The sequence below is a fragment of the Maniola jurtina genome, chromosome 4, assembly GCF_905333055.1.
Source record: "Maniola jurtina chromosome 4, ilManJurt1.1, whole genome shotgun sequence".
NCBI classification, from domain to species: Eukaryota; Metazoa; Arthropoda; class Insecta; order Lepidoptera; family Nymphalidae; genus Maniola; species Maniola jurtina.
Genome location: NC_060032.1, coordinates 2,933,018 through 3,419,330, shown reverse-complemented (window position 1 = coordinate 3,419,330; position 486,313 = coordinate 2,933,018). Strand labels below are relative to the sequence as shown.

Sequence of the window (486,313 nt, the reverse complement as noted above, 5' to 3'; positions counted from 1 at the left end):
ACGCCAATAACCATTTACCTTATTTTGTAATTTTATTGATTTAGTATTTTTCAAACCCCTAAAATATACCTTGCAAAATTAGGGTCTATGCTCCTACCTACGACGCGGCATTGACCCCGAGTGACCGAAAAAAAACTTCCAAATCGGTCCAGGGGTCTTTGAGTAATCGAGGAACATACATAAAAAATATTTAAAAATTAAAAAAAATATTCCGACGAATTGAGAACCTCCTCCTTTTTTTGAAGTCGGTTAAAAATGCCTCACGTGTATCCTTGTAGTTTTAGAACGAAACCGTACGCGCTCGACATACGAAACAATATGTTTTATTTATTCAGAGCCCTAGGTCACGGTAATGTATAGATAATATTACCGTGCCTAGGTGTCGCAGTTTGGTTCTGACAGCAATCACTGCTAAGCTTCCAACGGATTTATGTGCTAAAAAGAGATTCGTTTTATTTGAATTTCTCTTGTCGATTCTACATTTCGGAGATTCGTCCCGAATTTAGTTTGTATTGGGTCAACCTTTGCTCTTTCTTGTTAAGTATAGATAGGATTTTGATAGCTTTCAAATGTTAAAAAAAAAACTAAATTAAAATCGGTTCCCTAGTTTAGGCACTACGATGCCACAGACAGCTACACAGATACACACGTCAAACTTATAACACCCCTCTTTTTGGGTCGGGAGTTAAAAATGTAACGGGGGCTTATAAATAAAAACTTTTTGTATATTATTTGTATACTATTATATATTTGTATAACTTTTTGTATACTATTTTCATAGTTACAAATGGCGGCCCATTAGAGACCGACAACTACTAAATATAGAAATAGAACTTACCCGCCCTTGGACTTGAATAATAAAATAGAATATTTAAAGTACCATCTGACCTTGCTCGGCAATTCAGACAGTTCTTTATAGTTTCATTGTAGTCTGTGATTAAGAGGGGTCTCTCCGTCACTCGCTTCATACAAACGTAGTTCCAATTTCATTTGAATATTAAGCAACCAAAGTCCATGAAATTTTGCAGACATATTCTAGAAACTAATATCTATGTCTGTGGTTTTCCAGATTTCTGTTAAAATATTCGGTTTCAAAGTTACGCGGTCTTAAAAATTTACATACTAATCTTTGAGCTCCTGTAATTTTAAAACCACTTATTTTTAGAAAAATCTAAAACACCACAGACACAGATATTAGTTTCTAGAATATGTCTGCAAAATTTCATGGACTTTGGTTGCTTAATATTCAAATGAAATTGGAACTACGATTGTATGACGCGAGTGACGGAGAGAGCCCTGTTAATGATGATTAATTATTCATTATAGATGGAACTTTGAGGCCGTATTGTAATTATATCTAACTAGTTGATGATGATTTAGGTTTTTTATAAACCCCAAAGGTACTCTTTGATTTTCCGGCATTAAAAGTTGTCTATGTCAGTTCCTGCGATGCAAGCACCTCTGTACCAAATTTCATATAAATCAGTTAAATTAAATGCATGGGCTTTTAAGAATCCCGTGGGAACTCTATGATTTGCCGGGATGAAAAGTAGGCTATGTCCTTCCCCGGGATGTAAGCTAACTCTGTAGCTTTCATCAAAATTGTTGTGCCGTGAAAATCTAGCAGACAGACAGACAGGCTTTCCCATTTATAATATTAGTACGGATACTAGCAGATACCCGGCGTGTGCTACTACGTTAAAAAAAGAATGTGGTGATATTTAATTTGTAAAAAACGCACATGACTCTGAAAAGCTAGAGGTGAACCCCCAATCTTCCAAACAGGAGACGGACGTCCTAACCACTAAGCTATCACGGCTCTTTATGTATTACGGTCATATTATTACAATGTTTACACAAACCGCAACTCGCAAGCATTGTTACACTCTAATGGGCATAAAACGAGGTGCCGAAGTTTATGTTATGGACTGAGAGCCCATGAGGGCCAGACCTTCGTCATTTTATAAAAGCTGAAAGTTTCTATGTGCATTGTTCCCAACACATGGATGAACGATCAGAGATTATGACTTTGGACTATCGTGGCTATGGTAGATAACAGGTAAATAAGGTGTAGGTATAAAATCTTCAGTCAAAGTATAAATTAGTGTGATATTAGAAATACCGTCAGCATTGCCAGATACTTAGGTTGAGATCTATAGAGTGCACTCTGACTTAAGACAGTTAAAACGAGACAGGTATATCCCCCTCATAAACCAGTCAGGTTTATGTGGGGGATATACCTGTTTCGTTTTAACTGTCTTAAGTCAGAGTTTTTTTTTTCGTTTTAACTCAATCTTAGGTCTGAGCAAATTCGAAGTGCACTTTATAGATGCCTTAATATCGTGGCAACCTTTCCACTATAATAAAAGCCACGATGATCCAAAACTTCGTAGTCGCTGATCGTTTCTCCTTGTGTTGGGGACAATGCGTAAAGAAACTTTCAGCTTTTATAAAATAACGAAGGTTTGGCTCTCACAGCCTCTTTCTCTATTAAACTCTAATGGGCATAAAACGAGCTACCGAAGTTTATATTATGTTGGTAAACGATGCGAACGCTTATATAAACCCTAATATTCACGGAGAAAATTTTTAACAACCAACTTTCCCTTTACCCCAAATTTAGGATAACAAATTTTATTATTGTATACGAAAATGTTCGTATAATTAATGCTGCGACTTCGTCTGCATGCATATAGGTTTTTTAATCCCACGGGAACTCTTTGATTTTCCGGCATGAATTGGCTACTGCAAAATATATTCTTTATACGAAACTGGTTATAAAACTCTACGCGGCCGAAGCGTTTTTATCTACGGCCAATGACGTTCGTCAAAACTAATCGTGACTGTTTTTATTCCAGTCTAAAATAGTTTTATCTGGATAACTGTTTTACCTGTAACATAATATGTACACGACGATTGATCCAAGTTGCCTTTACGTTTCAATCTTGCCTATATCGCGCTGCCTATTGGAAGAAAGGCCTATTCGAGTGCACTTACTTGAAAGCTTAAAAGCGTAATGTTTCAATCCGAAGTGGATTCCGCTTCGTACGCTTTTCAATGAAAAGCTATTTATTTGAAATACGAGTTACCTTGTTCCAGTTATTTTTATTGCAGGTTTCCGACACTTCATCCACGTGGTAAGAATTTTAGGACTGTCCGTTGGTGCAGACGTCTGCCCTTTTTAACCCCCGACCTAAAAAGAGGGGTTTTATAAGTTTGACGTGTGTATCTGTGTATCTGTCTGTGGCATCGTAGCTCCTAAACTAATGAGCCGATTTTAATTTAGTTTTTTTTTGGCTGGATCGAAAGTGTTCTTAGCTATAATCCAAAAAAATCGGCTCAGCCGTTTGAAAGTTATCAGCTCTTTTCTAGTTACTGTAACCTTCACTTGTCGGGGGTGTTATAAATTTTTAATGTACACTTGTTAATTAACAAGGTAGCTATATCTAAACTTATCTTTTTCTCTTTTCTCTGCAATTTTTCAGCTTTTTGAGGAGCTATGCCGCCATTAAAAAGCTATCCAATTTTCGTTTGTGTTTTTTAATCACAATTTATTTGAAAATACATTTTGACTCGTAAATTTCAAGCCGTTAAGTTCCAAGAATGGGCAATAAAAGATCTTTTATTTTGTAGTTTACGGTTATATCCGGATTTATGATGGCACCTATTAAAATATCCTTTCTTATTTCTCGACCCAAAAGATATTAATTTTTGGTAACATCGGGCGTATTATTTTGTATAAGCTAGATTACAAAATTTCTAAAAATGTTTTCAGTGGGAGTCTGCAATAAGTAATTTATAACGTGGGGAAAAATTCGGGAACCAAACCCAGGACCCAGCCAGGTATCAAATCCAGGATCTGTAATGAGACTGTAATTCTACTGCTGTCATCAAAGTTACTTAAGAGTTTTATGGTACTATTCCGACGTCATTTCTTTGGGGGAAAAGGAACGACGATTAATTCCTCTAATTAGCTTCGACCTACAAAAAAGTTTAGTAATTTGTAATTGCCTGGAAAATTCAACAAAAGTTTTTCAGGATTGGAAGGGACAACAAATGCAAGGAACACTTTGAATTTGGTAATTAAGGTTTCTTTTTTAAACTATTTTCTTTATTTTATTATTATTTGAAAAAACACACATACTTTCTTATACTCAACGGTATACATAAAATTGATATTTAGATCAAAAACCTACACAAGACTTTTTAAAACCACCTTGAATGAATTAGTTTTATTTGAGAAACTGGATGAACAAACATAAGTTTTAAAATATACACGCACAGAATGCTGAGTAGTTACCTACCATTAAGTACTGCTTCAAAAAACAATAGGTAGGTAAGGAATCATCACAATTTTCAGAAGGGATGGAAGAATAGTTTTTTTAATAAACTCCTACTTATATCTACTCTACACTCATATTTAAAACTCGTGCCAATAAACTCCCTTTCTCTCAGTACACTTTATAAGTGAGAAAAATGATTAACGCCGCCTATTTTCGATTCATTTCTTGATTAATAGCAGAGTAATGTTATACTTACGCTACAATGTATCTAAGAATACAATACAACCAACACACATCAGCAGGGCTAGAACAGACATCATAAACAAACCCATTACTCATCTGCCTTTATTACAATTGAGTCGTGAAATATAGCGTTTCAGAAATATAACGCCTTTTTTATGAGCCATTGTCCATAAAGAAGAAAATATTATCTTATTCTCTTGATATATTCCTGATTATTAACCCGGGCTTACTAAATAAAGTCAAACTAAGTACTAGCTTTTACAGAATTCTGTAATGACCATACCTGGTGGGGCATAAACGCAGGATGCGGGACGCGATGCGGGAGCGTCCACGAGTCAAATCCTATTAGTGCACACCTACGCGACTGTTGTAATAGTCACGTATGCCTAAGTATGCAAGGTGCCATTGTAGTCTGTTCACTAACATAGTGTCGCTACACCTGCAGCCGCACTTATTATTTTCCTTTTATTTTTTTATCACTAGCTGATGTGATTTAAGTTTTTCGAAATCATGTGGGATCACTTTGATTTTCTGGAATAAAAAGTAGCCTATATGCTAATCCAGGATATTATCAATCTCCATTCCGAATTTCAGCCAAATCCGTCCAGTGGTTTTTGCGTGAAGGAGTAACAAACATACACACACATAGACACAAACTTTCGCCTTTATAATATTTTACTGTGTTTGTTGAATAAATGTTTTCTATTCTAATAATCAAATAGAATACTTATTCTTATGGTTATTGTAATGAAATACGTATATAAATAATAAACAAAAATTAGGTAGCAACACTATGTTAGTATGAACAGACTTTAAATACCGTGGCAGGCTACCACCGCACGACTGACGTTCCCGCTTCGAAATCCCTTTGGTCGCAAGTGTGGACGATGCTTTAAGCCAAGTTACTAGTTTCTACAGAATTTTACATTTTGTAATCCGTTTTAAAGAGAAAAGACAAAACAAATTCAACTGTACAGCAAAACAAGTTTGCAGTGTTACAATACGAAAAAAAATTGCACCAAGATGCCGAAACCGAACACAATCGAATCCCATTTCAACCGGATAATGTGTATTCCTTTTTCCGCTTGAAAGCCGAGAGACCGTGGAAAATTTTATCAGGTGCTTTATATATGAAAATTTATATGTTCGAAAGTTGTAGCTGATTCGTTGTAGGATCTAAGCAAGTTGACTTACGTACACGCATTTTGGTTAATGTTACATTAGGTAATTATATTACAATCTTATTACAATTTTTTAGTCCTTATTTTTTAGTCGTAGCTTCTATAAATGTAATATGTAGTATCCAATTGTCAGCTCGATTTCTGGCCGAAGTTGAAGGTTAAATAATATATTAAACATCCTAGACTACTTTCCGTCCCAGAAAATTAAAAGTTTTCCACTGCATCGCTGGCCATAACATTCAAATCCGAAAATACCCAAGAGGACACTGCACAACGCTCGGTAAGTACAAGCTATGAAATGCAAGCATGTAGCCTTACATTTTAGGTTATTTTAGATAGGTTGAATTTTCGAAAGAACATGATGGTTAGAACGTTAGAGGACGAGTGTAAAGAACAACAAGTGTAGGTTACAATAATAACTAGAAAAGAGCCGATAACTTTCAAACGGCTGAACCAATTTTCAAAAAAAAAAGTAAATTAAAATCGGTTTATTAGTTTAGGAACTACGATGCCACAGACAGGTACACAGATATACAGATACACACATTAAACTTATTTTTGGGTCGGGGTTAAAAAGAGTTCCTAATACAAGGAACGGGAGGCTGAAGCATTTTTGTTGAAGTCTCAAATGGGTGAATCAAATTTCTAGAACGTGCAATTATAACATTCTATTGCCGATATATTTTTTAGCTTTTATAAAAAACTTTTACACTACATAACTAGCTCTTTGCTGCGATCTGATCTGCATTGGCGTGCAAATCATAGAGGTATTAAAGCACTGCTTGCTCTTACCCTTGTTGAAATAGTTCAATGCAAATTTTTCACTATGACCTACCATTAAATAGATACCTAACTAGCTGATACTACAAAGGGAGGATATCATATTATATCCAGAGGTTCGACGAAGGTGTCTAGACAGAGTAATCGTGTAGTAAGTGTATGATAAAGGGGCGACCCAAACTGGCTTTCGTTGTTGGGCCCTATGTTGAACGGTCGTCGTTGTCGTCATTTACTAAGAGATCACACTCGTCAGCCCACTGTGTCTCTCTTTATACTGTGCTAACTGACTATATCTTCGAACTCTGTGCACGCTACTGACGGTTGTAAGTGACGATGCAACCTTAGATGGGATTGGATCAACCAGGTAGGAGTAAAGAAGATTTTAAAAGCCCTATAGTAAATTATGGTGATAGCCTAGTGGTTAAAATATTGATCTTCTATAAGGGATGTCGAGGGTTTGATCCCGGGCACGCAGTTCTAACTTTTCGCTGTTATGTGCTTTTTAAGTAATTAAATATCACTTGCTTTAATGGTGAGGGAAAAATCGCAAGGAGACCTCCATAATGTACTCATAAAGGTATGTGAAGTTTGCCAATCTGCACTGGGTCAGCGTGGCAGACTATACCTAAACCCTTCTCATTCTAAAGGAAGACCCCGTTCTCAGTAGTTGACCGGTAATGGATTGTGATAATACTAAAAGTGAAGAGTAGAATGGGATTCGGAAGGAATCTGATGTAAAATGTGTCAGACGAGGAATGATTCACCTAGCAAAATACGTAGCATCATATTAAGAACGAAACTAGCTCGAACATTGCTTTTAAAAACTTTACGCTTACGTTTTACGATCTTTTGTTCTCTACCAAACAACTTTGTTTCAAATTAATTTGATCTCTTCTATAAAAATAACTTTACAATGTACGTGTTTCTATTTATTCATACAATCACAATCACACTAATATTATAAAGGCGAAAGTTTGTATGTGTGTGTGTGTGTGTGTGTGTGTGTATGTTTGTTACTCCTTCACGCAAAAACCACTGGACGGATTTGGCTGAAATTCAGAATGGAGATAGATAATATCCTGGATTAGCACATAGGCTACCTTTTATCCCGGAAAATCAAAGAGTTCCCACGGGATTTCAAAAAACCTAAATTCACGCGGGCGAAGTCGCGAGCATCGGCTAGTCTAATATATAACAAGTATAAATTAAAAATTTATAACACCCCCAACAAGTGAAGGTTACAGTAACAAGAAAAGAGCTGATAACTTTCAAACGGCTGAACCGATTTTCTTGGATTATAGCTAAGAACACAATCAAGCCACCTTTTAAACAAAAAAAAAAAACTAAATTAGAATCGGTTTATTAGTTTAGGAGCTACGATGTCACAGACATACACAGATACACACGTCAAACTTATAACACCCCTCTTTTTAGGTCGGGGGTTAAAAAGGAAAGCTGACTGACTGATGACGCACATCTATAAATCCACATCTCAAACTATTGGACACATCGGTCTGAAATTTGCCATGCTGTTAGCTATTATGACATAGACATCCGTAAAGGGTTTTTGAAAATTCAACCCCAAAAGAGGTAAAATGTGGGGTTGAAATTATTTGTGTAGTCCAACCAGATGACGAAGCTGAAGTGGCAATGAGCAGGGCACATAGTTCGAAAAATCGATAGACATTGGGGTCCCAAGGTGCTTGAATAGTGACCTCGCACTGGAAAGTGCAGCGTTGGAAGACCCCCGCTAGGTGGGCGACATCAGGCGAGTCGCAAAGAGCCGCTGGATTCAGGCGGCGCAAATTCGTGGCATGTGAAAGTCCCTACAAGAGACGCATGTCCAGCGGTGGACATCTGTCTCTTTTTTTTTTTTTTTTTATTTATTATTACACCAACAACTTCCATACAAATAAGACAAAAAAATTTACAAAAATAATGTAGAGGCATGCAGCCTCTTTTAAGACCGGCAGCTGCGAAGAAAGCAACACACTTTGCAGCTGTCAGTTAGAGAACACAATTTGAATTCGGAGCGATTCAAATATCTTGCTGGCCTGGACGAACCCCGGGCAGCGAATTCAACCAATTCACTTCTGATTATCAAGACCGAAACACCTCGTTTTTCTACCACAGTTTTAATTGTAACCCAAGCACTTATTGTAAATACAGCCCAAGTAATACAAGTTAATATGTAGCGGTATCTTTATTTATCAAGTTATCTATCATACGCTGCATGGCTGCTACATATTCTGGTGACCCACGACAAGAGCACGTAAGCATATACATATTCTGGTGACCGCCGAAAGGAACACGCAAGCATGTGGGCTACATATTCTGGTGACCGCCGAGAAGAACACGCAAACATATGGGTATTGCTGCCATAATAGTTGGCTCGCTACAACTGAACCTTTGAACCCTTTGAACCCGACGCGCTGGTTCATACATGCCTCGTGAGGACATATCCGAGGCGCCCTGAGGAGGATCCAGGTTCTATAAAAACATTACTTTGTTCTTCTGTGCTGCAAAACATTCGAATAATTATTTATTATTATTGTGTCATTTATTTTTCATTTTTTTTTGGTGAAAGACATTTTGGAGTGACAATTGACTTTTTAAATTTTAAAATCCTTATAAGAACTCTTCTATCTACACGCATAAAAAAAAATAGAGACATTAAGTGACTTTGAACTTTCAAAATCTGAAAAATGAATATTTGTAAACATTTAATATTTATTCCACTCGTACCAGTCGTACGGTTCGCTTCCTCGTACCCTATCATGCCGCTTAGCAAATAATTTATTATTTTTTTTTTATTTTCTCTTCTTTTTCACTCCGTAGGGGGGTGATGTAGAGGCATGCAGCCTCTTTTAAGACCGGCAGCTGCGAAGAAAGCAACACACTTTGCAGCTGTCAGTTAGAGAACACAATTTGAATTCGGAGCGATTCAAATATCTTGCTGGCCTGGACGAACCCCGGGCAGCGAATTCAACCAATTCACTTCTGATTATCAAGACCGAAACACCTCGTTTTTCTACCACAGTTTTAATTGTAACCCAAGCACTTATTGTAAATACAGCCCAAGTAATACAAGTTAATATGTAGCGGTATCTTTATTTATCAAGTTATCTATCATACGCTGCATGGCTGCTACATAAATAACATCAGTATGGTTGTCAATTACAGGTGTATAGTTACTTTATAATAAAACTAATCTAACACTAACCTAAAGTACAAATTCTTAATATATGTATATATTTTTAAAACAATGGAAAGTTAAACTAAAAAAAAAACACAAAAATATCCACTATCAATGATCACTAATTAAAACTATTCTCTTTTTAAATTTGTTTAATTTGTCGTGAAAAATGTCCACATCACTAGCGCCTGACACACATACGTCATTATAGCATTTAAGCATGCGAGGAACAGGTGAGTAGCTACACGATAAGGTCCGATTATATGAAACATGAAAGAGACGTTTTTCGCGTATTCTTACATCAAGGCGAGGAATTTTTATTTTTATTTGTTCCAAAATGTCCGAGCACCAGAGCTGTCCATTTAGGATTTTGTGCAGTACACATAGGTCAAGTTTATACCTACGATCAACCAGACTGTTCATTCTAAAAAGTTTTAGCCTCTCTTCATATGTGCTGCGTTTAGGAACACGGATGTTTTTATATGATAGATAACGGGTAAATGATCGCTGTATCCGTTCTATTCTAGATTTGTGACAGTCATGGTAAGGGTTCCATATTACACTAGCATACTCCAAAGTGCTCCTTACATAGGCATTAAATGATAATGGCTCTTGTTAAGTGGGCGACATCAGGCGAGTCGCAAGGAGCCGCTGGATTCAGGCGGCGCAAGACTGTAGCATGTGGAAGTCCCTGCAAGAGACCTGTGTCCAGCAGAGAACGTCTATCGGATGATGACGCGGATGAAGTCACGGGCGTAAGCTAGTACTAACTAAGATGTTTAAAATCACGTATTCTGGTCATGAATGTACCTGCATTCTTGTTTAGGACGTGTTACGCTTCGCCTTATTTGTATTCTTGGAAGAAAAGCTCATTTGCATTGAACTTTACATAACAACATCTAACTCGCACTTCGTAAATCTATCTGTACATTTCTGTGATCCATTGAGGACTAAGAGCCCGTGAGGGCAGACCTTCGTTCTTTTATAAACGCTGAAATTTTCTATGCGTATTGTCCCGAACACAGGGAGAAACGAAAAAACCAGCCATGTGTGAGTCAGACTCGCGCACCGAGGGTTCCGTACTCGGGTATTTTTCTGACATTTTGTACAATAAATCAAAAACTAGGGTAATATAATATAAATAAAAATCTGTTTTAGAATGTACAGATATAGTCCTTTCATATGATACCCCACTAGGTACAGTTATCTTACTTTGAAAATTGAAACACATCTTTATTTTATTTTTAATGATGTATCCACAAATTCACGGTTTTCGGATGTTTTCCTTTACTTGTGCTATAAAACCTATCTACATGTCAAATTTCATGATTCTAGGTCAACGGGAAGTACCCTATAGGTTTTCTAGACAGACTCGACAGACGGACAGTGATCCTATAAGGGTTCCGTTTTCCTTTTGACGTACGGAACCCTAAAAATAACTTCTTTAAATCTTTCTCCCAGCCAACTTTTTTTTATAAACTAGGTACCGTCCGATACAGGTAGGACCTTACAAGCTCATATAAATTCCCTACAAAAGTTGTGATATACCTCTGCAGGTTCAAATAAAAAGCTCTATTTGTCACCCGTCAAGTAGGTGTTATCAAATCTCTGGAAAGTTCGCGAACACCGGAGTAATTCGCGCAATAAATTCATATCAAGAGGGAAGTTGTCCTGAATTTATATTGTAAGTGCCAGCGTTGAAGTTGAGAAAAATACAAGAAATGAAAAATTAAGAAAAATACAACGTACTCACCTACTGTTGTTAAATAACTTAGTGCAAGAACTGCATTTTCTCGGAATCAATACTCCACACAATCAAGTTATTCTATCGTGATCAACAGGAAAAGTAAATAAAAAAATGTAATGATCACATAAGTTTTTAGCGAGTAGCATGGCTACGGAACCCTACATTATGCGTGTTCTAACACCCACTTGACCAGTTTTGTATTCGATGGCAAGTTAGCCATTGTCTACGAGCTAGATGGGCAATTGAAATTCCTCAATTCCAGGCAATTTAGTCAATTATGACGTCACGACCACATGAAGCAATTTACTGCAATACCTAAAAATTTCAGCAATTTCATGCATCCTCCAGATTGATCCATACGTGTCACCGAGCAACAATTGCTTAAAAATTGCCCTTGTAAGAATACCTCTTGGGAGTATAATAGTGAGGGGAAGAATACCTTTTCTAAATCCATGGGGAAGGAATGACAGCTTTATTAAACCCATCGATAGTACCTGACAGGTTGAGATGGCAACTCTCTAACTTGCTGTGGGTGAGAGCAGGTGACGTGCGGGTGTGCGGGACGTTCCCCCGCCTCATACCCCGATTGCCCACTCAACCTGTCGCGTACTATACCTACCTCTAATCACTTTCTACGCGTCATCATATAATAGCGTCATAACAGACCAGAATTAAGTTAATTTGAAAATATGTACACTTACAGAATTTAAATCATAATATTTTCCACGATAAATTCCCATAAAGAGGAAAGTAGTTCCGAATTTATATTCTAATGCAGTCAGCATTAAAGTTGGCAAGTGAAAAGTTAAGAGTAAAATGCAATTTATTGTTGCAAACGTTGCTTTGGAGCCCAGTGAAGCAAAGCGTGGTTAATATCTGAATATTTTGTACGAAAATATTATATTTTATATAATTTAAAATTTTACTATCAATTCGGCGCTATTCTTAGCTTAGAAACGTAAAATTATCTTTGAAAGTATATAACATAATTATATATTATATAATTTTCAACTATGATATTGTTATTGACAGTAACCAAAGTAATGACCAGCACAGACCGAAAGCAGCGAGTGGAGATAAGGCGCGAAGAATGCTGGTGAGTAGAGTCGCAACGCGACGAGTGGTGGTCAGTGGAGGCGTGGGACGCATGCCGGTTGGCTAAAACCCTGGCTAGACCGTTGTAACCAAGCCCACCGGTCATCGGTCTCCACCGGCGGTTTACAACAGTGTAAACAAAAATTCGTTTGACCATCATCAAGCGTCCCACCGAGTTGATATAGTCTGCCGAAGATTTAATGCATGTTTATAGGCAGAAGTTGGCTGGCTCCTCGTGCGGCCGCGCACCACAGTACACTTACACGTTGCCCCACGGTTTTGGGACACGCGCCGTGGTCATAGATAGGTATATCAAAGTAAATAGCTGTATTTAAACTGATAAAAAATTAATGCCGTGCCTAGGTGACACTGGAGTGTTGTCTCCTCTCCATCTCACTCCGTCGGTGGGCCTAAAAATAAGAGCAACCAGTAGAGAAAACTTATAATTATTACTTACCTTCAAAAGTCAATTATTATTTTTAGCATCGTATAGGTACGACACCACAAGTGTAAATTAAAAATTTACAACACCCCCGACAAGTTAAGGTTACAGTAACTAGAAAAGAGCTGATAACTTTCAAACGGCTGAACCGATTTTCTTGGATTATAGCTAAGAACACTCTCGATCAAGCCGCCTTTCAAACAAAAAAAAAATTAAATTAAAATCGGTTCATTAGTTTAGGAGCCACAGATAGATACAGAGATACACACGTCGAACTTATAACACCCCTCTTTTTGGGTCGGGGGTTAAAAAGTAAACAACTTAAAACGTTGCGAGTGCTTTTTGGCAGACGCGGGCGGGTCATAAAATTCACGCGAAAAGAATTAGAAAGCGTGTAGTTGTACATTAAACAAAATATAATACTATGAATAAGTATATATTCCCTTACAGCCGTAATAACGTTATGTTCATATCACTTTTCTCTTTCATACTACATTAGGAAGAATAATATACATTAGTGTGACACACGACTCATAAACGAACACATTACTCAAACTGTCTTTCATCATAAATTGTGATAAATATAATATAGTTTGAGAGCAGGAGTAGTTTTGGTACATAGATAATTATATCATTTTTTATTGAAAATATTAAAATAAGCTAGTATTATAAAGTTATAGTGAATTTCACGACTAGGTATATTATTTAGCCAAAGATAAATAAAGGTAAAACTTAAATGCACACCTATTATAATGTACACAAGAAACAAAGCCTGCTTTTTCGAAATTCTTACGGGATAGGGAATTAGGTATATTTTCGCTAGTCGCTAGTTGACAGTTAAAATCTTATGGGTTCACGTCTGCAGTCATACTTTATACCGACTTACTGCTTGGATTAGGTACGAACAAGTGTAAATTAAAAACTTATAACACCCCCGACAAGTGAAGGTTACAGTAACTAGAAAAGAGCTGATAACTTTCAAACGGCCGAACCGATTTTCTTGGATTATAGCTAAGAACACTGTCGATCAAGCCACCTTTCAAACAAAAAAAACTAAATTAAAATCGGTTCATTCGTTTAGGCGCTACGATGCCACAGACAGATACACAGATACACAGATACACACGTCAAACTTATAACACCCCTCTTTTTGGGTCGGGGGTTAATAAAAAAGTAACTACAGTATCAACAGGGAATAAGAACGGAAGGAAACAGCGAGCGCGCGTGTGGATAGAGGAAATTAAAAGGGCATCGAATGACGTCTGGGAATATTCCGCGACAGAAATATATTGAGGAAATTATGTTAGTGGGTGTTGATAAGTGAAAATCCAGTACTGTGTACCTACAAGTCATAAATAGTTATTTGTGTAATAAGGGATTTTGCGCTATGTTGAATTCAGAGCGTAGGACTCTATAATAGAATAACGAGCGCAGCGACGTATTGAATATACCCACGCCATTTTTAACCTCCGACCCAAAAAGAGGGGTGTTATAAGTTTGACGTGTGTATCTGTGTATCTGTGTGTCTGTGTATCTGTGTATCTGTCTGTGGCATCGTAGCGCCTAAACGAATGAACCGATTTTAATTTAGTTTTTTTTGTTTGAAAGGTGGCTTGATCGAGAGTGTTCTTAGCTATAATCTAAAAAAATTGGTTCAGCCGTTTAAGAGTTATCAGCTCTTTTCTAGTTTTCTTGTTGAAAAGAAGGTTAGATAACCGTTAGGTTCTTAATATTATGTCAATAGACAAATGTCAAGCTGTCAAGATGGACGTTGCCTAAATACATAATTATTTATTTGAAAATGATGTTTTGGAAAACTCAAATACTTTGGATCGTCGGGGGTGTTATAAATTTTTAATTTACACTTGTACATCAGTACATTTTAGTCCCAAGTGACATACATTATTTTTAATCACTAGGTACCTATAAGAAAAAATAAGGCATATAAACAGCTTTCTACCAGCTTTGTACCATCGTACCGCCAGGTATCGTCAAGGTCTGCATCCATACGTAGTCGAAATTCCTCGAACACGTACGAAGCGATTTGCTTCCTCTTTTCTTATCCGAACCGCTAGGATATGGAACGCCCTTCCGGTATCAGTTTTCCCTTCCACCTATAATATGGGTACCTTCAAGTCAAGATTGAATAGACAACTTCTCGGCAAGCGCGCTCCATCTTAGGCTGCATCATCACTTGCTAGCAGGTCTGATTGCAGCCAAGCGCTAGTCTATATAATTTTAAAAAACATCAAACGCAGTTAAACGGATAGGTCGTGAAAAACTAACAGATATACAGACCGACACATTCGCATTTATAATATTAGGATGAAAATATGGATTAAAATTATTCATTTTGTCCATCAACTCATGGCCGTCCCTCGTACAAGAGTTATAAATGCTTAAACACGTTAATATTATTTACCGCGACAAGCTCGAAACGTCGAAATGGTCCAAAATAAATTCAATTCCGGCGTCCAGCGACAGACACGCTTAATTTAGCCTACACACAGCTGTGCCCGTATTCATTTCATTTCATTTATTCATTTGTTATCATGTAGATTAAAATGTCTTAACATCAAAATAAGCAACAGATTTTTTTTGTTGGAAGCGGGCTATCCTATTTGGTTCTTAGGGGGCATTGTATGGGAACGCTTAATAGTTTTGAAGGCTGGTAGATGAGTAACCATGGTTGAACTTTGCCACCAGACCAGATCAGGGTCAATTTAGAAATTATAAATTTACAAACTGCCCCTGCTGTCGAATCGAATTCTGGATTTTCAACTAATAACATTAGTTCATACATCCTCAATTCAAAAATGAGTTAAGCTGTAGAAGGAACTTAAACAAATAAAAAACAAACAGACATACTCTTGGATTTACAATATCAGTATGAATAGCACCGCTGGAAATCGAGAACGCTTTCCAATAATGATTCATTATTATAGCAATAAGATCTTAAATTGATTTTCTGAGAGTAAAAAATGACCTAATTTTTTCGAGAACCGTTATTCGATTTCTAATAAGGGGAAAATAACCAAACGATTTCGAATGGTATGAGTATGTACCCAAATTGTCTTGTTAAGTAGATACTATAATATAAGATCGCGTGGATTTAGGTTTTTAAAAATCTCTGTAATTTTTCAGGTTATAAAGTAGCCTATGCCACTCTAGGTATCTTTAAAAAATCAAGTCGATCCGTCAAGTCTATAGCTATCTTATTTATATGAGCACATAGGTAACTTGCATCCCCGAAACTTTTTATCCTGGAAAATCAAAAAGTTTCTACGGGATTTTCAAAACCTAAATTAACGCGGACGAAGCGGCGGGCATCATCTAGGTATTAGGTATATTTACCAGGATAAATTATTCAAATTATTTAAAGTACCTAATAAAATTGCTATAGACAGGCAGCTCGTGACCCATACCTAGATATATTATTTATTATTACCTACCCTCATTTCATTTAGATTTTTCTTTTGAAATGTTCCTTCAATTTGCCAATTTGGCGTAATTTCCATGTAATTTCTGATTTCGCATTGAATGCAATTACTATTTTATCAAAGGCAAAGTAAACCACAGTGGAAGTTTCAGATGATATTCCGTTCAAAATTAGAACTTCCTCCAAACGCTAAACTTGTAAAATCAACACCAATTATAACCGTCGGAATTGGCAAAACGACGCAGCATCCGGGAATTGAACTATCGATATTACATTCTATTTAACAATTTCGACCATCGAAAGGAGTACAATTGTACCTACTTTGAATAAATGATTTTGACTTTGACTTTTGATATTTTAGAGTTTAGATAAATATTGAGCCATGCAGTATTAGAATAGAATCCATTCGAATATATTATTATTTTAAAGACGAAAGTGTGTTTAGTGTATGTTTATATGCTAGCTTTTCACGGCCCATCCGTTTGACCGATTTTGAAGAAAGGTAAGATATAGAGATACCTAGCTTATATCCCGCGTACGCACATAGGCTACTTTTTATACCGGAAAATCTGAGACCCTTGAGGATTTTTAAAAACCTTAATCCACATCCAAATTGAAGCCATGGGTATTCAAAAAGAGGGGTGTTATAAGTTTGACGTGTGTATTTGTGTATCTGTCTGTGGCATCGTAGCTCCTAAACTAATGAACCGATTTTAATTTAGTTTTTTTTTTGTTTGAACGGTGGCTTGATCAAGAGTGTTCTTAGCTACAATCCAAGAAAATCGGTTCAGCCGTTTGAAAAGTTATCAGCTCTTTTCTAGTTACTGTAACCTTCACTTGTCCCCGGTGTTATAAATTTTTAATTTACACTTGTAGCTAGAAGTTGTTCATTTATGAAAAGCATTCGAGATCGGAATCAAGAGGAAACTTTGCGATCGGTACAACCTGATTGTACAATTTAATTAAACACTTCGTTGTCTTTATGCTACAGTGTAACAAGATAGGCATTACAATAGGCTGTTTGACTAATTTTTGGAAGTGTAAACTGTGAACTTGTTTACTAGTGACGTCACACGTATAATTAGTAATCAGCGCCATTACACAAATGTCGGTTTTGACGCGGTCTTCTTAATACAGTAGATCTTCCGAAGGTAGTAGAACTTTGAATGCGATCTCATCTGGTGTTAAGTGGTGATACAGTCTTAGATGGAAGCGGACTAACTTAGAAGGTGTATGGCAATTTCACTAAACCCATACCCCTTATTGATTTCATTGGTTTTATTGGTTTAACATGCTCATTTTGTTATACTGTGGTATAATGAATAACCAATAGTTGGCAAGATGATCAATAGCAATCATAAATTACATAGATACCGATAAGACTAATGACGTAACACATGGAATTCACATGACGTTTTACGCTACGTAAAATCGGTAGGAACAGCATTCCGAACCAGTGGTAGATTATTTTGACGATTCAAAAGCACTTGTAAAAGTTTCATTGAATAAAAATAATTTGATTTTTTTTGAATTTTGAATTTTAAAATGCTTTTCGTTTTAGATGAAAATTCTATTAATTTATAGGTACCCCAATTTGACTTTTTAGTTCTTTTGGTACAAAACTTTAAATGAAACCATTTTAGCAGTTACGGTGGCTTAATATCCACAATTATTTAATTAGAACTTTGGATTCAGGCAAAAAGGCTTGCATTCACAAAGGGAACAAAAACGGAATCCTTGTCTAAAGACCGCGAAATAATTTTAATCTTGGCTCTTCCACTAGGCGACCGTGCCCGCTTTTTGACTAATTAAAATATCAAAGATCTTTATCTTCTACAGAAAATTATTTACATTCTCAAGTAATTTATGCAATTATACAATAGGTTATTGGACTGTAGTAATGAAGTGATGTGATGTTTGTATAGCGGTAGTTTATGTTGCTAAAATTCATTATTAAAGAAAATTATTTAAAATAATTTAGATTTTTCGACGAAACATATTTTTCGTTTACGCCTTGTGACATTATTGATCGCTTTCTGTACATTAATTATCTTAATTATGTTAAAAATTTCGAAAAATCTAAATTGTTTTTAAATTTTTTCTTTAATAGTAATCAATTCTAGGCCCATAGACTACCGCTATGCCAAACATCACCTCTTTTTATTAATACAGTCTAAGACCCTATTAAACTAATTATTATAGCTATACAATTGAATAAAGTTATACTAATCACCACGAGAGACCTGTGTGGATCGCTAACTCAGTTCCTAAGATTGAATGATAGCCATCGAGCTCATTTCTTAATCCATTGAAGATTTTGTACGAAAAAATATTTTAATATCACCCAGAGAAGCAGCAAACCAACCAAAACCAACCAACCTCGGTGGCTATCATTCATTGTTAGACACTGAGTAATTAGCGAATCACCCCTGTTGTGAATAACGAGTCGGCGATGGTTTGATCATATTGATGATGATTAGCTGCCAAAAGCTGGGGCAAAATGCTTTTAACAAATGAGGAGAATTCCTTTTACAAACTTTTTCAAAAAGATTTCACCAAATCCTTGAATTCACAGGGGAGTGTAAGACTGAAAAATAAGGGGTTTCCGCCCACGTATACTCGCCATATTTCTCTCTCGAGATAAAGATCCGTATGTTGTGTCAGAAGCCACAGCTTCCGCGCCAAGCATTTTTAGCTGACTGTGGCCAAGTTCAAAAGGAGGGTTATGTTTTTGACCTGTATTTATGTCCATTCCTATGTCCGCCCATAACATCTCAACGGCTTAACCGATTTTGATAAATAATACATCATTCGATTCAAATGTATCGATATCAAAAGATAGAGGAGTGTAAATACACCGAGCGACAGAAAAATAATTTGTTATATCTATCGCTATCTATCGGCAGGTCGCGGGTAGTAGTCGGGTTTTAGAATTGTTTAACTTTATCTTGTTCCTCTTTCATTTGATATCCCACTTGATACTTGCAAAAAAAAAAATTTGAGCCCCTCACCTTTTTGCATATAACATCCGTCGGGTCGATTTCTTTCATACAAAATATAGCCTATGTACAACTTCATTCATCAAAATCAGCTCAGTAGTTTAGGCGCTACGATGGTTCACACATAGCTACAAACCTATGCACATACATACATTCATAGACTGCTAAACTCATAACCCTTCCTTTTGATTTTGCCGTAGTCGGGTGAAAATTAATCTCCGAAATGTATGTACGCGAACGAACGACTGCACAAAATTGGTCAAGTAAATTTTTTTTGTAGTGTTTGTAATTGTTTAGGAGAAGGTTTTTATAAAAGATATTTTTTTGGAAAATCCACGGGAAATGACAGTTCCCGCGGGACTGTGTAGTTTGGACGCATTATAACAAGTGTAAATTAAAAATTTATAACACCCCCGACAAGTGAAGGTTACAGTAACTAGAAAAGAACTGATAACTTTCAAACGGCTGAAACGATTTTCTTGGATTATAGCTAAGAACACTCTCGATCAAGCCACCTTTCAAACAAAAAAAACTAAATTAAAATCGGTTCATTAGTTTAGGCGCTACGGTGCCACAGACAGATACACAGATACACAGACACATAGATACACAGATACACACGTCAAACTTATAACACCTCTCTTTTTGGGTCGGGGGTTAATAAATATGAGGTTTTTGACATCGCTCATAAAATCGCCTGCGGGCTGTAATCGTTATGATTGCTTGGGAAAAATACAAGAAATAATTTCGTTCTTATTGAGTTATTTTTGTGTTAATTTTTTTTTTTTTTCGATATATAGTCTACAATAAGAAATTAGGTGCCTGCAGGGATTAATTTACTTCTATTTCTGTATATTTTATTGGTTATTATAGGTTGACATATATTTTTTGTTGGTTAAAATGAAATGAAATTATTTTATGTTATGCCACTTATCACAACTATCTACCACCAGTTTGGAAAGCACATTCTACTGAGATGAGCTAGTAGGAAACTCAGCAGCTTATTCAAAGAGATTTGATATCAACCAAAACACAGGAGGTCAATATATTCATACAAGTTTTTAGTTCAGTAACCAAAAGACCTCGAGCATCTCATCAAAACAGAAAAGTTATATTTGCGTTTTAATAATTTTAAAGTATGCTCTCAGAATATACTCACAATTCGAATTTGCATATAAATCGCCATCGTATGGCCCCGGTGTTAAGGGACGGGGCACCAATTAAAACTTTAACGCGAAATGGCACCAATTCGTTAATTCTTACTAATCTAAGAAATGAAATCAGAAATTCACAAAAGTTACGAAAAATTTAGCACGTTTTTAAATATCATTTTTTTTCAAGTTATCAAACGTGACACTGAAATCAAAGGTTACATTAATTTATCGTGGAGCTACTTAACGATCAGATAGTTCATAGATTTTGCGGGGAAAAAACGTACGGAAAACCGTGGCGGGCGCTATATTTAAGTTCACTTTATATATTATGTTATTTACAGACTAGCTTCATCGTAACATGTAGAAAGGAGTTTTCTTCACCACTCGCGACTCGCTCAGATGCTAGCTTACATAGTAAATAAGACGTATTCTTTGTGAATTACTACAGCACTTTCTTAAGTAGGTACTCAAGTAAACTTAAATATTTAGTGATATTTTGCGTTATACGTTTCTTGTACGAGTAAACTGTGGTTTTGTTTGTATAGTGATTAAGTTTACACTTAAATTATAAGTAACCCTGGCGCGCTCCCCAGTGCTTTCCATACACCCGTACTGAATCATGATTTGAATATTAATTAAACAAACTCAATATTAAGTAAACACTTTCTAGAAACAAACATCTGTGTCTTCCAGATTTCCGTAAAAATGTGAAGGAAAGTAAAGCGTTAGCCTGTTCCCCCACTAGGTGCGAAGGCGACATTAATAGCTCGTTCACACAGGCTGCGTAAGCGTTGCGTAAGCGTAGACGTAGCGCGTACCATTGCGTTGTAATGTATGGAACTGTATGAAACATGGCGCACCGCTTGCGTAAAGCGTGGACGTATGCGTAACCTCGTGCGTGGACGTATGTGTGTGTTAGGGGTTTACGAGCGTCACTACGCACGTATCACGTGTACGCCTTTAATTGGTGTGAATCGGCCTTAAACAAGTGGCAAGGAGCCGCTAAATTCAGGCGCATACAAGATGTATAGGTCTCTTGTATGGACAATGGATGTCTATCGGTTGACGATGATGATATAATAGGTAACATAATAAAATCAGACCTACATGTCACTTTGAAAGTTTTAAACAGAACAGGAAAGGGACACATGCGTCCCATGAGTTAAACCTTAACACGCGACCATTATGTTCGTGGATTTCAAGCATTTCGAAACACCAAATAGGAATAAAAGTAATCAGAACGCGAATTTACATGTAAATCGCTTTCTCGTAGTTTCGAAATGATGAGGGATGGGCCGGCAATTAAACTTTGACACACGACGGTAATATCACACCCCCGACATTCTATACAGGCGAACTGGCTTAATTACCCATTACTACTACCGGAACACCGGCCTGTCTGCACACGATTTGTGTGTGGGTTACGGTAGGGCTGAGGTCTGAGCGAAGCCAATCGAACGGGACGAGGACAAAGCTACATAAGTACATACCTACTCCACATAAGTGAATCGATTTAATTACCTATTACTAAAGGGGTCCAGTTTAAGAAGTTAGTTCTAGTATCGATTAGTTTGTGAGTTATAGTCGATACTAGAACTAACTTCTTAAACTGGACCCTTTCAAGTAAAATTTTTTATATAAACCTGTGGGGATGATACTGCAATTGCCGCAATTAAAGTGCCATGAGCCTACGTTGTCGTATTAGTTTACAAATTGCGAAAAACCAAGTAAAATTTAAATTTCGCGGGCAATGTCTAAGAAAAGTCAAAGTACGTTCTATAGGTACTTAGATCTAACCCTTTTTTAAAAACATCATGATCAAACTGCATGCCTACACATACAGTTTCCACACGTTATTTTCTATCATAGTTAAAAAAATGAAATTTAATTGCTTAAAATGAACATGACTTAATACGAAATGATGCAATTATCTCACAGAAATTCTTTTTTCTTAGTACAAACATACCCAAGTTCATAAAGGAACGTCAGCCGGACGAAAAATTAACGTTAATTAAGCTTTGTCTCAAAGGACGCTGGTAAAAAACCGTAACGAGCATAAATCTTTCTTACTTTTCGCGATCCTGTAAGGTATTTACCTACTTTGTGGTGATTCGAGTAAGTAAAAGTATGAAGTTTTGTACCTACTTACTCACTTTATTCGGAACGGTAAATACCTCGGCAGCCCGGCTAGCATGGGCAGTAGATAAAAATTATATCCCCCGATTATATCCATTGATTTCTTTGACATCAGTGGATATAATCGGGGGATATAATTTTTATCTACTGCCCATGCTAGCCGGGCAGAAACGACATTCCACACCAGTGGCAAATAATAATTAATTATTTTGACGATTTAAAAGCACGTGTAAAAGTTTATTTGAATAAAAATTAATTCTATTCTATTCTGCTCGATTTTGTCAAGTGATTTTTTTTTTCTTTCTATGAATATTTTTTTAAACAAGTGTAAATTAAAAATTTAAAACACCCGGACAAGTGAAGGTTACAATAACTAGAAAAGAGCTGATAACTTTCAAACGGCTGAACTGATTTTCTTGGATTATAGCTAAAAACACTCTCGATCAAGCCAGCTTTCAAACAAAAAAAAAAACTAAATTGAAATCGGTTCATTAGTTTAGGAGCTACGACGCCACAGACAGATACACAAATACTCAGATTGCTATAATGAACATAAAAAAGTATCCAAAAGACATTTTTTACATAATAACAGTGTCTGTCCATAGCAAATCAAAGTTTCGCCAATAAAGATGAAACTCTGGCCGTAGATTTCAACATTGTCGAATTACCATTTATCTCAAAGTTTTTTTTTTCTTTCGTCGATGTGAAAAAGTTACAGATAAATGGATTTTCTATTAAAAGTAACGTAGGGAACTGTGTCAGGAATACATGACTTGTCGTATCCAACTTTGAGTAAAAACCAGGATAAAAGGGAAGATAGAACTCTTATAACGAAAGTTTAATTCGATCAATACAATAATATTATGGTCAATACTATCGATATATTTTTATAAGGAATGCTTTGAAGTAACGGGTATTATTTAGACCGCATGGATATATGGTATGCTTGAACACTACGTTTAAACCTACCATGGATTTATAGAGGATAAAAATTAAGGAATAATTTATTTCAGTACTTTTTGCGTGAAAGAGTAACAAACTTAATACACATCCCATACATATTGTAAATACCCAAATAGTTCCTACTGAGAATCGAACCAAGGACTCCAGACCACAGCGCTCCTACCTACTGCTCCGGTGAGGTTTTTTTTAACCACCGACCCAAAAAGAGGGGTGTTATAAGTTTGACGTGTGTATCTGTGTATCGGTGTATCTGTGTATCTGTGTGTCTGGGGCATCGTAGCTCCTAAACTAATGAACCGATTTTAATTTAGTTTTTTTTGTTTGAAAGGTGGCTTGATCGAGAGTGTTCTTAGCTGTAATTCAATAAAATCGGTTCAGCCCTTTGAAAGTTATCAGCTCTCTTCTAGTTACTGTAACCTTCACTTGTCGGGGGTGTGTTATAAATTTTTAATTTACACTTGTTAAATACTGATTTTTAACAGCTGCTGATTCCGAGCTAGGTACCATAATTTTTCTTTCCCACCTCATTTTGAATTCCGATAAGAAATAATCTATTTACTGGTTGAAATGAAATATCAATCAATTATTCAAAATATTTCACGTTCCGGCCGAATTTTTTCCGAGTTTTCATCATCGTAGGGTGGAAAAGGTGAATAATTTATGTATTTACATCCAACCCTTTCAACCCACGATCCCTGATCGACTGATGATATTGAAATGAATTTTGTAAACTTTTGTTGGAAGCGAATTGGAGGACGAAACCATAGATAGCACTTCAGGCTCCAGCTGAAAAATAAAATCAAAGCAATGTTAGAAAATAAGTGATAGTTTGTTAATATTTTATAATTAAGTATTTATTATTTTAAGTATGTAGATAATCTTAATTGGGTCCCATCCCAGGGACGGACATAGGCTACTTTTATCCCGGAAAATCAAAGAATTCCCACGGGATTCCTAAACACCTATCCGCTTAACCGATTTGTATGAAATTTGGTACCCAGGTAGCTTGCGTCCCTGTAATTGACATAGGCATTTTATCCCGGAAAATCAAACAGTTACCACGGGATCTTTAAGAACCTAAACCCACGCAGAGGAAGTCGCGGGCATCCTCTAGTTTTGTATAAATTTAATTGAATTTGTATTTGTGTAACCTGGGGAGACAAATTATTAGGCGACTGTTTTCATCAATCACAACCCATACCTACCTATTATAAATGCGAAAGTGTGTTTATTTGTTTATTTTTCCTTCAATCACACCGCAACAAAGCAACTATTTGACGTGATTTTTCACATGGATATAGTTGATGACTTCATCTGTATGGGATTATGTAACAGAGAGAGCCCTATGTAACCTCTTTCCGTGGATTATAAGTAGTTAAGGGATCGCAATCATTCGTGCCTTTTCGAATGCGTTTGTGCGAACGGAACCCTAAAAATTAACTCGTAGTATACATAGAAGTCATTGGTCCCGGATAAACATGCAACGGGGGTACATGTAAACATGGTACAGCTGAGCAAAATCATCTCTATATTTCATAAGACCCAACATTCTGTCGGTTTATACGCCATCGCGTTCTGGCAACAAATGTTTTGCGTGAAAATAAAGTGAGATGAAATATTTTCTCGGGTGAATTTATTTATGGACCTTCTCGCATGGATCGTGTGTAGATTTAGGGAGTGTTATTATACACAAGGGTTCATTTTACTGGAGTCAGGAATTTCTATCAACGTCTTCCTATCTTATGACGTAAGTCATAAAATACCAAAGTATCTTAAAAAACGATATAATATTTCCTGTATTATGAAAAATATCTGTAGTTTGTACCTATAATAAAAAAATGAACAATCACGTTTGTCTGTGCACAATGCCATAGTCCAAATCTATCAGTTGTACAAACTATCGTCGCCGTCGTCAACCAATGGGCGTCCACTGTTGAACAGAAACATAAATAAAATAGAAACAGATCTTTTTCAAAAACTACATTATCTCAGAGAGATGTTATCACATTAAAAGTAGGTAAATCCCGTGAAATTGTACCCTAACCTCACGATTTATAACATATAAAAATCCAAATACAATAACAATAAAAATATATAATATGGCGTCTGAAACTCTATTGGAATATTTTATATGCGGCCATAACATACATTACCATTTTATTCTAAGTGGGCATAATAAAGAGATCTTCTTATTATTCAAATAATGGACAATCGATGTTTTCTGTTTGCCCTTGTCTCAAGTGTTTGCGAACTCGACCCTATTGGGCACTAAAAGTAAAACACAAAAGCTTATTTTTTTATTGTATTTCTGACCCCAAAACTTATTTTATTGTGTCTGCGCATTAGCGTGGAGTTGTTTGTTTTGCTTTTATTTACAAGTTAAGTTAAGTATATAAAATATTATAATTAGGTCAACTCATTTTTTTCCGCGTGGATTTAGGTTTTTAAAGATCTCGTGGGTACAATTTGGTTTACCGGGAATTTTTTTTAATGTATTTTAGAGCAACACGAACAAAACTCCTCTTAAAAATATATTCAGACCGCAAAATAGGGCTATTTTTTACAAAGCAATAAATTTCATCGCAAAATGCGGCAAGCAAAAGTGAATAGTCGGTATTATATTTTTACATTTTTAGAGTTCCGTACCTCAAAAGGAAAAACGGAACCCTTATTGGATGGGGCGCCAGCCAGGTAACCTCCCAGTGTGCCTGGATGCTGCTGGTCCCTTTTGGATGCGTCCGAGGGGAAGAGCAGTGTTCGGGCCGGTGCGCCCCGGTAACATGGCTAATAATTTCTCTTCGGAGATATTGTTGGCTATGGCTAATGACCTGGCAGGGGGGGAGGTTTCTCCGCGTGTCCCTCTGACTAGCAGAGGGCACAGTGGATGAAGCGGAGGATGGGACGCGGGCGACGTGCGCGTCCCAAGGTCGGGGGACGCACTTCGTTGGTGCGTCCCGGAGGTGCGTCGATGGGGACCGAGCAGGTCCCCGGTGGAGGGTCTGCCTTAGCAGACGTCGCTGGCTGGGTCGCGGTTGTTTGCTTCGGCCGTTCCCGTGACCCAGTCGCCAGGCGACGCGCAGTAGCGCCGCTGGGGTTTAGTGGGTATTCCGGTCGCCTCTCGGCCGGCGAGTCCCACATACCCTCCCTCCGGGGGGGATGCGTAAATGCATTCCCCAGCGTCAACAAAAAAAAAAAAAAAAAAAACCCTTATTGGATCACTTTGTTGTCTGTCTGTCTATCCGTCCGTCGTGTCTGTCAAGAAAACCTATAGGATACTTCCCGTTGACCTAGAATCATGAAATTTGGCAGGTAGATAGGTCTTATAGCACAAGTACAGGAATAAATTTGAAAACCGCAAATATTTTGTGGTTACATCATTAAAAAAAATTAAAATGTGTTTCAATTTTCAAAGTAAGATACCAAGTGGGGTATCATAGGAAAGGTCTTTCATAATAGTTTTAAATTTATCGTGCAAAATGTTGGAAAAAATACCCAAGTACGGAACCCTCAGTGCGCGAGTCTGACTCGCACTTGGTTGGTTTTTAATAACTGCTGCGCAAGGACTGGGCCTTTGAATTCAGCCGTTTCAGTTTATATAGCATTTGCATAATACTGGTACACACATACAACAATAGCAGTTTATTACTGCGTACAATTTTACGACTTACTACAATGCAGTAATAAAACTGACTCTAATTTAGCCTTCTGCTTGTTTTGTTACTACCTTTGTCGAAATGTTGAAACGTTGCGAAAATTTTATGTAGGTATAATTTTATTTATAAAACAAGGAATAGTTTCTTCCAGTCCGTTAGATTGTCTGTTCGTCCATACATTTGTATGTCTGTCCGTCTGTCTTTGTGGTACAGTTATTTAAAAAAACTACGTTGCCTAGTACAGTTATAGGGTTTCATTGTAAGACAAGGAACTAATAGTTTCTTTCAGTCCGTTCGTTTGTCTGTTCATTTTGTCCGTTTGTCTGTCTGTCACAGTCATTTCAAAAATGAACTATAGGAGCTGTAAAAGCTTATAAATGGTTAAATTGAGTGAGTGGATTTGGCAGAATTTAATAAACCTCATGGTTGATAGGTATTCGAATATAAGGCACATAATGCCTATTGCTCTACAAGACTGAGTGGCATAGTTCACATATTCAAGATGATGTGTGGTATTTCGGTATACAATAATCGACATTCCTCGATCAGTGACGGTGATAGTGATCAATATCTGAATTTGCAGATTTTACAGAAGGGTTTGAAATTAATTTGCACTCCATTTATCCATTACTAGCTGACCCAACTTCCTGAGGCTGGCTTCGGTCGTGTGGAATTTCTAAACATTCTTTCTATTTCTAAAGTGAACATGATAAAAGTAGCTAATGCCCGGTATGCGTTGCAATGTGACTCGCGCAATGCTATTGTACGTTGAAGTCAGAAACGTTCCCGCAAGTGCAAACAACAACTGACACCCATATATTGACTACATAGCTTGCGTTTTATAAATCACACCCATCATTTTTTCTGTGATCGCACACATCGATGCGTTTGCTATGAAAATGGGCTATAATTTAAATCAAATCTTCAGGAGGTAGTAGTAGGCTATAAATAAAACACGTTTCATATTGAGTTACACGCATTATTTTATTCAACAGAGGCGTACGACAAGCCCGAGATCATAAAGAGTATCACCTGGCTAGTTTCAGTCTCTCAATTTGGCCCATCGTAAATTATTTGCGGTCTCCACAGCTGTGACATGGGTCTGAAATCCTTGTACAATCGTCTAACAAAGAGATATTGGCTCAACCAAATACAATCTCTATGTACCACCAAATAAGGATTATTATCCTCACGCAAGAATTACAAATGTGTCTATACTTTTAACATGTACTTACGTTGAATTAGCTTTGTTGAAAATTGTCACCCCAAGTCGTCACACTGAAGAATGGTTGAAAGTCAAAATGGTTCAATTTGGGATAGACGGACAGGTTTTGTGCTAACCTGAAATGTCTTTTTTATCATTAGATAAAAGATAGATAGAGGGAAAAATTTATGGACATGTTTTTTTTTTACTTGAGAAAAATAAATTATCGTCTAACTAATGCCCTAGACTTCATCCGCGTAGACTTAATTTTTCAAAAATTTCGTAGGAATTCTTTGATATTCCGGGATAAAATGTAACCTATGTCACTTTCCAGATCTTTAATAATACCTACATACCTACCCATGCAAAATGTCACGTCGATCCGTTGCTCCGCTGTGCGTGATTCAAAGACAAACCAACAACCTACAATAAGTGTTAATTTATTGGGGGCACGTAGTGTCCCAGTGGTGGGTCTGCTGCGGCGGACATCCGCTGGCGGAGTAACAAGATGTTGTCGGTCTCTTGTGCTCCTTCATCGTAATGGTAATTAGTCGGTAGGAGTCCGACATAACCACTTTGCTCCCACATGGCCGGTTGTATCCATAACGGATTTTCCTTACGAAAAACAAAAAAAGGTATAAGCTACGTCCATTCAAATTTCAGCTAAATCGGTTCAGTCATTGTAGAGTAAAGGAGTGACACACATCCAAAATTTTGCATAGTGATTGATACCTTATATTAGTACTTATAGATATGAAAATTACGAAAAAAGTAAATTAAAATAAAGCAATCAATTTAAAAGTTTTGTTTTTTCAAATAAGAAAACGAAATTGTTTTATATCGAACAAAAGCTAGCAATAATGCTTCAACTATAACAATTTTGCACCTCGTTAAAAACTATGGACGGGTATATAAGTATTTTTTAAATTGTTTAGCAAGGAAACATTTTATAAAGAAAACACGGTTTAACAGGAAAACAGAAGTGGAATATTCATACGACGCTACCGGGAAATCCTCCATTGTTGTGTTAACTATTATGCACTTTACTGAAGCTTAAGTGGAAATTGCGGGCTTTGCTATCGATAACAGGGTTTAAATTGATAATAACCACGATACAGAGAACAGTGCTATAGCCTATACAATATAGAGACTACAGCACAGAATCCTACTAATATTATAAACGCGAAAGTTTGTATGTGTGTTTGTATGTATGTTGTTGGATGGATGTTTGTTACTCTTTCACGCAAAAACTACGGGACGGATTTGCTGGGATATACATTATACCCTGTATTAACGAATAGGCTTTACGTTTTATCCTGGAAAATCAATGAGTTCCCACGGGATTTTTAAAAACCTATATCTGCGGGAACGAAGTCGCGGGCATCAGCTAGTATTAACCATTACGTAAACCTACTAACGTAAAGAAACGACACTCATTCCCCATTGCCAAGATTCAAGACGTCTTGGTTTTCTTGACAGACAGACAGACGGACAGACAACAAAGTGATCCTATAAGTGTTCCGTTTTTCCTTTTGAGGTACGGAACTCTGAGAACAATTTTAAAACCAAGTGCCCTAGTAAAAATAATATTGTTATATACCTTGTTATATACCAACAAAATTCCATTCTGCTGCACACGCGATAGCTAACAAATCTCTTCAGGTTATTGAACAAATAGCACACCTCAATAAATCCTAGCAAATCGCGAGCAAACTTCCATTTTTCATACACGCGAACGTCAGTTGTTTTGTCAGAAACAAGATGGCACGAGATAAAATTCGTGTTAGGGCACTGATATACTAAATTCAAGACATACAGTCTACAGTCAGCTTATGCTATTTCGCTGCAATATTTATACCCTGGTATCTCTTTAATTGACATTTTTTTTTGATTTATTAGATGAATGGTGTAATGGTGTTAATTAATCACTTAAACTACAAAGGTTTCAAACGCACCTTGGTCTGAGAAGAAGCCCACGACAACTCAGTAGAGTATACTTCCAATAAAAATAATTTTTCAATGAGTGCCTAGTATTATTTACGCAGCGCGCCAACTAAAAGGTCGAGGTACAATATTTCCTGCCGGGTACATGTAACTTTGTGGTGGCGCCTACACGTCTACATTCCTTACCTACGCTCTTTGGTTTCATATCAATGGTTACATAATATGTAGTACTTATGGGTAGCATTTGTTTTGTGTTGGAAGTGAAATATTTCAATAAAAACACGTCCCCAAACGCAACACACAATCAACTAATGGGTGAGCTCTTTCATAAATAAATAATAGTTTCTGTCGCGATCATTTTTCATTCGGAAAGGGTCAAAGATCGCACAAGGCAGCTCAACTCATTTTGTTGAACTGCCTCTTGCGATCCAACCCGAAACCTCCAGACCGCAAAGGTGGCGGATATTACCCGAAACACGAAACAATTTTCGCGAGGAAATTCAGTCATGGATACCACCGGCCACAGGGTAGCACAGTGGTTATGTCAGACTCCTACCGACTAAAAACCTCACCAAGTTCCACCCCATCGCTGACGGCGGAGTACAAGGGACCGACAACGCCTCAATCCCAGCACTGGGACACTACGTGCCCCCAAAAACCGTTAGAGGCATGCTGGAACCACAGCACGCCAACCAACTCGAGGACCACACTGTAAACGACGGACCGCCCCGTGTCTATCATTCACAGGTCCTCCCGAGGGCTAGGACTCCCGGGGAGGGCAATACCCTCTCTACGTTCCCCATCTTCATAAATCAAGATGGTGGCTATCAGCCCATGCACGGTTTACGTAAATAACTTTATTGGGAAGTCTAACCTCCAGACAATAACAGGCCATCCATGTCTTCCAGGCCATCCAACGGAGATCCGCTGTTGAATATCATGTTGGGTGTCCTGATGTTGGGTGTCCTGATGTTGGATGTTCTCTAGTATGCTATCACCTTTATTCAATCCCATCTGGGTCAGCCTGTCAAGGTGATAGTTATTACACAGGATCGTCTGATCTTATCAAAGGGTTACGAATAAACGAGTAGAGCAGTGCTCAGATTTCAAAGATAACATTTTTTTCTTCACTTCTTTGGAATTTCGAGACGCGAAAGAATCGTATATCTTTCTGCGTCGTAATTCTCTTTGCTGAAGGTCACTGGTGAAGTCCTTTTATTTGTCAAATAATAGTAGGGATTTTCTTAACATTTTTCTGTAAGGTTTCAGATAAGTAAGTGTGTAAATAAATCTCGTAATCTCGATTATAACACTAAATTAGGTTGTCGATTTTATCCATACTTCCATACTAATGTAAATACTACTAATTCAAAAGTATGTCTGTATGTCTGCTAGGTTTTCACCTGACGTTTAGTTCAGAGGTAACTTGCATACCGGGGATACATTTTATTTTATTCCGGAAAATCAAAGTCTAAATCAAAAATACCTACGGGATTTGTGAAAACCTAAAACCTAAAAAACTTTTACCGCACGCATGTAGAGGGTCTTATTTAGTTCATCTGCAAATAATAAAAAACTGACTGACTGACTGTCATATTAACAAACACAGCTGAGGCTAGAGAGCATTTCTCCATCAGACGGGTCATGTAATCATCCTAATGTAAAACACAAAAGTCTGTTATAGACTTTGAAATAGACTTGCAACGAATAGTATATTCGGCAGTATACCGAATACCGAATATTCGGCGAGGCCCCTGACCGAATAGCCGAATATTAGGCAAAAGTATTCGGCTGGATTTTAGCGCCAAAAACTTGTACAGACGTGATTGTTTCGCGCTCCTTGGTTTTGTTCTAATGTACCTACTCATCGCTCGCGCGCCCGCTGTTGCTCTATTACCACAATAATTCAAATACATAGAATCCTCCATTTTTCCAATCCAGAAGATGATTATGTACCTGTGTTATGCACCAATGACTACTTAAATGATTATAACAGAAATGAAAATATGAATATATACGTAATCAATCGATTTTAATTTTTCATTTTACCAATTATTTCTCTATGACAAAATATATTATTTAAGTATTCGGTATTCGGCCAAATATAATAAAAGCAGCCGAATAGGCCGAATACCGAATAGTAACCGAATATTCGTTGCAAGTCTACTTTGAAACCATCCAAGCGATGTGCCCCAAAACTGTTTCTTTAGCAAGGAAATAATACGAAGATAGTAATTTTAGATCAATAAAACAATGCAATAGGCCATCGATTTTAGAACTGCCCTGAGCAATAGGCACATTCTTTTTTTAGCGTAATAGCAGACGCAGGGTTCAGATATTTATACCTACTAATAAATAAAATTGAAGAGTCGTGTCTGTTTCAAAGGGCTTATCTTCGGAACGGCTAAACCTATTTTGACGGGACTTTCAGACGACAGACAAGTAGAGGATTAACCAAGGAGTAACATAGGCTACTTTTTTAACCGACTTTGAAAAATAGAGTTGTGTTTTTCTACGTATGTACAATGATATCTCTGAGATTTCTGAACCGATTTGCGTAATTTTTTTTTAAATCGTTAGGGGAACTTTGCGACATTGTTCCATAAAAAAATTGGATTCCAACTCCTCAATCCTGATGCTGCAGGGGATCTGACCAATTACGCGGGCAAAGCTGCGGGCATCATCTAGTCAGTAATAACTTGGACTGACAAATGGGTGGATTCATTGAGCAACATTTTCTACAACACTTCAATAGCTCCTAAAAAGCCATTTCTTACCTTCGGCAATATAATGAACTCCTACTTAGCCCCTTAAATATCCATTTGGCTTTCCTGCAACCTACTTTCCTTCCAAATTAAGGTTCTTTCAGGACATTTGTATGCTAACTTCTAGTCGCAATTGCGTTCTCAGGGAGTTATCACTCGATTGATTTTTTCCAATGCTTTACTCTGTTAAGGTTAGTCTAGACTATGGGTACCAGCCAGGCAACCTCCTCGTGTGCCCGAGTGTTGCAGGTAGCAGCAGCGCTTGGGCCGGTGTACCCTGGTAACATGGTTAACGATTTCTCTTCATGGGATATTGTTAGCCATGGCTAATTGACCTGGCGGGGAGGGGGTGTTGTCCGCGCGTCCCTCTGAGTATCCCTAGCAGAGGGCGCAGTGGACGCACCCATGGGGCATAGCCCCAGGAGCGGAGGGTGTGGCTGTGTTGGGTGGCTGGTGATGGGGTTTCATCACCCATCCAGTCACTAGCTGCCCCACCGGTCTCTCGCCTGTCCGGTTTGGTGACGGGCGAGGGAGATGTTGAGGATAGGGAACGTGGAAAGGGTATCGCCCTTCCCGCGAACCCTAGCCCTCGAGAGGACCTGTGGGTGGTAGACACGAGGTGGTCCGTCGCTCACAGTGTGGTCCTCGGGTTGGTTGGCGTGCTGTGGTTCCGGCATGCCTCTAACTAGGCGTTTGGGGGCACGTAGTGTCCCAGTGGTGGGTCTGCTACGGCGGACATCCGCTGGCGGAGTAACGAGGTGTTTCCGGTCCCTTGTGCTCCGTCATTAGCGGTGGGATGGAACTTCGTGAGGTTTTTAGTCGGTAGGAGTCCGACATAACCACCGTGCTCCCCCGTGGTCGGTGGTATCCATGATGGATTTTCCTCACGAGAAAAAAAAAAAAAAAGACTATGGGAATTGTGAATTGAATTAAATCCACACTTTCAACATCAATATCATTATCATAATATAATCAACTTTTCGCTGGCCCATGGAGCTCGGGTCTCCAATCAGAATGAATGCACAATACTTTTAAACAGTACCTGGAGAAGAATGCATTGATGTTTCCTTTGGCGTTTCAAATGTTCATGAGCGGTGATAATCACTTAACTCAGGTGACCCGCCTGCTCGTTTGCTCACTATTAATATAAATATGGTTAACTTTGAAACTCTATCAAACAGTGGTTATTGCATACTAGAGGATGCCCGCGGCTTCGCCCGCGTGGAATTCCGGTTTTTTAAAATCCCGTTGGAACTCTTTGATTTTCCGGGATAAAAGTAACCTATGTCCTTCCCCGGGCTGTATCCTATGTCTGTACCAAATTTTATTAAAATCGGTTCAGCGGTTGGGCCGTGAAAACGTAGCAGACAGACAGACAGACAGACGCACTTTCGCATTTATAATATTAGTATGGATTCATTACTTCGCCAACTATCACATTAATTTTTAACAATGTCGTTTGTTATCCAAATCTTCGTCTCATGTGTTATCCTGACATAATGGAATATGTCGAGAATATAATGCGGTGTTCAAATACATTGTACACCCACCCTTACGGAGGTTGGAACTCGATTATGCGTAGACACCTGCTTCCAGGTACGTGTCGTCATTCCCCTCTATCATATAAATTCAATTGATTAAAACTACAAAATATTATATAGCAAATGAAACAAGTGTAAATTAAAAATTTATAACACCCCCCACAAGTGAAGGTTACTACAGTAACTAGAAACGAGCTGATAACTTTCAAACGGCTGAACCAATTTTCATCGATTATAGCTAAGAACATTCTTGATCAAGCCACCTTTCAAACAAAATAAACTAAATTAAAATCGGTTCATTAGTTTAGGAGCTACGATGCCACAGACAGATACACAGATACACAGATACACACGTCAAACTTATAACACCCCTCTTTTTGGGTCGGGGGTTAAAAAGCACAGTTTTTGGTTCTATACGATTCAATTTACGAACTAACTTTGAAACTCGTTTGTTTCTATGTAAATAAGACCTAACTTAAGTAATATTAATCCAAAGTAAACATGTGGTTAGAGCTAATATAACTTAAACTTGACAGATTTTCTTTGAATGGCAAATAGTTGAATCAGTCTTGAAATGAGTGAGACTTTGAGTTTGAAACAGATAATTACTTAGAAAATTATGTTTTTGTTGATAACGTGTAGGATGTGAGTAGGCAGCCCAAGTTTTGGAAGCGTAAATGATAATAATATTAACATATGAGAATTTAATATACCATTAAATAAATAAATAAATAAATAAATTATTTCTCCGAACTATAGGTAAATTGTGAATTGAACCATTCTCCTTCTCGGTACAATCAACCTTCTTGGAATTTGCTAAAAGCTTATGTGATGCCCACGACATCGTCTCTTTGATTTTTCGGTAAAAAAAAAAAACGATTATCTGTATCTGAGATCTAGCTATTTCTGTACCAAATGGATGACACCCGAGACTTCACTCGATATGAATAATTAGATTTATTTTAATCGCGAGGGAACTTTAATTTTCCGGAAAATAATAGCCTATGTCTGTTTTTGGGATACTTAGGTATCTTTATACCAAACGTCAAAATCGATTAAGGGAAAGTCCGACAGACACATTCCCTTGCGCATCACACTAATATTATAAAGGCGAAAGTTTGTGTGTGTGTGTGTGTGTGTGTGTGTGTGTGTGTGTGTTTGTGTGTGATTTGGTTGAAATGCAGAATGGAGATAGATAATATCCTGGATTAGCATATAGGCTACTTTTTATCCCGGAAAATCAAAGAGTTCCCACGGGATTTCGAAAAACCTAAATCCACGTGGACGAAGTCGCAGGCGTCAGCTGGTTTATAATATTTTCGCCAAGACACTAATATTTTGTATCATGCATAAATTTTAAGATCTAACTCGCCATTTTAGCTATAATATGTGTCATAGGTAGGTATGCCGTATGCGATACATAACAATGAATCACAGGTATACCTACTGTTAATACACGTTATGCTTCACAGAATCTAATCGACGGATTGCTCGGATCTACGTCCCGAAATAGTACAGTTCAATTCAACATGCATCAATGCATTTGTATGCTTGAACTGAATTCTATGTAATACCTACCAGAGTGAACTAACCTACTGTGACAAGAGATCATTCCAAATGTGTATCTGTCTGTGGCATCGTAGCTCCTAAACGAATAAACCGATTTAAATTTAGTTTTTTTGTTGAGGTGACTTGATCGAGAGTGTTCTTAGCTATAATCCAAGAAAATCGGTTTAGCCGTTTGAAAGTTATCAGCTCTTTTTCTAGTTTTCTTAAAGAGATTTTTGTGTCGGGGGTTTTAAATTTTAAGTTATTTATTTATTAAACTAGCGGCACGCTATGATGGCCGGTTTGACGTTTGTCCGCTCATGAAGTTCCGTATTAATTGATAACGACTTTGAAGGAAATAATTGTATTACTTTATTGACGATAGTGATGTGCAGAGATTCATAAATTTTATCGAATGTAGTTTTAGGTTTAGGACTCAAAATTTATTTATTAAATTGATTTCTTAAATGTATACAAGTGTAGAAAAATCAGTTTGCACCATTTAAGGGGTGAATGTACTTGTGAATATGAACAATTTTCACTATGTGGACAAACCTCTGAAATCGCAAAAAAATATCAATAAATTTTTAAAAATGGAATCTAATACGATCGTCACATAGGATCGCTGGCTAGCACAACTACTACCTCCGGCAAACTCGCGTCAATGCTCAATGCAAAACAAAGCAGTTTCGAATTGACGTTGCTTCGAAAAGTATAAACTGTCAGTGCAATGCGATTGTGATATAGTTTTGACCTGGCTTTGGATTTCAAATATTGATACTGCATTACTGTTGACCCTTGCTCGTTAATTTGGACTCTGTTCAAGCCCTTTGTTGTGGATTTCGTCGATATGACCGAACGTACGCAGAGAACTGTTCTAAATAGTCAGACACGTGAGTTCGTAATACGCCTTCGTAACTATTTCGATCGTGAAGCTCAAAATGGAGGGCCAATTTTACCTATAACGTCAGTGGTTGAACGCGTAGCTGATGCGCTTAATATTGGACAACGAACTGTTAGACGGATAACTAAAAAAAAATATGGCGAGACTGGCACAGAAGAAAATAAACTTCACACACCAAAAAAGAGAAAACGAGCAAAACCAGTCGTAGGCATCGATAGCTTTGATGCCGATGCTATCCGAAGACATGTTTACGGCTACTATTTACAGAAGGAGTATCCAACAAGAAAAAAGTTGGTGCATTCACTGAAGGAAGCTGGATTATTCTTCGGTGGGGAAAGTTCTTTAACGAAGATTTTGAAGACCATTGGATTTCGATACAAAAAATGTAACAAACGCAAAATATTGATGGAAAGATTTGATATAGCGATGGCAAGGTATACTTTTTTACGGCAAGTGAAAGAAATCAAAAATTGGCAAAATGTTGTGTTCTTGGATGAAACATGGCTTAATGCTAACCATACTGTAGGCCGTTCTTGGAACGATGACACAGCAGCATCTACTTCCAAAGTTCCTGTAGGAAAAGGATCGCGACTTATAATTTGTCACGCCGGAACCATCAACGGGTTTGTCGAAGGTTCTCTCATGGCTTTTGCGTCAAAAACCACTGGAGACTATCATGAAGACATGAATGGAGAAAAGTTTACTGAATGGTTTACCTCAATGTTGTGTAGCCTCCCTGAACCATCTATTATAATTATGGACAACGCCCCATACCACTCGATGCAAATTGACAAGCCACCTGCCCAATCCCAAAAGAAAGCTGATATCGTCGCATGGCTTCGTAAAAATGGCGTAGATGCAAACATGAATATGTTAAAAGCGGAATTAGTACGTCTTTTAAAAGAAAACAAACCAACCAAGATCCGATACGTCATTGACGAAATAGCATTAGAACATGGGCACAGAGTTATACGGTTACCGCCTTACCATTGTGAGTATAATGCGATTGAGTTGGTGTGGGCTCAAATTAAGGGATATGCTGCAAGACACAATACAGAACCCCCATTTACCACAAAAAAAATGCTAAAATTATTAGAAGAAGCTTGTGAATATGTGACTAAAGGAGACTGGGAAAAGGTTGTGAATAGAACTGTTAAATTAATAAGGGAAGATTATGAAAGAGATGTGAAAATAGATAATATTATAGAAAACGAACATATAATTATTAATGTATGTGATGATAGCAGTGACGACAGTGAAAATAGTAGTATGGACGAATCTGATTAATTATGGCCTTTTGTGGCACCTTTTTTGGTATCTTTTGTATTCATATGTTTCTTGTGTGCATATAAAGTATGTATATTCATTTTCGTTCAAATATTCAGTTCGTTCAAATAAATTAAATAAACATATACATTTTTGTTTTATTAAACCTATTTAATCAGGTACAAAAACAAAACTTAATTGTTTTTTGTTCGAGAATAAATTGGCATTCCACATCACTATTGTAATGTGTCAAACCGGCCATCATAGCATGCCGCTAGTGTAGATATAGATTTATTCAATGTGCTCTTGTTTAAAGAATTCCATTCTAATTGAAACTCATTAATTATACAAAAGTTTTCTCTTTCTGAATTCAACACCTATTGATATTTTACTCTCACAAATATAGCTAAAACGTATTTTGTCTTTATTTTTATGAACTTGGAGTGTTATTGAGCTGTGAAGTGCCCTTTAGATATATTTACTGAGGTTCAAGAGGCTGCTTACTGCAACTTATAGACAACACATCTTAACATTTTCTGTACGCACTTCGTCAATATACTCGACATTTTTTTCGGGAGATGGGTTTCTTATCTATTTGGTTTAGTTAGTGAAAGCTGAGATTTTAAATAAATAAATTCAAGTTTTCCTATTGGACGTAAATTCCTTCATTTGAAATTTAATGGTTATAACACTCACATACGAAAGGAAAAATGAAAGTAATATACGCAACGAAGTTTAGAAATTATAAGTGAAAACTCGGATAAATACAGATCGTGACTTAGGTACTTTTATACTATCACACTAATATTATAAAGGAGAAAGTTTGTATGTGTGTGTGTGTGTGTGTGTGTGTGTGTGTGTGTGTGTATGTTTGTTACTCCTTCACGCAAAAACTACTGGACGGATTTGGCTGAAAAAAAATTGGAATGGAGATAGATTATACCCTGGATTAGCACATAGGCTACTTTTTATCCCGGAAAATCAAAGAGTTCCCACGGGAATTTTAAAAAACCTACATCCACGCGAACGAAGTCGCGGGTATCAGCTAGTTCTGTTATATTATTCAGCGCCCGCTAACTTTAGCATTACAAACTGATAAAATCAATAGATCATAATATTATATTCTGGACACATTGTCTCCCATTCCTAATACAAAATCCATTTATCCGCAACTTTCTTACATCGAGAGAGGAAAAAACTGGTCAAGTGCTTGTCAGCACGTATAAGGTAGGGTTCTGTAGCCATGATAAATGCTAAAAATCGGTCATTAATTCTTAAGAAGGACTTTTGTTTTTTTAAAAAGTGTCAAAGAAACCAAATAAACAGTTTTTCTTTCTTCTTTCTTTCTTTTCTTTCTAATATTGATTTTAAAATACTTATTTAATGAGGTATCATTACAGAGAATATAAAAAAAAATTAAGTGAAGGCCATACCTGCGCGTCATGAACGCGGGATGTGGGATTCGATGCGGGGGCATCCACGACGCGAAACTATCTATTTTTTTTTAATCTGATACAAGCCCTTGACTTCAATCTCACCTGGTGGTAAGTGATGATGCAGTCTAGATGAAAGTGGACTAACCTGGATGGGGTAGGGCAGTTTTCATTAAACCTATATATTCCTTCTGTTTAGGTATACACGGTATCGTACTGGAACGCTAAATCGCTTGACGGCACGGCTTTGCCGGTAGGGTGGTAACTAGGCACGGCCAAAGCCTCCCACCAGACCAGACCAGAAATCACAAATTCCAAACTCTTGCTGGTAATCGAACCCGGGACTTCCCACTATAAGGCCACAGCATTTACCACTGCGCGATCGTAATCTATACGTGAAGTACACACCTACGCGACTGCTGCAGTTGCGTTGGTGTGCATGGCGCCGTTAATATCATGGGAGGCGACCGCCGCGTGGCTGACGTTCCCGCTTCGTAGTTGCTTTGGTCGCGCAGGTTTGGACGATTCTTTGTCCTTTTTAACTTCACAGCTCCTATACCTACTATACCTACTAATAATTATAAATACGAAGGTGTGTCTGTCTGTCTGTCTATCTATCTCTATGTATGTCTGTCTGCCTGTCTGCTACCTTTTCACAGCCCAACAGTTTAACCGATTCTGACGAAATTTGGTACAGGGTTAGCTTATATCCCGGGGACGGACATAGGCTACTTTTTATCCCGGAAAATTAAAGAGTTCCCACGGGATTTCCAGAAACCCATCCGCTTAACCGATTCGAATGAAAGGTACTGAGGTAGCTTGCGTCCCTGTAATTGACATAGGCAACTTTTTATCCCGGAAAATCCAACAGTTCCCACGGGATCTTTAAAAACCTAAATCCATGCGGACGAAGTTGCGGGCATCCTCTATTTTGAAAATTGCTGTGACACACAGATGAATTGGACGAAACTACATATAAGGATTACTTGTCATATTACGGAACCCTCAAACTCCTCCGTAGAGAATTGGTAAGTCGACAGCGCTTGAAAATATACGACCCAAGTTTCGCCTTTATTGGCATAACTTCGTTTTGCTTTAATCCTTTACTTGCTCGTATTTACAAGAAAATCTCTTGAACGAAGTTTTGTAAGCTGTTAATGGCTGCCGTGCGTGACACAATATTCTGAAGAGCAGTTTGTTTTTATGCTTCTTCTTTATAGTTGGAGTTTATTTTCTTTTTACTATGTTATGTCGTTCGTGTTATGTCGTACCGAACCTTATTGCAGGATAGAGCTGCAGACTATATTTATTTGGCAAAAGAAAGCCATTCGATCAATCCATACTAATATTATAAATGCGAAAGTGTGTCTGTCTGTCTGTCTGCTACGTTTTCACTGCCCAACCGCTGAACCGATTTTGATGAAATTTGGTACAGCCATGGGCTACATCCCGGGGAAGGACATAGGCTACTTTTTATCCCGGAAAATCAAAGAGTTCCTACGGGATTTAAAAAACCGAAATCCAGGCGGGCGAAGCCGCGGGCATCCTCTAGTTGATAATAAAAAGAGTACCTTTCCTGTCGGCTTTTCCTGTGGTAGAGCTTAACATACGATACACCAGATGTTGAATGTATTTAACTCTGTTAAGATACATTATTATCAAGCAAGATAATATAATTTAGTGCCTAATCTATCAAGTGTCCACTTGGTACGAACACTTCAATAAACAACAATCAAAACAACTTTTATTTTAGTTTGTAGTACTAAGTCCGGAAGGAGCAAAACCAATTTTCTGCTTTCCAGTTATTTTGTTTTTAACCCCCGACCCAAATAGAGGGGTGTCATAAGTTTGACGTGTGTGTCTGTGTATCTGTGTTGGTGTATCAGCTGTCTGTGGCATCGTAGCTTCTAAACGAATAAACCGATTTTAGTTTTTTTGTTTGAAAGGTGGCTTGATCGAGAGTGTTCTTAGCTATAATCCAAGAAAATCGGTTCAACCGTTTGAAAGTTATTTACTTTTTAGAGAATTTTGTGTCGGGGATTTTTTAAGTTTGAATTTATAAAGAATGACATCGCCATTAACAATGTTATTATAATATTGAATAGCACAATATTTACTTTCGTTCAGAAAGCTGTTATAGTGTTTTCTCAAGTGTTTATTTTAACATTGAACGTCGCCAGTGTCTGTGACTCCGTGTTTTATTTGTCTCATATTTCTTGAGAACTCTCGGAGAGTTTTAATCTTTGACCGCTTTCAAGAAGTCTACTTTTGTTTATCTTCCACGTTTACAAAATCAATAGTGCTTATTAAAAAATGAACTTGCACGTGTTTTGTGCTATTTGGTATATAAATAAATACATACTCACTAGTTACGAAGGTCACGAGGAGGACAATGAACATCTGGAGTTCATACTCTACATATTATTACGTCTAATGTGTAAAAAATGCCTTTTGGACTTCGAGTGTGTTGGCGTTTGCTGGCGCGCGTGCGGTGCATTTTTGGAGTGTTTTTTTTTTGTTAAAAGTGGGCAGTTTTTGTGTTTTTCTGGTGTTTTTGATGGTGAAACTGACTGGGAAGCGCTCTAAAGGGGCGCCGCGCGTGTGTCGGCGAGCGCCGGCACAGACGAAGTCCATACTTACATAGTTTCCCTAACTTGTAAATAACTACAAACTTGACATTGGCTAATCTGTGTAAAGCCAAACGAGAGAAAAAAAAATGCCTTCTTACGCGCCATTTTAACTTTAAGTATGTGTCAAATGTCATGGGAAAAGTACGATTTTAGTCCTTACTTTAAGCCCTAATTCACACGAGCGTTAAAAAAGCGTTGCGTTAAAACCCGGCGTTGCGCTGAAAATACAACAGTGCGCGATAAAAAAGCGTTGACATGTGAACAGATACGTCTTGGGAATGCATTTGATCTATCTGAACGCTTTATTAACGGACGTCAAAAAGCTTTCGTACGAATAGGCCTTAAAAGTTAGTTAAGTAAAGCTAAGTTGTTTTTGTGTCAAAAACAGACTTCCCAAACATGGCGCGTGAGAAGTCATTTTGTATGGACTATAATGGTGGCTCTGTCAAATAAATTCTGTGCCTTTGTTAGTCTTATCTTTGATACTGCTATGGAAAAGATAGGATTAAGGGAAATTGCCCATCGCGACTTTTTGTAAAAAGGTCGCGATGGGCGATTGTTCGGTCGTTATCGCCACTGTTCCGTGTATGATTTGAGATTCTTCTATAAACTCTATGGCTATTAAATAGGCTAGACCTTCAGGTGACAGTAGCCAATGTATGCCTATCCTTAGTTCTTTACACGTGTCTACTGTCTATATAAGTATAATGAACATTGTTTGAAACACAAAGGCCAAGCCTGAATGGAAACTGTATCCTATTCACTATTTCGCCTCAGCACGTGATGTTTTGTTAATTGTTTGGGTGATTAGTGGGATGTTTCAAATAGTTTATTTTGTTTAGCATAAGGTGCGGTTGCTACACATGGGTAGCTTAGCCCAGCCAGGTGGTAGAATCAAATTTATTATGCCTGATTCCCACGGTGCGTGATTGTGCGGATCAACGACCATCTTTCTTTCTTTCTTATCTCTGGTTGGTTTCCTTTCCGCACTTAAACGTTTCCATCTGTTGTGCGTGCGTTGCCCCTTCCCACCAGCAATCCAAGCTCGCTCCAGAATTCTAGTAGACCGCCCAGGTTGCCGAGGGCTTCATGAAGTGAGATTTGGGATCCCAAATGGCGCTCTTGTTGTTCTGCCGTGCCCGTGCACTCCAGGAGCACGTGCATCGGTGTTTCATCGACCTCTATGCAGACCCTACACAGAGGACTGTTGGTGACACCTATAACGAGGTTCCAACGACCATGCTACGTACCACGCAAAAGGCTCGGACGACAACGTGTTTGCGCTACCACGGTTGATACTCTGCCCACGGTGCGTCGAAGCGGGCTGGTCTTGGGATATCACGCACCGTGGGAAGCCGGTATTATTTAGATAAATGTTGGATAAAAAAACCACTTGGCCTGCCCGCATTTAAGCTTTATTTACGCCAGAGCAGCAAAATGCGACATTGCGGCATGCTATAGGGCCGATAACGCACATGATTGTACAATGTACATTGTAGAAGAAAACCGGTCAAGTGGAAATTGGACTCAAACATGAAGTTCCGATCGTATTATATTTATTTATTTATTCATATTATATCGGGTTCGGGTCGATGTTTCCACAAGACAACCACGTCATATCGAAAACAATTATGAGGTCAAGGTCCTGTGAATACACATTGATTTACCGGGATAAATGACCTTTGTCACTCTCCAGGTTTTTAACCCCCGACCCAAAAACAGGGATGTTATAAGTTTGAATTGTGTATCTGTGCATCTGTCTGTGGCACCGTAGCTCCTAAGCTAATTAACAGATTTTAATTTAGTTTTTTTTTTGTATGAAAGGTGGCTTGATCGAGAGTGTTCTTAGCTTTAATCCAAGAAAAACCGAAGTCGGTTCAGCCGTTTGAAAGTTATCAGCTCTTTCCTAGTTACTGTAACCTTAACTTGTCGAGGGCGTTATAAATTTTTAATTTACACTTGTTAACTCGGTGATTCTCAAATTTGGCGCAAATCACATATCAGGTCAAATAAAAAAATAATGAATGAAGTTACAGATGAGAATTGCATTACAAAAGAACTCTTGTATATTCAGCTACGGGTGCCCCAAAAATCAAAATTGTAACTACAAAGGTTACTTCAGAAATAATATTTTTGATATTAAAAACTCACCTCCTTCTGCGGGTAAAACAGGAGTCTCAGGAAAAATCGCTATGATTTTCAAAGAAGACGGTTTTAAACGAGCTCGAGTTTTTCACATATTATTATATACATCCTGAGAAGCAATTAAAATGCATTTTTACACGTACGAATCATTTAATTACGTCATAAAAAAATAACAAATGTTTGGCACAGAAAAAAAGTCATTGCCTGCAACTGAGATGGCACCTCCAAAATATCCTTCTAGTATACATATTGCCTTCCGTTCTCCCCTGCCCCGTACTAAGCCATAATCAGTCTATAGCTATACCCATGCTTAAAAATCATCTCGATCCATTTCTCCGTTGCGAAATGATTGAAGGCTAAACCAAAGAACCAACAAACATACATACTTTTACATTTATAATATGGGTGGTGATTAATGAAAATATTAAAGCGAAAGGTGGATATAATTACGAACTTATTATTATGCATTATCACGAATATCCCCTCGTTTTTGTTTTTTTATGTCATTAATGGCTTCAAGTTCCGGTGGTGCCTACTTAGGCACGTTTCAAGCCGACTTCAAGTTAAATAAAAAATGGAACCCAACACGGAAGTTGTAACGATGTAATCCATCTTCTACTTACGTAAGTACCTCCTCACCTTGCGTCTTGTGGCTTTTATTTTGTTTTATTATTATTGTACTTTTTGTTTTGTATGTATATGTATAATTTGTATGTATATCTGTATGTAGGTAAGTGTATTCTTAACCATTTCTTGGTCATTATATCCTATGCAACCTGGTTGCCTCATGCCTGGCAGATCGCTTCAAAGCGAAAAGCAGTAAATTATTATCGCGCCTTGCACTGGAAATCACATCGTTGGAAGAAGCAAGTGAGAGAAAGAAAGAAAGAAAAAACCGGCCAAGTGCGAGTCAGACTCGCGCACTGAGGGCTCCGTATTCGGGTATTTTTTCCAACATTTTGCACGATAAATCAAAAACTATTATACTTAAAAATTAATAAGAATATACAAGTAAAGCCCTTTCATATGATACCCCACTTGGTATATTTATCTTACTTTGAAAATTGAAACACATTTTAATTTTTTTTAATGATGTAACCACAAATTCGCAGTTTACAGATTTATTCATGTACTTGTGCTATAATAACTACCTACCTACCAAATTTCATAATTCTAGGTTAACGGAAAGTACCCTATAGGTTTCTTGACAGACAGACACATAGACAGACAACAGAGTGATCCTATAAGGGTTCCGTTTTTCCTTTTGAGGTACGGAACCCTAAAAACTTTTATTTTTGAAATCGAGTGCTATATTTTAACCCCGGACCCCCTAAATAGGAGGCCGAAGTCTTAACCACTAGGCTATCACCATTTCTTCTATTGTTCATATGGAAATATAAAGGGTCCATGAAATTTAGTCGTAAGGGCAACATTAAGATTTCCAATAAAGTAAACTCAGCAATTTTGGGGCCGGCTCACGCTTAAATTTCGAAGGTTTTGCATTATCATGAAAATGCTATTGGGTCTTACTGTGAGCGTCATAAATATAAATTGACTCGGAAATCAAAGATATTTTTTATAAGTCACAGAACGACATGGCAATATTCATTACGCAGTGAATGAGCCAATTGGCATCTTATGCCTGTAGTGACCTTGACTGTAAGTTATTGCATAAACAAAATAATTGAGTCTGAAGTGGCTGGTCAATACAATATGAATGGATGAAGCCTATTATTATTATGATTATGATTATCGAAATTGTTGGTATTTTAGTCTTTCTATAATTGTGTATTTTAACTATTAGTGGAAGACCATCCACCAACTAGAGCTGTTCAATGGCATAGCCACGTCATTTTCATTGGCACGTTCAGTAGCATTTCGTGGCATTTATCATTTATATGATCTTTTAATTGTGGTGAGGGTTTTCACTCGAAATGATACTATCAAGTCACAAGAATCTGGAAACTTTAGAATATCTATACTAATAAATAAAATTGGAGTGTCTGTCTGTAATTTCGAAATAACTACCACATATTAAGGTCATATGGTTATTTGAACGATACCATAACTGAATCACACGTTTTTAAAATTTTTGTCTGTCTGTCTGTCTGTCTGTCTGTCTGTCTGTCTGTTTGAAAAGGCTAATCTTCGGAACGGCTACACCGATTTTAACGGGATTTTCACATACAAGTAGAGGATTGACCAGGGTGTATTGACTTTCAAGAAGGGAGTTGTGTTTTTGTACCTATGTACATCGAAATCTCCGAGATTTCTGAACCGATTTGCGTCATTTCTTTTTTAATCGATAGAGGAACTTTGCGACATTGTTTCATAAAAAATTTGGATTGAACTCCTCAATCCTGATGCTGCAGGGGATCTGACCAATCCACGCGGGCGAAGCTGCGGGCATCAGCTAGTATTTCATATTATTGTTACGTTCACAGTAGGTACCTACTCTACTATTTGGTTAAATCTCTTTGGATTCTAAGACTTGAAAAACATGTTTCTGTCCGTTTGTAATGTATTCGTATATCCCGTCCTTTTACTTTTATTTCGTTGAAGATTAAAGGAGTTCCCTTTGGACAGGGATTAAGCTAAGTGATCTTTTTGAAAGGTCCTAAAAGGCTAAAATATAGGTAGAGGATTATTTCTAAAATGGCAAATCTCTAATCAACTCGTAAAATTGTATCGGAAACCTTAAATAACGGTTTTGCAAAAACAAAAAAAACATACGTGCCAAATTGAAACCTTCTCCTTTTTGGAAATCGGTTAAAAAGAGTAGGTAAGTACATACAACCTAATAACCTAGGTGCGTATTACTAAAAATAAATTAAACTTTAGTCTTTTTCCATAAAAAGCACACGTTCTAGGAGCCATTTGCATACCTTTCAGCCTGATGAGCTCGTCCAGCAGTTTTGCGCTGTGCATGCTTAACAGGGCTCTCTCTCCGTCACTGACTCCATACAATTGTAGTTTCAATTTCATTTGAATACGAAGCAACCAAAGTCCATGAAATTTTGCAGACATATTCTAGAAACTAATATCTGTGTCTGTGGTGTTTTAGGTTTTTCTAAAAATATGTAGTTTTAAAATTACAGGGGCTCAAAGATTTGTATGTGATTTTTTACGACCGCGTAACTTTGAAACCGAATATTTTAACAGAAATCTGGAAAACCACAGGCATAGATATTAGTTTTCTTGAATATGTTTGCAAAATTTCATGGACTTTGGTAGCTTAATATTCAAATGAAATTGGAACTACGTTTGTATGGAGCGAGTGACGGAGAGACCCCTCTTAATCTGCTTCAAACCTCAAGATTCGATTTAGTATCAAGGTAAATTATTATTATGGTTAACTATGTATCAACAAGTAGAACCTTCACAGTTAGTTGTAAGCTCATAAATTTCGGTTATGTTGCGACACAGTTCCTAAATGGTCGTATTGTTTACTAAAAGTTTAGTTTACTATCCCCTTGTAACTTTGGGTTTACGACTTTCTATATGAGTAGATAAACTGAGAAGTTGGCACGCAAATGAAATAGGTACTAACCTAAATCATTACCAAGTGTAAATTAAAAATTTATAACACCCCCGACAAGTGAAGGTTACAGTAACTAGAAAAGAGCTGATAACTTTCAAATGGCTAAACTGATTTTCTTGGATTATAGCCAAGAAAACTCTCGATTAAGCCACCTTTCAAACAAAAAAAATTAAATTAAAATTGGTTTATTAGTTTAGGAGCTACGATGCCTAGGCAGCTACACAGATACACACGTCAAACTTATAACACTCTTTTTTTTTTGATTTTTTGCTATTATCCGCTACAAGCTTTTTAACGGATTATACAGCAAATAAAGATTTTGAGTTTTTGTATATCATGGACTTCCGCAAAGTAACGCCTACTTCTATACAATAAAATATTGTAAATAAATGCTACATCATTTGGTCCGTGAGATGTAGAGACTTAAATAGGTCTAATAAATATAGCAATAATAATGTATGATAAAGGTGCCCACGCATTCGCTGAACTGCAACTGAACTGCGCGTCGCGTCAGCGCCCCGCACGATATTCTCTCCAGCCGCGACGCGCGTACGTCACTGTCGCGCGTCGCGGCGCTGACGCGACGCGCATTTCTGTTGCAGTTCAGTTCAAGTGCGTGGGCACCTTAAGACTTCTATTGCTATGTTGTTCAGCAGCTACTATTCACTACTATGTATTCAACCCACGTTTAAAATAACATGTAAAGGTGACCGTATAAAACGTTAGCCGTGATAGCCAAGTGGTTAAGATGACAATCCTCTACTCGGGAGGTCAGGAATTCAGTTCCGGACACGCACCTCTAATTTTTTTGAGTTATGTGCGTTTTAAAGCAATTAAATATCACTTGCTTTAACAGACGAAACCTGCAGGCCTGAGAGTTCTCCATAATGTGGGAACGTTATAGAGACACAGAAGCCCCTTTCATTATGAGAAAAGACTCGTGCTCAGTGATGAGCGGGTGATGGGTTGATGATGATAATGGTAAAACGATATTTTATGCAATCAACGTAAGAATCGCCAGATCTGCAAAAGCTCGCAATGCATGATTTAATAGTAACAAGTGTAAATTAAAAACCGACAAGTGAAGTTCGTCAAACTTATAACACCCCGCTTTTTGGGTCGGGGGTTAAAATGCGTGTATTATCAACTGCAAGATATGAATGCTTTGGGCGCATTAAAGTATGTCAGCGTTGAAGTAAAACCTTGAAGAAAGTGAAATAAGCAAAGTGAGTGCATTTTTAGTACTGAAGACTGTGCCCAGCATCTTTTTCAGTTCTGGTGGCTCTTGATCAACCTCCGGCCGTATGCGATCTCCTTTATACGACTTCTACTCCTACATCTTTTCAAAAAGGTCACAAAGTTCAAATAAGCAGCTAAGTTATCCCACACAATTTGACGTTATGTACGTGTGGGTTTATATTTATCATAGAATTTGAGCCAAGTGATCGTGACATGCGGGAGGGCACTTGGGAGTGTCGCCTACACTTGCTTATTTTGTCTTGTCGGGCTGGTGCCCGCAACTTCATCGGCATGGATTTAGGGTTTTTAAGAACTTGGAAAAAATAGAAAATTAAAAATTTATAACACCCCCGACAAGTGAAGGTTACAGTAACTAGAAAAAAGCTGATAATTTTCAAACGGCTGAACCGATTTTCTTCGATTACAGCTCACACTCTCGTTCAAGCCACCTTTCAAACAAAAAAACTAAATTAAAATCGGTCCATATGATTAGGAGCTACGATGCCACAGACAGATACCTACACACGTCAAACTTATAGCATCCCTCTTTTTGGGTCGGGCGTTTTACAGTTTGAGAACGCACAAATGTCCTAAAATTACTCTGTTAATAAAAAATAGGATACCTCGGAAAGTCATGTGATTAATGGAAAGGGGTCACACCCCTCAACAATGTAAATTACACACACACACACACACAAGCAGACAGACAAGCAGCAATATAAAACCCGCGGAACATTGCTAGAATATCACTGTAAAAGTGTCCACCATTGTGAAAAGCAATATGAAACCACTCCACAAAGTCCGCCGTCCGGAATACACGTGTAGAGAGCCTGTCGCGGGGGCGGAATTGCCGCGACTCTGCCATTAATTTTTTATCCGGAAATTGAATTCCGCTGGTCATCTTTGAGGGAATGGTAAAAATTTAACGATCCATTCCTCCATACTAATGTTATAAATGCGAAATTAAGTCTGTCTGAGTGTCATAATATTTGTCTGTTACTTTTCCAGGCACATCCTCTTTACCCACTTTGACGAAGTTTGGAATTTAATTGGAAATTGGAAATTTGGAATTTAGGCACATCAACTAACAAATAACACACAGCAAAATATTATAAAATAATATTTAGAATAACTTATTGTGCTATAAAATAGTTTAAGAACTTAGATTGAATAAATGAAGCTTGAATCTTGAATCTTGGTACAGACAGAGTAGTTTGCACCCTGGAGACAGACATAGGCTACTTTTCATACCGAAAAATCTAATAATTCCAACACGAAGTCCACGTGGTCAAGCACAGAACCCTCAGTACAAGATTTTACTTCTCACCAATTTTGGTAGTATTCAACAGCCAAAACAAAATAATGTCAAAGTAAAATGGAGCTAAGGTCTCTTGATTTAAAGTCAAAAATTCAGTACCGTTAATTTTAATTTCACAAGGTTTCCGCTTGGAGCGCTGGTTGTAAATATATTTTCAAACTTGAACATTAAAACAAGGAGGTTAAGAGCCTTTTTACTGTAACACTAAAGTGTTTGACTCTCAAACTATCAACGTTGGTGAGAATAAAACCATGTACTAAGGGTACAGATTGGCCGCCGTGGCCAAAAGTCGTAGAAGGACATCATATTGATCCAAGAAATTGTTTTCGCACGTACTTGCTTTGTTATTCTTCGCAGTTTATTTTGTCTGACAAGATAAAGTTGAAAACTAAAACCCTATTGCGATCGTCTTAATAAACGCAGAAATATTATAGTATATTTTAATGTTGTTGTAGATTTATATTTATGAACTCAGAATTTTCTCCTCTCTCAATAGCAATAAACAAAATTTGGAGACCCCCACTTTTTTTTCATGTAACATCCGTTAGGTCAATTTTTATCGTATCAAATGTAGCCTATGTCACCCGGACCTTTAAGACGAATCGATTGACACCTCATTCATCAAAATCGGCTCAGTAGTTTAGGCGCTACAGTGGAACACACAGAATCTGGATACAAACATACCCACATCCATACATACATCCATAGACTGCTAAAATCATAACCTTCCTTTTGGCTTTGCCGCAGTCGGGTAAAAAACAGAACCACGGTGTGGGTAGTTAAAAACAAAATTTTACTTTGTTCAACCTACTCACAATACTAAAAATATCTAAATTATTCCATTAGCCCGTAAAATTCTCTTAAAGGAACCTTTTAAAATGCATTATCGCTATCACAACAAAAACGGCAGACGGAAGGTTGTTCCAGCAATTTATTGCTTTTTTCTAATAGACTAGCGGAACGGATGGACGGAGCGCTCGAGAAAAATCGTATAATTTCTATTTATTTTAATTAAGTTTATTTGCACAAGAAGATTGCAACAATAAAGAAAAAATGGTCAGGGAAGCACTTGTCTCTATAAGAGATCTCTACCAGTGACCCTTGGCAGTGCGAGAGTTTGTAAGGGAACAGAATAAGTAGTTATCAACAAAGATAGAAAGTGTTTATGAAAAAAGCTTAATAGATATTATGTTATATTATTGATATACATATTATAGTGATATATTTGTATGTTAAAATAGGAGGGAAAAACATTACTTACTACACAAATAACCTTTCTGTTAGTTGCGAATCTAAATGTCGATCTAACACAATGAAAAATACTTCAAAGCCCGTGTAAAATTGTTACAATCCAAACAAAAATTTAATGACAATGCAAAATTTACATTGAAAAGGCTTATGAATATTAAATAACAAGAGCGTATAAATCTCCCATTTTGCAAATGGCAAGACACCTATCTATTTGATTTTTTTTAATGATTTCTACCTATAAATCTATATATTATATTACTAATAAATAAAATTGAAGTGTCGGGTCTGTTTGAACGGGCTAATCTTCGGAATAGCTAAACCTATTTTGACGAAACTTTCACAGACAAGTAGAGGATTAACCAAGGAGTAACATAGACGACTTTTTTAACCAACTTTGGAAAATGGAGTTGTGTTTTTCTACCTATGTACACTGATATCTCTTTGATTTCTGAACCGATTTGCGTAATTTTTTTAATTGCTAAGGGAACTTTGGGACATTGTTCCATAAAAAAATTGGATTCCAACTCTTCAATCCTCATGCTGCAGGGGATGTGACCAATCCACGCGGGCGAAACTGCGGGCATCATCTAGTCCTAAATATATGTGAATCTGGTGACACACTAGGCCGTACTTCAAGTATTATTAATCCCTTTGAACGAAACTTTCACATAACTATGATAGAACTTAACGTATCTACAGGTAGGTTAGTTAATTTTACATTTAAAAGTTAGTCATAGTACTCTCAATTCATCTCCTACTTTCAATTAATCTCCATACAATTTAATCTTGAAGTTTTTGTGTATCTGTTTCCATGCTACAACATGACCCAGCCGTAATTATTGTGAATTATCTTTAACTTACTTAGAAACTACCCACAAAATGTCTATGTCTATAATTTCCTTTGCTCTATGTTTTTGGGTTATTTAATTTACGCCCGCAATGCTTCATTCATTCAACGTAATTATAGGTACAGCGGTATCTAATTATACCTTTACAAGTACACTAACCAAATAATAATATGTTTCGGTACATGTTTGATTAAATAACAAGTATAACATTTAACTAAATATATAACAGACGCTGTTTATTCTTTCCACCCATAATCCAGCTAATTGTTAGTTAACAATAATTATGTGCCACAGCCTAGTAAAATATATAAACCACAAATATACAAACAAGCTTTCCTTAATTAACTCAAGTCTGGGTGTCTACTGGCAGTCTACTAGTAGGTAATTCACAAAATAAGATACTATTTGGGAAACTAATTAAAGTTCCAAAACTATAATCTTGCTTCTACTATTAATTTATAACACCGCCGACAGGTGAAGGTTACAGTAAATAGAAAAGAGCTGATAACTTTCAAACAGTTGAACCGATTTTCTTGGATTATAGCTAAGAACACTCTCGATCAAGCCACCTTTCAAACAAAAAAAAAACTAAATTAATTTAGTTTTTTTTAATCGGTTCATTACGATGCCACAGACAGATACACAAATATACAGATACACACGTCAAACTTATAACACCCCTCTTTTTGGGTCGGGGGTTAAAAACCACTACGTACTTGTATTATGTTAAGCCATCTATTTAACTTTTCTATATTTTTTTTATAGTGAGTGACTTCAAAAGCTCTAAAAAGTACAAAATAATTTTTAAATTATGTACCTCAAACTAATTCACTGTATCCGATGCCCAAAAATCAAAACTTATTTATATTTTAGGTAAACAAATAAATAAAAAAATCCGACGAATTGAGAACTTTCTCCTTTTTTGGAAGTCGGTTAAAAAAAGAGATTACAGACACAGATAAGTGGGAAAATTAAAGTGAGTTTTGCTTGTGTCGGTGGGACAATACATGCAAGATAAGTTGAATAAAAATGTGACTAGCACGCCTGTGGATTGCGGAGTGTTCCATTTGAATTTATCTTAATGGCTTTTTACCAAAAAGTACAGTACTTAACATTTGTTGTCAAATATTTAAATTTCTGTGAAAATAATTAGTAAGTATTATTTTCTGTGGTGTACACTTTTCCACGAATAAGAACAATATACGAGATCGAAAAAAGAACTTATTTAGAAACGATGTAGGTATTATCACAAAAACACTTTGTATTATGTTTATCAATAGAAGAGAATAAAATAGAAAATGTTTGTTTTTAAATACTCAGTCTTCTATAAAGCTCTTTCATCAGCAGAAAAATTGACGGTTGCTATGATGATCATTGATTTGATCATCATGCGTTGATTGTTATTAACCGACTTCCAAAAAAGGAGGAGGTTCTCAATTCGTCGGGATCTTTTTTTTTTTTTTTTTTTTTTTTTTTTTTATGTATGTTCCCCGATTACTCAAAGACCCCTGGACCGATTTGGAAATTTTTTTTTTGTTTGAAAGGGTATACTGTGCAGGTGGTCCCATATAAATTTGGTGAAGATCTGATGAATATCTTCGGAGATGGAGAACAGAACTCCTCAATGGATAAGAGCAAATTGCTCGCGATCACTGTAATAGCTTAGTAAACAGTAGGGTTTTAACTGGGCATAGCATATTATAGTACAGTGGGGCCACTAAAAATTGTGAAATAAAAAATTTTCAAAAGAAAAATAAAACCGACTTCAAAAACCAAAAACACTAAAAAGTAGAAAATAATTTTTGTTTAGCTACACATGTAATGTATCTAGGTATGAAGTCGGGCGAGCTTCACTCTTGGATTTCTAATTTTGTTTTAATATGCTCGCTCGACTTCATACCTAGGTACATTACATGTGTAGCTAAACAAAAATTATTTTCTACTTTTTAGTGTTTTTGGTTTTTGAAGTCGGTTTTATTTTTCTTTTGAAAATTTTTTATTTCATCTGTCAACGCGAAAATACAGAAAGAAAACTCAGTGTAAACTTTGTGCACCTGAACACCCTTTTTGCTCTTTAACTTCCCAGGATAAAAAGTAGTTGACCTTCCCAAGCTGCATGCAAGCTATCTCTAATAGTCAATATCGTTAAATTAAATTAAAGGCATGAACCGTGAAAAGGTGACAAACAGACATACAGACAGACACACTTTTGAATTTACAATACATTTAAAGTAAATATGGATATGGATGAGGATACAGCTGCTCGATTACGGCAAAAGTGACAGCTACAGTGTGACGGTTGCAATCAACTCTGATTGGCCAGTACGTGCCGATACTCACTGATTATTTATTAGCTACAATGCATTGTTACAACAAGAATATCTATCGTAAATGTAGCCAATCACAACAATTGCAATTGTGATAATGACTGATGCAGGTTTCCCGAAACTGACTTGCTGAACTTAATAAACTGTGTCAACAGACCAATGAGGGTATTTTAATTAAATTATACAATCAGATTTGGCCGATCGTTGAGTTTGCCCGTGATCTCGGTTTGCGGCTGCTTTGTTCATAATTGAACAACTTCTTGATAAATCTAAGTATCGATGATTAGGTAAGCGATTTAACTGGGCTCTCTCCGTCACTAGTTTCATACAATCGTAGTTCCAATTTCATTTGAATATTAAGCAACCAAAGTGCATGGAAGTTTGCAGTCATATTCTAGAAACTAATATCTGTGTCTGTGGTGTTTTAGATTTTTCTAAAAATATGTAGTTTTAAAATTACAGGGGCTCAAAGATTTGTATGAAAATTTTTAAGACCGCGTAACTTTGAAACCGAATATTTTAACAGAAATCTGGAAAACCACAGACATAGATATTAGTTTCTAGAATATGTCAGCAAAATTTCATGGACTTTGGTTGCTTAAGAGGAAAACCATCTCGAATGACTTAGACGATTTCACCTTCAAACTAGCAATTTTGACATGTCATGACCCTCTATTGACAATTAATCAAGCAGACATTTCAATCTGCGAAATTTACGCGGACTTTTAGTATTTTGACGTAGGAGGGTAAAAGATCCAGTACATGAACGAATAAGGATTACCCTGACTTTGACCTAAAATTAAGATATATGAGAATTGTTCTATATATAATTTTTATTTTTTGTGTATCTGTACACAGTATATCAAAAAATCAAATAAAATGCGTGGTATTAATTATTATAAATTATTTTATTTAACAAAAGGATAAATTGCCAGTAAATGAACTGGGAATTTCAGTGAATGAACGAACTCTATCTAGTGCATAAACTCTCGATTCCTATTAATAAATTCTTAAGTATATTTTCGGCTTGGAATTTAAAAAAAATTGTCAGATTTTCAGTTTTTGACTTATTGTATATTTTTTTCTACATTTTGCGCGATAAATCAAAAACTCTTTTACATAATAATAATAAATAAAACCTGTTTTAGAATGTATAATAGAGCCCTTTCATATGATATTATCCCCTTTGGTATAGTTATCTTAGTTTGAAAGTCACCTAAATTTTCTGGAAAACAGTCCAAATGACTACAGAGAAAATGAAACTTAACGCCCTTGTTGCATCCAAGTCGCTGGAAGTGCAACATCAGCTACTGAATGTGTTAAGAGTAGTGAGAATAATATACCGTAACACAAGTGTCTGATGTTATCAGATTTGTTCCTTTGAGCCGAGAAGCCACATGTTCTGATGCTTTTTAGACAATCTAAGATCTCTCATTAAGTGATCCAAATAATTTTGATTGAATGGTCTAAGTTGAGATGTAAAAAAGTCACTACATCGTCACTACCTTCTGAAAGTTCTTGAAATGGTAGATTAGAGGTACTGGGTTGGGGCTGAGGTACAGATTTATCACCAGAAGTCAGAATCGTTCAAATTGCAGACTGCAAGTTACAATAGTGCCGCTTGGAACAATTTTTTTGCTGTTTCTTCTGGTAATATTCACAACGCAGAAATAATAATCATCATGGTGTTTATTTTGGTAACAGTTTCTTATTTCGTGATCCCAGGGAGCTCTAAATATCGATTTTGAACGAAATCGGTCAATTAACAAAGAATTTCAAAATGGCGTCGACTTTTTTAAATTTTGGTAACAGTTTCTTATTTTGTGATCCCAGGGAGCTCTAAATATCGATTTTGAACGAAATCGGTCAATTAACAAAGAATTTCAAAATGGCGTCGACTTTTTTAAATTTTGGTAACAGTTTCTTATTTTGTGATCGCAGGGAGCTCTAAATATCGATTTTGAACGAAATCGGTCAATTAACAAAGAATTTCAAAATGGCGTCGACTTTTTTAAATTTTGGTAACAGTTTCTTATTTTGTGATCGCAGAGAGCTCTAAATATCGATTTTGAACGAAATCGGTCAATTAACAAAGAATTTCAAAATGGCGTCGACTTTTTTAAATTTTGGTAACAGTTTCTTATTTCGTGATCCCAGGGAGCTCTAAATATCGATTTTGAACGAAATCGGTCAATTAACAAAGAATTTCAAAATGGCGTCGACTTTTTTAAATTTTGGTAACAGTTTCTTATTTCGTGATCCCAGGGAGCTCTAAATATCGATTTTGAACGAAATCGGTCAATTAACGAAGAATTTCAAAATGGCGTCGACTTTTTTAAATTTTGGTAACAGTTTCTTATTTTGTGATCCCAGGGAGCTCTAAATATCGATTTTGAACGAAATCGGTCAATTAACAAAGAATTTCAAAATGGCGTCGACTTTTTTAAATTTTGGTAACAGTTTCTTATTTTGTGATCCCAGGGAGCTCTAAATATCGATTTTGAACGAAATCGGTCAATTAACAAAGAATTTCAAAATGGCGTCGACTTTTTTAAATTTTGGTAACAGTTTCTTATTTTGTGATCCCAGGGAGCTCTAAATATCGATTTTGAACGAAATCGGTCAATTAACAAAGAATTTCAAAATGGCGTCGACTTTTTTAAATTTTGGTAACAGTTTCTTATTTTGTGATCCCCAGGGAGCTCTAAATATCGATTTTGAACGAAATCGGTCAATTAACAAAGAATTTCAAAATGGCGTCGATTTTTTTAAATTTTGGTAACAATTTCCTGTTTTGTGATCCTAGGGATCCTCAGATATTGATTTTGAACAAAATCTATGACAGTTCAAGAAAATAGATTTTAAACACTATTTAAATTATTATCATTAACATTAAATTAAATGAAAACACGACGCGCGACGTGTACTGCAGCCCCTGAGCTTGAGCACAGGCCGAGCCGGTATAAACCGATTTCTCTCCGTACGCGACGTAGCGCCTGTGCTCACGCACACACGCGCCTCAAGCTTGTAGTAGTGTACCTATCGTAGCGCGCTTGTATGAAGCTTTGACTCTGTTCGCTACTCATGTGGTTATACAACGCAATACCACACTCACAAACACTCGTACAAACATACAGACAAGTATATACTCACACACACTCACACACACACATGGACGCACGCACACGCACTTTTGAACGGTTTGAACGGAACACGGTTTTGAAATTGAAATTGAAAAAAGTGTAAGAATTTGTAAGAAAATATTTAAAAAAGGTATATCAGCCGGTTTTTTATTCCAGCTCTTAATACATGTAAAAACGTCCAATCTGTTCATTTACTCGAGCCTTTACCCTAGTACCTAATTATATCGACCGCCCCATATCAAAACAAAGTAAATGTCATTTTTCCGAAAATCGTTTTATGTCATAAGCCTAACTTTCATAGTATGTCCCGTTGTATTGTAAGGACACCCACATTAAAGTAAAATTAAAAGCTAGTAAGTCGCTTTGACCATTTTAAAACATAGTAAGTCTATGAACTGGCTAGGTTTTTATAGATTAATGCGCCTTACTAAGTTTTTAAAAGGAATTAGATTAAATAAAATAAATATCACCCATTATCTAAATACCATGTCAAAACAGTAAATACTTAATAATGCATTAAAACTTAAAAGTAAGATAGGAAAAGTCAATGACCTCTACATGTCAACTGTTAAATATGGTTTGCAAGGGAAATACTTTGCATACTTACGTAATGTTTTTAGGGTTCCATATCTCAAAAGGAAACACGGGACCCTTATAGGATCACTTTGTTGTCTGTCTTTCTGTCCGTCTGTCCGTCTGTCGTGTCTGTCAAGAAAACCGATAGGGTATTTCCCGTTAACCTAGAATTATGGGCAGGTAGATAGGTCTCAACTCTCATAGCCCAAGTAAAGGAATAAATCCGAGAACAAATTTCGTGATTCTTGATCAACGGGAAGTACTGTATAGGTTTTCTTGACGGACGGACGGACAAATGGACAGACAGCAAAGTGGTCCTTTAAGAGCTCCGTTTTTCATTTTGAGGTACAGAACCCTAAAAAAGAAAATGATGCACATGTAATGAATAAATGTGTTGGCCAGTCTTCACACTAAAATATTTAAACCCCTTTAATTTAAAAACTGTCATAGCCTAGTGGTTAGAACGTCCGCCTCCTAATCGAAGGTCGGGGGTTCGATCCCGGAATCACGCACTACTAACTTTTCAGTTATGTGCGTTTTAAGCAATTTAATATCACTTGCTTTAACGGCGAAGGAAAACATCGTGAGGAAACCTACATACCTGCAAGTTTTCCATGTTCTCAAAGGTGTGTGAAGTATGCCATTCCGCATTGGACCAGAAAGAACTACGGCCTAAACTTCTTTTGAATTTAAACCACTTACTAGGTTTTGATCTGAGAAAGAAATTTGACATTAATTGACAAAATTGAGAGACCTAAGCTTGTATAAGAACACAGAAGTGTCATAATTCGTGTTCACTTTGCCTAACGTCTCTCAGAGAGCAGAGAGAGATTTAAACTGTTTCTTATAATCACTGGCCATATTTCAAATGCGAAAGTGTGTTTGTTGGTTTAATATTCAATCACGCTGCAACGGAGCAAGTCGACGTGGTTTTTTGCATGGATACATTTAAAGACCTTGAGAGTGACATCTCTCTCCGCATCGTATTCTTTATTGCTGAGGGTTGTGATCTCTTTCCATTATTCCTACATCTAATGGTAGGTTTTCTTGGGATAATAATGTGGTGGGTTCAAAGAGCCTACGGAACTCGACTAGAAAAACGAGATTTTGACACTTAGGTTTAACGGTTATGAATTAGTTATTAATATCAGTGATAAAATTGATTAGGGCTGTCAGGTAAAATGACATTTATCTCGGAAAATCAAAGAGTGTCCACGAGATTTTATTCCAAGTTTGCGCTACTAACTACATATATTATGAAGAGGAAAGGTTTGTTTGTTTGTTATCGATAAACTCTGAAACTACTGAACTACTTGCACTAAAGACATAATCATCAACATCAACCGACAGACGTCCACCGTGAACATAGATCTTTAATAGGGTCTTCCAAATGCTACGGGTTTGCGCCGCCTGAATCTTTGCGCTTGCGCTTGACGACAATCATGCTTTAAAGAAAGCAATGATGAGGTCCAAGTTGGAGCACGCTTACCTAGAAGATGCCTATTCACTCTTGGCTTGCAGGTATCTAAGGTATATATGGCAGGAAACACGGCCGCCGAAATGGCGTTCCAACCTTTAGGCTCTCCCCATTGCCCGCAGCATGAATCTGAGCTTTCTTATGAGACCCATGGTTATATTATGTACATATAATATCTCATAAGAAAGCTCTAACACACAATCCAGCTAAGTAAGTCCAATTTCGAAAAAAGCTAGCTAGCCGACAAATCTAACTCAGGCAGCCTTCGGGAACCTTCGAGATGTCTCTGTCCAAAATTCCTCAATGCTTGAAGAACAGTCTTTGAATAGTGCATATTGTCAGTGATGAAATATGGATCCGAAATATAGGTCTTTTTTTTTGTACACAGGAAATGCCTGACGCATACCCCTCCGTCATGTGGGGCTTGCACCAAACTTGCACTACTACGAAATCCATTTCGGAACACGGCACCCGGAACGAGGCGCGCTATCTCCTAACATAGGTATAATACCTATTTAGAACACTTACTATCTGTCATCATAATCTATGACAACCTCCGAGTATTTACCTGGTAAAACCGTAACTTTAGAATAAAATTTAGTATATAAGCAGGCTTCATTTAGAAATGAAAAAATCCCTATTTTATTTTTCAACGATTATAAACACAACTTTCATTCAAAAATAATAAGCTTAAATTCATTTTAAATAATATTTTGCGACGAAATGACGCGCACAGTCCTTCCGCCATGACAGTCCAGTGGACACTGAATTCCATAGAGCGCCTGCAAGAAAATAAATAGCACAGGAAGTTTTTTGGTTAGTTTTAGATTATTTAAGAAACGAAAAACATTTAGTATAAAACTAACAGTTAAAATTGATTGCTAAACCTAAACATATCATTTTCTGGAGGTCGGCTTCAAAGTATCAAGATGTTAAAGAAAACTTTTACAGAACAAGTTGCGAACAGCAATGTTTTCAACTTGGTTTTTTTTTTTATTGGGATAATGTATACTAAATAAAAAGAGGCCCTTATAATCTTCACAAACTGAAGTTTTTAATTGCATGTATTTAATAGCTGTTAATGCTTTAGAAAAATAAACAATTTACTTCAAAGTACAGCATTTTTGCGATTTGTCAAATAGCAATTACCTTAATATTCAAATGAAATTGGAACTACGATTGTATGAAACGAGTGACGGAGAGAGCCCTCATAACGATGCGGTTTTGGAACACCCAACTCCGTACAAACTTTGTAAGCAACTCTGTATGTATTCAGTTAGCTAATAGTTGGAAATTAATCTTATAGGTAGAGGCATAGGTATTAGTGGTTTAGGTAGTAAAGGGCCTGACAAGAAAGCCAAAAAGGACTTGGCGAGTGATGAAGAGAGCTCAGAATAGCTTTACGTGATCAAAACAATCATGAGAAAAATCTGTAAAAAATCAGAGTAGGTAACAAATTCAAATTCAAATTCAAAATATTTTTATTCAATTAGACTTTTACAAGTTCTTTTGAATCGTCAAAAGCATCTACCACTGGTTCGGAATGCCTTTCCTACCGAGAAGAACCAGCAAGAAACTCGGCGGTTGCTCTTTTCAAAGATTTGATATACAATATTATGCCATGTATAAAAGCAATTGAAGTCCTGCGCATTGCTGGAGCGAATTGCAGGTCAAATCCACGCTTTTTTATCATTTACATAATCTTCGATAGTATAATATGCTTTTCTCAGGAGCATATTTTTAATAGATTTTTTGAACCTGTGTAAAGGCAAGTCCAAAATTGGCTGAGGAATTTTGTTATAAAAGATTATACCCATTCCCACAAATGACTTTTGGGACAAACAGTGTGGCGACAGGTGGAAATGGCAATCGGGGTGGGGATGCACCGCACATCCGCGCAACCCCAGCGCGGGATCACCCTCCGCCTCATATTCCGATTGCTATGTTAACATGTCGCGCACTAGCCCAGTAATTTGGTCGTCAAAAAGGGGCTTATCTGGAAAGTTTTCCGGGAGCTATGCAAATTGGTGGTTTTATAGATTTCGACGTGCTCTTTCCGAATTTTCATTTTGCCACCTCGTAACTTTTTTCTGACTCATTTTACGATAAAAATGTTAACAATTTTCATCGTAAAATGAGTCGGAAAAAAGTTATCGTCAAAAAACTGTTTTTGGACACCATTTTTCCAAGATGGCGGCGCGAGCGGCAAAGATACGAGGTGGCAATATGAAAATTCGGAAAGAGCACGTCGAAATCTATAAAACCACTAATTTGCATAACTCCCGGAAAACTTTCCATCTCAAATTACCAAATGACTGGGCTTATACTATATTGGTTGTAAAGCGAGAGAGAGGCACTGATGTCACGCGTGTCTCACTCGATTGATTTCGTTTAGATCTCAGCCTTACTATTACCCATACACATAGATCGTGTGCGGACAGGCTGATGTTCGGGTAGTAGTAATTGGTAATTAAGTCAGTTCGCTTCTATGGCAGGTGGAGGGTGTGCTCAAATGGTTACCAAGTCTGCTAATAATTCCACATTTATTTTTACACTGAGCAGAATAAAAAAAAAAGATGTCTTTTTCATTGACAAGCGGAAAGTTTTCATTTAAACGTGCCGCTACTGCCAATGATACTTAATTTTGCCGAAAAGGATAGGAAAGCTCATGAATTCTTAAGTATTTTGGTACATTGGATGACATCTGAAGGAAATGTAACTTTTTAGATGTTGGTCGGACGCTTTGATGTCAATATTGAATTATACCTATTTTTTTTCTTCTATATAATTTCCTCATGTAAAGGTTTTGTCTGCGTGGAATGGTACCAAGAATATTATACATAATATACTGGTTGCAGTCACCCACTGAACAGTACATATGGTTGATGCTTTGCGGAAAAAATGAGCCAATTACTTATATACATAAGTATGGGAAGTATGGGTATTGTTTGTTAAATATTTATTATTCTCGATATACACTACACTGGTACTTGTATTTTTATGCATTCATGCTCCATAATTTAGAGATGGGTCATTTTACAGGGTATCATGTGAAAAAAACACAACATGAAAGTAGGTACCTAATACCTGTGAAAAATCACGAAGCAATCCATACTAATATTATAAATGCGAAAGTGTGTCTGTCTGTCTGTCTGTCTGTCTGTCTGTCTGTCTGTCTGTCTGTCTGCTACGCTTTCACGGCTCAACCGCTGTACCGATTTTAATGAAATTTTGTACAGACTTAGGATACATTCCGGGGAAGGACATAGGTTACTTTTTATCCCGGAAAAACAAACAGTTCCTGCGGGATTCCTAAGTACTCATCCGCTTGATTGATTCGTATGAAATTTGGTACCGAGGTAGCTTGCGTCCCTGTGATTGACATAGGCAACTTTTCATCCCGGAAAATCAAACAGTTCCCACGGGATCTTTACAAACCTAAATCCACGCGGATGAAGTCGCGGGCATCCTCTACTCGTAGTAATATATTATAATTTTGAAAATTAATTGCAGTCATTATTAAGAGGAACTGTATTTTCATCAAGTGAAGCCAAGGGTGAAGGCACTATGTGCCTATAAGAAGGCACCGTTGCTGAGAAAATTGAACAACGGAAGGAGACAAGAAACGTTGCGACAAGATGCCGGTGCAACGCGACGTAGAGAAAGGAAATTAAAAGGCAAGTGAATGTCGTTTGAGAATATTGTGCAACGGTATTAAAAACATTCTTATAAAGATATAGTTAAAAAAGGGCTGTTAACTAAAGCGTATCTTAAGCTTTTCTTGTGAGCGGAATTTAATAATCCTCTAGTATGGCCTCGCAAGCTTAGACATAAAGCAAGCAACGCAAGCATACAGTAATGTAGGTACTATAACTTGATTAGAAAGTTAAGGTTGAAATCTATAGACCGCGCTTTGACTTTGCTTAGACTTAAGTTTCAGCTAAAACGAGACAGATTTATGCCAGCGGTATAACGCTGTCTCGTTTTAACAGTGTCTTAAGTCTGAGCAAAGTCAAAGTTCGCTCTATAGATCTCAGCCTAAGAGTCACTCAGCGAGCGATACACGTTGGGAAAACCATGCTCGGAGTATCATCTCCCTAGTAAAATGAGAAATGAGGAGATCCGTAATGAAATCTATGGCAATGTAGTCGCAGGCATCGTCTATTAACATATGAAACAGACTCAGTAAAATACTCACGAAGTCTACGAACGCAAAGCATAACTGTTGAAAACAGCAAAGTTGTTCCAACATTTGAAACGCTGGGCCGCATGATCGAATTTAGAATCCAGTAGATTTGTATTCCGTGTTCCACTTAGTATTCAAATCGAAGAATACTGGATTTACATTTGCGCGCACACTACAGGCTTTGAAGAATTGCTGCCATTTTACATTATTTCAGAAAGACTTCACTGAAGCAAAATAAATTTCGGAGAAATTTGTAACACACATTGCAATGTTAGCGCAGTTTCTAGAAGAGTTTTACGATTTTTACCCAGATAGAACGGGGGGTAGGTATTATAGTGATAAGTAAGAGAATTTTCGTCAAAAACTACTACGGTGATTATAATTTATTTTTTGCTTTACAAAAAAAACTTCGCAGATCAAGGATTTATGGTGCTTTTCTTTGTTTTCTCGATCAAAAAGATCTTTCTCAAAACTATTGGGCGCATTTTGATGAGGTCTTTGCATGTCCACCTGCTAGCAAGTGTTTTCATGCTATAGTAGGTAAGTAGGTACTGTACGTAAAGCGTGACTCAAAAAAAGTTTTGGTTTGTGCTCTTGAGTTATATCTTGTTCAACAGTTATTACAAAATCGTTTTACAGTTTCTTGGAGTTTAAGAAACCACCACACGACGAAACTACCAAACTACCAAAGCTTTAAACAACTAGCATGGCTACGGAACCTGCGTGTTCTTACTCGCCTTTGACCATTTTTTCTCTCGTATTCATTTGTTAGAAGATTTCATATAATTTCTACGAAAAATAAATATTGTTTAGACTTTTTGTAAAATTTCCTTTGAAACAACTAACAAGCTCTTTTAATGAACCAGTTCATTAATACTTCTACTTCTGTTTTACCATTTGGCCAAGAAACTTTCGTTCGCTACTAAAATAAAAATAAAACACTGTGTGGAGTTCGCACGTTCGGTAAAAATGAAACCTTCAGAAAACTATACTAATAGAGAATGAAACCAATACAGAGTATTAGGATTATTGTAGGTTTAAATTATTTTGCTCTAGCGAACTGGCTCGTCTTCGCAAGGGTAGCTTATTTTAATTTTCATAGGGATCTCTAATTTTTTTGAAATAAAATATACCCTATGTCACTCAAGTATAATGTAGCTTTCTACTGATGAAAGAATTTTTCAAATCGGTTCAGTAGTTCCAGAGATTACCCCCTGCAAACAAACTTACAAAACTTACCTGTTTATAGTATTAGTATAGAAGTATGGACTAAACAATATTATTAAACAGACTCCAAGTTTTTAATTGCAACATTAATGATACGAGAGGCTATGCTAGGCTATGTGGATTTAAACCTAACTGTACGTTTAGGTACATAGCGATAAATTACCCAGGCAATGCCGTCGCTTTCCAATTTTATTTATGAGGGCTGTAAATTTCACAGGAACGTTAAATTTGGCTGTTGAACAATTGCGTGAGAATTGGTTTCTGTGTCTACTCGTAATCGAAGTCTGTGTGGCCTAAACTATACGGAGAAATGATAATGGTGCATCTCTACCATCTAGTGAAGACTTCAAGCCCGGGTAGGCTACATTAGGGCCGGCTCATTTTGAGCGCAAAGGATCAGCCTGGCTGTCCAACGTAGAAATGCAGTCAGTATTCTTTGCACCATTCCATGCAGGCATGATTTGTAAGTATTTAGATAAGGCTAGCTTTAAGTTGTTGGTTTGTCCTTCAGTCACGTCGCAAGGGAGCAACGGATCCACGTGATTTTTCGCACGGATATGGTTAAAGATCTGAAGAATGATAGCCTCAATAGTTCAACGGTTATAGGAGCGGACTGAAATCCGAAAGGTCGGCGGTTCAAATCCCACCCGTTGCACTATTGTCGTACCCACTCCACGCACAAGCTTTACGCTTAGTTGGAGGGGAATGAGAATGTTAGCCATGATTAAAAAATGACTAATATTCTTTTAAATGATATAAAAAAAATGACGTAATTAATCACGCAAGCTACTTACGTGAGTAAAACTTACAGATGTACCAAATCGCGGCTTAAACAATTAGTAAAGTTAAAAATATAAGTAACTAGAGGATGCCAGCGGCCTCGCCCGCGTGGATTTCGGTTTTTTAAAATCCCTAAGGAACTCTTTGATTTTCCGGGATAAAAATAGCCTATGTCCTTCCCCGGGATGTATCCCAAGTCTGTACCTTTCATTAAAATCGGTTCAGCGGTTGGGCCGTGAAAACGTAGCAGACAGACAGACAGAGAGACAGAAAAACAGACACACTTTCGCATTTATAATATTAAGTAGTATGGATTATTCGAAGTTTCTCGTGGAAAAATTTTTAGCTACTATCGACTGTTACTAAAGATAGAAATAGATGTTAATTTCCTCGACCGTGAACTTGAGCAATAATAGAACACTTACGCCGTTGTAACCTTAATTAGTTCTTTTTGTGTTTTTGTTTCAAGAACGTCTAGAAAGTGGGTAAAGTAGCCACACTAATCTTTTGATGAAATCTTAATTCAATTTAGGAAACAAGCTTTCCTTAATTAACCTAAGTCTGGGTGTCTACTGGCAGTCTACTAGTAGGTAATTCACAAAATAAGATACTATTTGGGAAACTAATTAAAGTTCCAAAACTATAAATCAAATCAAATCAAATTTCTTTATTGGGAATATGGTTTATATAAGAATATAATCTTGCTTCTACTACTACTCTTAACAAGTGTAAATTAATAACAAAATTTATAACACGTGAAGGTTACAGTAACTAGAAATGAGCTGATAACTTTTAAACGTCTGAACCGATTTTCTTGGATTATAGCAGAAAACACTTTCGATCAAGCCACCTTTTAAACAAAAGCAAACTAAATTAAAATCGGTTCATTAGTTTAGGAGCTATGACGCCACAGACAGATACACAGATACTCAGATACACACGCCAAACTTATGACACCCCTCTTTTTGGGTCAGGGGATAAAAATACCGCAAGGGGCTAATGGTTCTTAACACCTAGTACTATTACTTATAACAATATATTCTGTGCATATACTTACCTGATTATAAATTCTATATTTTTGAAATCTGGACTAAAAGGCATTTTTTTCGAAATATTTACCAGATTTTATTAGAAACATAAAGTAAAGTAGCATATAAAAAAAGCTGATGTTTCATTTGTAATTAATTGCAAACTTTGGATAAATTCGCGGCTTCTTGCAGTATCTTACCAGTTATTACTACCACCTGTCTTCGTTTTTGCGTTCTAATAACACCCTGTATATAACCCACTTGAATTCGGGTAATGAATAGGCCCCAAGTGCTGTGCAAACTCACTCACATTAAGGTGTGACTCCAGGAGATTTTCCTTTATTAACTGAGTTCATTGTATTGTTTATTGTTTTTGTTTTCGTTATTTTCTTCGGAATTTCGCTGTCGATTGTGCTCGAGTAAAGTCCTTATTATTCTTGGGAATTCTTATGTTGCTATAGAGCGCACTTTATTTTGCTTAGACTTAAGTTTTAGTTAAAACGAGACAGATTTATGCCAGCGGTATAACGCTGTCTCGTTTTAACAGTAAAGTCAAAGTGCTCTCCATAGATCTCAGCCTCAGGTAGATTCCCTGGATAAACATGTGTAAATTAAAAATTTATAACACCCCCCGACAAGTGAAGGTTCAGTAACTAGAAAAGATCTGATAACTTTCAAACGGCAGAACCGATTTTCTTGGATTATAGCTAAGAATCAAGCCACCTTTCAAACAAAAAAATCTAAATTAAAATTGGTTCATTAATTTAAGAGCAACGATGCCTAAGACATACACAGATACACACGCCAAACTCATAACACCCCTCTTTTGGGTCGGGGGTTAAAAATAGCCTGAGTCCGTTTCGGAGATGGAAACTATCACTGTATCAAACGTCAAAATCAGCTAAACAGATATACGTGCCTTAAAAAACTGACAGACAGACATACTTTTACATTCATAATAATACTAACTGATGACCACGACTTTTTCCGCGTGGTTTTAGTATTTAAAAATCCTGCGAGAACTCTTTGTTTTTTGAGAGAAGAAGTAACCGTACCTAGCATAATGTACCTATGTCTATCGGATGATACAGATATAGTTTACCAACGTCATAATCAGTGAAAAGAATGGGCCGTGAAAAGGTAGCAGACAGACCGACACACTTTCGAATTTATTGAAAGTTATGGTAGGTATATAATAAGACTTCGGCTTCTTACTTGGGGGGGTCCTCTGAGTTTTCGGAGTTATATTGTGCGTTTTATACTATTAACTTCAACGGTTAAGGAAAACATCGTAAGGAAACCACATGCCTCAGAATTTTCCATAAAGATCTCCAAAGTGTGTGAAGTCTGCTAATTCACACTGTTCCAGCGTGGTGGAGTGAAACCTTAACTCTTCTCCTGACGAATAAATTTAACGGTTCAACGGTTTTGTGGTTTTTAGTCGTTCGTCGCATACGGCCATAACATTTTCGGTGTAGTTGTAGGGTAGGGAGCTGGAATGTTTAATTGCTTGCATAATTATAATAAACATTGATATTGAATCTGCTTGGTTAATTAGATTCATTGCCAGTAACGAAGTGCTCTACCTGTGTATACATTATAATGTTGTGGAATCCAATTAATTTGGTACATGCCATAACTAGTGTGGTTAGTTATAATTAATTATTCATGCAGTAGTACAATCCGCAATTGCGACTCTTAGGTTCAATTATTATTACCTGTTTTTAAACATGTTCCAGAAGCGCGTATTATTTAAATATTTTTGACAAGATATTATACTTACTCTCGGATCTGCTTTCGCGGAACACAGATCACGACATACAGAGACTTATCGAGTTAACACCGGCCAAGTGCGAGTCAGACTCGCGCACTGAGGGTCCCGAACTCGGATATTTTGCACGATAAATCAAATACTATCATGCAAAAAAAAAACTGTTTTAGAATGCACTGCAGGTAAAGGCCCTTTCATATGATACTTGGTATAGTTATCTTACTTCGAAAATTTGAACATCCTAATTTATTTGTATAAGTACAGATTATAATTTGTTTTTGTGATGTTACAACACATTCAATGTTTTCGGATTTTTCCCTTTACTTGTGCTATAAGGCCTACACCTGCCTGCCAAATTTCATTATTCTAGGTCAACGGGAAGTAACCTATGGGTATTTTCTTGACAGACACGACAGACGGACAGACAGACAACAAAGTGATCCTATAAGGGTTCCGTTTTTCCTTTTGAGGTACGGAACCCAAAAAAATCTTATCGGCAAAATAAATTGATTGATTACAAAGTTAGTTGGATTCCAAATTGTCCTACTAAAGATATAAAACGAAAATATTGAGACCTGTAAAGTAGGTATATAGACGCGTTCAGCTGCCTTACATAAGCCCTGATGGCTGATCGAATTTAGATTTGATTTTGATTTATGGTCAATAACGTAGCAAGCCGTCCTGGCGCCGTATGGCAAAAAGGTAAAAGGCAAAATTGTGAAGTAGATCCTGATTAGGTACTCTAATATTTGACAGGCGTAAGCTTTTTATTTTCTATGCATAATGTCCTGGAAATGGACTAATTTCATGTGGAAAATCAAAGAGATTTTGAAAAACATAAGCCCACGCAGACAGTTAAAACAAGCAATTAAGTGCTTAAAACGCACATAACTGAAAAGCTAGAGGTGCGTGCCCGGGATCGAACCCCCGACTTCCGATTAGGAGTCGGACGTCCTAACCACTAGGCTATCATAGCTTCATTAGGTTCCGGTGGTCATTTACCACGAAATAACAGGCGTCGGACTACTGTCTCACTTCACACTGAGGTAAAGTATTGAGTATACTTAACTGCCGTAAGAGATGGCGTAGCTTAGTAGTTAGAGCGTCGGGTGCGAACCCAGAAACGCAGGTTAGATTCCTGCCGATTGCGCAGTGTTCAATATGTATTTAAATATTATTTAGAAATTTTCTTGAAGTGTAGGTAAAAACACTATGAAAAAATAATAAAAACATACTGTGGTAAAGGTCTACATACATTGTAGACCTTTACCAGGTACATTTAATTGACAGACTACAAGTTTTTACACTGTAAACTGAACTTTACAAGTAGGTAGCTTGTAGCAGAGTGAACTACTTGTATTGAGTGCAAAGTTGGCGTGCAGCATACCACGCAAACTTAAGTTCACTAGCCGAGTTTGTAATGAGTTTTACACGATTTAACATTACCTATACCGGATGCTTCCACTTATTGGAAATCTAATTAACTAATACTTTAATCTAAAAATTCATAGTACTTTAGATTAAATAACTCTTAGATTAATTACGTTACATTAAAGTCATACAGCCTTTCAGCCAGATATTCAGCCAGGGCCTTGAACCGGGTGGCGCCCCGGAACTATCAACTTAATCTTGCAACGCCTGGCCGATGAAAGACGATTAACTAGAGAGATAAAAATGATATTATGTCGCACAGATTGTGCTTGGGCTGCTGGAAAGACTGCTGTTTGGTCATAAAACATAGTCTTAATAGAGTTCATCTTTTTTGTTTCCAAAAGGTTTATAAGTCAATTTTACGCTGAGAGAATTTCAATTTACTTTGATATAAATTTGGTAGTTCGCACAATTGGTTTTGGCTTGATAATAGCATTTTATTTTCTATAAATAGACCGTACACCCACATGACATCATTTTGCTGTATTGTTGTGATTCATGAAAATAATAACGAATGAATTACACTTTATTTTATACAAAGAATCATCAGCAACAACCGATAACAACAACAGACACACAAAAGCGAACCGATATTAAATAGGTACAATGGATGATTACGGCTTTATCACTTAAAACTAACAAACAAATTTAATTATAATAATGGAGAATTGTAAGGCTTAATGGTAACAGAGTAGTTATATAAGTCTTTTTAAGTACCAATATGAGTAATAATATGTCTGATCCATACTATTATATTATAAATGTCCATAATATTATAAATGCGAAAGTGTGTCTGTCTGTCTGTCTGTCTGTGTCTCCCTCCTACGTTTTCACGGCCCAACCGCTAAACCGATTTTAATGAAATTTGGTACAGACTTGGAATACATTCCGGGGAAGGACATAGGCTACTTTTTATCCCGGAAAATCAAAGGGTTCCCATGGGATTTAAAAAAATCAAAATCCACGCGGGTGAAGCCGCGGGCATCCCCTAGTATTATTATGATTTTAAATAACTTCTGCTTCTGGACTGAAGCGGACCTGGTATTAACGTCAATAGTACATCACTTCGATTTGCCGTAGACATAGTCGTTTTAGCAGAGACTCTGAAAAACAAATCCTCAGTCTTGTGGAAGACACACCTAGTAGGTACCTAGTAGTACCTTTACACTTTTGCGTGAGATTTTAACCAATCTTATCTACAAAGCAGCTTACCAAGAAGCCCGCCTTAAAAGAAGCTCGGTCACGGAATAAAATTAAATTAAACAATTTACTCAGTCGATTCTTTGAGCGATAAAATGCCCGAATTCCGCTAACACAAACTCATTTCGGGAATCCGTTTGCATTGCATGTAAAACATTCCTCGTTTCGCGTTTCAGAAAATTCTCGGCATAATCGAGGCCTTAGTGCTAGATCACACTAGCGATCAGATAGTACGACTAAAAATTTAAAGGTTTTTTACCATCATTCCTCATACGACTGGCTAAGGTTTAGAATACTCTTCCACGATTTGTGTTTGTTACCAATAACAATCCGGTTATCTTTAAAACAAGAGTGAATAGGCATCTTCTAGGTAAACGCATCCCATCTTAGGCCACATCATCACATTCTATCAGGTGTGATTGTGGTCAAGCGCTTGCCTATAATAATGAATAAAAAAAATTACTGTACTTACCTAACAATGGGTGTTATTTAGGTATACCTAACTCAGCATGTCTGATGGATACTTAAACCCTTTTTACATAGATAGATATATATGAATTAATTAAATAGACAGTCCCATGTTTTTTTTGGATCTAACTCCTTAAGTCTGATGCTGCAGGGTTTCTACCCGCCTAAGTCATGAAAATTCATGAACTGTTAATGGTTACTGGACATTGTAAGTACAATGTCTTTACAATGGTGATTTGATATTGTAGGTACCAAGCAACGATTTCATGAACTTCTGAGCCGTGGGAATTTAGAAAATGTTGATAGTATTTTACTTATGTAATTCGTATACTCTATCATGTTTTAAAGTAATTGATTACAAAAACAAAAAGTCTCTAGTGTATTCAAACACTTTCACTTTGTAAATATTTTGTCGCTAGTTTTATTCAGTGGTCCTGTTTTTATTTTAATTGACTGATTATTTCGAATAGAACGGCAGGTTTCTCTTATAATTTTTTTCGGTTTTCACTGTGTATTTCAATTCTTTGTTATCAACGAACATTGAAAAATAAGGTACCTAAATAGTAGTTAAGTAAAGTTATACAATTATCGTATATCAATGTTTTTTGAAAAGAAATTAAATAAAATTTATTCGTTACATTTGTTAGTTTGTTAGTTTGTATTTAGAGGGTAATGGTAGATATTATAACATAGCACAAAGGTCGGACAGTGCCGAATACATAAATTAAACGGTGTCCGGGTTTGGTGTCATCTCCGTAATTTATGATGTCTGTGTCCTTTAATAAGCTTTAGGCGAATTCTCCATTAGGCAAATGAACTAGCGTTGGTCGAAAGTGGCATGGCCGTATAGGAAAACCCAGATTGCGGTCGCGCTGGACTAAAACGTCGCTCGTTCGGATCACTAGGTTTAGTCAAATTCGGAAATACTGCTAACTTACAAGCCATAGTTAAAATATCGGTCAAGTGCGAGTCGGACTCAAACAGGAGGGGTTCCGTACTATCGTTTTTTTTAATTTACATAGCGGCAATTTTGAATTTTTAGTATTTGTTGTTATAGCGGCAATAGAAATAGACATTTCGTGAAAATTTCAGGTCTCTATCTACGAGTATTATGGTTCACGAGATACCTACAGCCCGCTGACAGAGAGATGGATAGACGGATGGACGGACAGATGGACGGACAGAGGAGTCTTAGTAATAGCGTCCCGTTGGAACCTTTCTGGAACCCTTAAAAATATAACTGTCCGGCGCGGTGTCCGGATCCGAACGGAATCTTTTGAGAGATTCATAGCTACTCTTTAGAAGCTATAGCTGCTAAAAAGCTGACTCAGGCAATAATGACTACTAGTTACGCTATACACAACTAGCAGTTGCTGTCACCTTTACATTTAAAATCGGAATGGCTCAATCTCTGAGTGAAATCTTACTCACAAATCGCCGTATTTTGCACTATTTCGTCGTGTACAGGACTACGTGGTACGTATATTTATTTCTGGTTACTTTCTTTTCTTTAGAAAGCCGTGTGGTGCCTGGGCAATTAAGCTACTGCTTGCTAAAAGGTCGACTAAAGTTTCCACATTAATTTCCCTCCTTGTTCTAGACCACGCTTAAAGTGCCTCTAATAGTTTCGCTTAAGCGATGTCCATCCTTTACACTTTGCACGTTTAATTTCATGTCACATAGTTTTAGTTGGACTAGTTCAGTTTCATGCAGTTAATTCTGCTTGACCCGGTGGCTTATTGTTCGGAGATTAAATACATGCTGTAGAGATAAGCACTTTATTATTTTCATTAAGATAATCCATACTTCCATACTAATATTATAAAATAGAGGATGCCCGCGACTTCGTCCACGTGGATTTATATTTTTATAGATCCAGTGGGAACTGTACGATTTCTATTTCGATTACAGGGACGCAAGCTACTTTGGAACCTTTCATACAAATCGCTTAAGTGGATGGGTCTTTAGGAATCCCACGGGAACTCTTTGATATTCCGGGGTAAAAAGTCGCCTATGTCCGTCCCCGGGATATAAGCTAACCCTGTACCAAATTTTGTTAGAATCGGTTACACTGTTGGGCCGTGAAAAGGTAGCAGACAGACAGACACGCTTTCGCATAAGCTTGGATGACAATCGTCAAGTGCAAGCCTATCTCGCAGTTAAAAAAATTACGATCTCATCCGATTTTGAGAAACGGAACACGAAGGTACGGAAATTGAAGTTTACGCAGCATAGGTTTACAAAAAATGTCAGGTGCGCGTCAGAATACGCAGAAAGGGTCCCGTAGACTGTACCCATGCTATTTGCTGAAAACTGTGCAAAAAGAAAGAAAAAAAAAATGCATTTATTTTTTGTTAGTGCCACAGATGAAAACAAAGCATTTGTATGAACCATAATGTCTTGAATCATATGCGTTATTCATCATTATTTATTCATTCTACTTTATTTATCAAGGGGTAGCTTTTTTCCAGAAACGATCTAAGAAACCTAATATTTTTTTTGAAATACCTATTTAACTAAGTATTTTTAGAGGGGAAAATCATAATTATTTTCCACTCAAACTTTTCTTGTACCCGTCATGCTTTTTCAAAACTTGAATTTCCCTTATGGTGGGTAAAAAGGTAATAAGTATCTATAAATGTAGTAAATTTCAATTTTACAGCTTGTACCTATATTTTTTTAAAAAAACGGCCGTGACACACATGGACAGACGGACAGACGGACTCTAAGGGTTTTTTAGTTTAACTGCGGAACCCTGAAAATCAATCAAAAAATTAGATTTTTTAAGGGAGCTGGAAATTTAAAGTCCTAAAAGCGCCACAGTTTGAAAAAGTTCAGCTGAAAATTCGTATAGATGCCTATAGGACTTTTCAGTGGAACTTTCTTTCGGGCGATTAATCATTCTAATGAAACAACTTAAACACAAAGCCACTCTTTAAACAAAATAAAAAGGCTCATTATCATGATTACGCCAACTTTATCAAAGGGACTGCTTTTAAACTTTCACATTTGTTATCAACTCTGCGAGTACCTAACGCGAAAGTTATGTTTGCTTGGATGCTTAAAAACGCCTTTTAAAGTCAATGAACTCTTTAAAAATGTCTTATACTTATATGTAAATAAAATGATAAACAAGATGTCTGTGCCAAATTCATCAAAATCGGTTAAACCGATGAGCAGTGAAAAGCTAGCTGACAAATAGACACACACTTTCGAATTTATAATACTAGTATGGATATAGAATCTAAAAATGAATTAATATGGTTTAATCAAAGTTTCACCGCACAAAATGACCATAAACGCGTAATGGTCGGCTTTACGAGCCGGCGAAATTTGATTTTATCGTCAACCTATCACGTAGTAAAACCATCTTTCGATTAACATTGCGAACTTTATTTTTTTTTTATGTATCTCCCTCTTGGTCTAGTGGTGAGTTTATTCAGCTGTGGATCAGCTCGTCCTGAGTTCCGAGTCTCGTGGCAGACTTAAAGTTCTAAAATTCTCAGTAGCAGCTCCATGTAACATGTTACACCCCCATGTCTTGGCGAACACGTTAAGGTGGATGCAACGGGTCTAACCGCGAAATTCAAATTAAATTTGGTTTTTCGCGATTTGTAAACTAATACCACAAAGTAGGCTTATGGCACTTTAATTGCGCCAATGGAAGTATCATCCTCACAGGTTTATATAAAAATTTTTACTTGAAAGGGTCCAGTTTAAGAAATTAGCTCTAGTATCGACTATAGAGCTAATTTCTTAAACTGGATCCACGGGAAGTACCCTATAGGTTTTCTTGACAGACACGACGGACGACGGACGGACGGACGACGGACGGACGGACAGACAGACAGACAGACAACAAAGTGATCCTATAAGGGTTCCGATTTTCCTTTTGAGTATTACCTACCTTATTAATTCACCAGTAAGTAAGAAATTGGGATATTTTATCAAACTAACGCCATCTATACGTAACAGTTGATGCAAACACGCATTTCCAAGAATTAAACCTTCAAATATGGAACAACAACCTTAAAACCAGGAAAGCAACTTCAAACTAGTAGGTATAGGTAAGCTTGGTAAAGATGTCACTATACAGACATCTTCATCATTACCGACCTATTTCCCCAATACAACAATTCTAATAATTATATTTTAACAACGAATCCCCGGGACTTCGTCCGTCAAGACTTAAATTTTCGAAAACCCGAAGGAACTCTTTGACTTTTAGGAATGTAAATTAACCTACCTTACTACTTAATCTAAGTCGTGGTCATTATCTAGTACAAATCGAGTCGTCGACTAACGGTCGCACGTAACACACGCACGTTAAGCGATCACATACATAATTCCAATAGTACCTACTTAGTACCCACCTGCAATGCAGTCTAAGTGTGATGTGTGTAAAAGAACGATTACAAAATCACTACCGGGATTAGAATGCAGTAAGTGTGACAGAGTTGTGCATCTTAACACCAGATGCAGTGGTCTGACTGGTAAGCAAATCGCCGCCCTCAAAGCGGCCACCAGCTTAGAGTGGACTTGCCTTGAATGCCAGCGGGAGTCACCAAGACGCAATTCATCAATCATTATGCCGGAAGAAGACGACGAAGACGACAACACACCTGTCCAAATTGACGCAAAGAAGCTGTTGAGCAACATCTCCAAGGAAGTTGAAAAGGCGATTAACAGGACTCTCTCCGTCACTTACTCCATACAATCGTAGTTCCCATTTCATTTGAATATTAAGCAACCAAAGTCCATGAAATTTTGCAGACATAGTCTAGAAACTAATATCTGTGTCTGTGGTGTTTTAGATTTTTCTAATAATATGTAGTTTTAAAATTACAGGGGCTCAAAGATTTGTATTTTTCTTTAAAAAAAGGCCCAACTTTGTGCTCGTTTTTCTAGACAATGGAGCAATTTAATGAAATTTGGAAAAACCACAGACCTAGAAAATTTAATGAATATTATGTAGTAAAAAAATTATCGTTATATATTTTATATTGTTATAATTGTGTGGGAACTACGAAAACCAGAAATTACACCCAGAAATCTTGAAAATTTCGTGCTGTCTCGATTTGTGCAAGCGGGGTGGTGAAGTGCGGGGGACGACACGTGAAACTGACAGAAACTGACAGTCTAAACACACGGGCCACATTTAGACTGCACCCAACTCCAAACTTGTCGATAGGTCTAACTAAATACACTGGTACATTTCAACTTGCGTTAGACGTATGCGTTACCTACTCAGACGTTGCCTGTAGATAAAAATATGTCTCATGTTTGCTGGCAATAGCGCATGCATCAAACCCTGCAAGTTGCACCTATTCCTCACGCAATACGCAATTCCTCACGCAATACGCACAGCTTTAATATTATAATTTTTGACAATGTATACTATATGTAATGCCATATCACAGGTCACTCTCTGATTTATTGCTAACAATTTACTTCCAAATGCAAAGAAATCTAAGTGTGTTGAATTCACACTGCCCAATACCAGGACCTTAAATGACATAAGTTCATTGATAAATAATCATATTATGTTGAAAATAAAGGAGAACCCCGTGTTTCTCGGTATAATGTTAGATGCAAAGCTTCTATGGAACACCCACATATCAACACTTGATGGTAAACTCAGCTCTGCTGCTTACACTGTTAGAAAAATTCGACAGGTACTGACGTGGAAACTGCAAAAATTGTATATTTTGCCTATTTTCACTGTATTATGTCTTACGGACTCTTGCTATGAGATAAAGCGGTAGATATTGAAAAAAAAATGTATTACAGAAAAGGACAGGACGTGCAATTTATAATTTAAAACCGCGCGCTGCCATACAATAAAAATATAAGGAAATAAGTACCTTATCTATTATCTTATAGTAGCTTTTAAATATATTTACAACTAGCTAATGCCCACAGCTTCGCTCGCGTGGATTTAGGTTTTTAAAAATCCCGATCCTTTCATTTCCCAGAACAAAAGTTGCCTCTCCGTAATAGCCCGTCCCCGGGATGCAACTTGTTTCTGTATCACGTAAGAATATTTAAACGGATGATCCTTTTCAAATCCCGAGGGATCACCAGGATTTAAGAATGCAATTTCTTACAGCATCCTATACCTTCAATATCAATTAATAATCGACACTTTTTAAATCCCATTAGCTTTAGTAGTCAGGTCCCCTGCAACATCAGGATTGAGGAGTTGGAATCCAAATTTTTTATTGAACAATGTCGCAAACTTTCTTTATCGATTAAAAAAACTACCCAAAATTACGCAGTTAGGTTACCTGCCAAATTTCATGGTTTTGAGTCAACGGGTACCCTAGAGGTTTTCTTGACACACACGACAGACAGACAGATAGACAACAAAGTGATCCTATAAGAGTTCCGTTTTTCATTTTGAGGTACGAAACCCTAGAAAACGTAGGAACGGCATTCCGAACCAGTGGTAAATTTGTCTGACCATCCAAAAACACTTTGAAGTTTACCTAAAAGTTTACAGGAATAAAAATTTATCATTGTATTCCATTCCATTTCATTCTATTCCATTCTGTTCAAAGATAAATAGATAATAAAAATATTTGTCACCGAAACAATAATTTACGATACATCAACCAATATCAATTTTACTGATGACAATCTGACTATTACCAAAGTGAACGACTACTATAATATCTATTATATACGACTAACATAATATGTATTATAAATTGTGTGCCGTTTGCATTCTCACTAGGTTCTCATTAAGTTTGTTTTATTTGGTTAAACTTTCTGGCATTTATATTGTTATGACGTTTAATTGGCAAACAGTCTGTTTATTGGCTCAAACTCAAAAATTCAGCCAATCACAACAAAGAAAATATTGTAATAATGATTGATGCAGCTTTCTGTAATTGAAAACAAAATATTTGACATTAACTTGAATGTGACAGTGTTTTCCGAATAGGGTTGCCAGAGGCCCCGTATTTTACTGGTTACCCCGTATTTCGGGATACAGAAACCTGGCTGGCGAAATCAAACACTGACGTTATGTCCAGTAGAAAGAATATTTTCCTTTTGTGGCAATGCGTAGCCGAAACCCACTCGATATTGATCATGGTCGTAGCCAAGGCAGCGGGGCTTGGTTTGAGGATGTAAGCCTTTTTTTATACAAGTTAGCCCGTGACTTTAATCTTTTCTAGTGGTAAGTGATGATGCAGTCTAATTTCTTGGCCGTTAGGGCCATACTAACCATATAACTAGCCATGACCGAAGCCTCCCACCAGATCAGAAATGTTGAAATGGCGACTGCGCCTGGGAAGCCGTCAAAAACCTAAGCCTAAAATAATACTTACACTATTTCTTGCATTTGCTTACCAATTTTTTTTGGAAATATATCAAACATTTCGCGCTCACTTCACTCGCGCTTTGAATTTGTATTACTTGGTGTAAACTCCGCAATTTCGTTTGCATGAATTTAGATTTTAAAAAATTCCGTGGGGGATTTTCCGGGCTAAAAAGCCGCCTAAAAAAAAATGTCTGGGATGCAAGTTACCTCTGAATAGTAAGTACCAAAATTTTGGTAAAGAAGATGGGCCATGAAAGGGTAGATAGGCAAATAGATATACTGTCGTATTCGTAATATTAGTATGGATAGGAAGCTTTAAAAATATAATCTTGCTATGGCTAAACTCGTTTCCCTTTCACTTTAATTTTTTCTGTATTGAACCAAAAACACTTACGCTCACTGCGCTCGCGCTTTTTTATTGTTGTATTTTATCTCACTGACAAATTGAAAGGCAAAATTCCACTAACCAGGTAATTAGCCCATAAAGTTGAGCGAATGTTTTTTTCCTCATGACAGGATTCAGTTCCGGCCCTGATAAAACCTCTCCCGCAATCGATTCCTGGCTACGGCCATAGTATTGATACTGTGAAGGTGGAATTACAAATTAAATGTAATTTTAAGTTGAAATGAAAAGATTGTATGCATGAAATGTATAACATTTTGCTTTACAAAACTTAAGAGTTTTTAAAAGCTATTTAAATAAATAAATCTTTTATTTAAAACCACATTGCAAACACAGTTCACCAATCAAGACACGGCAACATACGGAGAAAAAATACAAAACTTACAAATAAACTAAAATATCTAAATAGGCTTTCCATGCATTTCAGAGAGAACCACCGCCTATTTCTTTAAATACTTCAAATTTTCAAATTTCTTCAAATCTAAACCCCGTATTTTTGATGGTGGTAGCCTGTAAATCAAAAAGAGGCAGGTGGCAACCCTACTACTTCCTAGACAGAATTTAAAAATTGTTTTCATTACTCGGTATGCCTACTGCCATAGTGTGACAGAAAGTGTGACGGTAGTTGTGACCTCTGATTGGCCGACTCTCTTTCACTATTTGCTAAAATTGATGATTGCAACAACAATTTTTTCTTTTTTGTAATCGAAAACAGAACACGGACGTCAAACAGGTTGACTAATTGCAATCATTTCTGACCGGCTAACATTGTTCCGCTAGTGGCTCAAACTCACTGTCGCAGCAAGAACATGGTAAATTCAGCCAATCACAGCAATTTCAATTGGTTATCACAAATGTACCGATCTAGGAACCGAGAATGCACGAACCAGGGCAGATAGAGATAAGAACAATAATATCATACGTAGGAAATCGACGGGGGATCGTTGACAACGATAGCCTTAAAAGCGAAATGCGTGAACTTAATGAGGCATTGCAGTTTCATAGTGGAAAGCTAGACGAAGTCGTGGAGTGTATGGACGCATTTAAACAAACCATTAAAGTACTCGAAAGGAAAAATGTGGAGCTAACCAATAAAAATAATAACCTAGAAACTCGTGTTGGAGCCCTCGAGCAAAGGTTACAAGAAATCGAGCAAGAAAAGCTTACAAATTCAGTGGAGATTGCAAATGTACCATACCAGAGCATAGAAGCGGACAGTAAAATATTGGAAAAGGTGGCCCTGAAACTCCAACTACCCACTGGAGGTATAAAAAGCTCACGAAGACTCCAAGGGAAGAAAGAACAACCGCCGAACATTAGAGTGGAATTACAAGACGAATGTACTCAAGAACAATGGATTACGGCTGCTAAAAGCATCAAAACTATGGTAGTGGACCTTTGCCCCTCCGAGAAAAATAATAAGAATATAGTTTACATTAGTGAAGCAATGACGAAAACCAACAAGACTTTACTGTGGAAGGCTAAGCAAGAACTAAAGATTAACCAGAAATTCAAGTACGTATGGTTTAAAAAAGGATTCGTAAAGGCACGCAAAGACGACGGTTCAAAAACCTATATTTTACGAACAATGGCGGATGTAAACGCCCTCATAAAGAACAAATCATAGGCATTATCTGTTAGTCATATTATTTCATTAAAAAAAAAAAAGTTATACCTGCGTTTTAATATGGACAGTTCACTAGACGAAATCTACGAATTATAGGACTGTATGAATATTAATGACTTTTTAAATAACATCTCTAATACAAACATAAACCTATTGTGTGTACATTTCAACATTAGATCTCTTATAAAAAACTTCGCCACGCTTAAACAGTGTATACTTACTTCAAATAAATGTATTGACGTAGTTATCCTCACCGAAGCTAATATATCTGATAAAATTAGTTGCCTTTATCATAAATATAAATGGCTATCAAATGTTCACAGCTCTAAGAAAGTCAAGAAGGGGCGGTGGCATTATCGTTTATGTACGTAATAAAAACAAATGTAGCATAAAAAATATTAGAACAAACTACTTCGAAAATATATTATTTACAATAACCACCCCTTCTAACTACACTGCGAACATTTGTGCTACTTACCGTCCTCCTAATACAAGTAAAAATCTATTTATCGACGAACTCTTTACCACTATTGATAAATTCGCAAAAACCACAGATTTTTACTTTCTAGGAGATATTAACATAAATCTGAGACTAGACAACCCTATAAAACATAAATACAGTAACATGCTGCACAGCCTAGGCCTTATGTGTGGGATCACTGCACATACTAGGATTGAATTATGTAATGGCAAAATAAGCAAATCGTGTATAGATCACATTTATGCTCGATCCCGCACACAAGACCTGTATACGGCGGCGATCGGTACGACACTGGCTGACCACCGGGCGGTGATACTCGCTTGCCTCGGCGCTCGAGCACAGGATGTTCCGAAATATAGAACTTGTCTTAACAACCAAAAATTATTCTCATCATTAGAACAGATAGAATGGGGGCCTACAAATAACATGACGTGTCCAATATCTATATATAATTACCTAAAGACTAGACTTACGGAATGCTACAAAAAATCTGAATATAAAATAAAAATAAAACCTAACAACGTACGAAGTCAAAACGTATGGATCAATAAAAAAATTATTCAAGCATGTGAGTATAGGGATGATTTGTTCATAAAATGGATAAAAAACACAAATGATCTAATCGCAAAACAAAAATACAATAAAGCCCGAAACTACGCGAATATGTTAATTAAAAAAACTAAAAATAAAACCACAAAGTCGGACATCATCGCAAACAAAAATAACCCTAAAAATCTATGGAGTATATTGAATAGGCTAACTGGCAAAATGAAGTCTTCAATAGACGAAGTACTGCAAAGTACCTTTGGTGGTCATTGCAAAGACATTGCAAACAATTTTGCGGATACGTTTAACAATAGCGTCAAACGGATAATTCCTAAATGCTCCGAACCATTGCTCGATAATTCAACATATAGCTCTTCAGCAAATGTCACCATGCGCTTTAAGCCTGCAGATCCCAAATCAGTAGAAAAAATAATTAAATCTCTAAACAGTAATAAAGCACCAGGAGTAGATCGGATAAGAGCTATTGACATAAAGATGCTAAGTGAAAAAATTAAAGCAATCCTATCGAACCTGATAAATGCAAGCGTAATTACAGGTAAGTATCCCACTGAACTAAAAACTGGCATTGTAAGACCAATACATAAAAAAGGTAGTAGGTTGGATTGTGATAATTATAGACCGATAACGATATTACCTACGGTTGACAAAATAGTCGAAAAATACATAAGTAATCAAATACACAATTTTTATGATAGCAATGACATACTAACAAACAATCAATATGGATTCCAACCACGTAAGAACACTACTCAACTGCTTTCAGCATTCACAGATAGTATATACAAACATATTGACAATAAAAAGCATATTCTGGCCGTATTCATTGACTACAGCAAGGCTTTCGATACATTAAGACATAATAAACTATTGCAAACCTTAGAAGACAATGGAATTAGAGGTAAGCTACTCACATGGTGTGAAAACTACCTGCAAGAAAGATCTTACAGGGTAAGAGTTGGTGACGAGGATAGTCTTCCAGTACAGGTAACGGAAGGAACGGCACAAGGATCTGTACTAGGACCTTTGCACTACCTTACTTACGTAAATAGTCTGTCCAACACCATAAAGAAGTGTGAGATCTACCAATTTGCAGACGACACTTGTTTAGTTGCCGCGGCCGACAATATAGAAGAGGCGCTCACGCAACTTCAAGCTGATTTCGACTCGCTGGCAAAATGGTCTCACGACGCTGGGCTGGTGCTCAATGCCAGCAAAACTAAACTGATATACATTAGCACCAGCCACAATAGAAGCTCGTACAAGCCTAAACTAATAGCGCATAATCACCATTGCCTTCATGTGAATACCGCTAAGAATCTGACACCTTGTACCTGTGATGCAATCGACGTAGTTGACAAGCACACCTATCTTGGGCTTGTCATCGACAGTCGACTTAACTGGACAGACCACGTAAACCATGTATGTGACAGGCTTAGAGGGATTTTAGCTAAATTTTCGCTAATAAAATCTAAAATACCATACAAAACTCTCTTATTACTGTACATATCTTTGGCTGAATCAGTTATATCATATGGGTTGTCAAGCTACGGGAGAACATACAAAACTCACCTGGATAAAATATTTGCACTTCAAATACGCATCCTAAAGCAAATAGTTCCAAATAAAATCAAATTAGCTCATAAAGATGATTACCGTAAACTATTTGCTTTCTGCAAAATAATACCAGTACATGAAAAAACAGAACTGACATTATTACTTGAACAATATTTTAATGAAAACTTAAGGAAAGTGCAGACCCCATATTCAGCTCGAAGAATTGACAACCCTAAACTCCTCTTACCTAAATATAACAACTTATATGGAAAAAGAAGATTGAATTACGTCATACCTAACTTAATTAATCAGCTCCCTAAGTCATTAACCGACGTAATAAATCAAAAAAATATAAAAGTTAAATTAAAGGAATACTACCAACAAATTATAATTTCGAAGTATAATAATTAAACTGTATATTATGCAGTTTAATTATTGTACCTATTTAATTTTGTAAATAACGTGCCATAATTATCGAAATATTGAATTTAGAAATAAATATCTACTTGCTACTATAACTAACACTTACTAATAATATTAATATCTTAATTCACTAATAATACTAACAACTAAACTTACTTATAATACTTATAACTTGCAAATAATAATACTAACAACTTAACTTACCACTAACTTATACTAATATCAAGCAATATTTAGCATCATAATTGATAGTTGAATTACTTGACCTAAACATTGCACTTAGGTACACAAAACAAAATCATCCTGTACAAAAGTTATAAATCACACACGAAGTAGTGTTAGTAAGATATCATATTACATGAAGTAGTGTGAGTGAGCGTCAACTGGTTTTACCACGTCTTACGCTATTTGCACCATCCTACCTACCAACTTTTTTTTTTATCTACCTACATATATTCATAATTCTTATTGATAACCCATATTTAGCCTAATGTTAGTTTATAAGTTTAGTAGTAAGTACTAGTAGAAATTGTTATACTAGATTAAATTATTGTTACGTGCACTACACATTGTCGACGACACCTATAACAGGTGTGCGGAAAAACTGATCAAGTTTATGTACACACCTGTTTTGTAAAATTTGTAAAAAATTGTTCCTAAATAAATAAATTATTATTATTATTATTATTATTATAAATAATATTATACAGAAATGTAAATAAAAATCAATTCATCAAACAACAACCAAACTAAAAATCAAACTAAAATTGCGTGTAACAGATTATTTTTATTTCATAAATTATTATTTTACAAAATAAATAACTAAACATAATTTTGTCAATCAAACATTTAAAATTTAAGATGTAAAAGATATTTTTGATTTTATAAATTATTAGTTTACAAAATAAATAACTAAGTTAACTTAATTTTGTCAGTCAAACTTTAAAAATTATTGGTTTAACTAGTAATTAATTACATTGGTTATGTTGAACCACCGAATAAAAATCCAGTTTCGCAGATTTCCAATAGGTAACGTATTCTTCAGTTATTAAATTAACGAAATTGGAAAATCGGCCGTGCCCGTTTGTCTTACTGGTATAATTTATAGTACCTAAGTCAATCATGGTCGTGTGGTTAATTTTCTTAGGGAGCCACTGATGGAAGCAAGTTCCCCAAGTCCAAGTTAGCCAGAATCAAATTTCCGATGATTAGCATACCTGAGCTTAAAATGTTCGTAATATCGTCCTGAAAATAATTGTTTCATTATAAAAAAAAACTTAAGTACTCCATATCTACTGATGAACAGATTAAGGATTCGTTTCAATTCGAAAACTGTTTTTTTCTATATGCTAAAAAAGTCTTTACCAATTAATCCAAACTACACTATTATAGTGTAGTATAATATTATATTATGTCTGTCTGTCTGTCTGCATTCTTTTGAGTTCCCATACGTTTTTTACCGATTTTACCGGGTACAAATTTACAGGGATAGCTTGCATCCTGAGGGCGGAAATCGGCCCTACATTTTTTCCCGAAAATCAAAGAGTTCCCACGGGATTTTTAAAGACTTATACTTTTAACCGATTTTGGTGAAATACTACGCAGTAGCTTGCCAATCAAGGATGGAAACAGAGTACTTTTAGCACAGAATAAGTGAAATTTACAGTGTCATTGTGGAATACGCAATATTATTTCTTAAATCCATAGATTTTCATGTTTGTATAAATCTTCATACCTAATCTTACGTTTATTTTAACATCCTTTATTATTTATTATTTTGTTTGCTCAGCTTACCTCGAAATATTCCAACATTCCAGGTATCAAATTACTCAAAAATCTGGATACAAATTCACTACTGGCCTCATCGTTAAACATTCCAGTAATTACGGGCTGAAATAAAATAGGAAAACATATCACAATATTATGCAACAAAGTCCCTCCGCCGAATTCGTCTGTCTGTTCGAGCTAATCTCACAAACTATTAAAGGTTGTATATATTTTATTTCATTCAATTTTTAGGGCTCCGTATCTCCAGAGAAAAAAAAAACTTTTATAGGAATACTTCGTCGTCTGTCTGTCTGTCAGTCCATACGTCTGTCTATATAGAGTATTCCTGTTGACCTAAAATCTTGAAACTTGACAGGTAATAATCAAATTTGACAGGTAGTAATTAATGTCTTTAAAAAAAAAATTTGAGCAATGTCTTATAGCACAAGTAAAGGGAAAAATCCAAAAACCGTGAAGTTGTGGTTCATCACAAAGTGTAATTTCTTGTATGATGGTACGGTACTCTTTGTGTGTGAGTCTCCCGAGTAGGACGTGGACGTGTGAGCCACTGGGCTATGATGGCTTTAAATCATGCCAATATTATAAATGCATAAGTGTGTCTGTCTATCCGCTAGCTTTTCACGGCCCAACAGTTTAACTGATTTTGATGAAATTTGGTACGGAGTTAGCTTACATCCCGGGGACGCAGGCTACTTTTTATCCCAGTAAATGAAAGAGTTCCCACGGGATTCTTAAAGGCTCATTAGTTTACCCGATTTATATGAAATCTGGCATAAGGGCAGCTTGCGTCCCGAAAATCAACATAAGCTATTTTTTATCCCGAAAAATCAAAGAGTTCTCACGGGATTTTCAAAAACCCCTTGATGATGTTGAACCAAAATCCACGAGACTTCATCCGCGTGGATTTTGATTCATCATCATCTAGTAATTCTATAAAACAAGAAGCTTTAATAATAATAATTAGAAATGTGGGTACCTCAAAAGAATCAAGTGTAAAGCTGATTCGGCAAGCAGTAATGGTGGCAAATACACCGTTGTCACGCCGAAGGCCGACTGTAACATGGCCCTTAACTCTAGCATTTGATATAGTTAATCTAAAAAAAAAACATTAATACTGTGTGTGTTTTTTTTGAGGGTCTGAATTAGTACAGGGATCCATTTGACTTACTTCATGTCACCTTTTCCATAAATATCACCACCAAAAATTCTCAAAAATAGCGCGTAGCTGCCTGAAAAAAGTTTATTTTTGATAAGTCCCTACTCATCCATACTAGTAATAGTATAAATGCGAATAACCATACTTGTCTCAACGTCAATGGCTGGTATCACAACATTGAAGTCCAGTCTTTGACGCAATGGTATTAGGCTCGCCATTGATAGCCGGATATCATCCACACGGAATGTACTGATGCCCCTTACGATCATATCGTTCAGTGTGATGAACGCCCTGCAAAGTACATTAGACAGCTTTGTATGTATTGTAATGTATGTATCCTATTTTCATCCTTCATGGTTTTAAAATCTCATGAAAACGTAGATGAGATGAAGAATGAAAAACTGGTCAAGTGCGAGTCAGACTCGCACACAAAGGGTTCCGTGCCATCGTACAAGAAATAACTTTGTTTGTGATATAAAAACATGGTTTTCAGATTTCGCCAATACTTGTACTATAAAACATTGCTTTCCGCAAAGGCGGCACAAGACCGTGGTGTGTTGATGTCCCTACAAGAGACTGACGGCTGTATTCACAATCATTACTATGAGGTCTCACAGTGCACTCGAACGCATAGTGTAGGTTCCACCAATCAGATCATTGTAAATTGACGTGGTACAGTAATCCGATTGGTGGAACCTACACTCAACACTGTGCGTTCGAGCGCACTATGAGACCTTATAGTAACGTTTGTGAATACGGGTGTTAGGTATATCAAGCAATAGACGTCCGTCGGTTGAGGATGAAAATAATGGTGTTAACTGTTAACTATATCAGCTCACCCCGGTAGAGGCAGAGTTTCATCATCTAAGTGGATTCTCCCAACGACGAGAGGGTCCAGGGGTGGAATCGTGTCAGTGCCATCAACCATCAACTGCCTGAGGCTTTCCAATAAATCCAAAATGGCGGTCTCTATTGGCCCATTCCTTTCGCCGACCGCTGAAAAAAAAAAACATTTCGTAGGCATCACAAGGGATCAATACCCATATTATAAATGCGAATGTTTTGATGGTTGGGTCATTGGTTTGTCCTTCAATCACACCGCGGAGCAATGCATTTTTTGCAATAGTTATGGACCTGGAGAGCCACATAGGCTACTTTTTATCCCGGATAACCAAAGAGTTCCCACGGGATTTTGAAGATTAAGGTATTCCGTAAGTTATATCTGTGCAATAAATTACGTTGATCCGTTGCTCCATTGTTACGGTGTGATTGAAAGATAAACCAACAAACCAGCAAACAAACAGTACATACTTTCTTATTAATTAACCCCCGACCCAAATAGAGGGGTGTTATAAGTTTGACGTGTGTATCTGTGTATCTGTGTATTTGTTTATCTGTGTATCTCTGTATCTGTATATCTGTCTGTGGCATCGTAACTCCTAAACGAATGAACCGATTTTAATTTAGTTTTTTTTTGCTTGAAAGGTGGCTTGATCGAGAGTGTTCAAGAAAATCGGTTCAGCCGTTGGAAAGTTATCAGCTCTTTTCTAGTTTTCCTATAGAGGTTTTTGTGTCGGCGGTTTTTTAAATTTTGAGTTATTATAATATTAGTATTATAGTAATCATTCACGTTTGATTAAATTTTGGTCAGCAAATATACAGTAGGTATGTCTAATTTCATTAATCGTAGTCATCGATCATTTGAAATAAAGATAACATTACAAGTTGATTTAATTAATGATGATAAACAATCACAAAAGTTAAGTTCATATTTCCGTAAGTACCCTACTTATTAAAGCACTAGTCACACAGAAGTCTATACTAGGACCGTGTTGCGCATATGGTGACAGAATGAAATGCGCAATATTTCAAAAGGACTTCGTCTGTGTTAGTGTTAGCTGGCGGGCGTGCTCTGCCTTTTTGGATTGTTTTTTTTTTTGTTAAAACTGACTGGAAAGCGCTCTAAGGGGGTGCCGTGCGTATGTCGGCGACTGAACGCCGGCACAGACGGGGTACATACTTGTATAGTTTAGCTAACTTGTTACAAATAAATAACTACAAACTTGACATTGGCTATTCTTTGTAAAGCCAGACGAGTTATCAGTAATTATCAGTAATTAGTGCTCATGACATTGAATTTATTGATACACTTCATAATTTTTCTGAAGAATTGCTGCACACACTGCTACTTAGTACTAAATTGTAGATAAGATAGTGATAGTAAGATAGTAAGATACATTTAAGATGTCTATTTCAAGCATATACCTTCATTTTTAGGGTTCCGTACCTCAAAAGGAAAAACGGAACCCTTATAGGATCACTGTTTTGTCTGTCTGTCTGTCTTTCTGTCAGTCCGTCCTTCCGTCGTGTCTGTCAAGAAAACCTAGTTGTGTTGTGTCCCGTTGACCTAGTTGGCAGGTTGCGCAAGTAAAGGAATAAATCTGAAAACCGTGAATTTGTGGTTGTGTGTGCCCATAAGTGCGAATAAGACTATACCTATTGTATTTTTAAATGTTTTATGAACATGCTGTGGGCGTAACTTAAAATATTAAATAAATAATAATTGCAATATGCCTTACCAGTGTCTATTTGTTCCAAATTAACCTTCTGCTCAGAAACTAAAGGCCCTGCTGTCACAAAACCTATAAGGGTGACGAAAAGTAACGCTGCGCGCATTTTGATACCTGAAATAAACAGTTTTATTTTGCCTAACTTTCGTAACTCAACCCACCGCATCGCCACAAAAGCCCCATTAAAATTAAGTTAATAAAATAACCACTGCCAGCTCACTACTGAAAACGGGTCTCCTCTCAGAATGAGAAGCGCCATAGTCCATCATAATCATTATCAACCCTCAACGGCTCACTACTGAACACGGTATCCTCTCAGAATGAAGAGGAGTTAGTCACCACCGCGCTTGTCAAACTTGAGTGTGGATTGGCAAACTTCACCCACCTTTGGGAGAACTCTCCTGGCATGCAATTTTCTCACGATGTTTCCGTTCACCGTTAATGCAATAAGCATTTTAATTGCCTTAACGCACATAGCACCGAAAAGTTAGAGGTACATGTTCGGGCTATTACCTCTACTCAGGTCCTGAGCCTCAGTAGAGGTAATAGCCATTGTCGTTTTTATACCGCTGTTAATTTTTTTTTTTCTAACATTGTCAAAGGTATGTAAATTTTACAAAAAGCAAAAGTTCATTCGAATCTTTACCCCTAAAGTGGGAGAACCTTATATTCATCTTGCCCTTATTAGCTTCCTCTTATCAAAATAAAGGGTTCTTTCAACTATTTATTTATTGTTGCTTATTTATATTCACTGTAATTCATAATTTTTTTTACAGCAATCATTACGTCTATTTACTATTTTTATAAAAATAAAATAAATTTATCTACTTATATGATATTAAAACTCAAATAAGAAATTAAAATATTTAAGTTTTTAGTGCATATATTAAATGCAGCATAAAAAAGGAACCAATGCTATATTAATATAATTAATGGTTAAATTCCGGCATTGTCTTTTATATTAGTTTATCAACAGATGACTAGATGAAAGACTTACCGATAGCAAAACTAATTACAAATAATTAACGGTAAAATAAATAATTAAAACGTACCTACTTGTACACCGACAATAGAATATTACTTGATAAAAACAGGTGTAATCAAAATTATTTACTTACCTTTTATCAAGTACTTTGTCCTAAATACAGGATGTTAAAAAACCCCTATTAAGTAATTGAATTAAGAACTATTTTGACATAAGCTTTGAATATATTCATGTCGAGAGAAATAATATACCTAAACCTCGATTTGATCCCTTAGGGATATGATGAAATCGCGGCAGGTCTTAAAATAACATCTCAATTTAATCCTTTCCCTATTGCTTTCCCTAAACAAATCTAGTGAAATGATAAAATACTGAGCAAATGTGGTGGCGGAACGAGCTAACTTTCTTTTTCCCAAAAAATCTAGTCTATTGAAACACTTGCTAATGATAATTATAATAATCCATAAACATGTTTATTCTAATCTAACTTAACGTAACTTTAGATTTTGGCACTCAGATATCGGTCTGAGTCATATTCGATTTAATCGCAAATTCCCTCGCACTTTTGGGTAAAATTATCATACTGGCTGATGCCCGCGACCTCGTTCCCGTGGGTATAAGTTTTTTTAATAGGACAAATTCAAGTATTCGCCTAATAAAAGCCGTTTGACTCAAGTAAAAGCAACTCCCAAAACTATTTCATGATAAATCAGTAGGTACCCGGACTGACTGACTGACTGACAGAATGCACAGTCAACCTAGAGATTTGAAACTTGAAGATAATAATTCTTGAGTACTCCTAGGAGTGTTCTAAAAAGGCATTTTCAAAGTTCCAGTGGAATTTTTAAAAACCTAAATCCATGCGAACAGAGTTGTTCGTTAGTTTCATATTCATGACACATAGAGAAAATAAAACGAAATGTGACAAAAAATATTTTTATTTTATTAATAAAATACATTACATATAAATAATTAATTATTAATTGAAAAAGCCCAAGTTGGATATTTATACCACAACAGGCTCTACCACCGGTTCGGAAAATAAATTCTACTGAGAAGAGCCGGCAAGAAACTCAGCAAAATTATAATAATATTAATAAAATATAATCAATATTTAGGCACTAAGTTGCTTCAAAATAAATCCTGATGTTTACCAGAAGCAGTTAACAAGCCGTCTGATTCCTTCACCGATAATTGTGTTGATTACATACTGAAATAGAAGAATGTGTTAAAAATATCATGAAATAAATTAATGTAGGTACATAACATTATAATCTATCATATAAATTATCAATCAACCATATTTTTTTGGAAGTGACAACTTCTTTAGGTACCTTGGATGATTGTGGAATAAGTAAAAATTTCAAGGTCGCGTCACCGACATGCTAATGTTACTATCATCTGTAACTATAAGTATGAATGAAGTGTTGCGCGCATTATTTGCGCTTTCAATAATATACCTGCCTATATCTGTTTATAATATCTTGTTTTATACCTAGGTAATACAATTAATTTGAAAATCCAAAAAAAACTATCAAGTCCGATATACTAACACTACCACTTATTGAGCGGAATTTACATTACGAAATTAGTGGCATGAAATTAGTTTCACGACATTAATTTCACTATCAATTGCACGTGTAAACGTCTAATTTCGTGATACATGCATCTAATTTCGTAATGCCTAATGCCTATGCCATGCATTACTCTGAACTATGTCGCCTGCGCGTCAGTATACGCTTAGCCTTATACTGAGTGTCCTGTAGTAGGCAAAATGCACAATATCAAAGACTTAGACTAAAGTTCACAGCGTTGGCTAAGTGCCCGTTGGCAAACTTCACACGCGTTTGAGAGATTATGGAAAATTTCAGGCATATGGGTTTCCTCATGATTTCGTAAAGTTAAAAAATATTATTTAATTGCTTGACAAAACGTGGCAATCCAGATATATCCCGGGTGAAACGGGGTTGGCCCAGTAGATAAATATAAAAATGGATACTCATACACTCACATAGTATTTGTCCAAGTAAAGGGGAATATTCCAGTTAAAAAAGTTGTTCACGCGCTGTGAGAGATCACGTGGTATCAGACATCCCAGGCTTTTCCATACCACTCTCAAGTTTGACTGAAATAAATAATAAATTAAAAGAAAAGCCCCGAGACATTCACTGACTAACTTATCAACGCCAAATCCTTGGGCCTCCAGCCTAGAAAACTGAAATTTTGTACAGAGTTTCCTTTTATAATGTAGAAAAGGAAAAAGACTGGATTGTTTGAATTTCCCACGCGAGCGGAACCGAGAGTAATCACTAGTAATATTATGATTTCAAATTTGGTATGTTTGTAACTAGTCGCTGTCATAACTTCGTCCGGGTTTCTAGATTTTTGTTTTCAGCTACAGCATTTTTAAAAATCTAGGTATGTCCGCGTGGACGAAGTTATAGCCAAAAGCTAAAAAAATTGCTCAAGTGCGAGTTGGACTCGTACGCTCTCGTATATCGTAGAAGAAATACGCTTTTTTTTAACTTTTCAAGGTGGCATATTGAAATTTTATTATTTGGCGTTCAGCGCCAATAGAAATACACATTTTGTAAAAATTTCAACTCTATACGCAGTACGGTTCACGAGATTAGGTATGGCCTGTAGACAGACTGACGGGCGGATGCTTGAATCTTAAAAAATGAAGTTAAAAAATTTAAAAAAAAATTACATCAATGCTTCCCACTCTGAAGTTCACATCGATGTCGATAACCGTGACAGTGCCTGGTTCCAATAACAGAAGAGCGTCACCTCTCAAGCAGATATCACAAACTTTGATGCTGTAATATAACAAAATATGATGTTAGATAATAATAATATAATATAACAATGAATGCTGATTGGCGTAACAGTGCCTGGTTCCAAGAACAGAACAACGTCATCCGCATCACTAAATTCAGCGACTACAATAGAGAGAGAGAGAGAGATACAATTAAAAATAATTATTTAATATATCCTACATATAATAATCAATTAAATTTGTTATTGTATAAATTTAAAATTGTACTTGTTTGCATTGCATGTCGGAAATTGTTAGAGAGCTCTCCATAATTAGTTTTTTTTTTCTTTCTTAAATCTGGCTTTACTCTGATTAGCCAATGTCAAGTTTGTGATATTTTCAAGTTATTGAATTTATACAAGTATGGACTCCGTCTGCGCCGGCGCCCGCCGACATACGCGCGGCGCCCCTTTAGAGCGCTTCCCAGTCAGCTCCACCACCAAAAAACACCAACTAACACAAAAACCAGCCACTCTTAACAAAAAAAACACTCTAAACAAGCACAGCACGCGCGCCAGCAAACGCCATCGCAGACGAAGACCCCATAAATAGTTGAGAACTTACAATTATTATGTACACAGACTATGCAGTAAACGAACATGACCATCAATATCAAATCTCTGTGAATAAAGAAAGCTTTAGTACCCACCTGCCTGCCACTACAAGTTCACCCCCTCTATCTCCAATAACTACTCGTAAAACATGTTTACCTGTAACGAAAAACACTTTTGTAGTGAAACAAGGCCATGGCTGCGTCACCGACATGCTGTTATTAGCTTTTAAAATTTGTGCCTTATCGCAGTCCAATTAGGTTCAATTTTAATACTATATTTATAGCGTTTTTTACTAGTCGACAAATAACAGACTTAGTCGTTTTAAAGTGTTACTAATTTCAGTTTTTTTTTATTGTTATAGAACCTTTGTTGTGGGATGATTTTTAATAGTACATCTGTAGCTATAAGTATGACGTGTTGCACATATGATATGCGCGTTTCATAGTATACTTTTTGATAAGTACTACATTAAGTTTGAAAATTTAAAAAAAAAACACTGTTATCTGTCGGTTTCGCGTTTAACTGCCAATTTTCGATGAGTAGTTACCTCTCAACAATGCAAAACTCTCAAGATGCAGGTTTTCTCACGATGTTTTCTTTCAGTGTTGAAGCAAGTGATATTCATGTGCGTAAAACGCACCTAACTCCGAAAAGATAAAGGCCCGGGATCGAATCCCCGACTCTCGAATAGCGGGCGGACGTTTTAACCACTAACCTATCACGGCACGGCAGACAAGGTACTTACGTATCAATAAATCACTTACCAACGGACATACTGAGTTCTGGCAAGCAAATATAAAATTCAAGTTTTCTAAAGAAAATGTTGTAGTGAACATGTTTGATAACCATGTTACTAAGGCCAGTGATTTTCAAAGATTCGAAAAATCCCTCGACTTTAACCAACCTACAAACAAGAGAAAAGTTAACGAAAGAGTCATGGTAAAAACGAAACCGACTTATTTTAAAAACTAGCTGATTCCCGCAGCTTCGCCCGCGTGGATTGGTCAGATCCCCTGCAGCATCAGGATTGAGGAGTTGGAATCCAATTTTTTTATGAAACAATGTCGCAAAGTTCCTCTATGTAAAAAGAAATGACGCAAATCGGTTCAGAAATCTCGGAGATTTCGATGTACATAGGTAGAAAAACACAACTCCCTTTTTAAAAGTCGGTTAAAAAAGTAGCCTATGTTACGCCCTGGTGAATCCTCTATTTGTCTGTGAAAATCCCGTCAAAATCGGTTCAGCTGTTCCAAAGATTAGCCTTTTCAAACAGACAGACAGACAGACAGACAGACAGACAGACAGATAGACAGACAGACAGACAAAAATTTTAAAACCAGGTGATTCAGTTATGGTATCGTTCAAATAACCCTATGAGCTTAATATGAGGTAGTTATTACGAAATTACAGACAGACACTTCAATTTTATTTATTAGTATAGATAAAAAACATTGAGCGCGGGAGAAGTGAAACTTCATTGAAGTTGAAGCAGATACCTAAGGGTAACCAGAACTCTACCAAAAACCTAGTGATCTATCCAATACGAATAAACATTTGCCTTATCTTGTAGTTTTAGTATAGTGTATAGCGTGCAAACCTCGGGCCAATGCCCCACCTATGACGTGGCATTGACTTCGAGTTACCTATTTACAGACCGCTCGTTGACCTCTAGCGTCAGTCAGATGTTTTATTTGCAATATATTATGAGCTTTTAAAAAATGCAGGATTTTTAATATTTTTTCGTCTTTTTTATGGCACCTTATCAGTAGTCATCAGTATACTATCACCTGTCTTCGTTTTGGCTAGCGTTCTGGTTACACAAAATATTAGAATTTAGTAGTAATGAAAATGAGTCGTAGTAAGTAAAAAATCTAGATTTTAATTTATAGCAATGGCTAGGTACTTATAGATTATCGTAGCTCGTCCGTCAACACATTTTTTTTTTCGTATTCCTGAGTATAAGTTCACGGAGAGATCTAGCCATTAGGCTAGTTTTGAAATTTACTTTAACCTAAACTTATAAATTATTTTATATAATATAAAATAGTCATCATACCCATCAAGCATAACACGTTCGAAATCATAACGTTCCCTACAAAAAGGGTCCATTTCTTTTGTTCTGATCAAACGTATAAGTACGTCTATGTTATGTTTGAGCCACAAATCTACATTGCTACGTTCTTGAGTGGGAGCTATAAAAAATAAAAATGTATTAGGTTTATGTAGGTAGCGTAATTTAAAAAAAAACTTAAAGCTAGCCTTATCTAATTACTACACAAATCATGCCCGCGTGGAAAGGTGCTCAGCTCAAACTACTAGACAGATCGGGCTGAAAGGCCTGTAAATGGTTATTATGACATAGACATAAAAAAGGATTTTTGAAAATTCAAACCCTAAGGGGTAAAAATTAAAGTAGAGGTTCGAAATTTGTGTAGTCCACGCGAAAAGCCGCGGGCATACGCTTGTTGAAAAATAAAAATGTTAATTTAAATTATACGCACCGACATCTGTCTGGGGAAGTGCGGATACACTGGCGATAACCAATAAACAGGATACAACGGCAGACCTCATTTTGAATGTATTCAAACTGAAATAATAATAAGATGGGATTAGTTCAACCCCTTGAAGTACCTTTTTTTTGTTTCTCTCTCATCTGGTTTTACAAAGATAGGCAATAGTCTATCTTAGTTTTTTTATTATTTATCTGTCCATAAAGTAGCTACTTTTTTCTGGAAATAAGTTGGTATGTAGGTTAACCCTTGTTTAAATTTTTGAGGTAATTATAATATAATTAATATAGTCATTACACATTTAATATGACAATGTAATATTATTCGTCAAAAATATTTTTAAAATTATTAAAATTAAAAAAAAATTATTAAAATTAAAAAAATTATAATATTAAAACATATACTAAGGTAGCACTTACCGTATCTCTTTTTGCAGGATTGCATTAATCAATTTGCATTCTGTATTTATAGTGCATAGACACAATGAATAATTAAATCTAGGGTTAAAGAAAGGGTGGTGATAAATTGTTATGATAAACATTTATATATCATAAATTCAAATAGGATAATCTTCTGATTGCAGGATCGCATGGAAAATTATAGAACTTTTATCATTTTAGATTGCTAGCAAATAACAAAAGAAAAAATCCTTTGTTATTCACCCGACTGCGGAAACGGTAAGTCAAAAGGAAGGGTTATGATTTTAGCAGTCTATGTAGAAAATGACGAATAGTATAGAATATAATAGAATATGTTATTTTTCTTCAAATAAACTTTTACAAGTGCTTTTGAGTCGTCAAAATAATTTACCACTGGTTCGGAATGCCGTTCCTACCGAGAAGAACCAGCAAGGAACTCGGCGGTTGCTCTTTTTAACCCCCGACCCAAAAAGAGGGGTGTTATAAGTTTGACGTGTGTATCTGTGTGTCTGTGTATCTGTGTATCTGTGTATCTGTCTGTGGCATCGTAGCGCCTAAACGAATGAACCGATTTTAATTTAGTTTTTTTTGTTTGAAAGGTGGCTTGATCGAGAGTGTTCTTAGCTATAATCTAAAAAAATTGGTTCAGCCGTTTGAAAGTTATCAGCTCTTTTCTAGTTTTCTTGTAGAAAAGAAGGTTAGATAACCGTTAGGTTCATAATATTATGTCAATAGACAATAATATCAAGCTGTCAAGATGGACGTTGCCTAAATACATAATTATTTATTTGAAAATGATGTTTTGGAAAACTCAAATACTTTGGATCGTCGGGGGTGTTATAAATTTTTAATTTACACTTGTCGATTGTTCAATTTACAATAATATTCCATACTATACCTACAAGCAATTGCAGCCCCGTGCATTGCTGAAGCGAGTCAAATCCATGCTTTTTAACCCCCGACCCAAAAAGAGGGGTGTTATAAGTTTGGTGTGTGTATCTGTGTATCTGTGTATCTGTCTGTGGCATCGTAGCGCCTAAACGAATGAACCGATTTTAATTTAGTTTTTTTTTGTTTGAAAGGTGGCTTGATCGAGAGTGTTCTTAGCTATCAACCAAGAAAATCGGTTCAGCTGTTTGAAAGTTATCAGCTTTTTTCTAGTTACTGTAACCTTCACTTGGCGGGGGTGTTATAAATTTTTAATTTACACTTGTTTATCATTTACATAATCTTCGATTGTAAAATATGCTTTTGCCAGGTGCACACTTTTAATAGATTTTTAATCTTTTGTAAAGGCAAGTCTAATATTGACTGTGGAATTTTATGATAAAATGTAAATATGGATGTATGTTTGTACTTATGTATGTCGACTATGCTCCACAATAGCGCCTATCGCGGTATTTTTATTAGGTACGGCATTAGTAAATAATTTGACAACTTCCCTGGCGCATTAGTGAGCGCTGTGGTTGTATAAGTGGGATGTCCCGGGTTTTATACCCTGTAGGGGCAATTTGGGATTTTACAAATTTTAATACAATTTGGGATTTAATAAAACCGGCCAAGTGCGAGTCAAACTCGCGCACTAAGGGCTCCGTACTTCGGTATTTTCCCAACATTTTGCATGATAAATCAAAAACTATTATACATAAAAATAAATAAAAATCTGTTTTAGAATGTACAGGTAAAGTTCTTTCATATGATACCCCACTTGGTATAGTTATCTTACTTTGAAAATTAAAACACATTTTAATTTTTTTATATGATGTAACCACAAATTTGCAGTTTTCAGATTTGTTCCTGTACTTGTGCTATAAAACCTACCTACTTGCTAAATTTCATGATTCTAGTCAACGGGAAGTACCCTATAGGTTTCTCGACAGACAGACAGACAGACAGACAGACAGACAGACAACGAAGTGATCCTATAAGGGTTCCGTTTTTCCTTTTGAGGTACGGAACCCTAAAAAATGCCTTTCTCAGATCGCAGCGCTCACCACTCCGCCAGGGCGGTTGTCAAAGACTTGCACGAAGAAAGGATTTTGAGAAATTCCGCCTGAGCAAAGCCAACGCGGGTCAGTTAGTCTAAATATATAAAAGGAAAAGGTGACTGACTGACTGATCTATCAGAGCACAGCTCAAACCTCAAACTACTGGATGGATCGAACTGTTTGGCATGTAGATAACAGCTATTGTAACATAGACATTCTCTAAGAAAGGACTTTCGAAAATTCAACATCTAAGGGGTAAAAGGAGTAAGGGGGTCTAAGGGCTAGTCAATTATATATCAGGATAAGGAAATTTATACAATACAAATTAAAAAATAAGATTCTTGATAATTTTATTGAAATCAACAATTTATATCTCGTAGTAAAGACGTCAACATATCATCAATCTGATTACATTCGTCTGAATCTTCGAATTTGAACTTGTTTAATTAAAACCACCTATTCACCAATTGCCGGATGCCTTCGCCGACCAGGGTATCGATTTCAGGCTAGAAGAAAGAAAAGTAAATAAGTAAACGGGGAAATGAAATGAACGAAATGAAATATTACGTACGCTCAAAAAACCGAAAAAACTTATTGACCGAAATAACTGGCCAAGTGTGAGTCAAACTCGCGCACCGAGGGTTCCGTACTACAGAAGAAGTAAAACGGTAAGAATCACTTTCATTCACCAAACGCAAGACTAGCTTTGTTTGTAGAGGTTTATTGTTACTATCAAAGAAACTATGATAGTAAAGGTGCCCACGCACTCGAACTGAACTGCAGCTGAACTGCGCGTCGCGTCAGCGCCCCGCACGATATTCTCTTCAGCGCGACGCGCGTACGTCACTGCCGCGCGGCGCGGCTGAAGAGAATATCGTGCGGGGCGCTGACGCGACGCGCAGTTCAACTGCAGTTCAGTTCGAGTGCGTGGGCACCTTAAACGCGTTAATTTTTTTTTTTTGTAAAATAAACGTACCTAAACTTCTATTGACCATAATTATTTCAGTTTTTCTACTGGTAAACTTCGGAGATAAGGAGGACGGACGTTATTTTTTTCGACATTTTGCACGATAAATCATATACTTTATTATAATAATATATGCATAAAAATAAATAAAAATCTTATTTGGAATATACAGACAAAGCCCTTTCATATGATACCCCACTTGGTTCATGACCTAACCACAAATTCATAGTTCTCGGGTTTTTCCTTTACTTGCGCTATATAAATATAGACCTCCTATCTACCTGCCAAATTTCAAAAGCTCCCAATAGGTCTTTGCAGATACGATAGACAGACGGACAGACAGACAGACAGACGGACAGACAGACAGACGCACAGACAGACAGACAACAAAATGATCGTATGAGGGCTCCTTTTTCCTTTAAGGTTTAAGGTTTAAGGTATGGAACCTTAAAAATAGCTTACAACGCGTTGGCAATCCCTTGAGATCTTTTGATTTTAATGCTAAACCATATTAGAGGCGTCGGGATAACCTAATCGGTAGGCATAACTGGTAATGTGTGGCACTGACCAGTAATTAAAAATGAAAAATGATATTAGGTATATTTGATTTAGCCCCAGTTACTCGTATATAAAAAAGATTATATATTGATGGATTTTACCTTGAAGGTCCAAAGAAGCTCACGAAGTGTTTCGTTCATGAATTCGTTCACGCTCTCGGAGATGTCTTCGGGTCCTTGGCAGCCCCGGCATTTCCAACTAGCTTTAACGTCAGCCTGAAATGTGAACAAGTGTAAATTAAAAATTTATAACACCCCCGACAAAGTATTTGAGTTTTCCAAAACATCCATTTCAAATAAATAATTATTATAGGCAACGTCCATCTTGACAGCTTGACATTTGTTAATTGACATAACATAATATTATGAATCTAACGGTTATCTAACCTTCTTTTCTACAAGAAAACTAGAAAAGAGCTGATAACTCTTAAACGGCTGAACCAATTTTTTTGGATTATAGCTAAGAACACTCTCGATCAAGCCACCTTTCAAACAAAAAAAAGTAAATTAAAATCGGTTCATTCGTTTAGGCGCTACGATGCCACAGACAGATACACAGATACACAGATACACAGATACACAGACACACAGATACACAGATACACACGTCAAACTTATAACTCCCCTCTTTTTGGGTCGGGGGTTAAAAACATTGTATTATCAGAGTGAACTAGAGTGAGGGAACTCTCGGTTTGATCCTGAATCAATGATATGTCAAATATTAGGCTATCTATGGTGACGTGATATCATAGAACAAGTGTAAATTAAAAATTTAGAACACCCCCGACAAGTGAAGGTTACAGTAACTAGAAAAGAGCTGATAACATTCAAATGGCTAAACCGATTTTCTTAGATTATAGCTTAGGATACTCTCGACCTTTCAAACAAAAAAACTAAATTGAAATTGGTTCATTAGTTTAGGAGCTACGATGCCATAGACAGATACACACGACAAACTTATAACACCCCTCTTTTTGGATCGGGGGTTAAAAATAGGGCTACCTGCGTCAATTACACTAACACTTGACGCCTGACAGTGACGTCGAAGTCTGGCTGGCTGGTATTACCGCACTTATCTATGACCCGTTCAGAGCATCCAAAATCGATGGTTCAGAGGCTGATTCGCTAAATCAGTGTCTAATAGGGCTCTCTCCGTCACTTACTCCATACAATCGTAGTTCCAATTTCATTTGAATATTAAGCAACCAAAGTCCATGAAATTTTGCAGACATATTCTAGAAACTAATATCTGTGCCTGTGGTGTTTTAGATTTTTCTAAAAATTTGTAGTTTTAAAATTATAGGGGTTCAAAGATTTGTATGTGAATTTTTTAGACCGCGTAACTTTGAAACCGAATATTTTAACAGAAATCTGGAAAACCACAGGCATAGATACATATTAGTTTCTAGAATATGTCTGCAAAACATGGACTTTAGTTGCTTAATATTCAAATGAAATTGGAACTACGTTTGTATGGAGCGAGTGACGGAGAGACCCCTCTTATCGAGCTTATTTGACATTTGATTTTATTCAATTGAAGGTTTTCTACATTTGTGATTGGTTGATGACTCAAAATGTTTTAACGCCCACTGAGTTTTGTCTTTGTCATTTGTATGGGATTTCGTAACAGAAAGAGCCCTATTCCAACTTCTCTCCGTGGTTAGGGTATAGAATATACTTTAATAAATACTGATTAGAAACAAATTACCTCAATATTTTCAATGCTAGAGTCCACATTGATGTTATGGATGGTCACACGCGGTCCAGGGTCCAAACGCAAAAGGGCGTTACCCTTAATGCGAGCACCTGTGACTACCAGACTGCAATAAAAATATTCTTATTTTATATACATGTAAGTAAAACATAATATAGTTAACACTAGCTGATTCACCTGGCTTTGCTCCGTTGAAAGATATACTTACAAATAACTAGAAGTCTCCGTGGATTAAGGTTCTTTAAAAATCACGTGGGAACTCTGATTTCGAAAAAATGTTCGTTTGTTTTGGTCACAGCATACTTGAAACTGTTTTACAAATCGTTCTTTTCAAAATTTGTCGTTTAAATACAGTATATGTACATAATATACCGAAATTTTGTATTTCTAATTAGTTTAGTTTTTGAGATAGCCCCCATTTAAAAAAAGAGGTCTACAATTACTGACAACTTTGAAGGCCCCCCATTTCCTCATTTTTTAAGATAAAAATAAATAAAAACATATTCGTACTCTACCTAATAAGTTCTAAACAATGATACCCCGTATTTGTATTTCCATATTTGGTTTTAAGTGAACGTTCTGCACCAAATACCAAAAAGATATGTAACTAATTCAGTCGACGAGTTAGAGACCTGTGACACGTGCACAGATAAACGGACAGTCAGACAGATATACAGCAGGGGCTCTGTTTTCTTCCTTTGGGTACGGAACCCTAAAAACCACAGCCACTGTTAGTTTTTAGTTTGCTCACTATTTTAAATTATCGATTCATCTAAAACAATAGGGCGAAAAGAAGTTATTACGTCACATCTATGTGTTTCATTCAAGCTTTAACAGGGCTCTCTCCGTCACTCGTTTCATACCATTTCATACAATCGTAGTTCCAATTTCATTTGAATATTAAGCAACCAAAGTCCATGAAATTTTGCAGACATATTCTAGAAACTAATATCTGTGTCTGTGGTGTTTTAGATTTTTCTAAAAATATGTAGTTTTAAAATTACAGGGGCTCAAAGATTTGTATGAAATTTTAAGACCGCGTAACTTTGAAACCGAAATTTTAACAGAAATCTGGAAAACCACAGACATAGATATTAGTTTCTAGAATATGTCTGCAAAATTTCATGGACTTTGGTTGCTTAATATTCAAATGAAATTGGAACTACGATTGTATGAAATGGTATGAAACGAGTGACGGAGAGAGCCCTCTTAATACAAGCGAGCGATTTGACGTTTGCTAAACAGTTGCTGATTTGACTAATAGGCATCATATTCATTTTGAAGGAATAAGATTATTTGAAATCTTTACCTGCCAGAAAATTTAAGTTTGCCTCCTCTGTCTCCATAGCGACCTTCAGCTTCGTATAACCCTGAAAGAAGAAATAATAGACCTTCAAAACTCAAACTCAAAATCATTTGTTCAAAGTAGGTAGGTACTATTGTACACCTTCAATACACAATCGCTGGGAATACCGATCTCGAACTCAAAAACTAAATATTGTCTATCCGCGGAAAAAGTTCGTATACTCTCTCTCTGTTACGTTATCTAATACAAATGACAGAGACTAAAATCTCAATGGATGTTAACTTTTGAGTAACCAACCATTTGAGTATGAAAAGTCCAATCGGTAAAGGAGTGGACTGAAAAACTGAAAACCGAAAGGTCGACGGTTCAAACCCCGTCCGTTGCACTATTGTCGTACCCACTCCTAGCACAAGCCTGACGCTTAGTTGGAGAGGAAAGGGGAATATTAGTCATTTAACATGGCTAATATTCTTTAAAAAAAAAATTGGGCTACATGCATGGGGAGCAAAACGTTATCGCTTTTTGTATGAAAATTTACAACTAGACGTAAATGAATGAATATTTACTCACCAATGGTTAAACTGACTCTTGGCATAGCAAGATCAAAGTCAAGTCTGCCAAATATTATATTGTAGTATAAGAAGTTCCAATACATGCCACTGAGCCCTTCCAATCTAACATCTTTAACCTCTCCTATAAGTTGAACTAACCTAGAATTTAAAATAAAACATAATAAACATCAACACTGTGTAATGAATTGGATCCGGAGAAAAAAAATATGTTACTTAACTTTATTATAGTACTAGATGTGCCCACGACTCCGTCCGCGTGGATTTAGTTTTTTAAAGATCCCGTGGGAACTGTTTGATTTTCTAGGATAAAAAGTTACCTACGAGTAGGTATGTCAATTACAGGGACACAAGCTACCTCGGCACCTTCCATACGAATCGGTTAAACGGATCTAAGGTCTTTAGAAATCCCCTGGGAATTCTTTGATTTTCCGGGATAAAAAGTAGCCTATGTCCATCCCCGGGATATAAGCTAACTCTATACCAAAAGTCAGAATCAGTTAAACTGTTGGGCCGTGAAAAGGTAGCAGACAGACAGACAGACACACTTTCACATTTATAAAATTAGTATGGATGGATTACTGATGATCCGGGTGGATTTAAAAAAAAATTCCTCAGAACTCTTTTTCGAGTCCGACTCGCACTTGACCAATTTCAAAGTCAAGTCAAAGTCAGAATCATTTATTCAAAGTAGGTACAATTGTACTCATTTTGATGGTCGAAATTGTTAAATTTGTACGATATAGTTGGTGATAATTAATTACGTAACTTAAAACTAAAGCTACGAGGATGCCAAACGCGCCCAAGTCTGAGAAGAGCCCACAACAAACTCAGCCGGGTATTATTATTATATCAATTTTTATTTTTATTATATTAAAAGCATCTTACCCGTCAATAAAGATGTAGTCCAATTCACGATGTTTAATGATAAGGGGGTCCAAACCATGATTTACCAAATAGCTGCGAAGAACCGACAACGCATTATCGAGCCAATGGTCCACAATCCGTTCTTGTGATGGAGCTGCAAAACGAAGGATTTTACGTCTTTAAATGGGTTTTTGCAAAATGAATCGCTGAACGCTGACTGTGCGAAAACCGATATAATTTTGAAATCGAACCAGTAACCTCTCAATATCAAAATAACCCTTATTACACTGTTAAACGCAAATCGTAAAACAGTGTGTGTTACGGTTTGCAGTTAAAGCAAAGTAGGTATGTGAAAAATTTATACACGATCTTTACATACATTTTGAGGTGCATATAATATAATTATCTGCTAACGGAAGATATTTATTAAAACAATAAAGATGCGCCTGAGAATAAAGATCTCTCCGTCCGTCTGTCCGTCTGCCTGTCTGTCCGTCTTTCCGTCTGTCCGTCCGACTGTCCGTCTGTCATGTCTATCAAGACAACCTATAGGGTACTTCCCGTTGAACTAGAATCATGAAAGGCACGTAGGTAGGTCTTATAGCACAAGTAAAGGAGAAAACCCGAAAACCGTGAATTTATGGTTGAATTTGTGATGTACAAAAAAAAATAACGTTTAAGATGGAACCATTATGGGATAACTTTGTTGTCTATAGAAAGGTTTGGTATTACGTACTTAATTGTAAATTATCAACTTTAAATTAATTGATTATATTTATCAATGCTTATCAATTTATAATTACACTCTATCTACATTAATTGTGTACCTGTAGGTACCTGAGTAGTATTATATAATTAAGTATTATGAGTTGTTTTAGGTGATTTTTATCATTTAGGTATGAAACTGTTAATATTAAGATAATATTACCCTGGGGCTGTGCGGGTATGCGGAGCGCCCTACACCGTTTGCCAAATCGACCTGTCGTATACTATAGGTAGTAATATGCTCTCTAGACCAATCGTAAGGAGAATGACCTACTTACCGACATCCTGAGGTAAGGCGGAAACGCCAGCGATGACCAGCAAGCATGCGAACACGGCGAATTTCATCGTGAAAGTCCTTCAACTAAAAAAAATATTATTCAAAGATGGGTAAAAAACCGACTAAGTGCGAGTCATACTCGCGCATCGAGGGTTCTGTACTCGGTTATTTTTTCAAATAAATAAAAATCAGTTTTAGAATGTGCAAGTAAAGCCCTTTCATGATATGATACCCCACTTGGTATAATTATCTTGCTTTGAAAATTAAAACACATTTTAATTATTTTTTCTGTGATGTAACCACAAATTCACGGTTTTCAGATTTATTCCTTTACTTGTGATATAAGACCTACCTACCTGCCAAATTTCATGATTCTAGGTCAAGGGGAAGTACCCTATAGGTTTTCTTGACAGACACGACTGACGGACGGACAGACAGACATACAACAAAGTGATCCTATAAGGGTTCGTTTTTCCTTTTGAGGTACGGAATCATGATGATGATGATGTACGGAACCCTAAAAAACAACAAACCAAAATTCGAGAACTTTCCTACAATAAGAAATAGGTAACCTTAGCCTTGTTAGTGGAAAATTAATTATACCTAATAGGTACATTTTTACGCCTTAACTCACAAAATAAAATTCTTATGGCGTATTCGGGCGTATTCCTAATATTCGATCGATTTTTCTATTGCTAGTGCTAGAGGACTTGCTTAGGTTTTTTTTAAAGACTAACGCTTGGCAGTAATCGGACAATGTGATGATGCAGTCTAAGATGGAGCGCGCTTGCCTAGGGATGCCTATTCACTCTTGACTTAAAGCTTAAAGGTACCCATATTATAAGCAAAAGGGACCCCAAATCCTATCGTTTTGAATTAGTGAAAGCGGTACTTAGTGAAATCTAATTAGAGTGATTTTCATTTGGGATGATGATTAATTTGTGATAAAATTTAGAAGAGATTAAATTAAGAAGATAAATTATTAAGAACTCAAGAAGTTGTGCTTACCTTTCCTCTTTATGAAATGGTTTTGTATTTATTGCCACCCATATTTATAGCAAACGGAAAATGATTAGGTACATCCTTTAATCCGATGGACAGACATTCTCAAATGATTACGTGTGTATAATATTATCATAATTTTGGGATTATTATTTGATTAAACAAATAAGGTAAGTAATGTAAAGTAGGTATAATGCATCATGATTAATTGCCCGAATAGAAAGTATGTCAAAGTCGTTTTATATCAACTGTAAACATATTTTTTTTTATTTGGTTACAAGTTAGATTTTGACTGCAATCTCACGTGGTGGTGAGTGATGATGCAGTCTAAGATGGAAACGGGCTAACCTTAGGGCTATGGCAATTTTTGTTAAACCAACACCCCTCTAGTTTATACACGGCATCCACGGAAGCCAAACCAGACCAGAGATTTACAAATTAAAAAATTCTGAACCACTGCCGGGAATCGAACCCGGGACCATCCACACTTACGAACATACACTTTTCCAACCAAAAGAACTTTTTTCCACCAACAACATTCAGTCCTTCCAAATAACCATTTTCAGAGTTCCATACCCGGAGGGTGCCAACGAGACCCTACTATTCTGCTCCTCCATCTGTCTGTCAGCATATATCTCGTGAATCTTATAATAGGTAGTGTTGAAATTTTTACATCATATTATTATCTATGTATTTCTATTGTAGTTCTATCAACAAATAACAAGCAAATAACAAAAAATTAAAAATAAACGCCATGAAGATATATAAGATATATAAAAAGGGTTTATTTCTTGTACGGTTGTACGGAACCCTGCGTGTGAGTGTCCGACTGGTGCTTGACCAATTTTCTAACTCTCCATCTTAGAGAACTGGATGATGCTCGCAAATCCATCCGTGTCGATTTAGGTTTTCAAAAATCCCGTGGAAACTCATTGATTTCCGGGATAAAAAGTTGCCTGTATTAGTTTCCGGGATATAAGCTATGTCTGTACCTACCAAATTTAATCCATACTAATCCATACTGTCAGTCTGTCTGTCTGTTACCTTTTCACGGCCCAACAGTTTAACCGATTTTGATGAAAGGTACAGGGTTAGCTTACATTCCGGGGACGGACATAGGCTGCTTTTATCCCGGAAAATCAAAAAGTTCCCTCGGGATGCTTAAAGGCTCATCCGTTTATCCGATTTTTATGGAATTTGGTACAGAGGTAGTTTGCGTCCCGGTAATTGACATAGGCAAAGCTATCCCGGAAAAGCAAAGAGTTCCCACGGGATTTAAAAAAAAAACCTGAATCCACGCGGACGAAGTCGCGGGCTTCATCTAGTACAAGATAAAGTTGAAAACTAAAACCCGACTGCGATAAACGCTGAAATATTAGAGTAAAATTGTTTTTCTGTCGCTTGGTATATTTTAATGTTGATGTACATTTATATAAATTATGAAATCAGAATTTGTTTCTCTTTCGTTTGACATCTTCTCGATACAATAGCAAAAAAAATATTTTGGAGACCTCCACTTTTTTTTATGTAACATCCGTCTATTTGAATTTGAATATTAAGGAACTAAAGTCCATGAAATTTTGCAGAAATAATAATTCTAAAAACTAATATCTATGCCTGTGGTTTTCTAGATTTCTGTTAAAATATTTGGTTTCAAAGTTATGCGGTCTTAAAAATTCACATACAAATCTTTGAGCCCCTGTAATTTTAAAACTACATATTTTTAGAAAAATGTAAAACACTAAAGTTTTGCTTTATTTCTATTACACGAAGGCACATGTTATGTGTTATAGTTATCACTACACATTATTAGATAATAGACAAATTTAATCATCGAAACTTATTCGATTTTTTCGTTTTGACAGTAATTCATGAAACAAACACGTCATGCATCAAGTATATCTAAGTATAAAATCCCTTCAGGCCCAAAATGTTGAATTCCTAAAATGTTGTATTCTTATATAATGTTGAATTTGCAAAATGTTGACTTCTACATAGATTTTATACTTGACTAGATGATGCCCGCGACTTCGTCCGCGTGGATTTAGGTTTTTCGAAATCCCGTGGAAACTCTTTGATTTTCCGGGATAAAAAGTAGCCTATGTGCTAATCCTGGATTGGATATTATCTATCTCCATTCCAAATTTCAGCCAAATCCGTCCAGTAGTTTTTGTGTGAAGGAGTAACAAACATACACACACACACACACACATACAAACTTTCGCCTTTATAATATTAAGGTCTCGGCACACATATGGGATCGGAAAGGGATCGTCACCGTATCGCCTCGAGCCGTTCAGAATGATTTGTATTAAACTCCCTACTGCAACGCACACTAATCGGAATCATAACGTAATCGCCTCGCCTCGGAACAGGCTCCGAACTTGCAATTCCCGCGCTTGCGGCTCATCGTCCCCGCGCTTACGTCTCTCCGTACCCGAGCTCACATCTCTTCGTTTTTTCTTGCTATTTTCTTTTTCCTCTTCATCAAGTGCTATGGCTATCATAGCCAACTCACGTATTGTAAACCAAGACATAACCGTGCGCTACACTTAACGTTTGGATTCAAACTGATCTGGTGCCAACCAGGTCAGCCAGCGGGCGGCGAGGCGTAAGCGCGGTGTCGCCTAGCCGTGGCCGAGTTGACGTACAGGCGCTGCTGATACGCTTTCGTTACGTGCATACGGTAGGTTGACGCCTGGTTGACAGCGAGGCGAAAGGCGTTACGGTTACGATCCCTTTCCTATCCCATATGTGTGCCGAGACCTTTAGTGTGCATGTAGTGTGATGCATAACGCGTTTGCTTCATGAATTACTTTGCTGGTCAGTTCATAGTAAATAACTTCGAAACCGAATTACCGAATTCGAAATTCTCTCTTTTAAAGTAGTTGTTGAGTACTAGTTGAACCATCCCGGCTTCGCTTAAGGGGAATTTCCGAAAATCCTTTCTTAATGGGAGTTGTTATGAAAAAATCTAGAATATACAAAATTGATGGTTGTTATGAAGAAAATCTTGATGCGAAATCGAAAGTTTCTAGACCCAAAGGTTTAAAATATACATAGGTACATTGATATGTTAATTAACCAGACTTCTTTCTTTTTAGGGTTCCGTATTAATCCTATCTATGAATGTAACTCAGTTGCCTGTCTGACTGTCTGTCTGCCCGCTGGGCTCTAGCTTGTAGAGGAAATGAGTTACAAACCCGAAATTTCGGTATTTGGTGTAGAATATTACCTCAAAAATTAAAAATTAAATTTAATTATTTTTCAGGGTTGCTCCCATGCATGGACTTTTTTGGTTAACTAAAATTATCAACAGATTACAGATAGATTGAATAATCTATTAATAATAAAACTGTAACAGGAATCATCCAGTTACAGTTTAATTACAAGTGTAGACACAAAAATATAATATAATAGATAAATAAAAGTCATATACTTATATATTAGTACTAAAAAACCTACAGATTAGTGGTTGTGGATAAATAAAACATTTATAAATAATTCAGATTAGCAATTTATTTAACAAATCGAAGAAAAAAAAAACAAATTAAAACTTATCATTCCCATTTTTAGAACACTGACTTATTTACAAAATGTCATTTTCCGTTGTCGATGATAATAATTCATTCCCTGTTCTGTAACCTTTCTACTACGTATTTGATGACTTCTCCAGCAATGGTGTCTATTTCCCTCTGAAAAAACAAAGTTTTGTTAGGTAGCCACAGTAGGTGTTTTTCTATTTACCGCGGGCGTGCGGACCCGTCATATAGTAAAATTGTTTTCTGTCGCTCTGTGTATGTTGTACTTAATATATATATGTACGTGACATAGTTATTATGAATTCACCGCTAAAAGGGGTTAAATAGGAGATAAAAATCTGTATGAATACAGGTTATGACCATTAAAATCGGTATTTGGGTTTTCGCTTAAAAGTTAAGAAAGAAAGTTTCTGAATTTTTAATACCACTCAATTCAAACCATTTCCAATCGATTTTCAAACCAATTAAACGCAGCTGGTGTAGATAAATAAGCAAGTTACTTTAATATGAGTAAGTCACATTATAATATTGTGTATTGATTAATTGATTTGTCGTTATTATATTATTAAAAATTGTTGGACGTTATAAGGGGGTGGACAGGGCTTAGTTACCCGGAGTTAAAAGAGGCAGCTTTAAGTAGAGAAGCTTTTCGGATGATGATCGCCAAACTTCGTTTCGAAGAAGGCACGCGATGATGATGATGATGATGAATTGCTTACCTTGTATGTATCCATTAATTCGTGAACTCTCACATTCATGAAATCATTGACTTGTTCGGAATAGTCCCGGCCGCCAACAATCCTCATGTCAGACTGAAAAGAAATGATAAATAAAATTTAAGCCCACATATTACGAATCTTGCTCAATGTTGTCACACACACATTATTTTACGAAACCGGAATCGAAACCCAATACGCACGAAACGTTTTGCGTCATCATTCCTCATACGCATGGATAAGGTTTGGAATACTCTTCCGCGATCTGTTTCCTACCAATTACAATCCGGGTATCTTTAAAACAAGAGTGAATAGGCATCTTCTAGGTAAACGCGTCCGATCTTAGACCACATCATCACTTTCCATCAGGTGTGATTGTGGTCAAGCGCGTGCCTATAATGAATTTTTAAAAAAACCTGTTGGGAAATATAACATTACTGTCCAGACTTAAATTAAAGTAATTCACGACCGAGTAATATTTGAGGGACAAGGCGAAGCAGAGTTCTTTTAAACTACACGAAACGAGGATGTTTTGTGCTATTTCGACTGAGACTTATGTAGTAGATACTTTTCTCTCATTTGCTATGAAATAATGAGCAACTGAATTCAAGAAAAACGTAAAATTGCAGTTTGTACAGTTAGGCAAGAATAATAATATAATTAATTGAACATTTTTGACAATTAATCCATCCAAACTATATATAATATTATAAATGCGAAAGTGCGTCTGTCTGTCTGTCTGTCTATCTATCTGTCTGTCTGCTACCTTTTCATGGCCCAACAGTTTAACCGATTCTGGCGAAATTTGGTACAGGGTTAGCATATATCCACATACACTAGGACATAGGCTACTTTTTATCCCGGAAAATCAAAGAGTTCCCACGGGATTCCTAAAAACCCATCCGCTTAACCGATTTGTATGAAATTCAGTACCAAGGTAGCTTGCGTCCCTGTAATTGAAATAGGCATTTTATCCCGGAAAATCAATTCATTTCCCACGGGATCTTTAAAAACCTAAATCCACGCGGACGAAGTCACGGGCATCCTCTAGTGTTAAATAATAATTTATCTTCCGATGAATTAAGTAGGTACCTACCTCCTCATTTTTATTGAACTTTAAAATTGTGTTTTTATGAGAAGGTCCACACTGTTAATTTTCATTCGCGCATATTTGAATTGATTTTGAATGTTTTTTGAAAACATGTTTGTGATTGGTTGGCGTCACAAAATGGTTAACGCCCACTGAGGTTTCGTCTCTGTTATTTGTATGTGATTACGTCACAGAGAGAGCCCTATATTATATTAACTACTTCTTTACTTGAAAGTGTCCAGTTTAAGAAATTAGAGTGTCGACTAATTTGTGAGCAATTCACGTCATTACGATTTTCATATAAACCTGTGGAGATGATACTGCCATATTGGCGCTATTAGAATGCCATTAGCATACTTTGTCGTATTAGTTAACAAATTGCGAAAAACCAAATTAAATTTGAGTTTCGCGGGCAGACCCGTGTAGTGCACCTTAAAGAGGAGGATTACCTTAATTTTGCCAACGCTGACCTCGGCATTGATATTGTAGATCCAGGGTCGGCCGGTTGCGTCGTGCTTAAGAAGAGCATTGCCCTTTATACGGATGTCTCCGACTTCAATACTACAATAAAAATATTGCTGTAAATCGTAATATTGGGCCCTTTAGGGCCTTTGCACACCACGTTTTTTAAACGCGCCGTTGACGCGCGCTTTAGAAACGTGCGTCGAAGGCACGCTTTTATCCTACAGAGCAGTTTGTTGTCGTTTGTATCGATACACACGCGCGTTAGCATCGCGTTCGTATCGATTCAAAAGTGCGACACCGGCGCGTCTGTATCGCTACACACGCGCGTCTGTATCGATTCAAACGCGTGTTAGAATTTATACAGGTGTGCAAAGGTCTACAGGCTGCGTCTGACTCGCGTGCGTATCGCGACTGTATCGCTACAAACGCGCGTCAACGGCGCGTTTAAAAAACGTCGTGTGCTTATGGTTACTTGTTACTTAACATACTAGTATCATATTAAAGTTATTCTAAGGATTCTAAGCCCTTCTCACTATGAAAGGAGACCCGTGCGATGATGATGATGATGATGATGTTGAATTAAACACTTGCCTTCCGCTTCCTACACCTTTGCCTCGTCTATCACCATAAATAAGTTCAATGTCAGCGTGGCCTGAAATAATAATAGATTACTATTAATTATTATGGTAGATATAATGTATAAGTATAAGAAAGCTTCAAAATCAGCAAACGATTGAGAGAGCTTTTCTTGGAGTTACTCTACATGATCAAATAAGGAGGCTCGTAGGAGAACCAGAATAACCGACATAACTCAGCGGGTGGCGAAGCTGAAGTAGCAATGGGCGGGACACATAGTTTGAAAAACCGATAAACGTTGGAGTCCCAAGGTGCTGGTATGGCGATCTTGGACCAGAAAACGCAGCCTTGGAAGGACCCCCCCCCCCCCCCCCCGTCCCCGTTGCCGGGAGCCGCTGGATTCAGGCGGCGCAGGGGAAGTGCCTACAAGAGGCCTATGTCCAGCTGTAGACGTCGCTGATGATGATTAGTTTATGGTGATCCTCCGACCCATCTAGCTATAATCACTATCCATAGTATAGATGCGAAAGCGTGTTTGTTTGTTGATTTATTGGTTTGTCCTTCAATCACACCGCAACGACGGATCAACGGATTTTTTGAATGGATATAGTGAAAGAGAGTGACATAAGTTACTTATTATCCCGGAAAGTTAAAAAGTTCTCCAAAACTTAAATCGACGCGGACGAAGTCGCGAGCATATTCCGCTATTTTGTTATAGAAACCAGCGACCTCTAAAAAGTTTTATGCACTAGGTTATTCAAAACAAAAATTTTGCGGTCTGCGACTCATTTTTGGCATACGAGATCCTTTTTCCACGCACATGCAAACTGTGGAATCAACTCTCTTCTGCGGTGTTATCACAACGTGGGGTTATTCAATGGGCGGACCAACAAACTCCTGACAGGCCGGCAACGCATTAGCGGTTATCACTTAACATCAGGTGACCCGCCTGCTTGTTGCTCGCTATTTTTATTTAAAAAAATATTATAAGTACATAATTTAAAAAAAGAACTTACGAAGAGACATCTTTACTCCACGATGCACCACGTCGTAGTCGATTCTGCCTAAGAGGAAGTTATACGAAAGATGTCTAATTTCAATTTCACTGGCACCAGAGACTTCTAAGCCTTCAATGGTACCTCTAGCCTCCGCAAGTCTATAAACAAGTGTAACAAGTTTTTATGTTAACAGGGCTCTCTCCGTCACTCGCTTCATACAATCGTAGTTCCAATTTCATTTGAATATTAAGCAACCAAAGTCCATGAAATTTTGCAGACATATTCTAGAAACTAATATCTGTGTCTGTGGTGTTTTAGATTTTTCTAAAAATATGTAAGTAGTTTTAAAATTACAGGGGCTCAAAGATTTATATGTAAATTTTTAAGACCGCGTAACTTGAAAACGGAATATTTTAACAGAAATCTGGAAAACCACAGACATAGATATTAGTTTCTAGAATATGTCTACAAAATTTCATGGACTTTGGTTGTTTAATATTCAAATGAAATTGGAACTACGTTTGTATGTAGCGAGTGACGGAGAGACCCCTCTTAAAGTAAACAAATAACGTACAAACAAATATTGAAAAGTCATTATAATAATTTGACGTTTTTCGGTTATACGGTTTTACTTAAAATCTTTCAGCATTCGTGAAACAGTGTTTATTTTGGGTGCGGTAAGGTTTTGGGTGAGTATTTTTAATAGCAACAGAAGAATTTTATTTTTCCACAAAACTATTCTGATGATTTCAAAGAAAATTATCAATAAGTCCATAATTATAATATTATAAATGCGAAAATGTGTCTGTCTGTCTGTCTGTCTGCTACCTTATCACGGCACCACAGTATAACCGATTCTGGTACAGAGTTAGCTTATATCCCGGGGACGGACATAAGCTACTTTTTGAAAATCAAGAAGTTCCCACGGGATTCCTAAAGACACATCCACTTAGCCGATTTACGAGTATATTATGGTACCGAGGTAGCTTGCGTCCCCAATTGACATAGGCAATTTTTTTATTTAACCGGAAATTAAACAGTTCCCACGAGATATTAAAAAACCTTAATATACGCGGATGAAGTGGCGGGTATCCTCTAGAAAATAATAATATGAAAAAATAATAAAAACCATCAAGTAAGGGGACTAACGTGGAAAATCGTAAGAAAAAATATTTCAACAATTTTCATCAAAAAAGTTTGAGTAAACACTTTATTAGGTTAGTTACGAATATAATAAGAAAAACTATATAACTATTACCTTGAAATTATGACGATGTTGAAGTCGCGTTTCTCAACGATCATGGGGTCCCATCCTCTGCCATCGATATATTTAATCAATCGATCGATCCAATCCTTAACCCACAAATCATAGATGCGACCCTGGGCTACATCTACAATAGATAAAAATATCGTGTAAAAATATCAAATTCAAAGTCAAATAATTTCTTCAAAGAACTACTAGGTACTAGTTAGTGTACACTTTTTTATTGTCATTTGTTGGATTAACAAGAAACAGTTAAAATTATTTTGCTATAATCCTCAGGAGATTTCGACTTTACAATGCTGACAATTGTAAAGTCGAAATCTCCTGAGGATGCACCGGTGTCGGGGCGAAACGTGCGTCGAGAGTAGTGGAAAAGTCTTGTGTGGTGGTGCATGTGAGTGGTGGTGGCAGTGCTTGCTTGGGAGCTTGGCTTTATTGCTTGGTTGGGGAGGTAAGCGGTGCTTAGCTTGTAACTGCATGTTTGACCATACAGATTTTTTCTGTTGGCGGATTATAGCAAAATAATTTTAACTGTTTCTTGCTAAACATGAACTTCCGCAAAGTAACGCCTGATTCTATCCAATATTTGTTGGATTTGTAAGATGAAGTTGATAATTAATAATTAAGTAAACTCAAATCATGTGAGAAACTCACTGACTGACGTAAACGTATTAGGTACAGCTCAAACCACAACAGAGTCTGGAGAGTCAAGATTTTGCTCGTGCACGTAAGTTCTAAGTATTTTGAGAATTTTCTGCGGGATCTTTGAAAAACCGGCCAAGTGCGAGTCGAACTCGCACACCGATGGTTCCGTACTCAGGTATTTTTTTCGACATTTTGCACGATAAATCAAAATCTATTATGCATAAAATAAATAAAAATACGGTACATCATACAAAATGTACTATGTACTTTTTAATTTGCATGGCGGCCATTTTGAAATTGTTATTATATTTTTTTATTTTAGCGGCAATAGAAATACGCATTCTGCGAAAATTTCAGCTCTCTACCTGTTACGGTTCACGAGATCCAGCCCGACAGACGGACGGACAGCGGAGGCTCAGTATTTATTTTAGGGTTCCGTTGGCACCCTTCGGGTACGGAACCCAAGAAGAAATTTAAGTAGATTGTTATTGTCTTACCAACTTCTTGTGGAGCGGCGGCAGCACCAGCAGCGACTAGCAAGATGGCGAAAGCGAAGAATTTCATTTTTGAAAATGCTTGACCTGAACGAAAAAATCTTAGATAATCAAACAGTTTTTGAGCCTTTCCTGTTAAAGCAGGTGATATTTAATGTTTTCTTCACTGTCAAAGCAAGTGATATTTAATTTCTTAAAACTCACATAACTTCGAAAAAGTTAGAGGTGCGTGCCCGGGATTGAACCTCCAACCTTCCGTATAGGAGGAGGACGTGTTAACCAATAGGCTATCGCGGCTTATCATAAATCGACTTATATAATATTGTGTGAAATTTAAAAAACCGGCCAAGTGCGAGTCAGACTCGCGCACTGAGGGTTCCGTACTCAGGTACTTTGCCAACATTTTGCACGATAAATCAAAAACTAAGTAGTATACATAAAAATAAATAAAAATCTATTTTAGAATGTACAGGTAGGGCCCGTTCATATGATATCCTACTTGGTATAGCTAGTTATTTTACTTTGAAAATGATGTAACCATAAATTCGCGGTTTTCAGATTTATTCCAGTATTTGTGCTATAACACCTACCTACCTGCCAAATTTCAAGATTCTAGGTCAACGGGGAGTACCCTATAGGTTTCTTGACAGACACGACGGACAGACAGACAGACAGACAGACAACGAAGTGATCCTATAAGGGTTCCGTTTTTCCTTTTGAGGTACGGAAACCTGAAAAACACTTTTTGCAGGCTGCAAAGTTGTCATTTTGTTTGTATTGAAAGTGAGATGAAAAAAATATTATTATGTTCACACACTTACCTTTGCCTCGTTCAAGTAGTGATGCATCAATTGCAACGCACATTTATATCGAAAGATGGATTTGATTTAATCTGATACAAGCCAATGAGGTGCATCGCTGGAAAGTATAATATCGTAATTATAGGGATTATTATTTAGATTAGGGTATTATTTATTAATACTTCACAGGTGGCAACAGATAGGGGGCCGGAGTCGTTACGAAAAAATCCATGACGCATTCGGATTCTATACCAAAACAAGGTAAACAAGATAAATCCAATTACTTACTGTGAGTAGGATACTGTTAACATATGAAACCAAGGGAAGTATTAACCGTGGGAAGCCGGTATTATTACGCCGGTATAATTATTATATTATGTGACATTGCGGACGGACGCGCATCAGTCCGCACCGAACGACCAATGGGAAGAGTATCGTTCATAGTAGCGCAGACATGTCATCGTCATCATCCAAGCCTTATGTGCGTGGTCGTTGGTCGTGCGTGATAATCCGCAGAATCACACACCGTGGGAAGTAAGTATAACAGAAAGAAAGAAAAAAAACGTTTATTTTTGATATCCATATTAATATTATAAATGCGAAAGTGTGTCTGTCTGTCTGTCTGTCTGTCTGTCTGCTACGTTTTCACGGCCCAACCGCTGAACCGATTTTGATGAAAGGTACAGACATGGGCTACATCCCGGGGAAGGACATAGGCTACTTTTTATCCCGGAAAATCAAACCGAAATCCAGGCGGGCGAAGCCGCGGGCATCCTCTAGTTTTTGATATTCAGCTGTGCCCACGGCTGTGCCACACATTGGATGGATACAACAGGGATGTAATGCTGAACTCGGCATTAAACAACGTCTTTCGGTGTTAGTACAGAGTCCTAGGTATATTAAAGTTCTTCAACCACGTCTTGCGGTATGAGAGTGACTAAATCGAGCGCCTTGTTGAGCATGGCAACATGGAGGACACCGTTGGGCGAGAAAGGTCTCCCAAGCGATGGTCCGACAAGTTTGCTGTGGCGGTTCCTTGCACGAGTGTTCCAGGCTGTCCACCAGCAGGGAGATGTGGTGAATATTATTGAGGAGCAGAACTCAAAGACATCATCTTTTCTTTCATTCATTTCGTGAAGACCTACTGCCAAGAGTGTTACGAGGAAGGAGGCTGTCATAAGATGGTGCTCCCGTCACTCCAACTAACACTTTTCGAGTACGTAATGTGATTTAGATGGCAGATATCAACCTGCATGTTAGTTCTTTTTCTTTTAATCCATAAGTTAATCTAAATATACAGGGTGTTTGGTAATTAGTATATAAAGCCGACACGTACCCATGCTACTTTGATCTGATAAATACAATGCTGAAGTATAATGACGAAATAAAATTGTAAAAATTTCCTTGACTACCTTTACGGGGAGAAAAACATTATCGCTTTTTGTATGAAAAACAACTAGACGATCTTCTTTACTGTCATTAGATCTGTTGATAATACAAGGTTACAAATTCAAATAAAATACATTTAATGTATTTTTATCACTATGCAATAACAATATTATCTATAGCGATAAAATCTAGTTGAAAGATTAATTGCCTTTAGGTATTAATAGCTACTACATTAATTATTGTGTAAAATAAAAAAAATGTACATCACATTAATCCAACAATCAAATTGAAATATACACGTATCTGCTTTAATTCCAAACTTTATTTATTAAATTAAAAAATTTAATTGCTTTGAATATTTTAGCATGTAGCCCTACCTACATGTCCGCCATTTTCTTTTGTTTTTCAAAATAGCGGCCACGCATTAAACCTGCATTAATCAATAGTCTCAATACAAACCACTATTGTATGAAAAAAAAATATTCCTAAGTGTCACATTTCTGAGATATAATCTATCAAATTCGTACTGGTGGCTAAGTAGACTGTTGTACTGATGACTCCACCAGTACAACTGGTGTTTGAAATTTACGTAGTTCACATGGGCGAAGTCGCAGTCTTAAGCTAGTTTGAACATAAAACGATAAACACGATGAATAATTTTTATTCGAAAAATCTACTTAGCTTGACTTAAATCCATTAAAAATAAGATAACATTAAGAAAACATGATATCAGAAAGGTTTACACAATTGCAAAACGCTACGCAATCAAAACTTGATCTCCAGTTGTTACACTCTTTCCCAAAAGCTGGTTGCCGACTTCTTTTATAATTTCCGATAGGTTCTTGTCGATTTCGTCCTGAAAACAATGATATAGTATTATTTAGAAGAGACGACGACTTTTGACAATCTCCCAGACGCAGTGGTAAGCGCTGTGGTCTTATTAGTGAGACATTCCCGGCAGGGGTTTGGAATTTTATAATTCCAAAATTTCTGGTCTGGTCTAGTGGGAGGCTTCGGCCGTGGCTAATTACCACCCTACAGGTAAAGCTGTGTCTCTAAGCGATTTAGCGTTCCTGTGCGATGCTGTGCAGATACCAAAGGGGTATGGGTTTCATAAAAAATGCCATACCCCTTCCAGGTTAGTCCGTTTCCATCTTAGACTGCATCATCACTTAGCACCAGGTGAGATTGCACTCAAGGGCTAACTTGTATCTGAATAAACAAAAGAGTCTCCTTCAAGCTTTACTTAAATTGGACTGGTTAGTTAATATTGTGTGTCGTATGCCAGATAAGTTGTGGGCAAACTCTGCTTCTTTCTGGACTCCCCAGAATTATCGACGCCAGCGAGGCAGGCCAAATCGTAGATCGCGTGATGAATTAGATAAATATAGGTGGCCTGAAGGGCCTGGAGGGTAGAATAGGGAGATGTGGAAAAATCAGAGGGAGGCCTTTGCCTAATCGCGCAACAGTACAAGTTTAGATTAAATTCGAGCGTTAATAGACGTTGGAAGAAGCGATCAAGGCGACTTTTGGTTTTGGGTAAACAAAAGTTAACACGTTGTTTTTAAAAATCCTAAATCCAAGCAAAGGAATTCACGGACAAAAATCTACCAAGCATTTCTAAGCCTACTAGATCAATCAAAATTCAAAACATTAAAAATACCAAGTGTTTCACATAAAAACTACTATAACTCAATTTTACCATACACTGCCGCGTCAATTTCAGAAAGTTGCTATTTTATCCAAAACAAACTGCTTAGTCATTATTTTGTATTTGTTCATAATGAAATAGGTACACCTACCTAAATAAGAAATATTAATTACTAGAGGATGCCCGCGACTTCATCTGCGTGGATTTAGGTTTTTAAAGAACCCATGGAAACTGTTTGATTTTCCGGGTTAAAAAATTACCTGTGACAATTTTCGGGACGCAAGCTACCTTTGTACCAAATTTTTTCGTTTACTTAAATCAGTAAAACGGATGGGCCTTTAAGAATCCTGTGAGAACCCTTTGATTTTCTGGGATAGCTTCCTTCCCCAGAATGTAAACTAACTCTATACCAACAAAGTTAGTTTACATTCTGGGGAATTTCATTTCATCAAGCTCGGTTAAACTGTTGGGCCGTGAACAGACAGATAGACAGACAGATAAATAGCCAGAGAGACAGACACACTTTCGCATTTATAATATTAGTATGGATATGAATTTTATGGTACTAACTGAGGATCGTGAGTCATACTTATAACTATTTTATATCATTTAATAGCATCACTCAAATTGCATACAAGTACCTTGTAAATTTCAAGTATTTGAGGAATCGTTTCATTCAAGATGGAGTCCACCAGCTCAGAGTAGTCTTCATCTTGGAATTTCATGGCAAGGTTAGACTGTGAAAAACGATATTATTTTTGAATTATTTTTTGATTATTATTATTGAATTGAACAGTTTTTGCCCACATTATAAAATTAGGTCATAAATTAAAACTAATATAGATAGTTAATATTAAACAAATCACAGAGAGCCGCGAGATTCAGGCGACACAAGACCGTGGCGTGTAAATCCCTACTCGCTACAAGAGATCATGTCCAGCTGTGAAGTTAACCATCAACTTACGATGATGTCAATGATGATATAGATAATCTTTCTATTCGAAGACAATAATAAGATATTCGGCTACACTTTTGGAAAAAACGTATTTTTTGTTTTTTGTTTTTGTAGGATTAATGTTCTCCAGATAATTTATGATTTAAACATGATGAATCCTTAATTTTACAGAACTCTAATAGATACCTCAATCCTTTGAACCCTGAAATTGGCGTCGACGCTACGGAGGCTGATGCCTGAGATGATGCCGATGTTCACGCGAATTTCACCGGCAAGACGGATCTGAGTTATTTTTAAACTGAAACAAAATTATAAACTTACTTTCGAAAATTTATAAAGTGAAAATTCATAAGTGAACAGCGTACTTCAACTACTAAGATAATATGTGCAACAAGGTAAAATTAAATTAAAAATTTAAAACCCCCGACACATTTTGATTAGAATTTGGCTGGACACTAATTTGTGTTGGTCGGATAGTAGTAACCGGTCTAATAAGAAAACTGCAAAAGAGATTATAACTTTCAAACGGCTGAACCGATTTTCTTGTAATATAGCTAAGAACCACTAAACTAAAAAAACTTTCAAACTAAAAAAATCTCAATTAAAATCAGAATGTGAAATTGTATCGCATTGCATTCACTTACCTTCCGCTGAGTTGACCAGTGAATAGAGTTCCGAAAATATTAGCGTTAACTCCAGCCTCACCTGCGTAACGTAACGGAAACACTTACTATAATGTTTTGTTTAAAAAATATTTAGACAAAAAGTATATTATACAGAAAGTGAAACATTTCTATTGTAGATACTTACTGTGCAAGAGTTTTATTTTAAGACAAAGGTCACGGAATGATCATGCTATTTCAGCTACACTTACCGACAGATAAACTGAGTAGAGGGAGAGAGATGTCAAATCGGAGCCTGTTGGTGAGAGCGCCATAGTCCAATCTGTTGATAGCGATGTTGCTGAGGCCAGTGAATTCAAGAGACTCGATGTAGGTCTTAACTGTGACAAAGCTGCAAACATTGTATCAGCTGTTAAGTCCATGGATTTAGCAACTAATGATTCTCAGGCATACACTTATTATAGTCATTTATATCGATGTTCTTGGGTATACTGGGTACTAGTATATATTATTATTTCATGGTTAAACCTAGGCTAGATATAAGTATATTTTCCTTCATGGTAAGTGTAATCTAGTACCATGGGACCTATTCCACGTATTTATGCACCTTACTCACAACCTGCACGGGGAAGCTGGAAGAAATCTCTGTTTAGAGATAAGCATTTCCTATGTACATAGCTTAATTTATCTTAACTTTGTAACTACAATTTTGGTACATGAAAAATAAATATATATATATATATAAATATATACTTCATTAGATCATAAAACTCACTCTGGTGCGAAAGATCCTTCAAATTCGAATTTGTCGATGTCTAGCGGGTCCAAACCAGCTTCTTTGATAGATTTGGCGAGCTCTTCGATTGCTCTTCTGATGTTACCTGTAACAATGCGCTCGTCCCTGGAGCCTGAAATGGTTTTAGAATGAATGAGTGGTTTTTTTTTCAGGGATTGCCTGAAACACAGTGAGGTAGTGTATCCACGTGCACCTAGCACCACTATAGCATGAGGTACGCTGAGGTATCCCTTTGTGGAACAGTTTTGCGCCACATAATGATACACACAATGGGTTGCAAATACGGTGGTTTTTCGGTTGAATGCATGGGAAGCCATGTTTTAAGACAAAGGATTTCTTTTTAACCCCCGACCCAAAAAGAGGGGTGTTTTATAAGTTTGACGTGTGTATCTGTGTATCTGTCTGTGGCATCGTAGCTCCTAAACTAATGAACCGATTTTAATTTAGTTTTTTTGTTTGAAAGGTGGCTTGATCGAGAGTGTTCATAACTATAATCCAAGAAAATCGGTTCAGCCGTTTGAAAGTTATCAGCTCTTTTCTAGTTATTACAGTAACCTTCACTTGTCGGGGGTGTTATAAATTTTTAATTTACACTTGTTTTGTATGTTTTTGTGTACATGCTCTGTTTGCGTTATGGTCCCAAATATAATAATATTTATTTATTTATTTAATGCGATTTTATGCATTACCGTCATGTACCTACTCGTAGTGACCAACTAAACCTTCAGCTTCGCCTTCGCATTCGGCCACCTTTCGCAAAATTATCGACTTCGGCCAAAATTGGCCAAGTTGGCCGAAGCCGAAAGTTTCTAGCAAGTACCGAAACCGAAAAAGCTGTTATACAACGGAAGAGGCTAATTAATACTATTTCTCATGCGGGCGATGAAGAGAGCTACGAGTATGCTTAGAGTTTCTCTACAAGATTGAATCAGAAATTAGGAGATCCTAAGTAAGCGACATAGCTCTGTAGGTTGCGAAGCTGAAGTGGCAATGAGCAGGGCACATTATCTGAAAACCCGATAGATATTGGGGTCCCAAGGTGCTGGAATGGCGACCTCGCAACGAAAAGCGCTTCGTTGGAAGACCACCCACGAATTAAGCAGACGGCATCGAATCGCGGGGAGCCGCTGAATTCAGGCGGCGTAAGACCGTGGCCTGTGGAAGTCCCTATAAGAGACCTATGTAAAGCAGCGGATATCTGTCGATTGACAATGATGATGATGATGAAAGAATCTACTTACTGTATTCATCTTCAAAGTACTGCTGGGGCAGGGCGTTAACACCTGCGGTCACTAACAAGAAAGCGAAGACAAAAACCTTCATCATGGATTGAGTTAGGGTTTATCTGAAAAAAAAAACTGGTCAACTGCGAGTCGGACTCTCACGCGAAGGGTTCCGTACCATCGTATGAGAAATAACACTTTAATTTTTTTGTGATGCAAGCACAAATTTTATAGATTTTTTCTTTACTTGTGCTCTAAGACATTGCGACCGGCAAAATTTCATTATTCTAGGTCAACTGAAAGAAGGGAGGTTTTAATTTCATGACGGCTATGGACAGACACAACACACAGACAGACAACGAAGTGATCCTATAGGGGTTCCTTTTTTCTCGGGAGATACGGAACCCTAAAAACAAGCAAAAATATTTTGAGTTAAATGTATTTTGAATTATACTCTCACAATAATAGCAAGCCCTAATTCCAAAAGTGTCAATTCCATCCATTACCTAACTACTTACTAATGTAACATAATATGATTGATATGAATAATTTGTTTACATTTTATTATTTTAAAATATTATGTTTTTTATTATATGGTAATTTATTGCAAAGGACCGTACACATAAACGGAAAAACAATTTTCATTTCCTGAAATCGTTTGAAATATCTAGAAATAAAATATACCTAAGTAGAATAAGTACCTAGTTTAAACAATAGCGCTTACCCTTGCAGACTGTGAAGAAATATTGATTGCTATTATTGATTAACCCCCCTATTTATATTATTATAAATTGTTTTTATCGATTAAAATCAAAATGTAGTCAATAGGCTGTTGATATGATAAATACAAAGTACAACAAATATTACATTGATTTCTATCATGATAAATTATTGATTCGAAGCTGGTGGGTTTTTTAGAGAAGTCTGTTCAGAGCGCTGTCCATACAAACGGATTTTAATTCCTAACTAAGCACTAACCAATAAGCTCAGTGAAATTGTGTGGACTCGTTCTAAAAATTAATAACTATTTTATTTGTCGCTAGCCAAATTTAAAGTTTATGTATTTTTAAAGTTTTACGGAGTCAAATACCACAATACGGACCATATTTATGTAGTAAAAATTAAATATGCGTAAGTAAAGCGCATAAATAGCTCGCACACTCGCTTATAGCTCAGCGACAAAACAAACTATCTCAACTACACACTATCTTCTCGCCAACTCTTTTATAGTTTTTAGCTCAACTCGTATCCCGCTAACGTCTGCGGTCGGACTTTAGTGGCTTGTACTAAACTGTCAATTACTTTACATTACTCAGTAAAGTAAGCCAGATCGTTATGCATATTTTATGATAAAACTTACATTATAGCTGAAAAATTCAAAACAGCCATTTTTATGAACCTTGAATATATATTTTTTGCAAATGTAGGCTCGATGGGGACTTTTCACAATTCATATTGGTGTTCCAAACATTGTACGAATTTTTAGCTCTATGAGAATAATAATTGTAACCTTAAGAGGGCTCTCTCCTTCACTCGTTTCATACAATCGTAGTTCCAATTTCATTTGAATATTAAGCAACCAAAGTTCATGAAATTTTGCAGACATATTCTAGAAACTAATATCTATGTCTGTGGTTTTCCAGATTTCTGTTAAAATATTCGATTTCAAAGTTACGCGGTCTTAAAAATTTTCATACAAATCTTTGAGCCCCTGTAATTTTAAAATTAAGTATTTTTAGAAAAATCTAAAACACCACAGACACAGATATTAGTTTCTAGAATATGTCTGCAAAATTTCATGGACTTTGGTTGCTTAATATTCAAATGAAATTGGAACTACGATTGTATGAAACGAGTGACGGAGAGAGCCCTGTTAAATGTCTATTTTGGCCGAACTACAATATAATTTATATCCCATAGTGAAAAATAAGCTTTATCAATATCATTAACATTTGGATTGGACAGTAAAGAATAACTTCTATTCTGTTCTTTGAGGCATAAGCTTTGATAAAATATGTATAGAGGATCTCCAGGAAAGGGGTTAAGGTTAAACCGAAAACAATTAACTCATAGATTAATAGACAATAAATACTATAATCAGATTAGATAACATCTTATTTATTGTTATTTCATTATTTTGATTATAATGTTCAATACTAGATAATGCCCGCGATTTCAGCTGCGTGGATGGAATAAAATCCCGTGGGAACTCTTTGCTTTTCCGGGATAAAAAGTAGCCTATATCCTTCCCCGGGATGTAAGCTAACTCTTCCAAATTCCATTAAAATCGGTTCAGCTCTTGGGCCGTGAAAAGCTAGCAGACAGACAGACACTTTCGCATAATTATAATACTAAAATATGGATTATTAATTACTTTAAATATCTGGTTGGTCTAGTGGTTAGTATTATCGACTGTTGATGGTGAGGTCCTGGGAGTCGAGCCAACACTTAACATCTGGTGACTCGCTGCTCGTTTGCTCGCTATTTTGTTTTAAATTAAGTAGGTTTTTCTGTTAAGAAATTATCAATACTTGCCCGAGCCCCGGAGTTAGGGTGTTGGCAATGACTTTCTAAGCATGGACACATCGTGGCATACAACACAAGAGCCCAAACATGGCACACGTTTCTAAATTCACCCTATGTAGCTTCAACTGCTCCATTTATACATTCCCGCTAACATTCAAGTCCTGTAAACTAACCTCAGTGATTAAGCCGCAATGTAAATCGATTATTGCACTCGAAGCTGAATAAGGTGATTTTAGAAGCAAACTTGAACAAAAAATGGAATGGAGTAGTGTAGCACTATTAATTTTTGTTATTTCTTTGAGAGATTTTTCGTTTTTGTAAATATGAAACTATTATACTATATCTATACTATATACTATTCTGCTCGTGCTGATTCACTGACTGACTGACTGACTGACTGACTGACTGACTCATTTGATCACCTCTTCTGTAAAATTTTGTATGTTTTTTTTTTTTACTGATGGTTTCGTATAGAGGACAAAAAATGATTCGGAGGAAAAATATGGATAGAGCTGATGATTGAGGATTTCGGTGAGGTGCACGGCCAGGGTATTGAAGATAGGTGGGGGGTGCTCAAACAAATGTCACTCAGAACTTCATCCAATTGACAGGGAGCTGAAAAATAAAACCAAAATGGCGGATTCAAGATGGGCCTTGAATCAAGATGGCCAAAGGCCTCCCACCAGCCAACCTAAACCAATTAAGAAAATCTCAATCGGCCCAGCCGGGAATCGAACCCGGGACCCTCGTCATACAAATCCACCGCGTTACCACTGCGCACTGGAGGTCGTCAAAAGATCTATCTATACATATAATAAAATTGTAGAAAAGTGGTGTCTGTACAATGGAAATATATAAAAAAAAGTAGCAGGGGTTGTTAATAATAACAACCCCTGCTACTTTTTTTTTATCGATGCCGAACCCGAAATTGTAATAAATTTTTTTTTTGTCTGTTTGTCTGTGTGTTTGTGCACGCTAATATCAGAAACGGCTTATTCGATTTAGATACGGTTGTCACTAATATATTGTAGTAAGCTTCACTTAACATTAAGTGTTTATTTCATGTCAATCGGTTCATAAATAAAAAAGTTATGTCAATTTAAAGAATCACGGCGAACATTTTTAACGTACAGATACACGCCTGGCGCCTGAGCGTCCGTGGCTATATAAAGCGCGCTGAGAGCTATTCCACGCGAACGAAGTCGCGGGCACAGCTAGTAATAAAATAAATGTGATACAATAATGGCCAATAGATTTTACATTGAACAAAAAAAAGCTACTCCACATTTTGTTTTTCCGACATTCGTGACGCGCCCTTCCATCTGTCTCTTTCCGATGTGCGTGAGAGAAAGGAATGGGAACATTGTAAATAAATTTAGATATTTCTAGTGTTTTCAATGGTTTTACTAAATATTTTACACTTTTTCGCATGTTATCTTACGTAAATAAAATTAACTTACCGGTGGTAAGTCACACCATCTCTTTTCTGCGTCGTTAACGTATTATTTTGGCACTTTTTGATCGCGCATTTAGGCGTCTTGACAGCTTTGCAGTCAACATGCGACTAATGAAGAAAGTGTGCTTACACCGAGTATAAGCACACTTACTTGGTCCCTTGTTATGCGCGCCAGTGCGATGTCCTTGCTTAGAAAGTCATTGGGTGTTGGCTATGTTTCATACCCATGTTTCATACATTAAACACATAAAGTTCGTTTTAGCGCCATCCATAGTACATACATACATTTTGATAGAATTCTTCCCTAAACTATGGCCAAATCGTTCTCATTCTGATGACGATGATTATCATTATGATTATATTAGAGGTAGGAAGAAAAGGTATAAAAATTCAATTGTATGGTACGCGACAGGTATAGATGGCAATCGGAGTATGAGCGGTACGTCCCCACCCTGGGTGTTATTTCAACCTGTCGCGCTCTATACATATTTAAACACAACACTTATTCATTAAATATTTATTTTAACGAATCAATACAAAAAGTAACTTAATTAAATCAATGGTTATGTATACAAGTAACTATCACATAATTGTTATTACCCTATCTGCGAAAACAAGTTAGTATAACGCTCTCCCTGTTACGCAATCCCATACAAATGATAGAGTAAAAATCTCAGTAGGCGCTAACATTTTGGGTCACCAATCAATCACAAATGAATGATTTTCTGATTGAATTTCGAATGTTTAGTGAAAATATTTTCGAATCGAACTTAGAATGTTTTTTGAAACATGTTTGTGATTGGTTGATGTCTCAAAATGGTTAACGCCCACTTCAATTTTTGTCTCTATCATTTGTATGGGACTACGTAACAGAGAGAGCGCTATACTAACTTCATTCCGTGGTTAGTGATAGATCAGTATAATATTATTATATCTAACGCTTGCTGTAATTATCATTGTTAGACTTTCTTGCACGATCGAGCCTAACCCAAAATCTGGTTGCCAACATCCTTGACGAGATCGGAAATGACCTGGTCGATTTGATTCTGAAAAAATAATATTTATGTACCATTACAAGAAATCATTTTATAATTTATAGCATCTTTTAACAATTTTCTAACTTAGTGATCTTCTCAAAGAATATGCTGGAATATGCTCAGTACAATATCCAAACTGGTTGGATTTTCATTGTGTCAGAATCATAAGTTCCACAACTTTAAATAGGTACTTAAATATTTTTGAATTGACTTTCATAAGGAGATAACAGAAAGCGTACTGTCGAAAGCAGGTGTAAATGGATAAAGCTTACCTGGTTATTCCGAAGCCATCTGGGGATGATAATGTTGATGATATCGTTCAACTGAGGAGAGTAGTCTTCGCCATTCACGCCCAGTTCCATGTCAGACTGTAAAGAAAATCAATACAAATTGAATAACCTTTTTTTTTAATTTTTACCGGAAAATCAAAGTTCCCATAAATATTTTGAAAACCAAAAACCATGTGGCTGTCATCATTAATTTAGGGCAGAGACAGATTGCTGGAGACATAGGCTATTTTATCCTGGAAAATCAGTTCCCACGGGATTTTTAAAAACTTTAATCCACGCAGACAAAGTCTTGGACCTAATTTATCCTTATCTACTAATATTATAAATGCAAAAGTGTCTGTCTGCTAGCTTCTCACGGCACATCTGTTGGACCGATTTTGACGAAATTTGGTACAGAGATAGCATGCATCCTGGGGATTGCATAAACACTTTTAATTCCAGAAAATCAAAAGTTCTCAAGGACTTTTTGAAAAACTTTAAAGCGGAATTCACTTTATATGAACGTCTAATTTCGTAATAACGAAATTACACGTTGACACGTGCAATTGATAGTGAAATTAATATCATGAAACTAATTTCGTGGTGTAAATTCTGCTTTAATCCACGCGGACAAAGTCTTGGGCGTTATTTATTATCTAATAAAAATAATATAAGTGCAGGCATAAGTACCCAAAGTCTTTGGATCCTCAGGGTACATTCCGCGCTGCGGATGCTGATGCCAGAGATGATGCCTACGTTCATGCGCATATCAAAGGTCAGAGCTAGCCTTGTCATCTCAAATCTGAAAGGAAGCATATGGCTTGTTAAAAAAATCGATCTATACTCTATCACAGAGAGAAGTTAGTATGGCGCTCTATTTGTATTACATAATCCCATACAATGACAGAGTCAGAAATCTCAGTGGGCCTTAACCATTTTAAGTTGCCAACCAATCATAAACGAAACTGTGTTTGTGAATTGAATTTCAAATGTTTTTTGAAAACATTTTTGAATCGAATTTTGAATGATTTTTGAAATCGTGTTTGTGAATGGTTTCTGAATCAAAATGGTTAACGCCTTTTAACGCACTGAGATTTTTGACTCTGTCCTTTAGGATTTAGGAAATTTTTACTATTTGTTATTATAGCTGCTATAGAAATACACATTCTGTACAAGTTTGAACTCTCTACCTATTACAGTTCACGAGATACAGCCCGCCGACAGAGAGATGGACAGACGGATGGACGGACGGACAGCGAAGGCTTAGTAATAGGGCCCCGTTGGCACTTTCTTTTTTGTTATGTAACTTCAATAATGTATGTAAATTCAAGGTTTTCGGATATTTTCTTTACTTACTTTTAAGACCTACCTACCTACCAAACATGATTCTAGGTCAAGCGAAAGTAGCCGAAGTATAAGTTTGAATCCTTTTTCTTGACAGACACGACAGACAGACAGACAAACAGATAGGTACCTATAGAAGGCAGGCTTCCTTTACCTTTTCAGGTACGGAACCCTGAAAATTGGACGCGTAATATACGTCAAAGATCATATTAATACCTAGTCTCAAGGAAAACAATGTTCAAGTAAAAAGAAAGAAAAGAATAACTTTGCAAGAATTGCGTTTACTTACTCGCCACGTAACTCTCCTTCGTATTTTTTTCCGTGGTAGTTGATCTCAAGACCGGAATTACCTGAAATGCATAAAATATTTTTTTTTATTCCTAGCGCGCTCGCTATGGTTCGCCATTGAAGTGCAGTTTGGTTCTCATTTGAATATGAACCAATCAAACTCAATCAAGTTTTGTAAACACTTTTTAAAAATATAATTATCTGTGACCTTGGTTCGTCAGACTCTCGGAATTATATCTAGTTTCAAAGATCTGTCTGTATATTCCTACTTCAGCCCGTGTTACTTTTTTTTTCTCTCTCGTCTGGCTTTACACAGATTAGCCAATGTCAAGTTTGTAGTTATTTACAAGTTAGGAGAACTATATTGTATGGACTTCGTCTGTGCCGGCGCTCGCCGAGACACGCGCGGTGTCCCTTTAGAGCGCTTCCCACTCAATTCCACCACCAAAAAACACCAGTGAAACACAAAAACCGGCCACTTTTAACAAAAAAAAAAAACACTCCAGAAAGACACCGCACGCGCGCCAGCAAACGCCAATACAGACGAAGTCCCCGTGTAATTTTGAAAGTAGATATTTTTCCGGAAATGTCCTTTCGGATTCCTTCCTTCCTTGCTCCTTTAGATGGCCAATACTTTGTTCAAAGTAGCTGCCAGCTCAATACTTTCAAACTAATTTAATAATCATACCTTGATGACCTCCCTAGCACAGTGGTGAGTGCTGAGGTCTTAGCGGGAAGTCCGGGGTTAGATTCCTGGCAGGGGCAAAGGGGGTAAGGGGAGGGGGGAAGGGGTCTGGGACCTACGGAGCTGGGAGGCTACGGCCATGTCTAGTTACCACTCTACCGGCAAAGCCGTGCCGCCAAGTAATTTAGCGTTCCGGTACAATGCCGTGTAGAAACCGATAAGGGGTAAGGGGGCTCAAAAAAATTGCCACATCCCTTCCAAGTTAGACTGCATCATCTCTTACCACCAGATCAGATCGCAGTCAAGGACTAATTTGAATGATTCATTCATTCAAGTTAGTCCTTGACACTTTTAGTATTTATTAGTCCTTGATACTTACTTTTACTATACACCACAAAATTAGTACAGAAAAACACATACAAAGCAAAACAAACATATAGGCGGGTACAATTTAGCTTATCGCTACCTAGTGATCTCTTCCAGGCAATCAAAATGTAAGTAACTTGTAGTGGAGTAAAAAAAACTTACGGAGTGAGCAACGGATTCCAGGGAGAGCGAGGTTCATTCGGAGTCTGCTACTGAGGGTACTCCAGTTCAGAGACTCGATCACGATGTTGCTGGCGCCATTGCAGGTGAGGCCTTCAATCAGCAGCCTGACGTCGATGCTGTAGGTAGACATACATTTTAATAGTAGATATTTTTTGTAATCTAAAACTATGGTTCGTGACAACTCAACATGGCAACAAGTTTTAGCTACTACACGCAACTTCATCCACGTTTTTATTAGGTTTTTATCCCTTGTTGCGTGAAAGAGTAACAAACACGCCCACACACGCACGCACACGCACACACACACACACACACACACACACACACACACACACACACACACACACACACACACACACACACACACACACACACACACACACACACACACACACACTTACGCCTTTATAATTTTAGTGGGATGTTCGATAAAACTTAAAGCTAAGCCCTATCTAAAATTATAAGCACTGCTCTCCTCATGTATAAGAATTTATTAAGGGTGTCTGGCAATGCAGGACGTGATTTCTAATACTATTCCAATTTTATACATCTTTGTTACCTGTTATCTGCCAAAGCATGATCCTTTCATATTCACCAATCGTTCCTTGCTTTGTTGCGGAAAATGCATAGAAACTTTCAGATTTTATAAAAAACTTAATGAAGGTCTGGCCCTCCCGGCCTTTCAGTCCATAACGATTTAGGTCAGACCAGTCAATCAGTCAGTCGGGACAGTCTTTTTATGTGTAGAAGAATATAGCATCGGAAAAACTGATGGTAGCTACGTACCCTGGTTGAGGGGAATTATCGACAACCAATCTGTTGATCTGAAGGGGGTCCAAGTTATTATCTCTGATAAGTTGGCTGAGGTCGTCAATTGCTTTTCTTATTTGATTTTCAACAACATTACGCTGATCCCTGTTTTCTGAAAAATATATTTGGATATTTCAACGACATCCTGGCGCAATCGTAAGCACTTTTTAGGTGTTCTGTACCTCAAAAGGAAAAACGGAACCATTATCTGGCAAGTCATTAAGTATGCAGCTTAACATTTAGCACGTTTGCCTTGAAAATTCCTATCCACTCTTGACTTAGAGTTTCAAAACCTATAAGTTCAGGGGAAAACTGATGCCGGAAAAGCAACACGTATCTCAGTATAAACTCGATAATTTATGAGTGTAATATTTATATTTTATAATATAACTCCACAGTAGATCTTAGACTTTTCGTTACAATATATTAAGAAATGTATTAAAATCATGCTCCAAGTATACACTAGATTATGTAAATGATAAAAAAACGTGGATCAATCTCGCAAAAATCATATACAATATAGCATAATATTGTTGTAATTTGAATTTTTTTTTTTAAATTATATAGACTAGCGCTTGGCTGCAATCAGACCTGCTAGCAAGTGATGATGCAGCCTAAGATGGAGCGCGCTTGCCTAGAAGTTGCCTATTCACTCTTGACTTGAAGGTACCCATATTATAGGTGAATATTTGAAAAGGACAACCGCCGAGTTTCTTGCTGGTTTCTCAGTAGGAAAGGCATTTCAGACCAGGGAGTGCAGTGGTACATCTTTTTACGATACAAAAGCACTTGCTTTAAAAGTTTATTTGAATAATAAAAATCTTTCTAAGTATATAGTTCTATTTTCTATTCCACTCACCCAGTTCATATTCTTCAGGCAAGGCACTGGCGCCTACAGCCAATGCTAAGAAAGCGACAAAGATAACCTTCATTTTGATTTTCCTGAAAAATAATTAATAAAATTAGAATAACAAAAAGTTTACCTACTTATAATACTAAAACTGGTACTGTTTGCCCGCGTGATTGCTAAACTAATTATAATACAATTTCGCATATTTAGGTAGGTATAGCTAAAGTGTCATTAAGTTATCTGTTCAGGTGGGAAAAATTTAAACTAGAGCAGTGTCAGCCATTTCAAAATCCACGCGGGTGAAGTCGCGGGTACCTACCTGCTAATATTGTGAACTTTTCACCGCAATAGTGAACAAATACAAGATGTAGGAAAAATAATTATTTATTGAAACACTAAGAAATTTTTACATTCTTGTAAGTATATTACGTGTTTCTATGATAAAACCAGATTCTGAGTAGGTCTTCACATCTTTAGCAAATTTTCAATCGTTAAATAATTCAAAGGCTTTCACGTATTTTCCACGCGACTTTTCCGAAAGAAAGTTTAATTCTACGTTAGACACTGATTCCTTTAATAACTGATGGTTTAAATTATCACTAGAATCACTCATATTGTTATTTTTAAAACTTTTATAACAATTATCTACAAAGAAATTAGATAGGTATGTAGTTATTAAGATTTAAGACCTCATAGACAATTTTTCTTTTGTTTTCCCGCCATGTTTTATTCCTTTTTAATCTGCGTTCGGAATTGTATCAATCATAAAATAATAGTTATTTGTTCAACAAGATAGCAAAATTCATTTTTGTTGCGAGTGCCTAGTTTGAACCCTGAGTGGGCGAAGGATTCTGTAATAGAATCACGAGCGTAGCGAGTGCGTAGCGGTGAAAAAGAATTTTATTTAAGTGTTCCGGTACGATGCCGAGTAGAAACCAATCAGACGTATGGGTTTAACAGTGAAACTGCCACATCCCTTCGAAGTTAGCCCTCTTAAGGCTAGGTACTACCACAGTATAAGGAGAGACATTACCCCGACGCCTTTGATGTCATGGTAAAAACGACCATAACGACTCATATGGCCATAAATCTATACTAATATACTAATAAATAAAATTGGAGTGTCTGTCTGTAATTTCGAAATAACTACCTCATATTAATCTCATATGGTTATTTGAACGATACCAACACTGAATCACACGTTTTTAAAATTTTTGTCTGTCTGTCTGTCTGTCTGTCTGTTTGAAAAGGCTAATCTTTGGAACGGCTGAACCGATTTTGACGGGATTTTCACAGACAAGTAGAGGATTGACCAGGGTGTAACATAGGCTACTTTTTTAACCGACTTTCAAAAAGGGAGTTGTGTTTTTCTACCTATGTACACCGAAATCTCCGAGATTTCTAAACCGATTTGCGTCATTTCTTTTTTAATCGATAGAGGAACTTTGCGACATTGTTTCATAAAAAATTTGGAGTCCAACTCTTCAATCCTGATGCTGCAGGGGATCTGACCAATCCACGCGGGCGAAGCTGCGGGCATCAGCTAGTCTGCCATATAAGTCCCGGTACTACAGGGGCCGTCTTGGGTCGCTCCTTTGCCGCACCATTGCTCTTTGTCGAACCTCTGTTAGGTAATAACACACTCTCCTTACGCTGTGGTACAGTCAGGTGAGATTACCGTCAAAAGGCTAACTTGTATGAGAATAAATTAAGAATATAGTCTTGACACACCCTAGTAGGATAATAGTGTAAGTAAGTAGGTACGCACTGTAACCTAAAATAACGAAACCTATATGCTTACCCTTGCAGCGGCGAAGAACACCCAGTTATTTAAGAGCCCCTTATTTATACCGAAAAAACAAATCGGATTGAAATCTCAAAACTAATTATGATAGTAATGATTAATAGCTAATATTATCTTATAACTATTCCTATCATGTTTTTAGCACGCCACCCACAAATGTCTACATAGCGATTAAACAAGATATGCTATTAGAATCCTAGCGAAAACGAAGACAGGCTAGTACGGATGATTACTGATAAGATACCACAAATGGAAAAACGCGAAAAAAATATATATATATATATTTTTTTAATACTTTTAAAAAAATATTTATATATATTTTTTTTTAAAGTCCGCAATGTAAATGTAAATTAATTCATAACACCCCCGACAAGTGAAGGTTACAGTAACTAGAAAAGAGCTGATAACTTTCAAACGGCTGAAGCGATTTTCTTGGATTATAGCTAAGAACACTCTCGATCAAGCCACATTTCAAACAAAAAAAAAAACTAAATTAAAATCGATTCATTAGTTTAGGAGCTACGATATGCCACAGACAGATACACAGGTACACACGTCTAACTTATAACACCCCTCTTTTTGGGTCGGAGGTTAATAAAACCGACTTATAATTTTTTACTTTTTAGTGTTTGTGATCATTGAAGTCGGTTTTATTTTTCTTATGAAATTTTTTCATTTCACAATTTTTGGTGGCGCCACTGTACTAAAATATGCTATGCCCAGTTAAAACTCTCGTGTTTACTAAGCTATTACACTGATCGCGAGCAATTTACTCTTATCCATTGAGGAGTTCTGTTCTCCATCTCCGAATATATTCCTCAGACCTTTATTTATGAGACCACCTGTAAAGTATACCCTTTCAAACAAAAAAAATTCCAAGTCGGTTCAGGCGTCTTCGAGTAATCGGTGAACATAAAAAGATTCCGACGAATTGAGAACCTCCTCCTCCTTTGAAGTCGGTTAAAAACATCTGAAGAACGCGACGCTAGAGGTCAAGGACCGTCGCGTAGATAGGTACTGCAGGATCAATTAAGTAAGTAATCCGCGTCGTAAGTAAGCGGTTTTCCACCTCACCTTGTATTTTGCATGCTATACTAAATCACTAAAACTAGGTACATACAAGTATAAAGCAATGGTATTGGATTGTGTTTAAGTGATCACACTAATATTATAAAGGCGAAAGTTTGTATGTGTGTGTGTGTGTGTGTGTGTGTGTGTATGTTTGTTACTCCTTCACGCAAAAACTATTGGGCGGATTTGGCTGAAATTTGGAATGGAGATAGATAATATCCTGGATTAGCACATAGGCTACTTTTTAACCCGGAAAATCAAAGAGTTCCCACGGGATTTCAAAAACCTAAATCCACGCGGGTGAAGTCGCGGGCATAGGCTAGTATTACAATAAAAGCGCTAAGTTTTTGCTAGTGTTCCATTGTACCCTGTATGGATAAGTAATTTTATCAGTATTAGCTGTAGGAAATTGTCTCTGTGACCTGCTACGCCTCTGCAAATTGTAGAACCAAAAAACTTAGAACTTCTTTTTGTTTTTTTTCTTGCGCCAATTTTCGTTATGATATTTGTGATAAGAAGGTCAAAATACGTTATTATACCAAATTTCAGATTCATCGGAGGTATGCGCTTTTCGGAAGTTCATCCCAAATGTTTTAGCTTTAAACTATCGTGGGTGATATCCATAGAAAAAGGGGTGGTATATACTTAAGTATATGAAGAAGTAAAACGAGACTCACGTGACTCCGACTAATCACGTGAGCCTAGTCGTACTTATTATGGTTCCGTACCCGAATAGTGAACTGGACCCTATTATTAAGTCTCCTTTTTTCAATTCAGATACAAGTTAGCCGTTGACTGCAGTCTCACCTGACGGTAAGTGATGATGCAATCTAAGATGGAAGCGGGCTAACCAGGAAGGGGTATAGTAGTTTTCATTAAACCCATAGTCCTTTGCTTTCTACACGGCATCATACCGGAATGTTAAATTGCTTGGCGGCACGGCTTTGCTTGTAGGGTGATAACTAGCCACAGCCGAAGCCTTCTACCAGACCAGACCAGACCAGAAATTTAGAAATTATAAAATTCCAAACCCTGCCGGGAATCGAACCCATGCTCCTTTGGTTTCTACACGGCATCGTACCAGAACGCTAAATCGTTTGATGGTCGGTAGGGTGGTAACTAGAAACTACTTTTTTACATACTGAACTAGAAAACATTTATATCTAGTAGAGATAAATCCAAAAAGCGGCCAAGTGCAAGTCAGACTCGCGCACTGAGGGTTCCGTACTCGGGTATTTTTTTCTACATTTTGCACGATAAATCAAAAACTATTTATTACATAAAAATAAATAAAAATCTGTTTTAAAAGGTTCTTAGTTTCATATGATACCCCTTTATTCTTTGAAAATTGAATCACTTTGTCTGTCTGTCAGTCTGTCTGTCTGTCCGTCCATCCGTCCATCCGTCTGTCTGTCGTGTCTGTCAAGAAAACCTATATGGTACTTCCCGTTGACCTAGAATCATGAAATTTGGCAGGTAGGTAGATCTTATAGCACAAGTACAGGAATAAATCTGAAAACCGTGAATTTGTGGTTACATCACAAAAAAAAAAACAAAATTTGTTCACGAAAAAATTAATTTACTAAATCATATTAAATTGCAGTGTTCTACATAAAAGTGTGAGTTAGTACGGTACGTCCTTGGTACGGAACCCTTCACCGGTTTTTTTTCATGGTGGCCATTTTGAATTTTTTTTATTTTTATAATAGTGGCAATAGAAATACACATTATGTGAAAATCTCGACTCTCTACCTATTATGGTTGACGAGATACAGCTCGCTGACAGACAGACGGATGGATGGACGAACAGCGGATGGTCTCCCTGGCGCAGTGGAGATCCCGAGTTGGATTCCCGGCAGGCGTTTCGAATTTTATAATTTCTACATCTAATCTAGTCTGGTGGGAGGCTACGGCCGTGGCTAGTTACCGCCCTACCGGCAAAGCTGTGCCGCAAAGCGATTTAGCGTTCCGGAACGATGCCTAAGGGGTAATTATGGGTGTAATGAAAACTACCACACCCCTTCCAAGTTAGCCCGCTACCATCTTAGACTGCATCATCATTTAACATCCGGTGATATCGCAGTCAAGGGCTAACTTGTAATAGAATTTAAAAAATAAAAATAAAACCGACTTCAAAAACCAAAAACACTAAAAAGTAGAAAATAATTTTTGTTTAGCTACACATGTAATGTACCTAGGTATGAAGTCGGGCGAGCTTCACTCTTGGATTTCTAATTTTGTTTTAATATGCTCGCTCGACTTCATACCTACATTACATGTGTAGCTAAACAAAAACTATTTTCTAATTTTTAGTGTTTTTGGTTTTTGAAGTCGGTTTTATTTTTCTTTTGAATTTTTTTTATTTCACACTTTTTAGTGGCCCCACTGTACTATAATATGCTATGCCCACTTAAAACCCTACTGTTTACTAAGCTATTACACTGATCGCGAGCAATTTGCTCTTATCCATTGAGGAGTTCTGTTCTCCATCTCCGAAGATATTCATCAGATCTTCACCAAATTTATATGGGACCACCTGCACAGTATACCCTTTCAAACAAAAAAAATTCCAAATCAGTCCAGGGGTCTTTGAGTAATCGGGGAACATAGGTACATAAAAAAAAAAAGATCCCGACGAATTGAGAACCTCCTCCTTTTTTGGAAGTCGGTTAAAAAGACCTAAGAGTTGATTATCCCGGCTCTTTCTCTTCTTGTTAATAATATTTAGAATAACTTTTTGTGCTATATAAAATAGTTTAAGAACCTAGATTGAATAAATGAATCTTGAATCTTGAATCTTGCTTGAATTTCGTCCAGGTTTACAATTTTGCTACTCAATTTTTAGTGGTGTAGGACGGAGCACGCGGATTCCTGTTTTTTAGGGTTCCGTTTCTCATATTGAAAAATTGGTCAAGTGCGGGTCGGACTCGCACATGAAGGGTTCCGCACCATTGTACAAAAATAACATGGTTTAATTTTTTTTTGTTATGTTACCACTAATTCACAGATATCGGAAATTCACAGACTTTTCCGTTTACTTGTGCTATAAGACATTGTTACCTATAAAATTTCATGATTTCGTTCAATCGTGAATCGTGTTCGTTCCATCGTGAAGTACGCTATAGTTTTTGGTTCCCTTGACGTGTCTTGACAGACAGACAGACAACGGAGTGATCACCTAAGGGAACCCTAAAAACGGAACCCATATCTTAGTTGTCCGTATAATCAAGACACCTTTTTTCAGAAACGGCTTGAGGTATCAAGTAGAAAATAGTGAATAGTAAGTAGTGCGTGTAATGTTTGCTTACGTATTATTTGCAAGTAGGGTTTTTACAGATTTTAAGATACAGATAAGACCCAAAAAGTAGATAATATCAAAGTTATTATTTTCATTAGGAAAGTAGATAAGAACTTGGTTTTCAAGTCTGTACGAGAGCTGTGTCTGTGTGCTCGGCTGTACCAATAGGGAATTTTCCTACCGAGCGGTGTTGTGCTCGGTAGCGCCATCTGGGCCCACGGTTGTGCGTTGAAACTTCTGTATATACCTATAAACGCTCTGTCAATGCGATCAAAAGTTGCATGTTCTACTTGAGCTTCCGATTAAGCTCCCCGTGCTGCCATCTAGTCCGTGCATCGTGAGTAATCAGGCTTGGGTTCGTGTTGTAGCGTTTTTTGGAGATTGATTGAGTTTAGAAGCGACATCTGCTTTTGAATGAGGCAACCGCTACAAGTCTATCCTGTATTTTATTCTTTATCATAGTATTAAGCACTGAAGTTGTTTAAATAAAATAAATAAATGAATAAGAAAATTGGCACATTTTTACCGGCCAATTTCCTTTGTATCAGGCACTTAGAAAATCCATGAATCAAGAGAACAAGAATCTAAGTCCAAATAGTATTATAAATTAATATGAAAGTGTGTCTGTTTTCTATTTGTCTGCTAGCTTTTCACGGTCCAACAGTTCATCCGATTTTGATGTATTTTTGGTAGAGATTTTTGTTCCGAATAATTAAAGAGTCCTCACGGGATCCTTAAAAGTTTAACGATCATCTATTTAACGATTAATATGAAATTTGGTGCAGCGGTAGCCTGCTTCCCGGAAATTGAGATAGGCAACTTGTTATTCCGGAAAATCAAAGAGTTCCCATGGGATTTATAAAAACTTTTATCCACGCGGACGAAGTTGCGGGCATCATCTCGTAACTATATATATAAAAGGAAAAGATGACTGACTGATCTATCAACGCACAGCTCAAACTACTGGACGGATCGCGCTGAAATTTGGGACGCTTAGCTGTTATGGCTTAGACATCCGCTAAGAAAGGATTTTTGAAAATTCATCCCCTAAGGAGATGGGAGCATAATAAAAGAAACTAAAAATCTAGCCGTGAAGCTCAGCCGACTTCATGGCTACATACACGTGCAGAAACAAAACTGATTTATTCACTTTGTTAGCTGTCTGTCTATCTGTCTCTCCGTCCGTCCGTTCGTCCGTCGTATCTGCCAAGAAAACCTATAGGGTACTTCCCGTTGACCTAGAATCATGAAATTTAGCAGGTAGGTAGGTCTTATTGCACAAGTAAAGGAAAAATCCGAAAACCGTGAATTTGTGGTTACATTTACACACCAAAAATTAAAATGTGTTTCAATTTTCAAAGTAACTTATCTATACCAAGTGGTTAAAACAGATTTTTATAAATTTTTATGCATTATAGTTTTTGATTTATCGTGCAAAATGTCGGAAAAAATATACCGAGTACGGAACCCTCGGTGCGCGAGTCCGACTCGCACTTGACCGGTTTTTTTTTGTGTATACTATTATTTCCACGTATTAAAATCGGGGCACCGTGTGCGGCGTTAGCTGTTCAAATGTGATTTTAATTTGTTTCTGGTTTTCACTAACCTACAGTCCGGTTGCAGCTTCTTGTACAGAAAGCCAAACGTGCGAACTTAACAGGGCTCTCTCCGTCACTCGTTTCATACAATCGTAGTTCCAATTTCATTTGAATATTAAGCAACCAAAGTCCATGAAATTTTGCAGACATATTCTAGAAACTAATATCTGTGTCTTAGACTTGTGTGTTTTAGATTTTTCTAAAAATATGTAGTTTTAAAATTACAGGAGGTCAAAGATTTGTATGAACATTTTTAAGACCGCGTACCTTTGAAACCGAATATTTTAACAGAAATCTGGAAAACCACAGACATAGATATTAGTTTCTAGAATATGTCTGCAAAATTTCATGGACTTTGGTTGCTTAATTCAAATGAAATTGGAACTACGATTGTATGAAACGAGTGACGGAGAGAGCCCTCTTGATTAAAATTTTATGAATATTGATATTTTTTAGCAAACCTAGCGAATTCAGCATTGAAAGTGTGCCTATAAGTTTATAAGCGATTCTATCGAATGTTTATGGTTTTAGATTTATTTATACCTCAGAATAATAGGGGTGGCTCTAAAATCAATGATTTATACTTAATTTAATTCGTAAAGATGAGGCTGGCATAATACGTCACCTTTAAAAGCCCCTTAGTGAAATCACTTGCTTAGCGAATCAGCTTCGAAGGCTATATGCCACTAGGTTATGAGTCCAGCGCACCGTCTGCAAGATATCACCTCGTCGTCACGCGTGAATTCTACCATTTGGTACTGAACTACGTTTTAGGTATAGAATAGAATAGAATAGAATAGATTTTTATTCAAATAAACTTTTACAAGTGCTTTTGAATCGTCAAATAATTTACCACTGGTTCGGAATGCCGTTCCTACCGAGAAGAACCAGCAAGAAACTCGGCGGTTGCTCTTTTCAATTGTGCAATTTACAATAATATTCTATACTTAATTTAATTAGTGTAATTGGACTTAAAAGGTCCGTTCTAGTTAAATAATTAAATAAATAAATAAATAAATACTATACAAGCAATTGCAGACCCGCGCATTGCTGGAGCGAGTCAAATCCATGCTTTTTTATCATTTACATAATCTTCGATTGTGTAATATGCTTTTGCCAGGATAAAAAAAGTATAAAAACTATGTGTGAGATGTGAAGGAGGCATTCTGTCGTCACACCTCGACGCAGTTTCTAGTTAGGTTAGCTTATAGCTCATCATAATGTAAGAGTCTGTATCTAACATTGATGAAGACGTTAGGTTAGGTTAAAATATAAGAATCTTAGTTAAAACCATCTTCGTTTCTTCAAAAAAAGTGTATGTGTAAGGCATACACCATTTATACTGAGTTGGCACTTATTTTTCGGGTTGTGCTACACAATATGACACAGTTTATTCCGGCGCTTCGTCTGCTTGAGGTCTGACTGAGAGCTGGAGGCGCCGGGATAACCTTACCTGTACCCTTAGGTACGACTAGTAATGAGTGGCACAGCTTTCAAAAATAAACGTTTTCTTTTCTTTCTTTCTTCCTTTCTATAGTTAAATAAATAAATAAATAAAAAAGCCTTTTATTTATCCTTAGTAAACTAAACAAAGAATTGGTTGACAAAAAAATAATAATTTTCATTTTAATATTAAGGACCTCTCATTGAGTAAAGGCCTCCTCCAGTTTTCTCCAGGTCTTCCTGTCTAGGGCCTTTTTTTTCCAGTTAATGCCTCCCGTTTTTTTGATTTCATTTTCCCAGCTTTCGACAGGTCTACCTCTCTTTCGTTTCCCAACTGGGCCACGCCATTCAGTCAGTCTTAGTTATTCTTACCTTATACTTTTTTATAGTTATGGTATAAAAATTAAATGAACAGTAATATAGTATTCACAAAAGTATTTATTTAACGAATCAACACAAAAAGAACCATTGATTACAAAATAGAAAGGTCTGTTTTATTATTTGTATTTTGTTTTTCCATGATCGAGCTCTAACCCAATAACTGATCCGCCATCCACTTGAGTGCTGTGGAAAGCGCGCTGTCGATTGCTCTCTGAAAATATAATAATTTAGGTTAGGTAGTTACTAGCAGAAATCATTTGTATAATATAAATACTTGAGGAGCAGGCAAACAAAACGGTGTAATTACGGTTCTGATCAAAATACTTGTTTTAGTAAATGGCTTTAGCCCACTGAAAATATAATATCTGAACTAATTTCTAAGCAAAACGGCCTAAACAGCTGTACCTAGGGTAATTGATTTTAAAGGTCATGATTTCGATCACTGAATCAAATCTAAGCAAAAGGGCCTAAAACTGTGCTAAAATTGAGTCCAAACCCATTCGTGATTTAGAACAAAACGGTATAATTACAATAAAGATTCAACAGCTCTCATTCAGTCTTTGCTTCTCATGCAATTACACTGGTTTTTTTTTTTTGATTTTATTTCTTGCAATGAAATTTTTAGAAAAAAATTGTTGAATATAATATAATAGTTTTTACAATAATTAAGAAGTATTGTGTAATTGATACTGTACCCTTATACTGTTACTGCTCTATTGCAATTAATATGTTTGTGAGATAAAATTATAAAGTCCGTAGGTTCCTTGAGTATGTAGGGACACAATGTAATAAGACGCTTGACCTGACTCAGCGGAACACCGCGGCCGCTGTATAAACACGATTACTTGTATTTCATGTTTTATGTATGTACAGTTGTCAGTCCATACTACGTTCCTTTACGGCCGGTTCACACATGTCTCCGTTTTACTGTTCCGTTTTATCGTGTACGTTTTTTTTTCGTCGATGGCGTATGTAGTTGTATGAGCGACTTCATACATGGCACAGTATTCTGTATACAGTAAAAAATATCGTTCCGTAAAAAAATGACATTCCGTTTTGTCATCGAATACTGGACGGATGGAACGGAAATAGTATACGGATACGTAGAATTTTAACGGATAGATCCATCCTTGTAGAATAGCGGCGGTATACTGCGAGTTTTCTGTTCACACATCGCATCCAGTAATGACGGATCCGTTGAACGTTATAAGGTGCCTGTGTGAACAGAGCATAAATTTATGACGTATCCGTTAAAAACGTACCAGTAAAACGGACTCCCATGTGTTGACGGGCCGTTCTTGGTAACACGCATTGTGAGTAAATGAAGTTATAAAGAAAGCGAGTATTAATTATACCTCCCCACCTTAGGAGAGGCATCATATCTCCTAAAAGTATATTATTGTCAGCCATTAGTTCCTTGCCCTTGAATTTAATGCTCAAGTAAAGGAATCTTATCCAAGTTTTAGTTATAAGTTATAACATAATGTGATGTGTGGCAAAGTTAAAGAAATAAACGTTTTTCTTTCTTTCATCTTCAAATAGATGATAGCTTACCTGGTTAACTAGAAGCCATCTGGGAAGTTCGTCGTTCATGAAGTTGTTTATTGGATCAGAGTAATCCTTCTGGTTGATGACCATATCGATGTCACTCTGAGAATATAATAAAGTAAAATTATTCTTTCAAATGCTGATTCTTCAGTAGCAAAATAAATTTAAAAAAACAGTCAAGTGCGAGTCGTGCCTCGCTCATTTAGGGTTTCATACATAATTATAAACATCATATTATTTTGGGTGTATGAAGTATTTCTTTTCTGAGCTAGAACATCGCAATAAACCATGAAAGAAAAACCCAAAAAAAAAAATCGTTTGTTTTGGTCACAGCTTACAAACAATTTTATAAATCGTTGTTTTCAGTATTTGTTGTTTAAATACAGTGTATGCTACAAAATAAACCGAATTTTCACATTCCTAAATAGTTTGGTTCTTGAGATAACCCCCGTCACAAAAATGGTCTAAAAGATAAGGTTAAGATAAAAAATATATATTCGTACTCTACTCAATGTGCTCTAAAGTCTAAACAATGATACCTACCCTACATGCTAGGGTAAGAAAAAAAAGTTTTTTTGGCCCTCCTGAAAAATAATTTAATTGAATTCTAATTCAATATTTGGTTTTGGGTTAACGTTCTACACCAAACACCAAAATTTCAGCTTTATAACTCATTTAGTCTAAGAGCTAGACACCCGTGACATGCGGACGGACAGACAGACGGACGGACAGGGCTAATAATAGGGCTCCGTTTTTACCATTTGTGTACGGAACCCTTAGAAGTATATCCACGCGGACGGATGTGTGGGAATCATCTAGAGTTATAGTTCAACAATTTATTTCGACTACTTCCCTGGCGCTGTGGAGAGCGCTGTTGTCTTATAAGTGGTAGGTCCCGGGTTTGATTCCTGGCAGCGGCAATTTGGAAATTTATAGTTTCTAAATTGTCTCTGATCTGGTCCGGTGGGAGGCTTAGGCCGTGGCTAGTTACCACCCTATCAGCAAAGCCGTACCACCATACGATGCTGTGTGGAAACCGATAAGGGGTATGGGTTTAATAACCCTATTCCAATTTAGCCCGTTTCCAACTAAAGGTGCCCACGCACTCGAACTGCGCTCACGTCACTGCCGCGCGGCGCGGCTGGACAGAATATCGTGCGGGGCGCTGACGCGACGCGCAGTTCCGCTGCAGTGCAGTTCAAGTGCGTGGGCACCTTTAGACTGCATCATCACTTACCACCATATGAGATTGCAGTCCCTTGGGCTAGCTTGTAACGAAATAAAATAAAAATGAGTTAATTACCTTCATTCCAGAAAACCTCATTTCAGCAGCCAATGAGCGAACACTGATGCCAGAGATCGCACCTATGTTCAATGTCACGTCCATGCCAATACTAAACCCAGACAGTACATATCTGAAAGAGAAGCATGTACCTAGTTACAGCAAGAAAAAAATATCCCGACGAATTGAGATACTCTTCCTTTTTTAAAGTCGGTTAAAATAACAAGCCATACTTTTTAGAGCAAATTTTTAAATAGTTAGGCATTAATCACAATGTACATATTTATGTCGGCAGTGCCATCTTTTAGTTGTCGACACTTTGTTCAATAGTTCGATTACGTCATCCGCGCCACCATCGCGATCCTCGTTGGAGTATAAAGCAGACGCGCAATGCGGAGATAAAAGACGCCCTAAGCACGTCCTTAACGACCCCGACGATCAAAATATCATGACCGACAATGCATCATTGTTGTAGAGCTACACACAAACTCAACCTTATCACACAGTGTTCGCCGACGAAGACGAGGTCCCTGATATCTAACGTCACCCGGACGTGGGGCGCATGGACTAACCAGTCCAACCCATCCCAACGTCATCCTAAACCGTGTTGCGAGCCTCACAGGAGGCGCGTTTAGGAGGGCGTTGCCTCCCGACCTCTCCAATTGGTTCTTCGAGCCCTAGGGCTCACCCCCAGGCGAAGCATGGCGCTCGTCATCCCCCCCGGTAACGCTGTAGCGGCCAGTAGGCCACGCAGCATACTCGATCCGAAAAAAAGCGGCCAAGTGCGAGTCAGACTCGCGCACTGAGGGTTCCGTACTTGGGTATTTTTTTCCAACATTTTGGACGACAAATCAAAAACTATTATACATAAAAAGAAATAAAAATCTGTTTCAGGATGTACAGGTAAAGCCCTTTCATATGATATTCTACTTGGTAGGTATTATCTTATTTTGAAAATTGAAACATATTTTAATTTTTTTTTTAATGATGTAACCACAAATTCGCGGTTTTCAGATTTATTCGTGTACTTGTGCTATAAGACCTACCTACCTACCAAATTTCATGATTCTAGGTCAACGGGAAGTACCCTATAGGTTTCTTGACAGACAGACAGACAACAAAATGATCCTATAAGGGTTCTGTTTTTCCTTTTGGAGTAGGGAACCCTAAAAAAGCGGGGCGATCCATAATTCGCCTGGTTCTTGCCAAAGACACAACAACAATGAGTAATGACAGAAACATAAGTACTCGTAAGTCCCGGCTATTTGGATGGTGCTCTCTTTCGATGTTCAACTTATAACAGATGTTGACTGTACTAAGGTAGTTTGAATTGCATTCACTTACGTGCCACTGAATTCAGAAACGTATTTTTGTCCCTGGACGTTGACCTCAAACCTTGATTTACCTGAAATACAAATATATAATGTATATTTATATAATAGACCCCCGTCTGTCAGACAAATCTAAATTCAACTAATTATGTCATGGCCTTTACATGCGCTTAAAATTTAGACCCATAGTATTTAGACCCATCGATGTATATGGATTAGCCTTTCCCGTACAATTCCGTCCGCAAAAATACGCTTGAATCTTACGTCATCGTCATTGCCAAAGTCAAGAGACTTTTGCAAATTCTCTTGACTTTTTGAGCGCGTTTTTTATCTTCGAAGGGCTCATCCATATACATCGATGTTTAGACCACACACCGTCACACCCATAGACGTACAATTTTCGCTTTCACACCACTTAGCTTTTGTAAGGAAATATCATACCTTCACGTATTGTGTTTATCAGATTGAAATGAGTACCTACGTGTCGCTATATATACTATTTACCAAACACGTTGTACCTAAATATAAAAATTACAATTTATTGTGAACTAGCTGATACCCGCGACTTCGTTCGCGTGGATGTAGGTTTTTTAAAATTCCCGTGGGAACTCTTTGATGTTCTGGGATAAAAAGTAGCCTATGTGCTAATCCAGGGTATAATCTATCTCCATTCTAAATTTCAGCCCAATCCGTCCAGTAGTTTTTGCGTGAAGGAGTAACAAACATACACACACACACACACACACACACACACACACACACACACACACACACACACACACACACACACACACACACACACACATACAAACTTTCTCCTTTATAATATTAGTGTGATAGTGTGATGTGATAGTGTGATTAATTATTAAAAAACCGGCCAAGTGCGAGTCGGACTCGCGCACCGAGGGTTCCGCAATCGGGTATTTTTCCCGACATTTTGCTCGATAAATCAAAAACTATTACGCATAAAAATAAATAAAAATCTCTTGTAGAATGTACAGGTAAAGCCCTTTTATATGATAACCCTTGGTATGAACTTGGTATAGTTTTCTTTCAGACACGACGGACGGACGGATGGACGGACGGACGGACAGACAGACAGACAACAAAGCGATCCTAAAAGGGTTCCGTTTTTCCTTTTGAGGTACGGAACCCTCAAAAGTAGCTCATTTGACTAGTGGTCATCATCCCTATTATCATAAAGGTTAATCGTACTTACCGAGAGAAAAGCTGATTTCAGGGAGAACAACGGTCAGTTGGAGTCTGCTACGAAGGGTGCTCCAGTCCAGTCTTCGAATTTCAATCCAGCTGGCGCCCTTAAGACTCAAATCTTGAATCGCCACCTTCATATCGATGCTGTAAACATAAAATACAAGTTTACGTAGTTTTATTTTAAACTAGCATACAACCGTGACTTCGTCCGCGTGGACTACACAAATTTCAAACTCAACTCAAGGAAACTCCTAACATAGCCCTCTCCATAGCTCGCTGAGCAACTTTGAATTTGTGGACAAGGCCGTTTGTCAGTGTCCACGTTTCAGCACCATAGGTGAGGACGGGAAGGACACACTGGTTAAAGACTTTTGTTTTCAGGCATTCAGGAATTGACGATGATGATTGATGATTGATGATGATGAATCGTCATTCAATTCTATAAAATTAAAAGATATAAGAAACCGTTATTTATTTATATGATATACTCGTAGGCACCAACTAATTTTGCACGCACGTCGTGGCTGATTTCCATTACTGTCATCTCTTTTTCGGTACAGAACAGTCGATAAATCTATCATTTTCGCATTTTTTGCTAAAAATTAGTTTCGTTATCAGATATGATGAATGATAATAGCTACATACCCTGGTTGAGGAGATGTTTCTATGGCCCATCTGCGGACTTCCAGGGGATCATAGCCATTATCTTTGATGGCGGCGCTGAGGGCTTCAATTGCTTGTCTGATTTGTCTTTCTACTAAATTACGCTGCTCCCAGTTTTCTGAAACATATATTTAAATATTGATGTATAGGAATTGTAATTACTCATAAACTAATAATACTAACTTAGAAATTAAGGAAAAATTGTTACTAACATACTAACAATCTATGGATGGAAACGTCTGAAATAAACGTTTGTTTATTTATTTATTTAATATTTGGACGACAATTTAGCACAATCTAAATCCATACTAATATTATAAATGCGAAAGTGTGATACTTATAATATTATAAATGCGAAAGTGTGTCTGTCTGTCTGTCTGTCTGCTACCTTTTCACGGCCCAACAGTTTAACCGATTCTGACGAAATTTGGTACAGGGTTAGCTTATATCACGGGGACGAACATAGGCTACTTTTTATCCCGGAAAATCAAAGAGTTCCTACGGGATTCCTAAAAACCTATCCGCTTAACCGATTTATATGAAATTTGGTACCGAGGTAGCTTGCGTCCCTGTAATTGACATAAGCAGTTTATCCCGAAAAATCAAACAGTTCCCACGGGATCTTTCTCGGGCGTCCTCTAGTATACTTATAAAAGAAAAAGCTGACTGACTTGATCTATCAAGCACAGCTCAAACTACAAGACGAATCGGGCTGAAATTAGGCTTGCAGATAGCTATGAATTTTCAACAATCCTTTCTTATGTCCTGCCGATGTTAAGACATTGCATTCGACATACAAAGGATTTTTGAAAATTCAACCCTTAAAGTGGTAAAATTGTGGTTTGTGGTCCACGCGGACGAAGTAGCAGGCCTAAGCTAGTAGTAAAAAAATTATAAATTACTAGATAATGCCCGCGACTTCGTTCGCGTGGATTTAGGTAACTTTTAAAAATCCTGTCAAAACTGATTTTCCGGGATAAAAAGTTGCCTATGTCAGTTTCCGAGATGCGAACTACTCGTACCTCTAGACCTTTTATATAAATTAAACAGATGTGTCTTTATGAATTCCGTGGGAACTCTATGATTATCCGGGATGTGGGCTTACTCTGTACCAAATTTCATCAAAATCGGTTAAACTGTTGGGCCGTGAAAAGTATCTATGGCTGAGTATCGCGTTTCTCTGTCACGCGTCGGGATCGCGTAGCAAAAATTCTATCTTTATTGTCGCGTGGCATGGCAGAGTAAATATCTACCTCTCTAAGTGGTAACTGTTAAGTCTTAGCATTATAAATATAATAGATATTCTTACTAATATTATAAATGGGAAAGTAGCTATGTCTGTCTGAGTGTTACGCAATCTCGCCTAGATACTACTGAACCGATTTAAATGGGTAAGTACAGAGATAGCTGTTCAAAGCCTGAGAAAGGAGATAAGCTCTTTTAATGCGTAAAAAGATCTATAAGAATTTGAAATAGAGGATGAAAGTTTGTATGGAAATCATTTCGTTTTTAAAGCTATAAACTTGAAACTTATTTTTTAGATTTTAATTAGATATAAATAAATATGACATTCTAAGTTTGTAAAAAAAATAGCCTAAATGGGGTGTAATATGCCTGGTTAAAAACTAAGCTATTACACTGATCGCGAGCAATTTACTCTTATCCGTTGAGGAGTTCTAATCTTCGAGGATATTCTTCACCAAATTGATATGAGACCACTCCTGCCCGGCTAGCATGGGCAGTAGATAAAAATTATATTATATTATCCCCCGATTATATCCACTGATTTCTATGACATCGGTGGATATAATCGGGGGATATTATAATTTTTATCTACTGCCCATGCTAGCCGGGCTGAAGTATAATAATTATCCCGTTATATCAAAGATTTCCCACGAAATTGTTTTGAAATCGGAGGCATCAGCTAGTAGTATATATTAAACATAGATTTATAATGGACATCACTCACGATACTTTAAACACTAAAATCTACTTTACCACTTACCTATTTCATATTCTTGGGGCAAGGCGCTGGCGCTTACGGCCAGTGCCAAAAAAGCGATGAAGAAAGCCTTCATTTTGAATCGATTTATCTGAAAAATAAATGTCATAACTATTATAAAGTAGGCTATTTCTGTAATATTATATTTTACAATTTATTTTACTTATAAAAAACAGGGCAATACGCGCATTATGGAATTTATTACTACGCTGTTCCCTTCAAGAGAAAAAGGAAATAATATTATTTACAAAAATATAACTTTAGTAATACAAGAAATAAAACAGCAATCGTGATTTCTGTCCTTTTATAATAAAACCCTCTAGTCAAAGACTCGGCGTTACACAAGTTGAAAATATCTATCAAAAGTCTGCTCATGAAAAAAGCATAATACCTAAACACTCAACCGAAGATATATAATTACATACACAATCGAAGATTAGGTAAGTAATAAACGATAAAAATCATAACCCTTCCTTTCGGCTTTGCCGTAGTCGGGTAAAAAGAGTGAATTGGATTTACTCTAGGCTCCAGGCAGGAGTCTGCGCTACAATCACTTAATAGGTACATGGCATATAATTGTAAATTGAAGTTTTGAATTGAGAAACCGACTATAATAAAATTAATTGTTGCTTCGTCTAGGAAGAGCATTATGAACCAATGGAAGATTCACTTGAGGATTCGATATTATATTCCTTCAGGCCCATAATGTTGAATTCCTAAAATGGTCCGAAATTCAAAATTTTGCAAATTCAACATTATGAGAATTCAACATTTTAGGAATTCAACATTTTAGGAATTCAACATTTTGAGCCTGAAGGCACGTAATAATATATGCAGCTTGAAAAATTTAAATCGAATTTCCTGAATATCCATAACGAATAATTGGTCAACATAAATTGTTAGAGTACATGTAACACGTAACGTTGCCATGCTGCTTCTTTATTTATAGCGTAAGTAGTTGTTATGTCTAGTACATCCACATAATGTTTGATATGTGGACGATCACAGAAGGACGGGCTTACCCATACCATAAACATGAATGAATGCGTTATAATACTTTCATACATATAAACTTTCCTTGTAAATTGAGATTCCGAATATGTAGTAATCAAAGCCATATTGAATTACATTGAGAAAATATTTAGATATTTACCACGGGATAAAATCTATTGTAGGTATAATATGTTGACCCGCAGTATTAGCTATAAGTAGGTATGGCAAGTTGCAATCAAATCCGTGCAGTTGTTTCAGTACACATACAGAAAAATTATTTGGGCTTCTAGTAATTATGTCCATAATAATGCTTCCTCCAATATTTTTTTTAAATATATAATGAATGCACAGAAATCATCCAGAAGTTCTATTTTAAATCAAAACTAGCATTGTTATTGTTTTATTTACAAATCTAAACAAACTTTAATAACTTTGTCCAATTAAAATTAAATAATCCGAATGCACATTTAAATATAAATTTTTTGTATGCATTCGCATTTTCTGTATGCGGCCCTAAATTTTTTGGTGATAATTATTATTTAACAAACAAATCCTATATTATGCTTACCAGTGCAGCAGCAAAACACGGCCTGTTATTAAAAAACCCCCCTATTTATACTGGAAAACAAATCTGAGATTTCAATCAGATTAAGAAAGTAGGTAGCTAAATTATGATAACTCGCCTAATATTACCTATATCATAATTATTGCTATCGTACGCCACCGATTATCGTAGACGTATATTCAGCGATTATTATTTTGAGATATAATATGAATTATTAGCGGTTTTTCTACGTCCGGTTCGTCCCAAATCTCGTCTGCCATGGTCCACGCAACTAACAAAAATGGTAGAGTGTTGGGTATCTTAAAACTTTTGGAACAGCTTCCTACTTTGGTACCAAGCTCAAGTTCGTTCGTATAAACTGAATAGGTATTGTAGCCATCATCTTAACCAATCGGTAGCCTAATACTCGGTAGCACAAGTGTCTTAGAATGAGGTTTTAGACTATAATCTACTTCGGAGTCTATTATGGAAACCTCTCAGGCATGCCGGTTTTCACACCGTTCATCTTTCACTGATTAAATGTTTCACCGTTTTCTTTCACCGTAATATTTAATTACTTAAAATGCGCATAATTCAGAAAGTAGAGGCATTTGTCCGGCATGAAGTAAATATTATAAATGCTAAAGTATGTTTGTTTGTTGGTTCATTGGTTTTGTTGGTTTAGCTGAACCCTGAAAATCTTAATCTACGTGGATGAAGTTGTGGGCATCAGATATAAATAAGATAAAATTTACAGAGAATAAAATGTCAATTAGTTATACCTACCTATATTTTTATAATCTCTACAAATCTAACAGAAATCTTTTTTTTATTATTATTTATCATAATTAATTTAAAGGTTTAATCACAAAAATTGATAATTATCTTGACATACTTATTGCTATCAGCAGATTAATTGCATTGTATTGCAGGTATTTTTTTCGTTTTTTTGCCACATGATTTTGATTCGAAGGCCAAATGGTAATCAATATACCTAACTATATCAGTATTTTGATAAAATCAAGATTTAAGGAATCAAAAGCCGGAATATCATAAAATAGACATTAGATAGACACAGGCTGATCACTATGCAGATTGACAGCCGTAGCTGAAATTCGGTCGGGAGGACATTATTATTATTTATTTATTTATTTAGAATTCTTTATTGCACACACAAACATATACATACATATACAGAAAACTCAAAACAAACTATACAATAATAATTGCTCGAATCTGCCTAGTTACAAGTGTAAATTAAAAATTTACAACACCCCCGACAAGTGAAGGTTACAGTAACTAGAAAAGAGCTGATAACTTTCACACGGCTGAACCGATTTTCTTGGATTATAGCTAAGAACACTCTCGATCAAGCCACCTTTCAAACAAAAAAACTTAATTAAAATCGGTTCGTTAGTTTAGGAGCTACGATGCCACAGACAGATACACAGCTACACACGTCAAACTTATAGCACCCCTCTTTTTGCGTCGGGGATTAAAAATGGACATTATAATCCTGAGAAAATTCATAATCTTACTCAGTTTTTATTTTTTATGATAAAATGAATTTGGTTCAATCACAAGGGTATTACAAAATAGCAAGAAACTCAACAATATTTGTTGTTTTCATAGGACAAAACATTTTAAAATGCACATCAAATGTACTATGAGCCTTGCCTGTATGGAGTTTTAAAAATACATAATATTACATTTCATAGAAAGAAACAAAATCAAAGACAATTAGTTTATATACAAGCATTTATTTTTATAATTAAACACAAACGTTGCAAACATTCAATAATGCAATCATAGCACTAAGATTATATAATAACTTACTAGAAAATTTACTATTAGAATTTAAAAAGATAACTGGAATGTAAATTAACAAAGACGACACAGCGTAGGCCTTACTTTAAGCCGGGAACACTTGTAAAAATGCCAACCATTGCCAACCAACCAAAACCATGTGAGGTCAAAAAATCTTACTATTTTGAGGGTTCCGTAACCGAAGGGCACCAACGGGACCCCTATTACTGAGCCTTAGCTGTCAGTGCACCTGTTTATCTCAAGAATCGTAATAGGTAGAGCTAAAATGGCCGCCATGCAAGTTTAAAGCGAACGAATTGTTTCTTTTTTCAGTTTTATAACATTTCCAACGATGGTACGGAACCCTTATTGTGCGCGTCCGACTTGTACTTGACCGGTTATAACAGCTGCAGGTATAGAAAAATCAATATCACTTATAAGAAACTTTTACGCGCTATTTGCTTAAAATGGAGCTTTTCAAGTTGCGATTACCTGCTTTGCGGTTATTATGTAACTCATCCATAAGCTCCGAGTGCACGCAGCGTCTTACCTGAGACTGAGAGCATACCAGCACAAGCCAGTTTGCGCAGTTAAGTTCCAAAAGCTGCTAAAGATTGGACTGCGCAGTTCTCGTTCTTGCCTGTGCAGTTTCAACTGCGCAGGCAAGATGGAGCGTGTAGCCAGAGCGATGGACTTATTACATTATTATGAACTTAACATTATTAACGTGGCGTCGATGGGTGGCATTTTATAAGTGTATCCGACTCAATTAATTCGTGCTTTCAAAATTTCGCTATATTAGGCCATTCGTGAATTTAGGATACGGAAATTAATACATGTTATCATAATTCCGATTTTATCGCATGTCGACTTATCAGCTAAGTATTTTTTCATACCTTTAAATAATTTGAGTAAAATCTTAGAGTTGAAATAAGTACCTAAGCTATAGAGCGCTTACAGTACCCATGAGCCGTCATGTTGATCGAGCACTTAGGATCGGCGCACATATGGCGGAGCGCAGCCCAGAGCATGCCTGCGAAGTTTTCTAATCGCGTGACACATTACGCGAATTTCTACCAGAGAATGCGCGAGCACGCGCGGGACTGCGCGCGGATGCGCGAGTATCCGCACGGATGCACAACTGATTTTAGATATTATTTCAATGAGGACAATGTTGATAATATTTTGACAGTAAAAAAATGCTCTGCGCTGCGCTCCACCATTTGTGCGCCGGCCCTTAGAGATAAAGACGTATGCCACCATGAAAAGATTATGTACTTATTTAAATATAGAATGTGACGGCTATTCCACGAATACCATCTCGTTTTAACTAAGCTCTGACTTAAGTAGACCTAAGCCTAACGCGCTCTATAGCTGGTTTATATTTACTCTAAGGCCATTATGCTCACATTATTATAATTGTAGATAGTATAATATAATATATTTTATCGAAATCATACCGAAATAGAAATTAAAAATGAAACTGTTATGCCGTTCAATGCAAATTAAGACTTTTGCACCAAAATATTACGTCTTTCATTTTTATTATTCAACTTTAGAGCAGTATAATGAGCAACACACAAACGGGTACGGGTACACAAACGTATACCCGCAAAAAAGACGACAATACACTAAATAAACCGAGCGTCCAAAGGGCATTGAACTAGTTGGTATATACTATAACCTATCGTTTCGGCGGCTAGTGATAAAACATGTGCCAATCGATAGACTACGAGTAAATCAATCAATCAAAAAGTGTTTAGTAAATGTTGTAAGTGATACCTATACTTTCTGAGATATTTGAGTTCAAAATCAGAAAAATAAAGCGTTAAGATAAGTAATAGGTAATTGTTAATGCTTTCTTTTTCTACATATACATTTCATCACTGAACAGTATTTGATTGTAATAAATCACTTACTCAGGCTATTGACACATGTTTCATCAAATTCATATTAGGTATTTTTTTTTCAAAATGGCAGACTTTTAAGTATGCCAGATTCCAATATAAAATGTTCAACCCCTTTTGATGTCATTATTATAACCCAACGACTTTTATAGACATGGTAACGGGCGGTCATCTTCTAAAACATACCGACTCAATGCGCATGGACGTTCTTTTTCACAAAGGCCCGCTCTAAATATCTACGCAGTCTATGCCGCTCACCGCATGCATGTCACATACACAAGCGTACGAATTTGTCTTCATTTTTTTAAATACGAATATAATATGACCTTTGCCTATTTGAACTTTTTTTTATCTTTGATATGACCTAGTTAACAAGATCTAAACTTTTACGTCGACGATTTATTATGATGACATGTACAAATCGTGTTTTACATACTGCCAAGCAAAATCGTAAAAATCGGGCACCTCTTTTGGGCAATGAGCAAGAGGAATTTTTTCGTAGTCCACTCCAAACAAATGTAATTTATCGGCTTTTATTTAGATACAACCAACCAAACTTAATAAAAATTTGTAAATACTTTCTAGGGACTAATAACTATGTCTGTGGTTTTCCAGATTTCCGTTACAATATTCGTTTCCACACGGTCTCAAGAATTTTTGTTCAAATCTTTAACTCCTGTAACTTTAAAACTAGTTATTTTTAAGGAAATCTGGCAAACTACAGACATAGATATTAGTTATTATAACGTGGCTACAAAATTACATCGAGTTTGATGGGTTAATATTCAAATGAGATTCAAACTACGTTTGTATGAAGCTAGTGACGGAGAGACCACCGGTAAATTAAATAAAGTTTTACGTATCAGAGTGGCATTAGCGATCGTTTGCTATTTACATTATTAAGCTTTACTTTACAATCCATAGCGATTTATATTTTAGCAGAAATTTAATCTCTCTTACAATCTAGTTACAGTTTTCTGAACTAGCACACTTGTTGCCTACTTTTGTTCTCTTTTTGTACCATCGCAGTATCATTTTGTTCCTTTAGCTGTCTCTATAAAAAAGCTGCAGACCTAATATTATGTACATTTGTGCAGTGTGTAGTTGATATAATTAGTATTTTAGTCAGCAGATAAAGCAAGCTTAGATGTTGCGTTAAGCAAAAGAGATAGGTAACTTTAAACAGGTGTTCCAAATGTACTTTAATTATATTATACTCAACTTACATTTTGCGCATCTTTAGCTTCCTTGCTTAGTCTAAAATAATCTCTCAGGAATTTGGACTTAGTTGTAACAATTTAACGCTTTTGGCACTACTCGACGTCTTTCGGCCTCCTCCCTTTCCCATCCAAAAGTAAACAAACAGAAAGTTGAAAAGTGCAAATATGTAAGTAATGTCTACAACTACTAGTATCGCCTAAGTGTTATATCAATATATATAAAAGTGAACAAGAGGCACTCTATAGGTTTATATACGCAGGTTAAAATAAGCGTACTTCGTGAAATATCGAACGTGAAATAACGTGAATAGATTACATCCTCTAACATCAGCCTATAACCACTCGTATTAGCTACTCGAAAAGCCATATTATCTGTCTGAATATAATTTATAAATTAGTTATTATCGAAACACCATTATTCAAGACAGACGACATAGCTCAATTGACGACTTATACAAATTAAAATTTGTATATTTTACTCCTAGTCTAATTACAAAATGAAATCAACAAAAGCCCGAAATAGTAAATCTATTAAAATTAAATATTTTATCATCTACATCTCGTAAGGTATCGTCTTTCACAACAGGTTATAAGTTTGACACATAGGCGCTTGAGCCCTGCCCTTGAATTAAAAATACATAAAAACTAAGATCCGAACAACAACGAGTCCTACTTTATATACTAACATTCATACGTTATTTACATGAATTAAATATAGATCAAGATTCCAGGACCACCAGACCTTACTTATTTTCTGAGAAACAAAATGTATAGGATAGAGTAGTATTATTGTGTAGGTAAAATTGATATGAGCTGCTAAAAGTACCTTCGTCAAAATATTAGTCACTTTTCTTAAAGTCTGAGTGCTGATTTTATATATATTTTACAGAATATAATTATAATTAATATAATTTAATAGTTAATACTGCTAGACGCTTCCCGTCGGCTGTTATTTCCACCAGACGCTTAAAAGCTCGCAAAAAATTACATAATTATTTAATCTTACTTATAGTCTGAGTCGTATGTTTTATATTAATATGATACTCAGGAAATATACATAAAAAAAATCAGCACTCGGACTTTAAAAAAAGTGAGTAAAATTTTACGTACTTTTAGCAGCTGATATTTTTAAATAAGTCGTCAATACAAGATTGAAATATACGTACGTTAATTAAGTACACACTAGCACTACTCTATCCCACACATTGAGTTTCTGGAAAATACGTAACCTGGCGGCACTGGGGCCTTGGATCAATAATATTCGATTACTATAAAATAGTTCTCGCAATAGACGTTAGAATTACTGTATTGTACTAGTAAGTTGTATTTTGTATCTCGAACAAATTGTATAGATTCAACTATCTCATAAATACCAATATTCGAAAGCTGAACCGCTGGACTACTACATCTCTAATCTAGATATTGAGTCAATCCTAAACATTAAGATACTAATTTGTATGTTCTAACATACTGAGTGTTCTACACACTGAATTCATCATAATTCTGCCGCCACTTTCCGCATAGGTACATAAGAACTTCAAATTTTATTTAGGAAATAGAGAAGTATTATACCGTTTTCTTATTAGTACCTAATCCTACCTATCTATTAAGATAGCCCGTGATGTTCATCATGTTAACAATACGTGTTAATAGCAGTTTATTATTTTTCATTTGCTATTTTTCCATGCTTTTTTTCATTGGCTTATATTTATCATTAATATTAGTTATGCTTTCCTGTTCATTCTTTACATCTAAAACACAATCAGTTACATTCTTAATATCTTCCAACCAATCCTATTATTTAAAATCTTCTGCGAAAGATAATTTTGCTTGTTACGGGTTTGTTCAAACATTTGCTTTCGCTTTCCACAATTGGTTTACAAATCGCACCGTTTATCATGTACAACTTTCTAATATTGGTCCGCTACAGAGTTGTGAAGTGACCTAGCTTATACTCTTAACTTACACTAAGGCTAGAATGAACTTAAACATTTCTATGCCTTGCGTGATATGTATTGCAATAGAGGCGCTTTAAAGCTAAGATTTTATTTGTATCTCATTTACTTAATTTGTTAATCCATCAATTCTAAGTTCATCTTAGTTTGCATTATCTTTTTCATGTTCCTGTTCTTATTTAGTCATCCACGGCAATTATTTTTCCCAATTTATTATTTCATTGTCATCCCCTTTTTAACCTATTCTTGTAAGATATGTAAAATCTTATCAACTAAGACGAAATAACCACTACGTATTCCTATAATTTGTTATTAACAAGTGATATGTTGATGGAGGCATCACTCCCTTTTAAAATAGATATAACATTAACTTCATGAACAATATTACCTTCCTTACAATCAATTATGAAACTTAACCAAAGCTTGATAAATATTTAATGGACTTACAGAGCAATATAACACTTAAGGTGGCTTACAACTAAAGTATACATAATTATTTAAATACTATACATATAAAAATAATTTTTTAAATATTCCACTGATTCATTGGACAAAAATGCGTAAACGCTAGGCCCACTGTAAACATACCGAACATTGAAAATATCACTAACTACATACGTATCTAGGACGACTTTCCCTCATTTACACATCAAAAAATAACTTCAACATAATGTTGATTTTACGTAATACCTAAACCATTAAAACCTAAATTTTTAAGCCCTCATTTTAAAACTCGACTTCTCTTTATGCTAATTTATATATCGTCGTCTTAGAGTGAAAACCTCGGGAATGCATTTTTACTCAAATTTATTTTATTGCGTTTCTAGGAAGAAAACCTCGCAACGCACATCTTGATCTGACTAATTTGTTCATTCGATACTCGTAACGCCATCTATGACATTAAATGAGAAACTCGTAAATACTCGCTTCTGTTAGTTACAGCAGGCAGTTTTTTCTTCCTCCTGAAAAGTTACTTCTTTTACACTTACAGGTTTTCACTCTAAGCCGTCGATATTAACAATTAAATGTACCAACAGTGGGCCATAATAATCACAAATAATCTCTCCACCAATCACTACATAATATAATCTCATCAGTGGAGCATTGAAAAGCGAACGGAATAAACCAACATCAAAAAGCTAAATATCATCATTATCCCTAAATGAATCATTCATATTTTTAATTTTAACGGGGCTAGCCTTGCAGTTGCTACAAGCGTAAGTCCCAAATAGACCGCAACATGCGTCGGTCGATATGATGGTGTTGCAGAGTTCGTACAATTCTTTGGAGGCTCTGGTTTACCTGCAAAAGATCAAGAACAAAATTAGACACAACAATCATCTTTAAGGCTCTTTTCTGGAGACATGGTTGCGCGTCACGTCGCGCTGTTAACTGAAACATATGGCCAAGTGAAGCCCTCAGCAACCTAGGCGGTCTACTCGGCTTCTGGTGCGAGCTTGGATGGCTGGAGTGAAGACTTCGGCGGGGAGGGAACGCACACACAACAGACGGAAACGTTTAAGTGCGGAAACCAGCCCAGAGAGAAGAAGAAGATATGGCCAAGTATGAAAACGTTCTTGCAAAAGCATTTGCTTGTTATATCGCGTAGCATGACGTGCCTCCAGTCTGACTCCAGAATGACGCGTCATTGAAATATGATAAATCTTGCTAACTTCTAACATGTAAAAAGCACTGAACTAGAAATTCTTAAAACGTAGATGATCATTATGATGCCGCCTTTCAATAAGGCCGCCTTTGCACACAATTGTATTTAGTTTGCACTTTCTTTGTTTTGTCTTATTTCAGGTTTTGTATGCAATAAAGTTTTCTATCTATCTATGATGCTATGGATGTTCATAAAATACTACTACTTACTAGTAGCCATCATTAGTTGGGGCAGGTACTTCTGCCAGAAGGCGCATTGCTTGACACGAAGGCCGTGTCCCACCGCACTCGAGTTCACAGCGAGTGAGAGATATTCTCGCCCAAATGCTGTGTGAACAGGCCAATGGACCTTCGTCATTTCGCCATTAGCGTTTAGGGATGGATTCCTGAAATGTAAATTTTTCGAATTATGAAGTGACCTAGCTTAAACTCTTAACTTCGTATACTCTTAATTTCTTTAAGCAATTTAAGCTTTTCTTTTTACCACAAATTCAAGGTTTTCGGATTTATTCCTTTATTTGTGCTATAAGATCTACCTACCTGCCAAATTTAATGATTCTAGGTCAACGGGAAGTACCCTATAGGTTTTCTTGACAGACACGACGGACGAACGGACAGATAGACAAAAAGACAACGAAGTGATCCTGTAAGAGTTCCGTTTTTCCTTTTGAGGAACGGAACCCTAAAAAGCTGAAGATATTAAAAAAAGATATACATATATAGACTAGCGCTTAGCTGCAATCAGATCTGCTGGCAAGTGATCATGCAGCCTAAGATGAAGCGCTCTTAGTGTTGAAAAAAGATTTTCGAATCTTCTACGTCAGCTTAAACTAAGAATTGTTTTCAAATAATAATAACTATACGTACCCTGATCTCGCAAAATTGGCCCAATATCTCATTAAACGTTTGCTGAATTCGACTTCTTCTGGTGAATAATTCTTTCCTGGATTAAGGGGCTCACCAAACACATAGTTAATTTCATCCGCGTGCATCACTCCAGTCCAAGATGGCCAAGGATTATTCTTACTACGATGTTTGTAGTAATAAGTGTAAACGTTGTTCCCAGTTTCAGCATAACGATGTGCGAATTCATTGACACCGCAAGTGAAGTGGTAATCGCCAACCATTTTGTCTAAAGCATTTCTATTTTTTATTGGATCTTCTGTATTAAGCCAGTCCGTATATTCAAACACAATAGCTTGCCTGCCTACATCATTCACGTAAGGATTTAACTCCCTTACAGCCTGAAGAAACTGCTCTCGAGTTATTCCAACATTTTCTTCTTTCGGAAATAGTTCAGTGAGATAATAAAGGATGAAGTAATAACCTTCCTCTGTGTTTGATCCCATTAGAATGTTTGTCTTTTTAAAGTTTTGATGTACTAAGGATTTTCGGGGCATTTCATCCAAAAATGAGCCATCAATGATGGGTACAAATGGAAATTCACAAATGCCAAGTGTTCCCCACTCGTTATTAACTAATTCGTCGGCACTCTTTTTTCTTAAGCAGTCAATCATAGGTCCCATATCTGATCTAGAATTCGGACAGTGAACTGCTTCAGCCAAACGTATGCCACGCAGAATACTCTCCTCCCTCGAAATGATGGCCCAGGGAGCAGTAGCAGCTCCAGATTGCATTATAGCCTGGGAAAATAAATTTCTAGAAAGAGGTGATAACAAGTGTAAAGAAACGGACACAGCACCAGCAGATTCTCCGAAAAGTGTAATATTATGAGGGTTTCCACCAAAATAACCAATATTGTCTCTAACCCAGTGTAAAGCCATTAGTTGGTCAAATAATCCAGCATTCCCGGGAACGTCTGCAGTATCGAAAAATAGGAAGCCGAGTGAAGCCACTCTATACTGCATCGATACATACACAATATTTTCTTCAGATACAAGGATTTTAGGATCATATACGTCCAATGTAGCAGTTCCAGAATAGAAACCACCACCAAACACCCATAGCATGACTGCCGCATTTTTGGGACGTGGTTTTGGTGTAACGATATTTATGTACAAGCAGTCCTCCTGCATATCCGTATTGGGATTCCACATCATTGCGCCAGGAAAGTCACCGAACACGGTATCTACAATTTGAACGCATGAGTGTGGCAGTGTCGTCGTATTAAGGATTTCATCGCCCCAGTTTTCTACCGGTCGCGGGTGTCTAAATCTGAGATCTCCGAGGGGTTTTTGAGCGTAAGGGATGCCAAACCATGCGTCTACTTGTTTTCCAGTCGCTGCTGTGAGAGTGATGCCTCTCACTCGTCCTTTTCTCGTGCGTACTATTAGGTCATCGGCTTCGGGGCCGAGTTGGGGCTCGTCCGCCATGAGTTCCTCGATCCTCTCATGGTTGGAGTAGAAGCGTTCTTCGCTGGCTCGCTTGGAGGAGGACTCGTCGTCGAACTTGGCGCGCTTGGACGAGGTCTCGTGGTCGTCCTGGCGCGGGAGGATGGTGTCGAGCTCGGGGTTGTACCGCACGGCCTCGCCGTGGCCGCGGTAGGGTTGGGGCGGCGCGGGGGCGGGGAAGTGCGGCGCGTGCTCGGGCGCGTGGTGCCTCGCGCGGTGCTCGTGGGGGCTGGCCAGCGCGCGCGCCAGCAGCGCTGCGAGCGCCGCAACCAGCACGCGCATGCCGCCGCTACACGCGCTCCCACAGTCACCACCTGGAAATACATACCCACAATCATTCTAAACTCAAAGTTAAAGTCTTTTAATCCAAATGAGTACCTACTAACAGTGGTACATATACCTAAATTAGTGATTGTCAAATAATAATAATTGTTAACTTTGATAAATAAATTGACATTAATGGTAGTAATTACGATAGTTCCAAACTATTCATCCTTATCGTTCAGGCTACATATTATCATAGTACTAGAGCTGTCCCATCAGAGGCTTTGATCGGATGGAATTTCTGGAAATCCTTTCTTTGTGGAGGAGTAAAGGATTAGACATAACTGTTAGTTTTACGTTGATATTATCCAGTCCGTCTTCTTTTATAGTACACGAACCAACGTTGTACTGTCATGTTATTTATGCGAAAGTTACACTACACATTCAAAGGCACTACAGACCTTGTTTTTGACTATCCGGTAGTTTAATAAATAATTGAGAATGTGACCGAATGACCACAGCTGCAGCCACTTTCAACAAAGACTAGCCAACCACGCAAGAGATATATCATATTTTTTAGCATTTTAGATGTAATAGTGCATATTATGTATACAAGCATAGGTGCACTCTTTATTCCTCAATAATAGGTACCTACCTAGGTATGAAATACGAAAAAATAGGTATCAAACATAATTTTAATAATTTTCTAGAATGTTAGTTGCATTAATTAGCTTATCAGAATCAGATACAATAAATTTTGGCACCTAGATTGATAAGCACAGGTGCACACATTCTGGGTTATTTGTTGTAATCGTTCCATGTATTAAATACCTAGACGTCTCGTTGCCACCCACATGATAGGTACTTATGCAGAAAATAGTGACTAATCGGTCATTTGGGAATGGAAAATCAATTATATTATCGATAGATATTATTTTAAAATAGACTAATGGACTTTTGGAACTGTTGTTATCGTACCTTTGTACACGAGCCAGCATAAAGCTGCCTTTCCAGCAGACATGTGCAACGTTGCTAAGCTACGGATGTGTGTTAAATCCACCAATAGCATCGCTGGATTTTCATAGCTTTACTTGCTTGAAATCTAGTAGAAAGGCGTTCTTAGTAACTTTTTTAATAATTAGATAATTCATTTAGTAATTAGATAAAACACAAGTCCCGAAACAAAGTTTTTTAAAGTTCTTTTTCACCCACTAGCTCAAAAAGGGCGCCTTTGATGTCTAAAACCAGTGAGCAAAAATCGTTTTTGGTCACTTAGTGAGAAAAGTGTTGTCTCAAGAAAAGTCCGAAATTTTCATACGCCAACATTTTATTTCAGAAAAACTGTTTAAACCTATTTTATTATTTAAACTATTGCTTTCAATAACTAAAATCAGTTTTTTTACATCTTGTATTTTTTCGCTGTAATGTGTATTTTTAATTAATAATATAATATTAATTATATTTACCTACTTGTTTTTTATTGAAAGGAGGCTAACACTCACCCCAAGACCAAAATACTCCATCGATTAGTTATCCATATTTATCTAAACTTCAAACTGAAATAGATTTCCTAAATATAGTTCTAAATATAAGCTACGGTGGTGTTTAATTCATCCACGGTAGTGGTTTATTAGATATGTATTACGGCAGTTTATGCCCTTCAGTATAGTTTGGTATTTATTTGGGGGAACTAGGGAACTGGAGGAAATCCGGCCACGGTTAACATCTATTTGATTTATATAACCCTAACTTGGTTATAGGGCTCCGTAGCGTTGACAGGTTCATCCTGGCTAAATATAAAAAACCTTACAGTTTCATCCTGGCTATCTATCTATCCATCCATCTGTTCTTCTGTTTGTCTGTGTATCCCAGCCATTTAAAAAAAAACTATTAGAGTTGTAAAATAAAAAATTAGCACAGTAGGTATATCAAAATTTTAAAAAATCTTTTAAAAAATCACCTATCGGGACATAAAAAACGTAAGCCGAAAAATGTTTTATTTACCCCTCGGATGATACCTACCTCGCTGAATAAGTATTTTAAAATCATTATGAGGAAACACTGTCCTGAAATCCATTCAGTTACCGATTTTGCTCTATTTCGATCGACATGATAATATTTGTATTATTTCAACTTAGGATACGACGCCTTTCTCCTAATCGTAATAAAGTAGCTAAAGATAATATTGTGGGTCCGAATTGGCCTTTTAATTTCCTCCCAGTATAAGTATCAGTGGTCTCAGTTCCGGTTATCTCTAACATCTGATTACAATCATTAAACCTGAGTCTAAACAATAGGTACCTACTCTTAGACGAGTCGAATGCGGAAGGATCTGGGATGGGGACCCATGGGAAAGAAAAACTCGATAATTATTTAATTATTAAGCCTCAATAGCTCAACGGTTATAGGAGCGGACTGAGATCCGAAAGGTCAGCGGTTCAAACCCCACCCGTTGCACTATTGTCGTACCCACTCCTAGCACAAGCTTTAAGCTTAGTTGGAGGGGTAAGGGGAATGTTAGTCATGATTAAAATGCTAATATTCTTAATAAAATAAAATAAAACAAAAAATAAAAAATTATGTAGAGAGATCCCCATTTTAACATTGGCTATATTGAGTACCACGTCCGCCTTTCAAAGCGTACATAAGACGAACTAGAACAATAAAATCGTTTGAAGAAGCAATTAAGCAAAGCCGATTGTTCGCCGCAAGTCTGCACAAAGGCCTTCCTGCGAGCGGTAATGGCCGCACCGCTGCGGGAAATGACATTGAGTGTTACAAACTTAGGGCCAGCGCAGACCTACTCTATCCACGGAAAGAAGTTAGTATAACGCTCTCTCTGTTACGCCCATACACATGACAGAGACAAAAATCTCAGTGGGCGTTAACCATTTTCAGTCACCAACCAATCACAAACATGTTTTCGAAAACGTTCGAAAGTCCGCGTGTATTTAGATTTGATTTTCCTTAATAACAAGTAGCCTATGTCACTCTCCAGGTCTTTAACTATGTCCACGCAAAAAAAAATGCTTATCCGTTGCTCCGTTGCGTGATTGAAGAACAAACCCACAAAACCACAAACCAGAAAACCAATAAACCAACAAACAAAGACACTTTATAACATGGGTAGTGATGTTTCATTCCGATGCAGAAATCGTATTCATACAACAGCGTCCAATAAGCAATTTAGCAAAGCGATCATTCGTCACGAGCTCTCACAAAGGTGTCGGTGATCGATAATGGACACATGGCTCTCGAAATGGCTTTCAGTGTTGATCGACTCAATCACATGAGAGAGAACCGAGCGAGCTATGCGGATTTATTTACGACTAGCTGATGCCCGCGACTTCATCCGTGTCGATTTACGTTTTCGAAAATTCCGTGGGAACTCTTTGATTTTCCGGGATAACAAGTAGCCTATGCCACTTCCCAGGTCTTTGACTATATCCATGCAAAAAATTACGCTAATCCATTGCTCCGTTGCAGAGTGTTTGAAGAACAAACCAACAATCCAATAAACCAACAAACAAGACACTTTCGCATTCATAATATCTAGTAGACGAGTGATAGAACGTGTCACAATCTTCAGCAATAAACCCATTTTATTTGTCTCGGAATTCCGTCCCATCGGGCTATGAGAGTGAGGGAATAAAGAGTGCACCTGTGTTTACGCATAATATAATTCGCACTATAGGTAATATCTCCCGCGCAGTTGGCTGATCACTATGTAGATTGACCGCCGTGGCTGAAATTCGGCCGGGAGGACATTATTATTATTTACTAGGGGATGCCCGCGGCTTCTCCCGCGTGGATTTCGGATTTGGATTTTTGTAAATCCCGTAGAAACTATGATTTTCCGGGATAAAAAGTAGCCTATGTCCTTCCCCGGGATGTATCCCATGTCTGTACCAAACATCAAAATCGGTTCAGCGATTGGGCCGTGAACACGTAGCAGACAGAGAGACAGACAGATAGACAGACAGACAGACACACTTTCACATTTATAATATTAGTATGGAGTATGGATTTAGAATTTCTTATTGCACACACAAACATATACATATATACAGAAAAATCAAAAGAAACTATACATAAGGGTATTATTAATAGTTGCTCGAATCTGCCTATTTAAAAGACATTGAAGTTGGTTTATTTTCGTTTAATCTTATACCTACGTGTACCAAAACCAACCTAAGAAATGACTAGAAGCCCCTGATCCTCTAACCCGGCGCTATATTACCTACCTCTAATCCAAAAGATAATATTATGGTTGCAAAATACGCTACGGACTTTGGCTCGAAGCCATTCGCCTACTCTAGAGATTGTAGACTAGAGCTGTTTGCTGAATAAGATGACATTTTTAGGGTTCCGTACCTCAAAAGGAAAAACGGAACCCTTATAGGATCACTTTGTTGTCTGTCTGTCCGTCAAGAAACCTATAGGGAACTTCCTGTTGTCCTAGAATCATGAAATTTGGCAGGTAGGTAGGCCTTATAGCACAAGTACAGGAATAAATCTGAAAACCGCGAATTTGTGCTTACATCATTTATAAAAAAATTAAAATGTGTTTCAATTTTCAAAATAAGAAAACTATACCAAGTGGGGTATCATATGAAAGGGCTTTACCTGTACATCCTAAAACAGATTTTTATTTATTTTTATATATAATAGTTTTTGATTTATCGTGCAAAATGTTGGAAAAAATACCCGAGTACGGAACCATCAATGCGCGAGTCTGACTCGCACTTGGCCGGTTTTTTGTATTAGGTATTTAAGTTCAGCTGTAAGTGCATACCACAGAATCTCTGTCTGTATGTCTGTTGATTAACTTCTATCCGGAAAATCAAAGAGTTCCTATGGGATTTTTAAAAACAACACGAACGAAAAAGAAAAATCCACAAGAAATCGTGAGTATTAGCTAATTCAGAAATAATGCGAAAGCGCTAACATCCAAATCTTGGGACCCCAACGTTCGAAAAACCGAACGATGTGCCCCGCTTGTTGTCACCTAAGCTTTGCAACCCTTTCAACTACGAGTATATCGGCTACGCTGTTTCTCCAGATCTCCTCAATTCTGATTTGATCACGTACTTTTGTGTAGGTAACATTAAAACTCTCTGAGGGAAGTGCTAGCACACAATCTAGTAGCAACGCTTCATAACGTATAGCTTGCTTGTGTAAGGTTACTTTTAAAAATTGATTTGAGTTGTCAACAATAATATAAAATTATTAATTTATCTAATGCAGGTAGTTTGATAAAATCGATATTTGGCTCATTCGATGTCATACAATCTGTTGCTAGGAGGCCAACAAGATTGAACTTGCATAAATACGGGTGTTTTGAAGGTTTTAGTTGAGTCTCCTTCTGAGATTCGGAGCGATATCGCATATTTTCGGTATTTGGATTGTGAACTGCATAATTAGATGTTGTGATAGCAATCACGCTCTAATTAAATTATTTATTTTGGCATAAGTTTGTTTAGATTAAAACTCTCGGATAACCTTGCACATTAAACTTGTGTTTTTTGTGTTGGTTTTGGAGAGGACATTCCAATAATTCGATAAAAATATTTAAATAATACCTGCTTTTCTGAGTGACGCCTACACTTGGTTCAAATATTTGCGCAAGCCGAAGTGGCATGGCAGTGGCGGTATTTTTGTTAGTATAGACAGAGTAAAATAAACCCGAAAATAACACGAAAATTTCTCATACTCCGAATCGATTTTGTTTATTTGGATTCGTTTAGGCTACTTACAGATCTACGACAGAATGCGTACCGAATCACATTGCGACATGTAGAAAATTCTGGCAATCTCTATAATAGGAACGGGTACGGGGTGTTTCACTAGTCTATTTTGAATTCTGTAGTTAGGTATTCACGGTAATTACGGTGTTGAAATTTCAGCATCACACTTTTAACAGGGCTCTCTCCGTCACTCGTTTCATACAAACGTAGTTCCAAATTCATTTGAATACTAAGCAACCAAAGTCCATGAAATTTTGCAGACATATTCTAGAAACTAATATCTGTGTCTGTGGTGTTTTAGATTTTTCTAAAAATACGTAGTTTTAAAATTACAAGGGCTCAATGATTTGTATGTGAATTTTTAAGACCGCGTAACTTTGAAACCGAATATTTTAACAGAAATCTGGAAAACCACAGACATAGATATTAGTTTTTAGAATATGTCTGCAAAATTTCATGGACTTTGGTTGCTTAGTATTCAAATGAATTAGGAACTACGTTTGTATGAAACGAGTGACGGAGAGAGCCCTCTTAATACTTTCTAAAATATAAAATGTCAGTGCCAGACAAATAGATTTTAAGACCGAGGGGATTTAATTAGTGTTTAGTTTTTATTTTTGTGTACTAAATAATAAAAAACTCCTAGGGAAATGCTAGCAAATAAGCTAGAGCAACGCTTCATAACGTATAGCTTGCTTCGTTCAAATATTTGCGCAGGCCGACGCGGCATGGCAGTGGCGGTGTTTTATGTTAGTATTGACAGAGTAAAATAAACTCTCGCAGATATCGTCAGGCTCGGTCGGTAAACACATAAGCAAGAAATTTTTCATATTCTGATATCGATTTTGTTTATTTGGATTCGTTTAGGCTACTTACAGATCTACGACAAAATGCTGACAGAAATCCTTATTCTTATCCTATGCTCACGTAGTATGGGATAAGATGAGAAATAAGAAAATATTTCTGAAGTTTTTTTACTTCATACAAGCAATTTTCAATGAGTGGCTATGGACGAGAACAGTAGCAGCTAAGATACAAAAACAAAGCGCGCGCCGAATCAAATTATGCAAATACTCCAAAAAACGTCCATCTGGTGGTTCCACGGAAAATTACACTTCGCCAAGAAAATGACGGCCGGGAACTTAACATGCCTTGGCTTTTCCTACTTTTTTACGCACAAAATGTGTATAAGTATCATTCAAATTTCGCTTTTAGAGTTTTCTTCTTCTTCTTCCAGACACTGTATCTTTTTTTCCTTTATCCGTACCTCAAAAGGAAAAACGGAACCCTTATAAAATCATTTTTTTGTCTGTCTGTCTGTCTATCTGTCAAGAAAACCTATAGGGGACTTCTCTTTGACCTAGAATCATGAAATTTGGCAAGTAGGTAGGTCTTAGGTATAGCACAAGTAAAGGAAAAAGGCCGAAAACCGTGAATTTGTAGTTATATCACAGAAGAAAAGTGTTCATGAACAAATAAAGTTAGTACATACTATTTTCAATTGAGCCTCGATAGCTCAACGGTTGAGGAGTGGACTGAATTCCGAAAGATCGGCGGTTCAAACCCCACCAGTTGCACTATTGTTGTACCCACTCCTGGCATAAGCTTTGCGCTAAATTGCATAGTAAGATAACTATACCGAGTGGGGTATCATACGAAAAGGCTTTACCCCTTATCGGTTAATCAACTTAAATTTGAATTTCGCGGGCAAACCCGTCTCATGTACCTTAAAGCAAGAAAACTTCGCAACGTTAGAGGTCAAACACCCGACCTCCCGAATAGGGGATTATACTATAATCATGATTATTATAAGTTAGGCATATAAATATTTATATTACCTACTATCTTCTTCTATATTTATATTCTATCTTCTTATACTCGTATATCGTACGAGTAGATCTGAAGCATATAAAACTTGTCTTTTTTTCGCCCTCCACTATATCTTGTGAAGGAATCTTCGCTGCTTCTATAGCGTCCAAATTACATCGCCGATAATGGGCTGACAGCGGTCTCATAATGAAATTTATGGCTGACTCATAACCTAAAGGAGCCATTACGATGAAGTTAATATCAAATATTTTGTACGGTATTATGGGTATTAAGAAATGTCTGAAAAAACCTTACGTATATGGCCTTGCAAGTCAATGAGTACCTACTATGTATTTTTTTACTCAGTTACAAGTTAGCCCTTGACTGCAATCTCACCTGGTGGTAAGTGATGATGTCTGGTATTAAGTATAATAGATATATTGTATTTAAAAACCAAATAAAGTGCTCACGCTTTCTTTTTCTGCTACAAGTTAGGCCTTAAACTACTAAGCATCCGAATTAATCTAACGGCCAGCGCAAACAAATGGACTTGAGTAGATCTGAACCTTTTTGATAAAAATTTACGAAATGCATATGAATATAAACCGAAACCTAATAAAAATACAAACATCCATAATATAAAAGTCTGTTCGTTTGCTAGCTTTGCACGACCCATGCGTTTAACCAATTTTGCCGTAATTTGGTACAGAGATAGCTTGCATCGCGGGGTCCTTCCCATAGGCTTCATTTTATCCCAGAAAATCAAAACGTTACACCATTGTAACGCTTTGATTTTCGGGGACTTTTAAAAACTAAATCCATGCGAGCGAAGTTGTGGGCATCATGTAGTTAATCTATAGATAAAAAAAATGAATTAGATAAGAGAAGAAAGAATCTAGTTTAAATTGTAGGAAACTTGAAATTGCATCATTCGGTAAAAGAAAGCCTCTCCATTTGTTATCAGGTGAGGTATCTTCCTAACGATCAATTAACCGCCAAGGCCGGGCATGACACGCGCTCTGTCGCAGTGCCACTCCACTCGCTTGAATTGTAAATAGCTGCCGTATCTACGCTGACCTTATGGCACGATACCCAAAAATGCAGTGTTAATCCATACTATTTAACCCCCGACCCAAAAAGAGGGGTGTTATAAGTTTGACGTGTACATCTGTGTATCTGTGTGTTTGTGTATCTGTCGGTAGCTCCTAAACTAATAAACCGATTTTAATTTAGTTTTTTTTGTTTGAAAGGTGGCTCGATCTAGAGTGTTTTTAGCTATTATCCAATTGTCAGGGGTGTTATAAATTTTTGATTACTACTGGTAGTTTAGGCGCTACGGTGGAACACACAGAATCTGGATACAAACATACATACCCACATACATACATACATACATACATACATAGACTGCTTAAATCATAACCCTTCCTTTTGGCTTTGCCGCAGTCGGGTAACAATCAGAAATGGCTAGTCTCAGAAGTCTCGACAAGTCTACAAATCAAATCCACTCTAACCGCACGCTGACTATGGATTCAAAATGAAATTTACAACCGTTTTATATCCTAGGGGACCTTATTAGGACCAGTTTCTTACTATCAAGAAAGTAAATTCGCATTTCTCGGGAATTTCATCATGATATGACCTACTTTAAGATTGATTCATGCTTACAAGGACGATGTACCTACTTAAAAGTTGGTTATCTATTAGTTCTTGGGTATTAGTTTCAAGACAAGAACACTAAAATAGTAAATAACGTGAAAAGTTAAATTTATGTCGTGTTAATTAATTAAGGAGGAATATTTTTCAAATACAAGTATACCACCGTCTGCGTATTGTTTGTGTATATTTTAAATCCATAACACATTATTAAATTACAACTACATAGTGTAAATTAAAAAATAACACCCCGACAAGTGAAGGTTACAGTAAATAGAAAAGAGCTAATAACTTTCAAACGGCTGAACCGATTTTCTTGGAACACTCTAGATCAAGCCACCTTTCAAACAAAAAAAACTAAATTGAAATCGGTTCTTTACACTAGCGGCACGCTATGATGGCCGGTTTGACACATTACAATAGTGATGTGGAATGTCAATTTATTCTCGAACAAAAAACAATTAAGTTTTGTTTTTGTACCTGATTAAATAGGTTTAATAAAACAAAAATGTATATGTTTATTTAATTTATTTGAACGAACTGAATATTTGAACGAAAATGAATATACATACTTTATATGCACACAAGAAACATATGAATACAAAAGATACCAAAAAAGGTGCCACAAAAGGCCATAATTAATCAGATTCGTCCATACTACTATTTTCACTGTCGTCACTGCTATCATCACATACATTAATAATTATATGTTCGTTTTCTATAATATTATCTATTTTCACATCTCTTTCATAATCTTCCCTTATTAATTTAACAGTTCTATTCACAACCTTTTCCCAGTCTCCTTTAGTCACATGTTCACAAGCTTCTTCTAATAATTTTAGCATTTTTTTTGTGGTAAATGGGGGTTCTGTATTGTGTCTTGCAGCATATCCCTTAATTTGAGCCCACACCAACTCAATCGCATTATACTCACAATGGTAAGGCGGTAACCGTATAACTCTGTGCCCATGTTCTAATGCTATTTCGTCAATGACGTATCGGATCTTGGTTGGTTTGTTTTCTTTTAAAAGACGTACTAATTTCGCTTTTAACATATTCATGTTTGCATCTACGCCATTTTTACGAAGCCATGCGACGATATCAGCTTTCTTTTGGGATTGGGCAGGTGGCTTGTCAATTTGCATCGAGTGGTATGGGGCGTTGTCCATAATTATAATAGATGGTTCAGGGAGGCTACACAACATTGAGGTAAACCATTCAGTAAACTTTTCTCCACTCATGTCTTCATGATAGTCTCCAGTGGTTTTTGACGCAAAAGCCATGAGAGAACCTTCGACAAACCCGTTGATGGTTCCGGCGTGACAAATTATAAGTCACGATCCTTTTCCTACAGGAACTTTGGAAGTAGATGCTGCTGTGTCATCGTTCCAAGAACGGCCTACAGTATGGTTAGCATTAAGCCATGTTTCATCCAAGAACACAACATTTTGCCAATTTTTGATTTCTTTCACTTGCCGTAAAAAAGTATACCTTGCCATCGCTATATCAAATCTTTCCATCAATATTTTGCGTTTGTTACATTTTTTGTATCCAAATCCAATGGTCTTCAAAATCTTCGTTAAAGAACTTTCCCCACCGAAGAATAATCCAGCTTCCTTCAGTGAATGCACCAACTTTTTTCTTGTTGGATACTCCTTCTGTAAATAGTAGCCGTAAACATGTCTTCGGATAGCATCGGCATCAAAGCTATCGATGCCTACGACTGGTTTTGCTCGTTTTCTCTTTTTTGGTGTGTGAAGTTTATTTTCTTCTGTGCCAGTCTCGCCATATTTTTTTTTAGTTATCCGTCTAACAGTTCGTTGTCCAATATTAAGCGCATCAGCTACGCGTTCAACCACTGACGTTATAGGTAAAATTGGCCCTCCATTTTGAGCTTCACGATCGAAATAGTTACGAAGGCGTATTACGAACTCACGTGTCTGACTATTTAGAACAGTTCTCTGCGTACGTTCGGTCATATCGACGAAATCCACAACAAAGGGCTTGAACAGAGTCCAAATTAACGAGCAAGGGTCAACAGTATTGCAGTATCAATATTTGAAATCCAAAGCCAGGTCAAAACTATATCACAATCGCATTGCACTGACAGTTTATACTTTTCGAAGCAACGTCAATTCGAAACTGCTTTGTTTTGCATTGAGCATTGACGCGAGTTTGCCGGAGGTAGTAGTTGTGCTAGCCAGCGATCCTATGTGACGATCGTATTAGATTCCATTTTTAAAAATTTATTGATATTTTTTTGCGATTTCAGAGGTTTGTCCACATAGTGAAAATTGTTCATATTCACAAGTACATTCACCCCTTAAATGGTGCAAACTGATTTTTCTACACTTGTATACATTTAAGAAATCAATTTAATAAATAAATTTTGAGTCCTAAACCTAAAACTACATTCGATAAAATTTATGAATCTCTGCACATCACTATCGTCAATAAAGTAATACAATTATTTCCTTCAAAGTCGTTATCAATTAATACGGAACTTCATGAGCGGACAAACGTCAAACCGGCCATCATAGCGTGCCGCTAGTTTAGTTTAGGAGCTACGATGCCACAGACAGATACACAGTTACACACGTAAAACTTATAACACCCATCTTTTGGGTCGGGGGTTAAAAAGCGGTGATAGCCTAGTGGTTAAAACGTTGACCTATTAGTCAGTGGATCTAGGGTTCGATGCCGGGCACGCACCTCTAACATTTCGGAGTTATGTGCGTTTTTAGCAATCAAATATATATTCATTTTAACGGTGAAGGAACATATCGTGAGAATAATGTTCTCAAAGATGTGTGAGATCTGCCAATACGCGATTAACCAGCGTGGTTGACTTTAGCTGAAACCCTTATAATTCTGAGAGGAACCCCGTACTCAGTAGTAGGCCAGCGATCTTCACTGGTTCTGATTTCCTACCTCCCTAATTTATGTATGACAAAGTACCTTTTTCTCCGTAGGAGGGAAAAATCCTTATAGACATAGTGCCGGACTCCTACCGACTAAAATCCCCTCCTTTCTGCAAGCAATAATGTTCCCGCATGACAAAGTACCTAGTTCACCCTTTTGTAGCTTATTAAATAATTCCCTTTAAACATAATTCAACCATAAAAAGTCAAAACGTGCTACGACTTATTACGCTTCACCTCCGAATTTCACCGCTTCAGTAGTCGGAAGATCCTCTTTAATTGGTCACGACCACTCTTCCGAAACGTTTGAAAGTTAAGTTGTTCCGATGAAAATAGCTTTTCTTTCTACTTACGATAATCTAGGTATTTAACTTGAGTATTTTTGAAGAAAACTTCTTCAGACGGGACTTGAGAATAATTATATTTATCAGGTCTTCTTGCACGCTTTTGCCTGTATAGGTAGTGAATTACTAGAGTGAGGGAACTTTCGGTTTGATCCTGAATCGACGACATGTCAAATATTAGGCTATGGTGACGTGAAATCATAAAAAAATAGGGCTACCTTTGGGCTATCTGCGTCAAACATTTGACGCCTGCCAGTGACGTCGAAGCAACAGAGCTATTATATGCTACAGTGATATTTAAAAGTAGCTGATGCCCGCAACTTCGTTTGCGTTTTTAATAATCTTGTAGGAACTGTTTAATTTTCCGGGATAAAAGTAACCTATGTGTTAATCCAGGGTATACTCTATCTCCATTCTCAGCCAAATCCGTCCGGTAGTTTTTGCGTGAAAGAGTAACAAACATACACACAAACTTTCGCCTCTTATAATATTAGTGTGATGCAGTAAGAATCGTCAGTGGACTGTAATAATATTATATTTATCAAATAATAATGTTTCCATTCGTAGCATGCTGAATTTTTCGCATGTTGTTGCTCCGATAGGGTTTACTATGCCAACTACAGTTTGATTGCAGTTGGATAGCTGGATCACAGCTGCCAACTGACTATGCAGTCCATAAGCGAACCTACATATACCCTAAACCAGTGTTATCAAGTACAAAATGTCAATAGAAAAAACATTACAAAATATATAGTAAGTATATTATGTTTCATCAATTGAATTCAAGATTCAAAACATTTAATTTGAGTTAATTTCGCTTTAAAAATATGACTCGTAATATCTTTAGTGTATATCATGCGGCAGCGTAACTTGAGTGGAAAGCTTCTAAGTACTAGTGACGTAACATAACTTCGCTAAAGTTTTATCGATACTTTAGAACAAATATAGATTCACGTGTTTGGTCGAGGTTCAGCTCGACTAGCTTCGAACCCATCCGGAGTCCTTTTTCATCATCATCATAGGGAAATGCGTGAGTGAGTGAGGAAAGCCATAAGCATTTATATTTATAATAGCAATCACTCACAATAGTTCAAATGATAAGATACCTTCTTCAGAAGTTCATCGTGTCTAGAACACATAATCCAGTATAGGTAAATATATGTTCATATAAATGAGCGGAAGATTATTGCGATAATATCCGCGTAAATGACTAGCCAACATCAGTGCGAGATTTTCTAAAAACAACGTATTTGTATAGCATTAGTCGCCATAAGCCGGCTTTTAAGTTACCATTTTTAGTCACGCCTAAAATTCAGCGCTGCAATTTTTTAATAATACGATAAAATCATAATGTTTTTATCTTTTGCGTATAGTTTTTACTATCTATGATAACTAGTGATACTTTTTTAGATAAACTCATTCCTTCCAATTTTGTAATGGCAATTGTTCACATATTAACTATTGGTGACTACATTAAAAGATCAAAATGTCCTAGATCAAGAAGTCCTTAATTCAAAAATGAGTGGCACATACATAGATAAAAGTATTTTTTATCTATAATTGACAAATCATATATTTAAGTTGCATGATGCATCCCTATTCGCCGTCGATAAGGTCGATATACGCCTGACTTCGTGCTGATAAATTACAAACGACGAAATTATATTTTCTCATAGCAACACGCTTGCTCGAGCAATGATTATTAGGATCCAATATGACTAGAGTATGATGTAGAAAAGCAAGATAACTAAACAACAGCAACAACAACATTTAAATAATATTTCATTGGTAGTCGATAATTTTTCTGTCTCATCCCTATTCAACGTCGCAAAACTTCCACCACACCTGACTCCGTGCCAGCAGATGTAAACGACGTAATTACAATGCTTTTTTCTTCACTCGCTGCGCACAATCTAGAGCAACAGGCTTGCTGCAGCGAGCACTATTGTCGTGATACAATGTGACGAGTATAGTGTTAAAAGTACGATAAGCTTAAAAAACGATTGGTAAAGAAACTTTTTATCGATAGTCGACAATTGCAGCGTGTCACATCTTTATTCTCCGTCTGTAAACTTGCGGCACGCCCGACTCCGTGTCGGCACATACAAACGACGTAATTATATTTTTCTCCTCACTCGCTGCGCGCAATCCAAGGCAACGTGCTTGCTGCGGTGAACATTATTATTGTGAAAACCATATTATAAAACTCCTGACTGACAAAACTTGTACCTAGTACCTACAGGTTGTATTTCAAAATGAATGTTCTCAAAAAGGTGTGTGAAGTCTGGCAATCCGATTTTGCGTGGTAGACTATGGCCTACACCTGTTTCGTTCTGAGGGGAGACCTGTGCTCAGTAATGAACCGGTGATGTGTTGATGATAATGATGAGTATAATGATGACCTCCCGACCTATTATGTTGTGGGAATTACGCACAATGCCCGTCATTCCGAAGAAAAAAAATTTGATACAACTTGTTAGGCACTGTTTCTACCGCTGAAGAGGAAGCGACTTATAGCTATCGGTTATCTTCTCGCTCGAGAAACAATCAATTCTTTATTTGCATTAGTGTGGGTATGTGTATGTGTGTCTGTATACATAATATTATTATGTTACAATTCCTAAGTGTCATCCCAAATGGCCATATCATGGCGTGAAAAACAATGCTTATGCTTACAACTGGATGTCCGAATGTCCTACTAAATTTGCCAGCTTTACAAGAGACGATTTTTGTCTTCTATAGTTATTAAATACGATTTAGTTCAATGATCAGAAGAACACTATAGCATAAATAGTTCAACGGCTGAGGAGCGGCCTGAATTCCGAAAAGTCGCGCGGCGGTTCAAACCCCAACCATTGCACTACTATCGTACGTACTCCTAGCACTAGCTTTACACTTAGTTGGAGGGGAAGAGGGGAAAAATGTCGTACCTGACACTATCTCTGGGAAGCCATGTCCGTTGCTCGTAGCGCATGAGCGGCGTGCGAGTGCACTACTTCACATGCTTCGTTTCACCACCTGGAAAATACAATTACCAATTAGGTACTCCATCATCTTCATCATTATTAACCGATAGGTCTCGTGTAAGGACTTCTACACGCCACGGTCTTGCGCCGCCTGAATCCAGCGGCACCGTGCAACTCGTTTGATATCGTCTGTTCACCTAGTCGGGGATCGGGGGCTTCCAACGCTACGCTTTCTAACACCTTGGGACCCATTGCCACTTCAGCTTCGCAACCCGTTGAGCCATGTCAGTTACGCTGGTCTATCTTTTTGGAGAAAAAAATAGTATCCAAAACATACATATCGAGAGAAATTAAACTGTATAAGTAACAAGGCAAACTGTAGTTTGCAGCAACTGTGTGGGTTTATGTATTCGTTTTCTCTTGGTGAAGATGAAGAAGTGTAAATGACATATTTTGTATAAAAACGTTTTTTTTTTTCTATACTTTAACTTGAAACTTTGTACAAATGTTAATTCCTATTTTAATGAAACATGTTAAAAAATTAATAATATTATCATCCACAATCTAGTGGCATTTTTCTTAGTAATCACCTTCTTTAAACAAAAAAGCAAGAACAAAAGCAAAACAAACCACTAGAGTCGACGGTCAACGTATAATAGAGCAGCCTCTTTTTAAAATAAACAACAAAATAGAATAAAGTACTTAAAATATGAAATTTTAGCTTAATTAAAATGCTTTGAAAATAATCTTTGGTTAAAATGTTTTATTACAAGTGTAAATTAAAAATTTATAACACCCCCGACGATCCAAAGTATCTGAGTTTTCCAAAACATCATTTTCAAATAAATAATTATGTATTTAGGCAACGTCCATCTTGACAGCTTGACATTTGTCTATTGACGTAATATTATGAACCTAACGGTTATCTAACCTTCTTTTCTACAAGAAAACTAGAAAAGAGCTGATAACTCTTAAACGGCTGAACCAATTTTTTTAGATTATAGCTAAGAACACTCTCGATCAAGCCACCTTTCAAACAAAAAAAACTAAATTAAAATCGGTTCATTAGTTTAGGCGCTACGATGCCACAGACAGATACACAGATACACAGATACACAGACACACAGATACACAGATACACACGTCAAACTTATAACACCCCTCTTTTTGGGTCGGGGGTTAAAAATAGAGCAAAACCTTGAAAGCTCTTGTGTATCTACCCGCAGAATGTAAATACCGTTTCCCGAATACTATTTCAGTTTTAAAAGAGCCACTGATAAAAAGATACCGGTTTTATACTAATTTTTCAAAAGATAATTTTATACAAGCGGTGATAGCCTAGGGGTTTAGACTTCTATTTCGGGAGGTCGGCGGTTGGATCCCCGGGCACGCACTTTCTAATTTTTCAGAGCTATGTAAGTTTTGAGAAATTAAATATCACTTGCTTTTTGGCTCCAAAATTTCCACGTTTTATGGCGATAATTCAAAACTACGGTTAGCCGCTTTTTAACAAAAGGAAGGCACCGTAATAAAGTACAGATAACTAGCTGACGCCCGCTACTTCGTCCGCGTGGATTTAGGTTTTTCGTAATCCCGTGGGAACTCTTTAATTTTCCGGGATAAAAAGTAGCCTATGTAATAATCCAGGATATTATGTATTTCCATTCCGAATTTCAGCCAAATCCGTCAAGTGGTTTCTGCGTGAAGGAGTAACAAACATACCCACACACACTCACACACACACACACCCACACACACACACACGCACACACACACACACACACACACACACACACACACACACACACACACACACACACACACACACACACACACACACACACACACACACACACACACACAAACTTTTGCCTTTATAATATTAAGTATGATCATAACTTCTTGAAGTCCTATGTTCGCACATCAAACACTCTCAATATTGTGTGTACACGAGTGATAGCTTACCCTCGCTCGCTATTTCAAATGCATTCATGTCGTACTAGTCAAACTAGACTAGCGAGTCGTTTGAGTCCATCCCATGGGTATTCCCTTGCTATTACGAATACGCAAGGTCTGTTGAACATTCTTTCCCGGGCCTTGGGACCTTTCATAGCGAAATAAAATAAGGTAGCTACGCGTTTTATACCTACTCTAGTTGACCCGCTCCGGTTTTGCTTGAGTGGATTTTTTAGAGCTAGCCCGCACAGCGAATAAAAATCGCGCGATTTTTTTTCGCAATTCTGTAACACTTGCATTCATATAGAGATGCCGCACTGCGATTTAAAATCCGCACGGGAAAAAATCTGTGATTTAATACCAACTAGAGGATGCCCGCGACTTCGTTCGCGTAGATTTAGGTTTTTTAAGATCCCGTGGAAACTGTTTGATTTTCCGGGATAAAAAGTTGCCTGTGTCAATTACAGGGACGCAAGTTACCTCGGTACCAAATTTCATACAAATCGGTTTAGCGTATGGGATTTTTGGGAATCCCGTGGGAATTCTTTGATTTTCCGGGATATTAGCCTACGTCCGTCTCCGGGATATAAGCTAACCCTGTACCAAATTTCGTCAGAATCGGTTAAACTGTTGGGCCGTGAAAAGGTAGCAGACAGACAGACAGAAACACTTTCGCATTTATAATATTAGTATGGAAGTATGGATTTCACGCAGTGCGGTATTAGGTAAATTCGTGCGAATATTTGTATAGTACGGAGTTTTATGGCGCTCACCACATTCGCAGCGCGGGCGGGTGAAATCTGTACGCGGAAAATAAATCGCCCGAATAAAATTCACGAGAATAAAAATCGCTGGCGGGCTAGGCCTTAGGGTTCCGTGCCCGAAGGATACCAATGAGACGGCCCCATAATAGTCCGCTGTCCGTCCGTCTGTCTGTCAGTGGGTTGTACCTCGTGAACCATAAAAGGTAGAGAGTTAAAAAAAATTACAGAATGTGTTATTGCTGCTCTGATAAAAATAATTAACAGGTCTAATCTAAATGGGCAATCAAGAAAATTATAAAAAAAATTAAAAAGTGTACTTAATTTCTTGGTCGATGGATACGGAAACCTTTGTGTGCTAGTTCGACTCGCACTTGACTGACTTATTTAAATTCGCTAAAATGGATAATTATACCATTATATTGATAATAGGTATGACAAAAATATTTACAAACAATGTCTATAATATAGTATATACCTATCTGAGATATTTTATTTTACTCCAAGGCTAAGTACCCACCTAATACATATAGCTAAGGTTAACAACAATACTCCTTTGAAGTAGTCAAATACATAGCAGTAGCCCAATACTACATTCACTTGAAGGTATACCTACGAGTTTTTGCCGTGTTTACCGACGGCCGCTCCACATTCAATCAACTAAGTGATTCAATCAGATTGGACCACTTACATGACAAAGAGTGACATGGCGGTTAAGATTTCCACTTTTCCAACACAAAACTCGATATATTTTATTCAATTAAGACCATTTCCTGATTTGTTGATACTGAAAAGGCACGGTAGCAGGATAATAGAAAAACAGTAGCGTTGCTTTATGGTAGGTACCTATTAGAAACTAGTGTGGTATGCATATTATGATCATTTCGAAATACTCAAAGACAAGATTTGTTTTTACGGGTCCAAACGTACCCAAAAGGTGCCAACGGGACACAATTACCTAATAACTAACCTAAGCTTCCGCTGTCCGTCCGTACGTCTGTCTGTCAGCGGGCTGTATCTCGTGAACCGTAATAGCCAGAGAGGTAAAATTTTCACAGAATGTGTATTGCTATATATAACAACAAATCATAAAAATTTCAAAAGCACATAAAACTTAAAAAAAAATGAAAAAGTGTTATTTTTTTTTGTACAATCGTATGAAACCCTTCGTGTGCAAGTGTGACTCGCACTTGGTCGATTTTTTTATATGTGTTTATTTAAATACTTAACACATATACGGCAGGATTTGAACCCGCGGCTGGTTCCGCAATTTCGGATAGGTACCTATGTAAAATTATTATTTAGCTTTGAATTGTAGCTAAAAGACTATCATAAAAATTATAAATACGTAACACAATCAGATTAATTGTTCTTTGTACACGCAAGGACTTCCGTTTGCTTCTATCTAACTAAGTGGTACTGTACGTTAACACTTTTTGAACGAGCATGCTCACTTTAGTTTATTCGCGATTACCGCTGGCCGCTCCGCATCCAATCAGCTAAGTGAACCAGATTGGAGCTACTTGTGTATTATACAGGTACGGTTCAAATAAAAAGGGGTGATTTGTTGGATAGAATATATATGTAGATTGGTCAGCATTGACATAGGAGAAGTCAGTTAATGCGGTAACGCACGGAGTTAGCTTATATCCCAGGGACGGACACAGGCTACTTTTATCCCGGAAAACAAACAGTTCCCGCGGGATTCCTAAAGACCCATCCGCTAAACCGATTTGTATGATATTTGGTACCGAGGTAACTTGCGTCCCTGTAATTGACATTGGCAACTTTTTATCCTGGAAAATCAAACAGTTCCCACGGGATCTTTAAAAACCTAAATCCACGCGGACAAAGTCGCGGGCATCCTCTAGTACAGGATAAATTAATCATCTTGAATTAAAATGAACTTTTCTATCCGATCCGTTTTTTCAACTGTACCTACCTGTTTGCTGCAGCGGTTTTTCAAAGATCAAAAGTCTACATTGCTGCAACTTTTCCGATTTGTGGTTTTAATCCCGGTCACCTATTCAGGCGTATAAAAAGAAGCTCTCGAGTGAAGTCAAGCTAAACATAGAGCAGCCACAATAGGCGTCGAGAGTCAACATAGAAATAGTCAGTAAATGCTAGAGAAAAAGTATGTTAACATTTTTTTTACAACCCAAGACTTATTTTTACCAAAAGATAACTGCAAATTAAGATGCGTATCAAAAAAAATTAGGCAGTTATTAGCATAACCGGGATGGAAACCTAGGACCCTTATCCCTATCGAAGTTGCTAACAGATTGCCATAAAATTGCGGCAACTGTAAACCTGGCTATTTGGTTGTAGCAACTGGCAACTTTTTTAGGAAACTTCTAAAAAGTTTGCAGGTTCTTCAACTGAAGTTGCTTCAAATTCAAATTCAAAATATTTTTATTCAATTAGACTTTTACAAGTTCTTTTGAATCGTCAAAAGCATCTACCACTGGTTCGGAATGCCTTTCCTACCGAGAAGAACCAGCAAGAAACTCGGCGGTTGCTCTTTTCAAAGATTTGATATACAATATTATGCCATGTATAAAAGCAATTGAAGTCCTGCGCATTGCTGGAGCGAATTGCAGGTCAAATCCACGCTTTTTTATCATTTACATAATCTTCGATAGTATAATATGCTTTTCTCAGGAGCATATTTTAATAGATTTTTTGAACCTGTGTAAAGGCAAGTCCAAAATTGGCTGAGGAATTTTGTTATAAAAGATTATACCCATTCCCACAAATGACTTTTGGACCTTCCTGAGGCGGAGCGTAGGAGTCGCAAGCCTGTTACGGTGTCTAGTCAGCCTGTTGTGTAGATCGCCAACTCTCTTGTAACTAAGAATATTTTGTCTTACAAAAATTATGTTGTTGTAAATATATTGAGAGGCTACGGTAAGGATACCTATTTCCTTAAATTTTCCTCGAAGTGAATCGCGTGGTTTTAAGTTATAAATTGCGCGTATTGCCCTTTTTTGTAATACAAAAATTCTCCCAATATCTGCCGCTCTACCCCATATTAAGATTCCATAAGACATAATACTATAAAAATAAGCAAAATATACTATCTTTGCGGTCTCCACGTCAGTTAATTGTCGAATCTTTCTAACCACGTAAGCAGCAGAGCTTAGTTTGCCAGCAAGAGTTGATATATGGGTGCCCCATTGCAGCTTCGCATCTAAGGTCATCCCCAAAAATGTAGTAGTCTCTTCCATTTTCAAAATATCATTATTTATCATTAAATTAATGTTACTTGTGTTCTTGGTATTGGGCAGTGCGAATTCAATACACTTAGTTTTTTTTGCATTTAAAAGTAGATTATTTACAGTAAACCAGTGAGTTACCTGAGATATGGCACCATTTACATCGTCAAAATTGTCCTTATTTCTATCGACTTTAAAAATCAAGGACGTATCGTCAGCAAATAGTACGATATCGCAAGTATTTTGGACTACATATGGTAAATCGTTTATGTATACTAAAACTTCATCTGCAAAGCGTCTAAGAGGCATCTTCCATGCAAACGCTTTTTGAGCTTATCTTTGATAGGTAAGCCAGCAGGTTTAGGTGGTTGCCAGATTGTATAAATGACTAGTTTCAAAGTTTGTTGCTCAAAGATTTACATACTCGCGTATCGTGGTCGAGTAGCTCAGTTTACCTAGAGACTAACAAGCTATAGCGGTTTTTTCAAAGGTTAAAAGTCTCTAACATTGCTGCAACTTTTCCGATTTGCGGTTTTAATCCCGGTCACCTATTCAGGCGTATGAAAAGAAGCTCTCGAGTGAAGTCAAGCTAAACATAGACAGGCCACAATAGGCGTCAACATAGAAATAGAATAGTGTCAGTAAATACTAGAGAAAAAAGTGTGTTAAGATTTTTTTGTTGTCGGGTGTGAATTGTTAATTTCAAAGTTTAATAAACTCTGCTGAAATTAACGCACGAAGAAACGGTTTATAGATTTTTCCTATTTTATATTTAGGAATTACATTTTAATAAAATAATATAACAATAAGTCAAAGCAAAATATAAGTAACTTATAGTCAACTTTTCAATTAACTCTTCCAAGTCAAAGTGCTCTCTATAGATATCAATCTATGAATGCTAAAATTTTTGCTGTTGCCAACGCACGTTTTCGCCTAGCTATAATAACAAATTAATATTATATTTTTAAACACTATTCAAACTATTAGAACGACCGACTTTTCACCATGAAAATAAATTTAAGTACAAAAAAAAACAAAAGTTATTTCTGGCACAAATTATTTGGAGGACTGCTCGAAAGTTGCTTCCGTCATAAAAAGGAAGTTTGCGAAAAAAGTGGAAAAGCAAACAAAACTACGAGCTTAGTTCCCCTTCGAGGGTACTCGGCGCGTTGCTCGGACGAATTGCACTCCAGCGACTGCGAAACATACGGGACGTTATTGCGAAAAAACTAATTCAAACCGATCCTTCTACTACTCCTCCTTAAATTAAAGTCGTTCAGCGAGCTACCGAGAGAGCTACGTTAGGAGTTTTGTATGAAGGATACAATTTGAAATGAATAGATCCGCGAGAGGACGTGTTTTGGAATGGAGACCGCGTACCAGCAAGCGCAGTGTGGGACGATCTCCAATCCGCTGGACTGACGATCTAAAGAAGGTAGTGGGAAATGAGGAAATCAGAGAACCATGTGTGGTGGCGCGCTCTTCGGAATTCATCATCGTATCAAACAGGCTGATTAATTTGATTGAATAACCATTCGTTAAGGAAATACACATACGCAATGTACAGCAACATAGGTTGTGACTTGTGCATTCGGTGGACATTATTAGCAATTTAGTCGTACTGCAATCAAAAGATTTAGATGCTTTTCGGGGTGTTATATCATGCCGTGTGATTTGGTTTATATTTGCGCATTCAGTACCTAAATTCCAGATATTGTGCTGACTTTCGTATAGTTTTCAGAGGCGTAAGGCAAAGTTATTTTAGTTTTAGAAGTTTTCAAAAGTTCTTTAAACGATATGGATGGAATGATCAAATAAAAACTATTCACAAAGATGGGACATTATTGGTATTAAAGGTAAAAGTCTTAGGTTAATTTACAGGTATTATCAGATGTTAGTGATGATAACCAAGACCAACAGCTTATTGTGCTCCCCAAGGCACAAAGGAAACAAAAAGGCCAGACCTCCAAAGCCGGTCACCCATCCAGTAACCGATTTGGGTAAATTTTCACTATAGTACCGCAAGGCATAATCAAGGTCTGAACCCGTACGTAGTCGAAATAACAAGGACACGTACAAAGTGATTTGCCGCCTCATTTCTAATTTGAACCACTAGGACATGGAATGCCCTTCTGAAGCAGTTTTCCCCTCCAGTTTTGATATAGGTACCTTCAAGTCAAGAGTGAATAGCCAGCTTCTAAACGTGCTCCATCTTAGGTTGTATCATCACTTACCACCAGGTAATATTGCAGCCAAACGCTAGTCTATAAATTAAAAAAAGCTACACATTGACTTAATTATCGACCAGTTACAATGAGCCTTAATATTCAGAGCAAAAAGCTTTACTCTTTATTTTCTTACATAAAAGCCTTGTTGTAAGTAAATGAAGATAAAATTTACGGTTACATAAGGTTTTGGCTCAAGTTCGCGACCTTGGACTTCAGAAGGTGAAGGATTTCGCTGCTTTCATATATCACTACCCCTATCAAGGACAATACGCCCTTTATTAAGGTTCCAGTACACATTGGGCCAATGCGTTCGACGAGTGATGGGCAATGTGTAAACACGGTTTCCAAAAGGTTCACAAAACTGTAGCTAATTGCTACAAATCTGTAGCTAATTGCTACATATTTGTAGCTAAGCGCTACAGATTTGTGGAGAACAAAATTAATATAGTCCACTTCAAAGGTATGATATGTGAAAAATCACATGAAAAGTCTTTTCATATGTAGCACTTGCTGCCTTACTTAAAATAGCCTGTAAAAAATCACGAAGCAAGATCTCGAATTGGAAAAATTTACATTTAATTCCGCTTTATTGATTAAATTTCGAACTGAGCTAATAAGCTAAAGAGTACGCGAGCGAGAACACTCGCTTCCCTGCATGTTAGAAAAGTAAAAATCTAGTTAAATTATGGTCGCAAACAATCGTTTCTTTCTTTCTTTCTTTCAAATCTGTGGTTTCCCAGATTTCCATTAAAATATTCAGTATCAAAGTTGCACAATCTCAATAATTTACATACAAATCTTTAAGCCCGTGTAACTTTAAAACCTGGTATTGTTACGGAAATCTGGAAAAAACAGACATAAATATTAATTTCTAAAGTGTGTCCACAAAATAAGATTGACTTTGGTTGCTTGGTATTCAAATGAGAATGAAACTACATATTTTGTGGTGCAAGTGACTGAGTCCTCTAACACTGATGCTTCGTTATCATCTACGCAGCGACACTAAAGGCGGGTACAGACTGCTGTAACGTAACATGCAATGTAACACGCAATGAAAGAATTTACCGTCCACATTGTCGCAATGTATCGTGCGCGCCGCGATTCGCCAGTTGTCGGTTTTTCGCCGAACACAAAGGGGCGCGCAGTGTGCACGGAGCGCCGGTGTGGACGGGTTGTGTGTGTGTACTGCGGAACGCGCGCGAACCATGGAAGAAAACACAGCTTCGGCAGACTGAGATATGTTCGCCCCGCGCATGCCAGAAAAGATGCGAGTACGTATTACGTACGTGCTCAGATCGTGAGCACGCTGCGTCCACACTTATGAAATGCTCCTTTCATGTTACATTGCATGTTACGTTACAGCAGTCTGTACCCGGCTTAACACTATATATTTTACCATATCTATACCCATTTGAATTCTGTGCTGTAGGCATACAAGATTATACAGTATACTGCGTCTATTAAACCGTCCCTAAAATTTATTTTACTACCACTAAAAAGATAGGTAAAGAAGATAACTCCGACTCAAATACCAAGAGCGTATAATACGAACAAAAGGGCGCGGTGGCCTTGATACTCTTGGTGATATATGAAAACAGTTAAGTCCTTCTCCTTTCTTATGTGTACGTATGTATGTTACATTTACTATGTAAATTAAGTTAAACGAGATGAAAATCAAAATCGACATTTTTCTTTATTTCTAAACGCATGCAATATGAATGGATACAAAGAACCAAAAGCTTAATTTGCTATAATCCGCCAAACTAAAGAAATCTGCATGTTTATCAGTGGGAGGGCGGGCGGTGCATGTCGCATGCTGCATGTTGCACCATACAGATTTCTTTGGTTTCCGCAAAATAACGCCTGCATCTATATTAAATATGAATGGAGATAGGTATACAATTTGTTTTCGTAGATGCATTTTACGATTCAAAAGTATTTGTAAAAGTTTAACTGAATAAAAAAATTTTTTTTTTGTTTTTTTTTTTAAAAGAATATTAGCCATGTTAATCATAACTAATAACTAATATTCTCCTTTCCCCTCTTACTAAGCGTAAAGTTTATACTAGGAGTAGATACGACAATAGTGCGGGTGGGGTTTGAACCGCTGACCTTTAGAATGTTAGATAAATAAAAGATTTATTTACAAATCGACTGATATTTACAACTGAGTATCTACTTGAAAGATCCTAAGTAGTCCTAAAAAGTTTGAACAGATTTTCATCAAACCTAGCTAAGAACCATTCCAAACTCATCCGTTTGAGCGTTACGATGCCACAGACAGACACACAGATACACATGTTAAACTTATAACACCCTCGGTTTGGTTTACGTCGGGGGTTTTCGTAGTGTGCGCCAAACAAACGTAAATTGGCTCTCATTTGAATACTAACCAATCAAAGTCAATGAAATGTTGTAGATTCTGACGTTCTTCTAGGTTCTAGGTACTAATAATTTTGTAGATACTTTCTGTGGTTTTCCAGATTTCCGATAAAATATTCAGTTTCAAAGTTACGCAGTCTCAAGAATTTGCATACAAATTTTTAAAAACCCGAGTTATTTTAAAACTAATTATCAGTTATTAGAACTAAACTACATTTGTATGGAGTGAGTGACGGAGAGTCTTCTGTGGAAAATGAACTCCTAATCAAACTACATTTGTATGGACCAAGAGACGGAGTCGAGCAAAAAGTGGTCCTAATAAGAAGTGTGAGGGGCGTGGTGAAATCAATATTACTTATCATCCGCGTAAAAAATGTTGTGAACATTGTCTCACAAAAAATTCTTTATAGCGTGAGCTAGACTATGTCAAATGTTGTGAACATTGTCTCACAAAAAATTCTTTATAGCGTGAGCTAGACTATGTCAAATGTTGTGAACATTGTCTCACAAAAAAAAATTCACGGCGTGAGCTACACTATGTAACTTATTATGAAGATACCTCAATGATCTAGACTAGACTCTAATGGCTAGCTTATTTAGCTGAAGTAACTTATTTAGCTGGGTTCAAGTCCCAGGTCGAGCCAAAAAAGTTATTGAGATTTCTGGCAAAAATTCTTAGTAACAGGGTAGAAAAAAGAATTTATTAATACAATTCAACCATGAAAAAGTATTATATTTTTTTTTAGGGTGATTCGGCAATACGTTTAAGATAAATAAAAATCTACACAAATGAAAAAAAGTACGTTTAAAACGTAAAAATTAAAAGACACCTAAACGGTAACAATAATGTAACTTAACAAGTATTCTTTCTATTCACTTCATTTGGAACAAAAACGTTTCTACCTTTGTTCAAGGTCTAACGAGGCCTAGAATTTTCCTCATCGAGACCCGGCGGGCCCCGGGGGGCATTCGCATTGTCTCGGAAACCGCGTTTAATCTGTACGAAGAATAGCTTGTAAGAAAATTATTTCGTTCCTCCGTAGAACTTGATAATACGTAGTACTAGCTGATGCCCGCGACATCGTTTCCGTGAATATAGGTTTTTAAAATGGGTATAATTTTGCGTGAAAGAGTAACACAAGTGTAAATTAAAAATTTATAACACCCCCGACAAGTGAAGGTTACAGTAACTAGAAAAGAGCTGATAACTTTCAAACGGCTGAACCGATTTTCTTGGATTATAGCTAAGAACACTCTCGATCAAGCCACCTTTCAAACAAATAAAAACTAAATTAAAATCGGTTCATTAGTTTAGGAGCTACGATGCCACCGACAGATACACAGATACACAGAAAAACACGTCAAACTTATAACACCCCTCTTTTTGGGTCAAGGGTTAAAAAATACACGCACACATACACACAAACTTTCGTCTTTATAATATTAGTGTGAAATGTGAATAGCATGGCTAATATTCTTTTTTTTTTAAATATAATAATGCGCAGACGAATCAATTCACGAGAAGTTATCGAAAAATTTGTTTTCTTTTTTAATTTGAATTAAACATAAGAAGTGAAGACGTCTCAAAGTTCATCTCTGACATTTAGGAATAACTCTATATAATTTTCTGTTCATTTCCATTCCTGTCGGCACTTTTTCCAGATTGATCAGCATTTCCTATCGCTGGAGAAATCGTTCAGCGCTAACAAACGGGCAACCTCGTTGAGGTTCCCATTTAAAAGGAATCCGCGCTCCCGAGCAATTTCCGATGTAGATTGTAGATCTTTTTACTTAAGGTGCAGGGCACGAGTCTTCCCCCGAAATTCTTTCATTTGGTTTTTCGCAATTTGTAAACAAATAAGACAAAGAAGGCTTATGGCATTCTAATAGCGCCAATGGCAGTATCATCTCCACATGTTTACATAAAAATCTTTACTTGAAAGTGTCTAGTTTAAGATATTAATCAGAGTATCGACTAATTTGTGAGTAACTCACGTGAAACTCATTATTTTGACTAATTTCTTAAAATGAACACTTTCAAGTTAAGATTTTTATATAAACCTGTGGATATGATACTGCCATTGGCGCTATTAGAATGCCAAAACTCTACTTTGTCGTATTAGTTTACAAATTGTGTAAACACAAATTAAATTTGAATTTCGCGGGCAGACCAGTGCCCTGCACCTTAAAGTGCTCTGGTTAGCTAAGTTTCCTTCTGTCCCGCATATTTTAACATTTTCAATGATTGTGATAAAGAATCAGTATACTTTTAACAAATGTGGCTCGACAAAGTCCTATACATTGAAATTATATTCATTTTCGACATATTTTTATACATATAGAAAAAGAAAATTGGCTAACCACAGCGCCTTAAGTACTCGCTATCCTTGTTCGAATAAAACGAAATTATGTACTATCTGCATTCTGCAACTTTTAGTTCTATTCCTAGGCCGAAGATAGCTAAACGTTATTCGATATAATTATATGTAACTAGCCGACTCGCTTTAACTCTGAAAACTTGATTTTTTAATTTTATTCATTCACTAGATGATGCCCGCGACTTTATCCGCGTGGATTTAGGGTTTCAATAATCCCATAGGAACTCTGCTTTTCCAGGATAAAAAGTAGCCTATATCACTCTCTAGGTCTTTAACTACATATATGGGGCAAAAAACACTACATCGATTCACTGCGGACAAACCAACAAACAAACACACATTCGCATTTCTGATATGGAATGGAATATGGATAATTCCATATTCCATCTGTAACTTCCAATTCTATATAGACTGAAGATCATCATCATCAAGCAGAGCAGAGCAGAGAGCAGGGCTGGGTCTCCTTTTAGCAAATGTCTGAGAATGCAAATGAGTGAGAAAGGTCCGACCATAGTCAACCAACCACCACCACACTGGCCAAGTGCGATTGGCAGACTTCACACACCTTTGAGAACATTATTGAGAACTGTCTGGCATACAAGTTTCCTCACAATGTCTTCCTTTACCGTTAAAGCCAGCGATAACCAGAATAACTCCGAAAAGTTAGAAGTGCGTGCCCGCGATTGTGCCTTGAGCTACTACGCTGATCCCGGCAAGAATTGTTTAATGTTTAAAACTATCTTCGCATTATTGCCTTTCTAATGAAACTAGTTTGGGGCACATCGGTTGGTTGGTTTTAAAGTCTATAATGGTCATAGATAGAAACATTTTTGTGTTTTATATATTAGGATTAAAAACATAACCATCGCCACAGTCGGATAAAAATAAGCTTAGATAGTACACCCCCCACGTGTTCGGTACCAACCTTCGGAACATCTGGTGTTCACCTGCATTATTCACGAGCCGCCTGCATAATGCATGTATGACCTTCTTGCCAGTCAGCCGCAGTAAAAACCCCTACTTCACTACCATTTACTGCCAATGACAATGAAATTTAATGAAGGACTTTCATGGTAGTTGCCTTCGTTGGATTATTATTTACTACTAGCTGATGCCCGCAGCTTCGCCCGCGTGGATTTAGGGTCTGAAATCCCGTGGGAAAGTTGTCACAAAGTTCCTCTATCGATTAAAAAAAAAATTACGCAAATCGGTTTAGAAATCTCGGAGATTTCGGTGTACATAGGAAGAAAAACACAACTCCCTTTTTGAAAGTTGGTTAAAAAAGTAGCCTATGTTACTCCCTGATCAATCCTCTACTTGTCTGTGAAAACCCCGTCAAAATCGGTCCAGCCGTTCCGAAGATTAGCCTTTTCAAACAGACAGACAGACAGACAGACAGACAGACAGACAGACAGACAAAAATTTTAAAAACGTGTGATTCAGTGTTGGTATCGTTCAAATAACCATATGAGCTTAATATGAGGTAGTTATTTCGAAATTACAGACAGACACTCCAATTTTATTTATTAGTATAGAAATTAGTATAGAAATAGTGGCGGTCAAGGACCTAGGCAACTACACCTTGCTAAAATTTCAAATGCATTGTCTTCATATACCTAATTTGACTTAATTATGCCCGCGACTTCGACCGCATGGATTACATAAACAACCCCCTATTTTACCTCCTTAGTAATTGAATTTATAAAAAATCCTATCACCTACCTTTTATCTGGATATTATAACGGAAATCTGGAAAACTAGACATAGATACTTATCAGTTTCTAGAACGTATATATACAGAATTCCATTTTTGGTTGGTTAGTGTTCAAATGAGTGCGAAACTACGTTTGTATGGAGAGAGTGACGGAAAGATCCCTCTTTATGTAGTTGTTTCCGCATTACTTTCACAGTTTGTATGCTCGCAACTTCGGGTTAAATGTAGAACAGAGTCTTAAATGTTACGTTGACCTAAGCCCGCTTTCTAGTGGCCTACATGCGGCAATTTGTTAGTACTGTGGAAAACATCGTGGTTTATTTTGTAGAAAATGTTTTGAGACCATTTACTCGAGCGTACTGCGCCCAAGACGGCAATATTCTGGCGTGTTCCATTCTTGTACCGCATAAAAACATAACAATATTATCTATGTATGAAAGCCCTAGAACAATATCATGGAAAAGTTTTATAGAGAGCTTATTAGAGCTTATTCTAAAGTTCTTGGGTTACAATATAATTATTTTTTTCGTTCCCAGATTTATTAATCACTATCCATTTTATAAATGCGAAAGTGTATTTGTTTTTGGTTTGTTGGCGTATTGGTTGGTCCTTCAATCACGTCACAACGAAGAAAGGGATTGACATGATTTTTTGCATGGGTAATGGGGTATAGTTAAAGACCCAAGAGAATAACTAGGCTACTTTTATCGCGGAAAATCAAAGAGTTCCCACGGGATTTCTTAAAATATGAATCCACGTGGACAAAGTCGCGGGCATTAGCTAATTAAAATATGCATTTATTTTATTTTGCTTTGCATGAGTTTTTTTGTGTATTAATTTTGAAGTGTACAATAAAACTATATCCATTAATTAATTAATTCATTCATTAAAAATAAAACGTAGCGCAAAATGTAGTAGTATTAATATATCTAAACCATAAACTAGTGTAACTTTATTGGATGTACGAGTATGCCTAAGTGGCGTAAACGATAGGTACCCGGAAGTGAAGGGGAACAGGAAATTGGCAGACTTGACTCTGCAGAAATAATATCTAGCGTATAAAATGTCATGGCACAAACTATTTAGATTTGTGCTGTCTATGTCTATCTAGATTCTTCAATCACCAAATATAAGAATTAGTAGCTGATGCCCGCCACTTCGTCCACGTGGACTACCAAACCCCTATTTTATCCCCTTGGAGGTTGAATTTTGAAAAATCCTTTCTTAGTGGATACCTTACCGTTTCAGCAGACTCAACCCCGGCAGCAAAAGGATTAAATAGTTGGTACCCAAAGTTTGATGACAAAATTTGCTGAGAAGTTGGGGCCCTGAGTTTGGTGACAATCTATACTTTGCAACCCCCACATCATTTTAATTTGACATGTGTAGATTCTTCTCCTAAGGAGGAGTTGAACCTATCAGACACCTAATTTGTACTTTCATGAGAATAAAATTCTTTTGCGAAGCGGCAGGTATGAAACAAAGGCTAATATTTTTTTTTTAATGAAAATATTACAATAAAACTTAAAGCTAACCTTATCTAATTACTATACAAATCATGCCCGAGTGGAATGGTGCCAAGAATACTGGCTGCGTTTCCACGCTGGACAGCCAGGCTGATCCGTTGCGCAAAAAATGAGCCAGCCCTTCTGTCACCCGATGAGGCTATTAAACGCGGTGAAATGTCTCGTAATTTTTTTTATTAAACTATTTCTAAAGTAACTCAAGACTAAAGAGAAAATCTTTGCAACTCTACAAAACGTAACCTTACTCTATAATCCCAACTACTTAAGTAGCGCAAGTTATGCATGAAAACAGGTGTTCGTGAAACTTAATAAAGGATTTAACTAAAGTTGAAGTTTTAGATTGAATCTTCGATGCCTCCGGCTGTGAAATTCACTCCTCTGCGAGTATAACTTGGAAATGCAGTGGATAATTATGCAGTGAGCTAGCACTGAACTATTCTAATTAAATTAACGTCAACCACAATTCTAATGCAAGTCAAAATTTTAGACGGATTTCAGACTTTATTGGGTCATAATTTATCACAATACCAGGAGTAGGTCAAAGATATAGTAAAACTCCAAAATAGATAACCATTATATTATTGTATTTTTAACCCCCCACCCAAAAAGAGGGGTGTTATAAGTTTGACGTGTGTATCTGTGTATCTGTCTGTGGCATCGTAGCTCCTAAACTAATGAACCGGTTTTAATTTAGTTTTTTTTTTGTTTGAAAGATGGAGTGTTTAGGGATCCGTAACCCTAAAAACTTTGCGCCTGGACTTCTCTGCACTCTTCCGAGGCGAAAAATACACCAGAGCCGGATCAGTTACGTGCAAGAAATTGAACGGAACCAGATGATTTTTTTTTTCGCTAAAAATCAAATATCAATAAAGTAAAAGAGTATTTGCTATGGAAATATATATTCCTTTTTCATATTATTAACAATGTAAAACAGCGCATACGACAATCGTATTATATAAATTCGTTATGACAATAATATTACATGAGCATACATGGGAATGAGCATGGACCCGGCTAGGGCTACCAGGCGTCAGGACTTGCCAGGATTTATAAGCTCTATTTAGAACTTTGAGATCCTTGGACACCACTAGTTCCGCATGTTTGGACTACGGTGATGGTACTAGCAATGAAGATCTTCAAGAAGCCAGGAACCGTCGGTCGGGAGATGATCTGGTGCCACTTCCCCCGCAATGAAAAGGGTTAAGGCTATATTCCGCTGCGCTGGGCAAGTGCGGATTGGCAGACTTTACCCACCCTTGGGAACATTATGGAAAACTCGCAAGCATACTGGTTACCTCACGATGTTTTCCTCCGCCGTTAAAGAAGTGGTATTTGACTGTTTACAACGCACATAACTATGAAAATTTAGAGATGCGTGCCGGTGGACTGGGCCTCCGAGCTCGAAACTTTGGAATAGGATGCGAGACGTTTTTAACCCCCGACCTAAAAAGAGGGGTGTTATAAGTTTGATGTGTGTATCTGTGTATTTGTCTGTGGCATCGTAGCTCCTAAATTAATGAACCGATTTTAATATATTTTTTTTTGTTTTAAAGGTGGCTTGATCGAGAGTGTTCTTAGATATAATCCAAGAAAATCGGTTCAGTCATTTGAAAGTTATCAGCTCCTTTCTAGTTACTGTAACCTTAACTTGTCGGGGGTGTTATAAATTTTTAATTTACACTTGTAATAACTTGTCTATCATGACGCCCACTAAGTAAGATCACTGCGGCAATCATATTACGATTGTAAGATAATCATACAAACGTTCATGCTAAAAAGCCCAGGCTACTCAGTACGTTTATTGTCAGGACTTTTCGATGGTACACTTGGTGACCCTAGGCCCGCCTGAATTCAGCCTGCAATGCAATTTGGCGCAATTTGGCGCCGTGCCAGTGCCACGTGACTGCAACACCTGATCCGCAATGAACTGGACGCCGGCTGCAATACGATTGTACTCATAAAATACACTGTTTTATTTCCCTATACATACGTATTACGGATACCTATACTGCAGATACGATATTACATACTGCAGATAAGTCACTAACTGGATGTGTAAATCTGGGTTTATGGTAAATGACAGCTAGAATGCCACGATCGAAATCTGATTGGTTAATGCTGTCTCACTATTGGCTACAATGCATTGCTGCAACAAGAATACATAAATTCAGCCAATCACAAGAATCAATACTGTAATAATGATTGATGCAATTTTTCCGTAATCGACCAGCTGATGTAATATTTGAAGCTACCTAACTTCGGTACGTAAATCTGGTAGTAATTGCCTCATTAGAAGGGCTGGTTGGCCTCTCGTGAAACTAATTCTCTATGGGCGAAAGTGCGTTTGTTTGATGGTTTGGCACAGCTTGTTATGTGGTTTGTCATTTGATCACGTCACAATGAAGCAATGGATTAACGCGGTTTTTTAACCCCTGACCCACAAAGTGGAGGGGTGTTATAAGTTTGACGTGTGTATCTGTGTATCAGTCTGTGGCATCGTAGCTCCTAAACTAATGAACCGATTTTAATTTAGTTTTTTTGTTTGAGAGGTGGCTTGTTCTTAGCTATAATCCAATAAAACCGGTTCAGCCGATTTATAGTTATCAGCTCTTTTCTATAGTTACTGTAACCTTCACTTGTCGAGGGTGTTATAAATTTTTAATTTACACTTGTTGGGTGGATATAGTCAAAGCATTGACATATTAAAGATCTGGAGAGTGACATAAACTCGTTTTTATTCCGGTTAATCAATGAGATCCCACGAGATTTCTAAAAACTAAATCCACGCAGTCATCTAGTTTTGTAATATTAAGTAAGATAATATGCTTTCCTCCGATTTATTTAGTGCATTGTTCAGTAACGTATCAACATTGCACAAGAATATATTTTACGGGTAAATACGAGAAAATTATAGCCAATCAAGTTGATTCATTGAGGATCCAGAATACTCAACTGTAAATTTTATTGTATTTTTATTGCATAAAACATAATATGCATTGCATATATAAAAAGATAAACTGACTAACTGACTTATCAACGTACAACTTTGAACACATGGCGCCAACATGAACCATTTGTACCTAGTAATATATGTCCGCAAGTACATCTGCGTGGTAGTCCATCAAAACCTCTATTCATAATAGCTATCTGCATGCCTTTCAGCCCGAGCCGTTCAGTAGTTTGAAATCTGCGTTGACAGATCAGTCAATCAGTCAGTAAACACGAACATGGTATGAGATAAACGCCTAAATGTACTTAAACTTTCTGAGGTAAGACAAACAGGGTTTGTATACTAAACAGTTTTACTTAGTAACGACAACTTTATTAACTACATCTAACATTAGTAGGTAATTTAAACTGATCTACATTAAACCAATGGGACTACAACATTGTCGTATTCCTGAATCTATATGCTAATGCGCTATAATACATTGTAGATATTGAACAAGAGTTATATGATCAATACGATCACCTATGTTTACAGATTCAAAATCTGGGTCTAGAATGTTACATGCAAAATCTGCAGTATCTAGATCCAACGATTTGAGATATTGATATAATATGTCAGTCCATAAGTTCCTCCTTTTATATGTAACTAGCTTTTGCCCACTTCATCCGTGTGGTCTACATGAATTTCAAATCCCTATTTTACCACCTCATAGTTTGAATTTTCAACAATACTTTCGTAGCGGATGTCTACGTCATAATACATATGCCAAATTTGAGCCCGAACCGTCCAATAATTTGAGCTGTTCGTTTATAGATCAGTCAGTCAGTCAGACAGCTTTTCTATTTATATATTAACAAGTGTAAATTAAAAATTTATAACACCCCCGACAAGTGAAGGTTACAGTAACTAGAAAAGAGCTGATACTTTTAAACGGCTGAACTGGTTTTCTTGGATTATAGCTAAGAACACTCTCAATCAAGCCTCCTTTTAAACAAAAAAAATTAAATTAAAATCGGTTCATTAGTTTAGGAGCTACGATGCCACAGACAGATACACAGATACACACGTCAAACTTATAACACCCCTCTTTTTGGGCCGGGGGTTAAAAACATATCTATATAGTTCCAGTTGCATGGACCTGACTCTATATTATATTGCAAATAGGACGTACATTGTATGTGATAAACTGGACAGCGGATAATCGGATTGGAGCGTGAACGAATTAGATTGGGGCCCACTTCGGCAATTCGCACCACAAATGATGTCATTAATATTGATGGCAAATTAGTTGTTGAACTAACGCGTTTTAATGATAACGATATTCACTGCATAACATTATTAAAACTCAAACTCGACTCAAAATCAAATTCACAAAGTAGAAAAAATTTACCCCTTTTGATGGCCGGCATTGTTAGAGTCGTAAGATGATATACCTACTAACCTAGTGGTGATAATTAATTACGTTGACTTAAAACTAAAGCTACGAGGGTTCCAAATGCGCCCAGGTCTGAGAAGAGCCCACAACAAACTCAGCCGGGTAGTAAATTATGCCTGAAATTGAAACATATTATTCACAACTCACTTCACTTGTAGACGGCGGTGTGTGCATGTTGCATGCGTTTCTATAGTGTTATTTTGATAATCTGATAGATGATAGGCAAAAACTTTAAACTATTATCGATAAAAGAAATGGCATCGATATTAAAGGAAATATAAATAAGTTTTTTTTTTAAATTCCATCGACTAAATGGTTAGTGGTTTATCGTGGTAATCGGTACAATATCCACGTGGATTATGGTAATATTTAGAAATACCTTGGGAACCCTTTCGAACATGGTTAGTATGGGCTCTACTTTCGATGGGCAACACAGCATTACAGTTCATTAAATGAAGAATCCTACAAATATTATAAAACGCAAAATTTTGTATACGTATGGATGGACGTATGTTTGCTACTCTTTCACGCTAAACTACTGAACGGATTTGGCTGAAATTCGAAATGGGGATAGGTTAAGTATATTGGATTAACACATAGGCTACTTTTTATCCGAGAAAATCAAAGAGTTCCTACGGGATTATGAAATACCTAAATCCACGCGGACGAAATCGAGGGCGTCAGCTAGTGGTACATACTTCATCTCTTAGCCACTTCGAGCATGGCAATTGTTGAACGCAGGTCGGATTTGAAGCGACCAATTTGAATTCGTAATGATCGCGGCCCCAGCGTTTCGACATCCGTTTGTGATTGACATCTTTATGATTGGAGGGAATCACAACGTGACATTTGTTCTGAGAGCCACATGTATCTACTAATACAGATAGTATATAGTAGTAGATAGATAGTAATAGAGATAACTAAAACACTTTTATATACTTTTATTTGACTGTTTGCTTATTTAATTACTCACAAATAGACCACAATCGACTGTCCGCCATTCCGAGCGTCACCAGAGAGTGTAGAGCCCGCCAAAACCATAGACTCGTGGAGAACGTCCAAGGGTGCTTAACCACGCACAGACTATCAACAAATCCCACCTAACACTACGTGCGCACAGCAATGGCACAGCTTATTATAAATATGTGAATTTGCGCAATAAAATTTAACATTGATATACAAGGAATCAAAAGCTTAATTTGCTATAATCTGAAAAAAGGCAAATCTGTATTAGTATAGTACAACATGAACACCTCCCCCAATACTAAGAATATAAGAAAGGCCAGCCACCAAGCAAGCCCCAAGTATCATCATGCAACACCAACAAATCCACCAGAACTCACTCGACGTGCATATCGCTTCGACACCGGAGCATCCTTAGGAGATGTAGACCTTACAATTCACAATAAAGTACTTTGTGTCTGTGTCATATTCCTTATTGCTGAGGATTGTGATTCCTTCCAGCCGTCCTAGGCAAGGTCCGAGTTTGAGAAAGAGGTAATGACGATTTCTGGTATGTTGATTGTCTTTATTCCCTCACTAGCTGATGTGCATTTAGTTTTTTTTAATCTTGTGGGAACTCTTTGATTTTCTGGGATCAAAAGTAGCCTATATCACTCTTCGGGTCTTTATCCTTACAAAAAATCATGTTGATTCGTTGCAGCGTGATTGAAGGACAAATCAATAAACCAACAAACGAACACATTTTCACATTTTTTATGGTTAGTAATTCCCATAGATCGATACTTGCTACTCCTATGTTTACGGGAATATGAGCAATCCCGTCACATACAAACGCACCAGCTTGATATGACAGCCTGCTGTGTAGTGCTTGGTTTTCGAGTGTATGATGGATGTCAACGGCTCAGTTGTTGACAAATGAGACCCATTTGCGGGAGCACGCGCGAGTTGAGTGACACTCCGCCCGTAGATCCCACTGTGTTATATTATGTAGGCAAAGTGCTCGATATGTTATCACTTTAGATCTACATGTATGTATAGGTTTCTTTCCCCCATAACTTACAAAGTTTAGTAAAATAGATAGATAGATAGGTAGATAGAAGTCTTTATTGCACACAAAAACACAACACAGAAAGAAGAAAACAGAAAAAACAATTGTGTGCAAAGGCGGCCTTATTGCTTAGAGCAATCTCTACCAGGCAATCTTTGCTGAAAGGAGAAGCTAGTGTTGGATACTACCAAGTCGCAAAGAATTATTAAAATAGATGATGCCCGAAACTTCATCGTCGTGCATTTGGGTTTTTAAAAATCCCACGGGAAGTGTTTGATTTTTCGGGATAAAAAGTCGCCTAAGTTGTATTACGAGTAGGATGCGGAATGCAAGCTTGCTCCATCAAAATCAGTTAAGCGGGTGGGCCTATTTGATTTTCCAGGACATTTATGTCTGTGTCCGGTATACAAGTTAATTCTGTACCTATCTGTAGACCTGGCCGTAGACGAACCATATTATAAGCAAGATCACTGTTTAGGGCAGCGCACAAGATGGAAATGGTACAAGAAGAAGAATCTGAAGAAAGAAAACTTTCACTATACGGGTGGCGTATTTTTTTTTTACCTATGTACTACTATTGCGATACTCAAATAGATTACAGAAAATTTATCTTATAATCTTCTCTCTTATTACATCTTTATACTTCTTAACCCCCGATCCAAAAAGAAGGGTGTTATAAGTTTGACGTGTGTATCTGTGTATCTGTCTGTGGCATCGTAGCTCCTAAACTAATGAACCGATTTTAATTTGGTGTTTTTTTGTTTGAAAGGTAGCTTGATCGAGAGTGTTTTTAGCTATAATCCAAGAAAATCGGTTCAGCCGTTTGAAAGTTTCAGCTCTTTTCTAGTTACTGTAACCTTCACTTGTCGGGGGTGTTATAATTTTTTCATTTACACTTGTTTTAACATCTGTATATAGGTAATATAGACTCTATATACCATAGAGTACAGTGAGATACAAGCAGACACTGGTGAGAGCGGATTATAGCGCCGTGTTCGATGGTGCCGTACCGCAGTGCGACGCCCTGCGGCATGCGCCGCCCGCCTGCGAGCCGCGGTCAGGTGCTCACTGTGCTTAGTATGAGATTTTACATCTCTCCCACACGTAAATAGTATTTTTTTTAATGGGGATGATGCCTATGTCTAAAATAAATTATTTCTTAGTAATTATTGAAAAGAGTGTCTTCCAAAATTCGTAAAATCCACATTCGATGCTAGTTTTAAGTTTGCTAACCATTTTAAATTATCGATTTAAACAAAAAAAGTACCTCAAATTACGTCAAATGGTATGACGTCACATCTGTGAATTTCACAGTTTGATAAAAGTTTTGCTAACCATTTTAAATTATCGATTTAAACAAAAAAAGTACCTCAAATTACGTCAAATGGTATGACTTCACATCTGTGAATTTCACAGTTTGATAAAAAGTCGCTCACTTGACTAGTAGTCATCATCCCTATTATAAAATAGCGAGCAAACGAGCAGGCGGGTCACCTGCATGAACATTTGCAGCACCAGAGGTTCCGCCGATGCGTTGCCGAATTTTCAGGAATTCGTTGGTCCGCCCCTTGAATAACCCCACGTTGTAATCTAGTGGGATCATCGCCGATGGGAGTTGATTCCACAATTCGCATGTGAGTAGAAAAAGATCTGGCACAATTACGAGCGGTCGAAGTAGGGAACAACCAATAGCGGACGGACGGATGATGGGCTAAGATATTTTCGCATAGTTCAAAAATAAAATTTCTGCGCAGGTACATCAGCAGAACTTATGAAAGTGGTAATAGATATTTTAATTTCGCAACTGTGCCGCTCGGAGCGCTAGTTATAGATATGTAGATATAGACAAAGAGCGTTAAATTAAACTCGTTTAGGTCTATTTTAGTTTGACGCTGAAATGTTTCGATTTCGAATTCTGTCAACGTTGGTGTGAAGTAAAATCTCATACTAAGCACACAGAGGCCTCAAACTGTCTGCTCTTTTACACTTTTAACGGCCACAAAAACTTGTTACTATTCGTTTCCTCTTTTGAACCAGCCTGGCACTCTTCCGCTGGTTTATTTAACTCTTAATTACTAAAGTAAATGGTGTGTACTATCAATTTGCTCTAATTAATATTTACTAAGGTCCTAAGAAAGTGTTAAAGTCCTAAAAGGCTGGTTCGTAGTTTGTAGTGGTAAGTATGTCAAAAACAAAGGCATTTGGACACGGGTGTTATTTAAAACTGTCATATAAATCCATTAGTATAAATGCGAAAGTGTGAGTGTTTTTTTAACCCCCGACCCAAAAAGAGGGGCGTTAAAGCTTGACGTGTGTATCTGTGTATCTGTCTGTGGCATCGTAACTCCTAAACTAATGAACCGATTTTAATTTAGTTTTTTTACTCGCATATTCTTTAGTGCCTTAGCTCGAATGATGACCACAACTTTATACGCGTGGATTTAGGTTTTTAAGTTCCCGTGGAAACTCGTTGATTTTCCTGAATGAAATAACTGGATAAACTAATAACACGCTTTTGCATTTATAATATGGTTAGTGATATTGTGAAGTGATCTAAAAAACTACAGCTGAAGCGTTCAAAGAATGGCGCTTTCAACTTCGTAGACTCCGGTAAGTAGATATTTAACCTTCAACAAATTGCGAACTTAATAATACCTACACAGCTTAAAAAACCAATTCGAGTATCGTGCTAGCGATAAATTTGTAGTTATCTGTGCCGAAGAGGGCAAATGATATATCGTAGCGGCTCACGAAGGCTGGAAGGTCAAGTTTCTTTTGAAGCTAGGATCCGTATCATGGAAACGAAGTAAACTTAAAGGAGTCTCTTTGTTGTTCGCTCCATATATACCGTGATTGGTTCTCATTTGAATACTAACCAAACTCGATGAAATTTTCTGGCTACGTTTTAGGAACAAATTAATTGAATATTAACCAATCACACTCAATGAAATTTTGTAGACACGTTCTAGGAACTAATATCTATTTCTGTTGTTTACAGATTCCTATTAAAATATTCAGTTTGAAAACTACACGGTCTCAAAAATTTACATGCAAATATTTAAACCCTTGAAACTTTAAAACTAGTGATTTTTATGGAATTCTGGCAAACCATAGACTTAGATGTTAGTTTCTAGAACGTGTCTACAAAATTACATCGAGTTTGATTAGTTAATATGCGATTAGGAACTAAACTACGTTTGTATGGAGTGAGTGACGGAGAGACCACCGGTAATATCTGGGTTAAGGTATTGAAATTAATGGCTTTAGCGTTTTAGCTTGAATAAGCATCGATAATTTAAAGGTAGGAAGTTAGTCTATAACTTCGCTTTTATGTCAGAGTTTTATAATCGTTTCAAGGACAAATACACTATTACCATATTGTATGAGTTGATGATATTTCTTCAATTATGTTCGAATTCTTTATGGGTAGATAGGCAAACTTAATGCCTAGAAGATATATCTACCGGTAAACGTTTGGAAGTGGAGATACCTGGTGATTGAACAGTGCGTTGATAGAGAGAATGGATTAAAAGAAATATAGGTACACTAGCTTATGGCTGCGGCTTTGTGCGCATGGACTACACAATTTTCAAACCCCTATTTTTAACCCCCGACCCAAAAGAGGGGTGTTATAAGTTTGACGTGTGTATCTGTGTATCTGTCTGTGGCATCGTAGCTCCTAAACTGATAAACGGATTTTGATTTAGTTTTTTTTTGTTTGAAAGGCTGCTTGATCGAGAGTGTTCTTAGCTATAGTTCAAGAAAATTGGTTCATCCGTTTGTAAGTTATCAGCTCTTTTCTAGTTATTGTAACCTTCACTTGTCGGGGTTGTTATAAATTTTTAATTTACACTTGTCTTATACCTAGAGGTTTTTGTGTCGGGGGTTTTTAAATTTTGAGTTATAGCCCCTATGTGACCCAAATGTAATGCGAAACTACCTATATACCTACAGATGATTATAAATCGATTTTTGTATCGATCGATTGCTAGTACTCTCTTCCTGAATCTATCATATTTATATTATCAACTGAGCTCTATTCTATATCGAACATGTACCGACATTTGCACCATTGTTTAAATTCTCTTTGTTTACAAATGTCTATACAATTCTAGCGCCTGTTAATTAATGATAGTTAGCAACAATTAATGAATTCCCATACAACGCAAAGGGGCACTTGAGTAATCAAGTGTTCAGCCTAACTTGACGTCCCTAAACGGTCTCACATAATGTAGGAGTGTATCACTATATGCGCTATAACTAGGACGCCATGGTGACGTCGCCAGCTACGTGCGCCGGTGACCACTAACCTCCCGCGGAGGCTGTGGCCCACGCGCGCCATCTTGCAATATAGGCCCGACTACCAAAGGATAATGAGCGTATAGCGGTAAGAGTGCTATACACTGAAATTCCATGATGACATCACCAGCTACGTATTTAAACAACTTGTATGGAAATGTATTACAGTTAACTCGCTTGGCTATGGTCTGCCGACGTCGCCAATTTGTAAGCGTAACCAAACCGACCGGCCCCTACGTGGATACTCTGGCGACTTGAATACGGATAATCAAGTCATCAGTATTTTGTATACAAATAAGTTATTAGTTACTCCTCCCTCATTCAGTGGCCAACTAATGGCCAGGACGGATGCCCGCGTGATTATGGTCTGTTGTGTTGTTGTGCTACTTATTTGGCAATATCATTTGGCTACGGTAGGAGGCAGAGGTAACCATGGCCACGTAGCCAGCGACGTCGCTATGGCGGCCCAGTGTGTTATGACTCTAACTTTATGATGACGTCCCTAAACGGTCTCACTAAATATTTGCTATATAGCACGGTAAATTGCGGTACTGCCGGTGACACGAGTCTCAAACATGTCGGCTTTGTGATTTAAGTGAAGGATTATGGATTATTAACAGTCACTTAAATAGTACGGCACTGGCAAGAATGCGCCCGAATTTATTACATCATCAACATATTTTATCAAGCATTCGTCGGCCCACTATCAGCATGGTTCTCCTCTCAGAATGAGTAGGATTTAGGTCAAAGCCTACATGCTGGCCAAGTGCGAATTGGTAGAATTCACATACACTTGAAAACATCATGGATTACAACAAAAAAAGAATTATTAAAGTTACATACAATTTATTCGCCCTACTCGTTAGTAACACATCATTTTGAATTCAGAGAGTTGTTGGGAAGCACTTGCAGATAGCGTTACATCAATTTGTTCCCATTACCTTCCTAACCGAATAATACCGTTTCGTATGACAAGTTTATTTGTTATCTATACAAAATTATTTATTCATTATATACAGATTTATATAAATATTTAGATATTTCTTTGTAAAAAAGAATCAATCGATCGCGATGTTAACAGGGCTCTCTCCGTCACTTACTCCATACAATCGTAGTTCCAATTCCATTTGAATATTAAGCAACCAAAGTTCATAAAATTTTTCAGACATATTGTAGAAACTAATATCTGTACCTGTGGTGTTTTAGATTTTTCTAAAAATATGTAGTTTTAAAATTACAGGGGCTCAAAGATTTGTATGTGAATTTTTAAGACCGCGTAACTTTGAAACCAAATATTTTAACAGAAATCTGGAAAACCACGGTATAGATATTAGTTTCTGGAATATTTCTGCAAAATTTCATGGACTTTGGTTGCTTAATATTCAAATGAAATTGGAACTACGATTGTATGAAGCGAGTGACGGAGAGAGCCCTCTTAAGCAACGTTGAAATAATTAATTATCAAGAAGTTTATTTGGCGTCTATTCGAATACAGCGAATAAATTATATACCTATTGCAATCTACATACAATTTATTCACTGTACTCGTTCGCAACACATCACTATGAACTCGGAGAGTTGTCGGGAAGCAATTGCAGATAGCGTTACAACAATTTGTTCCCATTACGTTCCTAACTGAATAACACCGCGCTTAATTGGCTTACGAGCAGTTTTGTATAACAAGTTTATTTATTTTGTTGTTATGACGTCGGTTTTTCTTAGCGGTAATTGGCTTATTACTTGATAACAATCTAACGTGGTGGTAACGTTGCAATCTAAACAAAGAGGCTCTAATTACAAGCTTTCATTTAACTTCCTGCGTTTTTATGGTCAAACTTATAACACCCCTCTTTTTGGGGCTGGGGGCATTGATGTAAGTTAGGTATAGATGAGCTCACGTACAAAATTGCATAGCTTAAGTGGTCAGGTTTCCACACAAATACACATCTATACTATATGTTTCTTATAACGGAATGTAGAAAAAAGTTTTATAATATCAACAACTTCAGTTTATTTATTTATTATTAGTTTTTACTTTTTTTATTTCAACTTTTTTTTTACCTGTTGCTATAACAACTAAAATATTTGTTCTAAAATATAATTTTACACCTTAGAAATAGTTTGAAAATTTGACTAACTTGAATAGAGACGTCTCTATTTTTCGGGCCGCATTTGAAGCACTTTTTTCAAAACTTGTACTAACTTACTTACATATTACCAAATCGCTGGTCAACAATTTGCAATGGGTATTACTTAATTTAACTAAAATTTACCCAAATAAAAAATCTAAAATTCTGAAACTGGATCGTTAGTTTCAGGACCTACATTGTTTATGTGTTGAAAAAACGTCGTGGGAGGCTAGTATGAAATAATAGTAAGGTCCGCGTCACGCCAGACCACGTGGTCGGCGAATGCGTGGGCCGAGAGTCGAGACTGAAATAAACCAACGTGGGCGGGCACGAATATAACCCAGCCGCTACTGGCTTTGGCATAAAAAGACGATTGCTTATAAATACTGATCGGTCTTGAAGACGAGGATGAGACTACATTTATTCACATACTTTTATTATAACAACTAGATGATTTTTTTAAGAATATTAGCCATTTAATCTCATGACTAACATTCCCCTTTCCCCTCCAACTAAGGGTTAAGCTTGTGCTAGGAGTGGGTACGACAATAGTGCAACGGGTTGGGTTTGAACCGCCCACCTTTCGGATTTCATTCCGCTCCGATAACCGTTGTGAGGCTTTTTTTAAAACCCCGTGAGAACTCTTTAATTTTCTGGGATAAAAGTTACCTGATGTCAATTCTCAGAAGTATCGGTTCGTTTTATGAGAGTAGTTTGGATGTGAACTGAAGGTGGCTAAGTAAGAAAGATGGAAGACCGAGTGTGATGCACCCTTGAAAAGGCTTGTGTCCAGCAGTGTGCGCAAATAGGTTGACGATGATGTCTCAGAAAACTCAAACTGGGACTTCGTCTGTGTTGGTGTTGGCTGGCGGGCGTGCTTTGCCTTTTTGGAGTGTTTTTTTGTTAAAACTGACTGGAAAATGCTCTAAGGGGGTGCCGTGCGTATGTCGGCGAGCGCCGGCACAGATGGGGTCCATACTTGTATAGTTTAACTAACTTGTTACATATAACTACAAACTAGACATTGGCTAATCTTTGTAAAGCCAGACGAGAGAAAAAAAAAAGATGATGTCTCATGCCAATGAAGTTCTCACAAACTACTTGACATGCATACTACTATCTAAAGTTTAGAGACCTATTAGCGAAGTGTATTGTGCTAGTTTGGTTTGGTATTACATAGTAGCTACGAGTATAAGTAACTGTCGTAGACCACAAAAAAGATTTTTGTTCCAAGGATTAAGTTACACAGACGTAATAATATCTGAACTCAGTATTTCGAAGATAATACAGCAAAGTTTGACATGTTTGGGCCTAAATTACCCAAATAAAATTAATGATTTATCTTAACTACAACTATAAGCAAAATGGGCCTAATCATGTATATGAAATATCGTCAGTTTTCATATCTTTGCGGACAAAGCTAATAAATAATAACCATTACCAATAGTTTGAAGTATCATTAATATTCCTACAGCCCTGACTGGTCATTAATAATAATTTGATATATTTGTTAATGTTGTGAGCGTTTCCATTGCGCATTGACGGAGGACGAATGGAAGGTCATAGGGCCCTGCCACAATACTTCCGGTGCGACGCTACGTTGCGTCGCTTGGAACGAAGTCACACCTCCATGCAATTTCCAAGTAGATTTCCACAATGCCTCATACGTCAACGTAGTAAATTTTACAATGCAAGGTCGCACCACAAGTGTTATAATAAAAAGTTACCATGAAAGACTTTTAACATTTTTTTTAATTCACACCATCACTATGAACGCTTATCATCCTAACTTTTACAGACTACTGAAACAACACTACGCGACGAACTGTTTTTGTTTTTATTTATTTTTTTAGTTTTTAATGTTTTCTACACAATAGCACTACTTACAAATCAAGAGAATTATTTTTAGAGTGGTGGAATGAAAAGTGCATGAAATAGAACATGTTGTTATAATTCACGAGGTATTGATTATTTTTTCTTTTCTAAAAACCAGACGATCTGAGTTATCGATTAACAGAGATTACAGCAAAATTAATAAACTTTAAAGTTCAGTTAGCCGTTTGATATTTGACCCATGTCGTAACGTCTGAAAATGGAAACACGCCCGATCATTTTAGCGTATGGCAGGTTGCGTGTTAACTATTAGTATTCCGTGATATGCAGAAGGCTGTAAAGACCATTAAGTATGTATTTAACACCTCATTATTTAAATACTTACACATAATTTCCATCACAGGGCGTACTGAACGATTTTTATGACTCTATTTTACTAAAAACATACATTGTCGCACGACATCGAATTACTACACCAATTTAACAACGTGCGTCAATATTTGAAGCCTTAATCGTCAGCATGATCAACCCATGGCCGGCCCACTACAGAGCACAGGTCTCCTCTCAGAATGAGAAGGATTTAGGCTATAGTCAACCACACTAGCCAAGTCCGGATTGATAAACTTCACACATCTTTAATTAATAACATTACGGAAAACTCTCAGGTATTCAGGTTCCCGCACGATGACATAACTCCGAAAAGTGAGATGTGCGTGCCCGGAATCGAACTCCAACCTCCCGAATAGGTGGGGGACGTCTTAACTACTAGGTCAGTTGGTATTAAATCTGGTTGTAACTCGTTTTGTTTAAGTATAAGCGTAGTGTGGGACACCCTCCAGCACGATGGGCCGATCATAATAAGCGGCTGGCGGGAAGTGGCTGGATGAGGAAGGCTGCGGACTCTTTAGGGAAGGCCTATGTCCAACAGTGGATGTCCACAGGCAGATTATGATGATGATGATGACGATGATACGTGGACCAATCTCTCTTTACCCTAAATTGTAAGCGCAATAAAAGAATCGGATCAATAGAAGCTAAATGTTTACATGTTAACCGTTCAATCACTGTCGCCCGGCGTGGCTCTGGCGGACAAAGGAGGGCAAAGTGTGACTCCGAACAAGGTCGAGGCTTCATACATTTCTACCATTGCAATTTTCGCTATTCATTTATGTCATAATATTCTTTGTACAACTGTGTTTTGACCCAACTACGGTGAAGCTCAAAAGGAGGATTATGTGTTTGACCTGACCGTAACTACTCAATGGCTCAACCGATCATAATAAATAAATAATATGTCCTTAGTAGATAAAATTCATAAAAAATCCAAATGACGGATTTTATGCGCAGTAATTGTAAATGTGAAAGTGTGTTGGTTTGTTCTTTAATCAGATTGCAACTGAAGAGTGAAATAGGCCAATAATAATTTATCCCAGCAAATAAAGGATTCCTACGGAATTTTTAAAAACTAAAATCCACGTGGACAAAGTCGCGGGCATCAGCTAGTACGTTAATAAAATAGTCGTAAATCTAAAAGTCAAAATCTGTCGGTGACCTGGCAGTTCACGGAGTTTTTATCCCAAGAAAAACCTTGGAAGTGGAAGAGGTCCAGCCACTTGTAAATAATAACGATTATCATCACAGCTCGTGAAAAAACTCAAAGCTACTCAGCGGGCGATGGAGAGAGCTTACGTCTCTAGCTTGGAGTTTCTACGTGATCAAATCAGAAATGAGAAGATCTTTAGGAGAACCAGAGTAACCGGCAAAGTTCAGCGGGTTACGGAGCTGAAGTAACAATGGGCAGGGCACATAGTTCGAAAAACCGTCAGAGGTTTAGGTTCCCATATGCTAGAATTGCAACTTCGTAGCGTTGGAACTTTAGAAGAGACCCCGTACTAGGTGCTGACGACATCAAACAAGTCGCAGGGAGCCGCTGAATCCAAGCGGCGCAAGACCGTGGGACGTGGAAGCCCAGCCGTGGACGTCTATATTAGTTGACTAGCCGATGCCCACGACTTCGCCCGCGCGGATTTAGGTTTTCGAAATCCCGTGGGAACTCTTTGATTTTCCGGGATAAAAAGTAGCCTATGTGCTAATCCAGGATATTATCTATCTCCACTCCAAATTTCAGCCAAATCCGTCCAGTAGTTTTTGCGTGAAGGAGTAACAAACATACACACACACACACACACACACACACACACATACAAACTTTCGCCATTATAATATTAGTGTGATAATAATAATGATGTGTTTAAAATTCGATGCTAGGTTTTTTTTATTTATTTACACTTATTTATATTTATTGAACTTTTAAAATTTACTGGGCATTTTTGTTAGATTAAGTGCCACAAGAACCATTGTTACTTGTAACGATTAAATATGTTTTTGAAAATTTGTTTTTAAATCACTATTTCCATATTTACTTAAATTAAGGCTCAGCCACGTCTATGCCACGTCACGGTTCTGTGTACAATATAGTGCCACATTATTTTGTGGTATTATAAACAATCTCAAATAATAAGGGGTCACAGCTTAGTAGGTATTAGTTAGGCTTAGTAGGTAGGGTAGGTACCTATGCATTATACAACGCGCATAATATGTGCAGTGCTAATTTCAGGTTTACCGTTGAATTTATCTTATTTGGTATATATAGTAGTTATAATATAGTAACATTGCAGATGTTATATGTAAAATATAATAGGTACTTGTACACCTGGTTTCTGAAATCCTGTAAAAATAAACCGTATTCAAGGGTTAACTTGTCATACGATAAAAAAATTGAATATGTCCTTGCGTTGACCCTGAAATCTTCAGACGCTCTCCCGAATCTAACTAAATACTTACCACAAGATTTTACGATTCCCTTTTAGTAATCATCTAACGTTTCGGGGTAGCCAGCTACGCTAGACGATCGCCTACGCGGCTACGAAGTAAACTCGTAGCATCGTAGCACGCGTAGCGCCTACATCTCTTAAATGGTATTCTCCCAAAAAGTTTCGATAAGCTTTAGAAGCTAATTTAGTTAATCGTTGTTACATAATGACGTGTAAGGAAGTAAGGGTGTTGCAAAAAAATTGGCGTAATTTTTTTCCGATTCCAATTAAATCGGAGTTCGGACTCACCTGTATATAGTTGTCTCGTTCTTTCGGATTGAAGGTCGGATGTTTTTGGAGAGGGCACTGGTGCACTCGCGGGCGCGTGCAACTGCGACGGAGGGCGGCTACAGACTGACTACACTGGGCCCGGCCAGGAGCCCCTGCCCTTCCCCCCGCGCGCCTGTCCTCCCCCGCACCCTAGCGGATAAACAACGTGCATTGTAGGCGCGATCTGTGGACCTGTTCTGCTGGGTACACACGTACACACCTCCAACGACTTGTACCCTACTGTTTCACATCCATTACTGTTTACTTTTCACTCTTTGTTCGTCTTCTAGTGTTCAGCCCGCAATGGATGGATAGATTTTTTGTATCTAAATTCACGCTCAAATAAAGAGTCCGTAAACAAATTTGTTACCCAGATACTGGTCTAGCATTATAGATTTTGGATTTAAGTATGATAGTAGTACAAATCCGGGATAGCGATGATATTGGGTTCTGGAATATGCTGTCATATAGGAAAATATTCAATTTGGTGCGGGGCGTAAAAAAGGTCCATTGTTATCCAACTTAGGTGTAATAATATGAATGTCGTCCTTCGGCCAGGGATCGCATTATAATGTAATGAAAGATTACCTACCCGGACTTTGACTGCGAAAAGAAATTATGTTTCAAAATGTGCTTTATTATTGATTTCCTTATACTAATTCTTATACATAACTAGATGATGCCCGCGACTGTGTCTGCGGGATTTAGGTTTTTTTAAAATCCCGTGGGAACTCTATGGATTTTCCGGATTTTTTATATTGAAAATATTACAATAAAACAGCCTTATCTAATTACTATACAAATAATGCCCGCGTAGAAATGGTGCCAAGAATACTGGCTGCATTTCCGCTCTGGACAGCCCGACTGATCCGTTGCGCAAAAATGAGCTAGCCCTTCTGTCACCCGATGAGACTATCAATCGCGGTGAAATGTCTCGTAAATTTTTTGGCCCAAACACTCCAGTGATTTTTTCTTTACTTATAACGCATATAAGTCTGAGCAGTTAGATGTGTATGCCCGGGATCAAACCCCATACCTCCCCACTAGAAGGCCAACATCTTAAGCACTAGGCTATCACCGCGCTATTAAGGTAGGTAGCATATATATAGGTAGTTTAAAATAGGAACATTCTCTGAAGACTCTATCAAAGCTTATAATTAGTTTGAAACTGAAATTCTCTCAAGCAGCTGTGGACTTTGCCAAAGATTGCAATTATTGGACCACTCGGGATGCCACTCCAGTTATCTTGAAGAGCAAAGATGCTCAGAGACTTTGTATGATAAAATTAGTTTGGTTCTGGCGATATTGGCTTACTGCGACAAACCAAATAGGAGGATAGATTTCTTAAAATCAAAATCATCATGTAGAACAATTAATGTCTCTTGTACTTCGTCTGCGATTCCACCACCGGTTCGGAATGCAGATTCTAATGAGAAGAGTCCTAATTGCCACTCAAGATACCTATAGAGACAAAACATTGTAAGGCACGATTAAACAACATTTAAGACTCTCTACACGTGCTAAATTCCGTATCTAGTTAGAACAGCCTTTATCCTTCAACTGAAGTAAATAAATATCTCATGCATAATTCTAAGGACGACCGTGACCCTGCTCGTCACGTGTCGTGTGAAGAGGGCATTATGCTTACACTCCACGGTTATGGTATTTTTGCATGTCCTTTTTACGGTACGTTACATTCCAAAGTGGACCCGCCCGGGATCTAATGCTTTCCTGCCCTGTGTTTTTTTAATACCACGGTCACCCGGTATATTAGTAAGTATAGATAAATAGATAGAGAGACAGATAGATGGATAGGTGGACAGGTAGGTGGATAGGTGGATAGGTGGATAGGCGGATAGATGGATAGGTGAATAGGTAGATAGATGGATTGATGGATAGATGGATAGATGGATAGATGGATAGATGGATAGATGGATAGATGGATAGATGGATAGATGGATAGATGGATAGATGGATAGATGGATAGATGGATAGATGGATAGATGGATAGATGGATAGATGGATAGATGGATAGATGGATAGATGGATAGATGGATAGATGGATAGATGGATAGATGAATAGATGGATAAATGATGGATGGATGGATAGATAGATAGAAAAAACACCAGGCAACTTTGGGGAGAGAAGAGACTGGATGACAGTCTGCCACGCAGGCTCACTGTGGATCGGCAGATTTCACACACCGCCAGAACATTATGGAGAACTCTCAGGCCTGCAGGTTTCCTCGCGATGTTTTCTTTCACCTTTGCAGTGTGAAAATCCACCGCTAGTAAAGTATTAGAGACTCACAAAAATAATCTATCTATACATATAATAAAATTGTAGAAAAGTGGTGTCTGTACAATGGAAATACTTATATAAAAAAAAAGTAGCAGGGGTTGTTATTATATCGATGCCGAACCCAAAATTGTAATTAATTTTTTTTGTCTGTTTGTCTGTGTGTTTGTGCACGCTAATATCAGAAACGGCTTATTCGATTAAGATACGGTTTTCACTAATATATTGTAGTAAACTTCACTTAACATTTAGTGTTTATTTCATGTCAATCGGTTCATAAATAAAAAAGTTATGTCAATTTAAAGAATCACGGCGAACATTTTTAACGTACAGAGTACGTACTACACGCCTCGCGCCTGAGCGTCCGTGGCTATATAAAGCGCGCTGAGAGCTATTCCACGCGAACGAAGTCGCGGGCACAGCTAGTACTAAAATAAAAACAAACATACATTCGCCCCGGCATCGTGTATTCCACGGGGGCTTTCAAGCTTTCATGTCATCTTGGTCATTTTACTTTTGTCAAAGAAATATAAAAGCCAAGACCGACCGAGCCCCGCGCACACTCCCACAAATCTAATTTTTATAACTCTCTTTACCTTGGTCTACAAATATTATGTAGAGAATTTTGCGGTCATTTTCATGATTGCTATTTTATGTTTTGGAGAAGTCCGATAGTGTCTCACTATCTGCATCATATTCCTAACTAGATGTCTGTCCGTCTGTCTGTCTATCTCATGTGTATCTCATAAAACGTAATAGGTAAAGAATTGAAATTTCCACAGTGTGTATTTCTATCGCTGTTTTAATATGGCCGCCATGCAAATTTAAAAAATGTAAAAAGTAGATAATGTTATATCTTGCACGATGGTCCGGAACCCTTCGTGTGCACGTCTGACTCGCACTTTTTTATTGTTCTGGTTGTTGCATAGTCTTTCTGTTGTTATAGTGAGTTTCTACTTGGGAAGATCCAAAAAAAATATCATTAATGTTTATTTTATTTTATATTTTTAAGAACAATAATTGTTGTGAAATGTTATTTAAAAAAAATATTTGAACTGTGACGTATAATCTATACATATAATAAAATTGTAGAAAAGTGGTGTCTGTACAATGGAAATATATAAAAAAAAGTAGCAGGGGTGGTTATTATATCGATGCCGAACCCGAAATTGTAATTAATTTTTTTTTGTCTGTTTGTCTGTGTGTTTGCGCACGCTAATATCAGAAACGGCTTATTCGATTTAGATACGGTTTTCACTAATATATTGTAGTAAGCTTCACTTAACATTTAGTGTTTATTTCATGTCAATCGGTTTATAAATAAAAAAGTTATGTCAATTTAAAAATCACGGCGAACATTTTTAACGTACAGAGTACGTACTACACGCCTCGCGCCTGCCCGAAAAGTCACTATTCCACGCGAACGATGTCGCGGGTACAGCTAGTGTATATTATGAATATTAAATGACTATGACTAATATTCGTAAGATAGTGATAAAAATCAATGTCGAACACAATAATTTATTAACTTAGAATCTCTTAGAATATAATGTGTTTTAAAATATTTTTGTTTGAAATCGCCATACCTTTAAAGATTATGTTTTCTACTATATTTATATTTACATAGTTTCTCATGTAAGTGAAATGTTGTTTTATTTTTTAAGAAAAATAAGCTCTCTTTAAACCTTCTTAACTTAGCTACGCCGTAGCGACCTCGTAGGTGCTCTACGCCTGTACAATATCTAGTAGATTTTATTTATACGATTTTTATCCAATAATGATTCGATTGCCATCGTATAGAAAGTTAAATCTTGAATTTATAACACCCCCGACAAGTGAAGGTTACAGTAACTAGAAAAGAGCTGATAACTTTCAAACGGCTGAGCCGATTTTCTTGGATGATAGCTAAGGACACTCTCGATCAAGCCACCTTTCAAACAAAAAATTTAATTAAAATCGGTTCATTAACTTAGGAGCTACGATGCCACAGACAGATACACAGATACACACATCAAACTTATAGCACCCCTCTTTTTGGGTCGGGGGTTAAAAATATAATATTTTAAAACTCTTTGTCACGCTGCCACAGTTCACATGAGTTAGGGTGCTTCTAACAAAATGTCGAGGCTTCTACGTCACTGGCAGGGGTCCAAATATTAGTACATTTGACACAGGTGTCCCTAAAGTAGCCCTAATCTTCTTTAATTTTACGTCATCGTAGCCTAATATTTGACATATCGTCGATTTAAGGTGAACACACACATAACCGAGCCTAACGCGTCAAACGAGTCAAACGAAACGAATTTTAGAATTCTATGTGAAATGAAGCCTCGCACAGTTCCCCGCGTTGAATCGTTCGAATCGGAATTGTACGAGGTTTCATGAGATACAGAATTCTAAAATTCGTTTCCTTCGACGCGTTTGGCTCGGATAAGTGTGCGTTCACCTTCAGGATCAAACCGAGGGTTCCCTAACTCCAATCCACTCTGACGCAGTCACGACGGCCCATGTCACATACCTAGTCGTTTCCTAGCCTACATTTGACCCTGTCAGTGTAAGTGAAGCCTCGACGTTTTGTTACAAGCTTCATAATTGTCGTGAAATGTGAGTAAGGTAATATAAGTTCGTCCTTCACGGGTCGCGGAGGTCAGATAGCAATCGTCGGTATAAAATCTTGTAGCCTGTCAAGTCGGCGGTGAAACACGGCGAGCATTCTTGATAACTAGCAATGATCTCTTATAACTAGCTAATCCTATAACACAACTATTATGATCACAGATCCATATTCATACTAATGTTATAAATGCGAAAGCGTGTCTGTCTGTCTGTCTGCTAGCTTTTCACGGCCCAACAGTTTAAACTATTTTGATGAAATTTGGTATAGAATTAGCTTACGTCCCGGGGATGGGCATAGGCTATTTTTTATCCCGGAAAATCAAAAAGTTTCCACAGGGTTCTTAAAGGTTTCCCATCCGATTATATGGGTACAGAGGTAGCTTGCGTCCCGGAAATTGATATAGGCAACTTTTTATCCCGGAAAATCAAACAGTTCCCACGGGGTTTTTCAAAAAACTTAAATCCACGCGGACAAAGTCGCGGGCATCATGTAGTATATAATAAAAAAGCAGTTATAGCCTGTTGGTGGGGGTCCAACGTTGGAAACTTCACCTCTAACTTTTCGGAGGTGCGTTTTAGTTAATTAAATATCACTTGCTTTAAGGGTGAAGGAAAACATCGTGAGGAAGCTTGTATGCCTGAGAGTTCTCCATAATGACCTCAAAGATGTGTGGAGTCCGCGAATCTTCACTTGGCCATCGTGGTGGATTGTGGACTAAACCCTTCTCATTGAGAGAAGAGACCCGTTTTCAGCAGTGAGTCAGCGATGGGTTGATACTTGATAGTTTTTAAATTTTTCGTAATTTCTTTATCGTATTTATATCTTTGGCAAAAAAAATCACGAAAGGCACCAACATATTTCTCAATGCCTCGAGGCATGAAACGTTAACAATCTAAATTCTAAAATTACCAGGCTAATATTATTTTCCCCCATGTTTAGGGTTCCGTACGTCCGAATGAAAAAACGGAACACTTGTATACTCCTGTGTCTGTCTGTCTGTTTGTCTATCATAGTCAATTTACTCCGATCTACTGGATCTATTAGATTAAGTTGAAAGTACCACATTATTCATCGTATGAAATTCTCTCCGCGCGAGCTGTTCAACTCGCATTTGTTCAGTTTCTCAGGATTCCGTGCCCGAAGGATTCCATCCATCTGTCTATCCGTCTGTCCGTTCGTCCATCTGCCCCTCTGTCGTCAGCGTGGTGTTCTCACGAACCATAATGGGTACAGAGAGAGTCATTTTCAGAGTAAATATAATTTTTAAATTAAAAAAAAACAATACCTTCATAGTGTTATATCGTACATAATTGTACGGAACCCTTCATGTGCAAATCCGTCTCGCGCTTGACCGGTTTTTTAATCTCTACTACGCGCGACCTAAAGAATAATTTTGCGCAGTAAAAGAGCGCGTGGCATCGTAACATTTCTTTTCTACGTTAGGTTGTTAAAAAAGTCTGCAAATTGGCATAATAACTCACATCCCTAGGCGATTTAATTAAAAACTTCTATGTTAGGGTCAGAATACACGAACTACTTTTTGTTTCGATACTTTTTCTCTTGTTGCTTTTTTAAATGCCTTAAAACAAAAATCTTAATAATATGACGGAAATGTAATAAGGATAACTGAGAAGATGAAACATCATTGTTTTACTTATTTGCCAAGCATTAGTACAGTATCTGGCAGGAAATATTATACATCGACCTTTAGAAAGAGATTTTGGCTTCGTAGAGCGTTGTCTCTGTCGCTCATACCTATGTAATTTTTTGTCAGTCTCAACGACAGAGATGACGCTCTACGAAACCGCTATCTCTTTCTAGAGGTACTTTAGGTACATTTACTACCACTAATGCATACTAATTATGTTAATCAGTGCTTTCATGATGCCGCCAGTAGAACCAGCTGAAGAGATATCGCAAGAAAATGAAAGGTAGTTAAATAAAATATTAGAAATAAATAATATGGAAAGTGCCCTATAGCTTTTGATTTGACAGATGCGACACAGACAAACAGACAGACAGATAACAAAGTGAAAATCGCGCGAAATGTCGTAAATGTAAACTAGCGCTTAACTCCAGATGCAGCGAAAGCGCTTTTAGGTTTTTAATTTTTTTCGATGCTAATGCAAATCGAGTATAATGCTGATTCATCAGAAAGGGCGACCTTTAGGATTTATCTGTTTTCATTTCCAAATGGAATTTCTCTTACAATATTTTCGCTGGAATGTTTGTTCACTGGATATTTTTAGTTCATTTTGAGACTTTCTATGACGTAACAGTATTATTTCCTCGTCGACGGTAGGTGTACATCTCTTTTTACTTGACTACGGCAAAGCTAAAGGGCAGGGTTATGGTTTTAGCAGTCTATGTACATATGTATGTAAGTTTGTATCAAATTATATGTGTTCCATCGTAGTGCCTAAATAACTAAGCTGATTTTTATGAATGAGGTGTCAATCAATTCGTTATTATGTTCCGGGTGACATAGGCTACATTTTATATGAAAAAAAAATTACCTGACGGATATTATATCCAGTGATAAAAAGTGACTGTGAAGTGAAGTGACATAGACTCTTATAAGCAGGAGTATTTAGGAGTCCACAAAAACCCTTGCCATCGAGGCCGTAGCCACGAATTGGTTTGGGGGGGGGTTTATCCGAGTCTTAACCGAATCTTTTCATGAGAATAAAACTTTTACTTAAAAACTTAACTTGCCTGGGTGGTTAGTGGAATTTTACGATTTCGATATACATATTTACCAAAAAAGATTGGTAATTTCGTTAACTAGTCTATTATGCACATTAACAACCATTTCTTTTTGTCTGGGATTTCGGAGGCGGGGTTTGAACCCTCAAAACCCCTCCCTGGCTACGGCCATGCTTGCCATAATATTGTTTACCACATCCACAGCAAGAAGAATACGACGCAGTCTACGTCATCCTCAATTAGCTAAATTGTTGGAATAAAAATTAATATGATTCATGCGCCAGCCTACAGGCGGATATTTCTGGAAATCTCATCAGATATTCAAACCGCTTATTACTTGTAGAGGTGTTCTGGAAGCGGGCCAAGGCGATAATACTGCGGACACTTGCGCGATCTTATTGATAAATCATAACATGCTACGAAAAATACACTTTGACCTATATTGTCATTATTTGCGCTGTGATCTTTTTTTCATCTTCGTCATAGCACTCTTGGTAGAGTGGTCGTGGTTTTTGGGAACAGATGTTATGCGTCTCACGAGAATTCGCCACTTCTCCCTGCAGGCTGATAGTCTGGTAAAGCTTGTCTAAGCTGAAATGACGCGCCCCACAACATAATTTTGTTGTAGTATAGAAGCAGGCTCTATTTTGAGGAAGTCCATGGCATACAAGGAACCAAAAGCTTAATTTACTATAATCCGCCAAACCAAAGAAATCTGTATGGTGCAACATGCAGCATGCAATGAATGACTTTGCAATGAGGCATTGTAAGGTGATGTAGACCTGAGTATGCTCCGGTGTCGGAGCGAAACGTGCGTCGAGTGGTGTTGGGATTTGTGTGGTGCTGCGTGTTGGTGGTGCGTGTGGCTTGCTTGGTGGCTGGCTTTTCCTGCATGTTTATCAGTTGCATGTCGCATGCTGCATGTTGCACCATACAGATTTCTTTGGTTTGGCGGATTATAGCAAATTAAGCTTTTGGTTCCTTGTATAATTTTGTTGATTTGGATGTGTAAATTGCGGTAGTGGGGTGGAATAATACTTAACTACCTATATTCTGTGGTACAGATTAAACTACTGGATGGATAGGGCTGAAAGGTATGCGCATAACTATTATGACTAGACATCCGATAAGAAAGGATTCTTGAAAATTCAACCCCCTATGGGGGTAAAATAGAGGTTTGAAATGTGTGTAATCCTCGCGGAGATTTCGCTGGCTATGCGCTAGATTACTTTATAAAATAGCAACAATTTTCGTTAATACCCATTGAATTCCTGAACGTACAATTATTTCAAATTTCAGTACACAATAAACAATGCAGCTCGAAATTCCGAACGGCGCCGAACAATAGAAAGTAGAAACGTATTTCGAAATTAAATTGAACCGTCCGTCCGGGCTTTCACGTGAGCAACACCGCCAGGTATAAAGAGCTCGGGTATTTCATTAGTTTCGCTTGGAATTCGGTAGGTTCGGAAACGAAAGATAAATATGAATCACATCACTCACTATACCATTCACCCTTTTTAACCCCCGACCCTAAAAGAGTGGTGTTAAAAGTTTGACGTGTGTATCTGTGTATCTGTCTGTGGCATCGTAGCTCCTAAACTAATGAACCGATTTTAATTTAGTTTTTTTTTTGGTTTGAATGGTCATTCAAGAAAGAAATCCAAGAAAATCGGTTCAGCCGTTTGAAAGTTGTCAGCTCTTTTCTAATAATCTTTGTCGGGGGTTTTATAAATTTTTAATTTAAACTTGTTTTATGACCGCAGCTATTCTCCAAAATTACGATGACAACTGCAATTTAAAACTGTAACAGTTCCAAATTACTGACTCTTCCACTGTATGAAGTCTAAAATATAGTTTGAACTATTAAATACATACCTACTAAGTAAATTCTACTGAACGAACACATCGCTTAGTGTTCGGTATAGTGTTACGTTATCTCTTTTGACTTCTTAGAGCAATGAATATTCTGACTTGAAGTAGAGGCTATTAACAGTTAGGTACTATATCGACATTTTTGTATTTAATTAACATCTTGATTGGCGTTTAGTAAAATTTTGATCGTCGTCATTCGCTACTGAAGGAAATGAACTAAAGAAGTAATGAGTGATACGAATCTTTGGCCCTAATGATACAATATAACTTTCCCTGTTCTTTTCATTTCACCGCTTCGCACATCTCTAGTTTTGCCTTCTCCACGAATATGGGTTTATGTAAACGCCACGGTAGGTCAAGTTACTTTGGGCGCTCCACACAGGTCGCTGAGGCACTGGCCATCGTTGCAGATCTTATTAGGATGATACTTTTCCATTGTTAGATTTTAACTTAGCCCCTTTGACATTTAAATACTTTTACTTAATTTAATTTTTAGTTAATATTATTATTATGTTTAGCTTCTATACTAGTACAGTAGGTATATTTTGTGCGAAAAATTATTTAAGAATTTTTTGTTAAAAAGAACGTTTTTTTAATTACAAGGAAAAATGTGTATTCTTTTTACTAGATAAAAAAAGATTTAGGCTAGACGTAAAGGAACCACTTTTTAAAAAGTTTTACATTTTAACATCATCATATCAATCTTTCGCCGGCCCACTACTGAACACTGGAAAGTCTCAAGCAGACTTCACACACCTTTGACAAAATTATGGAAATCTCTGAGGCATGCAGGTTTCTCCACGATGTTTTCCTTCATATGGGAAGTGAGATTTGCGCTGAGTTATTCGAAAGAAATTAAAAAAATTAGATGTTGATTAAACTAATTTACCTAATCGCGAGAATCTACAGAAAGAATCAGTATAATCTCCAGTTTGAATTTTACACATTAACTAAAGTTAAAGATTGCTTACCCGGGATTTAAATCCGGACCCACCTAAATAGGAGGTTGACCTGTTAACCACTAGGCTCTCACCGTTTCACCAGGTACCTAGGTACAGAATAACCTCGGTTTTTTATTTTACTTTCTATTCTAAAACTTTTGAAAGCCAGCCTAGACCTTATTGCTGGCAATAAAAATCATCCACCGTTCATTCCATTTACTACCCGTAAATCGTATCTGAACACGAAAACACATCAACTTTGTTTTTAGGGTTCCGCTCCCAAAGGGTACAAACGCTACCGACATAGCCCAAAGGATTAGAAAGCTGAAGTGGTAATGGGGAGGTCATGTCTGTCGCAGAACCGACGGCCGATGTGGCAGCCATGTTCTGGAGTGGAGACCACGTACCGGTAAGCGCAGTGTGGGACGACCTCCAGCCCGCTGGACCGATGACCTGAAGAAGGTGGCGGAGAGCGGGTGGATGAGGAAGGCGGAGGACCGTGTTTGGTTGCGTGATTTTGGAAACCAGCTGTGGACACATACAGGCTGATGGAATGGAATGGAATGGACCCAAAGGGTAAAACCGAGCTCTATTATATTACTCTGCTGTCTGTCTGTCCACGTATCACGGGACACGGAAAAAAATGAGTTAAAAACCTGTAGTTTCCCAAAACCGAACATTGAATTTTTCTTTCACGGTTTGTTATGATGTCTAAGCTCGTCAATTATTTCTTAGGTAGGTACACCTAAAAAAAGCCGACTTTAATAACCACAAACACTAAAGAGTAAAAAATAATTTAATTTATTACCGAATATAATATATTATGTATGGGTATACAAGAGTTAATGTAGTTCTTTATTAACATTTTTTGGAGCCGGTGTCAATTAGCCGCACGAACTGTCTACTCTTCATAATTGTTTGTGACTCCACATTGGCACCTACTCAAAAAAAAATATACTTACAGTCGAATTGGGAACCTCGTCCTTTTTTTGAAGTCGGTTAAGAATATAATGCTGTTTAAAATCATGTGCGGAACCCTAAGAGCGGGGCTCGATTCGCACTTGGTTTTTATAGTCTTCATTAGCATTTCCGTGTATCATAAAGCCTGCATCGTATTGTGCCGCAATGCGTCCGCGATTGCATCCGCCCTGCGCAAATTATAAGCCGATTACTCGACACCGATCGCTTTACAACCTTTGTAGGCTCTGTAGGCCATTGTTGCTTCAAAAAGATAGTTCTAACGGGAGTTATAATGTAGAATATCTTGTACCTACACCCCTCATTCGCTTACTCATTTAAACATTTATTTATTTATTAGCTGATGCCCGCGATTTAATTCGCGTGGATGTAGGTTTTTAAAGATCCCGTGGTAACTCTTTGATTTCCAGGATAAAATTAGCCAGGATACTGTTAAAAACAAAGGGTCAATCTTAGTGATCTCTTCCAGGCAACCCATACTTAATAACTTATAGAACTGTAAGACTGAGAATCGCAATCTGTCTTCTTCATCATCCCATATATCGAAGGAATTTTTTTGGGATATAAAATAACCAAATGCATTCAAATCCGTTCAATAGTTTCAGTGTGAAGCGTGCACAGACAGACAGACAGACAGACAGACCGACAATCAGACAAAAATCTAAAAAATACTGTTCGGCAAATAGTTTTATTAATAGTTTAAAATAGCTTATACTAAGTTTTATCATCGGTAGCTCCACACCGATAGTAAAACTTCCTCCGATTAAATTTTTCTAAGTAGGTAAGTACTAAAAGAGAGCTAACTTGGAACGAAGCAGTCATTACTGAAGAGTTACGATCGAACGCTATTAGAATACGCGCCTTGGCCCGTCCCAACTCTTTTATCTCTAACATCTTTATGGGGGAAAATTTTCGTGAGAATTCTAATTAAATTTCTCGAGACGGCGTCGAGTCGACAATGGGGCTTCAGTTGTGCCATGATAACCTCCTTGCGACACTTCACGAAGTACTACCCGACTTATTTAACAAGCAATTACCACCCTTATCTTAATTAGTTAGAGTATCTTTTCCCAGTTAGTTCTTTTAACTAATTGATATAACAAACCTTTGATGCAATGAGTTGTTTTTTTTTTAATTATTTCTTTGTAAAGAAACCTCCGCGTCGTTTAAAATTTTAAAAGTTTCCTTTACAATTTATAGGTTATTGTAACTACAGGATTTTACGGTTTTAACGAGTTGCTTTGATGTTTTCGATACATAATAAAGTAAATTTAAGATGTCATTTTACGCAACAAGGTATTAGGTATACCTATATAACTAAGTACTAACCCAATCTATTTTTCTCAACTAACTTAGAAGGTAACAAGTAGCTTCTCGCTGAAATACGTAAAAGGCACAATAGGACCTTGTTATATCGCGCACTGGCAAAGGTCTGAATCTGAAGCACCTGGCAAATCGCGTTGCTTACACTTTTCCCCGAGGTTTCAGCGATTTGTTCATTTTCAAGTCTAAAATATTAAAGTAGGCATAATTTCTTATTGACCTAATAGGAATACTGCATAACACTAGCCGTTAATTTAAAAAAAAAAATAGACATTTTACGACAATGACGAGCGCAGCAGGCGTTCGAAATATAAAATTTTTAACGATCAGCTGCTAATGTTTGAAATAAACTTCGTAAAGTGCTTTTTAGTGCACTTCGTTTTTAAAAATCGAACTGAAATGTGAATGCAACGTAACCTAAGACCTAGGGCGTCAAAATTTTTATTTTTATATTTGATTAATTTTCAACCGACTTCCTAAAAGGAGGTGGTTCTCAATGCGTTATTTTTTTTTCATTCGTAAACTAAATTTTTGAATGATAAGATTAATAAATGTTTGTAAACTGACTGACTGACTTGCAATAGAAATTTAACTACCTATACATTTTGCGAAAATTTCAACGTTCTACCTAATATGATTCACGAGATAAAGCCCGCTGGCAGACAGATGGACGGACCGACGAACAGTGGAGGCGTAGTATAATAGGCGGGTAGCACCCGTCGGGTACGGAACCCTGAAAACTTAATCCACACAGACGATGTCGCGGGCATCATCTAGTGCAATAATACTTATTTATAAATTATTATTACTCTAACATGTTAGCATAATATTAAATAAGCTAAGCGTAGTGTGGGACGCCCTCCAGCACGATGGATCGACGATACAAAGCGGCTGGCGGGAAGTGGCTGGATGAGGAAGGCTGAGGACCGGGTGTGGTGGCGCTCTTAAGAGAAGGTCTATGTCCAACAGTGGACATCCATAGGCTGATGATGATGATGATGATGATAACATGTTAGTGTTTTTTTCAAATTTTCCCAACCCTTATCTGCTAATGCACTGGAAGTCAGTTGCTGTAAAAACGGTAATTACCCGCCGACCTTTCCGCGGCTGCCGATGCGATGACAGTAAACTTTTATTGCCAGTAAAAATAAATGTTCCTCCATCAATCGATCCAACGTACATAGATTTTGTTTACAGTCCTTCTGTACTTTGGCCTTCGATGTACCTACATCGTTACCACAGACAGACAAAACTTGAGAGGTAGAGTTATAGATCGAGAATACCATATAGGATATGTTACTTACTATACAACAATTACCTATTTAAGTACTAAGTAAGTGCCATGTAAAGAAATATAAATAAAAAGAAAGATTTTTATTTAATTTATTTTACTCGGTAAGTGCCGGACTCTACCCAGTAAGTGTCCATGAGGATTTCCCCTGCTGTAGCCCGTGTAGGTATAAAAAAAAAACTTACAAGTAGTTAGGTAATTACTAATTAGGTACCTTTGAATCCATGGAAGATAATGACAATAATATTATGTATAATGTTATTATAAATAGTAAATTCTGCACGTAACTAACTACGATAATATTCTGAAGTTACAAAATCATGTCCACGAATAAAGTGTCCTACATTTTTAACCCCCGACCCAAAAAGAGGGGTATTATGAGTTTGACGTGTATATCTTTGTAACTGTGTATCTGTGTATCTGTCTGTGGCATCGTAGCTCCTAAACTAATGAACCGATTTTAATTTTTTTTTTTTTTTGTTTGAAAGGTGGCTTTATCGAGAGTGTTCTTAGCTACAATCTAAGAAAATCGGTTCAGCCGTTTGAAAGTTATCAGCTTTTTTCTAGTTACTGTAACCTTCACTTGTCGGGGTGTTATAAATTTTTAATTTACCTACACATGTTGTTATAGCAAACATTATGGAAGCCGGCACTATTGAATCAGGGCAGGCTGTCAATAAAGCGGTAAGTGTAAATTTGCTTTTCGCGGCAACGCCCTGTCGCCCGAACAATCGATATTAACTTATCACGTATGGACAACTAATAATATTAGAAATTAATCATCAAAAATAGTTAGGTTTTCTAAAGTAAAATGACGGCTTTTGATTTTGATACAACGGAATCATGTTTCTGATGCGTAGTGGTTTTAATGTTTGAAATAATTAGGATTAGCGGTTGGTTCAAGCGTAAGTTGAGACTTGAATCTGCTGAACAAAATAATAGCAGCACTATAATAATATTATGTATGTTCCTGTATCTCAAAATCATTATTCATTAAAATAAACTGCTTTAAGTTTTATGTTAGTTAGTTTTAATTTTTAATTTTTATCTCCTTCGGGAAAGGCAAAGGTCGTAGACCATGCAGCCTGGTAAGTCGTAGATGAATTATTTTTATGTTGTTATGGAATATGAAGGCAAAGCCTGTTTAGTCGTTTCTTTTAATAAAATATTTTTCTTTAATCTTCAAAGATTCATCTGAATGTTTTTCATGTGCATATTTCTTTCTTTTTCTTTATCTTGAAATTTTAAGGTAGTATCCAAAAAACTTGAAGCCCAGGGTTTAAAAAAAAATTAAAGTCAACAAGTCATTGTCAATGTCAAATAAAGTCGATTGTCAACGTCATTTTATGGACTTCGTCTGTGTTGGCGTTTGCTGACGCACGTGCGGTGCTTTCTCGGAGTGTTTTTTTTTGTTAAAAGTAGCCGGTTTTTGTGTTTTACTAGTGTTTTTTGGTGGTGGAACTAACTGTGAGTGTTGAGAATGGAGGTGGACCCCCCTCCGGAGCCCCCAGACCCTGATGGGTCACCAAACAAAGATGCGTGTAACGCGTCTCGACAGGCGGCTTCCTCCCGGAAGCGGCCTGTCGTAACAGATGAGCCTGCTGCAGATAGCAGTAAAAAACAGGGCATAAATTCAACCCAACCATCCATACAAACATTGTTTACTCACCCTTCCTTCGCCGAAGGCCCTAAAAGTTATTTAAGAGACGACAAAGGTCCCTTCATTGTTCACGTCTCGAGAGACGTCGCAGACCCATCCGCAGGGGTAACTATCCGTGCGCTTAAATTCGGTCAGTTTTTGCATACTAACAAATTCACAAATATTATCAATGATGGTGTAAAGAGCGTGGGACGCAATAAAATTAGCGTGGAGTTTAGTACTGCCCAAGCAGCTAACGACTTTTTGGTCAGCCCTATACTCCCACTCTCAAAATACAAGGCAATTATTCCCACATTTAATATAACTAGGATGGGTTTAGTACGTGGCGTTCCAGTAGATTGGTCAATGCAGGAATTTGTCGACTCTGTTGTTCTGCCGGCTGGCTGTGGAGAGATCCTGAAAGCCCGTCGTCTCAACCGAAAGACCATCAACGAAGGCATTACTGAATGGGTGCCCACCCAGTCGGTAGTTGTAACTTTTAGAGGCCAGACGCTCCCGACCCGAATTTTCTCTTTCTACACATCGCTCCCTGTGGAGACATACAGATATCCCACAATTCAGTGCCTTAACTGTTGCCGTTTTGGTCACATTAAGACACAGTGTAGGTCCAAGCCCAGGTGCTACAGGTGCGCCCAGCCCCACACAGGAGATACTTGCGATGTTTTACTAGCAAATGCTTCCTGCTTGCATTGTTCAGGTAGCCACTTTGCATCAAGTAAGGACTGCCCGGAGTTTTCACGACAACAAAGCATTAAATCGGTTATGGCTCAGGACAATGTATCATACGCTGAAGCATCTTCTCGGTTTCCCCCAGTCCGCAGGTCATATGCTGAGATGACAAGGGAGTTGTTCTCCTCTCCTACATTTTCTCCACGTCCTGTTAACTCCTCTCATCCATCAAACTCATCTCGTCCTAGTACCACGCCCAAAAAATCTTATCGGGAAACAATTATCCGTTCTCCTCGCCCCCGTGCTCCCTTACCAAAGGGTTATGATAAACAGGCTCACGAAGCTGTTATTAACAACCCACCCTCTTCCCAACCCAATGGCTGTGCTCTTGGCAACAGTCAACCCGACTTCCCTCCTTCCCAAGGGAAAATGTTAGAAAACCTTTCCGCTTTGCTCCTGAGCATCGTTGCTCCATGCAGCGAACTCCCACTACCGCCCAACGTTGCCCAAAACCTTTCCCGTCTTTTCAAAATTTTAAATAACGGCCCCAACAGCTCTACTACAATGGAACTGTAAAAGCATCAGACCTAGAAAACAAGACCTTATTTCCTTAATTAATTTGCATAGACCCGTCATAATTGCCATCTCGGAGACATGGCTGAGGCCTGGAGCCCGATTTCGGATTCCTGGTTTCTTTTGTCTGCGGGATGACAGGGATGACGGCTATGCAGGTAGTGCCATATTCATTCGGCACAATCTTTCCTTTTCTTCTCTTCCTATCCCCCCTCACAGTAATCAGATTAATGCTGTTGCTGTGAGAGCTGTAAATATTTCCTTCCTCTCTTTATATATCCCTCACCCAAACCCATCCCTGATTCCAGAAATTGAAACTATCCTTGCTTCTCTTCCCAGTCCAACTGTTATTATGGGTGATTTTAACGCCCACCATACTTTGTGGGGGTGTTATAACTGTGACGGATTCGCTTCATTGTTGATTGACATCTTTGAGGATATGAACCTTTGTATCCTGAATGATGGCTCTCCGACTCGTAGAGTTTATCCCAATCAGAACCCAAAATCAGCAGTAGATCTATCTCTTTCTTCGACTTCCCTTGCATCTCAGCTATCCTGGCAAACTCTTCCCAGTACCTATGGTAGCGATCACTTCCCAATCATCTTAACTCTAAACAATAGATCAATCCCTACCTCCAACCCTGAACCTTTGCTAAAATATAAATTACAGAAAGTAGATTGGTCTCGCTATGCTCAAACTGTAGATGACTTGATGGACTCTCTACCTGACCTTTCGTGTGATGGAAACCTCTTGATTTACTATGATCTCTTTGTCAAATCTCTTATTTCTTCGGCCGACTCCAATATTCCTCGTAAAAATCTTTCTGTTTCAAATCATTTGCCTTCCCCTCCCTGGTGGGATGGGGAATGCAAAGATTTGTTTAACCAGAGGGTGGCAGCAGAGAAAGAGTACACCGCCCATATGACAGAAGAGAATTTTATTAAATACAAACATATTGACGCTAAAACAAAAAGAATGGTGTCAAAAAAGAAAAAGTTTGGCTGGACTAAGTTCTGTGAATCACTTAGCCCTAGATCTCCTTCTTCAATTGTTTGGCAAAACATAAGAAGATTCCGCAGAACCCTCAACCACTGTGATCCTAGCTCCAACAATCCATCTGAATGGCTTAGCATTTTTGCTGACAAACTCGCTCCCCCGTCTGTTCCCCATCAGGACGATTTTCCAGTTTCTACACCAGCACCCATTATGGGCGAAATGGATGCCCCCTTTTCCTTTTCAGAGCTTCAGATTGCTCTCAGTGGTCTGAAAGATTCAACCCCTGGGGAAGATGGTGTGCCCTACTCTTTTTTGGTAAATTTAAATAATAAATCTAAAAATTGTTTTCTAAATTTGATTAATAGTTTTTTCGAAAAAGGAATAATCCCAGATTCCTGGAAGTCTCAAATAGTTATCCCCCTCCTCAAACCTGGGAAAATAGCATCACATCCAAATTCATACCGACCTATTGCACTGTCGTCCACCCTAGCAAAAGTTACGGAGATTCTCCTTAAAAACCGATTAGAGTGGATAATGGAAAGCAGAGGAGTACTGGCCCCTTCGCAGTTTGGATTCCGCAAGGGTCTCAGTACTGCAGACAGTCTCAGTATACTCACTACAGACATTCGGACTGCCTTTGGTAAGGGTGAATACCTTGTGGGTGTTTTTCTTGATATAGCTTCTGCATATGACAATGTACTTCTTCCGTCGCTCAGGCAAAAGCTGCACCAGCTGAGTGTACCACCGAGGATAATACATTTCATATGTAACCTGCTTTCTGGCAGGTCAGTTGTGGTAAAACACCAGTCATCCACTCTTCCCCCCAGACTAGTCTGGAAAGGTCTTCCCCAAGGCTCTGTTCTAAGTCCTCTGCTGTACAGCATATATACCCAAGATCTAGAATTGTCTGTAAATAACTTTTGTAACATCCTGCAGTATGCTGACGATATTGTCCTCTATCATAGCTCAGGATCTGTAGAGGAAATATCCCAATGTCTTAACTCTGCTTTGTATTATCTAGGGCAGTGGCTCTCTGACCATGGCCTATCTTTGTCAGTGGCTAAATGCCAGGCAGTCGTGTTTACGAGGAAGCGGTCTATCCCTAACTTTAGCTTTTGTTATGAGGATCAACCCATCAACTTAGTAGATACGGCAAAGTTCCTTGGTATTATTCTCGATTACAGACTGAACGGATTGGCTCATACTGAATATATAACCAATAAATGTGAAAAGGGCATCAATGTTCTACGTGCAGTAGCGGGAGTTTGGTGGGGTGCTCATGCCTACTCACTGAAACTCTTATATAATGCTTTAGTTCGTAGCCACATTGATTACTGCTCATTTGTTTTAGACCCCTTAAATAAAACTGTGTCTGAGAAGTTAAATAAAATTCAATATCGTTGCCTCAGAATCATCCTGGGTGCAATGAAGTCTTCCCCCACTAACGCTCTACAAGTTGAATGTGTTGATCCTCCTTTACATCTCCGACGTCAATACTTATGTGACCGCTTTGTCAGCAAAATGTTACAGCTTTCCTCTCACCCACTGTGGACCAAATTAGAACAGTTGTCGCAAGTCCTTAGCCCACGCAATCCTTCTTCTTATCTATTGGATAGTTTCCGTAAATTTACCAATCTCCCTCATCCCTTGTTATCTTTACCAAAGAATCCTCTATTCTCCACAGCATATAAAGCCCTGATTTTCAATCCCTCTGTGGTTACTGATCTTGGTTTGGTCAAAGGAGCCCCTGATACTAATTCAAAATTTCAAAGCTTAGTTCATCAAAATTGGTCAAATCACCTTCTTATCTACACTGATGCTTCAAAGATGTCTCCAGAAAGTTGTGTCGGTGCAGCCTGCTGGGTTCCCAGGTTTAAAATCATTTTACAGTTTAAATGTCCTCCTGAGTCCTCGGTGTTCACAGGGGAGGCCGTTGCCTTATTAGAAGCAATCCTGTTTACCCGCTCCCATAACATGAAACAAACTGTTATTTTTACTGACTCCCTTAGCTGCTTATTATCTATCAAGGAAAACCCATTCCGGAGTAAATCAAGATTTCCCATTATTCTAGAGGTCAGGGAGGCTTTGTTCTCCTGTCATCAAAACGGATTAGATTTGACACTTGTTTGGATCCCAAGTCACTCTGGCATTGTAGGAAACGAAACAGCAGACTCATGTGCTAAAGCTGCGATACAAATGGGTTCCCATGAACATTTTAAAAATAATTCCCAAGATCTAGGTGCATTGTCAAAAACTTATCTGGACAAGTCCTGGAACTCATACTGGATTGAATCAAAAGCGGTTAAAGGAAAATTCTATGCCTCAGTGCAACCAGATATTCCAAGACGCCCATGGTTTTTCTCTCATAGACATGCAGATAGGTGGGTTACCTCTACGATTTGTCGCTTACGCCTTGGTCATTCCTGCACACCTGTCCACCTGTGCAAGATCAGAGTTAGAGATCACTCCCTGTGTGAATGTGGCTTAGACGAAGGTACTGTTTCTCACATATTCTTTTCTTGTCCTAAACTCCTTCATCCTCTCTATGATGTTCTTCCATCAAAATTCCCGCGTCCAGTAAATGTTGAGTGTTTGTTAATGTCTGTGTTTGGTCCATATTGTAAATTTTTATGTAAATATGTTAAATATAATAATATTAAGTTGTAATTATAATTCCATGTAATATAGTGTGTATTTTATATATTGTGTTGTTCCAGGCTAGTAACTAACCCTATAAATTAACATATTCTGAAAAAACCTGCCACTTATAAAATTACCCAAAAAAAGCTGCTCGAAATTCTCAGCTATCACCAACTGTTCTCGTGTCTCTTCAATCCCACACGATATTGGCGAAGTAAATCGCGCCCACCTGGTGCAGCTCCGCGCCATAAAAAAAAAAAAAAAAAAAAAAAAAAAAAAAAAACGTCATTTTATTTGTATACGTCACTTTCACTATCACAAATTTTCTGAAGCTCAAAATAGTTATAAAACAAAACAGCGAATATTATTCTGATTATATTCCAGAAGCATAAATAGTGACCAAAATGGCTGGCATACCTTTGATGTATGCTCAAGAAGACTGCGAACTTGGAGGAAAGGATAATATCGAGGTAAGGTTTTGTTTCGATCAATTCCTACTTATCACATGAATGGAGCAATTTGTCATGGCCTTCAGTATTTACATTGAAATAAAAAGCGTTATTTATTTATCAGGTGCTGTTGAAAATATAGATTAAGTCCGCATAATGTATGAATTATAAATAACATCCATTCTTTGACTTAGAAATGTTAATCTAAGAGGAAAAGAGACTTGTTTTATTTAGATATTTAAGTCGGGTTTCAGCAGATAAGATAAGAATTATATTATTGTCGTGATCAAATCATGGGTTGTTAAATGGATGGATGTCTTTTTAAATGCTACTGCAAATTTATTTTGAGCATGAAAATAACTAGTTCATCAATGAATAATTTAGTAATTAACATACTCTAATTATTCTAAAGACCAACTCATCAATACCAAAATAAAATTCTCTTTTCCTAACATGTTCCTTTTAAGTTTATAAACCTTTTGAATATGAGTAAAATTTGTCCATATGGTCAGAACTAGACCGTTAGCTTGACTTGAGATCAAAAATAGCAAATCAGGTAGAAGAAAAAAGACATCATTAATCTCAGCCTACGTTTCCACTTGAAAACTGCAATATTTTGACACTTTTCAGAGCATAATCTCATTTTAATCTGGTAAGGTGGGGATCTACCAGATTACGGGGTACGGCTACGGGTACGGCTACCAGTGGGGATCTTACGCTGTTAGAAAGATTCGACAGATAACTGATGTGGAAACTGCAAAAATTGTGTATTTTGCCTATTTTCACAGTATTATGTCTTACGGAATCTTGCTATGGGGTAAAAATTTTCGTTTTACAAAAAAGGGCAATACGCGCAATTTATAATTTAAAACCGCGCGATTCCCTACGAGAGAAATTTAAGGAAATAGGTGTTCTTACAGTAGCTTCTCAAAACATTTACAATAATATAATTTTTGTACGACAAAACATCCTCAGCTACAAAAAATCGGTGATTTCCATGACAGGCCAACTAGAAACCGTAATAAGCTCGCAACTCCTATGCTCCGCCTCAGAAAAGTGGGAAAGTCATTTGTGGGAATGAGTGTAATATTTTATAATAAAATTCCACAGTCAATATTAGACTTGCCTTTACAAAACTTTAAAAAATCCATTAAAAGTATGCTCCTGGCAAAAGCATATTACACAATCGAAGATTATGTAAATGATAAAAAAGCATGGATTTGACTCGCCCCAGCAATGCGCGGGTCTGCAATTGCTTGTATAGTATAGAATATTATTGTAAATTGAACAATTGAAAAGTGCAACCGCCGAGTTTCTTGCTGGTTCTTCTCGGTAGGAACAGCATTCCGAACCAGTGGTAAATTATTTGACTTGTAAAGAAAGCACTTGTAAAAGTTTATTTGAATAAAAATCTATTCTATTCTATCCTCTACAAATCCTCCTCCTCAACAACATTCCTCTACAAATTTAAATTAATCATGCTATTTTGTGAACTCAAGAGTTACTGTGGTTTCATTCTAAATTAGTTTAAGTTTTATATAAATAGGAATAGGGATCTTTCTCTGAATTGGACTACTAGCCGTTAACCACAGCTTAGTGGTGATTTTATTAATGTTTCACATAAGTATTTAACTAACTAGTATCGACTAATGTGTCAGAATTAGTCGATACTACAGCTAATTTCTTAACCTGGACCCTTTTAAGTAAAGATTTTTATATAAACCTGTGAGGATGATACTGCCATTGTCGCAATTGAAAATGCCATAAGCCTACGTTGTCGTATTAGTTTAAAAAATGCGAAAACCAAATTAAATTTGAATTTTGCGGGCAGGCCCGTCTCATGCCCCATAAGACATAAGGTACAAAGATAGCTTACACTCCGAGAATGGACATATTCCCGGAGTTATGATCTGTAACATTTATTATGTACCACCACCAAAGGTTACCTGGCGAAAATAGCTTTTAAGCAATAAAGCCACTTTTGCATACACTATATTACAATTTTTTAGTTTCTCTGTGTTTTTTCAGTTTTGACTAAAGCAATAAAGACTTCCTATCTATATTTATTTACAGGACGACTTTGCATATCGCAACAATGTGATCAATGCAGACAGGGAAATTCGCCTGGGCTTCATCCGCAAGGTGTATGGGCTGCTGACCATTCAGCTGCTGGCCACAGTATCCATCGCCGCAGTGTTCCTGCTTGTCAAGCCTGTGCAGGGGTTCATACATGAGAAGTAAGTAGCTTCTAGCTCAAGTAGCACCCCCAACAAGTGAAGGTTACAGTAACTAGAAAAGAGCTGATAACTTTCAAACGGCTGAACTGATTTTCTTGGATTATAGCTAAGAATACTCGATAGCTCCTAAACTAATGAACCGATGCCACAGACAGATACACAGATACACACGTCAAACTTATAACAACCCTTTTTTTGGGATCGCGAAAGTTTGTATGTATGTATGTTTGTCACTTTTTCATGCAATTACACTACTGGACTGATTTGCCTGAAATTTAGAATGGAGATAGATTATACCCTGGATTAACACATAGGCTACTTTTATCCTGGAAAATCAATAAGGTCCTATGGGATTTTTAAAAACCTATATCTATGGGAACGAAGTTGTGGCCATCAGCTAGTTTGATTTGGTTTCAAGTTTCCCCCTTCGCCATTTTACCATCAGATGCGCGGCGTTGTACAGATTTGCACCCCTACTTTTTTATTTCCCAAATTGCCCCTTCTTTTGCTTTGGGGCTATGCAGGTTCTTGTATACCCTGTATCACTTTGACTGTCTCAGATCCATTGTGATCACCTCTACTTCATATTTCCTCATCAAAACCTGTGGGCGCCAGATATTGCCCCTGTTGGGAACCAGCCCTTCAGGCTTCCGTTTTACCCACCTAGCTGTAATATTGGGCCCTTCAAAACAATGGAGGATAGGCATCCTCCTGGCAGGCGCTCTCCACCTTAGGCATTGCTACTGCTATTTGGTGTGATTGCAGTCAAGCATTAATATCTGATACAGTATGGCATTTTTTATAAGTCTTTTGGAATAAGTTTTTTTTTTTTTTGAAAAAATTTTTTTTAGAAAGTTTTAATTTCTTGCAGTAACTGGATGGTGTTCATAGCATTCATCCTGAGCATGGTAACGCTGTTCGCGCTAATCGCCAAAAGGAGGGACTACCCCGCCAATCTCTACCTGTTGGCTGGCTTTGTAAGTAACCTGTAATATGTTTTCATTCACAACATGACTGCTAATACTAGAAGGAAAATGTGATAAGGAAAAACCATTGACTAACAGGCGAGTTGTATATCAAGCGCTTAAAGTTATGTCATAGTTACTGTTAAAGTTTAAATATCAATAAAAGCAAAATGCGGTTGCTACCAGTTACAATGTGGGTATCTTTAAAATGAGTAAATAGGCAAACGCGTCCCATCTTACTCCTCATCATCACTTCCCATCAGGTGTGATTGTGATAGTTCAAGTATTTAAATGTACAGGTAAATTCAACAAAACGATAAGATTTGTCCTGGCAAACATTCACAAATTTAGTATTTTTTTATGTGATCTTTTCAAACCTCGCCTACGGCTCTGTTTTTAAACTCACATTCAATAACTTTTTTTATGCAACAGATTCACAAAATACTATAATGGAACATTTTTTGAAGGTTGTTAAATGTACACTTATCTCCACAGACTGCGGTACAAGCGTACACAATAGGTGTAGTTGTGTCCTACTACAACACGGCTGTGGTTCTACAAGCTCTCGCTCTCACCTTCACTGTGGTGTTCGCGCTGACACTCTTCACTCTCAACACCAAACGCGACTTCTCCTTCATTGGATATGGGTATGTATCTCAATACCCAAAGATAAAAACATTACCGCACAGTTAGTAATCTACAGAAATCGCGTGATAATATTTTATTATCGCGCTAGTGCGGTAATGTAAACATATTATTCAAATGCCGACGCTGCGCTGGTCGTGTGTAGTCAGTATGATTGGCAAACAAAGCAGCTGTTATGAGATCGCCATCTATAATATGTAGAAATATTTTATGGTACCAATTTATACATTAGTCTAAGAGAAACGTATAATGTGCGCATTCAAAATTAAAATCTCGGCGCTATTAGAACTTAGAAACTTTTCGATTTTAATTTTCTATTTTACGCACTTGTATCACACTTAATATTATAAAGGCGAAAGTTTGTATGTGTGTGTGTGTGTGTGTATGTTTGTTACTCCTTCACGCCAAAATTACTGGACGGATTTGGCTGAAATTTAGAATGGAGATAGATAATATCCTGGATTAGCACATAAGCTACTTTTTATCCCAGAAAATCAAAGAATTCCCACGGGATTTCAAAAACCTGATTCCACGCGGGCGAAGTCGCGGGCATCGGCTAGTCGTAAATAAGTTCAATCTACAAAAAAAAATCATTGGAAAAGAAGCTAATATTAGATAACTATGTGTTTCTGTTTCAGCTTGGGAGCGGGTCTATGCGTGCTCATCGTGGGAGGTATATTACAGATCTTCCTCCAAAGCTCAGTCTTCGAGTTCGCTCTGTCGTTCACGGGCGCGGTCTTTTTCAGCCTCTTCCTCATCTTCGACACGCATCAGATGATGACCGTCCTCTCTCCCGAGGAGTACATCCTGGCTACTATCAACTTGTACATGGACATACTTAACCTGTTCCTGTACATATTGCGTATACTCAATGAGTTGAACAGGAATTAGGTGTTTGTATTGCAGAGTTTGTTCCAATTCGTTTCGCTTTAAATTATACTGTTTTAACGGTGATCGCAAAATAATTGTTTTTCTCCTCACTAATTTTGGTGATCCAATTCGTTTTGTTTTTTAAATTATATTGTTTTAACGGTGATCGCAATTGATTTTCTCTTCGCCAATTTTGATGGTATTCGTAAGTCGAAACAAAATAACGTCAACGTAAAATGGACCTAAAGATTGTTGATTTAAAGTCAACAATTCAGTACCATTTGATTTTTATTATCGCAACATTTCCGCTTGGAGCGCTGACTGTTAATAAGTGTACGTGCAATAAAACAAGGCCGTTAGGGGCCATTTTACTTCAACGCTTAAGTGTTTTGACTCTCAAATACTATCAACGTTTTGGTGAGAAGTAAAATCTTATACTGAGCGTACAATGTGCAGTTATATGCCTGTTGTTTAGATTGAACTAATTGTTTTACGCTCACTCCCAGACTATAGTATAGGTTTTGCTGTCAGTTTTGCCGGTCATTGCTGTAACTGACTGATAACATACCTATTTATTTCATTTTTATTTTTCTTATACCAAAATTGTAGTTACAAAGTTATAATAAATTAAGTTACATTGGAAATGCTTTTCTCTAAACAGAGATTTCTTCCAGCTTCCCACTTACCATCTGTTGCGATGACTTATGATTATATATGGGTGAAACTCTGATCTATCACTTGTGATTAACAAAATTGACGATGCAGAACCTAGTCTACTGAATGCAAAAAAAAAAACTAAATGCATAAAAGACGAATTGGACTGGAATTAAGTTTAATTTTGTCTTGTATATTAACTTGGATTGTGAATTTACAATTTAATTTTAAATTATTAGATAGTTGCTTTGACAGGCTGTATTATATTTTGTGCTATTAAATATATATAAAGAAGTTAAATTATATTTTGCGACATTCCATATATCTATAATATAATCTTAATATTATATGGAAAAATCTAGGAAATATTTGTACACTTTAACGATTGTGGTGCAAAAAATTAGATTTGAATCGAATTTGATGAATTTTAAAAAATGATCTAAATATTTTTAAAGGCCTAGTACACATTAGCCATCCCACTCGGCCAATGTAGTTGATGTACATTTTCTGCACGCGACTTGTTATGGGTTTTCTGACAAACATCAAAGGATTGTGACGCATTTCGCAAGCATCGTTTGCACGTTGGCCAATATAATTCGTCAAAGGCATTGTCCGAATTCGTACTGCAGCTATTAGGATAAAGACTGGATTTTTAGTTCAATAAAACGAATTCTTCATCTATGGATTTTGATGTGGCTTATTAGGTACCTATACCTACTACCCTACCAACAATGACAATACAATAGTGATTTCCTTTGTCATGCATATTTTTATAAAACACCAACTTAAAACCGAGTTACTTAATCTATCAATTGAACAGTATTACTGACGTATTACAAACTTTTAGACCTATAATATTACCAATTCTGTCCAAATTATATCTGAGACATAAAAGGCTGTGGAAAGCAAATACAATATGAAATATTTTTTATCCATACTAATATTATAAATGCGAAAGTGTGTCTGTCTGTCTGTCTGCTACGTTTTCACGGCCCAACCGCTGAACCGATTTTGATGAAATTTGGTACAGACATGGGCTACATCCCGGGGAAGGACATAGGCTACTTTTTATCCCGGAAAATCAAAGAGTTCCTGCGGGATTTAAAAAACCGAAATCCAGGCGGGCGAAGCCGCGGGCATCCTCTAGTTTGAAATAATGTATACTATTAGACGTACGCACCTACTATTTATTCTTTTTGTCTTGAAATATAATATTCTTTGTAAATATGTCCAATAAAATTTATTTATATGTTCTAATGTGTTTTTGTTCTCACTTTTTAGTTTAGTTAGTTCCAAAGATTCGCCATGTTGATTTAATGATGACGTCATTGAGCCGTCTGAACTAGCTGTTCAATTCCGGAAAACTTGTATCCAACATTATTACAATCATATTGTGATTGTAATAATGTTGGATCATTATTACAATCATATTGTGATTGTAATAATGTTGGATCATTTATTTGTCATGAACACATTTTAATTGTTTTTTGTGATGTAACCACAAATTCACGTTTTCAAATTTTTTCCCTTTACTTGTGCTATACCACCTACCTACCCGCCTTTCATGATTCTAGAGATGTACCCTATAGGTTTTCTTGACAAACACGACAGACGGACAGACAGACAACAAAGTGATCCAATAAGGGTTCCCTAAAAAAGGATGGGAATGTGGTAATAGTAAAAAACAGGAATATATCTTAAAAGAACCTTATATTTTTCTCTACATAGTAAATACATAAAATGACATACAGCATAAATGCATAAAATATGAGAAAGGACTTGCCTATTTGCTCTATGTGTCGACTGTCTTGTCAAAAGTACAATTTAGTACTGTAGCTCAATCAATCAATCATTTATTTCAATCAATCCGATTCCGTAAAACGTACATCAATCATCATTACAATCGCAATGGTTGTTATTGGCTAAATTTATTAACCCCCGACCCAAAAAGAGGGGTGTTATAAGTTTGACGTGTGTATCTGTGTCTGTGTATCTGTCTGTGGCATCGTAGCGCCTAAACGAATGAACCGATTTTAATTTAGTTTTTTTTGTTTGAAAGGTGACTTGATCGAGTGTTCTTAGCTATAATCCAAAAAACATGGTTCAGCCGTTTAAAAGTTATCAGCTATTTTCTAGTTTTCTTGTAGAAAAGAAGGTTAGATAACCCTTAGGTTCATAATATTCAAGTGTCAATTGACAAATGTCAAGCTGTCAAGATGGACGTTGCCTAGATATACATAATTATTTATTTGAAAATGATTTGTCGGGGGTGTTGAAAATTTTTAATTTACACTTGTGCTATTCTTGTTGCAACAATACATTGTAGCCAATGACGAGCGAGCGTCAACCAATCAAAGGTTACTGCGATTGTGAAATTGTAGCTGTCATTCTACCGCAAGGAGCCATGGTGGGTAACCATACTTTTGACATGACAGTTGACACAGCAAATAGACGAATCCTTCCTCGAATTTTACGCATTATACATTACATTACAACCGGAATTACAAAATATTTACAAATAGATATGACATGGGATACAAAGCATCATTTTTTACAAATGGGCATGAGACTTGCATATAGTCCCTACAGAATGAGAACTCATTCGCCATTTTAATTCTGTGTCAACTGTCATGTCAAAAGTACGATTTTAAACTTTTGACACAGAGTTTAAATATCGAGTGAGATCTCATTTTGTACGCATTATAATACCTATATACATAAATCAGATTTCTATTAAAAAATATCACCAATAACATTCGATTCAGTCTTTGACGACTGAGAAGTGAGCTACCATATCAGTTCCGCCAGGAAAGACAGTGACTAAAAATATTTTCTTAAAAGTTGCTAACCCCAAAAACCACTTTGTTAGTTATCATTATTTCCCATAATGATAAATAACAAAGTGGTTTTTTGGTGGTGGTTAACTAACAAAGGAAAACCGGATGTTTTAAAAAGTTTGCGGCGTAGGACCAAACTAAAATTTCACTAAAAAACTTGAGCCTATATAGCATTTTTTTGAACCATCAGTTTTTTTTAAATTCTCATCTTTTGGGCTAGCCTTTTTAAGCTTTTCAGAAAATATCTTTCGTTGAGACTTGTTACTCACTTCTCAACTGCCAATAATACATTAAATCAATCGCCGTTTATCACATACAATTTAAGCTACAGAAACATTTACAGCACAGTTATTAAAAATTATTGGTCTTATCCTTGACTATACAACGGTATTTGAAAAGAAAAGTAAATCAGCATTGAAAAAACTCGGATATAATAATATAATCTTATTTTGAAATGCATTTCAATTATTATTATTATTACCTATGTGTGCCTAATTTCTTATGAATCATTTCGAGTTATTACACTCTTCAGTCTGTGTGTTACTATCATCACTAAATATATTCTCCAATACCTCTATTTTCATCACACTATCTTCTTGCAATTCGGGCATGTCACTGGGTATCGAGTGGTGTATCATTTGATGTATCGACATATAATACATGTCCGTGAAAGTTTCATCACAATGCTTGCATTTTAATTTGATAGGTTGCTCTGGAGGTTGTGGCCTGAAATTTTTTTTTGATATAGACGCTCTTTTTTTTTCTCTCGTCTGGCTTTACAAAGATTAGCCAATGTCAAGTTTGTAGTTATTTACAAGTTAGGGAAACTATATAAGTATGGACTTCGTCTGTGCCGGCGCTCGCCGACATAAGCACGGCGCCCCTTTAGAGCGCTTCCCAGTCAGTTCCGGCATCAAAAAACACCAGTGAAACACAAAAACCGGCCAATTTTAACAAAAAGAAACACTCCAAAAAGGCACAACACGCCCGCCAGCAAACGCTAACACAGACGAAGTCAGACGCTCTATTTCACGATGACCACTAAGCCTTGGTTGTAGTAGTGGTGTGCCAATAACCGCTTACGTATTTGTGTGCGTAAAGTAAGCCGCATAGCGGTCGACACACACACAGCCAAACGGTCTAGGTGAAATAAAACATCTAAAATAAACTTATGACACGATTTCCTAACCAAATAATATTACTACTGGACGGATTGGGCTGAAATTTAGAATGAAGATAGATTATACCCTGGATTAGCACATAGGCTACTTTTTATCCCGGAAAATCAAAGAGTTCCCACGGGAATTTTAAAAACCTACATCCACGCGAAGCAAGTCGCGGGTATCAGCTAGTGTCACATACAAGAATGATGTCTTGAGAAGATGTAAAGGAAAAGGTGACTGTCTGACTCATATACTAACGCACATCTCAAAATATTGGACGGATCGGGCTGAAATTTGGAATGTAGATAGCTATTATTATGAAGACATCTGCTAACAAAGGATTTTTTAAAAGTTCAACACCTAATAGGGTATAATAGAAGTTTGAAATTTCCACACCATTTGAAAGTGCACGTGGACGAAGTCACAAGCATAAGCTAGACAAAGAATTATACCTTAACCAAATACTTAATAATGTTACACTGAATAATAATGACCTTTTCCGTAACAAAATATTGTCTATTAAAATCTGTAAAAATGACTAGAAAAATACGAGAACATACCTTAGAACGTCATCCAAAGTCTTCAATTTCTTGACTTCCTGACTAGCGATAGCTTTGCAGGACTGGCTATGCTTAGTCAACTGTTCGAAAGTGTCAAAACTCTCATTACATCCGTAACATATGCTTTTATTGTGACACGTTTCATGTACCATGAGATCTGTGGATGTTGTGAAATCTAAAAAAAAATTAACAAAAAAAATTGGCTTTCTCTGTTTCATTGAATGTTTGTGACAGTATAAAATTTTAAGGACACGGGTCTGCCCGAGAAATTCAAATTTAGTTTTTCGCAATTTGTAAATTAATACGACAAAGTAGGCTTATGGCATTCTAATTCCGCCAATGGCAGTATCATATTCACAGGATTACATAAAAATTTTTACTTGAAAGTGTTTAGTTTAAGAAATTAGTCAAAATAATGAGTTTGACATGAGTTACTCACAAATTAGTCGATAGTATAACTAATTTCTTAAACTGGACCCTTTCAAGTAAAGATTTTTATATAAACCCGTGAGGATGATACTGCCATTGGCGCAATTAAAATACCATAATAAAACGTAATATTATTACATCTAACAGTGTGAACAGTGACATTTAAAAGTAGGGTGAGCGATATTTATATATTATATTATATTCCGTAGTTTGAAATCAATTTGAATATTTTTGAAACTTGTTTGTAATTTTTTTTAAATTAGTTGAAATGTCACACCCGTCACCATGGAATGGCCCAAAGGATTTAAATAATATTAGATATAAGAATAAAGCTACATAATAATAATAATTACAATATTACCATACCATGCACTAAAACACTTACTTCGTCTACAGATAGGGCAAACATAATTACTTTTGTTCCTTTCTGGCGATATACAGTTATTGATCTTTCTCTTTACCGATTTGTACGAATGTTGGGCGATGACATGCGCCTAAAACAATAGGATACATTATTATACAAGAACAGATATTATTTATCTTGATAGCATAATGATGCTTTTAATGGCCTAGAAAAGTGGAAAGCAGTATAGATACATTTAATTAAAATGTAATGGTCTAACTGTCTATGTGAAAATAAACGTTTTTTTTCCTTTCTTTCTTTCTTTCTTTTAAAGATAAACTTTTTTTGTCGCAACTTGAGAATAACTTCAGAGATCTTTTTTAAATAAGGACGGAAACAACCTTCGCGTTACTTCTGTCTTTATTTCAAATGGCCGCCAAACAGAACAGCTGTTTCGATGCTACCATTAGAGGCCCCTATTTTTTGTCGAGGTGTTAACAAGCAGTTATTATACCGCCTTATATCGCGGTCATAACATATATTATATTATGACCGCCCTAAAAAATTAAAGAGTTATTTTTGGTATGATGGTACAGAACCCTTCATGTTCTAATCCGACTCGCACTTGACCTTTTTTTGTATAGTATCTTACCTTTAGGCCAGTGACACAGTTGAAGTCTTTAGCGCACAGTAAACACACCAGTGGAAGATCAGCATGTATTGGTTCTATGTCGCCTTCACTTAACGGTTCCTCCTTAATTTTCGTTAGTAAATACTGCAAATAAAATAAATTGTTAGTTCGATTTTACATCTAAATTTAGAGAGTCTGCATATTTTTTTTTTAATATTGCTAAAAAGGACGGAACATGAATTTCGAATTAAAGACAAAATTTTAGTGCTACTCTACAAATTAAAACTATGCTCAAGACCTAACATTTGACAGTTTTAAATTAATTTTATCTGTAATTTTTCGACAGTTTTAAATTAAATTAAGTTTATCTGACATTTTTATGACAGATTTTATGTTAGTTGCCTTGTTCAGAATCGTTTGGTAAAATCGATTCCTAATTTCTCACCTCTTCACTAGTTCCATTTGTTAAATGTGTCATAATATCAGTCCCCAATATATTGAATGGTAAAGACCCTAAAACAAAAACCACAAATTTATTACACAATATGTACTTCCATACTTTCATTTATTGTAACTCACCTTTGGCAAAATAAATAATTTCATTTCATTCAAAATAATTTCATTTCATAATATTGTAAATGCGAAATTGTGTCTATCTGTCTGGCTGCCTGCTAGCTTTTCACGGCCCAACAGTAGAACTGCTTTTGATGAAAGAAGGTACAATATAGCTTACAGGGAAATATCCCTTTATATTAATTTGTATGGAACAAGGCACTACCGCGTCACGTCACGTCTCGTCGCGCAGCATAGTACAAATGCGTTTAGACCTTTAAAATATAAAATTACCATTGATAGTAAACTGTTCTGATGGTTGCTGCTGGATCATTTCCTCAGGTTCCACCTTGATATCAAGCTTAGCATACTCATCCCCATTTTCATAAATACTACCAGTATCATCATATTCATTGTCAGATAATGCCTCCTGCTTAATTTCAACATTCATAGAGTTCTCTTGCACAGAACTGTTAAAGGATTTGTCTATTTGTATTGGTTTGGGCCAATTTTTCTCTAATTCTTGTTCAAGAGGGTACCTGTAATACAATGCTAGACCATTTACTTACTCCTTTTCAACATTTATTTATGTTAGAAATGGATTTTGGATTTTGCCCTAAGAACCTTAGTAAGAAACAAGAAATGATAGGAGTAAGGAGCAAAAAATTGAATAAAACACATTGACTTATATAATGATAAGACACAATAATATTATGTTTTGTATAAATTTTTTGTGGTTTATGAATTAGTCATTTCATATTGAATGTAATTATTTATTTCATTTTTATTTATTTATTCATTGTGATTAACCCATCTTTGGCTCACTGTAGGGCATGGGTCTCCTCTCAGTATGACAAGGGTTTTACCATAGTCCACCCCTCTGCCCATTTGTATTTGTATTTGGCAAAAATTTATATATATCTGCCATTTATTTTCATATTCATATCATATTTTATTAATCTTATGGAATGTATATGACATTATTTTTGTTACAATTGAAATAATATTGCTTGAATGAATTTTTTGTGTTTTATGATTTTCTCAGTATCATAATATTGATCTCAATGATGAGCAACTGAGCAAGAAATAAATGTAAAAGAGACAGTGAGAAGAATTCTTTACAGGTGTCCATTCAGATTAGTTGCATAAACATATTAATAAAACAGTTGTCACATGCCCTTTGCTAACAACCATGTAAACTGTTAGAATTTAGCCAATTTCTAACATCCAAATCCACTTCAGATTGCCAAAATCTGAAGTGGACATCCAATTCGGCAAAATTCTAACAGTCTGCAAGGTTTAGTTAGAAATGCCTTGATATACACACCAGAATGTAACCAGTTTAGAATAGAATTTCTTATTGTGGCCGTTATAAACAAGTTTTGTTTACCTCTGTTGAAGTATTTGGTCACTTCTTTTCACAACCTTTGCAAAGCTGCAAGCGCTGTATAAGAGCTCATAGCATGTCCTGCATATTACTTTTGAATGATTATCTGATTGTTTAACCTGAAAATTTTGAAATTTTGTTTTAAAATGTTAGAACGTCACTTAATTTTTACACAGTTAAATTTTTTTGTGATGTAACCACAAATCTGGTTATCAGATTTGTCTCTATACTTGTGCTATAAGAGCTACCCACCTGCCCAATTTTATGATTCTAGGTCAACGGGAAGTACCCTGTAGGTTTCTTGACAGAGAGACAGACAGACACGGAAATGACCCTCTATGGGTTCCTTTTATCCTTTTGAGATACGGAACACCAAGAATGGTGTAAAACCTGTCTTACCTTCACATTAGCAAGCTTCTCCAAGTCTTCAGCGATGGTATTCTCCATCCCATCCCAAGGCGGAGTCCACGTCTCGAAAATATTGAACAAAATAGCGTCGGGGCTCATAATGTGCAAACATGCGCGGCATTCTAAAATAGTTACTTCATTTACGCTGCTGTCTGCGTTAATCTCATGTTCACCCATCATAGATCACTGCCAACCACACATTATTGTTTAATTAATTCACGATTTATTAAAAAAAGAACATTAAAAAACATCTAAAATGCACTTGAGTTTTGACGTGTTTTGACATTTTAAGAGATTTTTGACCTTTTTGACATAAACCACAGACATAAGATTTAGAAACAATAGGAAGCTAGCAAAATATATATTTTTTAGATGGATCTAATAAACAGCGAATCTAAAATAATACCTACTAACTACCTGTTTCAAGCTATTTCGTTCTTACTAAGCTATTAAATTGCAACAAATATTTCAACTTAGTTAAATTAATATTGTAATATAAATATTACCAGTTTATGGCACAGTTTACATAAAAAATGAGAAATCTGGAAATACGAAAAAATATTAGTTATTGTACGTCGTATCTGACTTTGATCAAGAAAACAAAACAAAACTCACCAAAATTGTTAATTGAGAGTACAGAGACAATCTATTTTATCAAAAATATTGCGAAAACTGCTAATATTCTCTTCGCATCGAACGAAAAGAAAGACAAAAAGATTTTTGTCTATGGCCTATCCTCACCGTGGTGGGGTGATAATTTTTTTTTATCTTCCATAGCTCCTCTCTAGTCTCTAGCATTTTTAGTTAGTCGTCTGTGATTTATGGTTTTGTCTCATTTGTCCATGACCACAAAAAACTAGAATCCAGAGCTATAACAAAAGTCCATCTATGATCTATGGTTTATTTACACAAAGGCAAAGACCTTACACTTAAAAGGTCTTTGCAGCTTGCACCGGTTTCGTGGTCTGTGCTTTGCACTGGAAATATCATATATAACCACAAAGATAACTAACAAAGAGTATATAATCACTACGTCATGTCATATGAGTACGTTCATAGTGATTATATACTCTTTGGGTATGTTCCTATGTTCCTTTCCTTGGTGCAAACTGTCAAACAGGTCGGTGCTGTCAAAGAAATGTGGAATTCACAGTGAATTACCACAGGTGAATTACAACAAAAATACAAGAAATAACCTCTTGTTTAACTTTTTGTAATTTTGATATTGTAAAATGGAAGAAGGGAGTACACCAAATGTGAGCCTAGTATCATGCATGCATTTTGTGAGGCGTGGAGTTGCAAAAGCGGTGCCAGAGAAGGTAAATTTTTATAGTAGCGAACGCGGCCCACCGTTTTAGGATTTTATTTAACTTAAACATTTTATTACTACATAACTTTATTACCTACTGTATTACTAACTGCCCCAGTTTCCCCAGGTGAAACTAAAAATCTTTAGTTGCGGTTTTGTTGTAGACAAAACTTACTTGCAAGTACAAGTTTCTAGATTCTAGACCCAGCTCGTTGAACTGTAGGTTGATATTTTACAAAGGAAAGCGTTTTATAACTTATACTTTCCTTATATTTTAATGTTTTAGATTGAACTAACTGAAGAGGAGTTGGCAAATATTATTAAACAGACAGAGGATGAGCTAAGGTAAGTGTCTATTTGGACAGACCAAATTATAATCTATAGCAGCAAAAAAATCACTAGACTGTTTAACCTGTGTGAATGGTCTTCAGCCTGAGTTTCATTGTTGTGTAAGGTTATTTTAAAAAATTGATTTGAGTTGTCAAAAATAATATAAAATTATTAATTTATCTAATGCAGGTAGTTTGATAAAATCGATATTTGGCTCATTCGATGTCATACAATCTGTTGCTAGGAGGCCAACAAGATTGAACTTGCATAAATACGGGTGTTTCGAAGGTTTTAGTTCAGTCTCCTTCCGAGATTCGGAGCGATATCGCATATTTTCGGTATTTGGATTGTGAACTGAATAATTAGATGATGTGATAGCAATCACGCTCTAATTAAATTATTTATTTTGGCATTAGTTTGTTTAGATTAAAACTCTCGGATAACCTCTACACATTGAACCTGATGTTTTTTGTGTTGGTTTGAGAGGACATTCCAATAATTCAATAAAAATATTTAAATAATACCTGCTTTTCTGAGTGACGCCAATAGTTGTAACCTCACTCTTGATAGCCTAGTGGTTAAGATGTCAGCCTCCTAGTTGAGAGGTCTTGCAAGCACTTTTAACTTTTTAGAGTTATGTGCATGCAATTAAATATCACTTGTGGAGAATGAAGACATTGTGAGGAAACCTGCATGCCTGAGATTTCTATAATATTCTTAAAAAGATATGTGAAGTCTGCTAATCTGATTCTGCGTTTGGCCAGAATGATTGGTTACCAATCTGCACTTGGCCAGAATGGTAGACCATGGCCTAAACCCTTCTCAATCTAAAGAGATCTGTGCTCAGTAGTGAGCCGGTGATGGGTTGCTGATGATGAATGTTTTTGTAGGATAACAGAACAAGGTGATGATCAGAGTGATGAGGAAGGAGAGAGTGTCAGTAATGCAAGGCCACCTCCCGCTGACCCCAATGATGAGTTCAATTTTGAGAATTATGACCAGGAGGAATCAAGTAAGACATCACTCAATTTCAAAATTAAGTTAGTGGCTTATTTTTAAATTGCCAAATAAACTTTGACATATTTATGACCTTCCAATGTTGCCATCATTCATCATTATCCAATGTTAAACTCCTATTTTAAAATGACCACCAGTGAGTCCCAAGTTTAAATAAAAATAAATTTTAAATACGTAATTTTTACATTTTTTTTGCAATTTACCATTTCTTATTCTTTCCATTCCAGATAATCCTATCGGTATAGGCACAATAGCAACACTGCCAAACGTCGACTTAGGTGATAATATACAAATTAGAGTAAGTCAAAAGTATTATTTTGTTGTTTTACTATTCCTGTATTTCCTATTTTTGGGAATTTCTAAATATCCAGCCTTGTCTCATTATAAAAGGAACCCCTGTGCAAAATTTCAGCTTTCTAGGTGCAAGGGTTTGGGCTGGAAGTTGATGAGTCAGGACATTTTTTTTAAGATGTATTCTTCACTGGCTGATACCCGCGACTTCGTTCGCGTGGATGTAGGTTTTTTGGAATTCCCTCGGGAACTCTTTGATTTTCCGGGATAAAAAGTAGCCTATGTGCTAATCCAGGGTATAATCTATCTCCATTCTAAATTTCAGCCCAATCCGTCCAGTAGTTTTTGCGTAAAGGAGTAACAAACACACACACACACACACACACACACCCACACACACACACACACACACACACACACGCACACGCACACGCACGCACGCACGCACGCACGCACGCACGCACGCACGCACGCACGCACGCACGCACGCACACACACACACACACACACACACACACACACACCACACCACACACCACACACCACACACACACACACACACACACACACACACACACACACACACACACACATACAAACTTTCCCCTTTATAATATTAGTGTGATTTCATTTTTTTATTTATACATTACATATTATACACAATGATTTTTACAATTTTTATATCACAGACCACATAATAACATTATTGGATACCTGTTGGGGCAAAGCAATTTTTGAATTAGTGGAGATGGGTTGTATTGATATTTAAAAAAGTCACTTACTTTTAAAATTTTGGTTTTATTTATTTATGTTATTGCATGTTAGGCCTAGGTAATTTTTTTACACACATTGAGTTAAGGTCAGTACTAAAAAGTAAAAAAATCTTTCAATGACTTAGACAGAGGGTCCAGACAGTGATGAAGAAGATGACATCATCAAGCCTGATGACAACCTGCTGCTGGTGGGACACGTGGAGGCTGATGCCAGTATATTGGAAGTTTATAGTAAGCTGCCTTATATTAGTTCCTATTTAAATTAAAAGATCATTCATACAGTTTATTGATGGGATGTCTAGATAGAGGAATCCTGTGAGATGAGGATTTCATTTCATTTCATGAGGAAGGAATTATACAGCAGGAAGAATAAAAGCTAAATACTATTGAGTTGTGTGATTGAATTATTTTAATCTCTACTTAAATATTTGAATTTAAGTGGAATAACTCAGCGTTAGGCATTTAATCAGTAATATTTTAAGGTACTGGAATTGGTCCACAAAGAGAGAGAATTCACATGTCCACCATCATGCGCTTTCTTTGGAAATTTACTGGGAAGGAGCTCGACTCTCATTCCAAAGATTAGGGTGGGAAGGTAGAATTAAAGGTGGCTTTGGATAGAGAAGGTTTTCGGATGATAATCGTCAAACTTCGTTTCAAAGAAGGCACGCGATGATAATGATGATTTATGACATTCTTCAATATTTGATATTCTGTTTCAGTTTACAACAAGGAAGAAGGCTCATTTTACGTGCACCATGATATCATCTTGCCGTGGTTTCCACTCTGCATTGAGTGGTTAAGCCATGACCCTTCCGACCCACAACCTGGTGAGTTGTTTATCTGTAGTATAAAGACTAACAACTAGACTAGAAACTATACAACGCAATAAGCAAAAAGATAATGCTAAAAGATTTTACAAGTAATAAATTGAAAACGCAATTAATAAAATATCTTAATGTTCTAAATTATAACGAAACAGAGGATCTTCTGATTAAAATAGTATGATATTAGTAGTAGTAGTATGACAACAACATAAACAACACACAATGCACAATCACACGCAAACACACAAACACACACACGCATACTCCACATATACACACATACACACATACCACAAAATTCACGTAAGCGCACCATATTAACACATTTAAACTAACTCTTAGGAACGGGAGAAGTCAACCCACTGTAATACAGTATTTACTAGTACAGGGGTTGTCAAAGAAAAAGAATAATAATAATTGTCTGGAAGAGATCGCTGTTCGCTGTTTACCGAAAGAGGAATAGTTTGTAAGTTTATTATTAGGAAGTAATCTCCGGAACCACTGAACAGATTTTGAAAACTCTTTCAAAAGTAGAAAGCTATGTTGTTCCTGAGTTAAATTGTCTTTTCAGCTTCGCCACCCGATGAGTCGGATCTCCTTATTTCTTATTCGGCTACATACACTAACTCCATGCATAGCTCTCTCTATAGCTTACTGTGTGACTCTGAGCTTAATAATGCCTGCTCCAATCAAAACACACTGAAACTATTGTTTCGTAGGAAACCTGTGTGCCTTGGGAGGTATGGACCCAGTGATCCAAGTATGGGACCTAGACATTGAGAACTGTTTGGAGCCAGCGTTCAAACTGGGCCAGAAACCGCACAAAAAGAAGAAGATCAAACGCGTGGGACACAAAGATGCTGTTCTAGATCTGTCTTGGAATAGGAATTTCACGTAAGTTTATACGACTTTAACCAAATACAACTTCAGATTGAACTTGGTGTTTGTTTTGCAATCACTGTTCTATAATCTTTCCACTGAGAAAAGTTAGTATAGAGCTCTCTGTTACGTAATCCTATATGAATGACACAGACAAAAACTCATGGGCGTAACTACGTTTTCGAATCGAATTTCGAATGTTTTTGAAAACATTCCACCACCATTACCACCATCAATTGAGATTGCAGTCAAGGGCTAACTGAATTAAAAAAAAAATTAAAAAAAACTGATCTGTCAACATAACTTGAAATCAATTAGTAGCCCTTATAATATATTCTACTTAGGACTTCGTCTGCGATGGCGTTTGCTGGAACGCGTGCTGTGCTTGTTTGGAGTGTTTTTTTTTTTTGTTAAGAGTGGCTGGTTTTTGTGTTAGTTGGTGTTTTTTGGTGGTGGAACTGACTGGGAAGCGCTCTAAAGGGGCGCCGCGCGTGTGTCGGCGGGTGCCGGCGCAGAAGGAGTCCATACTTGTATAAATCCAATAACTTGAAAATATCACAAACTTGACATTGGCTAATATAAGAGTAAAGCCAGATTTAAAGAAAAAAAAAAATATTCTACTTAAAGTAAAGTTTGTTGTAGGCATGTGATAGCCAGTGGCTCCGCTGACAACACAGTGCTGCTGTGGGACTTGGACCAGTGCACACCACACACCAAGCTAGACTACTTCGAAGACAAGGTCAGTATTCATCATCATCATCATCATCATTAACTGGTAGATGTTCACTGCTAGCTAAAGATCTCTTGTAGGGACTTCCACACGCCGCGGTCTTGCGCTGACCAAATCTAGCGGCTTCATGTGACACGTTTGATGTTTTTTTAACTATATAGGTAATAATAATTTAGGTAATTGTGGGAATGGGTACAATCTTTTATAACAAATCTCCGTAATCAATTTTGGACTTGCCATTAAACAAGTTTAAAAAATCTATTTAAAACTATGCTCCTGAGAAAAGCATATTATACTATCGAAGATTATGTAAATGATTAAAGAGCGTGGATTTGACCTGCGGCTCGCTCCAGCAGTGCGCGGGACTTTCATTACTTGTATACATGGCATAATACTGTATATCAAATCTTTGAAAAGAGCAACCGCCGAGTTTCTTGCTGGTTCTTGGTAGGGAAGGCATTCCGAACCAGTGGTAGATGCTCTTGACGATTCAAATGTACTTGTAAAAGTCTAATTGAATGAAAATAATATGAATTTGAATGGGGGGATGTTCCAACGCTGCGCTTTCCGGTGCAAGTTCGCCATTTTTGCACCTTAGGACCCCAACGTCTATCAACAATCTACCACCGTGGGCATCATCATCATCATCATTGCCAACCAATATAGTCCATTGCTGGACATACGTCCCTTATAGAGATGTCTTCGTCTTGCGACACCTGAATCCAAAAGCTTGCTGCGTATCTTTTGGTGTTGTCTGTCCACCTAGTAGACAGTCTACCAACATTGCACTTTCTGGTGCACGATCTAGTAACTCCAAAATCTCGGCATTAACGTCTTTCGGCGTTAGTACAGAATCGCATACTAAAGTTCTTCGGACATGTCTCCCAGCGTGAGAGTGACTCCATTGAGCGTCTTGTAGTGTAGGGCAAGGTGGAGGGCACCAGAGGGCGAGGAAGGTCGCCTACGCGATGGACCGACCAAATTAAATCCGCTGTGGGCGCTGCTGACGAGTGTACCAGACTATCGGCCAGCAGGGAGAAGTGGCGAATGCTCATGAGGCGTATAACGTCGCTTCGTGATGACCACGGCCGCTCTGCCAAGAATGTTACGACAAAGAAGAGATCTATTAATCTATATTTCACGTAGGTGCAATCCCTAACGTTCCACCCGCTGGAGGCGCAGACGCTGCTGTCGGGCGCGTGCGACGGTCGCGCGCGCGTTTGCGACTGTCGCGCCGCCGACGCGCACAAGGCGTGGAGCCTGCTGCCCGAGATCGAGCGAGTCGTGTGGGACACGCGGAACCCCTTCTGCTTCGCTGTGAGTTGCCTTGCTGCATATACCCTTTCAGATAAGCCCGCTGCCATTGTAGCAAGATCTAAAGAGCTTACTTTGATTTTTCTCAGACTTAAGACTGCTAAAGTGGAACAGATTTAAGAGCAAATTCAAAGTACTCTCTATAGAACTCAGCTGTAGGCTAAGAAAAAAAGATCTGAGTCACTCTGAAGTGCCGCCTTAAAAGGTTTTACTACAAAACTCTTAATGAGCTTATTTACTAGTATTCTGAGATATTTTCAAAGATGCATCCGTTTAACTGATTTTGAAGGAATATGATACAGATAGCTTGCATCTTGGAGACGAATATAGCGTCTATCCGAGAAAATATTACACATGTTAGCGGTTGTTACTTACATTCTAATCCATTGTTTAAATATTTAGTATTTTTAGTTACAACCTGTTTTGTGTGCCTTTTCAACAAAATAAAATCAGAGAGGTATGATGAAAACACTTAAATCCACACAAAGTCGTGGGACTAATAACTAGCAAACCTGTTTTTTTTTACCAGATGAGTAATAACGAGGGTAAAGTGGCGTACGTGGACTGCCGGCAAGACGAACCGCTCTGGACCATCAGCGCACATGAGAAAGAAGTCACAGGTGATACAGCTTTAACATATTTTCCACCAAGTCTATTCTAGCTCTATGGTATTTTCACTTCATGTTAGGGACTATAAGTGTTAACAAGCATATCAAAAAATATTGACATCAATTATTACCTGGTAAGTGATGTCACCTACTAGAAAATTGCCATCTCGATCTATCATGAATAATAGTTCCATGCTAACACAGAACAGAAAACTCCTATAAGACTAGGTTCACACTTGTAAGTTGCTTCCTTATAATTGTATTATTATGTAACTATTATAAGAATTCCTTTTACTTAGGTTCTTCTGATTTTTTGCAGGTCTCATTTTGAGTGAAAAAGTTCCTGGATTAATGATAACTGTTAGCTCAGACCAGATGTTGAAAACTTGGGATATATCGAGGTAACTTTAAAAGCTTTTACATTATCAGACCTGCATGACATCGCATAGATCCATAATGGCACGATAAAGAGTTCCCACTGAGCCAGCACAGATTAGTGCAAGGCGTTGATTTAGGATTATTAAAAATTACGTGATTCAAAATCTTTTCTTCTAATGCACATGCAAAATCTCAAGTTTGTGGATTCTGCAGTTTGAGCTATACATTGTTTGTAAGGTGATCATCGCCACAGCCAAGCACTAAATTGTTGTTGAGTTAACAGAATTGAGCATTTTTTAGAAGTATGTTAAAAAAAGACCAGAAATGGCGTGGGACCGCTGGAATACCTTTAAGCTTCTTACGCATTGTGCATATTATCCTAATCCTACTAATATTATAAATGTGAAAGAGTGTCTGTCCGTCTGTCTGCTACGTTTTCACGGCCCAACCGCTGAACTGATTTTAATGGGTACAGACTTGGGATACATCCCGGGGAAGGACATAGGCTACTTTTTATCCCGGAAAATCAAAGAGTTCCCGCGGGATTTTGAAAAACGCAAATCCACGCGGACGATGTCGCGGGCATCAGCTAGTATTATATAAAACTTCGTACTCGTTTACTCATCTAACCAACAATACGCACTTGCACAGCCAGTTAATTTGATTAGTTTTGCCTTTTAGGTCTTCATCCTAAACGGCATCCTTCAAGCTACTGAAGCCGAAGTTCTTTACCGACGTAAAGAACTACAGCTTCAGTAGCTTCAAAAAGCATGCTTTGTTCACAGTTCGGAAGCGGTACAAGTAAGCGAACGCTCGTGTAAAGTGGGCCAGGTGCTATGCGCCGCGCAGTGTCCCGAGGCGCCCTACTCTGTAGCGGTGGGCGGAGACAACAAGGAGCGCTTTATTGAGATGCTCGACCTGACCATCAGTGAGCAAGGTCAGTTATATGTTACATATTCACAGTTCAGAAGCAACGCTCGTGTAAAGTGGTCATGCTTATTATACTCTAAGTCTGAATGTCAGGATGGCTGGACCACGAGAGACTTTTGAAAGTTTAAGGGCCGGCGCATTTTTCACAGTCAAAATATTATCGACATTGTCCTCATTGAAATAATATCTAAAATCAATTGTGCATCCGTGCGGATACTCGCGCATCCGCGCGCAGTCCCGCGCGTGCTTGCGCATTCTCTGGTAGAAATTCGCGTAATGTGTCACGCGATTAGAAAACTTCGCGAGCATGTTCTGCTCTGCGCGGTGCCGCGCTCCGCCATATGTGCGCCGGCCCTTAGCCATGCCAGGATTTATTACCTATTTGGTACCTGATATCAAATAATAAATAATTAGTACCTCGATAAATAGGGAGAAATTTTATAATGAAAGTGGCCAGCCATTCTGACGTCAGGATAGGTCAGTTTTTCTCAGTTAAAGGCGTTATGATTAACTTATCTCTTCATAGAGATTTAGTAGATTTTTTTAGATTTTTTCGATACACAAAAAAAATCCCCCTAAATCCTCTGATGGATGAAAACTCTTAAACTGGTCACTTACCACCAGTGGAGATCACAGTCAAGGGTAAACTTGTATCAGAATTTTTAAAATGCGTATTTTTGTTCACAGTTATGAATCGCTTTGGATCTCGTACGCAAGGAACCACCACCACAGAAAATAATGAAGCTATGGAATCATAGATAAATGTTTATTTTATTACTTCACAAGTAAAAGTATATATTATTCTACATTTTTTGAAGTTTTATTTCTTTGTTGGCATAAAATACAAAACCTATTTTTAACAGTCAACAATATTACGATAGCCATACACGATCAAGTTAACCGGTCAAGTTTACATGACCTCATTCATACTTGAAGCCATACACCGCTTACGGTATCATGCAAACTTGATCGTGTATAGCTAGCGTTATACACCTTAAGGTACACTAAACGGGCCTGCCCGCGAAATTCAAATTTAAGTTGGTTTTTCGCAATTTGTAAACTAATACGACAACATAGGCTTATGGCATTCTGATTCCGACAGTGGCAGTATCATTCTCACAGGTTTATATAAAAATCTTTACTTGAAAAGGTCCAGTTCAAGAAATTAATTAAAGTATCGACTATTCTCACAAATTAGTCAATACTTTAATTAATTTCTGACAAAGTAGACTTATGGTATTCTAATTCCGCCAATCGCAGTATCATCTGCATAGGTTTACATAAAAATCTTTACTTTTGTACAAAAGTTTGACGTGAGTTACTTAGAACCAAATTAAATTTGAATTTCGCGTCAGATCCGTGTCATTCAACTTAACAAAGTTACAGAAATGGTAGCTTTTCCCCAAAAACCAACAGACGAACATATAAACCAAACACCAAATAGTCCCAGACTAAAATATTTTTTCGTACCACTCTCGTGAACGTTGCTGCTAGTTCCGTTGCTATAACTTTGCTCGAGAATCATCGCTGTGAACAAAAATTTATATAGATTTGGTCAAGTTTTCTTTAAAATTACTATTTTCTAAATTCAACAATGATTCTAATTTTTACCTACTTCAAAAAGTAGGAGGTTCTCCATTCATCAGAATCTTTTTTTTATGTATGTTCCCCGATTAATGTACAAAATCTCTAAATTAAATTTTATTAAGAGGCCTATAAAAATAAGTGTCATACTTTTCACAAGGCCTTGTATGTAGAATTAATTATACTGCTACATTTTTGTTTGTTAAATCCGTCAGTGTGTTTGTGTGTAAATAAACGCTTGTTTTTCAATTTTATTTAACACCCACTGTCGAGATTTTTCATAATTACTTTGATATAAATTCGTTAATACTGTCCCTGCGAAATTCGTTTGTGCGTAGGATCAAATAAAACTATGTTCTGGTAACCGAGATTTATATTTGCAACATAATAAATTATTTAAATATACTAAAACAATTCAATAATAAATACAAACTAGATAAAGGCATTTGTTGTATACAATTAACTAAAATGTAAGTCATTATAGTGTAAAAATTATTTTAAAAAATCTATAGCACTTAAGGGTGCCTACTGCATAGGCGAAACTGAATGTGTTAAGAACAAACAGATTTTTAATAAATATTTAGTGAATCTATCTATAATCTGATTGGTATGCTTACATCTCCGCCTTGCCTCGCTTGAATTGATAGACACCCTTAGGCCAAGATTTGATTGCTCTAGTGTTAATCTTCTATAATAGTGTTATAGATATTTTGCCTATGGCCTATTCTAATACTGGGCTCAAAAGTATTAGTAAAAGCAAGCAGCGGATTTCCAAAAGCCTCAGAAAATATCATGCCCAATAGGGCCTCTTGTTCCACATTATTTGAACACACAATTTGTTCGAAAATGGCAGTGTTACCACACGAAAAAAAACTATTTTTTTTTTGTTACATAGGAATCATTAACTAGTGTTGCCAGTATTATTACTATTGTATAATACATATTCTTTGAAAAAATTAAGCCTATAAAACTGTAAAAAATGTATTCGTATATTAGTATATTTAGGAATCCTCTATTATCAGTAATATGAAATGATTGTTTTGTATATAAAATTATTCTGGAAGCGTGACCTATACATTAATATTTCGACATAGAAGCGTAAATATAAATATTTATTTTAAAAATGTTTTGCTGATCCATAATCGTAGGATGAATTCTGTAAGCAACATCTTTTCCAATTTAGTGAGTTAAATGCTATTATCGCGGTGCCATTCAAACTAATTCAGAGCTGCCATATCAATAAATGCAAAATATTTAAATAGCAGTATAATTGCGAAAATAAATCAAAATCGATTTTTTTATTTGACCACATATTAAGGTTAGATTGAGACCAAACGTCGAGCCTATGGTTATGTGCACGATTGGTACCTACATATTAGTATATATCCACTTCTGAAGTCGGACATATTACTATTATTAAATAACATTTCTTAATAAGAGGGCACAGCCTTAAACACACTCATTATAAATTCACGTTCACTGGTATCACGATAAAAAATGGCGGCCTCAACACAACCCAAAACACAACAGCTGTCCTATTTGGCGGCCATTATAAATACGTAACATTTGTAATAACCGAATTCCGACTATCCGAAAAAGTCTGCCCCAGAAAGGGGAGAATGACTAAAGGGACAAGGAGGAGATAAATAATTTGTAGGGAGTCAAGAATGCGCCCCTGGGAAACACGCCCAGAGCAAGTACCGGGAGGCTCTCCCGCGATTCGGCCCATATAACCGAGAGGTTGGTGGGGCCATGGGTGGTTGGAGGGTTATCCGAAAAAGTCCCTAGTTACTAACAAGTCGCGTCTGTTGAAGTTTTACTTCAAAAATATCGCTTATACAATCCAAAATAATATTTAAAAAAAGTTAACAACCAAAATGTCACAATATTGCTGCGGCCCGAGCCGAATATGGTGCCACTGTATAAGATGTTTGCACCGACGAGGGGACTCTAGTCTGATAATGCTACAAGTTTTTAGGCGCCAAGTAGTAAGTAACCTTAGAATCAAACGTAAATGCTTCTACTGCAGAGACACCTCAATAAAAAATAAAAAAAATGGCAACCTCAACACAACTGTCCTGTTTGGCGGTCGCAAAACAGCTGTTCTGTTTGGCGGCCATTTTAAATACATAATTTTCACGGTTATTTCCGTCCGAAAAGTTCTGAATTACCAGTCGCGTCTAAAGAAGTTTTACGTCAAAAATGTGTCGCTTACACAATCCAAAACAAGAATATCGAAAAAACAGTTGTCAACAAAAAAAGTTACTCTTTAGCCGGGAACTTGAGGATGGCGTCATTGATGGCCTTGGCGACGTACTCCACGTTGGTCGGGTTGAGGCCGCAGATGTTGATGCGGCCCGAGCCGAGCAAGTATATGTGGTGCTCCTGTATGAGGTGTTCGCACTGTCGTGGTGTAAGGCCCGTGTAGGAAAACAGGCCTATCTGCTTCACTATGTGGTCCCAGTTGCCGGGGGTGCCGAGTCTAGAAAAAAATAGGAATTTTTCACCTTCTACAAATATATCAAAAATTTTATCACTACCCATATTATAAATCCCAAAGTGTGCTTGTTTGGTTTATTGATTTGTCCTTCAATCACGCGGAACGTAGCATCAATATATTTTTTGCTTTTTTTGATAGGTATACTTAAAAAGTGACATAGGCGAAAAATTAAAGTGTTCCCACAGGATTTTTAAAGACCTAAATCCACACGGATATATCTGTCTAATATATTATAATATATTGGAATTATAACACTTACTTTATTAGTTCCGCTCTCAATGCTTCCCTCATTTGGATCACTCTTGATGACATCATCTTTATGTGATCTCTCCTGTAAACCAATAGAAAGAAAAGTTATAAAAAAATAGCATTTCAAACAAATCAGTAAATTAAAATGTTCAACAAGAAAAAGACTAGTTTGTGAGATATCGTTCTGGAATAAATGAAAACATTTTCGTCTACCGATAGACGTCCACTGTGGTTAGGACAATATTATGCGGCGTGTGGAAGTCCCTACAAGAAATCCAGAGGTCTCATTATAGAGACTTGAGAGTTGAGACATGCGGTCTTATTCCGCTTGTATTCAGCTTGTGGCTCGATTGATGTTGCCCTTCTAACCTAACAGGGGGGAGAGGGGGGGGGGGGGGCGTCCTGGCAACATTATTTCCGGTGTGATGTCATCCAGAGTTTTTTTTTTACCTTAAATGAAATAGTAAAAACGTACCATTCGTCGAAGAGTTTCTCGTTGCTGAGTACGTTAGCGACGACGCGCGCGCCGTGCGCCGGCGGGTTGGAGTACATCCCGCGCACGATCCAAGTGAGCTGCGACTTGAGAGGCGCCACGTGCGTCTTGTCCGAGATCACGATGGTCAGGTTGCCCACACGCTCGTCTGGAAACACACGAAGTCAAATATCGTTCGACATTCACCGTATTTTCATTTCAAAGATTGCGGGAAAAATAAAGATCACCCAAGTTCAAACAAAAGCGGTCACATCGGGTTTTGCGACCATGTCGTGGTCGCCAACATAGTACTTAATTGTAATACTGGTGCACTTCGACCGCCCGTTGTGTCAAACCTTTTTCCCACGCACATGCTAACTGTGGAATCAACTCCCATCGGCGGTGTTCCCACCAAGGGGCAGACCAACAAATTCCTGAAAGGGCGGCAAATCTGGTGCTGCAAATGTTCATGGGCGGCGGTAATCACTTAACACCAGGTGACCCGCCTGCTAGTTTGTTCGCTATTAAAAAAAACAACAGGAACGACTTGCGTCGTGTACTCACTGTATAGGCCGAAGTTCTTAGCATAGGACTGCGCGCAGACGAGCTCGAAGCCGCGCTTGACGAAGTAGCGCACCGCCCACGCGTCGCGGTCGAGGTCACCCGACGCGAATCCTTGGTACGCGCTGTCGAAGAAAGGGAACAATTTGCGCTCCTAAAACAGAAACAACCAAATCGTTTGTTCAAGAAAGATTTAACCACCGGTAACTGGACACATAATACCCAGAAAATTGTATTCCATTCTATTCCATTCCATCGGCCTGTATGCGTCCATTGCTGAACGTATGCTGGCCTTTCCAAAAGCACGCCACCAAACACGTCCTCCCCCTTTCTCATCCACCCGTTCCACGCCACCTTCTTCAGGTCATCGGTCCAGCGGGCTGGAGATCGTCCTACACTGCGCTTACCGGTACGCGGCCTCCACTCCAGAACACGACTGCCCCATCGGCCGTCGGTTCTACGACAGACATGACATGCCCATTGCCACTTCAACTTGCTAATCCTCTGAGCTACGTTGGTCACTTTTGTTTTTCTGCGAATTTCCTCGTTCCGGATTTTATTCCTGAGAGTGATACCCAACACAGCTCGCTACATAGCGCGCTGAGCGACTTTTAGTTTGTGGACGAGGCCAACTGTCAGTGTAAAAAAGAAAATTGTTCACGTTTAACCAATTTTTGCGTGGCATGGAGAGTTATATGTTTACAACCCAACCTGTTACAGTAAACCAAATACTTTCATAACATTTTCTTACCTCCATAACATCAGCAATCCTCTCCCACTGCTCATTGCTAGGGTCGATCCCGGTAGGGTTGTGAGCGCACGCGTGGAGGATCACCACGGAGTTCTCCGGCGCGTTCTTCAGGTCCTCGATAAGGCCGTCGAAGTCGATGCCGCGAGTCTTCTCGTTCCAATAGCGGTAGGTCCTCGGTTGCGTGAAACCGGAGTTTACGAACACTAGATGATGGTTTTCTGGTGAAGAAATGTTAATGGTTATGGCCTGGAAGAGATCGCTATTTTTACGATAAGACTTCCTCATGTATTTGATTACTTTAAGGGTGCATTTTTAAAATTGACTACAACAGCCAATGATGCCTTAGTTCAACATATGTATTGCAGCATTTTGTATGAACCTAAAAAGGAGTGCGGTCACTAGTTTGTAACTAGTGTCTTTACCAGTAGATTGGTAGCCACTGCCGAAGCCAGAGCAAATATATGTAAAAAAGAAGCTGACTGACTGACTGATCTATCAATGCACAGTTCAAACTACTGGATAGATCAGCTGTGGCATGCTGTGTTCGCGCCACTCCTTTGTCTCCCTCGCTCTCCTATGAATATTAACTATCCCTTACTCATTCACACACATCACAAAATCGTATGATGTCAAAAACGCAAATATTCTACGTTTATGTCTCACTCTTTCCTACCTATAATCCATTCCTCTCTCACTCACTCGCTACTAGAAGAATCTCGCGCATCACGTACGCAAGAAAACCAGCCAGTCGCATTCGCTATAGCTATTATGTCATTGACATCCACTAAGAAGGGATTTTTGTAAATTCTTCCCCTAAGGGAGTAAAATAGGGATTTGATATTTGTGTAGTCCACGCGGACGAAGTCGCGGTCATAAGCTAGTTTAAAAATAAAGTACGACGACGTTATTTTCATCATAAATTGGATTTTTTCTGTTACCGTAGTCAAGAAATAATTAAGTAGGTACATACCTATTGATAATATTTTTATTATCGATAACTCTTATCAACAAAGATCACCTGATTGTAGTACAAGATTAAATAATAAGAATGTTATCAAAGGACTAATAAACATTCGGTTTCATTTGATGAATATTGCAAGATTAACAGAATGAAAAAAATTTTAGTTGAGTGTTTATAATCTTTTTACGGTTTATTATTATTTTACTAAAACAGCCAATATAAATAGATAGAATGAAGCTGAGTCTTCTTGAACTACCTAAACTCGGCTTTACATATGACATTTAAAAAGTCATTTACAGTTAAAATTAGTACACAGAAAACAAAACATGCATAAAGTCAAAGTCAAAATCATTTATTCAAAGTAGGTACGTTGTACGATATAGTGGTGATAATTAATTACGTAACATAAAACTAAAGGTACGAGGGTTCCAAACGCGCCCAAGTCTGAGAAGAGCCCACAACAAACTCAGCCATACTTATGTCTGAATCATGTCATCTTTGAATTATCTGATTGATCGAAAACGTCTTCGCTCAGCTCCACTTCAATGGCGAAGCATCCTAAAAATTGCTATTTATCTGTTCCAATTTATTATAAGTACTTACCCCACGTAGGGCTGGAATAGTAGAAGGTGGTGTACTTTAGATGCTTGTTCAAAAACTCCGCACCCACTCGTAAACTGCCTGTACCCGACAGAGTTTGTACACCAAAGGCCTGTGAACAATAAAATATGTTCACATTTCAGAACCTTTCAGAAATCAGTAAAAAATATATATTTCAGGTAAGAGATCAGCGTGGGCTATTCGCTAAGTCATCAGCGTTCCACAACGAATGATAGGCCTGAGCTCGTTGGACATTTATTTGTAACTAGCTATCCCCGCGGCTTTGCTCGCGAATGTGTGAAAAATAGTATTCTTCCGACAGGAAATGAATGTTTTCCCGGGATAAAAAGAGCCTATGTCCTTCCCCCGGATGTATTATAAGTCTATATCAAACATTAAAATCGGTTTAGCAGTTGGGCCGTGAAAACGTAGCAGACAGACAGGGTTTCACATTTATTATAGTAGTAATTGATCCATTGAAGGTTTTCTACTAAATATTAATTAAATATCACCCAGCAAAGCAGCAAAGTAAAACCAACCAATGTCAAATGAGCTTGGTGGCTATCACTTAGTGTTGAACACTGAGTGAATCACCCTGCTAGATGACTGTTGAGGGAATGTCTATGCATAGATAGAGATGGAGAACTGTCGCTCATACTGCGCTGGAAACGAAAGGTTGACTGATGAACCAAACGCATACCTGCATAGACATTAGATAACCCATTGTACCACCAAATAAGTAGATCAATAGTAACTATTAACAATCCATTATGTACCTTCAAGGTCAACTCTTTTTTTGTGACACTAACCATATGATGACTAATATTATATTATATTTTTTATATTCATCCTTGGTATTAGAGAGCTGGAAGCTGAAATTGACCTGCACCAGAATAACTTTTTTACTACTCAGACATTTATTATACTTACACGGCCCTCAGCTATCACAGGGTTATCTTCACCAAGCAGCATCGCTACAGATGCATTGCTGAAATTCTCCAAACCTGATGACAATTAATTGATATATACAAAGATCAACTATCGCAGTCCAACCCTTAGGGCGATTACGCACTGCATCCGATCCGAATCCGTGAAAATATGTTCCGAAGTAGTTACAGAATTACTATTTATATGGTAGCTCACGCACTAGCTCCGACTTCCATCATCCGAATTTTCTCTGTCAACCGAGAGAATATCTCGGATTCAAATCGGACATATATGACGTAGATATGTCAAAGATGTCCACTGAATAGCATGGATATGTATCAAAGACCGGATTAGTGTGAAAGCAATATCCAAGTTTTTTATATCCGTATTTTCACTGAGTCGGATCTGATGATTGTGAAACCGCTCTTTGGGTGCCTGTCTACTTAAGTGGAGATGTGTTTAGCAAATTAATAACAGATGATGTTAAAAAAACACATATAGTTATATCACATCAATCTATCAATAATCTGATTGATCTGGAAAGAACTCAGGGATCCTCTACTATATTATATAAAGTATAATTTAGCTTGAGTGTGTAATTTATCTATTTAATAAAAGTTATGTAGGCAAATCAATATTAAAGGAGTGCCACTTCTGTATGTAGTATTATTTATTCTGTGATAATGTTACATGTTCTTTTTACACACATGGGAGAGGAAGAAATAATTGACAACAATAAACCTTGACATGATGACCTTGTTGTTTTAAAGTTAATTTTAAGATAATTAATGACGTCAATTAGGAACACAATGGATGGTGGGTAAATAATATGAATTATTTTAATGGAGTATGTAACTTTTGTCCTTGGTTTTGCATGTGTAATTCCAACATAAGCAGTAGAAAAGAATTGAATGCAATTTACGAGAATCAAAAGCCACTTTGGCTTGCTAATGAAGAAACTTTACTTCTACAATGGACAGCAAAAAGCTACAGATGATGTGACTAGATTAACTAAGCACAAGCTAGGTTTATTTGAATAACATCCTACTTATTCTATAATTTTTGAGGCATTTATCAAAAATCAAAAATCATTATTCTAAAATCATTGAGGCAAAATGGTTGTTTTTTTCGTAATCAGTGCGGCGCTGATTACGAAAAAGACAACCATTTTCAATTTAAGCTTACTATGCCTATATTATGTATATTCTTTTCTATAAATACAAAGGTTGAGGATAAGAGATTGCTTTAGCAATAAGGCCGTCTTTGCACTATTGTATACTTTCTTCTGTTGCATGTATTATTTTCCTTAGATTTGTGTGTGCAATGAAGATGACTATATAAAAATAAAATACGACGATGGAGACTAGGCTCACCTAACACTGGCAGGTACTCATGAAGAAGAGTGTCATCATCAGCCATCTGCTTCTCCATTTTGCGAACGACTGGCAGCACCCAGGGTTTTCCATTCTCATCCCTGTAGGCTGAGAAATACAGAATACTAGGATTAAAACTAAAATTAAGTTGTTGTATTATGTAATACTAGCTGATGCCACCAACTTCGTTCCTGTGGATATAGGTTTTTAAAAATCCTATAGGAACTCATTGATTTTCCAGGATAAAGAGTAGGCTATTTGTTAATCCAGGGTATAATCTATCTCCATTCCAAATTTCAGCAAAATCCGTCCAGTACTTATAGCGTGAAAGAATAACAAACATCCATTAGTAGATCAACCCATAATATACAGCAATAAAAATAGATTGACTTCAGTATTTGGCCATATATTGGACACATTGAAGAACATTTTGTGGACAGCAAACTTTAAATAAAATATGTTTAGTATCTAATGAAGTAATAATAAGTAATGCTTTCAGACTTATGCAATGATCTGACATAAATTTATGTAATAATGAAGTAAGCGTGATGATTTAACAAGTAAAAGTAAATATTTGTAAGCAAGTACAGTACATAAATAGACATAAGACAGTAAATAAATATGACCTTAAAGGTCAGCAAGATAACCAATCCATACCTATTCTTAGATATTAAATAATCTTTTCATACTCTAATTTCTACTATTTAAGTATGCACTTACTTAAAATTCAGAGAAAAATTTTTTCAACAAGATTATCCGTATCCTTTAGAATTAAAACAACGACAAGCGAAACCATTTTGCCGGTTGACTGCTAATTTATTTGCTATGCTTGGTACCATTACTTCTTACATAATTATTAACGTATCGAACAGGTGTAAATTATCATTATAAAAAATAGGAAAGGTTACGAAGAGAAGTTCTACCCACCTCCCACGCCAAGATTCACTTTATTTTTGAAAGAATCTTCTGTAAAAAGTTTGTTAAGTTGAAAAACTTCAATCGGCGGCCCTTGTTCAACAAATTGGAAACGTGAACCCATTTTATCTAAAGTTATAATACACAACTTAGTACACTTGATACACGCTTTCAAACTGGCCGTTTCTCTAGTTTATCTCACTTTGATTTAATTATTATTATTTATTGCAATAGCAATCAAGAAACATTCGTAAATAACAAAATAATAAGTAACAAATGAATGAATTTTTATGAATGTTGGTGACCCACCACCGGTGACCTTTGGCAATGTTAAAACTGTCAGTGCCAAGTGGCAAGTCAATGTCAGTGGCAAGTAATGTCAATGTCAGTTGAGAATCGGTGATCACAGATAACTATTTTTTTTTTCTCTCTCGTCTGGCTTTACAAAGTTAAGCCAATGTCAAGTTTGTAGTTATTTTTTTGTAACAAGTTAGTTTTAAAACTATACAATTATTGACCCCGTCTGTGCCGGCGCTCACTGACATACGTACGGTACCCCCTTAGAGCGCTTTCCAGTGAGTTTTAACAAAAAAAAAAAACACTCCAAAAAGGCAGAGCACGACCGCCAGCTAACACCAACACAGACGAAGTCCCAGACAACTAATATACTCTTTATTGATTATACTATAATCCTTCATCCAAGGATTATTAGTTTAAAGATCGGTGATGCCATAGGTGTTGCAATGGTGGCAACATGTTACAAAGAGCCATAGAGAAGAAAAGAAGAACCATAAAGAACATAAATGGAAGACAACATGTGACAATTAGGTAGTGATGTTGCAAGCATCGACGCAATAATCTATGATCTATGGTTACAAGTGATGGTAGGGTTCCGTACTGTGGGATGATTGAGGGTTCTGTACCTCAAAAGAAAAAAAAGGAACACTTAACTACTACAGGATCTTTCCGGATTCCTGGTCTATGATCACTTTGTTAACTGTCTGTTGGTCTCTCCATCTATCCGTCGTGTCTGGCAAGACTCAAGAAAATCTATATAGGTAATATGTAGTTAGGGTAGGTAGGTACTTCTCGTTGACCAAGGATCATGAAAGGTAGGTTTTATAGCACTAAGCACAAGACGTAGGTAAAGGATGAATCCGAAAACCGTGAATACCTACGAGAAAATTAGGTAGGTACCTACGAGATTTCTTATATTTTTTCATGGATGCGGTAGAATTAATTAAGCTATTAACTACTAATTTGGTTAAAAAAAACTTGATAGGTGAGAGATAATAATATGGTTTATTTATTCATTAATTAACAAATACATAATTATCTACTAAGATTACCCTTTATATTTTGTACTGACAGGATTCTTAAGTTTTTTTGCTCTGGGATCTTCTGGTCGCATTATCATGTATATTTTTTTGTATTCTGGATTATTACCATCATTTTGATTAATTTTGTAAAGACCAATACAACCCATTATGAGACCAGCTAGTCCGTGGGCTGATGCTCCCATCACTTCAGGTATTTCCCACCATGCCTTTTTAAAATATCCTATAAGAGTTTTGGGAAACTTTACTATATGACCAACGTATTTAATTTCTGCCATTTTTCTTGAAAATCAAAGTAAATACATATCTATGAAGTAAATACATGCGAAGCAGACAATTCTCTACGCTTCGAGCTGCCGACCAAAAAAAGAATGAAGAGGAAGAAGTTTGCTTGGCAGAACACGTAATACATTTTACAAAGTGTCAATCTGTCACTTAATATGTGTCGTGCCACTAAAAAACTTCAACGTTATGATTTCAATGCAGTTTTTTTAAGAAGGAGTATTTATAGATTCATGGCACTATCAAATCTATATGGAAGGAGGATAAAATATAACTAATATATTTATGATAATATTAAATTGATTAAAATATTTAGAGACTACTGCTTTTTGGAAAGCTGCAAAGTATCAACTGAATTTTATTCGGCTCTGACTCAAGATGCTTCAAATTGATCGAAGCTTTCGAACATAGTTACGTACCTATTGATAAATGTTCCTTGGTGCAAATGGTGTGGAACATCCTTATTGGTTTATTAGCTATGGATGTAACACTCAACACATGGATGTCATTCATTCAACCTGGACTTCGTCTGTGGTGGCGTTTGCTGGCGCGCGTGTTGTGACTTTTTGGAGTGTTTTTTTTGTTAAAACTGACTGGAAAGCGCTCTAAGGGGGTGCCATGCGTATGTCGGCGAGCGCCGGCACAGACGGGGTCCATACTTGTATAGTTTAGCTCACTTGTTACAAATAACTACAAACTTGACATTGGCTAATCATTGTAAAAGCCAGACGAGAGAGAAAAAAAAAAAATTCATTCAACCTACTGTGTGACAGGTGACATTGACATTTGTTAAGCACAGACCACGAATCTTGTTAAGCGCAAAACGGATAGTGGACAGGTGGAGGACAAGTTTTGGGATTTTGTAAAATTTAAATCAAATTTTTGGAATTCACACACTGAATACAACCTGCTATGGCTGCCCAAGCATCCCGGCGTACTTTCGGACAATTATTTCAACAGGGTTGGACTGAGATCCCTGAAGTTCTTGCCTCCTCGGGTCTGGCGATCGTAGGGTTGGTGTTGGGAACTTACGCCTGTTACGATTATGTGAAAAACGACGGTGATAACAGAAGGTACAAGAAGATTTACGTCGTGATGAGACCCGATGACCCTAGAGTGGCAAAAATTCGCAAAGATTAGAACACTAGAAGTATGTGAATATTTAGGTGCAATTATGTAATAATAAATCAGTGTTATCATGTGTTTGTTATTGTTTGTACCTTTGAAACCACTGTTATTAACACAGGGTAATATTATGTGGCTCAGTTTTTTTAATATAAAGATTATATAAGTCCAGTTATGTAAACCTCATCCAAACATATTTTAAAAGTGAAGAGGAACACGTCATAGTGACACAACAGAGTACGTAGAACATTATAGATCATCATTGGTCAGGAGTCGGAAACATAATTATGGGTGGAGGGCTTACACACCTTTTGACACCTTCAAGTGTGCTTCAAAATATGGTGCCCAATTACCAGTATTTTTCTAATAGGAAAATAATTGTAAAGTGCATAATGAATTGTTCACAGGCCAATGTGTCCCGCAGGGCAGTGAATATTTTGTCTTACCTAGTAGTTCCACCATTTTACTTGTGGAGTCATCAGTACAACAGTCTAGCCACCAGTACAACTTTAATAGTTTATATCTCTGAAAGTGCAGCTATTTATTAATTAATGCAGGTTTCATGTGTGGCCGCTATTTTGAAAAGAGCATTTCAAACATGTAGGTAGGCCATGCTCCATACTAAAATAATTAAAACACCCTCTGTCTATTCTATTTTTCTTCTATTTTCTTTCATTTTTTTAGTTTGATAGTTTCTTTTATCATGAGAATCCAAAGTTTGAAGAATGATTAAGTATATTATTTACTTAAATAGATTATTATCTACAGGTCAATGTGTGGAGCTTAAAAAAGAAAGAAAAAAACCAAAATATTAAACCAGTAAATTTTATTCATAATTTTGTACTTCCAGAATACTGAAGTTAGTCACATAATAAGAAAAATAAACATGCCCAATGCTGTCTGTCCACAATCTACATACTTACCTAATTATAATAAAATTATTGAATGAAGAATGTCAGTGATCCGAGACATTTATAAATCTATGTCTGAAACACTTGCTTACAAGTTCTTTAACAAGCAAAGAAAAACCTTATTTTATCCAAAAAAAAAATTTGTCTGTGCAGTCAGACAATTTGGGACGTAAATGTATTAAAAATCACAGTAGCAATTATATATTATTAGTATTAATCAAATCAAATATATTATAATGAAAATCACACACAGCAAATTGAAAATATTCTTGTAAAGATTACATATATTACCCCACCTCTAACTTCTTGGAATATGCATATTAAGCAATAAATATCACTTGCTTAAATGTTGAAGGAACATATCTTGAAGAAGCCTGCATACCTGAGAGTTTTCTATACTGTACCTAAATATTCGGACCATGGCCTAAATCCTTCTCTTTCTGAGAGGAGACTTGTTCTCAGTAGTGGGCCGGAGGGTTGGTCATGATACTGACTATTACAAGGCTGGGTGTGCTATGCATGCAGTGTTACATGTTTTTACATAATTCACAATTGTATTTTTTTTATTCTTCCCTATCTTTTACTGTTAGCCATTTTAGTTTTGCTCTTTTTCCCTTTGCTTGAACTGGGCTGTTCTTCATTTTTCTTTCCTTTTCCAGAAGCTTTGCTAGGTCCAGCCTTTTCGTTATCCTTACTTTTCTTTTTCTGAGACAAAAATAAGAAATCATCAGAACTTTTATTAACTACCTAAAGATTAACAAAGATATATGTAGATAGCAAGAGTATTTCAAAGATGTAATCCCATACAAATGATTGAGACAAAAATCTCAGGTGTGCTAACCACCAACCAATCAAAAGCCGTGGAGGATCACTAGTCTTAAATATACAGGGTGTTTGGTAATTAGTATATAATGACGACACGTACCCATGCAACTATGATCTGATAAACACAATGCTGAAGTATTACGAAATAAAATTATAAAAATTTCCATACAAAATTTTAAAAAAAATTATGTCAAAGTTTTCATGACCCTAACATGCCCTAACTCACTGAGATCGTTGGCCATCTTCAACGATCTCAGTGAGTTAGGGTACATTAGGGCTATGAAAACTTGGTCATAAAAATAAAAAAAAATTTGGTTTGCAAATTTTTATAATTTTATTTCGTCATTTTACTTCAGCATTGTATTTATCAGATCAAAGTAGCATGGGTACGTGTCGTCATTATATACTAATTACCAAACACCCTGTATAAAAGGAAAAGTAACTGATTGACTGATCTATCAACTCACAGCTTAATTACTGGTATGGCGCTATCTATGATATATGTTAGACTAGCCGATGCCCGCGACTTCGCCCGCGTGGATTTAGGTTTTTTGAAATCCCGTGGGAACTCTTTGATTTTCCGGGATAAAAAGTAGCCTATGTTTGCATCCAGGATATTATCTATCTCCATTCCAAATTTCAGCCAAATCCGTCCAGTAGTTTTTGCGTGAAGGAGTAACAAACATACACACACACACACACACACACACACACACACACATACAAACTTTCGCCTTTATAATATTAGTGTGATATACGCTACGAAAGGATTTTAAAAATTGAACCCTTAAGGGGGTAAAATATGGGCTAGATATCTGTAGTCCACACAAACGAAGTTGCGGGCATAAGCTAATGTACAGTAAAAGTTTAATCATAGATTCGATTACTTTATTTTTACCTTTATCATGGGGTCATGTTCTGGGTCGCTGTCCTCTTCAACCTCCTCTACGTCGTCTTGAGAGGTTTCTTGCGAGCCGTCGTCGACGCCACGCCCCTTCTTGAACGCGGCCGGCACGTAGGGTAGCGCACTCGCCGTCTTGTTGTACGTTCGTGTTAGGGCTGCTTTTACCTGGTCAAAATAATATGCATTTCAAATTCAAAATATTTCTATTCAATTAAACTTTTACAAGTGCTTTTGAATCGTCAAAATAATCTACCACTGGTTCGGAATGCCGTTCCTACCGAGAAGAGCCAGCAAGAAACTCGGCGGTTGCTCTTTTCAATTTTTTTTTTCTATCTTCCTCCTTCCTCGTCTTTTAAGGAGCAGTACAGCTTGGCTTAGCTTGTAACTGACAATACAGTTTGTATCGCCACTTACAAGGTGAGATCACAATCAAGAGCTTACAAAAACTGATTCTAGTAGAATCTTGAGTCTCGACAAAATGCGATGTCAAATATATCTGAAAATAAAGGTTTTGCTACCGCCGCGCCGCCTTTTTATCATATTTACCTTAGGATCAATCAACACAGTGGGGTTTCTTCTCTCCGGCCATAAGGACAGTTCCACAAGTGAGTCGAGATCTTCCCTCAATAGGTTATAAGACTCTAGAGCACGAAGGGACTGGTCGATGCCTTCCGACTTGTCTTTTATTAATGGATCTAGGATCGCATCTCGTAGATGCGTTGAGTAGTCCAAAAATATTGAGGATTTTGAGCCGGTTGTACTGTGGAGGAAAAAACATTTTAGGTACATTTAAAATACTCTGGTGACATAAAAAAATAAAAAGGACCCAATTTGGTTGTATAGAAATTTGGAAGTTATTGAATTGGCAGGACTTAAAAAATTGTGATGTGGAAAATGGAAGAATTCAGGGAAATCTTTATTAATGATATTAGGAAAAGTAGAAAAGTGTCAAAAATGTTAACTTATTGCAAGATAGGCTTGCGCTTGGAGACAATCATGGTTAATAAAAAGTAATGATTAGGTGTACTAGGTTGGGGAGTGCTTGCCTATAAGATTGCCTCGAAGGTATTATGCAGAAAATCAGTTTATTAACACAACAGGTAACGGATTCAAGGAAGGTTCAGAATTTGGATGAGTCCATTTTTTTTTGAAAATTAGACAAAATTCAGTCCTAGAATTAAATTAAGTCAAAAAAGTAGTAAGTATAAAAATTTGGAAAACACGAAAAGGGAGATATTGACCTGAGTCTGGTATGAGCGTGTATTTCCTGCGCTAGGCGTCGCATTTTGGTAGCGCGGGAATTCTTCCCCAGCCATCCCGGGAACTGGATCTGCCCCGCTATGTGCCCTTCCATGAAGTGCCCCGGCATCACGCTACTGTACATCGCCTGGGAAACAAAACAGTGTTAGCAAAACAACGGAAAAATATAATCAAATACGTACAGCTAGGCTATTTGTAGTTCTCTCATTTATTTACACATCTCATTATTATTATTATATTTAAAAAATGTTTACTAGAAAATATTCCATACTATAAATCCAATTCCATATTATAAATGCGAAAGTGTGTCCGTCTGTCTGCTACCTTTTCACGGCCTGACAGTTTAACCGATTTTGATGAAAGGTACAGAGTTAGCTTACATCCAGGGGAAGGACATAAGCTACTTTTATCCCAGAAAATCAAAGAGTTCCCACGGGATACTTAAAGGCCCATCCGTTTAACCGATTTATATGAAATTTGGTACAGAGGTAGCTTGCATCCCGGAAAATCAATGGGTTTCCACGGGATTCTTAAATTTCACGCGGACGAAGTCGCGGGCATCATCTAGTCACACTAATATTATAAAGGCGAAAGTTTGTATGTGTGTGTGTGTGTATGTTTGTTACTCCTTCACGCAAAAACTACTGGACGGATTTGGCTGAAATTCGGAATGGAGATAGATAATATCCTGGATTAGTACATAGGCTACTTTTTATCCCGGAAAACCAAAGAGTTCCCACGGGATTTCGAAAAACCTAAATCCATGCGGACGAAGTCGCGGGCGTCAGCTAGTATACAATAAAGAGTAAAATAATAGAAACAAAATAAAAATAAAGTATCAGAAACGAAACATTATGGATCCCACTTGCGCCGGGGTGGGATCCAAGCAAATCTAGGCTATTATTATGTTTAACTTTTAATATATTACATTACCTGCATGGGCAGTAGACTCCAGGCCTGGCAGCGTCGTATCCTCGCGTCCACGAGGTCGCCTAAGCTGATGCAGTCAGCGGCGCGGCTCATGCGCTCCAGCGTCTCTCGCTTCGAAAAACTTGCTTTTCTGTTTAAATAATATATATGTTTTAAATTCAATTAAACAATTACTTTTGAATCGTCAAATGCGAGAAGAACTATCAACAAACTCGGAAACAAGTTTGACAATAGTGCACTATTAAGAATTCATGCGATTAGCGATAGACGATTGTTGCAAAGAAATAATTAAGTTAATCGAACAATCGATGTCGATTTATTCGTCATCACAAAAAACAATCGAATAAAAATCGACAATTGATTGTAAATTGGATTGTTAAGCCTACAAATACGGAGCGAACGACGGTTTGAAACGAGCAAATCGATAATCTAAATCAGTTGTGCAATTGCATTCGATTTCCGATTTATTCATCATAGTGCGCAGACTATGAAACATTCGAAAACAATCGATTGTTTTTTCAATTTTTAATGGATACAACAAGAAACGAATAGTTCGAATGTTATTCGAATGAATTATCAATCGCTATTCATGACTTATCATGCTAAAAAAATAAATCTTTATTCTCTATCCCGAAAAAAGCTCGTTGCCTACACTATAAAGGGAACCTCTGTGCAAAATTTCAGCTTTCCAGGTCCAAATAAATTATTCTTTTAGTTGAAAAATACTTTTATATCTTTTTTGTGTGAAGGATCTGTAAAACTCAAAACTCGCTTTAGTTGATATCAGTAATCTAGTTTTATATAGGTTTTAGATTGAAGGTGGTAATCTAAAACTAATCATTATTAAGAACTAATAAAAAGATTTACAGAAGAAACTCACCCAGGCCCGTGGGGCACGACATTCAAATAGTTCTCTTGGACAAATAGCGGCATAATACTGTAGTCTGTGAAGAACAGATCGCTTTTGTCGTTTAAACTCATTCTCTGGTGCTCTTCCGCGCTGAAAACACGCCGGATTGCTTCCCAGGGACCCTAGACAAAATTAACATACAGGTTCTTTCTTATTGTTACCCGACTACGGCAAAGCCGAAGCCGAGAGGAAGGGTTATGATTTTAGCAGTCTATGTATGTATGTAGGTTTGTATTTATGTGTGTTCCACCGTAGCGCCTAAACTACTGAGACGATTTTGATGAATGAGATGTCAATCGATTCGTTACTATGGTCCTGGTTACAGGCTACATTTTATACGAAAATATCGACCTGACGGATGTTACATCCAAAAAAGTAGGCGTCTCCAAAAATATTTTTTTGCTATTGTATCGAGTGGGATATCAAATTAAATCAGAAAAAATTCTGAGTTCATAAATATAAATATAGTGCAATTTTAAAATACACAGAGCGACAAAAAAACAATTTTACTATATCTATCGGCAGTTCACGGGTAGTAAGTAGTCGGGTCGGGTTTATCTTGTTATTTCAAACGCCACACATACAAGGAGGCAAAGCTACATTCAAAATCGGACGCATACGTCCGATTCGGCAAAGCTCTGACTGAAATGTATGAGCGGTGTTTTTCTAACAGGCAATATGCGGCCGGCTTTAAACTCACTGACACTTACCATCTTCATATCTTTCTTAACTTTCCCAGCTTCGCTCTTCAGCCGATCGTGATCCATTAGATTCGAATCCGCGACCCACACGGACAGCATATGCAAAGTTTGCCTGACGTCGTGCCCGGCTGCCTCTATGAGTTGCGTCAACACATCGTTCGGGACAGTAACGTTCTCTTTGAAGCAGATTGATTTCATCGCGCACTAGCAAAAACAATAGAATAATAATGAAATCTTGCAGGCTGATCCAAACCTGCGCCACGCGGTCAAACTTTCAGATTTCAAATTCAAATCATTTATTCAAATTGGGTTTGTGCGCGTGCGCAGGTGTGGATGTACCTTTATATACTATTTGAAGGGTGGTTAAGTAATAAAGAATATTCATACCATGATCTGGTTGACCCTGGGTCTGTCGAAGCGCAGATCGTAGCAATAGTTGAGTAGCGAGCGCATCTTTTCGCTGGTTCTATCGTTGCACATACAGATCACAGGCACAGATGTGGATTTTATTAATGAAATGAGTTCTTGGAGACCACCTAAGAGAAATATGTATGTTTTCAGGCAATTTAGGCAGGTATCTTGAAGAAGTTATAAAGCTTTTAAGTAATCCCATAGATTTTTCGGCATTCATATCCAGGATGCAAGCCATCTGTGCCAAAGTCAAAATCGTTTAAGCGATTGAGCCATGAAAAGGGAAGGACAAATTTTTCCCATTTATAAAATCAGGTTTTTATTTATTTATAGACTAGTGTTTTCCTGCAATCAGACCTGCTGGCATGTAATGATGCAGCCTAAGATGGAGCGCGCTTGCCTACGACATGCCTTTTTTAATTTTAACTAAAGTGGAGAGAAATTTCGACTATGTACGGATGCGGTACGAAGGAGGAACCAGGTTAAAAATTTATTTGGCGCACTCTCCGAAATATATACTGTTGAATACTGATAGACAGGCAACTTTGCGCCGATGTTCCAAGCTTTGAGGTTTAAAATTGACCAGGGCTTCGTCATCAATGAGTCTTCTAGCACAATCATCCACAGAATCCAATGACTCAAACTGGACCAAGTAGGGATGGATTTAAACTTCTTACCGCGATCCTCATTCCCTGCCATGCCATCTACTTCGTCCATAACGAGCACATGTTTTTTGGATACAGAACCCTTCCCTGTCGCACCTACAAAATAAGATTCGGTGTATAGAAAATCATAGAATAAGAAATTCTCCATAACGGGTAACATATCTTTTTTTTTAAATAATAATGAGAAAACAATCACGTGGACTCACTATAAGTGATGATGAGGATTGAGCCTTAGAGAGCCTAGATCCATACCTCGCCTTCCATAATCCACACTACCATATGGTATGGTATGGTACCATATGGTAGGGTATTTTGTGTGTTAGTGGATATCCACTAACACACAGAAAATGCCCCCAATTCATCCTTCATGAACAATATTGAAACAATATTACTATTTGTTAGTAAAATAGAAATACTCACCTCTAGCATAAGCTGATAGTGAAGTAGTGCTCAACAGTTCACCAATCTGTTCCCGTATAAGAGTTTTGCTTCTCGTGTCCGAAGCGTTGAACTCGACCATATCAAAGCCCAGCTCTTTACATACCAACGATACTGTGGTTGTTTTCCCTACGAATTAAAGAAAAAAACATAACTTGATGAAAACTTGACACTAAAGAAATTACTAGATTAATGATAGATAGATCAATTGCCCTGATAAAATTGTAAAAAGCATGCTTTTAGGATCAATTATATTGAATTAGCTATAAATCGCTCGGATATGACACTCTTCCAGGATCAGTTTTCCCCACAACTTTTAAAACAGGTACCTTCAAGGTGAATAGGTATTTTCTAGACAAGATTGTTCTATCTTAGACTGCATTTTCATTTGCCAATCTAATTGTAGCCAAGGGCTAGTCTGTAAACAGAAAAAAGCTGATGAGCGCAACTAAAGTAGGTGGGGGCAGAAAACCAACCTTACAAAAGACCTATGTCCAGCAGTGGACGGCTATCGGTTAGCAAATTATTACACCTATGTTATTTAGTTATCTAAAAATATAATTCCTTACCCACTCCGGGTGGTCCAGATAAAAGAGCAGCTTTATAGTAAGCGCCGTTGTCATCCTTCGCCCACGGACTGGGTTTGGGTATTTTTGCTTTTCTGTTCACGTACCACTGGGTCAGCCAATTTGATAATCTGTGAAAAAATATATTATGTAATCGTATTCGTCATATTGGATTTGTCATGACGTCACATTATAGCCCGACACTCAGAACGCTAAGGCGAAGCTGATGAAACTTCATTTACTAAAATCTAATAAGACAACTAAGGAACCGAAAAAACCGGCCAAGTGCGAGTCAGACTCGCGCACCGAGGGTTCCGTACTCGGGTATTTTTCCGACATTTTGCACGATAAATCTACTATGCTTAAAAATAAAAATAAATACAAATCTGTTTTAGAATGTACAAGTAAAGCCCTTTCATATAATACCTCACTTGGTATAGTTATCTTACTTTGAAAATTAAAACACATTTTAATTTTTTTTCTGTGATGTAACCACAAATTCATGGTTTTCAGATTTATTCCTTTACGTGTGCTATAAGACCTGTGCTTTACTTGTGCTATAGTACGATTTTTGGTCATTATTTTAAAGGTGAACCAAACTTTTGACATGAGAGTTGACCCATAGAGTTAAAATGGCGCTTCATTTTGTACGGACTATACTCTATTTAATTCCTACTACACTTACTTCTTAACATTGCTCTTTTCTCCGTGTTGTCCAATAATCTGCTTCAGGCTGGTAGGTTTATATTTATCTACCCACATCAAGCTTAAATTGTCGGTCAATCCTGATTTATGTGTGTCATCTGCAAAATCAAATTATCTTACGGCCTTACTAATAAATGTTGGTTAGTGAGTGAATAGTTACAGATCGATTTCTCTCTTTCTGTCATCAGTAATTGAACATTCAAAAGAAGAAGACATACCTTTCACTTAACTATTTACTATACTTTATACTAAACAATCGCAAAACAAGGTTAATTGTTATTGCTTTTAAAGTTTTATGTCAGTTTAAGATCAGTCAGTCACCTTTTATATATTTAGATTGTATGCCCGTTAGAGTAGACTATTCCTATACAATTAATTTAAGACCTTTTACTATGTAATACTCAAACAATTAAAATAAAGAAGAAATGCTGCAGAAAGAATAAAACTTACCATTGTTAATTATTGGTTCTGGTTTAGTTTCAGGCTTCACTTCTTGTTTAGGCAAAACTGTTTTTGGTGACACCGATCTTTCCTTATTACCATTGGCCAAAATTAATTTACTTTCTTTAATTTTAACATCTTCATTTTTAATCTTTTTATTTATTTCCTTGTGAGAGTCATTTCTCTTTTCTTTTGATTTGTCTCTTTTAGCGCTCTTCTTTTCGTCATTTTCTTTTTTGGTTTCTTTGGAATTTGTGGGTTTGTGCCTGTTAGTTGAATCTTTGATCATTTTCAGAAATTCGTCTTCGTTAATGATTTTAATGCCGAGTTCTTCCGCTTTAGCTAATTTAGCCGGGCCTGCCTCGTCACCCGCTAATACATGCGTTACCTATTTTTTCAAAAGTGTAAATATTTTATACAATATACAATTTTTATTTTATTTAATTGTACCAAAAATTTATAACAGCAAAAGAAAAACATCAAAATGGACATGGAAGCATTTATTTCTATAAGAGATCTCTACCAGACCAGTGACCCTCGGCAGTTGCAGAGGTTGTAAAGGAAGAATGTAAAGAAGAATTTCCATAAAACTTTGAATTGACACTTTAATTACTGTGATATAAAATTTCTTGCAAGGAAAACACGTAAACAAAAAAATACTTAAGTAAGTACAGAAATAAAACTATAATTTTATAAAATCATTATCATAATAATTATTATAACAAGAACAAACCAGCACTTTATTGCAAGGATAGGTTTGAATTTGTATCAACAAGAATCTTTCAATAAACATAGAAGATTGTAGATTATGGTAGTATATCCTTTTCAATCGCTGCTCCCATGCATTAAAAAAGGGTTAATGCATATTGAACCTTTATAATGCGTCAAATGAAATATGTAATGCAATAAATAATCACCTTTCTACTAATACCACTTTTGATACATCCTCCATACTTTGTGATAGCAGCAACAACCTCGTCTCGCTCAAACGAATCCAACACGCCAGTGAGTAAAAACGCACAATCTTTCAAACAGTCTGGCGGACCCTAGAAGGTACAAACACAAGATTTCAATCTGCACACTGCGTTTTCAGGTACAAGTAGAACCAACAGATATTGAGGGTCTTAAGGAAGCCCGATTTCTCACTAGGCCGATGCGACGGCCAGACATTAGGGGCTATTTGTGACAAAAAATATATTGATGCGAACATGAAACAATACTAAATTAGTCTAAAGCATACAGTATCTCCATACACAAAAAAAAACCCAGTTTAAATTACAATATTAATGTTGTAATTTAGCTATTACCATCAAATCATTCAAGGCAGAATGTGCAGAATGGACATTCATTTCTTACCTCAGGTATTTCTTTTGATCCTAAATGCTTAGGCCCAGATCTGTTCAGGTAATTTTTATATAGTGCAGCCGAATGCCTCCTTCGTTCGTGCCTCTCTTCATCTGTAAGAGCTATGGACAATTTTTATTGTTAATATAATATTTATACTCTACGTCTTTAGGGCTGATTTATTAATCGCCAAACAAATTTTAACTGCAAATGACATTAGATCAAATTTTCAATTTTTGTTAATCATTAATAAACATTATTTGGCAATTAAAACATATATAAATAAAATGGTAATGTCTGTTAATCGAAATAATTGTATATTACTAATAAAAGTTCACAATATGACCAACACTCAAACACCTATTATAAATTTGCAACTGCCAAACTTATTTTTTGAACATCTGAGGGCTATGCAATTCAAGAGTAATCTAGGCTACTTTTTGTCTAAAAAAATAACTTTCACTGCAGAAAATGATGTCTTGTCAATTAGACTGGATTTTGAACTTTAAATCAAGTTGTTAATTCCATTTCTCTAATTCTATTCTGTAAGCAATTCAAAAATTCATACATACCAGACTCATTGAGGCTCTTGTCCAATTTGACTTTTTTTTGCTTAGGTTCATTTGATTTATGTTCATTATCAACTTTTTCATCATCTTTAAGAAAATCACTGAAATCTATCCTGTCTTTCTTGATCTTTTCAGATTTGGTATCAACTATAGTTGTCTGATCACTGTCAATTTTGTCTAATTTTCTCTTGTGTGGAGTTAGTTTAGTGTCTATTTTAATACTGTCTTTAAATTCATGATTTTTTCGTCCTGATTTTGTGTCAACGTTTATCTGATCATCGTCAACTTTACCTAATTTCTTTTTGTGGGATTTTGATTCTTTATCTCTTTTATCAATACTGTTTTTATCATGATGTTTTAGCTCTTCTTTTGACCCATGATTTTCAATTTTGTCTAACTTCTTCTTATGTAAAAACGGCTCCTTGTCTCTTTTATTAATACCTTTTTCAAATTCATCATCTTCAGTGTCAACTATAATTGTCTGATCATTGTCAACTTTGTCTAATTTACTCTTGTGAGAAGTTGATTCTTCGTGTTTTTTATTAATACTGCATTTCAAATCATTTTTCGTGATTGTTTTGATGTTCGTCTTGTCTGATTTACTTTTATGAGCTGTTGATTTGTTTTTCTTATCGCTGTTTATAGAGTTAGTATAATCTTTTGAATCATGATTTCCAAGTTTATCCTTTGATTTATCAATAGCATCTATTTTAGTCACATGATTTTCATTTTTAGGTGATTTGGGATACACTGAATTGTCAACTTCATCTATCTGTAACAAACTCTTTTCAAATTCCTCATCTGAATGTATGCCTGTCTCAGTTTCTTTTTTAGTTTTCTTAACTATAGGTTCGGATCTTTTGATTGGGGCACTGCCAAATATGTCAACCGCTTTGACCTCCTTTAGAGCAGGTTTGGGTTCAATCTGTTTTTTCTTTGGTGGAGAAAAGATCTCTTCGTCAGAATCTTCTTGGATTTGCCTCCGTTTTCGTGATTGTTTCTTCTAAAAATCAGTCATTTAATGTCTGAGTTTTATGAAGATGAAGAGGAAGTATAATCCTCATAAAATTCAGACATTGCAAGGTTATCAATTTGTGAAAGTCTAATCTAACATATTATTATTATTTATTTATTTTTATTTTCACTATCAAAACAGCAGTACTACACTTTATTATTTATTCAGGATATTCCAATATTAGATAATCTTATAATTTCTCAGCACTTCTGTTGATATTATTACTTAAGTACTTAATTTTATTATGTGCACTGAGTATTGAGTTTTTTGAAATAAAGAGTAAAAGATTTTTATTTTTTATGTGAGAATTACTTATTATATTATATTGATTTATATTAATAAATCAAAAATATAAAACATTAAGTACCTTATTTACAATTGCAATTTCAGGGGATTCGGGTATAACATCACTGTCCTCATCCTCTACCCTTTTCTTTACTTTTTTTACTGTGAAAAATGACCTTATGTCCTGAAATAAAATCAATAAAGTAATAATCATTGTTACTGCTCAATCTGGCAGAAGTCTTGTTGTATAACTTTTATCTGTAGTATCCACTAATATTATAAATGCAAAGGTTTGCCTGTGTTACCTTTTAACAGCCTATCTACTTAACCAATTTTGGTGAATTTTTACAGAGATAGCCTTACAAGGAACCAAAAAGATTCCGACAAATTGAGAACCTCCTTCTTTTTCGAAGTCGGTTAAAAAGTAAAGCAAAGGAAGAAAAGGAAGGAAGAGATAGCTTGCATCCTAGAGACAGACAGGCTGTAGGTATATAACTAATAATAAAACTTACTAGTAAAGTTCATAAAAATGAGCAAGATGTTTAGAAGTTACTTATTAGCAATTACAGAGATAAATGGGAATGGCAACTTTGTTTTAGTTTATATACTATTTAAATAAGATAATTAATAACATAAATAAACAAAGGTGCAGAGAGTGCAGGTGAATCAACTTGAAAATTAGATTCAATTACAAGTTTTTATGAATAAAAAGTGTTTGGGTAGGTACCTTGTGAATTGACCACATAATAAGTATTTAGTATTATTCATAAAAAGGTGTTTAAAACTCAAATATTCAGTTAAACACGAATAAAATTACGCAGTTTCTTACCCTATGCATTTTTCACTGGAACACCATTGAATCGTAAAACAATAAATAAGTAGTTTAACGTTTTTAATTTTTAAGGAAACTAAATGGAACCTGTACAGAACTTATCTTGCCTATTATTTTTTATTAGAAGAACACTATCACTTTATCAGATCAGGAATTTTGAAATTACTTTTCTCCTTTTATTCCATGTTTAGTAATCGCCGCCACAATCTTTTGTTTCTGGTCGGTGGCCACAATATAATCCTACTCTATGGCCGCCACCTTTTTATGGTTGTCAAATCAAAATCTCAATTGTCAATGTCATCCTTTTTTTTTTTCTCTCTCGTCTGGCTTTACAAAGATTAGCCAATGTCAAGTTTGTAGTTATTTGTAACAAGTTCTAGGGAAAATATACAAGTATGGACCCCGTCTGTGCCGGCGCTCGCCGACACACACACGACACCCCCTTAGAGCGCTTTCCAGTTAGTTTTAACAAAAAAAAAAAAACACTCCAAAAATGCAGAGCACGCCCGCCAGCTAACACCAACACAGACGGAGTCCATGTCATACTCTACTTATGGATTAGAATCAGAAACGATTATTTCAGTAGAAATGGATAACATTGAGGGGTTTTTATATCAGAATATTAGTACTTCTCATGGATGTAGGAAGTAATAATTCAATTCCAAACAGGATAAAGTGCTTACACATTTCACTCGGACTCTGGCACTTGTTACTCGACAGAACCTATACAAAAATCGAAAGAGAAACCTATTTAATACGGGTTTCAAAAGTAATCAAAAGTTAGCCATCTACAGGAACAAGGCCGGAGATGGGCCGGAGAACCGCTGACCGTTATTTTTAGATTTCAAATAAGTCTCTTTTTCCCGTAAGTTTATACCTGTTGGTATTAATTTATCTAAGTAATAAGTCTGTCTACTATTCCTATCAATGTCTAATCAATGTCTACAATGACATGATATTTTATTGATTTCCGTAAAGTAAATGCATTTAAAAATACAAAAATGCAATGTTATTTTTTATGTTCGTGCTCTTACTTACTCAAATAGCACGGTGCAACCATGTGGGTAGTACATTATTCCACAAACGGCTTGCTAGGGCTGAATGCTGGAGCGAGGAAGACATAGCTCGTTTGCGTGCTCGAAAAATATTTGAAGAGAGTATAGTACCACCAGTTACATCGCCGGATAAAGTAAATGATGATTATATTAAAAGTATACTCAGGTATTTTCGTAACGCTTTAAAAACAGCCGAAACAAATGTAGATAAGCAAACTGCGGTAATTTTAGAAGAAGCCTTGTCGGATACTATTGGAGCGCACATGAGAAGTGAAATCCTGCCAACAGTCAGATTTGCCTTTTACGCAGGATACGTTCCTTATAGAAGAGTAAGGGAATTACACGACTTCTATAATGACCTGAAAAAGTTTCTAAATACACAAGGCTTGGGCTGGAACAGACCTTCGAGTATACCGGAACTGTCAAATATTACCGTTGAAAAAATTCGAATAGGATCCGGAAGATATTATTTGAATCCATGCGCCAGTTTGGTCATCAAACGTGATGCAAAGTCTTGTATTCATTTTCCGCCGCTCAAAACGGACGATGATTTACGACCATCTGTGGTCACACTACCTTTAAAATCCGGTGGTTTAATCAATCTGGAGTCACCGAGTTCGCAAAATGCTTTGCTGAAATATTATACTACCGCCTCGAGATGTATATTGCACAATTCGCCGGAATCATGTCGACACGCAGATTTCATGAGCTTTAATAACGAACTCTGGCACTGGATGAAGAGAGATGTCGCTCCACATCTCGACGATGAGAAATTGTACGCGGCTTACGGGGGCGTTCTGCGTATAGCTGCTGCAGCACAAAATTATGGAAAAGGTTTACCTCGGCGAAATATTTTCGAGTCTCAGTACGCTAGATTGTCGAAATGGCATCCATGGAAGACATTAAGGCGATCATGCGCTAATATTCAAAAGGATTGGACAGCGCTTTCGTATGTCTCCGTAGTAGTTATGATATGCGTTGCAATTTGCTTGCTACAAATATGCTACAGTTACATTGTAGATGGTGAAGGGTGTCAATGTAAAACGAAGCCGAATTGTATTTGGAAGTGCAATGATGTATCGTATGCGAAGGTAGAATCGAGTATTCCGGCAATGCTACCGTCTCACCAGAGCGCTGTGTATTACAGCGAGCAAAAGCGAGTGAAGAGACCAAATTCGAAGACCCGAACCTCATCGCTTGGCTCTATACGGACACAAAAAGTTTACGATATGCACGAAAACACAGAAAAGCTCATGGCTGTCATAATGAGCGACAACGAGAACACAAGTGAGGATTCACCTCCTCCATCTAAAAGCAGTACAAAGGGTAATAAAGAAGGCTTGAACGCGAGCCAAACGGACAGGTCGAAGAGTCCACCGAAGATAGAAACTCCCGTTACTCAAATACAGAGAAGAGCACCGAAGGCCAGAGCGCAAACGCCAAAGTTCTCCACGAGTACTGTCACAAATTCTGTAATGACCTACCAAAGGGAACAGGAGACCGAGTCTTGGTCTGAAAGTGTTAGTTCTACCTCGGCGCGATCTTTTTCTTCGACCGGTTCCAAATCACGATGTCGCAAATCAAAAAGTTCGCGTGACCTGGCGTGGGCGCGCCGCGTTGCGTCCAAGCATTCCTTACACGCAAAGTCTTCAGGAACAGAACTCGATATGAATTCTTATATCACTCCCAAGTCGCACCGGTGACTAGCGATAGTAACATTTTTTTAGGAACCAAGTAGTTTAGAAATAATTTACATGATAATTTTTAGGATGTTTCATTTTGTAGGATGATGTGTACCTATCATTTAAGGCATATTTATTTAAGAAATGTTTAAAATTTGTAAGAATGTTTATCGCTTTATGTGATGAGTATAACGCTTTTACATAATATGCAGATAAATAAAAGATAATAATATACTTGTTTGAAAATCTTTTCTTCTCTGCAAATCGTTTACGTCGTTATTATACTTCTCAAAATGAAATACTAGATAGGTAGGTATTCTGTTTTGCTGAGTCAGCTCATGACATAGGGTACGGGTTGCGAGAGAATGACTGTTGACGCGTTGCAGTAAGTACGCTCGTTCGGCCTCAGAATTCGAGTAGCAATTACGAGAAACTATTGTATCAAAAACCTGTCGCATTTATTCCTGTCGACTTTTATCTATAAACACGCCACGCCTAACGCACACGTGCATAACCGTACCACGCGAATATGATCCATTAGGTGCTACACGACTTACGGCCTTTGACTGTACACCTACAGCAACAAACAGACAAGCAAAAGGATTATTGCTTGGATACTGCTGAAATGTATGGAAAAAAAAAAAAATAGAATACCTTTGATATATTTTTTATTAGGTAGGTACAGTGTCTTACATAAATTTGTCAACTGTGGCTAACATAAAATAATGGAACATCAATATTACATAAATTATTTTTAAATTAAAATCTCTAACAAATTCATAAACTATAAAAATAAATATGAATATATCACAAAAAACGCACACTTTGTACCTTGTTAAACTTTTCGAATAAAACACAGTTTTTATCCTACGCTTATGGAATAAATTGTCCTTAAATGGTAATATTACGTATCTAGTTAATCGAATAATTGGAATCACAGTATCATTTTAGTTTAATCTAAGTATGATTTACAAAAATCATAAGCAAACTCGGGGACAAACTACGGCTTCGGTGGGTATCATCAGCGTAAAGGACTCTTCACATACTTAATACAATTTTTTATTACTACAAACGAAACACCGGCCTGTCCGCACACAAATTGTGTGCGTGTGTGGGTAACGGTAGGACTGAGGTCTGAGCGAAGCCAATCGAGCGGGACAAGGACAACGCTATACATAAACAAATTGACCTGACCATAAAGAAATAAACTATTCAATATTTTTTAAGAAGCCGATTTAGTGCCCATTTATATAACCAACAATACACAATTTCATAAATCTCTAATCATCACAATTTAAAATATTACACTTAAACATTTAATACAATTTCAAAACATTATTTTCTATGATTCAAAGGCCTTCATTGGACATTTTATGGAATGAGAAAAATCGATGCCAAAAGAAGAAATGGAAATGAAATGGTGTTACAAATTATCGAGTATTGGAAATATAACTGACTAAATATTTGTTTAAAGCATAAAGATATCATCATTGATCCATGGTTTAAACTTTAAAGCATTTCGAAAAAAAAAAGAAAGTTGTATTCTGAAAATTGAAAAATACTGATACAATCAAAGGCACTGAATTTATGTCAACAGTAACATGGATTTTTCATTTATTCTGAATACTTTGAGATGTTAACATCGTCAAACTAAGAGCTCCCTCAGTCCCTCTCATTATAAGAACTTCTTACAAGATACATAACTTCAAAATTAAATGGACCTAACAGTCATTGTTTTAAGGTCATAAAATAAAAAATAAAAAATAGATCAAGCGCGAGTCATCCTCGCACACGAAGTGTTCCGTACCATCGTTTAAAAAACAACACTTTTATTTTCATAGCAGCCATTTTGAAATTTTTATTCGGGTACGGAACTTTAAAAAATCATTAGGGCTAGTGAAGTACGTGCTTACATCGTCTTACTTGTGTTCAGTTTGTGTTGCGTCTTATAAAAAATTCTTACAATGTGAAGGACCCCTAATATCACAGTTTAGCAATACAGTTGCCCATTATACATTGTTCTTAAACGCAAAACTTTTAAGATGGCAGCTTCTAAGAAAGTGGGACGGAAAGAAATGTTTCTGTGATAGATACTTTAAAGAATTCAATTCAAATCTCTTTTCGGTTTGGCCTTGTGTACCCACATTTATAGCTAAACTATACTCATTTTCATTGATCGATAAAAACGCATCCGGGTTGCATGCGATGAGCCAACGCATGCCATGAGGCCCGCATACGGGGACCATTATCATTGATCGACTAGCTATTTCCCGCGAATCTGCGCACTATACAATTTTTGCCAAATTAAGTTACTACTTGCTTACTAGCTTATCGGCAGATCACAGACAGATTGATATGATTACTATATGATGCCCGCGACTTCGTCTGCGTGGATTTAGGTTTTTAAAATCCCGTGGGAACTCTTGGATTTTCCAGGGTAAAAATTATGTCCGTCCCCGGGATGTAGCTAACTCTGTACCAAATTTCATCAAAATCGGTTAAACTGTTGGGCCGTGAAAAGCTAACAGACAGATACTTTTGCATTTTTTTATGGAGTATGGATTAACTTCGCTACTAAGTTGAAGAAGATTTATCGAACAATGAAGTAGAGTCTTAAAGTCACATAAACTTTATCTAACTCAAACATATTTTGCCATAAATACTATTGAATACTAATAATATTTAACAAGAATACAACATGTCATATAAAAGTTTGGTGTAAGTAACAAAAATAATTAGCTAATGTAAATACAATAACTAAATACTATATTGGTAAAAAATACTAGAAAAAAAGTGAATAAAACAATAAATAAAATATAAATATTGTAATTTTCATAAGGACTAACCATAAGAACTATGAAATGTTTTAAAATTATAGTGAATATATTCACCTTTGAATACATTTTTTAGTCTAAAAGTAGTATGGTCCTATTGGTTAAAACGCGATTTGTCACACTTATATATATATAAATATAAATTTTAACTCCCAACGTTTTTTTATAGTTAAAGATCATCAATAACTTAACTGTACTGTTTTTAAACAGTATAAAAAGATATAGGAAAAGTTATAAAATAAACGTAATGACATAATAATCATAATTAATGTAATAATAGTGATTAGGTAATGGTACTGATTCTGAGCCCAACTTTAAAGTATTCACATCTTTTTCTAACCAGTTAAATAAGAAAATGACAGACAAACTTAATTAAATTTAGAAATGTCAAACCTCCTGACTTTTGTCTATCCTTTTCTTATTACATTGATAAGAAACAGATGCAAATACTCTAAAATTAATTGCGATCAGAATCAGTAGCTATCAATGAATTCCTAAACTTGGACGAAATTTCCAATTAAAGAAGCTGCTGAAAGTAATTTTCTAATTGCCACATCACTGACTACTTTTTACTAACCATAAAAATTTTAAGGGTGAATAGGGGAAAGTTTGATTGTTATATCTTAGTTGTAAAGCGCACTAAAATTTAGTCTTTAAATTTAAAATTAATTTTCCGTCCTTTTTTAAGAATACTACAAAGAAAAAGATGCAGATACTCTTCAATTTAGTTTAGAGAAAAAACATCAAAATCGACGCGAATGTGTGCCCACATAAGTGAGCGAGTCAGCATACAATATATCGATGCCGAGCATACACAAAATGAGACGCGCGCCACCTATTGTACCTTGTTGGTACTCCATGCTACCAGTGTAAACAACAACTGATAAAGTTTCAACCTGACTTCGTCTGTGTTGGTGTTAGCTGGCGGGCGTGCTCTGCCCTTTTGGAGTGTTTTTTTGTTAAAACTGACTGGAAAGCGCTCTAAGGGGTGCCGTGCGTATGTCGGCGAGCGCCGGCACAGACGGGGTCCATACTTGTATAGTTTCCCTAACTTGTTACAAATAACTACAAACTTGACATTGGCTAATCTTTGTAAAGCCAGACGAGAGAAGAAAAAAAAAGTTTCAACCATAGAGGTATAAAATAGGTTCATGGTTTCAACAGAATAACATAAATAATGCGCGCATTTAACGAACAGAAAAAAAATCTTTCTCTTTATAAAGATTTCTAAGGAGCTTCGCTTCGGTGTCCCGCGAAACCCCACGGTTTTTGAAAATATTTTTATTTAGTTTTAATGTTTTTGTACTGACGGTTGCTCCATTTGCGATGCATGAACTTGACGATGTACAGGGGCAAGCACGACACGAGCGTTATCACTGTCACTTTCCACCAAAAATCCCAGTGCCTGATGAAATCCGCATCTGAGGACAAAGAGGGTTCTCTGAACATTTTCATCCATATAATATTTTTCAACCATATAAATAAAAAAATGAATCGTCGAGATATATATGTAACTTCCGAACGAATGCACCAAATTGGATACTTAATTATTTTTTCTGTTCGTTATTGTCGGGACAAGGTTTGTATGAAAGAAAATTTTTGGAAATCCACGCGAAAAGACGGTTCCTGCGGGACGAAGATGAGGTTGCGGGTAAGGGCTAGTTTTAAATTTAAATGTTTGAAGACTGAATTCACGGAATATGCCTGACTAGTTTCCATAGTAGAGAGAGGCCCATAGAAAAAGGACCCCGGACGCTCGAACCGATTAACACGTAAGTTCAGCTATTAGACATTTATATGATATCACTCACGATAGTTTAAACATTATCCATTTTGCTAATTATTTCAAGCAACGATGGTCAACGAAGGTCGCTAGAAAAGACAGACAGACAGACAACAAAGTGATCTTATAAGGGTTCCGTTTTTCCTTTTGAGGTACGGAACCCTAAATATTAACGTTTTTAGGTTTTTTTGCAATACTCACCAAAGTAAGTAGTGAAGATGAGCAGCGTGGCAGTGTACATGAGCAGGCTGACCAGCTCCGCGAGAGCCATGAGCCGGTGCCACGTCACTACTGTGAGAGCTACCATTATCAGCTCTGTGAGGATGAGTGCAGTATAACTAATCTCCACTATATGAATCAGTTGCTCCTCGAATAGTACTAGAGCTCCGTACATTATAACACCGCCTATAATTAAAAAAAAAATGGAAAACTTTACAGAAATTCAGTACTTACAGTATTCAGACTTGACACTAAAAATACCAGAAAAAAATAACGAAACATGTAATAATGGCACCACGTTGCACTTTGGGCATAATCACTATTAAAAAAATTCATAACAGTAACAAAAGCGCCACTTCACGACCAAAAATCTATTGAAAATGTCCAAAAAAATCTTTCAAGATCAAAACAATTCAAGTACCTTGATAAATCGATATTCCAATCCATATATAAAAAGTCTTATAGGACAGTTGGCTTCCTTTGGTCATCTGTTTGTATAGTTGAGGGTTTCTCATGACCGTCGAACTTGGCAGATCCTTATCCAAAACCTGTGCAAGGGATATAAAAATTTAGAGATATGACTTTATAAAGATTTAAATGTTTGTGGTGCCAGTTGCAGTTTTCGGCTGGACTGGTCATTATAAAATATTTTGGTATGGTATTATTCCAAATACATAAGAGTAAGGGTAACCATCAACTCTGAGCTATGCTCCATCGCACCAGAAAGTTAGCTTAGGTGAACATAACACAGCGCAGCATAGCTCTATGTTAACTGGTCCCTCTAAGACAGTAAAGCCATGGGAGATTTAAAGAATTGGTACATTCCATTTTGTCTATAAGGGGGCAAATGAATCTTATATGTCAAATCTTACCAATGAGAATACTGGCAGCATGGTGAAAACAGTTCCATATCCAACCATTAGAAAACCAGGGTATAGTGATACTGATGAGAAGTAAAATACTACTGAGAACACAGCCTGAAAAAGAAACCTTATGTGAACACCAAGTGGCTAAGGGGGTATATAAATTAATTTAAATTAATAATAACGACAACTTAATTTAATTACTATACTAACATAGTTAATAAGGGGTACTGTTACTAACACTTTATGAATGAAAAATCTGAAAACATGTTTGTGTCAAAATCAGAAATGGGATCGAATATAAAGCCAATGAGTGCCATTGATCCGAGTCCTAATTAATTAAGCTATCAGTAGAAAAAAAAGTGTGACAGGAATATCGTAAATTAGCCAAAATAAGTCAAAGCCAAATCATTTATTCAAATTAGGTACCATTGTCATACCCACCCACACACACACACACACACACACACACACGCACACACACACACGCACACGCACACGCACACGCACGCACGCACGCACACACACACACACACACACACACACACACACACACACACACACACACACACACACGCACGCACGCATACACACACGTACTCACGCACGCACAAACTTTCGCTTTTATAATCTAAGTGTAATAATAAATACCTGCATAGTAGAAACAATAAGTCCACGATGAACGATGAAAAGACACAGTGCAGCCGATCGCATGAGAGACCGACGTCCATGCAGCAGCAACAGACGCGCCAGACACGAAAACTGCTTTATACTGACGTCCCCGGCAAGCGACGCCGCTCGACCCTCCGCGCCTTCGATGCCTACACCTGGGCACAGGAGAAACTAAAAATAATACTTTGCATAGATATAGTTTTAAGTATTACAATAGAGCTATGACCACATGGTCGCATTAGTGACCCAGCTCTCTAAATGAGAATAAAAAAATAAAAAAATTGTGCATTGTAGAGCCTACATCGCCTGAAGATGCTCCGGTATATGAGTGAAACGTACGTTGAGTGTTTTGAAAATGTGTATGGTGTTGGTGGTGGTGTGTATTGCTTGCTTTTCCTGCATTTTTAGTAGAGGAAGGTCAGGCGATGCAATCTCATGTTCCATGTTATATCATACAGATTTGCCCTTTTCAAAGAATTATAACAAAATAAGCTTGTTTTTCTTGGTGTAATGGATTTCGGCAAACGCCTGCCTCTAAAAAGAAAAAATTAAATTGTTCGCAAAATAAAGGCACTTTTAGGGAAATAAAGAAGTACATCGCTAAAAATATTACATTGCTGCCATTTGAACTGCCAAACCAGTCCAATAGAAATAGTTTCATTCAACAAACTTTATCTTGTCTATAACGTGGACATTAGCAGAATTCTTACATTTATATTGCTGTATGATCAATGAGGATCCATTAATTAGTTACCCATATCAGCCTCCTGTATCATAGCGACGTCATTGCCTCCGTCCCCCACGGCCGCCACGACGAGGTCCCGAGCGCGCAACAGTCGCGCAACTCTCGCCTTCTGAGTCGGCGAGCATCGCGCGACTACCACGCCTGAACACGAGCGCAGTACCTCTACGAATTCCTCTTGGTAAGATCCGAGACACACCTGTAAGGTAAAAGTGTAGATTGAACTTTATCAACAGAATTCACATAAAAAACATATCTAGTCTCACATAGGTAATCTGTCAATAAGTTCATTGAATAAAGTCCTAATAAATGTAGCTTATCGACTCTCATCGATTGTTGAGAACAATAAAAATCACTGCCTCATCAATTCCAAATTGTTAGTCAGAAATTTTTGTCATAGATGATTTTCAAAAATGAATCAACTTTGAATTTAATTAAAAAGAGTACTTTATTTCAGGGGCTCAATTGTTAGAATTCAGCTACAATATCACGATTGCAAACACCTCTGTTTGGTCGACACTCACTCTAATGCATTGTTGCAACAACACTACCATAAATTCAGCCACTCACAACAATTGAGATTGTAATAATGATTGATGCCGTTTTCCCGCAATTGACCAGCTGGCTTCTAAAACTACGTATGATGTCAATAAATCACCTTAAGCATGGCGACTTTTAGGCTAAGATCTATAGAGAGCACATTTTGACTTTGCTCAGACTTAAGACACTGTTAAAACGAGATAGCGTTATACCGCTGGCATTTTGTCTCGCTTTAACTGAAACTTAAGTCACAGTGTGCTCTATACATTTCAACTTTAGACTTACCTCAAGCGTCTCGCCTTCTATAATAAGATCGATGGCGTCAGAGTTGTTGGCCAGATCGTTTAGCAGCGCGTACGCATCTCGCCTCGTCTTACACTCGGGCGCCGCGAGCCAGCGCTCCCCGCCGCCCAACTGTAGCGATCGCGCGATGCATAGCGCAGTTTCTAGCTTATCGCCCGTTAGCATCCAAATCTGAAAGTAAATAGTTCCTTAACCAAAGTAGCTTGATTTATTAACCCCTATACTGAAATATGGAAACGCTGTGCCGCTTTTTTACTGCACCGGACAGGAAATATTGGACATTGACCTTTGGAAACCGATAGTGGTTTCATAGAGCGTTGTCTCTCTCGAGACCGACAAAATGTCACACATACATCATATGAGTGACATAGGCAACGCTCAACGAAGCCAAAATCCCTTGCTAAAGGTCGATGTACAATATTTCCTTACGGCTACTGCAATTGACGGGTTGACGATACTTGAGAAGCACTCACCGTCACACTCATGCGAGCCTCTTAATGCTCACAGCATTCTACTTACTCCGCAATCCTTTGATACTTAAGTCAAAAATTAAGTAGCAAATTTCTCAGACAATTTTTTCTCGGTTACCTTGATCCCAGCAGCACGTAGCCGGCCGAGAGTGGCCGGCACGTTGTCGGCGAGGCGGTCCTCCACGCCGGTGAGCGCGAGCAGCGTGAGGCCGCGCTGTAGCCGCGCCAGGCACGCGGCCGTGCGCTCCGTGCGCCCCGTCACACTCATGCGGGCCTCTTTGTACTCACTCTGCAACAAAGTTAGAGCTAAAGGTAACTAAATAAAGGTAGCTAATTCAGAACTGCCAATTTTTGGAGAGTGTGACGACTGACGATAATACCGAGGTCTTGACTCATAGAGCTCACGGTGAATCACTAGTAGAATAGTATTACCATTTTTATAAATTACGCCGATGTACCTGTGTAGAAATCTTATTTTTGAATGGCACCATGTTTTGTACGCTCAAATTACGAGCGAGATAACATGAGTCTCTGTTGTTCTTGTGATTAAAATCTTAACTTCAAGGTGTGTATTTCATTGGCGTACATTCGGTTTTAGTCGGCGTTAGACGAACAAATTTTGCCCATGCGACTTATAAGTGGTAGTGCTGTACTTCAGTTCATCATCATCATCAACAACCGGTAAGACATCCACTACTGGACATAGATTTCTTGTAGGGACTTCCACACGCCACGGTCTTGAGACGCCCGAATCCAGCGGCTCCCTGCGACTCGCCTAATGTCATACATCCATCTACTGGGAGTCTTCCAATGCTGGGCTTTCCGGTGCGCGGCCGCCATACCTGCACTTTGGAACCCCAACGTCACCAACGTGCTGGAAATTATCGAAAAAATTTCAATTACGTACCTCAAACTCCAAATACTCGTTCTTGGTCATGGTCTTCTTGGCAACGACTAATGTCCTGAGCCCGTCCGCCGCGAGGAGCTTGCACTCGGAGGAGAGCCACGACGAGTCCAACAGTTTCGACAGAGCCACGTCCGCACCTTTCACGTAGTATGTTATGCGCTGAGTGTTTTCTTCCTGCGATATAGAAATGTTTTTTTTTTAATTTATAGACTAGCGCTTGGCTGCAATCAGACCTGCTAGCAAGTGATGATGCAGCCTAAGATGGAGCGCGCTTGGCATTGCAATGGCGATCTAAATAGAAAAACGTCTTTCAAAGGCTTCAACATCAGTGAAATTGTTGGGTTTCATAAATAAATTCATTCGTATTTTGTTCACGTTAAGTCCTCTTTTTCGACCAAAGTTATGCCGCGAATATTTTTGTACAAAAAATCTGGACTACCAGCTTTTTTAAGAGGTTCTGTTGTGATCCAGAGATTTCGTACAGATTGCAAGTGTACAGTGAGTCAGTGATAATTACAACTGTTACCTGCACAATGATGCCCATCATCTTGCTCTCGCTGGTGAAGGGGAATATCTGCAGGATGCTGAACTGCATGAGCTCGTTGGCGGCGCGCAGTTTCAGCGAGATGTTGTGCAGATCGCGGCTGTATAGTGATACTCCCATCTGATTCAAAAGAAACTTTTGATAAAAGCAAAATCATTAAAAATGTATAAGTAAAAATTACTAATCGCTGTGATAGAAAATCAGTTTGCGTCGCAATTCCATACGAATATAACGTTTCGCGAATTTGATCTAACTGTTCGCCCGCGGTTTGCAAGATTTTTAGACTTCCAAAAGTCTTACCATGTCTGTCCATTTGACCAGCGCCACTTCGTCGGGGCTGGAGGCCTGGTAGTCGCACAGTTGTTGTTGCGGCACGGCGCCCCCGCAGCTCTCAGACATCACTGAGCTGCCCATGTCTATAACAAGATGCAAGTGTTGTAACACCATGCGAAGCTTAACCAAAACGCACCGACTTTGTGGTCCAACAGACAAAAGTCTGCGTGACGCTTCACGGGTATGTGTGGCTCCTAATAGATGAGTTATGCGAACTTTTTTCTGTCAGACGACATTTTTTTGTCCCTAGTAATTAAGCTCTTTGCATGTGTGTAGCGTTGCTATATATAGTAATCAAAAGGAGGAATATCCATAATTTGTTCTATTCTAATAAGGCCAGACCTGAGTTCATCTAAGCTGTCGAACGCCTTCACATAGTGTACCGTCAATGTTGCTATTGGCACGACGCTCTGTGACACATTATGCACGATCGACAATAGGGCAATAGTGTTTCAGATATTAGGCAGTGGCGTGCAGCTCATAGAGGCATAATAGCACTGCTTACCCTAGTTGTAATAAATCAATGCTTATTTTTCATTGACCTGCCAGAAAATAAGTTCATATGTGAATGGATACCCTAGCTTCTAATTCTGTTCTCGCCTCTGATCTTAGGGCACAGACGGCTTCTACCACTGACCTGACTGAGCCTCATCGGCCCTCTGGTCGTCTATATCGTAAACGGGCGTGACGTTGTGGCACAGGGCGAGCGCGAGCACAGCTTGCCAGACTTGGCGAGGCGTGGGCGCCAACACAGCACCCTCCGTGACCGGCGAGGTTGGTAAAGATGGCTCTTCATTGGTTATGTACTGCGTCAGTAGTGCTTCTACCTGCGCATATGACATGTTATGTTAGACCTCAAATTTAAAAAAATCCTGTGGGAACTCGTTATAAACATGGGATTAGAAGTAGTCTATCTCCATCACTAGAATGAAACCGCTTTACTAAGTAGACGATATCCGCAAATTCATCCATATGGATTTTGATTTTCCAGGACCAAAAGTATCCCGGGATACAACAAGCTATATTCGTCAAAATCGGTTAAATGGGTGGTCCGTGAAATGCTAGCAGACGTTCAGACATACTTTCGCATTTAAATATTAGTATTGATGTAAAAAACCGGCAAAAACCAAAAAGCATACCTCATAAAAGTTATTCTTGTCAAAAAGCGCATTCCCCAAATGCAGTTTTTGGAAGACCATTTCATTCTTCGTCAATGTTCCAGTCTTGTCCGCTAACAGATACTGTATTCTTCCCAGCTCTTCGGGGATAGTGGTGGATCTCATGACTGTGCCTTCAATCTCCTTGTCCCGCTGAATAGTCCACGAGTAAAACACTTTGCCCATTTCCAGATTTACTCGTAAGCTATCGGAATTTAATTTGGTTATAAAATGTTGTGCTATACTCTATCCACGGAGAGAAGTTAGTATAGGGCTCTCACTGTTACGTAATTCAATACAAGTGACAAAGACATAAAAGTTAGTGGGCGTTAACCGTTTCAGGACATCAAACAATAACAAACGAACCTATACTTTCCATACTACTTACTGTATTGAACCTATGTTTTCAAAAAACTTTCGAAATTCAATTTGAAAACATATGTTCATTTGCGATTGGTTGGCCACTCAAAATGGTTACTTGACATGTGGGCTTCGGTTAAAAATGAATGAATAAGTGTTCCCCAATTTTTGGCAATCCCAAAAAGTCACATTAAAACAATTATTTTTATTAGTCGATCAAATTACCTGATAGGTACAATATACGAGAACAGTAGTACAAATCGGATGAGAAACGCAAACCAGGGTCCGTCGAAGCCTTTAAGCACGATCAGTAGTGAGGACGTGAACAGAGTAGCTCCAAACAGAACCTTCGTGAAGTCGTTTATTCTTATATCCAGACGGCCCACTTTGGAACGAGGTGTCGCGTTGTTCATTACACTGCGGGTTTCACTGCCTGGAGACAAGATATTCATCATTCATTTCTTTTTAAATTAAAATTGAGAATGATCATGTGGTGACATAAGTTGCATGGTTTATCATTTTCATACTTTTTGTTCGTTTTTAGGGTTCCGTACCTCAAAAGGAAAAACGGAACCCTTATAGGATCACTTTGTTGTCTGTCAAGAAAACCTATAGGGTACTTCCCGTTGACCCAGAATCATGAAATTTGGCAGGTAGGTAGTTCTTAAATAGCACATTTAAAGGAAAAAATCTAAAAACTGTTAAAATGTGTTTATGAACAAATAATAATAATTAGTATTTTCAATTTTCAAAGTAAGATAACTATACCAAGTGGGCTATCATATGAAAGGGATTTACCTGTACATTCTAAAACAGATTTTCATTTATTTTTATGCATAATAGTTTTTGATTGATTCATGCAAAATCTGCCTTACCAGTATAAATAACCAATCCGGTAGCCTGTCCACTCGCCACGACACAGCCGCTCCACAGCGTGTTCTCTATGTCCAAGGAATCCGTTTCCTCTTCATCCAGCCTTGTACACGTGCCGATGAAGGAGTGTATGTCTTTCTGTGGCTTATCCACGAATATCTTCGCGTTTATGTCTAGGAGGTGTGCATCGGTGGGTAGTTTTTGGGTTGACGGGAGTGGTATCCTGGAAAAAAAGCAGTCAAGTGCGAGTCGGACTCGCACACGAAGGGTTCCGTACCATCGTACAAGAAATAACACTTTTTGATTTATTTTTTTGCGATGTAACCACAACTTCACGGTTTTCGGATTTTTCAGTTTACTTGTGCTATAAGACATTGATTCTAGGTCAACTGGAAGAACCCTAGAGGTTTTAGTTCCTTTGACGGATCTTGACAGACATAATATTATAATGAAGTGATCCTGTAAGGGTCTTGTTTTTAACCCCCGACCCAAAAAGAGGGGTGTTATAAGTTTGACGTGTGTATCTGTGTATCAGTGTATCTGTCTGTGGCATCGTAGCGCCTAAACGAATGAACCGATTTTAATTTAGTTTTTTTGTTTGAAAGGTGGCTCGATCGAGAGTGTTCTTAGCTATAATCCAAAAAAATTGGTTCAGCCGTTTAAGAGTTATCAGCTCTTTTCTAGTTTTCTTGTAGAAAAGAAGGTTAGATAACCGTTAGGTTCTTAATATTATGTCAATTGACAAATTTATGTCAAGCTGTCAAGATGCCTTCACTTGTCAGGGGTGTTATAAATTTTTAATTTGCACTTGTTCCTTTTGAGGTACGAAGCCCTAAAAATCATTGATCTGAGGGGGTGCTTCAGCCATTACTAGTTATAAGTTACAACCCTGCCAGCACATAGCAACCTGCCAATCCCAATTTGCTCTACCAAGCAAATTGGGATTCCGGAACAATGCCTTGTAGAAACTGCTTAGGGGAATAAATATAAAGATTATAAATAATTTTTTCAAAATTAGGTCAGCCATTGTGCTGTAAAAAGATAACAGACATCTAGACAGACACACTTTCGCATTTTTATTATTAGTAGGTATAAATAATATGGATGATGTCAGTAAGTATGTAAAGAATATAAAAAACGCGTCTGTCATGTCTGTCTCCATTGTGTTGTTGTAATTTGCGATAAGCTAATAAGTAGGTAAGCAAATTGTTGGAACCAGGAACTAAATGTTTTATCCCACAGTTCGCATATTTTGTTTACTAGCTAAGCTTTAACCTAAATATTTAGTTTAACTTTGATAAGATCATAAAACGACGCATTTAATCACGTAAATATTCTTATCGCAATGGGTAACGGAAGGGACTGTCTATAACACTATGTTCGTGACTCATACATTCATTGTTAGTTTAGTGCAATGAAAATTATGCCCCTACAATTAAGTCAGGAAATAAAGTTCGGAAGGAAAATTCTACTGAGAAAAGCCGGCAAGAAACTCGGGAATTACTTTTCCACTACTATACTAACTCCTGGCGAATAACGTAAATACCTGCGGGGCATACGACACACATCACTACCCATACTTTATTGGTTTGTCCTTCATCACGTCGCAACGGAGCAACACGCAACGGATTGACGTGATTGACGGACAAACCGGAGGAATTTTTTACATTAGTATAGTTAAAGACCTGGAGAGTGACATATCCCAGAAATCCAAGAGTTCCTATGGAATTTTGAAAACCTAAATCCATGAGGACGAAGTTGCGAGCATCAGCTAGTATTATTATAAGTTACACAGATACCCTTTCTCAGTAGTCATTATATCCTCGTAAGTCCATTGCCTGGCAGTGATGACTTCAAAGCTATAAGGCCGCCAAATTGTACTACTTACTAGTTTTGTTGTGTAATGTTTTATTATTGGGTTTTTTATGATAGTGTACGATAAAACATATTTCAATTCAATGATGAGAAAGGTTTTACCGTAACTTCCAATCAATTTCTCCATCAAGTTGGTCGGTCCTTATAAACACAGTTCCCATGGTCTCATTGGTCCTCAGTAGAATCATATCAGCTGGTACCCTCTGGCCCTTGTGCAGCATCACTATATCGCCAACTCGCAGCTCAGATGCAGGCACACGTTCTGTTATGAATGGTCTGTAACCTTGGAGTGAGGAGTCCAGTGATATGCGTTCGTAACGCTGTCGGTTTACTTCTTTGTCTCTCCTACAGAATAATAAAGTAAGTAAAAAAAAGTACCAGTCAAGTGCAAGTTGGACTCGCACATGAAGGACTCGTACCATTGTACAATAACACTTTTAAATTTTTATTCATTTGCATGTTTTGAAGTTTTTATATTTCTTGTTATAGCAGCCATAGAAATATTCACACTCTATCTATTACGGTTCATGAGTTACACCCCACAGACAGACAAATGGATGGTCAGACTGAGATGGTCAGACTAACAAGTAAAGGTTAGAGAGACATCATACCTGTATCTTCTAAAGTCATCAATAGCCTCTCTGAACAATGTCACAGCCAGTACAAAGCACAATGGCCCCCAGTATGTGTACAAGTAACCAATCCTTATGCTTGGTATAAACTGTGATACGGCCATCACTAAGAAATATAGGTTGAGAAAAAATCTAAATTGTTCAAACAGAACAATGGGCAGGAATGTGATGATGTTATATTTCTGTAATCAAACAAGATGACATTAAAAATGGTCAAGTGCGAGTTGGACTCGCATACAAGGGTCCCATACCATCATATAAGAAATAACACTTTTTTTTGTATTCATTGTGGCCCTTTAGAATTTTTTTATTATTTGTTGTTATAGTAGCAACAGAAATCGATACATATTCTGTGAAAAATCAACTCTCTACCTATAACCGTTCATGAGATACAGTTCGCTGACAGACAGACAGACTTCAAGTTGTGGTTTCAAGAAGTAAAAATCAACACACATTGGATTTATATTATTAGTACAGATTTTATAACAAGTGTTTATAATAAAAACAAACAGCTTAATTATTGAAATAAAACTAATGAATTGAATCTTCAGTTGAAGGATGCGATTTGCATAAACACTACGTATGAATAAGATGACTGCCTCTCAATAGATTCTTTATCAATAATGAGGGCAAGATGATTGTTTGTTTACCTGATTGCACACATAGTTGGGCGGAAAATCTTCTTCAGGAAGATGTCCCAAATGTATTACCCTCGAGCATAGTTCCCGTTTACGAAACCTCAAAAAGTTCATCCTAAAATCACACCAATTTATTAAACAAAGCAACAAAAATAAAGGAAAAATTAAACTACAAATTACTTACCTTGACCATATTGATTTCTTTTTTGGTCTCGTTAACAACGGGGTGGTTTCCATGGTTTAAACACTTTATCTAATTCTTCTTAAATTGAAATTTTACATCATGCACAGTAAATAAAATTATAAAAAGTGCACTTAAGCTTTTACGACCACACAAAGCAAGTTTAATCACCAGTGACCACCACGACCACCACCACTTGCAAAAATTGACAACTGTGTTGACAACCACTTGACAACATATCAACAAAACCATAAACAAATTCAATTTGACTTTGACAAATTGTATGTTTTGGTAGCCATAAAGTCATTATAAAAAGATCTATTGTCCAATTTAGGTCGATCTCGATGGTCCAGCTTTGTCCTTTGTCTATCATCCACTCTATGCTTTATTACAATAACTAGCTGATGCCCGCGACTTCGTTCGCGTGGATGTAGGTTTTTAAAATTCCCGTGGGAACTCTTTGATTTTCCGGGATAAAAAGTAGCCTATGTGCTAATCCAGGGTATAATCTATCTCCATTCTCAGCCCAATCCGTCCAGTGGTTTTTGCGTGAAGGATTAACAAACATACACACACACACACACACGCCCATACAAACTTTCTCCTTTATAATTTAGTGTGATATCCTCCTGTGTGGGTAGGTTAGGTACATGTTTGGTACCTACCTATTAACCTACGCATGTTGCTAGCTTGCCTTGTGCTAAGTTGTGGGCCAATTTTAGACTGGTATATAGTGATCTGTGGCCAATTTATAGGTGTCAGTTATTGAAAGTCCTTATTTAAAAAATACTCATTTTTCTAGATTAACTAGATTTTAGAATAGAATTCACTAGATTGACTGCTGATTTACATGTAGTTATGTTGTACAAAATATTATTAATAATAATATGTATTCGATACTAGGTACCAGATGCTTTAAATCTCGCAAAAAATAACATATTGTAGTTTTACTTAGGCCTGTACTTTGTATTTGGAGCTTCTAGTCTGAGTAGAAATTAAAAAAAAATCATTTTTTACATGGTAACATTGTAAAATAAAGTAAATAAATATGGCGTAAATCTCGCATTGGGTGTGTAAAGTGTCTTTCCATTATTTTTCTATAGTTAATTAACAAGCGAGTCGTCTTCACACCGTTTTGCGAAGGCAAAAGTTGATAGATCGAAACAGTGACTGAATACAGTTGTACTTAGTGTAAAAGTGGTGATGCATCACATGACAGATCAATGACTCCCAGTGATGGTTGACAGGAACTCGGGAGTTGGGGCTTCTATGCGCTGTGAGTTGAATGTCGACCCTCTCGTTTAACTGCGAAAGTTAGAAAGTAAGACAAGATGTTTACGTTCAAATTGTATGTTTAATTGAGAAGTTTCCTATACAGCCACATATATCATAAGCGAAAGGGCGTTGTTAATTACAAGTACATGTGATTATAGTTATTTGCGTAATTAAGTTTGCAAGGGGTGCTTCCTAGTTTGCTTATTAGATTGGGCGGCGCGAGTTCGCGGAGGCCGCGCGGTCGCGCCGTGTCGTCTCTGTCATCGGCCGGGCAGGCGGGCGCACCTCTGTTTGACCTATTTTCTGGTTATTGCATTGAGGACTAGTATTTATGTCTGGGGAGCCGATATAGGCCGCCGGTCTTGCACCGTGTATGCAGTAAATTGTAGTAACATAATTATGTGCTTCTTGTCCAGGGATTTGATACTCTTAAAAGTTATATACATGTTAATAAACAAGTAGTTATTCCATACCAATTACTGTGATTTGAGTGAATTGTTGCAAAAAAGTTGAGTATTACAAATAATGATGAATAAGTGTCTCTTCATTTAAATGTTGAAGGAAAAAGGTACAGTTCTTCATTATGAAATAATTTGTAGTATTTTATGTACACTTTTATTCAGAAATTTCTTAATTTTACAGGTTTTCAATCAGTAGCAAAAATAGACACTAATCATATTTTAAACTGAAATTGAATCCCATCATTAAGTAATTACTTAATGATTCTGGTATCACAATAAGCAAGTAAATTATGAAACATTCAATAACTGGTAACATGAATTTATAATTTTAATTTTTAATTCTTATTTAATTATTGTAATAATTGAGGTATGTTTTATATAAGTAAATGATTTAATGAGTGCATAATAACAATAATAGCTTATCTATTTGTTTGCAATCTTATATAAGAAATGATGTCATTGCTAAGTAATTAAGTAATGGGAAAAACTACTTTTTAATGCCTACATTAGTAGTTAGGCAACTTACTACCTACTATCTTAACATTGTTTTCAGTATTATATTTCATCTAGTTTTCTGTAGTAAGTCATTTCCTACATTACAATGTACATCAGGTGACTTGAGCAATTGCCTGCTTGTTTGCTCACTATTCACAAAAAACTAAACTACCTATCCTTCCAATAGAGAACCCTAAATATTACTGGACAGTACTGTAAGGATGGTTACTGCTTTCCACACTGCATGGTTATCACCAAGCACAAGTCTTCATCATCCATCCATCAGCCTGTAAGCGTCCACTGCTGGACATAGGCCTTTCCAAGAGCGCGCCACCAAACACGGTCCTCCGCCTTCCTCATCCACCCGCTCCCCGCTACCTACTTCAGGTCATCGGTCTATCACACTAATATTATAAAGGCGAATGTGTGTGTGTATGTTTGTTACTCCTTCTCGCTAAAACTACTAGACGGATTAGGCTGAAATTTGGAATGGAGATAGATAATCTCCTGGATTAGCACATAGGCTACTTTTTATCATGGAAAATCAAAGAGTTCCCACAGGATTTCGAAAAACCTAAATCCACGCGGGCGAAGTCACAGGCATCGGCTAGTCTTGTAATAAAAGAACTACTGCTGGTTGTACTAAGGCCAACTTTTGATTGCACATGACAATCAATGTGTCAACAAAATTCTGTATTGTTGCAGTTAAGTGGAGCAGGTGTAGTGTAAATGTGTAGTGCAGTGACAATGGGTGGCTTAGTGCGCGAGTGTACAATATGATGGAGACCGAGCTCCCGCCCGGCAGCTGCAACTCCACCGGCCACCTGTCCACCATTGGATGGAATATACCAGGTTAATATAAATCTCTATGACTAACACCACAGTGTGAATACATTTTTTAACCCCCAACCCAAAAGAGGGGTGTTATAAGTTTGTCATGTGTATTTGTATATCTGTCTGTGGCATCGTAGCTCCTAAACTAATAAACCGATTTTAATCTAGTTTTTTCACCTTTCAAACAAAAAAGCTGTTCTTAGCTTGTACACGAATGCTAAATCACTTGGCAGCACAGTTTTGCCAGTATGGTGGTAACTAGCCGCGGCCGTAGCCTTCCGGCAGATAATACAGTGAGACAAAACTCTTGCTGTTTACAGTTGTAGAATCTACAAATCTAAACAACTGATCCATGATCAGTAAAATAATTGCTCCTGTGGTTAGGTTGCTCTGTCTAAAGATCTCTTTCAACTGATAAATTTCTCATTAGGCTGTGCCTTTTATTAGGTACCTTTATAACTGTCAATCATTTAACAGGGCTCTCTCCGTCACTCGTTTTATACCATTTCATACAATCGTAGTTCCAATTTCATTTGAATATTAAGCAACCAACGTCCATGAAATTTTGCACACATATTCTAAAAACTAATATCTGTGTCTGTGGTGTTTTAGATTTTCCTAAAAATATGTAGTTTTAAAATTACAGGGGCTCAAAGATTTGTATGAAAATTTTAAGACCGCGTAACTTTGAAACCGAATATTTTAACAGAAATCTGGAAAACCACAGACATAGATATTAGTTTCTAGAATATGTCTGCAAAATTTCATGGACTTTGGTTGCTTAGTATTCAAATGAAATTGGAACTACGATTGTATGAAATGGTATGAAACGAGTGACGGAGAGAGCCCTCGTGCTGAAACCACCCAGAGAGAAGAAGAACTGTCAATCAATCAATCAATTTATTGCAATAGAAAAAATATTGCTAGAGATTTCATCTGTGAACAAAGTGTGATAAAAATTCAATTTCACACATTTGTATCATGGATATCAGTCCAAAGTTCATATTAAAAATAAGTGAGTGCCTCTGTCTGTTACCTTTTCACGGGTGAACCGCTGAACCGATTCGGACGAAATTCGGTACAGAGCTAGCTTATGTCCATCCCATGTGTAGTGCGAAAGTGTGTGTTGGTTTGTCCTTCAATCACGTCGCAACCGACCAACGGGCCGACGTGATTTTTTGCATGGGTATAATTAATGACCTATAGAGCGACATAGGCTACTTTTTAACCGGGAAAATCCTGCGGGATTTTTAAAAACCGAAATCGACGCGGACGTCAGATGGTAATCTATATATCTATATATATATATTATATATAATAAATAAAATTGGAGTGTCTGTCTGTAATTTCGAAATAACTACCTCATATTAAGCTCATATGGTTATTTGAACGATACCATAACTGAATCACACGTTTTTAAAATTTTTGTCTGTCTGTCTGTCTGTCTGTCTGTCTGTCTGTCTGTCTGTTTGAAAAGGCTAATCTTTGGAACGGCTGAACCGACTTTGACGGGACTTTCACAGGCAAGTAGAGGATTGACCAGGGCGTAAAATAGGCTACTTTTTTAACCGACTTTCAAAAAGGGAGTTGTGTTTTTCTACCTATGTACACCGAAATCTCCGAGATTTCTGAACCGATTTGCGTCATTTCTTTTTTAATCGATAGAGGAACTTTGCGACATTGTTTCATAAAAAATTTGGAGTCCAACTCCTCAATCCTGATGCTGCAGGGGATCTGACCAATCCACGCGGGCGAAGCTGCGGGCATCAGCTAGTGCAATAATAAATGCCTTTGACTGGCCTTAATGTGTGTGGTACTTGCAGGTCGCATGCACCACTCGGCGAGTACGCCGGCGGGCGTGGACGGCGGCGCGCGCACGCCCCCCGCCACGCCCAAGAAGGGTGGCAAGATGCTCGCCGTGCGCGTGCAGATGCTGGACGACTCCATCTCCATGTTCCAGATACAGGTCAGTGCTTACTCACGGCGGATCCAACCAAACAGCCACGCGAGCCTCCCAACGTGCAAGGTTAGGCCTAGAGCTGCATTGCACGGAAATTCCATTACCGATCTTCCGCGGCGGAGCGCCAATAATACATTTTATTACATCATATAACTAGCGCACACCCAGTGTGTGCTACTATGTTAAAAAAACTATCTTCGCATTATTGCCTTTCTAATGGAACCGGTTTGGGGCGGTTGTATGGTTTCAAAGTCTAATAACCGACATAGGTAGGTAGTAAGGTAAGGGCTGTTGTATTATACAGTCAGAAAATGAGTTTTAGCTTAGTTTTAGCAAGTAGTGCAGCGATCACAGCGACTTTTGCAAGTTTTATTGCTAGTGGACTTTTTTTTCTCTCTCGTCTGGCTTTAGAAATATAAGCCAATGTCAAGTTTGTAGTTATTTGTAACAAGTTAGTTAAACTATACAATTATGGACCCCGTCTGTGCCGGCGCTCGCCGACATACGCACGGCACCCCCTTAGAGCGCTTTCCAGTCAGTTTTAACAAAAAAAACACTCCAAAAAGGCAGAGCACGCCCGCCAGCCAACTCCAACACAGACGAAGTCCCTAGTGGACATTTGCACTATAATAGGTAGTTTTTAGGGTTCCGTACCTTAAAAGGAAAAAGGAACCCTTATAGGATCACTTCGTTGTCTGACTGTTGGGTTGGGTCTGCCCAGAAAACCTATAGGGAAGTACCGTTGACCTAGAATCATGTTAGGCAGGTAGGTAGGTCTTATAGCACAAGTAAAGCGAAAAATCCGAAAACCGTGAATTTGTGGTTACATCACAAAAAATGATTAGTTTAGTAAGGGCCGATTTTTCAATAGTCAAATAACTTTTATCTGAGGAATGAGGGTGTGACAGTTTTGGTATAGGAAATCTGTCAATACGTCAAATTTATTCCAAAGATTAAAGTTATTTGACGATTGAAAAATCGGCCCTAAATCACATTGCAGCCTTGCTCATAAAAAGTGTTGTATCCTGCACGATGGTACGGAACCCCTTGTGTGCGAGTCCGACTCGCACTTGAGCGGTTATGTTTATGCGAATGAGCAACTTGGCATGAAAATAACGAATACAGTCCCCAATAAAATAATAAGGTAAAGAAAAACCCCGCATAAAATGGAGAGACGAGTGGGTATGCATTCAAGCTCCTTATTATGTTTTCTTGCGTAAGCACGTACTGACACCTACTCAACAACAACAACTGTCTTTTTAACGAGCACTTGAATTCCATTAGCTAAAAATAGCCATATTTTTTTGAAAGCAGACAGAGAAAAACAATTACTGTAAACGCTCGTTTTTATCATCTTCTTCTAATATAAATAAAGAAAGAAACGTTTATGGAAGAGATTTTGCATGTATCTGGGTTTTCTCTTATCTTAGTATTTGGGTAATGTCTATGATGTAGACAGATAAGAGAGATTTCTTTATTTGCATAATATAATGTGTGTACATGAGATGATAAATCTAATTAGAGTCCAACATACCTATTAGCCGAAGCGCGTAGTACAAATATTTTTGTCTGTTTTCATTCCTACATGCATAACATAACATTCCATTAATAAAGGATTTTCAAAAAAATTATCAGCTGAAAATTGAGGTTGGTCAGCTATTATTTATGTGTAATCTAAATCCATACTAATATTATAAATGCGTGTCTGTCTGTCTGTCTGTCTGCTACGTTTTCACGGCCCAACCGCTGAACCGATTTTAATGAAATTTGGTACAGACTTGGAATACATTCCGGGGAAGGACATAGGCTACTTTTTATCCCGGAAAATCAAAGAGTTCCCATGGGATCTGAAAAAATCGAAATCCACGCGGGCGAAGTCGCGGGCATCCCCTAGTACTTAAATATTTTAATAATTAAAAAAGTCCTGACTCACTGACTGCGCATTGCCCAGCCCAAACCATTTGAATAAATTGAAGAAAGCTAGAATTTTGCACAAATGATCCCTTCATAACGTTAGCTAAGGAACAAGGCCGGATTTTTCGGTCTAGATATCCGGCCGGTAAATAACGATAATTTTTAGAAATTATGGGTAAAGTAATTGTAAATGTAAATCCTAATTCGTGATATATAAAACACAAACAATGTTTGAACTAAATAATGTCTGTTATAGACTTTAAAACCGCTATGCCCCAACCGATTTCACCAGGAAAGCAATAATGCATAGATACTTTTGACTACTAAAACAATGCATTAGGCACATTTTTTTTAGCTTTAAAGCACACGCCCTGTATCCCGTAGTCTATACTAATATTATAAAGAGGAAACCTTTGTATTTTTGTATGTTTGTATTGAATAGGCTCAAAAACTACTGGACCGATTTCAAAATTTCTTTTACCATTACTTAGAGAGATTCTTCCCAATCCGTATAGGCTATATTTTATCCCGGAAAATAGATAAATGTCCACCCGTGCGAAGCCGGGGCGGGTCGCTAGTTATGTATGAAGTGCCACTTGTGAAATGATAATATTTTATGTGAAAAGTAGCACAGGTTCAACCCAGTAAAGTGTAAACTTAGTTGGCTTAGTAGACCCATTACTCGTATTTAATTGGTCGGCAAAGTTTACGGTGACGTTCTCGACTTAATCAGGACGCGGACGCCCCATTGTGTTCCCTCGTGAATTATGGGCGAGGCCGTTTGTTGCAAATGAGATGCGTGCATACTACAGGAGTTCAGACTACCTGATAGTTATTACCAGCAACTTAGTACATGTTTACGGTGGGGTTATACGATTACGAAAGTTGGTCGTGTTCGCGCGCCCTTAGAACCTTTTATACCGTTTGAACCTATTTTCAACCCCCGACCCAAGAGAGGGGCGTTATAAGTTTGACGTGTGTATCTGTGTATCTGGCATCGTGGCTCCTAAACTAATGAACCGATTTTAATTTAATTTTTGTTTGCTTGAGAGGTATGATCGAGTGTTCTTAGCTGTAATCCAAGAAAATCGGTTCAGCAGTTTGAAAGTTATCAGGTCTTTTCTAGTTACTGTAACCTTCACTTGTCGGGGGTGTTATAAATTTTTAATTTACATTTGTAATGAATTAGGTTAAAAGCTCGTTTAAAAGTTCTTCCTTATAATAAGTTCCACACAATATATTCAAAAGGGTTTTTAGCCATCATTAGGATGCTTAATGGGCTCTTTCTTCACTCGGGCCTAAATCTCTGCATTCCTATTCATTCTCAACTTTTCACAGTCTAGTACAGGGTTCACACTGATTCTTCCACTAAGTCCAAAGAGCTAGATCATTATACCTACCAAATTAATATCGTAGGGCCACACTGATTCTTCAACTAAGTCCAAAGAACTAGTAGGCTGTTTATGCCAAATATCGTAGTTTTGAATATTGCACTTTTAATTCTGGGATTTAGATGAGTGTCCTATGGCGCCTATGGTATTTAGGGCATTCCATAGCGCTGGATATAATCAGACATTTTGAACCTGCTATTGCGGACTAGTTTAGTTGTTCTTGCGGCCCGGAGTTCGCTTGGAGGCCCTTGGTCAGTCCATTTCGCGGACAACAAAACCGACATCGAACATGGAAAGCCAAACCATCCACGTGTCGCTATTGTATCATGACGCAAGAAAAGGGCGGGCTTTATGTTGGAAAAATTAATTAGAAGACGCCAGTAGGTAAAACCTAGTAATTAGTCAAGCTGCAAGAGTCATTTATAGTCTTTCCTAACATTTATTTCACTCAAACCTCCCACTACGTGGTCGTACGCCTATTTTGAAATTCGAGTTTTATAAGTGCGCTTCTGTTTTCATGCCCCGATCATATTTCAGATTGAAAGTTTGGGAGTTTTCAGGATTCTTTTGTTATTGTTGAACTTTGTTTTAAGAATAACCTTTAACTTTGGACAGTTTTTAAGATTCCATTGAGAAATTCATTGTTATTAACTATAGCTGTTGCCCGCGATTTCACTTGCTTTCAGTTTTGTTTCATTTTTAAATTCGGGGAATTTTCTATTTCTTACTCTTCATCGTCGTTGTCTCAATCTATAGTCGTCCATTGCTGAACATCTCGTGGCGATTTCCACGACCGAGGTCTTGCGGCTTTCTCCGATTTACTTGATGTTGTCTATGTATATTGTATACTGTATACTTATTCTTAGCTGCTTAACTAAGAATTCTACCTCGTTGGTCTAGTGGTTATAGCATGCTCGACTGTAAATGACGAGGTCCCGACACGGGTTCGACTCCCGAGTTCCGCCAAAAATACCTAAGTATCAGGTTTTCTTGTCAAGAGTTCTCAGTACTAGCCCGAAACTAAGAAATTGACAGCTTTACACCCCGTACCTCGGAGAGCACATAAAGTCGTTGGTCCTGCGCTTGATCTCTCATGGATTGCCGTCCCATCGTACCTACTATGAGAGTGAGGGAATAGAGATTGCACCTGTGTTTGCGGACACACTTGTGCACTATAATATCTCCCGCGCAGATAGCTATAATCTCTGTGGAGATTGCCCGCTAAGTATGGCCGAAATTCGGTGCGTGGACATATCTATTCTTAGTAATCTCAGAGTAATTGTAACCATAAATAGATGAGTTAGTAATATTAAAGTAATTGATTACGTTTAAGTAAGTATTGTTTTAACGGACACGTTTACAAGAGTCGCAAATTATATAGAAGCAAGAGCTCGTTAATCTGTTAAAAGAAATCTATTACAACATAAGATAGTCTAACGATGCTTATGAGGCAAGCTTGAATCTGCAGACGCTAGGCTCTCATAAAGCTCTTGGGTATTGATTTAAAATCGCTCATGTTTTCAAGAAAAATATAGGTGCCCTTCTCTCGTGATATTATGGCACTGTAGCTGTAACATCCAATAGATGAACTTAGATTGTTTACTCGTGGCAATAACGTTTTGCGATCGAAATTAATATAATCTATTCTATTTGGCACTAAGTAGCTTAGCACATTGTTATTTGTCAAAATTGTATGGTCTTTTGAAAAATAATAATTTTGCTAAGTAAATCGACAGATATCATTTGGCACAAGTTTCATCAAAATCGGTTCAGGCGTTTAGTCTTTAGAGCGCTGCAAAGGAACAGACAAACATATAGACTGATGAGCACACAACACTCTTCGCATTGCGCAGTCGTGTAAAAAATTACACTTTATACTTTGACGTAAGATTTTTTACACCTTTTTTACCCGTTATCTCCCAAAGCCACCATGATCAAAACATCATAGTCGCTGATCGTTCTTCCCTGTGTTGGGGACACGCAGAGAAACTTTTACCTTTTACAAAATATCGAAGGTCTGGCATTGCGGGCTCTTATTCTACTAGAAATTTGAGTCACGCAAATCACGGTCACCTGCTAGAGTCTCGAGAGAGAGCCAGCGCGTGCTAGGTCTTCGTTATTTTATAAAAGCTGAAAGTGTATCTGCGTATTGTCCTCAACACACGGAGGAACAATCAGCGACTATGAAGTTTGGGTCATGGTGGCTTTGGGAGATAACAGGCAATAAATTGTTCATGTAACAGGTAACTCCTGAAGTCCTCAGTAACAGTCTTCCTTAAGGAAACTACGGAAACGTAATAATTGTGCAAAGTAGGTACTCGTATCTTTTAAATCATCTCAATAAATGAGCTAAGAGTCATATCAATCGATAAAAATAATAGATTATGTAAGATTTGCCAAAAACGATCGAGCGTAGGCGTCGCGCCTCGCGCCGGGCAAGAGCTGCCTCCTAATTTAACAAAACAACTTTTTTGTAACTTGGAATTGATTCGAACTTTTTAAGACTTCCAAGAGTCAGGCTTCTGACTTGTGCTAATAGGCCTTAATGAATTGAGCGTGAGTCTTATTTTCAGGAATAAATTACTTTTGAAGCTACATCATCATTATGAAATTTTTTCATCAGTCTTTTTGCGCTCAGTGATAGGCGCAAAAAGACTGATGAAGAAATTTAGACATAGACACAGTGGACATAGTGACTCTACCTTTTCAGAGTTATGTGTGTTTTTTTAAGTAATTAAATATCACTTGCTTTTAATTTATTTTGATGGCTACAAATATCTAATCAGTAATTCAGACCGTTATCCTTATCACATTACACGATTTCGATTTATTCTAAACCTACTTTTAAACAAAATCCTACGGGCTTCGAAATCGTAGCGCTTTTATGTAAGAGTAGGTTAGCCAGTGCCGAAACGGGAGCCATTCCCAACGGAATGTGATCAATGTGTAGTATATTATGTGACTCGTAATAGCTTCGTGTTTCCGAAATAGGTGCCGATGGAAACTCCCTACTGCCCCCAATGTTAGAATCTCAAGCGAAAATAGGTGAACCTAAGATTGTGGTAAAACTCCCCACGCTCTTCCATTAGGCGTATGGAACTACGAGAGTCGCTATTCGCACTAAAAGCGTTTTTACTTTTTAGAAGCTTTTGGAACAACTTTGCATGAAGCGACTAGCCTGTTTGTTTTAGCGACCCAGTACTCAGAAAACTCTGTTCGTTAGCCTGTAAAGCCGCCTTCACAATATTAATTAAATTTAGTCAGTAGTCTAGCTAATGTTACAATTTTCAAGCGAAAATAGGGGAACCTAAGATTGTGGTAAAAGTCCCCACGCTCGTCCATTAGGCATATGGAAGTATGAGAGTAGCTATTCGCATTAAAAGCGTTTTAAAAAGCTTTTGGAAAAACTTTGCTTGTAGCAACTACCCTGTTTATTTTAACGACTTTGTACTGAGAAAACAGTCAGATTTGGTGAGCCTGTAAAGCCGCATTTTCAATGATAGTTAAATTCAGTCAGTAGTCTAGCTTATGTAAAATAGGCGAACCTAAGATTGTGGTAAAAATCCCCACGCTCGTCATTAGGCATATGTATGGAAGTATAAGAGTAGCTATTTGCACTACAAGCGGTTTTTGACGTGACAACGTCTTATAATTCGATAGAGCCGGCTGCACGCACGAAAAAACATGACTCATGCGGCGTTACCTCGCTCTGAGGCGTTCCATGTAAGGCTTGAAGTGCAAGCGAGAGCGCGGAATGAGCAACAAAGAAGCACAATCGGCCTTTGTTGTCACGTTCAACTATCGTCAGTAAACCGACTTTACAGACAACCAATTTTTTTAGAATAACTTTGTATGTAGCGACTGCCCTGTTTATTTTAGCGAGCTAGTCGGATTTGGTTAGACTTTTAAGCCTAATTCACAATGACAGTTTTTAATCCGTAGTTACATTAAACTACAGATTAAAAACTGTCATTGTGAATGTGGGGATACCAAGTGCGGTATTATATGAAAGAGCTTTACCTGAACATCCTAAAACAGATCTTTTTCTTTATTTTTATCCATAATAGTTTTTGATTTATCGTGCAAAATGTTGGAAAAAATCCCCAATTACGGAACCCTCGGTGCGCGATTCTGACTCGCACTTGGCCGGTTTTTCTCTTCAGAGAGTTATGTAGAGCAGAGAGCTCAGATCTCAAGGGCATGCGACTGAGCTGCCTAATCATTCATGCAGCCTTCAACGCGAACTGGAAGGTTAGTTTCACCTAAATAGAGCGCCTTCCATACTTACAATGTCTAAATTTGGCTTTAGCCTAAAGCCACTTACGTGGTCTGACATCAACCTGTATGCGTCCACTGCTGAACGCAGACCTATTCAAAAGCGCGGCGAATACGATCCTACGCCTTCCTTATCCACCCGTTTCCCGCCACATTCTTCAGGTCATCAGTTCAGCGGGCTGGAGGTCGTCCTCACTTAAACTAACCTTTATTTAATTACTTTGGGATAAGCGCGGCAACGTCATTTGAACCTGCTCCGTGTCTTGTCTTCAGCATACCAATTTGAATCTTATTCAAGATTCTTTATTGCAGAAACATTTTTAACCCCCGACCCAAAAAGAAGGGTGTTATAAGTTTGATGTGTGTATCTGTGTATCTGTCTGTGGCATCGTAGCTCCTAAACTAATGAACCGATTTTAGTTTAGTTTTTTTTTTGTTTGAAAGGTGGCTTGATCGAGAGTGTTCTTAGCTATAATCCAAGAAAATCGATTCAGCCGTTTGAAAGTTATCTGCTCTTTTCTAGTTACTGTAACCTTCACTTGTCGGGGGTGTTATAAATTTTTAATTTACACTTGTTTATAATAGGATGTTAAATTACATATTTTCGAGTAGACACGTTTCACCTTACATAATCAGGCATGCAAAATTAGTACTAAAACCATTTAATATTTACCTTTTCTTTAAAAGTACTATAATATTTATCTATAATAATATTATACTATACTTTTTAATACTTTATTCTTTAATATGTCGTGTCATCATATACATGAAGCTGAATATAAGTAGAGTTGAATAAAGTATTTGGTCTGGCAATCATTTGCGACAAATACTTGTACATTTATGTATTTATGTAGGCACTCGTACATACACCGCATCCGCTCACCCGCTTTGGCTAACCGAAACCATTTGAATGCATTCCAGACTCCAGCGGTCGCGAAAGTGGCAACAGCTGTACATTAACGAACTTCCTAGTAATAGATAGCACGTATTGAATTACTAGATTATGCTTGCGACTTCAATCAGTTTCGGTTTTTAAAAATCCCGTGGAATTTTTTGATTTCCCGGATAAAAAGTTGTTATTTCAATTTCCGGGACGCAAGCTACCTATAAATCGGATAAACGGAATTCCGTGGAAACTCTTTGATTATCCGGAATAAAAAGTAGCTTATATTCGTCCCCAGGATGTAAACTAACTTCGGTTAAATCGATGGGCCATGAAAAGCTAGCAAACAGACACACACCCCTAATGCCTTTAATACTAAACTCTTACGTTTAACAACTTATCTCTGATTTATGCGATAATCGCTATTCTTTCGATTTCAAGACCCTATAGATTAAAATGAAACTGTTTTAATTTTATCGTTTTAAGTTGAATTTAGGAAGTAGGTATTCACATCTAACATAGGTAGGTAGGTACCTAACGTCATCCACTGGCTGTAAGCAGGCTCACTGTTAAAGTCGACTGCATTTTTCGTTCACACTATGCTGAATGCTGAAAATTATGTAATGGAAAAGCAGTAAGCTACAAACTCGTACTCGTAATACTCGCTCACAGTCAACGGCTGGCAATACTTTAGAGCTGGATTGTGAACGCTCGCTTTTAATGGACGCTTTAAATTGCATCAGCTAAGGTCATAAACAACCATTTTGTCGTCAACGTCACCTACCAGACCGGACGTGGCCTTAATGCACAAAGGCGTTCATTGTTTCACTATAGGGGTGGTGGTGTAAACAGTTGGTATGATACGGATGCTGATATCTCTGTTAACAAACAAGCGAGGCTTTTAACCCGCAAGTAGGTAAACATGTTAGGTATTATAACATGTGTATCCATATCTAATAGTAGACTAGCAGCTGACCCTGCATTGTTGAATTTTTTTTTATCTACGTTACGGTCTACGTTATAAAAAAACATACATGATAATTTCAAGTTTCTGGACATACCGCTATACTGACATCTAAAAAGCATACTTTGACTGCTCAGACTTTACTTAGAGTTAAGAGTTAAGACAGATTTGAATCAGACACATAAATCGGTCTCGCTTTAACTTTATCTTAAGTCTGAGCTAAAGTAGATAACTTCGCCCTACGCTGGGCCATGCACTATCAAGTTAGCAGCGGACTTCAGTAAACTTCACAATTTATGGCTATCAAGTTTACTGGACGTGCCGGTAGCCCTATTTTCCTATGATTTTACGTCACCATAGCCTAAAATTTGACATAGGTATTGTCAATTCAGAATCAAAACGAAAGTTCCCTCACTCTAGTTAAAATACTTCAAACCATGCGCCCACTATTTCACCATTGTCGTACTATTTACTTACTCCAAGCACTATAAAGCATAATCTTTGTTACGTTTTGCGTATTCCCGTGAAAAACTAAAGCCAACTGGCTCTTATCGTAAAGCGTAGCGTAGCTTTGGCCTTTCGCCAAAATTTATCACGGGTAGGCATATCTTAGCAAGTACCTAGGTACTTTAACATTGCCTCCGTGTCTTTCATGTTACTACTTAAATATCTATTATATATCTATTTAGTGTGAACGTTATTAAGAGGTCTTTTTAACCCCCGACCCAAAAAGAGGGGTGTTATAAGTTTGACGTCTGTATCTGTGTATCTGTCTGTGGCATCGTAGCTCCTTAACTAATGAACCGATTTTAATTTAGTTTTTTTTTGTAGTATAGGAGCAGGCGTTATTTTGTGGAAGTCCATGACATACAAGGAACCAAAAGCTTAATTTGCTATAATCCGCCAAACCAAAGAAATCTGTATGGTTGCAACATGCAGCAAATTAAGCTTTTGGTTCCTTGTTAGTTTTTTTTGTTTGAAAGGTGGCTTGATCGAGAGTGTTCTTAGCTATAATTGAAGAAAATCGGTTCAGCCGTTTGAAAGTTATCAGCTCTTTTCTAGTTACTGTAGCCTTCACTTGTCGGGGGTGTTATAAATTTTAAATTTACACTTGTATCATAAAAGGTGTTTCCTTTTATGTTCTAATCAATTTGATCGGTTCAAGGTTTCTTTGGCCTTTCGCCAAAATTAATGACGGGTACAGGTAAGGTACCTATATCTTAATAGACAGTTTAAATTGCATCCAATGGCTTTCATGTTACTAAATAGATAACTGTGAACGTTATGAAGAGGATTTTTGTATAATGGCTCTTCTTTAACCGACTTCCAAAAAAGGAGGAGGTTCTCAATTCGTCGGGATCTTTTTTTTTTTTTTTTTTAATGTATGTTCCCCGATTACTCAAAGACCCCTGGAAAAATTTTTTTTTTGAAAGGGTATACTGTGCAGATGGTCCCATATAAATTTGGTGAAGATCTGATGAATATCTTCGGAGATGGAGAACAGAACTCCTCAATGGATAAGAGCAAATTGCTCGCGATCAGTGTAATAGCTTAGTAAACAGTAGGGTTTTAACTGGGCATAGCATATTATAGTACAGTGGGGCCACTAAAAATTGTGAAATAAAAAATTTTCAAAAGAAAAATAAAACCGACTTCAAAAACCAAAAACACTAAAAAGTAGAAAATAATTTTTGTTTAGCTACACATGTAATGTACCTAGGTATGAAGTCGGGCGAGCTTCACTCTTGGATTTCTAATTTTGTTTTAATATGCTCGCTCGACTTCATACCTAGGTACATTACATGTGTAGCTAAACAAAAATTATTTTCTACTTTTTAGTGTTTTTGGTTTTTGAAGTCGGTTTTATTTTTCTTTTTTTTATGTTTTAATCACTTTGATCGGTTCAAGCTTTTTATTTAAACATCACTTGGGTATCTACTTAAGTAAGAGCTTTCAGGTTAAAGCAATGGTTATCGAAACCTCTCTTTTAAAAGTAGATTTAGCATAAGAAATCCCCATACTGAGACATCATTTACCAACTACCTCCTTACTTGAGAACACTTCAAATAAGTATTTGATGGCATAAATGCAAAATCATTTAAGTATGAGTTTAATAAGCAATGTAATGAAGTATTATTCTGCGTTTCTTAGTGTGTATTAAGTACTCGAAGTTATCAAAAAATCTAGATTTAGTAAATTAAAAAAAAATCTTACTACTAAAATACCTTTAACTATAGACTAACCTCTACAGTCAAAAGTATTTTTGCAGTTTTTTAGGTAAGTACCTAAGTGTAGTTTTCACCGCATGAGAGTTTTGACTGTAACATAATATCTAAGCAGAGCCCGTTGTTGAAGCAATTCTCTGTTATACATATTATATCACTTACGTTCCTTATTGAAAATCTGGTACCCAGCTGGCCCTACGCCAAAACTTATCAGGAATATGGTCTGGTCGGCAGATTTTATTGCTTCTATAGTGTTATTTTTTTTGCTTATGTTATTTGGAAAATCGTATACAGGTCACTTGCTTTAATGGTAAAGAAAAACATCCTGAGGAAACCTGCATGCCTGAGAGTTCTCGATAAGTTCTCAAATATACAGTAACTTAATGCTTATTATTTTGATTTAAATTGTAATTTATCAGTTACTTAGGTATGTGTATGTTTAAAACTGTAGCTCAGAAAAACCTTATCTCCTTAATCACTTTTGCCACAAGGATGAAAAATAAGGGATAAAATCTATTCAAAGGACGACCGCCTCGTGCCGTTGCGTCGTCAACTCGTCACCTTGTGACGTCATAAGCTCTGATAACTAGCTCACACCAGCCCCAAGACCGAATAAACTTTGCTTTGGCCTAAAAATAAAATACGTTACGCTCTAATTGCTTACCATAACTTACCGAGCGCATAAAGTCTTAATGTTCTGAAAAGTGGCTGAAAAATATGCTCTTTCGTTTCTTGCCAGATTTCTCCAAAACGAGGCGTCGTAAAACCAATATCCCCCCTCTGGCGCAGTGATTTACACTGTGGCTTTATTTACGGCCGAATTTATAATAATTTCTTAACTGGTTAAGGTGTGATTTGGGAGGAAGCTTTAAAAATAAAATACGTTGCGCCCTAATTATATAATATCACATAACTTGCCAAGCGCATAGTCTTAATGTTCTGAAAAGTAGCTGAAAAATATTATTTACTCTTTCGTTTCGTCCTAAAACCGATACCTCCCCTGGTGATTTGCATTTTGGCCTTTGCTGCCAGAAGTTATAGTAATTTCTCAACTGGTTCAGGTGTGATCTGGGAGGATGCTTTGTTAATAGTTAATAATATACCCTTTTGGTAAAGGCTACTGATGGTACTAATTAGTTAGTAATTATAACAATGTACAGCTCAAAAAAGCGGCGATAGCGTAGTGGTTAAGTGGTGGGTCTCGTATTCGGGGGTCCAAGGTTAGATCCCGAACACCCACTGTTAACTTGGAGTTGTGAGTTTTAAGCAATTAAGTATAACTTGCTTTAACGGTGAAGGAAAACATCGTGAGAAAACCTGCATGCCTGAAAGTTCTTTATAATGTTCTCAAATCAATCCGCACTTGGCCATCGTGGTGGTCAGTAACCAAAACCCTTCTCGTCCTGAAAGGAGACCAGTGCTCAGTAGTAACTAGTGAGCTAGATGGGTTAGTGATGATAATGATGATGACAGTTTGAACACTCAGGTCTAGAACTTAGAGATTTCAGATGTATAGGTTTTCTCTATTAAGTAAACCCCCCCCCCCCCCTCCCATTAAAAAGGATCAATTTATTGACCTTAGCTACTAAATGATAAACTACAAGTCATCTATAGTGCGCGACAGGTTGAGATGGCAATCGGGATGGGGACGCCCCGCACAACCGCACAACGCCCGCGCTAACCCACTGCGGGTGCGCTCAAATGACGTGCGAGCGTGCAGGGCGCCCCCTGCCTCATTCCCCGGTTGCCATCTCACCCTGTCGCGTACTATAATTAGAGTTTAAAAAATTCACTCGCATCAGCGCCGAATCCGGATTTTGTCATAAATAAATACAGGTCAAATTAAAGTTAACCTGATCTAAAAATATACGCTCTGCCCTAATTTTTCACGATGACGTAGCACTGAAAACCTTAGGGTACCGGAAAACATGACGCTGTAGATTTTAAACAAAATTACTTTCATCAGCAAAAATATATTGTGTGCTGTTAATAAACGTGAATTTAAAAAAATATACATATGTAGACAGCATCTTTTGGCGCAGCCCATACCGACTAACTGGCTGTTTTTTTAATGGGCTACGCCAGAAGACTCGCTTGGTCGCCCCTTCATTCAGCTGACCTTCTTGATCTTTGTTTCGCTACTCATATTCGCTACATACCATAAACTGTACCTAAACAACAAATGCTAAAAACAATAATATAAAATATCCAAAATATGATGCTCATAATTATGTACGAAACCTTAAATGAGCGAGGCCCGACTCACACTTGGCCGATTTTAATAGATTTCATAATACGAAGAGGTACATAAGTATTTTCATTTTCCCTAAGACAGCGAAGTATGACAACTTGTTAAAGGAAGAGCGCCCTGCAGTGTCACCTTCTAACGCCAAAGGAGCCATGAAGTACTCAACCTAGCTAAGAGTTGACTTGCGTACGGCTGTGTATTTTTAACCCCCGACCCAAAAAGAGGGGTGTTATAAGTTTGACGTGTGTATCTGTGTGTCTGTGTATCTGTGTATCTGTCTGTGGCATCGTAGCGCCTAAACGAATGAACCGATTTTAATTTAGTTTTTTTTGTTTGAAAGGTGGCTTGATCGAGAGTGTTCTTAGCTATAATCTAAAAAAATTGGTTCAGCCGTTTAAGAGTTATCAGCTCTTTTCTAGTTTTCTTGTAGAAAAGAAGGTTAGATAATCGTTAGGTTCTTAATATTATGTCAATTGACAAATTTATGTCAAGCTGTCAAGATGCCTTCACTTGTCGGGGGTGTTATAAATTTTTAATTTACACTTGTTATTGCTAACTTGATACAGTTACTTGCTCTACTTTTGTCGAAAGTTATGTTTGTTTACGTTTATCAGACGGATATGGAATTGAGCTCTGGAGCCTGTTACAAATAACAATTTCTACCCTGATGTACAGGGCAGGTTTATCTTGAATATTTTTCTTCACTGAAGGACCTTAAGTTACATTTCCTATTCATAACAAAAAAAGGAACGTAATTTTATTAGATGTACGTGTTTTTGTACAGGACTGTGATTTAAAATCTTCTGTAGGGAACTATCTAAATATAAATATTAAATATACAACAAAAAGGTGACCTATCAACACACAACTCAAACCCCTGGACGAGTCGGTGAAAACGTACATATCCTGTTATCTCGTTAATCTTTTTCCCATACGAGTAAGCGATAAAATCTAAAAGAGTGGAGTGCGCTCTTAAGTGTCAGCTTTGTCGTCAAGGAAGGCTCAACGCAAATATCCCCGAGTGGAAACTTGAATATTGGCCGTCTTTAGTAAATTGCTTGCCGTTGTCTGTAATTAATGTACTGTATAATCCATTTCGAAATTCATGGGCTATTCGAGAGCAAAATGATTGAAGATTAATAGATTTTAATTTTCTTAACGTTTATCTGTACATATAATAAAATTGTAGAAAAGTGGTGTCTGTACAATGGAAATATATAAAAAAAAAGTAGCAGGGGTTGTTATTATATCGATGCCGAACCCGAAATTGTAATTAATTTTTTTTTGTCTGTTTGTCTGTGTGTTTGTGCACGCTAATATCAGAAACGGCTTATTCGATTTAGATACGGTTTTCACTAATATATTGTAGTAAGCTTAACTTAACATTTAGTGTTTATTTCATGTCAATCGGTTCATAAATAAAAAAGTTATGTCAATTTAAAGAATCACGGCGAACATTTTTAACGTACAGAGTACGTACTACACGCCTCGCGCCTGAGCGTCCGTGGCTATATAAAGCGCGCTGATTCCACGCGAACGAAGTCGCGGGCACAGCTAGTCCTTATAATAAACCTATTGTATTGAGAAACTCTTTAAATTATGAAACGACGTCAGATGTTGCCAACGTTATAACTACTCGCTATATTATAAGCTATAACATGGTGATATACCTATTGATATGGTGATTTTATCTCAGTAGCCATAGCAAATGTTATAAATCAAAGTAAATCTTGCCTTACTTAGTAAAATTCTGATGCATCAAGGGCTTGGCAGATTTTGGTCTACCTAGTAGTGACTTGACTAGACTGTTGTATTGATGCCATCACTAGTGCAACTTTGGTAGTTTATATCTCTGTAACAAGAGACTTTGGAAGATTTAAAAAAATGGCTGGCTTGTAGATAGGCCAGGCTCCATACTAAAATATTCAAACCCCTTTAAGGATTCCTTCAAGTGCTATTTTAGTACAACGCTATACAAATAAAAATCTTGCAAAGTAAATCTGTGTTCAATCTCTTGGATATTTAATAAAATGGTAGTAAAAAATGAAAAGGGCGATGGAGTAGGATATTATTTCTGTAATAAGTTTTCTCACGAGGCGAGGGTGAAATGCAAGCGATAAATCTATTTAAAGAAGTGCGCCTTGCGTCCAAGACTCCTTTTGACGTTAAAGAGTCTCCACGCAATCCCCGAGTTTGATTATTCCTAAACTCCTCCTCATGTACTTTTCAAAGTACGCAAATTCTTCGGCCTAGCAATGTCATAACTTTAGGCTGCTAGTTTTTTTACGGTTTTTCTCACATGTTGCACGTCCACAGGTCGACATGATAATGATGATTTTGACATAATTATGTGTAGTATCGATGAAATAAAACTTGTAAATATTGGAAATGTTAAAAGGAATATATACCTACCTCATTCTCAATGGGGGAAGTCGATTAACTGCGAGTAGTAACGAATTTAATCGAATAATTTCCTCTAAATCGATGCCGTGCCCTCGACCGGGGCTCTAAATGTTTGCGAGGGAACAGGTCACATAAATAAATTCGTTGAGGTGACTCGCAACACTGTCTTGCGACCTCATATTTATATTTTTAGTAGTTTTGTCTTATCTAATTTGGGATATACGTATAAAAAAGTTTTTATGATATTGAAATATTTTTCAGTTCCAATAGATGGCCTGCGGACTATCTGGTAGTATGCAAGCTATCTTCTGTGCCAAATATCAAGATTGGTTTTGTAACATATTCGAGAAAGGGTAATAAACGAACAGATAGACAGATCCATAATAACATTGAATGGTTTTTGAGTTTTTAATGTAAAACGGCAAAGAGAAACTTTAAACAAAATGAAATTGGACTAAACTTTATGTTTACAAGTTTACAATTACTATCAGCTGCACCAATAAGAGAAATGTTATGAGGGTACCTCATTCATGATTTGTATATGATTGAGAGGATTATGAAAGTATGTTTCGAATTGCGGAAAATCAATTATATATGGGTAGTAAAACCCTTTGATAAAATACTATGATTTGATTTTTCGGGTGGTGTGGAGTTGCGGGGTCGGTGCCTGTGCGGTATTTTGGTGCTTGCCCATTTTGATTTTCCGGCCAATAGCGTCAAACGCGATGTAACTACTAACTATCTACAAATGCAGGTCTATTATCGGTGATAAATTTAATGGGAATTCCCTTCACTGAAATTACTCGTAGTTGATATTCAATTATTCAACTCTATAATTTTGATCTGGTTATTGATTGAGAGGAAATTATTCGATCAAATTCCATAAATGGATGTTGGGTGGCTCATTGATAGGCGATAGGAAAGGCGAATTGAAACTTTGGGACAATCTAGTATTCAATTTAGTGTTAGTATAGATTTCTTGAACATGTATTTTTACTTAAAATTATTTTAAAAGGTAATCTTCAGAAAATAGAACAATGAACATTCCTGCTGACTCTTTAATCTAGATTCTATAATCAAATTGTAATGCTGTAGTTATACTCTTATTACCGGAATAAATGTATTCACTTTCATCATGCTTTAACCGCTACCAAGTAGAGTTTTAATTGAGTTTGAAACTAGTCACTTGACTCAATATTAGAAGACATGAATAGTTTATATTCAAAGTTGTCTCGCGATGGTCTAAATTATCATTAAATATATATCAACATTTCTTCGTCATTCATTTATGAGCTGCGCAGTTTTGTCAGTAAAGCTCTCTCAATTTGTCCATGGTCTTTTCACTCATTTATATCTAAAAGAAGTTAAGGTGTCGTGTCTTCCTCTTTCTTAACCTACTTCATAAAATCTTTGAAAAGACATTTATAGCTGTCTAATACTTTTTTGTATAGACTTCAATTATAATTTTAAGTGTACACTCACGCTTTTAAAAACTCGTCTACGACTTTAATGATTGTTATTACTAATGTCCACACAGGTACTTACACGTGTGCTAATAATACGTTTTTAAACGTAGTCAAAATTATAAACACTAAAACTAAGGCGACAGTGAAGGTAGACAGATTGCATGCCGCCATATGTATACTCGTTGGCGTACGTCGTTATTACAGGCTTATCATCATCGTCTCAACCCATCGCCGATCCACTACTGAGCCCAAGTCTCTTCTAATTAGAAGGTTTTAGGCCTTATTCTACCACGTTGACTAAGTGTGAATTGGCTCACACCTTCGAAAACATTATAGAAAATTCAGACATGCGGGTTTTCTCACAATGTTTTCCTTCGTCGTTAAAGCAAGTGATATTTAATTTATGAAACGCTGATGACTCCCGAAAAGTTAGAGCTGCGTGCTCGGGATTGAACCCCGGAATAGGAGGCTGATGTTTTAACCACTGGGCTTATTGGGTATAGACTTCATAAAAGTTTTGACAGCGGTCTTGAAAGAGTCACATACCAATGACTACTGAAAAATTCATTTCATATTTCAAAACAAAGTAAATAAAAATAAAATTTCTGCAACCCCTCCCTCGAGCAGGTACGCTCTATTGGGTATTCGGTCGGCTATTTTTGTCGCTACGATTGCATACAATGGATACGAGTAGGTAGGTCGAGGGCACGATATCGATTCCAAAGAAATTACTTACTTGATTAATTTTTTCGAAGCGAAGATTTTTTCTTATAGGTGTCTAATGCAAGCGCTTCACGCTTGTGGTAAACAACAAACAGCAAGCATCGGCAAACACCACAGATGGCTTGCCTGCCAATCGAAACGCCGCTCCAAAGCGTTGGCAAGCATACGCAAACACCCGTCCACACGCAAAGGGACTGAAAGCAGCCTAACTTGGAAGGGGTATAGCAGTTTTATTAGACCCTCATCGGTTTCTGGCATCGTACCGGAGCGTTAAATCGCTTGGCTGTAGGGTGTAAGTAGTCCCTATCCGATTTCATGATAAACAAACTGATTTAATTTGATAGTTAATTACAATCCTCTTTATTGTCTTCCAAATTACTATTGGTTAAGAGGGCTCTCTCCGTCACTCGTTTCCACTCGTTTCATAGAATCGTAGTTCCAATTTCATTTGAATACTAAGCAACCTAAGTCCATGAAATTTTGCAGACATATTCTAGAAACTAATATCTATGTCTGTGGTTTTCCAGATTTCTGTTAAAATATTCGGTTTCAAAGTTACGTGGTCTTAAAAATTTTCATACAAATCTTGAAGCCCCTGTAATTTTAAAACTACATATTTTTAGAAAAATCTAAAACACCACAGACACAGATATTAGTTTCTAGGATATGTCTGCGAAATTTCATGGACTTTGGTTGCTTAATATTCAAATGAAATTGGAACTACGATTGTATGAAACGAGTGGAAACGAGTGACGGATAGAGCCCTGTTAATAGCTGCTGCAATTTTAGAAAGAGCTTCACAAATTCAACTAATAACAATGAATTAAATCATACTGAAATCAAGAGTGATGTTACAGAATTTTCTATTAGAGGCTTTTAGAAAGCTCGAGTACCAATTGTAGCGGCTTAGCCAGACTTTAGCCGCAAAGTCTGAAAATCCGGCAATAAAGGGCGGAAAGTGATATGAAATTCCTTTGCCCCATAGTCACGGGGGCTGTCTGAGTACATAACAGTTTAAAACTGTAAAGGGTAGTGCCTTATTATGACTATACAAGTGTAAATTAAAAATTTTCAACACCCCCGACAAATCATTTTCAAATAAATAATTATGTATATCTAGGCAACGTTCATCTTGACAGCTTGACATTTGTCAATTGACACTTGAATATTATGAACCTAAGGGTTATCTAACCTTCTTTTCTACAAGAAAACTAGAAAATAGCTGATAACTTTTAAACGGCTGAACCAATTATTTTGGATTATAGCTAAGAACACTCTTGATCAAGCCACCTTTCAAACAAAAAAAAGTAAATTAAAATCGGTTCATTCGTTTAGGCGCTACGATGCCACAGACAGATACACAGATACACAGATACACAGATACACAGATACACACGTCAAACTTATAACACCCCTCTTTTTGGGTCGGGGTTTAAAAATTATACTTATCTAGCGATCAATAAAGGTTGACATATTGTTCATTCCACCACATATAGGTACTTTGCAAGCTTAATAAATTAAACTAATGATTTTAGGCTTATTTCGTATTATTATTACGATGATTTTGCATTACATTTGGAATTTACATTATCAGTATTCATATGAAGTATATCTAAAAAAATTGCTATGCAGCATTTTTATGCTGTAAAATGTAAAATTGGAAATAAACATTATTGGTTTCTTTTCGATGACGTCTTTATCTTAATATTTAAATTCATTTTTCATTGCGGATGCCTGTATGCCTGTATTTATGATCATCATTTTTGCTTTCACTAAAAATGATTTGACATTGTCGCATCATAATTATAGCATAATGGATGTTTATGGAGTTGTAGGTACATCTTGTTTACTAGGGCTTGGACGGAGATGAATGGAAATGTGAACATCGGTTGTGTAATATCTCGTTGTATGATTGTCTGAAATACGTAACGTAATATATGCATATTACGTTATATATGGTACTGTACTAAACATTGATTTACTCTGAAGTTGGTATCGAGCATATAGAAAGAGATAGATTTATTAGAAAGAGCTAGAAAAGTTGATTATCATAATCATACTAGCTGATGCCCGCGACTTTGTTCGCGTGGATTTAGATTTTTAAAATCACGCGAGGAATCATTGATTTTCCGGGATAAAATGTAGCCTATGTTACTCTCCGTCCTTTCAACTATCTCTATGCCAAGAATCAAATCGATTGGTTGCTTAGTTAGAGCGTGAAGGAAAGACAAACAAACAAACACACTTTCGCATAAAATCAAATAGAAGACAGTCCGTCTTCTGATTACTGTTTTAAGGCCACCTAAATTATTGTATGATGTGGTGTATGGAAAACGGGAAAACTTTACAAAACAATACATTTTTAGGGATATGAAAGCTACTTCAGATTAAAACCTTACAAAATGTAGGTAGATAGGTCCGATATTCTTTGGAGTTTGGATAAACTTCAACTGTTATTATCATGTAACGTTTTGTTTCAGTCAAAGGCGCTCGGTCGCGTGTTATTTGATCAAGTCTGTCGCCAGCTACATCTACTAGAAGCAGACTACTTTGGACTCGAATATCAAGATGCCAATGGAACTAAGGTATGAATCTAAGGCTGAGATCTATAGAGCGCCCTTTGACTTTGCTCAGACTTAAGACACTGTTAAAACGAGACAGCGTTATACCGCTGGCATAAATCTGTCTCGTTTTAACTGAAACTTAAGTCTCTTATGCTAAGCTAAAGTGCGCTCTATAGATTTCAACTTAAATAGTTGTATCAGTTTTCCTGGAAAAAGTGTTTTTAACCCCCGACCCAAAAAGAGGGGTGTTATAAGTTTGATGTGTGTATCTGTCTGTGGCATTGTAGCTCCTAAAGTAACGAACTGATTTTAATTTATTTATTTTTGTTTGAAAGGTGACTTGATCGAGAGTGTTCTTAGCTATAATCCAAGAAAATCGGTACAGCCGTTTGCAAGTTATCAGCTCTTTTCTAGTTACTGTAACCTTCACTTGTCGGGGGTGTTATAAATTTTTAATTTACACTTGTGGATTTTGCTCTGTCAAGAGGATATCTGAGTAACTAAGTGATACAAGACAGTATGTGGCAGAGATCCTTGCAAGATTCCTATTTCTAGCAATAAGTAGCCTATGTGTTAATCCAGGATATAATCTATCTCTATTCCGAATTTCAGCCAAATCCGTTCAGTAGTTTTGCGTGAAAGAGTAACAAACATACAAACAAACTTTTACCTTTATAATGATAGTGTAATTTTTCTAAATATTCCACAGTACTGGTTGGACGTGGAGAAGCCGATGTGCCGTCAAGTCGGTTTGTCCATGCTGGAGCCGACGTTGAGGTTCTGTGTGAAGTTCTACACGCCGGACCCCGCGCGGCTTGAGGAGGAGTTCACGCGGTACCTCTTCTGTTTGCAAGTAAAGAGGGACCTCGCGCAGGGCTGCATACAATGCAACGAAAACACTGCTGCGTTGATGGCCAGCTATATTGTACAAGGTGAGGGCGTAAGGAAATTGTCTCACCTCCTGGATGAGACAAATGGGCGAATTTGGTTCAAAGATACCGGAGCCTTCGAATATGTACACATCTAGCGGGTTCAATAGGTTCCACTCACATTCTGCATAATCCAACATCTCCAGTAGGTTGGGTACATTCAGGAAATTCCACGCTGTAAATGAAATAACTTGAGTGAGTTTTTTGGAGCCAATCTTGATGTTCTCCTGGATGGGACAAATGGGTGAGATTGGTGCATTCTAAGATAGTAGCGGCACCTCTAGCACGTTTTAATAGGTTCCACCCACAGTCTTCGCCTTCCGAAAATTTCACGTTTCAAATAAAATGGGGGGGGGGGGGGGGGCACACACATATGATACTTATACAATATTATTGTTGGCAGTTTTACTATGTCTATGTTTATTTTCCATTCAACCTAGCTCATAACTTAACAAAAAGAACTCATTGTACGTACCAAGTGGATTCCCTTATTGCAAGCGTATGATTCATGAATGGGTCCAGTAAGATACATGATATTGATATAAATTGTACAATGAATCTTTTCTGCATGTGCCGATAGCATTTTAATCTGACGAGTGTTAATATCCGGTGTTCGGGTTAGGTATAGGGTTCATTCAAGGTCCTGTGTTTATGGCAGGGAAAATATTCATTTGATCGAAATTATTATTAATATTAGCTGATGTCCGCGACATTGTCAGCGTGGATTTAAAATCCCGCGGAAAATCTTTGATTTTCCGGAATGAAAAGTAGCGTATGTCACTCTCCAAGTCTTTAACTATATCCATGCAAAAAATCACGCCAATCCCTTGATCCATTGCGATATGATTGAAGAACAAACCAATAAACCAACAAACAAACGCACTTTTGCATTTAAAACATAAAAGAAATCTATTCATTGCATGTCCTATTAAAATTTCAAATTTCCAACTCCAGTGATTTAGGCTGTGCGTTGCTAGATCATTCAAAACAAGTATTTTTATATGTTTAAATAATACCCAATCTATCCATTTCTAATTTTCCAGATAGAGAAACTTATGCTTTCTTTTAAAGTTGTTTTAAGCTAGTAATCAATTCTAGTTACGCTACTTTTCCGACATCCCATCCAAATCGAGAAAAAAGTTAGAAAGTTTAAAGCTTTTCAACTTGGATGGAGTAATATTATTCCGCACAGATTTTTGAAAGAAGTGTAATTCATATGGAGAATGAATCCACTGTAGTATGGTTTTACAGTTATAGAGATACGATCCTTTAAAGTTGCATTAAGCTAGTAATCAATTCTAGTTACGCCACTTTTCCGACATCCCATCCAAATCGAGAAATAAGTTAGAAAGTTTAAAGCTTTTCAACTTGAATGGAGTGATATTATTCCGCACAGATTTTTGAAAGAAGTGTAATTCATATGGAGAATGAATCCACTATAGTATGGCTCTACAGTTATAGAGCTCTCGGCTCTCACAACAGAACAAAACATCCAGTGTGCCTATGCTCTCGCTTACACGCTTCAAGTGTCAAACAATACGCACTGTGCCCCGCTACATATCTACATCTCCATAAATGACGTCGCATCTATTCTCACTCACAAAAAATACTATGTTAAGCTATGATATAATAACAGAAAATACTATACTTCAGTCTACACTATAATATCTCCGGTATGTATGTCTGGTGGCTGTAAATGATTGCCCTGGCTAGTTACCACCCTATCCTATAAATTATAATGTATAATATAAATAATATATATTTTATTTGTATAAATATAACTGTCGCAACAATAATATGTCGTTGCGTTGTATCCTCGATACTCGTATAATTCGAGGATGTTATAAATTGTCGTTCAGATTTGAATTTGAGTCATCCGGTAACGATGACTCGGATACTGTTTGGCGAACATCACTGACCATTTATGTCTATTTTTAAATTCGCACAAATACTTGAAAGACAAGATTTGTATTAATCAAATACGGTATGCCTACTTTAGTTTTGCTTAGTTTGTTTAAAAGATAAACAAATCGCAGAAACGCGTACCTAAGCGGCGCGATTTGCCAGATGCTTTAGACCTTATGGACCTTATTAAGTAGGTTTTTAGGGTTCCGCACCTCAAAAGAAAAACCGAACTCTTATACGATCACTTTGTTGTCTGTCTGTCTGTCTGTTTGTCTGTCTGTCTTTCTGTCCGTCCACCGTGTCTGCCAAGAAAACCTAGACCTAACCTTATGGAATAGGGTATAGGGTATTATAATATGTAAGGGCTTTACCTGTGCATTCTAAAACAGATTTTTATTTATTTTTATATGCATAGATAGTTTTTGATTTATCGTGCAAAATTTCGAAAAAATACCCGAGTACCGAACCCTCGGTGCGTGAGCCTGACTCGCACTTGGCCGGTTTTTCACGGCATTTCATTGTCAGTTCGCGATCACAAAGTCGTATGGACCGCGCATAGTACTTACGCTTTCGCATTTCAGCGAAAAGCTACTTGTTTAAATCCTTTATGACCTGCAGCTCATGTGCAATGCGCGGGATTCCAATTACTTTTATACATGGCATAATATTGTATCTTTGAAAAAAGCAACCGCCGAGTTTCTTGCTGATTTTTCTCGACAGGACTCGGGAAAGAGAAAGCGAGGGGGAGGAGGGACAGTGCCTGTCTGATTTTTACCTAAAAACTACAACAAAATTGTGTTACCCGTTAAGTAATATTAAACCAAATCTCATTATAAACTCCTGTTCAAAGTAATGATTAATTCGTATGACACGGTTGGGACAGTAAACTCATTGTTGTGGACGACCTTCAGGATAGCCATCATTTATGCAGACAATATAATTAGTTTGTTGCTCATGAAGTCATGACTCATGGAGACAAATATTACACTTTAGGATAAAACCATCCACAGAAAATTATTCTAATGCTGTTGCTATTATTTTAGCATGTACTGAATCTGTCTTTCTACAAGTCTGTCTTTCAACAATACATGGAAGATATAATGGAAAGAGACGAAATGGATGAAAGATAGGGAAAGGATGAGTCATAGCTGTGGCATAAGTGGCAGTGTGGTAGGATAACAAGGAGGGTACATTGCTTGGAAAAAGGAATGGTTGGTGGTAGCCAGTCCAGCCCTATCCGATTCGGATTCAGATGCCCATGAGGATTTCCCCTCCTACGAAAAAAGGTTGTTTTTTTGGTAAAACAATTTAGATGAAGATCTTATTTTACTAACTGAATATTAAAATGTTTATCTCCTAGTTCTTAAGAGATTCTTTAATAATGAAAGTTTTTGGAGTTTTATTGAAACAGCAGACAAATAACTAGTCAGTATAAAGTTGTCAACTGTTAATTATATTTGATGGTCGGCCGTTACAATTTTAATAGAACTCCCCCTTAACTCACAAAAAGTACTGAACGCCTAAAAATTTAAGTGAGGTACAACAACGTGGCTGTTATGAAGCTATAACTCGAAACTCCACTCACATAAACTTTTTTATTTTCTGTTTGTGTTATTTTTTATTCGGGTTTGTTTTTTAACTAATGTACTTACTTCGCGATAAATAAAATCAGTACAGTAAAATTCAGAGATAAAGTTCAGTTTTTCTAGGAGTTATAGTAATATTGTTACAATTACCTCAATTCTGCGTCAATTATGGCCTGAGCTTAGGGCATACCAGATCTATTGTATAGTATAAGCTACCCTTTAGATAACATTTGAAACTCAGCTTTATTTACTGCAGCGATGTGGTTGGAATTGAATTGAATGAAAACAAAACAGATAATATGCTCCTACTCCGAAAATCTCAGCCATAAACCAATATTCCTTTGTCCTGGAATTGTAGATTTTCCAATCGCCAAACAAAATTAAATTAAATTAAAAATTTAGTTCGTTAAAAAACATTAGCAAAATTGGCCTTAGGTGATTTTCCCCTGACGGAAGGGTATGCGTTAGGCATTTCCTGTGTATAAAAAAAAAGGTATGGTTTGGTTGGCGCAGAGCAAATGCGTTTGGACCTTTAATCGGATATTAGGCTAAATTCAAACATCACTTGTTTTGAACAGCGGAATGTGGCGACTTCGTGCCAGAAGACTATCCGGACCACACGTACCTCAGCGGATACAAGTTCTTCCCCGGGCAGGACCTGGAATCCGAGCGGCGGATAATGGAGAACCATAAGAAACACATGTAAGTTTCTCTCTGCGTATTCCTCGCTGCCGAGTGTTTTACGGCGTAAGTACCCCTAACCATTAATGACATAATAGTAGGGGCTTTCTTGAAATAATAATGCGGTGGGCACTTAAATCCTCTCAAATATGCCTGAACTAATAGTGCAATTTCGACACTTATGTTAATCGCCTATTACATCAGATGTAGGTAATAATAACCAAAACCGAGGCATAGAAGACATGAAAAGACTCAATTCCTAACATCAAAATTGGTCACCCATATAGTCATCAACGTGGTTGTTTAACAGACCAACATTACTTAACCATTGGGTGATATGTAACTAGATCATATATCCTATGTGGGTTTATAATAAGAGAAAATAAAGTTGATTGTGTAATAAGTTACGACTTGGTTGTTTAACCAACCAACATTGCTTAGCGATCGGCTGATATGCAACAAAGTTATATGTGGGTATATAATAAGAGAAATAAAGTTTATTGTAAAATAAGGGACGTCTTTACGAGCTTACGTAAATATATTCCTTGTTACAGTGGCCAAAGCCCGGCGGAGGCGGATTTGAATTTATTAGAAACGGCGAGAAGATGCGAATTATATGGTGAGTTAAACAAGGTTACCATTTTTTATACGATTCTTAAACGGGATCGTCAAACTACTCAAAACAATCGCCGTTATAGATGAGATAAAGATACAAGTCTCAAAGCTCCAAAGGGGTGGACTGAAATCCGAAAAGCCGGCCGCGGAGGTTCAAACCGCACCCGTTGCACTATTGTCGTAGCTCTCCTAACACAAGCTTTATGCTTAGTTGAGGGGGAAAGGGGGATATTAGCCATGATTAACATGGTTAATATTCTTAAAAAAAGATAATATAGACAAGAAGACCGTAACAAAGGTATCATGAAATTAAGTTATCATACTAATATTCATTTTGTAAAGTTGCGACATATTTTAAATTGCACAGGTGCCACTTTTGAGCAATCGAATCAAATTAAGATACAAACGAAACACGTTTCCATTGCAGGTATAAAAATGCACGCCGCGAAAGACCACGAAGCCGTGCCGTTAAATCTGGCAGTGGCCCACATGGGCATCGTGGTCTTCCAGCACTTCACCAAGATCAACACCTTCAGCTGGGCCAAAATCAGGAAGATCTCCTTTAAGAGGAAACGCTTCCTCATCAAACTGCACTCAGAGGGATATGTGAGTATCTGTAGTGGCCAACATGGGCATTATGGTCTTCCAGCACTTCACTATGATCAACACCTTCAGCTGGGCCAAGATCAGGACAATCTGCTTCAAGAGGAAGCGCTTCCTCAAACTATACTCGGAGCGATATTGTGGTGTTCAAGTTTTTTTTGGCTGTTGAAAAATAAACCACATCTATTAATCACCAAATCGCCGATACCAAATATGTTTCGTCTTACTTTTATACATTTGACATGCCTAAATGAGATATTTAAGCTATCAGCATTTTTCCTACGTGAATATTATTGGGGTAAACACAATTTTCTTTGACAGGCCCACTTTCGCGACGTGGTAGAGTTCTTCTTTGAGGGGCGCAACGAATGCAAGAACTTCTGGAAGAAATGCGTAGAGAACCACGGCTTCTTCCGCTGCACCAGCGTGCCGCGCCTGCCGCGACACAAGACCAGGGTCATGTCGCGAGGGTCTTCCTTCAGGTAACCCTTAACACCTTTTAGTTATTGCCTTCGTTATGTTCCTTGAATTTGCAGGGGTGCAAGACTTGAAAAATAGAAAAAAAATCTGGAAGAACTGTATTGAAAAGCACATGTTCTTTTGCATTCAAATTTGCTGCAAAGGTAATTTGGTAATTTTTAGTTCATACAACTAGGCTATCGAATATATGCCCTCCTAGTTTCCATTTTCTACTCCATTTATAATAAAGGCTACTTCAAATCGAGAGTGAATATGCATGTTCTAGGCATGCATCATGCATTATGTGTGCCATCACTTAATGGTGGATATGGTTGGATCCAAGCGCTTGTCTATGAAAAAAAAAATTGCCTTCTGTCTCTGCGACCCTTCGCCAATGTTCCTTGAGCCTAACGGAAAAATAAAATTGTTCTTTTACAGGTATAGCGGCAAAACGCAGAAACAGATCGTCGAGTTCGTGAGAGACAACTATGTGAAACGGCAGACATTCCAGAGGTATGTGACCAAATCTAGTAGGGGTGGTAGTAGTGCAAGACGTTATCTCCACGGACGAGAGAACCGCGACGAGTCTCGTCGTACCACCAAATTCGATACAACTCTTAGGCTGAGATCTATAGACCGCACTTTGACTTTGTTCAGACGTAAGATATTGTTAAAACGAGACAGCGTTATACTGCTGGCATAAATCCGTCTCGTTTTAACTGAAACTTAAGTCCAAGCATTACTCTATAGATTTCAACCTAAAAGACCAATCTCCACAGGGTGATACTATCGCCGACGATAGTAGGTCGGACTCGTTGCTATTCCCTCGCCTGTGGAGATGGCGCCTAAGGAAGTAGATTAAGTAGTTGCATGATTCACCATCGCATTTAGTTTTTGTTCAAAAAGGTTCATATTTATTTGAGGCCTTTTTATTTGCTCCTAGATAGATAAATCTAAAGCTGAGGTTTCACTGTATTTGCGAACTTATAACACTCGACGTTCTCGTAACAGCTCTAGTGCAGACGAACATAAGATCAGCGCCTATTTTACTTGATTCTGTGATTTCGTTAGACAATCTAACGTCGAGATTTGACAATTAACTATAAACGGCTAGACCAAATCTTTGGGTTATCTTGTCTAATATGAAATACAAACAAGGCCAGATAGAACAGTTTATAGACAGAGTATCTTAGTATTGATATTTCATATCACTAGCAAAGAGTGTGGGATGCTACAGGTTAATGAACACAGTAGAACCTCAGCTTTAGGTTCGTGTAGTTAATTTTTTTTACTTTAAATATAATATATCTGCAGCTAAATAAAATTTAGACAGCTTTACGCTTTTATATACACCGATTTATTTACTGGGTAATATACAAATTACATTAAAAACATTTTCAAAATTCAAGTTATTTTTTTAATTATTCTGTCATCTTAAATATATGCGTTTTTTAATTTGAAAAGATTCGCAATTCTTTCTCAATTATTTTTTTTGCAATACTCTTAATTTAATATGTAGGCTTTACTGAAATAAGTCCTTGTTTTGATAAGAAACAAAACTATTTGATAGGTAAGTAATGTACCTAGTCCAGATTTTGTTACCATTTGTAACCTAGCTGAATTTAGTTATGAATTACATTACTACTTATTTAGAATTAATAACGAGAATAATGTTAGGGTCTAATTTATTTAGATTTATTGTGAGCCGAAAAACTCGGACCTTGCCATCCACGCCACGCGTCGAATATTTTTTATCACCATAGACAATAGACATACTACTTAACAACAAGTTTGTTGTGTATTTTCTGTGCCCTGAGTGCTAGTGTTCAAGATTTTCACGAGATAAAAAAAAGACACTGGGCTATGGTTACTATGCCGTCTGGAAACGTCAAAACATGAAAGCCACAATGTTTGCTCGTCCTTATTAAAATGACAGATATTCGGTAACGTACATGTCACGTTAGTTAAGAAAACTTTCACCAGAACGGTCGGAATTAATATCTAATAATAATAATTAATCTATTCCTAACAAATAATGTGATCCTTGTTGTAAAATAACTCTTATCGAAAGATTACAGATAGATGGATTAGTTATTAATTCTGGCTGTAAGGGTGAGATCTATAGAGCGCACTCTGACTTTGCTTAGACTTAGGACATACTTAAAATGAGATAGATGTATATCTCTCATATAAATCTGTCTCGTTTTAACTCAATTTTAAGTCTAAGCAAAGTTAAAGTGCACTCTATAAATCTCACCCTAAGACCTCAGGTCATAGAAAACACTACTATTTGATTTGTTTGAACAACACGCGTGGCGTTAATTTGGGTGGGGTGGCCTGTCAAATATTATTACAGCATTATGTATCGGTGAGTGGTACGCATGGGCTGAGAGATACTAGCTTTTGGTTGTAAATGGGTTGTATTGCCATACGTTGAACTATGGAAACGGGAGTTGCATGTTACCTTATATCCCTAATAACACATTAGTACCGGTTAGAGGGAGGCTTCGAATGGTTTTGTATTCTGTATCAATGGTGATTATGGTCGATCCTTATTGACACCGCACGGCTCACGCGCAGCACACAAATCGCCAATCAAATGTGGACTTTAAGCCGTGTTCTGTAGACACATTATATCATGTCAAGGAATTAATAGACTCCATGTAACTAGCTTACTTAGGCCTATTTGCATGAAAGATGTTTAAAGTTACGTTACTTTGATCACCAGTAAAAAGCAAAGTGGGTTACACAAGTGAGTAATAATACGTCCAAAATTAACTAACCCTGACATGGCAATCCACTTTGATTTCATTGACGAGCAAAGTTAAACGTAACTTTAACTACCTATCACGCAACTGAAACTTTGCCACTTAAAAAGGAAGACACAATTCTTGTCATAGATAAAGAAATCTACAGTACACGGCTTTGATAGTCTTTGCACCAGGGATGAGTGAGGATGTGAAGTGAAGAGAGTGTGTGAACTGTGAAACATCAATATAATAGGTTTATTTTCATAGCTTTAGTACTAAAAAGTAAAGCTGAAAATGAAACAATTTCTTTGATGGGTTTCACACACATCTTTCATAATGCTTCCTCGTACGTTCCGGTTGAAAAGACAGCGTTTAAAGCCCATGTTTAAGGACGAACTGTGTGCTATGAGAGAGCGGTGTGGTATGAGAGAGTGGCGGCCCTTAGCATTCTCGAGCATGCGCTGTATACGTTGAGACTTTCGCTTCTTCCAAAAAGACATGAATCAAGTAGTCGTTGTACGACGCTGACTGTCGGGCGGAGGATGGTACACTCGTTCGATACTTCACGGCTCTTCGGTTTTGCTAAAGAAAAAATCGGTTACAGTAACTCCCAGAAAAATTGGTACACCTGTCTCTTAATACAGCGCCACGCTCGTGGTACCCCGTGACGCTTTCGATATTTTAGAGTTAATTTTTTCAATCTATCCACCCGTGCACATTTTTTATTGTCGTTATCCCTCCCCCGTTTTATTTGAGTCTTGATCCGTGAGTCATTCGGTAGATTTTTTTTAATCGATGTTTTTTATATTAGACTTTTTCTATTTACGCCACAATTTACACGTTGCACTTTTCTGACATCTATTGCTGGCTGATTTTGTTTATATTAGTTTTATATTCGCGAATTTTTCATTGAATTCAGTAACATTGTTTGAACTTTAATTAACCTGGATTTTACGAAATTCGACGCAAAAATGGGTTTGACTGTTTTGCCACAAACATACACCACAGGCATAGTTTTCCATATTTCATCAATATAATTTGAAAACATTTTTATCCAGATTGAAAATGCAACGAATAGTCAAACTGTAGCTACAAAATATAATTGCGATTCTGTTTGACTATCGAAATAATTTTCTGTTTCACCTGTTGAGGTAATGTTTTGAAGCTATCATAATTTTCAAGTTACTGAATGACCATAGATCTATCAAAAAATTTGGTACTTTCTTTCTTGTTCTGCTGTTGTTTTGGAACTTAACTTCTCAACAAGCGTTAACTTTGACATAAATTAATTATTTCAAGTGATTATCGAAGTTCGTTACGAAGTTAGAGGAAGGATCGTTAGGTAAAATTAGATTAGGTTAGAAAAGAAAGGTTTCAGGTGGCATCGCGGGGGGTGTAGGTAGGTTTAGGGTATGGTTTGGTTAGGCTGGGACGTGGGCGTGACCAAAAGCTGGTGTGGTGACCATCCTCTGTCCGATGTCGCAGGTCGGGCTCGTTCCGCACGTCGCGCTCGGCGGGCTCGTCGCGCGGCAACGTGTCCGCGCCCGCGCTCAACGCCAGCGTGTCCGCGCACCCGCTGCTGCCGCTGCCGCCCGGCTCCGACGGTACGTACTGGCTAGTGGCTACCACCAGGTGCTCAAGCGGTGACCTCGCACCGAAATGCTCACTCTTGTTAGTGATGTGACGGCGAGCATGCTTCTCGCTAATATTTATTAATGGGATAGTGTGCCCGCTTGTTACCTTTTCGCGGCCTGGCCACAAAACCAAAAAATGACGGGCAAAGAGACAGTTTGTTCCCAGGGACGGTTTTCGCTCTTTTTGTCCTTCCACGTCCATGGTAAAAATAAAATTTATAAAACGAATTTCACGCGCTTCGTATGACGTATGAGCTAGTGTAGAATGTGTAAATCCTTAATGTTGTACCCGCAGCGATTTCCCTGGAGTGGGACAAGCAACCTCACTACCTGGAGGCCTCTCTGATGATGAAGGGCTACTCGGCGGAGGAGGCGCGTGCGGCGGCGCGCCGCGCCAGCGCTCGCCCACCCCCACCAGCTACCGCCTACGCGTCCACGAGGGACAAGGTACGTGACACACATCGTACCACTCTTACCTTCGCATACCTAACACGGTCTTCCCACTTCACACCTACCACACCTTTGCCTTTACACACCGACTACTCCTAACTTAACGTTCAATATTGGGTTAGTTACTTGGTACCACTAACTATTGCGTAAGCGTCTACGAGGGACAAGGTGTGAGATTCACTCACTACACTCTTGCCATTACACATTTTACCTTCAGTTAGAGTAAGCCTAACCTGTTTGCAACTACGGCCGACACGTTCACAAGGTGCGTGTGACACGCCTACCATCACATACCTAACAAACACTTAAACAAACCGTCACACACCTAACTCTACTGTAGTATATTATAATGTTATGCGGGTATTCTAGGAAATAATATTGTAGCTGTCAATTGATGTAAGCAGTCCATAATAAACCGTTGTTGCAACTCGGCGTTTTACTTCGATATATTACAGTGGCGCAGTCGAAATAATAAGTTTTTATTAGTTTTAAATGTCGGGCAAGATGTCGGTCGGCAAATTAGGCGAGTTTAACCTCAGTTCGGGTACGTGGAGTACCTATATCGATCGAATGGAGCAATATTTTCTTGCCAACGACGTGAAACCTAACCTACAAGTACCTACGTTGCTCGCGTGTGTAGGTGACGCAACATACGAACTGATGGTGGATTTGTGTTCTTCAAAGAAGCCTGGTGAGATGACATTTAGTGAATTGGTTCACCTAGTGAAAAAACACATTCAGCCAACGCCATCGATTCTCGCGGAGAGATATAAATTTCGGAAACGAGTACAGGCTCAGAGCGAATCGGTGGCTCAGTTCGCAGCAGCTTTGAAACACTTAGCCAGAGATTGCGATTTTAAGGATAACCTAGAGGAGAACTTGAGAGACCAGTTTGTATGTGGCCTATACAGTGAAACTTCACGACAAAGGTTATTCTGCGAGGATAGCGTGACCTTCGCGTCGGCCTTCAAAAAGGCCGTTGCGTTGGAAGCAGCCGCGAATGACGCTGCGGCAGTTGAACAACGGACGACGACGGACGGCGCGGTGCATGCGGTGCACGCGCAGGGGGCGCGCCCACCGCGTCTCGAGGGCGCCGCGCGCGCGGAGTCGCGGCGGCGTTACGAAGGTTCTGGAAGTAGGGGCCGTCATGCAAGTGGGCTAAATAATCGACAGAAGACCGGAGCGTGTCTGTGCTGTGGAAGCAGAGACCACACTAGGCCGGACTGCCGCTATCAGAACTTTACTTGCAGGGTCTGCCTGAGGCCTGGACATCTGCAGCGCGTATGCCCTAGTGCGGGACGGAAAGCGGAGGGTCAAGTCCTCCGGCTAGATACAGCACATCGAGTGGAAGGGATAGAACGAAGCGGTGACAGTGACGGCGAACGTGAGAACTCGGCTGGGTATTATGATGACGAAGGAGTCGGAGGCCCCAGCGGGCTGTACATGGTACGACTGACGGGATCTGATCCGGTAGTGGCCGAAGTGACCGTGGCGAATAGACGGCTGGCCATGCATGTGGATACCGGTTCGCCTATATCATGTATAAGTGACAAAATATATGCGGAGATGTTTTCGAAATACAAGGTACATGATAATAGTTACAAGCTAAAAGGCTATGACGGAAGTGATATTAAATGTGTCGGTTATATCATAGTGCCCGTTAAGTATGGCCTTATCAGTGAAAACCTTAAATTATACATAATTTTTAAAGGCGCGGTGCCTTTGCTAGGTAGGGAGTGGTTAATAAAGTTGCGTATGAGTATTACGGTGCCTAAATCGGTCCTCGCTATCGGTAAAGAAAAATGTGGCGGATTCGATAAAAATAAGTTTATAAGTGAGTACCCGGGAGTGTTCAGTGGCAAGCTGGGCCGGCTGCGCAGCCAGTGCGCCACGCTGCGCGTGCGGGAGGACGCGCGGCCGGTGTTCCGGCGCGCGCGGCCGCTCCCGCTCGCACTGCGCGGGGACGTCGACGCCGAGCTTCAGCGCATGGAATCTGCAGGTATTATAGAACCCGTACCATCCTCAGACTGGGCCTCGTGTTTAGTAGTAGTTTTAAAGAACAATGGTTCCTTAAGGATTTGTGGAGATTACAAAAGCACGGTAAATCCGATGCTCGAAATTGATAAATATCCGTTACCTAGGTCCGAGGTATTGTTTAATAACTTAAACGGGGGGAAAAGGTTCACTAAAATCGATTTATCGGAAGCGTATAGCCAGGTTTATAATAATATTATAGTTTCTTGTGAATTTTTTTTGATTAAATAAATTAAAAAAAAAAAAAAAAAAAAAAAAAAAAAAAGGTAACCTTAGATGAGTCCAAGAAATATACCGTCGTTAATACCCACCGGGGTTTATATGTTTACAATAGGCTGGTTTACGGATTATCGTCAGCTCCGTCGATTTTCCAGCGTATTATGGAGCAAGTGGTAGCTGGGATCCCTAACGTTTCAGTTTTTTTAGATGACATTCTTATTACCGGTAAAACGGAAGAAGAACATGAAAAAAACTTACATGCAGTGTTTAAAAGGTTGGCGGAAGAGGGTCTTACAGTCCGGCAAGAAATGTTTTTTCTTTGAAAAAGAAGTCAGTTATTTGGGGTTTATTATATCGGAACACGGGATTAGGACGGACGATAAAAAGATTGAAGCGGTAGTTAGGGCACCGAAACCGAGTAACGTGTCAGAGTTAAAATCTTTTCTCGGAATGGTTAACTTTTATTCTAAATTTATTAAAAATATATCTATTTTATTAGCCCCTCTATACACATTGTTAAAAAAAGGTGTCGAATGGAAGTGGAGTGAGGAACAAGACAAGGCGTTCCAGGATATTAAGATAGCTCTAACCAGTTGTCCGGTTTTGATGCATTACGACGAGCGGTTACCACTTATTGTGTCGTGTGACGCGAGCGCGCGCGGGGTGGGCGCGGTGTTGTCGCAGCGCGGGGAGGACGGCGAACGGCCCGTCTCATACGCGTCTCGCACGCTTAGCTCGGCGGAGGCTAACTATAGTCAGATCCAACGGGAAGCACTGGCGATAGTATTTGCGGTTAAAAAATTCCATACGTATCTTTACGGTCGTAGGTTTATTTTGCGTACTGACCATCAACCGTTGATAGCCATTTTCGGTTCAAAAAAAGACATCCCGCAAATGGCGTCGGGGCGGTTAATTCGATGGGCTATTTTACTGTCGGGTTACCAGTACGACATCGAGTATGTTCAATCTAAAGAGAATAACGCCGATGCCTTATCTAGATTACCAATACAAGCACCGGGAGGTAATAACGACGCGAACACGTTTATTCAATTTATTGAAAATAGATTCCCAATTGATTCGAGTCAGATTAGGATAGAATCAGCAAAAGATAAATATATATCTAGAGTGTTGGAGTTTGTGAGGACGGGCTGGCCCAAATCGGGTTTTAAAGAAGCGGACCGAGAAATGAGCGCATATTGGCGGCGTCGCGAAGAGCTATATGTCGAGAATGGATGTTTGATGTGGGGCTGTCGCGTGGTCGTGCCCCTGGCGCTGCGGCCCGCGGTGTTGGCCGAGCTGCATGGCTCACATTTAGGTATGGTTAAATGCAAAGGGCTCGCGCGAAGCTTTGTGTTTTGGCCCGGTCTAGATAACGACCTGGAACGGATGTGTTCAGCGTGTCGGACGTGTGGAGACGTTGCGGACTTGCCACCGAAAAGCCCATTGGTGCCGTGGTCGTGGCCGTCCAGTCCATTTGAGCGGGTTCATATAGATTTTTTTGAATTTAAAAAGGTTTCCTACTTAATTTTAGTTGACGCACACTCTAAATGGCTCGAAGTCGTACCTATGTCTACTACGACTGCGGCAAATACGATCTTAAAATTGAAGGAGATATTTTCCCGTTTTGGACTTTGCAAGATCCTGGTAAGTGACAACGGCCCGCAACTGTCCAGCGAAGAATTTTCTTCATTTTTGAAAAACAATGGTATTAAACATATTACGTCCGCGCCCTATCACCCTTCTTCTAACGGAGAAGCGGAAAACGCTGTTCGAACGGTTAAAAGGGCTCTAAAAAAAGCGGAAGCTGAAAAAATTAACATAAATAGTTTTTTGCAAAGATTTCTTCTTGATTACCGTAATAGTATCCATGGTACTACCGGGGAAACACCTGCGAGATTGATGTTTGGACGTCACCTTAGATCGCGGTTAGACCTATTAAAATCGGGAGCTGTGGAATCGGTATCGGATCGGTTGCAAAAAAGAGCACTGGCAAAAGGCGGAACTGAAAGGGTTTGGGTAGAAGGAGATAAAGTATGGGCTCAAGACTTTCGCAAGAATAAAAGGTGGTGTACAGCGATAATTAAGAGTAGGAGGGGACGAAATATGTACGAGGTTGAGACTGAGGATGGTTTGCGATGGACGCGACATGCAGATCAATTGCGTTCTAGTTCGGCGGAGACCAGTCGAGATTCGACGTCGAGTAACAGTCGTGGTCACCCTACGGTATCTGCTCAAGCAGCGTTAGCTGACTATGATAGCTGTTCGTGTTCGGGTAATGAGGTTGACGACGACGGGGGCGAATCTCGTACTGGAACATCCCCGGTGCTAAATAAACGGAACCGACGCCGACCAGTTCGGTTCGGTTATGATAATATTTGAACATTGTAGTTGAATTACATTTATGTATTAAACCTTGTATTTAAATATTTAGGTATGTTAATTAAGTTATAGTTTTGAGTATTTTTTTATAGTGGCCTACGGAATGTTTAATTTTAAGTATACAAGTAAATAATAGGATAGTAAAAATGTACCCATAATAAAGGGGGGGATAGTGTAGTATATTATAATGTTATGCGGGTATTCTAGGAAATAATATTGTAGCTGTCAATTGATGTAAGCAGTCCATAATAAACCGTTGTTGCAACTCGGCGTTTTACTTCGATATATTACATCTACCTTCAGTAGGAGTAAGTCAAACCAGCTTGCAACTACAGCCTACTCGTTCACGAAGGGCAAGGTGCGTGAGACATGCTTATCACACACCTAATACACACTATCACACACTTAAACACACAGTCACACACCTCTACTTTCAGTAAGCGTGAGCCTAACCAGCTTGCAACTCCCGCCTACAAGTCTGAGAGAAAGTAACCATACACTTAACTCCTAAAACTACGGATCTGCCGCCACAGACTTCATAATTTCACTCCTACCACTACACCTACACAGTCATTAATTACACATAAATCACCACTGTATTGTGGTACAGGTACAGTTTAGCTCACTGTTACTTTGCAACCAACCCCATCAATTTACCGCTTACGTTTCCACGAGTGACAAGGTGTGTGAGACGAACTACACAGTTAACAACTATAACTGCCATAAGTGTTCTAAGTTAGCCCGCTTCCAGCTTAGACTGCATTATACCACCAGGTAAGATAGCAGTCAAGGGGTAACTTGTAACGGAATTTTAAAAACTGCTATCTACCATCACAGACCGCACCACCTACCACACTCCAACCACGCGGTCATGCGTTCTCACAATGTTTTTTTCTTTGACGTTTTTGATTGCCGCTCGTTGTTGCATGGATGCAAATTGTAGGTTACAGTGCCCAGCAAACAATTTGAACATTCACGTGATTTGCGGACGATTGTCGGGTGCACGTGATTGGTTGGTCAGTCGGTACGGATGCACGCTATTGGTTGATAAGTCGATCCAGGGTTGCTGGATTCGCCAACTTTCTGCTAGTACGGCGCCTCAGGTTCAAGTTGTTTGCCAGGCACTATACAAACATTTGAATACTAAAACTTATGTCAATTTCTTTAGTATAACACGCACGACTTTACACAAGATAGTAAACTTAATAGCTTTCATTTAGAGATATTAGTAATTTCATAATACTTAGATGTAAATTGCGATCTATTTTTATTTTTGCATATAAACAATATTTGTTACTTTTTCCTTTTTTTTCAGCTTACAAAACTGTACTGCAATCAAATCGTAAGGGCTTTACTCAAAATTGTCTATCTCGTACATTCCTAATTTTTTCCAAAATACATCTTTAACTGACTTCTGCATATAAATCAAACTAGCATTCGTTTCGACTGAGAATTTTAGGTAACTTACTACTTTACTTTACCTTACTTACTTTTTGAAATAAATGTCGATAACGAATGCTGCATTTATTATGTAAGATTCATCATTCCTTGTGTAAGACTCTATTAACAAATCATTTTTGGAACCTTTGGCAAGCTTTTTTATTAATTAATCGTGCTTACATCAAGCAAAGTCTTTAACAGCTCATTACTTTGTTCGTTTTTACAAATTACCTCATTGTTTTACTAAATCTATCATCACAGTTTTTAATTTTACTGCACCATTTAACATGTACTCTAATAAATAAAATTGTATGTTAACAATTTTATATGTCAGTTGTATGTTGTATAATGTTAATCAATATTGTCAAATAGGCGGGTCCCGCAGTGGTGACACATGCGGAGGTCAATCATCATCCTACGGAGGATTCGCCTCTGCCTCCTCAGACGACGACACCGTTGGTGAGTTGATGTCCTTCTGCAGTATTACTGACCTTCAATGTTCATTTTAATGCTTCACTGTCTCGCCGTTGTGGTCTTAATGATAATTCGTGTTTCTGTGCCGCAGACATCGCCGTGTTGGACGCTTGCGGAGGGCAGTGGGCGCGCGCGCGCTCCCACTCCGCCGCCTCGTGCGTCGCGTCCGCGCACGCCAGGTCAGACGCACACCGCCACGTGCACCCACACGCACACCCACATCCACACCCACACTCACACCCACACACCCACTGCCACGCGCCCCGCCGCAGACTCCCCGCCCCTTAGCGTCTACCCGGACTTCGTGCTTGCCAAGCAGTCCTCCAGCTTCAACAAGTCCTCCGAGCGCCTCGAGTACGAGCTGTCGCAGAGCAACATCTACTCCGCTGCCTCCACGCGCTCGTCGCGCTCCGGCGCCTCGCTCGTGCTGGACGAGCCGGACGAAGCGCCGCCGCCGCTGCCGCGCCGCGCGCCGTGGCGCCGCAGCGCCAGCTGCCGCAACCTGCGCGACTTCAGCTTCGACGACGCCGGCCGCGCCAAGCGCCGGCCCGCTGCCCGCTCCGTGCACGCCGACCTTGATGCCTACTGGCCGCGCCGCGTCGACTCGCCCGTCACGCGCTACGACGACGCGCGCACGCTGGCTTTCGTGCTGGGCGCGAGCGGCTCGCTGGACGCGCAGCGCGAGCTCATCGGCCGCACCTACTCGTCCAGTTTCCCCGGCGCCACCAGCGAGCCGCGCCTCGACTTGCCCGGCTTCGTGCGCAGCGGCTCGCAGGACGACATCTCGCACGACAGCTACGAGCTTATCGAACGCTCGGACGACGAGTCGGAGCGGCGCCGCTACGCGCGCGTGCGCCCGCGCTCGCCGCCCGCTCGCACACGCTCCTGCTCGCTCGACTCGGGCAACGACCTGGCCTCGGACGACGACCAGTCCCTCTCCCATCTCTCCGAGGCCGAGGACCGGGAGGCGAATCTCAATATTTCTGGTCTTAAATATAAAAGCGACAATGATTTACCGTTGGATCCCTTCCTCATCGACGATCCGAGAATTCTCCCGCGGGAGAAACTGTCGGTTCGTTCCGATGGGAATTTCTATAAGGAGATCAAGCGCACTCTCGGTTCTCGAACCTCCAGTCAGGAATCTAAAAGCGATATTTATGACTCTAAACTGTCGAAGAGTAGTGCCGAATCTAGCAAAAAGTCCAGAGACAGCGTGTACCATACCGACAGCAAAAAATCTCGTGAGACTCTTAAAAGTAAAAGTTCCGACAGGTCGGGTTCTAGAACGTCTAGTCAGGATTCCAAATCCGATTATTACGATTGTAAAAAGAATTTGTATGAGCCTGAAGACTTGCACATTAGGCGTCGTAGTAGTATTCAGAGCGCTTACATTGACCCCTTCGAGCCGATATCCCCTTCGTCCAGTCAAGATTCTGAGAAAGATTTTTACGATACCCAATCGACATTTATAGGTATGGAAAAGCCAGAATATAGGGAAAAAACACTTTTCGACAAATCTCACGAGGACCTCATTGCAAATTTGGCTACCTCGCCCAATTATTATCACATTCCCACGCCATACTCTACATTTCCAAGTAATAACAAGCACAAAGAATCTACTGCTTTGCATTCTTCGAGCTTACAAAATGTAGAACTCGATCAATATGCTCAATATTCTGATTCAAGTCCAATGAAAAAACCCGATGAATTGTCAACTGAAGACGAAGATATGATTCCGCGCACAACGCATATATGGCCCGAGAAAATTGCTGGTTTAGATACCGAAATTGATAATAACAGAGCGGTTAAAATGCACAACTACCAACGGCGTCGGTCATCTGAAACTGTATTTAGTTTTGATAAAGATAAAATTGAATCTCTGACGCGCTCAACTAGTAAGGAAAATCCGCCTTCGCTACTTGTTAAAGAATCGTCGAACGAATCGGATGTTAATGTTCGAATATTGCCAGCAATGGACAGTATCGAGTATGCTAAAAACAGAGCTAAAGCAGCCGCTATTCAATCCGGTACTTCTTCCATTCTTCAGTCTGAGTTTGATAAGTCTATGCGAGGAAAAGTTCACACGCATATTATTAGAAAAGAAAATTTAAAAGAGGAACTTATGGCTAAGACACACTTTGACGAGTACAACCCTAAACTTATACTCGATACCAGTTCTAGTAGTCGCCTTGCTGATGCCGCAGTACCATATATTCATCCAACAGTAGAAAGAACAAAAAGTGATCCCAATAGTTTGGCTAATAGACCACGATTTAGTAGTGTTAACTCGAGGAGACATGTGCTTATGCATCAAAAATCTATCGATTTAACACCGGCAGAATCTAGTGATGAAGATTACATTTTCCGTCAAATTCCTAGTGCTCCCCCCATCGCAACTAAGCGGTCCCACTTTGAATTACCAGCAAGACACACTGATGTTGTAAGACCACTATTTGACTTACCACAAAATTATTTCAAAGATTTTGATGACTTTAAAGCTGGATTTAATGACAATAAAAAATCTGTTGAAGACAGTTACGATATTCCTTATGTTTTGCATAAAAGACACATAATGAATGGCACTGCTCCTTCGCCTCTTGGGGATAAGAGACAGCCGCCGGATATTATAACATTGCCACCGCAAAATGGTCGCCATGTTGTTAACGCTCACTCGAGATGCAAATATCACGATCATCCTAAATCTCCTCGTTCTCCTAAATCCCCTAAGTCTCCAAAGTCACCTAAATCGCCCAAGTCACCTAAATCTCCCAAATCTCCAAAGTCACCAAAGTCTCCAAAATCACCAAGAAATAGTATTCAAACAGACCATGTTTCAAAGTTTTTGGAAGTTGAAAATCGTGACTTTCTGTTTACGCAAAATATTGATTTATCAAAAGTTGATCCTGTTACTTTAGAAGTGAATAAAAGCGGACAATTACAACATTTACCTAGTCCAAAAAGGGATATTACAAAAACTTTGGATTCTGCATTGCTGGAGACCTTAAACTCTAAATTAAGTCAAATAGAAAGTGATTCGGCTACAAGTTCAAAAACGGATAGTATGAGACAAGAGTCACAATATACACATGATATTAAATTTTCTATAAACGGACGAAATGTTCAACAGCCACCAATTTGTAAAGAGCCAAAGCCTCTTACAGCTGCTGAAAAGCTACGCGCGGATATTAAGTCAAAATCAGAGAAGTTACCCTCTAAAAGAATGCCTAAAGGTCGCGGTACTGGTAAAAAAGGAGTAGGCGGTAAAGTTAAAAATAAAAGTAACAACAAAATAAGAATAACGTCGTTCTCATCTGATGACGAAAGTGTAGATTCTGATGACGTTTTTGGTACCACAGAAGCTGCACCAAAATTAGAGTTTTCTCCACCACAGTCTCGCAAGGATTTGGAGCCTATACTTCAACATGAATATGATAAAATCACATCGGGTGCTTGGCATAGAGGACAAACTATGAGTTCAACAGAAATAGAGGGATCACCGCCACAATGCAGAAAATTGGCTGAACTGGAAGCAAAATATAACCCACAGGTTTTAGACAGCGTGAGTGGTACTGCCACGGAATTGCGGCGAATTTCTGAGCGATCTATTTCTATTCCAAGTTCAGAGGATGATATTATTCCCAAGGCGCCAGAAATAAAACAAGTCAGCAAAGAAAGTTCTACTTGGGAATATAATGAAAACATTCCGTCTCCCATACTAGAAAGTACGGAATTTCTGAAATCAGATGATGAACAGCTTATTGATTTAGAAATTCAAAAAGTGACAGGAATTCGTACTACATCGGAAGAGAAAAGTGAAGTTGATAAGAAAGATTCAAGTAAGCTTGATGTAAAAAAGAGTTTACGTGATGAATTAATTTCACCGATGCTTCGTAAAACTGGTGGAACTCCGATTCTTTTTGCGCATGCTAGACTGAATCTTTCTGAAGGTTCGGTATTTTCTCTACAACGTCAAAAAGCTCAAGAGTCTCCCACGTCTAGCCGTAGGGCTAAAAGTTTGGACACACCAGTAATTCAATTGCATCGATTGCCACCAATGAATGCTTTTTCGTCGAAAGATGATACTGTCGAGGATAATGAGGAAGAAATTATTTTGGAGGAGAAGTCATTGATAGATGATAAGTTACAAAAAACTGGTATTCCTAAGAAAGATATTATTGATAAAATTGATGAAGTGGAAGAAGAACATGCCGCAGAATCGTCATCGGTTCTACCAAATTCAGTTCAGATTGATAAAGAAGAAATGAAACTTTTAGAAGATTTAGTTGAACAGCGAAGACCTCGTTCATTTAAGCGGCAGTACGATATAACTAAAATATTATCGAAAGCAAAATCACCGTCCAGATCTCCAATGAATAGGTCGCCTTTATCTCGCTCTCCTTTATCAAAATCACCCTCTCGTTCACCGACTTCTTCCTTGAATTCACCAAGAGGGAGTATTCGTAAATTATCAGATTTGAGTGAAGATCAAATAGTACCTGATATCGAAAGAATTAAAAGAAAAGACAAGAAAAAATTGACATTAAAACCAAAACCTGATGAAAAGAAAACTAGTAAGTTAAGTAAGGCTGGCTCTCTGGATACAAATGCTACAAAAGTGAAAGCTCTTCAAACCCAAAAATCATTGCCATCAACACTTAAAGAACGTCCCGATTTCTTGACAGTACCTCCTTTAGATATGGTGAGAGCTAAAAGTCAAGAATTAGATCAAGCAGTAAAAAGAGTTTCTAAAGAAAAATCGAAATCGTTAGAAAAAATGGAAGTTAAGCGGGGCGGCAGTAAAGAAAGAACTAAATCTCAAGAAGATAGTGATACAGAAATCGCGAAACGTAAAGAAAAACAACAAATGCTCTTTGAAGCAGCATTGAAGCAGACGAAGACGTTGATAAGTCCAGTGAAGGATACATTGCCACCATTTCCACCACCTGAAGATAAAATTTTAGTTAAGACAGAAGGTGACAAAATAATCATTGAAACTAAAATTAACAGTAAGGCTGAAGATCATGTATTTATAGCAAAATCGCCGAAAAAACTTGATAATAAACTTGCAGGGAAAATAAGCAGAAGCTTTGAAGATCAAAAGACGACAAAAACTAATAATAAAATTAATAAAAGTATGGATGATAAGTCCCAGTCGTTGGAAGATAAATTTGATGATTTGGCGAGTTTGCAAAAATCTCCTAAAACTTTATCAAAGAAGCAAGAAATTAAGCAACAAATTGAAGGCAAAGTAGTTTACCAGAAAGTTCATCCTAGCGTAAAATCAAAAAGTTTGGATAGAAAAGTGGATCCTTACTTGGAAGCAAAAGTGAAATCCAAAAGTTTGGATAGAAATTATGTAACACCTGCGTCTATTGTGGAACCGACTACTGATAAACATTTCAAGCTAGAAGTTGTTACAGTTGACGTTCATCCAACTGTAAAAGAAGAAACAGACACTGTTATTCAAGAACATGAAGCAAAGGAAGTATCGCCTACTAATAGTTACAAAGAAAAAACTGAAGACGATTCTTCTATCGAGTGGATAACTAGTTCTCAGAATACTGTCATAGAAAATGATACTCAAACAGTAATTATGGAACGAAGAAAAATTGAAATATATAATAAACAAAGACAGTCAGAACTTCATGAAAGCAAGAGTAGTCAAGACTTGCAAAAGTCATTGGATGAAAAGAAGCCACAAGTAACACGTTTGACGAGTGAAGAAGAATCAATCACTGAAGTTAGTGAATTAAAAATGTCAGATGACAGTAATATGTTGGGTATTTCGTTGCCTTTTATAGATGCTGACAGTTCATCAGATCAAGATCAAACTTCTAAAAAAGAAAAATTGACTAAATTGCATCTAGGTAAAAGCGACGATACATCGGGGATGACTGAGCATTGTGACGAGCTCACAGCTGATACAGATATGCCGCTTTCAGATACATCTAAAATTAAAAAAGCTGTAGAAGCGCAAAGTACATTTGAAGAGTCTTCGGCGAGTTTAGCTGAATTCTTAAAACATGAATCTATGTCACAATTATTGCTTGAAAGTGAATCGGAAGGTGAATTAAAAATTAAAGATTTATCCAAATCGGTAGATTTGGGGTTGAAATTTAAAAATAAAAATAGAATTATTGTAACTCCTCCACAAGAAAATAGCCCCACTATTGAGAATCTTCCATTTGTTGATTCCAGTACTTCAAAATCGACACATAAATCTGAATCTGGCGATCACAATGGTAGTTCTGGAAGTGCAAATGATATATCACCCACAGATCAAAAGAATGAACAAAAAACACTTTTACCGACTAAGTCAAGACGTAGCGAGTTGCTTAAGTTAAGTGCAGAACGCTCTCGAAGTTCGGAGTCTACTTCTTGGACAAGCATAGAAAAAGATATAAGTCCTTCAAGTGCTAATATTAAAGGAAGCTCGATTGATGACGAATCAAGTGTGAGTTGTTCTATTGCGAGACCTTTAGGTATATCTCAAGATATTGAGAAACTTAATAAAAAAGATAGAGAGTGTCTCGAAGAACTGAAACAAGCTATGGAATATGGCGAAGAACATTTGTTGTCCCAGCATACGCTATCAAGTGAACATTCGAAATCGAACTCTAAATCCCCGTCCCCCATTCCTGAGATAGGCCGTATTGAGAGCCCAAGAAGTCCTTCAAAATTCAGTGCTAGAAAATCTCCCACTCCAACTTTGGAAAAACAAGGTCAGGTAGATTCACTAAAAGCGCCATCTGATTCAGATTCCAGCTCTGAAAGTATTCATAAGACTGTAGAGCAACTTTCAAAGCCAAATCAAAGAAAGAGTGGCTTAGACAAAATAGGAAAATGTGTGGTTGAGGAATCGGAGTCCAGTCACTCAGCTGCATCGAAAGCATCTGATATTAAAAAAGAATTGCAAAAAACCGTAAAGAAAACTAAAATTGCAATTACAATATCTCAGGAAGACCAAAATATGACAGTTGATTTTGATGATGATGGTAACGTTATTACTTCATCTTTTGAACAAGAGCTAATGAAGAAAAGACGTTTAAAAGACACTGACCAAAAAAGTTCTTCAAAGTCAAGTATGGACACTACAACAACAACGACGCCATCGAAAGGATCTCTTAGCGTTGATGACTCATCCTCTAGACGAAAAGTACGGCTCGATGAACAAAAAAGCTCATCAAAGTCAAGCATGGATTCAAGAGGATCTCTAAGCGTTGAATCAAGAGGTTCTTTTGAGACAACAGAGTCTACGTCGGGATCTTTAGGTGAAGCTTATCGTCGTGGGGAAGAATTGAAACCAACTTGGCGACCATTTTTTGGAGCTTCTGGTAGTGAAAATAGTACTAGCATTGAAGAAGCTTGGATTCCTCAAGATCATGAAGGTTATGAAAGTTTAGCTGTAAACAAAGATGTTTTTGAATATAATAATCAAAGAATGTTGGATGACTTTCATTCATTTTCTAAAAATCCGCCACTGTCGGCGAACACTTCGAAAGATTCCACTGAAGCAGATTTTACTGACGATTTGAATGATTTTCCCGTTAATTTCCTTTATCCCGCTACGTCGTCTACATCTGCGTCTGATGTCGTTATTGGGTATGGACAAAACTTTGGGCGCACTTTATCTCGGATCTCAGAGCGCAGCACGGCCTCAGAAAAAACTAGCGCAGATGAAGACTCAACTAAAGCGTGTTCACGGTCCGAGAGCATAAACGAGGAATCTTTAAATTCTAGTGATCACCAAGCAAGCCTCAGTTCAGATCCCCCGAGTAATGCTAATATTGCGTATATATCTGATACAGATCGAAGGACATCAGCAGAAATGCCTGATATTCCTATCGATCAAACTAAAATCAGCGAAATGTATTCTGAATCTAAAAAAGAATTAGACAAACTAAATAGCAAGAAAGGTGAAGATGCTGCTGAATCTAAGAAACGTGAAGGAAGCAACCTTTTAGCTCCTTTGAAACAATCGTCGGCAAGTGAAAGTCAAGATTCTGAAGATTGGCCATTACCAGAGTTACCACCAGCGGTTACGCCAAAAACAGCCATGTCTGAATTGGCAAGGCAAAAATCCAGTGAGTATGACGAATTAAGTTCTTTCGTTTCTGGAACTTTGGAAACGCCTATTGTTGAAAAAGTTCATATTTATTATATGAGCAACGAACCAGAACAAGCAATGAAAGTTACAATACGATCAGAGAGCTCTAAGGGTCATGTAGGATCAGATGATGACAGTGATACATTAAATAACGATGAAGATTTGGAGCGAGATATTCAAGAATCTAAATCGGAAAAATCCACAGAACAAACTTCAGGAGATTTACAGACAAAGTCTAAACCCATTCCTTATGATGAATCTGGCTACATGGTTGAACCGTTAGAAAATCATGACGAATTTACATGTCTTAATAAAAGTGTAGTTCCTAACTATGACAAATCATGTTTAAGTGGTACGATTAGCAAAGCTTCATGTCTAATGGGTGATATGGGTACATGTTGCACACGGGCTGAAAGTAAATCATTTACTGCAAAGAGCAATATTGAAGAAAAAGTTATAATAAGCCAGCCCCAAAAGTCACCAACAAACCATAGTCCAATATATGATGAAGATCATTTATATACTGACGATGTGTTTGGTGCTGGTGACAGTAAGTCACTTTCACCTGATTTTGATAAAAGTCTGTCAAAAATAGGTACTCATAAATTTTCATTTGGTTCCAATAATTCTGACACATCGATTGACGATATGCTTTCGCAAACGAATGTGGAAGACACCGTTCGAGCAGTGGCTAAACTTAGCGTTGGAAGTTCAGGAGCTTGTAAAAGGTGTAGCCATAGTAGCCATTCAGAGGAAGAAACCAGTTCCTTTGGCACGGATTTAGATGGTACTGTTAAAATAGGCTTGCCACAAAAGAAATGCACCCACAGTTCTCATTCGGAAGATACTTCGATTTGTTTAAGTATTTCAGAATGGTCTACAGGTACAAATACAGTGCGACAATATGCTAATCTGTCTGCTTCAGAAAGTATATCAGCCGTGTCTATTCCAAAGAGTGAGAAGTCTGAAAAAACTGCTGCAAAAAAATATTCTGCTTCGCTAACAAGTAAAAAATCAGAACCGATACCAAAAATGAGTTCCCAAGCAGAAGCAAGTTCAAAAAGTAGCAGTCTTGACAAAAGTTCTGAGAATATTAAATATGACAAGCTGTGTAGTTCAGATACAACAGGTTCTAGAAAAGGGATCGATAGTAGTTCAGGGACAAAAAGTGATAGTACTCTTACGTTAGCTCAGTCTATATCCGACTGGTCAGCTAGTACAAGTCACACTCTGATTGCTACGGCGCGTGAAGATCAACCAGAGCACGATGATACTAAGTCTGACAAAACCATTGTAATGGAGCCTTCTCTCGTTGAAGAGAAAGAGGATGCTGATTTGAATACTGGAACAGTTTTATCACCTTCCAAGGAAGGTAATGACGCCAATGAACCTGTTCTAAGACTAACAGCTTCATACACTGGAAAGACTGATAAATCTTCTTCAATAAGCTACAGTGACAAATCAGATAAATCGAGTTCCAGTTCACTAAGTAGTTTACAAAAACATACTAACGGGGTTCTCAGATTCGATCAAAGACTGAAAGGATTTCCTGCATCGCATGATTTATCACAGGATCGGTATTCGAAAGCGCCGCCTAAAAGTTACAGCTACGAAGAAGAATCGCACAAATATGTTCGACCCACATTACGATGCCAGAGTGAAGACAGTGGCTATGATAAAACATACTTGTTTGGTCCACAACCTGAAATAGATATCGATATACCTTCTCAATTATACAGTCAAGAAGAAAAGCACAGTGAAAGATACCAGAGTCAAGAATTTTCTAACATTATTCGAGAGGAATCTAATAGTCAATTCGTAAGGTCTGATTACAAACCTCTAGCAAAGCACGCTAGTTATGATGATAAAACACTATCTAAGAATCAGATTAAAGAGTATAAAACATCTCAACAGTACCGAAGTAAACCGAAGAGCTGGTCTTTTCATGAACATTATTTGTCTTCATCTGATTTACCGATTATTACAGTCCCGGAATTACCTAGAGATTCTATTCACAGAGATCTACAGGAGAAAAGATCCCAAGATAGGTCTGGAAAAACACCTCTTTCTAGATGCTCGCCTTATTACTCAAGTAGTCTAAGCTCTGAATCTCCACCGATACAGCCTCTCAAAGCGCCAGTCAAAAAATCGCTACTGGTGAGAAATATTTCGCTTAAAAGCCCGCCGAGCGGGAATGATACCGACAGTTCTTTGGATGTAATAAGGGATCCTCGCGAGAGGATGAGAACATTTAGACGTAAGAAACAAGTCACAAATACTCGTAAAAAACAAGAAAAAATACAAGATGTGTTAGAAGAAGATTCTACAAAAAGTCAGTGTTCCTCCGAAAGTGATAAATTCAAAGGGACCAAGTATCTGGCAGTCGATGATTCTGTGCGACGAATCGAGAGTTCTGAATGTTCTGATAGTTACATTCCCGAAGTGGAGTCGGGCTCGTCAGAAATGTCTAAAGCAGATTCTAAAAACGGTGACATTCAAGAGCCAGTCAGCTATTCTGAGGACGATGAACAAGTGGGCTATGCCAAGTATAAAAGCGCTTCGTATGAGGCACAAAAGTTTCCTGTCAATATTAATCCAGTGCAATTTCAAGGTTTTGGCTCTTCTGCTGATGAGGATGAAATGGGTTTTCCTCGATTCGACAGGTTAGGACGATTGAGACATCCTTATCTTGATTCCCAGGAACCACCCTTTGTCCCCGAAGGTAGTCCTCCGAGGACATCGTACTCAAACAGAAGCAGCCGTCAATCCTCATTGAAAAGAGTGAAGTCTACTACTTCATACCGTTCGTCTGACGATAAATCTTTAGGCGAGACCTCGGGCCAACACCAGCCTAGACCGATATTTTATGATGAGACTAGTGACAAAGAAGACTCTGATGACTATGCATATCCAATCGATACGATAAAAAGAGCGCCTAAAATAAGCAAGTCCGGTAGTTACCTGTTCGACCGTGGCGAGTCGCTCGCCTATTCCGATACAGAACTACCACAAGACAAAGATGAATATGAGGAATATAGAGGCAGCCCTTATCCGGAACATTATGAGGAAGGTGATATGTTCCAAACGCAAGAGTTTTACCCTCAATACGAACATAACATCGAACGGATGGATGAGAACGACGAGCGGTTCGCTAGAGACCTCGACCAGCGTTTCAGCTTAAATAACGTCGAACGTTTTTATTCTAGCCACTATGTTGATTCGCAAGCTTCGAGCGACAGTCCCGAGCAAAAGTTCGACGTTTCCACCCTTCCTCCGCCTCTATGCTCCGATGACGAGAATGAATAGCTGCATTTTTAAACCTTAGACCAAAGTCATCGTAGACTAAACCCGATGTTAGATAAATATTGTTAATTACTCGGTGCGTGAGCGTGTCACTTTTACGAACGTTTGGAAATTTTGATTCTAATTCGCAATTAATTGTTATAATCGTATTGGATATTATTAGGAGTCCTAATAAATTTAATATTTACATTCTCACTTTGAATAAAATTAGGAAAAATATATAGTGCCAATTCCCGATGTGAGTACTCGGCTATCGTGTAATTTAAAGCGAAATTATACCTTGTCCTAGCTTATTAAGTATGTAGTTGTATGTGTACTGATCAGTAAAATATACACTAGTGACTAGACGACACTAAATCGTTTTGCTATTCTTGTTTCAAACTATTTTTTTTGGGTTTGATGTTTGAAATGGATGGCAGTCGAAAGATTTTTCAGTATTAACTTTACTTCTTTAATTTATTTAGTGCCAAATTATTATAGTCCTATTCCGCCTTTGTTGAGAGTTAATTAATTATTTAAGTAGATGCGATTTGGTTGTTAGAAATATAAATTTTCCATTATGTATTTATAACGGCTGTGAAATCCTAAGTACGTTGGGATCCAAGATCTTAATTTTACTTAAGTTTAGTGTTACTGCTCAACTCTGTTACCGTATCATTAAGGGATCCTTCACATTATAAGAAATTACTATTTTTTTTATCTGTACGAAAAATTAATAAAAGTGAAAATAAATAGGTAAAAAGTGGACAGGGAAGCCTTGTACCCTTTTCTACAGAGAAAGTACTTCAAGTTTGAGAAGTCTACGATTTAGGAACGAGACAAAAAAAAGGTTTTGCAGCTTCAAGTCAAGCATGAGGCAAACTGAGGCTACGTCTATTTATCCTTCTCCACTCTACGCTTCATACTATAGTTTCTTAAGTGCGAAAAAATCTGATATTCATCCTCGTGGCGCGGCGCGCCTTTGACTGTGTCAGCGTCTCCCTTTTAACTACCGAGGCATTAAATCATTTCGGTCCGTTATGACCACTTCCCGATATGACCACTTCCCGATACGGCCACTTCCCGATCCGATCACTATGAGTGATGTCTAATAAGTAGTTCTTGTAATGCAAAGGAGCCCTGATAACTTAAGGCAATGTTACTTACTCACTGCATCTAAAACTAATCTTAAATTTACTATCACCACATCACACAATAAGACTAACAAAGTAACCATGTCTGCAATCGTGCCAAATCTGCTCAATTTTTTCCACACTTTATTGTAGCTAATAATTTTTATTAAAATTTTTGAACAATGAATTATTATATTACAGTAAGGAAGTTAGGATGACTGTTGTTCAACCACTATCTTTTTAAAGTTGAATTTATGCATTATAATGACATAATTAATACAGCTTACACACGTTTTCCATTTTTACAATAGTTTGAGCATGGGAAAAGCAATTATTAAAGGGGCAATTCACCGCAGACATTAGGCTGCTTTGAAATATGTTGTTACAACTGCTAATAATAATATGATAATAATTATATTATTTATTTATCAATCAACGAATAAATAATTATGGTTATGAATGCTTTTTATTTATTTATTTTTTTGTTTTTGGTACAAAATAAATAAATAAATAAAAAGCATGAAGAAAAAGTATTCATAACCATAATTATTAAGAAAAACATAAACAACAAAAAATTTCGTCATGCAGTTGTGCAGCTTTAGTTCCTTAAATTACTCTATAAATTGTCAGATTTACTTTAACTCCTGTGAAGGTGCCTCTTAAAGGTTAAAATTTGTAACTAAAACATTTATATAAAAAAAGTGGTTGAACGATCCGTCATCTCGGTTAAATTATCGAAATTATTAATTACATTAATTCATCTATGTGTATGTATGAATAAAATAGATCTAAATTATTAAGCATCGAAATGTAGACATGACTAGAATAATGTATGAACAAAGGAAATGTTCTTAATAATTATAATTTATCTAAAATTTCGCTATAAATACCAATTTGTATGTATAAATTGTTATATATGACATGATGAATGGTTTAGAGCTTTTTATTAATATTTTCTAATTATAGCATATTTTCTTTATGGTTAAATTATTTAACTAACCTGCATTATTTTAGTGATAAGTCTGATAATAGTGCTAATTCGGTTGTACATAAATCTTTAATATTTAGGTGTTCGAGCCTTTAGGCTTGACCCACTTGAGATAACCCTTTAGAACATCAGCGCCATCTAGTAGTTCGTAACGACACAACCCGAGCATTGATCCGTATCGGCTCGGTGATTTGTGGAGGGGAGTCAGCGCACAGGCAGGTGGTGTCGGCCATTTTAATTTCAGTACGCTTTTGAATCTCAGCGTCGTCAGTAAGAAATTAATTCCGCAGAATTAATTTCAAATTAATTCAAATTTTTCAAACATTGAATTAAAATTAAATATTATTCAAATGTAAGCATTTACATTAATAACTAACAAATTGTTAATAATAGTCTTACATCGGTGTCCGTAGTTTGATACGGAAATCACTCATGTAAGCTGGTGCTAAAATATGTTGCTCCGGCACATATTATAACTTTTCGTAGTTACGCTACGAACTATTTCATAATGTTATTATGAAATTCTTGTCGTCTCGCAATGAACGACAAACTGTCGGAAAACCTTTCGTAGGTGACGGCAGAATAGCACCATGATAGGCTGGAAAGAATTCCAGTGTCAGTCGTATCAACTGAGACGTTGGGTCGAATCGATTGAGACGTCCAGTCGCATCGATAAAACTCAATCCAACGACCCAGGCACCCGGTCGTCTCAATTGAGACGCCCGGTCGTATCAATTGAGACGCCCAGTCGTATCAATTGATACGTCGTCACATCAACTAACCAAAAAGTGGTAATTAGCAAAACTCATCTCATATGACGTTTTCGCTACCTTCCCAGATCATGGCATCTACAACTATGGGAGAACTAGGTCTCAGACCAGTCTCACTAGAACAAGAAGGTTCCTTCTCCAGAATAGTTCAAATTATTTATTGAATATACCTACCCCGACGACTAGAGGTCGTGAGAGATCCAAGATCTATCTTACTCACGACTCTATCTCACTAAACAATTACTTGTTTGGGGATAAGATAGAGGCAAAATTAAGAGTCGCAATACCGACGGCCAAGATGGCTACAGCATATTACCCAAATGATCTCTATGGGAAAAGAAATATCGGTGATAAAAAGGAAATTGCTAGAATGGCCTCTGGGGAGGGCGTTATTATACTCCCCGCATAGCATTATGGAGAAGATTCATGATAAATCCTACGAGGACTTCATTAAGACAATCAAACTACTGAAACCGCGGCTGATGTCAAGGGATGAAGCCTCGTCTAGCGAAAGCACACTGAGAAAACGGGGTCCCACATCCCCTATCAGCTTGCGCGACAGCAAAACATCACACTATGAATCGTTAGATCCATACATGGCTCCCGTAACAGATTCATTCATGGTGAAAATGATGGATCGCCTTACAAAACAAACCTAAGCGATCGAAAGCGTTGCAAGCTGGGTTTTCAATCTTCGCTTCTAAGAGTGATCAAGGCATTTCTGAACTAGACGAGCCCTTCGAATCAGCACCAGACAGTACTGAACCCAAGGATGAATTTAGAGGTCCCTCTCTGAATGTTCTGCCTCAGGAAAACACCTCATTATTAAGTACCCCAATGAATGCCGATTCCGAAGAAGCTACATTAGTGGCGCAAATCGCCGAGGCTCAGCGAAAACTGGCCTCTATTAATGCAACCGGCAATATTCCGCAGTGTGACTTTTCACCCTGCACCACTGAAGCTGAAACCAAGCTAGCCAAAGCAGATCCAAACCTCGTCGATCAAGATCGGAAGTGTCAACGACTGAATGAAGACGGCTGGAAGAACATAAGATACGCCGATGTTCAAAAATCATTCCACGCCACTCCAGTATTTTTGGCACTTACTGTCAACAGTCATTTGGCAGCAATAACACCTAACTGAAATTCAACAGCACAACTAGAGAAAACAGATATGACCCTGGGTGCTAAAACATATATGGGTTGCTGCCGCAAAGAAAAGCTTTCCAAAAAGCTCACCAAAAAATGGATCCTAACACGTTCAATAGATCCAGATCCAAGATCATAATATGCTTGGCGCACACAGCTCTTTTAGGAAAATTTCTGACGGGCTACTGCAATACTCTTCTGGCAGAAGAGACGAAAGAATCCAAGCCTGAAGAGAGTCCTGTAAGCCAGCGAACAAAGTACTGAGCAATACTCTTCATGACATACCACCCTCTGATACTCATCTCTTTTCTGAAGGAAAATTATCCGAAGTGATAAAGGATCAGGGGGGGGGGGGGCACATAAGATCTTTTCGAAGAAAACTAGCCCCAATAATAAAACTGGGAAGAAGAACAGCCTCAAAAGGATACAAAAACTTTAAAGAATATAAGCCACAAAAATAACAGCGTAATTTTCGTGACTCTCGCTCAAAACAAGATAGTGGCACGTCCGGCACTCATAAAGCCAGGACCCCTCAAACCACTACAAAAAAAAAAAAGCCCTAATTCGCAGTTATTTATACCTGGTCAGCTTGGCTTAAGGTTTGATCTATGGGAATCTTTAGAAACATCAGAGACAATCTCAAATGTTATAAGAGGTTACTTACAAGGTTTTCTAACTGTAATATCGAATCGTATGAACCCAAAACCTCAGAGGACATGTCTAAACAAAGGAAAAATCTACTACTAAATATTGGTGCAAATACTTGTGGGGTACCGTATGGGTATATGTGGACTCCGTTAGATCGTAAAGGATACACCCAAGTTATGTACAATATTTTTATTTATCCAACTTGTTTTTTTTTGTATATAATGAAAAAAAAAAAAAAAACAAGTTACACTAAGAGTTTGTATTTACAGAATGTTATTTACACGGAACAGAAGTGTCCTATTTACTATCGCGAGTCGTCCAAAAGGTGGACGCAACGACCGGCCAAGCAGGCGAATAGAACGAACTGAACACGGGGGATGTGGGAAAAGCCCTTTTATAGCCTTTCCCAATCTATCGTACTTTACCATTACGCTAAACCCAGTAAATACCGGTTCATACCGGTGGCAAGCTCCCAAGAATAGGCACGCAGGTGCACTTCGCAGGTGTTGTTCGCAGGTGTTATTCGCAGGTGTTATTTGCAGGTGCAATTCTTGGAATTGGCTTGCTGCGAATCACCATCGTCTAACAACAAACAGTTGCGCGACGACCTAACGCGGTCTAACCATCCTACAGTAGTCGGTCGCCACATCAGCCCCCCCCGGAGACCTTTAGGGTCGATAAAAATCCGGGAACCTACCTTGGCGACCAGAGCGAGAGGTAGTTTGACATGCGGGTGGCCGCTCTGAAATCCTTAATACTCTCTCCAAAGGCAAATGGTGTTGGGTGGACGCTAAGCGATAATTAGGCAAATTAAACTTTGCGGCCAATGTAATCCCACTAGGCTTTCTGTATTACAGACGCATTCAGATTGCAGCAAAATCACTCTCGGACATACGGAGATACAAAAGGTTCCCGTTGCCGGATCAAATAAAGGAAGATCTGGTGGCTCCAAAATATGTATTACGGAAGCATCGAATATTCAAGTCGCCCCAGCATCAATCTTCATAGCCACCGACGCCTCAGACATCGGATGGAGTACTATAATAAACGGCATGGAACAGTCCCGTCACTGGAGTATCTATCAAAATCACTGGCATTGCAAGCAAAAGAAATTATGAACCTTATTCGAAGTGATTCGAATGAACTTAGAAAAGGTCTCGGGGAGAACAATCTTCTTTCGAACAGACAGCAGAACAGCGGCCTCCTACATGAGGAAACAGGGTGGGACGAAATCACAAAAACTCCTTAAGATTGCCCCAAAAATCCTGATTTTAGCACAGCAACTCAAAATCACTATTATTCCGAAATACCTGCCAGGCAGATACAACGGAATAGCTGACTGCCTATCGCGACTAAAAGGTCATCAAGAATGGCACCTCCATCTAACGATACAGAAGAGAATTTTTCAAAAGATGGACACGCCAGAAATCGACCTCTTTGCGAGCAAATCCTCTGCAGTAGTCTCGAGGTATGTGAGCGAAGACCACAAGGAGCTACAAGCAATTACCCGGATGCTTTCAGCAGGCAATGGAATTACAAAGTGGCTTGGATCTTCCCACCACCAGCGCTAATTCCACGTGTGCTGCAATACCTGAATGATTCCCAGGGACACTACCTCTTAGTGATACTGAAGTGGAAGTAAGCTTTTTGGAGGACCGAAGTGAAGAAGAGGGCACAGGCTTCCTACAGAATTCAAAATCTAAATGACCACCTTCTGGACTTACAAACAAACCTACAACCTTGGAACATTCAGAAATCGGAATTTGTTTTTGGAGGTATGGAAAGTACGGGCTGGTCCCATGAGATAACAAATTGGAGCGAATTGAAACGCACTATATTACAATCAGCCTGGAGACACTCCATGTTTAGAACCAACAGATCTCTTGGAGAGCATGGTTACAATGGACATTAGACAACAACGTATCTCCAAAGACCCCAAATCCCGGCGACTCAGCCAGATACTTAATTCATCTTTACGAAGTTAAAAAGTTAGCCTCAAGAATTGTACTGGTCCATAAGTCAGAAATCTCTACCTTCACAAAGCCTTGTAACACGTCTCCCCTAAGTGACCATCCATTAGTGAAGAAAACCATTAAAGCAATTTTATTAAAGAATTCTCCTATACGATGTCCTTACATTTTGGAATGGATCTTGTAAATTGGATTGGCAGAGGAAAATCCAGGTTTCCAGTTTATTTAAAATTTCTCAACGCGTGGCAATTTTGCTACTCCTCGCTGCAGGTCGTCGCATTCATGATTTAACTTTGCTCCACATAGACGCGGACCACGGTCAAATTACAAGAGAGCAAATCGTATTCTGGCCCTCTTTTGGGTCAAAAAACGGATAATGCGAATTACCAGCAATCGGATTGGTACCTGTCGAGGAGCGATAAGATTATTTTTGACCTCTGCTATTGGATACCAAAACTGATAAACAAATCAGAACAACAGAGGAAAGCAACCCCAACTTTAACAAACGTATTCATCACTACGCGGAACAGAGTCAAAGCAGCATCTAGATCTGTAATAGCAGGCTGGTTAAGGCTAATTCTGAAAGATGCTAAAGGCTGACAAAAAAGCCTCTCTCGGCAGTTTTAGGTCAGATGTTGCTACAGACAACTGGGTCAACAAAAACCTTGATGTTGATGAGGAACTACGCAAAGGTAATTGGCGTAGAAACTCAACTTTCTTGAAACACTTATTTAAGGAAGTAGAGGTTAGAACAAGAAATGTTATTGTAAATTTAACAATGTGTGATTAATAGTTTTTTTTTTTCACAATTTAGAATTATTATATCTGTGATTGTGTAAACGAGTACAAGTTAAAACTTATGACATTAACATTATGTTAGTGATTACGATGAAAGAATTGTATTAATCACTAAGAAAATAATATCTTATTTTCTCATTCCTAAATGGAACATAATCTTTAAGTGAATCATACTCCATACATAGTCACAGTACGCTAAGTCAGCGCCGGCAGATATTAAACATCTCAAGTGGGTCAAGCCTAAAGGCTCGAACACCTAAATAGAAACGTTTTTCCCCCGAAGGGTAAAAAACGTATATTTAGGTTTCAGCCGAAAGGCTTGACCCACCATTAAATACCTTACCGGCTTCACCTCGCTTCGATTCCTGAAATCGGTACTGAAATTAAAATGGCCGACACCACCTGCCTGTGCGCTGACTCCCCTCCACAAATCACCGAGCCGATACGGATCAATGCTCGGGTTGTGTCGTTACGAACTACTAGATGGCGCTGATGTTCTAAAGGGTTATCTCAAGTGGGTCAAGCCTTTCGGCTGAAACCTAAATATACGTTTTTTACCCTTCGGGGGAAAAACGTTTCTATAATCTCAATTAGCAGGTTTAGAAATTGTGAAAATATATCACTACAGACAGATTTTGAAGCGAACTTTGATTTGCTCAGAGTTAAAACGAGACATATTTATGTCTGGCATAGCTTGGATACCTCTAAGTCTGTGCAAAATCAAAGTTCCCTCTATAGATCCCAGTCTTAGACCTGATAATTTAGTTGAGATTTTTACAGTACAAATGAATTAGCACATATAACAATCGAGGAAACTTATTTTACAACATTCTTGACTACTATATGAAATTGTACTGTCATAAAAATACTGAATGGTCATAATTATTTGAATTTGCGCATCCCATTCATAATATCGTGAAATCTTTTTAGTATAGGCAAATCGATTGTGATCATTATGTTCGAATACTTAATATAGATAGGTCGTTAATATTATAATTTGCAATAGAGACTTAAGTATTCAGCCATGCTTTAATTAACACACTATACCTTATGCATCCATGTTGTTCCTTATGCATCATGGACTTCCATAAAGTAACGCAGTGCTTCTATCCATAAAAAATGTACTTATATTTCAAATAGGTGCTAGCAGACTAAAGTAAAAGCATTGGTGGTTTTCATATTCAAAAATTTGCACCGAAAAGACGAACGAACAAACTAACAAACGGAGAAACAAGAAAGCAAGTTAATGCTGTTTGTCATCCAATTCCAATATGTGTTCAAAATTTCAAGTCGGGAAGTTAGTTTAACCTCATCGGGAAGTTAGTTTAAATACGATTGCAAAATTTCTACCGAAGAGACGAACAAAGAAACAGATCGGCAGGAAAGCGAGTTAATAAAAAGTCTTGCTTCAAAAACACAATAGCAGATCTAGCGAACAATATTACCTATATAATATCAGTGACGGTATCTCACACAAAACTGTCAAGTTCACAGCGCTGCTTTTGTCAAAATCGTAACGTGACAGTTTAGTGTGAGATTACAAACCGCAACCGAGTAGCGACTCGAGTTTTTAACTGTCATATTCTACTGTATTTGACAGTTAACAGCTCCAATCGCTATTATAGATTAACCGGGCAAGGAATTTTATCATAAAACGGAATGGTGTTGCATTAATTAATTGAAGGCTTGTTTATTGTCTATCTTTTTACTTTAGTCTGTATGTCAGTCCCAGCATTTTCGCCTAGATAGGAAACAAATATCGAATAAATGTATTTATTATGTTTACTGAAAATAGAGGTGACCTCCCTGTCATTATACAATATACATTATAAAAAACATGTACTTATCAATTAATTGTAAGTAGCTAGAATACCCATACCTAATACGAGTAGTTACCATTTATTGATGCTCCATTTCACGATGACCGCTCAGCCTAGGTTGTAGTAGTGAATGTACCGATAAGCGTTAACGCATTTGTGTGCGTAGCGTAAACCGCGTCGCGGTTGGAACTGAGCGCCACGCACACTATAACAATGTGTACGTGTGCACTCACACTAACATAGCCAAACGTTCTTCGTGAAATAATATATAAGTACCAGCTATGCCCTTGACGCATTCAACCGTCATTATTTAATTACTTTTTGTATTGGCTGATTGCTGTTTCCATTAACTATACTATAGTTTTTATTTCTTACATCAGTAGGCCTAGCTTTAAAGTTTGACAGCTACAATGTGTTAGTTGGAATCGCCTCCGATTGGGTGACGCTTCTAACTATTGGCTATAATGTACAGTTGCAGCAAGAATTTCATCATTTCAGCCAACTGCAACAATAGCGATTATCGCAATGAGAACAATCACGACATCCGTGCTAGCCCTGCAGTTCTTTTTACTGAATATACATTTATTTTTAAAGTTCTAATTCTGTCTGTTTGCCTTTTCTTCTTCATAAAGTGACTTCTTTCGAAGATAAGTCAGATTTCACTATACAATTATTTTACATCTGCTTATATATAAGCTTCTTTCTCTAACATTTTTTTGCGTTAGGCATGCTATTAATAAGCCCATTAACTTACTAACTTTAATCAATTTCTATGTATAAAAAAATCAACCAAACATGTGAAAGCGCACGATAAATAGATTGTAATATTAATTAATATAATATTGCTAGAGGCCTGTCTGCCTCAGTAACCTGAACGCACATTACAGCACAAGCCGAACGCGACATGATTGAGCCCGCGAAAATTGAAACGACGTCAGTATTTTGATGTCACATGTAGGCTGGTGTGGTGGTATACGACATTTTTTTGTTAATAAAAAATTCAAAACACGTATGTTATGCGAATAATCTGTGTAATTTTTCGTATGCTACTTTTGTTAACTCGTGCGCGAGAAAATTGCCATCGTGGAGCGCAGCCCGGCTAAATAAGAAAGTATCTCACTTTATACGTTTTTTATTCATTTATGGAATAAAATGTAACATGCTATACATAATTAAGGGGTAATCGTTTTACAGTATTATAAATGCGAGTGCCTGTCTGACTACTAGCATTAACATACTACATCTCGTTGGCATATCATCTATTTCTAAATAAACTATTTTCATGTTTTTATTAACAAAAAATAACACGCGTTTTTAGTTTTTTACATTTGATGGCACGTTTTTACATTGGCGCCATCCATCCGTCAACAGCATGATGACTCCCATTACTGCTGTACCGTTGCCGTATCGTTGTCGGCCAATAAGATAGTGGTATGTATGGTGTAGCTTTTGCGGGCCTACCGTTGATGTTATCCGCAGACGGGAGAAAATGCTTCGGTTGCGCCGCGTACAGCGATGACGCCGCATACTGTGTCTAATGTGCGTTCAGTATTAGTTAGTGCGATAAAGATTCGAGGTAAACAAGAAAACCGTTTAGTGTAAGTATTTCGAGTTCTCGATTGAGATTGTACAATCAGAATAGACTGTAATATTACTATTTCATTGATATATGTATACTCGGTTATTTTTAAAATATAGGATATTCTGTCAATGAAACTTTTGAAACCTTCCTAAAGAATTCGGCAATTTTAAAAAATAGTACCAACCTAGCATGACCGCCAAGAAATGTTTTATGTGGGAGTCAATAAAATGGGATGTATAAAATGATCTGGGTATTTTATTCAAAGTTTGATTCAAATCCGGAGTATCCGATTTGATCCGGTCCATTCTTCCGGATCCGGTGATTCGTTCTTGCGTCATGTAAGGCCTAAAATGCATATCGCCCACGTAGTTCCATCTAACCTGTAACTGCTCATATAACATCACTCTGCTGTCTATCTGTTTGTCCATCCGTCCGTATGTCATGGATCTCTAGCTCGTAGACGGATTGAGTTATACAGACCTGATGTTTGGTGTAGAATGTTGTTCCAAAACCGAATAATAAAGTTAAAAGATTTTTCTGGGGGAATAAATACAATATGAAAGTCTTTTTTTTAAGTACTTACCAAAGCTTTTTTTGGTACTTTGGTATGTCGAATGTCATTGTCAAAGTTCATTAAGTAAAGAACAATAGATTTATTATTCTTTTTAATTTATTTTTATTGATTTCCCGATGTACTGCCCATTATGTAGTTTGTAAGCTGTAACCAAAACAATTGGTCATATGTAGGGAACTCTAATAGAGCAAATCTGACCCAAACTGAACTAGTCTATTCCACTTTTGCCTTTTAATGCCTCAATAGCTCAACCGGTAAAGAAGTGGACTGAAAACCGAAAGGTCGGCGGTTCAAACCCCGCCCGTTGCACTATTGTCGTACCTACTCCTAGCACAAGCCTGACGCTTAGTTGGAGAGAAAAGGGGAATATTAGTCATTTAACATGGCTAATATTCTTTTTTTTTTAAGAACTTTTCCGACATTTGTGGGGCGAATAATGTTACACGTACTTATTGCATTTATGTAACTGCTTAGTCTAAAATGATGTGGACGAAATGTTTTATTTTGATATTACCGGTATTTTAAAAATAACCCTGTATAATTTTTATTATAGTAATTCGGTATATTGTTTTGAGAATTTCGAATGTTACTTCCTTTTTGAATTTATATGTAATTGTAAGTGTAACGATATCCTTGCAATATACTGCCCCTCGGACTGGGGATAGTTAAACAATAAATAAATAAAATGAACGATCGTCGATGTTTTGTATTCACCTCTTTATACTCTATCCACGGAAAGAAGTTAGTATAACGCTCTCTCTGTTACGTAATTCCGTACAAATTACAGAGCTTAAAGCTCAGTGGGCGTTAACCATTTTGAGTCGCAACCAATTACAAACGATGCAAATTGAATTTATTGAATTTCAAATGTTTTTGAAAACATTTTTAATTGAATTTCGAATGTTTTTTTGGAAACATGTCTGTGATTGGTTGGCGGCTCAAAATGGTTAATGCCCACTGAGGTTTTTGGCTCTGCCATTTGTATTGTATTTGTATAAATTGCCATATGTATTGGATTACGTAGGTAAGAGAGAGAGAGCGCTATACTAATTTCTTTCCGCGAATAAAGTATAGTCACAACCCTGAAGTAAGGCCAACTAGACAAGATTGAATACGTTAACAAACTGAACGTTACTAAGCTACGTGCGAAAGCGAGAGATTAGTATCTGTCCTTATCTCTCGTACGCAATAATGTCGTCAGTTTGTTCACATTCTCGTTGGCCTTACTTTAGTTTGATTATTATTGACCTATTTATGCTGCAAGGAATAAAAATGTAAGTGTTACCAAACGTATAGCATGTTACTCTTATGTTGTAATTTTTTTTATCACGAATTGTATTTTTAATTTTTTATATATTTTTTTGCATTCTATATTGTTACATTTTCACGTTTATATTTTTCTAATGTAATGTTTTTTAATAATATTTATTTTTATTGTGTTCCTAAGTTTTGATACTTTATTTTCAGGTTTTATACTTTTAATTTTTTAATAGTATTAAATAATTTTTTTTCAGGAGTTTTGTTGTATAAAGTATAATATTTTATATGCCTTTCTTTTTACGAACTTAAATCGTACGGAAATCGTAACAAAATTAAACCCTTCCCATCCCAGTAGAATATTATAGTTTGTGTTTTTATTTTGGATAATATTTTTTTGCTATATATTATCTTATGATAATCTTTTTGTGCATGTGTTAATTATATTACTCTCCATACATTTTGAATTGAAAAAAAATATCCGTACAAATTGGATAGCTCAAACGTAAAAGGTCACAACTTATTTAGATTCGTTTCTGACATTATTAATTTTCAATACAATGCAAGTCCTTGTTTGTGTCAAAATGAAGTCTTAGATTAGCTCTTTTGCAAACTTATTGATTCTGACAATTTACTTGTGAACATTGATGCTATACCAACAAGACAGACAATCTTCCAAGACAAGGTTTATGTTCAGTTTTGTCAAATTAAAATTGCACCTATGTACATTATCTAAAACGAAATCACTAACCCTAACACTAACGCCACAGCCAAATATTAGTCTATTTAAAAAAAAAGAATTGTTAACCGTGACATTTTTTTGGTAAACTTTTCTTAGCGATTGGTAGTAATATTGTTCGTATAGTATCATTGTTTTTAACCCCCGACCCAAAAAGAGGGGTGTTATAAGTTTGACGTGTGTATCTGTGTATCTGTGTGTCTGTGTATCTGTGTGTCTGTGTATCTGTGTATCTGTCTGTGGTACCGTAGCGCCTAAACGAATGAACCGATTTTAATTTAGTTTTTTTTTGTTTGAAAGGTGGCTTGATCGGGAGTGTTCTTAGCTATAATCCAAAAAAATTGGTTCAGCCGTTTAAGAGTTATCAGCTCTTTTCTAGTTTTCTTGTATAAAAGAAGGTTAGATAACCGTTAGGTTCATAATATTCAAGTGTCAATTGACAAATGTCAAGCTGTCAAGATGGACGTTGCCAAGATATACATAATTATTTATTTGAAAATGATTTGTCGGGGGTGTTGAAAATTTTTAATTTACACTTGTTAAACAAATACATTTGTGATAAAGATTATTTTATTAAATGCGCGTATTATGTAATATTCTATTTTATGCATTACTTGAACATATTTTCCTCGTCCACAGAAGAGACGTCGCCAGAGGATGAGCACACGGTATCATCCGCAAGTCTCTGCATGTCCCCGAATGGAGACACGAGCACGGGACCACCTCTATACGCGTCCACACCGATGGAGAAGAGAATCCCGAACGGGTACCACGAGCGAATAGAGCGCTTGGACAATAGGAAAGAGGAACATAGTGACGCTGTCAATGGGAACGTTCATGGTGAGTATCAACACCCAATCATCAACACGCCTCATGCCCCTAAGAATAGCCCTTAGACAGTACCGAATAGAGCTCTTAGACAGGAGGGAGGAATATAGTGATACTGTCAATGGGAATGTGCTTGTTCAGGAAAACTAAATTCAGTGTCTACACAGAATATATTTTGTTACAGATTTTATTGAAACATTTCTTGATGGTCACGCTCATGCTGTCACCTAATTTTAATTTGTTACATACTTGACGCCCATGCGAGATGTTTTTCAATAGAATTAAGTTTTTTTTTTTTTTTTGCAGTAAATATAGTGTCCGTGTCAACGAATAATATGGACGTTTTGAGCGGAGGGGAAAGCGATGCTGGTGATACGTTGACCAGGCGGAATAACAACAGGTATGTTATTAAAAACATGTTTCACTTTTAAATACAAATCAAAAATTACGGAACCGGCAGGATTCTAACCTGCGCCTTCTGGGTTCGTTCCTGATGCTCTGACCGCTAAGCCACGGTTTCGCCTACTGCTAGTGACGAAATTTGTGACATATATGTTATAAATCGCTGCTTTCCTCGAAGTCCTCTAAAATCACTATCATAAAACTTCAAATAACAAAATGTTGACATAGGTTTTTCCTTTCAAAAGTTTACACCATCTCATCTCCATTTTCGCCAAATCGTTTTTATAAATGAAAATGTTCTCTTGGTTTGAAATACTGATTACAGTGGGTTGCACAGTATGTGGACAGTTTCTATTTTTTTTCAACTTCGAAAAACCGTCTCTAAGCGGCCATTTTTGCAGTAAAAAATACAGACAATCTGCAAAAACCCCTTAAAAATGTTATCAACGTTGTTCCAGTATAAGTTCAGGCGCAGTGTTGTCAGGCGAGACGACGAGCAAGCGGCGCGGCGCGGACATCACGTACTACGTAGCTAAGGAACTGCTCATGACCGAGCGCACCTACAAGCGAGATCTCGAGCTCATCACTGTTGTAAGAACTGATATATTATTTTTACTTCTCATGCTTGTAAAGTTCTTTTTTATACTCAGTGTAAGCGGACTAAAACTGCTCTCTATGCATAAAAGCGTTGTTTGGAAATGTCTATAGTACGTGAGCCTAGCCTCCTGTGCTCCTATGCTCTCCTGGTACTTTCCATGTAAGCTACAGTTGGTGTCACGTTAAAAGGTCTCCGACGTTGAACTTACGCAGTAGATGATATATCGGTCTACTTATTAGGCGAATTGTTAAAAGGTCTCTGACCTTGTACCTGTGTAGTGGATGATTTAGCGATGTATGGCTAGAGCATACGTAATGATCTGAAGAGGTGAAGTTTGCAAGTGGGAGCCCACTTGCAAACTTCACTTTGTGGGTGAGCACCACTTCAGCACTTCTTCGTAATCGAAGTGAAACTTGCACCTTGTACTTAACAAGGTCGAAGAACTTTTGACGTGGCACCGACTGTTGCTTACATGGGTAAAATACTAGGAAAACGAGAGACTCGCAGTTGAAGTTAGGCTCAGGCACTAGAAATCGCTATACAACACTTTTACGTCCAAAAGCATAAAAAGCTGTTTTAGTCAGCTTACACCCAGCATTTTACGAGCATGAGATAAACTGATTTTATTGTCAACGTTCACAGACGTGGTCGAAACGCGTGGGGACGATAGGGCGCAGCGCATCGAGCGGCGCGGAGGCGGCGGCCCTGGCGCGTGCCTGTCTCGCTCTGGAGCCCCTCGCTCTGCCGGCGGGAGCGCTGCTTGCCAAACTAGATCGCGCACTAGCCGCAGCTTCGCCCACCAGTAACCTGCCTGGCGATACTGAAGGTGGGTAGATTATTTCACAGGTTTCACTAGAGATTCAGAATAGCTGGATCTTCAATCATAACAACTTCTTTGGATTTGGATGCGCTACCGTCTCGAATTGCATCTGTCCAAGCATTTACCGCGAATCTTCAGTCATCCATACAAAACGCAACCTAGTTAGCAAATATAAGTACCGACTACATTGGACGTCATTGAAGCAAAATGGAACCGCAAAACTCAACTTATCTATATTCGATAATATCCATGCAGACCGAAATCTCTCAAAATTTGACGCACAAAAAATAAATTTCCAGAACTGGATCTGGAGTCCCTACTATCGATGCCCGCAGGCCCTCTGCTCGCGTATTTAGACAGTGTGCTGACCTCTATCGAGTCCACTATCATGTGCAACGGTAAATTGAGTGCGAGTGGACTCGGCCTAGTAGTGTTGAGACCTATCCGCGCGAAGAAGTACGTATAGCGCTCTCTCTGTTACGTAATCTCTTACAAATGACAGAGCCAAAAGCTCAGTGGGCGTTAACCATTTTGAACACCAACCAATCACGAAAGGAACTATGTTTTCTAGTCGAATTTAGAATATTTTTGAAAACATTTTTGAATGTTTTTTGAAAACATGTTGTGGTGATTGGTCACTCAAAATGGTTAGCACCCACTGAGATATTTGCCTCTGTCATTTATATGGGACGTAACAGAGAGAGAGAGAGAGAGAGCGCGCGCGCTATACTTACTTATTCCTGCGGATAGGGCATATAATTCTAGGGCACGTGGCTATTCGTTGTTTGTACGTGTGAAAGTTTGACGCAACACTTTCTAATGCACTAGATTGGGCATACCAAACAAGATTTTATGATGCGATTTGTAGGCTTAAGTTATGGCCAGTTCATGTTTGGTTTGAGAGCTTTGTGGAACACGATTTTACCGTTTTGTATTTTACTGTTATTTATTAGCGCTTGTTTTATTTTTCTGTGTAAATAGGTTTAATTTACTATAACGCTTTTCCGGTTTTGATTCTGGCATAGGTATGGCAAAGATGGAGGCAGAAATGTATGCAATCCAAATATGTAAAAGGAAAAGGTAACTGACTGACTGATCTATCAACGCACAGCTCAAACTACTAGACGGATCGGACTGAAATTTAGGATGCAGATAGCCATTATGAAGTAGAAATTCGCTAAGAAAGGATTTTAAAAATTCAACCCCTAAGTACCCCCAAGTGTAGTTTACATGGACGAAGTCGCTAGTCAGTTATATGACGTGTTTTTTTAATCAATGGCAATCGTGAGGTAAATTTCATGTTGTGCCACCATCTTTGCAATGTCGGTGCCGGCCAATGAAAAATCGCATATTCTCTGTCACACACATTAAATATCTCACTCTCATTGTAGGTTTTGTACACAGCTGGATATTTTGTATTGAGGTGCACTTTGCTAAAGTATTTAGATTGCTTTAGGATAATTTAACCAAAGGTTAATTTGAACCATTATTTCAGATGTGGAGGAACCCGAGTATAAGAAAATCGCTGAGATACTTCACGATTATTTATCGAATACATTTGATGTAAGTACCCTTTTTTTCAAGGTTAAAGCAGGAATTAAAATAAAATAAGCATATTTATACTTTTTTTATATTTTTAATGTACAAGATGATGGCTGCGATTCCATCCGCGTGACTAGATTTTTAAAATTCCCGTGGATTAGCTAATTTTTCGGGGTAAAAAGTATTACTATACACGTCGTCAGGATGCAAGCTATCTCAGTACCAAAATCGGTAAGACTGGTGGACCGCTAAAAATCTAGCAGACGGACAGATCCACATTCGCATTTATGATATTAGTATGGATTGATTATGATTTTCCTAATTACTTGGCTTATTGTATGCGCATGTATGTTTGTTTGTATAGGCGTACAACGAGTACATTCAGCAAGCGGGCGCGATGGTGGCTCTGGTGGAGAGCGCGCGGCGTCGCGGCGGGGACGGGTCGCGGCAGGCGGCCGCGTTCGACCGCGCCGCGCCGCTGCCCCTGGCGTGTCTACTGCTCCGCCCGCTGCATCGGCTGCATCACTACAGACGACTGTCGCACGGTGCGTATACTAAACACCGCGTTTTGAAGATGACCCAACGGCTCACAGCGGTATAGGTAACCTAAATGTTTCACTAGATGTAGCGGTTCATAGGAACAACATGTTCCAACGAACATCGGTGGCCGCACTCATGTCAATCATTCAGACGCAGCCCATCTCTAACGCTGAAATCTATAGAGCGCACTTTGACTTTGCTCAGACTTAAGACACTGTTAAAACGAGACAGCGTTATATCGCTGGCATGAATCTGTCTCGTTTTAACTCGAACTTAAGTCTAAGCAAAGTCAAAGTGCGCTCTATAGATTTCAACCTAAGAACACAGACCTACTTTCGTAAAGAGACACTTCCGCATTTATAATATTGGTATCGATTTATATTCATTTACCTTTCACAATCAATATGATTGTATCTTTATTTGATGGCAATAAAGTGAGCTGTGTTTACAGAGTTATGGTCGGCGACTAGTAGCAAAGCGGCTCGCAGGGCGCACGAATTGGCTCACGAGCTGGCGGGCACGGCCGAGGAGCAACTGAGGCACGTGGAGAACCACGCCGCGCTCTGCCAACTGCAGAGGGACGTTGTAGGTAAGTAGTTCTGTAGACTGGTTTCGGTCCGCCATATTTTAAAGCATGCTCATAGATGTCATTTTACTGAAAAGTGCGGAATCGCTGCACTAGAGATTGTCTTAACTGCATCTTTTTACCCGACTACGGCAAAGCCGAAAGGAAGGGTTATGATTTTATTAAAATATGAATGTATGAGCTTTGTCTATCTGAAGTATCTTTTAGGGATTTGTTATGCACCACAGATGTGTATCCGGTTTGTTAGGTTACAATGGTACTAAGTTTATAGTGCTGGCAAGAGCGCCGCCATATTTGCCTGCAATGCAAGTTATTTGTTAGTTGTAAAGAAATAAAATTTTCATGAGAGATACATATTTTTCTACGCTATGTTGATATAAATAATAAACAAAAATACGTAATTTATAACTAATTCAGAAATATATAGATAAGAACCTTGTAATTGTAATAAATATATGACAGGCATTTTTATTGTTTTTGGCATAGGTTATGACAAGCTTCTAGTTGTGGATCGAGAGTTCGTAAGATTCGGCTGCGTTTACAAACACTCTTCTAAAGGATTACAACAGAGAATGCTTTTTTTGGTAAGTATTTAAAAAATGTACTGATCGTTATCAAATGCAGTTAAATATCTTGGAAACCAATCCCATTTTTAATTATGTTTTGGTAAGCATCAAGCTTGCACGGTTATTTTGAGCCCTAAAATTTCTGTTGTGACGAGTTGATGACTAATTATGTTGTGGAGGATTGGGTGTTGGTGTTAATATAAATAAAACGACTGCTCGAGTGGAGCGTATATCGTGTAATGACGAGAATGAATTAGCACACTCTAATGTACAGCATAAGCAGTTTTGACTCAAGCCGGTGTCACACCGAGCTTAAGGTTCGAGGCACACGAAGCCTACACTACACCTCCACCGTTTTTTTTTTTTTTTTAAAGAAAAACAAATAAATCATACACATAAAAAAAAAACTTAATCATAAAAGGGAATAGTTCTATTCTTATGTACTAATTTAATTTTATCATCTACAATTATCTTAACATTTGGAGATACATCTTCTACCACTGAGTATGGACCTTTATATAAATTTTCCAGTTTTTTAGTATTCTCTTGCTTAACCAACACCAAATCATCCTTTTCGTAACAAATTGGATTTATTTTTGTATCATATCTAAATTTTCTAAGTTCTTTACTTTTTATTAAATTATTTCTTGCATCACTTTGGGCTTTTTGCAATCTATATTTAAGTTCAAGAGGATAACTTTCAAAGTTATATAAAGGTTCAACTTTTGATGTCAAATTGTTAGGCAATACACATGCATGACCAAATACCAATTCATAAGGAGTATATTTAGTTTCACTATGAACTGTTGTGTTGTAAGAAAATTTCCAGAAGGGAATCCAAGAACTCCATGAATTTGGAAAACCATTAGTTTGTATTCTAAGAAAATTACCTAAACCTTTATGTGTATTCTCTAACGCACCAATAGATTCATGATGATAAGCAGTTGATAAAAGTTTATCTATACCTAAAATATTACAAGTTTCTTTCATTACAGAACTAATAAATTCGGATCCTCTGTCCGTGCCAATAATCCTTGGAACGCCATAAGATAAAATAAATTTTTCCACAAAAGCTTTAGCAACCTCTTCAGCTGATTTTGTAATTAATGGGTATGCTTCTAAATATTTCGTTAATTCACATTGAATTGTTAGTATATATTTATATCCAAAATCATCTTTATCTATAGGACCAACAATATCTAAAAATACTTTATCTAACGCTGAAGATGCTGTCGTTGTTACAGTTAGAGGTTCTCGAATATACCTATGATGCTTACACTTTTGACACTTAATACACTTTTTGATAAACTCGATAACATCTGTTTCCATCCCTGGCCAATAATAATACTTTTTAATATTGTTAAGAGTTCTCCTTACTCCTGCATGTCCACTTGTAGGCAATAAGTGAAAATCATTTAATATGAGTTTCTTTTTATCACTATCGCTTACTCTTTCAACATTATTTATTACACAAAACCTAAGGTTTTCTTTATTTTCACTTTTATTATCTTTCATTTTATTTAACATTGTTTTAATCATTTTCAAGTTATCTTCATTTTTTATTATTACGAGCTCTTTTATATTTATCTCTTTACACATATCTTCCAACTCCTTCAACAAGTCGTCTCGCGCCCTTATTGATAAGGAATCTGGATTCAAACATGAATATATAGTCGACTTTTCCTTAACGTACATGTAGTTTTTATTTTTTGAAACGCGTTTATTTAGTCTTTTATTATTTAAAATATTTAACCACTTAGTCTTATCGATTAACGTCAGTTCCGTGTCATTATCAGTCTTTTTTAGTATTTCAACAACGTTAGGTTGATCAGTCCTTACGTTGTCTACATGTTGTCTTAATACCGGTAGGTCCTTGTTTGTAATAATATTATTATTCTCACATTCTCTCGCTCTCTTACTTTGTGCACGTGTCATCACATTAACATTCTTCTCACTTACATACTTCTCATTCATACTCTTCAACTCATTAGATTCCACAATCATACGAGATAATGCATCTGCAGCTACATTACTCTTTCCTTTCACATACTCAACAACAAAATCATACTCTTCCAGACAAAGTCTAAATTTAGTTAAGCGACTGGTAGGATTTCTCATCCCAAATAAATATATTAATGGTTTATGATCTGTTTTTATCCTGAATTTACGAGCATATAAATAAGGTCTAAAATATTTAACTGACCATACTATAGCTAGTCTGTGATAGCCTAGTGGTTAGAACGTCCGCCTACTAATCGGAGGTCGGGGGTTCGATCCCGGGCACGCACCACTAACTTTTCAGTTATGTGCGTTTTAAGCAATTAAAATATCACTTGCTTTAACGGTGAAGGAAAACATCGTGAGGAAACCTGCATGCCTGAGAGTTCTCCATGTTCTTAAAGGTGTGTGAAGTCTGCCAATCCGCATTGGGCCAGCGTGGCGGACTATGGCCTAAACCCTTCTCATTCTGAGAGGAGACCCGTACTCAGTAGTGGGGCGGAAATGGGTTGATCATGATGATGATGATGACTATAGCTAGTAATTCTTTTTCTATAATCGGGTAATTTAGTTCTGCTTTATTTAAATTTCTGCTCGCATAAGCGATTGGTTTACCGTTTTTATTGCATAATACACTACCTATTGCAAAGCCTGAACTGTCTGTTTCTAAAACAAATTCATTACTATCTGAAAAATCTGGATAACTCAATACTGGAGGATTAATGAGAATATTTTTTAATCTGTTAAAAGCTTCTTCACATTCTGATGTCCAATTAAAAATTGCATCTTTTTTAGTAAGTTTATTTAGAGGTAAGACAATATCTGCAAAAATTTTTACGAATTTTCTATAGTAATTAGCGAATGCTACGAAACGTTTTACGTCATCAGTTGATTTTGGAACAGGATAATTTTTTACCACTTTCACCTTTTCTGGATCTGGTAAAATTCCATTGTCTGAAATAACATGGCCTAAGTATAAGAGTTCCTTCTTTAAAAATTCACATTTTGAAGGATTTAACTTGAGATTGACTTTTCGAAGTCTCTCGAAAATTGTAATTAAATTTTTATTATGATCTTCCAAATTTCTACCTAAAACTATTAAATCGTCTAAGTATATCAGACATTTGTCGTAATTCAATCCTGCCATAGCAACTGTCATTGCTCTAGAAAAAGCACTTGGACTGATTTTCAGCCCCATAGGCAGTCTTTTCATTTGATATTGACCTTGATCAGTCGAAAAAGCAGTATACTTTCTACTTTCTGGATCTAATTCAATTTGATAATACCCTTGCGATAAATCAAGATGTGAAAAATACATGAAACCTGATAACGAATCTAGGATATCTGTAATATTGGGTAGTGGAAATTTGTCATCTTTTATATTATCATTAAGCTTTCTATAATCTATAACGACTCTCCATTTTCTTTCACCTGTTTTATCTACCTTTTTTGGAACTATAAGCAATGGACTTGACCAATCACTAACTGACTCTTCTATAATGTCATTTTTAAGTAACTCTTCAACCTGTTTTTTAATTTCTTGTTTTTGTGCAAAGGGTAATCTATATGGTTTACTATAAACCGCTGAAGTATTTTCTTTCAATTTAATGTCTTGCTTGTAAATATTCGTTACACTCAACTTATCATTTGGTAAGTGAAAAATGTCACTATACTTAGCACAAATATTTTCAATCGTACTTTGTTCTTCCTTATTCAAATAAGAGTCCAACTTTAATAAAGAAAATAATTCACGCGTGCGTGACGGGCTTAATGAATTAGAACTAAACTTACTTATATAATAATCATCTGCATCATGCACAATGGGTTTAATATTTCTTAAAAGTACTTTATTTTCCGTTGTATTCAATATCTTAACAGGTAAACACCCATTTTTTGGCGAAGAAATTGAATTCGCTATAAATACACCATTAGCCACTTCATCGCTCACAATTACACAATCTCTATTAAGATTAGTAGGAATATACTTAATAACTTCACATCTAGGTTCTATTTCTAACACGTCATCAAAGTTAAGTGCTAAACTTACAGTACTAAATCTGTTTCTTAATATTAAACACTTATTTTTATAGTTCACAATCCCACGGTATTTTAATAGAAAGTCTTGCCCTAAAATTCCAGATGAATTACATGGTAAATCACGGAACACATAAAATTTTTGTTGGAATTTTTTACCATAGCAGTAGAGATCTAAAAATACATAACCCTCTGACATAAGACCTCCACCGACTCCATTAATCTCAAACTCATCAGCATAAAACTGTGGTTGATTTCTAAATGTATTCAATGAACTACGCTTAATAGCGCAAATTGATGCTCCAGTGTCCACTAATAAGTCTACTGTCTGACCGTAACGCCTAAAATTTACCCAATTTATACTATTTCCTGACAAAATGAATTTAGGGACGAAAAAATTTTTCTGAGCTCTCATTGTTTTCAGTTGACGAAGGAGCAGCATAATTTATTTTCCTCTGATTCTTATTTGTAAAAGCTCCCCGTGAACTCCTATTGTTATTTTGCCACTGATATGTACCACCACGACCTCGATTTGGGTTTGCACCCCTGAACGCATTTCTGGCAGATGAAAACCCACGATTATAATATGAATTTCTTTGAGAATTATTATAAAAGTTGTCGTTGTTATGGTACGAATTATATGACCTTGGATAATATTGTGGCCTCCCTCTGTTATAATTATTATAACCCCGTCTACCACGAAATTGACCTCTTTGATATGTCATGAAAGGAGGAGGAGAATGCACTAAAGCTTCGTCCTCCGCTGCCCTTATTGCATCTTTCAGACTGTTATAGTTGCGTGCCGCTATGATCGTGCTTAATTTTTGGCTCCGTAACCCATCTGCAAACCGTTTTATAGCATTTTTTTCATTTAATGGCCGCAAAATTTCGTATTTCGACGGCTCTCCGTCAGCCTGAGAAATCGTTAAATCTATGAATAATTTTTCAATTTCCTTTCCAAATTCTTCAATCGACTTATTGGCCTGAACGGTCGACTGTAGTTTACTTTGTAACGCTACATCGGATTTTTTAGTTAATAGGTGCAACTTCATGTCCCGCAATAAAGATTCTACATCATCGTATTTTGTATTAAGACGCAGCTTAGCATTACGCGATAGGCGCGTCTTCAAAATAAAATTCACAAGTAAGCATTTACTTTCGGTATTTAACATTGAATTATAGAATAGAATAGAATAGAATAGAATAGATTTTTATTCAAATAAACTTTTACAAGTGCTTTTGAATCGTCAAATAATTTACCACTGGTTCGGTTATAAAGTTCAATTGCATCTATTAATGCTTGCGTAACACTTTCGTCGTCGGTCATTATAGGCAACAAGTTTACCGCGGTTTTCAAATCAAAACTTACCTTGTTCTCCATCTTGTCTGTTGAAGTTTCCTGAAAATTACACAAGTTAAAAATATCTCTATATAAACTCTCTACCTTATATTTAATTCCTACTATATATTTTTGAGTGTCCTGTGTATATTCGTTTTTATCTAATTTTTTATGTACTATTCCTATCACGTCTAAATAACTATTATAACATTTATTTGCCTCACTGTACTTTTTCACTAACAAGTCCCCTTTTCTTCTGGTAGGTCCGATTTTAACTAAATAAGTCCTTATCTGAGTTAACTCCACTACTATTGTATCCAATTGTTCTAATTCCATAAGTAAGTATAGTAATTTTTATAAGTTTACACTTAGGTAACCGATGCAGTTCTCAGAAAAAAAAAAAAAGGTCACAGTATATTTCACTGTCCGGTAGGTACACTGTTCATACACACTGGGTCGGGCCACGTCGGCTAAAATTCTCGGAACGTCGCTTCGCGCGGCTCAAATATGTGCTGAGGTCACCATCTCCGGGGGCCTTGATACAACGTTGATATGGCTTGCATTCATTTCTCTTCTTAGAATTTGTTTTGATTTTTGTTGGCATCTCTTATACAAATACCACATTATAGCCATCACCATTATCGTTAACACCACAATTAATAAAACATCACTGAGTTCTAATTCCGAATAGAGGCGATTAGCGCTGCTGGCCTCGCCATTTGCGTTCTGCGCCACCACGATGGTTTCTTCTTTTTCCTTAGAATATTTCTTTCCCATTTTCTTTCTTCTTTAAGTTCTTAAGGCAGGGTCGCCATGTGGAGGATTGGGTGTTGGTGTTAATATAAATAAAACGACTGCTCGAGTGGAGCGTATATCGTGTAATGACGAGAATGAATTAGCACACTCTAATGTACAGCATAAGCAGTTTTGACTCAAGCCGGTGTCACACCGAGCTTAAGGTTCGAGGCACACGAAGCCTACACTACAATGTACTGAGTGGGATATTTTCAGATTAGGGCGCGTTCGGAACCCTCGTAGCTTACTGGTTTTAGGTTTACGTTAATAATCACCATAACATCAATTTTTATTTTACATGTTCAACAATTAACTATCAAAAAGTTTACAGTGGTACCTACTTTAAACAAATGATTTTGACTTTGACTGCATATTAATTAGTCATCACAATAAAATAGTATTTTTCCTAAGACAAAAAAAACTGCTTAAATCTAAACAGAATTTCTGCTCTTTAAACCTTAAATTGAGTCTCATGGAATCATTATATGACAAAAATTTGTAATAACTGGCAAACAACTTCAGCATACAAGGAACCAAAAGTTTAATTTTCTATAATCCGCCAACCAACGAAATCTGTATGGTGCAACATGCAGCATGCGACATGCACCGTCCGCCCTCCCACTGATAAACATGCAGGGAAAGTCAGCCACCAAGCAAGCCACATGCAGCACCACACAAAACCCAACACCACTCGATACATATAACTTGAGCATAGTCAATTTTTATGCCTCTGGCCGACTAAAGGGGGGCGGGTGGCTTTCCTCCGTGCGGGAGCACACGATTGGTTGATCATTCGCTGCTTGTTTGCTGCTATGCGCGATTTTTCCCTCACAAGCCGCTTTTTGCTCAAGTTGTTTGTCGATGCACCTAGAACTATTAAGTCTTTTCACAGTAATTTTAATTAATCTTCCTCTGTCGTCAGTTTAGTGACATGATGCTGCTGACGTCCAAATGCCTGAGCGGTCAGTTCCGCGCGCACAGCGTTTTGCCACTGGAACAACTTACCGTCGAACCCACCGACCTTCCGCACTCCTTTCTTATTACTGGTAAATATCACTTTCACAGAGGTTAGGACGTCTGTTGGAGTTCAATCCCCCGCACGCACCTCTAACTTTTTGGAGTTATGTGTGTTTTAAGCAAATTTTTTTTAAAGAATATTAGCCATGCTAATCATGACTAATACTCCCCTTTCCCCTCCAGTTAAGCGTAAAGCTTGTGCCAAGAGTGAATGTGAGCCATGTTAAATGACTAATATTCCCCTTTCCTCTCCAACTAAGCGTCAGGCTTGTGCTAGGAGTAGGTACGACAATAGTGCAACGGGTAGGGTTTGAACCGCCGACCTTTCGGAATTCTGTCCGCTCCTCAACCTTTGAGCTATCGAGGCATCTTACCTCAATATCGAATATCACTTGTGTTAAAGGTGAAGGGAAACATCGCGAGGAAACCATGAAACCGCACTTGGCCAACGTGGTAGACTATGCCTAAACCCTTCTCAATTTCATACTTTAAATTTTCTATCGGTGTCTTTGAAAAACTCTTTCTTTCTTTACTCTTGACAAGGACATATTTCTGAAAAACATTTCAACCAAACAATCAAGTCAAAATATCTCAATTTTCGCTTCTTTGTTGGTTGGAACTTTTTCAGAAAATACGACCAATTAACCGAGAGAAACGTGCTCAGGCTGTTTAGGTTGCTTAGACACATAACTGTCTACTAGTGACTATATAGTAAAACATCTTACTAGTAAAGCTTTCCAACGGATCAGATTTCTTAACTGACCTACCTATCTTCGGGACCTATTTGTTCAGTTGTAAATCGAATCTAACAAAAGGATCTCGCAATTTTAATCATAACATGATAAATATCTTGATTTTTAGAATCTTCTCGGTCGATTGTACAGCTTGTTTGTTTAACAATATATTTTTGTTACTCTTGATATCTCCTAAACAGGCGAAGATACGAACATAACGCTAAGCACCAGCAATGAGCAGGAATACCTCGGTTGGCTGCAGTCGCTTACAGCGAGCGTGGAGGCGGCGCGCGACCGGCCGCACAAAGTGGACACACAGCTTACTCCGCAATTGCAGGATTATGGTGAGTGGTTATTTTAAAAGATTTAAGAGATGAGAGAAGAGAAGTGTAAAATGATGCTCGCGACTCACACTCGCTCACGCGCACGACCACGCACCCTGTGCGCGTGCGTGCGTACGTACGTGCGCGCGTGCTTGTGTGGGTGTGTCATACGTCCCAAACTCTTCAATAGATTTTGGTAAATGAAGTGTTGTAACATCTCTTGAATGGATATGTAGTAGTCTGGGTCTTAGGTTTCCAACTTTATCTGAACTTTATCTTTACAAATGTTTGGTCTGTAAGCTGACTGAAATACTACTGTTGATGCAGTCGGCACAACTTTCGACCGACTGCAGTTTTTAGTGCCCGCACTAGAACTGCATTAAAATTCCATCTTGACTGCGATTTTGCAGTCGGTTTGCAGTCCTTCTGTATAGACTCTTATGAACATATTTGGCAGTAGGGTGGGGTAGGCTCGTATTCTCCTCTTCTGTTTGGCTGTGTAGTACTTGATATTTCTGTTCAGATGACGGGGAGAGCTCGGAAGCCCCTAGCGGCGCGGGCGGCTCGAGCGCGGGCAGCGCGCTGGCGCACGTGTGCTGGCACCGCGCCACCTCGCTGCGCAGGGACCAGCTGCACCTCGCCATGCGGGTATGATTACACTTACATACACCACTTCCCACTGTCCATTTGTTCGTTTTCTCCCTAACGTTAAGGTTGTCTGAAAGAGATCGCTATTTAACGATATGACTTCCGTTTTGTACCTATATTTTAAATTTTCTTTTTTGTTACCTGTCATTCGTGTGTTTCGGTGCAATAAATGGCGTTATACGGCACTACACAAACAATAGAAATATTGTTAGTTGATGTGGCGTGCTTATAGAAAAATGTCATAAGCGCGACTGGATATTGATGCATTTGCTTTTCGGAATTGCTACACGAATTTTGAGGCCGACTGTACAACAAAGATGTTTTCATGAAGTTATACATTGTTTCCACAGAGTCAGCTGTCCGGCTATCTGCTACGAAAATTCAAAAACTCCCACGGCTGGCAGAAGCTGTGGGTGGTGTTTGCAGTATTCACGCTGTTCTTCTACAAGACATGTCGGGACAAAGCCCCGCTCGCTTCACTGCCGTTACTCGGGTAGGAACAATTTTTTAAATACCAATGAGTTCCTTGACCATAATTTTTTAGGATTCCGTATCCTGTGTCAACGGGACCGCATTAATAAGCATCTGCTATCCGTCAGCAGCAGGCAGTACTTCACGAACCGCAATAGAGTTGAAATTTTAACAGTGTGTATTTCTATTGCCGTACCGTTATTGTAATTAATAATAATTAAGTGATTCAAATTCAAATCATTTAATTTGCTCAAATGCAGGTTAAAAATAGTTATTACAATTATTTTGGGTATTATCACATGATATAGTCTGTACAAAATGACTTCTCACGCGCTATTTTAACTCTATGGGTCAATTACTGTCGTGTCAAAAGTACGGTTCACCTTTAAAATAAGGACTGACATCGTACTTTGACATGAAATTGACAAATTAAGTTAAAATGGCGCGTGAGAAATCATTTTCTACGCATTATATACTAATTTAAAAAAAATACTTAAGTGGTTTCTACAGAAGGTTTAAAAAGCTTGTATATAAGTTCTATTGGTCATGACTCATGATTTCAACAGGTATAGTGTGGGTGCGCCTGCGCCGAGTGACGGCATCGACAAAGACTTCGTGTTCAAGCTGCAGTTCAAGAACCATGTCTACTTCTTCCGGGCTGACAGCCACTTCACCTATACCAGGTAAAGTTTTTGTTCCTCTCTAGAATACCTAGGTGGGTAAGTTACTTATAACTTTCCGGCGTTATTTGCGTTATAAGCAATTAAATGTCACTTGCTTTAACGGTGAAGGAAGACATCGTGAGGAAACCTGAATGGCTGAAAGTTCTCCATAATGTTCTCAAAGGTGGATGAAGTTTGCATCCATCAAAACTTGGCCAGCGTAGCGGACAGGAACGGACGTAAACAGGAAACTTAAAACTTGCATTCTGAAAAGAGATTCGTGCTCGGTAGTGGCCCAGCGATGGATTGATCATGATGATGAAATAAAAAATCACGTCTATCTTGTTGCGTCGTGATTGAAGAACAAAACAAACAATCACACTTTCGCATTTTTTTTTAATGTTTGTTATTCAGAGTTATTAAAGTATTTTCCTTTACGTTTGGTTTCTTTTACCAGGTGGATAGAAGTTCTCCAATCACCAATGGTGTCTCATCAAGATTGACTTTGAAATATTAAAGATTAAAATAACCTAATTTGTATTGAAAAAATAAATAGATATTGTTTGGATATTGGTGCCATATCGATTATTATTATTATGAAAACGGAGGAAAATTAAAGATCTTGCCTTATAAATAAAATTGTAATATATTCACAGCGGAGATCAATAGAATTCTCAACAAATCAGATCTTCTTACTTATAAAGTAAGAATATTTTTGATATTGTTTTTGTGTGTGATTCTGTATATGAGAGCTGAATAAACCTTTATTTTTTTTTTTTTTTTTTTATATATTTAAAAGTGTAGAAATTCCTAAATTAGGCTATTATTAATTCCTAAATTATTATATTGGCATAATATTTGGTATTAAAATATTGGTTGTGAATAGAGTTGCCAACTAAAGAATTTCCTGGGACATTTCACTTGTGCGGAAAAATATTATCCTTAAATTGTGGAAGCACATTAGAGCTGATTTCTTCATATTATATACATATTGTGTGGCAATTTTATTGATTTTTATTTAAATATAGATTTAGACCTTTAAGACTCTCAATTTAGATTAGAGATTGTGTTAAAAAGAGCCGAATTAAGTAGCGCTATTGAATATTAACAGAAAAAAAATGACTTAATTTTTTTTTTCGTTGCAGTATTTCAAATTGACGAAAGTCACTAAGCTAAAGCAAAGCCTTTGTACCAAAATTTTCGCATACTATGATTTATTGTAATGTAGTTAGTTTTCCCGAGACATTGTAGTCCCGGATATGGAACTAAAAATTTTAGATATGAGTTTTTAAATAATACCGGTTATAAGTATTTTAGTGTTAAAGATATGATTTGGGCATTAGTGATTAGAAAATTGTGCCTATTCGGTTGTACCTGAATCTGAATAGACAAGTCCAAGGGCCAGCTGCACCCCTAAAAGTTATCATTATAGTTAAATTTGATCACAAAAGTACAAGCAAATTGGGTGGCATAAGTCAGTATTCTTACCTTCATAAATTAAGGTTAGATATATGCTAAATATTGAAAGACTTGTGCAACCTTCAAACTTTACTTAACGGTAACCGCTTGTGGTGTATCTGGACCTTAAGGGCGAAGCGACCGGCTTGCCCGCGAAATTCAAATTTAATTTGGTTTCTCTCAATTTGTAAACCAATACGACAACGTAGGCTTATGGCATTCTGATTCCGACAGTGGCAGTATCATCCTCACAGGTTTATATAAAAATCTTTACTTGAAAAGGTCCAGTTTTAGAAATTAATTAAAGTATCGACTATTCTCACAAATTAGTCGATACTTTAATTAATTTCTTATTAGAATGCCATAAGCCTACGTTGTCGTATTAGTTTACAAATTGCGAAAAACCAAATTAAATTTGAATTTCGCGGGCAAGCCGGTCTCATGCCCCTTAAAGTAGTGATATATATTTTTCTCAAAGTTTAGCCCAATTTTTGGACTAGTTAATTTGGTTTAGTTTAGAGATTTGTGTACAATCAAATAGATTCCAATACTGTATTAAAATACATGTTTTGATTGTTATTTATAATAGTTAAAGGAACTGCTGAATGAAGTACAATATTAAGATAGATAGGACATTCCAAGAATTAACAAGACAAATAACTAAATAATACTTTACCTTAATATAGGTATTTTAATGAGAAAATTGTCTAAGGACAGAATCAAACATAATATATTCAATATTAATATTATTTATATATTATACATAAATCTTTATTGATTTTTATCACAACTATATTATTATAGGTTCGTTTTATGTGTGTTTAGCAGTAGTTGAAATATTTGTATTGATATTTTCAAAACACGTTTATATTGCAATAAAATAATATTGAATGTGCCTTTTGTATATACAGGATGTTCAATAGAACAACAGCTTTAAGGGAGTAAAATTTAAACGAGGTGATAGAGTATTATTATAAAACTAATGTTTTACAGGTAGAACACTTTTGTTTAAAATTTATTTTGGGGTTGTTTCTACTCATTTAACACGGTTTTCTTTCGTTTGGGTTTTAATTGACTTTAAGTTTATGATGTCTCTATTTCTTGCACATTCTGTATAATTTATTTTTATTTATGTACATACAACAATTGTATTTATGTACTAAAATGACATACCTAATCTAAAATAGGTTAGTTTAGAGATTGTACACCTATTTAAAGACCTCAGATTACCTTCCTTACGTTTCCTCTTAATGTAAGTATACCTTAAGTTATAAAATACACGGTTTGTTTTAATTTATACACATTATGCTCCATTTGAATAGGAAATGAAATAAAATCTCATATTGTGTTTTCATAATAATTGTTATATATTATGGAAAATGTAGGTAGAATTGATATTAAGTATATTAAATGTTTATCTGACAAAGTTTTTTTAAATTCATTTCTATATTATGTTACAAACTGTTTTTATGAATATTCAATTAAATCAACACTGGTATGAAGATGATAGTATTACATAATATTAGGAATGTTTTTCAATGAAAATGTTAAAAAGACGCCTTGACTGAATTTTAGATTCGCTTTGGTATATGACGTCTTAAATTAAAATCGCGCACACACTATTGTTATGGAAAATGGAAAGGTGGCAGTGCAATTTTAATTTAAGACCTCCTATGTCTAAAAGAAAGTATTGTATGTGAAAGTGAAATATTTATTGCAAATCGTATACGCTAACATGAGATGCTGTATAAAAAACAGGGGTTATTTTGCAGAAGTCCATGAAATATATAGACCTTGCCTAATTTTACTTTAACACTGAAGCATTTTTACGCTCGAATTCTGTCAAAGTTGGTGAGATGTAAAATCTCATAATTAGCACACAAATCTCATGTTATTTTGCACGCATGCGGCTAAAGACAAATCTAGTGGGTAAGCGCGCGCTGAAACTTAATTTCTTTTCGAAGTTTTCTGCAGGCCAGGTTCACTTGGTCACGTGACCAGAGAAATATACCTACGCCAGCGCGCCCTTCGACGGCCTCATAACTCAGAAGTCATAAGAAAGAGAGAGAAAGAGTTTACGCGCTTTTGTTAGGTACATTCTAGATCGCAGCGCTGTGCGAGCTGAATAGCACTTTATTGCGTCATAATAAGAGTCGTTATTTATTTGAACGTCTTTGTGATTGAGACTCCTATATACCTGAAAGGTATTATTAGTATTCTGTTTTGTCACGCAATTTTGGTGACCCTAATATTGCAATATCTTAGGCTGGTTTTACAGTGACGCTTACCGTCCGCGCGGGTGGTAAGCGCGGTGCCGAATTGCCGTCAGCGCGGGCCATCCGCGCGACTATGTAACGATCCAAGAGACGCAAAGCTCGTGGCCCGCGACGCTTACCAACCGCGCTGGCGAAAGCGTCACTGTAAAACCACACTTACGTTGCAGCCAAATAATAACGCGTGATTTCCCGCTAGCTCATCTCTCGCTTTATATTATAATCCATGATTTATGATATACCTAGCTTGCTTGCATATCTCCATATAAAATTCTGTAGGATCAATTTAATTTATAGAATAGTTTGTATTAAATGTAATTAATTCCAAAATGTTACAAGGCTGTGTCCTACATACAAAATAATATGTAAAATGGCGACACTGGTATGTTCTTCGAGCTATTTATTAAAAACATTGTCATCACAAAGGTCAACACATTAATATTTTTGTATAAATAAATGGATGGAAAGAAACGTTTTTTGTTTTATTTTTTAAACATTTTTAGTTTAAGGTGAACGCACATCAGACTGCACTGCCGGGCAGGCAACTTTAATGTTCTTTGAAATGAAATCATATTAATTATGTACAATAATACAATAGTTAAGGTAACATTTTAGTTGCCTGTAACATTAATAAAAAAAATTATTTCTTTGATAAAAAGTACTTTGGCTTCGGTTTTATTTTATAATTAAAGATATCTACAATAAATAAGTTACAGTAATTATTACTTATTATAAGCCTAAATAATTTAAGTAAGTACCCATACTTTATTTGTTTTAAGTACAGTAAAATACGAGATAGTATGGCAATTAAAGTAGAATCTACCCGCTTACAAATTAACGTCTTAAAAATATTTAGGAGATCGGTAACTTATAATATGAAGTATATTAGAACAATAATATATAACTATTATATACATTATACTAGCGGCACGCTATGATGGCCGGTTTGACACATTACAATAGTGATGTGGAATGTCAATTTATTCTCGAACAAAAAACAATTAAGTTTTGTTTTTGTACCTGATTAAATAGGTTTAATAAAACAAAAATGTATATGTTTATTTAATTTATTTGAACGAACTGAATATTTGAACGAAAATGAATATACATACTTTATATGCACACAAGAAACATATGAATACAAAAGATACCAAAAAAGGTGCCACAAAAGGCCATAATTAATCAGATTCGTCCATACTACTATTTTCACTGTCGTCACTGCTATCATCACATACATTAATAATTATATGTTCGTTTTCTATAATATTATCTATTTTCACATCTCTTTCATAATCTTCCCTTATTAATTTAACAGTTCTATTCACAACCTTTTCCCAGTCTCCTTTAGTCACATGTTCACAAGCTTCTTCTAATAATTTTAGCATTTTTTTTGTGGTAAATGGGGGTTCTGTATTGTGTCTTGCAGCATATCCCTTAATTTGAGCCCACACCAACTCAATCGCATTATACTCACAATGGTAAGGCGGTAACCGTATAACTCTGTGCCCATGTTCTAATGCTATTTCGTCAATGACGTATCGGATCTTGGTTGGTTTGTTTTCTTTTAAAAGACGTACTAATTCCGCTTTTAACATATTCATGTTTGCATCTACGCCATTTTTACGAAGCCATGCGACGATATCAGCTTTCTTTTGGGATTGGGCAGGTGGCTTGTCAATTTGCATCGAGTGGTATGGGGCGTTGTCCATAATTATAATAGATGGTTCAGGGAGGCTACACAACATTGAGGTAAACCATTCAGTAAACTTTTCTCCATTCATGTCTTCATGATAGTCTCCAGTGGTTTTTGACGCAAAAGCCATGAGAGAACCTTCGACAAACCCGTTGATGGTTCCGGCGTGACAAATTATAAGTCGCGATCCTTTTCCTACAGGAACTTTGGAAGTAGATGCTGCTTTGTCATCGTTCCAAGAACGGCCTACAGTATGGTTAGCATTAAGCCATGTTTCATCCAAGAACACAACATTTTGCCAATTTTTGATTTCTTTCACTTGCCGTAAAAAAGTATACCTTGCCATCGCTATATCAAATCTTTCCATCAATATTTTGCGTTTGTTACATTTTTTGTATTGAAATCCAATGGTCTTCAAAATCTTCGTTAAAGAACTTTCCCCACCGAAGAATAATCCAGCTTCCTTCAGTGAATGCACCAACTTTTTTCTTGTTGGATACTCCTTCTGTAAATAGTAGCCGTAAACATGTCTTCGGATAGCATCGGCATCAAAGCTATCGATGCCTACGACTGGTTTTGCTCGTTTTCTCTTTTTTGGTGTGTGAAGTTTATTTTCTTCTGTGCCAGTCTCGCCATATTTTTTTTTAGTTATCCGTCTAACTCAAACAAAAAGAAGGCAATTCAAACTCAATATTTTATCTACTTTACCTACAATTGACCTTACACAGGGTGGTCCGGATGAACTCTATAAAGCTTTTTTTAGCTGTATAAACTCCCAATTTAATTGTATTTTTAAAGTCATAGAAAAAAGATTGTTTAAAAATCTTAAATTTAGTGAGTGGGCTACTGCTGGCATTTATAAAAGTAGGAACAAGCTGTTTGACTTGTATGCAGAAAAGCAATATAATTATACTCCAACATTTGTTCAGTATGTAAGAAATTATTCAAAATTATTTAGAAATGTTTGCATACAAGCTAAGTCAATTCACATAAAACAGAAAATTATTAATTCTGATAATAAAATCAAAGCAGCTTGGGATATCATCACAGATGAAACTGGGAAACGTAAAGTGGAAAATAATAAATTGGAACTTAAAATTAACAACCATATTACTGACTCCGACTTAGAAATAGCAAACGTATTTGAGGACTTTTTTCGAAACATTCCAGTTACCACTACCAGTTCCCTTAACTCGTCGCCAACGGAAGCCTACACTCTTCTAAGGAGCAATGTTTCTGAGTGCAGTGTATTATTTAAATTTGAACACGTTACCCCATATGATATTGTTAAAGTATTCAAATCGCTACAGTACAAAAAAACCGGAGACCTATGGGGAATTTCAGTAAAAGTAATCAGCAATATTATTGATATTGTTGCTCCATATCTTGCTCTAATCTTTAATGAGTCCGTAGATTCAGGATCCTTTCCAGATCTTATGAAATACAGTAAATTAATTCCTCTTTTTAAATCGGGTAGTAAAACTGACCCAAATAATTACAGGCCAATTTCAATTTTACCGACTTTTAGCAAGATATTTGAAAAAATTATGCTCAACCAACTGCTCCAGCACTTTAATCTGAATAAATTACTTCATTCGGAGCAGTATGGTTTTACTAAAGGTCGATCAACAATCGATGCGGGCGCAATGCTTTTAAAGCATATATTCGATGCATGGGAGAACTCACAGAATGCTATTGGAATTTTCTGTGATTTGTCTAAAGCATTCGATTGCGTTTCGCATGAGACTCTCTTGGCTAAATTGAACCACTATGGAATCAAAGACTCTGCGCTTAGTCTCATTGCGTCCTACCTCAGTGATCGTATACAAACTGTATGTGTAAATGATGTGAAGTCATCCGGATCAGCCTCACTAATGGGTGTTCCACAAGGCTCTATCTTAGGTCCCTTCATGTTTTTGGTATATATAAACGATTTACCATATTTCGTCCAAAATGATTGCGATATTGTACTATTTGCTGATGATACGTCTTTGATTTTTAAAGTCGATAGAAATTATAATAATTTTGACGATGTAAATAGAACCATATCGCAGGTTACTCATTGGTTTACTGTAAATAATTTGCTTTTAAATGCAAAGAAAACTAAGTGTGTCGAATTCGCATTGCCCAATACTAAGACGGCAAATGATTTTAATTTAATGGTAAATAATGATATGTTGAAAGTAGAAGAAACTACCGTGTTCCTAGGGATAACTTTAGATGCAAAGCTTCAATGGAACGCCCATATATCAACACTTGCTGGTAAACTCAGCTCTGCTGCTTACGCTGTTAGAAAGATTCGACAGATAACTGATGTGGAAACTGCAAAAATTGTATATTTTGCCTATTTTCACAGTATTATGTCTTACGGAATCTTACTATGGGGTAAAGCGGCAGATATTGGAAAAATTTTCGTATTACAAAAAAGGGCAATACGCGCAATCTATAATTTAAAACCGCGCGATTCCCTACGAGAGAAATTTAAGGAAATAGGTATTCTTACAGTAGCTTCTCAATATATTTACGCTAATATAACTTTTGTACGACAAAACATTCATAGTTACAAAAAAATCGGTGATTTCCACGACCGGCAAACTAGAAACCGTAATAGGCTCGCATATCCTACGCTCCGCCTCAGGAAAGTGGGAAAATCGTTTGTGGGAATGAGTGTAATATTTTATAATAAAATTCCACAATCAATTTTAGACTTGCCTTTACACAAGTTTAAAAAATCTATTAAAAGTATGCTCCTGGAAAAAGCTTATTATACAATCGAAGATTATGTAAATGACAAAAAAGCTTGGATTTGATTCGCTCCAGCAATATACGGCGCTGCAATTGCTTGTATACAGTATGGCATATTATTGTAAATTGTACATTTGAAAAGAGCAACCGCCGAGTTTCTTGCTGGTTCTTCTCGGTAGGAACAGCATTCCGAACCAGTGGTAGATTATTTTGACGATTCAAAAGCACTTGTAAAAGTTTAATTGAATAAAAATAATTTGAATTTGAATTTGAATTTGAATTTAACAGTTCGTTGTCCAATATTAAGCGCATCAGCTACGCGTTCAACCACTGACGTTATAGGTAAAATTGGCCCTCCATTTTGAGCTTCACGATCGAAATAGTTACGAAGGCGTATTACGAACTCACGTGTCTGACTATTTAGAACAGTTCTCTGCGTACGTTCGGTCATATCGACGAAATCCACAACAAAGGGCTTGAACAGAGTCCAAATTAACGAGCAAGGGTCAACAGTAATGCAGTATCAATATTTGAAATCCAAAGCCAGGTCAAAACTATATCACAATCGCATTGCACTGACAGTTTATACTTTTCGAAGCAACGTCAATTCGAAACTGCTTTGTTTTGCATTGAGCATTGACGCGAGTTTGCCGGAGGTAGTAGTTGTGCTAGCCAGCGATCCTATGTGACGATCATATTAGATTCCATTTTTAAAAATTTATTGATATTTTTTTGCGATTTCAGAGGTTTGTCCACATAGTGAAAATTGTTCATATTCACAAGTACATTCACCCCTTAAATGGTGCAAACTGATTTTTCTACACTTGTATACATTTAAGAAATCAATTTAATAAATAAATTTTGAGTCCTAAACCTAAAACTACATTCGATAAAATTTATGAATCTCTGCACATCACTATCGTCAATAAAGTAATACAATTATTTCCTTCAAAGTCGTTATCAATTAATACGGAACTTCATGAGCGGACAAACGTCAAACCGGCCATCATAGCGTGCCGCTAGTTTAGTCAAAAATATTAGTAAGTGTATGAATCTCAAATAACGGCATAATCAGATTAATTAATAACTTTAATACCACAATGAACCCAATTTCTATGGAGAGAGCACTCCTAATATCTACTTGACGCAAATACCTACAGTACGCAACATGGCAACATACAGGTTGAGAATGTCCCGAACAGCCTCAGCGCGGGTGTGTGGGGCGTCCCCCCGCCTTATGCCCCTTATCGGTCTATCTCATTTCGACTACCGAGTGAGAACGAGAGGTCGGACACCACTGGGGGTCCGACCTGTTGCTCTAGTTTATTAGTCGAAGTGCATTTGATTCAAGTAGGTATTAGGACTTAGGAGCGCCTGGCCAACCTTTATTATTGGATTTTCATAGATACCTTCAAGTACCTAGGTCAGTCATAATCTTGCTTTACATAAAGCATAACGCATAAGTCATAACTGAGTAGAAAGAAAGAAAAAGAACTGTTTAAAATGAGATGCGTTTCTGGGGTGTGATAACGTGACGCCAGAGCTCAAGGATTCATCAACCAGTGACAACTGTAACCCTCCCGCACCCACTCCACCGCCGCAGGAGCCTCCTCAGTTATGTACTATACTTTTAGTACCTACTAGCTGTGCCCGCGACTTCGTTCGCGTGGAATCAGCGCGCTTTATATAGCCACGGACGCTCAGGCGCGAGGCGTGTAGTACGTACTCTGTACGTTAAAAATGTTCGCCGTGATTCTTTAAATTGACATAACTTTTTTATTTATGAACCGATTGACATGAAATAAACACTAAATGTTAAGTGAAGCTTACTACAATATAATAGTGAAAACCGTATCTAAATCGAATAAGATGTTTCTGATATTAGCGTGCACAAACACACAGACAAACAGACAAAAAAAAAATAATTACAATTTCGGGTTCGGCATCGATACAATAACAACCCCTGCTACTTTTTTTATATATTTCCATTGTACAGTACAGACACCACTTTTCTACAATTTTATTATATGTATACTTAGATGTTACAATGACCTATGACACGATGGATAATACGTTTCATACTAAATAGAATTCAAGTAAAGGCTAATTTTTGGAGTCCAGTTTAATAGATTTTTGTCCTAAGAGAGATTTATTTTACGTATATAAATTACCTAACTAAATACTAAAAATAATTTGTAGATTTTAACTACCTATTTACATTTTACATACGAGTTGTAATAGTATCCCCATTCTCCCTCAACTCCTGCGTTTTTCTCCTGTCCCTATTTCGACTTTTGAAAAACGATGCAGTCGTAACCGATCTGAGTCTAAACGACCCCGGGACCCCGTTCGTAACTGACGTACTAGAACCGTTATTCTCTTCTCGAATCTTCGGGGAACGATCTCTTTGAGGCCTGGTCCTGTAGGAGAAGCTGGCAGCTTTCAGTCTGGCGCTGAGACCTAGCTTTGGCCCTGTGAATAGAGCGTCAGGGGAGATGTGCGATGCGGTGGGCGTGTGTGGAGCTGACATGCTTCCCAGGAAGGAGGGCGCCATTTCGGGACGGCGAGCTACCATACTGCTAGAGTACGGCCGCTTTCCTAACTCTATGTCGCCGTTGCTGAAAGATAATAAATCAGACTGTACTGTAAGTATTAAAGGCACATTATTACTTACTTAAATTCTAACAAATCAGATGCTAAATACAATTTTATTATTAGCAGGTAGATATGAGCGCAATTGAGTTTTATTCAGCTACTGAAAAATTTCGCAAGTGTGATGTTGGACAGGCTATATTAGAACAGTTTTCGTCTTTAAGTGTGTAAGAAGAAAGTAGTAAAAAATTTCCAGCTTCTGTCTTATGAATTGTGATCCAATAAAAAGTTCTATGGAAATTTCATACCACGCCACCGTTGGTGCTTTTTATTAATTATATAGACTAGCGCTTGGCTGCAATCAGACCTGCTAGCAAGTGATGATGCAGCCTAAGATGGAGCGCGCTTGCCTAGAAGTTGCCTATTCACTCTTGACTTGAAGGTGGAAGGGAAAACTGATGCCGGAAGGGTGTTCCATATCCTAGCGGTTCGGATAAGAAAAGAGGAAGCAAATCGCTTCGTAGTTACGTGTTCGAGGAATTTCGACTACGTATGGATGCAGACCTTGTTACAGCAAATGCTAAAAGTCGTCAGCACCTTCGAAAGATCGGTAGGTATTATTACCTATCAATTCATTGGGAAAGATTTGTAGAAAGAGTGAGAGCTCTTACCTCCTAGGATGGGTAGTGTATGTACGCCGCAGATCGGCGTTTCGCCTGGCGCCCGCCTGCAGCCCCCCGCGACCCGGCCGAGCGCCGCGCACGCTACCGCCCGTCCCATCTGCAACATTGAACATAGCTCGTCTTATTATCACAGTATAACAGTATATTATTATTCTTGACGTTATTAGTATTCTTGACGGCCGCCATGGCGCAGTGGAAGGCGCTGTGGTCTTATTAGTGGGAGGTCCCGGGTTCAAGTTCCCGGCAGGGGTTTAGAATTTTATATAAGTAATTATGACTAGCTGTGCCCGCGACTTCGTTCGCGTGGAATAGCTCTCAGCGCGCTTTATACGAGGCGTGTAGTACGTACTCTGTACGTTAAAAATGTTCGCCGTGATTCTTTAAATTGACATAACTTTTTTATTTATGAACCGATTGACATGAAATAAACACTAAATGTTAAGTGAAGCTTACTACAATATATTAATGAAAACCGTATCTAAATCGAATAAGCCGTTTCTGATATTAGCGTGCACAAACACACAGACAAACAGACAAACAGACAAAAAAAATTAATTACAATTTCGGGTTCGGCATCGATATAATAACAACCCCTGCTACTTGTTTTTATATATTTCCATTGTACAGACACCACTTTTCTACAATTTTATTATATGTATAGATAGATATGGTTGTCGTTTTAGTGACGATGTCGACCTACGCATTCTATTGCGCATCCAGCATCGGGCGCGCAGAGATGCGTCCCCTAGTTTACAGCAAGGTAGCTACTAGCTAGGTACCTGCCTAATACATCACACCACAGCGTTATAGTGATTGTGGCGATACTAGTTGTACAGCGCGCAAGGCACCTTCGGCTTCACGATTCTGTCGAGTATTATTATTAAGTAGGTGCGTACTTTGTTGTGCGTCCAGCGGGTGCGTGTAGATGCGTCTCCTCGCTTGCAGCATGGTGTAGACCACGGCCGCTAGAGATCGCGGCGGTACAGGCGGCCCAGTCGGAGGCTCCTTCGGCCTCACGATCGTCTTGAGTGTTTCTTCTTCGGGCAGGCGCGCTTCTACAGTGCGGCTTCGGTAGCGATCTCGATCCTAAGAAAGAAATAAGAATAAGAATAATAATAATTGAATAGAAAAAATATATAGGTACTGACCAAGTCAGTATTGTAAGGTTATTTTTAAAAATTGATTTGAGTTGTCAAAAATAATATAAAATTATTAATTTACCTAATGCAGGTAGTTTGATAAAATCGATATTTGGCTCATTCGATGTCATACAATCTGTTGCTAGGAGGCCAGCAAGATTGAACTTGCATAAATACGGGTGTTTCAAAGGTTTTAGTTCAGTCTCCTTCTGAGATTCGGAGCGATATCGCATATTTTCGGTATTTGGATTGTGAACTGGATAATTAGATGTTGTGATAGCAATCACGCTCTAATTAAATTATTTTATTTGGCATTAGTTTGTTTAGATTAAAACTCTCGGATAACCTTACACATTGAACTTGTGTTTTTTGTGTTGGTTTTGGAGAGGACATTCCAATAATTCGATAAAAATATTTAAATAATACCTGTTTTTCTGAGTGACACCAATAATTCAGAAGTGGGATGTGTCTCACGTTGTCTTAATTTCGCTTTGGTATCTTTTTGTAAACAACCCACATTTGATTATAATTTTTATTGAGTTTGATTTGGTGATTAAAATTTTTAGTTTTTTTTAAGAATTTAGTCTTTTGTGAAGTGGAAAGTAATTTGCAATAAGTGGTTCAGATTTTGTATACATCGAATGAGAAGTTAGTCGTTTGGATTTATTGTTGACTTGATATTAAAACTGAGAGTTCGGCAGTTCAAGGGTAGGTTTTAATGATTTGACGGTGGGCAGGATAGCCCATGATTTGGATTTGACTTAGGGCAAGGAAGCCCGCGACTGACATGACAAGATTGATTAGAAACACGAGGACGTGTTAAATTCAGGACGGCCGAACTGTAAGGTTATTTTTAAAAATTGATTTGAGTTGTCAAAAATAATATAAAATTATTAATTTACCTAATGCAGGTAGTTTGATAAAATCGATATTTGGCTCATTCGATGTCATACAATCTGTTGCTAGGAGGCCAGCAAGATTGAACTTGCATAAATACGGGTGTTTCAAAGGTTTTAGTTCAGTCTCCTTCTGAGATTCGGAGCGATATCGCATATTTTCGGTATTTGGATTGTGAACTGGATAATTAGATGTTGTGATAGCAATCACGCTCTAATTAAATTATTTTATTTGGCATTAGTTTGTTTAGATTAAAACTCTCGGATAACCTTACACATTGAACTTGTGTTTTTTGTGTTGGTTTTGGAGAGGACATTCCAATAATTCGATAAAAATATTTAAATAATACCTGTTTTTCTGAGTGACGCCAATAGTATATTTTTTTGTCTTCTTATTGAATACAGTCTGTTTGCCTTAATTTAATTAAATGTAATCAAGTCTTTTCTTGAATAGAACCGAAACGTAATGCCGACATGACGAACATAAAGGACATTTTTAGTGAAACAAACTTTAAAACGTCAGCGCTGCCCTAAACGTGTCGCGAAATCGTTAACCCGTTTTGTTTCTTTAAAATTTTCTGCGATTTGCTTACCTAAGGGTCAAAACACAAAACTGCGATGTCACGGATCACCATTGATATCTGCGACCTCGCACGAAGCCTCGCAAAAACTCACGAATTGATTCGCCTCGCATATTTTCCAAATTTAAGTAGGTAAGTGTACCTACTTCGTTACCAAGTAATTTTTGCGGTGCGAATTCGCATTGCGTCACAGTTTTATGTTTCGGCCCTAAGCTATCAGCTAAGGAACATAGGTTATACGTACATGTTTCCGCCTTGTGACCCACCACGTCTCCATGCGTCCCTTGCCCTTCACCTCCACCGCGCCGCGCGCCTCCAGCCCGTAGCCGCGCCGCTCCAGCACCTGCACCGAATAAACACAGATAGTGGAAGCGCAGTGAGCGCCAGATTTTTCATAACGTCGACCCAAGTCGGTGTCTGGATAGTGACTTCGAGACCGGCCGTGGCCGTATGTTATCAGAAATTGTGTGTTCAGAAGACTTTCTAATGCATAACATTATTTTTATTAAACTATATTGTTATAGTAGCAACAGAAATACATAATCTGTGAAAATTTCAATTCTCTGCCTAATATGTAGATTCATGAGATATAGTCCACTGGCACATAGGCTTAGTTTCAGAGTCCCGTTGGCCTCCTTCGGGTAGGTACTGAACCCTGAAAACAGCTAGTAGGTCACGATATAGGTCTTGCATGCTTGTCTCCAAAATCCAAATAATGTACCAAAACTTTCATCTTTTGATAAATAAAAGTCATCGGTATACATTTTATTGTTAGGCTGTAATTAAAATCTAACCTGTTTAGTGTACTTGGTGACCTGTATGCGGTCCATGGCGCCCGTGGACTCCATGCGCGAGGCCTCGTTGACCGTGTTTCCCCAGATGTCGTACACGGGCTTCCGCGCACCGATCACTCCGCCCACCAGCGGGCCGCAACTTATACCTGCGAATATCGTATTTAGAGAAAAAAAAAAATAACAAACGACAAATGTGAAAGAAAGCTAGGAACAAAGGCACTGGCCATGCGTGAGCTCGACAGTTTAAAAAAATCACTATAGAATAGGCTTGCGCTTGGCGATAATCATGCAACGATGAGGTCTAAGGCTGAAATCTATAAAGCGCACTTTGACTTTGCTCTGACTTAAGATTGAGTTAAAACGAGACAGATTTATGTGAGAGATATAGCTCTGTCTCGTTTTAACTCTGTCTTAAGTCTAAGCAAAGGCAGAGCGCGCTCTATAGATCTCACCCTAAGTTGGAACGTGCTTGCCTAGAAGATGCTTATTCACCCTTGCCTAACCTAATGCCTTGAAGGTAGGTACTTAGTAAAATGTGACGAAAAACACGGACGCCGGAAGGGCGTTTCAAACCTGGCGTTCGTTCATATCAGGAAACTGAGCAAAAACTTAGTGTGAATGTGCGCTAATTAATAACTCCTGCTACCATGTTTTTGGACCTACTAAGTTAAATATTGCTGCTACATGTTGGTTTCCACAGTCAAAAAAATTGCGCTGATAGTGTTGAAAACATTTTAAAATATGGAAATAATGAGTAGATAATGATTCTGTTTTGTGTCTGATATGGTTAGTGTATCTTACCTACTCTTAATCGAAATTTATTGAAACTATGTTTGTTGATGTCTTCCAGAGCCTCTCGAAGTGCGAACGCGTAGTCGACCAGCGCGCACAGGTGCTTGCAGTCATCGTCTCCGATCTACAATAAATAACAATAGGTTACCACAGTTTTTGTTACCAAAAGATGAAAAGCTATGACGTAAGATACTTAGGCGACTTTATTCATCTGACAGACAGACCCGCCCCCGGCAGCTGAGATCAGACTCAGCCCCGGGTCAAGACAAAAATATGTTGGTATGTTTGTCAAAAAATTCTCAGACCCTGTTGCATGTTGGCAATGTTACGCCTTTGTACCTCGCAACCTGGTCTTTCTCCGGTCGTATCGGAATTCGGATTGCCGTCTCATCAGACTATGAGAGTGAGAAAATAGAAAGTGCACCTATGAATGCAGTTTGCACACCCAATGTTGTGAATAGTTGTTACAACATCTCCCAGTCCGGAGAACATTAATAGAACAATGGAAAATCTTTACCTACCTTATGGTTAGGGTTTAGGCCGGAAGCCGCCATATAAGTGGCTCCGATGGTTTTTATCTTCTCTATGCATTTGAATTTCGGCTGCATCAATAATCTATCGAAGTCAACTGGAAATAAAAAAATCAACATTAAGTACTCAATTGTTTTCAAATAAAACTTCTTCAAGCGTGACATGAGAGTTATAGATATTCTCTGATGTAATGTTTCGGATGTAATCACTCGAATGCTTTATTTTTTTTAATTCTTTTTGATATGGAGACTCTGGGGCGAGACCATTTCAATTTTTATCGCGATTTGTTGATGCATTTAACCCCATGTTGAAATCTAATGAGAACACCGCCGAAATGAAATGAGAATAAATGAAATAATACAAGATGTTGATTGGTACTTTACAAATGATCTCGTTAAGCAGCCGCATGCAGTCTATGGCCTTCTGCTCGGAGTAGAACTCGTGAAAGTTGGGTATGCCCGCGAACATCACGCCTACTTCGTCTCTCCATTGGGAGTACAGCTCCTGGAGGATAAAAAGAATTAATATTAAAAACAGGTAACATAGACTGTATACTTCTTCTGCTACTTCAGGTAACCTAGCAAGAATATTTTTTATGAGAGTAGTGCTTCGGAACTAATTGTGGAATTTGATAAACTAGATCTTTAAAATATCTTAAATCTTTTTATCTTTAGACTATTTTTCAGGGCAATATGTGCAGAACATAAAAGTACCTCATACCATTTCTTTGCTAGTTCAGCGACTCAAAGAGTCTATTGACCTCCGAAACTAGACGCTGCCACTCAGGCCAGGTGCATCACTCCAATCAGCACTCCGAAGGGCTTGTCCTCCTTCTCCTCGCGTCACTCCCTTATTACTGAGGATCGTGGCTCCTTGCTGATAATACCCTCTGGCTAATATTTTTCCAACATACCGTGTTATAAGCACAGTAGCTGCCAAAATCAAGTGCTTCCTTCACCTGGCCCGTCCAACATCTTGGGCTGCATCCACGTGGCATCCGCATCCAAGGGCTTTTAGGCTATAGCAAACTCTTAAAAAAATTTAAAACTTTAATATTATACTCACATCAGGACACCTATCCTTGCTAAGAAAATGGTTAACAACATGATCAGGCAAAATATGTTTCAGCAGATGCCTGTTTGTCCTCTGCGTTTCCTTCATCTCCCTCAAGTCAGTCTCGGCCTGCAGTTTCCACAGGAAGTCCAGACGAGAGGTGACTTCCACTAGCCTCGCGTGGTATACCACTATTACGAGGAACATCGTCATTAGGATCAACATTTGGATGTAGAAGCGGAGTGCGCTGAAAAATCCAATTAATTTGTTGACTTAATTTTTACGATGATACCTATCATCGGATTGAGGAATCTACTTGAAACTGTAACCACAGAATACTTAATAGAAATCAACACTAAGCAGGCGTGGCTCCAGCCTTATTTAAAAGTATCTACTCATACTGATATTTAAAAGGCCAAGTTTCGACGCCCGCACCCCCAACTGACTTCAGTATCCAAACAAGACCCTTGTCTTGTAAAATATCACCATCTGCCTTCACCAGATATCTCACTATGTGCCTTTACCAGATATGGTGATATTTTAATGCTATAGGTAGGTATATTTACGTTTTAGTTTTGTCTTGTTGAATAGTCTGGATAGATATTAGCTGGGCAAGCATGTTTTGTTTCAAACTGCACTAGTTAAAATAATTATTTATACCAAGTCTGCACTGCACTTATTTTACTGTAATCTTTTTATTTTTTTATAATGGGGAAGGAGATAAATAAATCCTGAAGTATTGGGTTTATTGTCACTTATAAAACAAATACTTACGAATCACTAGTACTAGAGCTGTAATAATCCACATTATAATAAATCAGCAACAGAACAGCATACAATCCAACATTAACGATAGCCAGTACTGTCTTTATCAAATAGAATAGCTTTAGGATCGATGTTAAAGCGACCAAACATAATATCCACGTGAAGACCACATATTCAGGTGTAAAGCACTCTTCTAGACTTTTTTCGACATTGGGAGTCTCCGTGGTGGTCTCTGTACGAGTAATGTTAGTTGTTTGGATTGTGATGGACTGTTCGGTTGGGAATGATGCTTGGCATATGTAGAGTTTTATTGTGCTGAAATGAGAAATGGAATTATAATAATATCTAGTGGAATCTAATGGAATTATAATAATATCTATGTCTTTTTAGATCCCGTGGGAACTTTTTGATTTTTCGGGAAAAAAAGCTAGCAGGCATATAACAGGCAGACACTTTCACATTTATAATATTAGTTGGTATGCATTATGCTTGTGTATAAGTTATTATGATTTTAGTACATCTTTATATACTTTATCAAAAACTGGAATTATTACATACTTGTTAGTTAAAGTTTTTAAAATTGGTCGTACTTATCTTTATCTAAACTCACCTAGATATGGACATAATGGTAACAAAGCAGCAAATGTGCACATTTCGTCTGAGCCTATCTCTGCTGATAGCTTTCGACAGCGTGGACAGCCTTGGCAATCCTTGGCAAGCTTCAAACTCTTCCGCCATTGCCAGTAGAAACGATAGTGCCAGTGGAACGGTCATAATCATCAGTATCACCACCAACAACCAGCAACTAGGGAAAAGTATGTTTCAAAGTGATTATGAAGGAAATATTTTTTAAGGTAGAGCTTTCTTGGTGCGCGTGAACAAATTGCATAGGTACTTGCTGCTTAGCTACTCTAAACACAGCAGTAGCATCATGTCTGTATGTGCTAAAGAACCCGGTACACTATTTTTCAATCGTATTTGACTTGCATTTGTACGTTGCATATAAATGCTTTATAGGCAAATATACACAAAATTAACTTTTCATCTCTCACATGAATTTCATAGCAAAGGCTGGAGATTAGACATCTCTCGTAGATTTTCGTGCATACTTAGTTATATATAGTAAGACAAAATGGTTGATTAGTCCTTGAATGTGTTTTCAATTTATAACTTCTGAGTTTTCTCTAGACTTCTATCTAACAGCTCACAATTTATAATTTCGAGTTTTCTATAAGGCATTATAGATAGAAAAAATATCTCGCATTCTTATCGTGAGGAAACCGTCACATTCGAGGGAGATATTAAGGGCGTTTAAAACCTCCTTTAATATGCCTGTGTAAGATCCTAGCTTAAGTGTGGTGGTTCTGTTTTATTTCTCAGACTATTTGTCTTACTTTCTGAAAATGTTTTTGATAGGAATCTTAGTCCTTGTAAGAACTTATTTACCACACATTTTTCCAACTTTCATGCTGCAAACTTACTTGTAATGTATGACACATTGTATAGCGACAATGAACAGCCAGATCACGAAGCAGCACATCACATTGGACTTGAAGGTCTTCTCATCGAGTTGTTTGAAGCTCTCGTCGAGGGAAGGCTCTCGGAAGTGCAGCGACCACGGCTTCATGTGTTCCACTCTCATGCGACGGTTGCTGCTCACTTCTATCGAGTGGTTGATTATGTCGTCCTCCTGTAAACGAAATAAGGTGTCAGAAACTTAGGCACTGTAGGTGATGCTGTTCTTCATTTTAAACTAGCTGATGCCCGCGACTTCGTCCGCGTGGATTTACGTTTTTACGAATCCCGCGGAAACATTGATTTTCCGGGATAAAAAGTAGCCTATGTATTAATCCAGGGTATAATCTATCTGCATTCCAAATATCAGCTAAATCGGTCCAGTAGTTTTTGCGTGATTGAGTAACAAACATCCAAACATCCACACTTTCACATTTACAATATTACTAGAGGATGCCCGCGACTTCGTCCGCATGGATTTAGGTTTCTAAAGATCCCGTGGAAACAGTTTGATTTTCCTTTTGATAAAAAGTTGCCTATGTCAATTACAGGAACGCAAGCTGTCTCGGTACCAAATTTCATATAAATCGATCAAGCGGGTAAGTATTTAAGAATCCGGCGGAAACTGTTAGTTTTTCCGGTATAAGAAGTAGCCTAAGTCCCCCCTGAATGTATCCTGTCTGTACAAAATTTCATTAAAATCGGTTCAGCGGTTGAGCTGTGAAAGCGTAGCAGACAGACAGACAGACACACTTTCGCATTTATAATATTAGTATGGATTAGGATATTAGGATTAGGATATATTATGTATATAGGTACACACAATATTTATATCAAAAGTTGTCTTATAGGTTATCATAGGTAGCCTTTTTATATTTTACCTCAGATATAGAAGTAATCTCCAAGTCCTGCCCGTGTTCGACATCGTCGTGTTTGTTTGCACGTCTGTTGCGAAACACTGTAGCACTGTTTTGGAAGTACTGCAAATAAAATAATCATAATGATGAAACGTACATACACGGATGTAAAATTAAATATAGGTATTCTAAGTATTTATTACTCAATTATGCGTATTCTAAAAAATAAAAATGTTTTAGGTAAAGGTTTTTTAAAGATGTTTTTAGGGTTCCGTACCTCAAAAGGAAAAACGGAACCCTTATAGGATCACTTTGTTGTCCGCCCGTCGTGTCTGTCAAGAAAACCTATAGGGTACTTCCCGTTGATCTAGAATCATGAAATTTGGCAGGTAGGTAGGTCTTATAGCACAAGTAAAGGAATAAATCTGAAAACCGTGAATTTGTGGTTACTTCATTAAAAAAAATGTGTTTCAAGTTTCAAAGTTAGATAACTGTACCAAGTGGGATATCATATGAAAGGGCTTTACCTGTACATTCTGAAACAGATTTTTATTTATTTTTATGCATAACAATTTTTGATTAATCGTACGAAATATCGAAAAAATACCCGAGTACGGAACCCTCGGTGCGCGAGTCTGACTCGCACTTGGCCGGTTTTTTAGTAAGTAGATATTTAACGATATTTAACAGTTTAGACATGTTGTGCCGACCCCACGTTGCGTGGTATAAGGTCAGGAAGAAAAAGAAGAAAATAAATATTTTCAATAAGTAAATATTTTTAATTTTTATTTGCGCTGGTTTATATTATTTTAGGAGTAAAATCTTACGCTTTGGAAGGGCATCTCCGGTATGAAGTCAGTGGTGTTCTCCTCCTCAATACTGCCGTTGCTGTCGCGAGGACCGTTCTCATGCTGCTGCAACTGTGGTTGTATACTGCGGGAGAAAAATTTCCCATAGGACTTAAAAGCTTTTAAAATAATCTCTACAGTAGTTTTCTAGTCAAGACAAGGTTTTCACTTGACGAAAAATTATGTAAAAATAATGATGTAGCTTTTAGTTGAAGCATGCTTGTGGTAACTAATTTTGACGATTCAAAAGCACTTGTAAAAGTTTACTTGAATATTCTATTCTGTTCTTGCCTAGAAGGTGCCTACATATACATTTTTGCCTTGAAGTTACCTATTCAAACTATAGGTACGTGGCAGGAAGCATGGACGACGGAAGGGCGATTCATTTAACTCTGTCCCACCAAGTTGGCCCACAGGACAAAGTAGAATGTTTAAAATTTTGACGTCCAGGCGTTCCACACTATAGCTGAAAAAGCTTCATGCGAGTTACCTAATATCTAATGTCAACTATCTAAGGGTTCCTTTGTTCGTAATAACATCTCATTCTATACGTAATATGTATTAAAATTAAATGATGTGATAGATATAACTTAATGTAAAATTCGGTCCATAAAAGATCTTACTCAACGATAAAAATTCTTAAAACTTGATGAAATTCATTCCCTTCCATAATAATATGATGCTATTGAAACCACGCCGCATGGGCATTTACTTTGAATAATGCGTGTTCGCGACACTGTCATTATTCAAATTTGAAAGATATGTGTTTTTGATGGCCCCATATTGGCCGCCAAGTTAACGGAATTTTGACGGATATGGTTTAGTTACCCGTAAAATAGTTTTTTGTTTTTGTGTTTTTTCATATTATGATCTAATGATTTGGCTGACTCTCCTTGAATGAACTCACATGAGTATACGCCATAAGCTTTGCTAAGCACCCTTGAATATCGCTGGTGGAAATAGAATTTTTTGTGGAGATTTGAAATATTTTTGCCAAAAACTATAAAATACCAGCTTAGTTAAATAACAACTTTGTTAACGACACGTGGATTTAGGTCAACCCGTAGGTTGGGATCCTTTTTCTGGGAAGAAATAAAGAAATAAAGACTAAAAAACTAAAAAAAATATTGCGCTCGAAGGAATGACATAGGTACCAATAAAACCGCTGTCGTACCTATTTATAATATCGAGTATGGGTAATGGCTTGGTTTATAGACTTACGTGCTGATGGATTTGTTCCTCGTCCTCCTGGGATGCTCCGTGGCCTTGATCAGGTAGGTGGTGATGTTAAGCTCGCGAAGGTAAGGGTTGCGTTTTTCTCCCTCTCCTGGTTCTACCTCGAAAGCTGCGTTCAGACATTCCAGCGTAGCTGCCGATATGTGTACGCGCCTACAACCAATCGTAATAAGGGCTATTTATGGGGTTTTCACAGTAGCTATCCTCATTGCTGAGTGGTCAGTGCGGTGGACTATGACTTATACCCAGTGGCGTTCACAGAGTTTGCAACCACGGTATGCATTTACATATGAACTTATTTTATGACAGGTCATAATAAAAAATAAGCATTGATTTATTACAACTAGAGTAAGCAGATCTGTTATTCCTCTATGAGCTGCACACCACTAGCTTATACCCTTCTCATTTTAAAAGAAGTCCCGTGCTAAATAGAAGGCCAGCGATGGGTTGAGATGATGATGATGATTATCACTATTAATGCCTATTGTTTCATTAATTTGGAGACTTACCCAGGTAAGCCTCCGCTTTCCATATGGTTGGCCAGTGTGACGTCATGCGACCAAAGATCGAACTGCCACTTGAGCAGGCCGAGCACTCCACACAGCACTGTGCCGCTGTGGATTCCTATTCGCATGTCTAAATCCACCTACAATATAACAAACTCCTAAATAGGTATCAGTGCCAAAAAAAACAAAAAAAGTACAGAGATTAAAAACTTTTGTATTAAGTCCTGTCTTTGAAAAAAGTAAAATATTAGTAAGTAAGCTAATGTTATGAGCAAGCGATTTTTTTTATATTAATATAATCTTTAAATCTAGAAAAACGGTGCACTACAGAACAACGTGCCCAGTTCTCAACCCAAAACACAATATTTTATGTCATGGCATATGTTTTGAATTTACTGACGTGCGTACTGTATCGGGAACAGGACGAATCGGAAGTATGGTGCACGGCAGAGCAACAAACCAAGTTCCCAAGTCAAAACTCAATATTATCCGTATGATCATCCATTTAAATCGGCAACGCGCATATCGCTGGTAAAGACGGCTTGTATTATATTGATATGATGATTTGCTCCACTGTTGCTTTACTTTGGTGAATCCTTTAGGTGTATATATACTTTAGTTCCGTTAACTTAGTTGCCAAGTTGGGCGTATTTTATGGGGCGTGCAGCATGTGGTAACATTGGCAAGAGAAAGTGCAGTGTCTGGAAGCCACTGCTCTTAAGACACTTGTGTGTATGAATATCTTTTTGATAGCGCTTTGACTAGAGCGGACACTCAGGCCTTTAGCGCTTGCACACTTGCAAACAAAGTTAAAGCCGTGAAGCCGCTACAAAGCCATATACACATTCACGTCGTCAATACACACCATTGCCTCGGACTCGCTGCGACGCACCTGTTTGTTGTACCGCACGTCTCGAATGACCCGTATCATCTGCAGGCCCATGTTGACGCAACAGAACGCGTGGTCGCTGCGTCGCTCTGGCAACCCGCTTACACAGAAGTAGCAATCGCCCAGTAGTTTGATTCGTAAACAGTGGTTTTCCTATAGAAATAAAAAAAAACTTAAGATATAGCTGAAGTTCCTGTTTTTTTTTTAATTTGAAAATCTTAAACGATTTTAGGTGGCATCGCACCGGAACGCTAAATCACTTTGTCGCACGTCTATATCCGAAGTATTTAATAGTAAAGGATAAACAACCTGATAAATGAGAACTTACCGAAGCTAATCTATCAAAGCGAGCAAAAAGTTCATTCAACAGCTTCACTAAATCTTGGGCACTACATTTGCTCGATAATTCTGAAAACAATAAAAAATAACAGGTATTATTGATAATCAATTTCAATTTATTAGAAAGTTATACTGACTGTTAAAACAGCGTCAGTGTAAAAATTTTACTTACCAGTAAATCCTTTAATGTCAGCGAATAGAATAGAGACATTTTCGTGCCTCTGAATGTATAGGTTATTAAATTGCTGCTCTTGAAATTCTCCCTTCACTTTCGACACGTGATTTGAAATCTCTGTCGCTAAAAAATCCGGTATCACTGAAAACCAAACGGCGTGTTAAAGTCAACACTTTTTGATTGAAATTACTCAAAAATTTAAATCCGTACAAAAGTGTTTAAGATTTTTTATTGAGTGTTATGTTTATGCTACATTAATTTTATTAAATTAAGGTGATACAAAACTTCCCCTAAGATTGGTATGTAAATCGGTTGATAGTACAATGAGATAAATTCTGAACATGATTTTAAAATGTTAAAGCTTAAAAAAATCTTTCTGGCGCATTACCTGATAAAATACAATGCAATAATAATTAATTCAAAGAGCAATTTTACTGAACTCGCCTGTACACTGTTCAGATGTCAAACCAAATTAATTTAATATTTTTACGAAACTTTATCGGTGCTCTACCGTGCGTCCCAAATCTCCAAAAAAAATCCATAATTCTTACCACTCTGAAATAGTTTCCACTGTCGATCGCTCTCTCGCTTGGTCCTCTGCCGCGTCACCATGGATCTATGGGTTTCTAGAAACGCCTTCCTTTGCCCCCAGTCGGCGAGGTACTTGGCGTACATTCCAGCGAAATTAACTGCTAGGTATAGTAGAGAATTGGCTACTAAGATTCGAGTACCACAGGACGCTGCCTGTAGAAAAATAAAAAATATATAATTGACTTTGATCAAGCTCATGCACGATACTCATAGACTGGAGTGGAGTGGAGTGCCAAGGCGCGGGTAATTATTTTATCAACTATTTATTTTGGCGAATGGTTTAAATTATGATTAAGTATAGTAAACACGCTCTAGCGAACTCAAACAATTGTTTGAAACACACACAACTTCGAAAAGTTATAGAAAAAGACCCTAAGAGGACCGGACCTTCGGTATTTTATGAAAGCTGTAAGTTTTATCTGCCAAAGTCACGATGGTCGAAACTTCATAGTCGCTGATCGTTCCTACCTGTGTTGGGGGCAATGCGCATAGAAAGTTTTAGCTTTTATAAAATAACAAGGTCTGACCTCAAGGGCTCTTAGTCCATTAGAAGTGCACGCCCGAGATCGAACCTCGGACCTTCCGAATAGAAAACCGACGTTTAAACCACTAGGCTACCACCGCTCTCAACTTAGAAATGAGAAGAATCACCAAATTGGGAATTCAACACTGAACCTTACATTTAATGCCTCAACATTCATCACTGCGCCAGAAAGTTTAAAATAAAGTTGAAACGTCTAAAGCCAAAACAATATATTGTAGCAACAAAGCAACAAAGTGCACCAACAATGAACAAACACTTACTGCACGAATCGTGTATTGTGTGCTTACTGCATTAGGGTTTTTCTTCATCAACTCCTTGATATTAACAGCAGTGGCCAGCACGTGGGAGAAGGTCGACAGGATGCCTATGACGATGCACCAGCCCAGGGAGAGAGGCAGCATCGCGTACGGCACGAAGATGATGAACAGCATGTACCAGACCTGGTTCTCGGGCTCCTGGAAGCCTATGCCTTGGCCGCTGAGACCTAAAATAAAATAATAAAAACCTGGTCTACTCCGAGACTGACATTATTTAATATGCAATACTGCAAGTTAATCACTAATAGCGCCATCTACATCTGATTTAAGTAAACTAATCATTTGTTCATAAACATCACGAACAAAATCAAAATGTGTTATTTCTTGTACCATGGTACAGAGTTCTTCCTGTCCGAGGCCGACACGGAGTTAACAGATTTTTTTCTCTCTTCTTTCTTCTCATCTTTAATTAATTCGGTAGGTAATTTTAAGGAATTAATTTCGACTTTTAACTTTTGCAGTGCGATTCAGTGGATTCAAAGAAAGTTGGTAAACCTTGCGCTATGAGCAGTATCCACGTGGCCGCGGCCGCCCAGTGCAGGTAGTTGTTCGCGAAACACCTCCAGCCTCCCAGCAGGCACAGCGCGATGTTGATGAGCCCGAACGCGGCCGTCCAGGTGATTTTGTAGCCGTCAGCTGTCACTGCCTCGACTAGACGGAACAAGAAATAAGTTTACTCAGATCATACTACCTACTTAGGTACTTTGATTAAGTTGTAACTTATCGACTTACATACTTAAATTTACAAGAAATCTGAAATGAGGTGATAAGTAAGCGGACCAGAATAACCAATGAAGACTGAAAACGTGGCAAGGACAGGGCACATATTTCGAAAAACCTACAGACAAGGGGTCCTAAGATGCTAGAATGGCAAACTCGCGCCAAACAAGACGACATCAAACGAGTCGTTAGGAGCCGCTGGATTCAGGCGGCGCAAGACCGTGGCGTGTGGAAGTCACTACAATAGACCTATGTCCAGCAGTGAACGTTTGGCAGTTGATGATGTTGATGATTTATTGACTCAGGGATCGTCTTGTTTTTAGAAGTAAAGCCTTTCAACAGATGCTTAAAATGGGCACTTAATTCGAAAAAAATTGCTATAAACAATTGCAGCGGTGAAACTTAGTGAAAATTGTGATAATTTTTCTAGATTGTTATTATTAAGATTATACTTACGGTTACTTCTATTTGATAAGGTATAAATTAATGATAAACATATCTGAAAATAAAAACAAAGTCGATTAGTAAACATATAATATTATTAACTAACTAAGTACTTCAGAACAAACGGAAATAAATAAAACATTTTCATCACCTTGAGTGCTAAGTCAACCACGTTGACCATTATGAGAGATTTTTGTCTTTGTCTTCGAGAATACCTTTGATATGATAATTCTACGCTTTCATCCTGCGAACAAAAAAGAAAATAAATAGGTACATAATGCCCTGCCCTTTAAGAATTAATTAACTTACTAAACTTGGATCACTTTTCTATTGTCTAAGAGATTTCGTGTCGTGGTAGTTTTCATTAATTACATTTTTAGTTAAAGTTTTTTTAAACACTTATTTTAAATACTCTGCCATAACTAGTCCTTCATAGTAGAAACCCATGATGAATCGTGTGATGAACGAAGGGCCTCATAAAAGTACAAAAGCTCGTAAAAAGGGCGCTGCGGGCGATGCGATAGCGTCGTAATGGATGGCATGTTCGTTATGGTAGCTTCTTACGTACGTCGTACATCCAATCAAAAACCACGAAAATAAGTCAACCAACAAGAAAGCCTCAAGATTCACACAGTGAAAAAAAATCTGGGGTTGAAATTCATTCAAAAATTTAATTTTGGGATTTCTGTTTAACTATTGTCTCGGATTCTTTTCGTTTTCGAGTTCGGAAAACCGACAGACGGTAGAATCCCAAGTTGCTAGAATGGCGACCTCGTACTGGAAAGAACAGCGTTGAAAGATCCTCCATTATTCATCCTCATCCTCCATCATTGTTACTTACATTTCGCAAAATAAAGAAGTCATTTCATTTCATATCATTTCATTAGGTGGGCAGACCACTAATTGTTCCGACAAATTTAATGGGACAGACATCAAACGAATCGCAGGGAGCCGCTAGATAGCAGCGGCGTAAGACCGTGAGGTGTGAAGTCTCTACAAGAACCAATGTCTAGCATTCCAGCAATGGACGTCTATGGGTTGAAGAAGATGGTGATGATATAATCTTTAATTGAAATGAAAATGAAAAATGTTAAATGTATGTAGGCTACGGTTTGGAAGGGTATTTGAGATAAGTAGATAGTTTTTCTTACCTTAAAACTATTAGTGAGTGATGGCCAATATATTCCTTTGTAGTATCGACCAGTTCTGAGCATACTTTCCGTGATAGCTGGTAAAAAATAAACTAAAATGAATACCGTGTTTTATTCATAAATTTACAAATATAATAATGATGAAATAGGAGAATGAGACAACACCCAGTGCATATTATTTTCGTAAATACTTCAAATACCTTGTGATATAATTAAGTATCTTCTCAAGTGGAAAACCAGAAACCTTGAGAAAGCTTAGCCTTTATTCTCACTTATTCTAATGAAAATAATTATGTCATGTAATTAATCATAGCCACAGTGGTTCAACTGTTAGGTAAGTATTCCAAGGCCGTGGTGTGAATGCTCACCTGGTTCGTGTTCCGCCGTGAAGGGGTCGATGCTGTTCCGGGCGCTGTTGGTGGAGCCATCATCGTCACTTATCCGAAGCTGAAACCAAATGTTCAATCAGACCAACATAGCTACTTACTTATATTTCATCATCATTATGAGAGCACAGGTCTCCTCTCAATATGAGAATTGTTTGGCCACAGTCCACCACGCTGGCCAAGTGCGGATTGGCAGACTTCACACTCCATTGAGAACATTATGGAGAACCCACGCAGATTTTCTCACAACGATGTTTTTCTTCACCATTAAAGCAAGTGGTATTGCTTAAAACGCACATGACTTCGAAAAATTAGAGGTGCGTGCCCGGCATCGAACCATTCGAACCCTCGCCCTTCCGAATACGAGGGGAACATCTTAACCACCAGGTTATCAAGGCTATTACTTATATTTGAAATTCAGTAATTTATGAACTTTAATAAACAAGTAAAGCGCAGTGTGAGAGGACCTCCAGCCCGCTGGACCGATGACCTGAAGAGGGTCGCGAAGAGCGAGTGGATGAGGAAGGTGCAGAACCGTGTTTGGTTGCGCGCTCTTGTAAAGGCCTATGCACAGCAGTGGACGAATACAGGCTGATGAAATCTTTGAAAAGAGCAACCGCCGAGTTTCTTGCTGGTTCTTCTCGGTAGGAAAGGCATTCCAAACCAGTGGTAAATGCTCTTGACAATTCAAAAGTACTTATAAAATCTAATTGAATAAAGATATTTTAAATTTTAATTTTAAATCGAATTTGATGGAATGAGATAGAAAATAAACAAGACTGTTATGTGTGTGACAGTCAAAAATGTGGCGTCGGGTTTTCCGATTGTGCATTATAGAGCGAGTTTAGGAACTTTCCATGGTTGTGAAGTTCCTTAACACGGTCTTCAAAATGTTCTCCGACGAGGTTTTTTTCCTTCATCGTTCCATCTCAGAACAGCGAGAAGCGACAAGCCTTAGCACCCATAATATGTAGTACCAGCAAAAAATGTTTTTACTAAACGTTTCTAATTCGAACCACGAATGAAGTAATCTATTACTTAGGTATTGCGTGAAAATTAACAGAGTACGTCTATTAAAAAGGAAAATTACATAATTTCGAGTGGGTATCTAGGCAAAAACACAGTGGATTTAATTTAGGCGGCTCTAATAAGTCCCGAATTTAATTAAGTCTAAAGAAATTAAGTCTAAATCACTGACGAAGGTCTCTTTCAAATTATGTTTTAAACCTTGATTGGATTAAATCATGGATTAAATTAGTTAATCCGACATAAAGCTTCTGAGATGCTTATAAACTTTTTACTGTAGACTCTCTGCTCTCATGGATATTTTAAGCCTAATTTTATATGGCTACCAAAAATGATTACCAAAATGAATTTAGTAAATTGTGTTTGCTTGTTATGTAATTTCATACTTTGTATATGCCAACTACTCGTTCAATTTTGATGAATGAGATTTTTCTTCTCTATGGCCAGGAAAATATGGGCAAGTAATATGCATAAGTACCTAAACAAAACCTGCATGCCTGAGAGTTCTCCATAATATTTCCAAAGGTGTGTGTGCCACTTGGCCAGCGTGTTAGACTATGGCCTAACCCTTCTCGGTCTGAGAGGAGACGCGTGCTTAGTAAGCCGGTGATGGATTGATCATCATTCATCCGTCCCTCCATCCATCAGCCTGTATGCGTCCACTCCTGGACATAGGCCTGTCCAAGAGCGCGCCACCAAACACGGTCCTCCGCCTTCCTCATCCACCCGCTCCCCGTCACCTTCTTCAGGTCATCGGTCCAGCGGGCAGGAGGTCGTCCCACACTGCGCTTACCGGTACGCGGTCTCCACTCCAGTGTGCCTAGTCGGAGTTTTTTAACCTATTCGATCGCGTAAAAGTTAACTGCGTTTTGTATGGAATTGAAATAGAGCCATCTAGTGACAAGAAGTGGAAACATAATTTGTGAGTGCGAGTTTTTTACGTCCTCGGGACCGACTATTGTTTACCGACTCACATGCGAAAGTGACAACGTGAGAGCACGTGATTGGTTGATTCAAGAACTATGCGAGTGCGAGTATCAAATTTTGAGAATTCGCGAAGTAAATCGAGTAAACACGACGCTAACGCGATAGTTAAGTTGTCGCATAGATTTTTACAGTGAAAGTAGAGTGAGGAGATAATTTTAAAGACATTTATTTGCATTTTTCAAGTTTAATTTAAAGGACTACGATTTAAAAATTATGGCAGGGCGGTATTTTAGTCAAAACTACTTTTAATTTACTTTTCTAGGCTCTAAAAGAATATGTGTTCATAAACATAATCAGTTTTCTAAATCACATATAGATGGCGCTGTTGTTATTAACTTATAGTCTTCCACGTAAAATTATTAAAATATCTTGTACGATGCTACGAAACCCTTAGAGTGCGAGTCCGACTCACCCTTGACTCATTTTTAATACATAATGATGACGTACATACTATACCTACCTACAAAGACGATGATTTCAAAACATAAACATAGACAGTAGATATAACCAGTTAAATTTTGATAGACAGCTGCTTCCATACAATCACTTCATAGAAATTTCATTCTAAATTTGGTTGGTTTATATCACGACGCCAACATTTCAAAAATAATAAACGCCATTCACGGTGAGTACACGCGTATGGGCTGGTTAGCTTCGGTGGTATCTCACACTCGCTGACTCGCGATTCTCGATGCGTTTGAGGTTAGCTCGGTTAACGCAGTAGTGAAGTCATTCGAATAATTTTGTGGATCTCCCACTCGGCACACAGAACACGTCTGCCCCATCGGCCGTCGGTTCTGCGACAGACACGACCTGCCCATTGCCACTTCAGCTTGCTAAGCCTTGATCATCATAATGATGATCAACTACACAACAGCCATTTGCAGCATTTTACATCATGAAGGCGTGTACGTGGTGGGCCTAGGTCCGGGCTTTGCTCTGCTTCAACAAGAATTATAAGATGTTGGTATAATTTACCTGGTCCTCGGGAACAGTACAGCTAGCGCCGTCTCCGGGAAGCCGCTCATCTTCAAGGTTCGGACTCTCCTGATCCTCTCCTCGCGCGCTTTCGCAGCAGCGGCTCTGAAATGAAATAATAACCTATGGCTGTATAATGTATACCTACCTATTATTATATATATTACCTACAGATTAACTATCTCTCATGTAAAAAATGCCTCAATAGCTCAACGGTTATAGGAATGGACTGAAATCCGAAAGGTCGCCTGTTCAAATCCCACCCGTTGCACTATTGTCTCGTACCCACTCCTAGCACAAGCTTAACGCTTAGTTGGAGGGGAAAGGGGAATTTTAGTCATGATTAAAATGACTAATATTCTTTATAAAAAATATATGTTATTATATATACCTAATATTCCATACCTACTCATGGTCAATGGAACTGGCTGATGCAATTTTGATGATTGATGATTTCATCTAATAGGTTCCAAGATTGTGACGTAAACCATTAGAATTCTTTCGATATTCTAGTGGGAAAGTGGGAAAAATCATGCAAACGTAAAAGTAAATATATCGTGTAACTCTGGTGTGACAGTATATTTGTTACTGCTTTATATCCAAATTGCTTTGAGAGTAATATCGGGAGAGAAAAAATATTATTACATTTATATTCGTATGTAAATTGATTTTCGTAGCAGGTATCGTCGGCAATGTAGCAACGTGCTACGAAATTGTACGTTTAGGGTCAGTATCCACCTGAGAGGCGCGGAGAGGAGATGTTTACAGTCAAGCAATCAGATTTTTAAAAGATGACGTGATAATTATTTTCAAGTTATTTATTATGAATCTAAAGTCTTTAACCAGTGTGTCCTTCCCGTCCTCACCTATGGTGCTGAAACGTGGACACTGACAAACGGCCTTGTCCACAAATTCAAAGATGCTCAGCGAGCTATGGAGAGGGCTATGTTAGGAGTTTCCTTGAGGGATAAGATCCGAAATGAGGAGATCCGCAGGAGAACCAGGGTCACTGACATAGCCCAAACTATTAGCAAGCTGAAGTGGCAGTGGGCAGGCCATGCTTGTCGTAGAGGCGATGGCCGTTGGAGCCGGAAAGTCGTTGAGTGGAGACCGCGTTTAAGCAAACGTAGTGTAGGACGCCCTCCAGCACGATGGACCGACGATATAAAGCGGCTGGCGGGAAGTGGCTGGATGAGGAAGGCTGAGGACCGGGTGTGGTGGCGCTCTTTATCTGATCGGTCGACTTAACGCATATCTCCTCTCCTCTCCGCTTAGGTGGATACCGGGCCTTAATTTTACATGTCTTTTTTTAAATAATTTTACAAAACTGTATAGTTATAACTATCCGTGTTTGTCTGTTGTATTTGTATACTTAAAACATAGAGATCTTTGACTCGAACTAAATATTTTTAAAGGCAGGAAAATCGTTCAATGGTTTAAACTATCTTTTACCACATCCACCTACCCATTGAGGCTTAAAATTTTAGTAATACACCCCACATACATCACTCTCGCTTCAATTATCACAGAGATAATAACTCAACGTTAAATATAACACGGACCAGTCAAGCGGGAGTTTTTGCACTTTTTATCTGGCATGGAGGCTTTTATGGACGAAGGATTTTATACAGTGTTTTTATAGTCTAACATTAACACCATGATTTATGGTTTTTACTTGTTCAAGTTTTAAATTATGCTTATTTTACAACTAGCTTATGCCCACGAGTTCGTCCACGTGGACTACACAAATTTTACACAAACAACCCATATTTTACCCCCTTAGGTTTTGAATTTTCAAAAATGCTGTTCTTTGAGCTGTATGGAAAAGATCAATCAGTCAGACAGTCGTATTTTCCTTTTATTTATATACATATACAGGGTGTTTGGTAATTAGTATATAATGACGACACGTACCCATGCTACTTTGATCTGATTAATATAATGCTGAAGTAAAATGACGAAATAAAATTATAAAAATTTCCATACAAAATTTTAAATTTTTTTTATGATCAAGTTTTCATGGCTCTAATGTGCCCTAACTCACTGAGATCGTTGGCCTCGGCCTATCTAAAGATGGCCAACGATCTCAGTGAGTTAGGGCACGGTAAGGTCATGAAAACTGACATATTTTTATTTTCATTTTGTTTGGTAATTTTTATAATTTTATTTCGTCATTATACTTCAGCATTGTGTTTATCAGATCAAAGAAGCATGGGTACGTGTCGTCATTTTATACTAACTACCAAACACCCTATATAGATTTATACTTTTACTACTAAATACCTATAGTTATGTATTAGCTAGTAACATATATTTTTATAGCATGAAACTTAAGAAACTCTATTTTCAGCATCAATAATAGCGTATTGGTAGTTTACAATAACTACATAACCCTTGTAGTGTGAACTGAAATGAAATTGCAAAGCTGTTTGCGTTGTGTTTTTATGACCACTTCCGTCGGTCATATTACAATCTATTTATAAGTTTTTATATGTTTTGTGTTATTGACTTAACATTATGAAAAATTGGGAGTATTGTTGTTGAAAGGCTATAGGTAGATATATTACAACGTTCTCCTGACTGGTATAAATTATATATATTATGATCCGAGACATGGTCGCTAGCTAGGGCATCATAAGAAAGCAGAATCACTCAGCGAGAGATGGAGATGGTGTCTCTACGTAATCAAAAAAGAAATGAGGAGTTCCGTAGAAGCACCAGAGTAACCAACATAGCCACCATTAAAGTGGCAAATATGATCGGGGCACATAGTTCGAAGAACCGATAGAAGTTGGAGTTTCAAGGTTTCAAGGTTCAACGACCTTGCAACGGAAAGTGCATCGTTGGACGCTACGTAGAGACCTCGTTGCAGACCTCCTACTAAGTGGACAGACAACACCTATGTTCAGCAGTGGACGTTTATCAGAATATCGGCCACGCAATCCTAACGCAGACTATTGCCATCTTAACGAGTACGAACTACGAAGGGCATAATTAATAGTGTACAAGAGTGTGTGTAAACACAAACAGATACAATCTCAATCCCTTTAATCTAACAGTCCGATGGCAAAGCGACCCGACGAGAAAGAGATCAGGCACAGGACCGATTTATTTATGGGCTCTAATCTCTCACTCTGAGGACGACGTCGTCCGCCGCTGACCAGCGGTTATAGGTAGCGGTCGTACCCACTATAGATCGTTTCAACGCATAGTTCCTATGGCGTTATGTTGGCTCCCCTGTCTGTCAAGTCATTGGCACCATATTTACATTAGAAGAGGCAGATTTTGTTTATTTTCAATTAATTTTCATGAAAGAATGAAATGAAAATCAAACAAATGAAAATAAATAAAATCTGCGTCTTCTCATGCCAATATAGTGTCAATGACCACCCAATGACAGACAGACAGGGGAGCCAACATAACGCCATAGGAACTATTCGTTGAAACTATCTATATCAGGTCTCAAATGTAGTACCGATGTGTTTATGCATCGTTAGACGTCGTATCGCTGTGTAAACGCATTAAACCTTTTGCTATCTATCAGCTTTCGCGATAACGGACCTTTTGTTTCATTATTGTAACAACAAAATCATACTGCGTTATTATTTCCCAATATACCCTATCCACGGGATGAAGTTAGAATAGCGCTCTCTCTGTTACGTTATCCCATACAAATGATAGAGCCAAAAATCTCAGTGGGCGTTAACCTTTTTGAGTCACCAACCAATCAAAAACAAAACTATGTTTTGTAATTGAATTTTGAATGTTTTTTGAAAATATTTTCGAATTGAATTTGGAATTTGGTTTTTTAAAAACATGTTTGTTACCGTTCCCGTGGGAATGCAGGATAAAAAGGATATAAAAACAGAAACGCATAAAAATAAATTCAAGTCGACCCATTGACTACTTTTCGAGTTTTGAGGACACAAACATACTATAAAGCTGAATTTAATATAGATATAAGGTACGACAGTATTTTCACCAAAAATGGAGTTTGGAGATCAAGTAGTTATATTTTGGTCTATTAGTTTTAATGTTTTCTTTGTTAGGGAAGGAAACGATATTCTAAATTCGTATAGATATATTTAAATCGTTCTATACTGAGATTTTCTGTAAAATTATTCTATTAAATCTTTGAAACAAGGAAAACGCGCAGGATGTTATGAAGCGTGTTATGAAATAGTTGAGCGAACTCCGATGAAATAGTTTGAGTGTTCAGTGTTCCAATTTCCACATGAACGCATTTCCTTAATTGAATCGCGAATACTTTCAAGCTATTTTCCATAACTAACTAGTATTTAATGTCATACAATACCATACGTACTGTCTTATCTTTTGAGATTGATTTTATAATTAATACTAGATGATGATTTTCCGGGTTAAAAAGTAGCCTAGCCCGGAATATGAGCTACCTATGTACCAAACGTCAAAATCGGTCGGCCGTGAAAACGTAGCAGACAGACAGTCAGACACTTTCGCTTATATGTATAATATTACTAAGTATATTATGATGCTTGCGCGTTCGTCCGAGCGCGGATTTAGTTTTTTTTAATCCCACGAGGACTCTTTGATTTTCCTGGATAAAAAATAGCCTATGTCTGTCCTCGGATATAAACTCTATACCTTTCATTGAAATCGGTTAAACTGTTGGACCGTGAAAAGCTAGTAGATAGACAGACAGACACACTTTCGCATTTGTAATATTAGTATGGATTAGTAATATTAGTATTTGATAGGGATTAAACGTATCAACTATAAGGCCTCATTCGCACGAGAGCTTTTTTAACGTCCGTTAAAAAAGCGTCCAAATAGAACAAATGCATTCCCAAGTATCTGTTCACACGTCAACGCTTTTTCAACGCGCACTTTGTATTTTCAGCGCAACGCCGGGTTTTAACGCAACGCTATTTTAACGCTCGTGCGAATTAGGGCTTAGGAATTCTGTGGTCTCAACCATCACAACAAAGTCCGTTTAATTTGCAAACATTTGTATGTAAACTGGACAGAGGGACGGACAGGGCGGCATGTCACACTAATCGGCTACCCGTGCATACAGTGTAGGTTAATGAGGTGTCAATAATATTTCCAACAGCGCTGGAACTGTCCCCATTCATATACGATTTCACGGATTTTCCGCGTCTAATCCATCCATCCATACTTCCATCCATACTTATATTATAAATGGGAAAGTGTGTTGGCCTATCTGTCTGTCTGTCTACTAGCTTTTCGCGGCCCAACAGTTTAACTGCTTTCCATGAAAGGCAAAGAGTTAGCTTACATCCTGGGGACGGGCATAGGGGGCGGATTATCCCAGAAAATCAAGTTCCCACGGGACTATTACACGCAGAGGTAGCTTGCGTCCCGGAAAATGACACAGGCTATTTATTCCGGAAAATCAAAGAGTACCCACGGGATTTAAAAAAAAAACTAAATCCAAGTGGACGAAGTCGCGGACTCGGATTCTCGATTTCAAACCTTACTACTAGTTACTATACCTATCTCAAAATTCAAGTAGAATAAACTGTAAACAACAAACATACTTAACCTTCTGCATTTTCTAGATGGAGCACTGCAAATTTCCTAAAATAGTGCACATATTATCCTAATTTATTTCATTTGGAGTTAGCTACCCTAGCATCCCTTAGGCAGACCGAGGCATTCACATACCTATTATGTCACGCTAAAATGATCTCTATTCTTCCCAGCTAGGATTGAAAGGCGATTGTTTTTAACCCCAGACCCAAAAAGAGGGGTGTTATAAGTTTGACGTGTGTAAACTAATGAACCGATTATAATTTAGTTTTTTTGTTTGAAAGGTGGCTTGATCGAGAGTGTTCTTAGCTATAATCCAAGAAAATCGGTTCAGCCGTTTGAAAGTTATCAGCTCTTTTCTAGTTACTGTAACCTTCACTTGTCGGGGGTGTTATAAATTTTTAATTTAAACTTGTATTTCTAAAAGTTAGCAAGTAAGTTTCATTTAGTTTAACGTGTTGAGAGCGTGAATTGACCGGAACTAGCTCTGTTGTATTCTTATTTACTCTTTCATTCCGTTCCAAATACTACCCCCCGGTCAGCCACTGAAGAATTATGGGCATGTTTTTGCCGCTACTACGAGGTTATCTAAAAACCTTGTAAGTTTTAGAGTAAACAGACTCGTCACTGAAGTTGAATGAACACACGACTGGCTAAACCACCCCAACTTCGCTAGGGTTGAATTTTTAACCCCCGACTCAAAAAGAGGGGTGTTATAAGTTTGACGTGTGTATCTGTGTATCTGTCTGTGGCGTCGTAGCTCCTAAACTAATGTACCGATATTAATTTAGTTTTTTTGTTTGAAAGGTGGTTTGATCGAGAGTGTTCTTAGCTATAATCCAAGAAAATCGGTTCAGCCATTTGAAAGTTATCAGCTCTTATCTAGTTACTGTGACCTTCACTTGTCGGGGGTGTTATAATTTTTTAATTTACACTTGTTGAAAATGCGTTCTTAGTGGGGTCAAAGAGAACGTCGTTATAAAGAAAGTTTTAAGAACCAGCGATTTCTTGATAAATATCAGTCAGTCAGTTTCTTTTGACAGATTTACTTGATTATTACTTTATTAGATTGGGTGCTCTAGGCTTTTGAGTCTAGGGTTTATATACTCAGGAGACTTTTGCAAGCTTGAGAAATAATTTTCAGGGCCCCAATGTTGAATTTTTAGGCAGGATATGCAATATTTTGAACCAGAAGTAGAATAATACTGACGAACAGACATCTGCCACTCGAAGACTGTCAGAATCTAGTTGTTTATATTATTATTCTATAGGTTGAAAAACTAAATTTTTGAGTATCAATGAAAAACTTATATAACTTCAAAATGATGTTACAGCATCCGTTCACTGTCCCAATAAAATCTACCCAGTAATTTATTATACAGAAACTGTTTGTGCAGTCGTAACGAAACAATAAATCGGTTGAGACCACAAACAACATGCCCCATAACTCTAAATCGGCGCGATCTGTTGTTAGTTGTTATACATATCTATGGTTGTTAGACATTGTGTAAATCCATTCTACAAAATAACAAAAAATGTGTTAGCCGTTCCCACTGTAACGTTGTGAAGGATAGTAATTAGTATTTAAATCAATACTAATTATGTATATATTATTTTTGTAAATTATTTATTTATTATGTGTATGAAACACATAATAAATAAATAATTTACAAAAATAATAAAATTAATAATTTAATTCGTTTTTTTGTAGCCTGGGGAGATGAAATTAAGCAATTGTAATTGTAAAGTAAAATAAAATAAATAAAATAAAATAAAAATAAAAAATAAAAAAGCCTTTTATTTATCCTTAATAATTTACTCGATGTAAAGTAACGGAATGCAATACAAATTCTTGCGACAAAATAACAATTTGCAGACTTGCATAACAAAATAAATTATGTATCCCAAACAGTACTTTTTATTATTTCCAATAATTCCCTAACTACTTACGGCAAAAATTAAACATTATTAAATTTTATTTTTATTTTTTATTTTTACATAATTTTTACTTAGTAATAAATACGAATTTATTCAAGGAACAACGATAAAATGCTAAATAAATGAAGCGTAGACAGTCACGCTGAACGCGTATTTCCTGCGAACGTTAAACGCATCAGTCATCACATTTTGCAGTTTATTGTTGTTGTGTTCAGCTGTAATATGTTCAAGACGGATGTAAGTGCCGAGTTTTACGCTTATTTCAACTGCAACGTAAGTAAATCTTTTGACACTGAACGCATCCGGTTTTTAACCCCCGACCAAAAAAGAGGGGTGTTATAAGTTTGACGTGTGTATCTGTGTATCTGTGTATCTGTCTGTAGCATCGTAGCTCCTAAACTAATGAACCGATTTTAATTTAGTTTTTTTTTGTTTGAAAGGTGGCTTGATCGAGAGTGTTCTTATTCATAATTCAAGAAAATCGGTTCAGCCGTTTGAAAGTTATCAGCTCTTTTCTAGCTATTACTGTAACCTTCACTTGTCGGGGGTGTTATAAATTTTTAATTTACACTTGTAAATAACTTTTATTTTCGTCAAGAGAGACTGTCGATTTAAAGCGGACTGCATGACTTTGGAAAAGCGCATTTGGATTATCTAAAGAGGTACCTCTTACAGTCGGTCGACATAGACGCCGAGAGCAATCCGGACTGAGAGAATTGAGACGGCCAGGGCCGACCGACTGCGATAGAAAGCTAAATATTATATGGAATAGGGGGTTGAAATTTTTGAAGTCCACGCGGACGAAGTCGCGAGCATAAGCTAGTCAACAATATTTTAATTATTTTTCTTAGTAGTGGAACAATCATTCTGGTATTTTAAGGACGCTATGTATTTACGCTCAGGTAATATTGTGTGAATCCCATCTAAGGCATTAATATTATTGCCAAGATGAAGAACATGCTAACCACTAGACCTAGGAGGCAGCTAATAAATAGAGTCGGCCTCAATAGGCAGTGATGTGCGATGAGTGATGAATTGATGATCGATGGCATATAAAGTATTTCTATCTACCACGCGTGTTCAAGATAAATCGGAAATGTTACGCCCTAAGGACTCGATATAGATATTATCTCTATTAATAGCTGATAGAGAGTCTATCTATGAAAGCGATGAAAGCTTAGTGTTTAGTAGTAGGTACCTATAGGACGCGATAGGGCGAGATGGCAATCGGGTTGGGGACACAGCCCCCGCGCTAGCCCGGTATAGCACGGGTGACGTGCGGGTGTGCGGGGCGTCCCCCCGCCCCATTCTCCAATTGCCATCTCGACCTGTCGCGTACTATATAGTAGGTAAGCCTACCAATTCGGGAAGCCTGCGGTTCGATTCGATTTCGGACTTTATGTGCGTTTTGAGGAAGGAAAACATCGTGAGGAAACCTGCATGCTCGAGGGAGAGAAATGTTTTCAAAGGTTTGTAAAGTCTGCCCATCTGCACATGGCCTATGGTGAAATATAGCGTAAAGTCTAAACCATTCTCATTCTGAGAGAAGACCTATGTTCAGTACCAGCGGGGGTATTTGCTGGGCATTGTAACTGAGGGATATAAATTGACATTCTGTATTTTTTCATTTACAAATCTGTCAAAATGTCAAAATTTGTCGTTAGGTTTGGAAAAGCTCTTGCTTTTGCTCGTACAATTTCATTTACCACAGCTTTTCTTTTCATGTTACATTTCAGTGCTACTTTTGTTCCGTTTCCTATAGAAATACTTGGTTCATGTATTGTTTGCTATAACTATTAGTGTAGGGTGGTGGCTGGTGCGGAAAACTCCACGGAAAATCGGTGACCTCGCTGCAATTGCGAATCTGTCGTGCTATTCTTGCTGGCACTATTTTTATCGTTTTTAATAACAAATCTTTTTATAAGAACCTTAATTTTAAAAAGATAGAAGACAAGGAATGGCCAACCTTATATCTAACCAGCTGATGGCCATGACTATGTCTTCGTGGATTTAGGTTCTTAAAAATCCCGTGGGAATTTGATTTTTTGGGATGAAAATTTGCCTGTATCTTCTCCAGGTCTTTAACTACACCCTACGAAAAATCACATTGATCCGTTGCTCCTAGCGACGTGATTAAAGGACAATTATTAACCAACACACAAACACACTTTTGCATTTATAATATGAGTAGTAATAGTACTTACCTAGTGCGCGTCTACCTACTGCGTATCTAACAAAGCATAGAATTATTGCAAGCGCTATTTGTTTTGTCGGTAAATAAATAGAACAGTCCTTAACCTATTAACCACGGCTTGTAACAGACTGATCTGGGTGAAGGAGCTGCACCCTACAGTCTACACCCACTTACACCCATCACCCAGCGCCACCCCACACTTAGCGATCGCAAACACTCGCTACTGTGGAGAATTTTGTACGATTGTTTTGGTGGTTTTATAATTAAATTTCAGTAACAAATAGGTATTGGCGATGTGTTCTTAGCAAAAAGTTTTTGTATTCTGTATTTTAATATCAGTAAGTGGCTGTTCTGAGCAGAGAGCGTTCAGTGACGCGAAAATTTAAACTAAGTACTACCTACTTAGTTGAGAATTGAGATACTCGAAGAGGAATATGGTCTAAGGAATCGCAAAAGGAAAATTAAGGAAGATTAAGGCTCAAAGATTTAAAAATCTCATAAACAGCACGGGAATCGAAGTAAGAAATATGTTTTAAAGAAACGAAGACGAGAACTATCTTTAAAATAATCTCCGTATAAAGACCGGTCCTGACTGACTAATCCACTAACGCACAATCTAAGCCGTTGGTAATAGAAACTTGAAATTTTCATTTTAAGGCGCTCACCAAGAAAGGACTTTTAGCAATTCTATCCCTAGAAATCGAACCCAGCCCTCTAGCGCATAGGTACTATTGCACTAGAGAGTTTGTCAAAATTATATCCCTTAGATTATGGAAAGACAATTGTAATAAAAGCGCGCTCCATCTTAGGCTACATCTTCACCTGCTAGCTGGTCTGATTGCAGCCAAGCGCTTATATATAAATTTTGAAAAAAACTTACTCCATCAGGGCCAGAACATCCGTCGCCGCCGCTACTTCGACATTCCGCCATAGTTTAGACTGGTTCGACCCTGAAAACAACAAAAAAACCATTTTACACACATAAGATAGAGGCAGACACATTTTCGCACACAATATAATACTTATAATTTCGGATTTGTTTAGACTAACTATAAAATTTAATTTTAGTTTGTTACCCATATACCAACGTCAATCGATGTCCGTCCGTCAATATCCATAAAAAATATCCGTGTGGACGTGGATAATTTATGTCTAGGCACATGGTAAAAGAAGCAAAAATGCTAAACCATTTTGCCTAATTTTGAACATAATATCGTCATTTTATGATTAAAAAACTTATGAGCAGCTTTGAAACTAAAGATTCATAGAGTATCGTTGATGAAACGTGCTCAAGCCTGAAACCGAGATGTCCCTTGAAGCGTTATTATCATCATTTCAAGTGAAGTGAACGACCAACATCATTTATCACCGACTAACGCGAGACATTTTCCTTTACCTTTTTTCGTGAAAGTATCTAAAGAAAGCTTTTTAGTGTAATTTTATAAAAAGTGTAATTTATTAAATGGATTTTGTTGTTTTGTCTGCTTGTAGCGGACCTTTCAAAGTTACAAAAGAAGAATAAGTAATTAATGAACAATCACAAACTAATTTTATTGTCTTACACAAACTTAGATAAATTACGCTACTTTTGTGATCACTAAACAATGTTACAGCTAAAAACATTATTAGATAGCAATTTAATTGAGTTAATAAAAACGAAAAAGAATGATCGCACATTATGGACGATTTTTTCAGCCGCGAAAGTTCTCTTTCAGTACGGACACTGTACGATATACCTACTCAAAAATGCTTTACTTATCACAGTCCCGTACCAGGGTGCCCACGGGACCCTATTACTAAGACTCCGCTGTCCGTCCATCTGTCCGTCCGTCTGTCTATCAGCGGACGTTATCTCGTGAACCGTATAGGTAGAGAGTTGAAATTGTAACAGGAAGTGTAGGTATATTGCCGCTACAACAACAAATAATAAAATTTCAAAATGACCGCCATGAAAAAAAAGTTTTATTTCCTGTGCGATGGTACCTACGGAACCCTTCGTGTGCCAGTCCAACTCGCACTTGACCGATTTTTTCTTAGAATTAAGACTTGGCCCTGAAGTATTGTAGAAGAGTGAAAAAGTTTGAATCTCGAGAGCCACAATACTTTTGAGAAATTGTTTCTGGTGGGAGGCTTCGGTCGTGGCTAGTTACCATCCTACTGGCAAGCCGTGCCGCCAAGCGATTTAGCGTTCGAGTACGATGCCATGTAGAAACCAAAGGGTTATGGGGTTCATAAAAACCGCCATGCCCGCTTCCATCTTAGACTGCATCATCACTTACCACCAGGTGAGATTGCAGTGAAGGGCTGATAAAAAATATTGCTGATTCTTCTCGTCAACCCAGCCCGCTTGCCTCGTTAGCATATTCATGTTTGATTATAAGTTCACGCATACATTTGACACAAACGAACTTTACTTTTGCCCAAGTTAGACATGTGAAGTTAATGAAAACCGCTTCAAAACTTACTGATTTCGTTTTGTTAAACTATGATTGAAATTTGTAAAGAGTTATTAATCCTCGACCCAAAAAGAGGGGTTTATAAGTTTGACCTGTGTATCTGTGTATCTGTTTGTGGCATCGTAGCTTCTAAACTAATGAACCGATTTTAATTTTTTTTTTTTTGTTTGAAAGGTGGCTTGATCGTTGTGAGTGTTCATATCTAGAATGCAAGAAAATCGGTTGAGCTGTTTTAAAGTTATCAGCTCTTTTCTAGTTACTGTAACCTTCACTTGTCGGGGGTGATATAAATTTTTAATTTACACTTGTTTTAAGAGGGGTCTCTCCGTCACTCGCTTCATACAAATGTAGTTCCAATTTCATTTGAATATTAAGCAACCAAGTCCATGAAATTTTGCAGACATATTCTAGAAACTAATATCTATGTCTGTGGTTTTCCAGATTTCTGTTAATATATTCGGTTTCAAAGTTACGCGGTCTTAAAAATTCACGTACAAATCTTTGAGCCCCTGTAATTTTAAAACTACATATTTTTAGAAAAATCAAAAACACCACAGACACAGATATTAGTTTCTAAAATTTGTCTGCAACATTTCATGGACTTTGGTTGCTTGATATTCAAATGAAATTGGAACTACTATTGTATGGAGCAAGTGACGGAGAGAGCCCTGTTAAGAATTGATTCAAACTCAATTTTGAGTTAAGGTCGTAAAAATAATAATAGGTAATATAGTATTCAAGATGTCAGCTTCCTATTATAGGAGAGTCCAGGGTTCGGTCCCGGGCATGGACCTCTAACTTTCGATGTTGTGCTGTCTTCATCGCTGACTCCGTCGCCGGAACCTAGGCAAGTGGACCTAATGGTGTCCTGTCCCACGACGGATGACGTTGTCTTAGCATTAAAAAGTGATTTCCACGCTGAAGGTAGCATTCATCTCATCCATTGTCACGGTTGAAATTCGAGTGGTGCCTGCTTTCGATCGCTTCCCGTATCTTTCGCGGTATTAGAATCTTTTCCCCGTCATAATAGCCTATTAGTAGTCAGACATGGGTTTAGAATTAGAAGCAGATTCAGGTTAATACCAGGACAAGACACAAAGCTCGAATGCCATGTAATATGGGTAATGTATATACAAAAGATAAATTAAGTATCTCTCGAGATGCTTACAAGTGAAACCACGCAATATCGCTGTGCCCACAAAGTCGTAGATAATGCTCGGAGACGCGAATTCATTAAGATTATGTCCACATTAGGTCCTTTATCGTGGCTACTCAGGACTTATGAGCAGCGCTGCGAATTGGGAAGCTTTATAGCTCATAAACTGAGGTTAAATAGGGGGACTCTAATAGGATACCGCGTATATCAAAAACATACCAATATCAAATACTCAAGTAACTGTATACCTAGTAGACTGTCATTATATTATGATTTTGGTTTCTCGATAAATATTTTATCCCTTTTTAAGCTTGATTTTTAAAAGCGTATTCTGAATCACCAATTCTGTCCACTGTGGATATAAGTTTTTAAATATCACTTGAAAACTAATCGAACTAAACGAAATTATTTTATTCATAGCAATAATCACGTCGATCCGTTGCTTCGTCGCGGTGTGTTAATGATGATGGACAAACTGACGAACAGACACTAATCGCATTTATAAAATAGATAGAGATGGGTAATGATAAAGAAAAATGACGGGCTATTCTTTTAAAATGAGACAAAGGAGTTTAAGAACCGCTTTAAATTAAACATCTTGACATCAAGTCTTCCTTATAAAATAATAATTAATTAATCTGCATATCAAATGACATTTGGCTAGGGACATAATATTAGCAATAAAAATCCTTTTCATAAGGGGATTCCATCCCTTTTTATGCTTAGTCATACAAGTACTTGACTAATAAAGAATTATTTAATTCAGACCATTAACGTGTTTTATGGTTACGCTGAAATGTCGCTCGCTAATATCGTTTATTTGCTTTATGAGGCGTAACTCTAGAGCGATGACCCTCAGGCTTATCGCTAGGGATTAACTCTTTATGGACGGCAAGGGTTGCTTCAAACGTGACGAGTATGCTTGCAATAGTTAGGGATGTCCACGTGATCAGATTTAGTACTTTTTTGCATGAAAACTCGCTATTAGCCGCTCGCACGTTTGACTGAATTTTCAGCTTCGCGACACGATAAAAACCGGCCAAGTGCAAGTCAGACCTGAGGGTTCCATACTCGGTTATTTTTTCCAACATTTTGCACGATAAATCAAAAACTAGGTTCCGTTTTTCCTTTTGAGGTACGTAACCTTAAAAGAACTAACTAAGTATCTACCTACCCTAAAGATTTATTAAAAACTCGGTATTTAGCGTCATCAGGCATTAAATCGCACTTCTTTTTTTGTAAGATTTCTACTTGGAGCCTTACTGTAACCTGATTTTCTTTGGAAAGGCTTGGTGCACTAGCTGTAAATGGGTTGACGAACTTGAGCGTTAAAACAAGTAAGTTAAGGTCTATTTTCCACTTCTCTCGAAATCTGTCAAATCGACATTAATCCTATTCACGAGAAACGTCAATTTTATTTACGAGTAGGTACGGGAAAATTAACAGCCACCCATGCGGTCCAATTGAAAATGTCGCCACACAAATTGATATAATCGTCAACTCCCGTCGTAGATAATTTTATTTACAAAAAAACTCAATTATTTACTCGGGCCCCGTCTATCGACTAACAGTGATGCTCTATAAGAAGTAGGTATAGTACGCGACAGGTCGCGATGAAAAATATTTAAATTGGTTCAGTAAGTATAGTTTCAGAGTTTATCGTTCAGAAATAAACTAATATATAAAAAAGCTACCTGGGTAGTTTAATACCCGGTATGTAATGGAATGCCATTTTGTATGAACGTCCAACACGCCGTTGTATGTTGATGGTAGGTACTATGGCAAAAACCTTCCCGCAAGTCCCGACACCAGCATCCGCATCGCAATACATTTTTTATATATACTTGTTGCTTTCTGGTGGGAGGCTTCGGCCGTGGCTAGTTGTCACCCTACCAGCAAAACCGTGTCGCCAAGCGATTTAGCGTTCCGGTACCGTGCCGAATGCTGTGTAGAAAGTAGAAACCAAAGGGCTTGGTATGGGTTTAAGGGGACGGTATATTCCAGGTATAATTTCAAATCTAGAGATGGCGATACACATTGTATCGGCATCTCTCTTAGACGCCCCTGAACCGGTTGCGCATCGCCACAGTGTAGATTATTATTTTCACATCGCTCCTGCATTTAATCATTACGTCACCCCACTTCAGTGTTTACGATGGAGTAAAAAGTCAAGTTATGTATAAGTTTAAAATTCAAAGTTATAGTGATAAAAAATATTTATTATGAAATAATTAAAAATTTATTTAAAAAAATTAATCTGTAGGTATCATCAGAATCGATTACATTCGACTTCGCTGGGTTACTTTATTGTAATATATAACATTGCGTATCTATAAAAATATGTGTACAAGTTAAATATTGTTTTATATACTACTAGAGGATCCCTGCGGCTTCGCCTGCGTTGATTTCGGTTTTTTTGAATCCCGTAGGAACTCTTCATTTTTCCGGGATAAAAAGTAGCCTATGTCCTTCTCCGGGATGTATCCCAAGTCTGTACCAAATTTCATTAAAATCGGTTCAGTGGTTGGGTCGTGAAAACGTAGCAGACAGACAGACACACTTTCGCATTTATAATATTAGTATGGATTTTAATGCACACTGTTGCCAAGTTACTATCATTAGTTAGTAAACAGTCACTGATAAAAAAAAAAACAACAATATTATAATGTACTTTTATTGTTTTGTCAACAACGAGAAATAATGAATGAGATCTATTTACAATCATGCTAATAGGTGTCTTTTTCAACCTGTATGCTTATTATAGTAGGAGATTTAACATTTCACCAACTTTCATAGAATGAGATCACACACACACAGTAACATTAAATTAAAATGGGCCTAAATAACCTTGACTTAAGGTCCTAAATTCAATTACACCGATTTTAATTTCTGGTTCTGTCTGACTGGCTATACATGAATGGATTAATTTGAGCTATAAAACAAGGCGGTTAAGGTCTATTTTACGTTAACGTTCTCATTATAAACCCCTATCTGCCAGTTTTGGTCATTACTGTGGTGACCATTACATTTGGCCTTGAAAGAAGATACTTCACATGGATAAAAGATTATAGCATGGACAAGTCCAAGTTTCTGAAATTTTCACTTATTGATAATGATAATACTGTCATTCCTAATTACTTACATTTATAGGTAAATCTTATATTTTCTATATCTTATTGCTATTATAGATGCTGAGATTATAGAAATTACACTCAACTGAAATTCAATGAAAATATAGTTAGCACGGACATTACACAAGTAACTATTTATTGCATTTCACTAATTACCGAGATCGTAAAATCCTATTTTTTCATATTATCAAAACGTTTACAGTAAAAAAATATCACACGCGCTAGGCGTGCAAAAACACCTGAAAGAGATTATATGCACCTGCAGCCATAACAGGATAACATTATAATATATTTCGTGTTGTATAAAAAGCTGTTTTGTTTATAATCCTTGTTTTTGTTTATTCAATATGGTTACAGTCAAACCGGCCCGCTCGGAGCTAATAACCATAAAAGTTAACTAATTAGGTGAAATATTCCAAAAGAGCATAAGTAGGTATGTACACATTCAATACGCTAACTTAACTGTTTACGTTAAGGTTCAAAGTCAAAGCGCTGGAGAAATGTTTTTATATGATACTGAACAAAGTCAAGACAGAGATTAAAATATTTTATAGCTTTTTTGTTATATTCAGATTCGGGCCATTGATTCAAATTTTAAATTTGTAGTAATTATTTTCTCTAATTCAGAAGCTGAGCTCTTTTTCTGGATGCCTATCATTAGGCATCCAGAAAAAGAGGTCATTACCTTTTCGCTAAAAGACAATTTTACGTTGACTGACATGAAAGCAAAGTGCCTAGTAAGCCAATAGACAATTCAGCTAGATGACATCAAAGCAGATTACCCAGTCAGCAGAGAGTCAACTTAGCTGTACGCCATAAAAACAGAATGCACAAGTAGCAAAACGTCTGGAATTGTGAATAGTCTGTATGATTAGAACACCTCATTAGCCAGACGTCAAATTACATAGTTGGATGACATAAACGCTGAATGAGATAGTATCTAAAACGTCTGGAAAAGTAAATAGTCTAAATGGTCTGTTGCTTGCTCCTTTTTTAATTTTTAACCAACTTCCAAAAAGAAGGTGGTTCTCAATTCAGCCTGTTTTTTTACCCCATTGCGGCAAAGCCTAAAGGAAGAGTTATGATTTTAGCAGTCTGTATATGTATGTGTGTGTGTTTGTATCCAGATTCTGTGTGTTCCACCGTAGCGCCGAAACTACTGGGCTGATTTTGATGAATGAGGTGTAAATCGATTTGTCGTAAAGATCCGGGTAACATAGGCTACATTTTATACGAAAAAAATTGACCTAACGGATGTAATATGAAAAAAAGTGGGGGTGAAAAGGTACTACCACTAACTAACAATTGTGCCAGGACTGGTCCTGATGGGATTTTGAAGTTTGAAAAGGTGCAGTTGGTTCTCTATATAACGTAGACCCGCACTAAGACAGGATTTTGAGAAATTTGATCTGTAAATTGACCAAATTATCATACAACAATACTACTTCTCACGAACCTATAAAAGCTACGAACAAACGATTTCAGTAGTTACATTTTATTACTGTTCTTACCTTTCGATTCAAAACAAGAAAAATTGATACACTGATTTGGCATTCCAAAACGAAGCAACTCTCGTCCTAATAACAATTTAATGTATACTTTAAGAATAACTGCATAAGGTAAGTTTTACAACGAATATTTTAACATCGATATTTTAATGTTAGTATACGTGAGTGAGAACACAAAAGCCACAAAGATCCTTTGTATTGACAAAGGCAAACACAATAGGATCTTTCATTTCTTGTAAATTGAACTAGTTTTATGAGAAAAAGTATTAAGTACGTATGAAATTTTGTTTTGCACATTTTCAACTTTTAAACTGTGACAATAAGGTCTAAGTTGAAGGAATATTTAATAGTATGATTATTTTTTTGATCTATAAAACATTTATGACACTGCAATTTTTAGTCAAACTTATTATTGACTACTTAGTGACGTATATACATAAAAAAACCAGCCAAGTGCGAGTCAGACTCGCGCACCAAGTTTCCGTATCCGTACTCAGGTATTTTTCCGACATTTTGCAAGATAAATCAAAAACTATTATGCTTAAAAATAAATTAAAATCAGTTTTAGAATGTTCAGGTAAAACCCTTTTATAAGATACCCCACTTGGTATAGTTATCTTACTTTCAAAATTGAAACACATTGTTTTTTAATGAACCCATAAATTCATGGTTTTTGCCAAATTTCATGATTCTAGGTCAACGGGAAGTACCCTATAGGTTTTCCTGACAGACACAACACACACGGACAAAACAGACTGACAGGCGGACAGATAGACAGACATACAGTTAGATAGACAGACAAACAGACAGCAAATTGATCCTATAAGCGTTCCGCTTTTCTTTTTGAGGTACGGAACCCTAATAAATGATATCATTGCATAGCAAGTGAAGAAACTAAAAATTATAACACCTTGGATAAACATCTCGGACTTGAAAGTGGATGTCATTTTCATAATAATCATGATCATCATCATCATCATTATGAGTCCGTGGATGTCCACTGTTGGACATGGGCCTTCCCTAAATAGCGCCAGCCGCTTTATATCATCAGTCCATCGTGCTGGAGGACGTCCTACACTACGCTTGCTTATACGCGGTCTCCTCTCATCCTATTTTCATAATAATTAGTACTTTCCCCTAAAAACCTTTAAATTGATATCAATAAAGTTTTTTTTCCATCTTATCTTCTAATACTTATGCATTTTACAAGTTTGGTTTTTGATCTTTGAGCTACCGGGATAGAGCACTCAGATTAATTAATTTTTATTTTCAAATTATAAGTCCTGGTCTATATTGACCTAATATTAGCTTCACTACACTGCAATGTACTGTTTACTGCATTCTTTTTAAAATAATTACTTTTTTAATGTAATAAATGCACAATATAAACTTATCTTAAAATCTAGAAAATCCTAAATAAAAATACTCTATAACATAGTACTGAATTTACTACTCTATGGCATTCTGTACAATTACAGTATGACAAAATGCTTATGAAACCCGAAACAGGTCCTGCCGCGCTGAGGCGACGGGTATGACTGACAAGATAACGTAATTACGGCCCATAAGACTCAACAATAGGGTCGAAAATTCTTTGTACTCGCTCTGTACGCGATTTGAAAAGAATAAGCGAGGAAGCGTGAAATCAAATAATTTAGAATATAATTTGAAATATAGCACTTACTGTGAAATGATCGGACCGAATTATTTATTTGATTGTTTTACACCAATGGTGAAAGTTACGTCTTTAAGAGCTTTGTCATTAAAGAGAAAAACCCAAAAGTCTAAGGTTTTAGACCAAACTTCTGATTTTTTTTCTATCGAGGAAAGTTTGTCCAATCATGTTTTAATCGGACCAAATCCAAGGGGATATAATGAAAAATATTATATATTAATTTCAAATTTTTCGATCCATGCGTTCCTAACTTAATTCCATTTTAGTAAACTTTAGTATCGACGAAAACGGAGACCGCCGCGTTAATGAAAACGGCCATACCCCTTCCACCGCCTCCATCTTAGACTACCTCATCACTTACTGCAGTCAAGGGCTAACTTGTATCTGAATATAAATGAAAAATACTCGTAAATAGAAGATTGACGGAAACGGGAAAATAGAAAGTGGAGCGCAATTTTATTTCGGATTTTCTTTCCCTATCGTAATAAACTGTTTGGTTTGGAAATAGAGCATTTTCCAAACCAAACAACAACAAACAAGCTTTTCCTTGAGAGAGAAAGCCGAGCTCAGTAACCAAGTAGGCAATAAAGTCAAGTCAATACGGACCGGACCCCATAGGAAAGATTTAAGAGAAGTTTCGCTAAGGCGCTCCTTACAAATATAGTGTGGTTCCCATTTGAATATTAACCAATAAAACTCAACGAAGATTTATAGACACGTCGTAAACTAATAATATCTGTGTCTGTAGTTTGCCAGATCTTCTTAAAAAGTAGGTACCTGTATTGTTTGTTTGATCGCTAAGTATTCAAATGAGAGCGAAATACCACATGTATTTCGCTCGGAGGAATAAACTTCTCTATAAATCAAAACCCAAGGAAAAGTTTCATAAAGCTTCGATAGTAGAAACAAGTTAATTATTTCTAGCATTTAGCTTGTATCTGGACATACAACTTTAAAGTTTAAACATTTAATAAAGAAAAGGACCTCTCTCAGTATTTATTGTGATGTAAGTCTGTGGTAAAGCAACCGGATGTAAACAACTTTATATACACTATAAACTTTTTGTGAATATTAATATTTTCAACTCTATTTTGACCAAACCGTCGAGCTTTCGGCAATGAACGTGTTATTGGTTCTCTCAAATTGTTATAATTTTACATTTAAGTAATCCTAGTTTTAATTTAGTGTATAACGATGAAGCTGGCATATAGATCACCTATAAAAGCCCCTTAAAATGTCAAGATTAAAAAAAAAGCTTGGACAGCTTTAAAATTGTTAGAGAATTTAATTCCTTGAAAAAGGTTCCTATATTAGTCTTCCCGACGAGGACGATTGTAAAAGGTAATTAGTTTCCTTGGCTCTCATTTAATCTGAGAGTACCTCAAATGAAATGGTCATTTCTTATTGCAAGAGCTCGAGTTGAATGAACATCGACATGCAACGCTGTCATCCTAATGTTTCCACAGTGTTCATTTTATTTCTATTACTGTGGACAGGTTCGCTTTTATCTAGAGAGGATGGACTTTTCTCTTTTCATTCATTTACTTATTGCGTTGTTTTAAGCTTTCAACAAAAACACTATAGTCATCTTTATTATAATCGACTAGACAGTATTTATCTGTACAAATTATGAAAGGAAAAGGTGGACTGGCTGATCTTTTACCGCCCAGCTCAAATTACTGCGTGGATCGGGCTGTTCGGCAAGCAAATAGCTATCATGACGTGGACATCCCCTAAGAAAGGATTTTTGAAAATATAACCCCAAATAGGTTAGTATAGGTATTGAAATTTATGTAGTTCTGCACGCGGATGAAATCGTGAGCATTAACTACTTATTATATTATAATTAGGTAGTTGTATACCTACATGTCTTTATCAAATAGCCATTTCTTGTTCGGTACATACTTTGTTTGCATGTTGGAATTTCTCAAAATCCTTCCATAAATGGAACGAATCTAAGTAACTACCCAAGTTTCAACGAAGAGTCTTTTGAAGTGTTCTATAAATAAAGCAATTAGAAATTATATCAAAAGTAAACAGGCCTCGTAATTGGAAGCAAGTTCTGGGCCATTTAGGTCGGATTAGCGGTTTGGGTGTGTACCTAAAGGACAGACGGACACTTTTGCAATTATATTATTACTAAGTAAGTACTTAGTACTACCTACCTACCCATCTCAAAAATAAAGTTATACCTATGAGAAAGTTTATAATCTGTCATCATTCGTTCATGAATATGTAACGAAGACACATAAGGTACAGAACGAGGTGAGTCGGGACTCGCGACCGATGACATCATCTATGAAGCCGCAGCCTTAACAACAGCGGGAGCGGCGGCAGGAGCGGTGGCGGGAGCGGCGGCGGGAGCGGTGGCGTAAAAAATCACATTCCTAAACTTGCAGAACCAAAGGGAATTTCCGCTCAGATTTATCGCGCCGTGGTCGAAGCGGAAATCAGCTCACAAAATTCCGCACAACGAATTCCCGCTCAAAGTCGTTTTACGGTCACGCCGGAGCGGAATCAGCTCACAAAATTCCGCACATCGAATTCCCGGTCAAAGTCGTTTTACGGTCACGTCGGAGCGGAAATCAGCTCACAAAATTCCGCATGTTGGATTCCCGCTCAAAGTCGTTTTACGGTCACGCCGGAGCGGAATCAGCTCACAAAATTCCGCACATCGAATTCCCGGTCAAAGTCGTTTTACGGTCACGTCGGAGCGGAAATCAGCTCACAAAATTCCGCATGTTGGATTCCCGCTCAAAGTCGTTTCACGGTCACGTCGGAGCGGAAATCAGCTCACAAAATTCCACACGCCGCATCTTCATTGGATTTGTCTGTAGCCATACGTTGATTGCTCCGAAGCACCACTCAACCCAACTTGCGAACTTCATACCAATAATCTAATTTGCTGTTACTTCAGTCGCTAGGGCCTGGACCCTTCTCTCTAATTTCCAGGTAAGTACCTACCTACGTTTGACATTATCATATACTTTGACATGTGGATAAAAGGAATTTCGTAATATACTATATTCGTACGTAGTTAGTCGTCAGTTGCGTCGATATAATATTATCTTCGAACTCAAGTTTACTGTCAGCTATATCTATAAGGCTTTCACTTAAAAATAAAGAAATACGTGTTACACGATTTTGGAAATCTTAAGGGAAAGTGGAGGAAAAATTTAAATGGAAACTCTCACATGCCTATGCCTAACCGATACAAAAAGTGATCTAATACATGGGATTTTTAAGAATCTAATTCCACACGGGTGAAATCGCGGACTAGGTACTTGTACATTATGAAATATTATGGTGCCTACCAAAATATAACTGACGCGACCTGTGACGCCGAGGCAATGTTTTGTGTTGACCCGGTATTGACGCCATAAAAATGGCATTCACGATTATTCTATTTTTACCTTTGAACTTTTTTTTATTATGGCCTATAGGATAGGCTTACGCTTGACGACAATAATGCTTTATTAGGCGCTTACCTAGAACAAGCTTATTTGCTTTGGCCCTTGAAGGTAATTCAGTTACCTATACGTGGCAGTAAACACGGACGCCGGAAGGGCGTTGGAAACCTTAACGGTTCGTATCACAAACGTTTAGCAAAAATGTGTAGTGCGAGCAGATTGGATGTCTGACTGTGCACACAAAATGTGTGGTATCTTCTTAACATCTGATCTACCTATAAATTGGCAGTCGCGTCGGCACAAATATGCGTACGTTAAAAGTAACTTTATTATATCCCGCACATTTTGTTTCTCAGAAAATAAGTAGGTAACGTCTGGCGGTCCTAAAGTAATATATATAAGTCTATGATCTTGAATCGTTTAACACCTGACGTACCTACATGTGGTTGCCTCTTGGGTATTGAAAACAATGCACATTCATACGAGTAGGTACATGTACATGTAGAATATTTTAGATCTTGGTGTAACCTCGATGTTACACTATCTAATGAAAGCAAGACATCGTTACAAAGCAATCCCTACCAAGTACCAACGAACGAAGTCTTTTATGAAGGTTTCGTTTAACTCTTTAGAGGTCCACGAAAATCCCTTTAATCTTAAATGTAGACGTAAGCTTTTAACTACTGCTCATAAAAGTAAAAAGACAATTTTAATTAAAACGACCGTGATAAAAACAATAATTAAAAAACCGTTTCTCCGCTTTGAAACTGTCCAATGTTCGAGGCACTTCCATAAAGATATTATTCCGAACGAAGGGGTCATAATATGAGTAGGTAATAAAGTTAATAGCAAACCCTATTTAAAAGAACGAATATCATAATTATTAAATTAAAAACAAAATTTAAGCAGACCAAGATGTATCGACGTTTTTCTCTCGCAATGCTTGATTCTGTGTGATATTACTTATGAGCGTTAAGAGTGCATTTTTACAGACTGGAGCGCTGCGCTGGCTCCACCTCGTTCTGTTTTCAGTATGACCTCTTTCAACCGTATCAAAATAGTGATGCCGAGTCTGTGGTTCCACCGCTTGGACCCACTGGTGGGTCTACGGTATATCACCAATGCCATAATGCACCCGTTGTTCCCCTCGTGGGTCTACAGTATACCATCATGTACCTACCAGTGGTCCAACTGGTGGGTCTACAGTATACCATCAAATACCGGTGGTCCCACTGTTGGTCCGGTATACCACCTGGTCCCGCTGGTTGGTCTAAGGGATACCACCGTGTATACTCGTGGTCCCACTAACATTATACAAAAATAAGATAGTGAGTCTAAAGTAAAACTCAGAGTTGAAGTTGTTATCAAAAAGATACGGTGTGATTGATACCAGTTTGTCTCTATCTATGCGCCGATTTAAAGAAATCCCCTAAATTTACAGTGCATTTTAATTTGCAATTCTGCCTACTAATCGTTAAATAATGCCCTTAAAACTAGAGCGAACAATGTAATTAAAACGGCTGTGAATTCCGTCTCCCTAGAATGGTCTAAGTCCAACGTCGATAAAGACATCATTCAACCGGCGACCGGAGGCAATAAATGACTGAGACCCGTCCACTCCGTTAGCCCTTCACATTCGATTACATTCAAGAGTGATGTCTCTTTTTAACCCCCGACCCAAAAAGCGGGGTGTTATAAGTTTGACGTGTGTATCTGTGTGTCTGTGTATCTGTGTATCTGTCTGTGGCATCGTAGCGCCTAAACGAATGAACCAATTTTAATTTACTTTTTTTTGTTTGAAAGGTGGCTTGATCGAGAGTGTTCTTAGCTATAATCCAAAAAAATTGGTTCAGCCGTTTAATAGTTATTAGCTATTTTCTAGTTTTCTTGTAGAAAAGAAGGTTAGATAACCCTTAGGTTCATAATATTCAAGTGTCAATTGACAAATGTCAAGCTGTCAAGATGGACGTTGCCTAGATATACATAATTATTTATTTGAAAATGATTTGTCGGGGGTGTTGAAAATTTTTAATTTACACTTGTTATTATTGTAGCAATGTAGTACCTATTCTGAGTTCTCGTAGACGTTTCAATTAAGAAGAAGGCAAATAAAAAAGGCTTCGTCAAACTGACGTGGATCCCCCGCGGGATGTGGGACACGAATTAGCGTGAAACGCGAATCTATGAATAGAATAGAATAGATTTTTATTCAAATAAACTTTTACAAGTGCTTTTGAATCGTCAAATAATTTACCACTGGTTCGGAATGCCGTGATGCCGTATGATCATCATCTGTACTCATACGTTTGAACACATGCATACGTCATGATAAATCTCGTACATAGAATTACGTTGAAGCAGTGACCAAGCAAATCGACTCCCGCATACCATGCGGATTTAAAAAAGTTCTGACTCACTCATTGACTGACTTATCAATGCCCAGCCATAGCCCTTGGACCTAGAAAACTGAAAGTTTACACAAAGGTTCACTTTAATAAAGTAGAAAAAGGATAAAACAAAATATTTCAAAATTCCTACGGAATAGGGAACAAAAGAGATTTATATACTCCCCGTGCGAGGCCGCGAGTGGTTGCAAGTAAAATTGTAAAAGATTTGATATTAAGTACATTAAAATGTTTCCGTGGTTGTTATCTTTGGTTTTAAAAACGAAATTTTACAGACACTGCCATATTAAATCGCCGTGGTTTAGTTGATTTTGATGGGTTTGGACGGTTTCCCACAAAAATTTTAACAAGTGTAAATTAAAAATTTATAACACCCCTGACAATTGAAGGTTACAGTAATAACTAGAAAAGAGCTGATAACTTTCAAACGGCTAAACCGATTTTCTTGGATTATAGCTAAGAACACTCTCGATTTTAAGCCACTTTTCAAACAAAAAACTACATTAAAATCGGTTCATTAGTTTAGGAGCTACGATGCCACAGACAGATACACACGTCAAACTTATTTGGGTCGGGGGTTAAAAATGCACGCCGACGAAGCCGCGGGCAACATGTAGATTAAATAACACAGAAAGTTTTCGTCTCGGGAAACTAAGTGGAAATAATTTCCCAAAAATAATTCTGCAACACGCGAAATAATAAATCACAAATAGGTATTTGCCGCCGACAGATTTCTGCACGCGTTACCCACTTAATATGCCGCTACACAATATAACTACTCGTACAAAAACCTTTTATCGATAAGCCACAGACAAATTTTCAAAGTAAAAGAAGTTTCTATAGAAACGAATTTTCCTTTGATGCCAGTTAAGGGTTTTTTATAACTTTTATCGTTATACCTACCTTTCAGAAATCCGATTTTTCCTGTCTCCGAAATCAACATATGGGATAATATTATTTGATCGTGTTCATTGGGACAAATTGTAGACTTTATATTGGTACCTTATACCTACTTATCTACCATTGAATAAAAGATTTCACTTCATATATATCTAAGGACCTATTTACAAAGAATTTCTATTTTTCTTCATCTCCAAGGTGCTGAAAAAGGAGGTCGATTTAAGAACGTCCTTCTAAACTACCCAGCAACAAACCTACAGAGTAAAAAAGTTGCCAATGTAGGTACCTATTTAAGTTTGAGTACATAAAGGCAAAGAAGTAGATACTAAGTCTAAGTTTTTGCTTGCGATTTCAGAAACCCCCAAAGAGTATTTCAGTATTGATTAGTATCCAAAAAATATAAGATAACAGCATAAACAAGAACTTTTTTAACTTTCCCTTAGATGGCTTCAATTCCCCATCCTACCCTATTTGAATTTGGGTTGCCTGGCATATTCCTAATAAGCACAACATTAAGGTAAAGATGTAGTTCTAAGCCTGCAACGTTCAAAAAACCGGTCAGTACTCGGACTCACTCTGTGAAAATTTCAACTCTACCTATTATGGTTCATGAGATACACGCCTACAAACTGACGGACGGACGGACAAGAGCCTTAGTACAGCAATCGGGTGGGGACCCTAAAAAAAGTAAGCACTTAAAATTACTGCAATTGAATCACATTCGTAGATAGCTTTTCCAATCTCTTACGTTTTGTGTCTTCTGTAAATGAACGCATCAAGTAAGCATGATGCGTTCATTTACAGACTAAGAATTGGTCTTCAATCCTCAATCTAAGACAACATGATAAACAGTCAAACAGCAATAAGCAAACATGAAGAAAACAATTTCGTAATAGTTAAGTTCCATTTCCAATTTCCAAGTTCCGAGATTCTTGCTGGTTCTTCTCGGTAGGAACAGCATTCCGAACCAGTGGTAGATTATTTTGACGATTCAAAAGCACTTGTAAAAGTTTAATTGAATAAAAATAATTTGAATTCCAAAGTCATCAATTTCAATACTACCATTGTCAAAGTAGAATAAAGCAGCGATCTCTATGTATGTGTACCCTGTAGCTATTACATAGTTATTATGTCAGGGGCAGAAATGGGCAGAACAGCTTGCGCTTGACATGTTTAATTTTACGCAGTGTTTATAGGAATTCTGGACTCCGAGCGGACACAGTTTATATTCACAACACGTCACGGCGATTTCATGTTATAAGACTGTGTATTAATAGTATATTACGATACATGTGACTAAAGCAATCCATTATTGCACAGTGTGCGTTAGCGACCGAGCGTAACGAAGACGCTAAACGCTTTCTTTACATCATTCAAAAGCAATTAAAAGGAATCGGGCATAACTATTGACACACTTATGAACCAAAATAGTTTTAAATCAAAGATACAATTCTGTATACCTATAAGTATAAATATTTGATTGAAAATCGATGGGAAAAAGTTATTATACAAAAAAAGACCCCCACTTTTTTGGATGTAACATCCGTCAGGCCGATTTATTCGTAGAAAACCTAGCCTATGTCACCCGAACATATAACACATAATATAACGAATCCATTGCCACCTCATTAATCAAAATTAATCAAATTTAGAGCCTCAATAGCTCAACCGGTCAAGGAGCGGACTGAAAACCGAAAGGTTGACGGTTCAAACCCCGCCCGTTGCACTATTGTCGTACCTACTCCTAGCACAAGCCTGACGCTTAGTTGGAGAGGAAAGGGGAATATTAGTCATTTAAAATGGCTAATATTCTTTTTTAAAAAAAAAATCGTCTCAATTGTTTAGGCGCTGCGGTGGAACACAGTACACACATAAATACAAACCTACATACATAGACTGCTAAAATCATAATCATCGTGCCTTCCTTTTGACTTTGCTGTAGTCGGGTAAAAGATAAGGTGGCTGTAAACGGGTGGATAAGGAAGGTAGAGGACCATATTTGGTGGTGTATTTTTGAAAAAACTTATGTCTAGCAGTAGACGCATAGAGATTGACGGATTGGATTGCAAATTTTAAAACATTTCAAACATTGAAATGAATATAAAGCGCTTATAAATTTTGTTCATGTCACGGTCACCGAGCAAACCGATTGATTTTATATTTCATATGCCCTTCAGATTTGGCCACCCCTCGAAAGCCTCCCTATTCGTGAGCCCATACTTAAGCCCATCGCTGAGTATGCTTAAATCATATTTTTCGAATTCGCAAATGGAACTTTATTGAGATATTCCTTGCGCAGTGGTGATATAGATAATCTTGCAAATTGAGTACCTATTTGAGAAGAGCAACTGCCGAGTTTCTTGCTTGGTCTTCTGAGACAAAGAGATAACACCAAAGCTAGTCAATGTCTACTAAGTAATAAAATTAATTTAAGGCTAATTAATCAAAGGCTGTAAGCAAAATTTAAATAACACTGTAAATTATAAACCGCGCAATAAAGTAGGTAAACGGCAATATCAGTTTAATAACTGTCTCGATACTCTGCATTATTGCTGAATGTTTATGATGTTTACTATTAACGGCTATAAAGGGACCAGCCGAGGAGTCTGCGGATTCTGCTCCCTGTATTTATTATTAAGGACCTTTAAAAGCGTTTGCAAACAGCGACATATTTACGCGTAGTTAATAAAGATAAAAACATGGATTTTTAATTATTAGTTATAATATTTCAAACAGATATAGGTACTTGCTTTTCTGAGTGACGCGTAGGGACCGTTATTAGGTACATAATAATGAATAAAACCCTAAGACTTAGGTACGTAAGAATTAAGCGCTCATAGCAATAACAACTTAGTAAATAGACGCTCATTGAATCCTAAGAAAGACCTTTGAATCGTGTTATTTATTGGACAGAATGTCGCAGCGCCGCCGGCCACCCGCCGTCCTAATTGTTAACCGCCGACCACCCGCCGGCGTCTGCTAACTAATTATTATTGTCGCTTACGCTGTACGCTTCTCTGAACAACTAAATTTTATTGTTGATAGGCACAATTCAATTGATGACCTTGCCTTATGATACACGAGGAGTAAATGATTGGAAATCAACAAACGGCACCGTCGAGCTGTGCGCGGTGAATATTCATTTTGAAAATCAAACATTCGGGTGACGTAACGGCACGTATAAAGAGCGCTGTATGTGAATGTGAACGATGTTGATCGAGTACTAAAAAAATCAAAAAACGTTGATTTATCTCGTCAAGGAATATTCCTCTGTGTTGCTGCTGTGTTCGCGAGTTAATGGAGGAACTAAGTTACGAATTCCTTAATCCTTTGCACAGTCACCAAATAATATTCTCTACAAAGCTCACAAAGGAAAAATATATTACGTCGGTTAATAATCTCAGAAGTTTAAGCTTTAAGAATGAAATTTATACCCTACTTTACTGTAAGCTTTAATCCAAAGAAGCACAAAAATAAAGCCCTCAAACGCGTATTAGACAGGTATAATCGCTAAATTACAAAGCTTACCTCAGGTGAAGTCTCTTTGATGCGGCAACATCGCTTCGAGCTGAAATCTGGAACAATAAAAGACCGTTAAATGTTAATACTTCGGGCGAAGGGGAATTAAGTTACAGGTATTAACCCATAACTGAATAGGTTCCCGTGGTAGTGGAGTAGTGTATCTAAGGTAAGTATAACAAACTTCCACAATCTGTTTTGGACTTACCCTTACAAAACTTAAAAAAAAATCTATTAAAAGTATGCTCCTGAAAAAGCATTTTACACAATCGACGATTATGTAAATGTTAATAGACCGTGGATTTTACATGCAGCTTGTTCCAGCAATGAGCGGGACTGCAATTACTTTTATAGGTACGTGTCATAATATATCAAATCTTTGAAAAGAGCAACCGCCGAGGTTCTTGCTGGTTCTTCTCGGTGGGAATGGCGTTCCGAACCAAAGGTACTTGATTTAAAAGTACTTGTAAAAGTTTAATTGAATAAAATATATTTTTAGATCAAAAATTAAGCCAGATATTAATTCTTCTTTTACAGTTAAATAGAAACCCCCGAGAAACATTATAATCAATTAAATAAGCAAGGAGAGTTCACTAACGAGTTTGCTCTTCACAACTTCACGCCATTTAATTAACCCCTTTGAAGCCTTTTCAGAGGTAAACGGGTAAACACCTGCAAAGCTGATTGCACATCTAGGGACTAGCAGGTACATTGTAATTAACACGCTGCTATAATTGCAATTGTTTTAATAAATTGGCTGTATTCATGGTATTCTTGTAAAAGTAATGTAAAATAGTCCTTACTGTACACCAAAACATAGGAATGTATAAAAAAAAATAGATTTTTGTACAATAGGCGGCCTTATTGCTAAAATAGCACTCTCTTGCAGGCAACCTTAGGGTAGAGGATATAATAAAAATTAAAGAAAGTGTACTATGTTTTGTTGCAATAAAGCTTTATACTATTACAACTATGTACTAGTGTCAGTCTGTCAGCTAATCAAGGTGATTGCGATCATCCATACAATTAGGTAAATAAAGTAGTGATAGCGAAGTGGTTAAGACGTCTAGCCTTCCTGTCGGGGGTCCACAGTTCGATCCCGGGCACGCACCTCTAACTTTTCCCAGCTATGTGCGTTTTAAACAATCAATAAGTTCTCAAAAGGGTGTAAAGTCTGCGAAACTTTTTCATTCCTGAGAGGAAACCTGAGCTCAGTAGTGAGCCGGTAATGGCCAATAGGTTGATCATGATCAGGTACAGATCAAACACATAACCCTCCTTTTGGGCGTCGCTGCAGTCGGTTAAAAATATGCGATGAGTTTTAAACTATACTTTAGTCTTAACCATGACTGTTACTGTTACTGTATAACCATAACTGTTATTTAGTCTTAACAATAACAGTTGATACCTAATACTCACAAAATAACACCTATAATATTTTGAGATTTGGTGTTGAAAATAGGGTTTGTATTGTTTTAATTAAGTTAATCAAAATTTTACAATCCCTCGTAAAACTCTGACAAATCCTTCCACCAATAAAGTAAATTAATGCGAAGGAAATTGCTTGCAAAATTGGAAAATATAAAGCTGTTCGCGCATCTCACCGCAAGGACCATAATACATCACAGTTTAAAATATTTTAATACATATAAGTACCGAATTAGCACCAAACGTAGTGAAGTACAATCAGAATAATTCTTAAACAAGTTCAGAGTTAATTTAAAATCTTAAAGATAGCGTTATATAGACGATAATAACAATAGTTAGTTTTTTATTTTACAATTAGCTTATGCCCACGACTTCATTCACGTGGATGTAGGTTTTTGAAAATCCGGGGGGGAGGGGATCCCGGGGATTTTTGATATTGTTGGATAAATCGTAGCTTATTTATCTGTATGGTGAAAGCAATATCAGTGTACTTTTCATCAAGATCGGTTAAAGGGTATAGCCATGAAAGATAGCAGACAGACAGGCACAATTTTATATTTATTACATGAGTATGGTGTATGGATTTACTACTACTCGCCAGAAAAATTAACAGCGCCTCTATCGGATGAATTCATAAACTACAATAATTTTACGTTGAGTCCAAAAGTTCCGCGCTCGACAGCGAACTCAACGCCGTCGCGCGGAGACCAGCCCCGGACTGACACATCACACATCACACCGGATATACAAAGAAGTCCACTAAGGCCATAAGCCAAGATGGCGGGCCCTAGCCGGTGAAATCCCGGCTAAAAGTTCGTCACCAGGGTACAAAGTTGCCCTGCGCCTCACCCGGGTAAGGAGGCCATGCCTCGAGGCCCGTACCCCCGCTTGGCCATTCCGACCAAACGGAGAAGACCCGCTCATCTGAGTCCAAAAGGCATTAAAGATTAGCTACGTATTCCGTAGCAATATCGTAGCAAACTCTACGAGATTGCAACATCACTATAGAAAACCTATGAGTACCTATTATAAATTAGGGTCCCTCGCCTGCAGAAGTCGTGTATACGTGCGAACTAATCTCAAAAAACTACTGAACAGATTTTCATACGGTTTTTTCCAATAAAAAAAGGGATGATCTACGAAGATTAAAGGCTATAATTTATGAACATTTTGCGAAAATGAGCTATTTAAAATGTTTTGTGATTGTGTTGAAAAAAAAAAACCTTCGTAAATAGTTAAAGTTATACCAAACCTACCAATATTGGAATAGTACCTCTCAAAAAGACCAGAAGTTATCCGGTTATAGATGATGAGTGCTACCCGCGCAAAGCCGGGGCGGGTCCCTAGTAGTAGATATTTTATGGCGGTTACGAGTATAGCCTATCTATTTTCACTCGAATACGTGAGCAGTAGTGTTTAGCAGTTGTATATTTGTCAGTTCAATGGTTCCGGAATGATTGCTAAGCTACTAATGCTCTAGACACAGATGGTTTGCAATTTGAACTGCAAGCCGACTGTATAATTGCTATTTTGCAATTGACTTGCAGTCGAAATTACTTACCTGTCTGTCTTGATCCTTAGATTTTGATGAGGTGTCGGTGACTATAGATCGTGCAAAGTGTAAAGTGACTTAGTAGCAAAGCGGACCTTTGCTACTAAATCCTTTTCGCAACACACTACTATTCGCAGTACGCCACTTGGAAGCTCTCAGATGGGATGTTTTTTTTAACCTCCACCCCAAAAAGAGGGGTATTATAAGTTTGACATGTGTATCTGTGTATCTGTCTGTGGCATTTTAGTATAGTTTTTTTTTGTTTAGAAGGTGGCTTGATCGAGAGTGTTCTTAGCTATAATCCAAGAAAATCGGTTCAGCCATTTGAAAGATATAAGTTTTTGTGTCGGGGGTTTTTTAAATTTTGAGTTATTTTCGACTTAATTCGCAAATTATCCTCAATTCACGACTTATTTTTACATTTATGAAGTATAATGTATGGAAAAAAATTAATAAAGTCATAACAACATAACAATAATGTTGGCTCATAAATTGTTTCATCAGTACACAAGCAAGGCACGAATCTAATTAATTACGTCGTTTGTCTTTGCGCCAATTTGTCTACATTACGGCTATTTGAGACGATCATTTCGCCTATAATTGTATAGGGCGTGTATCATAAATCATGATAGCCTGTGATTAACGCGTATATGGGGTGTTTCGATTGTTTTAAATTACTAAACTAAACTAATTAATAAATAACTTAACTAAATTAATTGATTACTAGCTAAAAAAGTGGTTAAAACAGTTCGGTCTCTTATTCGGGGTTTGATGTCGAGCTCACTTCTCACTTTTTCTGAAAAGTTAGAAGTGCCTGGGGTTTGAGTTTTGAACGGCTAGAAGTATTTTAATTCCAATAATACGCGAGTCTCTTCTCATAATGAGAAGGGTTAAGGCTACAGTCCGCCACGCTGGCCAAGTGCAGATTCACACATCTTTGAGAAAATTATGGAGAACTCTCAGGCATTTGATTTCCGCACAATGTTTTAATTCACCGTTGCAAGCAAGTGGTATTCATTATTTGCTTAAAACGCAGAGAGCTCCGAAAAGCTAGAGGTGCTGCCCGGGATAGAACCCCGACCTCCCGTATGTCTTAACCATTTAACCACTAGGCTACCACGACTCATCACACTAATATTATAAAAGCGAAAGTTTGTACGTGTATGTGTGTGTGTGTGTGTGTGTGTGTGTATGTTTGTTACTCCTTCACGCAAAAACCACTGGACGGATTTGGCTGAAATTCGGAATGGAGATAGATAGTATCCTGGATTAGCACATAGCCTACTTTTTATCCCGGAAAATCAAAGAGTTCCCACGGGATTTCGAAAAACCTAAATCCACGCGGACGAAGTCGCGGGCGTCAGCTAGTTACCTATATATACGTCAATTAAAATAAAGTGCCTTCTTTGATCGCGTTAAAAATCGCTGTGACGATGAAGTAGAGAAAGCCTCGATAAGCGCACTCCAAGATGTCAACTGACAGGAGATCGCTCAAGAGCCGAGACACGCTCAACATCTGAAGGAATCACGTCTCTCGATAGCGTAGGCTGAGCACCACTCAGCATCGCTGAGACATTGGATTAAGATATTAGGCAAGTATCTTCTTACCAACTACTCAAGAGTTTAGGGTTGTCTCAGGCAAACGCACGTTTTTCGCAGTACAACCGAACACGCGTGCATTTTACGCGTTTGCTCGAACTATTGTGCAGTGGGCTACTCAGTAGCAATATGAATTGCCGAAATACATAGTGTTATAAATCTCGTACGATGGTACGGAACCATTCGTGTGCGTGTCCGATTCGAACTTGACTGGTTTTTATGGTGGTAATCGTTTTATTCAAGTAGTCTGTCTCTAAAATATCTCTGTACAACCTATTTTTAAGCCCCGACCCAAAAAGAGGGGTGTTATAAGTTTGACGTGTGTATCTGTGGATCTGTCTGTGGCATCGTAGCTCCTAAACGAATGAACCGATTTTGATTTAGTTTTTTTTTTTTAAAGGTGGCTTGACTGAGTGTGTTCTTAGCTATAATTGAAGACAATCGGTTCAGCCGAAAGTTATCAGCTCTTTTCTAATTTTTTTATAGAGGTTTTTGTGTCGGGGTTTTTTTAAATTTTGAGTTATTGTTTTGTTTTTTATTGTTATTTCTATAGTAAGTAGGTAAGTATTATCGCCATTTTATAAGTATCGAATATACTGCCTAAATACGTAAATATAGCCGGTACGTTCTTTACTTCAAATGGAAATCACTCACGAAAGATCAAACATTAAAATATCATCATATTAAGATAATTGTTATTTGAGCAAGCTAAGCATAATATTACGGCCTATATTATTCAGTGAGTGACTTGAAAATTACCCTGAAAGGATTTTTACTTAGTGGTTGCTAATACTGGGTAAATAACTTATAATAAAAGCTTCCATTGCTCTCTAGACGATGTTTGCTGAGCAATCCGTTAATGAATAACCATTAAACGTTGTAGTACTAGTAAATCCTTGAGCGTACACATTGAATTCGGACGTAGGTATTCTTTCTCAGGTTCTTTACGCACTGCATCCAATTCGAATCTGAAAATTCTCGATCTGAAGTGGCCGTAGTAGGTACTATTTGTATGAGGAGTTGCGTACTACATCCGATTTTCGTTTTACGACTTCGGAAAACGAATTTCGGATCTACTGCGCATACGGCTATATTTTTGGAATTCATTATAGGCAAGCGCTTGACCACAATCACACCTGATGGAAAGTGATGATGTGGCCTAAGACGGGGCGCGTTTCATTCCAATTCCGGACATTCCGGTTTCAGAATTTTCGGATCGGATTTGAATTGAATTGAATCGATTGCAGTGCAGTTGCAGAGAGCTAAATATAAAAATCGCGGCGTGCGGAAGTCCTTATAAGAGACCTAGGTCCAGCAGTGGACATCATTGAAGCTGACGAATTAATACTGAAATAGTAATCTACATAATATCTTGATATTGTATTATACCTAACTTCCTTACTTCCATTATACTCGTAGGAAAATCATCATTAATAATTGGTATAGTTACGTACCTACTTGGTAATTGAATAAGGATAAATTGCAAAATTACAAAATATAGTGTTCAATGAGCAATGATGATGTAATTTTATACAAGCAAGAAGGTAAAAGAATCCCTATAAGTCATTGAAAGTATGCTGCTGTCAGAGCAACCTATCTGTACTTAAAACGTTTCAGTACTTATAACTCCAAAATGTTAGAGGTACCGGAATCGAACCCTCGAGTCCCAGCTTCAGACCCAGATCAACCAGCTATCACTGATTATACCTAAATCTATACAACCTCGTCTAAATGATGAAAACCGCATTTAAATCCGAAGAAGTTTCGGAGTTATAAGCAAATAGGTAGGCACACAGTAAAACGTATATTGCAATTTTGTACGAATATTATTTAGAGGTTGTGATACCTGATAAATATTTTCAAAGAGTTAAGTTGATGTTTGCTAACTTTTATCAAAATGCAAAGGGTTATTAACACAAAAATTTGCGTAAACAGCATGGCAATTTATATCAAACTTACCTTAAAAGCTCGCTTATAACCCGGAAAGTCTATACATGTAAATTGTCCATTATCTACTTATGTATATACATAATAAATAATTCCAACTAACCAACCAGTTATTTATCTAAAAGTTTTTTACTCGCACTATATTTTAAACGCACTTTAAGTTTCACTATTTACAATCATTTAACAAACATGGTACTAGTTGAAAACTTTTCTATAACTAATATTTCACTTCAGCCTCACGTCCGTTCGAACCAAAGTTCAATTAAATACTGAAAAACGATTCCTGTACACAGCACTCTTTCATTAGCTGTATGTAGTACTTAAACAGTATTTTAACGAATTAGATACTATACATTGCGCATAATGTAGAAGAACCTTACTAAACTTTGGTTGTATTTAACGCAATGAACGTTAAATTATGCTTTTATGCATTTTGAACAAGTACGTGTGCTACGCTTATCATACTAGAATGTAAACATTGATAATGATAAGGTCAGAACTTTTGTAAGAATCTGCGGAGCTTTTTCCCCCAGCAAATTAAAAGTTATGGAAACTTCCAAGTTATACATTATACCTGTATGATTAGAAATCAATAATACATACACATTACACAGCCATAAGCTCTGAATTGCAAACTCCTTTATCAGAAACTCTTTCAGCTTTCCCCTATTTGAATGGACATAAAATGGCCTATTGGGTAAATATTTTTGGGCTTGCGTGATTATACAAAAGTACTTTACTTTTATGGGTATGCTTAAATAATGTTATTAATTAAACTCGCTGATTGGAAACTAATCACAAAAATTGCACGAATGCAAATTGAACGAATTTATTCCAGGTTTCAAGGCTAATTGATGTTTCTCAGGTTAGGTTTCAATTTAGGATTTAGAGGATTTTTAATATGAATAGATTTTCTAATAGATAGATTATAATAAATAGATTTTCTAATATATCGTAGATACTAGATGATGCCCGCGCCCTCGTCCGCGTAGGTTTAGGTTTCTTAATATCCTGTGTGGATTCTTTGATTTATACGGGATAAAAAAAGCCTATGTTACTCTGGACGTTACCCTACACCCTTACCAAAAATCACGTTGATCAGTTCCTCTTTTGCAACGTGATTGAAGGACAAACCAACAAGTAAACACACTTTCGTATTTATAATATGGGTAGTAATTTCATTGATATGATTGATATTCAGAAATCACCAAAGCACCGAGTCATCTGACGTCAGTGCACTTAATGTTATTTATCACCATCAGTTCACACCAGTTATTAATGGATCCTATGTTAGGTTTGTTTGGTTAAAAATGACAAGTGTGCTCATAAGCTGATCCAAAATTCATTTTTAGAGCTTTTCACGCCTAAATATTTGAGTCCGAAGTAAAGATAGGATATTTGAAATTGATGCAATGAAAAATAAAATATGTAAAATGTTTTACATATTTTATTCTTTCTTCTACTTTTTGGGGACCCATACCATGTCTAACAAATTGATACATAAGTGTTCTCTACTTATCGTGCTTTTAAGAAGCGTCTCTACATACACCATTGGTTCAGATCATAAGGTAGGCTTCTGCTCTCCTATGCAAGACCGTACGAGAACTTTACTACTTGAATTCGCAATAATTGTACCACAGAACCTAGAAATAAGGTATCAGATATAATACGATGTTATAGTCAGGATTTTGAACAAGGATGGCAGTTTAACTATTCAAATGTTAACAATAGGCATGACTTACGAGTAACACTTTCCGTTGACTGCTCACAAACTTAATGAGTTAGTAACATAACAAAGTTATGAGTGAAGTTAGCGAAACTGCGCCTGTTAGCATTTGAATAGGGTTATGAAATATATGGAATACTAGCGACCCGCCCCGGCTTCGGAAGAATCCCTCTAAGTAATGGTAAAAGAAATTTTGAAATCGGTCCAGTAGTTTTTGAGCCTATTCAATACAAACATACAAAAATACAAAGGTTTCCTCTTTATAATATTAGTATAGATGAAATAGATTCATAGAACTAGGTACGCTTGGAGTTTCTCCTACGTGATCAAATCAGAAATAAAGAGATCAGAAGAACCAGGGTAACCGATATAACACAACGGGTTGCGAAGCTGCGAAGCTGCGGAGCATGGGAAAGTTCGAAGACTTCCCTGGCGTAGTGGTGAGCGCTGTGGTCTTCTAAGTGGGAACGAGTTCAAAACCCGGGAGGAGTAATTTGGAAATTAATAATAATTTGCAAATTGTCTTTGATTTATTTAGGTGGGAGGCTTCGGTCCTGGTATATACATTTTACCACCCTACTGGCAAAGACGAGCCGCCAAACGATTTAGCGATCCGATACGATACCGCGTGGGAATCACAGGGGTAGGATTAGGTATGGGTTTAAAACTTCTATACCCCTTTCAAGTAAGCCCGCTTCCATCTTACTCTGCATCATCACTTACCACCAGGTGAGATCGCAGACATCGGCTAACTTGTATCGGAATAAAAAAATTATGACACTTAGTATATTGATGAGTCCCTGATTGCATCAAATTGATGCAACTCTGAAGTCGTACCTTTCTGCTACAGACGTCACAAAAAAGTTGTTTACTGAAAGCTCTACAATAATCACTTTATCAGTCATCACAGACGTGGGCACAGATAGTGGTTATCGTCAGCATAGATAGCTCGCGTGCACCGCACGTGTACACGGCATATGATGTGACGCAAATGTGCCGGTTCGTTAAAATAAAGCGGTTTAAAAACCGATAGGTTGTAGTAAAGCTACGAATATTTTTGTAAGCGCTGTTCTATAAAAAGCTTTTCAACATAATATAATGAAGATAACGGGTAAGTTTGATGATTTTATTTGTCGACATTTTGACCCAGTTTCATAGGTCGTGACGAAAGAAGTTCGAGCAGTTATGGGCGGTAGCGAACTAGAGAACGAAGACTGAGAGCTTTCATCGAAAATGCTGTCTTTTTATTTTGAAATAAGTAAGTAATGTGATGTGAGTAACACAAGTGTAAATTATAAATTTATAACACCCCCGACAAGTGAAAGTTACAGTAACTAGAAAAGAGCTGATAACTTTCAAACGGCTGAACCGATTTTCTTGGATTATAGCTAAGAACACTCTCGATCAAGCCATCAAAAAAAAACTAAATTAAAATCGGTTCATTAGTTTAGGAGCTACGATGTCACAGACAGATACACAGATACGCACGTCAAACTTATAACACCCGTCTTTTTGGGTCGGGGGTTAAAAATAACCACACTGACACCACATTAGTATCTACATTACACCCGTGCGATGCCGAGGTGCGTAGCTAGTTATAATATAAAATATACTTACGTATTGAATTTATTGTAGTGATTTATTACCGATATCGCTGAATACTGGAGTTATTAGGGCTTTTACATTTAGCCTTGCATTGGCTCGGCGTTGGCTTTATGGAGAGTGACTATCAAATTTATTGTAAAATACTGATACGTGAAATGCCGATTCACTGGCTTTCAAAATAATACCATGGAATAATTTATGCGTAGAAATTGAGATTCATGCTAATCCATCTCTTTATTTGTGCCGAAATGAGTTCTTTGATTAAAACTGCGAAGTATTGTCTATGAAGCAGATTATACGACCTACAAGCAATAGACGGAAAAACAACTTCCTCTTGTTTGTTTTCTTCATAACAGAAAGTCGTATCCGCGATCAAGTACCTTCACGATGGTGAAGCCTAAAGATGTGATAGCCTTCCACTCTTTTCGGTCCTCAGTCTTTCTCATTGTAAGTGAAAGGCCAGTGAGTGAGATTTTTTTATATTATTTTATTCAGATACAAGTTAGCCCTTGACTGCAACCTCACCTTGTGGTAAGTGATGATGCAGTCTAAGATAGAAGTGGGCTAACCTGGATGAGGTGACATTTTTTATTAAACTAAATCCCATTGATTTCTACACGGCATCGTACCTACCAGAAAGCCCAATTACTACTTCAGTCAAGGTGAGGGCAGATATTTAAGTCTCGAATCATTAAAATTTCCAGCAAATTAAACACAAAAAGTAGGTCCAAATTGTCCGTAATGAATTCTGATGGAGCTGAATTTTGTGTGAGTTTCTGTAAAAAGTCTACATTTCTTTTAGATAATTACGCTGAAAAATAAAAAGTAGTCTTAAATAGCAAGGGAAGAATTTCTTGTGGTACGAACTACTAGTGGAAGCGTTTTGTTAAATCCATACTAATATTATAAATGCGAAAGTCCGTCTGTCTGTCTGTATGTGGTACCGACATTGGTTCATTACAAAATATAAGGGTATATAACTTAGCTTCGAGAACCTAAATAGGTAACTAATCATGAACATCGGCCCAGTACCTACCAGTATTTTTGTAAATGCGCCTGAGGGAACCAGCTGCTAGTTTGCGTAAAAACTGCATCAATCATTGCTACAATCTCAATTATTGTGACTGGCTGAATTTTTGGTATTCTTGTTGCAACAATACATTGTAGCCAATAGAGAGCGAGTGTCGGCCAATCAGAGGTGACTGCAATGCTGTCATTTAACTCTTCTCTACTGGATCAGATTTCCGGATGACTGCGGCTGGCCTAAATGTTGACGAGTACTCAAAAGCCAAATGAGTAGAATTAAATTCCGGCTCTCAATTACCACGAAATTGGGTCAAGTACCTCCATTTATAAATTACAGACTCCTGTTTTACAATGGAAGGCGCAATTCAGCGTTTAGATCCGATCCAGCTTGCCAAAAGTCGCAATTCTGACACATCCTCTATTACACTCTTTATTGATAAAAACTTTTAGGTCCAGACCAATCCGTGCACGGAAAGTAGCGTCGAGGCGCGGCGAATAGAAAACTCAGTAGAGACGAGATTGTACTGGATTCTCTCGATAAATATTTTAAAATAGGTACATAGTTTTCTAATCACTTTTTGAACTATAATGAAATTTTTACTTTTCATACTCGTAGAGTTAGTTGTTCTTTATGTCGAGTGTAAGCGAACTAAAACTGCTTTTTATGCTCTTGGGCATAAAAATATTGCATGGCTTCATTGATTTTGCTTATTCTGAGCATGGCTAAGCGTCCTATGCTCTCCTGGTACTTTACTCATGGAGCTACAGTTGGCGCCACGTCAAAAGGTCCACCTTGGACTGGGTGGGTGATATATCGCTCTACATATTGGCGCGTTGTTAAAAGGCCTCTGAACCTATACCTGCGCAGTGGGTGATTTCTCAATGTAAGGCTAGAGCATAAGTAATGACTAGAGGAGGTGCAATATGTGAGTGAGTTCACACCCACAGGTCGCGGTTGCGTATCACTGTTTCATTTCCTCGTAATCGAAGTGAAAAAGAGACGGTTTAACTTGGGACTATCTCTAAATACTCGATTCTATAGCTAGCTGTTCCTTGTTGAACAATCGTACTACTTTATTCTGATTTCTTTATATACGGAATGCGTCAGATCAACCGTTCGAAGCTATTGAAATAGAACTATTTCAATAATTGACCCGCTCCGGCTTTACCGAAAGCTCTTTCTTACATTAGAAGTTCTCAAGTTAATAACAGAATTTCAGTTTTCAACTGTTCTAAAGAATAAGTTAGATAGATAAGAAAGACAATTAGTTTTCTGTCTATTGTCACTGCAAGTTGCCGATTAACTTACTAAACTTTAACTTTTACTGTCAACTAAAACTATTTTCCATTATGCTTCAGAAGGGAACCTATCATCTTCAGAATGCGAATTTGAAAACTTTACTTACCTTTTTAGTGGAGTAAATAAAGCCGTAAAATAGCCAATCTTAGGAAGTCCTCAGAAACAGCTCCGATTTTGATGATTTTTCTTTTTAAATTCTTGTTTTTTATACATTATTTAAAATCAGAAACGTTTTGAAGCGGGGAAATAAATTTTTTATCCATATGTGCGATATTTATACACGAAGTCCAGAAAAACGCTACCTTCTCTTTGAGAAGTTGTAGAGGAGGTCAAATGCTACAAATGACCTCTAAACACTTATGGGTAAAAACCGCCCGTTTTTTAGTTATTGATCGTTTTCAGAAAAATACGTATTTATTTCTTTTAAAATTCATTTTAAAAAAAGTAAGGCATATTGCCGACTTTTTATTTAATTTCTAAGTACTAGACATCTCAATTAATAATTGTGAATACTAAAATAAAAATAATCTTTGTAGGTTCCCCGGTTAGGGATCCAAGACTGTACCAGTTTCATAATTTCTATTGGGTTACTTTGCCAAAAATGCTATTTTTTTTTTAAGTTACAGAAATGTTTGGCCTGCAAATTATTTGCAAAGCTTTTACACATTCTCAGCTATCTAATAATGTACAAAACTTTAAAATAAGTTGAAAATTGGCGAATTGGTTGAAGTTGGAAAAAAAAAAAAAACGATAAAATAATAGCACAAGGAAGAAATTTCTTATTGCTTAAATTTTAAACAAATCGTTTTTTCTTTGTTAAGAGGTAGTCTCTACTTAGAAAGAGGTAACAGTTTACTGTGAATATGTGATTTGGTCAAGTCTGATCATAAAATCGGCCACGGGATAGCTCAATTGATCGATAGGAACGATTTGTTTAAAATTTAAGCGTTAAGAAATTTCTCCCTTGTGCTATTATTTTATCATTTTTTTAGCTAATTTTCAACTTATTTTAAAGTTTTGTACATCATTAGATAGCTGAAAAAATGTAGAAGCTTTGCAAATAATATGCAGGCCAAAAATTTCTGTAACTTTAAAAAAAAATAGCGTTTTTGGCAAAGTAGCCCAATAGAAATTATGAAACTGGTACAGTCTTGGATCCCTAACCGGGGAACCTACACAGATTATTTTTATTTTAGGATTTACAATTATTAATTGAGATGTCTAGTACTTAGAAATTAAATAAAAAGTCGGCAATATGCCTTACTTTTTTTAAAATGAATTTTAAAAGAAATAAATACGTATTTTTCTGAAAACGACCAATAACTCAAAAACGGGGGGTTTTTACGCATAAGTGTTTAGAGGTCATTTGTAGCATCTGACCTCCTCTACAACTTCTCAAAGAGAAGGTAGCGTTTTTCTGGACTTCGTGTATAAATATCGCACATATGGATAAAAAAATTATTTCCCCGCTTCAAAACGTTTCTGATTTTAAATAATGTATAAAAAACAAGAATTTAAGAAAAAAATCATCAAAATCAAAGCTGTTTCTGAGGACTTCCGACGAAAATGCTTCGTTTACTCCACTATTTGTAACGTTTGTGGACTTGACCCGTTGAAATTAGGGATGCGTTAGTAATCAATTTAATGATGTACTAGTTAGCAAAAATACCTTAAATATGTGACATGAATGAGTAGGACGTAAATCAAATCAAATTATTTATTTGCTGATTGTAGCTACATAGTTAAATTAGTTGTTGATTTCAATTTTTCTATTGCGTAAAATAAAAATAAAAAATACATGTGCATTATCAAAATAAAATAGAAATAAATTATAAATGAAAGATAATAAATCAAAATAGTTCATTAAAATAAATTTGGCCACAAAAATAAATCGATTCTTATAAAATGTTACTATAAAAATTAAAATGGCAAACATCATAACCTATACACTTAATTAATTATAAATATATCTTTGAAATAATAATAAGTATAGTATAGTATAGCAATATGTAGGCTATAATCATTATTATTATCGATGAATTTCCTATAATTTTCGTCAAAGACAATACCTATTTTTTTTTTATTATGATGTAACTCCTAGGCACTTCGAATAAGAAGGATCATAAAACTAAATGCCCGGAGCTCGGAGGTAAATAGTTAGAGAGCAAAGTTCCATGTTAAACAGCCATATTGTTAAAGTTTATCCTTGAGACTGGACACTAGCCAAAGTCCTTTGTTTTACCTTTAGGTACTTGTCTGTGTGTCGCGTTCACACTCTGTCGTGGCGGCAGAAATGCCTAGTCGTTTAAAGCTGGGACACACCAAACACGTAAGCAGCACGTAAGCGTAGACGTAGCGCGTACCATGACGTTGTAATGTATGGAACTGTATGAGATAATATGGCATACCGCTTGCGTGACGTGAACGTTCGCGTAGACGTAATGCGTGCTGTCATGTCTATGGATTCACGCGCGTCACTACGCGCGTGGTTACGTGTACGTGCTTGGTGTGAATCGGCTCTTAGTTTAAAGATGTCAACGCACTTGAGCTGCGAGTTGCTCCACTCAGCGCAGCGCAAATGCGTTTGGATCTAGCGTCATGGCTTGTAAATTTGAATGAAGATATTCACATATTATAGGACGGAACGAGTAGCTGTCAACGACTTTTTTTGCTGAGATTACAGATTACTGTGCCGGGAACGGTTAGATAGCACGATAATCGTAAAACGATAAAAAAGTCACAACTAAAACGTATATCGTTGTTGCGACTACATCAAATAAAACACTTATATTATGCATACGATAGTAATATGTTATCATTATTCAGTGGAAACAGCTAGATACGATAGTTGTTCAACGATAAATTAACGGCTACGACACAGTGGGAACGCGCCCTTACGCCTAAGGGGCAGATATTCCCGATCCCAACTTTGCAAATAAATAATGCCTAAACTAAATTGAAAGATTTGGTAATCTGGTAAATAAATTCCAGCTTTTTACATAATAGCCTGCGGCCATTACAACTTTTTCGAATTTATTACGAGTTACGACTTCAGAACTTTAACATAACCGAGAACATAATATTATGACGTGTCTACTCTACATTCTTTCATCCATATAATTATATGTGCTACAAGTGTAAATTAAAAATTTATAACACCCCCGACAAGTGAAGGTTACAGTGACTAGAAAATAGCTGATAACTTTCAAACGGCTGAACCGATTTTCTTGGATTATAGCTAAGAACACTCTCGATTAAGCCATCTTTCAAACAAAAAAAAAATCGTGAATAGAAATAGAAAAGACGTGAAATAGTCTACCAATCTGCACTAGGCCAGCGTGGTGGACTATGGCCTTAACCTCTCTCATTCCAAGCGACTTACGCTCAGTAGTGGGGCAGCGATGGGTTTATCATGATGATAAGTTACTTATGTAAATGTTTAAAAAGATTAATATCGGGTAGATTTAAAAAGATTAGAAAGAAGAAAGAAAAATCATTAATTCATCTTACTGCTGTTATAGAACGTAATCATTAAAATGAGCTATGGTTTTTGCACCCATGGCACAAGATAAAAAGGATGAAAGGAGATAGGGGTATTCCCATGTGTTTGTCAGGCTCCCGAAGAGCTCATTAGGGTTTTGTGTTAAACTTCATTCCAATCTGCTGGCTCAGAAGCTGATTGGATAACTTATTTTTACGATCATAGCCAGATACTGATTGAAAATATGTTTTCGACTCTTTATTAAATTATGTATAGATACAAGCACAAGGACGAATCAATAAAACAGACAATATTCAAGCGCATTTAGTGGACGCATATAATTATGAAAGGCCTACAATACTTGAACATAATTTTTTATGATTTAGGTAGACCCGTCGTTGTTCTAAACTTTGACGTTATTGTGTAAATATTTTATATATTATAATAAAATAAAATGGAATTTATTTAGGTATTTTAAAAAATTTGATAAATATAATATATTTACATAGTTTTTCTTAAATCCAATGTATAAAAACCCGGAAAGCTTATGAACTGTTTTCCTGATATTTGTATGGGAAATTCTTCTCGTAGTAGGTCAAATGATTAGGTCATAACGTCATATGCAACATTACGAGGCACTCTGAATGGATCAAATTGTTATGAATGAAATTCCACCGTATATTGCCTCCATTTGAACACGTAAGCTAATAACGTAGATGGACTTCATCTGTGGTAGCGTTTGCTGGCGCGCGTGTTGTGCCTTTTTGGAGTGTTTTTTTTGTTAGAAGTGGTCGTTTTTTGTGTTCTGTTGGTGTTTATTGGTGGTGGAATGGACTGGAAATCGCTCTAGAGGGGCGCCGCGTGACATGTCGGCGGGCGCCGGCACAGGCGAAGTCCATACTTATACACATAGTTTTACTAACTTATAATTAACTACAAACTTGACATTGGCTAATCAGTGTAAAGCCAGACGAAAGAGAAAAAAAAAATAACGTAGATAGATAGCTATAATACATGGCTGATGCTTTATATTATATAGGAAGTATATGGATGGCTTATGGTAGGTATGTAAACAACTTAAAAATATTGTTTCCGTCTACAAGAGGAAAATAATTGTAGGTACAGTAGTTACCTAAGTAATTGAACTGTCGATAGGAATTTGCGTCGAGCGACTTGATCGTCACCGTCGGCCCACATGCACACTGAAGGAAAAATCGATGCGATAATTTATTATTTTTCCTTCAATTGTGCATTACGTAGGTTGTAGGGAGACCAATTAGTGAGAATAGGTAGTTGTTTTTCAGGCTTCCATACCTACCTCAAAAGCAAAAAAATGGAACCTTTATAGGATCATTTCGTTGTCTGTCTGTCTGTCCGTATGTCCATCTGTCCATCTGTCCGTCAGTCCATCTGTCCATCTGTCCATCTGCCGTGTCTGTCAAGAAAACCTAGAGGGTACTTTCCGTTGACCTAGAATCATGAAATTTGGCAAGTAGGCAGGTCTTATACGAGTAGCACAAGTAAAGGGAAAAATCCGAAAACTGTGAATTTGTGGTTACATCACAAAAAAAATTAAATGCCTCCATGAAGAAATAATTAGTATATTTAATTTTCAAAGTAAGATAAATATACCAAGTGGGGTATCATACGAAAGGGATTTACCTGTATATTCTAAAACTGATTTTTATTCATAAATAGTTTTTAATTTATCGTGCAAAATGTAGGAAAAAATACCCCAGTACGGAACTCTCGGTGCGCGAGTCTGACTCGCACTTGGCCGGTTTTTAATTAATGAACTAACTACAGTTTTGGTAAATAGGTAGTTATGAGATCAAAATCTATGTTAACAATTGCATTGTCTATCTGTAAATGGAGTGTTTACTCCATTAGTAAGGAAAATGGGAACTTAGTATTCGGAGAAGCATCCGGTGGAGCTCGGGAAACTTTAATGAAGTTTACGCATCTCCAAGTTTTATAATGTTTATAGAGTGAGCTAGCTTCACGTGAACTATACTTTCAATTTCCTATTTTACCCCTTTGGGGCTTGAATTTTCAAAAATCATTTCTTAGCGGATGCCTACGTCATAATAGCTATCTGCATGCTTTTCAACCCGATCCGTCCAGTAGTTTGAGCTGTGCGTTTATTAGTACAGTAATTCTGTAATATGAGATGGAAAGTTTTCAGAATGTTATGCAAATTGGTGGCTTTATAGATTTCGATGTGCTCTTTCCGAAAGAGCACATCAAAATCTATAACAAAACCAATTTGCATAACATTCTGAAAACTTTCCAGATAAGCCCCTTTTTGACGCCCAAATTACTGGGCTATATAGATCAGTCAGTCAGCCAGTCAGTCAGCTTTTCCTTTTGAAACAGAGTTAAAATGTCGAGTTAGTTGTCATTTTGTTCGAACTATTACTCATGCGCATGTGTGAATTAACCCTAATGAGAACTCTTTTATTTTCCGGGATAGCATATCTCGCTCTCCCGTCTCTACCTTAGCAATGAGAAACAAAATGCAGAGAGAGATGTCACTCTCCTGGTGTTTAATTATACCTGTCCTGTCTGCGTCATTGAAGGACAAACAAACACACATTCGCATATTCACAATCACAATTTCCTAAGTTTCTTAGTTTTTACATTTTCTTAGTTGTGTAGGTGTTATTATTCAGTAACACAATCAGGAACTGGCTTTGTAAAGCGGAAACTGCTAAAACGAAGCTTTTACTTTATTTCAAAATTCCAACTTACGAAGGAACTAAATGAAAGTACTTAGGTATTTACCAAGTACTTTAATTGCAATTTGCTTCCGAGCTTTCATCGTTAAAGTTTTTCATTTGTGTAGGAAACTTAATGTGGCTATATGTGTGAGGGTAGTATGAAATATATGTATATGATATCGGTCATGTGAATATAATAAATCAGTGCATGCCTAACGCTCGTGTTTGATTGACACACTTCACATGGCGCAGTCGTTAAATAAAAATAAAACGTGGTTAAAGTTTAGACATGGAAAGTGTATTATCACCGCCGTCTTCGTTTTGCTTCGATAAGAATGCATCGGACGCCGGGAGCCTCAATGAGAGATGGACAAAATGGAAGCGAAGTTATGAAATTTACAGTAAAGCGTGCGAGATAACCAAGAAGCCAATAGAAATTCAAGTGAATATTCTGTTGCATGTGGTGGGTGAACAGTGTCGAGATATTTTGGATCGTTTGCCGGACAAATGTACGACTGTTGAACAAGTTTGGAAAACGTTAGATGAGCAATTTCAAACAAAACGGAATGTTACGGTCGAGCGTCACAAGTTTTTTATGCGTCATCAACAAGACAATGAATCCATTGAACAGTACGTTTTTGAGCTAGGAAAGTTAGCTCAAACGTGTGAATTTCGTGATTTACATGATGAACTTATCAAGGATCGATTGGTATGTGGCATTTCGAGTTCGGCAATTCGTGAACGCTTGCTAAGAGAAGATGATTTGTCGTTAAAAAAGGCTATGGATATTTGTCGTGCAGCTATCGCATCACGGACGTACTCGGAAAAAATCAAACCTGAAAGGGAAGAGACGCAATTGTATAACGTTCATCAAGTGAATCGATCGCAGAAAGATGTTTCATTTGTGAAGTCGAAGATGACGTCATCAAGAGGGCGAGCTCGGAGCGCGGGACGCGATGTGGCGGCGGAGCCGGAGAACGTGCGGCGCGCCGCGCGCTGGCGAGGCGGACGGGCGCCGCCGGAGGCGCGCTCTCCGCATGCGCTTGCGCCGCGGCCGCGCGGGCGCCTCCTAGCGCCGAGTGAGTTCAACGTGAATCAGTGGCGTGCGGTTCCGGGTTCGAGTAAAATGTGTAATTATTGTGGAATTGTGCATAAAAAGTTTGAGTGCCCGGCATATGGTCAAAGGTGTGTGCGGTGTTCAGGGATGAATCATTTTGCCCGCGTTTGTGGCGTACATTATATCGAGGAATCTGACGAACAGGTAATCTATTCCTTAAGTAATAGTAGTGATTGGAATCTTAGCTTAAAAGTATGTGGAACTTGGATTAGATTTAAATTAGATACAGGAGCTGATGTAAATGTTTTGCCGTTACATTATTTTGAAAAGTTAAATATAGGCCAGGAGTGTTTATTGCAGACAAAAACAAAGTTAAGTGGTTATTCCGGTGCAAGCATAGACGTCTTGGGAAAAATATTTCTATATGTGAGTTACAAGGACAAAACTTATTTGCTCGAATTCAAAGTAGCCAGAGTTCAGTCTGTACCCATATTAGGACGTCATGCTTGTACGGAATTAGACGTAGTTAGGCGTGTCATGTCGGTACAGAGTAATGATAATAGTCCAGGTTTTATAACGAAGTTTGAGGACGTATTTCAAGGTCTAGGGTGCTTACCGGGTCAATATAAAATACATTTAAAGGACGATGCTGTTCCTGTCGTACATGCGCCGAGGAAGTTACCGTTTGCTATTAAAGAGGATGTAAAGAAAAAATTAAACGAAATGGAATTGCAGAAGATAATTGCTAAAGTTGAAGGTCCATCTGATTGGGTTAGCAGTATTACGGTAGTTAAAAAACCTAATGGTGACTTGCGTATATGCTTAGATCCCAAGGAGTTAAATCAAGCAATTAAGCGGGAACATTTTAGGTTACCAACCTTGGATGAAATTTTATCAAGGTTATCGGGAGCTAGATATTTTAGTACCTTAGACGCTTCCTCGGGGTTTTGGAATATTGCTTTGGATGACACAAGCAGTTCGTATTGTACGTTTAATACTCCATTTGGGAGGTACAAGTTTTTGAGGATGCCTTTTGGAATTTGTTCAGCATCGGAAGTATTTCATAAAAAAATGATAGAAAACTTTGATGACCTTGAAGGAGTGTGCATGTATATCGATGACTTATTAATATATGGGTGTGATAAAGAGGAGCATGATGAAAGATTGAGGAAAGTGTTGGAAAGATGTAGAAAAATTAATTTGAAATTAAATAAAAATAAGTGTAGGTTTGGGTTGGAAGAAATAAAGTACTTAGGACATAGGATTACGAAAAATGGGCTGTATCCGGATGACAGTCACATCACGGCTATTACAAAAATGCCAATCCCCAAGGATAAAAAAGATGTAGAAAGATTTTTGGGTTTAGTTAATTATATAGGTAGTTTTATTCCTAATCTATCGGATAGGGTTCAGCCATTGCGAGAGTTATTAAGAAAGGAAATTGAGTGGCATTGGAATGAAAGTCATGACAAATGTTTTCAAGATATCAAACTATGTCTGTCTAGTCGCCCAGTTTTGCAATATTATGATGGAAATAAACCGATGATAATATCAGTGGACGCGAGTAAGAGTGGGTTAGGTGCGTGTTTAATGCAGAACAATTTGCCGGTCTGTTATGCGTCCAAGGCGTTAACTAAGGCTGAACAGAGATATGCGCAAATCGAGAAGGAACTGTACGCATGTGTGTTTGCTTGTGAAAAGTTTTATGCATATATTTATGGGAAGACAGATGTAACCATTGAAACCGACCATAAGCCGCTGATAAGCATTATTAAAAAACCAATAACAGACGCTCCTGCGCGTTTGCAAAGGATGTTATTAAGATTGCAGCGTTATACATTTAAACTCGTGTACAAGCCAGGTAAGCACCTATATATCGCCGATGCACTATCGCGTGCATATGAACCGGCGGCCGCAGCCGAAGCGCTTCATTCGACACAAGACTGTCTGTATGACGAGGTGTGTGCCGTCACTCGCGATGCGGCATCGGCGCTCACGCAATATTTTCAGAATGCGCAGTTTATAGCTTTGCAGAAAGGTAGTGAGAATGATAGTGAGTTGCAACAGGTGATGAAGTACATAAATAGGGGTTGGCCGGGAGAAAAGAATGATGTAGTGGAGTTAGTTAGGCCGTATTGGAATTATAAAGAGAGTTTATCAGTTGCTTATGGATTGATATGGAAAAGTGAAAGGGTAGTGGTACCGAAGGCTTTACGAAAAGAGATGTTAGGTAGACTACACATAGGTCATATGGGATTAGAAAAAACTAAATTGAGGGCTAGAGAAACAATATTTTGGCCAGGGTTAAATAATGATTTAATAAATTTAATAAATAGTTGTGATGTTTGTCTTGCGCATAAAAAATTCAACCAAAAGGAGACATTACAGTCTCACGAAATTCCTGATAGTCCGTGGGTGAAAGTTGGCGTTGACTTGTTTCATTTGAAGGGCTTAAATTACCTAATGATAGTTGATTATTACAGTAAGTTTTTTGAAATAGTAGAATTACAGTGTACCGACTCTGTGTTTGTAATTAATTGTTTAAAGAATATTTTTTGTCACCAAGGAATTCCTTCGATTGTAATTTCGGATTCGGGCCCCCAATTTAGCTCAAATTGCTTTAGAAAATTTGCTTTGGAGTGGGAATTTAAGCATATTACTTCCTCACCTCATTACCCGCAGTCGAACGGACAGGTTGAGCGTATGATTCAGACGGTAAAACATATCATGATTAAGACTAAAGAAAATGGCTCGGATTATCGCTTGGCTTTATTAGAATATTTAAATACTCCCTTGTCAACGGAACTACCTTCTCCGGCAGAATTGTTACAGAGTAGGAAATTTAAAAGCATTCTGCCGACATCAAAAAAATTGTTGAAGCCAAAAGTTCATGAAAATATAAGACAGAAGTTATTAAATAGGCAAAAAGAACAAAAATTTTATTATGATCGTAATGCTAAAGATTTAATAAAATTAGGGAAGGGAGAAAAAGTACGGATCTATGACTTGCGGATCAAAAGGTGGGTACCAGGGACGATAAGCCGCATTCTAGCTAACAGATCTTATGAAGTGACGACTTTAAATGGTAAAAAATTAGTTCGCAATAGACGACACATTATGATAGACTCATCACAAAGACAAGACACGCCTTGCTATGGATTTGACTATGACGATATAGATTGTAATACAGAGATAGAAAGAGAACCTAGTCAAAGTCAAAGTAATAGTACAGGTATGAATAATTGTAACAACTATGTAACTCGTTCTGGCAGGACAGTGAGGCCTCCGGATAGATGGGGGTTCACGTAGCGTCAGGCGCGGCTAAGCAGAATAGAAATGAACTCAGAAATGTATGTAGGTAGCAGAAATATAATAGAAAATTGTTATACTTATACATAAATAAATCTAAATTGTGATAACTTGATTTTAAAATTTGTGTATAGCATAATTGTATGGTCTTTTTACTTTTTATATCTTTACTGGTTTTTTTTTTTAATATAAGGATTTATCATTTAACAGATATTATGACATAAAACTAATTATGATTATTGTAAAATTATTTTTTGTATCTCATGAATTATTATTGTCAAAATGAATAGCGAGTGTGTGTTTATTATAAAAAAGAGGGATGATAATATAAATTTAATAATTTTGTTTTTAAAGGGGGAAGATGTGAGGGTAGTATGAAATATATGTATATGATATCGGTCATGTGAATATAATAAATCAGTGCATGCCTAACGCTCGTGTTTGATTGACACACTTCACAATATGTACCTAATTATATTATTATTAGTAAGGTAAATAAGTTTAAGTAGTATACACTGAATATATGTTTATAAAAAACTATAATATATGCCTGCGACTTTATCCATGTGGATTTTTTTAAAATCATGTGTGAACTCCGGCATAAAAAATATTCCGGCATAAAATGTAAGTAAGTACTTTATGTTCATATTTTTCGAGATGCAGGCTTTCTTTGCACCTACTTACCAAATTCTAATATAAGAATTTCATCTATAATATAATATGAAGACAGCAATTGGATAGGTGACTACATTTCAGAGGTCCAAGTTTGGCTTTTTCGTTTCCTCCGTGTCTTTCGGTCCCGATTAATATCACTTACCTCCGACGTAAAACATAATAGTTGGCTTAGTATAGTACCTACTTAGTCAAATCGTATGCGGAGGGGCCTGGGAACCCAGCGATTATTATCCCAAGAAAACCCTTAGGTTAAAGGAAAGGGATCACGACCCTTAGCAATTAAGAACACGTTGCAGAGATAGAAGACTTTATAAGTACTTGCATACCTACTAAAGAACCCAAACCATTGCCAATATCCACATAATATGAAAACTTTCTGTTCTTGTCAATCAAACTCTAGAACATTCCACTAAAGGACCTGAGGGCTAAAGATGTCTTCTAAGAAAACAAGAGCGACAAGCCATTATCGTAATGATGTTCATGTCTCATGTCGATAATGTTATTGGCCTGTAGGTAAGGTAGGTACCTGAAACATTTTGTTGAAGTGTAAGTACATAGACCACGTAGGTACGTACAAAGCTGGTAAATCTACTTATCGGGTATTAACAATGATAATTTATTTCAATTCATAAAAAAAGAATTGTATCCATACTCGTTTCATAAACGCGAAAGTGTGTTCGTCTGTCTCTTAAATTTTATTGGCCCATCCGTTTCTAACGATTTTGACTTTAGGTTCAGAAAATGGACATATGTATACAATATACATTTTATTCCGTAAAAAGTTTCGTCAAATTATCAAATAAAAAATATCATTAGATGTAGGTACTATTCATAACTACTTATTTTAAAATATGTCTAAGATATATCGATAATTGTATCGGTAAATCAAAACACACATCCCTATTTTGTCAGTAACCAGAAACAGCACAATTCCGCCCGACAACAGCAGTTTTCGTTTCATATTCAGCAATTCAGTAACAGCAAACATGTAATAAACGTGCTCGGGATCCCAACTCCCATTGTAGCGGCGCACGAGGCTCACATTCACTGATAAATGTGACGCCTTTATTAACTTTGCGGTGGCTTTTTGTATTCCATTGATCCTATTAGGGACTTTCATTTTTAGGGCTACGTACATCAAAGGGAAAAAAGCATCAGTTTATCATAAAATAAAATATGTAAGGACAACAACAGCTAAGATCGCAAACTTCAAAATGGCGGCCATTCGAATTAAAAAAAAATGTATCTATTGACTACATTGTGTAATATATTGCACTAAAAAGATGCAGTTTACATAACTATCTAGTGGGCACACAATTTTTAAGAAAACCATACTCAATAGGTAGCTAGCTGCGTGTTTAACCGCTATATTTTGCTGAAAATACTAAAACAAAATATATACATGTATTCAGATAAGTACTAGTATCATCTACTAATATTAATCATATTCATAAGAGGAGACACTATGCGAGGTACTTAAAAGCGTAAGTAGGTACCTACGTAGGACTCTCTCGTACACTCTGTTAATGTTACTTTAGTAGTGATTCCACATGCTCCAGTTTTCATTGGATGTCCTGGTTAAAAAAAAAAAGATGCCTTACAAAATACCATGCTTTAAAATTCAAATTCTTTATAGATAAAAAATTTGGCCACATTCCTCCTACATCAATGATTAAAGCCAACGAAACAAACTTGGTGGCTCTTTGTCAAAATTCTACCAGCAGTATGTAAGCAGATTCTACTGAAAAACCGGCGCGCTTCAATTATTTAAAGTAGTCGTAAAAAAAGCCTTACAATTCTTTCCCATTTGTCCAACTAGGGACTAATGGGAAGGAATTGTAAGGCACAGGCAAGGAATTGAAGTACACTAGTGTAGGATATGGAACGCCCTTCCGGTTCATTTCAGTTCAGTTTTTCCGTCCAATTTTCATATGGATACCTTCAAACCAAGAGTGAATAGACATCTTTTAAAGCACTCCATCCACTTGCCAGCAAGTCTGATTGCAGCCAAGCACTAGTCCATAAATTTTAAAGAAGGCACTCAGTCCCATTATCTCTAAATCGTACATGGTATCAGTATACAGAAACTATTTATGCATTATGATTATAAATGGGTGCCGCAAGGTCTCTGCGGAATGCACTCTAAAATGTTTTAGTGACGTTTGCAGAATGCAGATGTGGTAGGTAACTAAGATGATAGATACCTATTTATTATGTTTTAATTGAATGTGTGGATCTAGGATATATATTTCTTAATGAAATATAGTATATTAGAGGATGCCCGCGACTTCGTCCGCGTGGATTTAGGTTTTTAAAGATCCCGTGGGAACTGTTTGATTTTCCGGGCTAAAAAGTTGCCTATGTCAATTACAGGGACGTAAGCTACCTCGGTACCTTTCATACAAATCGGTTAAGCTGATGGGTTTTTAGGAATCCCGCGGGAACTCTTTGATTTTCCGGGATAAAAACTAGTCTATGTCCATCCCCGAGATATAAGCTAACCCTGTACCAAATTTCGTCAGAATCGGTTAAACTGTTGGGCCGTGAAAAGGTAGCAGACAGACAAACAGACAGACAGACACACTTTCGCATTTATAATATTATATCAGTATGGATGGACTGAAACCAACATAAGAATGACGTAATAAAATCTATGGAAATACGTCTTATACTAATTCATTGTCAAGCAGTACATAGGCAGTAGGCAGGTAGGTGATAGCCGACGTAAGTACAGGGAATAGTAGGTGCAGCGATATCATTGTGAGGTTCAATACATGAAGCTCAAATTGAACGGTATTGTACGATTTTTCAAGTTCAGTTACGCAATGGAACGAGCGTTAGGATTTGTAGTAAAAAGGGAAGAACAAGCAGCTTAAGAAGCTACTTGCGATCCCTATTAGACCTATCTACTACAAAACCAAAAATCTTTTGTAACCATTAGGCCACTCAGTCTGTAAACATTAGCTAGGTAATACATTCGATTCTCGATTCATAACACGCTCGATTAGATTAATGACACGAAATCGTGTTCTAAAACCATCATTGAAACGCAAATTAGATTTACTTTTCTCCGTTCAGCATAATACAAAATTTCTTTGAATATTCTGATGTGGTTTTTCGGCAACGGAATATTAACTTGCGTAAACACTTACTCCACCTGTTTAATATTATAAGTTTATAACTCCTAATGTCTCGGTAGGACTGGGGCACGACTGGGTTCAATGATGAAATACTTTCACGATTCTAGGTCAACGGTAAGTAGCATATAGGTTTTCTTGACGGACAGACAGACAGACAACAAAGTTCTATAAAGGTTCCTATAAGGGTTCCGTTTTTCTTTTTACGGTACGGAACCCTAAAAAGCGACACGTATGATTATTTAGAGCAAAAATACACCGCCTTCGACCTCTGGAACAGAAGTAGGTATTACATACCTAAGTATATTTGCCCCTGTCCCGTCGCGTCAGGTTATCGGCGACGTAATTCACGTGAGTGGCGCTGTCTGAGCACACTCCGGGCCCTTTATATGATTACAATGCGTCTTATTCCGATAATAGACTTATTTCGCTAACAATACGCCCTGGACCCTATACCTCCTTTCATACACATTACCTATAGGTACCTATCTACGCGTAGATGGTACCTACTATAATATGAATGTTTATTTTTTATTCAGGCTTAGAAGTATGAGCGAATTGCTTTCTCATTTCTTATTCGAACCGCTAGGATATGGAATGCCCTTCCGGCTTCAGTTTTTCCCCTTCGCGTACGTTCAAGTGGAGAGAGAATCTTCTAGGGAAGCGCTCTCCTCCTTAGGCAGCATCATCACTTGCCAGAAGGTCTGATGCAGCCAAGCGCTAGTCTTTTAATTAATAGACAGATTACGGGCATGCGGATAGATTGAATTATTATTACTGATTCCGGAGGTTAATCACTGGGCTATCATCGTTTATTTGATAAGTACCATCTACACCACCTACGTAGGTAGGTAGATGGGTAAGTAATCCCGTGCAGGCCGCAGTAATTAAGCGTAATAAATTAGTTTTAATGGACATCCACCGCGACTACTCTGAATTCATTAAAAGTTATCCAGAATTTTGCGGCTCGCGACGGGTCTGTGCAGAAAATGAAAAACACATTTTTCGCATAATTTACAAACAATAACACACAGATACGAATTCCGAAGTCGTAAAAATAGAAGATGAGACCACATAATCATCAGAAATTGGCAGGAAATAGAGATCACCTACTTATAGGGTGATTGGTTTCTTAATTTTTATTAAATTGTCTCTGTTCGACTTCCGGTCTTGTGGGAGTCTTCGGTCGTGGACTGAATAGTTACCTACCTACCAAGCGATTTAAAGTTCCGGTAGGCTACCAGCTAGATAATGATTGGGGGTATGGGTTTACTCCGTCCACGTTAGTATCCACTTGCATCTTAGACTGCATATTATATCGTGTGATTGTACCATCTGCATCAGGTGAAATTGTATTCAAGGCATTCGAATAAAAAAGAACTTTTGAAAGTGCTTTCCATTCGTTAAACGAATCTACTGCTCTGGTTCGGTATATCGAGAAGAACCAGCATGAAACTCGACAGTTGATTAATTAATAAAAAAGTTAGAGATAAGTAGCATATATTTAATTTCGTCGTATCATTGATGAGTGGTTTCTAAAGCCGACTAGCCTACTGCCCAGATATTGATTAACGAAGATTGCAATATATTAAGACGATAAATCTTGGGCGGTGTAAAGGATATTGCCGACCCTCATAGCTCTATAGAATACGTTACCTATAGCATATATACGTTATTACATAACTCGGTACCATAAGGTTAAGTTCAGTGGGGTAAAAGCGGGCAGCCCGATTTATGGACAATTCCAAACTAACCAGCTCGTTGGGAAGCCTAGATCACCGAAAGGCATTAGCTCTCTTTGCGAGTTCTATCACACTTCACACTAATATTATAAAGGGGAAAGTTTGTATGTGTGTGTGTGTGTGTGTGTGTGTGTGTGCGTGTGTGTATGTTTGTTACTCCTTCACGCAAAAACTACTGGACGGATTGGGCTGAAATTTAGAATGGAGATAGATTATACCCTGGATTAGTACATAGGCTACTTTTTATCCCGGAAAATCAAAGAGTTCCTACGGGAATCTCAAAAACCTACACCCACGCGAACGAATTCGCGGGTATCAGCTAGTCTCTTTTATAACGGGGAGTGGTCTGAGGAGTCGTTTATAGCCTTAACCCACGCTCCATTTTCTACACCGCACCGCAAGCCATGGAAAGCAATTTTATCCTCACCATCTGGGTGCCTGGTGCGCTTCGACTAACTACCTGTTGCACCAGATCTTTTTCCCACGCACATGCAAATTGTAGAACTAACTCCCTTCGACGGTGTTCCGACTAAATTTCAACATGGGGTTATTCAAGGGGCAGATTAACAAATTCTGAAAAGTTGGCAAAGCATTGTTAACCGTCAATGCTCTGCCTCGGGTGCTGCAAATATTCATAGGCGGTGGAACACGCTTGCCTGTTTGCTCGCTATTTTATGTTGAAAAAATGCAGCCAGAATACTTAGGACTATACCACGTGGGCATGATTGGCATAGGTACATACAGACTTAATTATATATTAGAATTCCGATGAAACCCACAAAAACCCCAAAATCAAGGCTATAGTGGGTAGTTTTGTGGATAGGTACATCAATGTTTTTATCGATATCATGTTATCTTGTCGATAACACAATAGATTGGCTGAAAGCTCCCAATACCTGTACATATAATTTTATTAATGTATCTACTTTTAGAAGAATAGAAAAAGAATTACCTAATACCAATACCTACATTTGATGGTTTTATTTAAGTTAAGATTTACTGCTAAGAGTTACCTTGGTCAGCATATTAGTCTGGCCACTCAACGAGGTAACGCAGCCAGCGTTCTGGGCACCCTGCCTCGTTACAGTGATAATATGGATGACATTTTTGTTTTATTATTTTTATATTTAAGTATTTATAGTTTTGTCAATATTGTGATTATAATAATTTTGAAAAAAAAGGTAACTTAATTAGATAGGTACTAGCCACTAGGTAGTTAAATTAATTAAGTAGGCACCTACTGTAGGTACGCGTACCTACATTGGTGAAACTGACTGGGAAGCGCGCGCCGGCACAGACGAAGTCCTGGATACTTGTATAGTTTCCCTAACTTGTAAATGACTATACTTTTAAACTTGTCATTGACTAATCTGTGTAAAGCCAGACGAGAGAAAAAAAAAACAAAAAAGTGCGCCTATAGATCTCAGCCTAAGAGTTACTGCAGGTCACAAACAATCTGAGATAGGTAGTCATAAAACTTATGGGTAAAGGAACGCGTCGTTTCTCTTTGTTATAGGTAGGTAAGTAGACAGGTACATAATGGAAGGAAAAGCGCTGAGGAAAAGCAATTGAGACTATTTTTAGCTCTATGTAAGTACTTAATAAAAATGTTTTCCATCATGCAAGGTTACCAGAAAACACGAACGTTTTTTATCAATACACATGTACATGTTGTATCGGTTATCTACAAGATAATGGCAGTTTGAAAGCTCAGTGAATATGAATGTGCACTTTTCTACATTTCATTGACGTGGAAAAAAGTTCTTTATGGTGGTTCCTTGCGTATACCTAATAATTATGAACAAACCGCATACGCGTAGCTCTATAATGCGCAATGCACAACCGCAGCAGTCGAATACCTACCACTCTATTTTTTTGAAAATTTAAGAAAAAAGACTTATTTTTCACTACCTGATGCCTGCAACTTCGTAGTTCGTATATGTTAATTTACATTTTTAAAATCCCATGGAAGCTGTTTGATTTTGCCGGGCAGTAGAATATGTCATTCCAGGTCTTTAACCATATCCATACAAAAAATCACACAGATCCGTAGCTCCGTTGCGGCGTGATTGAAGAACAAACCAATAAACCAACAGACAAACACACTTTCGCATTTATAATATGTGTAGGACTAGGTAGTGATGTATGGGAGCTTCCCTGGAAAATGATTCAATAGAATTTGTAACTAGAGACCCGTGATACGCGGACAGACAGACAAACAGCAAAGTGGCATATCGTAAAGGCTCCTTTTTACCCTTTGGTTACGAAACCCTAAAAATTGATTAAATTTGTCTCAAGGCTAAGCCAGGGAGACTAAGCCTTTGCACTTTTATTCTTAGATTGCTTAGAACGAACATAAAATACGAAGTCTAACTGATTAACATCTAGATAAAACAAATGGAGCACTCGATATTATCAGATGTCCGACATAATGGGAAGAGCATTAGCGATGGGGGAATCACAAAAGTTTTCCAAATGCGTCAATAGCTGAATGGTTAAATGCGAACTGAAATCCAGAAATTAAAAGGGGTCTCTCAGTCTCTCACTCCCGGCTCTATACAAACGTAGTTTGGCTCTCAATTTAATGTCTACTAACCAATCAAACTCAGTAAAATGAGCTACGTTCTAGAAATTAGTATCTATAAATGTGATTTTCCTCTTTAAAATATTCAGTTTCACGGTCTCAAGGATTTACATACAAATCTTTAAACTCTTGTAACTTTAAAACTAGCTATGTTTACGGAAATCTGACTAACCACAGACCAAGCCACAGACATAGTGTATTAGTTTGGCTATAACGTGTCTATAAAATTAAATCGAGTTAATATCGATTTGCTATAAATGAAAATTAATTAAATTAACTTTTATTTCAGACCATTAGACCCATAATTGTGTTAGTATGACAATACCTATATTAGTTCAGCTATAACGTGTCTATAAAATTAAATCGAGATAATATCGATTTGCAGATATTCAAATGAGAACCAAATTACGTTTGTAAAGAGCGAGTGACGGAGAGACCGCCGCAAAAGCTAAGCGACGTGCTTTTACATGTGCCTAGTGGGAGATTTTTAACCTATTCGATCGCGTAAAAGTTAACTGCGTTTTCTATGGAATTGAAACAGCGCCATCTTCTTGTCACTAGATGGCGCTGTTTCAATTCCATACAAAACGCAGTTAACTTTTACGCGCTCGAATAGGTTAAAAATCTCCCACTAGGCACATGTTTGATAAATCAAAATCATATTATAGTTTATAACATGATAAAATAATGAGGTAAGTATGTAGTAGATGTAACAAATCATACGCCAATTCAAGAAAATAACAACAAGTATCGAAATTAAATGGATTAGGAAAGCCTAAAGGTCGTTGGATGTAGATTTAAACACCTGTTGGACTAATGTTGTAACTTGTAAGTACCTATATAACGCACAGAGTAGGTATACCCGGCATCCGGCAATTGAAACCGGGCAATAGCGTACCTACATGTGCCTAGTGGGAGATTTTTAACCTATTCGATCGCGTAAAAGTTAACTGCGTTTTGTATGGAATTGAAACAGCGCCATCTTCTTGTCACTAGATGGCGCTGTTTCAATTACATACAAAACGCAGTTAACTTTTACGCGATCGAATAGGTTAAAAATCTCCCACTAGGCACAGGATTTGAAGCCAGGGTATGCTTATTTTCGTAAGTAGCTACTTAATACTTAGCAACTCATGGTGAAAAAATTAGCATTGAGCTATTTCAATTCAAGTGGCTAGCTTTAAGTTTTATTGTATTGTTATATTTTTAATTAAAAAAATTCAAATGATATTATGATTAGGACCTCGCGCGTTCGTATGTTTTTTGTTGCGATGGTACTTTAAGAATTAAAGTATAAATCTACCCACTAGTGTAATATTATAATATTATGTATGTATTAGAAGTTAGAAATCGAAATAACATATCTTAATTGTCTACTAACATATCTATAATTATTGTGCGCTCTAAAATGTAATTTTGAACTCTGTAACATAGCCTGTAAGTTTCATTTAAGTGGAAATTCCTTTATGGAACTAATAAAAGTCTTAAACCAGAAACCAAATGATATTTAAATAGGTAGATTAAAAACACAACTTTTTTTTAAAGATTTTATTAGCCAAGTTTGTCATGATGACTAATATTCCCCTTTTCCCTCCAACTAAACGTAGAGCTTGTTCTAGGAGTAGGTACGACAATAGTGCAACGGGTGGGGTTTGAACCGGCGACTTTTCAACTTTCAGTCCACTCTTCTAACCGTTGAGCTATTGAGGCTCTAGAACTTGCTCGCTGTGCTCATCTTTCCATAACATTTTTTTATTTTATTATTTTTATATACGTGACATTTTATTTATATATTTAATTACTTTGCAGCGCCCTGACGGGGCTTCATGTTGTAATATTATAAGTTGTTTACTATGATGTAAGACATGAATGCAAATAAATAAAGAATAAATAAACTAAAAACTAGAAAAGTTACAGCCCCCGGGATCGAACACTCGACCTCCCCGAATAGGAGCCGGACGTTTTAACCACTGGGCTATCACTACACGCAGCTGGTGGGAGGTACCTACCTAATTAGTTTGAGCCTGTCTGCAGTGTCTGGCGACTGTCTACAAAAAAGTTCGCTTTACTTACCGTAAAATCCGTTCCAATCACGATTAGATAAGTAAACGACTTAAGCACTCAGTAACGAAGTAGCTAAGCACCTAATACAATTACGTGCACATAACCGTTATTAGTTAGGTACTGGTTGGGTATCACTTGTATAATAATCCAGTCACTGTTACACAATTAACTTATAATTTAGGTAATACTAATAAATCGCAAATACATAGAACGCACATGTGATCAGACCAGACGCATGTATCCAACTGACTCACTGACAACATAATATTATGGTCCAAGATACCAAAGCCGCCAGACGTTACTTATCGTCTGAGAAACAAAATGTGTTGGATAGTGTAGTGTTAGTGTGCATACCTTTAACATAACGCATATTAATTGCAAGCTTGTGCCACTGTGCCGTCGGCAAATATAAAAAATTACGACTCAGACTAAAGTAAGATTAAATATATGTTTTTTTTAATTGCTAGCTTTAAAGCATCTGTTGGAAATTACCGCCTCCGGCAGTATTAAACTTAATTTTTGCCTAACAATATTCTGTAAAAAAATACATAAAATACAGCACTCAGACTAAGAAAAGTGAGTAATGTTTTTACGGAGGTACCTTTGACATCTGACACCTATAAATTGGCCATCAGCAAAAGCTAGAAGATATTATGCGTACCTACCCACGTTAATTGTACACACACACTACTCTATTCCACACATTCTGTTTCTCGGAAAATAAGTAACCGTCTGGCGGTCTTGGGGTCTTGCTGTAAAAATATGTTATGTTAAAGTAAAGACGTGATGTCACAAGATGACCAGCTGTGAGGAAGTTCCACTAGATATTTGTATTGAGCTCAACTTTATCTTGACAGGTCTACAGAAGCGAGCAACTTCTTATCGGTTATATTTATTACTATTGAATCAGTGGCGTAATCGAATGCTCGCCTTGAAATAGGATTTTGGAGTTCAATTCCTAATTTTCATGACCATGCAGGTAAATAATATCCCCATGGCGCTGTGGTACTGCACAGTATCATACTGTGTATTGTGTGTACAAATAAGTATTATAGATGTACCTAAGTTATTAAGATGTATGACTTTTTTGAAAATAAATAAATTTGAAATTTGATTTGGTTAGCGCTGCGAAAGCATGGGGTTGATTCCCGTTGCAGAAAATTTGGGGATTCAATTTCTGAATAGGTACCTAAGGCGGTGATAGTCTATTTTTTTTTTCAAATGAATAATTAGCCATGCTAATCATGACTAATACTCCCCTTTCCCCTCCAATTAAGTGTAAAGCTTGTGCCAGGAGTGGGTACGACAATAGTGCAACGGGTGGGATTTGAACCGCCGACCTTTCGGAATTCAGTCCGCTCCTGAACTGTTGAGCTATCGAGGCTCTATTAGTCAAAACGTCAGCTAAGAAGTCATATTCGAGGAGTCCGGGTCTCAATTCCGGGCTCGCACGTCTTAACTATCGGAGTTATTTGCATTTTGAGCACATAAATATCACGGTGAAAGAAAACAACTTGAGGAAACCTGCATATCTGAGAATCCTCCTCAATGTTGTCTAGAGGTGCGTGAAATCTGCATTTGGCCAGTGCCTTAGTGTGTGTTGTGCTCTCTTCTAAGAGGAGACCTGTACTCAGTAGTGACCCAGCGATGGGGTTGATCATGCAGACATCTAAAGGCGCAATGGTGATCGCTACTACCTTATAAGCAGGTCGATTTGTAGAATTATAATTTTAAAATACTGTCTCTGGTCGGGTTTGGTGGAAGACTTCGGCCGTGGCTAGTTGATTCACCTACCGGGCGGCGTAGCAGTAGTTAGGTAACTATAGAAGAGTGGGTAAGACGTCGGGCGTGTCCGGAGTTCAATCCGGGTACACAATTCCAAATAGTTACAGTAGTAACTATTTGGAATTGTGCTTTTTAGTATCAAAAGAAAACATCGCGAGGAAACCTGGATGCCTGAGAGTTCTCCATAATGTTCTCAAAGGTGTGTAAAGTCTTCCTATCCGCACTTGGCCAGCGTGCTGACTACATATGGGCCTTCTAATTCATGTAAGACCCGTGCTCAGTAGTGGCCCAGCAATGGGCCTTCTAATTCATGTGAGACCCGTGCTCAGTAGTGGCCCAGCAATGGGCCTTCTAATTCATGTGAGACCCGTGCTCAGTAGTGGCCCAGCAATGGGTTGATATGATTATGATGATGCAGATATCCAATATTATCCTCCGTGCTGCTGCGGTCTTATAAGCAAGAGGTCAATTCCCGGCAGAAGCAATTTTGGGTGGACCGGTTTTGGGGTGAAAATGTCATATACTCGAGTAAGGGCCGGCGCACATATGGCGGAGCGCAGCGCAGAGCATTTTTCACAGTCAAAGTATTGTCGACATTGTCCTCATTGAAATAATATCTAAAATCAATTGCGCATCCTCTGGTAGAAATTCGCGTAATGTGTCACGCGATTAGAAAACTTCGCGGGCATGCTCTGCGCTGCGCTCCGCTATAATA

The 486,313-nt window shown here is 37.4% G+C and overlaps 18 protein-coding genes and 4 long non-coding RNA genes across 34 annotated transcripts; 9 read left to right on the top strand and 13 right to left on the bottom strand.

Moving 5' to 3' along the window:
• Nucleotides 1-42,790: 42,790 nt before the first annotated feature.
• Nucleotides 42,791-53,563, bottom strand: LOC123864695. Its single transcript, XR_006795829.1, has 3 exons — nt 53,549-53,563; nt 52,898-52,900; nt 42,791-42,869 (listed from the first exon to the last, which is right to left on the bottom strand). It is a non-coding gene; the product is annotated as an uncharacterized LOC123864695 (long non-coding RNA).
• Nucleotides 53,564-81,202: 27,639 nt separating this feature from the next.
• LOC123864226 lies at nt 81,203-81,865 on the top strand. The gene has a single exon (XM_045904512.1). The coding sequence runs from the start codon at nt 81,203-81,205 to the stop codon at nt 81,857-81,859; it is 657 nt and encodes a 218-aa protein (XP_045760468.1). The 3' UTR covers nt 81,860-81,865.
• Nucleotides 81,866-85,844: 3,979 nt separating this feature from the next.
• LOC123864208 lies at nt 85,845-91,457 on the bottom strand. The gene is made up of 8 exons (XM_045904483.1): nt 91,396-91,457; nt 90,408-90,512; nt 88,668-88,824; nt 87,974-88,119; nt 87,841-87,901; nt 87,649-87,766; nt 86,679-86,774; nt 85,845-86,129 (listed from the first exon to the last, which is right to left on the bottom strand). The coding sequence occupies exons 2-8, from the start codon at nt 90,502-90,504 to the stop codon at nt 86,028-86,030; spliced, it is 777 nt and encodes a 258-aa protein (XP_045760439.1). The 5' UTR covers nt 90,505-90,512; nt 91,396-91,457; the 3' UTR covers nt 85,845-86,027.
• Nucleotides 91,458-92,506: 1,049 nt separating this feature from the next.
• On the bottom strand, nt 92,507-95,596 carry LOC123864415. Its single transcript, XM_045904811.1, has 5 exons — nt 95,520-95,596; nt 94,851-94,911; nt 94,094-94,202; nt 93,395-93,508; nt 92,507-92,593 (listed from the first exon to the last, which is right to left on the bottom strand). Exons 1-5 carry the CDS (start codon nt 95,527-95,529, stop codon nt 92,534-92,536), a joined length of 354 nt encoding a protein of 117 aa, XP_045760767.1. The 5' UTR covers nt 95,530-95,596; the 3' UTR covers nt 92,507-92,533.
• A 5,681-nt stretch (nt 95,597-101,277) lies between these two features.
• LOC123864587 lies at nt 101,278-117,569 on the bottom strand. Its single transcript, XM_045905150.1, has 13 exons — nt 117,490-117,569; nt 116,342-116,474; nt 115,102-115,241; nt 114,101-114,161; nt 113,494-113,605; nt 111,958-112,050; nt 111,325-111,391; nt 110,062-110,196; nt 105,674-105,806; nt 104,787-104,926; nt 104,220-104,280; nt 102,905-103,016; nt 101,278-101,412 (listed from the first exon to the last, which is right to left on the bottom strand). The coding sequence occupies exons 1-13, from the start codon at nt 117,554-117,556 to the stop codon at nt 101,278-101,280; spliced, it is 1,389 nt and encodes a 462-aa protein (XP_045761106.1). The 5' UTR covers nt 117,557-117,569.
• A 2,846-nt stretch (nt 117,570-120,415) lies between these two features.
• On the bottom strand, nt 120,416-125,023 carry LOC123864586. The gene is made up of 7 exons (XM_045905149.1): nt 124,942-125,023; nt 123,680-123,812; nt 123,156-123,295; nt 122,926-122,986; nt 122,468-122,579; nt 121,968-122,063; nt 120,416-120,531 (listed from the first exon to the last, which is right to left on the bottom strand). Exons 1-7 carry the CDS (start codon nt 125,021-125,023, stop codon nt 120,433-120,435), a joined length of 723 nt encoding a protein of 240 aa, XP_045761105.1. The 3' UTR covers nt 120,416-120,432.
• A 19,414-nt stretch (nt 125,024-144,437) lies between these two features.
• Nucleotides 144,438-152,446, bottom strand: LOC123864398. The gene is made up of 7 exons (XM_045904803.1): nt 152,374-152,446; nt 150,351-150,486; nt 149,713-149,849; nt 148,507-148,567; nt 147,184-147,295; nt 145,887-145,982; nt 144,438-144,543 (listed from the first exon to the last, which is right to left on the bottom strand). Exons 1-7 carry the CDS (start codon nt 152,444-152,446, stop codon nt 144,481-144,483), a joined length of 678 nt encoding a protein of 225 aa, XP_045760759.1. The 3' UTR covers nt 144,438-144,480.
• A 9,286-nt stretch (nt 152,447-161,732) lies between these two features.
• LOC123864373 (acetylcholinesterase-like) lies at nt 161,733-214,557 on the bottom strand. Its single transcript, XM_045904763.1, has 5 exons — nt 214,458-214,557; nt 180,483-180,570; nt 163,328-165,125; nt 162,671-162,846; nt 161,733-162,097 (listed from the first exon to the last, which is right to left on the bottom strand). Exons 3-5 carry the CDS (start codon nt 165,091-165,093, stop codon nt 161,967-161,969), a joined length of 2,073 nt encoding a protein of 690 aa, XP_045760719.1. The 5' UTR covers nt 165,094-165,125; nt 180,483-180,570; nt 214,458-214,557; the 3' UTR covers nt 161,733-161,966.
• On the top strand, nt 198,756-210,659 carry LOC123864407. The gene is made up of 3 exons (XR_006795766.1): nt 198,756-198,913; nt 200,023-200,025; nt 210,650-210,659. It is a non-coding gene; the product is annotated as an uncharacterized LOC123864407 (long non-coding RNA).
• Nucleotides 214,558-235,334: 20,777 nt separating the features above from the next.
• LOC123864396 (protein lifeguard 4-like) lies at nt 235,335-241,061 on the top strand. The gene is made up of 6 exons (XM_045904799.1): nt 235,335-235,517; nt 237,570-237,733; nt 238,605-238,710; nt 239,194-239,345; nt 239,982-240,255; nt 240,336-241,061. Exons 1-5 carry the CDS (start codon nt 235,452-235,454, stop codon nt 240,232-240,234), a joined length of 741 nt encoding a protein of 246 aa, XP_045760755.1. The 5' UTR covers nt 235,335-235,451; the 3' UTR covers nt 240,235-240,255; nt 240,336-241,061.
• Nucleotides 241,062-243,178: 2,117 nt separating this feature from the next.
• On the bottom strand, nt 243,179-249,907 carry LOC123864388 (zinc finger protein 354C-like). 3 transcript variants are annotated; one of them, XM_045904781.1, is made up of 9 exons: nt 249,793-249,907; nt 249,169-249,363; nt 248,773-248,888; nt 247,677-247,921; nt 247,276-247,343; nt 246,852-246,974; nt 246,242-246,350; nt 245,428-245,602; nt 243,179-244,430 (listed from the first exon to the last, which is right to left on the bottom strand). In XM_045904781.1, exons 2-9 carry the CDS (start codon nt 249,355-249,357, stop codon nt 244,211-244,213), a joined length of 1,245 nt encoding a protein of 414 aa, XP_045760737.1. In that variant the 5' UTR covers nt 249,358-249,363; nt 249,793-249,907; the 3' UTR covers nt 243,179-244,210. The 3 variants fall into 3 exon arrangements, with proteins under 3 accessions (XP_045760737.1, XP_045760739.1, XP_045760736.1); XM_045904783.1 differs by lacking the exon at nt 249,793-249,907 and having other exon boundaries at nt 246,272-246,350; nt 249,169-249,493; XM_045904780.1 differs by lacking the exon at nt 249,793-249,907 and having other exon boundaries at nt 249,169-249,491.
• A 388-nt stretch (nt 249,908-250,295) lies between these two features.
• LOC123864381 (periodic tryptophan protein 1 homolog) lies at nt 250,296-259,373 on the top strand. Its single transcript, XM_045904772.1, has 13 exons — nt 250,296-250,496; nt 250,773-250,831; nt 251,707-251,828; nt 252,061-252,131; nt 253,023-253,128; nt 253,620-253,727; nt 254,444-254,618; nt 255,246-255,342; nt 256,480-256,650; nt 257,177-257,267; nt 257,575-257,656; nt 258,419-258,570; nt 259,251-259,373. Exons 1-13 carry the CDS (start codon nt 250,410-250,412, stop codon nt 259,319-259,321), a joined length of 1,392 nt encoding a protein of 463 aa, XP_045760728.1. The 5' UTR covers nt 250,296-250,409; the 3' UTR covers nt 259,322-259,373.
• Nucleotides 259,374-259,807: 434 nt separating this feature from the next.
• LOC123864387 (aspartate aminotransferase, cytoplasmic) lies at nt 259,808-269,791 on the bottom strand. Its single transcript, XM_045904779.1, has 10 exons — nt 269,469-269,791; nt 268,542-268,649; nt 267,172-267,245; nt 266,245-266,353; nt 264,681-264,898; nt 263,933-264,083; nt 263,372-263,537; nt 262,907-262,978; nt 262,414-262,629; nt 259,808-260,090 (listed from the first exon to the last, which is right to left on the bottom strand). Exons 1-10 carry the CDS (start codon nt 269,578-269,580, stop codon nt 260,066-260,068), a joined length of 1,251 nt encoding a protein of 416 aa, XP_045760735.1. The 5' UTR covers nt 269,581-269,791; the 3' UTR covers nt 259,808-260,065.
• LOC123864404 lies at nt 260,100-262,002 on the top strand. The gene is made up of 2 exons (XR_006795763.1): nt 260,100-261,745; nt 261,929-262,002. It is a non-coding gene; the product is annotated as an uncharacterized LOC123864404 (long non-coding RNA).
• Nucleotides 269,792-271,890: 2,099 nt separating the features above from the next.
• LOC123864401 lies at nt 271,891-272,278 on the top strand. Its single transcript, XM_045904807.1, has one exon. It carries the CDS (start codon nt 271,988-271,990, stop codon nt 272,213-272,215), a length of 228 nt encoding a protein of 75 aa, XP_045760763.1. The 5' UTR covers nt 271,891-271,987; the 3' UTR covers nt 272,216-272,278.
• Nucleotides 272,279-273,009: 731 nt separating this feature from the next.
• LOC123864364 (replication factor C subunit 1) lies at nt 273,010-286,118 on the bottom strand. Its single transcript, XM_045904741.1, has 18 exons — nt 285,910-286,118; nt 285,163-285,264; nt 283,784-284,783; nt 283,224-283,333; nt 282,785-282,913; nt 281,877-282,255; nt 281,407-281,524; nt 280,725-280,852; nt 280,138-280,284; nt 279,730-279,813; nt 279,029-279,177; nt 278,651-278,845; nt 277,911-278,062; nt 277,034-277,160; nt 276,082-276,227; nt 275,387-275,600; nt 274,835-275,005; nt 273,010-273,816 (listed from the first exon to the last, which is right to left on the bottom strand). Exons 1-18 carry the CDS (start codon nt 285,916-285,918, stop codon nt 273,685-273,687), a joined length of 3,492 nt encoding a protein of 1,163 aa, XP_045760697.1. The 5' UTR covers nt 285,919-286,118; the 3' UTR covers nt 273,010-273,684.
• A 735-nt stretch (nt 286,119-286,853) lies between these two features.
• LOC123864374 lies at nt 286,854-288,847 on the top strand. The gene has a single exon (XM_045904765.1). The coding sequence runs from the start codon at nt 286,919-286,921 to the stop codon at nt 288,668-288,670; it is 1,752 nt and encodes a 583-aa protein (XP_045760721.1). The 5' UTR covers nt 286,854-286,918; the 3' UTR covers nt 288,671-288,847.
• Nucleotides 288,848-291,905: 3,058 nt separating this feature from the next.
• On the bottom strand, nt 291,906-304,792 carry LOC123864365 (probable phospholipid-transporting ATPase IIB). Its single transcript, XM_045904743.1, has 20 exons — nt 304,579-304,792; nt 304,407-304,509; nt 303,736-303,938; nt 303,227-303,469; nt 301,252-301,472; nt 300,602-300,809; nt 299,999-300,221; nt 299,497-299,686; nt 298,827-298,942; nt 298,509-298,646; nt 297,983-298,156; nt 297,194-297,364; nt 296,588-296,776; nt 295,775-295,961; nt 295,000-295,175; nt 294,358-294,462; nt 293,907-294,033; nt 293,468-293,671; nt 292,646-292,904; nt 291,906-292,379 (listed from the first exon to the last, which is right to left on the bottom strand). Exons 1-19 carry the CDS (start codon nt 304,629-304,631, stop codon nt 292,765-292,767), a joined length of 3,171 nt encoding a protein of 1,056 aa, XP_045760699.1. The 5' UTR covers nt 304,632-304,792; the 3' UTR covers nt 291,906-292,379; nt 292,646-292,764.
• Nucleotides 304,793-305,576: 784 nt separating this feature from the next.
• LOC123864363 (FERM, ARHGEF and pleckstrin domain-containing protein 1) lies at nt 305,577-390,253 on the top strand. Of its 11 annotated transcripts, none has more exons than XM_045904731.1 (30): nt 305,586-305,851; nt 307,512-307,658; nt 309,464-309,606; nt 330,573-330,677; nt 331,366-331,588; nt 335,655-335,778; nt 336,312-336,376; nt 336,800-336,978; nt 337,297-337,457; nt 337,873-337,947; nt 341,670-341,788; nt 342,114-342,265; nt 348,216-348,242; nt 348,713-348,799; nt 348,906-348,993; nt 374,270-374,470; nt 374,765-374,858; nt 375,319-375,451; nt 376,101-376,284; nt 376,578-376,676; nt 377,774-377,841; nt 378,185-378,365; nt 378,812-378,949; nt 379,433-379,530; nt 386,601-386,724; nt 387,630-387,773; nt 388,276-388,400; nt 388,751-388,893; nt 389,438-389,554; nt 389,991-390,253. In XM_045904731.1, the coding sequence occupies exons 2-30, from the start codon at nt 307,583-307,585 to the stop codon at nt 390,034-390,036; spliced, it is 3,519 nt and encodes a 1,172-aa protein (XP_045760687.1). In that variant the 5' UTR covers nt 305,586-305,851; nt 307,512-307,582; the 3' UTR covers nt 390,037-390,253. The 11 variants fall into 11 exon arrangements, with proteins under 11 accessions (XP_045760696.1, XP_045760693.1, XP_045760694.1 ...); XM_045904730.1 differs by having other exon boundaries at nt 305,586-305,896; XM_045904732.1 differs by having other exon boundaries at nt 305,586-305,923.
• Nucleotides 333,577-355,364, bottom strand: LOC123864413. The gene is made up of 3 exons (XR_006795772.1): nt 355,354-355,364; nt 347,322-347,327; nt 333,577-333,655 (listed from the first exon to the last, which is right to left on the bottom strand). It is a non-coding gene; the product is annotated as an uncharacterized LOC123864413 (long non-coding RNA).
• A 9,035-nt stretch (nt 390,254-399,288) lies between the features above and the next one.
• Nucleotides 399,289-484,055, bottom strand: LOC123864362 (adenylyl cyclase 78C). Its single transcript, XM_045904728.1, has 31 exons — nt 483,823-484,055; nt 450,871-450,917; nt 431,582-431,651; nt 421,038-421,142; nt 418,029-418,107; nt 417,661-417,737; nt 416,661-416,753; nt 416,522-416,564; nt 415,841-415,996; nt 415,289-415,512; nt 414,445-414,637; nt 413,891-414,034; nt 413,708-413,787; nt 413,356-413,532; nt 412,494-412,630; nt 411,970-412,137; nt 410,728-410,833; nt 409,925-410,023; nt 409,010-409,218; nt 408,139-408,333; nt 407,538-407,843; nt 406,776-407,010; nt 406,094-406,214; nt 405,701-405,807; nt 405,189-405,303; nt 404,388-404,533; nt 403,838-403,936; nt 401,874-402,063; nt 400,966-401,074; nt 399,738-400,320; nt 399,289-399,342 (listed from the first exon to the last, which is right to left on the bottom strand). The coding sequence occupies exons 3-30, from the start codon at nt 431,630-431,632 to the stop codon at nt 399,924-399,926; spliced, it is 4,161 nt and encodes a 1,386-aa protein (XP_045760684.1). The 5' UTR covers nt 431,633-431,651; nt 450,871-450,917; nt 483,823-484,055; the 3' UTR covers nt 399,289-399,342; nt 399,738-399,923.
• LOC123864392 lies at nt 469,407-473,668 on the top strand. The gene is made up of 2 exons (XM_045904788.1): nt 469,407-470,506; nt 473,575-473,668. Exons 1-2 carry the CDS (start codon nt 469,535-469,537, stop codon nt 473,593-473,595), a joined length of 993 nt encoding a protein of 330 aa, XP_045760744.1. The 5' UTR covers nt 469,407-469,534; the 3' UTR covers nt 473,596-473,668.
• Nucleotides 484,056-486,313: the final 2,258 nt, after the last annotated feature.

What these genes read in the sequence shown, in the direction of transcription:
- LOC123864401 (XM_045904807.1), top strand. Translation starts at nt 271,988, where the DNA reads ATGGCTGCCCAAGCATCCCGGCGTACTTTCGGACAATTATTTCAACAG.
- LOC123864381 (XM_045904772.1), top strand. Translation starts at nt 250,410, where the DNA reads ATGGAAGAAGGGAGTACACCAAATGTGAGCCTAGTATCATGCATGCAT. An exon ending in CAGACAGAGGATGAGCTAAG is followed by an intron (nt 250,832 to 251,706) that starts GTAAGTGTCTAT and finishes ATGTTTTTGTAG; the next exon opens with GATAACAGAACAAGGTGATG. An exon ending in TAGACTACTTCGAAGACAAG is followed by an intron (nt 255,343 to 256,479) that starts GTCAGTATTCAT and finishes TATTTCACGTAG; the next exon opens with GTGCAATCCCTAACGTTCCA.
- LOC123864415 (XM_045904811.1), bottom strand. An exon ending in GAACTTGTAGTGGCAGGCAG is followed by an intron (nt 94,203 to 94,850) that starts GTGGGTACTAAA and finishes GTTATATTACAG; the next exon opens with CATCAAAGTTTGTGATATCT. An exon ending in TCAGAGTGGGAAGCATTGAT is followed by an intron (nt 93,509 to 94,093) that starts GTAATTTTTTTT and finishes TATTTATTTCAG; the next exon opens with TCAAACTTGAGAGTGGTATG.
- LOC123864392 (XM_045904788.1), top strand. Translation starts at nt 469,535, where the DNA reads ATGGAAAGTGTATTATCACCGCCGTCTTCGTTTTGCTTCGATAAGAAT. An exon ending in TCGAGGAATCTGACGAACAG is followed by an intron (nt 470,507 to 473,574) that starts GTAATCTATTCC and finishes TCGTTCTGGCAG; the next exon opens with GACAGTGAGGCCTCCGGATA.
- LOC123864226 (XM_045904512.1), top strand. Translation starts at nt 81,203, where the DNA reads ATGCGTGAACTTAATGAGGCATTGCAGTTTCATAGTGGAAAGCTAGAC.
- LOC123864587 (XM_045905150.1), bottom strand. Translation starts at nt 117,556, where the DNA reads ATGAAATTCTTCGCTTTCGCCATCTTGCTAGTCGCTGCTGGTGCTGCC. An exon ending in AATTAATGGATACATACAAG is followed by an intron (nt 111,392 to 111,957) that starts GTAAGCAATTCA and finishes TTGTTTTTTCAG; the next exon opens with AGGGAAATAGACACCATTGC. An exon ending in AAGGTTACAGAACAGGGAAT is followed by an intron (nt 110,197 to 111,324) that starts GAATTATTATCA and finishes TGGCTATGATAG; the next exon opens with CCATAGCACTTGATGAAGAG.
- LOC123864373 (XM_045904763.1), bottom strand. Translation starts at nt 165,093, where the DNA reads ATGCGCGTGCTGGTTGCGGCGCTCGCAGCGCTGCTGGCGCGCGCGCTG. An exon ending in GCCAATTTTGCGAGATCAGG is followed by an intron (nt 162,847 to 163,327) that starts GTACGTATAGTT and finishes TTTACATTTCAG; the next exon opens with GAATCCATCCCTAAACGCTA. An exon ending in CCAACTAATGATGGCTACTA is followed by an intron (nt 162,098 to 162,670) that starts GTAAGTAGTAGT and finishes GATCTTTTGCAG; the next exon opens with GTAAACCAGAGCCTCCAAAG.
- LOC123864387 (XM_045904779.1), bottom strand. Translation starts at nt 269,580, where the DNA reads ATGGGTTCACGTTTCCAATTTGTTGAACAAGGGCCGCCGATTGAAGTT. An exon ending in CTATTCCAGCCCTACGTGGG is followed by an intron (nt 264,899 to 266,244) that starts GTAAGTACTTAT and finishes TTTCTTCACCAG; the next exon opens with AAAACCATCATCTAGTGTTC. An exon ending in GAGAAACTCTTCGACGAATG is followed by an intron (nt 262,979 to 263,371) that starts GTACGTTTTTAC and finishes ATTGGTTTACAG; the next exon opens with GAGAGATCACATAAAGATGA.
- LOC123864363 (XM_045904740.1), top strand. Translation starts at nt 307,583, where the DNA reads ATGATGGAGACCGAGCTCCCGCCCGGCAGCTGCAACTCCACCGGCCAC. An exon ending in TCTCCATGTTCCAGATACAG is followed by an intron (nt 309,607 to 330,572) that starts GTCAGTGCTTAC and finishes GTTTTGTTTCAG; the next exon opens with TCAAAGGCGCTCGGTCGCGT. An exon ending in ACGCGTCCACGAGGGACAAG is followed by an intron (nt 342,266 to 348,712) that starts GTACGTGACACA and finishes ATTGTCAAATAG; the next exon opens with GCGGGTCCCGCAGTGGTGAC.
- LOC123864396 (XM_045904799.1), top strand. Translation starts at nt 235,452, where the DNA reads ATGGCTGGCATACCTTTGATGTATGCTCAAGAAGACTGCGAACTTGGA. An exon ending in TCTACCTGTTGGCTGGCTTT is followed by an intron (nt 238,711 to 239,193) that starts GTAAGTAACCTG and finishes TTATCTCCACAG; the next exon opens with ACTGCGGTACAAGCGTACAC. An exon ending in TTCTCCTTCATTGGATATGG is followed by an intron (nt 239,346 to 239,981) that starts GTATGTATCTCA and finishes TTTCTGTTTCAG; the next exon opens with CTTGGGAGCGGGTCTATGCG.
- LOC123864208 (XM_045904483.1), bottom strand. Translation starts at nt 90,504, where the DNA reads ATGCGCGCAGCGTTACTTTTCGTCACCCTTATAGGTTTTGTGACAGCA. An exon ending in AGCCATTGACGTTGAGACAA is followed by an intron (nt 87,902 to 87,973) that starts GTATGGTTATTC and finishes AACTTTTTTCAG; the next exon opens with GCAGCTACGCGCTATTTTTG. An exon ending in TTACACTTGATTCTTTTGAG is followed by an intron (nt 86,775 to 87,648) that starts GTACCCACATTT and finishes ATTTTATTTCAG; the next exon opens with CCCGTAATTACTGGAATGTT.
- LOC123864586 (XM_045905149.1), bottom strand. Translation starts at nt 125,023, where the DNA reads ATGAAGGTTTTTGTCTTCGCTTTCTTGTTAGTGACCGCAGGTGTTAAC. An exon ending in GAAGGATCTTTCGCACCAGA is followed by an intron (nt 123,296 to 123,679) that starts GTGAGTTTTATG and finishes CAATGTTTGCAG; the next exon opens with CTTTGTCACAGTTAAGACCT. An exon ending in TCTACTCAGTTTATCTGTCG is followed by an intron (nt 122,987 to 123,155) that starts GTAAGTGTAGCT and finishes TACGTTACGCAG; the next exon opens with GTGAGGCTGGAGTTAACGCT.
- LOC123864398 (XM_045904803.1), bottom strand. Translation starts at nt 152,446, where the DNA reads ATGAAGGCTTTCTTCATCGCTTTTTTGGCACTGGCCGTAAGCGCCAGC. An exon ending in GCCCCAAGAATATGAAATAG is followed by an intron (nt 150,487 to 152,373) that starts GTAAGTGGTAAA and finishes TATATGTTTCAG; the next exon opens with AAAACTGGGAGCAGCGTAAT. An exon ending in GTTTCTGAATTCAGTGGCAC is followed by an intron (nt 147,296 to 148,506) that starts GTAAGTGAATGC and finishes CTTCTCTTTCAG; the next exon opens with ATATGTACTGTCTGGGTTTA.
- LOC123864388 (XM_045904781.1), bottom strand. Translation starts at nt 249,357, where the DNA reads ATGATGGGTGAACATGAGATTAACGCAGACAGCAGCGTAAATGAAGTA. An exon ending in GACCAAATACTTCAACAGAG is followed by an intron (nt 247,922 to 248,772) that starts GTAAACAAAACT and finishes ATTGTATTACAG; the next exon opens with GTACCCTCTTGAACAAGAAT. An exon ending in AGAACAGTTTACTATCAATG is followed by an intron (nt 247,344 to 247,676) that starts GTAATTTTATAT and finishes TTTTTGTTTTAG; the next exon opens with GGTCTTTACCATTCAATATA.
- LOC123864362 (XM_045904728.1), bottom strand. Translation starts at nt 431,632, where the DNA reads ATGGCGGAATGTCGAAGTAGCGGCGGCGACGGATGTTCTGGCCCTGAT. An exon ending in TCACCAAGTACACTAAACAG is followed by an intron (nt 403,937 to 404,387) that starts GTTAGATTTTAA and finishes TATTCGGTGCAG; the next exon opens with GTGCTGGAGCGGCGCGGCTA. An exon ending in CCCGCTGGACGCACAACAAA is followed by an intron (nt 401,075 to 401,873) that starts GTACGCACCTAC and finishes TCAATGTTGCAG; the next exon opens with ATGGGACGGGCGGTAGCGTG.
- LOC123864364 (XM_045904741.1), bottom strand. An exon ending in ACTATCAGCTTATGCTAGAG is followed by an intron (nt 279,814 to 280,137) that starts GTGAGTATTTCT and finishes CTTATTTTGTAG; the next exon opens with GTGCGACAGGGAAGGGTTCT. An exon ending in GGAGTCTACTGCCCATGCAG is followed by an intron (nt 276,228 to 277,033) that starts GTAATGTAATAT and finishes TTTGTTTCCCAG; the next exon opens with GCGATGTACAGTAGCGTGAT.
- LOC123864374 (XM_045904765.1), top strand. Translation starts at nt 286,919, where the DNA reads ATGTTATTTTTTATGTTCGTGCTCTTACTTACTCAAATAGCACGGTGC.
- LOC123864365 (XM_045904743.1), bottom strand. Translation starts at nt 304,631, where the DNA reads ATGGAAACCACCCCGTTGTTAACGAGACCAAAAAAGAAATCAATATGG. An exon ending in TACGTGCTGCTGGGATCAAG is followed by an intron (nt 296,777 to 297,193) that starts GTAACCGAGAAA and finishes ATTTACTTTCAG; the next exon opens with ATTTGGATGCTAACGGGCGA. An exon ending in GATACAGGAGGCTGATATGG is followed by an intron (nt 295,176 to 295,774) that starts GTAACTAATTAA and finishes TCCTGTGCCCAG; the next exon opens with GTGTAGGCATCGAAGGCGCG.